Genomic DNA, 498,668 nt, shown 5'->3' on the forward strand with positions numbered 1-498,668 from the left:
GTTCTTCACTGGAGCCCTGTTCCACCGTTGGTCGCTCAGTCGGGTCCGACTTGGAACCCCTTGGACTGTAGCCCGCCGGGCTCCTCTGTCCGTGGGGTTTCCAAGGCAAGAATACTGGAGTGGGTTGCCATTTCCTTCTCCAGGGCACCTTCTTGACCCAGGGACCAAACCCGGGCCTCCTGCATTGCAGGCAGACTCTTTACCACTGAGCCACATGGGAAGTCTCACTGGGGCCCTAGGGTCTGGTAGATAATAAGCGTCCAGGAGACATTTAATGAACAAGTAAATATCCAACATGAACAAACAAATATGCAAAGGTGACAGTTGCTTCTGTCAAGAGCTTCCGGATGTGCTTTTTCCCCAAGATTGTGTTACGTTAGATTTTTATTTAGAAATCCATCCACTCCAGAAAAAAGGGAGGAACATTTCACACCCGCTTATAAGCCACTAGCTTCCAGCCAGTACCCGAGTTCTCTGCAGGCCCCCAGTGGCCGTGAAATGAATGACAACTAGGTCCCTTAGAGACCCTTGGCAGGAGTGCTGCTAATACAGCTTCCTGCTCCTTGAGGAGATTGGTGTGCCGCCTGTTCCCTGGGCCCCTCTGCTGCTGGAGAGCCCCTTTGGCAGCCAAGGAAGGCCCTTGGCAGAGGGGAACCTGTGTGTGGCCCACCAGCCTGGAGAGTGTCACCAACCTAGTCATCCCTGCAGTGGAAAGAGTGCCCTGAGCCTGGGGCGAACATGACACAGTGGCCTTTTTAAAGGTTATAATGGTTGAGGGTTTTTGGTTATTGTTTTAAATGCAAATTGTATATAGAAGAAGGTTTAGTGTGTGGTGGGAAAAGCTTATGTGTGTTTAGGAGCCTCTTCCACCAAATGAGACCCAAGTCCCAGGTGGCGCCAGTGGTAAAGAACCTGTCTGCCAATGCAGGAGACTTCAGACACGTGAGTTCGATCCCTGGGTGGGGGAGATGCCCTGGAGAAGGAAATGGCAACCCACTCCAGTATTCTCGTCTGGAGAATCCCATGGACAGAGGAGCCTGAAGGGCTACAGTCCATGGGGTTGCAAAGAGTCGGACGCGACTGAGCATGCGCACATCGCTGTCCCATAGCTCATTGATGACTGTCAAACAGATGGGGGAAGTACGCTTCCAGAATTTCTCTCTATACAAAGATGTGTGCATATGTAATTTTTGTTAATAAAAATGAGCTCATGCCTTAATGTACAGAATGTTCTGCTGTCTGCATTTTTTTTCAGTTACTGTTTCACGGGCACCCTTCCATCTGGCATCTACGATTTTCACTTTTAGAGGCTTCATAGCATTTCATGGTTTCTCAATGACTTTCCTATTGAATGCAGGTTATCTCTAAATTGTTCACTATTGTTAACTGAAGAGCCAATTCAAGCGAAGTTCAGGGGGTCCTTTAGAGGGCTGTTTGTGCCACGTCTTGTTTTCAAAGCCAAATTCTTCCTTTATCATCTTGTTTGGTTTTCACAGAAACCTTCCCAGAAAGGTAAATCCCCATTCACAAATAGGAAAACGAAGTTTGTTGAGAGGGACAGACATCTCAAGGATACGAGTAATCATGGCAGAAGGGGCCTGGGATGTCACCTCCAGTTACGCTTGTGCAGGGGCTCTAAAGTCAGGGGCCTGCAGGGGCCAAGCCGGTGGTTCAAGCTTGCAAGAGGAGGCCGATCGAAGATCGTAAGTGACGCTTGGCTTCAGTGTCGAGGCAGGAACGGCAGGAGGTGGGGGCAGCGGGTGAAGGGGGATATTGTTGGTTTCTTGCCTTCAGACACCGACCCCTTGAGCCCAGACAGTGACCCTTTGACCCGTTGACTGTGGACTCACAAGCCCAGGGATCACTTGAGCTTCCTGTCTTCAGGAGAAGCAGGAAGTGCTGATTCTTACATGAACTCTCCCAGATAGCAAATGTAGCCACCTTATATGGGAATCTTCAGCAGGCCAGATTGTGAGCCCCACTTCAGGCCCAAATTTCATTTTCTACTTTCGATTATCAACCAGGGCACTAAAATGTAGGCCATGTAGCTGGTACCCAACACAGCAGGCACTTGGAACAACAAACCCCCAGGCCCTTGCTGTCCCATCACCCTGTGAGGGTAAGTGACCCAGGAAAAGACTCATTCTGTGACTTGCTCTCCTGGGTCAGCCTTTGTTGCTGGGCTTTGTGAGTAAGGCTTGATTCCGTTCACCCTCTCCTTAGCCTTTTTTTTTAAAGAGCAATTTTTAAAAATACTTACTTTTTATTTATTTGGCTTCTGGGTCTTAGTTGCTGAATGCAGGATCTTTGATATTCATTGTGGCATGAGGGATCTTCAGTTACGACCTGTAGGATCTAATTCCCAACCAGGGATTGAACTCGGTCCCCCTGCATTGCGAGCTCAGAGTCTTAGACCCTGGACCACCAGGAAGTCCCTCCTTGGCCTTCTTTGTGTGCATTTCTCCTGCCCAACCAGGTCAGAGCCTGGACAGGGTTCCCAGTGGGCTTGGTGTGTTGCGAAAATCACTAAGCTTCCTGAATATGGCTATCTACATCGCCTTCACTTTTCTCCCTCTCTCCTGGAGCCACACTGCTTGGGATCCACTGCCTGCTCTGTCTTGAGGTCAAGGTGTGGCCTTGGGCAGGTCACTTCACCCTTGGGTGCCACCCAGTTATCTGTAAGCTGGAAGAAGTGCTCAGCTCGGGCAATGTAAGCCTCCTTTTGGTCTCCTCTCACTTTGCCAGGGGCCGAGCGGATGCTAGTACAAAAACCACCCCCTTACCCTAAAGGAGCATGCTGCTGCTGCTAAGTCGCTTCAGTCGTGTACGACTCTGTGACCCCATAGACGGCAGCCCACCAGGCTCCCCCGTCCCTGGGATTCTCCAGGCAAGCACACTGGAGTGGGTTGCCATTTCCTTCTCCGACGCATGAAAGTGAAAAGTGAAAGTGAAGTTGCTCAGTCGTGTCCGACTCTTAGCGACCCCACGGACTGCAGCCTACCAGGCTCCTCTGTCCATGGGATTTTCCAGACAAGAGTACTGGAGTGGGCTTAGTCCCTGGTCAGGGAACGAAACTCCCACAAGCCAGGCAGTATGGCCAAAAAGAGATGGTGTCTCCAAATAGGTCACATTCTGAGGTCTGCAGTCAGTATCGCATATGAGCAGGGGTGACTGCTAATGAGCACAGGGCTTCTTTCCAGGGTGATGAAAATCTTCTGGTGTTAGTGCTAGATCAATGCTCAACTTTGTGCATACAGGCGTGCCTCATACATGCTTTCTCCGAAAGGAGCATGACCCTGACCTAACTATGTTCAGAAGTCAGCAAATGGCTCACTCGGGGGCAGAGAAAACTCGGTCAGGTTTTGAGATCATTTGAGTTCCCAGGTACCTGGAAGTCTATGGTTCCAGATTCCTCTGGGATGCTGAGGCAGAGTGCCCATCTACTTCCTGCCAAAGACTCAAGGCAGACTCGGAGCTGGACTGTATCTCAACCACAAATGGCAGAGAACCTGCTGGCTCTTCAGCACTTTCCCTGTGGGTCCAGCTTCCTTCCCCGCTGTGGGTCCCCAGGACCCACCTGTCCCAAGACAGTACTGTGCCAGTGGCTCCCAGCTCTCCCCCTTTGCCCAGCTTCCTGTGCACCAGGTTCGAGAGCACGTCCCCCAGGACTTCCAGTGGTCCAGCGACTAAGAAACCTCCCACCAGGGCAGGGGACATCAGAGCAACTAAGCCCGTGCACCTAGAGCCCGCGCTGTTCAACAAGAGAAGCCACGGCACGGAGAAGCCCGCCCACCGCAGTGAAGAGCAGCCCCCGCCGCGCCACTAGAGAAAGCCCAAGCGCGGCAACCAAGACCCAGCACGGCCCAAAATAAACAACTAATTCATTAAATGCACTTCCTTGGTGGCTCAGACGGTAAAGAATCTGCCTGTTATGTGGGAGACCCAGCTTTGGTCCCTGGGTTGGGAAGATCCCCGCAAGAAGGCAATGGCTACCCCACTCCAGTATTCTTGCTTGGAGAATCCCATGGAAAGAGCAGCCTGGCAGGCTAAAGTCCGGGTCACAAGGATTCTGACATGACTGACCAATTAAATAAATTGGAAAATTGAATTTAAATTAAAAAAAAAGCACTTCCCCTGGAACAGCCCAATGTCTTTATCTAGTCCCAAGGGCCTATTCCTCTGTCCCCTCGACGTATGACCCTGGGGCATGCCGCCCACCCCCCCGATGCCCAGACTGTCCCACTCTGGACCTGTTCTGCTTGCAGCAAACAGGAGGCAGTGATCTCTGCCTCTGCTCAGCTTCCCCAGGATTAAGGAGGCATGGCAGGTTAGCTGTAAGCCTGGAGCAGCTACTTTAAATTTCAAAATTAAGCTTTCATTCCTCCCATTCATTCATTTAACATATTTATTGAGTGGCCACTGTATGCCAGGTTTTGCTCTGGAGACAGGTCAGTGAAAAATGAGATAAAGTTCCTGCCCACACATTTGAGAGGGGCAAACAGATACTAAGCCAATACCCTCATCAATGAATATAAAATTATAGAGATACATCTTGTATCAGAATGGAATTTAATTCTCCATGAGTATCGTAAGCTGGTCCATCCCAAATGGGCCTTAACTGGGCAGAACTTCAAAGTAGGGAGGAGAAAAGGGACCGTGAGGGGCAAAGGCCCTGAGGCAGTCGGATTCCTCACAAGGTGAACACAGAGCTACCTATGGCCCAGCGATTCCACTCCTAGGTATATACTCAAGAGATACGAAAACTTGTACATGGATGTTTAAAGCATCATTATTCATAATCGGAAAGGGAAACGACCCAAAGGCCATTAACTAAGGAATGGATAAGCAAAATGGCATAAATGCACAATGAATACTGAAAGAGAAAGGCGCTCAGCCGTGTCCCACTCTTTGCGACCCCAGGGACTGTACAGTCCATGGGATTCTCCAGGCCAGAATACTGGAGTGGGTAGCCTTTCCCTTCTCCAGGGGATCTTCCCAACCCAGGGATCGAACCCAGGTCTCCCGCATTGCAGGCGGGTTCTTGACCAGCTGAGCCACGAGGGAAGCCCTAGAGTACCATTCAGCCAAAAAAAGGAATGAAGTACGATTCACGCTACAATATTGAAAACATTGTGCTGAAAGAAGCCAGTCACGAGGGGCCGCATGTTGTGCGAGTCCATTTACATGAGATGTCCAGAGCAGACGGGTCCACAGAGAGTAGGTTGTGTTTGCAGGGTGTGTCCGTTTGCTCAGGCTGCCGTTAACGCTGGGCACAGATGGGGGGTGCTTAAACAACAGAAATGTATTGTCTCACATCTGGAGGCCGGAAGTCAGAGAGCAGGTGTCAAAAGAGTTAGTTTCACTCTGAGGCCCCTCTCCTTGGCTTGTCAATGGCCCTCTTTCTCCCCCTCTGTGTGTCTATGTCCTAATCTCTTCTTACAACGCTAGTCTTATGGGATCAGGGCCCTCTCTAGTGACCTCGTTTTACCTCTTTAAAGGTGAATTCCTGGCAGCCCCGTGATTAGGACTCTGAGCTCTCACTCCTGAGGGCCCAGGATCAGTCCCTAGTCAGGGAACGAAACTCCCACAAGCCAGGCAGTATGGCCAAAAAGAGATGGTGTCTCCAAATAGGTCACATTCTGAGGTCTGCAGTCAATATCGATATGAGCAGGGGTGACTGCTAATGAGCACAGGGCTTCTTTCCAGGGTGATGAAAATCTTATGGTGTTAGTGGTAGATCAATGCTCGACTTTGTGCATAGAGGCGTGCCTCAGAGATACTGCGGGTCTGGTTCCAGACCACCACAATAAAACGAACATCACCATAAAACGTCACACGAGTACTTTGGTTTCCCATTGCATACAAAAGTTATGTCCATGCTATATTGTAGTCTATTAAGTGTGCAATAGCATTATGCCTACAAAAACAATATTCAGTCCTAAACTGAAAAATACTTTATTGCTGAAAATGCTAACCATCAACATCAAAGATCGCTGATTACAGGACATCCCTGGTGGTCCAGTGGTTAAGACTCCATGCTCCTAACGCAGTGGGCTCAGCTTCAGTCTCCGGTCGGTGAACTAAGATCCCACGTGTCCCACACGCGATATGGCCAAAAGGTTAACAAAACAAAATGAAACAAAAAGATGTTAAGCCAAGAAAACTGATTACACGTCACCATAAGAAACATAATGAAAGAGCTCCAAATACTATCAGATCAGATCAGTCGCTCAGTCGTGTCCGACTCTTTGCGACCCCATGAATTGCAGCACACCAGGCCTCCCTGTGCGTCACCAACTCCCGGAGTTCACTCAGACTCACGTCCATCGAGTCAGTGATGCCATCCAGCCATCTCATCCTCTGTCGTCCCCTTCTCCTCCTGCCCCCAATCCCTCCCAGCATCAGAGTCTTTTCCAATGAGTCAACTCTTCGCATGAGGTGGCCAGCTTTAGCATCATTCCTTCCAAAGAAATCCCAGGGCTGATCTCCTTCAGAATGGACTGGTTGGATCTCCTTGCAGTCCAAGGGACTCTCAAGAGTCTTCTCCAACACCACAGTTCAAAAGCATCAATTCTTTGGCGCTCAGCTTTCTTCACAGTCCAACTCTCACATGCATACATGACCACAGGAAAAACCATAGCCTTGACTAGACGAACTGCCAAATGCAGCATAGAGACACGAAGTGAGCTTATGCTCTTGGAAAAATGGTGCCAATAGACTTGCTCAATGCTGAGTTGCCGCAAACCTCCCGTTTGTCAAAGACAAGCATCTGGGAACTGCAATAAAATGAGGGATGCTCATATGCTAAAAGCCACTGTCCACTCTGAAAGGACAACTTTGCCCTGGGGCGGGAAGGAGCCTGGTTTGCAGATCGGGAAGAGAAAGATGCAGTGAGACGAGCTGGTAATTTTGGCAGAGCCCTCTCGCAACCCCAGGAGCCTTCACGGGTCTGCCCTCTCCCTCGGTAAGACCTTGCCCTTCTCCATGGTGTCTGGCATTCAAGCTCATTATAAGGGACTCTTTCAAACTGGGATTGGAATTGTATATCTTTTGTTTGTTTTTGTTTTTTTGAGGTGAAGTAGAAAAGAATAGCTTTATTGCTTTGCCAGGCAAAGAGAGCCACAGTGGACTAAAGCTCAGAACTGTGCGTCCCTGGAACTGGATATTTTTTTAAACCTTCAAAAACCAATTTCTATTCCTTGTGGACAATTTGCCATGGAGCAGACGAATGCTGCTTGAGATAACCTCTTGCTTATGGTCACGTGGTGTTTCCCGTGTGTCAGGCACTGTTCCAAGTCCCAGCCAGCTCCTAAAGCGTATGGTTCCAACAGTCCAGTGAAGTGGAAACCATTGCTCTCCTGCCCAAAGGCATGCTGCCCGTAGAACTAATAAACGGCAAAGGCAGCATTCGAAAGTTGGCAGCCTGGTCCAGGGTCCCGCTGTTACCCATCATAGGTGAGGGTTTATTAGCTTATGACAGTTCCATTTTACAGATGAGGGAACTGAGGCCCAGAGAGGTGAGCAACTTGTTGGCTGGGCTGAGCTGTAGGTTAGGACTCATTGGGATGGGGTGGGCCTGTGCGCAGGTATGTGGCTTCAGTGGCCAGTCACTCACAGAAGCAGAGCCGGGGAGGGTGGCTCTGGGGATGGTGATGTGGCGGCAGAGGAGGGCTCAGAGCTGGGCATCCACTCCAGCCTTCCTGCCGCCCATGTGCCCAGCTTTATCCCTGCTTACTCCAACTCTCAGGCTGCAGGGAGAGCCTGCCCTGCCAGGGGGGCTCGGGGCGCCAGGGTCAGAGGTGCTAAAGAGATGCCCGAGGGGGTGCCCGGGGCAGGAGGGGGCGGGCACCTTCCTCCCAGCTTGGGGGCGGGGGCGGCGGGGGCCCGCGTGACCTTGTTGCTGACATTCCTTGGCGGCCACGTGGCCTCAACTGGCAGGGACAGCTGCGCACAGGACCCGGACCGGCTTTGTTCCCGGGGTGGTGCCCGCTCTCTGTTCGGGCCCTGCGCCTGCTCTGGGCTGGGTGGGCAGCGGGCACCAGGGGTGGGGGGGTGGTCCCATGAGAGCCTAGAGGCGCGGGGCCACCGGGAGTCTCTGGGAGGATGGGGCAGGACCAGACAAAGCAGCAGATCGAGAAGGGGCTCCAGCTGTACCAGTCTAACCAGACGGAGAAGGCGCTGCAGTTGTGGATGAAGGTCCTGGAGAAGAGCTCAGACCTCGTGGGGCGCTTCCGTGTGCTCGGCTGCCTCGTCACGGCCCACTCAGAGATGGGCCGCTACAAGGAGATGCTCAAGGTGGGAGCGCGGCCAGGCTGGGCAGGTGGGGCCCAGCGGGGTTCTCCCAGGCTTCCCGGCCCCCTTCCGCCTCCTCAGACTCGCCCGTATCCCCCAGGCTGGCGGTCAGGGCCTGAGGCTCTGAATCCTCCGCATCTCAGGCCCTGGCTCTTGGATGCTCTGTCTTGGCTTTGGATTTGGGCCCGTGGCCTTGAACTTTGGTGTCTGAGGTTCTCAGCCTCGCAGTGTGAGGCACTCAAGGCCAGGTCTCAGAGTCGAGGTTCCAGTCCTCTCCTGTGGGGTTCTGAGTCTAAGCCTGGGGAGGGGGGCACTGGCTCCAGGTTCGAGGCTGGGGGCCTGGGCAGGTGGTGGAGACTGCAGACCAGTTTCGGGATGAAGTTGAAAGCGGGGGGTCTGGATTTGGGAGGTGAAGGCTCCCGGGTTGCAGCTTCCAGTCTGGCTGGGGAGCCCAGCGCATATCTGAGGCTAGGGGTGGGCGCTCTGGGTCTGAGGCTCTGGGCTGGGGGGTGGGGGGCTTGGAAGGGCGGAGACTGAGCGCCCCGGCCCACCCCCACGCTGGGCAGTTCGCTGTGGTCCAGATCGACACCGCCCGGGAGCTGGAGGACGCCAACTTCCTCCTGGAGAGCTACCTGAACCTGGCGCGCAGCAACGAGAAGCTGTGTGAGTTCCACAAGACCATCTCCTACTGCAAGACCTGCCTTGGGCTGCCCGGCACCAGGGCAGCCGCCCAGCTTGGAGGCCAGGTCAGCCTGAGCATGGGCAACGCCTTCCTGGGCCTCAGTCTCTTCCAGAAGGCCCTGGAGAGCTTCGAGAAGGCCCTGCGCTATGCCCACAACAACGACGACGCCATGCTCGAGTGCCGCGTCTGCTGCAGCCTGGGCAGCTTCTATGCTCAGGTCAAGGTGCGCCCCGGGGCCCCTGGGGGAGGGTGGCGGAGGTCCCAGCTCCCGGAGAGCCTCCGAGGAGCCGTGCTCCCTGTTGCATCACTGGGTTCAGTCCTCCCATATCAGTAGGGACGAGGCAGATGGGAGTCTGAGAAGAGAAAGACTTGGCCGGGAGGAACAGACATGGCCGGGCTTCCCAGATGGCACTAGTGGTAAAGACCCACCTGTCAATGCAGGAGACATAAGAGATGCAGGTTCGATCCCTGGGTCAGGAAGATTCCCCTGGAGGAGGGAATGGCAACCCACTCCAGTCTTCTTGCCTGGAGAATCCCATGGACAGAGGAGGCTGATGAGCCACAGTCCACTGGGTCGCAGAGTCAGACGCAAGTGAGGTGGCCTAGCGTGCAGAGATGTGGCCAGGCATGGCAGAGTCAAAATTCAAGCTTCAGTCTGCCTGACTTCCTGGGGGAGTGGGAAGCTCCTATGTGAGGACAGGCCTTAAACCTGTACTTTGCTGTGTTTGCTGTGGGATCTTAGGCAAGTCACTTCTCTCCAAGCCTATGAAATGAGGGCGAATGGAACCCGCCTTATAACACGGTCATAAGGATTCATTCATCAAACATGTACTGAGCATCTATTGTATGCCAGGCACTGTTGGTCAGGATACAGCAGTGAAAATAACAGCCAAGTGCCTGGGCTCACGAAGCTTGCTTTCTAGCTGGGGGAGGAAGGTGAATAAATGTAATCAGCAAAGCCAAGTATACAGCATGGTGGAAAGTGCTTAGGAAAAAGGGGAGCAGGGAAAGGGGGTTGGAAGGGCTGAGGAGGGGGTGTTGCAAGTTCAAACAGGGTGGTAGGGGTGATGTCTGATGACTTGGAGAAGAGAGGGTGAGCCATGCAGAAATCTGGCGAAAGAATGAAAAAGGGAATGGTGGAAGCACAGCTCTGCTTTTGGGGGAGCTTACCTTGAGTATTCCAGGAAGGGTGGAGGCCAGTGTGGCTGTTGCAGGTATGTGAGAGGTAGGAGGTGGTGGGATCCGGGGGGTTAGGGGAAAGGGAGATAGAAGGGAGAAGAAACTGATGGAGCCAATGACCTCAGGCTTCTGGCCCTGAGCCTTTGCTCTCCGTCCTGCAGACATCCAGGCTGTGCTCGGCCCTCGGGGCATGTCAGCCCCTGGCACATAATAATGCCTAATAAACCTTGCGAAAGTCAAAGTGTGAAAGTGTGGGTCGCTCAGTCATGTCTGACTCTTTGAGACCCCATGGACTGTAGCCCACCAGGTTCCTCTGTCCATGGAATTCTCCAGGCAAGAATACAGGAGTGGGTTGCCATTCTCTTCTCCAGGGGATCTTCCCAACCCAGGGTTCGAACCCACATCTCTTAAGTTTTCTGCATGGGTAGGTGGGTTCTTTACCACTAGCCCCACCTGGGAAAGCAGTTGGGTGTGAGGAAATGAGAGTCATCCATGGATTGATGGATCATCCTTCATTTGAGGATTTTGTTTGCAGCAATAAGACATCTGGGAAAGCCATTCTGTGAGATCAAATAGGATTGGAGAGAGATAGGGGTGTTTTAAAACCTTTTTTTATTATGAATAAAATTAACCATACAGGAATGCATAGAGGATGATATAATGAATCACCATATACTGGCTACTTATATTTAACAATTATTAACATTTTGCCATGTTTGACTTAACATATTTTTCACTGAAGTCTTATGATATAAAATTATATCACATTATATCCCATACATTATGGGACTTCCTTGGTGGTTCAGTGGCTAAGACTCTACGCTCCCAGTGCAGGGAGCTGGGGTTCAATCCCTGGTCAGGGAACTGGATCCCGTATGCCGCAAGTAAAGACCTGGAGCAGCCAGATAAATAGTTTTTTAAAAAAATTATAGACGTCACGAAATTTTACCACAAAGTAGTTCAGTAAGCATTTCTGAGAATAAGGAGACTATTTTCTGATATAAGGACACTTTATTATATAATCACAATACTATTCTCACACACACCATGGTGAACAATGATCTCTTAAATTTCTCTGTTTATCCTGAAAATACGCCTTAACGCTCAGCTTGTTTGAACTGGAACACAAGCAAGAACCACACACTGCAGTGATTATTATGTCACTTTCAATAGAAAGTTAATACACTACTCTTTATTCTCCATGATTTACTGAAGAAGCCAAATTAATTTATATTCCATCTCATTGTCTCATTGCTTCCTCAAGGAGTCACATAAGCTGTTTCTTTGTCTCCATTACTCTCTATGAACGAGAATTTTAAAAATGACTTGGTAAGATCTAGGTCACGCATTTTTAAATTTTTTTTTTTAATGTGGAGCCTTTATTGAATTCGTTACAATATTGTTTATGTTTTGGTTTTTCGGCCACAAAGCACATGGGATCTTAGCTGCCCGACCAAGGGTTGAAGCTGCACCCCCTGCGTCGGAAGGGGAAGTCTTAACCGCCGGATCACCAGGGAAGTCCCGTAGGTCGTTCATTTCTGGTGAGAACCTGCACAAGCAGGTCTGCGTGCTTCATGAGACACCATATTGACGTCCGAGCAAGTAACCGCCCGATCCCATTGCTTTCAGCTTTGCCTTCTTCCTTGCAGGACCAGCAGCTTACTTTGTGGGGTGACACTTGGTGAATATTCAGCTCAGCAGCAGTGTTCTCCATAATGGTTTGAGCATTTTTTGGCGTCTGTTGCCTGAATCAGTTCTGTCAACTCTCACGAAACGGTGACTTCCACGTTCTATGATGCCTTCTGCAATTGTTAGCTGGGATTTTCCTATAAATTAATTAAAGCTAGCTGATTGCTCTGAAAAGCAGTTCCTAAAGGAAAGGTAGATAAATCCTTTGTCCCTCTCCTTTAATTGCCATGTTTCAGGATAACGAGCTGATGTGATAGTTGACTCCAACGATCACACTTGTTTTGCTTCCTCTTTTTGGTATTTCATCATGAAATCTTGGAGTTAAAAAAATATTCAGTAGTCTTCAGTCATTTGCAATCATTGTTGCTTTTGATACTCACGTTATCTTAATTTTAGTCAGGGGAATTCTCTTCAGCATGACCCCTATGTCCTTTTGACGAGACTTCCTTTAGTTTTTTGAAAGAAAGCATTCTTGTTTTCTGGCACAATAGCCTGTCCCATGGTATTGTGTAGAATCGGCCCTTGGTATTCTCAGGGGATTTGTTTCAGGATCCCCAAGGACACCAAAATCCAGGAATGCTCAAGCCTCTATATAATATGGTGTAGTATTTTCATAGAACCTACATATATGGCTGCAGTGGGTCTTAGCTGTGGCACATGGGATCTAGTTCCCTGCCTAGGGATCAGACCCGGACACCCTGCGTTGGGAGTCTAGAATCTTACCCACTGGCCCACCAGGGAAGTCCCCCCTCCTATATTCTTTAAATCATCTCTTGTTGTTGTTTTAGTCGCTAAGTCGACAGGCCCACGGACTGTAGCCTGCCAGGCTCCTCTGTCCATGGGATTCTCCAGGCAAGAAGACTGGAGTGGATTGCCATTTCCTTCTCCAGGGGATCTTTGCCACCCAGGGACTGAAACTGCATCATTGGTAGGCGGATTCTTTTAGACTGAGACACCGAGGAAGCCCAGATTATTTTTAAAACCTAATACACTGTAAGTGCTAGGTTCATAGTCAGGTGCCTGGCAACTTCAAGCTTTGCTTTTTTGGAACTTTCTGGATTTTTTTCCCCTAATATTTTCAAGCTTTGATTGGATGTGGAACCCTTGGGTACTGAGGGCCCACTATATTTCCTGCTCCAGACTGGTAAAGCCCGGATGTGGGCTCTCAGGATGCTCATTGCCACTGGCTTGTTATTGCTACTAAATCTCCTCGGTTTCGAGGACAACTGGACTTCATACTGACATCTTCAACTCAAGCTTAATGTTTCAGGATTTTCTTTATTTCATACTTGATTCTTTTTTTCTCTTAGGCTGAAAATCTTGGTTTCTAAAAACATAATTAAATATTTACTTTATCTTACAAAGTACACAAAATAATTTCAAAACACAATATACCACTATTGCTGAAAAAAAAAAAGACAAATGAAGTTTAAGACTTCTCTGCTGTTCTTTTGTCTTTATAATATATCCCACTATGGTTGAACTGTTCAAGTGTATGTTAAGGTCATTTGAAGTAACACTTGTTCTGTATGGTTCTATTAATAAGAGGTTATATAATATATTATGGCAATTATGAAACCATCATAATATATTATAATATACCTTAATTATATTTTAATTAATTATAATTATATTATAATTTTAAATTATATTTAAATCATATGTAATAATTATCTAATAATTATTATATTGTAATATAATTATATAATAATGTGTAGAATATATATAATATATAATATAAATATATATATAAATCTAAATAATTATACAGATATATATAATATATGATACAATTAATACATAATATATATATAATACGGAGAAGGCAACGGCACCCCACTCGAGTACTCTTGCCTGGAAAATCCCATGGACGGAAGAGCCTGGTAGGCTGCAGTCCATGGGCTCGCTAAGAGTCAGACACGACTGAGCGACTTCCCTTTCACTTTTCACTTTTACACATTGGAGAAGGAAATGGCAACCCACTCCAGTGTTCTTGCCTGGAGAATCCCAGGGACAAGGGGAGCCTGGTGGGCTGCCATCTATGGGGTCGCACAGAGTTGGACACAACTGAAGCGACTTACCAGCAGCAGCAGCATATATATAATATAATATATAATACTTAATATAATTATATTATAATTCTTATAATATATTATTATAATATAATATGTAATATATAATTATTATAATATAATATATGATATATGATATGATTATATTATATATGACAATTATAATTATATATTATATTATAATTATATTATAAATTATATATAATTATGTTATATATTATAATTATAATGTATAAAATTATATTCATATAATTTTATATTTAATTATATATTATATTTATAATTATATTACAATATTATATATAATGTTTATATTATATTATAATTATATTGTATATTCTATTTATAATTATATTTATATAATCATATATTGTATTCTTATATTTATATTATAATTATAATTATATTATATATTATGATAATTATATTATTCAGTTCAGTTTAGTTGCTCAGTCATGTCTGACTCTTTGCTACCCGATGAATTGCAGCATGCCAGGCCTCCCTGTCCATCACCAACTCCTGGAGTTCACTCAAACTCATGTCCATCGAGTCGGTGATGCCATCCAGCCATCTCATCCTCTGTCATCCCCTTCCCCTCCTGCCCCCCAATCCCTCCCAGCATCAGAGTTTTTTCCAATGAGTCAACTCTTCGCATGAGGTGGCCAAAGTATTGGAGTTTCAGCTTTAGCATCAGTCCTTCCAATGAACACGTAGGACTGATTTCCTTTAGAATGGACTGGTTGGATCTCCTTGCAGTCCAAGGGACTCTCAAGAGTTCTCCAACACCACAGTTGAAAAACATCAATTCTTCGGCGCTCAGCTTTCTTCACAGTCCTACTCTCACATCCATACTATATTATTATAAGAGTAATATATTATATTTATATTATAGTTATATAATATTATATTTATATTATAATCATGGCATATTTAATTATATATTATGGTTATATTATAATTACAATCATATTATAATTAAATTATATTTATATTATAACATAATATAACTATATTACATTGTATTTATAATATATCTATAGTTATAATTATATTAAATTATATTATATACATTATAATTATTATATATACAATACAATATAATATAATTATAATATGATATAATATATGCTATAAAATATAATATATATTATATTATATATTAACATATATATAATTATGTAAATATACATTATATAAATATAATATATTTGATATAATAAACATACATTATATAAAATATGTTAATATATAATATATAATTATATATAATACATTAATGTATTATATTATTATAATTATATAATACTATAATATAATATAATTATATATTATAATTAAAATTATATATTATCTATTATATATAATTATATATTATATAATTAAATATATAATAATATATTATAATTATTATATGATTAATTATATATTAATTATACTTAAAATTAATTGTAATTTTATAATAATATACACTTAAGGTTATTTGTTTCCATTTTAAAAAATATTTATTCATTTATTTGGCTGCACCAGGTCTTAGTTGCAGCACGTGGGATCTAGTTCCCTGACCAGGGATCGAACCTGGGCCCCCTGCATTGGGAGCTGAGTTAACCACTGGACCAGCAGGGAAGTCCCTTGTTTCCATTTTCCAATCTTAGGTTTTTTTAAATTAAATTTCCTATTTTTAAGTCTGTAAAACATTTACATGGCTTCGAATTAAAAAGTACATAGTACATACCAAGTTTATTAGAAACAGGTTTATATTGGGGTTACCGAGAGTTTTCTTTGGGTCATATTAGCTTGTTCGATATCAAATAAAAATTCAAGTAGGTTTTCTACAAAAAAGAAGAGAGAATCGGGGTTGTAGTTGAATGGGACGTGAAGTCAAAGGTGGTTGTTTGATTTTAATTTTTGCTTTTCACGTGAGGTAAGAAATGCCAGATGGTGTTTTTATGGTGATGGGATGACTCAGTAGAGAGACTGGGGAGGGGTTCCAGAGCCCGCCTGGAGGGGGTTTATTTAATTTGACGGAGCAGGGAGGAGCAGGAGTGAGGCAGTGTGGAGTCAGGGCCGCTGGGTTTGACCGAGAAGGCGAGTGAGGGAGCGCGTCTCCGATTTCCTTCTGTTTCCTAACGGAGTGTATGGTGAGGTCATGTGCTCATAACTGGCAGGTTGAGAAGACATTTAGAAGTCTGAGGAGAAGGGAAGGGGGAGAGGATGATTTCTTTGCCTCAGTCAGTCTGTCCTATGTTCTCGGAGCTGACTCTGCTGGCAATCCGTCATCCAGCCTTCAGTGATGACAGGCCGCCAGGAGGCAAACTCCAGCAGGGGGTCAGGGTGGGCTCTGACAGCCCCACCACCACCCTTCTGTGCATCTCTGAAGGCCAGGGGCCCAACCGGGACTGGCTGAGAGAAGCCAGTTGCCTTTCTTGCTTCTGATTCTCATTCATTCATTCAGCAAATACTTTCTGAGCCAGGAACTGTGCTAGGCTCTTGGCAAACGTCGGCAAACCAGATGAAAACCCTTACGTTCATGAGCCCACCCCTTTGCAGGGCTGTTCCCTCTGCGTGAATCACGGTTTTCCTGGACACCAGAATAAGTGAATGAATGAATGAACGAGCATACAGTGGAGCGCTCCACTTAGGGGCAGCTCCCGCCACTCAGCATGCGCACTCCCATCCCGGCCCCTCCCTTTGTCCCCTGCAGGACTACGAGAAGGCCCTGTTCTTCCCCTGCAAGGCTGCAGAGCTCGTCAACGACTATGGCAAAGGCTGGAGCCTCAAGTACCGGGCGATGAGCCAGTATCACATGGCTGTAGCGTACCGCCTGCTGGGCCACCTGGGCAGCGCCATGGAGTGCTGTGAGGTGGGCGCAGCGCCGGCGGGTGGGCGGAGCACGGCGGTGTGGGCGGGGCCCGGGCCCGGTGCTTCCTCCTGCCTACCCAGTCCGCTGAGGCCCCCCAAGTCTGGCTCCTGCCCCCCTCTCTATGGCTGAGCCCCTGGAGGATGTGCTTGCTCCCCTTACCCCATCTGCCCCAAATCTCATTCCCTTATAGTCTGTTCTCAACGGAGGGGGCTTTCCTTTGTCCCCCGGCCCAATACCCACTCTGTGGGACATTTGTAAGTTGGAAGCGAGCCAGTCTGGAGTTCCACCGACCTAGGTAGGAATCCCAGCTTTGCCACTTAATAACCTGGTGACCTCGGTCAAGCCACTTCCGCTCTCAGAGCCTCAGTCTCCAGGGCTGTCAATCCTCAGGGGTTCGGTACACGGGGACTCAGCACCAGGAAAGGGGTACCGGGCTCCGAGGGTGTCTGAGGGGCCCACGGGGTGAGGATGCCTCTAGGGTGGGGGGCAGACGCGCAGGCCTGAGGGTCCGGCTCCGTCACAGGAGTCTATGAAGATCGCGCTGCAGCACGGGGACCGTCCGCTGCAGGCTCTCTGCCTGCTCTGCTTTGCTGACATCCACCGGAGCCGTGGGGACCTGCAGGTGAGGTCACCGGGACGCAGGGGGCGGCGGTGCGGGCCAGGCCGGGCCTGATCCCAACTCCCAACCCGGCTGCGCAGACAGCCTTCCCCAGGTACGACTCCGCCATGAGCATCATGACCGAGATCGGGAACCGCCTGGGGCAGGTGCAGGTGTTGCTGGGCGTGGCCAAGTGCTGGGTGGCCAGGAAGGCGCTGGACAAGGTGAGGGGGATCCCTGTCCTGCGGCCAGCTCTCCCCAGCGCTCCCACAGGTCAGCCAAGGGTGTGTGGGTCTGCTTCCCGACTGGGCTCTTTCAGACCCTTTGTCCAGTATCAGCCTCACCCCACATCTGTGAGGCCAGGGCATCCCAGGTCACTTTCCAGGCTCAGAGCAGGGCGTGACTTGCCAATCACCCAGCTCGTAAAGGGCCAGACCTGGCATTGGAACTCAGACGCTTGAACTACCTCCTATGATTTCACATGGAGTAGGAAACCCAGGGCAGTATTCTTGCCTGGAAAATTTCACAGGCAGAGGAATCTGGCGGGCAACAATGGGTTGCAAAGGGTCGGACACGACTGAGCGACAGAGCCCGATTTCATAACCCCCTGTGAGATAGGAGTGTTCTTCCCATTCTGTATCCAAGTAAACTGAGGCAGCTCAGGCCAGTGTACCCCAGTCTCTTTCTCTCCCCAGCCCCGTCCCTCCCTGCCCTTCCTTCCCTACAAGGCAAGGTCTCTGTCCGACAGCCCTGCCTGCAGCCCTGCCCTATCTCCCCTTCCAGGCCCTGGATGCCATTGAGAGAGCCCAGGACCTGGCCGAGGAGGTGGGGAACAAGGTCAGACCTGATTCCGTCTGCTGGGTCTGGAGTCAAGAGCCCAAGGTGGGATCTAGGGTGGATGGGGAGACCCCCCCACCAGCCTGCTCATGCCCTGAGTCCTTCCTGATCTCCAGGAGATGCCCCTAGTCACTCCCTGACCCTGGCTGTTTCTCCTCCACTCAGAGAGCACTTGGGGGGTGCGGGCAGGGTGAGAGTTCTGTAGCTCAGGGGACATCAGAATTCCTCAGTGGTTTCTTTCTCTCTTTTTGGAAAGTTTCTTTCTTTCTGGCTGCGCTGGGTCTCCACTGCTGCTTGGGCTTTCTCTGGTTGCGGTGCACAGGCCTCTCCCTGCCCAGGTGGCTTCCCTTGTGGAGCACAGGCCCCAGGGCACCTGGGCTTCAGAAGCTGTGGCCTCCCGGGCTCTGGAGCACGTGCTCAGTACGAGTGGCGCACAGGCTTAGTTGCTCCGTGGCACGTGGGATGTTCCTGGATCAGGGATCGAACCTGCGCCCCCTGCATAGGCAAGCCAATTCTTCACCACTGCGCCATCAGGGAAGCCCCCCGTCAGAGGTTTCTTGATGGTCATTAAGACTCTGCCACTGAGAGGGAGGTGGGCACCCCAGGGCTCTTCTAGCTGTGGGTTCCAGGACTCACTGGCTTCCGGCAAGGTGGGTACAGCGAGCCGCCTTTTACAGATGAGGAAAGTGAGGCTCAGAGAGGTGTTCAAGGTCCCACACCTGGTAACTGACCTGTGTTAACTCCACAGCCTGTGTTCTTCCCACAGTCTATGCAGCCTCTTCAAATTTCATCATCCTATCCAAACCTTTTGAAAATAGCCTCAGAGTCTTCTAGAAGATGCGCCTTTCTCAGAGATCAGGGCACAGTCCTGTCAAAATGCCAAATACACCTGCCTTGGCTGGACAACAGCTGCTCTGGCTTACCCAAATATCATCAGAAATGTCGATGAGCTGCTGTGGGTATGCAATGAACAGAAACAGGAAAGCAAATTAACGAGTAGGGCATCGAGGCAGCAGATCCGGTCAATAAAAATCCTTCAAAAACATGAGGTCCCCAGTCGCTTCTAGGAGTAAGGATCACTGATTTCGCCAACCCCCTCATTCTGCATGAAGGGAAGCTAAGGCCCGGAGAGGGCCAGATGTTTTTCCTAGGGCCCTCAGCAAGGCAGGAGCGCGGCAGGACAGGGCCCCCGTGTACTGAGCAGCCTGTGGCCCCGGGAGGACAGATGGCGTCTGGGGGCCGCTGCTCACCGGCACTGACCTGGTCTCGTCCGCCCCCGCTGCAGCTGGGCCAGCTGAAGCTGCACTGCCTGAGCGAGGGCATCTACCGCAGCAAAGGGCTGCAGCGGGAGCTGCGCGCCCACGTCGTGCGCTTCCACGAGTGCGTGGAGGAGGCCGAGCTCTACTGCGGCCTGTGCGGCGAGTCCATCGGCGAGAAGAACAGCCGTCTGCAGGCCCTGCCCTGCTCCCACATCTTCCACCTCAGGTGAGCGCCCTGCCGTTGGGCCCTGGGGGCTCCCTGGGGCTAATCACACTTAGGCGGTGCTTTTGGGGCCTCCTGGGTGCCTGTTCTAAGAGTTTTCTGTCTAATCACTCATCAAACCCTCCCGGCGGCCGTGTTTTTCTCCCCAAAGAGACCACAGAGAGAGAACTCTCGAAGGTTATGGGGGAGCGGTGACCAGGGCCACAGGTGCCTCCGCCACCCACGCCTGACCCCTGGCCCAGGCTCTGGCCTGCAGGCCTCCCCAGGCACAGGGCCTGCAGGGCTGCCTGCCGCGGGGAGGGGAAGAGGGAGCTGGTCCAGGGTGGGCAGCCAGGCCGGCCAAGCCGACAGTGCCCTTTGCACCAACCCCCCCGCAAGGTGCCTGCAGAACAACGGGACACGAAGCTGCCCCAACTGCCGCCGCTCGTCCATGAAGCCTGGCTTCGTGTGACCCAGCAGGTCGTGGACTTCACCTCACCTCCCCTGCTCCTTCTCTGCCATCACGCTGGAGGGCCCCGACCAGCTGAGCCCCCCGCCACGCCTGTTTACTCCTGGGGCAGGGGCCGGCGCGGGGGGGGCCTCCTGCGGCCTCAGTCAGGGCCCAGGGCCTGCCCACCGCGGCTCCGCCAGGCCCAGCTGCCCTCCCCCCTGCCTCTCTGGACTTTGCTCTTTCTAGAAAAATAAAACCGTTTGTACCTCGTCCTGGTGATTCGGACTTTCCCTGCCCACGGTCTGCCCAAGGGTGGGGGAGAGCAGCCGGCTTCCTCAGACACCCCTGTCTCTCTGCACACGTGGACGAGCGCCTCCACCACCCTCCCGGCTCCTCGGGCTGCAGTGGGAGCTGGAGGCAAGATCCTGCTGGAGAGCAGCACCTTTAAGTGCTGACACGCAGGGGTGGGCAGGAGGATGCAGTACAGAGCACACACAGCACACCAGCCACATAGAAAGTCTGTCAGAGGACTCCCCTGGTGGTCCAGTGGATAAGAATCTGCCTGCCAATGCAGGGGACACGGGTTCGCTTCCTGGTCCAGGGAGATTCCACATGCCACATGCCACAGGGCGACTAGGTCGCTTCATCAAAACTGCTGAGCCTGCGCTCTACAAGAGAGTACAGGAGAGGAGCCCCAGTCTCTGCAACTAGAGAAAGCCCTCATACAGCAATGAAGACCCGGGGCAGCCAATAAACAAACAGAATAAATGTTATTTATTTTTAATTGAAGGATAATTGCTTTACAATATTGTGTTGGTTTCTGCCATACATCAACATGAATCAGCCATAGGTATACATACGTCCCCTCTCTAAAAAAAAAAGACTGTTCTAGTCAGCTCAGGCTGCCATAACACAATACCACACACCAGGTGGGTAAAATAATCAAAATGTATTTCCTCGCAGTTTTGGAGATTGGAAGTGCAAAATCAAGGTGCCCGCAGGGTTGGTCCCTGGTGAGGCCCCTCTTCCTGGCTTGCAGACAGCCCTTTCTCAGTGTCCTTGCATGGCGTTTTCTCTGTGCTTATATGTAGAGAGGAGAGAGCAAGATCTCCCTCTCTTTAATCCCATCATGAGGGTCCCACTCTCATGATCTAATCGAACCCTAAAGGAAGTGAAGTCGCTCAGTCGTGCCCGACTCTTTGTGACCCCATGGATAGTAGCCTGCACCAAGCTCCTCCGTCCGTGGGATTTTCAAGGCAAGAGTACTGGAGTGGGTTGCCATTTCCTTCTCCAGGGAATCTTCCCAACCCAGGGATCGAACCCAGGTCTCTCACATTGTAGACAGACGCTTTACCGTCTGAGCCACCAAACATCCCATCTCCAAATACGTCACATTGAGGGTTAGAGCTTCAACGTTATGAATTTGGAGGCAGGGATACAAAATTCAGTGCATAGTAATGATTAATTAAACAAAAATCCATACTGATGTTAATAAATGAACAAATTAAAATCTTAATAAAAAAAGAATGGGATATTTGCATAGTTTCAAAGTACTTCCTCACAAAATACTTGTTAATTTCAAGGGGAAACCCTCACCATGGAGAAGGTTTGTAGAACCAGATTAATCACTGAGTGAGATCGACATCTCCAGTAATGAAACAAAATGAAATCAGCTGCTACCCGCATGAACGGAGTGAGAAACTCAGCGTCTCTTCTGTGAGGCTCCTGCAAAGATGAGTCACGTGAATGTAATCAAGCAGACACGCCAGGTAAACACAAACAGAAATACCCTGCAGGACTTCCTTTGCCGTCCAGTGGATAAGAACCCACCTGCCAATGCAGGGGACACGGACTCGATCCCTGCACTGGAAGATTCCACATCTCATGGAGCAACTAAAGCCCCCGCACCAGGACTGCTGAGCCCACCTACTGCAGCTACTGAAGCCCGGGAGCCCTAGAGCCTGTTCCCTGCAACAGGAGACTGCAAAGAGAAGCCCATGCAACTAGAGAGCAGCCCCCGCTCACTGAAACTAGAGAAAGCCCGTAACAATGAAGACCTGCCACGCCTAAAGAATACATACATTGATTAATTTTTTAACAGACTGTTAATGCCAGATTTTTTTATTTTTGGAAAGAAATATTCTACAAAGTAACTGTAATCTTCAAAAGTGTCAAGGTCATGAAGCCAGGGAAAAACTGAGAAACAATCCCAGACTGAAAGAAACTAAAGCCCTACAACTAAATACAATGCTTGATTCTGATCTTGATTCTGGACTGAATCCAAGTCTGAATGCAGTCTGTCCTTTAACGCTGTGAAGAACATTACTGGGACAAGTGATGAAATTTGAATGGAGGCTAAGGGTTAGATGGTAGAAACACATCAAGGTTAACCTACTGGTACTGAAGTTGTATTGTGCTTAAGTAGGAAAATGTCCTTGTTTGTAGGAAATTCCCACCAAAGTATATAAGGTGATGTGGTATTTAACCAATAATATTCTCTCAAAAGATGCAAGAAAAAAATTATTTACACTGTATTTTCAACTTTTCTTTAGGTTTTAGATTTTAAAAATAAAAATATATAATTTTTTTAAAAAAGAATAGCACAGGGTAAGCGGTTGAGGAGCGTGGGAGCAGAAAAGGCCCAGGAGGTGCAGGCTGAAACATTAAAGGCTGTGCCAGTGGGTCTGGATGAGAAGGAGGCATTTAAGCAAAGACTTGAAGGAGCAAAGGTAAGGGAGTGAAGCAAGAAAATATCCTGGAAAGAACATTTCAGGACAGCAGAACAGAGTCCAAGGTAGGAGTTGGCCTGGCCTGATCTCCAAGCAACAAGGAGCCGTGTAACTGTGAGCAGAGAGGAAAGGAGTGGGAGTCAAGGTCCTGGAGAAAATTGTCGGGGAGGAAAAAAGCGGTGCTGTGACCCACCTGCCGATGCAGGAGATGTAAGAGATGTGGGTGCAATTCCTGGGTTGGGAAGGTGCCCGGAGGAGGACATGGCGCCCCACTCCAGTATTCTTGCCTGGAGAATCCCGTGGGCAGAGGGGCCTGGCGGGCCACAGTTCATAGGGTTGCACAGAGTTTGGACACAACTGAAGCGACTTAGCACGTAAGCACAAAATCCCCTGCAGGACCTGGGAGGCTGTTTCAGGGACCTTGGCTTTTACTCTAAGTCTCACAGCTGCTGCAGGGTTTTGAGCAGAGGAGTGACATGATCTAACGAGGCTTTAAAATAATTCCCTTGGTTGCTGTGTTGAGAACAGAGTACACAAGACAACTGGCCAGGATGCTTCAAAAATGTCTATGTCATGAAAGACCAAAAAAGATCGGGAGACTGTTCTAAACTGAAGGAGACTGTAGAGACCTGACAACTGACTGCCATGTGTGATTTTTGACTTGATGTTGGATTTTTTTTTTTAAGGCTCTAAGGCATGCTATGGAGATAATTGAAGAAATTTTAATATGGACTGTATATTAGATTTTATTGCCTCAATATTAAATTCTATAGGTATGACAATATACTATGCTATAATGTATTGGAGTTCCATTATTAGAATGTCTTTACTCTTAGGAGACACAAGTTGAAATATTAGAGGTGAAGTAACATGATGTCTGCAATGTACTTTGAAATGGTTCAGAAAAACAGACAGCAAAAGAAAATGCAAATCAATTCGTGACTCTAGGTGAAAGATACATAGGTATTCATTGTCCATTCTTGCAATTTTTTAATGTATTTCGCAGTTTTCAAAATAACAGATTTTAAGAAGTATTTTAGTAGGGGTCCCCAGGGGAACAGATCCCATAGGAGACATATATGTATGTAAAGAGATTTATTATGAGGAAATCGGCTCATACAATTACAGAGGTGGGTAACCTCCATGGCGGGTAGGGTAAACCGGCAAACTGGAAACCCAGGAATGTTGCTGGTTTAGTTTCAGTCTTCATCAGAAGGCCTGAGGTCCCATGGAGCTGCCGGTGTACATTGTAGTCTGAAAGCCAACAGGCACAAGACCCTGTTCAGTTCAGTTCAGTCGCTCAGTCGTGTCTGACTCTTTGCAACCCCATGGACTGCGGCACGCCAGGTCTCCCTGTCCATCACCAACTTCCGGAGTTTATTCAAACTCATGTCCATTGAGTAGGTGATGCTATCCAACCATCTCACCCTTCTCCTCCTGCCTTCAATCTTTCCCAGCATCAGGGTCTTTTCAAATGAGTCAGCTCTTCGAATCAGGTGGCCAAAGTATTGGAGCTTCAGCTTCAGTATCAGTCCTTCCAAAGAGTATTCAGAACTGATTTCCTTTAGGATGGACTGGGTGGATCTCCTTGGAGTCCAAGGGACTCTCAAGAGTCTCCTCCAACACCACAGTTCAAAAGCATCAATTCTTCAGCACTCAGCTTTCTTTATAGTCCAACTCTCACATCCATACATGACCACTGGAAAAACCATAGCTTTGACTAGATGGACCTTTGTTGGCAAAGTAATGTCTCTGTTTTTGTAATAAAATGTCTAGGCTGGATCATTGAAAAAGCAAGAGAGTTCCAGAAAAACATCTATTTCTGCTTTATTGACTATGCCAAAGCCTTTGACTGTGTGGATCACAATAAACTGTGGAAAATTCTGAAAGAAATAGGAATACCAGACCACCTGACCTGCCTCCTTTAGGATGGAGGAGCAGCCTGTGAGCAGCCTGATTAGGACTACATTTCCCAAGGACCCTGGGTCGTTTCTCCCTCCGCTTTCTATTTCTTTTCCGCCCCAGGTCCCGCCCCTCTGGGCGTTCCAGCCAGTGGCGCATCCTCCTCTCGCTGTGGCACTAACAGGACGAGGGCGGGAACTTTTCAGCAGCCGCGGGGGCGGGTCCTGTGGCCTGCGCTTCAGCTTTTGAATCCGAGAAGCAGATTCGCCGCCGCAACGCGGCCCAAGCTAATTTTTTTCAAGAGTCAGGACTTGTTGACGGAGTCTCACTAGTCAAGAGCAGACGTAAAGAGAGGTAATATTGATCTCTCCCTGCGGCTGCCGCCCGGTGTAATCTTCAGGCTGCTCCTCCGAATGGTGAATCTGCTGCCGAAACTCGAGAGTCCAGTGACTCGGCAGGAGAAGATGGCGACTGTGTGGGACGAAGCGGAGGTGCGCGCAGGCGGTGCTGGAGCTCGGGCCACGGGGAGACCCCGCTGGCGGGAGGGGAGGCGGTGGCTGCGGGGGTCAAGGTCGAGCCCGGTCCCGGGATTGGGGCCGCTTGGTATGCGGTCGCGACTGCATTCTGGGTTTTTTGGCGCATAGTGGGTCAGTTGAGGCAGAGTTGGCTAACTCACAGTGCTGAGTTAACTGCCTTGAATTTAAGGGAAAAAAAATTATTCTTTTCGCAGCAAGATGGAATCGGGGAGGAAGTTCTCAAGATGTCCACAGAAGAGATCATCCAGCGCACACGGCTGCTGGACAGTGAAATCAAGGTGGGCAGTGAAGCCCCCTCTCCCTGCCCGCGTCCCCACACACAGGGCAGGCCCTGGTGCTCTCACGTCGTCCCCAGCCTCCCTCGGAGAGGTGTGGGGGCCGCGGTTTCCTCCTCAGACCAGAAAACGAGAAAAGAAAACGAAGTTTTAAAAGCGAGGGGGAGAGGGCCAGGGTGGTGGGAGACCAGGCTTGAGAGAAGGAATGGTCTGACTGCCGTTCCCAGGCTTTTCAGTATTCCTCTTGAGAGTCTGTCTTTTAAGAAACCCCCATTTTACAGATGAGCAAACTGAGGCTAAAAGAGGGTTGTTGTTGTTTTGTTTTGTGTTTTACTGTGGTGAGGTATGGAGCCTGTAACGAAAGGCAGAACCTGAAACCCGTATTTGCTCAACTCAAAGTCTGGCTCTTTTCCCTTGACTACAACTGCTTCCCCTGGAGGTCTCCCGACAGGCCTCCTGTTTCAACCTTTGCTGGTTGTGGACACAGTTAGGCTGAGCATTCAGAGAGCCTTCGAGCTGAGTGAAGGGGTGCAGGAGGGTTCCTCCGGCTGCCTGGATAAGGTGCTCCAATTAAGTGGCCCTCAGATAAGCTAAGGTAAGGCTGAATGTTTCCTTCCATTCACCCTCATCCCAGATCATGAAGAGCGAAGTGTTGCGAGTCACCCACGAACTCCAGGCCATGAAGGACAAGATCAAAGAGAACAGCGAGAAAATCAAAGTGAACAAGACGCTGCCGTATCTGGTCTCCAACGTCATCGAGGTGTGTGTGTATGTGGAGGGGAAGAGGGGTCAGTGGGGCTTGGAGACAGCCTGCCATTGGGGAAAGAGTGGGTGGGCCTTTTGAGGCCTAAATTGCATGTAGGATCTAAACCTCTTAGGTTCTCCTTCCTGCTGTAAGTTTTTAGGGGAATATACAGGCCTGAAAAGGCATCGGAAGCTTCGTGTTTCTTTTTCTACTGGGTATTTTTCCTCAGGGGGTAGATGAGCTCTGAGCAGAGATCACGCTAAATCTTCTGATTTATTAACCGCACCTTTGCTGGGCTTGGGGCTAGGCTGAGGAGTGAGGTAGGGATGGCGAGCCCTGGGAGTGCTGAGGTTGTCTAGGCCCCAGAAGTTCTGGGCTCTGCAGAGTACAGGGGGGCTGAGCAAATCTGAGCTTCTTTCTTTCCCAGCTTCTAGATGTTGATCCTAACGACCAAGAAGAAGATGGTGCAAACATTGATCTAGACTCCCAAAGGAAGGGCAAGTGCGCAGTGATCAAAACCTCTACGCGGCAGGTGAGGCTGGCACAGCAGGAGGAGCTGCAGAGCATGAGAGGGGGATGTGAGGCTGGCACAACAGGAGGAGCTGCAGAGCATGAGAGGGGGATGTGAGGCTGGCACAGCAGGAGGAGCTGCAGAGCATGAGAGGGGGGTGTGGGACAGGACTCGGGAGCCTACCTGAGGGCAGTGACTGAGGCTGCACCTGGAATCCTTCTGCAGACCTACTTCCTGCCTGTGATTGGCTTGGTGGATGCCGAAAAGCTGAAGCCGGGAGACTTGGTGGTGAGTGGTGTCCCTGAGCCCAGGCGGGCCTTTTCCAGCGAGGTTTCTCCCACTGCTGAGCCGAGCCCCTGGCCCCGGCCCGGTCACTGTGGGTCCTGAACATTTGCGGAGCTGCCTGCCCTTTGATTCTTGTGTTGCCCGGTCCTGTGGCTCTCCTTTCACTCTATGGACACCTGTCCCCCAGTCACTTAGGTAGACCTTGAGCTGGGACAGAGCTGAGGTTTCCATGCTGTGTCCCCAGGGTGTGAACAAAGACTCCTATCTGATCCTGGAGACCCTGCCCACCGAGTACGACTCGCGGGTGAAGGCCATGGAGGTGGACGAGAGGCCCACGGAGCAGTACAGTGACATCGGGGGCCTGGATAAGCAGATTCAGGAGGTGAGGGAAGCCCGGCACCTCACCAGCCTTTTGTGTCTCTCTGCTTCAGTGACCAGAGCACTTTTCCTCCCATGCCTCTTATCCTTGCAGCACTCTAGGGAGGCAGGGAAGAGGCCATGGAACAGTTTAGAAGACTGAGCTCTGGAGGGTCTGAATGGCTTGCTTGGGATCTCAGATGGTTAGGGCCAGAGCCAGGACCGGAGCTCAGGCTCCTGTTCTTAACCCGTCCTTCTGCCCTGTCCTGCTGTTCCGGGAGTCCACCGGCAGCCTTGGTGGCAGTGAGCGTTCTGTGTCCTCTGGATGTGGGGCAAGGAGACGGCGGTGGCCCCAAGTTGAGTGGGAGGGCTACAGAGAGGGTTAGGCTGTGGGAGCCCACAGGGTTCACTGTCCTCACCCAGGTCTTCTTCCTGGCAGCTAGTGGAGGCCATTGTCCTGCCAATGAACCACAAGGAGAAGTTTGAGAACTTAGGGATCCAGCCCCCAAAGGGCGTGCTGATGTACGGGCCTCCAGGTACAGGGAAGACCCTGCTGGCCAGGGCCTGTGCTGCGCAGACCAAGGTGAGTGCCTTGGGAAGGATGGGGGGAGATGGGTGGGAGCTGAGACTCAGCTGGGTGGGCTTGAATCGAAGGGGCCTCTTGTTGCGCCTTTGGCCTGATTCTGTCACCGTCCACCCCAGGCCACCTTCCTGAAGCTGGCCGGCCCCCAGCTGGTGCAGATGTTCATTGGGGACGGTGCCAAGCTAGTCCGGGACGCCTTTGCGCTGGCCAAGGAGAAAGCACCGTCCATCATCTTCATAGATGAGCTGGACGCCATCGGCACCAAGCGGTGAGGGGTGCGGGGTCCCACCAGGTTGGGTCTGGAACCCTGCTCTTCCACCCTGCTGCCTGCTCGCCCTGGGATGCTGGCGGCGCTCTCCATGTGCTTGGACTTCTTAGTGCTCTTCTGACTAGCCTCCCTGCTTCATTTCTTTTCCCCCACCATCCTTTCTCCTCACAGTTGCCAGCAGGTTCCTCTCAAAGTTTCACTGACTGGCTCCGCCAGCTCCTCATGCAGACAGAGCCTGCTTTCCCCTTCCGCGCCTCCCCACTGTTCCGTGGCATAAATGCTGGGCTTGCCACGGCCTGCGGGGCTGTGTGTTGGTTCCCCAGCTCCCCTCCAGCCTCACCCCGTCCCTGCCCTCACCTCCCCGCCCCACCCCCCCACCCTGGCTTCCTCCAGGCGGCCCCTCGGTTTGCAGGCCCGCTCGTTGGCAGAGATTTGCCACCTGCTCTTTTCTTTCTGGAATGTGCTTTTCCTTTTCCCCTGATCTCTGCTGGTCGGTTGCCCAGTGATGTGTTTTCAGCCCTCAGATCTCAGCCTGAGGGATATTTCCTCGGGGACAGCTGCCTGGGCCCCCTGTTCCATGCCAAGTCTGGGCCAGATCTCTCTATTTCTTCTGAGTTTTAGTTCAGTTTGTGATGGCACCTTCATTGGGGGCACAGGCCAGGCAGCGGGTTTTGCTCACTGTTCTGTCCTCAGTTCGGCACCTGAGCCCAGGAGCTCTCACATCTGACACCATTTCTGTGCTGTCCCTGGGCTGGGGGCCCCCAGGCTGAGCGGGACTCCTCTCCGCCCCGGGATGGGTTGGGTTGGGCTTCTGGAGGAGCAGGGGAGGGCGTCCCCCGAGCTGTGGCCTCACCAGTGTCTCCTTCGGGGCCCAGCTTCGACAGTGAGAAGGCCGGGGACCGGGAGGTGCAGAGGACGATGCTGGAGCTGCTAAACCAGCTGGACGGCTTCCAGCCCAACACCCAAGTGAAGGTGGGTGTTGTCTTCACAGGGGAGGAAGGGGCGCTGAGAGGTCAGGGGTCTTCTGTTGTCTCACTGGCGCAGCTCGAGTTAGAATTAGAGGCGGTCTTGAATATCCGGTGCCGTCTCACCTGACCCGGGCTGCCTCCTTGCCGGTCGTGGCCATGCCTGTCACCTGTCTCTGAAGCTCCCTCCTCATTCAAGCGGCCGCGTCTCCTTCTCAGGTCATCGCAGCCACCAACAGAGTAGACATCCTGGATCCTGCCCTGCTCCGCTCAGGCCGCCTGGACCGCAAGATCGAGTTCCCCATGCCCAACGAGGAGGCCCGGGCCAGAATCATGCAGATCCACTCCCGGAAGATGAACGTCAGGTGCGTAAAGTCACGAGCGAGGCGCTGAGACCTCAGGGGCAGCAGAGCCATCCCAGTCCTCTTCGTACTGAGCCTCCCCGGGCTTCCCCTCTCCCTCCACCTCCCATTCACACAGCACTGTCCCCGCAGCGGCCTCCCTTTCTCTCAGGTGCCTGACCTGACACAGAACCTTACTGGGGCCCAGGATCCTTAGCGTTCACCTGCACACACACCCCCTGCCCCGGGATCGGAAGGCGTGCCAGCCCGGGCCGTTTCCTGGCCTCCTCTGCCCTAGCAGGTGAACACAGCCCAGCCTGGCCCAGGGGAATGCTGCCAGGGGCCAGGCAGACCTGGTTCAGATCTGTGTGCCCGTCTGCAGGTGGCATAAGCCTTGGTTTTCTTCCTGGGACTTGGGGGTGAGGGCTGCAACCTCCCGGGGTTGTGATAATGTCCAGTGCAATGCTTGGCGCAGGAGGTGAGTCGCCACAGCACTGTGCCGGTACAGGGCCCGCCCGCCTGAGACAGGCAGACGGCTGTCTTCTGTCTGCACAACCTTCTGCTCCCCCCAGACTGGATCCTGGGGTCCAGGTGCATCTCGAAGGCTGGAGACACTAGAAATGACTTGGTCTAACCTACTCTGACCTCCCTGCCTCCTGCCTCCCCCCTGCCCTGTGCAGAGGGACGGAGGGACGAGGCCCAGTGGGGAAGGGACTCTTCCGTGATCCGGGCGAGTCGACCTCACTGCCTGAGGGAGCGTGTGGGGGATAGCTGCTCTTCCTGGCCCCTCTCCTCAGTCACTGAGTCTCGCCCTACCTCCCCACAGTCCTGACGTGAACTACGAGGAACTGGCCCGCTGTACGGATGACTTCAACGGGGCCCAGTGCAAGGCAGTGTGTGTGGAGGCGGTGAGTGCGGGCTGCAGAGGGTGGGCGCTTCACACCACCTCCCTGCTCAGGCTGGTGGAGGCGGCCGAGGGAGGGGCTGAGAAGGTGGAGGCCTCCGGGAGCTGGACCAGGGCGTGGGGAGGGGCCAGAGAGCCTATCTGTTCTGGGGTGTGGGGAGGGACCCAGAGCCTGTGTCTCTGTCTGGGGGCTGGGGCGTGGGGAGGGACCTAAGAGCCTGTATCTCTTGTCTGGGGGCTGGGGCGTAGGGAGGGACCCAGAGCCTGTCTGGGGAGCTGGGGCGTGAGGAGGAACCCAGAGCCTGTCCGTCTGTCTGGGCACAGGGCATGATCGCACTGCGCAGAGGCGCCACGGAGCTCACCCACGAGGACTACATGGAGGGCATCCTGGAGGTACAGGCCAAGAAGAAGGCCAACCTGCAGTACTACGCCTAGGGGCCTCCTGCTGGCGGACACGCGCAATAAAGGATGCTTCCCATTCCTGCTGCCTGTCTGTCTCACCTTCCTGGGGCCTTGGGTAGAGGAGTCGGGGTGTATGCCGGAGGCCCTTCCCTAGGTGCTGCTGCTAGAAACCCAAGCGAGCCATGGGCCTCAGACCAGTTGTTAGGGCGGGGCCCCCTGGCAGGGATGGGTGTGCGCCCCAGCTGCTCCCTGGGGTCTTCTGGCCTCCAGACCCCTCTGACTGCACACTCCCTACCCCGCCTCTCAGTCTGAGCTTCTGAAAATTCTTGTTAACCTGCAGTTTGCCTGAGGGGCCTACACAGAAAGCCAAACCAGTGTTTCCCTTCCTTTTGAATCTTGGTGCTCTGGCCCTCGACCTTGCTTCCTGGTAAAGCCAGGCTCTGGGCCTTGGCTCCCTGGTTCCTGGCTGCCAAGCCTTCTGTTTGTTTCCACGTCCTGGTTCGCTATTGGCCCATTTCCTCCCGCTGAAAAATGAGCTTCAAGCAAGATCCGGTGAGAGCCCTTCTAGGCCTGACCCTGCTCACCCGGTGTCCTCTCCCACCCCTGGTCCTGCCCCCCGCCCCGTCCCTGTGACGCCCCACATCTGCTGGTCATCTGCCTGCCACCCTTTCAGCTCTGCTGCCTGAAAGCTGACCGGGTGGTTCACCGCTGGCTGAGGGCTCGGCGGGGACCACACGCTTTGCGGATCTTATGCTTAATTGTATCTAGTTAATCTCAGCCACCAGTAGGGCAGCCCTGTTTTATGGATGCATCTGAGCAGCTGGGCCAAGACCATGCAACTCTTAGACGGCATAGCCAGGATTCAAACCTAGGGGTGAGCATAAAGCCTACTGTGTTGTTGTCAGCAGGTTTGGCCGTCCCCCCACCCCCACAAATGGCCTGTTAAAACAGCAACCCTTCAAGAACCCCCATCGGCTCTCACTTGCCCCCTGGCAAGAGCCCCCTACCCTCTTCCCATCCCCTCTGAGGGGCCGTGCCCACAATCCCAGAACTACTGACTGCTGGCCAGTCTGGAGGCCCCTCCCTCTCCCACTGCCTCCGGGCCGCCAGCCTGGGTCAGGGGGTACCCTCACTGCACACTCCTTGGTGATCGGTCCCACTGACTTCCACTGCCCGCCCCCCCCACCACCACCACCCCATTCCAGAGGAGCCCCAGCACAGCCTCTGATAGAGCTCTGTCCCTCTCCTGGGCATCCCCACCTGAGTGAGGCCACAGGCTTCTTATCCCTGACCTCGGAGCCCCCATCTGTAAATGGGACCTGGCTGCCTCCCTCGGCGAGCTGAGTGCATCTATGCCCTATGCCTGCTGAGGGCTGGGGGCGCTGGGGAACAGCCCTGGCTTCCTCTGTTCATCAGGCCTGGGCCCACCGCTCCCTGTCCCCCTTCTCCCAGGAAGCAGCTCCTTCCCATGCCTGATGCTGGCTTTACTCAGCCTGTTCACTGGAGGCGAGGGTGTGGTTTAGAATAAAGATTTCATTTTTCCTTTTTAACAAAAAATAATTTCATGGAGGCCAAACCTGGAGACGACTTTGTGGGTGGAGCTCCCTCCCGTGGTGAAGTTACTCAGGCCAGGCTGGGAAGAAGCCCTTGGTTCGCAGGTCTGCGAGGACACCAGCCTTGGGGGTGACGTGGGCTATAATGGCCTAGAACCAGGCTTGTTTTATTGACATAAAAAGCTAACAGCAGAACAAGCCAGGGAAACGTGGAATGTTTATACCCTGTTCTGAGAAGCAGCTCAAAAGAGTGCAGAGGAGCAGAAGGGCTAGAAGGCAGGGATGACAGGCTGGGCAACCTGCAAGAGCCGGGGTGCGCAGAACAGCCAACCTGGCGGGGACACGGGGTGCCCGGCTTTCGTGTGCAGAACAGAGGCAGCCAGTTCGTGTATATTTATTTGCATCTCATCTATACAAGTTATTTACAGATACAAACGGAACCACAGCAAAACTGCTATAAAATCGATCAGCCCCTCCTGACGGCGACTCCTCCCCACGAGGCTGGAGCCTGGCTGTGGAGCGGGCCAGCTGAGTACCTGGGTGTCGGCCAAGGGAAATAGCTGGGGATTATGGCTTCAGCATTCTCCCAGAGCACATTCCTGAGTGCTGACAACGTGGAGCCCTCACCGCCCCCGCCCAGCCCCACCCGCGGTGGCTGGGGAAGGGGGCCCGCGTCGGGGGCAGGCGGCCACCGTTTCCTGTCTTCCTGCCCCCAGAGTGTCTTCCGGACCCCGGGCTGGCAGGAGCACCCGAGCAGACGGGGAGGACACTGGCCCAGGGCCGCTCGCTGCCCTGCTGGCTGCCGTTTGGCAGCTGGAGGTGGCAAGAGCTGCCGGCGCTGCCAGGGAGCATTCGCAGCGGTGGGGGGGACAGGAGCCGGCCCAGGGCTGACGGGGAAAAGGTCTTAGAAAGCATCTCCCAGCTCCGCGCTGGGTGCAGTAGGGCCGTCAGCGCTGAGTGGAGCCGGGGGCGAAGCACCCGCCTCTCCTCTCTTTGGCCTCAGAGCTGGTGAAGGGAGGACCAGGCCACGGCTGAGAAAAGGTGCCCCAGCCTTGGTCCCTGGCTGCTCGGAGCCGGGTGCACGCCCCCAGGGGCTTACCCCCAAGGCCCAGGGCCACGGAGGCCTCGGCGGGGACAGCTTTGGGGCTCGCTGCAGGCCTGGCTCCTTGGGCGGCTCACTCTTCCCAGCATCACGCACAGAGGCCTCTGCCCGGGACCGCCACTCCCGTGCCTCACTGCTGACTCCGGCGGTGCAAGCCCCCAGGGTGGCAGGGGGAGAAGACCAGTGGGCGGGCCCGGGCGTCAGGGATCACAGTGTCGGCCTCGCACACACCTCTGGTCACATGTGCACATCACACACACACACACCACCCTCTTGTTGGGTTGGAGGTGCACTCGCTCTCTGACACACGCATATTCACTCATACACACACATGGTCACAGAGTGAATCCGAGTCTCTTATTGCTGTGCAGGAGTGGGGCGCCGAGACAGTCACTCCACGAAGACCGAGAACAGCACCATCACCACGATGCCCGCACAAAGCAGAAGCACCTGCTGCAGGGAGCGCCTGCGGGCGAGAGGGCCGGGGCTCAGGGGGCCGCACGGGCCGACGGGCAGCGGGCAGGGGCCTGCCAATGGCAGTGCCGGCGGGCAGCTCACCACGGGTCATCTTCCTCCAAGAGATCGGGCAGCACGTTCACCAGGGCGATGTAGAGAAAGCCACCGGAGGTGAAGGGCAGGATCCAGGCCACCGTCTCCTCTGTAGCAGGGGGAGGAGCCCTGACTGGCTGGGGGGGGCTGGGCGGCCACGTGTACCGACCGCCCCCCATCCCGCGGGGTGGACCCGAGCAGAGCCGGGCTCGGATACCCGGGTCAGGGCGGCCGTGCCCTTCGGCCAGGGCCCCTCTGCGGACCGCCACCACCCCCACGCCCGTACCTACTCCCTTGGGGGATTGCGCACAGATGGCGAAGCAGGCGCCCAGCAGGCCCCCCAGTGCCGTCGAGAGCTGCAGCTTGGCTGCGCTCCATCGGTCAAAGCCGGCCCGGAGCAAGATGGCAAAGTCGCCCACCTGAGGGGAGGTCCAGACGATCACTCTGGGCCCCGGTGGGGCCAGACGCCCTGAGCATCTCAGGTGTGGATGGGTGCACCGAGCCCCCAGCAGCAGCCCCATCGCTGGGACCCTCGGCCCACAACCCCTCTGCTGGGACCCCAGTCCTGAGGAGGCTGGAGCATGGCTGCAATGGTGGCTGTAGTCTGAGTAGGCTGAGTAGCCCCAGGTCTCTGGTGCAGCCCCCCAAGCCAACCATTGCTGGGCAGTCCCACCCAAAGTACCCCCCACCAGCTGCACACCCACATGGCTGATCATGGGGACCCTGTGGCACTCACCTCATGGGGGATCTCATGCAGGAGGATGGCCATGGTGGTCAGGAGCCCGATCTGCAGGGAGGGGAGTGTGTGTGGGGGTCTTTGTTGAGGGTACCCAGCTGTCCGCTCATCCTACCAGTATCTGCTCTGGGTGCCCTGGCTGGACACTGTTTGGCTACTAGAAATACAGCAGCGAATAAAACAGACCAGGAATCCGCCCTCAAGAAGCTCCCAGTCCGGGGGGGAGAGGCAAGGACTGAGTAAACACAGAAAGAGCCGTGTGACCACACGCCTTGACAGGGGCCATGGGACACGAGGGGCCTGACAGATGAGGGGTCAGCAGAGGCCTCTTTGAGAAAGTGCTTTTGGAACGGAGGCCTGAAGGATGAGAGTGGTAGAAAGAACACTCCAAGCAGAGGCAGCAGGGAGGAGGAAGCCACCAGAGGGGGACAAGGTGGGCCAGTTCAAGGGCAGACAGACCTCGGGGCCCAAGCACAGAGGCAGAGGGAGCAGGAGTGGGGAGAGGCACGTAGAAGCAGGAAGGGGCTGAGTCTAGCAGCTTGGCTGAGGCCCGTGGTCCCGAGGAGTGTTCGCAGTAAGGAGGCTGAGGTAAGGTGCTGGGTGCAGGGAGCGTGGAGGAAGTGACTGGAGGCAGGGCCTCCTGGTCAATGTGGGCCCTGCATGCCTGTCGCGATGGCCTGCGCCCCCGCCCCCACCCCAGCCTCACTCACCTTCTTGCTCACTAGGAAGCTGGCGGCCACGGCCAGCCCGTGGGTGAAGTTGTCTATGGTGTTGGCCAGCAGGTTGAGATAGCCACTGACCTGGGTGAGGAGGGACAGGGTTGGGCTGAGCCAGGCAGGTGGGCCTGAGCCAGGCCGGCCACTCGGGGTGGGGCGGCTGTGGGGGGCAGGGCCCGAGCGGGCCACTCACTTTGATGTTCCGGACCACGGCGCTCGGGCCGGGCTCTGCAGCCGGCTGGGCCAGATAGTGGCCTCCATTGAGCGCGGCAGCAGCTGCGGGGTCTTTGCTGGGGGCCTAGGGCCAGGAGAAGGGGGGAGAGGTGACATTAGATGCCCCCCACTCGGCCAGGGTAAACAAAGGGAGGGAGACAGGGGACACCGCTTTTATCCGGCTGGACTTCGCTGCTCAACCAGCCGGGTGACCCCAGACCCAGCAAGCCCTCTGCTTTCCACACTGCTGTCACCATTATCCATGGAGACAAGTCATGGCAGGGGCTGGGCCCGGATCCTTCCAGACAAGCTGGCCCAACCTCCCAGAGCTCCCAGGAAAGGGCCGAGAGACTCTTTTTAGGGCTTGACTCAAAACCTGAATATTCACTGGAAGGGCTGATGCTGAAACTCCAATACTTTGGCCACCTGATGTGAAGAACTGACTCACTGGAAAAGACCCTGATACTGGGAAAGACTGAGGGCGGGAGGAGAAGGGGACAACAGATGAGATGGCTGGATGGCATCACCAACTCAATGGACATGGGTCTGAGTAAACTCTGGGAGTTGGTGATGGACAGGGAGGCCTGGCGTGCTGCAGTCCATGGGGTCGCGAAGAGTTGGACACGACTGAGGGACTGAACTGAACTGAACTGACTCAAAACCTGGGCCTCCAGGCCCTAGTACCACCACAGAATGAAGGCTGACCTGTGTAGGCTCTGGAGTTTGGGGCTCACCTGGCTGGTCTCCTCCTTCCCTTTGCTGTCGAAGAACAACTTCTCCAACACCAGGAAGGTCAGGAAGCCAGCAATGACCCACAGTCCCAGCTGCTGTTGCTGCTGCAGGCTCTGCCTCTCACCACCTGCAGGGGGCAGCACTGACAAGCCAGGGCCACAGATCCGGGGTGGGCCCCCCTCCCCCAATTGGAACGGGGGCACTGGGACCGTGACAGAGGTCCAGGAACCCCTCTCCCAGTCATTCTTCAGAGTGGGCACGGCCTAGGTCATTCCTGGGCCTGGGCACCAGCTCCACCCACTGCCCACCACCCTCCTGGCCCCCCCAGCCTGTGGCCTCACTCACCAGAGCTGGCGCTGTTCGTGTAGGCCCACGCCTCGGGGAGCAGGTGGAGAAACACGTTGCCCAGAAGTCCCCCCAAGGCAAAGCTGAGCAGCTGTTTCAAGCGCCGTGCCCCAGCTACAAGGCAGAGATGTGGGACCTGGGAACGGAGGCCAGAGTCCCTGGCCTGACCCCTTCCCCACCCAGCTTACTGGGCTTCTGGTGTGATCCCAACCAGACTGCAAGTCTCTGGACGGCTGGACGTGGGCTGCTGGCCTCCCCGGGCCCCCAGCCTCCAGCCCCTCCAGGGGCTGGTGTTCAGCAGGAATTCACCACGTCCTGCAGGGCGCGCGTGGAGCCACTACTGCTCCAGGGCTAAGAGAGTGGACAAGCCCCAGCCCCCAAAGCCAGCAGCTGGTAAGTCTGGGCAGATTACTTCCAGGGCTCAGTCTCATCATCTGTAAACTGGGGACAATTGTATCTATCTGACAGTGAGTGATCTTGATGAAATTAAATGACAACACGTGTAAGAAATGCTTATTAAAGAGGAGTTTTTCTCTTCTCGGCCACTGATACTCTCAGCGAAGTGGCAGAGATCTGACAACCTGTGCAGACTTAGAATACCCAGAGTTGGAAGTGCCCTAAAGGGGCCCTTGGTTCAGTAGACAAACTGAGGCCCAGAGGGAAAAGGTGGCTTGGTGGTGGGCGTATGATCCCAGGGTAGCTACTGCTTCCATGCTGTGCGACCTTGGGCTCCTAGAAGAACTCCTTTGTGCCCGTGCGTCCCCATTTGTAAAATGGAGCTAACAATCCAAGTCCTCCCTAGGCTGACCCCGCAGGGATGCCATGAGAAGGTCAGGAGCGCCGGGCCTGAAGAGGGCTGTGTTCACAGCTGCGGTGCCAGCCCTCAGCCCAGGGCCCGGCACGGCTGTGTGCATGTCCATCTGCTGAATGAATGGTTCCTAAGCCTGGCAGGCAGCACAAGTCCCCGGGGGACCCTCGCTTCAGAGATTCCCAGGGCTGGTCCAGAACTTCCATGGCGTTGTCCTGGCTGGGGGCGACAGCCACCTGCATCTTTAGGGCTCCCCATCTGGTCCTGTTTCTCTTTCACCACAGAACGTCACTGTGGACACACGCACACGGCAGGAAGAGGAAGCCAAGGAAAGCCCTCTGCCATGCCTGCGCCCACCTCCCGGGTGCCCTCCCCAGAGGAGGCGGGCTGCCAGCCTCTCCATGTTCCAGGGAAGGCCGCCCTGGGGGCTCTGGGTCTGAGTACCCTTTTGCACGCTGAAGTGGGGCTGAAGCAAGAGGTGGCGCTTTTTACGGGGCACTGGCTGGTGAACATGGAGCCCCTTCCCAGCGGTGGACAGTCTTCTTTTTTTTTCAAGTTAACTGCTTAATTTATGTGGTGTGTTGGGCCCACCACCCCTACCCTTGTAGGGGTCACCGTGGCACCACCTGCCACATGAAGCCAGCCTCGCTGTGGTTGGAGCCCAGGACGTAAGCCTGCACAGTCCACGCCTAAGCATGGTTGAGACAGCAAGGAAACTCTGGCCAGAGGTGACACCTAGTCCCACTGCTCATCAGGTCTGCATACAGCATTTCATGTATTACCCCAGAGGTATAACATCAAGACGGGCTGAATAGCAACCGTCTTCTCCTGCATCATCCCACCTGCCCCACCAGTACCACCACCTCACGTCTCAGTAAGATCCCAAACCCACTCCTCACTCGCTAAATACGGTACAAGGTGACACTCAGGGGAGGCAGGTCCACTTGTGTTCAAGAACGCCCCCCTCCCAGGTCTGGAAGCCAGGGTGGACGATATCCCCCAGGCTTTTCAGTGGCTGGGCACTCTTCCAATCGCTTTACTGATATTAGTTCATTTAATCGTCACAAAAACATCTATGAAGTTTATACTGTTATTATCCCCGTTTTTAAGGTTGGGACCTTGAGGCAGAGCCAAGTTAAGGAACTCACGCAATACTACCCCAAGTGGCACAGCCAGGCTTTGAACCCCAGGCAGCCTGGCGTCCTATTTCCAGCCTTGCCTCTTGCTTCGCAGTGAACGTTTGCTGATGTTCATCTTTCAGAATAAACAGGTGCACAAATGGATGAACAAATAAGCTGGCGCACCCCGGCTCACTGGACCGCGGGGAAGAACTGTACTCGGTCCAGCCCTCTACCTCAGACATGCTGCCGCCTGGGACGAGACCCGGCTCTCCCACGAAGGGCAGCGGCATGGTTCCCCGGTCACCTGCCGCCCCTGGGTCACCTGTCGTCCCCGGGTCACCTGCTGCCCCCTGGGTGCCGGAGAGGTGATCATTTACCTTCTGAGCGCAACGTGGTCCCCATCTCCAAGGGAATGACAAGCAGTGGGAAGACCCCGCTGAGCCCCACCATGAGTGAGCCCAGGAGGGAGCAGATCCACGTCTCCAGCCTCTCTCCACTCAGCAGGGCCCCCCAGGACTCGCTCTCCTTACTGTCCAGGCGACAGGCCGCTGCCACCCCCCGGCTCCGGAGGGCCTGCTGGGAGCCCCCAGCCCCTCCCAGGAGCTCCAGGGCAAGAGCCGCAAAGAAGAGGAGCCTCTGTCCCGCCATGCCGATGCCGGGGCAGGGACATCCAGGCATGCCACGTGCTGAAAAAACACACAAAGGCCGCTTGCGTGAGCGGCCACCCTTGGCCGCGCACCTGCTTAGAAAACGTGGCACCTGGACCCTCCCCGCGCTCCCTGCGGCCACGGCACCCGCCCTCCTGCCTGCCTCCCCCAGGGCCTCCAAGGACCCCTGTGAGGGGTGCACGGAGCAATGGGGCTCTGCTCCTCCACACCCCACTTCCAAGGACCACACATTTTTTTTTTCCTTGGGAGCCAGTTCCAGACTTTGTGTCAGCCTGTCCGCCTAGGGCTAAACTTTCCTTAATGACAGGGTGAGGCGCTGGCTGAGTTCCCTTCAGCCACCGGCAGGCCCGCCCCATCAGGGTGTCTGGCTGCCAGGGGAGAAAGCCTGACTGCCAGGATGCGCCCTAGTGAGGATACCCCCAGAAGCGTGGCCGGCAGCAGCATTGTCTAGCTTGACGGGACGAGCTTAGGAAGCGCAGGTGGCGGAAGCCAAGCAGCTGGGCTAGGTCAAGACCATCAGGGCTTCTTCCTAGGAAATGAGTCTAATACCCCGGGGCCTGGAGACAGGCAGGAGGTGAGGTGAGACCGAAGAGAGAGGCTCCTTCAGTGATGAGAGGCCTCCCAGATGCACGGGGCACGGGCATCCAAGACCCACCCTTAACCTTGTGCTCCACGCTTAAAGCTGCTGGGCTTGCGGTGCTGTGTGCTCAGTCGCTCAGCCCTGTCAACTCTCTGCGACCCCGTGGACTGTAGCCCGCCAGGCTCCTCTGTCCATGGGGATTCTCCAGGCAAGAATACTGGAGTGGGCTGCCGTGCCCTCCTCGCCTGACTGCGGACAAGTCCCTAAAGCCCTTCTCTGAGCCCTTAGTCTCCTCCTCTTCCGAGGAAGATCAGTATGGCCTCCCTCACTTGGTCGTGAGGGTGAGATGAATTTGCCCGTTGGGTGAGCCTGCCTGGCATGGTGAAGATACAGAGAGCCCTCCTCGTGTTAAGGGGCAGCCGGAGTGTACCCAGCGAGCAGATCACAGGATCTGGATGTGAGTCAACCAAGAGGGAAGTTCAACCTGGAAACTCGGGCGTGAGGTTTAAATGTGGTCTTCCCAGCCTCAGGCCGTCTGTGACCTTGAGCCGGTGATGTCTTTGCCTCAGTTTCCTCATCTCCTGATGGAGATGGGAGGAAGGGAAAGCAGCTGGAAGAGACGCCAGGGTCTGGGATCTCCAGGCCTTAACGGGACCCTGATGAAACCCACTGGGCTCCACTGGGGACCAAAGGCGGGACTGCGGCCAGGAGGCCGGGCTTGGGCCGGGCTTGGGAGGCAGAGGCGGGTCACGGTTAGAGGTGAGGGGGCCCCAGGTGTGGAACAGGAGATAGGGCTACCGAAGAGAGTCAGAGAGAAGAGAGAACGGGGGAAGCAAGAGCGGCAGAGTGAAGAGGGGGAGAGCCAAAGACGGATGCGGAGCGGGGAGAGATGGGGACGACGCGTGGGGAGACAGAGGAGAAGAGCCCAAGGAAGTTTTAACTCCCGGGCGAGAGGCCCAGGTCTGACCTGGACAAGGGGATCGGCAGAGTCCGCCCTGTCCGGGACTCGGGCCCCGGGCGTCGGGCGGTCACTCACCGTGCGGCGGCGGCGGCGCTCCGGGCGGCCCCGGCCATCCAGCTGCGGCACCGCGCCCCGCCCCGGCTCTGCCCCGCCCGGCCCGGCGCCCCCCTCCACCCGGGCCCGGAGCCGCCCCCAGCGCGCGGCCACGTCACACGGGACCTGTCCGGAACCCGGCGCGCCGCGCGCCGCGGGGTCGCGGGGGGAGCGGCGGTAAAGGGGCGCGCTTCCGCCTCGAGGCTATGGGGGACCCAGGAGGCTGGCGCACTTCCGCTCGGGCCGGACCGGGGACAGCGGCGGGGAGCGTCGGGCGGAAGTGGGAGCCCCGTGGGCGCCCGGCTCGGCCTGGCTGCGCGAGAGAGGAGGCAGCGGCCCCCGCGGGGACCGCGAGCGGCCGGGGCACTTGGGCTTGCGGGGCCCGGCCGCCGCTTCCTCTCTCGGGCGGCGGTGCTGGCCGCGGCCGCACGGGGGCGCGCTCGGCCGCAGGACGGCGCCGCCCCGGGCCGGGGTCCGGGTGTGCAGGGCGGGGGACGGCTGCCGCGCTCCTGCTCTGAGTCAGCCGGGCCTGGCTCCTCCATGAGCCAGGGAAAGGGGAAGTTCCTGCCACAGGGAGGGGCCTAGCCCCGGGAACCTCAGAAGAGGGAATTTTATTCTTACTCATCGAATTATTTTTATGCTTTGGTTTTTCACTGGGAACCTCAAGCCTTTTGTCTCCAGGGCTTGTAACCCTTTGGAGTCCAATGCACGGTGGCCCGACGTTGCTGCCCGGTAAACTTCAAACCCTGGGGAGCAGAGACTCTGTGCTTCCGTCACTTTAGACGAGGGCAGCAAACTAGCATAATTATTATTATAATTGCAGTTTAACTGAACGTCGATGACGTGCCATTCACTCTGTTCGTACTGTCTTCACTGAATCCTCGGGTCTGTCCCGTTAAGGTGGGGACTGTTAGCGCAGGGTGGCACAGATGGCAGAAGCCCGATTCAAACCTGGGTGTCCCTGGACCCAGAGCATGTGAGAGCACCTCTCACTTGCAGGATCATGGGAATCTGGTTTGGCATTTCCACTTTTGCATTCTTCTTGGGGAATCTGCCAGGACCATATAATACCAGGAAAGGGGCACTTGGGTGCCCCCTTGGGTAGAGACTGTGTCCGGGGTGGGAGTCTCCGAGCCTCTGACCCTCATCTGCTCCTGCGGCGGGTCCTCATCCGTCATGTGTCACTCTGTTACCAGGGCTCCGACAGCACAGGGCTGTCACGTGCTACACCTACACCAGTTGCCCTGTTCTACTCTACGTGCACTCGCCCACGTTCGCCCTTCCTAGACCCCCAACTACACAGCGGATCAGCTTTCCTCTGAAAGTCCTGTCTGCCTCATCCACCAGGCCCTTAGTTCTGCTGGGGCGCCCTCCTGTTCCGCTTCCTGAGTTCTGAAGTGGAAGCCCCAACTTACTTTGTAAAGGGAGGAGGACACTCAGGGATGCTGCTTTGGGATCTCTAAGATGCCCTCCCCATTGCCCTATGCAAATCACTCCATCACATGCAAAGCACTTCACAATATACAAATGATTTCACAATAACACAGTCAGCATTCCCGCCACTAGGAGCTGAGGACTGCTGGCCGCCAGTAAGGGGATGGGCAAGACCCGGCTAGAAACACCACATGCTGCCTTCTCTCTGCCCTTTTCTCTCACTCGGGCCGGAATTTCCATCATTAGACTCCCTAATGTATTGGGGGTTGGGATGAGACTGGAAAATGGTCATGAGCCAGAAGAGCCCAGGTAGAGTTCAGTGGGGGAACCAAAGTGTGGCTGTTAAAAATGTTGAGTTAGATCTGCCAGGGGTTTCTGGATGTGGATGAGTAAGAAAAGAGAAATGTAGAAATATCTTTAAATATATCCACTAGTTTAAACTCATGACAAGGAGGATGATTAAAGGTATTGAGATATATATATATATAAGCCCATGTATAATTGTGAGGCTCCTCTGTCCATGGGATTTTCCAGGCAATAGTCCTGGAGTAGGTTGCCATTTCCTTCTCCAGGGGATCTTCCCAACCTAGGGCTTGAACCCGGGTCTCCCACATTGTAGACAGACGCTTTACTGTCTGAGCTACCAGGGAAGTCTAAATAAAAACTAGAGAAAATCACATCTTCCCAGGCAGTGGGTTGAGACCCACGCTTCCAATGCAGGGGGCATGGGTTTGATCCCTGGTCGGGGAACTAAGCCCACAGGCTGTAGCTAAGAGTTCGCATGCCACAGCTAAAGATCTGCATGCTGGGGCTTCCCTGGTGGTTCAGTGGTAAAGAATCTACCTGTCAATGCAGGAGACACAGGTTCGATCCCTGATCCAGAAAGATTCCACATGCAGTGGAGCAGCTAAGCCCCGGTGCCTGTGCTGTGGAGTCCGGGATCCACAACTACCGAGCCCACACCCCACAAATACTGAAGCCCGTGGGCGCCTTGAGCCTGTGCTCCACAAGAAGAGACGCCACGACAATGAACTGCAGCTAGAGAGTAGCCCCCGCTGGCCTCAACTAGAGAAAACCCCCATGCAGGAACGAAGACCCAGGACAGCCAATAAGTAAATAAATAAAAGTGTTTTAAAAAAAAGAATCCTGCAGGCCACAATGAAGATCAAAGATCCTGTGTGCTGCAAGTAAGACGAGGCACAGCCAAATTAATTAAATTTTAAAAAGAGAAAAATTTTAAAAACATACATATATAAAAAAGAAGGTATTACAGTAATGAACAGAGGATGACACAGGGTGGGGCCCATGCCCTCCTCTCCTTGCTGAGCACAGATGAATGGCTTCCAACACATTTATCAATCGGTTTGGAGGCTTCAGGGACTGCCTGGGTCACGGCACTGGGCCGGCACACTCCAGCAGGGCAAGGTGAGCCTGGACACTGCTTTCTTTGTGGTTGGGAGACATCTGGCACTCGGGGTAGGGGTGGGGGTGGCGCAGACCAATTTCTCTGATTTCACTGAGTTGCCCAGGGTCTGACTAACACATTGTTCCTGGCTCTGCTACCTTTACCGGGGGGGCCTTTCTCAGCAGCCTCAGCCCCCTTACTTCTGGAAGGTGGGGCTGCTCCTCATCGGGCGATGGCCGGCACTGCCCAGGCCCCGCCAACCCTCTCCTCCTTTGGCAGTCCAGGCTGGAGGCCCGAGGCCGGACACCTTCCTTCTGCTTCCAGAGCGTGGCCTCTGTGAGAGAGCCGGCCTTCTCTGGGCTTTCCGTGGGGGCCTGCAGGGAGGCAGCAGTCGCTTGGAGAAGGGCCCAGGGTGGGGTGAGGTGGAGCCCAGGGCTCACCTGGGGCCCCGCTGCTCTTACCATGGCCTCCGGCTCTGCCTCTCCACACTGGACGTGCCCTTCTGGAACCTGCGACCCTAACTGTCTCAACTTGCTCTTCCCAGGGCAGCCTTAGCTCCCCGTGAGTTTCTGGGGAGCTGTCTCCTCTGAATCTCCAAGCCTGGCTGGCAGTGCCCCAGTGACTCCACTGATGGCGCTCCCTGTGGGTAGGCTCCCTCCCTCCCCGGCGGAGTGCAGCCCTGCCTCACTCCTTTCGGTGTGGCCTCCCTGCCTTTACTGCCCCCGTGTGCCTATATCCCACCCCGGCAGGCCTGGCTTGGCCTTCCCCTTCCAGCCCCTTCCAGCCCCTTCCACTGTCTCTGGTCTCTGTCGATTGGAATCCAGCCTGTTTACAAGGCCGCCGCCTCTCTGAAGCCTTCTGGGTCTGTCCAGGCCGTCAGTGGTCGTGTCTTTGGAGCCCGGAGACCTGTCCCCTGAATACACAGGGCTTCTCCACCCACCACCCTCCTCAGCCTCGCCCCACTGTGGGCTTCTGGAAAGAAATACAAGCTCTTGCCAATAACCCTGAGGAGAAGTCTGTCCAAATCAATTTAATGTCTCCCTTTCCCCCTCTCCTGCCTCAGGAGCACAGAATGGGATAAAATTCCTGTGCGCTACACACTGTGTTCTGAGACTTTGCAGGGCTCTCTTTTATTTATGTATTTTTAAATATATATATATATTTATTTATTTGGCGGTGCCAGGTCTTAGTTGTGGCAAGTAGGACCTTAGTTCAGGCGTAGAGGATCTCAGTTTCCCGACCAGGGATTGAACCCACAGTCCCAGCATTGGGAGGCGGAGTCTCCTGAATCACCCCATTTAATTCACGTTTATTCATAGATTTCCTTGCGTGTTACCCCGTTCAAATCCCATATCTCTGCTTCCTTCTTGGGGGAACCTGAGTTTTAACAATTCTTTCCTTATTTTTAATAAACATGAAAAAAAAGAAAAAATAAATAAACATGACAGGCAATACAATATTCTGTCCAATCTGCTTCTTTTTTTTTTTTTAATAAGAAAAAGAGCTGTTTTCTTTTACATTATTCAGAATTTTGTTGTTTTTTTTTTTTAAAGTTGTTCTCATATAGGTCCTGCCTAACTCTTAATAAACTTCAGTTCATTTCAGTTGCTCAGTCGTGTCCAGCTCTTTGCAGCCCCACGGACTGCAGCACGCTGTCCTTCACCATCTCCTGGAGCTTGCTCAAACTCATGTCCATCAAGTTGGTGATGCCATCCCACCATCTCATCCTGTGTTATCCCCTTCTCCTCCTGCTTTGATAAGCTTACTTTTAAATACTTTACATTTTGCAGGTAGTTAAAAGAATGTATTTCATGTTACATTTTAAATGTAGTGCACAGGAAGGCAAATGATTTTTATGCACTCCTTTGATAACTGGTAAGCCAACCACATTTTCTTACTGGTTCTGGTCAATTCTCAGTATTACTCTTGAGTCTTTTGGGTGGGTAATCACATCATTTCCTAATAATAAAAGTAGCAGAAGGAAGGGACCCACATCATCTGCTGTAGAGACATGGTTTGGCTTGGTTTTGAACTTCATAGGAAGTATCTGGGAACTGGCTTTTTCCCTCAACCATATGGGTACGAGGGGCTTCCTGGGTGGCTCAGACAGTACAGAATCTGCCTGCAATGCAGGAGACCCGGCTTCAGTCCCTGGGTTGGGAAGATCCCCTGGAGAAGGGAATGGCTACCTACCCTAGTATTCTTGCCTGGAGAATTCCACGGACAGAGGAGCCTGGCAGGCTATGGGGTCACAAAGCGTCGGACAGGACTGAGCAATTAACAGTTTCATGGGTACTAAGATTGATTCACAATATTGGGAGAAGCTTGTTTTCTTGCACTGCTGAGCCATGTGCCACTGTGTGAATGAGTCCTCTGTAATGTACCCATTCTCTTTGTCAATGGGCATTTGGCATATTTCCTAGATTTTTGCTATTCAGGACAGTGCGGCTTTGAATGTTCCCTGTCTCTTGGAGCACATGCCAAAGTTTCTCTTGATTTTAGCCTGGAGGGGGATCTGCTGGGCTTTACAAGATAAGGCCAGATTGTTTTCCCCAGAGGTTGTCTGGAGTTGCACTCTGACTAATGCACTGGAGATCCCGTGGCCCCACCTCTTCTCCAACGTTTGGTGCTGTCAGTCTCGTTCATTTTTGCCCTTCACATGGTGTAAAATAGCATCTTATTGTGGTCTTTATTTGCATTTCTCTCATTGCCAATGAGCTTGAGCATCCCTTAGATGTCGATTGGACAAAAGTGTTTCTTTTGTAAAAAGGCCAGTTCATGTCTTATATCTGTTTTTCTGTTGCATGACGAGGGTTGTTTTTTGTTGTTTGTTTTATTTTTTTCTCCATGGATTTGCAACAGTCCTTTATGTATTTTTGATGTTTATCCTTCACGAGTTGGACCTGGCAGACAGGCAGACGTCTCCTCCAGTTTGTGGCTTGCATTTCACTTTCTCTAAGGTGTCTCCACGTCTCTCTTCCCTCCCACACCTGTGCCAGGGATGCGAGTGTGCGTGCGTGCGTGCGTGTGTGCACGCGGGCGCGTGTGTGGTGTGTGTGTGGTGGGCTCCTGTCCCTCAGAACACCTTGCAGACCAACGCCACTGCCTCTCCTGCTCCCTGGGGCGTTAAGGGACCTCGGTAGCCCTCCCGTATTTGGTCGAGGGGGCCCGGATGGGGAGCCCCCGTCGGGGTGGGGGTGGATGTGCTGCCCCAGGGAGGGCCTCCTCGCGATGATGCCCCCTCCCAGGAGTTGTTTATCACTTCCGGCTGCTCACCTGGGGGCCGGGCCCCTCTCTGCTCCGCTGGGCAGCAGCCCGGGCACTCCCTGGGGGCGGGCGGCCGCGGGGGAGGGGCGCCCCGGGCCGGGCCCTCGGGAGGCGGAGGCGCGGGCCAGGCCTGCGGCGGGGGCTGGGCGGGGGGCGGAAGCTGCCCGAGCAGATAAGGGCCGAGGTCGGTCCTGCGGTGAGACAGTGCGGGACGCCGCCTCCTCCCCCCAGCCTCCGCCCAGCCCGCCCCCGCACCCTCCGGTCCCAACTCCCCGGAGCCATGGTCAGCCCCCCCTGCAGCCGTGGGGGATGGGGCTCCAGCCTGCACGTTCCGTTCCAAACTTCAGTCATCTCCGTTGGAAAATGGGGGTAGGAACTCCAGTTACCCACCCCAGGGCCGTTGGGGATGGGACAGGCGCAGGCTGGTGAAATCCCTTTGTAGATCTGGGCCCTTTTGTAAAGAAGGGGTACCCTGAGTTCCTCGCATGGCCCTGCCTGTTCTTGCTGACTCTCCAGGCTTGATCCCCACTGTGTAGATGAGGATTTGAGGGGCCTGCCTTAAGTCACAGAGCTGGCCGTCAGGAAACAAGTGGGGAGCGGAATGGAGCTCTTTGTATTGCCGCCAACCCCGGGGACAGAGCTAGGTTTGGGTATGCTTGTACACTCTGGGGGCCCTCTTTAAGAAAAAGATTACAAAATCACAAATACAAATTTGCTGAGGCCTCTCCCCCGGCCTTGAAAGGGGACCAAGCAAGCAAGAAGCACAAGTCCAGCTTCTTGGTTTCCTGGCCCCACCCTGCAGACCCCCCGGGGAAGGACTTTACACCCCTCCTATAGGAGCAGGTCGGACACCAATATAGTTGCAGGGTTGGCCCAAGGAAGGACAGCTGGAGCCTAGAGGAGTCCCCGCTGCAGCTGGGCGCACCCCTTGCATGCTTAGGCGGCCCTCCACCAGCCCAGCCCAGCCCAAGAGTGAGAGCAGTCAGGCATTTGGGGACTGCACCACAGCTGGGCAGGGCCCAGCCCTTCAGTCCCAGCCAGTCGAGGTTTACTTTGCCACTCAGGGCCTCTGACTTGTGGGCTGGCAGTGGTAGGGAAAATTCCTAGGAAAAAAAGGAAGGGGGGCCTGTCTAGGGCAGGGTAAGTGCATCTGACTTGGAGTCACATGGGCCTGAGGTTCAAGTCTCTGCAGGACCATGTGACCTTGGGAAGACTCCTTTGCCTTGGTTTCTTCATCTGTAAAATGGGAGTAATAATAGTACCTACTCGTCAGAGCTGTAACAAGGCTTAAATGAGGCCATGCATGAAGAAGGGCTGAGCCTTTGGCCTTTAGAAGCAAATTTCCCTTCTGTGAAATCTCCAGGTCAGGAGAGGCATCTTTCTCTCCATATTAGGGTTGTAACTTATGCAGTGGGGGGTGGAGTGGTGTGTCTCTGGTTGTAAAATTGAGATTTAGACCCCATGAATGTGTGGCAGCAAGGCCCTGGTTCTAACCACTGGGGAACACTGCCCCCTTGGGCCTGCTCCATCCACTACGAGGCGCACATGCATAGGGCAGGGAGCCAGGGGAGCATTTGATTCAGGAGGCTGCTCACCTTTCTGGATTTTATAATCTCTGATCTTATGGTCACCTGAGGCTGGAATTTTTCTAACTCTGGCATACTGCAGCCTGAACCAGGAGAAGCAGGAGACTCTGGGGATGGAGACAGAGCCGGGGAACTGGGAATAGGCCATGACTGAACCAAGAACCTGCCTGCCAGTGCAGCAGATGTGAAAGACATGGGTTCTTTCCTTGGGTCTGGAAAATCTCCTGGAGAAAGGCATGGCAACCCACTCCAGTACTCTTGCCTGGAGAATCCCATGGACAGAGGAGCCTGGTGTGCTATAGTTCATGGGGTGGCAAAGAGTCGGACACGACTGAACAACTGAACTGAACTGAAGCTACTTCGCATGGGCGCACACATGAGCCTGGGCAACAGTGACGTCCCAAAGGACTCAAAGTCTTCCAAACAAAGAGGTGCTGCTTCACCTCACGGTTTGCTTAGGATTTCTCCTGGGTTAATTGATGCGAGAACTGAGTTCTCAGCTCAGAGCTGCCCTTCTCTAGCCAGCTGACCTCACACCAATCCTTCTTCCTCTCTGAGCCTCAGTTTCCTCATCTGTGAAATGGGGATAAGAATACTTTCAACTGCAAGGATTACAAGATGTGGTGTGCACAGAGTGCCTGGTGAACACTACCCGTTGTTCAAACCGTGTGGCTGTCTGGGGATGAAAGGTGGTATCTTGGGAGGGCAGGAAGTGTGTGAGTAGACGTGGGGAGTCCTGCCAGGGCAAGAGTTGAGCGTCCAAGGACCTCGCCTCACAGATGTAGTGCCTTGGGGTAGGGCTGGGAACCCCAGCTCCGGTACTCTCCCAGATCAGGACAGGTCAGAGGGAGGTCAGGGGCCCTGGGCGTGCAGAGAAGAGCAGGGAGCAGAGGTTCTCAGGCAGGTGAAAGGGAAAGGAGGGAGGAAGTGGGGGCTTCTGGGAGGAGGCGGTCGCTGTGTGCTGCTGGCCACACGGTCACCGTGAGGCCCCAGATCATGATCTCCTTTGTCCTACATTACCAGCTTTCAAGTGAGGCCTTTCCCCAGTGGGGAAACCAAGGCTCCAAGAGGCGAGATCACTTGCCTAGGGTCACACACTGCAGGCTCCCCAATCTGTCTGGCTCTGCAGCCCGGACTCTCCAACAGTCACAGCCACTTTCTTATCTTATCTGCCCGACGAGGTTGTGAGTGAAGCAGCGTGATCTCAGAGGCGCAGAGGGATCCTGGGCCCTGCTGCTGTCTCCTAGGACTCCGAGCTCTAGGCTGCCAGCTGTTCAGGAGATATTGCGGGGAGACCCTGGGGGCTGGGAGCCCAGGTGGGGCCCAAAGCATTTGCTCTGAGTGAGAGCAGAGACCCCTGGAGTAAAGGGGAGTGAGCCTGCCTTCTCAGGAGGGTTCCAGTAAAGATACCCCAACAGCAGGGGAAGCTGGAGGCGTCGCTCACAACAGGGCCAAAACTAGCCAACGTATTTCTGAAATTCCTTCTTCTTGTCTTAAAAATTCATACAGATTTGTATCCTGTTAAAAAGGTGGGCTCCCCCACCCCACGCACAATTTTAAAAAGATCAGTTTCTACTCTCATTTTCTACCTGCGTGGACACTCCAGAAGACGTGATGTCTTGAGTGACTGCGTGTATCTGGGGCCTGCCCTGTGGACCCCAGGCCCTGGGCCCCTGGTCTGGTTTGAGAAAGTGCAGGGACAGAGTTGAGGTCACAGTCCTGCCTGTTGTCACAGTCTAGGGCTCTCCCCACCTCCACTCCGTGCTCCTGCCTCTTGGCCTCTTGCTTTGACTCTCCCGTCTCCTTTCACAGACGTTTGTCCAGCCCAGCCCAGCCGTCCCACTGGGACTTCTCAGATGCTTCACCCCCCCCCCCGCCCCCCACCCCTTCACGCCCTGAGGGTCCTTGTCCAGAGGGTCCCTACCCATCTTCAGCTGTCTATGTAGGGCACTCTAAGCCCTTGCCTCCTCAGAGGAACAGCCTTGTTGAATCTCCCCGTGCCCATTTGGAGGAAACTGAGGCCCAGTGCTGAGCCTGGGCCTTCAGGGTTCCCAGGGGACCTCCGGGCAGGTGGGGTACCTCGGCCTAGGGGAAAAGACACCCTATCCGGCCCCCCACCCCCCCGCCAGGGATGCAGGGAGGAGGAGGGAAAGCCGTGGGGTGCCGGGGGCTGCCGCCTGGCAGGTCCCTGTGCCCAGGGTAGGGAAGTTTCTTATTTCTCCTGCTCCGACTTCCCCCTTTGATTTATTATAGCCATGAAATGCTCTGCTCTCTTCTCTTTTCCTTGCTGTCCGCGGGGCTGGAGCAGTGCAGGCCCTGCGGGACTCCCATCTCCTTCCAAAGGGTGAGCCCCGGCGCCGGGAGCCGTAAAGGAGAGGTGAGTCGGCGCAGGTAGGGTGGACGAGGAGAGTCTCCCACCCCCGCTCCCGGCCCCCCCAAGGCTGGCCCGGGGGCAGGACCCCAGGGGCGGGCTCAGTCTCGGTCGGGAAGGGCTGGGGCCGGGCCGAGAGGGTGTGGCAGGTGTGGGGTTGACGGCAGACAGCTCCCAGGGGCTGTGGGGGTGGCGGGCTCTGAGGCCGCGGCCTCGGGAGGCTGGCGGATGGAGCCCGGTCAGGTCGAAGGCCATCAAATAGTCCTCCCGCGCTAACCCTTAGGCCGGAGAGGCGGCTTCTCTGTGACCCCTGACCCCATATTCTGATTTCTCGATGGCCAGAGGGGGCCTGGTTCAGCCGCCTCTGGGGGATGGGGCTGAGCACCCAGAGGAAGGCGGGAGGCCCGAAGCCCAGGCCTCCGGCTCCTCGAGGCCGCCCCCCTGCCCTCGTTGGACATCGGCCGAGGCCGGGGCCAGGCAGGTGAGGGCTGAAGTCCGACGGCCCGGCCCCCGGGGCGGACCTGGCGGCGGAGCATCCCGGCTGCCGCGGTGTGGTGCCTGTGGTAACCGGGCTGTTGGCATTTTGCAATGGCCCGGGGGCGGGGAGGCTGCGCACACACGCTTCCTGTGGTGACTGGGCGCTTCCTGTTTTCTCAGGCGCCGGACTTGCTGCTGCCGATGTGGAAACAGGGGCAGCTGCAGCCGGGGTGGCTCCAGGCAGGGCGGCGCGCCGACCCTGCCCAGAGGGGCCTGAGTGGGCCCGCACCCCAGGCCCCGACCCGGGCAGTAGATGGCCCGAGTTACCCCCCAACCCCAGGGCCCCCATGCCTCCCATCCCCAACAGCTTCTGCCAAGAGGAAGGGGCCAGGCAGGGCTGCCCGAGGCCGAGCAGGTGGTCCAGAGGGTCCGAGGTCCAGGGACGGGAGCTCTGGTCCCAGCTCTGTCCTTTGTTCTCTGAGTGCCTCTGGCCATCCCTGACCCACCCCAGGCCTTGGTTTCCTCTTTCACGTGAGGTGATCATGGTACTCAGAGTCTAAAATCCCTCACGCATTTCAGGCCCAATTCTGACGTTCCTTGATATTTTCCATCCCAAGAGCCTCAGCTTTGAGGACAAGATGGGCCCTGAGACTGGGACCCTCCAAGGTGGGGCTTGGCGTAGGCCTGGACAGAGAGGGATTTGGAGAGACAGGGGCAGGGGAGAGCACAGCTGCTGGGGGAACCAGACTTCCAATTGAGGTGTGGAGGCCGGGAAAGGCCAGCACCAGGTTAGGGAGGCTGCGGATGGGACAGACCTAGAATGGTGGCAGACAAGGTTGACTCGGAAGGATTCCGAGCGGGAGAAAGATCTCCGGATCCTCTGTATTCCTACAAATGTTAGGAAAGGGTCTGGTACGCCCTCACATTCTTTCTCAGGAGAAAGACGAGTAGGGCTAGGGGCAGGGCCAGCCCTTCTCCTCTGTCTGGCAAGGAGGTGGGTGCCTGTGTGGCGTGACACGTGGGCCTCGGGAGGGCCCAGAGCCTTCTCCAGGCATCAGGTGCCTGGAGGTTCCACCACCAGGGCCAGGCGTCGGGAACTTGGCATTGCCTTTTCCCCGAATGTGTTTTGTTTTGTTTTCAAGCTGCTCTTGCAAGAAGGGGAGGGCAGATGACTTGGCTGCTTGTGGAGATTGCTGACAGCATCTGACGTCTGGAGGAAGAATTTCTTTGCAGGAAGGCCGAGGCCTGGGTGCCCCTGGGGGAATTGACCGGTCCACTGACTGAGTTCAGCCACCCCACTCGGCCCAGGAGGTTCTGAGGGGCCCACTTCCTGAGTGGCTTCTCCTCAGTCTCAAGGCCTGTCCATCGCGGACGGCCAAGGACTGGTTCCAGCCAGAGAGGCCTCCAGGATCCCAAGACCCTGGTGCTCAGCCTGAGGGGCTGGGAGGCTGGCCTGGCCGCTGCCATCGCGTCCCCTGCCTTGGTGCCTGGGGTCAGCCCAAGTGCTGAGTTGGCGGCTCCGCAGCTGCTCTTCTGCCCACGGAGGCCCAGTTATAAATAAGCCCAGTGTTGGCCAAGTCATCAAGTTCTATCCCAGCTGTATTACCTCAGTGACCACAGGTTGGGGCTGCCCAGAACTGGGCCCGCCAGAACCTGCCCATCAAGGCCAAAGGCCGGGCCAGCCTCGATGCCCATGGTGGAGGGTCCTCAAACCCAGGGCGGGAGCCTGTGCAGCTCAGACCTGGACCTGCCTGGACACGGGCCACAGAAGGGGCAGGACCCATCCCGCCCGCACGGAGCCAGCAGCTATTTACAAACCGAAACCGGGAGAAGCGAAGTGGCTGCGGCCAGAGTGGCTCCAGGCCCCCCGGCCCCCACTCCATCCCCCGCGGCCCCCTCCCCCGCTCCACACGGCTTCCTCTTTCCTTCCCCACACAGCTCCCCAACCTCCCACTGCCCCGGCCAGCTCTCTCTGGACAACCTGCCAGGACCTCACAGTGACCCCCACACACCCCGTCCCCGGCCCTTCAGCCTCTTGGTTGGAGGTGGGGGGGTCCCCTTCAACTCCTCACCCCCACCCAGGACCCCATGAGCCTGGGCTTCTTGGAGCAGCCCCCTCCCACCAGGGCCCGGCCCACTCTGGCCTGCCCAAAGCACATTCCCACAGTTCTCAGTTCCCCTTCGTGACTGGAAAAGCTCCAGCCCTGATGGCCGCCATGACGCTGCTCGGCCCTGCCCGAGGGTAGCCGCTCCAGCAGCTCCTTGACCTTTTCTGGGGGGGATGGTGGGGGCAAGGAATCTGGGGCACTGCAGTGGGCCTGGGGGCACCCGGGGCCTTCCAGGGGGCTTGTTTCTGGGTGGGAAGCCCCAGCCATCTACTGTCTGTGAGATGGGCTTCAGCCCCCTCATCCGGCTGGTGTGGGTCACAGGCCCTCTTGCGGGGCAGAGTTGAGCTGGGACAGATGGATGCTGGGCCTGAGACCACGGCTCACGCTGCAGCGGGGGATTGTTCTAGGAAGAGGCAGAAGACAGCACAAGGAACACTTGTTTCAAATCATGAACAAGCTCTCTCACGATGGCGCAGAGCGGGTCGGTTCTTTTCATCCCCAGATAGAGCCTGTCCCACCGTCTCCATCAGAAATGGATGCTGGGACGCAGAGGGCAAGGCGCGCGTCCCAGGCTACGCAGTGGGCAAGTGTCTGGACCGGGAGTCAGGGTTTCCCGACACCCAGTCCCCTTGTCTGTCCATCTGACTGGCCCTGGCTCCATCTCATCCGCCCATCTCCTTCCCAGGGAGGACACAAGTTTCCCAGCCCCGGGGACAAGGCAGGAAGCCAGGCTGTCCCAAAGCTTGAGGGAGACGCAGGCCTTGGACCTTGGAGCTGCCAGACCTGGTCATCAGCGTCCCAGGTCCCCCTCCACGGCCCCAGGAGAAGGCTCTGCCTGCCCCACTCCATGCCTCCCACCAAGTCCCAGCTGAAGCAGAGCCCTGGCTCCCGCATCCCCCTCAGCCCCAGCCAGCGGGCTGCATTTCGCCTAACTTCTCTGAACGTCAGAATCCTCTTCCGTGGATTGTCAGTGCTCAAACACAGCAGGCAGAAGCTGTCTCTGGAGCCAGGACATGGTGCCTGCCCACAGTCCTGTGCGGGAGGCAGATGGGTGACAAGATGCGAGGACTCTGGAAGGGAGACTGAGTCTGGGAGACCCAGGAGAGGGCGATGGGTGGTTCCCGGGCAAGGAGGGGTCCCTCGGGTGGGATGGGAAAGAGGTCCCCAACAAAAGCCCGGGGAGACGGGCTCTCCATGCTGAGTCCCACCCCTGGGCCTGGGCTCTAGTGCTTCCCACAGTTCAAGTCAAGTGCCCTTTCTTCCTCTGGGCCCGGTGAACTCCTATTCATCTGTCAAGGCCCATGGACACACCACAGAATGACCAGGCCTGGCCTGGCTTCATGGCTCCTTGCCTCCTTCTTCCCACCCGGAAGCCAGGCCTCCTTGGTCACGACGCCCTCGCCAGCCCCACCCAGGCAGGCATCTGCTCCCGGGTTGGAGCCCCCGCCATCCTCTGCTCCGAAAAGCACCGTTTCCCTTTTCTGGGTGACCACACGCCATGCACAGGGAATTTCCATCTCAGCCTGCGGAGCCTCTGATTCACCCAGGCCCCTTATGCATTTAACTCCTTCCGGGTCCAGGCCTGTCTACTCCTTGCCCCTCGCGCTTGCCGAGGGACCCCTAGCTTCAGACTAGCCTGGAATCCCACAGCCTGGAAATCAAGTCAACGCCTCACTCACCGGCCCCCTCAGCACCCTCCCACTCACGCACCGGGCACAGAGGCCCCTGTCCTGCTGGCTCCCAGCACACACGCTGGGGCAGCTTTGGGCTGAGAGCACAGACTGTGGAGTAAGATAAGCCTGGTCCGACCCTGATTCTGGCTCTTTCTGCTTTCCGTCCTGAAGCGGTATAAGGGTTGGCTCTGAGGCCCATTTCTCATCTATTAAAATCGATCCCTGTGCCGGCGCTTTGTTGTAAATGTCTAGCGCACTGGCCCATGACAGGAGCTTGGTATTGATTAGCCTCTTCCTACCACAGCATCCCTACTCCAGACCTGGGGCTCCTCAGTCTTCTCCTGAGAGCTGGTTGCTCAGGCAGGGAGGAGCAGAGAAGGGCAGGCAGGGCAAAGGAGGGCGAGAGGCTGCTCTCTTAAGGCTCTCGTCCGACAGCTTCTTGGCTCCTCACATTGCTCAGCTTTTCCAAGGAGTCTTTGGAAGGCCAGGGGGCGGGAGCTTCCAAGGAACTGAGGGCCGCAGAGATCCTGAGCCCTTGGAGACAGGGCCGAGCCTTCCTCCTCCAGAGGGAGGCTGGGTGTGCGCATCAGATAGAAACATATCCAGTGTGGTCTCTAATTCTCTTAGCCTCCTGGGGTGTATCCTGCTGTTGCCCCCACTTTATAGATGACAATACCGAGGCTCTGAGAAGTGACTTGTCCCCAGCCACACGGCAAACACAGGGCAGGGATAGGATTTGAAATCAAGGTCTCTAGAGCCATACTCTAACCTCCACGAGGGTCACTCAGCATTGTGGAGGCCAGTGAGGGAAACGCGCACTAATTGAAAGCCTACTGTATACAAGGGAGAGGCTCACACAGATTGTCTCTTTCTGCCCTCTGGACCATGCTGCAGCTGAGTCTTGTTGGCACCTCTACAGAATCGAGGCCTCTGAGCTTCGGGGAGGGGAAGGGGCTACACAGCCAGTGGTAGGGAAGGATCCAGGGGTGCCTAGATAGGAGAGGATGGTGTCGGGGGCTCCACAGAAGAGGGGGGGGCCTTGCAGAGTGGGGGAGAGTGGCTCCTGTCCTCACTGAGCGAGCAGGGCGGGTGCTGCCCGTGGTGAGCAGGAGGAAGTCGCTGTGGGTGGCGGTGGGTTTGAGGTGCCGGAGGCTGAGTGATGTGGCCAGGAGGTGAGCTCCCCGTCTGAAAGGCCTGGTCAACAGGAGACAAGGGTGTGGAGGGGGGTTGTGGGGGGAGAGCTGAGATTCAGGGCATGGGAGATCGGGCCACTCTGAAGATCTCTGCTGCTTAGCCCCTGGGGCCAGGGAGCCGGTGGGAGTGTGGGAGGGAGTGGGGAGGTGGGCAGGAGCTGGTGCAGAGTGCCAGGAGAGACTCAGCAGGGCGGTGGAGGTGGGGGGGGAGATGGAGGTGTGACCTGGGAAGGGAGCGTCTTAGCCTGGAGAAGGGGAGCCGTCAAAAGATGGAGGAGAAAAAAAAAAAGATGGAGGAGGCCTTCGAGTGTAAAAGGGGGTGGGACTGTGAGCAAAGGCCGTGGGAGATTGAGAAAGAGGTTCTGGGAATGTTGAGTAGTGTCTTTGGGCTGGAGGTGGGGGCAGGGCTGGTCCACTTGGGGTGGGGGAGGGTGGGAAAGGCTGGCCAGGGTGTTGGAGGGGGGCGGCGGACTCCGGCACAGGACTCAGAGCTTTGGACTTCAGCCTGTGAACAAGCCAGAGCTAAGGAGCACTTTTAGGTAGGAAAGCACCCACAGGAGAAACTCGAGATGGAGGCAGCCGCGGAAGCACATGCCCCGGGCCACCCGCACACACCCCCTGGGCCAGCTGTGTGTCCTTGGGCAGCCCCCTTGCCAGCTGCACCCCGTGACCCTTGTCTGAAAACGGTACTGGTACTAGATTCACAGGGTCATGGGAGGTGGGGCGAGTTAGTGCCGGGCGATGAGGGCCTCAGCCAGTGCTGCTGGTCTCCTTGGTCCCGGCCCCTGGCACTTCATGGGCACCTGCCCTGGGCACCACCCGGGTCTCCAGTAGACCTGGTTTAAGCCTCGCCTGTCTCTCGATTGGCTGAGTCATGGACCCCCTTCTGAGCCTCAGTTTCCTCCACTGTCCCGGGGGGATGATAAGAGCCCCAACTTCAGATCTGAATGAGAAAGTGAACTTTGCGGTGGTGCTCCTATTCTCCCGGAGTCAGGACCGTATTCCACACGATGCGCAATGTTCCTCAGCGTCCGCCACCCGCTCCCCAGGCCTCTCACCTCCTCCCCCTCCCACCCTGGCTCTGCTCACACTGGCCCCTTGCTGGTCCCCCGCCGCCTGGAGCTCTTCTCCCAGGTGTCTGCTTGGCTGGTTCGTCCATTTGTTCCCAGGGGTGGTTCAGTGACCCCATGCTCCATTTCTCCACGAGGCCTGCCCTGCTCCCCTTCACACTGCAAATGCGCCCCCCTCCCCCGCACTGCTGCAGCCCTAAACTGGGCAATCCCCTTTCCTATTGCGCTTGCCTCCTCCTCCCTGCTCCGTGTGTCCCCTGCCCCCCCCACCAACCCCGCCTGCTCCAGAATCAGCCCCCGGAGGACAGGGGCCTTTGCCTGTCTGGTCGCCTGACCCTTGGAGGCCCTGAGCAAATATTTGTAAGATGTCCTAACACACTCCAGAGCCAGCCCGGCGCTCGGACCGGAGCTCAGAGCTTGGAGGGGCCCAGGGAGCCCTCCCAGTGTCTCAACCATGAGAGGAAGTTGCAAGACGGCCATTTCTGTACATGGGCTCAGCTCTTTCTGGTCACCTTTCCCAGCTCGCTGTGCGAGGCCTGAGTCCTCCCACGCGCCCCGTCGCGTCCCGTCGGGACCAGTCGCTCGCAAGGGTGGAGGGCGTCTGGAGCTCTTTGGGGCTGAGGTTGAGGGGCCTGCGAGAGAAGGGGCCACGACGCTCCCCCATGTGCACTCAGCGTCGAGGACGTGGGCCCCGTGTTTCCTGTTGCCTGCCTGCCTTGTGATTGCAATAGCACCCAGCCTACCCCAGCAGTCGCCCAGCCCAGTGCAGGCAAAGGCCACCCAGCGCCCCACCACCCAGGCCTGCCTGACCGCCTGGCCCTCTCTGCAGGGCCCAGCCCTGCGTGGCCGCCCGCTTGTCCAGCAAGGGTGGGAACAGCAATCTCACTGGCTGCTGGTGGGAGGATAAGTGGGGGGAACCTTCACTTGAGACAACGCGACAGTATCTCTACATGCGTCTCGTTGTTTAATCGCTCAGTCGTGTCTGGCTCTTTTGAGAACCCCGTGGACTGTAGCCTGCCAGGCTCCTCTGTCCATGGGATTTCCCAGGCAAGAATACTGGAGTGGGTTGCCCCTTCCTCCTCCCGGGGATCTTCCCAACTCAGGGATCAAACCTGTGTCTCCTGCATTGGCAGGCAGATTCTTTACTGCTAAGCCACCTGGGAAGCCCATGTTTATCTACCTATTTACTTAAGAGTTAAAAATGCATGCAGCACACAGGCTAAAACTAATAAAATGTTATATACATCACTTATATGTCAACTGAAAAAAAATGTCTCTTTTGACTTCAAAAGAGGTAAGTCAAAAATTTCTGTGTACTTCAATAAAAAAAATAAAAATGAAAATTTAAAAATTAAAGAACTATCTGGGCACCTGCATTGATAGCATCTAAATAACTCTCTGGTCTCTTTTCCAATGAGTTAAGATGGAAAGCTGTGGCGTTTTCAATATTACTTACAATTGAAGGACTTTTTGTTTCTATTTTAGGTAATTCCTGATACTATTTATTAGTGTCTGCAGGGAGGTGCACAAAGATTTTTGACTCAAGCCTGTACTTGGTTGTGGTGATTTTCTTGGCACTGTCAAGTCTCTTAACTGTCAAGATTAGACTTGGAAAATTAAATACAGAGAAAGACTTTGTAACATTGTAGTGTCTCTCCCTTTGAGCATTTGCTTCTGCAGAAGCAGGCCTTTCTCCTACATGGTTTTCGTGTAAGGCAGAAACATGGGTTTTGTTCTTTACAGATGAAGGATGTTTTTTAGAAACAAGCAGAGGCAAAGGCGTGAGGACTGCTGCCTGGAGCCAGCACTGCAATCCCGCCAGTCCTGGAAATGAACTTTCACTCACATCGTCCCCCAACTATTCCAGGAGACACTCCTCTCTAGCTTTCCTGCAAAAAAAAAAAAAAAAAAGCACTACTCTTTGACCCAGTATTTCAACTTTGGGGCATTTATCCTAGACGTATACTTGCGTGTGCGTAAATGAGCAAATTTTGCCTATTGCAGTATTATTTGTAATAGCAGAAGACTGGAAATGACCTGAATATCCATCAGTAAGAGACTGGTTAAATAGCTTTTTGCAACAATGGAAGGCTATACGCAATGAAAATGGACAACAGCTACGTGCAACAAGAATGTTTACACCATGATTCTCTTCATATAAAGATTAAAACCTGTTAAGGTAAAAACTATATTGTTAGAGATGTTTACTTAAGTGGGAAAGCTGTAAAGAAAACAGGGAAATCATTACTGGAAAAGTTAGGATAGTCTTCCTTCTAGAGAGAGGCAGGACATTTGGGGGAAGCTTCTGGAGTGCTGACAGTGTTTTATTTCTTGACCTGGATGGTGGTTACATACGTGTGCGCTTTATAATTATCTTTTAAATTGTACGTAAATGTTTCCTGCAGTTTTTTGAATGAATGAGGTCTCTCAGGATGTGAAGCTACCACAGTTTACCCAAGCAGTAGAATACTACACAGTCATTAAAAAGAACAAGACGGCTCTATATGCGTGGGCATGGGCATGGATTTAGTGGGGAAAAACAACCAAAGTGAAGTATGGTGTGTTTGGTGTGCTACTTGCTGTGTGAAATTAAAAAAAGAGTTTATCTGCCTCTGTGCTTCTGTCTGCTAGACTTCCTCCAGAAAAAATATCCAAGAATCAGGTAACAGGGAACAGAACCATTTCCCCTTTTGTTATCTTTTGAATTTCATACCATGTGTATCTTTACCTATTAAAACATTAATGTAATTTAAAAAACTGTTTCAGGGATTTCCCTGGTGGTCCAGTGGTTAAAAGTCTGCCTTCCAATGCAGGGGACACAAGTTCAATCCCCGGTTGGGGAGCTGAGATCCTGCATGATGCCGTGGGGCCTCTGAGCCCATACAGCACAATTAGAGAGTCCACATGCCTCAGCAGAGACCCAGCACAGCCAAAAATAAATAACAAATAAAAAGATAAAAATAAAAAACAGTTTCGCCTCTCACTCCCTGGAGCACCTAAGTGTTTTGTTTTGTTTTTTTAATCTCAAACCGATTTCTTGCCCACAAAAACTCGAGCTGTGGGGTCAACAAGACGCTCCTGGTGACCTCCAGCAAACTGTGGACTCTCTCTGGTCCCTTTTCCTCTGCTGAGGAAGACGGAGGCGGGCTCCTCAGGGCCTGCAGCCTTCCAGAACCCACGGCGCTGTCCCCTGTCGCCCTCCTCTGTGTCCCCCCAAAGCCTCCCCGCTCTTTCTCGCCTCACTCCGCTCTACCGCCTTCTGTGACTCTTTCTCCTATGTTTTTGCCTTTCTCTTCCTCCCCAATTCTGACTGCCTTGGCCCCTGTGTCCCCCCGACCCCCCGGTCTGTTCCACACTTGGCTCCTCTTCCTTCTGCCTCCTTCCCCTGCCCTGGGATCCGGCCCTTCTGAGAGCCCCAGAAAGCAGGTCCAGGCCCCAGCTCCCCACTCACAAGCTGTGTGACCCTGGGCGAGTCATCAACCTCTTGGGCCTCAGGATAACAGATGATTGTCCCCATTCCATGAGATCACAAGGGTGGAGGCACTCAGCCCAGTGCTGGACATGCAGAAAATAACTATCTCCGCCTCACCCCTTTGAAGGAGTTGCTAGCTCCTGGGGTTGTGGATGATCAGCCCGTTCCTGCTTTGCTTGGAATTGCTTAGAAGCTGGGTCCTGCTATTCCTAAGGCTTCGGACTTCAGCAGGTCCCTTGGAATCCGAGCCTTGGGCAGAGGTTTCTGGTGCACTTAGGGAGGACGGGCATTGGGAGGAAGGATGGGGAGGACTTGATGACATGGGAATGGATACAGGATGCTCGAGCTGCACAGAAAGTAGGAATCAGTTCAGCCCGTTTCCCGAGATTTGGGACCCTGGGGCTTTTCTTACCCTGGGCTTGGCCAGACTTGGAACATCGGAGTCTCTTGCTTCTCTGTGGCCCTTTGAGACTTAGGGCTCAGGAAGACAGAGCCGGCCTGGTCTGCTGTCTGCACTCATGGAGGAGAGCGACGCACTCCCTCCTGGTGTGTGTGTATGCTAGTCGTTCAGTCGTGTCCGACCCTTTGTGACCCCACGACCCCTGTAGCCCGCCAGGCTCCTCTATCCATGGGATTTCCCAGGCAAGAATACTGGAACACATCAAGCAGGACGTGGCTCTCGTGCAGTAGAGCCCACCCTCACAGCCATGCAGTCAGTGGGGACGAGGCCTTCTTGATGAGAAAGTGGGGTCAGGGATGGCACAGATGCCAAGTCAGCCCACCTCTCCCCTCTTCTTGGGGAGGGGCCTTGGTCAGGTTCCTAGGGCGTCCTGAGGACCAGTGACCTGAACTCCTTGGAGAGTCCCAAAGGTGGAGGCAAAAAATCAGTGAAGATGTAGGTGGGTTGTGTCTAATGGTGAATCCAGGCCTGCGAATCCCTGGCTTTTGCTGCAAGTGAAGAAGCACTCGGGTATCTGGGGTTCCACTGACAGGGAGAACGCAGTGTTAGTGCGAATGGGACTTAGAGCAAAGGGTAAGACGACACAGGAGAGGAAAGTGAGCTCTCAGTGAGTTGGAGAAGTGGGCTTACCAGAGACCAAAGATTTAAAAATTACCTCTATTCTTCCTTCTGCCCTGCAGACTAGACCAGGAACTCCCTGAAGCAGGAGTCTTGTCCAGCACCTTTCTCTTTCCCCAGGACTGAGCATAAGCCCTGTGTGTGTTAGCCAGTCAGTAGTGTCTGACTCTTTGCAACCCCATGGACTGTAGCCTGCCACTCGCCGGTGTCCATGGGATTTCCCAGGCAAGAGTGCTGGAGTGAGTTGCCATTTCCTTCTCCAGGGGATCTTCCCAACCCAGGGACTGAACCCAGGTCTCCCACATTGCAGGTAGACGCTTTACCATCTGAGCCATATCGTATGGGCATGAAGCCTAGAACTCAACTGATATGGTAGAATGCATAAATGGATGGATGGCTAGATGAATGAATGGACCCATGAATGATCAGACTGACACTGGACATGCAATGGATACACAGATGGAAATGTGGATGAGTAAGAAGTGGATGGGCTGATAAATGAACGTATAGATGGCTCAGTGGATGAGAAGATAAACAAATGGGTGGATGGATAATAGACTAACAGATTAATGGATGAATGAAGAGCTGGATTAAACCAAAAGACAAATGTATGGCTGGCTTGATGGGTGAATAGATGGATTGACAAAACAGATAAGTAAATGGATGGGAAAATAGATGAATGGATGGACAGACAAAGTTTGTAAACTAGGAAGACTCGATTGACAGTCAGGCATTGGTAAGGGGTGGGGAAACTGAGAAATCTGGGCTGGGAACAGAGATGTGGAAGGCATGGTGATCCTTAGGAAGCTGGGAGGGGAGGGTGTAAGAATCCTTCTGGTGGAAATGAAGCTGGTGGAACGAAAGAGAAACCAGCACCATGCTGAAGACCAGGCCCCAGGGCCCAGCCCCAGGCTGGGTAAGACTGAGGCGTTGGGGGCCTAGGGGCCCAGGAAGAGCCAGGCCTGGCAGTTAGCCGGACCAGAGCCCTCGGCTAGCCAGGCTGACCCCAGAGCATGGAGGCCCCAAGAGGACACCCTTACCAGCTCCGATCCCCCAAGGAAGTGACTGTTGGCCACGTGGGGGGTCTCAAAAGTAGTAGGCATCTGCGGGGTTTGGGGTGAAAGAGCCTCCGCAGACCCCGGGGGGCAGCAAGGCCCTCCTCGTGGTGGTGCAGCCAGCCTTCCGCCCTCCCATTCTCCCGCCCCACCCCAGGCCTCAAGGCCGCCCCTCACAGTCCCAGCTTCCTCTGGGCAGGGGGCCTGGCCCCCTCAGCCTCCCAGGCCAGCCCCTGGAGCACCACCTGCCCCAGCCGGCCAGAGACTTCCTGTAGCGCAAGAGATTTATGCAAACGGGCTGGGGTGGTGATGTCACCCCAAGGGGACTATCTCCCAGCGGCAGGCCTTCGATAAAATCAGGAACTTGCGCTGGCCCTGCAATGTCAAGGGAGGGGGCTCACCCAGGGCTCCTGTAGCTCAAGGGGCAGGCCTGAGCCCTGCACCCGCCCCGAAGCGGTCCAGCCCCCCCGCCAACACCCCCCGACGGGGCGCCCCATCCCCAGGGGCTCCGCACTGGCCCCCACCGAGGCAGGGGACCTGACCGGCTTGGAGCTCGGCTGGATGTTACAGGCGTGCAAAATGGAAGGGTTTCCCCTCGTCCCCCCTGTGAGTATCGGGACTCCTCCACCAGCCCAGCCCGCGGCCCTCGGACGCCCGCCACCTGCCCGCCAGCCCGCCGCCTGCCTTCCCCTATCAGTGGGAAGTTGGTGTTTCCTCCCTGGAGCCCCAGGGCCTGAGACCCAAGCAAGAGGGCCATCGGCCTCCTTGGAGCAAGCACGCCCCGGCGGGCTGAGGGCCGGGCCCACGGTGGGGCTGTAATCGATGGGGCCTGAACGGTTATTTATAGATGGGGCTTGGGTGGCAGCCGGGGTTCCAAGGGCCTGGTGGGGGGGCTGGGCTGAGGGTGGCGAGGGCAGCGGGGAGCTGGTGGTGGAGGAGCTGGGAAGGCTGGTGTGGAGGGAAGCCGGTCCCTGGGACGGTGAAGGGCTGGAGGGCAGGAGGCAAGAGGCTGGAGGTCTCGGGCCCTGGACTGGGTGCCCTAGAGACCAAGGCTGCCTTAAACCTGGGTCCCCGCCACCAGGCGCAGAGGACGTGCCTGTTGACCCGAGAGGTCTGGGCCTTGGGCCCTGAGTGGTGGAGGCAGAGGCAGGGGCCGGGACAGCAAGGGGAGCAGAGACTGGCCAGGCAGCTGGGGCTGGGACTGCGGAGAGGAGGGCAGCGTCTTCCTGGGGCTGAGATTGGGGCTGGGGGAGGACCTTGTCCAAGGAGAGACGGGAGTGAGGGCAGCGGCTGAGGCCGGAGGTGAAGAAGCGGGCGTCCCAGGGGACCCCAGGGACGGCAGGGCGGCCGTCTGGGGCACAGCCCCTCCGCTCCCGCCCTCAGTGACAGTTGCAGCCTCTGGCAGGTGTCACACCACCGGTCCCCTCTGAGAGGACCCCTCTCCCTTTCCTCACCCCCTTCCCCACTCAGCTGGGGACGGGGAGCCCTGGGGGTAACTGGGAAGGGCTTGGCCGGGCCTGCCCATCTGACTCAGCTTTCCCGGCCTGGAGGCAGCTCCCTTCCCCCTACCCCCGGCCACCCCACCCCAGGCAGGCCCCAGAGCCCCAGGGAGGCACCCCAGCTTGACACCCTTCTGTAGGGCTGTGCTGTTTGCAGACCCAGCGCCAGGCTCCACGCAGGGCCTCCACAGATGGGACAAGCCAGCCAGCCTCTGACCTGGCCCTGGCACCCCCACCCCCACCTGGCACCTAGAAGATGGGGGGGGACAGGCAGGGGGTGACAGGGGGGTGGTCCCAGGAGGAGCCCACTCTGCCTCAAGACAGTCAGAGGCCCCGGGGCCCGGCCACCCTGTCTCTGACCCTTGACCTCTCAATCCCTGAACCCCAGCTAGAGCTGAGCGGGAGACATGTCCTCCTGGGCTCCACGCGAGCCCCCTGAGCCCCCTGGCCCAGTCCAGGTGTGACGCGGAGTGGGTCCTGGGAGGGTGGGCTCCCAAGGCAGCTCTGGCCCCCAAATCAAGCCCTGAGGGCCGGGGTGGCAGTTGTGCAATCCCTGGGCACACGAGCGGGGGTGGGGAGAGGCCTGGTGACTGTTGGGAAGCCTCTGGGTGCATGTCCCAGTGCCTGGCCAGGGAGTGGGGTTGAGGGGAGAGGGATGGGGAGACGGAAGGAGGGGGACCAGGGAGTGTCCCCGGAGGAAAGGAGAGGAGGGAGAGGCCCCCAAAGCCATGGCCCCAGCGTTGCGCAGGGTGAGCCCTATAAAGCCCATCGGCGTGAACAGCCAGCGTGGGGGTGGGGGCCCTGAGCCGGCCTGGGACCTGGACATCGGGCAGCCAGAGAGCCTGGGGGCCTGGGGGGCTACGGCAGGAGGACAAGCCTGTGTGCAGGCGATGGGCGTGCAGGAACATGAGTGACCGAGCAAGGACACGGGCGTGAGTGTGTGTGTCAGTGCGCTTGGAGGCAAGGGGCTGGATTCGCGTGTCAACCCCAGGGACTCTGCGAGCGCCTACAGGCGGGTGTGTACTGGCATGTGTGCCCGGGGTGAGTGTGAGGGCTGTGAGTGGATGTGTGTGTGGGGGGTGGTGTGGGCATGTCAGTGTGACCGTGAGCGGGTGAGTGTATGAGGCTGGGACCTGGGCATTCAGTGGAGCGTGAGTGTAAGGTGGCCAGGGGAGCCACTGGGCTGTCCCCTCAGACCTGTCTTCTTTTGACCTCTGACCCCCAGGGTCTCTGTCATCCCCTTTCTGCCGGAGCCGAGGCCCTTGCATCCCCGGATCCCCCGCTTGCGCTCTGCGTGGCCTCTCCCAGCTGCAAGCAGAGCGAGGGCTGTAGGCCTGATAAAGAGGCTCAGTGTGGACCCAACATCCTGGGGGGGGGTCCTGCCAACCTGGCTGGGGTCTCCCCGCCGCACTCCGAGTTCTGACCCCCTCCTCTCTCAGCAGCCATCGGAAGACCTAGTTCCCTATGACACGGATCTCTACCAACGCCAAACGCACGAATATTACCCCTATCTCAGCAGTGATGGAGAAAGCCACAGCGGTGAGTAGCGGGCCCCGCCCTGCCCTGACTTCCCCAGCCTGGCCTGGCCCCAGCGCCGCTGCGTTCTGGGGGAGGGAAAAGCATACCCTTCCTGAGGCTTCTTTGGAATCCCGAGGATCGGATCCAGTTAGCTCTCAGGGACATGAATTCCCTACCCTAAATCCCCATGCTCCTGCTCCCCACCAATATCCCACACCTCCAGCGCGCATTTCTGGAGCAGCCTTGGTGTGCAGGCATGGTGAGCTTCTTCCCTGTCTTATCTTCTCATCCAATCCTTTTGGCCTGTTTACACCTGACGAAACAGGCGGAGAGGCTACGGGACTTGTACAAGGAGGTGCAACTGGTTGCTGCGACCCAGCTCTGTCTGCTCCAGGTCCAGTGCTCTCTCATTTTTTTTTTGGCTTCCTTAGTCGCTCATTCATGTCCAACTCTTTGCGGCCCCACGGAACTGTAGTCTGCTGTGCTCCTCTGTTCTGGGGATTCTCTAGGCAAAAATACTGGAGTGGGTTGCCATTTCCTCCTCCAGGGGATCTTCCCGACCCAGGGATCGAACCCTGGGTCTTCTCCTCCCCCAACCCCCCCTCTCCCTCTCCATTCTTGTCACCGCCCGTGACCCTGAACTCCATTGGTGCAGCCCCAGGCTCTGCTGTGTGTGACTAACAGCGTCTGTCTATTGACATTTGGGCTGGATAGGTCCACGCTGCGAGGTCTGTCTTGCGCCTTGTAGGGTATTTGCCAGCATTCCTGCCAATCATGACAACCAAATATGTCTCCAGAGCTGCCAAATGTCCCCTGGCGGTGGGGGCGGCGGGACAGAACCGCTCCCACTTGAGAGCTGTTCATTCAGCAGGGCTGAAACCCTGTCTGCTGGTGGGGGCGCGGGGCGGTGAGGATGGGGCCTGGGCCAGGGCTTTTTTCTATCTGGGTCTAACTGCCCCCCACCCCAAAGCCCAGGTCAATCCTGAAGCAAGTTCAGGGGAAGGGAAAGAGACCTTCAGTGTCTGGGACCGCTAAGAGAGATCACCGGTGGTAGATCTCGGTGTACTGATGGAATATCTCTGAACCAAAGGCGAGGTGGCCTGGTTACTGGGTCTTCACTGAGGGATTCTTCAGGAGGTCTGGAGGCCTAGGCAAGCCAGACAGCGGGGTGTCTGCAACCCCACAGGGACAGGCATGCTCTGCCTCAGCCAAGGAAGGTTTCACCCGAGGGCCTCATCTGGGGGCCGCTCACACCTGGGGCTTCATTCTGCTGGCACACCTCTGGCAGTTTAAGCCTGATGTCTGTACCTAGAGATGCCATATGTGGCGAGTCCTTATTTAGGGCCCTCACATCCAGATGGCAAAGCCTGCCAACAGTTTTGCCTGGAACTCACACCTGACATCCATTCTAAAGACTACAGCTGGAAACCGTATCTTGGGAGTAAGGGGTGGACATCCTTTGAGGCCATATCTGGGAACACACAAACTCCTTTCAGAACTTGAGGACTAGAAAGACTTTAAAAACATCCTTCCCCCCCGCCCCACCCCCATACTTTTAAATTTTATACTTCTACAAGAAATGCACCCTTTCTGGGGAAAATCCAGAGACGGTTTAGAGAGTCTCCCTTCTCCAGCTCTACCTCCAGCTCCCACTGCCAGGGTCGGGGGCTGACTCTCCCTGACTCCACACCAGCCCTACACCTGCTTCTGCCCAGTCTGGGACCTAAGCAGGTCCCTGCTTGAGGACTGGCGCCCCCTGGTGGCTCCAGGCAGCAGGTCCGCTCAGGTCCTTGCAAACTCAGGGAGGCCTCTGACCCCTTTTAGCTAGCGTCAGGGATCGTTTCTCCCCTGGCCTGACCGCTTCTCAGTCTCCCTGGGTCTGGGTGCCTTTCCTTTGGGTCTACTGAAGCTGCATTCTCCCTTCCTATAATACAGGGGTGCTATGTATATACTCTAGAAACCAGGTAGGCCTGGGGCTGGCTCATGGAGTGAGCACTGTAGAGAAAGCCAGCAGGTCGACAGGGAGTGGAGAAGCACAGAAGGTTCTGTGACATCAACAGGCTCATCTCCCGATGACCCAGCAGACATTCACCCAGCCGTCCGCTCCCTGCCATCCGCCCAGCTCCCCCTCAGCCACCTGTCCTTCCAACGCTTGCTGTCCAATCCACTTGTCCACTCATCCCCCTCTTGTCCATCTGCCAAATAGCCCCTGATTACATGCTGTGGACCTGACCCTGTTCTAGGCGCTGGATTTGCCACAAGGAGCAGGCCGGGCAAGGCCACTGCCCTCGTGGAGCTTACAGTCCAGTGAGGGAGAGAGACGGGGAACAGCTGAATTAGCAGACATGCTCTAAAGACGTCCTGTAGAAAGCAGAGTACCGTGAGTCAGGCTCTGCCATCTGCATGTGAGGGCCCTAAAGAAGGACTTGCCACAGATGGCATCTCTGGGTACAGATGTCAGGTTTAAGCTGCCAGGGGTATGCCCGCAGGACAGAGCTCCAGGGGTGAACGGCCCCCGGGTGAGGCCCTCGGGTGGAAATCTGAGTGCCCTGAAGGCACATGAATGCACAGACAGGGAGGCACAAGTGTTCTAGGAGTGGGAACAGCAGGTGCAAGAGCAGGAGGGACCTGGGTGGGGACCAGGGTGGGCAGGGAGCACGGGAAGCAGAAAGGACGGGAAGGGAGGCCGGTCTGCAGGGGAGCACCGCACAGGCCCGAGGACTGCAGCGGGAGCTTGTCGTGGTTCCCACGCCTAACGGGAAGCCACTGGAGGGGCTGAGGAAAGAAATGACACGATCTGAGTAACCTTGTGTGTGTGTGTGTGTGTGTGTGTCTGGTAAATATCCAGAGAAATTATAGATGTTTAATTTTAATTATTCAAACAAGAAATACCCGTTGCAAACAATTTTAAAATACAGCAGCGTATGAAGGAAAATATTATTACCTGCTTCTCATTCTCACCCCGCACCGATAGCCATCTTGGTCAATTCTAGCAGATACTTATTTGAGGTGTATAATCCTGCATGTTTGTAAGTGTATACATCCACACATATCCTATCCATTCAGAAATGAACTGCAGTATCATGCTGTTCTGCAATCTGCTACTTTTTACATAAATTTATCAGAGTTGTTTCCCTATGGCCTATCCAGCACATCAGAGACAGTTAAAAGCTATTTTTCCAGTCTTTCTATTACAGGGCAATGGAAGTATATACATGAAAGTTTGAAATAGAGACTTAGAACAGCATTTATTTATTAATTCACAAACATTTATTGAGGACTTTCTATATGCCAGGTGGAGATGAATCTAGCTTGATTTTTTACTTAGAGAAATCTATTGTACTATGAAAGATGAGTATTTGACTTTCTAGTTATTTATAGCACACACACATACTTCTTCACACATACCAAAATAGTCACAGTAACTTTTCCCCTTTTTTTCATTTTATTGCTGTTATGATATACAACATAAGTGTATGAGTTTAAGGTGTAACAGCTAATGACTTCACACACCTATACGTTGGGAAATGATTACCACATAAGTTTAGTTAATATCTGTCTCCTCATACAGTTACAAAGTTTTTCCCCTTGTGATGAGAATTTTCAGGAGCTACTCTTAGCTTTCGAAGTTACCATATAGCAGTTAGCCCTAGTCATTCTGTGCCTGGCATCCCCAGGGCTTATTTATCTCACAGCTGAAAATTTGCACTTTAGACCGCTGGCACCCAATCTCCCCCATCTCTCACTACTTCTGGCAAACACAAATCTGACCTCCTTTTCTGAATTGTTTTTTGTTTTTTTTTTTAAAGATTCCACATATAAGTGAGATCATACAGCATTTGTCTTCCTCTGTATTCTATTTTTAATAATTTTTTTTCACTTTTTGGCCATGTCCCACCTGTGGGGGCTTCCCTGGTGGCTCAGAGGGTAAAGAATCTGTCTGCAATGTGGTAGACCTGGGTTGGATCCCTGGGTCAGGAACATCCCCTGGAGAAGGGAATGGCTACCCAGTCCAGTATTCTTGCCTGGAGAATTCCATGGACAGAGGAGCCTGGTGGGCTACTTTCCATGGGGTCACAAAGAGTCGGATACGGCCTAACAACTAACACTCAACATTCACGTCATGCGGGCTTTTAGTGCCCTGATCAGGAATCCAAGCCTGGTCCCCTACATTGGGAGCATGAAGTCCTACCCACTAGACCACCGGGGAAGTCCCTTTGTCTGTGTTCTAAGTTTGTTAAATTGACGCCTGAATTTTCCATGGTTTGGACCATGTGAACATGGCCCACAGCTGAGCCACGCTGCATGCCTTGATTACCTGTACGTTCTCATCGCTGTGTGTGAGGGCTGAGCAGCAGTGACGGAGGCCCCCACCCCGCAGCCAGGCTGCCGGGAGTCACGCCCCATCTCCCCATTATCGGGTGGGGTGACCACAGGGAAGATGTCTCACCCCTCTGGGCCTCAGCTTCTCACTCATGAGACCTACTTCACAGGACTGCCCTAAGGATGGAGTGAGCTACTCCATATAAGAGGCTTAGAAAGTGAAAATTATGTAAGGATCTGTTACTCATAGCATTATGCTCTCCTAAGAGAGGATGTCTGGGAGGTAAGGTTTTATTGCTGTTTGTGTCACCTGCTGTCTTTCTGGTCTCACCTGATTAACAGTAGTTTGGCTGTGTATAGAAGTCTAAGTTGAAAAAAAATTTTTTTTTTCTCATTGAAACTGAAAGCATTTCTCTACTGTCTTCAGGTTACTACAGTTTTTCTTAGGAAATCTGATGTCATTCCATATCCTCTTTTTTGAATGTAACCATTTTGGGGTTTTGTTTAATTTTTTCCTGTTTAGTTTTGTTTTATCTCTCTGGAAGTTTTTAGTGTCTTCTCCCAATACCTAGTGGTTCCACTGAATAAGTTTGTTTTTTTTTAAATCACTCTAATTTCTGGGTGGAGAATAGCTGGAGAGGAGGCAAGAGTAGGAACAGGGGTAAGCCCAGGAGGAAACCACTGGAATAATCCAGACACGAGATGACGGTGACTTGGCCAAGGGCAGTGACGAGACAGACAAAAAAGAGCAGACGGATTCAGGATAGATTCTCAAGGTAGGGCTCATAGAACTTGCTGTTTATCATTTTTAAGTTGTGATTAAAATGTATACAGTATAACATGTACTATCTTAACCATCTGCACATGTATAGTTCGGCGGCTCAAGGACATGTTGCTGCGCTACCATCCCCCACCATCCAGCTCCAGAACGCTGTTCATCTTGCGAAACTGGCATTCTGGACCAATTAAACAGTGCCTCCCACTGCCCCCTCCCCTCAGCCCCCGGCAACCACCATTCTACTTTCCATTCCTATGACTTTGACGGCACTAAGTACCTCATCTTAGTGGAATCATGCAGTATTTCTCTTTTCGTGACTGGCTTCTTTTATTTAACATATAAAACCTGCAGATTCATCCGTGTTGCAGTGTACATCAGAATTCCTTCCTTTTTGAAGCTGAGTAATATTCCGTTGTGTGGATATACTACATTCTGTTTTCCCATTCACCTGTTGATGGACACGTGGGTTGCTTCTGTCTTTTGGTCGCTGTGAATAACGCTGCTGTGAACATAGGTGTTAAAATGCCTCTTTGAAGATCCTGCTTCCAGTTCTTTGAGACTATATGCCCAGAAGTAGAGTTGCTGGGTTGTAAGATAATTCTATTGTTAATTGTTTGAGGACCAAGCATGCTGTTTTTCCTTAGCGGTTGCACCATTGCAGTCTCCTACCAACAGTGCACAAGGATTCCACTGCTCCACATCCTTGCCCAAATTCATAATTTTCTGCTTTTTTAACCACTAAAAAAATGAAGTGTAGTTAATTTACAATGTCATGTGTTCAGCAAAGTGACTCACTGATTATATATATGTATATATACATGTATATACGTATTGTTTTTCAGATTCTCCTTCATTCTGTTATTACAGGATAGTGAATGTAGTTCCCTGCGCTATACAGTCAGCCCGGGTTGTTCTGTTTTTAGATAATAGCCATCCTAATGCTATTTGCAGTGGGATTGATGGAGGAAATAGAGTTCCAAAGTACGACCATTCTCTCCACCATTCCACCTGTCTACACACTTTTCATCTTTTCATCCCACAGATTCACAGTTTATTATTATTCACATACCACAGTTTATTCAGAGTCTTCTAATCATCCATTCATTCCATTCACCTTCTGAAGTGTCCTTCCTTCCCCTACCAAACCTTGCTTCCATCCCAGGGACATTGCCAGGTGCTGTAGGATGAATAAAACATAGGCCCTGCCAGATTTATCTTTTTTAACAAAGGAAAGAACTAAAATCGTAATAATTAGGATACAGTGTAAGAAATAATAAGGATCGTGAGACCTGGAGCTCTCTGCTTGCTGGGACCTCAGTTTCCGTGTTTGAATAATGTGCAGGAGGGCTGGGATTAAGGAGCCCTTGTCCAGTGGTCTGTGATTTCCTGCGAAGGTTTTTTTTCCTCATTCCTTGCTTTCTTAATTCCTCATTTTCCTTCTTAGTCTTGATCTTACTTCTCCTCTCCTGGTGAGAGCCATGGCTTCAGGCTGGGGTTTCTGCTTGAAGGAGATAAAGATGACACTTAAGGCTTGCATTTTGTGTGTGTGGGGGGGGATTGTTTTGAATATCATTTTATTTTTGTCCTAGTGACATCTAGGTGTTAGTGACACAAAAAACTGAGTAGCAATAGGATGTGTGGGTAGGACTTTGGTTCCAGACTGGAAGCTGGTTTAGAGGGTGGAAGTCAAAGATGTTGATGAATGGGTCATTGCTGGCTGGATGAATAAAGGTTCAGTGATGGATGGGTGGATAAATGGATGGATGGGTGGGTTAAATGATGGATGATGAATGAGTGAACGATGGATAGATGATATTTGGATGATGGATGGATGGATGGATGGATGGATAGACGGATGGATGGATAACAGATGGATGATGCTGGATGGTGGATGGATGATGGATAGAGGATGAATAATGAATGAGGGGTAAATGATGGTAGACAGACAGATGGATAGTAGCAGTCCGTAAATTCTGTCACCGTGCGTCTTACTTAAAGCTTTCACTGGCTGTCTTGGTCCTCAGTGGAGGTATGGCATAGGGATAAGAGTTTAGTCCCTGGAGTCATACACAGGTGGGTTTGGATCCTGACTCTACCAGTGACTATCTGTGGGCGAGGGACTTTATGTCTCTGAGTCATAGCTTCCTCATATGCAAAAGGAAGATCAGACCATAGTGGCCACTTTGTCCGAGCTATGGTGAGGACTGAGGGACATAATGTGGATTAAGTACTTAGGACAGTGCCTGGTACATAAAAAACACGTTAAAAGTAAGCTTCCACTGGTCATTTAACCAAATATTGACTGAAGCCTAGTACGTGTTGAATGCCATACAGGTTCCAGAAGGGAAGGTCCAGAGCTCTCTCTGGATATGCGAATGACTCTATACTCTGTATTATAATTTTTCATATTTATTTATTGACTGCACCTGGTCTTAGGTGTGGCACACAGAACTTCGATCTTCATTGCTTCATGCCTGGTCTTTTTTTTTTTTTAATCCAATTGCGGCATGTGGGATCTTTTTTCTTTTTTTTCTTTTAGTTGCAGCGTTCAAAGTCTTAGCTGGAGCCTGTGAGATCTAGTTGCCTGACCAGGGATTGAACTCTGGCCCCTTGTATCGGAAGCGCAGAGTCTTAGCCACTGGACCACCAGGGAAGTCCTGACACTATGTCCTTCTGAGGAGCAGAAAGTCATACTAAGGGGACATAAGTGGCAGGAGAGTCTGGATGACCTCTCAAAGTGACAAGCAGGGGTTTAGCAAAGCATTCCTGGGCAGTCAAAGAGCCCAGAGTGCTGACCTTTGCCTAAGGATGGACTTGTGGCATGATGTTCCTTCAGACGACTCATCTCTGCCTACCAGTGTTTATTATATAACTGCCGGAGCACTCAAAATCAAGGGTAGAGGAAAGGTTTCCGTTGGGCCTTTTGAAACCTTAATTGTAGCCCAAGAGTCTCTGTTGCAGGTTTCGGCGACCCTGGGGCAGGATTCCTGAGCCTCAGTGAGCAAACGAACCTCTGCAGGGTGCTGTGAAAGGCCAGACTCTCCCGTCTCCTTCCATCACTGCAGATCGCATGGGTCTCCGATGGGCCCCAAATCTGCAAGCTTTTCTGGCCCCCAAAGTGACTTGAATCGGGGGGTACTGAGACCTGCTGTGGGAAGTGCTGGCCTTAAGCTGGGATCACCAGAACAAGCCCGTGGGTCTCACGTGGAGCTGGGACAGAGGCGGGGACCGAGAGAGAGAGAACTCAGAGCCCTCAAGCCAGAACTGAGTAGGGGGTACTTCCCTGGGGGTCAAGGGATTGAGACTCTGTGCTTCCAATGCAGGTGGCACGGGTCTGATCCCTGGTAGGGGAACTAAGACCCCACATGCCACACGGCACGGCCAAAACCCGCCCCCTCCAAAAAAAAACCCAAAAAAGACCTGGAGTAGGTGTGAAGATTTGAGGGGGAGGATAAAGCATTCTATAAAGATCAGGAAGTTCCCCTGGAGAAGGGCATGGCAACCCACTCCAGTATTCTTGCCTGGAGAATCCCCGAAATGGAGGAGCCTGGCTGGCTACAGCCCATGGGGTGGCAAAGCGTCGGACACCACTGAAGGGACTTGGCATGCATGCACGGGCAGGATAAGGCATTCTATGAAGATCTGGGCACCTCGGCCTGGGCAGGAGAAGGCAAAATGGGAAGGGCCTGGAGTGAGGCTCCAGGGCAGATCTACAGCTGAAAGGAACCTGGATCCACTCAAGCACCCCAGAGCCCCAGAGAGCCAACTCTCTCTCAGCAAGGGGAGAATTTCTGGGTCTTATTAATGCAAGGCAAGATGAAAGTACAAAATAAGTGTCATTTTGTTTTGTTTTCCCTTCAGATTTGGATAATTTGGTGGAGGAGAGTCAGAGTTCTTAAGAAGCTAGGATTCATGCATTCACTCAGGAAATGCTTGTTCAGTGCTTACTGCATTGCAGTTCAGTCCAGTTCAGTCTCTCAGTCGTGTCCAACTCTTTGCAACCCCATGGACTGCAGCACACCTGGCCTCCCTGTCCATCCCCAACTCCTGGAGCTTACTCAAACTCATGTCCATTAAGTTGGTGATGCCATCCAACCATCTCATCCTCTGTCGTCCCTTCTCCTCTCACCTTCAATCTTTCCCAGCATCAGGGTCTTTTCAGATTAGTCAATTCTTCACATCAGGTGGCCAAAGTATCGGAGTTTCAGCTTCAGCATCAGTCCTTCCAATGATTATTCAGGACTGATTTCCTTTAGGATGGACTGGTTGGATCTCTTTGCAGTCCACAGGACTCTCAAGAGTCTCCTCCAACACCACAGTTCAAAAGCATCAAGACACCTACTGCATCCAGGCACTGGGAATATGAAGGTGAAAAAAAAACAGTCCTCTGCCCTTGGTGCAACCTTGGGGTCCCAACTTGAGCTTCTGGGAGAAAGAGACAGCCAGGATCCCTCAAACTACTTCTCTGGACCATGGACTAAGGTGGCAGAGAGCAGGGGAAGATGAGGAATTGATAAGTATTAAAGTATCTGCTGTTTGCTCAGGTGCTGATTTAGGCTCTCTTAAGACAGCATTAAACATTCATAATAATTATCACTATAAGGATAACGGGTGTGTGTGTGCTCAGTCGCTCATGTGTCCGACTCTTTGCAACCCCATGGACTGTAACAAACCAGGTCCTCTGTCCATGGGATTCTCCAGGCAAGGATATTGGAGTAGGTTGCCATTTCCTTCCAAGGGATCTTCTCAACCCAGGGATTGAACCTGTGTTTCCTGCAACTCCTCCTACACAGGCAGATTCTTTACCACTGAGCCACCTGGGAAACCTGGAATGATAATAGTTAATGTTTATTGAGTCTTACTTTGTGCCAGGTTCCATTCAAAGTGCCTTGCAAGCATTAGCTCATTTAATCCTCACAGCAAGGCTATGACGTGAGCTGGGTGTAGTTATTAACCCCATCTCACAGCGGAGGCAACAGGCATAGAGAAGCAGAACGACCTGCCCAGTGTCACTCAAGGGTGAGTGGCAGAGCCAGCATTCAAACCCAGCTCTGCCCCAATTAGTTCCCCTATGCCATGCAGCTTCACGGAAGTGGGAGTCTGGACTGTGGGTTCAAACAATTCCACATGTGAATCGGACCTCAGTAACCGCCCAGCTGGGTCTCTGACTTTTGCAGAATCAGAGGCTCAGGCAGATAAAATGTCTTGCTCAGGGTCACAAGGCAAAGCCACCACAGAGCAGGATTGGAAAATGAGTGAGTCTTCTGAGAGCCAGTGCAGAGCCAAGACAACACGTGTCATTTCTCAGGGATGCGTGAGCAGCGATGTGTTTGTGAGAGAGAAAGAGAGGGGGGAGACAGACAGACACACAGAGACACGCACAGGCGTTGGTGACGGTCCCCCTGCAGGGCCCTGTGCCAGTCCCGGAGATGGTGGCCTGCCTTAGCATCCTGTACTCTCCCTCTCTGGGTGACACGAGAAAAATTCCTCTTGGCACTTTGTCACGTCTTCTTTTGGACTCCAAGTTGTACCCAGGAAGTCCTCAGACGTGTGGTGGTTTTTGTTCCTGGAAAAGGTGCCACGTTGAAGACCGGCTCTAGGCCCAGGCAGGGCTCCCAGTGGCATGGAGCTGTTCCCCAAACTCAAATCCACCCTACCGCAGACTCTGAAAGCACCCACCAGGGGCTTTCCGGGAAAGCCTCAGGTGCCGTGGCGACTTCCCTGGGACTCAGGTGCAGCTCCCCAAGGATACGGCCTTGGAGGGGCTTGGCTGAGGAATGTCAGCCCTGTGACTCTGCAGTCACACCTCGGCCATGTGACGGGGCGGTGAGCTGTGACTACGGGCAGCCAGTCAGCTCAGGAACCTCTGCTGCGTCTGAAGGGGAGGAGAAGCGACTCCACATACTCCCGAGTGCGGCCTCTGGGGCTAGGGGGTTTTACAAATGTGAACTTGCATGGGTCCTCCTAGTTTCTAGCATTCCTATTTGACAGAGGGGTCAATGCCTGTGCCTGAGGCCACACAGAAAGGAAACGCCCGGATTCGGACTCTGGCTCAAAAGCCAGCATCCTCGTGATGGGCGTGGGAGGCAGGGTAGATTGGTTGTTGAGAACAAAGGCTTTGCCTCCAATGTGGCCTTTGACCGGGGGTGGGTCATGTAGCCTCTCCAAGCCTCGGTGTCCTCATCCATAGCATATTCTGAGTATTCTAAAGTCCCTCAGTCGTGCCTGACTCTCTGCGACCCCATGGACCGCAGCCCGCCAGGCTCCTCTGTTCATGGGATTCTCCAGGCAAGAATACTGCAGAGGGTTGCCATGCCCTCCTCCAGGAGATCTTCCCGACCCAGGAATCGAAACCTGGTCTCCCGCATTGCAGGCAGATTCTTTACCTTTTGAGCTACCTGGGGAAGACCCATCTGTGGAATTGGGGGTCGGAAAATAGCAGGGTGGGTGGTGCTACGATTAATGCCAATCTGCAGTCCAGAATGGCGGTGGTGATTATGATAGGGAACACAGCCTGGTGCTATTGTTTTTATATATGCTATTATTGTTACATATATTAATATCGTTATTATATATAATGATATATAATGTATACTATTATTGCTCATATTTTATACAATCATAAGCCCCTCCTGCTTTGGCCCGCAGACCATTACTGGGACTTTCATCCGCACCACGTGCACAGCGAGTTTGAGAGCTTCCCCGAGAACCACTTCACGGAGCTGCAGAGCGTCCAGCCCCCACAGCTGCAGCAGCTCTACCGCCACATGGAGCTGGAGCAGATGCACGTGCTCGAACCCCCCATGGCTCCTCCCCACGCCAACCTCAGTCACCAGGTGCGTGCCTGCAGGGCCGCCGCGCCCCGCCCCGGCCCGGCCCTGTGCCTGTGGTGAGGCGGGCACTCCGCAGGAAGCTGACACAGGCTCTTACTCAACTGGGCTTCCTGCCCCACAGCGCCAACGGTGGCCGGAGCCCCAACGGCTGCCTCCTGACCCCTCGGCTGACCTCGTGACCCCACACCCCTTATCTGCTCTCACCCCACCGAGGACAGAGCCCGGACCATTCCCACCCCGCCCCCCGCAACACACACACACACACACACACACACACACACACACTGGTCCTTCTGACCCCCTGGGGCCTCATCACGGGCCCTCTGAAACTCCGGGGCTAGTGCCCCCACCCCATTCACTGGCTCCTCGTGGGTCTGGCATCCAAGTCACTGAGTCCTGAAATCCGCTGATCTCTCCATCTCCCCACTGACTCCCTTTACCGACCCTCCTCCTCAGCCCCTCACCCCAGGGCAGCTGCCTGTCCACATGGCACCTTCCTCCGCCCAAACCAGGGAGACAGGCTGGGTGTCAGGAGCCACTTTGTCCCCACAACCGGCACTGTGTGTGTGGGGACCCCCGTCTGACCCCGTAACAAGCCCGACCTCCAGGGTCCCCAGCCTTCTCCCATATCCCTCTGCCCCTCCCTGGCCACCCTGCCCCAGGACCCCCTCTTCTCTCACCCCACGGAACCCCCCCTACCTGGCCGCCTTCAGCTTTGCACCGTCCCTCAGGGACCCCAACCCTACTTCTGCCTCCTTTCCAGGTCTACCTGCCCCGGATGTGCCTGCCGTACCCCTCGCTGTCTCCCGCCCGGCCCAGCTCGGATGAAGAGGAGGGGGAGCGGCAGAGCCCCCCGCTGGAGGTGTCCGACGGGGAGGCCGACGGCCTGGAGCCAGGGCCTGGCCTCCTGCACGGGGAGACAGGTAGGGGACCCAGCCTGGGACCAGCCCTGACCCTGGCCACCCTTGTGCCCCATCCCCACCCCGATCAAGGCCCACGGACGCGGCAGCCTGGCCACAGAGCAGAGTGCTTGCATATGGGTGTGTGTTTGCCAACACGTGTCTTCGCGTGTGTTCCGCGGGTGGGGGTGGGGAGGCCTGTGTCCCCCCGTCCGGGTGTGAGCACCTGCGCTGTGGGCGTGCGCATGCGCCACGCTGGCCGTAGCCCCGCCCCTGCGACCACCCCACCCGGAAGGGAAGGAGGGGGCGGTCCCACGTCACAGGGAGGCGGGCTGGGTCCCCCGCGTGGGCGCTGACCGTCTCCGGCCGCAGGCAGCAAGAAGAAGATCCGCCTGTACCAGTTCCTGCTGGACCTGCTGCGCAGCGGCGACATGAAGGACAGCATCTGGTGGGTGGACAAGGACAAGGGCACGTTCCAGTTCTCGTCCAAGCACAAGGAGGCGCTGGCGCACCGCTGGGGCATCCAGAAGGGCAACCGCAAGAAGATGACCTACCAGAAGATGGCCCGAGCGCTGCGCAACTACGGCAAGACGGGCGAGGTCAAGAAGGTCAAGAAGAAGCTCACCTACCAGTTCAGCGGGGAGGTGCTGGGCCGCGGGGGCCTGGCCGAGCGGCGCCACCCGCCCCACTGAGCCCAGGCCTGAGCCCACCGGGCCCGCCAGGCCGCCCCGTTGGCCATAGCATTAACCCCTTCGCCCGGGCGGCCGGACACAGGAGGGAAGCTCCCAGGGGCCAGGGGCAGGACTGTGGCGGGCCAGGCCTCGCCTCCCTGCCCACCCCCTCCTCCTCCAAGGCCCCTGCCCGCCCCACATCCCCTGCTTCGCCTCCCAGCAGGGCACCGGCCCGGGTTCCAGAAGGCCATCTGGGCGTCTGGCCCCAGCGAAGGGTCAGCTTGCTTAGTGCCGGGCACACGGCCTTGGGAGTTGGAAGCCATCATTATTTGTGTATATTGAACCCCTTTTTTTTTTTTCAGTGGCCCTCTCGCCCCGCACCTCTCCCCCCCTCCATCAGCATTCTTAAGAAACCCATTTACCTAAAGTTATTCTCAGTCAGTTCTCTTCAGCACAGACCCGTTTTTTAGAATCTTTTGTGCACCTTGTCTGATGCGCCCCACCCCCGACATCTGATCTGCCGTCTCGTGTATCCACTGTGCGTTTACTCAGGATACGCACCAATGCTGGATGCTGCGGACCTCAGGATGGTTGACGCTTTGCCTGGTTGTCTAGACAGTTGACACTGCCTGACCAGAAGTCACGATCCATGGAAGGAACGAATTCTCAGTTGTTCTTAAGGAATAAATCATTAAAAAGCTCTCTGTACCCGATAAATGGCTGTTTTTTTAATGCTTCAGTGAGGCTTAAACTCATTGAGTCTTTCTGTTATAAGCCCAATGTTGATGATGATGATGATGATAAGGGCAACAACACTGGATATTCTAGCCGTTTACCGCATGTTAACCTTGAGAAGTGGAATCTAAAGCCCCATTTTATAGACTGGGAAACTGAAGCTCATAGAAGTCAACTCATTTGTCCAAGGTTACACATGCAGTGAAAGGCTGCCATGGCCACGTGAGGCGGGAAGCTTCATGTGTCTGGAAGAGGGTAAAGTGCAGCTTGATCAGGAGCAAGAATGAAGCCCCAGAGCTCCCGTGAGCAGCAGAGCAGCTCACGGAATCCCTGCTGGCAGGACCCTGAGACAAGTGAACTCCTCCCACGTACCCTGGCGTCTGGTCGTGCTGGCCTCTGGCCCACAGCAGGGGAGAGGCAGAAAAACATGAGCCGTGAAACCTGTAAGGGTTTTGCTTCCAACAGTAGCAAGAAGAGGCAGCCGGCAGTCTGGGAGTGAGGGAACTCTCGTCAGCAATCTGCAGACCCCAGAGAATCCAGATTCTGGGGCCGTTTGTGTTGGGGCAGATACCCTCTGGAGTGCCCTGAGCCCTCAGGCTGGAGAAACTCAATCATAACACCCCTGCATGGATCTCTGAGCCCCGAGAGAGAGGGAGAGTGGAGCCCCGTCTCTTTGAATTTTTATGGATTAATTTATTTTAAATATTTGGCTGTGTCATATGGCATGCGGGATCTTGGTTCCCCCAGCAGTGGAAGCGCAGAGTCCTGACTACTGGACCACTGGGGAAGTCCCAAAGTCCTGATTGCTTTTGAAAGACGGCCCAGGGACATGAGAGGCAGTTTAAACATGGTTAAAATGGCATAAGAGAATGGATTTATGTTGAAAGGGATGGCAAGTGTTGACCACACGGACAATGCTTGTATATAGAATTCCTCTCTCCTGATGATGGGGGGGACAAATGACCTTCCCTGATTAGTGGGTCTTGCTCACAGTAGGTCACACGTGATTCACTTCTTCCTGTGTAGCAGCTGATGTTCTTTGCGACTTTGGTGGGGTGGGGGTGTGGAGGCAGTTGCGGGGGTTCAGAAGGACACTCAGGAGGGAAGCCGGGACTCGGGGTCTGTGGGTGTAACCATCACCCAACATGGACGCCTCTGACCCGACAGCTTCAGGGTTCTGGGCCCCACACACCCCCACCGCTCAATTTGCTTGTCACAAGGACACACGGCAGGGCTTGGGGTGCCCCTGTGTTCACTGAGGGTTGGGGGGGCAGGATCTGTCCTGTGGGGTTGCTGAGGGAGGGGCCGGGGCCAGCGGAGAAAGCCAGGGCCACACATTCTCCTGGAGAGCCCTTGATCTCAGGAATTTGTCTATATTTAGCAGGTGGCCAGGCAGGGTGCAGATAAGGAAGGTCTGGAGAGGGGGCGGCCCCTTATATAGTCCGGGACCGGAGCCCTGCTCAGAGTCTCTTTGGGTGGCCCGTGCCTGCTCGGTTCCTGCTGTGACCTCTCTCAAGATGCCCGAGCCAGGGAAGAAACCAGGTAGCTCCAGGCCTGGGCTGGGGGCCGACCGTGGGGCAGGGAGGGCTGGGGACATCCTCGGTTAGGGGGTGGGCCCAGGAATGAGCTCCTGAGGGGATTCCCAGGACAGGGGCTCTGTCCTCCTGGGTCCTTTTTCGATTCTCAGTTTCTCCTTCTCATCGTTCTGATGAGAGTGAGGGTAAACCAGGATCAGGGGCCCAGAGGGGGAGACAGCCAAGGCAGGAAGCCCCCAGGGCCATCGCCCCACTCTCAGGATGCCCGGGGACCCCTCCCTGCCTGCATCCCCATCTTCTGCAGCAAGGTTAGGTCCCGGCTTGCCCTTTGGGGAAAGGCTGCCACAGGAGGCACCACAGGATGACCCCAGACTTGAGCCCATCTCCCTGAACATCTTGGATGGGCCCCTCCCCTCTCTGGGTCTTGGTTTCCCCAACTGTACAAAGAGGGCTTCGGTGGGTTGCTTCTAGTTCTGAGAGTCTCTGCTTTGCCAGCCTGCACCCCTGTGGCCCCCACACCAGGCATGGCCCCCACACTGAGGTGATGCAGGGCCTCTGCTCTGGGGAGAGGGTGGGCAAGAGGTCCCTGAGCCACCGCCAAGGGCAGAGAAAGTCACAGCCCGGAGTCCCCGCCCTGGCCTTCCAAGGTTGTCCAGGTCAGGGATCAGCCCCCCAGCCCCAGCCCTCTCCCAGGCCAGCTTTATCTCACTTGCTGATTCCCAGCCCCAGGCCCTTAGAGGACAAATTTAGCCACGTCCTAGTAGGCAGAGTGCTGGCCCCTTGCCAAGGGCCGCAGTTGGTGGGGGCTGGGCTTCCACAAGCAGAGAGGGTGGGCTCTTCAGGGACACACCTAGCAAAATTCCTCAGGCCTGGCTCTCCCACTTCCTGGCTGTGTGATCTTGGGTAAGTCACTTAACCTCTCTGAGCCTCAGAGCCCTCCTCTGGGGATGATAACTGCACCTACCTCATAGAGCCGTTGGAGTATTAAACGAGGTGATCCATTAAAGTGCTCACCACCTTATTTAATAAGAGGGTATGTAGGAGTGGGGTCCAGGGACAAGCCAGGGGACCCCTGCAAACTCCATTGGCCCCTCAGTCTCCGCCTTCAGCAAGAAGCCACGGTCCGCAGAGGTGGCCGCCGGCAGCTCTGCTGTGTTCGAGGCCGAGACAGAGCGGGCAGGACTGAAGGTGCGCTGGCAGCGGGCGGGCAGCGACATCAGTGCCAGCGACAAATACAGCCTGGCAGCCGAGGGCACGCGGCACACGCTGACCGTGCGGGATGTGGGTCCCGCCGACCAGGGCTCCTACGCGGTCATCGCTGGCTCCTCCAAGGTCAAGTTTGACCTCAAGGTTGTAGACGCAGGTAAGCGCCTGGGCAGCCTTCCCTGAAGTTGGAGCAGCCCCGCCAGCTCTCTGTCGATCACGGCACAGGAGCTGTCTTCCCACTTTCTCGCCTTGGCCCTGGTTGCACCCTCAGCCCGCCGTGGCCTTTTCCCGTTTTCTGTAGCAAGACCTTTCTGAGTGTCCCCGCGAGGCTCCCTGGCCCATCTGGGCCGATCTGGAGGTGGGGGAAGTTCAGAGATGAGTCAGACGTAACACTGACCTCCCGCTGGACACCCCCACATGGATGGGAACTTGGTGGGCTGGGTGTGCTGGCAGGGAAGCCCCTATGGCTGTGTGCCGAGCCCCAGCCCAGCTTGACGGGCTGGACCAAGACCCAAGCCTGGAGAAGGAGAGGAGGGATGTTCAGGCCAACCCTCTGAGATGAGGGCACAGACAACTGGTGAGGGCAGGGAGAAGGTGAAACGCAGGCTGGATGGACTTCTTGCAAAGATGGGAAGGACCAGGGACAAGATTACCGGGGCGTGGGGGCAGCGGGGCTCTGATTAGAAGCTGCTCCACAACCCCCAACCTGATCCCCTCCAGGGAAAGCGGAGCCTGTGTCAGCCCCTGCTCCCGCCCCCACCGAGGCCCCTGGAGCCCCGGGAGAGGCCCCGACCTCTGCCCCTGAGGTGGAAGCAGGCGCCCCCAGTCCCGAAGGTGAGAGGAGCGGGGCAGGGAGGCCGGGTCGGTGGATGGGGGTGTCCCAGGGCAGGTCTCAAATGCCTCTACCACAGAGTCCAGCTCAGCGGCCCCTGAGGGCCCCAGTGCCCCTGGCGACCCCATCGGCCTCTTTGTGATGAGGCCACAGGACGGCGAGGTGACCGTGGGTGAGTGTGGGGCTGCTGCCCCCAGGGGCGAGGTGGGGGACGGAGGCACAGGGCGTCCCCCAAGCCCAGACGGTCACGCCTCTCCGGCAGGTGGCACCATCACCTTCTCAGCCCGCGTGGCCGGAGCCAGCCTCTTGAAACCGCCCGTAGTCAAGTGGTTCAAGGGCAAGTGGGTGGACCTGAGCAGCAAGGTGGGGCAGCATCTGCAGCTGCACGACAGCTACGATCGGACCAGCAAGGTGGGGCCCGCGGGCACAGGGTCACGGGGACGCACAGCGAGGGGATGTGGAGAGCCCCTGGAAGGCCCGGCGGGGCACAGAGAGGCAGGGAGGCACTGAGACCTGAGCCACAGAGGAGGTGCAGAGAAGGGGTGTGGAAAGCCTGCAAAGCTGGTTGGGGGGTCAGCGGCACACAGTGAGCTTGGCGAGGCTCAGAGGAGGGTTATTGGGGGCCTAGAAGAACATGGGGGCTCAGAGGCGTGATAGTCTCATGTGTGTGCTCAGTCGTGTCCAACCTTTGCGACCCCATGGACTGTAGCCCGCCAGGCTCCTCTGTGCATGGGATTTCCCAGGAGTGGGTTGCCATTTCCTCCTCCAGGGGATCTTCTCGACCTGGGGGTCAAACCTGTGTCTCCTGCATTGGCAGGTGGATTCTTTACCACGGAACCACTAGGGAAGCTGTGATAGTCTCAAGGGAGCATAATAAAGCCTGGGGGCACCAGTCAGTGAGGGTGCAAAGGCCCCATATGGAAGGCTATCAGCTCACGGGGCCCTCGATGAGCAACCACAATTCTCTACACACACGAGGAAACCAAAGCTTGAGAGGTTGCTGTTGCTGGTCCCAGGTCACTCAGAGCCAGGCCTGGAACCTGTGCTTTGACTCCCAGCCTTTGCTCCTCCCACTCTTCCACAGTCCTGGCCCAGGCAAGGGGGCTTCTGGAAGGATAGGGTGGACATGTTCAGTTGTGTGGGCAGTTCCCTGAGCAAAAATGCCTTTTTTGGGGGGCTGAACTGCGTGGCTCTCAGAATCTCTAATCGGTGATCCAACCTGGGCCCATTGCAGTGAAAGCATGGAGTCCTAACCACTGGACTGCCAGGAAATTCCCCCAAAATGCCTCATCCTAAGCGAATGCCATGTGCCTTATAGCCACCCCTGATTTCTATTTTATCACCACCCTGTGCCAGCAGACAGCAATGTGTCTTGAGAAGGGGTCCCTTTTTTATGTATCCAAAACGGAATGGATTCATTTAAGCCCCGAAGGGTGAGAAGGTCGGTGGTCCCCAGCCACCCCGGCTCCTTTCGGGTGCAGGGCCTTGTCTCCCGGCCTCCAGCCTCCCCGACACCTGCCCTCCACAGGTCTACCTGTTTGAGCTGCGCATCATGGATGCCCAGACCACCTTTGCCGGCGGTTACCGCTGTGAGGTGTCCACCAAGGACAAATTTGACAGCTGCAACTTCAACCTCACTGTCCATGGTGAGGGGCCCTGTGGCGTCTGCTGGGTTCAGGCTCCCCGTGGGTCCGGTCCCCACCCCCGCCTCCACTTCCCAGTACTAACGGGGATGCTGAGGCCTGGCCATACGCCCGCTGATCACACGCTCAGTGCTATTCACACAGAAGCATGCAAGAAATACATCGGGGCTTCTAGGCTTGGGGTGGGGCTTGACCTCAGATCTCCTCTGGGTATCATCTTGGTGTCTGATGATTAGGCACTGGTGAAGAGGTGAAGGGTGAGTCGAGACATGGGAGGGAGATGAATCTGGAAGGTATTGGGGACCATGAACTGCGCCACGTCCCTGGTTCCTCAGCGCGGGCTGGGAAAGGTTCAGAGGGCAGGTTCCTGGGACAGATGCCCACTGTCAAGGGGTCATAGGTGGGCAGGCCTGTGACACCAGGAGATCCCAGGGCAGGGCTCCTGGGCAGGCCCCCTCTAAAGCCTTCCCCCTGACTCTCGTCCCCCCTCTTTGAAACCAGAGGCCGTTGGCCCTGGAGATGTGGACCTCCGATCAACTTTCCGCCGCACGTGAGTGGCCCTCTCTCCTCGGGGCTGTGGGGGAGGCCAGTGCTGGGGTCTGTGGCCCCTTGGGGTCAGGGCCAGGGTGATGTGGGGGCCCAGGGCTGGGGTGGGATGTTGGGGGGACCAGGACTGGGGTTGATACGGGGGTCAGAGCAGGGGCATAACATAGGGACCAGGGCTTGTGGTAATGTGAATGGCCAGACTGAAATGGATGGGTGTGGAAGAGAGTAAGCTCCCTGGGCAGGTGAAAAATCTGAGTCTTATCCCCGCAGGAGCCTGGCTGGAGGCAGTCGGCGCATCAGGTGCCCCTTCCAATCCACCTGTATGGTGACTCCAGGGGTCTGAGACGGGGCGGGGGGGGCACGCCCGCTCCGTCAGTGTCCCTGTCTCTCCCTCGCCCCAGCCCACCCCCACCCCGCTCCCAGACCCTTCTATTCGTAGTTGGCTCTGTCGTGACCTCACTGGGGGTTCCTCTCCGCAGCGACAGCCATGAAGACGCTGGGACTCTGGACTTCAGCTCGCTGCTGAGGAAGAGGTAAGCCCAGGGAAGCAGCTCCCAGAACACGTGGCTCCCTGATGCTGGCCCTGTGGTTTTCCAGCTGTGTGACCCCGAGCAGGTCATGCACCTCTCAGAGCTAGTTTCCTTGTCTGTCGGACGGGACAGTCCAGGTGCTGGGAAGAGTCAGAGGGCTCAGCAGAGGTTACATCCCATGTACTAACATCCTCACACTGTTCCCGTTACCAGCCTACACTTGAGTCTGTGATGGCTCTTCCCAATAGGCTCTGGAGACCCACAAGCTGGGAGAGGGCTCCAAAGCCTCAGGAATTGCCCACCTAGGCCACACAGTGCAACTGACCCGTGTGCTCTGTGTCCTGTCCCTCCCTCTCTTGCATCCTGCATTACGGCCAGTGCTGCTTCAGCCCAGAGAATGGGCACTGGGGTCAAGTGCTTTGAGGGTAGCAGGGCCATCCCCACCAGGGCAGATGACAGATGACAAGGCTGGGGATCAGACTGACCTGGGTGAGGATCCGGGCGAGGATCTCCACTGACTGGGGAGTCTCTGAGCCTCCGGCTTTCCTGACACTCACCTATCAGAGCTCAGGAGGAATAAACAAGGCCACGGGTGCCCTGTAAACGGAAAGGTGTGAGTGCAGGGAGGAAAGTGGAGGTGAGGCCCCATGTGCTGTGGGTCACGGAGGGATGACCGTGCCTTGTTTCTGAGTCCACACTTGCATTGTGTGCTGCATGACAGGCCAGTAAGTCGAAGGACAACTTGTCGGGGGCAAAGAATAAGGACTTTATTCAGAAAACCAGCAAACCAAACTAATGTCCCAAAGAACCATCTTACCCCAGTTAGAATTCTGGTCTCTTCTACTGAAAGGGGGAGGGGGTGTGGCTGGTTATTGCAGACTTCTAAGAAGAATGCTTTGTTCTTGCAGCCCTCTAGGTAGATTTGGTCACACTGTTCTTGTAAACTCCCCACAAGATAATTGTTATCTTTTGTAACTTTTTATCTCCATACGAATGAAAAGCGTTCTATACCTTTAAAGGTCCAGCCAGGGAGACACAGCCTTGAGAATGGAGAATGTCATATACTTTATAGTTCAGGGTATAGACAACATGCTTTTACAAGGGTGCAGAGCCAGCTTGACGAAGCACAGGCAACAGAGCACAAGGGTTGTGCTAAAGGCATGGACTCAATATGGAGTCACCTTTGTTCTCTGTTCCGTCTCTAATGTGTACACTGCCCTTCTTTCCTGCCTGGAGCAGCAGTTTACGGACCCCGAGGTGAGTGTCCCAGGAAGCACCGCCCCCCTCCCTCCGCCCTTATCACCCCTACTTCAGCCAGGAGCCCCTCCCCGTCCCAGTCCCCCACACTGAGCACCTAAGGCCTCATGATCCCCAGAACTGGTCCAGGATCCACTCCAGTTCAAGCTGCCCCACCAGAAGGGAAGGGTCAGCGGGGCGGGGGCAGCTCCCGCTTGCGGAGGGGAGGGCAGGGGGACAGCAACTCTGTCCTGGCCACGGGGGCTCTGAGGCCTTGCCACGTGGACGCAGGCTGGAGGCCCCCGCCGAGGAGGACGTGTGGGAGATCCTGCGGCAGGCACCCCCGTCGGAGTACGAGCGCATCGCCTTCCAGCATGGAGTCACCGACCTGCGGGGCATGCTCAAGAGGCTCAAGGGCATAAAGCGGGACGAGAAGAAAAGCACAGGTGAGCCTCCAGCGCAGAGCCAGGCGAGGCGAAGGCTGGCTGAGCGCCTGCCTAGATGTGCGTGGGCACGTGCACGCACGGCGGCGCGCAGACGCAGGCATGTGCACACAGCGCGGCACGCAGACGCGCTGCCGGGAAAGAGCGGCATCCAGCTTGACTCAGAGACACCCGGGAAGGGACCATTTGGGTGAACGTCCTCTTCTGTGGGGGTAAAAAGCTGGGGTGCCCGGGTTGGCATCTGGTCACACAGAAAAAGAAAAGGGCAGTTAGCCCCGAGATGCCACAGGAAGAGGACGGAGCCCAGGCCAGCCCTCCTCTCCACAGCCAAAGCCAGGAGGCCCCTTCCTCCCCGACCCGCCCTTGGGGAAAAAAGTAGCCTGCTTGATTCTCCCCATACCCCCCAGAAGGGGAGGAAGCCAGTTTAGCCCAGAGGACACCGCCCCCTCCCCCGACCCGGGAAGAGAAAACCCTGGTTAAGCCCCCTCACAGGCCAACAGAACAGGTGGGTGCAGGTGAGCGCCCCCGGCCCCCACCCCAGGTGGGTCAGAGGCGAGGGCTCGGGTCAGCCCTTCCCCATCGCGGGCTTGACATGGAGACCCCGAGTTGAGACGGAGGAGGCACCTAGAAGGAGGGAATGAACCTGGGGGTTGCCACAAAAACAGACCGGAGAGGAAGAGAAGGCCCATTTGTCCCACCACCCATTCTCCTGCCAAGCTCCTACCTTTCTGGAAGCCCTGAACCCTAGCTCTGAGCTGAGCAGGTGAAGTGGACCCCAGGGAAGGAAGCCAGAGAGACAAGAAGCTGACAGAGATAAGGAGACAGTCACAGCAGAGGCACAGAGAGAGACGTGGGGAGGTGGGACCGTGTCCTCCTGGCCTGGGCCAGCCTGGGGAGCCGGGGGCTGAGGGTGGGGGTGCTCAGCCTTTCAGAAGAAGCTGCAGCCGGCCTACCAGGTGAGCAAGGGCCACAAGATCCGGCTGATGGTGGAGCTGGCCGACCCTGACGCCGAGGTCAAGTGGCTTAAGAACGGACAGGAGATTCAGATGAGCGGCAGGTGAGGGCGGGTGCTGGGGCCTGGGGGTGCTGGGGCCGGGAAGGGCTGCCCCCCAACCTGCGTTCCCTGCCTCTCTCTCCGCCCCTACCCTCTGGCCAGCTCTCACTCCCTATCTCTGTCTCTCCCCATTTCTCTGGGTTCTAACTCTCATCTCTGTTTCTTCCCGGCTCTCTCGATCTCGCTCCTCGCATCGGGAATGCTCCATGGGCCTCTTCTGCTCTGCAGCAAGTAAGGTTCCTTGGGCTGGGGGCACAGGGGTCCCGATGGGGGTTTGAGGGGGCACCCAGGGCCCAGGCGGGGAGTCCATGGGTCTCCTGCCCCCACCCTGGCCTTACCCAGGTACATCTTCGAGTCCATCGGCGCCAAGCGCACGCTGACTATTAGCCAGTGCTCGCTGGCGGACGACGCAGCCTACCAGTGCGTGGTGGGTGGTGAAAAGTGCAGCACCGAGCTCTTCGTCAAAGGTAGGCCCGGGGCCCTGAGACCCCGAGAGGGGACCCACAGAGCGGCCCGCCCATCTTGCTCCCTCCGCTTGACAGAGCCCCCCGTGCTGATCACGCGGCCTCTGGAGGACCAGCTGGTGATGGTGGGACAGCGAGTGGAGTTTGAGTGTGAAGTGTCTGAGGAGGGGGCGCAGGTCAAATGGTGAGTGCCGAGGCAGGGGGTCGTGGGGCAGGGCCGGGGGCCTGGGGTGTCCCCAGAGGGGGCCCTGGCACCTGCTGCCCACCCTCTGGCCAGGCTGAAGGACGGGGTGGAGCTGACCCGGGAGGAGACCTTTAAATACCGGTTCAAGAAGGACGGTCAGAAGCACCATCTGATCATCAACGAGGCGACACTGGAGGACGCCGGGCACTATGCACTGCGCACCAGTGGGGGCCAGGCTCTGGCTGAGCTCATCGTGCAGGGTGAGCCCCCAGCCACGGGCGGGGATCAAGCAAAGCCAGCATCAAGGCCCGCGTGGTCCTGGACACGCCACTTCAATACCTCAAACCTCACTCTCCTCATCCATAAAATGGGGATGCTGGGGTGACCACCTGGAGAGTGTTGGGAGGTTCAGATGGGCCTGGTTAGCGTCACCCACCCTGGTGCACTTAGGTTCCTTGTGTACACAGCACCGTCACAGGCACACAGGCATTGCACTCATGCATGCACTCATGTGTTTTCACAAGCCCAGGAGATCTCCGCAGGGATTCCCACCCACACACACCCGCCCCAGCTCACTGGCTCTGCCCTGCCCCACAGAGAAGAAGCTGGAGGTGTACCAGAGCATCGCAGACTTGACGGTGGGCTCAAAGGACCAGGCTGTGTTCAAGTGTGAGGTGTCAGATGAGAACGTGCGGGGCGTATGGCTGAAGAACGGAAAGGAGCTGGTGCCTGACAGCCGCATAAAGGTGTCCCACATCGGGCGGTGAGTGTGCAGGATGTGCCAGGGACAGTCACAGAGAGACAGCAAGAAACAGAGAGACACAGGCAGAGGGAGGGACAGACACACAGAAAAACAGACTGAAGCAAAGAAAAAGAGACGAACAGAGAGAGAGAGAGCTAAGAGTGAGCTAGAGACAGAGACTGAGAGACGGGAGAGAGAGATGAACAGAAAGGGACAGACACACGGTCAGGACAGAGACAAAGAGGAGAAGGGACGCACCCAAGTGTGGAGAGGCAGAAGCGTACGGAAAAGGAAGGTCCCTTAGAGATGGAGGGGGAAGTCGGAGACAGATGAGGCAGTGAGAGAGACAGGCTGGGACCCCCAGCTCGTGACCAGGGCGAGGCAGGGCGCACGGGGCATGGCTCTGGCCAGGGGCCCTCACTGTCTCCCACTCTCTTACTCATACCCTGAGTATCTGGGCCAGCCCGTGCTGGGCCCAAGGTCACAGAGATTAATGTGACAAGCCCCTGCCCAGTCTCCAAGGGCCCAGCCAAAGGGACACGTCTACACTGCCTACCTCTGAAAGCAGGCAAGGGAGCGGAAAAATTCAAAAGCAGAGAAAGCACTCAAAAAAAATTTTTATTTTTTGGCTGTTCTGGGTCCTTGTTGGTGTGCACAGGCTTTCTCGAGCTGCGGCAAGCGGGAGCTCCCCTGTGGTTGCAGTGCTGGGGCTGGCTCCTCATTGCGGTGGTGGTTCATTTTGAGGAGAACCCGCTCTAGGTGCACCTGCTTTAGTTGCTCCTCAGCATGTGAGATCTTCCCGGACAAGGGGTCGAACTCATGTCCTCTGCGTTGGCAGGTGAATTCCTAACCACTAGACCACCAGGGAAGTCCGAGAAAACACTCTGCACACCATTGAGCCAGGGCAGGGCGAGGGCTCCCTGGAGCCCTGGCTGGGGTGTCTGGTGAGGCAAGGGGTACGTGGCCCAGCAGCGTCCCTTGAGCCACGACTGCCCTGTAGGGTCCACAAGCTGACCATTGACGACGTCACGCCCGCAGACGAGGCGGACTACAGCTTTGTGCCGGAAGGCTTCGCCTGTAACCTGTCTGCCAAGCTCCACTTCATGGGTGAGCCGGTGCTGAGGGGCAGAGGGGCCCCTGCTGCTGGGCCCATCCTGCACCCTGGTGCCACTTGCTCTTCCATCTCTTGCAGAGGTCAAGATTGACTTCGTGCCCAGGCAGGGTGAGTCTCGGACCCCGGCATGCTGCCTCCCCCACCCCGCCAGGGTCTCCTCTCCACTCAACAGAAGCAGGGAGCCGGGAGTCGGGACCTGGCTCAGCCTGAGGCCCAGCCTCAGCTCTGCCACTCTGACCGCAGGCCAGCTGCAGTCTATCTCAGCCTCAGTTTCCTCACCTCTAAAACGGGGACCCCGAAGTGGCTCCCCAGTGGGGTGATAGGAATGATGACCTAAGGTGGTATGTGTGAGCTTGCAGAGGACATCACAGTTGTGGGGTTTTATTATTAATCTTTTTTGCTTTTAAGAAGTACCTCTCCTGCATTTAGATTAAACTGTGATCAGGCATTTTAGGATTTTAACTTCAGGAGACTTGTCCAGGCTGAGGCGGGCTCTAGGCCAGGGCTTTCCAAACAGGGTTCAGTAAGTTTGAGAAACTCTGAGCCGTCCGTCTGTCCTACTGCTTGTTGTTTCAGAAAGCGCATGGGCATGTCAGAGGCTCTGAAAAGTCCTACTCAAGTTGGTTTAACCCAGGGTTTCTTAAATATTTTCCATGGAAACTTTTTTTTTCTAGCAAGACACTGGTGTTCCCCCAAACACCATCTGAGAAATGCCATCCTAGGTGACCCAACGTTATGAACCTCCCTGGGAACTTCCTGGGCAGATGGCAGTTTTAGGTGTGATCGGGCAGGGTTACACAGGTGTATATGTGTGTTAGTACTCATTAAGCAGTGTGCTCAGTGTTGGCATTTGATTGTATGCAAACTATACCTCGAGAAAATAAATTCAGAAGATAAACCAACTCCCAGGGGCATGTGCTTTTTCCAGTTCTCCCTTCTTTCAGAGGCCTGGGGCCCTTTTCTTCTTTCTCTGACCTGTTCTGTCTCCCTGCCAGAACCTCCCAAGATCCACCTGGACTGCCCGGGCCGCGTGCCGGACACCATCGTGGTTGTGGCCGGGAACAAGCTACGCCTGGACGTCCCTATCTCCGGGGATCCTGCTCCCACTGTGATTTGGCAGAAGGCCATCACAAAGGTACTGTGGACCCCTCCCCCCACGCCCCCATCTGTAAAATGGGCGCGTGGGCCCAGCACGCTCCCCACCCCACCTGCGCACGCCCTACAGCTGGCCGGGGGTGGGCAGAGCAAGGACAGGGTGCTTGGCAGGTTTCCCTCCAGGCCAAACCAGACCTTCCTCCTCCGCCCTCCCTCCTTCCTTCCCGTCCTGTTTCCAGGGGAATAAGGTCCCAGCAGGGCCAGCCCCTGATGCATCAGAGGAGTCAGGTGCCGGTGACGAGTGGGTGTTTGACAAGAAGGTGAGTGAGGCTGGAGGAGGCTCGTTTGGCTGCCGTGAGTTTCTGTCCACGTGGGATCCGCCCTCAGGCGAGGTCTCTGTTGAGATGCCCCATTGGGCCAGCTGTGTTCCTGCCCCAGGCAGGGTCTCCACCCTCCACACCCCAGGAAGTCATTCGGACTTGCGGGCTCCCTGGCTCTTGTCTTCCTGAGCCCACCTTGACTTTGTGCTCCCTCCTCGTGGGGGAGTAGGTCCTTGGCCCTTTTCGGTCGGAGTCGCAGCCAGGGCACCGCTCTTGGCTTTTCTTTCTCCTCCACGCACTGCTGCTTCCTCTGCCCAGCTGAGGTCTTTTGAGACCCTCACAGTAATTGTGTGAGGTCGTTTAGGTCAGAAAGTCAGACTGAGGATGGAGAGGATAGGTGACTGCCTGAAGTTCCGTGACAAAGTGAGGGCCGTGCTCCGGCAGGTGGTGGGAAAGGGTCTTGGATTAGACACTCACACGGTGGTTTCCACTGAGGCTGTGTCTCCCCAGCAGACCCGGGCTGAGCTGCGTGTCCACCTCAGGGCTGTCAGCGGCTGCAGGAACCCCTGGGGTCTGACTTGAGCCCCCCCCCAACTCCTCCTCCCCCGCCAGCTGCTGTGTGAAACAGAGGGCCGGGTCCGAGTGGAGACCACCAAGGACCGCAGCATCTTCACCGTCGAGGGGGCCGAGCGGGAGGACGAGGGTGTCTACGTGGTCACGGTGAAGAACCCCGTGGGGGAGGACCAAGTCAGCCTCACGGTCAAGGTCATCGGTGAGGCGGGGGTCCAGGGGAGAGCACGGAGGTAACCAGGGAGGACCCGGCTGTTCAGTCCTTTAGGCTCTCAGCAGACGTCGCGGGGCCCTCTCAGATGGGTAGAGCGGGTTGGGACTTGGACCTGGGGGCACACAGGCAGTGGGGAGCCGTAGTCGGCTGATTGCAGGCTGGTGACCTGATGAGAACTGCATTCTGGAAAGATGGTGTTAGCCTGTGGGGGCACGGGGGAGCCTGTTGGTTAGGGTGGTGAGGGGATGGGCACCGTTGGCCCCGGCTGGGCAGGGCACATGAGGGTACACTCCCCCAGATGTGCCGGATGCTCCTGCGGCCCCTGAGATCAGCAAGGTGGGCGAGGACTCGTGCACGGTGTGCTGGGAGCCCCCGGCCTACGACGGCGGGCAGCCGGTCCTGGGTGAGCTGCGGGCATGGGACTGAGCCCTGGGCAGGGCGCGTGGGGTGGGGGGCTGAGCTGCAGGCAGACCAGCGCGCCGGCCTCCCCATCCAGGCTACATCCTGGAGCGCAAGAAGAAGAAGAGCTACCGGTGGATGCGGCTGAACTTTGACCTGCTTCGGGAGCTGAGCCACGAGGCACGGCGCATGATCGAGGGCGTGATCTATGAGATGCGGGTCTACGCAGTCAACGCCGTGGGCATGTCCAGGCCCAGCCCTGCCTCCCAGCCCTTCATGCCCATCGGTGAGCCTGCGAGTGCCCCCAGCCCTGCCCCGGGCCACCACGGCCAGGGTGCAGTAACCACAGCCATTCTTCGGGCTGCGTTCACAGCCCTCGACTTCCTTCATTCCCGTCATCTCACAGGTGAAGAAAGGGAGGCTCTGGGAAGTAAATTACTTGGGAGCCCAGCTGGCAGCGGGTGAGACTCGCCTCTCCAGCCCCACTTTCTGCATCTGTGAAGTGGGGGTAATGACAGTGTCTGTTTCACAAAACTGCTGTTAAGATGAAGTGAGAGCACGCAGGGGGAGCATCTGGCATAGATGCTTCTTTTCCCCCCTTAGACCCCCTCTCTTCAGCCAGGGTTTGTGAGCCAGGGAAGGGGTGAGGGCAGGGGGCTGCTGAGGGTGTGAGGGATGTCTGTCTGTGGAAAGCACCTTGGACCAGGAACCAGAGCCAGCACCTTTGTCCCCAGGAGGAATATCTGGAGTCATGGTCTCCCCCGAGCCTCAGTTTCTGCATCTGTATAATGGGGGTTGAGAAGTCCCCAGGAGGAATATCTGGAGTCATGGTGTCCCCCGAGCCTCTGTTTGTGCATCTGTATAATGGGAGTTGAGAAAGTCCCCAGGAGGAATGTCTGGAGTCATGGTGTCCCCCGAGCTGCTGTTTGTGCATCTGTATAATGGGAGTTGAGAAAGTCCCCAGGAGGAATGTCTGGAGTCATGGTCTCCCCCGAGCCTCAGTTTCCACATCTGTATAATGGGGGTTGAGAAGTTAGAGCAGCCCCCGAGGGTGTGGCACTCTTGAGGATCCCTGTCAGTGTCAGGACCCATGAGTCTAGGGGACAGGGTGGCTGGCCGTAGTGGGGCAGACACAGGGAGGGGCAAGGTTTGGTGAGATGGCAGGAAGAAGGTGCTCTGGGGGCAAGGGCTCAAGCCTCCCTCTTTAGGGACTGACTGCAGTTTTCTCAGCTCACTTGTACAATGCCAGGAAACTTCCATGTTTTGGGTTAGTTTTCCCTTAAATTACATCTGTAGCGTCTTCTGCTCCGTCTGAAAGAAGCGACTCCTTCTAAGCATGTTGGTATTTGGGGTGTCTTTTTAGATCTTTCTTCTGTAATTGCTGGTGCTGTCTGGGTGCGTGTTTGTTTCTAAGTCTTTCTAGAGACATGTCTTTTAACAAAGCTGGGCTATTTCTCAAGTGCTTGAAGGCCAGTGGAAGGGGGAGGGTTTCCCTGGATCCTTCAGCTGCACTGACGGGTGCAGCCTCGCTCAGACCCCGTCTGCCTCCCCTCTGCCCAGGCCCGCCCAGTGAGCCCACACACCTGGCGGTGGAGGACATCTCCGACACCACCGTCTCCCTCAAGTGGAGGCCCCCGGAGCGCGCGGGAGCCGGAGGCCTGGACGGCTACAGCGTGGAGTACCGCCGGGAGGGCTCCGGTGAGGGCGCTGCAGGGCCCGGGCCCCCTGCCCCCTGCCCCCTGCCGGGCCTGCCAGCCACCGGGAGGTGGGCAGCAGGCTGCAGACCCTGCCGGCCTTGCCGCCTCACGGCCGCCTCCGCCCCACCCGCAGGCTCGGCGTGGGTGTCTGCCCTGCCAGGGCTGATAGAGCGCACTTCACTGCTGGTGAAGGACCTGCCCACTGGCGCCCGCGTGCTCTTCCGTGTGCGGGCGCACAATTTGGCGGGGGCTGGACCCCCCGTCACCACCAAGGAGCCTGTGACGGTGCAGGAGTTGCTGCGTGAGTGGCCCCCGCATGCAGGGAGGTGGGGGCGGTTGGGGAGAGCCTGCCAGAGGGAGGAGAGTGCCGGGCAGGGACGAGGGGCCGGCCCCCTTACCCCGGGGGTGGCACGTGTGGGGCCTCCCGCCTGGCTGCTCCCTGTCAGTCCCCGGTTCGGACCAGGGAAGGCGCAGGTTGTTGCACCATCACCGTCGAGCTGTTCTGGGGGTCTCTCAGCTCCATCAGTTCGGCGTTGTCCACGTGCTCAGTACAGAGCAGTGAGGTCACTTGGCGTCAGGTTGGCCCCTGGGGGGATCCACTTTCCATTAGTCTGTCACCAGCAAAGAGTGGATCGTTGAGGAACTGCTGCTCAGAGTGGACAGAGAAAACAGCAGGGGGCGTAGAGGCAAAGGCCTAGATTAGCATCCCGGCCTGTGGCAGACTGGCTGTCGGACCGTGAACAAGTCCTTCACCCGCTCTGGTCCGTGCCTGTGTCGCAGCATGAAGCTTGGTGGTGGCGGAAGCCCTGGGACCTTTGGGGCTGAGGCTGGGCGGCGGGAGGAGAGGGGGGCCCAGCCACGGCTCTCCAGCCTTGCCTGGGCCTGCAGGCCCCACCAAGCCACTCTCCTGTGCCCACAGAGCGGCCTCGGCTGCAGCTGCCCAGACACCTTCGCCAGACCATCCAGAAGAAGGTCGGGGAGCCCGTGAACCTCCTCATTCCTTTCCAGGTAGGGCTGGCTGGCCCCTGCCCTGGCACACTCGCACGTCCTCAGCAGGGCTGGGGCAGGGGCCGGGAGGGCGGGCCAGGCTCGCCGCTGAGCTGTGCTCCTCCAACAGGGCAAGCCCCGGCCTCAGGTGACCTGGACCAAGGAGGGGCAGCCGCTGGCGGGCGAGGAGGTGAGCATCCGCAACAGCCCCACGGACACCATCCTGTTCATCCGGGCGGCGCACCGCGCCCACTCGGGCACCTACCAGGTGACGCTGCGTGTGGAGGACATGGAGGACAAGGCCCAGCTGGTGCTGCAGGTCGTTGGTGCGTGGCCCAGGGCACCCCTGCAGCCCCTCCAGCCCGAGCAGGGCTGCCGCTCGCCATCTTGCAGGCCCGGGGCCCCTCCTCTGGGAGGCCCAGAGCCCCTGCTGAGGATGGCGGCCGGGTCCTGGCAGGCAGGGGGGCCCCTGGAGCCTGCATCCCCTGCCTGTACTCAGTGTCAGAGGCGTGGGCTTCCAGCTGAATCTGTCTCCTGCAGACAAGCCAAGTCCGCCCCAGGATATCCAGGTCGCAGAGGCGTGGGGGTTCAATGTGGCTCTGGAGTGGAAGCCACCCCAAGATGATGGGAACACAGAGCTCTGGGGGTACACGGTTCAGAAGGCCGACAAGAAGACCATGGTGAGCCTGGGGCCGGGCCCCAGGTCCCTGCCCGGGGCCCAGCTGCCCTTCCCCGCCCTTGGGCGGGGCCCTCCTCTCTGCCCTGGTTCCCTCCACAGTGAGGGCGCAGACAAAGGGGTGCCCGAGAGAGGCCCTGGCAGTGCGTAGGGCCTGCCTCAGGGAACCTTTCCTTCGCTGCCCACCAGGAGTGGTTCACCGTCCTGGAGCATTACCGCCACACCCACTGCGTCGTGTCGGAGCTCATCATCGGCAACAGCTACTACTTCCGGGTCTTCAGCCATAACACAGTGGGGCCCAGCGACACAGCCGCCACCACCAAGGAGCCGGTCCTTATCCCCAGACCAGGTGCTGGGCCTTCACTCTGGTCCCCGGGGTGGGCAGGGCTGGGAGGCGAGCCTGGCTGGGTGCGGCCCTCTGGGTGCTGAGTTTTGACCCCCACAGGCATCACGTATGAGTTGCCCAAGTACAAGGCCCTGGACTTCTCTGAGGCCCCCAGCTTCACCCGCCCGCTGGTGAACCGATCGGTCATTGCCGGCTATAACACTACTCTCTGCTGTGCCGTTCGGGGCAGCCCCAAGGTAGGGACCTGGGGGCGCTGGTCCAGGCCAATCCAGGAGAGCTGCCTGTGGGCCCCCACCCCGAGCAGTCCTCTTCGCGGGCTGCCCCTACTTCCTCTCCACCCCAGGGGTCAGGTGTCTCTGTGAACAGGGCCGAGACAGTCCTGCTGGCTCCGTCTGTCCTCAGCCTTGGCCAGTCTGGGACTCTAGCAGGTGCTCAGAGGAGAAACAAACGTCGGGTCTCCTTCAATCTGAGTGCGCTCCCTCCCGCCCTACTATCTGCAGCCCAAGATTTCCTGGTTCAAGAATGGCCTGGACTTGGGCAAAGACGCCCGCTTCCGCATGTTCAGCAAGCAGGGAGTGCTGACCCTGGAGATCAGAAAGCCCTGCCCCTTCGATGGGGGCATCTACGCCTGCAGGGCCACCAACTTAGAAGGGGAGGCCCAGTGCGAGTGCCGCCTGGAGGTGCGAGGTGAGGAGCCACCGGGCCAAGGCCGGGTGACCCGGGGACGCTGGGCTTCTGCCCTGCTGCGCGGGCCCAAGCTGCTGCTCTGGCTGAGAGCGCGGCTGGCACAGCCGGGTGGTACTGGCCCCTGCACTTTGCTGCCAGAGCTGTTCCCTGAGCCTTCCCGAAGGCTGGGGGTGGGGGCGGGGGCTACACGTGGTGCTGGGAGGTTGCAGCACAGATTCGGCATGGCCGCCTCCTCTCCCACAGTGCCTCAGTGACCGGGCTGGCTCCCTGTGGATGGCCAGGTATGTGCTCCAGATCACCCTTGGTCCAGGGGCAGCCACCAGGAGGTGGGGTCCAAGAGGCTGTTAGGGTTTCAGCCCAGCTCACTCAGATGGGAACCTGTATTACAGATGCAGCTGGAGCTGGCCCGTATGCCAGGAGCCTGGAAGGAAGCTGGATAGGCCGCCTTCCTGCTGCTGGATGTGTGTGCAAGTGTGTACACTGGAGTTGGGCGGGGGGGGCACCCGTAGGGCAGCATAGTCACGACAAGCGGGCACATTCTGACCTCAGAGCTCCATGCGGAAGCTCTCAGACCCTGTGTGGGCTTTGGAAGTGGTTGCTGGGACGGGCCTTTCTGGCCTGCCGTGCTTTCTCAGCGTGTAAGGGCAATAAAAGATCGGTGCAGCCACTGAGAACTGACTTTTGTCCAAGGTGCCTGTTTTCACAAGAAGCACAGGAAAATTTATATTGAAAACAAACAAGGCCGGTGTTCTTTCTCCTGGATGAATTAAACGAGGACCAGAACAGGGTCCTAAATTCACGAAACAATAATAGAAGGAACTCAGTCTCCCCGACCTTCCGTTGAGGAAACCAAGGAGCTGTGACAGAGGAAAGTGCACTGTTATTAGCAAAAAGGCCAGAAGCCCCAGGCTCTGCCGTTGTCGTCCTGGCGACCGTGGTCACGGTGGCCTGGTGAGGGATAGTGACGGGCGTCTGTGTTTCTTTGCCCATAAGGCCTGGGGTGAAAGCATCCCAGCGGCTTTGGGGTCCCAGTAGGCAAAGAACCTGCTGCCCACACACAGCTGTGTTGCACGGGGAGAGGGTCCTGCTGTTGGACCAGACAGGACCAGGAAGGTGTGCGGGGGCCAGGGCCCTGCTCCCCCCATCGCCAAGTAGTCAGAAGCCCACCACGGATGTCCTTTTGGGAGGAGGAAGCCAGCAGCTTTCAGAGGTCCTCTGATAGAGTGGTTTTTCCACGGTATAGAAAAGAAGTTCCATGAAGGCTGGTCCAAGGACTCCTGCCCTGCCTCAGACACTCCTGGTTTCCAGGCCCTGGGGGAGGCCCAGTCCTGACACCTCTCTGGGGAGCTGAGGCCCAGGCCTCGGTCTCTGTCCAGCCCCACTGAATCCCTGCTCCCTGTCAAAGCCCAGTTTGGCGGCTCCCTCTAGTGGCCCACTCGAGCACAGCCACCCTGGGGCCGCCCCTTGGAGCGGGCGGCGGGGCAAGGTGGGGCGGGCACAGCCTCACCTCCCCAACTGCCTCTGGCGGAGGTGCCTTTGTGGAGTCCAGGGCTGGCCCTCCTCGCACAGGGCTGAGGGGCCTCACTGAATGCACGGCAGCCAGGAACCCACGGGGAGTTCAGGACGTTTATTTCACATTCACACCTCTGTACACCTTCTATAAATAGTGTGGAGCCGAAATATTTACAGTCCCCTGCTGCCCACTCCCAGGCTCGCCTGCCCTCACACACGAGTGGGGTCCGAAATGGCCTTTCCCCTCCCCACCCCACCCAGCTCCAGGCGGGGCAGCCCACGGCCCTGGGAGTCTCCTACTGAGGCGGGCAGGCCGCAGGGAACTCGCCACTCAGCAGCGAAGGGGGTCGGCGCAGACCGCTGCGGGGGGAGGCTGTGGGAGCAGCCGCCAGGCAGGCCTGTGCCCGCGGGCAGCAGCTTCGGCCTGGGAACTGCCCGAGGAGCATGGCGGGCCCCACTGGCTCTGCCGCCCCTGACCCCTCCCATGCTCACCCACCCCTCACCGGGGGCGGGGACGAGCCTGCTGGGTCACAGGGAGGAGAGGCCAGGTCTGCCCTGAAGACCCACGATGTCACGGACGAGAACCACAACGGACAGCTCAACAGCACGCAGCAGGGGCTTGCACCTCAGCCTCGTGCGATCTCGGGAGCCACTGGCCCGAGACGCACACGCGTGTGCACGCACACACACACACACACTCACCCTTGAGCCCCGAGGGGACAGCAGGCTGGTCTTCTGGGGGAGGGGAGGGAAAGGCGGGAGAGACTAGCTCAGCCCCGTGGACACGCTGAGACACACACACACTGAGAGCCGTCTGAGCTGCGGCGAGAGGCCGGCAGAGGACACGCCATTGGCGCGCTCGGCAGCATCGTGCCAGGGCAGCAGCGAGGGGCAGCCTTTGGCCCTCCCCATCAGCTAGAGACGGGCCGGGGCGGGGTCCTGAGGTCCTCCTCACTGCTGCGGACGGCAGCCACGTACGAGAAGAGACACAACACGGAGTAGCAGATCTCGTGGGCCTGGGGGCAGAGAACCAGCCGGGTCAGCGCAGGGGACGCAGGCCCTGCCATCCTCACTCGTGGACGGCTGCCAAGTGGGAGACTCCAGGCCTCCAGCCGAAGAGCCCCCGCGAGGCCAGAGCGGGCTGCAGGAGCGGAGGCGGGCGCCTCTGCCGGGCCAAAGGCCTGCTCCACTCCAGCGGCACCTCTGGCCTCCAGACCACACTCGCCTCAACCACTCGCCATCGCCCTCGCCCTGCGAGGCCCGCCCCCCTCCTGCCGGAGTCGCCCTGGGAGCCCTCTGCAGACCGGCTGGCGGGGCTGGCGGCACACTCACCATCGGTGTCTTGTACTTGTGGCTCACCACTTCTTTAATTTCAGGAACTACAACCGGACGGGCAAGAGACAAAACAAGAGAGTTCAACACTTCAGAGCAATGACGCCACGCTCCCCCAGGCGGCGGCGCCCGGCACAGGGTCCCCTTCCCCTCTGGGCCTCACCCAGCCCCTGCGAGGGGACACCGGCCCAGACGCCCTGAGGTCCGCAATGGCCCCTGGCTCTACGGCTGCGGCTCGACCCCGCTGGCCGCCACTCCAGTCCTGGCCCCCAAGGACCACGGCGGGTGCGCCCAGCTTTCGGCCAGAAGAAGAGCAGTTTCTAGCCTGTGCCTCGCCTTGCTGGGACCCCCGAGCGCTCAGCCCCCTGCCCAGCCCCACCCTCCGGTCAAGGCAGCAGATGCCCTGTGCTCCCAGCCCAGACACGGAGGCTCCTGAGGCGGGATGAAGCGGGGGCGGGACACTAAACCCACCAGACTCGGGAGTTTCCTTCCCTGATGGCAGGAGAGGCCCAGGCCTGCCCGTGTGAGGGAGAGCGTCAGAGGGCCCTGGAGCAGACACACCGAGCAGAAGAGACAGGCGAGGACGGCACCCGGGGGAAGTGACAGGGAGCGTCAGGCAAGATACACACAGGTCCACGGCCCAGGGGCCAAGACTGAGACCCCTGGCCCCAGCCCTGCGGGGCTGCTGCGCGGCCAGAGCAGGGAAGCGGGTCTCCTGGCCTCAGCCCCATCCCAGCCCCGAGACCAGAAGTGGGGGGCATCATGCCCCAGAGGGCCCCTCCTCCTCCTGACCCTGGGAGGGGAGTTTGGGGCCCAGGGTTAACAGGGAGTAAATACACTCGTCCAAGGTAGAACAAGGAGCCCAGGTCCTTCTCCTGAGCCAGAGGACACCCCCCGCCCCCCGAAACATCTCTCTGGCAGAGGAGAGGAAGGTGTACAGAACCGGTGAGCCAGCGCAGGTGGAGGACGTGGGGAAGGAAGAGGGTGGAGGGAAGGTTAGGGAAGGTTGGCGATGGGAGCAGCTGGCCTGGGCGAAGGGAGCCCGCCCACCCAGGCCCGAGGTGGCGGGCAGGGCCTGGGGAGGCAGCGCGGCGAGGTCACTTTACCTGCTGGAGAACGAAGGTTTTCATAGCAGCGATGAGGGGCACAAAAGAATGAAGCACAAACACAGCAGGAACTCAAAGCCCCAGGGTGAGAACCCAGATGCCGCTCAGCCCTGGGTGTGGGGGGGAGCCTGGCTCCCGGCTCCCTAGGCCTGCCTGCGCCCCTGCGCGCCTTCCTCTGGCTTGGAGGCTGCACGGACCCTGGCGTGGCCCCGGGGCAGTTGGACGAGGCGCTGGGCTGCTAGAGGGACTGAGGCGGCTACGTGAGCACAGCTGAGCGGGGGTGCGGCTGGGCCGCTCTGCCCCCAGGACTTTCTGACTTCCGCCTGGCCAGGCCCAGCCAGGGGAGGCGTGCTGGTTGGAGGAGCCCCCTGAGCACCAGCAGAGCTCTGGGCCGGTGTTAAGCCGCTGCTCTGGGGCCTGTTCCCTGGCAGCACTGGCTAGCTTTCCTGCCTCCCTTCTCTCATCCTCCCTACGCTCCTGCTCCTCCTGACCTCTCTGCAGAGGCGCTTCTTCTCTGTCTCTAGTCCCTCCTCTGGAGCTCCGAGGTTTGAGTTACTGCCATGTGAGTCCAGACCTAAGAGCAAAATAGTGTAATTACCAAATTCCTCCAGGACAAAGACGCCTCGGACTGTATTGCACTTTTTAATGTGATTCAGCTCTATGAAAACCTGCAAGAGAGGGAGGGAGGGAGCGGTAAGGCCCAGAGGCTCCCCCTCCACCCGCAGAGCCCCCTCTCCCAGCTGTAGCCCCGTGCCCACACCGGAAACCTATGTCCCAAAGGGAGGGCACCAGAACCCACACACACACAGCTCAAAAGCGCCAAGAAGCAAAGACAGCAGAAAGGGCAGTACCTTCCGCTCCTGGCCGGAGGAGAAAGCATGGGAGAGAAAGGAAGGTGTTAGTTTTAACGGTCAAAGCCAACCCCGAGGCCCCTCTGCCGGCCTGGGCTGCCTGCCCGCACCCTCTGCCCAGGGCAGCGCTGGCAGGACCCGGCACCCCGGGGCCCCCGCCCCGGCCCCTCAGCGCTCTACCCCGCCATGCGTCCTCCTCCGGCGCAGAGGGCTGGCACGCACAAAGCTCTCCTCACACTGTCCTGGGGGAGGTGGGGGCATCTTCTGTGAGACAGGATCCAGGTTCTCCCCGGAGTGCGTGGTGCTGGCAGTGACAGCTACCACTCAGGAGAGCCTACTGGGAGTCTGCACACACTGTCTGTCTGTCTGTCCTCGTGTCTCCGGGGTGGGGCATCCGCACAGGTGTGGTATCACCCATGTTGCACAGATGAGGCTACTGAGGGTCAGGAAGGTTTTTCCTGAGGATAACAGCTGGCATCTGAATCTGAGTACATCCTGACTCCAAAGGCCACGCTTTCCCCCCTTCAGCAGAGTCCCACCAGGGGACCACCGCTTCGTCCACTCCAGCTGACTGTCAGGAGGTGGAAGATGGGCCCCGAGGCCAGGATCTCAAAGTGAGTCAGGGTCTGACCTCCTGGGGCAAAGCCGTAATCCACAGACCGGCCTGTACACACCGTGTAACGCTTAGACAGGAGGTCGGTCTGGGGTGGGGGCGGGGGCGGACCAAGGGGAGGACGGGGGTCATTCACTGAGACCTGTTCTTCGGAAGGTGAGGCTCTGGGGGAGGCCGCAACCCTCAAGTGCAGTCCGAAGCCTGGTCCCCAAGAACTGCTGGCGCCTTCATGGTCCAGAAAACCGCTTAAGTAAACCCTCTGCGGGTGGAGCCTCGGGTCTCGAGTATACTATTTAATGCACTACTCTGACGATAGTAAACGTGCTTCTGCACGTACCCTGCCGGGAAACCGGGGGGCTGCTCCCCAGCACACCGAGCTGCCCTGAGGGGGTCCTGAAAGAAGAATTAAAATGGAAGCGGGGAGGGAGCCCCCGAGGCCAGGCGTTCACTGCACACTCGGGTCTGGCTCAGAGCCTCGGGAGGGTGAGGGAAGGCACTTGTGTGAAGAGCCAGGACTGGGAACGGACCTGGGATGACGCGCGGGCCTCAGAAAGGAATTAGCTTAAGGAGCGTCCACTGAGAGAAAACGTAATGCTGTGTTAGAAGATCAAGAGGAGAAAAGGTCAGGTCCTACGGTGGGACCACAGGGAGGGCAAGATGGATCCCGAAGTGCTCCCCGTTGGGGTCGCGGGCCGGCGGGCGGGGGAGTGGGGTCTGCGGAGCAGGGGACGGAGTGGGGCGCTCAGAGGAAGGAAGAGAACAGGAAGGAGGATCAGCAGGTTGGAAAGGCGAATTCACACACACACTCCACGCACACAAGAGGACCAACTGGCCTAGACTCACAGCGAAACCACAAGCAAAAGCACACCCTGGAGCAAGAGAAGGGCCGGGGAGACGCTCCCACTCACACTGAGCTGAGTCTACGGGCGGGGCGCGGCCCCCTCTCCCCGCCCCCCTGCAACGGCTCCCTGCCGCGGCTTCGCGGGTGGGGGCAGCCAGTGTCCCTGCGCCCTCCCTTCGGATTGCCCTCTGGCCCAGCTGCCCCGATGCGCTCACTAGCCCCGGATGCTCCCACTAGCCCCGGAGGCCTGGCTCCCATTCGCGGGGGAACCTGGACACGACGCCTACAGCGCCGGGGCTGGAAGCCTCAGGCTGCCACTCTAACCCACCTGGTTGTGCATGAACTTGAGGTTGATCCCTTCGAGGGTGACCTGCAGCAAGCCCCCCTCGCCAGTCTTCATGTCCTGCACGGGGAACTCGCCACCCAATTCCGGCCCTGCGGCAAGGAAGGGGCGTTATCAGCTAACGGAGGGGGCGAGTCCCGAGGCCCGTGACCTCCGCGGGGCTCTCCGGGCGGATGAACACCAATGAAAGTCAACGGAAGGCATGGGCTCCGGGGCCGCCCCCTCCTCACCCGGCTTGATGCTCTGCTGGCGGGCGGCGGCGCGCTCCATGCTGTCCTTCACGCAGTAGTACAGCTCCCGACACTGCGGCACAGGGGGCGGCCGGCCGGTCAGACCAGGCCCCCGGGCGCCCCACCCCTCTGTCCCTGAACCCTGGACCTTGGAGGCAGCTTTATGTGGCCCACGCCACAGCCAGAGGCATGTGGATGGTGGTGGGGGAGGCCAGCGTGGCTCCCTTAAGGGTCCCTTCCCCGCAGGGAACTCCAGGTGTGGCCCTCATCGCCTGCCCCGCCCCGGACACACGGAGCTCACGGGTAGGTACCTTCTTAGTATAGAACTTGTTGAGCTGGGTCTCGGAGCCATTTCTGCGCCACAAGCACAGCACCTTGGTCTTGGGGCAGTAGGTCATGTTGATGAGTTTCTCGTACCACCAGCGCTCGTACACCGTCCCGATGTTACTGCGCAGCACCACGCAGTCGTCACACACCTGCGGGGCGGTCGGCAGCCCTGGTCTCCTGGGTCTCTTCCTCCCCGGGCCAGGGCCACGCCGTGGGCCGCCCCGCCCCCGGGACAGATGTACCGGGTGCTAGGAGCATCCCCCAGGTCAGGGTTCTCACCCGACACTCAGCCTAACTTGGCGGAGACGCAGACCCTGAACGGCTGGGCACGCGTCCACCGGAAGGGTTGCTGGCAAGGGGAGAGGCCAATGAGAGGAACTCGTAGGCCCGGAAGGAGGCCCGCACCTCACCTCAGGGTCGACTGCCTCTCACACGTTATGGAGATAAGTGCGGAGGCCATCTCCCGCCTCTACCTTTCAATCTTAGGAATAATCTCTTTAGTGATGGGGCACAAAGGCAGGGGACTGGGGCAGACTTAACCCAGGAGGAAAAAAAATGGACATGAACACATTTCCTAATCTTGGCTCAACTCCAGTTCTGCATAGATTCTTCTCAAAAATTAATTACACCAGTGACACGTGGACACTGCTTAATGCAATAATAAAAAACTATCCAGCACAGGATGGTATAAATTCAAAGGCCAAGTTCTCCTCCACAGGCCACAGTTCTCCTCCTCTTTCTTGCTCAACGTTCTCCCACAGGCCAATGAATATGTCCATCTGCCTTCAGTTATGGAGGAGGCAGTTCAGCACCATGGGTAAGAACACCGGTCTAAGATCTGACTGCCTGGGTTTACATTCCGGCTATCACCTTACTTAGCTGTGTCACCTTAAGCAAGTTAATCCGTGTCTGTATGTCCTCATGTATAAGATGGGGACAGCTATAACTTCATGGAGTTACTGTGAAGATTAAGTAAGTTAATGTGCATAAAATTCTCAGAATAAAGCCAGGCACATAGAAAGTACCCAAGAGTCAGCTGCTATACCAGTGATACAACTGTGATGTAGGAAACAGAATAATAATTCTGACGACCATACTGATGGTCCTCAAACCTTCCTGCATAGGAGACTTGTCTTCCTGAGTCCTGACCTTGCTCTGTGTTGGTGTCACACTGGCAGCACCTCAAACTCATCCTGGACTCCACATCTCTTGGGCAGCTCCTCCCTCTAAGCTCCTTGAGTAACTGGCATTTCTGTCCCCCCAGCTGCCTGAGCCAGGAATGAAGGTGTGATGTGAGACCCTACCATTCTGCCCCAAACACCCCAGGACACTCTTCCCCTCCCCTACTCCAGCCATTAAGTTCTAACTCTTCTTCAAGTCTTAAGCGCAAAGATCACTTCTGGGCATCACCCACAACGCCCAGGCCCTCTGCTGTGTATCCTCATGACATCTGCCCCCCAGAAATCTCTCATAATGCTCATTATCCTTTAGGACACTGGGTGTTTAATTACCTGACTTTCCCAATGGCTTATCAACCCTATAAGGGCAACAGAGACCTACCTCCCTGATTTACTACTGCAACCCCAAAGCCAGCAAAGCCAGCAGAGTGCCTGGCTGTAATGTGTGCTCCCTAAAAACTGGGTGAAAGAATAAGGAACACACGACTATCAGTTTAATCCACCTACATAAGACTTTACTGGAGTTCAAAAGCCCGAGGAAGAAAAGGGCCAGGGTAGCTGAGTGGGAATTTAGAAACTTGAATTCTACTGTAGCTGAACTCTGTGCTTCTCGATCTGAAAGATGGAGAGAACTACTCTGCTTTGCATAACCCTTTAAGAACATCATGTAGGGCCTTCCCTGGTGGTAGAGTGGATAAAAAGCAGCCTGCCAATGCAGGGGACATGGGTTCGAGCCCTGGTCCGGGAAGATTCCACATGCCTCGGAGCAACTAAGCCCGTGCGCCTAGAGCCTGTGCTCTGCGACGAGAGAGAAGCCACTGCCATGAGGAGCAGCCCTCGCTCGCTGCAACTAGAGCGAGGCCATACAGAAACAAAGACCCAGAGCAGCCGGAAACAACTGATTTTAAAAGAACGGCGGGGAAAAGACACTGAGAAGAACACACAATTTCTAGGCTAGAGACACAAAGGTAGCGACGTGTCACACTCGTCAGTGCTGGGGGAGGGGTAACTGGTGTAGTCTTTGGGATGGCAAGGTGGCAAAATCTATCAAACTGTAAACGTACCCAGTGGACACCTGTGTCTGTATGGCTGTGCCCCTCTGCTGTCCACCCAAAACTACCACGACATCATTAACTGGTTGCACTCCAGTGCAAAATGAAAAGCTTTTAAAAAGTTGTAAACATATTGTAAGCTTGATCCAGAAATGTCTTTTTAATTAATTTTTATTGGCGTATGGTCGCTTTACTAATGCTGTGTTAGTTTCTGCTGTACAGCAAAGTCAATCATCTGTAGGTATAGATCTACCCCCTCTTTCTTGGATTTCCTTCCCATTTAGATCACCGCAAGCATCGAGTTCCCTGTGTTACACAGTAGGCTCTCCTTAGTCATCTATCTTATACATAGTTTGACCCAGAAATTTCACACCAAGAATCTATCCTGTAGAAATTCTCATGTGACTGTGCGAAGATTTATGTTCAAGGATGACCAGTTAATCCTTGTTAAAAAAAAAAAAAAGAAAAAGTGGGAGGGACTAGTTAAATACATCATGGCACATCCAGAGAAAACCTAACGGTTGAGCCTCCATTTAAAAAAGACAGATTTCTATAATATGGAGACATACTATCAATATATCTATGATACATTAAGTGAAAAAAGTCAAATTATATAATAATATTTGTAATCTGGTATCACTTTTAGAAACACTGAAATAAAATTCCATATAGTAAGCTGTATTCAAACAAATACGCATTTTTTTTTAAATCTGAAGGGATTCACACCAAATTCTCTAACAGTGGTTACCTCTGAGACATGGCATTGGCAGGAAGTGAAAGAAAATTTTTACTTTTTACTTAATTCACTTCTACATGGTTTGAAACGTTTCCAGCATATACTCTTACTTTTGTAATTAAGATAAAAGGCAATAAAGGTGATTTTTAAAAAGTCTTTGCAAATTGTTATCCAGCTGATCACACAGCCAGCAGCCTGTGCTGAGAACGGTTAACTCCGATAGCCTCACAGTAGCCAGGCGCTGACAGAGTGAGCACGGTGCCCATGCTTTGCAGTACAAGGCGGAGCATCTATGAGTTGACAGACCCACCCCAAGCTCCACCGCCCTTGTCTGAGGCTCCTTGTACAGTGGTGGGAGTGGGTCCTACACGTCAGAGAATCCTCTTTAGAAATTTACTCTGCTGCAGGTGTCTGAAGTAGCCCTCAGCTCCAACAGGCACTCAGACAAATTCTATCACTTCAAGGGGACATGAACACAACAGCCTTCTGAGCTGCATCACATGTAAGTTTCTGCTGCAGAGCAGACACCCCCCCAATGTTTGCTAGATTACCTCTTCAAAAAGCTGTGACTGTGAAAATCAAATTTGACTGAACCAAAAGGCAACAGGGTGTTAGCTAATCTCACTGCTTTACAGAGGAGCTTTACTTGGCCCCTAAAAGTACTGAGAAAGAATCTTAGCCATTTTAGAATTAAAAACACAGAAATGAAGAAAACGTGGCCAACTTCCTTCATAATACTGGATTAAGAAAGGATTTTTATAGCTATGACTTAAAATCCAGAAGCCAGAAAATAAACGACTAATTAATTCAACTACAAAAAAAGTTAAAAAAAATTCTGCACGACAAAAAATACCATAAATCAGAAAACTAATGCAGAGCAGAGGCCAGATTCCCACGTGTGAACCCTCTGACCACAAGCAGAGAGCTGACCATACGAGGCGACCACCTAGTCTTCTGAAATACTGAAACCAAAACTGAACAAACCTCCAGACTGAACCGCTAGTGTGTACAAACACAAGTGACAGAGGAACAGGCTACACAACACTAAGGAGACGCAATCAGCAAAAAACCTAAAAGGTAAGATGGCCCCTCCACAGGCCTATGCTTTCCAACAAAATAAACAGCAACACGGAAGAGAAACTGGATGTTAAGAGATACTTTAGAGTCACAGCAACCAAAACTATAAATGCATTTTCTCTTTGACCCAGCTATCCCACTTCCGGGAACTCTTAGATGAAGCTTCCTTTCACGCATGAAATGAAGCAGGCACAGCATCACCCAGAGTCACACTACTAACAATATAAAAACCTGGGCGAAAACCAGGGTGTATATATGCTGACTGGCGAAATAAAGTGCAGTCTAGTCACATGGTGGAACACCACACGGCTGTAAAAAGAATGAGAACATTCTTTTTCTACTGATACGGAAGATCTCCAGGATATGTTTAAGGAAAAAAAGAAAAAGGTTCAGATCAGCAGATATGAAGTGCTACCTTTATGTTTGTGGTGTTGGAGAAGACTCTTGAGAGTCCCTTGGACTGCAAGGAGATCCAACCAGTCCATCCTAAAGGAGATCAATCCTGAGTGTTCACTGGAACGACTGATATTGAAGCTGAAACTCCAATACTCTAGCCACCTGATGCGAAGAGCTTACTCATTGGAAAAGACCCTTTTGCTGGGAAAGATTGAAGGTGGGAGGAGAAGGAGACGACAGAGGATGAGATGATTGGATGGCATCACCAACTCAATGGACGTGAGTTTGGGTAAACTCTGGGAGTTGGTGATGGACAGGGAGGCCTGGCGTGCTGCAGTCCATGGGGTCGCAAAGAGTCAAACACGACTGAGCTAGTGAACTGAACTGAACCTTTATGTAAGAGTAGGAAAATAAGAATTTATGTTTATATTTTATTGTGTTTGCGTAGAAAACCACTGGAGGACATAAAGTGGTTATAAATAAAAGTGGTTGCCTACGAGAGGAAGGGGTGAGGTGGTTGGAAAACCGAGTGGAAGGGGATAAGAATGAGACAAGACTTGCCAGTGTATACAATTTCATGTTGTTCTGACTTATGGACAATGCGACCGTATCATCTACTCAATCTATATGTAAAAGACAAGACAGGGAATTGTCTATTACATTACTTATTTGCATAAGAGCCTGACAATTAATCCAGCTAGTCAAGGCTATGGTTTTTCCAGTAGTCATGTATGGATGTGAGAGTTGGACTATAAAGAAAGCTGAATGCTGAAGAATTGATGCTTTTGAACTGTGGTGTTGGAGAAGACTTTTGAGAATCCCTTGGACTGCAAGGAGATCCAACCAGTCCATCCTAAAGGAGATCAGTCCTGGGTGTTCATTGGAAGGACTGATGTTGAAGCTGAAACTCCAATCCTTTGGCCACCTGATGCGAAGAACTGACTCACTGGAAAAGACCCTTATGCTGGGAAAGATTGAAGGTGGGAGGAAAAGGGGACGACAGAGGATGAGATGGTTGGATGGCATCACTGACTCAGTGGACATGGATTTGAGTTAACTCCGGGAGTTGGTGATGGACAGGGAAGCCTGGCGTGCTGTAGTTCATGGGGTCTCAGAGTCGGACACGACTGAGCGACTGAACTGAACTGAAAATTAATGATAAATGGACCATGAAAATGAATAAGTGGGGAAAAATATTCTGGCATCCGTTCTAGGAGTTTCTTGTGACTTTCAAATGACTTTCAAATGTCCCTCTGGGCATGAACCAGCAGCACCTACCTCCATGAAAAAGATATCTCCATTCGTGTCTGTCCCTGCATGTACCACGAATGTCTGCTTCTTCATGTGCCGGCTGCCACTGGACCGGATGGAGAGATCGCGTCCATTCTGAGGAAAGAGAGATCCTTCAGCAGTCTGGGCCCAGAATCCGCCATTCAGCAATTCAATTCCTATCGGTCTCCTCAGAGAAGCGCCATCTGCTGGCCACTGGCCACCATGGACGTGTTCACAAACTTCTTGGTCTCAGGATTCTTCTAACATTATTGATGACCCCCAAGGGCTTATGTTTTTGTGAGTTAAATTTATAGATATTTACCATATTAGAAATTATCACTGACAAAAGTTTTAAGTTTTTATTAATTCATTTAAAGTGTTAGTCGCACAGTCGTGTCCAACTCTTCGTGACCCCCCCAGATTGCACAGGCTGCCAGGCTCCTCTGTCCATGGAATTCTCCAGGCAAGAATACTGGAGTGGATAGGCATTCCCTTCTCCAGGGGATCTTCCCCAACCCCAGGGATTGAACCTAGGTCTCTCACATTGCAGGCAGATTCTTTACCTGAGCCATCAGGGAAACCCAATTCATTTAAAAGGAATTAGTAATTCATTAATAAGGTGGTGCAAGTGGTAAAGAATATGCCCGCCAATGCAGAAGACACAAGGGATGCGGGTTTGATCCCTGGGTCGGGAAGATCTCCTGGAGGAGGAAATAGGCAACCCACTCCAGTATTCTTGCCTAGGAAATCTCATGGACAGAGGCCTGGGCTACTGTCCATGGGGTCGCAAAGAGCTGGACATGACTGAGCGACTAGGTACAAGAGCACAACAATGAATCCATTGCATGGTAATATACATAACATATACTTTTCAAATAACTGTATCTCTCAGAACAAAAAAAAGTGAAGAGCAGCATTATTTTGCATTTTTGCAAGTTTCATTAATGTTTGGCTTATTAAAAAATAGTTGCATTCTCATATCTGCTTCTACATTCAATCCATTGTGACATGTTGCTTTGGCAGAGGTATATTAAAGACAACCTGACTTCAAAGATATCTATCTGGAAAAGGGAGGAGTATTCTACCAGGCTTTCCATATGTATATGTATATTCTTCTCTGATGCTGTACCAGAACCTCAAGTAGTTTCTTAAGCTTAGTTGCAATGTGGGATCTGAAAACACATCAGTGAACACTTTGTACTTTGCTACAGTGCAATCCATTTGTATGCTTGACACTTGGAGTTACACTTGGAGTGGTTAGTTGAATTTTCAACACCACACATTGAGCATCTGGAAAATACTGGTTTTTCAAGTTATGAAGCTCTTTCAAGTGCTGACACATTTCATGACATAATATAAAAAAAATCACATTCATTAATTCCATCACCAATCTTACTAGAAAAGTCTTTAAAATACTGGGAAGCTTTGAGCACAAAAGTCTGCTGAGAAAAATAAATAAATAAATAAAGTCTGCTGAGTACCCAAGTCCAAACAATGATAGTTTGTTAGTCATTCTTTCAAGTGAAAATGATGTCCCATAAACAAAGCTGCCAGTTCACCGTGCAGCTAAAATTGTCACAAACTGCTTTTCCTCCAAATGATCATTGCATTTTGGTTTGCGGCAGAAATGCTCTATGTGTATTTCTCATTTTGCCACACAGAATATTAGGAAGATGTATCATCAATAGTCAGATTTAAGAAAACTGATGACTTTAACTGCTTCATCGAGGACACTCGCAAGTCAACTGGCTGTTCATTTTCTTCCTAACCGAGAGAGTACAGAGGTGGGGCCGCCAGCATGCTTTGGTGCCACTGTCTACACTGCATTAAGGCACCAGCGGTTTTTACCCACTACTGCTTCTGAACCATTAGTGTGCATGTCAACCCAGTGAAAAAGGAAATAACATCTCAGTATTGTCAAGAAAACAGTATTCACCTTGTGGATCCACAAGGGTCCACAGACCACACAGATGCTGAAAAGGCTGCAATGGGATGGTTTCAGTGCAGAGACTCCTATCACAGAACAGAAGGGCAAACGCCTCATCTAGAGGCCAAGCCCTATGTTCAGAACTGCTGCTGCTGCTGCTGCTGCTAAGTCACTTCAGTCGTGTCCGACTCTCTGCAACCCTATAGACGGCAGCTCACCAGGCTCCCCAGTCCCTGGGATTCTCCAGACAAGAACACTGGAGTGGGTTGCCATTTCCTTCTCCAATGCATGAAAGTGAAAAGAGAAAGTGAAGTCGCTCAGTCGTGTCCGACTCTTAGCGACCCCATGGACTGTAGCCCACCAGGCTCCTCCATCCATGGGATTTTCCAGGCAAGAGTACTGGAGGGGGTGCCATTGCCTTCTCCGATGTTCAGAACTAGGAATTCTGAAAACATCTGAGCCAAGAAATGAGCTACAGGGAAGCCTCTCCGTTAGGCCTCGGGGCCCACGCCTAGGCAGCTGACCAGTGCGATGGAAGGAGCCTGAAGAATGGCTGAGACGTGCTCACCAGGTTGGCCAGCTGGTCAAGGACTTCATTGATTTGCTGACTGTACACAAGCCCAATATGGGACTTTCCCATCAGGCGCCTCACCTTCTTCCGGATGTCATTCTTATTTACCTGGAAAGCCAAAACAGAACCTCAATAACCAAGAGTGACTGCAGGGTATTCTCTCCACTGGATCAACTCATGTCTTCACATTAAGAGAGGCCGGGAGAACAGGCGGAGGAAAAACTCAGGAACTCATTCTCAAAACAACTCTCTTCTACCCACCAGGTCCTTTCAGAACAGGACTCTTCTACTTGGGAACACAGTTCTCTCCCACTGCTATAAAAACCAAATATAACCAAGTCAAACTAGAATCTGCCATTCACTGCTTTTCCAATGAGTAGTGCTTTTTACATCCACGGGAAAGTCAATATGATGAAGGACTAGTGCTGAAAAGTAAATTCTGAGCATCCTTTCTAAGGTTTCAGAATCTACTACTTGAAAAAACATTCTCTTTCCACTGAATCCTCTTGGGAGTTCGACAGGCATCCTAAAAATATTCAGCAAAGGAAGCCCACTTAAAATTCAAAAGAAACAAACAGCACACCGTCATCCCTCACCTTTACAGCACTCCCCAGCTGTACAGCAGCCTGGCTGCTTCAGGGAAGGGGATAAATGAGCTGCAGAGAGGCCTCGGACCTTCAGTGAGGAAGAGGGCCCTAGCAGGACGCCCTGACTGCTTCCCGACTGCCCCAGGATCCAGGCAACAGGAACAAGCCTTGTCCTCAGCATTGGCAGTAGCTGGATGTAAGCAGAACTGACACTACCTTCATCAGCAGCATGTACGAGATGAGGTTGTGCAAGAGTGTGGCCAGCAGACGGTCTTCATCGTCCTCCAGGCGCTTCCGGTCGTGTTCTCCCAGGGACAGGTACCTGAACGGGAGACCAGGACACATCAGCCCCCAGGTGGGAGGATGCAGAGTTAACGGGGAAGGGGCCAAATTTGCCTTTTCCAAGGGTTTATAGACCTCACACCTGTCTATCATTTCCTGGGGACCCTGGTCCATGCCCATTCCTTCTCTCTCCAACATCACGGCATCTAAGAACGCGTCTTCCCAGAACTGCATTTGGTCCCATAAAGTAGAACGCTCTTTGCCTGTGTGGAAGAGAGGGTTTCTTAGTGGCTTATATAACATATAAAGAAGGCGGCTGCCAAACTAAGATAAAGAGTAACTTCCAGCAAAGAAGGGAGTCTTTACAAATTCCAGAGCAAAGGAAACATCAGACTCGCCACCCCAGATGCAGCATTCCTGCCACCAGCCCCGGCTGCCTCCAAGTGAGGCCCAGCCCCTCCCGAGGAGGAGGGATGAACAGCACACACAGAAGGGTGGTTACTTATAGAAAAGGTCTCCATAGCAGCGTCCTCTAACTGGTCCCACATCGATCCTTTGTCCCTTCCTGCCAGTTTGTGAGCAGGAAGGACCATGGTAGCAAGGAAGTAAAAGAAGACAGAAAGATAGAGACTGTTGATTAATACTGGACTTCAGTCTCTCCTAGCGTTCTCCCACTGCCTTCCTCTCTCCAGACCCAGATAGTCGCCGGCTTCAGATATAAAAATGCCCTTTCATGTCCGCACTGAGATCAGCCAACGGCCACGCAGCTACTTGTCCGGTGCCACCCTCTTCCCTGGCTGAAGCCTGCTTCCTTCCTGTGCAAGAGGCCTTCTCGGTCTGTTTCTCACCTAGGAGTCCCTCGTAGAGGTAGACTCGCTGGCTGACGTCTTCAGAAAAGCGAACTGGGCTGCCCACCAGCTTCTCCTTCACACTTGGCTTCAAGCTATGGGCTTTACCCTAGACAGAAGAGACAACAGGTCAGCTGCCGAAGCACCAAGGGACAGGCGCAAAGGAAACCAAGCAGCTTATAAAAGAGGCCCGCACACTGGCCACCATCATTAGCCACATGTATTCCAGTAGCCCTGCCTTTGCCACTCTGCTCACTTCAAACAGAAGTCACTCTGGGACTTCCCTGGTGGTCCAGTGGTTAAGAATCCACCCGCCAATGCAGGGGACACGGGTCTGATCCCTGGTCTGGGTAGAATCCACATGCCACGGGGCAACTAAGCCCGTGCTCCCTAAAGCCCATGCACTGCAACTAGAGAAAAAGCCTTCACTCAGCAAAGACCCAGCACAGCCAAAAATAAATAAAAGAAACTTTTTTAAAAAAGAAGTCAATCTGATAAAACTGCTTTCGGTTACTGCCTCCCGAAACAGGTAATCGACCTTTCAGTTTTACTTATTTTTACCTCCTTTCGTTTCTATAAGACTCTTTGCTCTTAAAAATTAGACAAATTCTCTGTAGCAGCGTGACACAGTGAAAGAACACTGGGTTTAAACTGAGAATGACCAAGAATCAGATTCCTGCCTCTTGCTAGCTATGTGATCTTTGGTACAAAACTTTTTAGCTTATAGAACAGTCTTATGGACTCTGTTGGAGAGGGAGAGGGTGGGAAGATTTGGGAGAATGGAATTGAAACATGTATAATATCATGTATGAAACGAGTTGCCAGTCCAGGTTAGATGCACGATACTGGATGCTTGGGGCTGGTGCACTGGGACAACCCAGAGGGATGGTATGGGGAGGGAGGAGGGAGGAGGGTTCAGGATGGGGAACACATATATACCTGTGGCAAAGTCATTTCAATATTTGGCAAAACTAATACAATATTGTAAAGTTTAAAAAAAAAAAAAAAAAAAACTTTTTAGCTTCTCAGACTCATTTTCTTCATCTGTAAAAGGAAGGTTATAATACCCACTCAACAAGACTATTCCAGGGATAAAATGAGAAAAGACATATAAATCACTCAGTGTCTGGCACACGTGCGTGCACTAAGTTGCTTCAGTTGTGTCCAGGCTCCTCTGTCCATGGGATTCTCTAGGCAAGAACACTGGAGTGGTTGCCACGCCCTCCTCCAGGGGACTCTTTCCAACTCCCACGTCTCATACGCCTCCTGCACCGACAGGCAGGCTCTTTACCCCTGGCGCATGGCTGGTGTTTGACAAATGTTAATGTTTTCTCTCTTACCATCTCTTAGAAATATCTTCCCACATAAAAACAGCACTTTATCTGCCATTTGCACAACATTAGGCTTTCTGTTCATTTGGGAAAGATTTTTAGCTGGGGAAGGGGTAGCTCTCACACCCATTTCACAACACGTGAGGCAGCATAAGCAGAGAAGCCACTGATCAGAGGCTCCTGGGCAATAAATACCTGATGAGTGTGTCCAAACGCCAGCTGCCTGGTTCACAGCCAAAGACTTCGTTCAGGGAACCGTATTAACTTAATATAATGCCATTTCTTGCCAAAGCAGCCTATTTTTTTGAGCCAAGAAATTTAGGTAACTGCTCTCGGCAACTCAACCGCAGGAAGCGCCCTCGCCCAGAAGCACAGGACAAGTAAGAATCTGTCCCGGGAAGGTGCCAGGAAAGGGAGGCCACAGCTGAGCGGCTTCTTGCAAGACAGCTACGGCACAGCATGTACCTCAGCTTCCAGAACAGAAGCACACTAGAAGGATTTAAGATGCTCTTAATTAAAAGGGTCTGTTTAGACTCAGGGCAAGTTACAGTGCATGAGTTTGAATGGCTCTGGTGCCTACCCCTACCCCCCACTCTGGGATATCACTGGCTCTGTCAGAAGCAGGGCTACACAAGGCCCTGGGGTGGGAGTGATCGCCAGGGCTGCATGATTTATTTCATTTAAACTTCCTCTCCCATTCTCCCCACAGACCAAAGATGAGGACCTCTGAGCTCAGGCGGAGAACACCCATCCTGAGCTCTGCCTAACCAAGCGGCGAGAGTGTCAGAACCCTTAACGCTGCCTGAGGATGCCTGTATACACTGCAGGGCAGTGTGTCTACAGACAGGGACTAAAAAGAACCCATTTAATTCCTGCTGATCACTGGCTTACTGTATAACCTAGGGCAAGATCTTTTTTTTCCCCCTAAGGCTTTGTTTCCCTCACCTATCAGAAGAGATCAGTCATAGCAACATACAGAACTGCAAACTTGTTGAGAAGGGGAATCATGCCTTGTCACCCCTGATTCTTTCTTACAGAATCTGGCATTTAGTCAATCACTTAATAGACATTTATTCACAAAGGAAAGCTTCAAATAACTGTTAGGAACACACTAAAATGAAATGCTATTTTAAGGTCCTACATAAACAAAGCAGTGACCAGAATGAAAACAGGCTGACTGGGACAGAATGAGAGCTGCAGCTGCCCTGACACGGCCACAAAGGCATCACGTTGTTTATTTTAAGCGCAGGGGTTATTGCCACATAGGAGTCGAAGCCCTTATGTGACTGGGCAGGAAGCCTAACTCATCAATGATTCAGGAGAAGGTTCTGAAAGTCCTAGAGCATGGCACTGGATGACTCTGCAAAGAGCTAATTTAAGAAACATTTTCCTGAGGGTCAGATATATGAAGGTTATCCACGCCTGCCTTCCCTTTTGCCTCCTAACTGCCTCCTAAGTTTCGACCTTTTCTAACCTAGCCCCATCCCGTTGAGCTTACAAAGATGGCACTGGTGGCAGAGTTGGTCTCGATCTCGCTGTCAGACAAGGTGCCTCGAGAGCCTGCCAAGTAGGCGCTGCCCTCGCCGCCTGGGCCATCACCCGCACTGCTGCTGAGGTCGCTGTCTGCTCCCAGGGTCTCTCCGGAGCTGTTGCTCACCTGCAAGAGAAGAAAGGCGGTAAGGGATCTCCCCCAGGGGTGCGTCCCAGAGATGCCAAGCTTCTTAGAGCCTTCTGCTGCCGTGAAGAAAAAAAAAAAGACCCAGCATCAAAGGCGTGTTAAGATAGCCTCTGGAAATACCTTCTTTATAAGATGAGGAGACGCCCTGGGTGAAATCTCAGGGTCTGAGCCCACGGACAAAGACCTATGACAGGGACACGTCTCCACCGAGAGAACCAAGCTGCCTTGAGACTAAGAACAGCCTCCATAGGAGAGAGGAAACCCCCTTTTTCCAAAGGGGGACCCACACCCCGCCCACCAAGGTGCCAGCGTGGTGTTCCCCTACCACGGTGCTAACTTCAGAGTCCTGACTTGAGCTTCGGATCATCACAGCGGGACTCACACTGATGACAGAGTCTGGATCGGTCCTCTGAAATGAGACATGCGGACTCAGACACAGCAGGGAGGTGGCCCATCCATGCTCTGCTTCCCTAAGAAACACTGTATCTTCTTCCTCCTCCCATCCCCACCCTTCTGTTGTCATCCCCGGATAGGTCATGACAAATCAGCTCTTTTTCCTGAATATAAAATATGTAGGACTTACAGAATAAGAAAAACAATGAATGTAAAACAGATACACGCTTGCTACGGAAAATACATGAAAGAAATAAGGAGATTAAAAAAAAAAGCCATAAACTTACCACCCACATTAATCACTGTTATTTAATCTTAGCAAACTTCCTTTCAGTCTTTTCTATGTATATTTTAAAAGTAAAATCTGATTCACACTGTATATAGCTTTGTAAACACTTTCCCATGTCACTAAATTTTTGAAAATAGTCATTAATGGATACTAATATTGCATTACATGCATGCTGCTGCTGCTGCTGCTAAGTCGCTTCTGTTGTGTCCGACTCTGTGTGACCCCATAGATGGCAGCCCACCAGGCTACCCTGTCCACAGGATCCTCTAGGCAAGAATACTGGAGTGGGTTGCCATTTCCTTCTCCATTACATGGATGCTGCTGCTGCTGCTAAGTCACTTCAGTCGTGTCCGACTCTGTGTGACTCCATAGATGGCAGCCCACCAGGCTATGCCGTCCCTGGGATTCTCCAGGCAAGAACACTGGAGTGGGTTGCCATTTCCTTCTCCAATACATGAAAGTGAAAAGTGAAAGGGAAGTCGCTCAGTCGTGTCTGACTCTTTGCGACCCCATGGACTGAAGCCTACCAGGCTCCTCCGTCCATGGGATTTTCCAGGCAAGAGTACTGGAGTGAGGTGCCATTGCCTTCTCCCACTTATTTCACCATTCCTCTGCGACTGGATATTCATGATGTTTCAAGGTTGTCTTTTTATTTTGGTCTTAAAGTATTCTGAGATAGCAAACTGTTAACACTCACGATTCTGAACAAGGTTGTCACAAACCTGGGAACCAGATGTCAGGCTCACACCACTGTCTGCGCTGACCTGGGACTTTTTCTCGTCGGTCTCACCAAGGTCAAAGGTGGGTTTGATTACTTCAGGCCCTGAGGAGGGGAAGACTTGTGTTACTCGGTATACAGGCTAGGGGCAGGCTGGCCAAGGGAGTGGGACAGAGGCACAGCCTGGTCCCAGACCTGTTCCGCGTGTCCCAGTCACCTTTCCAGGGACTGCCACTCACTCGGGCCCCACTGGAAGAAGTCCCAGATGCCTTAAGAACCAGGCAGGGAAAAATCAGACCTGGTCTCAAGGGGTTCTGCAGCCATCTTCTTAACTAGAGAAGACTCTGACTGCATCATCCTAAGGAGGAAAAGTTACACAGACAAACCACGCTCCACTGCACTCAGGGTCAGCGCTCCACCAGGCCTGAGAGCCTTCCAGGGTCCCCCGGTCCCTGTGCTTTCCCATAAATACGTCTGAAGGGACCAGGGCAGGAGGAGCCAGGGAGACTAAAGAACACCAGCTGTCTCAGTGGACACTGCCCACCAACCCCCACAGCTTCTACGTCCAGGGTTAAAAGGCAACCCCGTCTTTCCCACCCATCCACAATGGTATGGCAGAAGGACAGAATGACAGAAAGCGAGAAAGCGTGCCTAGGCAAGCCACCAGAGAGTCGGGAAGCTGCAGACTCAACACGGAGGGACAGCAACCATCTCTGCCAACTGTGCCCACAGGCCTTCCAGTGGGTGCGGGAGATTCAGCCAATGAGGGGCGCTGAAATAGGCAAATGTTCTCCCCACCAACTCTGGGGCGACAGAAAACCCAGCCCTGGGGGCCTTTACGCAGCGGATGCCCTGATCACCGCCTGGTTTACCACAAGGGGAAGGGGCAGAAGCAGCCTACGAGCACATACCTAGGTGTCACACACCACCTACCTGCTTTCGTTCCAAATACCCCCCAAGAGCAAATTTGGGGTGGGGCTGACCAAGGGGGCCTGCCCCGACTGGGCCTGGGGAGTTGGCAGGTATGGGAGACTTGGGAACGGGAAGGGGCATTTGTTCCTTACTCTGTTTTTCCAAAGCTTTTTGATTTTTCACTTCCTGGTGCTTGCTCCACAATTCTACCCCAGATGCAATGTAAGCAGGAGAGAAAGACAGAGAGAGTCAGAGGCTGGTCAGACAGATGAAATGGAAACCCCAACCACCCAAGCTGCTTCTGTCTCAGGCACAGGACTACAAATCAAGAGATCAAGAGAGATCTTCACTGAGGGGAAGGGGGGGAAACATCAAGAGCTCTAAAGCCTTCCCCCTGCCGCCAGCTCAAGAACTAAATTCCTTTCCGCATCTCAATGCATCAGTAAAAATCCCTCCGAATGTCAGAGCCAGAGAAGCCTTTGATCAAGCTCCTTCATTCTGGTGCGAGGAGACTGATCCCAAAGAGGCTGAAACACTTGCTCAAGATCACATAACCCAGGGGAAACTTCTACCACACCGCGCTCTCTCTGCCAAATGAGCCGGGCAACAGCAAACTTTAAAGATTCCAGATCAGACAGATGATCACCTCGTGCAGCCAAAGGGCCCCAGAAGCATCAGCACAGATCTGGTGCTTCTCTGGACTGGACAGAGGCCACTTGTGCAGGCAGTTAGCATCCTTCCCTGTTGCTACCAAAAAACCCAACTTACCCTCAGAATCAGTGCCTGCCCTGCCAAAAGACCCATCTTAGCCAGTAGAGGTGGACAGAGATCCCTAAATGGTCAAGAAGAGCATCTTAGTGGGGGTAGAGAAGAGGAAATAGTCATCACAGCAATTCTTTTCTTGAAAGAACTTTAAAGTCTACTTGGTCCAATCTCCTCGCTTCCCAGGTGAGGAGATACAGACCCTGAAGGGAAGCGATCTGTCCAAAGTCCTTTTCTTTTCTGGAGGCTGATCTAGGATTAAAACTCCAGATCTCCAGACTGGCAGGTCAGTATAGTTTCTAGAGCATCACAACAGGCTGGCTGCCTCTAGGAAAGTATTTTGCCAGCTAGAGAAGGCCAGTTTCCCGCTCCACATTACCATTTAAGGGGGTAAAAGTTATTGGCTCATGGATGTGGCAAAAACACGCTTCAGTTAGAAGCATGTTCCCCAGGGATCTAGAACCAGAAAAAGAGAGAGATACAATCTAGATGACTCCAGGTCAGGTGGGGAGTGAGTCAGACAGACGCCCCGAGAGCTCACCAAGGCACTGCCTCAGTGGGAACGGAGAAACAGCACAAGTAGAGCGAACTCTAACACCAAGTCCAGTGAGGAAGAGCGGACTCAGAACTCTGGACCTCAAGGTCTAGAGCCCAGGGAGATGGGGTGGCCGGACATGCCCCAGAGGAGCAAGTCCGAGGGCAGTGTGATGCCTGGATGGGGGGGAAGCTGGCTGTAGAGACCCAAACCATCACAGTGTTACAGCCCAGAGATGCATCCGTAAACTGCCTTATAGCTTCCAGGAACTCTCCACTAAGTGAAGCAATCCCGATGTATATAAGAGAGGGAGGGAGGGGAGTCCAGCTCAGACTCCGGCAGTAAGCTCCACTGGGCCCCCTAAACAAAACTTCCGCTCTTCCTTTAAGGCTCAGGTGAGAGTGACTGTAAACGAAACATCAGGGATAAAGAAGTATAAAGAGACATGGCTAGAATGGACACAAATCTGTCTCCCTGTCTGGAAAGCAAAGCGTGGGGAAGAGAGAGGCGGGATTCTGGATGGATTGAAAGGAGGCAGGGACACTGAAGAAGCCAGAACTCCTCCAGCACACACAACACGTGATACACACCGATAGATGCCACAAAGTTCTCTTCCTTTAGACTTCTGGTGTCCAGTTCTTTGGGACTCTTTCCTGGGGCACTCGGTGCCAGAGGTCCCAGCTGGGGGACCCTCAGCTGTGCCATGGCCTTTGGGTCCCCCCGCCCAGCCAGGCCAGGATCCTTGCCGACTGGTGTACTGATGCTCTCTGTGGGACTTCTCTTCCGCTTGTCTGGTTCTGAGGAAAAGATGAAACACACGAAGAGGTCAAAAGAGACAGAGAGGACTTCCCTGGCGGCCCAGTGGCTAAGACCCCGAGCTCCCCACGCTGGGGGCTCACGTTCGATCCCTGGTCAGGGAATGAGATCCTACGTGCTGCAATGGAGAGTTTGCATGCTGTAACTAAAGATCCCACTTGCTGCAACTAAGACCATCTTTGCGCAGCCAAATAAGTAAATAAGTGTTTCTTTAAAAAAAAAGAGAGAGAGTCCAGGTGTGGAATGAGGTGAGAGAAGCGAGGACAGAGGAGAAGGTGGAAGGGAAGAAGCACAGAGAAAGAAAAGCGGGCCTCGTTCTCTCCCACGACAGAACACCCGCTAGGTAAAAACACGCGCTAGAAAAGCCCAGAGCCTCAGAGGAAGCAGCCGGCGCTGGGAGTCCCGTCAAGGGGCCGAGTCCTTCTCTGCGGATGGCACGGCGCCCTGCTGGCCCCACCCCTACCTTTACTGTAGTAGTGGGTCTGGGCGATCTCCAGAAGCCCGAAGATGCTGGCCATGCCACCCAGGCCAGCGTGGGCAAAGGACTGCTCCAGACTGAGGACTGTGCACTTGAGCAGATCCAACATGCCCTTGTACACCTTCCGGCTGATCTCCTGCAACGACAGCCCGGGGCCGAGAGTGGGCACCGCTCTCTCCAGCGTGGCGTCCCCACCCCTTCTCCCCGGGCGACCCCCGGCCCTGACCACGTCGGGGATGACATCCTGCCGGGCCTCGTCCTCGGACTGCACCGTGCGGTTCAGCTTGCTCAGGACGAAGACGCGCAGCTGCTCGCTCTCCAGCAGCCGCCGCACCTTCTTCATGTTGAGCCAGCCGACGCCCTGGCCGTCCAGCACGCTGTGCACCACCTCCTTCAGGAACTGCTGGTTCTCACTGAGGGTGGGGAGGGTCCACACACTTTTGGGGTCGGCGGCTCCTTGGCAGAGCATCCCCCACTTTCACCATGCTAGATGTTTGCCCCCGGGGGCAAAAACACGAAGCCCCTTTCCAAAGCACCAGGTCCTCTGCGAAGCCCCCCCCAGACGGCCAGGTGTGCCCAAGGACCTAGTACCAACCCCACCCTCCTCCACACCACCAGTGACGGCTGCCTCACGGGGGCCGAGTCGAGTGCGGAGGGGTTTCACCTCTCTCTCTCTCTTCAGCACCTCTCAGGTTTGGTACAGGAATCGCTACCTCCATCTGAGAACCTTTCAAATGGCCCTGGGGACTTCTCGGCCGTGCCCAACTCGAGGGACCCAGGTTCGATCCCTGCTCAGGGAACTAGATCCCATATGCTATGGGGGAGTTCACATGCCACAACTAAGGATCCCACGTGACAATGAAGATCAAAGGTCCCGAGTGCTGCAACTAAGCCCAGAGCAGCCAAATAAGTAAGTCAATATTTACACAGGGGAAAAAAACAAAAAACAAGGAAACAGTGCTGCCCTTTATTACCTAGAGTTGCTGGCTCGGCCCTGGGGTGACGGGGGCTCTCTCTTCACGGTCGGGCTGTGTTTAATGACGGACGACTTCTGGTCCACCAACGCCCGCCTGTGCCCTGCAGTCAGGAAGGCAGAACAGACGGCGGCGTCACTCCTGGGGTCCAGGAGCGAGGCTCAGCACAGCCCCCGGGCAGCCACGCTCCGCGCCCATTCCCTGGAGGGGCTGGGTGCGGGCAGCCCCGGGGTGTCACACACACACAGGTGGAGACCAGCCACGTGGAGGAGGTGGGGATGGAGGCTCAGGCCACTCCACATGCACCAGCAGCGCGCCCCACGGGCAAGCACGGGGGGGCGGGGCAAGGCGGGCCACTCGAAGTGATGCCGCTTGCTCCGGGAGGAGGATGGCCCTCGGGCAGGCACAGGAGATGCTAGGAGAAAAAAGATCATGCAGAGCTCACGGGCAAGACCCACCTTCACCACTCCCGGGGCCGGCTTCAGTAACAATCTCCATTAGAGTATTTAGCCCAAATACTGGGACACAAAATACACAATTAGTAGGTGCACCGTGATACCACCACCCTGCACCCCGCGATGGAGCTGCCAGTCAGGTCGTCTCAGCATCCTCCCGAAGCTTAGTGCCCGTGACCTTTGTTCTCGGGCACCTCCAGAGGCTGGAAGCCGAGTGGCCAAGGGGACAAGCCCAGGCTCTGGGAAAGACTGTCCTTAAGACTATGGCCTCTCCTAGCCAGAGGCAGGGGAACGACACCAGGAGCCTTTAGGTACTCACGGACGCATGCATGAGAGACAGCTGTTTCATGAAACATCCAGCACCGGGCTCCAGAGGGCCCACAGGGAGGCAGAGGGAAGTGCCCCCGATGCGTCATGGGGAGGGGGCAGGGCTGAGGATGGGAGTGGGTGGGAGGGACCAGTGCAGCGGATGGAGTGAAGCGCCCGCATGCAATGAGAGCGAGGCGATGCCTGTCCCCTGCAGCTGTGTCAAACGAGAGCCAGCGCCGCTGCCGCCTTTCCATCCCTAACCTGCCGTGCCTGGGCTGATCCGCCCTGCAGGCCTGGTGAGCTCCCTACACGCGCCACTAGACGTGATGTCCTCACCCCCATCCCCACCAAAGAACGTTCCTGAGATCCCTAACATTTACTAATTGGTGGGGAGACACGCCAGTTAAAAAATACACGAAACTGCTGCTCATTTGGCTTTCTTCTTTGATTAAATATTTCAGCACAAACTCCAAAGGAAACAAACAAAGCAGAGTAAATTCAGAAGAGCCCGTCAAACTGTGGGAGATCACAAATGAAAATCCACTGAGGTCTTAATTGCCCCTCGATGCCAGCCAATGCTACACTCATGGAGCCCTGAGCTGACAGGAAGCCAAAGTAAGAGGTCTCTTGACGCTGTGAACACTGCCAGTCTTTTCACAACCATCCCCTGGTGGGCCAGCTCCTTAGGATGGAGTCTGTCCTAAGCCCCTGCAGGAGGAAGCTGGCGGAAGACTGGTGGCAGCCAAGGAGCCCTATGTGGATTAAGTGCCTCTGACAAAGGTTGCTCCCAGAAGCAGCAGTAATCCCCCGGTTGCCATTATCCTAAATGATACGACAGGGCCTTTTCTTTAGCTACGAAAGACAGTTTCCACCTGAAAACCAGAGGAGAACTCGTACGATGTGCAGTGAGAGCCATGAGAAGCGTTACATGAGAGGCAACGGCCGGGTCAGATAATTCAGCATACACGGGGTTCCTGACAAGTACCCACGGGCCTGAAATATTTCCCGGAGAACCTTGGCTTGGCAGAAGGAGGGCGGTAGTCACCTTTCAGACTGGGGAAGGGCGTGCTCTTCTCTCGGGCTCCTTTGGTGGGCAGTGTGAGGTTCGAAAGGCTGAAGCTGGTGCTGTGGTTCCGATACAGGCTGCCTGTCCAGGGGGCGGGCGAGAGCCATGCGTCAGGGGGGTGAAGCGTCAGAGCACTCCCCTCCAGGGGCTGGAGCACCACTTCCACCCTCCTCTTCAGACGTAATCCCAGAGCCCCTCATCTAAGCTTAGAAAGGACCACTGCTAACTTAGGACAAACAGAAGAGCTACTGCCAGGAATGCTCAGAACCCCCAGGAACCACTTTCTCTGGCTGCCTCCCATGGTAACACCCAAGCCTCTCCTCTACTGCCAGCCCAGCGCAAACGCCTGGCAGATAATGTACTTCCCGTCTGACGCTGGTACTGTCCCTTCCGGGCTTCTAAAAAAAAAACCCTCACCATCACAGTGATCCCCCCATGATGGCCTTCTCTGGCCCCTAGTCTGTCTTTAATCTTGAACTGACACCACCCTCATTTCTGGTAATATTCTCTATGTACAAGTCAATGTCACGTAGATTTCAACGCATATGTGTGAAAAAGTCCTTCCCCCAGGCAGAGAAGGTATTAGACATAAATCTCAAATCAAATTTGACCAGAACGTTTCCACGAAATACATGTACAAGGGTCATGATTTTAATAAAATGATTCCTTTTCATTTCAACAGCCAGCTGTCTTACCCTCAAACAGACTGAAACCTCCAGGCATAAAGACAGTGACTAATCTGTCCCTGCTCTCTGTTGACTTCCCCCGAAAATACCTTATTTGGCATCACTCAAACGACCTGAAGAGGAGCTTGACAATGCCAACCCAGCCCTACGTCTGAAGTCGTAAGCAGCGTCTGCTGTGGTCAGGCCCTGCCGGACAGGAGCTGGGGCCGAGGCGGGCGGGAGCTGCAGGCACTTACTGGCCAAAGACATGATGCCCCCGAAGCCCTCCGTGCTGTTGCTGGAGACAGTGGAGGTGGGCGAGCTCGCTCGAGAGTCCGACTCTGCGTCTGAGTCACTTGCCAGCTTCAAGCTGCTGGGCCGCAGCAGCTTTTGAGCCCTTGAACACACAGTGGCACCTCTGAGCCCCAGGCAGGGCTACCGAGTCCTGGGCGGTGGGCCTGACTACACTGCACTCCCTTCCCGCAGTGCCTACAGGCAGGTCTAGATCAAAGCATGAGCCTCTGGGGACGCCGGGCCTCACGAGCCTTCGGACTGCCTGGACTTTCTGGTCCACCCTCGCCCCAGAGCCCATGGGGGTGAGGCCCTTCCGTCACCCCTCTAGGGGCATCCGCAGGCTCTCACCGATGGCCACTGACATGCTGGCTGAATCGGGGGGTGTAACTTTCACCCTGCTCATCGTCTTCCTCAGGGGGAAAGCCACACTGGGGCTGGAGGCACGGGCTGTCAGAGGCTCGCTGGCGCACTGACCCCTCTCCGGTTTCTGTCTGATGCCTGTCCATGCTGCACTTGCCCATGCCGGGAGGCACGGTGGGTACGGACTTGGGGACGCCTCCTGCCGCCTTATCGTCGGTCTCTGCTGAGTCAACAGGTTCCTGGGAACATATTAAATACAAAGAGGTCACCCAGGGCCTGGGGTGCCTTCCCATCTTTCTCAGCTGGGCAGGGCCAAGCCAGGCCTGGTAGATTCTGAGCCTGAGGCGTGTGTGAGAAACATCTCCGTGACACCCCTGTTCTCTCTGCACAAATTATGCAAGGGCGAAATCTCAGCTCACCCCTGAACAGGGCTGTGTGTCCTCCTTCTGGGGTCAGACTGTACCTCATAGGCTCTAAACTACAGGATCTATGGAGAGGAGGCTGGGGGAAGTGCGGAGAAAGTAGCAAGTTGAGTGGACAGTTTCACCCCAGCTTTCCTGGCAGAGATGAGGCCCCACACCCCAAGTCACCGTTCTCACTCAGCCCCTCTTCCGAGTCCCCACGTACAGAGCTGGCGCCGTGGATAATGGTGCTGGGGCTACTGCTCACAGTGGTGCTGGGGCTGGAGCGCAGGGGCGGGTTTTCCTGAGAGCTCTCGCCATCCGGGCCGGGTTCCTCTGCCTCCTTCTGGTTCTGCAGCTCCTCAATCGCCACCTCGCTGGCATCTCCCAGTGCCGCGTGCGTCAGAGGGTCCACGTCTGCCAAAACCCAAGGAAGACATGTCTGGTGGGCTCACTGTGCTGTGCTGTAGAAGCTATCGCTGTAAATCAACTGTACTCCAATTAAAAGACTAATTTTTATAAGTCTTAAAAAAAAAAAAAAACTTCAAGGATGGCAGCTGCAGACCCGCCATCGCAGAACCCCAAACCCCGCCCAGAGCGGCTAATTTCTCCAAGTATACTTACTAGGAGTATCACCGTTGATATCGCATTTCATCATCTCGCTGACAAAGTCACCAAGGGAAGAGTAAGAAGAGCTTGAATCGTCATAATCCATGCTGTCACTCCCGCTGCAGAGCGAAGATCAAGAAAAACAAAACAGGAAAAAGGGGGCAGAGATAAGAATCGGCAACCCGCATTAGGGAAAATCAACAGAGGAGCACTTGTAACTCAAGATCGGGGAACAAGATACAGAATGAGGAAACGAACACAAAATCAACTGAACTATGTATGACAAGGCTTTGCAGACTGATGTCTCAGTGCAGTCCAGTCGCTCAGTCGTGTCCGACTCCTTGCAACGCCATGAATCGCAGCACGCCAGGCCTCCCTGTCCATCACCAACTCCTGGAGTTCACTCAGACTCACGTCCATCGAGTCAGTGATGCCATCCAGCCATCTCATCTTCTGTCATCCCCTTTTCCTCCTGCCCCCAATCCCTCCCAGCATCGGAGTCTTTTCCAATGAGTCAACTCTTCGCATGAGGTGGCCAAAGTACTGGAGTTTCAGCTTTAGTATCATTCCTTCCAAAGAAATCCCAGGGCTGATCTCCTTCAGAATGGACTGGTTGGATCTCCTTGATGTCTAAACCCTATGAAATCTGGCCACTGTGCTAGTGAGAGCCTTCTAGCCTTTGAGAACCCTCCTGCTGCTGTAAGGTGCTGCTCACCTGTCGTCAGTTGGGTCAGAGTCAGAGTCTCGCTCGGGCGGCACGCTCAGCGCCTCGGCCAGTTGGGAACCACTGTCATACACTCGATAGTGAATGGGCTGCAGCTGGTGGGCATACCACTTGGGCTTGTCGCCAATCAGAGCTGGATCGAACATGTCTACCCATGGAGGAAAAAAAAGGAGACTCGAGTGGGCAACAGGCGGAGTAAAAGCAAGCAAAGTGTAAAAGACAGGTGGGAGAAAGTCTCAAGCAAAATCAGAATGGCAGGAGCAGCCTGCAGACTGGCAGAGGAGACAGCAAGGGGAAGAGCCGTCAGGAGGACAGAACAGGAGGTGGGGCAGTGCAGAGGGATGGGGACTCACTGTTGTGAATCCGCTGGAAGGCGTAGTTGGTGGGGTTCAGGATCCATTCTCCAAAGTACTCCACGGCCTGAGTCCTGGCCAGTTTCTCGGCGAAAGGAGTCTGCCGGGGGCGTGAGGCTAAAAAGGAGCCGGCTTGGAAAGCCACCACGGGCCGGGGGAAGAGACGTAGGGTACGTGTGTGCATCTGAAAGCCCTGCAGCACGTTGGGGGAGTTGAAGAAACGGACCATGGCCACTCTGGGGAAGAAGGGGATGGTGAGATGACCCAAGTCTCGCGCCCTGCAGAGCAAGGGTCCCTATGATCTGAGGCCTCAGACCACCTCCCGAGGTCATCATTTAACAGGCTTCCAACAGCCAGGGGAGAGGTGTCTTAAAGAATCATCAACCCCCTTCTGCACCCAAGGCCTAAAAGGCCTGAGAATATGATGGACCATTTTCCTCTGCTTTTACTAAAGTGGCAAATATAACTAGATATTATCCACATTTTATAAATAAAGAATCTCTGGGCTCATGGAAGTAATTCGCCCCAAGGTCACTGAGTGAGGAGGGACCAGTTTAAGAGCTTGTGACTGTCTGGTTGGCTTGCCTGTACCTGGTTGCAACATCCACCGAATCCACATCATTGCCGTAGATGAGCGGGTTGAACTCGGTGGAAGGTGTGGACTGCAGGTCATTAGAAGGCCTTCCCAGGAGAAGGGGGATCTCCTGGCCCTCGTGGAATTTCTCCAGATTGAGGATGGGTTGGGTGTTGAGACTCATGCTGGCGAGGGCCTGCGGAAGAAGAAAAAGTCCCGCACAAATGGCTGAGTCCTGGGCAGCCAGCCAACGTCAATTCCTAGGAAAGAGCCTTCCTCTCTGAAACAAGAACCCAAAAACTTTAACCTTTAGAAAACAATCTGAATTACGCAATCTTCAGCTTAAGCCAATCTGATCAAGGCCACTTGATCACACTTGAGGTCCAAGGCGATAGTTTTCAAATTTGTTTTAGTTATGAAATCTTGTTTTTCAATTGAGATCTAGGCAGGAACATCAACAGTTGAAACCTGTAAAAGTAAAGCTTCTCTGAAGCACATATGGAACCCAGAGCCTCATGTGCTCAGTGGTCCCGATCTAAATCAACCCTCAGGGGCTCCGTGGGCCAGTTTAAAGCCACTGGTTTAAACCAGCAGTGTTTGTTTTTTTTAGTTAGTTTATTTGGGGGGCTGCACTGGGTCTTGGTCGCTACGTGCAGGCTCTCTCTACTTGTGCTGAGGAGGCTTCTCACTGCTGGGGCTTCTCCAGTTACAGTGTGGGCTCCAGGGCACATGGGCTTCAGAAGCTGCATGTGGAATCTTCCCCAACCCAAGACTGAACCCGTGTTCCCTGCACTGGCAGACAGATTCTTAGCCACGGGACCACCAGGGCAGTCCCAGCAGTGTTTCTGCAATGCTACCTAGCACAGGAATCACCTGGGTATGTGCCTGCACGTGGCTTCTGATTCATTGTGTCTGAGGTGACTCTGCACGTTTAACAAGCCCAGGTGACACTAACGCCACTGGTCCAGGGACCTCGCTTTGAGTGACAGGGGTCAGAATACAGGATCTGTAAGCCCAGAGGTCTTAGCTCCTATGAACATGTATAGTACAATTCTGACTGTACTTCTCCATCCCATTAGTCATACTAAAACAATCATCGAGAATGAAAGCACAACACAGGAAGACAGCTAGAGCATCTTCTGAACTTGCTATCCTCACCAGACTCAGCTGTAACAAGATATCATATTGTATCAGTGGTGATGGAACCAAGTGAGAGAAAGAGAGAGGGATGACACAAAATGACTCGTGTAAATCCAAACAGGTTTCACCTAGAGGTATTGCTAAGTAACTGAGACAACACAGAGAGAGACTTCTGAAGACTCTCCAAATGAGGAGTTCCTAAAAGAAACACAGAGCTATCTACTGGTGGTCCTACACAAGACACACAGCAGGGCAGGGGGCCAGGGTCTCATCACGGTTTACCTTCAGGTACTGTGTTCAGCATGCAGGGGAAGAAGAAAATCAATCAATGAAAATGCGTTTATGGGGTTTACTCAAAGGAAGGAATTTTTGAAGAAATGATTCTGTAGGGACCAGAGATCAATTCAAGAGAAAAACATGAAAGGAGCCAGACTGTCCAAACTGCTGACTCCCTCCTTAGGAGACAGAGAATATTCTGGGGCCGTTAAGAAGGGCAGCTGTGACAAACAGCAGAAGGTGAAGGTGGTTTTATGCACTAGAGGGTGGTGGGAGGGGCGCACACAGTGAATGAAAAGGAATCTAAGTGGCTCTTTTCTGAGATTCACCCTGCCACCCCACTTCTCTGGAGCCCGCCCACAGCTAAGGAGACCTGCTCGACTGGAAGTCGGCAAGGAGACTGGGTCTCTCAACAGCTGTCTTCCGACAGCAGTGCTACAGCTGCTGCTGCTCCCCTTCCTCTTGATCCCCTCTTCACCCACCTGCTTCAAATGCTTCTTCAACTCTAACGATTCCGGCTCTGGCAGGATAGGCAGCACTTCCGCATTAGTGGGGGCAATCACCTGCACCAGAGAAAGAGCAAAGGTGCGGCCTTAGAATGAGTTGCTCTTACATAAGAGTAAGGAACAAGAGCAGGAACTCAGATACACAATGCTGTTGTTTTTAGTCACGAAGTCGTGTCTGACTCTTTTGCGACCCCATGGACCGGAGCCCGCCAGGCTCCTCCGTCCATGGGATTTTTCAAGCAAGAATACTGGAGTGGGTTGCCATTTCCTTCTCCAGGGGATCTTCCTGACCCAGGGATCAAACCTGCATCTCCTGCTTGGCAGGCGGATTCTTTACCATCTGAGCCACCAGGGAAGCTCCTTACATGTATACAATACTGTTATATACATGCAAACACATACATTATATATGCATGTACATAAAAATATATATATGCATGTATATGACAGACATACACACCTGAAGGGAAACAGTGTACCTAAATGTTCTTGGTGACTCTCCCTAGCCCACAGGCTCATGGGATTGTGCCAGGTCTTGGCCGGGGCACTGGGGCCTTCCATCTCCGTGACGGCATATGCGTTCTTCAGTTGCAACATGCAGGATCCTTTAGTTGCAGCACGCAAACTCTTAGTTCTAGTTCCCTGACCAGGGATCGAACCCGGGCCCCCTGCAGAGGGAGCATGGACTCTTAGCCACTGGACCACCAGGGCAGTACCAGGATCATGCTTTTTGTTTCGTTCTTTGTACTTTTATTTTTACTCTCTAAAGTTTTATGGAAAACACACATAAGGGCTACCTACCGAAGCTTGAATGTATTCACATTACAGAATGTTAGTAATATACTTTTTTAAAATCTGCACTGAAAGGCAGTTTCTTACTAGAAACTACACTCCCAGAAAACCAGTAAATGACCTACGCCGTAGGTAATAATTCTGCAACCATAACTGCTCTGCTTCTCTTGGAAGATGCGGGGAAACACTTAACTCCAGAAAAACGAAACCTTATAATTCTCTGGGTGCTAACCAAGGGCCTATCAAGACAATAAAGTAAAAGCAGCATTTTTTTCAAAAAAATTTGTTTCAGTGAGTTTCACAGTAGCAATCACCCACAAATTTAGGAGCTTCCTGGCCTATTCTAGGCCCCATGGAGCCTCAGACAAGGGCCTCACCCTATTGCTGTCCAGATCTACTAGCCACACGTCATCAGGCATTTTGAAGTCCAGTTTGTAGAGGAAGAAGCTGGCAGGGACTCCGATGATGTATGGTGTTGGAGCCAAGAGCAGCTGTGCAAAAGACAGGGAACAAAACCACAATCTACTGTGATCACTTATCAGGTCAAGATTTTTCCAGGGGAGGAAAACACAGGTCCACAATCCCTTTTCCAAAACCCTTGAAGGCAGATGTGTTCCAAAGTTCAGAATGCTTCAGATCTTAGAGCAGTAATAGTATATATTACATGTTATGTACTACCTGCAGCGAGGTAGCCAGTAGCCTATAATACCTGACGTTAATTGTGACAAGTAAAAACTATAAATAATGGATCATGTATATATATGGCTGAGTCCCTTCGCTGTTCACCTGAAATTATCATAACACTGTTAATCAGCTATACCCCAATACAAAACAAGAAGTTTAAAAAAAAAGCCTAAATGGCCTAAGTCTTCCCACCAGATCAGTTCACATTTTGTGGACAAATAAGTTATGACAAGGAATTCAGGACCAGGACTGATTTACAACTTCTTTGGGCACGGAGCCTTCACCTGGACAGTGTCAGAACAGAGATGACAAAGCCAGAAGACGCCTTAAGACTCACCTGTTCTGCTGACGCCATGCAGGTGGGCAGCAGTGGGATAACAGGAAACATATACTCCAAGGGGTAGATCATCGCCACAAAGGCCATCACGGACATGGAGAGTGCATTGTAGTCTCGGGACTGGAGCACAACCTGCCGCAAACCGTACCAGAGGGATTTCTCGACAGAATCAGTAAGGCTGAAGTGAAAAGAGCCTCTGACACTACAGTTTAATCTCTCTTCACCAAGGCCATGGCCCTGGGATCTTAGTTTCCACACTTATCACTGCCCTACACCCCGCCCTGCCTGTCACCTCCCAGTGTAAGCACTGCCCAAATCCTCCCTTGAGCCATTCCTTTACCTTCTTAGTTCTTGTTCCCCAAATCCCAGGGTCACTCATCAGTACAGAATTACTGAGATTTCCAGAGAATTAGGCTGGTACAGTTGAGGATAATTCAGCTGAGTGTCAAGCTCTCTGAATATATCCCACATGATGCTCAGTTGCTCAGTCATGTCAATCTTATTGCAACCCTATGGACTGTAGCCCACCAAGGCTCCTCTGTCCATGGGATTTCCCAGGCCAGAATACTGGAGTGAGTTGCCATTTCCTACTCCAGGGGATCTTCCTGACCCAGGGATTGAATCCATGGCTCCTGCACTGGGCCCCCTAACCCACGTGATGCTGGTACCGTAATTCGACCCTCACCTGCTGAGAACCTACTGTATACCTCGTATCATGTTATCTCTTGGAGATAAGGTGATGAAAAAGATGTGGTCCCTAATCCTCATCTTTGATGGTCTAGCCTCCGCCACACTTCGAAGCCCTTCCCCTAGAACGCCTAGAATGCTGCCCTCTCACCTTGTGCTCTAACAGGATGCAGGTGAGCACCTGTAGACAGGCGTCCACACCCAGAAGCTCCAGGGGGAGGTGCAGCGGGAAGTCCACTAGGGTGAATCGAGAGGGGTCTGGGAGAGCAAAGGTCAGAGCCTGCTGGAGCTCCTGGGGCAGGACCTCAATGTCCACTCGCTTCTGCCCCGAGACAGGTACCGGGGAGCGCAGCAACCGGTAGATCCAGGCCTCAATCTCCCGGAGGTCGTGCAGCAGGGCACTTGACTTCTCCTCCACTAACAACGATCCAGTAAAGATTCGCCACATGGTGTCCCTAAGGAGCAGACACATAAGCAGTGGGAGCTGACACCTCACGGCAGCCCCGAGTAACCACAGAGCGTCTAATGATGGCCACGGAGAAGACTTCACTATGGGCTCAGCCAGGACCACAGGATGCACACAAGGGTGATGACAAGTGCAAAAACGTACATGCAGCAAGGACTTCAAGTCCTGCCCATCCTGAAACACCCAACTCCTCAGCATCACTCCAAGCACGATCATGGAAGGAGGTCTAACTCTGCAGCAGTCTTTCGCTTCCATGGATTAACGTTAAGTGTTTAAGGAGGTCTGAGGGACCTCAGGCTTTAGAGGGAAATCCCTACGCCCCTCACCATCCAACTAAACCTCAACTCCAGATGCCTCCCCTGTTTCGAGCAGAGGCAGCGAACCATACCTCTGTATGCCTCGAGGGAGGCCCAGTTTCTTGCCCAGCAGGCGCTCGCTGCAGCAGTCCACCAGACGCTTGAGGGTGTACAGACACTCTCGGAAGGTAGAGAAGAAGGGGTAGTGGCTGAGCACGCACAGGGACGTCAGCGTGCTGTTGCGGGACCGGCTCCCCGCCTTGGCCCGGCGTCTGGCCCGCGGAGACTGGCTCACGTCTGGGGTGGAGTCGGCACTGGGCGGCTGCAGGGATGGGCCGCTCTCCGAGGTCTTGGGGCCCACCTCCTCGGAGACGAAGGGGGCTCGGGGCCCTTCCTTCCCCCGGGACCCTGGCCCGGCCTCCCCCTTTTCCTTAGGCACGCGCTTTTGGAAGGAGCGGTAGAAGTTGACGCAGATGCCATATCGGGTGACACCAGTGTCCTTGTCCGTGAGGGTGAAGACAAAAGAGGTGTCATCCCGCAGGGTCATGCGCCGCTGCCGCACGCTCAGGCAGCCCTCCGGCTGGCAGAAGAACACGACATCCGGGGGCAGGGGAAACTCCGAGTGGTCCTCTAGTGGGTACCGCCGTAGCAGTTCCGGAGTCTGGGCCACACTGTCACTGCTCGGGTGCCTGGAGAACATACAGACAAGGTCAGCAGCCTGAAGGGACAGCATGCTCTTTTGGGTTTTAACCACAGTAAAGAAAAATAATAATAATAATAATTTAACCACAGTGGAGAAGTAAATGCTCTTTGGATAAAGTAACCTAGCTGCAGGACCTGGGAAAGCATGCCACGTTGAGGTCTGTGCTGCCATGAAGATGCCTATATTGAAATGAAAGGCAAGTGGCGACAGTAAAATTGTCACCACACCTTAAGATGACTAGCATCTTTCAAGGTGAGTTAGCTAATGAATTCCCCAAGGAGCATAGGTAGACAGAAAAGGAGCACAACGTACTTTTCCTTTTTTCCAAAATAAGGAAGCTGAAGTAGATAAGAGTGTATTTGCTCAAAATCACAAAGATGCTATCTAAGAGCAGAGGTTTGCTCTTTCTCTTCCTCCAGGCCAGTAGCCTCGATCCGCCTGTTCTGTTTTTCCAACTGGCAGCAAATTTCCCATCAGGGTCAAATAACAGAAGAATGAGATATGCAAAGCAATGTGGGAGTAGGGAAGGGGATTCCTTACAGATTTTGTGGCTACCCCAGATGACTGGACAAAATCAGTCACTTCCTGGTTACCTGGCCCCTACGATCACCAGGTAGTCAAGTAACCGAGGACAGGACTTCTTCTTTTGCACCATGGCTCCAATTCATCAGTTCATCTCAGAGAAACTTCAAGGCACCAGGCATGGAGTCAACGTTCGCAGGACGAATTCTGATGTTATCTGAAAAGCCAAGTCTAATAGGAAAAAAAGTACTGATAAGATCCACTGCTTCACCTAAGGGACTCATCCCTCTCCACGTCAACCCAGGTCAGAAGATCTTCCATTTTACTACTAAAGATAGGAGAACATGACACTTTTCCCAGTCTAGAGCTCTGTCCCGGCTTATGAGCTCACAGAGTCACATGTCAAGAAGTAGGATAAATAATGGCTCACCTCCCATCCCTACAAACCAGGGCGTTTCCAGCCTCACTTCTGGGGCTGTTTCTGAAAAAGAGGCCTGGTCAGTCCAATCTGGACTCAATTATCATAATAACAAAAATTAAGTCACTTTCAGGACTGCTGCAGGGTACATCAGGATCAAACCAGACTCTGTAATCAGAACTAATCTGCACTCCTAGCTCTAGGTGGAAACCTAATTATTCTGTTCCAACATTCTGCGTTCAGCTTGATGTGAAACCACCCTATAGACTATACTTAATTGCACTCAGACAACAACAGACGGCTACTCTACCCCATGTGATCTCAAACGAGGGCTCTCCCTGCCCCGCTGCTGCCTCCATTCCATTTTTCTTCCCTCTTTAAGCAAGAAAGGGGCCAAGTGGCTACAGATACTAGCTCTGCCCTTGGTGCTGAATCATAGTCTTCCGCCTCTACTCTGGTTCCGGGATTTGAATCAGTGATACAGTACACACGGATGAGGCCCTGTCCTTCTGGATCTTAGAGATAAAGAATCTAAAGGCAGAAACAACAGGATTTCTGTGAGGAGAGGGAGAGGTGCTCAGGGAAATTTCTAAACCACAGTCCAAAATTAGGAAAAGCTTCCATGTCTTGCCCTGGAGAAGGAAATGGCAACCCACTCCAGCATTCTTGCCTGGAGAATCCCATGGACAGAGGAGCCTGGTGGGCTACTGTCCTTGGGGTCGCAAAGAGTCAGACATGACTGAGCGACTGAGCACTTACTCCATGTCTTAACTGCAATTTATTTCCTGTTCAATTTCCATATACTTCCCTAAATAAAATGTTTCACTCCATGCCAAGGCCACTTTCAGCACTTCCAGCATTGCACCTCTGTGCCCAACACATGGCCACACTAGGACCTTGTTCACTGCACACACAGAACCCCACTGCACTACACACACTCTTACACACCACTCCCTTCTTTGCTGCTGCATGTACAATGCAAACACTCCCTGTAGGCTTAAGGCTCTACCTGATCTAGATGAGAAGTTATATCTTTTTTCTCTCTACTTAACCATTTTTAAAAACTATTTACAGCACCCCTCTCCAATCCTCAAAATACTTCTCCCTCCTTTCCCTTGCTCCCCATAGAGGGCCTGCAGGTAATAGGATTCGGTTTTGTCTCCATAGCAACTCTGGCTCCAGCACTATTTATAGCAGAGCTGCCACCCCTCCCCTGCGTGGTGACCGCACAGTGCTAGCAGCTGCTACCCCAGAGCTGCCCGGTGCCCGTAACAATTCATTCTCCTTGAATCTAGAGAAGCCTCTTCCACTGACAGCATCTACTGATTATCAGGTTATCTTCTCCCTCATGTGCCTTTAGTTTGCACTTGGTCCTAATTTTGGATTTTGTTAAGAGATTATCTCCCTTCTATACAACCACAACCAAGTTCCCAAGCTTGCCGTATACTCATTTCTAGGCATCACTGCCACCGCAAGAGCCCTCTGGGTCTCCCCACTGCTATGGAATCATGAGCATACCGCAGAATGTAGAGCACTGTTAACAGAGCTCCTCCCAAGCGGAATGAGAAGGGGAGGGGAACACAGAAATGAAATGGGAAGATGGGTAAAAGCATAACTCATTCTCTAAACAATTATGTGTTTGTGGTGGTCATTTTATGATGTATTTAAACGTCAGATCACTGTTGTACATCTGAAACTAACATAACAGTGTACTGTCAACCACACTTCAATAAAAATGTTTGCTCCAAAAAAAAAAAAGAATCATGTGGAAAATGCCTAGTGAGAGCCAAAGCACCTTAAAATAAAACAGAACTCGCAGGACCAGGGCTCAAGGCTGAGCCTTGAAATCTATGTTTACACTGAAAACCAGGAGCCCTTTACAACCAAAAATCTAGAAGATCACACCTGAAGCATTTTCTACTGATATACTAGGCATCGGACCTCTATCCTTGGTGGGATCCCAGCCCCCTCTGAACTGAAAATCACTTGATAAAACTGAAATCATTATCATGCTCTACAGTGTTCATCTCCCTCCAAAGCCACAAGGACCCAGAGACGACGTGACCATTCTGGCCACTAGCGACAGGATGGATTTTTAGCCTCGGCTCATATCTCATCAACAGCCACTGCCTTCAGTTATTCAGATTGCAGAGATAACTAAGGCTTTCCTACCCTTCTCCCCTCCTCACAAAGACTCTGGATCCTCTAACATGACCTATAACTCAACACTCTGTCTTCACATCCACCCACTCGGCCTCTAGCCTCAACCACATTTACAAAACGTAGAACCCATCATTATTAGCCCCTATATTCCAAAGGCATCAAGCTCCAAACGCAAACCTACCTGCTGAAGTTCTACACAGTTACCATCCACTGCATCCACAGAGCTTTAAATTATCTGTGTCTTTCAGCTTACAAATGGTCACACGGACCAGCTCCTTGGATCTGTCCCCCGTTTGGGGCAGGATGTTAATAGTAAAGCCACAGGAACCAGAGAGCGATATGACATCTTCGCTGACGTGAGCAACGACAGGAGGCTCTCTCCCCTCCCCCTCCTCCCCAGGCAGTGACCTTGCAAGCGCATCAGCACAGACTGGTCCAGCTTGGGGAAGAATGAGAGCAAGGAGGCAGGCGCTAGGCAGGGATGGGGAAGAGGGGAAGACAGGAATAGGAGGGCGAATTTAGAGGTGCACGAGGACGAGCAGGGAAGCTGTTGCAGTAAAGATGAACAACGGCGTCTCCACTCACCAACAAGCCAATTTTGAAACACCGAATTAAAAAAAAAATATATATATATATATATTTTTGAAGAACCAAATGTCCTTCTTCAAAACCTAACCAAAGATAAGCCGCGCGCCTGCGCGCACACACATATACACACGCGCACAGAAACAGACACACACAGGCTCGCCATGTGCTTAGCACGGCTCGGGCCCCCGGGCTGGACAGCTCTGCCCACCCCCTCACCTGCTGGACAGTTCTCCCCCCGCCCCCGCCCCGGAACCAGGGCCGCCAGTCCGCCCCGTAGGAACCCAGCCCTGCAGCCGCAAGCTGCGCCCAGGCTCGCAGCCCGAACCCCCTCAGCGGCCCGGACGCCCCCTCCTCCAGCCCCACCGGCCCTATTCCTTACTGACCCCTGCTCTTCCTCTCGAGACCTCCATACCCTCTCACACGCCTCTGGGGCCTCCTTAGAGACCCCTTCCCCATGGAGCTCCTGTTCCCTCCCAGGATCCGCTTCCCCCCGGGGAACCCAATTCCCAACACCTTCCTAGGGCCCCCAGCGGTCCGGACCTTCCTACCTCCCGGGCCTAGGGGGACCGGCCGGGCTCGGCTGGACGTCCCCGGGCAAGCCGGGCGTCAGTGGCTCCCCGGCCCCGGCGCCGCTCGGAGAGCAAGCCAGTTCCGCGTCTGCACCAGGGGGGCGCGCACCTCTCCGACTAGGTGAAGGAAGGGGAGGCTGAGGGGCGCCGGGGGCCGTACCATTCACCCCCGGGGGTGGGGGGGACAGGGCTGCACCAAGCCGAGCGCTGAAGGGCGGAGCCGGTCTCGGGAGAAGGGCGTTTACGCACACACCTAGGCGTGAGGGAGTGGGAGCGCGATGGGGCGCGTACGTGCCAAGGGGAGGGCCCACGGGAACGCTGCTGTGGGTGTGGGTTGCGCAAACATTTCAGTTCGACACGGTAATAGAGCCCATTTCAGTGATGGTACGTTCACCCTGGAAGCGACTTCTCAACATAAGCTGCTCTCAGACTTTCTCGCCGTCCCCTTTACTTCACTTCCCTCCCCACCCCCCGCTCGCGGTTTGGAAGCGCCCAACCGCCCGTGCAGGGAAGCCGGCGGCTGAGGCGGCGGAGCCTACCAACTCGGGACGGCGGGGGGGGGGGGGCGGGGGGGGCCGGGCGGCTTGAGGCCGGAAGGCGCGGCCGCGTTATCACCTACGCCCGGTGCGCTCCAAGGAAGGGGGCGTGGGCGGCGCCGCGGGGCCCGCTGGGAAATGCAGTCCAGCCCTTCTGAGAGGCTCAACCCGAGACGCGGCAGCCTCCCCTTGGCTTCAGAGGACATTACCCCCACCCCCCCTCCACCCCCCCGCCCCAGTCCCACAGGGCCTGCGGGCCAAGAGGAAGGACTTATTGTCCTTTGATTTTCAGGAAAATCGAGGCATTGGACCTGCACGGGCTAATACAGGTGCGCGACTGAGTCGTTGGTTCTGAAAAATAAATCCAACACCCCTCCCCCAGAGAAAGACAACGCGCGATCCCACCGGGATTCCTGAAGGGGAAGCAGGCCTCCCAGCCTCAGCACCTCATTGACCCTTTACGGCGCAATGGGAATTGTAAAAGGAGGTCCCCTCTCACGGCCGAGGCTGTCACTTTGTGACCTGCCTCCCTCCTCTTGAGTCTGGAAGCGGACCCTCAAGGACACACTAGCTTCCCGCCTCCGGTGGTCGGGCCCCCACTCCCACCCACCAATCCAGAAATCGGTTTCTATCCTTCTGAATTCAGTTTGGTCTTCCTATACAAACATCCTAAAGGAAATCAGTCCTGAATATTCATTGGAAGGACTGATGCTGAAGCTGAAACTCCAATACTTTGGCCACCTGATGCGAAGAGCTGACTCATTTGAAAAGACCGATTCTGGGAAAGATTGAAGGCGGGAGGAGAAGGGGACGACAGAGGATGAGATGGTTGGATGGCATCACCGACTGAATGGACATGAGTTTGAGTGAACTCCGGGAGTTGGGGATGGACAGGGAGGCCTGGCGTGCTGCAGTTGTGGGGTCGCAGAGAGTCAGACATGACTGAGCGACTGAACTGAAGGGAACTGATACAAACAGTGCCAGACCTCTCAATGTGGCAGCCCCGAGGCGCTTACAGCCAAGGAGGGACAGTGCAGAATTTCTCTGGGGGCCCTGTGGGGAAAAACAGGAAGTGGTAGAAGCAGCATGGGCAGCGCCCGGAGAGCCTAGTGCAAAGGGGCCCCCAGGTTCATCCATTTGACAGGGTTCACACAGTGTTCACGTGGAGCACAGTGTGGCTATCCCGACTACTCAGCAGCCACAGAACTCCCAACCCTTTGACTCTCCTTTAATGCCACGTGAGGATCTCCTCTGCCCAGCCCTCAGGAATGTTTGTCCTTCATCTGGCTCCACCTCTAGGAGGCAGCCACCCAGCCTCAGTCATCCAGCCCAGGAAAACAGAAGACACGGAGGAGGAACTGTCATTCGTGCACGTCCCAGATCTCAGAGAGAAGCGGGGGAAGCTTCTTATCCTGCAGGCGCAGGGCAAACACTTGCTCTGAGTGGACGCTGCTCAGTGTCCGGAGGCTCACCAGTTTCATCAGCATCCTTGGGAACATCAGTCGGTCCTAGGAAAGGAGAGGGACAAGTAGGGCCTTTTGTCTCTCCCCAGGGAAGAGGGGCCAGGGGTAGGGGAGTTGCGGGAGAGGCAGAGAAGTGTCTGTGCTCGATGCAGTCAGGGAGGGGTTCTAGAAGGGACAGCAGGTTTTCTGGGGATGAGCTGTGGAGAGGACGGAGGAGGAGCAGTGGGGAGACTCACATGGGGGTGGTGGATGGAGACGTAGGCATGCAGGGCCTCCACATATGTGTGTTGCAGCCTCTCTACCTGGAGCTGGTCCTGCACGTTGGGCCGGTCTACAGGTCACCAACAGAGTTGAGTGGCAGGTCTGGCCAGGGTCTCATTTCCATACCCCAAATCACAACCCCAGAAATAGGGACCTGCCGCACCCAACCTCTCCTATCCCACAGGAACACAGCAAGGGCCTCCACCCCCACGATCGTTGCCCTAAGGCGCCTGCAGCCCTCTCTGGTTTGAGTCTCTCGCTGGTTTTCCCTCTCGCCCCTCCTCCACACCTGCAGAGAAGATGCTGATGGCAATGAGCAAGGCAAACTCAGCATCATTTAGCTGCAGCTCGTTCATGGCTCTGGAGAACTCGAAGATGGGGTTGATGAACTCCACCTGCAGCCCTGGGGAGGAAGAAGAGAGGCTGGGGACTGTGGCATGGGCTTTGTTGTTCAATCCCTAAGTCATGTCTGACTCTCTTGCAACCACAGAGACTGTAGCCCACCAGGCTCCTCTGTCCATGGGATTTCCCTGGCACAAATATTGGAGTGGGCTGCCATTTCCCTCTCCAGGGAATCTTCCTGACCCCAGGATTGAAGCTGGGTCTCCTGCACTGGCAAGCGGATTCTTTACCACTGAGCCACCAGGTGAGTCCCATGACATGGGCAGCACAGCTCAATTTAGGAAGATACCAGGAAACTCAGTCAGAAGTCCCCAGGCTCTGCTGTGTAACCTTGGATAAGCTTCTTAGCCTCTTTAAGTCTCTTATGTGAGGTGGGAATCATATCTGAACTTACAGAATTGTGATGGTTAAATGGTAAAGCATACAGACCCCTTTGCACTGAACCCAGCATATAGGACATGCTAAATTAAATAATCACAATAATAATTCTGTTAGAATTCTTCTTAGAACTCTTCAGGGCCCCACATTACTAGAAATAGACGCAACTCTATGTTTGTTTACAAAAAGACTTCTTCACTGACAAGTGGCCTTACTTTGAATAGTAGCAACATTTCATTTTCCATCACAGGGGAGACAGCAGTGTGTTGAGGGTGTGGACTCTGTTGTTGGACTCCCTGGGTTTGAGTCCTGGCTCTACCACTTCCTAGGCTGTGTGACCTTGGGTAAGTTATTTAAGCTCTCTGGGCTTTGGTTTTCCTATCTCTAGGATGGAAATAATACTACCTATCTCATAATGGGTCCTTAGAATAATGAGTGGCACATAAAATAACTGCCATATAAGTGTTGAATAAATTAAAAAAAAAATAGAACCAGTCTTCTTACTGAGAAGACTGAAGTTCAATAAATCATGACTTGTTCTAAAGGATAGCGTTCTAACGAACGTTTCTCCCAAACACAGTCAAACTCTCTCCACCCTACCCATCCCCTAGGTTTTCTCAGATGTCTTTTAGCAACCATCTGCTAACTTTTCCATTCCAGCCTTCTCGATTAGTCACTTCCTGTACTTTCACCCCGATGTTTATCAAGTGTGTCTTGATACACTTAATGGACAAGCTCTGTTTAGAAAGCCCTTCTTGGTGAGGTGTCCAGCCTTGAACGGCGCTGAACAGCCCCTTGGGAGGACGAGCCAGTTTTGGAGTTTCACCTCCTGTGAGGGTCCACTGCTGCTCGCTGAGTGAGCACCCCCACTGTGGTCGGCTCACGTCACTAGCCACTCACACGTACGTGCAGTATGTGGTGGTGGAGGTAGAGGGGGAGGGAGACCTACCCAAAGAGCACCGCTCCCCTCACTGAAAACATGAGAAATGAAAGACAAACACCACGACATGAAAACCGCTTATATAAACGAATCTATACATAGATGCAGATTCAGATAGCCCAAGTCCGTAAGTGCCGAAAGATACGTGCAGACGTGAAAACAGGCAAGGGTTCAGAAGGGAGGATGTTATGAAGGAGAAGGCCGTGGTTGGGTAGAGAAAGGGGGCAGGGCTGGGCTTCTAAAGCAGGAAAAAGTCATTACATCACTCCTATTAGGTGTCTCTACGTTCAAGCAGCGCACCGGGTGCTATAGAAGGCTAGAGGTGCCCACACAGCCCTCCCATGCCCTATGGTGAAGAGAGGCCTACCTAGAAAGCTCACTGGGTGGCCTGTGACCAGACAAGAGCTGGCCTGAGTCACCAGAAACCTTTCTGAACTCTGCCCTGGAAACCAGGATCCTCCAAACCTGAGAATGGAGTCAGCATCAGCCCTATTTTACAGACCCACTGACTCAGGTGTTAAACCACTCAGTCTCTTGTTCAGCCTCAGTCTGGTCTCTCCAAAACACCTTCTACCTTCCAACCCTTCTCCCACAGCACAAACATCAGCAGCAACCGAATATGAGGAAACCAACGCTGCTTAGCCTGCAAGCAAACATCAGCTAGAGAACCGCAGTGTGAACTAATTCTTGGAGAAAGTACTCCAGCTATGGGATGGGGACAGAAGTGTTCCCTCTTATCCTAAAACTGCCCCATCTGGGCATGTCTGCTGTGTTTTAACGCCAATGCCACGGCTCCTCAGAAAGCGCAGTTGAAAAGGAGGAAATCAGTCCGCATGATCCTTAAAGAGCACGTCTGTGAAAGGTTTTTCGTGATTGACTACTAAAGGGCTCAGTGAGGTTTTCGAGGATTTTTCCTAGCTTTTCTTCAAGCAAAATATTATTCATAAGCACAACATATAATGCAGATTTAAATGGAGCTTCTTGTTTGGCTAAAGTTAGGGTGAAGGATATGTCTGCTCTAAGGTGACACTGTGGAAACCCTGCCTCAGGTTCCTGGGAGCACAGTCTGAGAACCGCTGGCCTAATGCAACAGAGACCAGGAATTGGTGTGGGGCAGTTAAGGGAAAACTATCAGCATTTCAACTTTCCATCTTGGAAAAACAGGTGCGTCTTTCCCTTTGGAGCCGCTCAAACCCTGGGCCTGCAGCTCTGTAGTCACTATGGACCCCCTGCATGATGGGACAAAATGCATGTGTCCATCCAGCCCAGCCCCTTTGTGAGCTCAGTCCTCACCTGCTTTGGCAAAGTCTTCCCGGTTATAACTGAAATCCTTGAGGAAGGTGATACTCTCACTTCCAGGGTTGTACCTCCGAGAGGTCTCCAGGAGCATCACCTGCACACAATGATCAGGCTGGTCTCGGGCCAGGGCACCTTCGAGCAAAGGGCAGCCCCTCAACCCTACTTCCCGGGCCGGGGGGTAGCGGGGAGGACACGGCTTTCCAGGGGGCTGGCTGGAGGCTCCTCCCACAGACATCCTGTTCAGGTCCTCCCTTCACCCCTGTCCCCGCCAGTCACCTCAATCGCAGACGTCTTCAGCAGGGCGATCTGGTCCTCCCGGCTGAGCTGCAGGAAGCCTGGCAGCTGTTTGGCAAAATCCACGATCTCCTGCACGGAGACGATGGCCAGCTCAGTGAAGTGAGCAAAGCGCTGCTGACGGGCCTCCCGGCTCTGGGGATCTGGTGCCATTGGCCAAGGCTGCCCGGAAAGGCAAGGAGGAAGGAAACAAAGCGCCCTGAGCTGGATGTCAAGAAGCCACCTGGGGCTCTGGGCACAGCCGTCTCTTCCCCAAGTCTCTCAGGTACCGTGACTCGAAGCTGGTCTGAGAAGGAGCGCCTGTTACACAGCTGCTGGGCAGCCACCAGCTTCTCAATCATGCCCAGCTGCTCTGGGCTGAGCTGGGGCAGGACTTGGGGAGGTGAGGAAGCTCTCGGGGGTGCAGATGTGGCCTGAGCCTGTTCCTCCTCTTGCCGCTTCATTTTCTTCAGACGGATCTGTTCTTCTGATAAGACACCTGAGGAGAGAGCGGGACAGGGTGAGGAGGGGAGAAGTGGGGAGACAGGAAACGGGGATGGGGCACAGGAATAGTTTGAGGCTCCAGAAAAGTGGAGAGTGTTGGATAAAGACAAAGAAGATACAAAAAAAAACACATGCCATGTGGCATGTGGGATCTTAGTTGCCAGACCAGGGATGGAACCTGAGCCCCCTGCAGTGGAAGCTCAGTGTCCTAACCATCAGGGAAGTCCCTAAAGAAGAAACTTTAATCCACTCTTAGGAAGGCCTGCAACTCAGCTGCCTGTCTGCCCCCAGACCCTAGCAGCCACATGTCCCCTCTTCCCCATCAGCCTAACCGCCCCCAGCTCCGGTGTCCAGACACTCACACTCCTCCCGCATGCCCGCCTGGCGGCACTTGCGAAGGCGGCACTCCTGGCACTTGCGGCGCATGTAGGTGTCCATGGGGCAGTGGCCCCCGCTGTGGCAGACGTAGCGTGCCCCTTTGATGACACTGCGGCGGAAGAACCCCTTGCAGCCCTCGCAGCTCAGCACGTTGTAGTGGAAGCCGGAGGCCTTGTCCCCGCACACGCTGCACAGCTCGTTCCCCAGCATTTTGGGGGCGGGCCCCTTTTTCCGCTTTTGTGGACGAAGCTCTGGATGCAGGGAAGAGCCTTCATGTTCTTCTTTGGGGAGAAGGCTTAGTGCTCAGTTGGCCACTGCCCTGAGTACTCAGTGACCTTCATTCACTTCATTATACCAAGACTAGTCTCTCTATTCTAAGAAAGTAGCTCTCATACGCCACGCTGTCCTAGGTACTGTCTGAGCCCTTACAGGTGCTGATCCTTACAACAACCTACGAGATGGGTGCTCTTATTATTTCCATTTTATTGAGGCTCAGAAGAGCCTAAAAGTGAGTGAAGTCGCTCAGTCGTGTCCGACTCTCTGCGACCCCATGGACTGTAGCCCACCAGGCTCCTCTGTCCATGGGATTTTCCAGGCAAGAGTACTGGAGTGAAGAGCCTAAGACAGATGCAAGATTTACACTCAGATCACTTACGTCTAGTTGACGCCAAAGCCTTTGGACTTAACCCTGATCTCATAAGGTAAAGAGTCCTGATCCCAGATCCAGGGAGCCCCCACCTCCAAATCTGGCAGCTCCTCACCTGTGGACTCTGGAGGGGCCTCTACACCAGGGAGCAGGGCCGTGGGCTCTGGCGCCTCCAGCCCCATCCTCGAAGTGTCCCCAGCGGACTGCGGCGTGCTGGACTCCTCCCTGAGGATGCACTTGCTGCTTCCCAAGGGCTGGCTGCTTGCATCTTGTGCATCTGGTTCCCACAGCTCCACTGCAGAGTCTGAACCCCGAAAGAGAGACACAAGGGGTCTCAGGCCCCCCCCCACCCCTCCTGCATTCTCCTGGGGAACTGCAAGTCTATCTCCGCCCACAGAGGGCAGCAAAACGCTGGCTCTGGCTCTGGGACCCTGGGATTGTTATGGGCTCTAGAGTGAGCCACTTGTAGTCCCCTGCACCTCAGTGCCTTAAATGAGGACATTAAACTCTGTCCTTTGGGCGGGGGCTGAAGTTCGTCCATCTCAGAGATCAGACAGAAGTCTTGAAAGCCAAGCTGGGTAAGCCCTGGACAAGCCAAGCCTCCCCAGCAGCAAGCCCGGATTGAGAAGGATGGCAGGTTATCTGCAAGGGCCAGGCACGAGAACCAGCACAGAGGCAGCCCGGGCAGAAGGAGGTCAGCAACACCCAGAGCAGCTCTGAACTGTTCTCCAGGGGTGGGCAGAAGGCAGGTCATGTAGGAGGCTGATTCCCGCTGGAGGAGAGGAGCCGGCGCCCAGGCTCAGGGGAGAGGGCTGGAGTGAAGACGCTTACCAGGAGAAACATCAGGCACAGGAGCCTCCAGCCACAAAGACATCTCTTCCCGGAGCCCTGGACATTACCAAGGGACTGTCCTGCAGGAAGGATCCAGGTTACACTATTCCCAAACTGGGTCCCTTCCCCTCCTGATCCTGCCTTTTATCTATCCTCACATATCAGCTTATGTTTACCTGCCATGTATGTGTTAGCGCCTGTGCCAAGGCTTGCCATGCCTTCCTCACAACATCCCTGTGATGTCAGAGCTACTCTTAAACCCAATTTCCAGATGAGGAAACTGGAGTTACAAGACACGAAGAAAACTGCCTATGGCCACGCAGTTAGGCAGCGGTAGAGCCGAGGTAGACTCCCAACTCTGGTCTCTCCGACCTGAAAACTCTCATGTCTTGGCTACCGTGCCACCTTTTCTCCCCAGGCCCCGCTCCAGGCTGTCAGGGAACATTTGACGCCCCCGCGCCCGGCTTCTGTCAGAGCCCCTTCCCCTTACTCCTGCACTGGGGACCGCAGGCGTTGGGCCGAACCCGGGACAAGTTCTGAGATCCAGACTCCCTCCACCCAGCGATAAACACCGCTAGTTAAGACAAACCTCCCTCCTGCCACTTCCCGGGACAAAATTCTCGCCTCCGGGAGTCACCCCAGTTCACATAGAGGACCTCCTCCCTTGATCGCGACAAGTTATTCTGGGGCTTAGAGCGAGCGCTGCGCTTCCATCACCACCCTCCCTCGCTGCTCCCCAAAGACCCCCTTTCTAAAGCCCCGAGACACCCCGCACCCCCGCCCCCACTCCCGGACACGCAGACGCAGAGCCCCAGGGCAGAACTGAGGCGCAGACCCACCGGTGCCCGGGCCGCCAGACTCCCCGGCCGGGGCAGTCTCTGGAGCCCCCTTGCTGGGAAAGCAGGATGCTGCAGTCCCCCGGTCCGCAGGCCTCGGCGGCGGCCGAGGCGCCCAAACTGAGCGAGACAGGGGCCGGGAGCCCGGTGCCGACCGACTGGAGCCCGGGCCTCCTCGCCCCCGCCCCCGGCGCTGACTCCGCCCCTGCCGGCCGGCCGCCCCCTCGGCCCGGCGCCACCGCGGCCCCTGCCCCCCGAGCCCGGCGGCCGCATGTCCCCGCAGAGCGGCCCGCGGGTCTCCCCTTCCTCTCCTCACTCCGGCGGCTCGGAGCGGCTCTTACACAAACCGCTGCATCCCAGGCACCACCCCCCACCACCACCCCACTCCCCGCAGCCTCCAGAGTCGTCCCCTCCCCTCCGGAGACATCTCGCAGAGCAAAGGTCCCGGCCCGGCCCGGAATTGCGACACCGAGCCCCAGCCTGCTTTCCCAGTCTTCCTCCGCCTTCCCTGCCTCGGGAAGGGGCTGAGCAGCTCTCCCCACCATCTCCAGGCAGGAGATCTCCAGGGGTGGAGACGGGCAGGTTGCTGGGCCTTCAGGGAGTTTCTGACTGTGGGTGCCCTGCGGGGGGTGTGGGGGCCCTCCGCGAGGGGAAGAGGTTGGAGGGGGGGCTGGGGTGGAAAGAAGTCGCTTCAGCACTGGATGGTCTGGGATGGGAGGCTGTAGATCTGGGTACCAGCCCGGAGGACCTGAGAGGGTGTGTATGTAGGAACGGTTCCATCACAAGTGAAGGCAGGCCCTGTCCCGCTGCTCCTGAGACCATATCCCTGCCTTCCTGCCCCGCTGCCTGGAACACCGAGGTCTACCCTGAAGGTGGACGCCTCATTTTATTGATTTTACCTCCCCTGAAACAGAACCTGACATAGAGAAAGAAACAAGAGTAGGTACTGTGGTCCTGTTTGTTGAATGAATAAGTAAACAAGGAAAACAGCATGATCCTCTTCTATCCTATACTTGTTACCTCGAGTCAGTTTCATCCCCACAACACTGCTTCAGTGCAGGGGCTCTGAGCTCAGGTTTTGGATTCAAATTTGGGCCTTGCCTCTGCCTCTTATTTTCTGTGTGATCTTGATTAAGTGGGCTTCCCTGCTGGCTCAGGCTGTAAAGAATCCACCTGTGATGCAGGAGACCTGGGTTTGATCCCTGGGTGGGGAAGATCCCCTGGAGGAGGGCATGGCAGCCGACTCCAGTATTCTTGCCTGGAGAATCCCATGGGCAGAGGAGTCTGGCAGGCTCCAGTCCATGGGGTCACAGAGTCAGACACGACTGAGCAACTAACCACAGCACACAGCACTTGATTAACTGTTACTTAATGTCTCTGAACCTGTTTCCCTATCTTTATAACAGGGATAATAATAATGATTTTTACCACAGAAGGTTGTCGTGGCAATTAAACAATATATCAGATGTATCGCACCCAGTAAGAGTACTAGAGATGGTAGCAGTGATCAGCCTCCCAATTCCTTCAGCAATGGGTCTTCCCATCACCTTGGCTCTGAACACTATTAACCTTCCAGTGCTTATTTCCGTATACATCCCCCTCTTCTGGTCCTTGGAGCCGTCCCAGGAGGGAGGGAGGGTACAGTAACTCTGAGCTCCGTTTTCTTCTCGGAGAACACTGAGCTCAGGGCGGAGCCTTTTCCGGGACCACACACAGTCAGTGGCTGAGCTGGGATCGGAATCCAGATGTCCTCACTCAAGTCCCCGTCCTCTTTCTCCTGCGTCAGAGTCCGGGATGCCTCTCAGGTCTGCTGGACCAGTGAAGCACTGAGATGGGCAAAGCGGGAGCGGGGTCGGGGGTGGGGGGTGGCTGGGGTGCTGCAGTGGGAGAGGCAGAGGGCCCTGGGGATGCTTCAGTGCAGATGTGGGAAGCAAGGGGCTGAGGTTACTGCTGGTTGTCCCCCACCACCCCGCCCCACTCCCAGTTTCCTGCTCACAGGCTCTTCCTGTTTTGCTGTGAACTCCAGTTCCCATGGGTCCCACATTAAAGCAGAGGACAGGAGGCCAGGGCGGGCAGCCAGAGGGACAGACACGGATATGAACAGGGCACCAGGGAAGAGGAGAGAGAGCAGGGCAAGAGTGGACACGGGGTGGGGGGAACTGGGTGGGAGAGGCACCAGGCAAGCAGAAACAGAAAGGAGCTTAGTGAAAGATGGGAGGAAGCTCAGGGTGGGACAGGGGGAACGGGTGGAAGTTGGGGACCAAAACTTGAGAAGACAGCAGGCTGGGCAGTGTTGCAAAATCTGCCCATGTATTCATTTTCACATTTCAGAAAAGCCCCTCTGACATCCCCCATCTCAAAGTTCTGCCTCCAGCTTTTGCTCTTGTTCCCTCTCATCACAAGGTCATCCCCTCACAAGGCCGGCACCCCAGGCTGGGCATCTCTGAGTCATGAGCACAAGGCCCAGCTGTCCTGGGAAAGTAAAAAACCAGGGACTCTGGCTCTTGGGCAACTGAAATGGTTCCGTCTTAAGCACGCACACCCTCTCTCGGCTCCCTCCTCCTCCAGTGCACAGGGAGGGTTAGCGGTGCCACTGAGACACCTGGTGATGGGCACTCGGGTGGAACTCTGGTCTGGGGTCTGATGACTTGTCTTCTGGGAGTCGGGAGAAGACCCTCGTTCACTCCAGATCCTCAACTCCTCTCCTCACGCCCTCATCTCCCCATAGGCCAGGACCGAGGACCACACACGAGCTGGTTCTGTCACCCTCTGACCTGGGCCAGAGCCGGCTGCTGAACAAGCAGCTTAGGGCGCCATCTCTCCCACGTCAGGGAGTCAGCCTCAGCCTCGTCTCAGAGGAGGAGGAAGCGTGACTGCCTGAGTTACCCCTTCAGGTTACAGGGGTTCAGGAGCCTCCCCCGCATGAGGGGAGTGCAAAATGGGCAAAGACCAAAACCTGTTGGTGGTCTCTCCACAGGGGTCCTGGAGACTAAGGACTGGGACATGTTCCCCAAGCCAGGGCCAGCAGTCAGTTATCTGCAGCGGGCATCACTTCTCACTTTGCCAGACCCCCAAACCTATCTACCAGTCTCCAGGAGGTGTCAGGTGCAAGGCCTCCCCTTCCCGAGGGGGCTTTCCTGTGTGCTTCCTCCACCCCGAGAGGAGGCATCCTGCCTGGGAGCTCCATTTAAGATCTTCCAGCTCCCCACAACCTGCAGAGGGAATCTGAAGCCAAGACAGGCACATCCCCCAGCCCGTGGTCACATGCACCACTAGATAACTCCCCTCAAAGCGCTCCCGTGAAGCAGGCCACAGGGTACACTTGGTGGTATGGAGGAGGGGGGCAAGTGCTTCCTGCTGCCTCCCTCACGATTCTGGAAGGCTGCAAAGTGTGGGGAGTGGGGGGTGGGGGGGCGGTCATCTTTCAGGCCAACCAAGTAACTTCTCAAACCCCCAGTCACAGGACAGGGAAGAACCCAGGAATTCCAGGTCGGTGAGTTCAGAGATGATACAGATGGCAGAAAGGAAAAAAAGAAAAGTAACATTTATTAGGCCCTACGACATACATTTATCTTTGCATGTATTATTTTATTTCTCCTTATATATAAAACCCCAAGAGGTAGTTACTAGCAGGAGGGGAAATCTCAGATTTGAACACAAGTGTAGCTGACTCAAAAGCTCAAACTCAAACAAAATTTCCACCTCACTCCATTACACAAAACTACCTTCCCAACTGGGAAAAACAATGAACTCACACGGATTTAGGTTCACTTCTGCCAACAAAGGGTAGAGCAGTGGTTCCCAAACCTGGCCTCCTTTTCAGAGATTCTGATTTATTTGGCCTGAGGTAGGAAGGGGATGACAGAGGATAAGATGGCTGGATGGCATCACCGACTCGATGCACATGAGTTTGGGTGGACTCCGGGAGTTGGTGATGGACAGGGAGGCCTGGCGGGCTGCAAATCATGGGGTCCCAAAGAGTCCGACACGACTTGAGTGACTGAACTGAACTGAACTGAGGCCCATGTATCCATCTACACATCCATTCTTTTAGCAGCTGTAGCTAAGAACCAAGGTTTGGGAACCACAGAACCATCTGGTGGAAAACAGGCGGAAGCTGGGGGTCCAGAAGCCAGGGCTCTGCTCTCGGCTCTAACATGCACTGTGATGCAATCCTCACCCTTCCTGGGTTTATTTCTCACCATCAAAACTGAAATAATATCTTCTCCATCAATACTTCCTACATTGGATATTTGCAGGCACAAAGAAAACAGAAATATTTGAGCAAGTGGGAAGAAAAGCAAAAGATGAATTTAAGGGATTTTTGTTCTACGTGCCAAAATTTAGTAAGCCTGGGATTTACACTCTGATATCACAACAGTCTGGTTACTTTGCAAGGAGAGTAAGGGGCATATTAAAATGAAATATTCAACAACTCCCATTAATATGCAGAATTTTGCCAATTAACCATGTCCCACTCAACCCCACCCACGTGAAAAGGTTTCCTTTGCTAGAAATCTCTTTATTGAAAATATTTGGGGGCCACTGAATATAGTTAAACAATGCAGTTTGAGTAGCCTGTGAGAAATAGCCCATTATAAGGAAAATTTGAATAGAAATCAGAAAACTTGAGTTTTAATCCAGTCTCCTGAATTGTGTGACCTTGGACAAGTCACTTCCTCTCTTAGGATTTGTTTTCTTATCTGTGAAGAAAAGGGGACTAGGTTACATCAAGGATTCAGAGGTGCTGATATATGAAGCTTATTAATGGTCTTCATGAACTTCTTGGGATTGTGTGCAAAATTCTATTTGTGTGTGGACATTTTTCTGGAGGAGAGGAGACTAAATTTTCATCTAATTCATAAAGGGGCTTGTGACTAAATACGGCTAAGAACTTTTTGACTACCCAGCCTTCAGATCTCAATTTCTATTCACTCCTCCGCAACAATTCTGGAAGCAAAGTTTAGATCCTGAAATACATGTAAATAATTCAATCTGGAGTCCTGGGGCAAAATAGTGACTCTGCTTTCTTCCACATGTTCTGATCAGGTTTTATTTCTCCAATGATCTGAGGTAATTGGCTACTAGGGGGCAGATCTGAATCAAAGCATCTCAATGGCCTTTGACCTGACTTCCTGGAGCAGTGAGTCCCTCCCCAAGTTCAGAGTCACAAAGATCTGAAGCCAGACTGGCTGCATCTATATCCTAGCAATGAGTGCCAAGCGGGCCTCTGTCTGATTCTGTGGAAAGCCCATCTACTCCTACTGTATGATATTCTCTTTTCCCTTACCCCTATATCTCCCCACTGGTCTGAAACGTCTCCCCTGAGGATTCACTGCTTTGGTTTTGCAGCCTGAACATCCTGTGCAACCCAACCCCTTTGAGAAGAGGCACGGCATCTTGATTCTAATCATCTAAAACTTGGAAGTGGACGGGTGGGAGGAGAGGGAAAAGGACTGGAAGGGGAAGTGAGAGAGCACCTTAAGCTCTGCTCAGGAAATGAGCAGCAGGCTAGACTGGGACCAACCTCAGGCACACGGGAAGTCCAAAGGGCTGGTACACCCTGTGCCCTACACCCCGAACAAGCCTTCCTTCAGGGAATAAGAGCCCGGGCCAAGGCTCAAATTCCACCCTAAGTAAGGCGTGTGGAGACAGCCGCCCTGGGCCACCCCTCGCCTCAATTCGGCGCCGGCTCTGGCTCTAGGTCAAGCCCGGAAGCACCCCCAGGCCCGAGGGGGCGCTCGCTCTCCCGGCCACGGTCCAGCCGAATACAAGAGCCACCTTGGTACGGGGGTCTCTGTGAGCAGAGGCAAAATCCACGTTCAGGGGTCTCTTTACCAAGACGAGGTCTTCAAACCCTTTCTGCAGGGCGAGGTCGCGCTACATTCCCACGCTCCTCCTCCACGGCAGGATCGCGAACCTCCTACAGGAATTCCCTCCAGGATTCCTCCTCCCACCATCCCTGCCCCGCGCCTTTACCAAGATGGCGGCGAGCGGACTTCCGGCGTGTGTTCTTAAGGGTGCGTCCGGGTGGCTGCTGCAAGTGTCACCCAGAGGGTTCCAGCCTCTGTGCTGCATAGACTACAGCGGTGATGGCGGGCAGGCGGTTTGGCTGGAGCCGGGCAGCTCTTCTCCAGCTCATTCTTGGTGTGAACCTGATGGTGATGCCACGCACCCAGGCCCGGACTCTGCGTTTCGTTACTTTGGTAATGAGAGATGGGGTCGCCAAGGGCTGGCCAGTGCTAGGTGGGCACCGGCCTGCTGGTGGAGGGAGGGGCGGGGCTTTGCTGGGGTCTGGGGTCTGGAGTAGTGGGGAGACGACTGGCCTGCGGGGTTGGGGGCCAGGGTTCGCAGTTTTTGTGACGCCCTGGGGTATTTAGGGTGGGGGGCAGGGTGCACGGAGTTCTGTATTAGAGGATAGATAGGTGAGTCTGCCTTGGGACTGGGATGTAGTTCAATGATTAATAAGAGATTCACTTCTAAAGCAACCTTTGGTGATTTTTTTTCCCAGTTCCCCCGCCCCCACCCACCCCACACATACACCTGCATTGCTTTCATTTCTTTCCCTTTCCCTCCTGTACTTTCGGTTTTCCCAACGTCTCCAGCGGCATTGCTTAGCCAAGTTAGAGTCTCTGGAGGCTGCAAGAAGTTAGTGACTTCTAGGTTGGGGTTTTTCACAGTGGGTAGAGTTAAGGTTCTCAACATGGGGCAGGGGTTGGCTCTGTGTCCACACCAAGGAGACCCTCTGACCTCTGGGCTAACCACTTTCTTTCCTCAGCTGTACCGACATGGAGACCGCTCTCCAGTGAAAGCGTATCCCAAGGACCCCCATCAGGAAGACAAATGGCCCCAGGGCTTTGGTCAGCTAACCAAGGTGGGTCAGGAGCCAGCTCTCTCTCAGGATGAGCTGTAGAACCGGTGACCTCTGGAGCAGGCTGCAGAACTCACCAAACTGCTTTTCCCCATGTGCATGCTAACTTTGGCCACATTTCTTCAGCTTACTTTCATCCGTGCCCAGATTAAAATGAGCACACACAATGCATGCACAATCAACCCCTTAATAAACGACTTGTGGGATCAGATTAACCCACTCCTGCTTCCAACCACAAGGTGGAAAGCAGCCGTGGCTAAGCCCTATTGTTCTCATGAGCCATCCCCCTCCCCCTGGGCCTCTTAACCCTTGGGTTTGCCCACAGGAGGGGATGCTGCAGCACTGGGAGCTGGGCCAGGCTCTGCGACAGCGCTACCATGGCTTCCTCAACACCTCTTACCACCGACAAGAGGTAAGGCTGGGAACTCTAGAGGGAGCGGGGATCGGCTGTTCTCACTCTCTGCCCTCAGGGAGACTACCAGTGACCCAGGCACTGTGGCCTTCCTCCATGTATCTCTGGTTACAGCTGCAGGACGAGACGTCCACGGGCTGTCTGGAGCAAAACTCTGGAGGCTGAGTTGCCCCTGCTTGGCTTGGGAAGAAGCCAAACTGTTCAAGCATCCAAGCCCAGACTTAAGGGCCTCGCAGAGTAGTTTCTGACTCTGTGAAGTAACTCAGGCTTTCCTTCCAAGTACTGTTTCGGGCCAGGCACTGTGCTGGCACTGTGTGTAACAGTGTGTCAGCCAGATCCAATCTTTATCTCTCATGTTACTGTTTCCTTGAGGGCCGGCCCTATCCTGATTTTGCCCTTTCTCACTTCTTCCTCTCTTTTCACAAGTAGTTATCTCTGTTCCTCATCTTATTTCCTCTCCTACTCTCTAAGCCAGTTATTAAGGGTGGGGAGGGGGGCATTGTGTGTGTGTGTGTGTGTGTGTGTGTGTGTGTGTGTGTGTGTGTGATTAAAGACAGTTTCTGCCCCCAAGGACCCGGGCCTCGATAAGGGAGACAGGTGTTGTAATAAACCAGGCAGGCCGGCAGACCCGAGAGCCTTGTTGAGTAAGCACTTCGGACTGGGAGTGGCATTTGACCTATAGCCATTCCTGCAGGAATTCTTTGCAGATGGCGGGGATAGCAACCCTACCAGTCTAGGCTGGAAGAGGGGTGGGGAAGGCCAGAGAAGGGGAGAGGGGCAGATGCATGGTGGATTTACAATTTGCTGGGTGAACAGCAAGAACTGGGGCTCCACTGCGAGGCCAGAGCTGCCCCCACCCCCCAACTCCCACAGGTGGGACTGGTGTTGTCATCTCTGCAGGTTTATGTGCGAAGCACAGACTTTGACCGGACGCTTATGAGTGCGGAGGCCAACCTGGCTGGACTCTTCCCGCCCGACGGGATCCAGCGCTTTAACCCAAACATCTCTTGGCAGCCTATCCCCGTCCACACTGTGCCCGTTGCCGAGGACAGGGTAAGCCTGGCCCGCCCTTCCCTCGAGGCGACGGTAGGAACGACTCTGGCCGTTGGCCTGCTGATCCCTGACTCCTTCTCTGCCTCTGCTTACCCGCTCTGGCCTGCAGCTGCTGAAGTTCCCCTTGGGCCCATGCCCCCGCTTTGAACAGCTGCAGAATGAGACCCGGCGGATGCCCGAGTATCAGAACGAGAGTGTTCAGAATGCAGTGAGTGGGGCTGAAGTGGAGGGCACCACCCCGACCTTCAGCCCCGGGCAGGACTGACCCCCTGATCGTGTTTCATAGCAATTCCTGGATATGGTGGCCAATGAGACGGGGCTCACGGACCTGTCCCTGGAGACTGTCTGGAATGTCTACGACACGCTATTCTGCGAGGTGAGCCGGCTCAGGTCTTCTCTCACAGCTTGGCAGGCCTGCATGGCTAGGCCAAGTAAAACACTGTGCCTCGATGCCATGCCCCTGGGGTGGTCCAGGCAAGCCACCTCTTGTGAAACAGAAGAATTTCCCTCATGGGTGAGAAAGAACCTCAGAGTGGGAAACAAGTTTGTTGATGGTCAGCAGTTCCCACTTCTCCCCACCCAGAGCTCTCGTGGTATCCGACTCCATTCTGCTGAGTCACACTTTTGGGGCCCGAGCCTCCTTTCCTGTTCCCTGCCTCCTCAACACCCTCCACCACGTCTCCCGGTTCCAGACCCTCTGCCTCTCCTCTGCCTCCCCTCACACACACGCAGGCACCATCCCAGCGGGGAAGAGAGCTGCTCCCGGGAGAGGCTCTGGCCGGGGCCGGGGAGCTAACCTGCCCGCTGCCGCACACAGCAGACACACGGGCTGCCCCTGCCGCCCTGGGCCTCGCCCCAAACCATGCAGCGTCTGAGCCGGCTGAAGGACTTCAGCTTCCGCTTCCTCTTCGGGATCTACAAGCAGGCAGAGAAGGCCCGGCTGCAGGGGGGTGAGTGACAAGACCAGCATGTCACTCCCCTGAAAGAACCCAACAGCGTTAGAAACCTTCTGCAGGGGGGTTTCTCACACGCTCACTTCTCTACCTGAAGAGTTCTCCGCTCTTTGAGGACCAGTGAACCCTAGTTATCCCGTCAGTCATCAAAGCCTCCCCAGTCCCCCAGGTGCTTAGCACGTCTGTCACTAGTACCAGTGACTACAGGCTGGTGTGCATCTTGTGTGTGTGTGTGTGCGTGTGTGTGTCCATTCATATTCTTAGTTTCACCCATATCAGGAAACCCTCTGTCCCCTCAAGTAACTTCCCACCTCCCCCAAAGGACCACCAGGGGCCATTCTGAAAGAAGGCCAAGAGTAATACACAGGCCACACGCTGATCTGAGCGCTCAAGGGAATGCCAGCTGCCAGACCTTCCCAGCATCTCGGTTCTCCAAGTTTGCCCCTGACAGAGTGCCCCTGGCCTGGTGCCGCCGTCTGATGCTCCCTGAAGCAGCCTTAGGTTTACGTTTGTTCCCAACTGGAGTAATCATTCAAACACAGGCAGGGCCTCATTGCCCCTTTATGAATAAATGGGCAGGTTTCTGCGTCTGTGTTGAAATAGGGGTATCTTGTTTTATCTTGCTTCCTTCTGTAAATTTGAAAGTTTTTAAGTGGGATTCCTCTGACGTGTCCTCTCTGCTGGGATCAGACCCAGGGCTGGCAGAGGGTGAGAGGCCCTCAGGTAGGTCGGTCGGAAGACGGTGAAGACCGCAGCCGCTGATACGGGGGGACTCTCTCCCTCAGGCGTCCTGCTGGCTCAGATACGGAAGAACCTGACGCTGATGGCAACCACCTCCCAGCTCCCTAAGCTGCTGGTCTACTCTGCGGTGAGCTCCCACGGCCCTCAGGGGGCTCAGGGCACGCGGAAGCTGGGTTCCTCCTCTCTTCGGTATCTGGGGTTGGCGGGGGGGAGCGGTGCTGATGGGAAGCCCTTCCTCTTATAGCACGACACCACGCTGGTGGCTCTGCACATGGCGTTGGGCGTCTACAACGGCGAGCAGGCCCCCTATGCGTCCTGCCACATGTTTGAGTTGTACCAGGAGGACAGTGGGTGAGTGGAGCGCGCAGTCTGCCCTCGGGAGGGGCGCCCAAGTGGAGGGCGGGGCTGTGGGCAGCCTGAGGGGACGCTGTTAGCCTGGGGAGCCACTGCCCTCGTGCTTCCCACCCACCCGCAGGAATTTCTCGGTGGAGATGTACTTCCGGAATGAGAGTCACAGGGCCCCGTGGCCCCTGACCCTGCCCGGCTGCTCTCACCGCTGCCCGCTGCAGGACTTCCTCCGCCTCACAGAGCCGGTCGTGCCCAAGGATTGGCTGCAGGAGTGCCAGCTGGCAGGCGGGCCCGCAGACACAGGTGAGTTGCCGTCTGCCTCTGTGCTGGCCGAGGCCCAGAACGGCTCCTGGTTCCTACCCAGAGGTCTCCAGAGCACTTCCAATCCTGGTGCGGGTTCCCAGACAGTCTCCTTCCCACCCTGAGACGCACTCCTCACCCTCAGGCAATGCCCTTCTTACAGCGTGAGGAAAGCCTTGCAGCTGGGAGGGAGAGGACCATCTCATCCTTCCCCCACCTGGTGTCCTGGCCCTCTCCTTGGCGTGAGCCCCCGCTGGGGGCCCGCGTTTCCACTTACACCCTGGGTTCGTTTCCTCTGACCTCCACGTGGGCCCCAGTGCTCGGTGTCGCCGCTCTGCCAGATCAGTCCCGTTGCAGAGCCTAACAGAGACTCCTTTGGCCCACCTCCTTCTCCAGTGCCACTCCCGTTCTCCCCCTTTCGGATGGGATCCTTCAAAGAGTTGCCTAGACTCTGCTGTCACCTCCTTGCCGCTCATTCTCAGACTCACACTGGACAGTCTTCCGTCACCTGCCACTCCACAGAAGTCACTGTTGTTAAGGACCAGTGACCTCCTCTAGCCCCAAAGCCAGCTAACCAGTTCTTCAGTCAGCTCCTCTCACCTGTCAGCGGCGTTATGGAGTCGGTCACTCCTTCTTTGACCACTTTCTTGCTTTCTCTGGTTTCCTTCCTCCTCCCCGCAGGCAGCTTTCTTTACTGGCTTCTTCTCCCCACTAACCAGCAGATGGCCCCGGGCTCATCAGCCTGGCTCTTTCCCCACTGATGCCCTCTACTCAAGTGAGCTTACCCAGCCCTATGGCCTCATGTTACGATTTCCATGCTAAGTTCTTTTTATGCCTCGTGACCTCTTTCTCTCTGAGCCGCAGGTTTGCACATCCAGCTGTGGACTCGAGGTCTCTATGTGGATGTCAGCTAAGCCATCTCACAGTGGAGGTCTAAGCCCACATGCTCTCCCTGAAGGCTTCCCCGCCTTAGTTAGTGCAGCCTCAGCCACGCAGGTGCACAGCATGTCCCGAGGTGCCATTCCGAGTGCCCTCTCCTCAGACCCCCACCTCCAACCACCAGCATATCCTGCCAGTCCAGTCTTTAAAATCCGTGCTCTGGCTCAGTCTACCATCATCTCTTGCCAGAAGTACTGAAAAGCTTCCCAACGTTCTTTCTGATTTTGTTCTTGGCCGTACCAGTCTGTCAGCACAGCAGAGTTAAATTTTTTAAAAACATGAATCGGTTCACATCACTACCCTTCTCAGAACTGTCCAAGGGCTTCCCGTCATCTGGAATAAAACCCACATTCTCTACGGTGGCCTTCAGGCCCTGCTCGGTCTGCTCCGGTGATACTGACTCTCTTTCCTAGACCATGTCGAGCTAAGTCCCTCTTGCATTTGCTTCCACCTCCCCCCACCCCCGCCCACTGGCCTGAGGACACTCTTCTCTCAGATCTTCTGTGTGTCTGACTGACTCCAAGGCTCAGGTCAGTGTGTTGCTTTCTTGGTGACACCTTGCCTGTGACCTGCCTGGCTTTGGTTCTCTCGACGGCATCTGCCACTAACCTGTCCTTTCTGTCATTTGCCTGTCATGGCATCTCCTCTCCTAGAAGGGAAAAGCCACACAGGACACTGTGTCTTGGCCACCTGTGGTCTCCCCGTTGTAGGAATGGCACCTGGCATGTGGTAGGCGCCCAAACATTTGCTGAACGAACACTGACATGACCTTTCTCTCCTCCCCTGGCGCTGTGCTTAGAGGTGATCGTGGCCTTGGCCGTCTGCGGCTCCATCCTCTTCCTCCTCATAGTGCTGCTCCTCACCGTCCTCTTCCGGGTGCAGGCCCAGCCTCCTGGCTACCGCCACGTCCCAGATGGGGAGGACCACGCCTGACAACCACTCAGCCCCCTTCCCTCTGCCTCCTAGGGGAGGTGGGCTGGGCCCTTGCTCCTGACTGTTGCTGCTCCCCAGCCCATGGACAGGAGACCCTGGGTTGGGCCTCCCTCTGATCACCGCACCTAGATGAACAAGTGAGGCTCAGCTTGGCCCGAGGCACCTGTCACCCGGCATCCACGTGCCCGACGTTAACCAAGTACTGTGTCGGACACTGGCTTCCTCCAAACAGGATTTGCCTCCTCCGTGCTCCCTTCTAAGGACGTGAAATGTAGACAAGTGCTCCGGTTTCACTCAGGACCTCGGAGAAAAAGACTGAAGGAGACGGGGCTTGATCTGCTTTGCCTCTCCATCAAACCCTGCTCTGTCTTCCAACCCAGAGTCTTTGGCAGATGGCCCCAAGGACACGGTCTTGCCTCTCACCTCTCAGTGCTTATTTTAGCGGGAAGAACGGCCCAACACTGGGGGCACAAACACTGCCCGCCAGGGAGCCAGGTCACCCAGGAGCCAGCCAGTGGTTTGTCCAGCTGACGCCACCGTTAACTCCAGTGAGACATGATGCTTTCAGCATCTTTGTCACCCCTCTCCTTGAGCCGGTTGGAAGGAGGTTTGTGCTTGGGAGGGAGTCGGGGATGGCGGAGAGGGGACGGTGAGTTGTGGTACAGAATCCTGAAACCACTGTCCCCACCCTTAGTGGGGCTGGGATCCCTAGGTTGTGAGCTGAACAGCTCTAGACTGGCCCAGAATAGGACTGAGACAGCTTCCAGAGAATGAAGGTTTGGGACTCCCAGTGCTGGTTCTATGGCTTTTCTTCATTCTGGGGAGCTGAGAAGCCCTTTGACCAGATCGGAGCTGGAAGATCCACTCAGAAGGTCAGCTGGGTATGTTTTATTGGCCATGTGAATAGCGAGCACAGATCAAAAACCACTACCTGAGCACTGAGTGTCAGAGAGGAGAAAGGAGAGAAGCTCGGCTCCAGGCCACGTACAGCAGAGGCCCTTGGCACAGCAAGTCTGCCAACTCTGGAGTTCCTGGAGCTCAGCCCACGCACGTGTCCGGTCCCCATGTCACGGTCCCAGTGCCCCAGCTCCAACGCTGGGACTCTGATACCTCGGCCCTTTAACATGAAGCCGCCTCTCGTCAAAGAACTTGTCCTCGTGGGGCTCCAAGCCCCTGCTTCGCCCCCGCTTCATTAACGTCTCTCATTTCTGAGTCCCAGCATCCTCCGGGCTCCAAACGAGAATGTGATAACCTAGGAGGAGTGAGACCAGAGGCACCTTCCATCATCAGCCTCTGAGAACTTGGAGCTGGCGTGGGGAACCTAGCACTTGGTCAGGAGACACCAGGAATCCGGGCAGCAGCCAGGCATTGCTGTGGCCAAGACTCAGCGAGAAGGACGGCCCTCGGTCCAAAGAGACCGTGGGCTCCTGGTTGCCATCTTCACTGACTATATCCTGGGGGTGGCTGGAGCAATGCTAAGCTGGGGTGAGCCTGCACTGAACCTTGGGGAGTAGGCTGGGCTTGACCGGCCTCATGTACACTCACCCATCACGGAGGCCAGCGTGTCCCCCATGGGATTGAATTCATTGAGCTGCAGAGACAAGGGGATGAGCATGAGGAGGGAGTGGAGGTAGCAGAAGAAGGGCATGTGAGGAGTAATTGGTCATTTTTGATCCATGAGGTTCAATCCCTGCCTCCTCCCATTTATTATTTGAGGGCCCAGGCCTCACCGACATGATACCAGAAGATTCTGGGTCATACAGCTGATACATGATCTTTCCTGAGCTTCCATCAAACACATCGATCGTCCTTAATTCATGGGGGGAACAACTTTTGAAATTAGGATCTGGGTATCGGCCCACGACAATGAGGTTGTACCGAGGATGCCAGCTTGCCTAGGAGATGGAGAGGCAGGTCACAGGAGTAAATGCAGAACAGCATTGAGAGGGACAGCAGAAGTACCTTTGCCACTGACAACAACGGTTAATACAACTGCCAGCAATTTAACAACAGAGGTAAGACCTACATGAAACAAGAATGGTTTTGAAGTGCACGTGCATCTACCATCGAAAATGTAAAATCCCCAGCTGACCTTCCTGTGATCCTCAGGACACATGCAGGCCTTCTCTCTGCATTTTCTGACACTGCACCAGCTGATAAGTATTTTAACATCAGCGCGACCCGAGCGAAAGCGATGGTATAGTTGCTCAGCCGTGTCCGACTCTTTGTGACCCGTGGACTGTAGCCCGCCAGGCTCCTCTGTCCGTGGGATTCTCCAGGCAGGAACACTGGAGTGGGTTGCCATTCCCTTCTCCAGGGGGTCTTCCCGACCCAGGGATCTGCATTGCAAATTAGACCTCGGTTCTGAGCTCATCCCACAGCTCTCCCTCCAACATCAGGGAGTTGAGTAGAAAATGGCAAGTGGCTGAAACGGGGGAGGACCTCTCTGTTCCCAGATCACCCCACTCAAAACAAACTGAGCAGCTACTGGGATGACAGAACTGGATGGGATTTTTCCAAGAAAGCTTTTCAAGGAAGTTCTGAAGGGGACAAGACACGGTTAGCAGGAAGAAAGAGGTGCTACAGGCAATGGCTTGGAAATAAGTCACAGGTCACACCTGGGATGCTGTCAGTTGGTCTGGCTGATTGATACCAAGAGGGAGATAAGGAAGAAAGGGTCAACGGGAACACCAACCGCTGAAGGGCTGACATTACAGACAGCTTGGATTAGATGTGAGGTACGTTACGCTACGCTAAGTTGCTCAGTCGTATCCAACTCTTTGTGACCCTATGTGACCCTGTAGCCCACCAGGCTCCTCTGTCCATGGGATTCTCCAGGCAAGAATACTGGAGTGGGCTGCCATTTCCTACTCTAGGGTTGAGGTACGACGTGGGGGCCATTCTCATACCAAATCATTATTTCCTGAGTACTTCCTAGGCGCCAAGCATGTTGCCACATGCTTTAAGTACTTGGGTTCAAACTCACAACCACCACCTGTCAGTCAGATACTATTATTCCCTCTTTATAGATGAGGACATTGGGATCCCTACTGCGAGTGATTTGCTGAAGGAGTCTAACCTGGGGGGCGGGGGAATGGGCTCTGCCCACCTGAACTGTGCTCTCCTGACTACACAAGTGCAGGCATGAGCTCCGGAAGTCCGAAGAGGGACTGTGGTTCTAGAAAAGAGTATAACCTGGGCAGCAGGAGGACTGGCAGAGTTCAGACTGGCAGCGGCGGGGGGGACGGGGGGCAGCAGGCATGGAGGACTTGAAGGTTGGAAGCCTTGGGGGTTAAGGCTAGAGAAGCCATAAATGGCTTGGCTAACTAATCCAAGTTAGCTCGTGGGTCAGCTGCACACACAGGTCACCAAAACTGAGGGCAGAACAGAGGGTCAGGATCTCAGAAAATGCCTGGGCTGCGTGGAAAGAACTCAGGAAAATCCACTTATCAAAGAGACATGACGAAGACTCAGCAAAACGGGCTCACAGAGCTGGACCAAAGGTGCAGAGTGAGCCACGGTGAGAAGAGGGCTGGGGCTGGGGCTGCGGCTGCGGCTGCCCTGTCCAGCGCCGCCTCCCCACCATCACTTACCTTGATGGGTGTCAGGTGCTGGAAGTGGCGGTGAGGATGTGGGATCAGGCTTGGCGGGCAGTCCCACTGGCAAGCAGAGTAAACCCGGATCTCACTTTTCTGGTCAGTAGTCAGGAGCTGGGCTCCATCGGGACTGAAGTGAGCTGGCAAAGCGAAAAGCCCCTGAGCTCAAGGGACCCCAGGTGGGCCCTATCCTGGCCCGCAGGGGCACCTCCCTCCCACTGCTTCCTAGAGACAGGTGGCAGGGCCGTGATCGGGGCCGTGAACAAACACCCAAGAGGCTCAGCGGCTGGGAGGGCGGCTAGAGACAGGAGGGCTCGGGACCTCGGCCTGGCCAACGCTGTGCGGGGTTAAGGCCTGGCTGAGTGGCTTCTACGCTTTGCGGGAAAGGCCCTGAAACGGCGGGTCGGCGGGGTCTGCAGGAAGGCCGAGGTCTGGTATATCACACCTGCGTTGACAGGATGCCTGTGCGGCAGCGAGTGGAGGAAGCTGGATTTCCCTCTAACCTGGCGCAGGTCCCAGATTTTCACCGTTTGATCTACGGAGGCTGTGGCCAGGAGCCAGTCACAGCACGGGTTCAGGGCCACATGGGTCACCTTCTTTTTGTGCATTCTCAGATTCCAAAGCTGCGGACAAGAGCTCGGTTCAGGCTGGGGTGCAGAACCGAGGCTGGGGGTTGGGAAGGGAAAGTGAGGGCCTGGGCTCGCGAGAACGCACCTCCCTGCCATCCATGTTCAGCAGGATCACGTGCCCCACATTGTCTCCCGTGACCACCACTCGGCTTTTGACAGATACGTCCAAGCTGCAGAACCAGACGCTGGAGGGAGAGATTGTGCTGTAAGACTCTTAGGGACAGAGGCAAGTTGCATTTATTCACTGTTGCAGCTCATGTCTCACACACAGCAGACAGTCAATAAATATCCGTTGAGTGAGTGAATATCTTGTCATGGACTCCCAGTGAGGAGCACTCAAGACTCGTCCACCATTCCGACAAAGGGTATGGGGGTGGTGGGGCTCAGAAACTTGTCCAGTTACTTCTAGGCTCAGGATCCTCATGTGCTAAGAGTCCCTGAAGCAGCCAAACCCAGAGCCGTAAGGCGAGTCCTCAAGTCCGGGCCTGCCCCCTGGAGCCCTGAGGAAGACTCAGCTGTTGTTTTCTCTCTCCACTCTCCACCCTCTGGGTCAAAGGAGAGGACACTCCACACAGGGACTGCCCAACTCTTCCTCACTGCTGGCTGGAAAGGAACTCCTGCCCCCTTCTGAGCACTTAGGGGAAAAACCACACCAACTTGGAACTACCTGCTGTTTCTGTCCCTCAGACCACTTGATATGAAGGGACGGGTCAGGGTGGGGGGAACGTCAGGGATCCTGATACCCAGTCGGGAGAGCCCAGATTCACATTTTCCCCTCAAATCTCTGCTACCCTGCTTTCTGCATCCCTTGTAAACATCTTGCAGGAGGAGGGCTCCTTGTAGAAGAGTAAGGTCGCCTGTCACCTGTCCCGTTGCTCCTGTATTTCTTACCCCTGTGTGGCAGCCCAGTGCTAGGTAGAACCCCGCACCCTCACACACTTGGGCAGAGTCATATCTCTGACTGAAAACCAAAGTGACAAGCATTTTGTAATTTCTCTAGCCACATGCTCTTGGGGAGTCCAAAGTGCTTTGTGGACATGATTCTATCCATTTCGGCTTCCATCAAGGAGCTGGCCAGGTCATTACACCCCAGTGAAAGCAGGGAATGGAGTCTTAAGGTCTTAGTTCCTGCTCCAGGCTTGAAGTAGTTTTTAGACTAATGACACGTTGGCTTGTCCAGTGAGAATCCAGGTCTAGTCGGATACAGGAAGGACTGACAGAAGAGCTGAGACTGTTCCCTTGCCGAGAAAAGCTGAGGTTCTAGAACCCATCCCTGAAACAGGAACCCACCTGGCCCAGAGGAATAGCAGCTAAAGAGTCAGAGGGAAGGGTGAAAAGGAGCTAATCCCTTTCTTCCCTGTGCCGGGTTTAGGGAAAAGAAATGGGATCCGGGTGCTCTCGCCACAACTACACCGAGAGCCTAGAAGCCCTTTCCCCTCTTGAGTTAAAACTACTCACTTGCAGGTGTCTGAGCTGGCAAAAACTCGGAGAGTGTTGCCTTTAAAATCTTGCAGCCTAGTCGTTCCCTCCATTGAGGAGGTGAAAAACTGGTTGGTATTGAGAGGGTTAAACTTCATCCCAGTGATGCTCCCTCCAGCTCCAATCTAACACAAGGAAGAAAAAAGTCAGTGAGTGATACTGGCCCATGAACGGACAAAGCCTGGGCGCACATCCTCTGATTGGACACAAGAGCCATCCAGGCCACACTTGGGGCCGGGCCAGCTTGGATGCCTAGACACTAGGGTGCTCTCCACAGTACTGCTTCTTAAGGTTCTCATTTTACACTTTTTAACGAACATACAGTAAGTTGGTTGTTTCTGGTATACAGCTTTATGAATTTTAACACATGTAGAGACTCGCACCACCACCACCACCACCACCAAAATCAGGATGCAGAAGTTGTGTCACTTCCCCCCCAAATCCCTCACGTTCTCCCACTGTAGTCACATCCTCCCCCGACTCCTCACCCCTGGCAACCAGGGATGAGTTCTTCATCACCATACAAGTTTTGCCTTTGATGGACTGTCGGATCAGTGACTCATGGTATGCAGCCTTTTGAGACTGGCTTCTTTCATTTCACTCGGTGTAATGCCCCTGAGTTTGATCCAGCCTGCTCTGTGAATCTATAGTTCATCCCATTTTATTGTTGAATATCCTATTGTGTGGATGTACCATAATGTATCATACAAGTGCTCTTTTCAGAGGAGCTTCAGCTTGGAACAATGGCTGGGTTAGGTAGGCTGGTGTCAGACCTGAGCTCATTTTTTGCAGACATACCAGACGATGATGAAGATAATCATGATGACATTGGCAGCATAACCTTATTAAGTGCTTATTACATATCAAGTGCACTGTTTTAAGAACTTTATATCCTCCAGGCTCCTCCTCCAGTTCTCCTGTATGTTGTTGCTCTCCCAGCCTTACTTCTACAAGGCCTCTTACACAACATTCACTTAACTCACTCAGCACACTAACTGGTACTTCCCATTCCCTCTATAAAACGTTCTAACTGATGCCCACGGTTCATCGAACCCTTGCTGCTAGTAAGTTAATCTGCTCCCACTAGCTGAGTTCTATGCTTATGAAGGGTTAGTTGTGTTTGTTCTTAAACCTAGATATGTCAGTTGTACTTTGTATTGTAATCATGTAACTTAACATGTAATTTATTAAACATTTAAACTTTAAACACAAAACATTCATTAAAATGTAATTTAATTAAAATTGATGAAATATGTGCAAAAAGAATGACCACTGTGGTTTCTATGAAATCCACATTGAACACTTTGGAAAAACTAGATTAAAAAGATTTGCTAATGTATACTAATTACAATTATTTTAAAGCCAATGTCTAATAGCTTTATAAGAGTTGCTGAATTAAGCATGGGAGAGATACTTATAAACAATTAGGGTGGGAAATAGTGAAAACTTAAGAGAATCTGCAATCAGACTGCTTCACAACTGATTTTAAATTATGTCTCCACTTTTGGGAAATGGAAACTAGACGCTGTAAAGTATGCATTATGGATTCGGTTTATGTAAGACCAGGTGAACCCGAATCAGTGAGCACTTACTACAAGAAAGGACTGGCCCTATGTCAAAGCATTAGTAATAAGCACTTATGTAAACATTTTCAGGTAAAATGCATTCGTGTTCTTCTAGCAAGGGTGGATTAAGTAGTTACGACAGCTCTTGCACTGAGAAGGACTACATAAACCTGGACAAAACACAAAAAAGAAAATGTGTTTGAGACTTTCCAATTCCAGTCATGGTGGGTTAGCTGGTTTCAGGCCAACCTGTCAAGAAAAGCTAGAAAAGGTAGATGAGGTGTATGTTCTCAAAGGAAAGTTTCTGAAGTCAACGAACAGCTATCAAGGCACCAAGGACTACCAAGTCCAGCCTCCTAGAGAGAAGAGAAGCAGAGAGGTAAGTCTGACATTTCAATGCTGCTTTTGCTCCTGAGGCCTATGCAGGTGAGAAAGCTGTATGGCTGAGGAGCTGAGAAGTTCAGCAGAAGTTCTGTCAATCTCAAGGGAGGCAAAAACAGAGTCCAGACCTGTCAGAGAGGAAAGGTTTTAGAAAAAAAAAAAAAATGCAGGTTTTAGTTAGGATCCCTGAAACCCCAGAAATAAGAGCAAACGAAACAGACCCTCCCTCATGAAGACTGAAGTCCACATACAAATCATTTCCGTCTCTGAGTAAGATGATCTGATTCTACCTGACCTGCCTGGCAGAGAGAAAAAATTCTTTTTGTAAGAGCACTCAAAACTTAAAATTATATCTCTGCAAATTTTCATATGCAATATTTGGCATCAAATCTAAAACTGTCCAGCATATCAGAAATCAAGATCAAGTAACCAACCAAGAGAAAAAACACCAGCTTAAAGACACAGAAGATCCAGGTATTGGTGCTATTAGACATTGGCTTTAAAATAATTGTAATTAGTATACATTTTAAAAAGAGACCTAATTAAAAAATGGACAAAGAGAATTCCCTGGAGGTCCTATGTTTAGGACTTGGTATTTTCACTCCCATGGTTGGGGTTCAATCCCTGGTCAGGGAACTAACATCCCACAAGCCCCATGGTGCAACCAAAAAAAGGACAAAGGATTTCAACAGACATTTCTCCAAAGAAGATATAAAAATAGTGGCACATGAAAAGATGCTCAACCTCATTAGTCACTAGGTAATGCAAATAAAAGTCACAGTGAAATACTATTTCATAGCCATAGGAGGCTATAAACAAAAAGACAATAATGAGTGTTGTAAGACAGCCTATAGAATGAAAAAAAATAGTGCAAACTATATCTGACGAGGGATTAGTATCAACAACATATAAGGAACTTGGACAACTCAATAGCAAAAAAAGGAGAAACAAATAATCTGATAAAAAAAAATGGACAAAGATTGAATAGGCATTTTTCCAAAGACATACAAATGGCCAAAGGGTATATGAAAAGCTGCTCAACGTCACTAACAGAAATACAAAATTACAAGGAGATATCACCTCACACCCAGTTAGAATGACTATTATAAAAAAGACAAGCGATAACAAGTGCTGGCCAAGGTGTGGAAAAAGGGAACTCTGGTATATTGTTGACGGGAATGTAAATTGGTAGGGGCATTATGGAAAACAGTATGGAGGTTCCTCCATGAACAACTCAGAAGGGAGCTACCAAACTATCCGGTTAATTCTACTTTTGAGTATGTATCAAAAGGAAAGGAAATCAGTTTCTCAGAGTTCTGTCCTCCTGTGTTCATTGCAGCATTATTCACAATTCCCAAGATATAGAAACAACTGTCTGCTGATCAATGAATGGATAAAGAAAGAAAATGTGAGATATATATATATGTATCAAGTGGAATATTATTCAGCCTTAAAAAAGTAAATCCTGCCACTTCTGATAACATGGATGAACATGGAGGACATTATGCTAAGCGAAGTCAGACACAGATAAATACTGCATGACCTCACTTACATGTGCAATCTAAAAAAGTCACTCACAAAGGCAAGAGAATAGTGGTTGCCTGGGGCTGAAGGCGGGTAGGGCAATGGTGAGATACTCGTCAAAGGACACAAAGTTTCAACTATTCATGAGATCTAATGTATAGCATGGTGACTATAGTTAATAACTATTTTATATGTGAAATTTTCTAAGAGAATGGATCTTAAGTGTTCTCAGCATACACATAGAAAACTACGTAAGATGATGGATGTTAACGAATTAGCTTGATTGTGGAAATCATTTCACAATATATACATGTATTAAAACATCATGTTGGGTCCCTGGTGGTCTAGTGGTTAGGACTCTGTGCTCCCACTGCAGGGGGCTCAGGTTCCATCCCAGGTCAGGAACTAAGATCCACATGACACAGCCAAAAATGATAAATAAAGCAAAAACAAAACCACACTATGATGTACACTAGATATGCACAATTTTTATTTGTCAGTCAAGGATGTGGAGGAACTGAAGCCCTCCTACATTGCTGGTGGGAAAGTGAAATGGAGTGCTTTGGAACATAGGCAATTCTTCAAAAAAATTAAACACACAATTACCATATGGCCCCAAAGATACATATACCCAAGAAAATATATAGTCAACAGAAATGAGTACGTATGTTGATATAAAAACTCGTATGTAGATATTCACAGGAGTATTATTCACAATAAAAGTTAAAAAAGCCTAAAAATCAATGACCCAAACATCCATCTCAAGAAGCTGTAAAACAAACAAGAAGCTAAAACCAGAGAGTAAGAAGAAAAAACAGAAATGAATGAAATAAATACACTGTGAAGAAAAATCAACAAAGCCAAAAGTTAGTTCCATGAAAAGACTAATATAATTAAATTGATAAATCCCAGCTGAGAATGACCAAACAAAGGAGAAAGCACAAATAACCAATTTAGTGGATGGAAAAGATATCCTAGACATTTTAAAAAGTAATAAGAGGACATCATAAACAATCTTTTGCCAATAAAACTGAAAATTCAGAGGAGATAAGCACATTCCTAGAACAGTACAAACTTACCAAACTGACAGAAGATGAAAAGGAAAAATTTGAATAGTCTGATAGCTGTTAAAGAAACCGAGTCACAACTAAACACTTTTTCGCAAAGTAAATTCCAGATCTTAATGGCTTCAGTGGTGAATGTACTAAATATTTGAGGAAGAAACAATCTTTTTTTTAAAAAAAAAGTTTATTTTCAAATTGTCTCATAGAAAAGTTGTGAGAACAGCACAAAGCACTGTTTTTTTCTGGAACCATTTGGTAATAAATTCCCAACATGAAGTCCCATCACACTCAGATACTTTACTGTGTACTTCCTAAAAGAATGTTCTCTGACATAGCCCCAGCAAAACCAGCAAAACTTAGGGTATCTAAAGTAGTTCAGACTCATAGAAACAGAGAGTAAACCTGTGGTTGCCAAGCGCTGGAAGGAAGGGGAAATGGTGAGCTGTTAGTCAGTGGGCACACAGTCTCAGTTTTACAAGATAAAAAAATTCTAAAAAAAAAAAAAATTCTAGAACTCTGTTGCTAAAAATGGAAATACAGTGTTAACTGTGCACTTAAAAATGGTTGAGATGACACATTTCAGGTTATGTGCTTTTACCACAGTTTTTAAAAGAAGCAGTACGACTTGCTAGAAATATAATTGTAAAGGTTAAAAAGTGGGGAAAAGAACATTTAAATTAAAAAATCAAATTTGGTTTATTTGGTAATAAACCAAAACAAACAAAAAACAGTGTAGTTTTTTTTTTAATAGCACAGATAAGGAAAATCATATGCTGACCTCAACAGACACAAAAGTATTTGAAAAAATTCAATTATCATTCATGATAACAGCTTCTGGCAAACTAAGAATAGAAGAGGAACTTACTTAATCTGATAAAAGGTATTAAAAACAAACAGGCTCCCAGGTGCATAGCCAAGAAAACTGAAAACAGTTGTTCAAACAAAAACTTGTACATAAATGAACATTCATGGCAGCTGAATCAAAATAGCAAAATGCAGAAACAATTCAAATGTTCAATGACAGACGAGTGGCAAAACAAAATTTGGTATATTTGTACAATGGAATATTATTCAACCTCAAAAAGGAATAAAGTACTGAAACCTGCTACAACACGGACGGACCTTGGAAATATTATGCTAAGGAAAAGGAGCCAGACCACCAAGGTAAAATACTGTATAATTCCACTTACATGCCGTACCTGGAACTGTGAAATTCAGAGACAAAAAACAGATTAGGGGGGCTGGGGAAGAGGTAATAGACAGTTATTGTTTAATGGGTATAGAGTTTTATTTGGGGATGAAGAAGTCCTGGAGATGGATAGTGGCAATGACTGCACAATATAAATGTACTTAGTGCCATTGAACTATATGCTTTGAAATGGTTAAAATTGTAATTCTCATGTTATATATAGATTATCACAATAAAACGCAGCAGATATTTCAATGATAAAACATAAAAGCCTTCTATAATGAAGAACAAGATAAGAATGCCTGTTAGAGCAAACATTCAACAAGGTACTAGAGGCCTCAGCCAATGAGATAAGGCAAATAAAAAAGAAGTGTAAAAATGGTAGAGGAAGAAATCAAACTCTCATGATTTACAGATGAAAAACTGTATAGGGGAAAAATTTAAATCCCTCAGAGAAACTATTAAAATTAATATGAATTTCTACTTCCAACCATGATGGAGTGTCAGAAACCAGATATATCCTCCTGCCTTAACACAACTAAAAAAATGGAAAAATACATGAAATAAGTTTTCACACACTGGCCAACAGGCAGCACAAGAGGGAAAAGAGTGAGGCAGCCATGTGATTGCCCCAATTTAATGCTTGGAGAGCGTACCCAGGCTGTAGCATAGGCAGGGAGGACCCAAACAGCCTAATAGTCTCAATGGGCTCAGGAGACACTTGGGAAAGCCAGCAGGGCAAAATGCTGGAGAGGCTGATGTGCAGAGAGAGAGCATTATGGATATTTTCAGAGGGGTCCCCTCAGGCCTTTGAGTAAATAATATTGTGTAAATGTGTATAAGGAAACTATATAAAGCTAGGGCAGGAGAAGGGAGACATCAGAAATTAACAGGAGAAATCCTCAGAACGGTCTATATTCTCACCATCCAGAATGAAAAGATTCTTAACATAGCTCAAGCAGAGTCCTCAGAAGGGTACTGTCTCAGGGTGAGGCCAAAATCTAGACTATAGGCTGCTTTGCTACTGCTAAGTCACTTCAGTCGTGTCCGACTCTGTGCGACCCCATAGATGGCAGCCCACCAGGCGCCCCTGTCCCTGGGATTCTCCAGGCAAGAACACTGGAGTGGGTTGCCATTTCCTTCTCCAATGCATGAAAGTGAAAAGTGAAAGTGAAGTCGCTCAGTCGTATCTGACTATTCGCGACCCCATGGACTGCAGCCTACCAGGCTCCTCCATCCATGGGATTCTCCAGGCAAGAGTACTGGAGTGGGGTGCCACTGCCTTCTCCATAGGCTGCTTTAGACCCATGCTAACCGGAGTGGATTGAATAATGGGTAATTTATTCAATTACCCAAAATGTCTATGCTGTGATCCCTGGATCCTGTGAATATTTAGATGACAAAGGGAAAGAAAAATCATATGAAGAAGAACATAGAATGGGAGCAGACTTCACATCAGAAATCATCTTCAAAGTACTAAAAGAAGAATAAAAAATCCTGTAAACCTAGAATTCTATACCCAGCAAAAATACCTTTAAAGGAAACTGCAAAATAAAGACTTCCTTGGACAAACAAAAGGAAAAAAAATGCATCACCAACCAACCTACATTATAGGAAATGTTAAAGAAATCTCTTTAAACAGAAGATCAAAAGGAAGTCTGAATCATACAAAAGAATTTTAAAAACTGGAAATGGCAAATACGTGGGTAAATATTAAGTTTTTTTCTCATTTAAAAAACATCTTTAAAAGATACCTACCCTGCAACCCAGCCATCCCACCACCAGGTATTTACTCGGGAAAAATGAAGACATATATCCACACAAAGACTGTACGTGAAATCTTCATAGCAGCTGTATTGGTAACAGTCAAAAGCTGGAAAAAGTCTAAATGCCCTTCAATAGATGAATGGATAAATAAACTGGTATATCAATACACTGGAATACTACTACAAACTATTGATACCGGCAAAAATATGGATGAACCTCAAATATTCATACTGTATGAAAGAAGCCAGGGAAAAGAAAAGAGTCTATATCATATAGTGCCATTTATATGGGGAGGAGCTCCTGGAGGAGGGCATGGCAACCCACCTCAGTATTCTTGACTGGAGAATCCCATGGACAGAGAAACCTGGAGGACTATAGTCCATGGGGGTCACAAAGAGTTGGACATGACTGAAGCAACTTGGCATGCAAGCCATTTATATGTCTTGAAAATGCAAATTTATCAATAGGAATAGAAAGCAGATCAGTGGTTTTCAGGTGACAGGACAGAGAGTATAAAGGGAAGGATTACCAAGGGGTGTAAGGAAATTTGGAGGTGTGATGGATATGTTCATTATTTTAATTGTGGTGATGGTTTCATGGTTGTATACATACTTATATATGTCAAGACTCATCAAGTTGCACACTTTAAACATGCAATTTATCATACATCAGCTATATCTCAATAAATATTTAAATAAAAACAAAAAGATAATTAACTGTGTAAAGCAAAAATCATAATGTAAGCTTTACAAAGTATGTAGAAGTAAAATAAAAGACAATGAGAGAAGGGAGAAAATGAAAGTCAGTACATAGTTGTAAGACTGTTACAATACATATAAAGTTGTATGATACTATTTGAATGTTCACTCTTACATTAAAAATGTAGACTGTGGTAAAGTCCCTGGCGGTCCAATGGTTAGGACTCTGTGCTTTCACTGCTGAGGGCCCAGGTTCAATCCCTGGGTCAGGGAACTAACATCCTACAAGTCTCATGGTCAAAAAAAAAAAAGATGTACATTGCAAACTCTAGAACTACTACTAAAAGAGAGAGAAGGGAAAGAAGAAAAGTGTAACTAATAATCCAATAATGAAGATAAAATGGAATCACAAAAAGTACTCAATCAAAAAGAAGGCAAGAAAAAATGATGGACCAAAACAATGAGACAAATACAGAAGATGACAGACTTAAATCCAATCATATTTATAATTAATCATATTAAATGTAAATGGACAAATGCTTCAATTAAAAGGTAGAGACTGTCAGAATGGATTTTTCCTTTTTCACCATGCCATGCAGCTTGCAAGATCTCAGTTCCCCAACCAGGGGCTTGAATCCCAGCCCTCAGCAGTGAAATCATAGAGTCCTAACCACTGGTTCACCAGGGAATTAGCAGGTTGCATTTTTTTTAAATGCTATCTACAAGAAACATTTTATATACAAATATACAAATACATTAAGAATAAAAGGATGAAAAAAGATATACAATGCAAGTATTAATCATAAAAAAGCTGCATGGCTACATTAATATCAAAGAAATAAAATTTCAGAACAAGAAATATTATCAGGGATAAAAGGAGACATCTCACAATAACAGAGGTGTCAATTCATCAAAAGGACATAATGCTAAATGTGTAAGCACCTAATAACAAACAAACGTTTGAAGCAAAAACTAAAGGAAAATAAACAGAACCACAATTTTATAGTTGGAGATTCCAATATTCTTCTCTCAATAACTGATAAGAGATATAAAATCAGTAAGGCTATAGAACATTTAAAAAAAGGATACAAACACTATTAACCAATGTAACCTAATTAACATTTAAGGAGTAATTCACCCCAAAATAGCACAGTACACATCTTTTTTCAAATGCATATGGAACACTCCAAAGACAATCAACATGCTAAGTTATAAAAGGTCTGGAATCACGAAATGTCTTTTGTTCCGTAACAGCATTGAACTAGAAATCAGTAACAGAGATATCGCAACAATCCCCAAATAGAAATCAAACAGATACTTCAAAATAATCCATAGGTAAAAGAAGAAATCATAAAGAATCTGGAAAGTAATTTATACTGAATGAAAACAAAAACACAACAAAATCTGTAAGATTCAGTTAGAGAAATACAGGGAAATGTATAGCATTGAATGGTTGTATTAGAAAACAACAACAACAAAAAAATCAAATAAAAATCCAAGTTTCTATCTTAAGAAGCCAGAAAAAGAAAAGGAAATTATACCCACAGGAAAGAAAACAATGGGGCAAAAAGAAAAAAAAAATAAAGAAAACAGAAAAACAATGGAGAAAAATCAATGAAGCTAAAAGCTGGAAAATATCAACAAAACTGATGATCTTCTAGCAAGACTGATCAGGGGTAAAAGAAAAAAAAGACACAAATTACCAGTACCAATAAAAAGAGTGAGAACATTACAACAGATCTTATGAATATTAAAAAGATAACAAGGCTTCCCAGGTGGCACTAGTGGTAAAGAATTTGTCTGCCAATGAAGGAGACGTTAAGAGACTCAGGTTTGATCCTGGGTTGGGAAGATCTCCTGGAGGAGGAAATGGCAACCCACTCCTGTATTCTTGCCTGGAGAATCCAAGGACAGAGGAGTCTGGTGGGCTATGGTACACTGGTTTGCAAAGAGTCGGACATGACTGAACATCTGAGCACAAGGGAATATATAAACAACTTTATGCCTCTAAATTCAACAACTTAGATAAAATGAACAAATTACTTGAAAGACAAACTGCCATGCTCCTTCAAGAAGAAATAACCTAAATTGCCTTACTGCTGTTAAACAATTGGAAATATAGTTTAAAACCGTCCAACAAAGAAAACTCTAGATCCAGATGGCTTCACTAGTGAATCCTATGAAAAATTTAAGAAAAAAAATAGTACTAACTCTGCACAAACTATTCCAGAAAATTCAAGTAGAGGAAACACATCCCTGATACCAAAACCAAAGGCATTACAAAAAAAAAAGGAAATAAGATATTTTTAAGTGGTCATCATCTGGTACAAGATGACTAAACCAGAATATGATCTAATAAGTAAAATACAACAGATTCTAGGGTAGAACACTTATATAAAAACATAAATAAAAGAATGGGTGTGTATAATAGTGTCTACACACATATAAAGATGCCCCATATGGGGATTTCAGGTAACAATTACTTTATTCTTTATATATGTATTTTTCCTGTATTGCGTGAATTTCTTACAATGAGCACAGGTAATTTTTACAATGAGAATGATCATTTTGAAAATTAAACACATGTCCCCTCGCCAAGGGCCTGAAAGATATCAAGATCAGAACCAAGGTCAGATGACTAAAGAAAAGATAAAATGAGGCACTGCTTCTCCCTTCCTCACTGGTTTCAAATCAACCTTCTGCTGTCGGTTTCTGGGAGTACAGACAGTTCTCCAGACCACCAAACCTTTCTTCTGCTACAGCCTACCTCCCTGCGAGTCACACAGTTTAAATGCCCAGACCAATCTCCACAACAGCGTGAGGAAGCTTCACGTAAACACACATTGTAAGGAAGGGTGATAAATCCCAAAGCACCTTCACCCTAACACAAGTTCAAAGCAGTTATCATTCCTCTTTTAGTCAGGAAGCCCTTCCCCAGGACACTCTTAGGCTATTTCTTAAATTTCTCTATTCTCACATCCTGGCTGCTTGCTGGGGAAGGTGGGGGCGGGGTGGGGCGGTGGCGGCAGCAGCAGTGAACAAATCTCTTCCTGTTTGAGCTCTGGGTTCTGACTTCAACTTAAAGTTCCACTTCCTGGTGGTCATCTGTCTCACCAGCTGGACAGAAAGCCATTCTTCGGACTTCAGGCACTTACTTTCTTGAATAATCTCATAGCTTGAATCCTAATCTCTCAAGTCTGTCTAACCTGGCCTTTTCTGATGAGCTGTTCTCCAAACCGTCCATTTCAAAGAACTCATCGTGGGTTTAGCTATGGCCTCTAAACCAGAGGTAGAAAAAGTGAGCTAATGAAGAATCCAGTTCACAAATGTGTTTTGTTTAGCTACAGAGCATGTTCAATTTCATTTGATTCCCAACATTAAAAATCAGGTATTTTAAATTAAAACCCTTGTGTCCTATTGGCAGGAATGTAAAATGGGACTATGCCGCTATGGAAAACAGTATGGTGGTTCCTCAAAAAACTAAAGAGTTACAATGTGATCCACTCTAGGTACAAAACCAAATGAACTGAAAGCACGAACTCGAAGAGATATTTGTGCAACTCTGTTCATGGCAGCATTATTCACAAAAGCCAAAAGGTGGAAGCAACCCAAATGTCCATCAAGAGATGAATGGGTAAAAGAAAAATGTGGTGTATACATACAGAGGAATAATATTTAACCTTAAAAAGGAAAGAAATTCAGATACATGCTGCAACATGGATGCACCCTGAGGACATGATGCTAAGTGAAATAAATCTGTCAGAAAAGGACAGGTACTGTCTGATTCCACTTGTATGAGACAGTCAGTCAAAATCAGAGAGACAGAAAGCAGCATGCGGTTGCCAGGGTCTGGAGGGAAGGGGGAACGGGAAGTCTGCGTTAATGTTTACAGAGTTTCAGTTCTGCAAGACAAAAAAGTTCTGGAGACTGGTTATGCAAGAACGTAAATGTTCTCACACTGAACGGTACACTTAAAAAATGGCTAAGGTGGTAAACTTTACGTGTCTCACTACAATTTTTAAAAATCCAAACATTTCAGACTTCATTTGAAAAACTCAGACCTGATACCACAGGACCTCAATTCTCACCTGTCAACCATCTCCAATTTATCGCTAACCACCATCCTGCATCATTCTTTTATCTGTCTGGCTTCTTTAGGTATGTGAATTTGCAGCTCCTGCTTTAAACCCAGAGTGTCACCTTTCACAGTATGGCCCTCCAATCTCAGTCCCCTACTGGGCAAGGTAAGAGCGTTCTCTTTGGTGGAGAAACCAACACTCTCAACCCCTTAGCGACTGATGGCAAACACTAGCACAATTAAGACCATCCCTAAAAAGCTCTTTGCCACACCTTGCCCCAAACACACTCTGCCTTTCCTCCTTTTCTCTCCATTTACCTAAATATTGTTCTTCCTCACATCTCACTCATCCATGAAACCTTCCCTATCGACTCTAATCCCCAAAGATTCTTCCTTCCCTCATTTCTGTAGCATTTAGCATCTGTATTGCTGTACAGTCAGTGATCTTGTAGGTATACATCTGACTTGCCCAGTTATATCATAAGGCCCTCATTCATTCAGCAAATACGAAGCAGCTACTCTAAGTACTGGGGATACGGTGGTGAGTTAGAAAGACAAGGTCCCTGCCATCATGGAGTTTACTGTATAATGGACAAAGACATACAAATCAGTAAAACATTTCAGATATTGATAAACATTGTGGGGGGAAAGTGATGGAGGATAATAATGAGGTAGAGAGTCATTAGTGAGTAAGCAGAGCGGTCAGTAATAAGCCTTGTAGAAGAAGTATATTAAGCTGAGACCTGAATGGTAAGAGGAAGCCAGCCATGAGAAAAACCACGGGAAAGAGGACTCCAGTCAACAGGAACAGCAAGTCCAAAGACCCAATTTCAGAAACAGAAGTATCTAGTATGGCTAAAGCATAGGCAATGAGGAAGACAACAGCCAAGGTCAAGGAGGTAAGAAGGGGCTTAGATCCTATAAGTAACTTATGAGGATGATTAGTGTATCATAGTTGCTAATACTTTAAGGGCAGGCATTCAATAAAGAGTTGAGTACCATCACCGTTTACTTGTTTGAAAATACCCAGTTACTTTTGATCCCAATTATCTCCTTGTTACTGGATGACTTTTCATCCCTTCAGCAAACATCTCTTCAGTACTATTGTCTGGCAGAGGGTACTGCTCACCCCTTTAATGAAGGTAGGTTTGTCCTTTATGCCAAAGTTCCAGAGCAAGATATCTCCCCCTTTGGAGCCCACAGCCAGGGTGCTGGGGTGAGTTGGGTGCCACGCCAGGGATGTGGCCCTCCTGTCAAAAGGGGCAGCCTTTTGGAATATCCGGTAAGAAGCCAGAGAGTTCAGAAAAGACTGCTGGAGACCCTAATACAGAGAGAAAAGAATTAAGTTGAATTAAAACACAAGGGTAAATTGCCTATCTCTGACTCCTCCATAGATGAGGCCTGGGGCCAAGTTCTCCCACTAAGGGAAAACTAACTGCCTGGCTCTGTGCATAAAAAGATTTGCAATACACATAATCTAACCACAGAAATCAAGGAGGCAGAGTGCATTCCTGCTGGGACCCCTACAGCATAGGACTTCTATCTTGTTGAGAGCCCAGTAGGCCAGTCACCAAGGTGGGGATGATCTCTCTGACAACCCGGTGAACCAACCCAGCATCTAATTTTGGAGCATCCAGAGGCTTAAAAAGGCACCATACAAACCCCTGAATTCTTCAGCCAGGAAACGCCTCACCTGCTGTAGTGATGGCCAGGCAGCTGTGCCCAGCTTATGCTGGTGGAGGGCCCTGACGATGCTGCTGCATAGCGGCGGGACCCGCAGGCTAGCCAACCCCGCCCAAAGGCCTGAGTCAAATCTTCTGCTAGAACCTGCCAAGCAGAACAGACACATATTTTCCGCTCCAGTCTCACGAAGGCAAGATTTTTCTGCCGAATATGCCAGAAAGAAAGCCCTATTGCTTCTTTTGGCAGAGACAATCTCTATCACCTCCTAAGATCTTTTCAGGTTCTGCTCAGTCTCACCCAGCACAACAAATAAATAGTGAGCAGGGATTCAATCTCTTCCAAAAAAACATTCCCCAAAACAGTAATTCTTTAGTGAAACTGTGATCTTGCAGGGTTCCTGAGAAGTGAGCCCAAGAAACACACAAGAATTGCAGAACTCTTCTCAGTTTGGGGTGGAAAACTGGTGATAGGGTTGAGTGACAATTTAAAAGTCATATGTAAAGCACAATAAAAAGATTTTAAGATGATATAGTGGAAGTGAGTAAGAGAAGCAGTTTTTTCCAAAATCCTGTATTACAATAATGTAGAAGTGACCAGCTGTGGGCCCCAAGTCTAATCTGTTCTCCTGAAAACCAGCAGGATCCACGGGGTCTGGCATGGGGCTAAATTCACTAGGCTACTTTTGGAGAGGAAGATCCACCTAGAATAGGAATAAAGCAACTCCGGATTACTAACCTGTATTTGAGGACCTGATCTCTATAAACCCTGCCTCTGGACAACCCTTTCTTTCTTCTCATGAACAACAACAAAAAAAACACTTCATCGACAATCCCGTCTTTTGAGTTCTCTACTTTCCTTACAGCCCCAGGTTTTAGCCCCAAGAAACCCTAAGAGTGAGTTTTCAGAGGAAGGAAGGAAATTGAAGGTTCCCGCAGTTAAACCAAGGACAGATAGTAACTATCGAAATTAAGCACACACCCCACCACGCAAGGCAGGATTATCTTAAGCAGTTCTCAGTGTGTAAAAATGCCGATGCAAACAAGGAATTGGAAAAGTCGGTTGTGTCTGTTGTAACGTAGGTCATCTGCCTCGTCCCGTCACCTGAGGGAGGTTAAACCCAAGCTCTAAGGGTGTCAAAGGACCTACAGACAAAATGCATAGCCTGAGGCGCCCACAATTTGGGCCAGCCTCAGAACCTATGCGCACCCATCCCCCACTCCAGCCTTCTGCGTGAGAACCCCAAATTGCGGAATTAATTAAAGCAGCAGGCACAGGCAGTACCGGGGCCCTTCACACAGAGCTTCTTGGCCTCGGGCTCCAGCTCCCGGGGGCTTCTGTTCCTCTTGCTCTTGGGGCGCACAACCACCTCAGGGGTCTTCTGGTTTTCTGGGCGTTTCCTGGGAGCCATGGCGTCCTCCGTGCGAAGGGGTACTATGCCCTATGCCGAGGAAGAATTAAGAAGCCTCTGGGGAGAACAAGGCGGGGACGAGGAAAAGCGCTCAGCCACAGGTAGGCCAACTAAGCCAACTTCCCGCCAAACAGGCTCACCGGGAAGGCGGGGGCGCGCGCGGACGGATGGGAAGTGTGTGAAGGCAGAGCCTCACCGCTCCCTAGAGAAAAGGGATACCGCCTACAAGTTGGCTCGGAGCTGGTCCAAGTCAGCTGACCTGCCAGAAGTAAAGATGGCCGTCAGCGCTGGACCTCCCGACTTGAAGCCTCTTCAGACGCCACGCTGCCAGGCCTCTAGCCCCACCCTACCCCCTAGACTAGATGCCAATCAAAACTTCGGCTCCACCTCTCTACCTTCTAATTGGTGACCACGCCCTCTCGGGCTTTGTGATTGGCTGATCCCTACAGTTGGCGTGAGGCGGCTTCGTAGAAAGTAACCACATCCTGGCGGGGGAAATTAAGTTGTGTCTGTCGGCTGGCTTTGCGGTTGATGTCAATTAGTTCTTATTTCTCCAGCTCCGCCGAAACTCAGCTTGTCTATGGAGAACAGTTGAAGCCCTCAGCTTTTAACTAAAGTTTCCCGAAGCCTGCTTAGCGTCCTCCTCAGGAGTAACCTAGGGCAGTGATGATGGACCGGAGAGAGTGCGGCTAAGCTAACTGCCTGGGCTGAGAGGTCTTGTGCCCCCGACTTCAGCCAAGGGCCATTGTGGTGAGCTTCATCGGTGTCCTATCTGGCCCGAGAGGAGACAGTTAGGATACATCCCACTTTATGCCTCGATCCAGGCGGAACTGCGTGTTGGGAACTTCTGGTTCTTTGGTTCCACCGGCTGTCCCATGCCAGGTGCTTTGGGAGAGCAAGCAGAGACAAAAATGTGTTAGTGGTAGATAGTGCACTAAAGGAGCTTTCAGACAGGTAGAGAACCACAAACAACTCTTGGAAAGAAAGGAATGCTCCAAGAGAAAAACTGGAAAATGGTTTCTTGATGGGAAGATCAGCTCAGGGTGTTAGAAATGGCAGACAACGGAAAAGCGCAAGGTGATGGCATCTTCCCTGCAGCTGTGTTTTCAGAGCTGTGTTACTGAAGCAAGATGCCCCCTCTCCCTTCCTCAGACCAGTCCTTAGTTTCACGTCAGCGGGCATTCATTTTTGGGGGATCCTGAAGTATGAGAAATTGTCCTGCCCCTAAACTGTTGTAGTCAGTTTACAACCTACTAAGAAGAAAAATACATGTGAAACAAGTCAAGATAGGACACAGGGGACTTCCCTGGTGATCCTTTGGCTAAGACTCCACACTCCCAATGCAGGCAGCCTGGGTTCCATCCCTGGTGGGGGAATTAGATCCCACATGTCTCAAGTAAATTGTTCTGTTAGCAACTAGAAGATCCCTCATGCCGCGACTAAGATTCAGCCCAGTCAAATAATAGATTAAAAAAAAAAGAACACAGGTGAGTACTAAATTGTGGTATGCCAACCAATACTTTTAGATGCATTCAGAAAAGATAATCTAATGGAGAAAGAAGTATTTAGGAAAACCTCATGGAAAAGATGGGGTTTTGTGGAGTTGTTTGGGGGAGGCAGAATAGCATCCTAAGAGGAGAAGCAGACTGATAAAAGTTAGACGTGGGTGTGGGTTGTGAGAAAGAGAGAAACAGCTCCTTGGGCTTCTCTGGTGGCTCAGTGGTAAAGAATCTGCCTGCCAATGCAGGAGACACAGGTTCCATCCCTGATCAGGGAAGATCTGCATGCTGCAACTGCTGAAGCGCTAGAGCCCATTCTCCACAAGAGAAGCCACTTCAATGAGAAGCCTGCACATTGCAAGAAAGAGAAGTCCGTGCTCACCACAGGTAGAGAAAAGCCTGCACAGCAATGAAGACTTAGCACAGCCACACATAAGTAAAATTATTTAAAAAAAAAAAAAAAAAGCAGCTGCTGGCATCTGGAAGCTGACCTAGTACTATTAGCTAGGTTTTAGTCATGTGTTGAAATAATTTTGCAAAATATCAGCACAGACAGACGAGGCCATTCTATAATCATGGTGTGTGTGTGTGCGCGTGGACACATGCTCAATTGTGTCCAACCCTTTGTGACCCCATGGACTGTAGCCCACCAGGCTCTTCTGTCCATGGACTTTTCTAGGCAAGAATACTGGAGTGGATTGCCAATTCCTTCTTCAGGGGATCTTCCTGACCCCCTGGGATTGAAGACGTGGGATTGAACCCACGTTTCTTGTGTCTCTGCATTGTGGGAAACCCAAAGAATCCACCTGCTAATGCAGGAGACGTGAGTGGGATCATTGGTCCTGGAAGATCCCACATGCCTCAAAGCAACTAAGACTGTGCGCCACAGCTACTGGCCTGTGTAATCTTGATCAGTTCAGTTCGCTGCCCAAACCACAGAAATGAACCAAACATTCCCCTATGATTTTGGCTAATATGAATGACCGCAGATTCTTTGCTAATCACAGCTTTAGCTTTGCTTCATTCTTACTGATATGTAATCATATGCAATCATAGAACCATTCCTGTGTCCTGACAGCCTCCAATCCAGAGCAAAGGCCCACTTCTCTGATCCCTTATCCAAACCATCTGGTTCAGCAGAGCAGCATGAAGGATCTAAGTTCCCCAACCAGGGATTGAACCTGGGCCCTTGGCAGTGAGAACATGGAGTCCTAACCACTGGACAACCAGGGAATTTCCTCCTACTTCTTTCTAACACCTTCTTTCAGAGGTGTCCCGCCCTTCTCCATGGTATGTATCCTCTGTTGCAATGGCAGTAGACTCAGAGTTCAACTCCATGTGTGTCCCTGATGGTATTTGGCTTGGGGGCATGAATATTCATGAGCAGGATAGGCAGCAGCTTGAAGAGGAGACAACTGATCACGTTAAAGATCTGTGCAGGGACTTCCCTGGCCATCCAGTGGCTAAGAGTCCGTGCTCCCGATGCAGGGGGTCCAGGTTCAATTCCTGGTCAAGAAATAAGAGTTTGTGTGCCACAGCGAAGATTGAAGATCCCGAGTGCCACATGTAGGACCTGGCACGGCCAAGTAAATATGAAAAGTAAGTCAATAAAGGATTGTGGAAAGTGAGAGAGAGATCAGATAAAGGGGGAGGTGGTATGGTAAGCAGAAGAATTCATCCTACTGACATTTATCAAAACCCACACTGTTCCTGGCATTATTCCAGTCAAAAAGAATGCTGAAGTGGAAAAAAATGCTCTTTTCCCCCATGGAGTATGCCTTTTAATCAACAAGTAAACATACAACTACAGTATTGTGTGATAAGCTGGGTGAGAGAGGAAGCACGGGATTCATGGGGGGTAGGGGGCACAGGAAAAGGACACTTGAACTCATGTTGGAGTGGAGTACATAAGGGACAGTGTTGGGACTTTACTGGCGGCCTTCCAGTGGTTAAGATGCAATGCCCCCAGGGGGTTCAATCTCCGGTTGGAGAATAAGATCGCACATGCTGTGTGGGTGTGCCAAAAAATGTTTACTAAGTGAACAAACAGAGTTAAGGAAATCTTCCCAGAGAAGGTGACACTTAAATCTTGAGAGGAAACTGAGGCAGGGGAGATGGGGAGAACCTTCCAGGCAGGAGGAGTAGAAGACAGAATGGCAGGGAGGTAACTGTTAGCCATAATGGACTCACAAGCAAAGGAAACGTCCCGCTTAATACCAGATTTTCCTACAATCTTTGTTTAGGACTGAGGCGTCTTCCATGGTGGATATAAAACAACAACAAACCAACCACATGTGAGCAGTGAAAACCTACCTTGCACATACCAGTAAAGCTCTTTGCCTCAGGTTGTGTCATGGGCCGTTCTTACCCTGAGTTTTGCTGTTTCACAAGGGGCTTGGTCCATTCCCATCTGATGAACCATTGGGTGCGCAGTGGACAAAACTATTTCATACATATTTTGGATGCGGCTCCTCTCGTAATGGGGTGAATGGCACAGCATTGCTCTGGTTTCATGCCGTGGAGAGGTTGTGCCAGGTAACCCCCTTTACAGATGTTTGGGTTCTATCTGTGACACTACTTTTGACATAAGGCATCACAAGGTAATTCATTCAAAAGCTGCTGGTGGTAGCAAATCAAGGCCTCGTGTTCACACTGGAAGCCTGGCAGACCGTGAGCATGGCCCTAAATAAAGCCAGTTTCTTTGGTCTGCAAAACAATGTGTGGCTTAGGTGTTTTCTGGAACAAATAATGTAGCACGGTGGAGAGAGCACTGTACTGAGACTGCGTATGTGGTCTTGGAGCTGTCATTTCGCTTCTCTGTGCCTGATCATCTAATGAAAGGGAGAGAGGAGGCGGGTCTCTCAGATCCTTTTTGATTTTAAAATCTGTGATCCTGTGACTGTCTTGCTGTTAAAGCCGCAGAAACCAGGGACTGCTTTCAACTCTGGTCTCCCTGTGGGAAGTTTCCATCTAGTAGGGATTATTTTCCTATTGCAGGCTGATACATGACTCCGATTCTGATCAAGCTGTCTGTGGATCCAAACACTCCGCTGAGTCTGCAAAACCATCCATAATCCACATGGATGGCGTGTGCAGGCTTCCCACACACAGTTACTGCGTCCAGTGGTTTGCAAATGACAGCCTCCAGGATTCGGCAGCATTTGCAGGAGACTGAAGTTTAAATTCCTCCTAAAAGACTGGAGACAGACTGAATACAGCATCCAGGGTCCTTGTTACTTGGCATCTCCAGTACATATTTAACTGCCCAAATATGAATAGATTTGTAATAATGTGAAGTGAGGGCATGACTCCCACTCTCTGGGAACAGCATCAGTTTTCAAAAATATAATAATTTGGGGTAGCTTTGGAAGTGTCAGACAGCTGTGTAAATACCCCCAAACCCTACCTTCTCTCTCTGCTGTGGGGCATGAAGCACCATCCACACACTAAATCAATATCCTGTCATGAAATACCATTGGCATAGGATGCCAGAAAACTTCCCTAGGCAGCCAGAGCTGCAGGGCATTCGCCAGAGTGCTGAAATAATACATGAAAGTGCTTCGCAAACTGTAAAGCACTCTACAAATAGAAGTTGTTATATAATCTCCTGGCAGCATGTTTTTTACTGATAAGGTTTGAAAAAGGTGGTGGAGAGACTATTCTCCAGAATTCTCACCAGTCACTGAGCCATCATGGAAAGAGCGGGGACCAGAGAATGAGAAAGCGGGCATCTGAGTTCAGGCCATGCCTTCTACTTGCTCTTCTCAAGCCAAAGGTCTCTTCTAGGGACTGCAAAAATCCCAAGTGGCAGAAATAAAAATGGTTCTCTCTGTGTTACAGACAAGCCAGTTCTCCCTGAGTGGATGAGTCACCCGCTGGTGGGACCGGGAGAACTGCATTTACATCTCTGTACTTTTCCCTCTTCCCCACCCCCTCCCCACTGCCCGCCTTTGGCTCCTGTCCCTAGGAGCCAAGGTCTTGTTATTAGGACGTTGTAACTCCAGCAGCATGTGACAAAAAACTTACCCGAGGAGCCGCAGTTAACATTCTCTTTGTAAAGGAAGGTGATAAGCTGCCAGGATAGCCGTAGTTCTTACAGGTGAAGCCGATAGCCTGGGGGAGGGGGTGTTCTTACTACCGATTTACACACACCCTCACCCACACTCCACACCCTGCGTGGGCATCATCGCTGGCACGTTAACTGTGATTCCTCTTTGTGCTAGACTTGCCCAGTGTTAGAAAGCCCCAGAATCTGAGCATTTTGTCATAGAGATAGGCAATCTGGAAGCGCATACCCCATTCATGTTGACAGCATTTAGGCTGCTGATCCATCCCGCAAAGAGGCAGATAGATTTATGAAACTGGATGAAGAAGGTCTCTGAAAAGGCAGTCTGCTTTTTAAGCTCAAGAAGCATTATACTAGATGTCCAAGGCTAACAGCTGTGGGCTCCTCCAGCCTTGTGTGGAGGGTTGAATGATGGCCCTTGAAAAGATATACCCATATCCTAATCTCCAGAATAGATGGGTAAATAGATGGGGAAACAATGGAAACAGTGAGAGACTTTATTTTTTTGGGCTCTAAAATCACTGCAGATGGTGACTGCAGCCATGAAATTAAAAGATGCTTGCTCCATGGAAGAAAAGCTATGACCAACCTATTAAAAAGCAGAGACATTACTTTGCCAGCAAAAGTCCATCTAGTCAAAGCTATGGTTTTTCCAGTAGTCATGTATGGATGTAAGAGTTGGACTATAAAGAAAGCTGAGTGCCGAAGAATTGATGCTTTTGAATTGTGGTGTGGGAGAAAACTCTTGAGAGTCCCTTGAACTGCAAGGATATCCAACCAGTCCATCCTAAAGGAAATCAGTCCTGATTATTCATTGGAAGGACCGATGCTGAAGCTTCCAAAGAAAGGCAATGCCAAAGAATGCTCAAATTATCGCACAACTGCCTTCATTTCACATGCTACTAAAGTAATGCTCAAAATTCTCCAAGCCAGGCTTCAACAGTATGTGAACCGTGAACTTCCAGATGTTCAAGCTGGTTTTAGAAAAGGCAGAGGAACCAGAGATCAAATTGCCAACAGCCGGTGGATTATCGAAAAAGCGAGAGAGTTCCAGAAAAACATCTATTTCTGATTTATTGACTATGCCAAAGCCTTTGACTGTGTGGATCACCACAAACTGTGGAAAATTCTGAAAGAGATGGGAATACCAGACCACCTGACCTGCCTCTTGAGAAATCTGTATGCAGATCAGGAAGCAACAGTTAGAACTGAACATGGAACAACAGACTGGTTCCAAATAAGGAAAGGAATACGTTAGGGCTGTATATTGTCACTCTGCTTATTTAACTTATATGCAGAGTACATTATGAGAAATGGTGGGCTGGATGAAGCACAAGCTGGAATCAAGATTGGTGGGAGAAATATCAATAACCTCAGATATGCAGATGATACCACCCATATGGCAGAAGGCGAAGAAGAACTAAAGAGCCTCTTGATAAAAGTGAAAGAGTGAAAAAGTTGGCTTAAAGCTCAACATTCAGAAAACTAAGATCATGGCATCTGGTCCTATCACTTCATGGCAAATAGATGGAGAAACAGTGGAAACAGTGACAGACTTTATTTTGGGGGGGCTCCAAAATCACTGCAGATGGTGACTGCAGCCATAAAATTAAAAGATGCTTACTCCTTGGAAGAAAAGTTATGACTAACCTAGACAGCATATTAAAAAGGAAAGACATTACTTTGCCAACAAATGTCCATCTAGTCAAGGCTATGGTTTTTCCAGTGGTCATATACGGATGTGAGACTTGGACTATAAAGAAAGCTGAGCGCTGAAGAATTGATGCTTTTGCACTGTGGCGTGGGAGAAGACTCTTGAGAGTCCCTTGGACTGCAAGGAAATCCAACCAGTCCATCCTAAAGGAGATCAGTCCTGAATATTTGGCCACGTGATGTGAAGAACTGACTCATTTGAAAAGACCCTGATGCTGGGAAAGATTGAAGCAGCTGGAGAAGAAGGGGATGACAGAGGATGAGATGGTTGGATGGCATCACCGACTCAATGGATGTGAGTTTGAGTAAGCTCTGGGAGTTGGTGATGGACAGGGAAGCCTGGTGTGCTGCAGTCCCTAGGGTCGCAAAGAGTCAGGCATGACTGAGTAACTGAACTGAACTGAACTGAATCTCCAGAACCTGTGAATGATATCTTATTTAGAAAGAGGGTCTTTGCAGATGTAGTTAAGAATTTTAAAATAAGGAGATCATCTTGGATTATCTGATTAGACTGTAATCCAGGGGCAAGTGTCCTTATAGGAGTGAGGCAGAGAGAGAGAAGAAGACAGAGACAGACACATAGCGAGGATGGTGTGAAGATCGAGGCAGAGACTGGAGTGATATGGCTGTCGCCCAGGGGACACCAAATATGCCCCCACGTTGTCAGCAGCCACCAGCAGCCAGCAGAAGGACCAGGAAAGCTTCTCCCTCAGAGCCTGGAGAGGGAGGTGTGGCCCTACCAACACTTTGGTTTTGGACTTTTGGCCTCCAGAACCCTAAGAGAAGACATTTCTGCTGTTTTAAGTCACCGTTTTTTGTTCGGCAGCCCTCAGAAGCTAATATATCCAATCTCTGCTGTGGGTGCTTGGTATCACCAAGAGGGAAAAATTATTCCCTGCTGTTGGTAAGCCCTCAGGTTCCTACTTCCTAGCTGTGTCCCAAAGCAGATCCCGCACCTCTCAAAGTCTCTTCCCTCCATTGTTAAATGGGAAGAATAAATCCAACTGGACAGGGTTGTTACGAGGCTGGGGTGACCAGATGCTCAGCAGATCACCTGCAACTCCATAGACACTCTGTAAGCTCCCCTTCCCACCCGGTTGGTACGGGCTCACATCAAGTACAGAGGGCTCCCATTCTGCACCGTTTCTGTTCCTTCTCCCAGGTCTCGGGCTCACCAGTGAGGTTCAGGATAGTGCCTGTGTGCTAATAAAACTTTATGGAAAATTTTAATTTCAATAAATAATTGAAATTATGGACATTGACATTTGAATTCCTTCTAACCTTCATGTAACACAGAGAGTATTCTTCTTTTGATTCTTTTCAACCATTTAATTAAGTGAAAGTTGTCTTAGGGATTTCATTCGTGGCCCAGTGGTTAAGAATCCGCCTTGCATGGCTGAGTCCCTTTGCTGTTCAGCTGAAACCACTACAACATTGTTAATCGGCTCTACCCCAATACAAAATGGTTTTGGTGTTTAAAAATTAAGAAAAAAATCAATTGACCATAAGAGAAAAAAATAAGAATCTGCCTTGCAGTTTCAGTCCCTGGTCAGGAGTCCACATGCCACCAGACAATTAGGCCCTGACTCCGAAACTACTGAGTCCACAAGCCAAAAGGAAAGATCCTGCAACTGACACAGCCAAATAAATAAATAATAATAATCTTTAAAGGATTCATAGCTTTGAAAACAAACAAACAAAAAAAACCCCCAAAATAAAAATCTTACCTTATGGGCCATCCAGGCTACAGTTTGCTGATCCCCTGCTCTAATCTATTCCTCACACAACATCCAGAAAGATCTTCAAGGTCTCTCTTCTGTTTAAATTCTGCACTCAGTATAAAACAAAGCTTGCAGTGTCTGAGAGCTGCCTGCCCCTCTTACCTCACCCTCGCCCTCTCGCCCTCTCATTCACCACTCTGCCCTTCTTTCCCAGGTCAAGTTCCCATCACAGGGACTTTGCACACATCAGTCCTTCTGCCTGGAACGCCATCTTCTAGATTCTATCTTTACCTAGCTGACTTCCATTTGTCTTTTGGGCCTCCAGGGGTAGAGAAGCTTAAACTTTCTGAGAGAAGTGTCCTCTGACCTTCTGACGCATTGAAATTATGCTTCCCCTGTTATTCTTCTTTCATAGCACTGTATCCTTTTTCAGTTCAGTTCAGTTGCTCAGTCGTGTCTGACTCTCTGCGACCCTATGAATTGCAGCACGCCAGGCCTCCCTGTCCATCACCAACTCCCGGAGTTCACTCAGACTCACGTCCATCGAGTCAGTGATGCCATCTAGCCATGTCATCCTCTGTCGTCCCCTTCTCCTCCTGCCCCCAATCCCTCCCAGCATCAGAGTCTTTTCCAATGAGTCAACTCTTCACATAAGGTGGCCAAAGTACTGGAGTTTCAGCTTTAGCATCATTCTTTCCAAAGAACACCCAGGACCGATCTCCTTTAGAATGGACTGGTTGGATCTCCTTGAACTCTTTGGAGTCTTCTCCAACACCACAGTTCAAAAGCATCAATTCTCCAGTGCTCAGCTTTCTTCACAGTCCAACTCTCACATCCATACATGACCATTGGAAAAACCGTAGCCTTGACTAGATGGACCTTTGTTGGCAAAGTAATGCCTCTGCTTTTGAATATGCTATCCTTTTTTTTTTATGCTATCCTTTTTATTCCCCTTTAAAACACATATCACAATTTCTAATTGTGTATGCAGGCTTTTGACTTTAGGGAAACTCCATGAAGCTTCCCTGGTGGCTCAGATGGTAAAGAATCCACCTGCAATGCAGGAGACTCAGGTTTGATCCCTGGGTCAGAAAGATCCCCTGGAGAAAGGAATGACAACCCATTCCAGTATTCTTGCCTGGAGAATCCCACAGACAGAGCAGCCTGGCAGGTTACAGTCCATGGGGTCACAGAGTCCATGGGGTCGCTTTATCCTATCCTATCATATCCACAGAATCAGGAAACATATCTGCTTTGTTTGCACTGGACCAAGCATCCAGCATGGCGTCTGGCATAGCAGGCGTTCTCTGAAAGTCAGCTGAATGAATGGATCCCCCACTAGAATTCCTCTTTTACCAAAAAGGAGGTCCCCAGTGGACTTTGGGGAAGGGTCCCAATGAAGCAGGGCAGGCTTCCTGAGCAGAACCCTTGCCTGCAGAGCTGTAATGTGGACTGTGCAATAGTACCTTCCAAAGACTCTGCCCCAGGCAAATTCCTGACCCCACCCAGAGAGGCTTTCTCTATAGTCCCCGCTCTGAAATCTGCTGCACATTTTTCACTCTAATGCCATCCATCTGCTGTTCTTCCTGTGTTTCAGCCCAGAAACAGCCACCCCCCAGTCCCACCCTCCACGACCGACTGAGGTTAACCCTTCTCAATAACTAGGACCAGTTTTTCCACCTGGGGTTGCCTGAGATCTTAAAAACATAGCTATTGAACCAGAATACTTTACTTAGCTGCCCGTCTGGAATGCTGGGGCAATGTCCAGAGGCCACAGAGACAAACAGCAGCCTTCAGAGAAGATCAGTCCTGCCTGCAGCCCTCTGCCCACTCCAATCTACACTCTGAAGGGCTGCCAGAGTTATCTTTTTAAAGGACAAATCTGATCTAGTCACTTCCTTCCACACAGTGAGATTGTCTATGAGAAGTGTGAAAGGAGCAGCACCATTTTAGACAATACGACTCATCACCATCTCCTAAAACAAAACTGTTTATACAATTTACGCTTAAGTACATACCCATCGTTAATTTTCAAAGATTACAAAGATCTCCTTCACCAGTTGTCTCTAGAGTGTGTGTGCATGCTCAGTTGAGTCCAACTTTTTGCAACCCTAGGGACTGTGGCCCGCCAGGCTCCTCTGTCCATGGAATTTTCCAGGCCAGAATACTGAAGTGGGTTGCGATTTCCTACTCCAAGGGATCTTCTTGACATAGGGATCAGACTGGTGTCTCCTGCGTCTTCTGCATTGACAGGCAGATTCTTTACCATTGAGCCATCTGGGAAGCCTCTCTCTAGAGAAAATCACCAAAATCAGTTTGGTGCATATTCTCTGAATTTTTGAGTGTTTTGCACTTTGTTTTTTTGTATGCAACAGTATCTTGGATGTCTTCATATAGGAACATATCTTTATCTCTCCTGTTCTTAGGTTATTGCAGAGTAATCCAAAAGCATGAATGGACTTTAGGTTATTCAACCAATGGCCTCTTTTTTTTTTTTCTTCATTAAAAAAAATTTTTTTTGACGACACCACATGGCATGTAGGATCTCATTGCTCTGATCAGGGATCGAACCCATGGCCCCCTGCAGTAGAAGGGCAGAGTCCCAACCAACCACTGGACCCCCAGGGATGTCACCCAACCACTACCCATTTGTTTTCAAGTTTCTCCCTTACTGCAAACAATACTATATGCAAACATCCTCGGACCTTTTCCTAGACTTGTACACTTTTGGCTGGGGTAGATACCAAAAAGTGGAATTGCTGGGTCACCATGTCATATGCTAACACCTCCGGCGCTTGGCACACCCTGATGCTCCCTCCTAGAATGCCTCTTCACATGACTAATTCTTGCTCATCAAGACCAGTCAAGTGTCATCGCCCGGTGAAAGGTGGTCTGTTCTGCTTCTGTTTTCCCATAGCATTTCCTGCGCATATTGTATCATTAACGTACACCTCGGACTCTGCCTTTTTTGTTTTTGTATTCCCAACACCCAGCCTAGGGCTTAGCATAAAGCAAAAATTCAAATGTTTTCTTGATTGGCTGAGTGAATAAATAAATAAACAAACAAAGGAACAGTCCTTAGGACATTCCAGAAACTCAAGGGGAGTGAGTCTGTGAGTGTTGTGAACTTGGGCTGAGGACCAACCTGCCACCTGGTGCCGGGAACCAAGCTGCCCCTCTGGGTTTCTGTCTATCTGGTCCTCCTGACCTTGGGCATCTCATCTTGAGCTCTGTTCAAGTTGGGAACCCACTGATGGAGCCCCGTGAGTGTTCAGGGGCTCTGGCTGCGGAGCACAGAAATCTGAACCCTGGGGCAGCACTAGCAGGACTTTGGCTTTCCAAGGTCAGCTCTGTCTCCTCTGACCCTTGAAGCAGCTCACTATGCTCTGGGTTTTGGGTTATTTTTTTCTCCCTACAGTACCTTAGGGGCAATGAAGATCAGCTGCAGCATTTCTCCAGATTTGAACCTGAGGGATGCCAGATGTTTTCCACTCCGCATTCCCTTCTCTTTGTGGTCTGACAAACGGCCCTGTTTTTTTGAGTTTCTAGAGTGACTTCTCTAGATCCCAGAGTCTGGCTTGCAGCCTTTATTTTTAATGGGTTTTTGATAGGTGGCTCCTGTAATTCATTTCTTTCTTGTGATTTCACACTTTCTGTCCAGGTGCCTAAAGCCCCTCCGGGCACTAGGTGGGATGGTAACTGATTTTAAACAATACAAAACAGTATGGCTGTCGTTAGATGTTACCTCAGCTCCTCTCATTCGCAGTCGTTTTACAATCATTAATTAGCTGCTGCACAGGCCCTTTTGGGAGGTCAGCCCAGTCACATGTCGTGTTTCATAGAGGTGGAAACAGAGATACGGAGAAAAGGGACTTGTCCAAGCCCCAAGAGAGTGGGTGTTGAAACTTGTCTCGGGAGCTACCTCCTGCTGGGTTCACACCCTGCGAGCGCCCAGGCGAGGATCCACTCCTCAGGTGCGAGGGGCCGAACGCGGCTTGTCTAGGGTGCCCCACGGGCCGTTTCACCCTCCCACGAGGACTGCGGGGCAAGTCAGTCCTCAGAGACTTAGATGCCGGTTTGAAATTATCCTCGTTCATTCTCTGCAAGCCCCCTTTTCATTTTATGAGCGGATTTATCTACGCAGAGAACGCGTCCGTGATTCCTCGGGGATTTAGAAACTACATAATTTTGCTATTTTTAAAGCTGTCGTTTAAAAATCCGTGCACAGGGACTCACACTCCTCGGGGAGAGTAGAGGTGGGGGTGGGGGCGTGGGGACCGAGAGGACGTGCTAGAGAGAGAACAGCTTGGCTCTCGGCTTCCCAGCGCGCACGCCGTCCCCTGGGGGCGCACTCCTCCGAGAGCGCGGGAGGGTTTGCGGCCCCCAGCAATTTGCGCGATCCAGACCCTCTGAGCGCCCTGGGCGTCGGACCGCGCAGACCTGCGCCCCCTCTCGCCTGCCAGGCGGAGGGCACGGCCGCCGGGTCACCGGGCCCAGGAGGAAGCGGGAGGGGCCGGGAGACCGAGCAGGTGGCGATTAGGTCAGACTCAGAACATTCTTGGACCGCTCCAGTGGATATAAATAACCGACAGGCAGGCTCCGAAAAATCCCAGGGTGCGGGGCAAGGGGGTGAGGAAGCAGGGGTTTATTAAGGGTTGGGGGGGGGTCGCATCGTGGCGATCTGGAAAGATCTACTAACAAAGGGGGTGGAGGGGCGAAGGGATTTAAGAATGAACCGTGGTACAAAATCTGGGAATAAGAACACGTGCGGGGGAGGAGGTCATAACTTTCTGCCCCACCTCCACCGCGTGTAGTACCCAGTCCTCAGAATGGGCCATCAGATTGGCCAAGAGGGCTGTGCAAGGAAAGGGCAAGGCTTTGGAGTCCCGGCCCTGCTCGACGACAGATCTTGTGCAAGGTGCTAAAGGTCTCTGAGCCTCAGTTTCTGCATCTATACAATGGGAATCCTAACGCTTACAAGTGGATGGTTATGTGCCTCTCCAGAGTTAACGCCTAAGTAAACGTCTAAGTTAACTTATAACTTTTAAGAAAGCTGTGCTCAGCAAAAAGAGTAAGGCAGTGTAGCACTCCCCCAGGCCTCCCTCCAAAGACAGCCGGTGCAGGCCGGACTCCTTCCCGCTTCCACGGCTCTCCCAGGTTCTGCCGAGGCCGGGGAGAGGCAAAGCCGAAATCAGACTGCTTACAGCGCCACCCTGGGTAGGCGGCCCTGGCGCTCCTCGGGCGGGAACCGAGACCCCACAGCCCGCGCCCCGGGAGCCGCGCTGGTCGCCGCGATGCAGGCAGCTCCTGGCCGGTGGGGTTGGGGCCCGCGGGCGCGAGGAGAGGGCGGGGCTGGGGGCTGGGCTTCCCGGGGGGAGGGCTCGGCGCGCTCCGGGAGGCGGTTGCGGCCCCGGCCCGGGAGCGACAGGACTTGGGTCGGAGCGTGGCCGGACCCCCCCCACCCGCCGAGGCGCCCAGGGAGGACGCGGTGAGTGCTGCCCGGGCGGGGACGGCGGGGAGGCGGTGGCGGGAGCCGCAGCTAGATAGAGCACGCCCTCTCCTCCTCCCGCTCCTGGTTTGCTGTGGGACCGGCTCCGGCCCCGGGAGCCCCCGGGGAGCTGTGCTTTGCGGGAGCGCGGCAAGAGCTGCCGCCACGCCGAGGGGGTGACCCTTCTGCGGCGCCGCGCGTCCGGCACTTTCCCAGACCCGCCGCGGGGGGGTAGGGAGGCGTCGGGGCTGGCGGGCCATCCCATCTCCTGGGGTCCCTCAAAGGCCCCAGACCGCCCTGGGACCCCAGCAGGGGCCTCGCTCCCCAGCGACCCCTCGCCCTTAGCAAAGAGCCCCAGTTCCTGGGGCCGCCGGTCCCGGGCCACCATCTGGAGTTGCCGGCGGCGCGGGCCAAGGCAGGGTGCACCCCCTCCCCTCAGCGGTTACCGGCGGGCCCCCACCCCGCGCCGAGACCGAGTTCAGCGAGTTTGGCCAAGAAGTCCTGGAGTTTCCAGGGCCAGGCCTGGCCCGGCCGCTCCTCGTGGGCTCCAGCGGCTCCGAGGTGTGCAGCGCCTGGCCCGCAAGCAGAGCGCCCGTCCATAAGGGTTTTGAGGCGAGAGACCGGCGGCCCCTGGGTTCGGAGGTTTGGTGTGAGGGCTCTCGGTTTGGAGTGCGTCATCGGGGAGCTGGCACCTCAGGCGGGGCCGGTCGGGTTTCCAAAAGTGCCCCTTTGTTATGCCCCTCCCGGGCCGGCCTCCTCCCCCTTTCCCGGGCCACCCCTCCCCCAGCCTCCGGGGCCTCCCTGGCTGCAGGTTCCAGTGGCTCTTGCCTGAGTACCCCTCTCTGGACCGGTCTACCGCCCACCTCGGTGTGGTCAAATCTGCCGGCAGATCGGGAGGGGCTGCTGGAGAAGAGGTCCTTGGGCGCAGCCTGTGACTCAGGACGGAGCCTGGGCAGGGCAGGACAGCAGGGCTCCCTCCCAGGGCCATGCCCGGGGATTTCGGGACAGGGTTGGGGCCGGTCTGGACAGGGGTACCTAGTGGCTTCCTAAGGGAAAGTGGGTTCTTCCCTGGACCCCAAGACTCCCTACCTTGGCTCAGGACGCTGTGAGGAGACCCTGCCAAGCCCCAGCGGCAAGTCCCAGCCCAGTTAGGTGCTGGCTCCCTGGGCTGGGAAGGTTCATGATCTGCTTCCCGAGCTCTTGGCCATGGCAAGAGTGTGTTCTGGGGAGCAGGCTGGGTCTCTGCCGGGGTCAGGAGGCATAGGGTACTGGCCCTCCTGAGCAGGGGTCAAGGCACAGGCCCATTCCCCCATTGCTGGGTCCGCTGGGGCAGTGGGGCTGGCTGTGCCTGGGGCTTGGGCTCGTGTTTGCTCTGGGAGGCCGGAGGGAGCGGTGCCAGCCCTGCACACACAGCTCGCTCTGTTCTGGGGCCAGAGAGAGGGAACGGGTGGGGGGCAGCTCTCCTGGGAGCCGGGAGCCAGGAGGCTGGGGCAGGCAAGGGGCCCCGGCCCCTGGATGCCTGGCTGGGACAGCTCTTGAGGCCCTGGGGTTTACAGCTGCAGCTCTGTTTCTCTCCATCTGGTTGGCATGTCCTTTCTGGGTAAATGGGACAGATTCAGAAGCAAGGGGGAAGCGTTGAGGACCCCGGCGGGGCGGGCTGCTCCATCCTTCTACTCTGGGCCCAGGCATCTCCCCTGAGGGCCTGAGCTCTCCCTGCTGTGAGCTGAGAGGCAGAAGCATACGCAGGCCATGTTTTCTCAAAGCTGCCTTATCCTGTGCGTTTCCTGGTCTTCAGGTGGATGTCGTGTGTGTTTTAAATTCAGCTACTAACTCCAGTGCCTGGAGGAACACAAACTGGACCCTTAGGAAGTCTCTGCCAGTGACTGAGGATAGATCCTGGCCTGTAGTCGCAAGCCAATGTGATATATACCCGGAGATATATACCCAATGTGATATATACCCGGAGAGAGGGGTGGGGATTGGGGATGGAGGAATGGGATGGTGCCTGGAGAAGATGCCTACCCAGTTTTCTTTTTTGTAATAACAGCTTTATTGACATATACCACACAATTCACCCATTTAAAGTATCATTTGTTTAGTTGCTAAGTTGTGTCTGACTCTTTGTGACCCCATGAACTATAGCCTGCCAGGCTCCTCTGTCCATGGAATTTCCCAGGCAAGAAGAGTGTAGTGGGTTTCCTTCTCCAAGGGACCTTCCTGACCCAGGGATTAAACCCAAGTCTCCTGTATTGGCAGGTGGATTCTTTACCGAGCCACCCGGGAAGCCCTCACTTGAGTTTTGGAGGGTGGGGAGGGAGTTAGTTTGGGGGAGAACTGTCATAAAGCCCTGCCTTGGAGGCAATGAACACACTGTTCTCCCGGGCCTGGCCATGTCCCTGGGGTTTGTTCAGAGGAGGAAGTGGTTTCCTTCTAGGGGGTTGATGCTGGGGACAGCTGAGACCCTGCCCAGGGACAGGCAGGGAGTGGCCGCGTGCCTCTGGGTCCTCTAGCTCCCCCAGGGGGAGCTCTGGGGCTGGAATCTGCCTTGCCCTCCCCCGCAGTCCTGGAACGCACTATTGTAACTGGCTGATCACCTGTCTGACACCTTGTGCTGCCCCAGACTCTGGGCTTTTGGAGGGTGGGGCTGAGTTACTCATTATTCACGGAATCCTGTGGGACCTCAGGGATGCTGTGGAGCAGGACGAGTGTCCCTTGTGACCGTCAGGCTCCTCACAGTTCTTGTTTGCTGCCTTGAGTCTTATGCCAGTGTTGGCACAGAAAGAGGGAAGAAGGCGGGATTTCCATCTTGGGAGGGAGCCGAGGCCCCTTAGGAGACGACAGTATAATGCACTTGTTCAAGCTTCATGGCCAAGATAAGCCTCAGGCCTCCTGGCTCCCAGTCTGCTCTTGCCACCCCAGGAGCTCCTGGGGTGTGGCTGGGTACCCTCTGACCTGGCCGGGTCTGGGGAGGGGTCGCCTTGTTCAAGGAGAGGCCACAGAGCCCTGGCTTGGGCAGGCATCCCCTTATCTCATCTGCGGTCGGGGCAGCAGGGCCCTCTGCCCACTACCCACCCCCGCCTGCCATGTAATCCCCGGCTGGACCGTGTGACCTGACTGGCATTCTCCTGGCTGGAATCTGGCGCTTCTGACAGCAGTTGCTATATCGGGGGAGCTGGGCACCGCCCTGGACACGGTCAGCCCCACCCTCACCCCCTGCTTTGCTCTTGGTAGCGTTGAGGCAGGATCACGGTAGCAGCTGTGAGGGTCGGACACCCAGGTCTCCGGAGTGAACTCTAGGCCCAGGTACATGAACTGAGGTGGTGGGAGGGCAGGCCAGGGCAAGAGGAGCAGCCATAGAACCACCATCTTTGCCCCCTTCGGGCCCCTCCTGGGACTTCCAGACCCCTGCCTGAGTCCTGGCTCTTGACAGTTCCTTGGGGAGTGGGGATGGCAGTGGGAAGGGGCAGAACCCAGGGGTAGCAGGGGCTCTTTGCCTCACCCCCGAAGTGCGCCTGGCTTTCCTGCTTACCCCTCTGCCCTCTGCAGCCCCCATCCGCCACCATTCCGTGCTGCGGGGACACCATGGCTCCAGAGGAAGAGGCTGGAGGGGAGGCCCTGGAGGGCAGTTTCTGGGAGGTGAGCAGCTGGGTGCTAGCTTTGGGGGTGGCGCTGAAATGCCCACCCCTCTCTGGGCCCAGCCACCTGTCCCAAGGAGGAGCCTCGCGTCAGCCCTGGCCCCCGGGGAGGGGAGCATCTCCCCTGGGCGACACCAGGCTTCTCGTCTCCTGCACAGGCTGGCAACTACAGGCGGACCGTGCAGCGGGTGGAGGACGGGCACCGGCTGTGCGGGGACCTGGTCAGCTGCTTCCAGGAGCGCGCCCGCATCGAGAAGGCCTACGCCCAGCAGCTGGCCGACTGGGCCCGCAAGTGGAGGGGCGCCGTGGAGAAGGGTGAGCCAGCGCTCGGGCCTCGTGGAGAGGAGAGGACCGCCGAGGTGGGGGGCAGGGGCAGCCAGGCAGGGCAGCTTCTTTTTGCACCTCTTGTGGAAAGTTGGAGGCTTCCCCATCTGCCCTCCCTTTAAAGAGAGAAGATCCTCCTAGTTATTCTTTACATTTGTGCTGTTAGGGTTTGCCAAGCACCATCAAATGAGTTATTTTGATATTTCTAATAACCCGCTGGGAAAGATTGAGGGCAGGAGAAGGGGACGACAGAGGATGAGATGGTTGCATGACATCACTGACTCAGTGGACATGGGTTTGGGTGGACTCCAGGAGTTGGTGATGGACAGGGAGGCCTGGCATGCTGCGGTTCATGGGGTTGCAAAGAGTTGGACACGACTGAGCGACTGAGCTAAACTGAACTGAATAACCCTATGAGTTTCCCTGGTGGCTCAGTGGTAGAGAATCTGGAGATGTGGGTTGGATCCCTGGGTCGGGAAGATGTCCTGGAGAAGGAAATGGCAACCTGCTCCAGTATGCTTGCCTGAGAAATCCTATGGACAGAGGAGCCTGGCAGGCTACAGTCCATGGGGTGGCCAAAGAGTCAGATGTGACTTAGAACCAACCAATCACAGCTCTATCATGGAGACGGTCTTGTTCTAACTATCTGCTAGAGGAGAATGGGATACTTCACAGAGGCCAACTGACTTGCCTGAAGTCACACAGCTAAGAAGAGCAAAACTTGCGCCCAGGTTTTCTGGCTCTGGCGCTTGGGCTCCTTCTGTCCAAACAAGCTGCCTTCCTTGGGGACAGACATTAGTTCTTCTCTGGGGCAACAGAGTGTAGTGATTTATACCACACACCTGGGTTTGGATCTGAGCTCCACCTGTAGCTGGAATGCTTTGGGCAACGAATTTCACTTCTCTGGGCTGCCTTTTCGCTTGTTCCACGTTGTTGGTGACGCCGTCTTCACGGTGGTGGATGAGTCGAGCACTCAGTGGGACCGTGTGTCCAGGCACCGAGTAGGTGTTCAGTCAGCAGTAGCTGATACCATTTGTCGTTCATCTTCGCATCTCTGCCCCATGCCTGGCGCCCAGAAGCCCCTGCTGGTGGAGGGGAAGGCTCGCTGCCAGCAGGTGGGCCCAGCCCCAGCTCACCCCTCCCCGCAGGCCCCCAGTATGGCACGCTGGAGAAGGCCTGGCATGCTTTCTTTACGGCGGCCGAGCGGCTGAGCGCGCTGCACCTGGAGGTGCGGGAGAAGCTGCAGGGCCAGGACAGCGAGCGAGTGCGCTCCTGGCAGCGGGGCGCCTTCCATCGGCCTGTGCTGGGTGGCTTCCGCGAGAGCCGGGCGGCCGAGGACGGCTTCCGCAAGGCCCAGAAGCCCTGGCTCAAGAGGCTGAAGGAGGTGAGCCCGGCAGGGAGGAGGGGCCGCAGAGGTCCGCCCCCTTCCTGGGTCGGCCTGGGGCTAGAAGGGGCCACAGCGCAGGGTCCTGGGTCCAGCACGGTCTCTGCGTGTGCGCCAGGTTGAGGCTTCCAAGAAGAGCTACCACGCGGCCCGGAAGGAGGAGAAGACCGCCCAGACGCGGGAGAGCCACGCAAAGGCAGACAGCGCCGTGTCTCAGGAGCAGCTGCGGAAGCTGCAGGAGCGGGTGGAACGGTGTTCCAAGGAGGCCGAGAAGGTACAGGCTGAGGGACCCGCCAGCCCAGGTCAGGGCTCCCTGAGTGCCTTTTCCAGCCCCCAGCATTGCTCTCGTCTTCACTTGCCCCCTGCTCTCCAGCTTATCATGTAACATAGGACCCTGAGAAAGATGGGGCGTCCCAATGGCCTTAGTGATAAAGAATCCAGTACTGATGCAGGAGATGCAGGGGACGTGAGTTTGATCCTTGGGTGGGGAAGATCCCCTGGAGGAGGGCATGGCAACCCACTCTACTATTCTTGCCTGGGAAATCCCACGGACGGAGGAGCCTGGCAGTCTACTGTCCATGGAATCGCAGTGTCAGACACCACCGAGCGACGGAGTGCACACGCACCAGGGAAAGAGGATGCTTTACCCAGGAAAGAAATGGTGCAGTGTGGGGCACTGGGATAATTTTAGCAGTTGAGGAGACCTTCCCAGCTGCTTTCCTTTCGGTGTGCCCCCTGGGACAAGTTCTCATGTTGCTCGCCCGGCCAGAGCGCTTTTCCTCCAGCCCTGCATATCCAGAGCCTCCCTGTCCTCTGAGGTGCTGCTCTGTTTCCACTTCTTCCCGGAAGCCTTTTCTGATTTCTTCCATGGTGCCCCGTGTGTGTGTGCCCGTGCGTGTGCGCTCAGTCGTGTCTGCCTTGCAACCCCAAGGATGATATAGTCCATCAGGCTCCTCTGTCCGTGGGATTTTCCAGGCAAGAATACTGGAGTGGGTTGCCATTTTCTGAGATGAGGTTAACCTCATCTCACTCTGTACCACCTTTTTTTTTTCTTTTATTAAATTTTTTAAAATTTATTTTTAAAAATTTATCATTTATTTGTTGGGTCTTAGTTGTGGTGCTCAAGCGTAGTTTCCCCAAGACATATGGGATCTTAGTTTTGCAACCTGGGATTGAACCCACGTCCCCTGCGTTGGAAAGCATCTTCTCAACCACTGGACCACCAGGGAAGTCCCTGCACTGGACTCTTAAAGCCGCTGGGCCTGAATGTCACCTCCCTTGTTAGGCTCCTGGGGTTTTAGCGGGCAGGAGCCAGGTTTCCAGCCCCTGGTGCCTAGCCCACAGCAGGTGTGCAGGAAAGACTAGCAGAGTCCTGAGTGGAAGAAGAAGAAGGTCTTGTCCTCACCAGAGCCCCTCCTCTCCCCACCCAGACGAAGACCCAGTATGAGCAGAGCCTGGCGGAGCTGCACCGCTACACCCCACGCTACATGGAGGACATGGAGCAGGCCTTCGAGAGCTGCCAGGCGGCCGAGCGCCAGCGGCTCCTCTTCTTCAAGGACATGCTGCTCACCTTACACCAGCACCTAGACCTCTCCAGCAGTGAGAGGTACGGCCTCTGGGTGGGCCTGGAGATCTGGGTGAGGCTGGCTTTCTCCCCTCGCCTCTGGACTCTGGCTGGCTGAATGAGAGCAGGCAGGGTGTGTTTAGAGGGGTAGGCTGGGGAATCGAGACCCAGGGCTTCCTGGCCTGAGGCTTATACCCGGGACACAGGTTCCACGAACTCCACCGAGACCTGCATCGGGGCATCGAGGCAGCCAGCGACGAGGAGGACCTGCGCTGGTGGCGCAGCACCCATGGGCCGGGCATGGCCATGAACTGGCCCCAGTTTGAGGTACCTGTTCCTGGCAGGCTGGGGCTGGCAGGTGGGGTAGGCTCCCACCGGGCTCACCCTGGTGCTCCGGCTGGAGGCTGGGGTTTGGGATGTAGGAGGTAGAGGTGGTCTGGATGGTCCTGGCTGCCACCAAGCCTACAGCCCAGCCTGGCCCTGAACACTGTCCCCATAGGAGTGGTCCTTGGACACACAGAGGACAATCAGCCGGAAGGAGAAGGGTGGCCGGAGCCCTGACGAGGTTACCCTGACCAGCATCGTACCCACCAGAGACGGCGCTGCACCCCCACCCCAGTCCCCGCGGTGAGAGCCAGGATCCAGGCTGTGGGAAGGACACCGCTCTGCCCCCTGCTGTGCCATCCTTCCTCTGTCCCTTCCCTTCATGCCCTTCACACCTGAAGTGGCTTCAAAGCTGATGTTTTGAGTTGTAAAGATGCCAGTTTATATGGTGGTCTGCCAGGCGCTCCCCACACTCCCTCTCATGTACTGCCCGTGTCAGCTCTGAGTGGCAGGATGTGTGCTTGAGCTTGCAGGCATTCATGGCAGAAGTCAGGCTAGAATCCTGCAGCTTTTCCCCCCACCTGCCTCTCCCCAGGCTCCTGCAGGGGGGAGCCCTAGGCCCTGAGTCCCAGGCTCTCCTACTCAAGCCTGCCCCCTTGTCCTCCCCTCTCTAGTGGCAGACATGAGGAGGAGTGGTCAGATGAGGAAAACCCCCTGAAGGCTGCCACAGGCGTGCGGGTGCGGGCGCTCTATGACTACGCGGGGCAAGAAGCCGATGAGCTGAGCTTCCGAGCAGGTACCCTAGAACCCCTTTCCTGGTCCTTTCCAGGCTGCAGCCCGTCTCCTTCGCCCCTTTACTAGCCTGAGCAGGAATGTGGAGAAAGGGAAGCCAGACGCTCAGTTCTCAAGGGTCAGTGCTCTGAGTTGTAAGGCTGCTCTAGGGACATCTCTGGTGGTCCAGTGGCTAAGACTCCATGCTGCCAGTGCTGGGGGCCTGGGTTTGATCCCTGAATGAGATCCAACTTAGAGTTCGAATGCCACAACTAAAGATCCTTCATGCACGCTGTAACACAGATCGAAGATATTGCATGTGACCTTTAAGACAGGTGCAGCCAGATAAATATTTTTTAAAAACTATTAGAAAAAAGGCTGCTCTGGGTCCATCCCCGAGGAGTCAGAGTGTCTGCTTGGAGCCTCACCTGCCTCTCAAAGTCACCAGCTGGGGCCTGACTGCTGAATTCAGGGCCTGGGGGTGGGGTGGGGTGGGGTGGGGGTTGGGGGTGGAGTGGCTGACTTTGACCTCCCTCTGCCTGAACCAGGTCTCTTCTAGCTGGGTTCTCCGACTACCCCCTCCCCCTTAGTCCTTGACCCAATTACAGGAATGGGGCGGGCAATTGCCAGTGACCAATCCCCCTTCTCTCAGGGGAGGAGCTGCTGAAGATGAGCGAGGAGGATGAACAGGGCTGGTGTCAGGGCCAGCTGCAGAGTGGCCGGATTGGCCTGTACCCTGCCAACTACGTGGAGTGTGTGGGGGCCTGACCTGCCCTGGCAGCCCTTGTGCAATGTTTCTCCACCCTGAGTCAGAGCCCGGCTTGTCTGCACAGCCGGACCTGAGGGCCCTGAACCATCCTGCCCCCTGCGACCGCTCTGTCCTTCCAGGAGGGAGAAGTCCTGGGACCCAGGGAGGGGAGGGGCCTTGTGTCTGGGAAGGGACTGGTACGGAAGGGCCAACTGAGTCTAGGCTGAGGAGAAGATGGGGAGGTCAGGAAGTGACCGAAGGGCTCCGGTGCCTGGGCCTCCCCAAAGAGTCCTCCAGTCTCCCCCGGAGCTGTGGACCCAGCTCCTAGTCTCTCTGTTTGGGGTTCCAGGGGTTGGCTTGGGGTGAGTGTAGTTCTGGGCTAGCAGCACTCTTGCGGCTTGTTCTAGTGTGTATTAAACTTCGAAGAAAAAAAAAGGCTTCTGTGCATCTTTTTCGATATTCCACCCTTGTCAGGCGGCAGTGGACATCTGGAGGCACTAGGGGGTAGGTGGTGGGCCTGCAGTATATTGCGGGGGCGGGGGTTGGGTGGAGGTGTGCCAGCTTGCTACCTGCTCTGGGACTTCGGGACCCTAACCTAACCTAACCTGGGGTCCCGCAGGGGACTCGTGATCAGATTTGGTGCGAGCCATCCGAGGATGCGTGGAGGTCAGGAGCTGAGCTCTGAGCGGAGCTGGGGGCCCGGCCAGTTGATCTTCCCATTCAGGCCGGCGGCACCGCGTGTTTGGTAGGGACTGTTAATCATTACTCACCGGTCGGGAACTGGCCCGAACCGAGGCCGAGGGCCGAGCCTCGCAGAACACACGCTTCTGGGAGGTGGCTCCGCCCCCCGCCCCCAGGGGGGCTGGGGAGCGCGCGGGCGGCGCGGTTTGGGCCTGTGGGCGAGCCGTCGCCCCGCCCCGCCCGCGGATTGGCTCCGGCGTGGCGCTGCGAGGACTCGGGCGCGCGCGCGTGGAGCCCGGGCCCCTGACGTCACGGCGCACGCTCCGCCGGCTGCTCGCCCGTTGGCCCGCGTCGGGCCGGGTCGCCCCGCCCCTCGGCGGACCGGCCTCCGCTGAGGCCCGCCCGCTGACCCGCCTTGGCGGCCGCGGATTGGCCCGTAGCGGGACCCGTCGGTCGCGCTGCTGTTCTGGGAAGGAGAGAAAATGGCGGCCGAGCCTAACAAGACCGAGATCCAGACGTTTTTTAAGAGGCTTCGCGCAATTCCGACCAACAAGGTGCGAGAGAGGGAGGCGTGCGGGGCCCGGGGGGCGCCGAGAGGGTCTCTCCCGGCTCCCCTGGCGTCTGAGGGACGGGGAGGGGCCGGCGCGGGCTTCTCTTCCTGGGTTGTCAGCGCCCGGCCTCGACTCGAGGCCCCTGACCGTTCGCTCATCTCCTTCTCTGCCCAGGCCTGCTTCGACTGTGGCGCTAAGAATCCGAGTTGGGCCAGCATCACGTACGGTGTTTTTCTGTGCATTGACTGCTCCGGGGTGCATCGCTCCCTGGGCGTCCATCTCAGCTTCATCAGGTGGGGTCTCCTCGCGGCCGGCCGGGACTGAGTGCTCAGCAGGGGAGAGTGAGCTGCCAGGACTTGGACCGCGCTGAGTTTGGTGTTCGCCAGACTCTCACGCGAGGGAACCGCCGGTGTGGGCCTCTTGTTACACTGGCGGTTCGTCTCCGTGTCTGGCTCAGAACTCTTTCCTGGTTCAGGGGGAAGAGTTACCTGCGTTGATCTAGTTGGTGATACGCTGGAGCGAGACTCTGGTTGTCCTCAAGAGGAACGCTGAGTCCAACCTTCCATTTCCTTTCGCATCTGGAAAATAATTAGTACCCTTTTGACTAAATGAGGGTAGAGCAGAGTTCTCCCGGACAGGGTAGAGTGGAGGAAATGGGGTGGTGGCTGGTGAATGTTTTTGGGTGCCTACTGCAACCCGGGGCCAAATGACAGGTGTGGGTCACTCAGGGAAGCGTCTCCTGGAACCTGCTGGTAGGTGACACACAGCCCTTGCACACAGGTCCACAGAGTTGGATTCCACCTGGAGCTGGTTCCAGCTGAGGTGTATGCAGGTCGGCGGGAATGCCAATGCGGTAAAGCTCCTTCTTACCATCTTTCTGCCCCCATTCTTCTGTCTGGGTACTGACTTCTCAGTGACTTCTTGGAGGCCCTGTTTCTCTGTTCAGAGGGTTCTCTAGTCTATGGCAGCTCTGTACGCTGTTCTCTAAACTTGGACATTGGTCACTGTTCTTCTTAAAGGGGCTTTGGATTCGAACTAACCGGGACAGACATTCTTGGGGAGAGGCCAATGGCGCTGGGGTCTCCACGGTCGACTGGGTTTTGGCCTGGAGGGACGATGGGCAGAGTGGGTGTATCATGCTGTTCTCAGGCAGAGTCGAGTGAGGGTTAGGCTTCGGACATTCATCCTAGTGGGTGCATGCTGTGTTATTTTGCGGGAGTTTCTGAGGAACTTTGTGAAAAGCTGCTGGTGTCAGTAGTGTGCATCACCCTCTTCGAGTAATAACAGGGCTGTTGCGTGTGTGTGTGTGTGTGGGGGGGCGCCTCGTTTGCTCTGGGAAAATCTGTAGCATGTTCTCGCTTCTTTGCTCACCAGACAGCCTTCTTCCGCCAACATGGATGCACAGCCAATGATGCTAACACCAAGTATAACAGTCGAGCTGCCCAGATGTACCGAGAGAAGATCCGGCAGCTGGGCAGCGCGGCCCTGGCTCGGCATGGCACTGATGTGAGTGCCTGTTCCCTGGGGCTGGCGTCGGGGTGGCGGGAGTGGGCATGTTCAGAGTCCTGTGTTTCAGTGGTGCCTTCTCCTTTCTAGCTTTGGACAGACAGTGTGAGTACTGCTCCCAGTCACTCCCCAGAGAAGAAGGAGTCCGATTTCTTCTTGGAACACACTCAAGTGAGTGCCCACAGGAATGTTTCCCACAGTTGTTCCTGACAGGTGGTTTACTGACTGAGGCCAAGGCCCACAGTCACAGGCATGGATCCTGTTTGCCTTGGTGTGATATTCCCTATGGGGAATGTGTGGGGCCCACTGCTGGGTAAAGCCGGCTTTTTCCTCCTTCCATGAACAGGGGTGCAGTATGGCCCTCCTTATGAACAGAACCCTATAAACTGGGGAGTTACGGAGGATGAGAAGATTCTTGAAGGCTCAAGAGATACCAGGAACCCAAATAACTTTTGCTGGATTCTTCCCCTATGAGAAAGGATTTCCTCCCAAGCAACCCACTCCCAGAGGTTTTCCTCTGTTGGTGCTGGGTGCTCAAGTCAGACTCTCTGTTTGGATCCCTGCTCTGCTTAGCCTTTCTAGTGTGGGGTAAGATACTTAACGTGTTAAAACCTCAGTCTCTAAAGATGGAGAACTATTTACATCATAGGTTTGTTGTGATAGTTAAAACGTATTTATACGTGAAAAGCCCTTAGATTTGTACCTGGCACGTGATGAGTGCCTTTGTTTGTTGTTATTCAATTAGGGGAATGGGTTCTGGGTGTAAGTATCGAAGAGGTGGTGATGGCTGTAGTTTCATCTTGCTTTCTTCCATTGTGCTTAGTCGCTCAGTTGTGTCCAACTCTTTGCGACCCCATGGACTGTAGCCCATCAGGCTCCTCTCTCCATGGGGATTCTCCAGGCAAGAATACTGGCTTGGGCTGCCATGTCCTCCTCTGGGGATCTTCCCAACCCAGGGATCACACCCAGGTCTCCTACGTTGCAGGCGGATTCTTTAATGTCTGGGCCTCTGGGGAAGCCCTCCATAGTGAATAGCAACTATAATTTTACTTGCTAACCTCCAATCTCCTTTCCTCATGGGCTTGGAGTAGGGCCTTGTACCCCCAAGGTACTTGGCGCTCTTTACCAGCAGGAATGGCTCATTGAGGCTTCTGTCATCTGGTTCTTTCAGCCCCCTGCCTGGAATGCACCAGTCACCGACCTGTCAGAGACCCAGCAGCCAGCCCCATCTGCAGAGAGCAGTGGCCTGGCACGTGAGTTCAGCCCATGTTCCAGCCATGTACCCTGGTCTTGGCAAAGGGCTTGGGGCAGCGGAGTGGGACACCTGACCAAGGGAATGGAAACGAGGAGTCTCCTTTATCTCTGGGTGGGCTGGGAGTCACTTAAGTCCTCTGGGGAAAGTGGTAGGAATTCCTTTTCTATTTGGTGGCCTCAGAAAGCTGAGGAAAGCTGCTGAAGAAAGCTGAGCTTCTGCTCTTACCTCGTCACTTTTTAAGGGTAGCTCATTGGAAGTTTTGAGTGTCACACCTAATTCCCACCATTGCATCCACAGAGCCGGAGCATGGCCCCAACATGGACCTGCTTGGCACCTCACCCAAAGCCTCTCTGGGTCAGTATACCAGCTGGCAGGAGTGGGGTGCCTTGGGAGAGGGTGGGCCGCGGGGGTTCTTTTCAGATATGCTGCTGCCTGTGTGGACTGAGGTCCCAGAAGACTGAACTTCTAGTCTCTGGAGTGGGGCCTGAGATTGAAGCTGTGGCCTCAACGTTGACCAAAGGGACTTCAGAGCAGGCCCTTGGCGGCTGGTGTCCCAGGCCTGGGGTCTGCTTCAGAGTGGGCCTGGGTCTGGCCAGTATGAGGCTGGACACCTAGACCTGGGGGCTGACGCAGGATCGGCCTGTCTGGTCCATTTCATGATACAGGGAGATAGCTCTGAGCTGTTAATGGCTAGAGGTGACGTTGTCCTTTCTCAGCCAGTTCCTCGCCTTTTGGCTCTTTTCTGTTCTTCTTGATGTCCTTCAGATTTAATTCAGGGTGAACAGTCCATTTGCTGCCCTGGTTGGTTTTGTTGACCTTTAGGGGTTGGGACCGGAAACCAGCAGAGTGACCATCACGACCCTGTGAGAAGGCTGGTGTGGCCTGGTCTGGAGTGAGGCTCCGTAGAGGCCTCTGGGCTTGGGAGCTGTATGGAGGCTCTGGGGTAGGGCCTGCTGTTAGCCACGAATCTGTTTCTCTCCAGAGTCCATGTATCTGTCACCTAAAGGGGTTCTTCCTGCCAGAGGTAACCGCCCGCTGCTTCTGGAGCCCCTTGCATGCCGGAGGCTGTGTGTGGCGCCGCCCCGGCCTGGCAGTCTTTGTGTTGGGTCAGGGCCTTTGTCTCTGGTGCTTCAGGTCTGGGTTCTTACGTCCATGTGCTGGGAGTCAGTAACCGCCCCTAACCGTGTCCGTCTTGGCTTGGACGTCCTGACACCATTGGTTGGAGCTGGTGGTGGCAGCTCTCCGTTTTTCTGCCTGAAGCTGTTCTTCATAGAAGTTCTTGCCACGAAGCTGCATGGTGTGGACCGAGCTGCCGCCTCCGAAGTCCCTTTGTCTCTGCTCATGCCCCACCCTCTTCCTCACACAGAACCGAAAACCTCCCTCATTGGCAAGAAGAAGCCAGCAGCAGCGAAGAAGGGGGTAGGTGGGGAGAGGCAGTATGGCAGGGTGGTTAGGGGCTGGGGTCAGACCCGGCCACTTTGGTAGATGACTGTGACTTTGGTAAAGGTGCACAGCTTCTCTGCAGCTCAGCTATGAAAGGGCTGTCAAGAGCGAGACTGTGTGCCTCGGTGCTTGGCTCATCCTGGGCCTGGCAGCATTGGGCCTCCGCTGGGGTTGTGTGGGCCGCCTCGTGCCTGCCTCCAGGCAGAGCCCCTCTTCTGCCTCTCTACCATGTGGATGGGCTCCTGTTTTTGTTTTTTTTTTTAATAAACACTTTAAGAAGGAGCCCTTTCCTTAGGGGTGTCCCCTCCATGCCAGGGAGGGGAGGAGGGGACAGAGGACTTTGTGGTTGGCAAAGCTCTCATCACATGATTCTCCTCCCAGCTGGGTGCCAAGAAGGGCCTAGGGGCCCAGAAGGTGAGCAGCCAGAGTTTCAGCGAGATTGAGCGGCAGGCCCAGGTGGCAGAGAAGCTCCGTGAGCAGCAGGTGGCTGATGCCAAGAAGCAGGCCGAGGAGTCCATGTGTGTGTCTGCCAGAGAGGCCCCAGCTTACGTGGGGTTGGGCGGGCAGGCAGGACAGGTCAGAATGTGTGCTGAACTCTGGCATGTTCGTTCCCTCGAAGGGTTGCCTCCATGCGTCTGGCCTACCAGGAGCTCCAGATTGACCGTAAGAAGGAGGAGAAGAAGCTACAGAACCTGGAAGGAAAGAAGCGAGAGCAGGCCGAGAGGTTGGGCATGGGACTGGTGTCCCGAAGGTGAGGCTCAGCTTTGGGGTGCAGCAGGGAAATGCCATTGTTCTCCCGGGAACCCCTGGAGGTTCTTCCTAGTATTCTCAGCTTAGTCTTCCTCTGAGGCTGAATAGATGGCCTTGCTTTTACTGTCTTCAAGCGCCTAGTATAGTGCTTGGCACGTAGTAGGTTTGTGCTCGCCAAGTATTTGTTGAACGAGTCAAAACAGGATCAGGTGCTCTTTCGAACGTCCGAGAGACCAGGGTCGTGTTTCTTGATGAGGGCGATAACAGCTCTTAGGATGGCAGGACAGTTCTTTCTTTCTGAGGGTCTTCCCAGGAATCACAGGGCTTTGAGTATTCTGGCCCCTGTCCTCTAAAGGCCATTAGTGCTGACAGCTCCTGTAACACCTGGAAGTACTCCCAGACTCTCAGGTGCCCTGGTTGGGTGGTGCCCTTCCTGTGTCAGGACCACTGGATTTAGGTTGCTGTGGTTTTCTTAAACAAAAACAAGAGCTGCTCACCAGTTCTCTTAGGTGTTTTGTCTGCTTTACACTGAGAGTGTTTGGAGATTTCAGTAATACGAGATTTTTTTCTTAAAAATCGGCATATCTGGCAGGGCCAGAGTGAGAAACCCTGGCTCCAGTGAGCTTGTGCCAAGTGGCGGCTGCTCCTTTCCACAGGGTGTGAGCTTCACCAGTGGCTTTATTTACTTAAACACAACAGTCCTACGTGGGAGGTACTCTTATCCCTTTTTACAAATGAGAAAATTGAGACTCAGAGCAGTTAAGCAATTTGCCTGAAGCCCAAAGTACTAGTAATTGGTCCAACTAGATTTTGAACCTAGAACTCTTTCATACTTAGCATTTGGAGCCATTATACTGTGCTCCTCAGGTGAAAGAGAAAGCTGGTGTCTCTGCTCCATCGCCCAGGCTGCAGCGAGGCGGATCCAGTCACTCCCTGTCAGTCCGTGCCCTGCTAGTGTGACCCACAGCTGATCAGGGAGACACAGTTTTACTCCAGATTGCGTCTCTTTCTCGTCCCTGTTTTGGTCTCAGGAGTTACTGGGTTAAAGGTTATACTTAATTTTTTTTATTTTTTGTGTGCAGTAGAATCTTATTTAAACGTAGCCTACCCTGTTTAAAACTCTGTAGCAAAATAGTCACTCCGTGGAGTTCTGCCAGCCAAAAGCTGTACATCTTAATGAATTTATTTAAATGAAACTAGTCCTTAAACTGCCTCTGTGGAGTTGTCACACAGCAGGGAAGAGAGGTGTCACGAGTCGGCGCTGCCTGCCGAATTCACTGCCTCTTCCCCCTAGGAAACCACATGGCAGATTCAGGCCTTAGTGCGTAAGGCTGGACTCTCTACTTTGAAATGCTTTGTTCTCTAAAACAACAAAAAAAGGATGGGTTAATTAAGAACTCATCCTGTGATGCCATTAGACTCATTCCCCTGGTTCTGGGGCATTTTCCATCTTTTCGTTTGTGTCCCTGACGGTGAAGGATGTAGCTCATGGTATAGCAGGCGGAGGACAGAAAGCGCTCTTGTTTGGTGCATAGTATCACTGAGATTAGGCAGACGGTCATTGGTCAGGGAAACCCTATTTCGAGAAGACGAGCTGATACGTTGACGGGAGGTGCGCTCCAGTTCAGCACAGGCTCTAGCACTCCCTGCGGGGCCTCGCCCAGCCCCAGGCGCAGGGAGGGGAAGGCTCTGGGTGGTGCTCAGTGAGGGAGAAGCAGGTTTCTACTCGCGGCTGGGCGCCTTCTGTGCGGCGACACGGATGCCCACCCCTGCTCTCCTGCCCCGGCCCCACTTGTCTCTGCAGCTCCGTCTCGCACTCGGTGCTGTCTGAGATGCAGGTGATCGAGCAGGAAACCCCAGTGAGTGCCAAGTCCTCCCGCTCGCAGCTGGACTTATTTGACGACGTTGGCACCTTCGCCTCTGGGCCTCCAAAGTAAGGCTGTTGTTGAGGTGCAGACTTGGCTGCTGTGCTCCCCACTCAGGTTCTCTGAGCCCCTCTACTGTCTCCCTAGGTACAAGGACAACCCCTTCTCCTTGGGGGAGAGTTTCGGTTCCCGCTGGGATACGGACACTGCCTGGGGTATGGACAGGATGGAGGAGAAGGAGCCGGAAGTGACCGTTTCCAGCATCCGGCCCGTTTCAGAAAGGTGGAGGCCTGTTCCCTAGGACGCCCCGTGCTGGTGGCCGCGCTCTGCAGCTGCCCTGCCGGTGTGCTGGCCACTGCGCACGCGGCTCCCGAGCCCTTCAGGAGTGTCCAGTGTTAATGGAGGAACTGAGTTTTTAACTTGATTTAAATAAATTTGGATAGCCGCTAGTGGCTGCCAGACTGGAGAGTGCAGGAGCCAGGCCTGGGTTTGAGCAGTGCTCCTGTCTCAGGAGGCTGAACTAGCCTGCTGTGCTTGAGGTCCTTTTCTGCCAGGGGAGCCTGATTTTATGCTTCGGTTCCCGACCTCCCGATGATGATGTGTCTCTGGCCCTCATCTGGGAATTTTTAAAAAGTATATTCCATGTCGACCTGGGTAATGCTTAACTGATAAATATCTGAAAATAACCCATTAGTAAAATGGGGACATAACTAATAACTTCACAGGGCCGCCTTAGGGTTAAATGAAACTGACAACACAGCAAGCTCAGTGTGTGTGTGCCAGGGTCAGGCGGCAGTGACCTTACGCCTTTTCAGCCAGACTGAGGTGCTTTTGAGAGTAAAAGGGTGGTACTAATAATCACACCAAGAAAGGAGGTATAAACCCAGGCAGCCTGAGAATTGGATCATCCTCATGGTTTGGGGCGGAAGCCTTGGCCCCTCCAACCCGTTTCCATGCTGCCTAGCGAAGGGAACAGAGGTTCTCTGTGTCGTGGCCTCAGTGTGGAGAGAGGGCCCGGTCTAGAGCTGCAGTCAGGCGGGACTGTGGGGAGCGCCCCCGGGGGGGCCTCGGGTAGTCATAGGGTCGCAGCGCTCCAGGGACACTTCCCTGGAGGCAGTGGGAGAGTCAGAGCCATTGTCCCATATCCACCCCTCAGAGTCACCAACCGGAGGGAAGTGGAGAGCCGGAGCTCGGGCCTGGAGTCGAGTGAAGCACGTCAGAAATTTGCAGGAGCTAAAGCCATCTCCTCCGACATGTTCTTCGGGCGGGAGGTGGATACTGAGGTGAGGTGGTCCACCCTGAGCCTGGAGGCAGCAGGCAGAAGTGGACTGTCTGCCCTGCTATTTGGGCTTTGGCACTTGGGTGGCTTGGCCCACGAGAATCCTAGGGTCAGCGGTGCAGAGAGCTACAGACCTCACCTTTTCCCCGCCACAGTATGAAGCCAGGTCCCGGCTCCAGCAGCTCTCGGGCAGCAGCGCCATCAGCTCGTCAGACCTCTTCGGGGACGTGGATGGAGCTCATGGAGCAGGTGGGCCCGGGGCGGAGTAGGCCCCAGGAGGGCCTGCCAACCGAGCGGGAGGGCCCTGTGGGCTGGGAAGGGCTTCCTGCAGGCGCTGGGTCACCCCCTCCCTTCGCTTACAGGCAGCGTGTCCCTGGGGAATGTGCTGCCCACGGCTGACATCGCCCAGTTTAAGCAGGGCGTCAAGTCTGTGGCCGGGAAGATGGCCGTGCTGGCCAATGGCGTGATGAACTCTTTGCAGGTGAGTCTGGACCGCATGGCCTGGGGTGGGAGGAGACTGGAGGGTAGTGCTGAGAAGGCGGCTTTCTCCACCACGTCCAGAGTCAGCCCCGGGGTGGCCCTCAGCCCAAGAGGGCGCCTCTTCTCTCCCTGGAGGACAGCTTCCTCCCTCTGAGCTGGGCCCAGGGCTGGGCCTCTCCCTGAGATGGTGTCGTGTCTACACTGATCTCCCCCACACTGCTCCTCTGTGCTGTCTCTCCTCCCTCTCCAGCTTCTGTGAGATCAGGCAGGGTGGGCCCCTGGGGGTCTGACCACACCCCGTTCCTGGGCCACAGTAAATAGGAGACAGTCTCTGCACGGGTGAGATGGGCGCTTGATTCCCTCACTCACCCCTCCCCGCAGCCCCCAGCCCTTGGGGTGTGTTGGGGAAGGGTGTGCTCGCTGGGAAGCTGCTGCAGGTCAGAGACTCTGACTTGGGTTTTTTTTTCATCATCCCCAGGATCGCTACGGTTCCTACTGACCCAGGCTCCGTGTCTCAGACTTTGGGTGGTGGCAGTAGCAGAAACCTCACGATTCCTCAGCCTGGGATGCTTGCCTTGTGGAAGCTAGGGAGGCGTTGTTACTTTATGCCTGTGGTGTGAGTGGGGTGGCCTGCGAGGAGCTCCGGTGAGGGAGGGGCAGTGCCGGCCCCTGACCTCTGCCTGGAGATTGGGCCCTTTGTTCCCCTCCCCATACACACTGACCTCTGCCTGGAGATCGGGCCCTTCGTTCCCCTCCCCACACACCCCACCCTGTGTGCTCCGTGCTTCTGTTCCTGCCCCCCACGCTGCTGCTCACTTGGCCTGCCACCCTGGGGGTGAGGGGAGGGCATTCCCTCAGGATGGCTTATTCTGGGTTCAGGCCTTCCCCGAGGAGGGAGAGTAAAAAGTGGAAGGCTGTTTTGCCGGCTCTAGGATCCTTCCAGGTGGTCCCGGGGGTTGGCTCCTGGCTCTGGAAGCGGCAGGAGGTCTGGAGAGTTCTGCTGTAGATCAGCCTCCAGGGTGGGAGGCTGTGGATGTGCTGCTGCTCCTGTGGTCTCTTCCGGCACCAGGAGAGGGCAGGGGAGGGGAAGGACCCTCTGTCTAAGACTTGCGAAGGGCTAGAAGCTTGATCCGGTACCTAAAGCTTCCATTTGGGATCAGACTAGAGGCCTGAGTGATCTTCTCCTGTCTCGCTGACCCTTTCTACAGCGGTTGCTCGGAGGACTTCTCCTCCCGGGTGTGAGGGAGTCCTCCCGGGTGTGTGGGAGTCCTCCCGGGTGTGTGGGAGTCCTCCCGGGTGTGAGGGAGTCCTCCTCCTGGGTGTGAGGGAGTCCTCCTCCCGGGTGTGAGGGAGTCCTCCCATGCCATCCGTGGTGGACCGCGGTCCCTCGGAAACTCTGCCCCTTCTTCCCTTGCTTGGTGGCCATGGTGTCTGCTCTGCCCGGGGCTCTGCTCTGGATGCCGTGAACGTAGTGCTGGCCGAGGAGGCAGAGGATGCGTGGGATGGAAGCAGGCTCCTGGGCTCGGCTTTTCTCCTCTGCACCATCTTGGCCTCAGGACCCTGGGCAGCACCCCCCACGGAGAGCTCGTGGCACCTGCGGGGCGGCAGGTCTTGGCCCTGGGCCACACACTGTGCCATCCTTGGTGCCACCTGCCCCTGCTGCTGGCAGCCCGGGTCCCCCCACCGTGACGGGGGCTGGGCTCCCAAGCGCTGCAGACCGCTGTTCCCAGCACCCCTCCCCAAAGGGACGTGACTTTCTTTCTGGACTGTATTGAAACAAAGTGGTGTCGAATAAAGCCCCGACGGGGCCCTGGGTCTCTGCTGGTTTGAGTGGAGGAGTGTCCTCTCGGGATCCTGCCTCCCTGCCCCATGCAGGCCCCTGGCCTCACTCTCTGGGCTCCCACTGATACAGGCAGGGCGTTGGTGCCGAAGCGGGGGGCACTGTCTGCAGGGCCTCCAGCTTGTCTCTCCTCTGATAGCCAAAGGCCCCTGGCTCCTTGGCCCTGTGCTGCCGCGAGCTCCGGTGCGGCCTCCACCTCAGCACCCTGTTGCACGCGGGGGAAAGAGGTGGCGTTAGTTGGTCCTTCGTGGCACCCTGAGAGCTGTGCGCGGGCGGGCAGCCTCTGCAGCCCTGCCACTGGCCCAGCAGTAGGCTTGGCTGGGGGCGGGTGTCTCGGGTGGGTGGGGGAGAGAGCGAGAGTGTGTGTCAGTGTGTGTGTGTGTCAGTGTGTGTGTGTGTCAGTGTGTGTGTGTGTGTGTGTCTGTCTGTCTGTCTGTCTCAGGGGCGTTAGGAAAAAAAACCTGAATGGAGCCCTAGGCAGGTGTGTGCATGTGTGCGTGTGAACCCGTGGCCTGGCAGCTCCCCCGGCTGGGACTCCTGGAACAGCTCTGCCACCGTCGGCCGACAGTTGTAAGCCACTGGTCTGGGAGGTGGGCGATGAGAACGGATGGGTGGAGGCAGCCACAGGGCTCTAAGGCAGCGATGTCCTAAGTGCGGAGTCATCAGAAGTTTTGGAATCCTCGGGAGGTGCTCATAAAGAGATTTCTCTGCCCTGCCCCCGGGCTGGAGGGGTGTGGTCGTGGGCCGGAGGGGTGTGGTCGTGGGCCTTGTACACAAGCCCCCCGGGGTGACTGAGGCAGCCAGGGGCTTTGAGTGGCTCCCAGTCAGCTGGAGGGTGCAGATCCCTAAGAGCTCACCATGTGGCCTGGAACGGCTGGGCCCTGGCCTGGCAGAGCTGTGGGAGCCAGTCCTGTAACTCTCCAGGGGGTGTGGGTCTGGGCAGGGATGAGCCAAGAAAAATGTGGGTGTCTGGCAGCTGCAGAGAAGGAAGCCTGATCTGCTTGGGTCCTGGGGTGGTTTTATTTCCTGGAAGTTGCAGACCACCCGTCTTACTGTCCAGCTTTGGCTGGAAGCTGGTGCTCCTCCGCCTGTCTTGTTCACAGCTGCATCCCTACTGGCCTAACCCTGAGCAGGTGCTTAGAAAATGTTTAATGAATTTGTGATGGCAACCCCTTGTGGCCAGTCTCTCAAGTTATAGGCACCTGACCTTGAACCATCTGAGTTTGTTCCTGAAAGCTCTGTCCAGCTGTGGCCACCTTTCCCATGAAAGGCAGAGCTCATGTGCAGCTGGTGAGTCCCTCTTTGCTCATGATCTGAGGCAGGTCTCCAGGTCAAGTGGTCCTGTGTCCCCCAACTTCCCAGTCCTGCCAGAAAAAGCTGGAACTTGGCACCAAATTCTCAAACACCCCTTCCCTTCACCCCTGTCTCATGGCTTTAGACTCACCACTTACCAGACACAAGGGACTTTATTTGTTTCACATATTTAACTATTAGACACAGAGGAGACTTGAAGCGGTTTCTGAAATTTCTTTTTGCCCACCCTCCATCTTACGGCTAGTGGCTAGTCCTCCAGAAGAAGGCTACCATGGCTGTATCCTAATACCCGCATCACTGGGTGTCACCCTTGACCATGCAAGGCACTGCATGGTTCTGGGATTGCTGTGAGGAGATGGGGATGGTCAGCAAAAGGGTAAAACCCAGTCACCCTTCCCGTGGCCTCAGCTCAGTCCACCGTCAGCTTGGGGCCTGGTGAAAGGCAGGCTGACGGGAGAAAGTCGGCTGTTAACTTTCTAGGGTCACTGTAGCTTGGCTGCTCATCAGCACCTCTCTGGCGGGTCTCTGGGCTAGGGTTGTCACTTGGCCTTCTCACCAGTGGAGGGCAGCTTGGCACAGGGAGTGGGAGGAGAGATGCCTGGGGTTCTGGGGGTGGGGAGGTGAGCGGGTGGGGAGCTGGGAACTGGACCCAGGGCTGGGTTCTGTGCTGTAGACAGGACCCTTCAGATTCGTCAAGTCTCGGACTCATCTGTCTCTTCAGTGGAGCCATCGCTCTCTCCATCCACTTTGCGAGCATGATGGAGGGGTCTCCAGGGGGAGCCAACCCGGGGAGGGGTCCGGGGAGGCAGGTAGCTGGCCTCTGGACCGGCAGTGACCGAGGTGACCAGGCCTGGGATCTGTGCCAGCCTGAAGAAGGGGAGATGCCCAGAGGGAGCGAGGTGCCTCTTGTCCAGAGACCAGTACCCCTTCACTCACTCTGCGTGTGAGACCACGGGCTTCTGCCTCAGGCTTCTGCCAGCCCCCCAACCCTTCCCTGACAGACGGACAAGTGATGTGTGGCCCATGTCGGGCTCTGATCTGACTGAGGTCTCGTGCCCACAAGGGGGCAGCATCTTCCCACCCAACACTTACAGCCGCTCCAGTTCCTCGTCCATGGCTGGGTCGTGCATCAGGTCCCCTTTGTCGGGTAAGGCTCCTAGGGAATAATTGGGGGCACAGAACTTAACCTGAGGGTCCTCCACCCAGGCTTCAGCCAGACATCCCCCTGTAGTGGCTGCCTCTGTGCCCCTCCTCGTCATGTCTGCCTACATTGTTGACCCTGGGAGAGCTGATCTAGATTCAGGGAACAGAGGTTTAAGAGATCTTCTCTGGGGGCAGTAAGCCCTAGGTGCTGCTGGAGAAATTTAGTGAACCCCCTTCCTACCTTCCCCGATCATAACTACGAGACAGCCCCAAAACTCAAGGTCACTGCACAAAGAGAAGGATCTCCTTCCAAGACTAGATGGGATGTTGTGAGGTGGTGCTAGTGGTAAAGAACCCGCCCGCCAGTGCAGGAGACGAGACAGACACGGGTTCCATCTCTGGGTTAGCAAGATCCCCTGGAGAAGGAAATGGTAACCCACTCCAGTGTTCTTGCCTGGAGAATCCCTTGAACTGAGGAGCCTGGTGAGCTACAGTCCATGGGGCCGCAGATAGTCAGACATGGCTGAAGGGACTTAGCACTCATGCATGAGCTGGTGCTGAGGGTTTAGTCCTTTCCTGGGGCTCCAGGTACTGTGCTGAGAAGGAGCCAGAGACACAGGACAGGGCCAAGGCCCCAAAGGCCAGAAGTTACCTAGTTTTGTGCCTCTAGATCAGGGGGATCCCACTTTGGGGACAGAATGGTCAAACATGCTGTCTCAGCTCCTCCCGGGAGGGTCCCAGGGCGAGAAGGGAAGGCGGGGTCAGGATGAGACCCAGCTCTCCTCCCTTGGCCACGAGCCGCCAGGAGGGGCGCTATCCCTTCTCTGACAGATCACTGCAGGTTTCCTCGGCTACAAACCCAGGGCAGTCATTCTCGGGATATCGGGAAAGGTGACAGGAGGGGTCCGGGGTGCTCCCTGGGGCTGTTAACAGTGGGAGTGAAGGTAGAGCTGGAGTCTGGAGATAGATTCTTACCAGCAAACGAGAAAAGAGCCGCACTCCTGGCCAGAAGCTAGTGAACAGCACTGGTCCCCAGAAATCCTCAATCTTAAAATTGTCCATCTGGCTCTACGGTTCCTGACCTTTTCAGATGATGCTTCCTGGCCCCTTTGGTGTTAGTGGTGATCACGCTGTGTTTGATGGAGCCCTCGTGTGCGTGTGTGTGTGTGTGTTGCCTTGAGGACTAAGGGAACAGGACAGCCTCCCTCCACAGCTGGCTGCACCTGGGGTAGCTCAAGTCTCTCTTTCAAACACGGGAGACGCAGGTGAGGACAGAGACCCTGTGCTGCTTTCCGTCTCCCACTGGCCCAGCACTGCAGGGGATGTGAGCGGCATTGCTGGTCGGGTAACTAAGGTCCACGTTCCACAACTACTGAAGGCCACTGGCCCTAGAGCTGGCATGCCGCAGCAGGAGAAGCCACCGCCAAGGGAAGCCCGTGTGCCGAAACTAGAGAGGAGCCCCGGCTTCCCAAGTAGAGAAAGACTGCACACAGCGACAAAGACCCAGTATAGCCAAAAAATAAACAGTTTAAAAAAACAGCGGGCGGATGTGCTCTTTCTTGTTTAAAAAATAGGAAGAACCCTCTCAAGCTCTGTGGGTGGTGATGTCAGCCTGGTGGCCCCTCCCCGGGAGGGCAGCACATGCGGGAGGGGGCGGGAGAAGGCGGACCAGTGAGGATGAAACGATGGACAGGAAAAACTGGGGCGGAGCCGGCCTCCATCCACCACCGCCCTTTTTTCCCCACTCCCTGTCAGACTAGTAAGAATTTTTTTTTTCCAGATGGGAAAAAAAGGTCTCCCAAGACACACCTTTGCCCTGCTTACAAATAGGGTTCAGGCCTCTTTGAAATATAAGCTCCGGAGCCACTTATTAAATAGCCTGTGTCTGCCCAGCCTGCAGGCCAGTGCCCACAGCAGAGCCGGGGACCCTATGCGGTGGGGGGTGCTGAGCATGCCTCTGCCCTGGGGAGGCTGCTTCATGTCGGGGCAGGACCCAGGTTGGGGAGGCCATCTGTAAGCACGGGAGTGGGAGAGGCCTCAGAGTCCAACCCTGAGAAGTCAAGGCAGACCTGGCAAATCTGCGTCCCCTGTGGGAACTCTGTCCACCAATACTCTGGCTCCTACGTGGCCTTCTGCTGTCAGGGCGGAGGTGGCCGGCTCCGGCTTACCTAGGGCTTGGTTGATCCCGTGATGCTTTGAGAGGGCCACGAGGAAGCCGTAGAAGGTCAGTCTCTGAACGTTGCTGAGGACCTCTTTGACCAGCGCCGGGGGTGGGCAGCTAGAGGGGACAACACAGATTCAAACACTAGTTAAGTCTGACGCCATCTTCTCATCCAGACCTTCAGGCTTAGGAGGTTGTGTTCTGCCGCTAAGTCGGGTCCAACTCTTTGGGACCCCGTGGACTGTAGCCCGCCAGGCTCCTCTGTCCATGGGATTCTCCAAGCAGGAATACGGGAGTGGGTTGCCATTTCCTTCTCCAGGGGGATCTTCCCGACCTGGGGATCGAACCTGCATCTTTTGCATCTCCTGCCTTGGCAGGCAGATTCTTTACCACTAGTACCACCTGGGAAGCCCTTAGGAGGGTGAAAACCAAGGAACCTGCCTGCCCTGGGAACCCTAAGGCCCTGGGGAGCCTGGCAGAACTCTTGGAGCAAGGCCTTGACTGTGGACAGAAAGGCTGGCATGTTCACCAACTGGTGCTTCACTGGCAGGGGTGGGGGATGGGGAAAGGGCGCTGGGCGATGCCTCCTCTCGGAGGAGACACAAGCTGGCTGCTCTGTCCCCAAGGGGACTTTGTGCTACACAGGACAGCTACCCTCTTTTTCTGGAGGGTGAATTCTGCGCACGGTGGGTATTTTTCTCCTTCTCTCTGAAAAGTCAAGACCAATCTATCTCCTGGCAAGAAGGGGCCCAAGCTGGTCATTAACAGCTGGTCTTGCCCAAATGGAAGCAATCTGGCCCCCGTGAGCCACCTGGGAAGCCTGTCAATCATCAGCCTGGACTGATGGGGGGCAAATGGCGGCTGATTCACATTCAATATGATGACCGTCAAGGGCCTCGGAACCCTGGGCTGTCAGAAGAGCCTGCTGGGGGTCCGAGCCGGTGCCCGCGCCCGCGGCCCCGGGGGCTGGGGTGGGTTCTCACCTGTACTTGTGCCGGTCACACAGGTTCTCCAGGCACTGGTAGAACAGCGAGGCCTCCACGCCCTCTGGTGTGCCCGCCTCGCCCGTGGAAGGCCGGTGGCGGTGCTGCCCACTGGATGACGTGGGCACGATCACCGTGTTGGGGTTCTTGCCCGACAGCAGGTCCTGATAGATGGCGGCCACGCTCTCCAGGAACTCTGCGTACAGGGTGGAGGGGCGCGGGTCAGGTGGGAGGGCACCCTGGATCCCCTCACCATGCGCCCCTTCTCTCTTCAGGTCAGCTCATCTCCCAGCAAGTCCTCAATGCACAGCATCCAGGGAGCAGGGGCCCTCATGGCCCACGCTCAGGAGAGATGACACGTGTCTCAGCGCGAACGTCCCCTCCTCTGGCAGTTCTTCCTAGACCAGGTGAGACCCCGTGACATACTTTCAGGCAACCCGGACTCCTCTGGGTGCTTATCCAGTGAGGGCATCTGTGTGTGACTGGTTCGCTTTGTCTCCTTGCTCGGATGGCAGATCTTGTCCCCAGGCCTGAATCGTGCCGTGTCCACCTTCCCCACCCCCAGCACCCAGCAGAGTGCCTGGTGCATAGAAAATCCAATAAATACTTTTGAAAAACGTAAAAGGTGAACAGGCACACATTCCTCCTGGCAAACCTCTCTTGTGAGGCCACCTGCCTCTGTGACTAAGGGAAGCAGGTTGGAGATACCCATGCAGGAAAGCTTAGGAACTGCTGATTTATTAAACAGCTGAACTAGTTTTCAGGTGTTAGTCCCCGAGCCCTCGTCAGTGAGCCAGGACTTACGGCCCACCTCCCCACGGCTGCCTTTTCTGGGGGGCGCTGTGAGGAGAGAGCCCGGACACATGGTGAGGGGAACAGGGTCTCCACACACGGCTGCTCCTTCTCCAGGGCCCAAGAGCTTCAGAGAAATGGGAAATGGACGCCGGGAGCTGCTGAGAGCAGGAGGCGAGACCCCAGACTGCGGCCCCTGCCTGACCGGGCCCTGGGGCCGCCCTCAAGAGGACACGAAGCGGCACCTGAGTGAGGCTGCGGCCGGCCAGGGCCAGCCGCTGGCGGAAGGCCACGGGCAGGCTCCAAGGACAGCCAGCCCTGTTTACTGGAAGAGCCTGTTTGAAACAAGTTTGCTGATGGACACAGTCAGCAGTTTCAGGGCCCAGCATTCCATCGGACGCTGCCATGTGTGAGCCGGTGTGTGCTGGCATCCAGTCAGCCATCTTTATTCCACCTGGGATTTCGGGGTGCAGCTGGTGCTTGCTGGGCAGCAGGGGGGCGAGGGGGAAGTGTGAGAGAGGACTGGCGTGTGCTGATGAGCTGTGTGCTCACACGGCTGCGTCGGGCCCAGGGAGAGACCTCCGACCCCGCTGACGCGGCACGGGCCCTCTGGTCCGCCCGGCAGCCCGGCGCGTTGGCAGCTCCCCTCTGTCCGCTTCTCCCTTAAAAGGGCCACCTGCCCCTCAGGGCTGCGGTGAGGACGAAGGTGCCTAGCGCTGGGCCCGGCCCGCAGCACGTCTTCGCTAACGGGAAACGCCGCGGGCACCGCCCCGCAGCAGCGTGTGCCGGTGTGGTGTGACCGTGGCTGTCACTTAAACTGATGTGTGTCCCCCCGCTGGCGGGAAGCACCGTGGCCTTCCGTGTCGTGAGGAGGCTGAGTGGGTCGGCCCTGCGGGCCGAGTCTTGTGACCACCGGCGAGAACGGCACATCCTGCGGGGAAGCCCGCCATGAAGGGAGGCGGCGCAGAAAGTGCGGGCCAGAGACGCAGGCGGAGGGGCCACAGGGCGGACGGGAGTGGGGGACTGTAGTCCCACAGGAGCCGCGGGGGCCCGGAAGACTCTCACCTGAGTAGTAAAACTGGATCTGGAAGGCAAAAAGGAAATCTGAGAAAGACATCAAGCAGTCCATGGCATCGTCCATGAGCACAATCCTGAGGGGCAGAGAGAAAGAGAATATGAGAGAGAGTGGGTGCGTGTGTGCGCGTGCGTGTGTGTGATGGAGGGGTGTTGGAGTGAGCCGTTCTTGGGGCTCCAGTCCCCCTTGGGACAGCAAGGAGAGATGGCTCCCCCAGACAAGCTCCTCCCTGTCACCGCACTTCTCTGTTAACTGGGCTATGCCACCAAACTGAACTGGCGTGGGGGGTCAGGCTCCCACTTCAGTCTCTGTGGCACCAGCAAGTGGATGGAACATGGGCTGGTGGGGGGGCGGGGGTGGCAAGGAGGGGGTGCAATTGTAATGCAGCCAAGATTTCTTTTCATATCCTTCAGCAGTAAATCCTTTCATCCTGCGGCAAGGACCATTTAGTTCAGAATAAATACAGCTGATCGGCAAAGGCAAAAAGAACAGCCAAGAGCTTTAAAGAGTCTTGGCAAGTGGCCCCGAGATTTAATAGGCGACTGAGGGCCAGACGGGCCATAGGCACCTCCATCCTGGGGCATGGGCAGCACAGAGGGCCGGGGATACATCCTGGGGCCTGCCCTTGAGGGGGTCCAGTGACGCCAGGCGGCCGCTGCTTCTCCACGCTGTCCATGCGCACAGGGTGGCCCCCTCCCCGCTTCTCGCAGGAAGAATATCCCGTGACCACTAGAGGGAGCGGACCAAAGCCCCCTTCATACTCTGCTCAGGCCCTAGCTGGAGAGAGGACAGGAAGAGATGGAAATGAGCACTTGCCGGGCTCCATCCTTATGCCAAACTCATCTACTGACGGGCAGCTGGGCTTCCAATCTGTTTCTTTTCTCTTTTTTTCCAGCCATGAGACATGTGGGAATCTTAGTTCCCTGACCAGGGATCGAACCTGTGCCCTCCTGTAGTGGACGTGCAAAGTCCTAACCACCAGACCGTCAGGGAGTTCCTACCTCCCTGCCCAATCTGTTTCTGACTGGGCCCTATCTTTCCTTAAACAAACAAACAAAAAACCCCAAGAAACCAACTTATTTTGCTCCTTCATGGGTTTTTTGAATTCTCTCTCCACCTCACTGGGTCAGAGTCCCCAGACTGGCGACTGGATCAGCTCCAGAGACTGCAGGCATTTTTTGCCTCTGGGGAAGGGGTTTTAGAGAGACTATGATGTGGACAGCGCCCCTGGGAGTGTGCAAGGCCTGGCTTCAGGTCTCCCCGAAGAGAGAGATGGTTCCTACATCTAGTCTCCAGGTGTAATAACGATAACAATAGAAATAGGCAGGATTTACTGAGTCCTTACTTCATGGCAGGCACCGTACAAGGTATTTGGATGGACCTGTGGTGGTTTAGTCGCTAAGTCATATTTGACTCTTTGAGACCCCATGGACAGTAGCCCTCCAGGCTCCTCTATCCATGGGATTCTCCAGGCAAGAATACTGGAGTGGGTTGCCATTTCCTTCTCCAAGGGATCGTCCCAAACCAGGAATCAAACTGGGTCTCCTGCATTGCAGGCAGATTCTTTACCAACTGAGCTACGAGGGAAGCCCTGAGTTACAAGGTATTTAACTTACGTTAATTAAATTTTGAGAGTCCCTTGAACAGCAGGGAGATCAAACCAGTCATCTCTAAAGGAAATCAACCCTGAATATTCATTGGAAGGACTGATGCTGAAGCTACAGTCCTTTGGCCACCTGATGCAAAGAGCTGACTCATTGGAAAAGACCCAGATGCTGGGAGAGATTGAAGGCGGGAGGAGAAGGGGGCGACAGAGGATGAGATGGTTGGATGGCATTATTGACTCAATGGACATGGGTTTGGGTGGATTCCAGGAGTTGGTGATGGACAGGGAGGCCTGGTGTTCTACAGTCTATGGAGTCATAAAGAGTTGGACATGACTGAACGACTGAACGATTACAACAATTAAATTTTACCCACAACAATCCTATGAGACAGGTGTTGTGATTATTCCATTTTACAGGTGAAGAGACTAAGTCTCAGAGAAGTCAGCTTAATAAGGTTGTACAGCTGGTAAATTTACTACATTACTCACATGTCATGGGCTTGCTTCCTACTAGGTCTCACCACCTCTTTTAAAATAAAGATACAGGATATAAACGGAGGAGCCTGGCAGGCTACAGTCCATGGGGTCATAGAGTTGGACACAGACTGAGCAACTTCACTTTCTTTCTTTCACAGGATACAATCACCTGCATTTTATTTCTTAGTTTATTATCTGCCTAACTTATCTTTTTTTCTTCTCACCTATACCTTAGGGCCTTAATTGTTTCTCATGTACCTCTTGGGGAAGAAAAAGCTGCCTCCTCTACCAGAAGACCCTGATGTTGGGAAAGATTGAAGGCGGGAGGAGAAGGGGATGACAGAGGATGAGATGGTTGGATGGCATCACCAACTCAATGAACATGAGTTTGAGTAAATTCCGGGAGCTGGTGGTGGACAGGGAGGCCTGGCATGCTGCAGTCCATAGGGTCACAAAGAGTTGGACACGACTGAGCGACTGAACTGAACTGAACTTCCAGAATTCAACATTAAAATTACCTCTAGGAAAAAAAAAAAAAAATTCAAGGCCAGAGTGGGAACAAGCAATGCTGCTAATGGCCACAAGAGGGCGCCCTAGTCTTTCTGGCAGAGGCTCCTGGGACGAAGAGCTGAGACTTAGGCCTAGTTAGCTGTTGTTTGGTCACCCGGTCGAGTCTGACTCTTTACGACCCCATGGACTGCAGCAGGCCAGGCCTCGCTGTCCCTCACCATTTCCTGGGGTTTGCCCAAGTTCATGTCCATTGCGTCGGTGATGCCAAGTATTTACCTCTTTTCTTATAACCTGAGCAGAATGGGCAGGCAAAAGGGATGAGAGAGGGCACAAAGCCCAGACTTTAATATCTGGATGGGGACAGAGGGGCGAGAGAGGTAGACAGAGGGTGGGGAGAGGGGGCTGGGGTAGCAGAGGCACCCCAAACTGCAGAGGGAGAGTGCATTTTTCCAGAGTCCCAGGGAGAACCTCAATGTCCTCCCTTCCCCGGCCCACAGCGGAGGGACAGGCCCCCCGAGGAGAGAAGGCAGTGCTGGCTCCTTCCTGCCCCAATTCCCGGGACAGCCAAGAACCAGAATGGCCTGAAGTTAATTGCTAGGGAAGAGTGCTGGGCTGAGAACATCCCCAAGCAGGAAACCACGAAGGGGAACCAAAGCCTTTGAAGATGTTACTTGGCTCCTCTTGTTTATCATCAACCTGGGACCTGGTGCTCCTGTTTATAGCAGTTACCTCCCTTTACTATTTCTCTCTCTCTCTCTTCTTGGCCATGCTACGGGCATGCAGAACTTCCCCAACCGGGGATCGAACCCGTGCCCTCCACAGTGGAAGCTCGGAATCTTAACCCCTGGGCCATCAGAGAAGTCTGACTATTTCTCTCTTCACCTATTTATTTACTTATTTTATACAGACGGTCCCCAACAGGTCATCATCACACCGATGATGGTGTGAAAGCAAGAAGAACTTTGAATTTTTGACTTTGAATTTTGACCTTTCCCTGGCCTAGCAATGCAAGGTACGTACTCTCCTGTGATGCTGGGCAGGGGCAGCTCCTAGTCGGCTGTGCAGTCACAAGGGTGGGACATGGACAACCATTCTATTTTCATTTTGAGTACTGTGTTCAGTCAATTACATGTGAGATTCAACACTTTATGAAAAAACAGGCTTTGGGTTAGATGATGTTGTCCAACTGTGGGCTGAGGACACAGCTGAGGTAGGGCTGGGCTAAGATATGATCTCTGGTAGGTCGGGTGTAGTCAGTGCATTTTTGACTTGATATTTTTAACTTACAGTAGATTTTATCAGGACATAACCCCCTTGCAAGTCAAGGAAGAGCTGTATTGCAATGTAACTCCAATACCATAGGACTTACCCTTTCAGAATGCACAGGGCGGTGCGTTCACAAAGCTGCACAGTCACCAGCCCCATCTAATTCCAGAAGCGGTCATTCTTGCTGAACAGCCTGCTCCCGGCCACGCCAGGGCTGCCAGGCCAACTGCCGTAAGCATCTCCCCTTCTCAGCCACAGCCAGGACTGTCAGCTGCAGAGGGCCCGCCCTTCCAGCCCCAGAGCTGGCCACCGCTGTCAGCAGCCAGTCTTGACTGTGACGCCAGCTCCCTCTTTTGAGGTGGGCAGCTGGGGAAGAGAGAGGGCACAGGCCTCGGAGGTGTCAGGGTGAAGCAGGGCAAGCCCGGCGTGCACTCTGCTTTGACCCCTGCTTCTCGGGGGGCTGACGCGTGGATGGGGCTAGTTGGAGGAGGCAGGCGGTGCAGGGGCTTTCTCTCTGGGGACAGGTAGCTGGATCCCTGGCAGCACGTGCACGTAGGACTGAAGTGTTTTCCTGACTGCAAGCAGTGGGCCTGGCTGCCAGAGAAGCCAGTTGGGTCTCAGCTGTCACTGACAGCCATGCTCCTCTGCTCAGCCAGAAGCCTGGGAGTCCTCCTGACATCCAGGAAATGCCCTCTCTTGCCCGCCACATATCAACCAATCACCTGGTCCAATCAGTCCTGTTCCAGACATTTCTCTAGAATCTGTCTACTCTTTTCCACTTCCAAGGCCCCCACTGATGCCCACGTCCACCTCCTCTTCCAGGACAACGGGACGACCTTCTACCTGGTTTCCGGTAACACTTTTGCCTCCTTCTAATTGGGTAACCATACTGTGGTCAGAAAGAGTTTTGGTTTTTTTTTTAATTAAATTTATTTATTTTTAAATGAAGGATAATGGCTTTACAATATTGTGTTGGTTTCTGCCAAACATCAACATGAATCAGCCATAAGTTCAGTTCAGCCACTCAGTTGTGTCTGACACTTTGCGACCCCATGGACTGCAGCACACCAGGCTTCCCTGTCCATCACCAACTCCTGGAGCTTACTCAAACTCATGTCCAGCGCGACGGTGATGCCATCCAACCACCTCATCCTCTGTTGTCCCCTTCTCCTCCCGACTTCAACCTTTTCCAGCATCAGAGTCTTTTCCAATGAGTCAGTTCTTCACATCAGGTGGTCAAAGTATTGGAGTTTCAGCTTCAGCATCAGTCCTTCCAATGGATATTCGGGACTGATTTCCTTTAGGATGGACTGGTCGGATCTCCTTGCAGTCCAAGGGACTCTCAAGAGTCTTCTTCAACACCACAGTTAGGTTTACCTATGTTCTCTCCTTCTTGAACTTTCCTCCTACCTCCTTCCCCATCCCACCCCTCTAGGTTGTCATAGAGCCCGGGTTTGAGTTTCCTGAATCATACAGCAAATTCCCATTGGCTATTGGGCTTCCCTTGTGGCTCAGCTGGTAAAGAATCCACCTGTAATGCGGGAGACCTGGGTTTGATCCCTGGGTTTGATCCCTGGGTTGGGAAGATCCCCTGGAGAAGGGAAAGGCTACTCACTCCAGTATTCTGGCCTGGAGAACTCCATGGATCATATAGTCCACGGGGTCGCAAAGAGTCGGACATGGCTGAGCGCCTTTCACTTTCACTTTTCATCTGTTTACATATGGTAGTATATATGCTTCCATGCTACTCTCTCCATTCATCTCACCCTCTCCTTCCTCCCAGAAAGACCTTTTAAAAATGCGAATTTGACTGTTTTACAACTCTGTTCTAAACCCTTTACGGGCTTCCCCTTGTCCTTAGAGCAACGTCTCCCATCCTTATCCTGGCTTATGAGCCTGTATGCCCTGCCCTTGGCTCCCGCTCACCTTTCTGGACTCATAGGAGGCCCCAGTCAGTCCCCCATGATGCTCCAGTGTGGGGGGGGGGCACACAGTAGGCCCTCAGCCAGTATTAGTTGAATGAGAGGGAAAGTGTGAACGCATAACTAACAGAGGTGTGGTACCCTTTTCTTTTCTCCTGGCAAGGTAACATCTGGGCACTACGTTCGGCTCTGGGCGGTTTATTTAAGAGGGATGAGCTAGAGTCACAGAACAGGGGGTCGGTGAGGCAGAGTCTGCAAACCAGGATGTCAGGCTAACAACTGCCTTTAGATCCTTTAGTGGGAAGAGAGGATGAAGGGTAAGTGGCGCTGGGCCGTGGCTCTTGAAGGGCTGCCTCTGAGGGAGACGTCACAGGGTTCTGGGAGACTGGAAGATGCCCAGCTCTGGGATTATGGCTGCTTTGTGAGCAAGTGAGCTGCCTGCTGCTGGAGATATTCAAGCGGAATACTTCCCCAAAGTCTGAGTGGACTTCTACCTCTGACAGAAGGGCATCCCAAGGGCAGAGAGAACTAACAGCTTCTGGTAACTCTGATTCTCACTGGGGAGAAGTTTGCTATTGAAAAACCTCACAAAAAGGTGCTTTTAGAAACATCGAATGCCACACCATCCATCTCCAGGCTAGCGCTCTGACCCGTAAGTCCTGGGCATCTGGCACCGGGATCTCACAACTGTGGGGAGAGGCAGGCAGGAGGCTGCAGCTTTGTCTCTGCCTGTGGTGACTGTGATGACCCCAGGCTGTAGGCCCATCACCCCACTGACAGCGGCTCCACCCTGAACCAAACCTGGCCCCACCCCCTTGAGGGTCAGGAGGAGGAGTTTCCTGGCTCAACACCCCTTCCTGCCAGCGGCCTGCTGCTAATGTGCCAGCTGCTCCTGACACCTGGAGGAGAGGGGCCGGCTCTGGCTTTGAAGGGGAGCCAGCAGGGAGCGGCTGCCAGCGAGAGTCTGTACAGATCCACTGGGTCGGGGAGGGACCCTGGCAGGCTGGGCCTCGGGGCTGGAGAGAGGGGGCTCTGGGGGAGAAGGAGAGGCTGGTTCTGAGCAGAAACATGTGGAGGGTGGAGTCCAGGGCAGAGGCTGGAATGGAGAAAGAAAAGAGCACTTGGCAGGGTCTGAGCCCGTCCCGAGGGGGCTGGCTGTTCTCGCCCTCCCATGCTGACTTCCAACAGCTGGGATGGGCTGGCTGGTTGGATGTTAGGTGGGTGCCAACGAAACAACAGTTTTCAGCCTGAATCTGCGACTTGCCAACTTCCTATTCCCCCTTAAAGGTCAGCATCCCTGGGATGAGTGGCAGAAGGCGTGTTTTGTTTTGTTTTGTTTGCAGTTCAGCGGGATCCAATCCCACCAGCTCTAGAACTCCCTGCCCAAGCTTCCTTTTCTCGGCAAGTCACGTTTTTCTCTCGGAGCTTTAGTTTCCTCATCTGCAGAAAGGAGATAATTCTAGTTCCCAATTTACAGGATTCTGGTGAAGATTCAATATGGTGATACGCTGCGTCTATTCTACTGTTATATATTACTGGTATACATAGTAATCACTCAAAATCAGTGTTAGCGGCCACCCATAAGTGTGTTCTAGCTGGTTTCAGGTGATGGAAGAGCTCAAAATAGCGAATAAAAATATAGCTCAGAGGTAGTGCAGCCAGTGCCTGGCTGGGCACAGGCTCTCAGGCGGAAGCGAGCTATCCTGTTTCAAGTCCACTTTTGGGGGGCTCTGGGGCTGGTGTGAAGCCTCCCATGCCGGCACTTCCTCTGGGAGGTCACATGAGCCGCGCCGTTCATGGGTGAGGGTGAAGGGCGTCTCCAGGCCTGTCTGGGATCCTGGGACACCTCTGTGGAGTCTGCCTTAATGTCAGGGCCATGAGCGAGGGCGAAACCACAGCCTGGCTGCCTTCTCCAGGTATTAACACGGTTTCCTGCGACACTTCCTTAGGGCTACCGGCCCGCTGGGCTGCACTGGAGACCCCCCTGTGCTGCACAAGCCGCTTCCAGTCCAGGCCCTCCGAGCAGCGTGGGGCGTCCAGGTTGTGGTCTTCCCTGGGCTCTGGGCTGCACTTCCGGGGGGCCCCAACGCCCCCTGCCCTGCAGTGCCTGAGAAACTGGACCCAGAGAGCCTGGGCAGCAGCAACAATGACAGCTACACGGCGTCCAGTAAGGGCTTGCTTGGTCAGCGCTTTGCATCCGGTATTGCACTTTCTTCTCCCATTGATCCTGTGACGTGAGATCGATGGATATCTTCACTGAGAACACAGGGCCTCAGAAACTTGACCAGGGTTTTCAAACCAGACGCAAAAGAGCTGTAATTTGAACACAGGCCTCTCTGACTCTAGTCACAGCTCCTGGGCCAGCTGCAGCAGCTCCAGGTGAGACGTGGCCATGACACCTTCTGCCGGGGGTGGCGCTGTCCCTTCTCCCACTCTTGTAGAGCCGTGGCCCCCAGGCGGGCTGGACGCCGACGAGGCCTGGGTGCTGCTTCTTCCTTGCAGATACCATGAAGGCCCCACTCGGCCATTTTGGCTCCATGATGCTGGTCTCTCCTCAGAAGCCTCATAGCTGGGGCTGGGGGCAACTGTTCCACGCTCTTAAGATAAAACCCACATCCAGTGCATGGCCTGCGGGGCCCTCCCTTCTTCTTCCAGCTCCAGGCTCCTCAAACTCCCGGCCCCCTGGTTCCCCTAGGGCACCTAGGTCCTCACTGGCTCCTTTCCAGGTTGCTTACCTGCCCGAGATGGCCTTTCCCTCTCCCTGCTCCCTTCCTAAATCCTGCCCACCTTCTTCCTTTTATTTGTTTTTCTCTTTTTTATATTTTGAATTACGAAAGCATGATGAGACATTTACAGGACGCTTGGAAAATACAGATCAAAGTTACATAATAGTTTCACTATATATTATAACTACTTTTTAAGTCGATAAATTAAGATTTTTAGTTGGAGTTTCAATATCAAACTCTCAAAATTAATAGAATGAATACAGAAAAGCAGAAGGATGGAGTAGACCTGAAAAGCACCATGGACCAATTCGACATAAAGCTTACACAATTTTCACACAACAGTAGGGTATAAATTCAAGTTACCATAGATCATAAACTAGAAGACACTGGAACATATCCAGGGACATAGACCAAGGTGGAAAAACTTCATGGTTTAAAGGTACTGAAATCACACAGAGTGTTCTTTTATCCACACCTTTTCCATTTTAAATACAATATTTAAAACTTCAGAAAATTACACAGAATAACAGAAAAAACACCTGTGTACCCACTAGCTAACTTCCTCTCCAATCTTCACATTTTCCCACCCTTGCTTCAACGTTTAAAAGCTTTATAAGCGATTACACGTACTGTTTAGAACACCGGGACACCCTCCCTCTACCTTCCTCCTTGAGATCCCGCTGGAACTTGAGGGCTTAGCTTTCATTCATTCACGGAAACTTGGGCTTGGCATGCCTCTGCGTGCTTTCGTACTGTTGATGACTCACACAAATGTTTACATTCTTAAAGCATGATATAACTTTGCTTTGCCTGTTATCAAGCTCTGTGTATTCTTCTGCAACTCGCCATTTTGAGATATATCAATGCTGATGCATGCATATCTCCCTGTACTCACCTTATTATTTAAGAAAAAACATCCATTTGGCACCGTAGGATCCCCATGGTATCAAACCTGCGTCCCTTGCATTGGAAGGTGGATTCTTAACCACTGGACCACCAGGGAAGTCCTACGTCCCTGTATTCGTTTTAGCTGCTGTATAGAATTCCAAGGAATGGATTTAAGACATTTTGTCCTTTCTACTGTGTGGCAACAGGCATAGGGCTTCACTGGTAGCTATTACAAATAATGCTGCCTGTCTCCTTAGACTCAGCCACACCTCATGAACTTTTTTTTTTTTTTTACTATTATGTAACTAGTTCCCTGCACATGGCAAATTCAAATTTATTTTGTTTTTCAGAACTTTCTGGAATTTTTTTTTCCAAACACTTTCCTGTTTTTAAAAAAAATGTATTGGAATATAGTTGCCTCACAATGTTGTGTTCGTTTCTGCTGTACAGCAAAGTGAGTCAGCTGTATGTATACACATATGCCCTCTCGTTTCTTGAACTTTTTAAGATTTGCCCAAATTGCTTCCAAGTGATTATGCCAATTTACACTCCCACTAGCCGAGTGTGCGAGTTCCCACAGTTCCACGTCCTCACCAATACTTGCATTATCTCACTTTAAAATTTTTGCCAATTTGATGACTGTGAGCAGGTATCTCAACTTAACTGGCATTTCCCTGATAACTAGCGAGTTTGGCCATGAAGATATGCCCGAATGTTTGGTAGTTGTTAGGGTTTTCTCTTCTGTGTATTAGCTCTTCATATCTTTGGACTATTTTTCTACTGAGGTCCTTCATCTTTTTCTTACGCAATTGTAGGAGTTCTTTATAGACAATCTCGAGACTAAAAAAATTCTGTGGACTGATTTGTTGTTAGTTACGTAGGTGATAAATATCTTCTTCAAGTCTCTGGCTTGTCCTTCAACTTTGTTTATGGTATCTTTTGCTGGACAGACGTTTTTCATCCTCACTCTCCGCTGGGCAAGGGCTCAGCGCTTGCACTGTTGCAGCCTGGGTTCAGTCTGCCATCAGGGAGCTCCTGCTTCCCAGCAGATGCTTCTTTCTCTAGAATGTCTGCTCCACGAGGGCAGGGGCTTTGTTTTCTTCGCTGCTTTCAGCAGCAGCAGGTGATGCGTTCTCCTTCAACACTGGCTGATGGCTGAATGACTGAATGCAGTTTTGTGGTCGGTTTATCAACCTCGTCCATTGGGGTTGGGCTTAAAGAATTTATATCTCGTTTAAGAATTTTTTAACTACCCGGTGGCAATAAAATATTTTCTTCTAATCTCTTTTAAGAGTATTATAGCTTTGCATTTTACACTTATGGCTATAATCCAGCCTTCTCAGGTGGCAACAGTTAATAAATAATCCAGGTGCCAATGCAGGAGATTTGGGTTCAATCTCTGGGTCAGGAAGATCCCCTGGAGGAGGAAATGGCAAACTACTCCAGTATTCTTGCCTGGCAGATTCCATGGACAGAGGAGCCTGGTGGGCTACAGTCCACAGGGCAGCAAAAGAGTCGGACAAGACTGATCACACATGCACACAAGGATTTTTCTGTAATCTATATGAAACTGACTTTTGCATATGGTCTGAAGTAGTGATCTAATTTTATTTTATCCTAGAGGATAAACGTCAACTGAAAAAAAAAATGCACGATGTGAGAATTGTGAGTTAAGTTTTATTTGGGGCAAAATGAGGACTACAACCTGGGAGACAGCACCTCAGAGAGCTCTGAGAAACCACTCTGAAAAGCTGGGGGAAAGCTCCGTATGTACTGGTTTTGGTGAAGGGGGAGCATGCCATCAAGCACGCATTTTTGCAGAAGTTGCTGCTAGTCTTGTGAAGTTTACTGCTAGCCATGAGGAGCAGACGTCTCCATGTGTGATTTTAGTGCTTTTCTAGGTATGAGGAGAGGCAAGGATTGGACTCATAAAATCTTTTCTTGAAAATATCTAACTATTTAAAGGCCTGTTCTGCTAGTTTTTCCCAGAACACAGAGTGCCTCATTCCTAATTAACCCCATTCAGGGTGTGTTGAAGGTCAGCTGCTGCAGTGGCTTAATCTTCGTACAGACAGATGGCAGTCCCAATTTTTAGTGGGCATTTTGATGGCCTTGGGCTTCCCTGGTGGTTCCGATGCAATGCAGGAGACCTGGGTTTGATCCCTGGGTTGGGAAGATCTGCTGGAGAAGGGAACGGCTACCCACTCCAGTATTCTGGCCTGGAGAATTCCACAGATTATATAGTCTATGGGGTCACAAAGAGTCGGACATGACTGAGTGACTTTCACTGTCATGATGGCCTTACAGTAAGTCTTAGTAGGTGAAAGGGCTAAGACTTATTGCAAGACCAACAGGCTTCCCTGGTGGCTCAGGCGGTAAAGAATCTGCCTGCAATATGGGAGACCTGGGTTCGATTCCAGGTCTGGGTTGGGAAGATCCCCTGGAGGAGGGCACGGCAGTCTGGTATTCTTGCCTGGAGAATCCCACGGACAGAGGAGCCTGGCGGGCTACAGTCCAGGGGGTTTGCAACGAGTTGGACACGCCTGAGCGATGAGGCACTCAGAGAACACAGAGCTGGCAGAGCAAGTTCATCTCTTACAGACCCTCCGGGTCCCCGATGCAACATGTCTATCTCTGCCTTAGGGACCAGCTTCTAATCGACCAGGTTAGGCTGTAACCTGTTTACGTGTCCCTGCAGCACTTGGCTCTTCATTGACTTAACGTCTGCTGCTCTACTGGTTGGCAAGCTCCTTGAGGGCTGGACCCACGTCTGTTTTGCTCACTGTCAGCTCCTCCACAAGCACGCTGACTGGCACGTAACAGGCACTCAATAAACATTTGGGAAATGAGAGGATGGGGAGAAAGACCTTCGGGGCAACAGCGACGCTGTCGGGTGGCAGGTCAGCCCTGGGGGGAGATCAGTGCAGGACACTGCTGCAGGCGAGAGGCATGAAGTGCAGGACGCTGCTGCAGGCGAGAGGCATGAGGAAAGACATTCTAGATTTTTTAGGGGTCTACATGCTTTCAAAGCTCTGTATGTATTCAGCATACAACCATGACAGAAGAGCTCTTCCTATTAAACATGTATTACTGACTAGGAAATGTGGCTTTCAGAAACAGAGAAGCGAGTTAAATACGATTTCCGATGACAAGAGTGAGAAGGAAACGCAATTCCTTTGAGTGCAATCAGTTCTAAAATGGCAGAATGAGATGGGCATGCAAAGCTCTAAAGAGGTTCTCAGAGTGGTCCCAGACCCGTGAGCACCACCTGAGAACCTCTAAGAAACATGAATTCTTGAGCCCCATCTCAGACCCCCTGAGCTCTGAGGACGGGGCCTGGGCCATATGCAGTTCACTAAGCTCTGCGGGTGAGTCTGGCGCTCTCTCAGATTGGAGGGCCACTGCTTGAAATCTCCACCCTTGGGGCGAGGCTTCCCACTCGTGTCATGTGAGCCTTGGGCGGGCTACAAGTGTGGGGGCCCCTGGCCCAGGGGGCTCACCACAGGCAGTCTTGTCTTTCCCTACTTTTTGTTACGTATTATTTTCTGAGTGTTGTGAAGGGGAAGAAGGCCAGAAAGCAGTGCCTTAGGGAACCCAGGAACTTCTCACTTATTTAATTTTTACATCGAAGTACAGTTCATTTCCAACGTTGTGCTAATTTCTGCTGTACAGCAGGGTGATTCAGTCATACGCATATACGTTCTCCTTTTAATATTCTTTTCCATTATGGTTTATCCCGGGAGACTGGGTTCGGTTCTCTGCGCTCTACAGTAGGGCCGTGTGGTTTATCCATTTTATATGTAACAGTTGGCATCTGCTAACCCCAAACTCTCAGCCTATCCCTTCCCACTGGCAACCGCAAGTCTGTTCTCAATGTCTGACTTCTCACTGATTTAAAAAAAAAGTCTGGTAATAATAATACCAACATTATTTTAACAGCAAGAAAATACTATTTATTGAATGTCCATAATGTGCTAAGCAATTTATATATATATAATTTTGTTGAAATCTTACAGCCACCCTATGATTTAATTATTAGCCCCATTTTACAGACAAGGCAAACAGGGCTTAGAGAAGTTGAGAAAGATCCTCAAGGTCATGCAGTCAATAGACAGAGGTGGTGTGGATACTCAGGTCTTTCTAATCCTCTGGTGCCTGTGCTCTTAGAGGTCAGGGTTAACACCACTGCTTCTAACATTTTTGCTCTATGCCAGGCATTGTTTTAATCACGTGATATGCGGCTTCAATTATGACAACTATTAAAATTATTCCCACTTTACAGATGAGGAAACTGAGGCTCAAAGAAATTAAATAACTTTCCCCAGGATATAAGCTGGGACCAGGATTTGAACTCAAGAGTTCTGGCTTGAATCTCTCTGGTGGTCCAGTGGTTTAGAATCTGCCTGCCACTGTGTTCAGAGCAAAGCCCAGACTCTGCCTGAACATGACAGCCAGGCATTGGGATGCCAGGAACCTGTGCTGGATGGATACAAGCTGACTAATCAGAAAACTCCTGATTCTAAGTGTTTGTAATTTCTATGTTCTTCTGGCTTTTCTGAAATTTCTTGGATTTCTTTACTGCAAATGTGTTATTCTTACAACTTGAAAGGGAAAGGATGAAAGGAGCAAAAAAAAAAAAGAATCTGCTTGCCGTGCAGGGGACACAGGTTCAATCCTGGTCCGGGAAGACTCTGCAACCCTCAGGGCACCTAAGCCCATGTGCCACTACTATCGATCCCGTGAGCCTCAACTACTGAAGCCCTCGAGCCCATGCTCTGCAACGAGAGAAGCCACCGCAAAGAGAAGCCTGTGCACAAGCCCATGTGCCACTACTATCGATCCCGCGAGCCTCAACTACTGAAGCCCTCGAGCCCGTGCTCTGCCACGAGAGAAGCCACCGCAAAGAGAAGCCTGCGCACCGCGCCTAGAGAGGAGCCTCTGCTCGGTGCAACTAGAGAGAGCCCACACACGGCAATGAAGACCCAGCACAGCCAAAACACACATAAATAAAAAGGACCTTCCCTGAAGGTGGGGAGGCGTGGTATTAAAATGCCATCAAAAGTGGCCTCTCACTTGTTAAAAAAAGAAGCAGTTTGGCTCTAGTTGAGCGCTTTTAACCGTCAGGAAAGCTGCCCAGTCCATGGAGGATGGAGACGAAGATGCTATGGTGACCGTTTAGGGATATGTAACTTAACGACCTCCATTCTGCAGGAGTGGGGGTGGGGCGGGGCTCTGGCCGGGCGCGGTCAGGGGGTCTGCTGGCTCTTCCCCAGTTGTGTTTCCGGCTCACACCTGCCGCCCCAGGCCCGGCCGAGGTGCCGCCCGTCAGCTGGGCGCACGTGGGGCTGCTCTGTGCTCGGCAGGCTCTGGTGCACAGCTGCGTGTGGGTCACATTCCTTTACGCACACATCATCAGGGGCTGCCGCCTGCTCCCACGGCCTGTCCCCACCTCGGGGCCACGAAGACTGTCCTCCAGCCATGGCCACTGCCTTGGGGGGGCCTCGCCATCCGCACCCCCGCCTGCAGTTTTGGTCGGAAGCCGGGGCTCGCGTGTGAGGAAGCTGGGATCCTGACCTTCAGGATGAGAAGGGAAGAGCTCAGGCAGTCAGAGGGGCACATTCTGGGATGGATATGATTTTTCCACACAGACACACACACGCACACAGCAGCTGGAGTGGGGTGGGGAGAGAATGGAGCTGGGGAGGCGGGGTCGACATCGAAGCTTGAGTCCTGAAGTCATCTCTAATTTTGTAGCCCGTCTCCTGACGCTTGCCCTGGGCCCTTCTGCTGTTGATTCTGGCGTCCCCACCATCCCTTCTCGTTGCTGGCTATTAGCATGGACCGGCCACCATGCTTCCCCCCTGCTCAAATGGAAAGGTCTGAAGTTCTAAAGAACAAGAGGGTCTCTTGGTGGTGGTGGTGATGGGGAGGGGCGGTAAGCTTCTGACCACAGCCGGGGGAAGGTCACTCCAGAAGCCCCTGGATATCAAAACTTGTAAGAATCTGTGGATTTTAGAGGGTTCTGCTCCTTCTAGTCTAACCTTCCAGTGTTTACTACATCAGGTTGTTTGGAAGCATCTGGGAGGTGGGTGGGGCCGAAGACCATACAGAAGGTTCACCCTCGGGCCCACCCACTACCTTTCAGGTGTGGGAAACGGGGACAGCAGCTGCTGTGGAGTGACAGAGACCAAGGCGGTGTGTCACAAAGTGATGGCAGGCTGTGATCGGTACCCAAGCGACCCTCTTCTAAATCAGATGTCAAGCTCCTTGGTACAGGAACTATAATCTTATTCATCACTGCACCCCCAGTGTGCAGATTAGATCCTGGCACAAAACTGGCACTCAATAAATAGCTGATGAACGACTTGTCTGGCGGTCCAGTGGTTAAGACTTAACCTTCCAGTGTGCGTTCAATCCCTGCTCAGGGACCTAAGATCCCACATACCTTGGGGCCAAGAAGCAAAACCTAACACAGAAGCAATATTGTAACAGATTCAGTAAAAACTGAAAAAAAAAAAAAAAAGGTCCACATAAGAAACCTTTAAAAAATATTTGATAAGAGGAAATACTGAGAGCTGCTATGACGTGGATGAACCTTGAAAACAAACGGCTAAGCGAAAGGAACCAGTCACAAAGGCCTGCATATCGTGTGCTTCCATTTCAGTGTCTTGAACATGCAAATTTACTGAGACAGAGTGTAGTTGCTGCAGGCGAGAGAGGATGGGCGGGGGATTAGGGAGCAGTGGCTGAGAGCAGCAGGGTTTCTTTTGGGGGTAATTAAAATTAAAAGATGCTTACTCCTTGGAAGAAAAGTTATGACCAACCTAGATAGCATATTCAAAAGCAGAGACATTACTTTGCCAACAAAGGTTCGTCTAGTCAAGGCTATGGTTTTTCCAGTGGTCATGTATGGATGTGAGAGTTGGACTGTGGAGAAAGGTGAGCACCAAAGAATTGATGCTTTTGAACTGTGGAATTGGAGAAGACTCTTGAGAGTCCCTTGGACTGCAAGGAGATCCAACCAGTCCATTCTGAAGGAGATCAGTCCTGGGTGTTCATTGGAAGGACTGATGCTAAAGCTGAAACTCCAGTACTTTGGCCACCTCATGCGAAGAGTTGAAACACTGGAAAAGACTCTGATGCTGGGAGGGATTGGGGGCAGGAGGAGAAGGGGACGACAGAGGATGAGATGGCTGGATGGCATCACTGACTCTGTGGACGTGAGTTTGAGTGAACTCCGGGGGGTGGTGATGGACAGGGAGGCCTGGCGTGCTGCAGTCCATGGGGTCACAAAGAGTCGGACATGACTGAGAGACTGAACTGAACTGAAGATGCTCTAAAATGGATTGTGGCGATGTGAATATATGGTTGACCCTTGAACAACCTGTGTTTCAACTGCGCAGGCTCACTATTTTTTCAATAGTGAATACAGAAGGGGCAGCTGGTTGAGTCCATAGATGCTGAACCCGCATATATGGAACCGCGTGTGTGGAAGTCCTGTGCGTATGGAGAGTGGACTAAGAGTTCCACTTGGGTTTTCATCTGCACAGAGACGCCGGTGTCTCTCACCTCTTCCTTGTTTACTAGTCAACTCTACTCTGTACGCATACTTGATCAATTGGTTTAGGGAAGCTGGGCATTAAAAAAATTATTACTTAGACTTTCCTAGAGCAGTTTTAGGTTCACAGTGAACTGGAGGGGATTTCTCAAATGCCTTCTGCCCCCACACGTGCACAGACTCCCCCGTAATCAAAGCCCCCCACCCCGCCGGCACATCTGCTCCAGCCATTGAACCCACGGACGCATCATCACCCCAAGTCCAGGTTTGGAGCCACGCTTCACTCTTGGAGCTACATTCCACAGGTGTGAACAGATGTATCTACCATGTATGCTGTGCCCTGTGTGCTGTGCTTAGTCGCTCAGTCGTGTCCGACTCTTTTCAACCCCATGGACCGTAGCCCTCCAGGCTCCTCTGTCCATGGGGATTCTCCAGGCAAGAATGTTGGAGTGGGTTGCCATGCTCTCCCCCAGGGAATCTTCCCATCCTAGGGATCAAACCCAGGTCTCCCACGTTACAGGTGGATTCTTTACTGCCTGAGCCACAAGGGAAGCCCAAGAATACTGGAGTGGGTAGCCATGCTCTCCTCCAGGGAATCTTCCCATCCTAGGGATCGAACCCAGGTCTCCCACGTTACAGGTGGATTCTTTACTGTCTGAGCCACAAGGGAAGCCCAAGAATACTGGAGAGGGTAGCCTATCCCTTCTCCAGGGGATCTTCCTGGCCCAGGAATTAAACTGGGGTCTCCTTCATTGCAGGTGGATTCTTTACCAGCTGAGCTACCAGGGAAGGCCATCTAATGTGTATAAGACAGAATATTTTTCTAAAAATCCTCTGTTTTGGCATTTTTCAAAAGACGAGATTTTTGCTACACTTCCATTTGTTGCCTTAGCTCAGATTTTCACCTAAATAAGTAAAAGTTAACTGAGGCATAGCCCAGCTACCGTATTTGCTTAAAGGATGCGAATAACAGTGAAACCAAACACAGAAATTAGGGGCTCTAACTATTTCTGCCAAGTCTCCCTGGTTCTGGACTAATACTGAAAACTGTCTTTTAGCATAAATAATACAATTTATCTCCCCCTCAGTCGGAATTTATCACCTTCACGCTTTCCAGCCTCGAACTTCACCCCCCTTCATCGCAAGTCGCTGCCAAAGCTTGCGCCATATTTTCTCAGAATGCCCTCTAGGGATGTTTATCTGTGTGTGTGCCCGTGTGAGTGTGCGAGCTGGTGTGAGTGTGTTTGCCTCTTCATCTCACCACCACCCCCAACTCTATCTGCAGACCCTAAGGCTCCCCACAGAAACCACCAAAGATCATTTGGCTTCCTCCTGGAGATGCAGAAAGTGAATATTATGTTTTGGGGCAAATCCCAAATAGACCCCTCTCCAAATGCCAATTCCTTCCCGTCGCTGTTACGCTCTCCTAACGTGTGTTTGTCTGCATACATCGCAGTTCTCTCTCAGAAGCCTGAGCCAGAGAGAGGGCACAGTTGACTTCAGGAGCCCGGGAGACATACCTGGCGGCCTTCTGAGTGAGCTCCAGGGGGAAATCCGGGCACAGTAATTGCAGCAAGCAGTGATACTCCCTCATGGTCAGCAAATCTGCAGTGAAATGGAGAGGAAGGCGTCAGGCCTCAGAGTGGGAAGTCACCGCAGGCTTTTCGGTCATTTCAGGGGTTTCAGACCTACCCTAGGTAGAACTGCTCTTTTTTAAACAAATTTTTATTGGAGGATAATTGCTTTACAATAGTATGCTGGTTTCTGCCACACATCAACATGGATCAAGGTGAGTCACTATTAAGGTTGCGTTAACCCAAGGATGATATTTTAAGATCAGTATTTCTACAAAGTTTTTCCAGGATGGGAGGCACCCAGCTACAACATTTTGGCCAAAGGAGCTTCACTGGTTTGAGGGATGGTTGGGTAAGAAGGGAGAATTAGAGGCGCAACTTTATTAGCCTTCTCAGTTTGATTTTCCTGGTGTCTGAAAATCCACAAAAATGAGTCATTTCAAAGCTGGCTACATTTGCTGAAATTCTCTGGCACGGTAGCCTTCACCACAACATGCCCAAAGACCATGCACAGAATATCTGGAAGCAGTGCCAAGGCAGAGGCAGTCTTGTAGTGTATAGGGGAGAAGAGTTAGCAGGGCGGCCTGAGCCCTTCTTGCCCTTCATCCAGTACTGGGCAGGCTGGCTTCTTTTGGATGCCCACACACAGATCTGGTCATCCTACTGTAGGAAGCCAAGACCCGAGATCTACAATCAAGGCGACCAAATGACTCCTGATATACAGAAGCAGTGCTTTGGGAGAGATGAGCCAGGATGACGCTCCGTGGCTCAGCAGAAAACCCAGAGAGGTAAACTCAGAGAGCTTTGTAGAATGTCAGGGGAGAGGAAATACACTGATGCTTAAAAGCTGTTTTGGGATGATTTGAGAGAATAGCATTGAAACATATACATTACGATATACAAAACAGATAACCAGTGTGACTTTGATGTATGAAGCAGGGCACTCAAAGTCGGTGCTCTGGGACAACCTGGACGGACAGGGTGGGGAGGCAGCTGGAAGCGGGGTTCAGACGGAGGGACACATGTACACCGGTGGCCGATTTATGTTGAAAGGAGTTCGTCAAGGCTGTATATTGTCACCCTGTTTATTTAACTAATCTGCAGAGTACATCATGAGAAACGCTGGACTGGAAGAAACACAAGCTGGAATCAAGACTGCCGGGAGAAATATCAATAACCTCAGATATGCAGATGACACCACCCTTATGGCAGAAAGTGAAGAGGAACTCAAAAGCCCCTTGATGAAAGTGAAAGTGGAGAGTGAAAAAAGTTGGCTTAAAGCTCAACATTCAGAAAACGAAGATCATGGCATCCTGTCCCACCACTTCATGGGAAATAGATGGGGAAACAGTGGAAACAGTGTCAGACTTTATTTTTCTGGGCTCCAAAATCACTACAGATGGTGACTGCAGCCATGAAATTAAAAGACGCTTACTCCTTGGAAGGAAGGTTATGACCAACCTAGATAGCATATTCAAAAGCAGAGACATTACTTTGCCAACAAAGGTCTGTCTAGTCAAGGCTATGGTTTTTCCAGTGGTCATGTATGGATGTGAGAATTGGACTATGAAGAAGGCTGAGTGCTGAAGAATTGATGCTTTTGAACTGTGGTGTTGGAGAAGACTCCTGAGAGTCCCTTGGACTGCAAGGAGATCCAACCAGTCCATTCTGAAGGAGATCAGCCCTGGGATTTCTTTGGAAAGAATGATGCTAAAGCGGAAACTCCAGTACTTTGGCCACCTCATGCGAAGAGTTGACTCATTGGCAAAGACTCTGATGCTGGGAGGGATTGGGGGTAGGAGGAGAAGGGGACGACAGAGAATGACATGGCTGGATGGCATCACTGACTCGATGGACGTGAGTCTGAGTGAACTCCGGGAGTTGGTGATGGACAGGGAGGCCTGGCGTGCTGTGGTTCATGGGGTCGCAAAGAGTCGGACACGACTGAGCGACTGATCTGATCTGATGGCAGAAACCAGATCTTCCATATTAAAATTTAAAAAAAGAAAAAAAAAAGTTGTTTTGTTACTGCGTGTCCCAAAGCTGAGGGATTTTAGATCAGTCAGGCAGCTTCAATCCACAAGTATTCCATATACCAAAGCATTTCAAATACGGAAGGACGTGCTGACGGTAAAGCAGGATGGAGCAACCCAGAAGCCCTCCTAACTGGGAGCCTGGGTGAGAGGAGGGAGCCCCGAGGGCAAGGCCACACTGGGGGAACAAAGATGGTGATCACAGGCACTTGGTTTCTCTGGACCTAAGTTAGCTCAAGCCACAGGAATCCAGATCTCCTGTCCCTGTGAGTTCAGTTGATGCTTTTCCAAGATAAAAACCCCAAATCCCCAGGGACAGGCCTGGGTTTCCTATCCTTTTTCATCAAAGCTCCATTCAAGGTGAGGGCACAGCGTCAGACTAACCACACTGCCAGTCAGGGACAGCAAGGGGACAGCGTCAGCGTGGGTCAGAGGACAAGATGGCTTTTGCGGCCTTCGTCTCGGCCACAACGGGGGGTGCGCTTCCCTCTCCTTGCTCGCCTGACCTCGGGCACCAGCCTAGTCGGAGGCTTTGTTCTTCAGCAGAAAGAGTAACAGCTACTTGTGGGCTCGCGGACTTGGGGTGAGGGACAGGAAAAACGAAGCGGAGAAAAGCCACTGAATTGAATGCGTTCCTGCTTTCCTCTCACTCCAAAGCTCCCTGTGCAGAGAGGAGTGAGTTCTGTCTTTGGATCATTAAAGCTCTTCTAGGCTAAGATTTAGAGAAGGAAATGGCAACCCACTCCAGTATCCTTATCCTTGCCTGGACAATCCCATGGACAGAGGAGCCTGGTGGGCTACAGTCCACGGGGTCGCAGGAGTCGGACACGACTGAGCTACTGAACTGAATTGAACTGAGGCTAAGATTTGGTGGATGGATCTGATACCATTCTTAGGGTGGGCCAAAGTATTTCCCAGTTATTCATATTTATCCCCCAAATTATCTGCAAGATACTCTTGGGAAGATAAACAACATGAAGGAAAGTGAGAAGCTGAGAGACAGTTGTGACACCTGCCCCCCACCCCCTGCTTATTTAATCAAGAAAGACCGTGCTGGGACTCCATCTTAGCTTCTAGCCTCCTGGTTTTCCTGCCCTCAGCATTTTTTAGGTTCTTGATGATATTCTAACTCACGTGTTTCAAATACTTGCTTCCTAAGGACAGAAGAGTAACTTATGAAAATAATTTTGTTCTTCTCCAAAGCATCGACAGTTCTGGGAAATACTAAATACATCAGAAAAACAGAATAGATCCTGTTCACCACTTCTGGAACTTGACATTCCCAAATGTAAAGCGAGGAAGACAGTCAGATAAAGAGATGAGTGAAAGTGCAGGCAAATACACAACTTTGGCTACCTTAACTGTGGAAGACAGCAGTTCTATTTCTTTAAGACAGCAGTTCTATTAAAGCAGACTCAGGATAATATCAAGGCCAGATGCTTTCAAGGGAGAGGCATCTGTCGCTTGGAAACACTCCTGGGTTGCACATTGGGTATCTGGGAGAAGGGTGAGCAGTTAAGTCTTGTCCCCGAATCAGAGCATTGATGAGCAAAGGAGAGCTGTTCTTCCCCTGGCCCTCTGGCTCGGAGTTAAACCTTGGCTCTTCGGTTCCCCAGGTAGGCAGCCTTGGGCAAATTGCTCAGTCCCTCTAAATCTCAGTTTCTCATCTGTGAAACGGGAATGATGACACTTACCTTTCAGGGCTCAAGTCAAGATTAAAAGAGATGATGTCTAGAAAGTACTCGGTGGAATGTCTAGGACACAGTAATGCCAAACAACAGGAGCTATTTGGTTTTGTTTTCAGTGTTCGTTCATTTACTTGTTTACTTTCTTTCTGGCTGTGTTGGGTCCTAGTTGTGGCACTCGGGACCCTCCGTCATGGCATGCCGGATCTTTAGTTGGGCCGTGTGGAATCCAGTTCCCTGACCAGGGATTGGACCCAGGCCCCCTGCATCAGGAGTGCGGAGTCGTAGCCACTGGACCACCAGGGAAATCGCTTGGTTTTGTTTTTTAAATCCTGGGGGCAAAGGCAGGAGATGAGAGGAGGAAGAAGCTTCTTGCTGAGTTTAAAGCTTAAACCCCTGGGAGAGTTCTGCCTTGAAAATTCTGTCAGGTTGTTTGAGTCAAACCTGTTCTTGAATATTCTCCTGCAGTCTGCATTTTATGCCTCCTCCGTTCCCAGGAAGATCCCCTGGAGAAGGAAATGGCAACACACTCCAGTATTCTTGCCTGGGAAATCCCATGGACGGAAGAGCCTGACGGGCTACAGTCCATGGTGTTGCAAAAGAATTGGACATGACTTAGCAACTAAACAACAAGAACAACAACACATGGAGCAGGGCACGGCAACCCACTCCAGTATCCTGGCCTGGAGAAGCCCATGGACAGAGCAGCCTGGCGGGCTATACAGTCCATAGGTTTGCACAGAGCTGGACACGACCAAAGGGACTTAGCACGCACACCATTCCCAACAAGCTGGTGGCCTCCCCAGCTCAGAGGCTCCAACTCAGCCATTGGTTAATCCTAAACGCTCCTGCCTTTGGGTCCTTTGGCTCTAAAGAGCTCTCCAAGATCTCGAAGACCAGCCTTGCAGGCAGCCCCTTTGTGCTTCAGGAATAGCAATAGTGAGTCAGTCACTGAGCTCTGTGCTCAGGCTCTGAAGTAGCTTGCTTAACCTCATGACAACCTCATAAGATAAATCCCAGCCCTACTGCACAGATAAGGACATGAAGGCTTAGAGAGATGAAATTATCTAGGAAGTGAGGAGAGAAGGGTCCAGAGCGTGGGGGACAGGAGGAGCACGTTTGGCTTCCCAGAGCCTTGGCTTCCTAGGCTGGGAGGGGAAAGGAAGTGAAGCAAAGTCGCTCAGTCATGTCTGACTCTTTGCAACCCCATGGACTATACAGTGCATGGAATTCTCCAGGCCAGAATACTGGAGTGGGTAGCCTTTGGGGCCTAAGGGCTGGATGGGCTTAATGATGATAATAATACTTAGAGTGAACATGTACTGGGCACTCACTCTGGACCAGACAGTTCTTCCAAGGGTTTTACCTGTGCCGTCTCATCTAGTCCTCACTGTGGTTATCCCCATTTCACAGACACTCAGATCATGCTTAACTGGTGGAACTGGAATCCAAGCTCTGGCAGTCTGGCTCCAAAGTTTACCCAACTAACATTTTCCGCACCTTGATCTTATCAACCGTAATGGGTGAAGGCTTAAAAGCTTGTTCTCCACTCCAAACAAACTGTAGGGACTAAATAGCTCCAGGTGAACTGGATCAAGGAGACAATTCAAGTGAATTGGGATTTTTTTGCACATAAGAAATTGAGTCTGAAAGGTTCTAATTACTGTCAACAGGAAAGGCTGCAGCTCCGGCATCGCGGCGTGTGCTGGGCTGGGGGCCTCGGGGAGGCAGGGACGAGTACACCTCTGCGGGCGGCTACACCGCGCATCCCGCCCACTGCCGGCGCTCCACCCCGGCAGGTGCAGGAAGGCAAGCGGCGCACCGCCAGACGCCTGCTCTAAAGGAACCCCCCAGGTCCTGAAAGTTCAAAGGCAAAGACATGAGACGAGTTTGGTATAAGATCAAACTCAGAACATGCCCTGCAAACTGGTGCTGCTTTTTTTGTGGGTGGCCAGAGCTGTTCGTCTTTCTTATTCTAAACCTCCTAAGAGCCCCACTGACTGTGTGCCTGGCTCGGGGACCAGAGGTCTCAACCCTGCTCCATCGTATCATCTCAGGAGGAGCTCTGTACTGCATGGTGGCTCCCGGCATGGACTCTGGAGTTAGACTGCCTGGGTCCAGATCCGAGCCTTGCCACTGATTTCAAATTACTGACCTTTAAGCATTCTATGCCTCAGTTTCAACATTTATAAAGTGGGGATAAGGATAACCAACATCATACAGTTGTTTAAACTACTGAGAACAAGGGTCCCATCATAAGTGCTCTGTTAGTATTTGATATTATTATTTCAGAAATAAAGAAACAAGGTTTCTTTAAGGTTAATGACTTTTCAAAGAGACAGAGCTAATAAGAGGAGGGAAGATTGAGATTCAGATGTTTGCTGGTTTAGCATTCAAGGTCCAGCGAGTGGTACTCTACCAGGTAGGATCTGACTGGTTTTGTGGGGCACTTGACTTCTGATGATAGGATTGTTTATGCCAGGTGACTTGCAGACTTTATATCTAAGGTAAAACACAGATAGAGGAAAACAACAGAATGGGAAAGACTAGAGATCTCTTCAAGAAAATTGGAGGTATTAAGGGAATATTTCATGCAAGGTCTGGCACAACAAAGGACAGGAACAGCAAGGATCTAACAGAAGCAGAAGTGATTAAGAAAAGGTGGCAAGAATACACAGAGAAACCATACAAGAAAGGTCTTCATGAGCCAGATAACCACCACAGCATGGTCACTCACCTAGAGCCAGACATCCTGGAGTGTGATGTCAAGTGGGCCTTAGGAAGCATTACTATGAACAAAGCTAATGGAGGTAACTGAATTCCAGCTGAGCTATTTCAAATCCTAAAAGATGATGCTGTTAAAGTGCTGCACTCAATATGTCAGCAAATTTGGATAACTCAGTGGACACAAGACTGGAAAAGGTCAGTTTCCATTCCAATCTCAAAGAAGGGCAAAGAAAGTTCAAACTACTGCACAATTGTGCTCATTTTACATGCTGATACAGTTATGCTCAAAAACCTTCAAGCTAGGCTTTAGCAGTATATGAATCAAGAACTTCCAGATGTAAAAGCTGGGTTTACAAGAGGCAGAGGAACCAGAGATCAAATTGCCATCATTTGTCGGATCATGGAGAAAGCAAGGGAGTTCCAGAAAAACATCTACTTCTGCTTCATTGACTACTCTAAAGCCTTTGTGTTCAGTTTAGTTCAGTCGCTCAGTTGTGTCTGACTCTTTGCGACCCCATGAACTGCAGCACGCCAGGCTTCCCTGTCCATCACCAAGGCCCAGAGCTTGCTCAAACTCATGTCTATCAAGTTGGTGATACCATCCAACCATTTCATTTTTTTGGGTGTGTGGATTTGACTGTGTGGATCACAACAAACTGTAGAAAATTCTAAAAGAGATGGGAATACCAGACCACCTTACTTGTCTCCTGAGAAACCTGTATGCAGGTCAAGAAGCAACAGTTAAAACCGGACATGGAACAACAGGCTGGTTGCAAATTGGGAAAGGAATATGTCAAGGCTGTATATTGTCACCCTACTTATTTAACTTATATGCAGAGTGCATGATGAGGAATGCCAGCCTGGCTGAATCACAAGCTGGAATCAAGACTGCTGGGAGAAATATCAATAACCTTTGACACGCAGATGATACCACTCTAATGGCAGACAGTGAAGAGGAACTAAAGAGCCTCTTGATGAGGAGAGTGAAAAAGCTAGCTAGAAACTCAACACTCAAAAAACGAAGATCATGGCATCCGGTCCCATCATTTCATGGCAAATAGAAGGGGAAAAAGTGGAAGCAGTGACAAATTTTATTTTCTTGGGCTCCAAAATCACTGTGGATGGTGACTGCAGCCATGAAATTAAAAGACGATTGCTTCTTGGAAGGAAAGTTATGAAAACCTATACAGTGTATTAAAAAGCAGAGACATTACTATGCTGACAAAGGTCTGTATAGTCAAATCTATAGTTTTTCCAGTAGTCATGCATGGCACCCCACTCCAGTACTCTTGCCTGGAAAATCCCATGGACGGAGGAGCCTAGTAGGCTGCAGTCCATGGGGTCGCTAAGAGTCGGACATGACTCAGCAACTTCACTTTCCCTTTTCACTTTCATGCATTGGAGAAGGAAATGGCAACCCACTCCAGTGTTCTTGCCTGGAGAATGCCAGGGACGGGGGAGCCTGGTGGGCTGCCGTCTATGGGGTTGCACAGAGTCGGACATGACTGAAGCGACTTAGCAAGATGCATGGATGTGAGAGTTGGTCCATAAAGGAGGCTGAGCATTGAAGAATTGATGCTTTTGAACTGTGATATGGGAGACTCTTGAGAGTCCCTTGGACTGTAAGGAGATCAACCCAGTCAATCCTAAAGGAAATCAACCCTGAATATTCACTGGAATGACTGATGCTGAAGCTGAAGCTCTAATAGTTTGGCCACCTGATGCGAAGAGCTGACTCATTGGAAGAGACTGTGATGCTGGCAAAGACTGAGGGCAGGAGGAAGAGAGGGCGGCAGAGGACGAGATGGTTAGATAGCATCACTGACTCAATGGACATGAAATTGAGCAAACTTTTGGAGTTGGTGGAAGACAGAGGAGCCTGGCATGCTGCAGGCCATGGGGTCACAGAGTCAGACACAACTTAGCCACTGAACAACAACAAAAACACAGATAGCTTGCAGGTGGCCAGGGCAGCTGTGTTAGTGCAGAGCCCAGACTTCGTAATCAGATGACCTGGCTTCAAAACCTGGTCCCACTAGTTACCACCAGCACGACTTGGACAAGTTAGACAGCTTTTCTTTTGTTTCCTTTTCCTGGTTTCGGCTGTAGCTTGTGGGATCTTGGTCCCCCTACCAGGATAGAACCTACCTGTGCCCTCAGCAGTAAAGGCTTGGAGTCCCCGCCACTGGCCTACTGGGGAATTCCCTAGACAACTTTTCTGAACCTTGATTTCCTCTTAGTAATGTGACTAATGACAGTACCTGCCTAAAGGGATTGTTATAAAAAGAAAAGGAGGTACTTTGTATATGAGGTGTTTTTCTAAAAAATTATCAGAATGCTCAGTAAATGGGAGAACTGTTTAATAATTATTAACTGAAGTCCTGAAATTAAGGCATCTTTGGACCTAACTGAAGTCCTCGGCACAATGTCCGGATTATAGTACTAAACACCCGTTGAAAGAGCAAAGGAATAAAACACGCACTGCTCAGTGACCCGAGTGAAAATTCACAGGGACGAGTTTCCGGTCAGCGTTTGAACAGAGACGGGGGATCTCCAGACACAGGAGGCGTGACTGTAAACTCAGGGTGGTGCGAGGAGGTGCCGGGTGCTGGGGATGGAACACGTCCTGGCTGGGTAGCTAACCCGGCTCTCGGGGAACTGAATGAATTACAGCAGGTGTAACTACACTCCATGGCCTTGCTGGCTCTTAGCACTTTCTTAGCAAGCGCTCAGTCCAGTCAACCTGAATACTTATTTTCACTGGAACAGATCACCAGTTTACCATGAAAATCAGAAGCAGCCTAGGGTTCACTTCTTAGGCATTCAGTTTACCACTGTTAAACTCTGGAGCTTCCCAGGTGGCGCTCGTGGTTAAGAACCTGCCTGCCAACGCAGGAAATCAAAGAGGCTCAGGCTTGACCCTGGGTCAGGAAGATCCCCTGGAGGAGAGCGTGGCAACCCACTCCAGCATTCTTGCCTGGGGAATCCCAGGGACAGAGGATCCTGGAGGGCGTCCACAGGGTCTCAGAGTTGGACACGACTAAAGTGACTTAGCATGCATGCACTGTTACAACTCTGGCAAGAATACTGGAGTTTTCAACATACCCATCCCGACTCAAAATATTCTCTTGGCTGTCCCACTCTAATCCTAGAGAGTGATGGATGAGGTTATGATGGCTAAGAAAACTCATCTTGTCAGAAATTAGTCATGCCCAATATGTTCAAAGGCTAACTCATTCTCACTTCCTCCTTTCTTGGAAAAGAAGGATTGAAGACCTTCTCTTGTCTTTTCTCCCATCTGGTCTTGCCTTCCTGCTGTGGAAACTCTAGGCTCTGAAGCTCTGTGGGGGCAGCTGAGTCATCTCTACATCTTCCTCACAGACCACCATGTGGGTCCACACATTTGCTCTGAAGAACTGCGGCGGTGTGTGGTTGAAGATTCAGATGCCTCTTTGCTCTTCCTGGGAAATGGTGCCCTTTCGAGTGTCACAGTGGTGTCATGAGAGCAAGGATGAAGGAACAAGGGCCATATCTTTGTCCCTTACTCAGAGAAGCCTTCCCCCAAGCCCGACTGAATCGAGGGTTGTTTTTATTTTTATTTTTTTTTACCTCTGAAAGTCTGGAGGAGGAACTGGGGTTTAGTCTGAGTTCATTTGCACGAGAGCCTTCAGGCTGAGGGCTGGGACAGGAGCCGGAGATAATGAAATGCTCCCAAGCCACGGGGAATCCCAGAGGACTGAATAGCCTCTAGTTGGTTGGCTGCATGATCTCGGTAGGAACTACCACAGAGCCCAGAGAACACCACAGCCCATGAGTGGACTCTCCAATTTTCAGCTGCCATTGTTTTTATGTTCTTTCATGCAGGGGTTATGAAGTCTCCTTCCAAATGACACTTGCCCCCCAGCCAGGCTGCTCTGCCAAGAGATGCTCGGAAGGACATGGATAATTCAGGGCATGACCATACCACCCCTTCCTTTCCCCAGGGCACTGAGGCTTTGGTACCAGTCCGCAGCTGAGTAAATATCTCAGTGCTACTCTGCAAGGAGGGGAACGGAGAGAGGGGGGAGTAGGGAGGAGGCGAGACATCTGACAGCTCCACCCTTCATGTAGCACTGGGTACCATGAGACACAGGAAAACTGCAAACAGCCACAGGGGATGTTCTTGTGCAGCAAAACCTCAGAAGAAGGGCAGGCTGTGTTCTTAAATTTTATCTTCTTTGATAGCACGGTTGTTTTATGTTGTAAATGGAGGGAAATGATAGTTTACTGAAAGGGAAATGATTTTACAAAAGGAATGAGAAGCAGCAATGGCTTCCAGTGACACCTGTGGGGCATTATTAATACTATTCTGTGCCAACTCATTAGTCTCTGGACTATGCGAGGTGTGTTCAAACAGGGGCAGAGAGCCAGACTCTTTCCTTTTCATATTTGATTATGACAAAGCCCAACACCAAGTGACTATTACTTCTTGACCAGTATATACATTCTAGGCAAAGTATTAAATCAGGTACAGTAACAATTTCACCCCAAATTTTAGAATGAACAAAAGAAATTCCCCAGGGGGACATCCCAGGGGGTCCAGTGGTTAAGAATTCACCTGCCAATGCAGGGGACATGGCTTTGATCCATGATCCAGGAAGATCCCACAGGGGACAACTAAGCCCGTGAGCCACAAGTCCTGAGTCCGTGGGCCCTAGAGCCCGGGCTCTGCAACAAGAGAAGCCACCACGCTGAGAAGCCCGCGCACAGCAGCTAGAGCAGCTCCCGGCTCACCGCTACTAGAAAAACCCCGAGCACAGCAGTGAAGACACAGCACATCCACAGATAATTACGTAAATCCCCAGAAACTCTTTATATTATACAAAGATTTAAAGAGACGTGAGCACTTCTAATCAGGGTCTGAAAACTCTTCCCCAGGGATTGTGTTCGGCACATCCCAGCAGTCTGATCAGGTGAGGGGCTGCGCGACTGGACTGGAGGGCTGGGCTGGCACGGAAGAACCCTCCAGACTGGGCCAGACCCTCAGGGTGCCACCCTTTCTTCTGGACGTCATGATGCAGCTGCTCAGAGGTGGAGGACCGGGGCAAGGCCTGGGGCTGGCGGGGGCACTGCCTTAGCTCTGATGCTGACGTGAAACCCAACAGGCCGCCCGTGCCCAGGCTGGGGAGCCAGGTGGCACTGTGGAAGGAGGCACCAGCCGGGAGAAAAGAAGAGTGTCTCTCCAGGAGCAACAGGGCTAGCTCCTCGGGCACGGGCATGGTCTCCAGACGGTTTACTGAGGACACGGAGGCAGCTCTCCCAAAGGGCCCAGTAGCCCTTCAAGGAAGCTATCTCAAGCCTAGCGTTGCGCTACTGCTCACAAAAGGGAGTGTCTTTGGAGGCAGAGGTTTCAGAGCCGAGGTGTAATTTTCATCCAGGAAGAAGCGGGGACCACCGCAAACTCCTGTGAGCCACTCCTGTTCTTAATACAACAGAAATGGTCAAACAGGCACCAGAGCTGGAGCATGAAGTAAAGGTGAGAGGAAAATCCTGCCCTCTCGATGGTGCGTATCTGGAACACCTCACTCAATTTTTGAAAAACAGGCAGTATTTTAATTTCCTGCTGTGTGTGTGCTGGTCGCTCAGTCATGTCCGACCCTTTACAACCCCACGGCCTGCCAGGATCCTCTTGTCCATGGAATTCTCCAGGCAAGAATACTGGACTGAGTTGCCATTCCCTGCTCCAGGGGCACTTCCCCACCCAGCCTGAATCTCCTGCACTGCAGGCAGATTCTTTACCATCTGAGCCACCTAGGGTTTTAATGGCTGAAATGAGGATTTTCATGCCTTTTTTTTTTTTAAAGTCTGTTTTCCCACAAAGATACCTCCTGATGTACACAAAAGAACTTGGTCTGAGTTCTGCAGAGAACTAATTCTGTGATTCTGGCCACAGGTTTTCTGGACCTCCATTTCCTCACCTATAAAATAAGAACGTTGTGGTATGTGAGGGCTGAACAAAATTTTTAAATAGATAACACTTTTTAAAGGGGCTTCCCTGGTGACTCAGTGGTAAAGAATCCACCTGCCAACGCAGGACACGTGGGTTGGATCCTTGGGTCGGGAAGATCCCCTGGAGAAGCAAATGACAACCCGCTCCAGTCTTCTAGCCTGGGAAACCCCACGGACAGAGGAGCCTGGCGGGCTGCAGTCCGTGGGGTCGCAAAAGAGTCACACGTGACTTTGTGACTAAACAATACAACAATGCACTTAAAGAAAAAAAAGGAAACCTTGGGAGCTCCCCAGCCATCTGGTAGCTCGGGCTCCGCCCTCTCACCGCCAAGGGTGTGAGTTCAGTCCGCGGTCCGGGAACTGAGATCACACCAGCCACGAGGAGCAGCCCCCCTGCTCTTCGCCCCAAAAAGGAAATCCTATAAGGAAACTTAACGTATAACAGATAAAAACAAGCCTTTTCTTACCTAACTTTGTCCTCAACAGCCTTCACTAGAGGTGTGGGGGTGAGGAGGCTGGAGGAGAAGGCCTGGAACTCCTTTAAAACGGTGGGCTCTACCCACGCACCCCAGCTCCTGAGCCCGTGCGCGGCGACTAGAGGAAAGCCTTCACTAGCAAGGAGAGGAAGGAGCCCGCGTACCTCAGCGAGCGCCCTGCGTGCTCAACCAGGACCTGACGCAACCAAAGAAACAAATACCCACGCAAGCAAAACAACATGCCGGGCTCTGTGCAGGATCGCTGGCCCTGACCGCTCAGTGGGTCTCATATAGCGTATGGCTAAGGGTGCGGGCTCCAGAATCAGCCGACCAGGATCTAAATCCTGGTGCTGAAGCTAAGTAGTCATGTAGCAATGAGCATGCCCATTAGAAATGGCAGTAAATCATCATCATATGAATATGAATAAAGATGATGCTAATACTAATCGTGAAGAGCTCTTGAGAGGATTCGAACAGGCGATTAAAAAAAAGAGAGGGGTAGTAAACTTCACGTTCTAGTGCACGGCACGCGGAAACGTTCAGTAGAGTGTCTACTCCTGTGTCTGAGGCACGCAGGTGGGATGGCACCTGCAGAACAAAAGGCTCCGTTCATGGAAGCTCTCCAGCTCCAGCCAGTGGGTGGCTAGAACGATCTTACGCCTTATCTCATAATTATTTTATCTGGCTGCCTTTGTTCTTATTGACGAGTGAATAACAGACTTCCTGCCCCAAGGCAGGTGCACACCACCTTCCTGGATAGTCAGTGCGCTGCCAATCCTCTCTTCTTACAATTAAAAGTAATGATGAGTCATATTTATAGAGAGACTGTATAATTATGCAAACCATTTTCATATGCATTACCACTTTTGATCTCCATAAGAAACCTGTGGGGCAGAGAGAGGAAAGTGGTAATAAAAGTATTCCCAGTTTTATAGATGAGGAAAGTCAGCCTCATTTAGGGATAAAATCACCAAGTAAGTGGTAGAGACAGGATGAGATCAAGCCTTCCCACTCCAGGGCATGGCCTCTTTCTACTATGGAGGCCAGTTCCCCGTGATGTCCTTTTCTTTCGGTCCATACGGTCCCTGGGACCCCGGGCTCTCGGCCTGCTTTTATTTCTCCTAGAGAATTTGGTAGTGAGAATGCAGTAAATGTTAGCTGCAAATGCTATTACTGTCATTTCTGTTACGTTGAAGTCTACTGCCAAGCATTCTACCTCTTTCTAGCATCCTTCTCCTAAGCTGACCCCAGGGCCAGATGTAGTCTGTCTGGCTCCCAGCTTCCTGGTTGCCGCCCCCCCCACCCCCTCAAACTGAGAGGGCCCTTCTATTTTAGGTGACCTGCTGCTAATCTCTAAAAGAAAATAGAGAAGGGAAACAAGCACAATAAACACGCTGAGTCATTAGAAGCCTGTGTCTGCAATGGTAACAGGCCCAGACATAGGTTAGCAAGAGAAAAGTATATTTGAATGTACATAAAAAATACTTCCAACTACCTTTTTTCCTTTTCCAATTTAAAATGAGGCTGACAACCTGAAACAATGTAAGTCAACTATACTTCAATAAAACATATATAGTTAAAAAAATAAAAAATAAAATAAGGCTAAAAAAAATTGGCATGGAGTTTTATAAGCTATCAGCAAAACTGTCTGATGACTTGTCTGAGAAAGCAAGCCACAGAAAACAAAAACCAATAAAAGTTATTATTTTTCTGGGCTTTCTACTGTCCAAAGTAGCCATAGAATAAATAAGAAGTGGGACAGATTATGCATTTGTTTTGCTTAAAATGCATTTTCCTTCTTTTCTAAATAAATATACTAAGAAGCAGTGGCTAACAGAGTTACTCACTGAGGGTGAGCTGAACCAAGACAGACTAAAAATAAAAAGCAATCTAAGTTCCCTAGTTCTCAATGATGGCGCGAGTAGGGGAAGGCTGTTGCCAGCCTGTAGGCGTATTTATAAAGACCACAGCCTGTTCTCTTGTCAGAATCCACTAACTTCCACCAAGGATGATGCATTTCTGGCTACCCATGAACTGAAAAGACAGATTTCACAAACAAAACCAGCAGGAAGCAGAGAGAGGGTTGGATGTAGATAAACACATGCATTTCTCGAGATGAATCCACCTCTGTCTTTCCAGCTGTTTTCTGTCTTCTGTGGGCATATATAATGCACTGTCTCTATAATTATATGTATTTGTGTGGGTCAGAGAAAGAGGTGTCCAGAGACAGAGAGGGTCTGACGTTTTTTGGGATTGGATGGGAAAGGAAATTGATGTTAGCACTCTCTGTCCCTTAAAGCCATCCTCTTTGTTCGTCAGAGTATGGTTTTCCTGGTAGGAGAGGCTTTGCCTGTAACACGAGCGAATCACTCATCTCACTTTAATAAAGAACCAAATGCTAGCGGCTCTCCATCCTGGGAAACGACACAATGGTTGGGCTGTCTCAACTCGGATCCTCATCTTTCAGTGCAGCTGGCAGGCATACAAAAGGAAAGGAAACAGGTAAAAAAAAAATACCCCAGTGGCATCAAAGGATGAACCCACCCAGTTTCTTTCAGTCAAAAATACACTAGAAGACAAAGTCTGGTCTTACAGAGTTTGGATAAGGTACTCAGCGTGCCCATTGATGTGTGGCCTTCAATTGGGCACCAACTCTTTTTTTTTAAAAATATTTATCTGGCTGCTTCAAGTCTTAGTTTCAGAGCACAGACTCTCTAGCTGCGGTGCTTGGGCTTAGCTCCTCTGAGGCATGTAGGATCTTAGTGCGCTGACCAGGGATCGCACGCATGTCCCTGCATCTCAAGGCAGATTCTTCACCACCAAGGAAGTCCCAACTGGGCACCAACTCTTTGTGTCTCAGTTTCTTCTTCTGTCATGCCTCACATATAAATGATCAGGGTCAATTAGACTAAGTGTAAATATGTTTTAAAGTATGTAAGCATCAAACTTTTTGAATTTTGTGACATTCATGTATAACCCATTTTAGAAAAATCAAACAAAAATATAAGCAGTGGGCAGATATCAACGGCTCTTAAAGAAGTAAGACCATAGAAATGGAAAAAAAAGTAAGACCATTCAGAACTATATAAAAAACTGCAAATTATTTGGCTCAATAATCCTCAGAGTTCTATTTGGATCTAGCATTCTAGGATTCGTTAACTGTAATTCTCTGTGGTTAAGGCAGTAACCTAAAAAACAGGGAGGACAAAATTTGAATCTAGGTGTCAAGGCTGTATATTGTCACCCTGCTTATTTAACTTCTATGCAGAGTACATCATGAGAAACGCTGGGCTGGAAGAAGTACAAGCTGGAATCAAGATTGCCGGGAGAAATATCAATAACCTCAGATATGCAGATGACACCACCCTTATGGCAGAAAGTGAAGAGGAACTAAAAAGCCTCTTGATGAAAGTGAAAGAGGGGAGTGAAAAAGTTGGCTTGAAGCTCAACATTCAGAAAACGAAGATCATGGCATCTGACCCCATCACTTCATGGGAAACAGATGGGGAAACAGTGGAAACAGTGTCAGACTTTATTTTTGGGGGCTCCAAAATCACTGCAGATGGTGACTGCAGCCATGAAATTAAAAGAGGCTTACTCCTTGGCAGGAAAGTTATGACCAACCTAGACAGCATATTAAAAAGCAGAAATATTACTTTGCCAACAAAGGTCTGTCTAGTCAAGGCTATGGTTTTTCCAGTGGTCATGTATGGATGTGAGAGTTGGACTGTGATGAGCGTCAAAGAATTGATGCCTTTGAACTGTGGTGTTAGAGAAGACTTTTGAGAGTCCCTTGGACTGCAAGGAGATCCAACCAGTCCATCCTAAAGGAGACCAGTCCTGGGTGTTCTTTGGAAGGAATGATCCTAAAGCTGAAACTCCAGTACTTTGGCCACCTCATGCGAAGAGTTGACTCATTGGAAAAGACTCTGATGCTGGGAGGGATTGGGGGCAGGAGGAGAAGGGGACGACAGAGGATGAGATGGCTGGATGGCATCACCGACTCGATGGACGTGAGTCTGAGTGAACTCCGGGAGTTGGTGATGGACAGGGAGGCCTGGCGTGCTGCGGTTCATGGGGTCGCAAAGAGTCGGACACGACTGAGCGACTGAACTGAACTGAGCACAGAACTTGCTAGAAGATGGGGATGCTATAAACCCATGTGCTTGCCTTCTAGTGCAGCACACGTAGTCACTAACAGCATGAGATTTGGAATAAAAGACAGGCCTGAGTTCAAAATGCCTCTTATTTCCTTGCTATGTAGCATGGGCAAAATTCTTTGAGCCCTAGGTTTCACATCTGTAACATCGGGTAAGACTTTATCCTTCTCCGACTCCATCCAGTGGGGGCCCAAACTGCATCTCTTACTCACCCCTTGCTCAGACCATTCCAGCCACACGGCTTTGCTGTTTCTTGAATATGTCACGCGTGTTCTTGTCTTCTACTTGTCCCTGTATTGCGCTGACTTCCTTCAGGTCTCTCCTCAAATGCCATCCTAGCAGTAAAGCCTTTGGGGCCGCAAGGATTTAAAACAGCCACTCCCCTACCCCTATCCCCGTCTCATTCTCCTGCTTTATTTTTCTCCATAGTACTTATCACTGTATGATGTATTATATATTTTTTAACGGTATTACCTACTAGGATACAGTACTGTTCATCTCCCTACTAGAATGTAAGCTCCAGGAAGGCAAAGATTTTGATTCTTTTATTCACTGTTGGTTCTCAATAAGTAACTGTTAGATGAACAAGACTTCCGTGATGATTAAGTGAGATGATGCTTGGGAAGCTCTTGGCATTCACTGAGACAGAATATGGCTGTAACACAGGTTTTGTTTGGTTTGAACTGTATTTTTTAATTTTTTGAGTTAAATCATTAAGAAATGAAGACAATTCCCATAATACAATCTAGGTTTCAGATATCCCTTTAAAAGCTTTTATAAAAATAATTTTATTTCTGGCTGTGCTGGGTCTTTGTTGCAGCGCTGGCTTTTCTCTAACTGCAGAGAGCGGGGCCTTCTCTCTAGACGCACTGTGGGAGTCTCAGTGCGGTGGCTTCTCTTGGAGCGGAACATGGGCTCTTGGGGGCACAGGCTCCAGTAGCTTCAGCTCCTGGGCTCCAGAGCACAGGCTCAGTCGTTACAGTACATGGGCTTAGTTGCTCCTCAATTAATCCTGGATCAATCTTCCAGGATCACGGATCCAACCTGTGTCTCCTGCATTGGCAGGCAGATTCTTTACCACTGAGCCACCAGGGAAGCCCTAAAAAAATTATTCTTAGAAAGGCCATTCCTTCACGGCCACGATCAGCTAAGCCAGGCAGAGGACGTCCTTGTCAGGTACCCACAATGCATTGCACTAACACCTGTGCTCCATATATTACCTGTCTGGCTGCTGCAGGCATGTCAGTTTTCAACCCCAGATGTAGAATTTCTCTCTGGAAGCATTTACGATAAAGATTTGAGCCATCTGACTAAACAAGTTGAAGATGAAAAGAAATAAACTAGATAACCTCATAATTATTCAGGGAGAGAGCAAAAAAAAATTCTATACAGTATGATCTCATCTTTGCTTTAAAAGAAAAAAAAAGACTATAAACTTGCACAGAAAAAAGAATGGGCTACATCAAAGTGTTAATAATGGTGGTTAACTCTGGGTTTGGGGATTATGGGTGATTTGCATTTTCTCACAATCAGAATAAAATGTATTTCACAAAAGGCACCCAGGCTAATGGTATGAAAATTATATCTCAGTAAAGCTGTCCAAGCAAGCAAGCAGAGCAGCCATCCATCCAGAGAAAATGTCGATTCTGCATCTTCCTTCAGAAAGCCACTTCCATGTCCCTCATTCCCAGTGGCTCTGTCTGCCCTCTCTGTCACTTGGTTTTGTCCATAATGAAAAGGGTTTGCAAAGCTGATAATCATCTTTTAAAATCCTTAACATGCTTCTGGATCTTGTTATAATGCTGTTTGGCTCTGCCTTATACATGCTCACAGTTTGGGCCCATGGGGCACGGTAAGCAGGGGGCTGGGGGCGGGGAGAGACACCTATCAAAGTCAGGGCTAAAACTGATCAGTTACAATACTAATCAGACTTCATGCCTTTTAGTCACAGTTATTGATGGTTTTCCTTCCTTTCTACAGCCTACGATGATTCTCTGTTTCCTCCTGGGAACAGTGTGGCTGAGCAGAGGGAAAGGGAGGCTCAGGAGACTTGGAACCCTGCCTTGGCTCTGCTGGGCTACCTCACTGGAGCAAGCTCCTTACTCTTTAGGCCTCAGTTTCTTCATCTGTAAAATGGAGGTAATGATCAGTTACCTACTTGAGAGCAAGAGGCCAGATCTATGGCCTTGTGATCTCCAAGGCTCTTTTAAGTTACACAGCCACAAAATGGACTAAATTCCAATCCTGAGAACAAATATGGACTTTCTAGGTGTCTGTACCCTACACAATAATACCTAATGCAGTTTAAGTATTTTTTTTTTTTTTTTTGATGTGGACCATTTTTAAAGCCTTTATTGAATTTGTCACAATATTTTTTATGTTTTTATGCTCCTTTTTTTGTGTTTTGGTGTTTTGGCCATGAGGCATGTGGGAATCTCAACTCCCTGACCAGGGAGGGATCAGAACCCGCACACCCTACATTGGTTGGTGGAATCTTAACCCTTGGGCCACCAAGCAAGTCCCACCAAATGTATTCACAACTTAACTAACAGGAAGTCTCAAATACCTAGATGCCAGTAAGCCTCTAAGTAGGCAAAAGAGATGTCACAAAGTTCACACACTAAAGCTTATGTGGTGAACGTACAGGCTTTCGAGAAATGCCCTAATTATGTTCATAGTCTTTAACAAGCTTGGCTGTCTAGTTCCTAAGCCCAGTACAGACTAGATGAAGTAACCCGGGAGAGGAAAGGAGGTATAAAAGGTAGGTGCTAGGACAGCAGGGAGAAGTTAGGCATTAACAGCATGACAGAAACCTGATCGAGAGGAGAAATATTTAAAAGACAATCGATGCTTTTAAGTACACTTCCATGAGCTTTGATGGCAGCAGTGTTTTCCAGCATAATGTAATTCATAAGTATATACTTAGATGCAAGCTAAGTTCTATTTATGAATGCAGGAGGAAAAAAAGGATGCAGAGAGTAGTATTATATATTTATTTAAATGTATTTTGAAAAGATTTCCATGTAAGTTATATTAAAAACAACAAAAAATTTTGGTACTCTAACCATAAAACAGAAGGCTGTAAAACGGTAAAACTCTCCATCTGAGTTTTTCTATGTTTACTGTTTCTAAGCCACTTATTTATCACTTTTTATCCACTGCCTCCTGATGTTGGTTATCTGTTTTTAAACTACCTTTCTGAATGTTATACACACATTACCTCATTTAATCCCTCATCACTGTCGTATTAGGTAAATACTGCTGTTCTCATTTTAGTTGCAGACACGGGGAGGTTAAGTCATTTGCCATTCCGGCTTTGAACCGTGGGTCTGCCTGAATCTGAAGCCTGTGGTTTTTAGTATTCCATGATTTATTAATAATATATGTGTCTGGCTGCCCCATTACTACCAAAAGATTGCATCTTGAGAGTGAGGACTCCATCTCACTTGCTTTTATATGCCACAGTGACTGGCACATAGTAGGCACTCAGAACCTGTCCCGTGGACTTCATTTCTACATCTCCTTATAAAGATCCCAAGCCCTTAAATGCAATATAGTGTATCCCAACGTCTCTCCCAGTACGGTTCATGGAGCATCTGTATCCCAGACCTACAGAATCAGACTCCTCAGGGTTAGGAAGTGTGAATGTGCATTTAAATAAATAGCTCAGGTGACTTTTAATGTGTATCCAAGTTTGATGGGAGGACTTCCCTGGTGGTACAGTGGGTAAGGATCTGCCTGCCGATGCAGAAGACATGGGTTTGACCCCTGGCCTGGGAAGATCCCACACGCTGCCGAGCAATAAGAGCCAGAGCTCTGTAACTGGGGGAGCCGCCATGGCGAGAAGCCCCCGCACCAAGAGAGGAGCAGCCCCCGCTCACGGCAACTAGAGAGAGCCTGCCTGCAGCAAGGAAGACCCAGTGCAACCAAAAATAAATGGATTAAGAAAAAACTCTTTTAAAATAATGTAAAAAAAAAAAGTCTGATGGGGCTTCCTTGGTGGCCCAATGGTTAGGACTCTGCTTCCACTGCAGGGGGCCGTGGGTTCCATCCCTGGTCAGGGACTAAGATTCTGCATGCTGCATGGCGCCGCCACAAAATTAAAAAACACAAAGTCCGAGAACTATTGACCTAGTGTTTGAAAGCACATTCTTTGGAGTTAGTCAATCCTGGCTTCAGATCTCAGCTCCATTACTTAATAGCTGAGTGATGTGGGCAAATTAGTTACTTACATTCTTTGAGCTTTAATTCCATCATCTTTAAAATGGAAACAACAGAAACCTCCACCTCACAGGATTCTTGAAGGGACAAAGTTCATCCATTTAGCAGGAATCGTGGAACGTCTAAAATGTGCCTGACACTGCTTTTTAGGTGCTTAGGATACATTAGGGCACAAACAGACAAGTTCTTTGCCCTTCTGAAGCTTACCTTATGTTGGGAGAAGACATAAAATAATTGACTATATAGTAAGTTGAGTGGAAAATACAGAACAGAGCAAATTGGAGAAGGCGTGTGAGGTTGCAGTTGTAGCATCGTTTTATAGAAAGGAGTCTAGTTAGGTTTCATGAAGATGGTACCAAACAAAGACCTGGAGAAAGTTAAAAAGTAACTTTGGCAGACATCTGAAGGAAAAGCCTTCCCGGCAGAGGGGACGGCCACTGCAAAGGCCGCATGGGAGGAACGTGCCTGGTGGGTAAGAGGGGCAGCATAGAAGCCAATGTGGCTACAGCCAGAGCAAAGCAGAAAGGACGAGGGATGAGGCTGGAGAGATAACTGGAGTCAGTTCATGTGTGGCTTTTTAGGCCTACACGTAAGGATTAAATAAGATAGTCATGTTAGGTGCATAGAACAGTATGTGGTACATAGCCAACATTTAACGGACGGTATCTACATCTGTGTTGACATGAATACCTTCTGGTCCCTAAGTGGAGCTAGTCTGGAAGGTCAGGCTACAGGGATAACAGCACCTTTTATGCGGTTTCAGAGTCCTTTAACGTCTCCCAAAGTACAGAAACCAAACAGATCAAAGGCCTGGGTGATCCCCAGCAGCCAGTAGAGATGGTTAATTCTCTGCAGGTGCTCAGAAAACTGAACTAACAGAGACACACAAAGTCAACATAGCATCAATAAAAGACAGGGAGAGGGTGGGGTGTGGATGGGGTGGGCTTGGCTAAAGGCTGAAACCAACAGAAGAGTCATTAGTAATGCAACAGCAAAAGCAGTGGAGCGTGGAAGCGTCACCTACGGCAGATGAAACACATTCTAATATCAATGAGACCACAAAGTCCAGAGAATAATGACTACACACTGCTGGGGAGTGAGCCAGGGAGCCCAGCAACATGAACGCACTTGTATGGGGGGAAAAACAAAGAAAGAGATTCAGGCAAAACTATCCCGTTTCCTGGTGGAGGAGGCGCTTTAATCTTTAATATCTCTCTCCTGACACGAGGCATGGATCTTGCCCCAACAGGACAAAGGACGGTGTCTGTGAAGTTAGCACTTCTCGTTCCAGCAAAGGACTCCCGAGGAGATGACTGCCATGTGGATGCCAGGCTAAAAGGACGCATTGTCTCAGTGCTACTGTTTCACTGCTGGGCATGAGTGTGTGCTCAGTCGTTAAGTTGTGTCTGACTCTTTGTGACCCCATGGATTGTAGCCCGCCAGGCTTCTCTGTCCATGGGATTCTCCAGGCAAGAATACTAGAGTGAGTTGCCATTTCCTCCCTCCAGGGGATCTTCCTGACCCAGGGATCAAACCTGCATCTCCTGCATTGGCAGGCGGATTCTTTACCACTGAGCCACCTGGAAAGCCCTTCACAGCTGGGCAGATCGGAGCTAAGACACACCCACCCACCCTCCAGGGCTCTCACAGTGGAAAGAGCTGCCTGCAGAGCCCCGGAGCTCTGGAGAGGAATGTGAGCTCGTTGGGACCTGGAGGCAAGCAAGGGTGTAATAAAAGGTGTAATAAAAAGCAGATAAAGATACCCAGGCTGGGCTTTACACTGCTGTACACCTTGATGCCAGTTTCTTCTGGCACCTGCCCTCGGGAAAGCTAAATCGGGGGCACTATCCAGTGGAAATCTGGAAGTGGGCATCCTTTGAGGCCTCAGTTATGCCAGCTTGGCAGGGAAGGGTGTCATATTGGTCTCCATGACCCTGACCTAATCTACTCAAAGGCGAGCAGTTTAGTCTGAGTCAGAGGAAGTGAAGAGAGCAATTCACTTTCTGTGATGTTTGACTCAACACATTCGGTTTGGAATTAAAACCATTATGAAAACCAACACGAGAAACCCCTGGGCTTTTATTCCATTCCTCAAACTATGCGTCAGACTGCCTTCTCCATCTCCTGAGAGAAACCATATATTTGCTTCGGGAGTTCTTAATTGCTACATTCCTACCGATTTCTTCAGTTAATAAATATTTAAGTGCCCACTGTGTTCCGGGGTGAGGCGAGGCTCTGCAGGAACAGGAATGGTAAGACAAAAGTTCCTATTTTTATGGAGCTTGCTCGCTAGCGTGGGTGCCTGGGTGAGGAGAGAGATAAATGAAATACTTGCAGAGTGAGAAGGGCGACGGCATAAGTAAAGCAGGGCGGTGTGATGTGGAGTGACCGAACGTGAGACTCTAGACAGGGTGGTCAGGGAGCAGGTGTTGTCTGAGCCGGGGCCTGGTGGATGAGAAGGGGCCAGGCATGCAATCAGGGGGAGCGCGAACAGCGCTCGCACAGCCAGGAGGTGGGAAGGGGCAGCAATGCTGCTTTGCTTCCCGGGTCCCTGCTCTGCACACAAGTACGACTTCTCTGTCTCTGGCCATGCTACCATCTGCTAAAGAAATTGCTCTAGGAGGCCTGGGAAAGGAACGATACTGAACGAAACGGAATCCCAAGGCTGACCGATTAGTACTGGAGACGCGTGTTGACCTTGGGGGAAGGATTGGGAGCATCAGTAGATACTCTGATCCCAGAGCAAAGATAAGGCAAGGGCTGTAGGAATGAATCCCCCCCAACACCCCCACCCTCCACTTTGTGGCCGCTCTTCCCTACTGTGGTTAACTGGCAAAGAGGCTCGTGTGAATGAGCGCAGGATGTCCAGAAAGCAGTGCTATTTCACACATCATCATTTCAAGTCACCAGCCGGACAGGATTTAGCACTCTGTGTCTGGCAGCAACCAGGAGGGAAGCAGAGAGAATTCCATTGGACTACCCAGAGCATCTGACCCACAAATGAGGAGCGAGGAGAGCATTAAAACCCAAACCAAACAACAACCATTCCTGAATGGTAGAGTGAGCCAATTCGACATCGAACAGAGATACACACACATATCCGGGCGCCTCGGAGGCAAAAGGTCAATTTCTCGTGCTGGTCCCTGATCTTCAGAATCCAAGTTCTTGATCTGAGCTCGGTCCCTCATTTCCAAGCAGAGTCGGGCCAGGTGGGCTGCTCAAGGGCAACACTCCCTGGTCTGACTCCAGAGGAGCCATATGGCTGCAGTGGACGCTGGCAGGGCTGGTGGGAGAGGAAGAGGGTGCAGGCAGAAGACAGGCTGTGTCCTCTAAAGATACAAGTTCTGATTGCTTGGTTTTTCAGTTGAAGAAACGGATATTTGTAGCCAGATCTTTATCTTTGGCAAGCCCACCACAGGTCCCAGGGTTGGGATGAAGGGACAGAATACAGGGAAGGAGGAAATCCCCATCTAATGAGACGTAGGTGGGACTCAACTGTCCCACCCTGTGGATTTCTAGTTCTCTTCATCAAGTCCAAGCCCACCCTCCCATGCCTCATCCTTCTCTCCTCTAAGTCCTTCTCACACAGTTGTTAGGTAAGATTTAGTAGGCAGAATGTGTTTGCAAAATCTGTTTTGTTCATTGGAACATGTTTATCTAGAAGGAAAGGGGTAAAAAAAAAAAAAAAACCACAATCCTGTCCCTTCTCGCTATTTACTTTTTGGTGACTGTCTTCTGGGATTTGGAACTGGATAAACAGATGGCTTTCATGGAAGGAATCAGGCGAAACGCCAGGGTGTGTGTATGTACCTTGGTCTCAGTGTATATACGGCAAATGGTTCCCGTCCACACAGCTGTGCTGCTCTTGGAGGGATGTGAGGGGACAGTATCCTGTGGACGCGAGGACTCCCACTGTTCCAAGGCGTGGTGCTGCAAGGATCCCCTCCGAGGAGCACCTCCCCGGCAGAATCTTGGGCCATGGGGTGCCCGACGGTTTATAGAGTTCTAACCCCAGATACGTGACCCTGGTTTCATTTGCTGGCCTCTGGCTGTGGCGATTAAGGGTTGTGCCAGATTCAAAACTGTTGCTTATGATTTGTGCTGCGTTTGTCTGATGTATGTGGGCGCCCGCAGCATGCTGAGTGTTTGCACGGCCTGTAGAGCATCGAGCACCTCTGCAATACACTGGATGCCTCTGTGCTGAGGGCATTCCCATGAGGGTCGTGGTTGTGTTGTCCGTGTGTGCACAGAAGTCATGGAAGGCCTGAAATACAATTATTTTCCAGGCCATGGAAAAGCATAACTGCCAGAGGGAATAGGAAACGGCGATCCCTTCCGTGTCCCCCAAGCTGACAGTGACTTCTTGGGGGACTGGAGAAGCGGTGTCCCTCCTAATTTTTTGACTTCTGATATAAAGGGCTCCCCTGGTGGCTCAGATGATGAAGAATCTGCCTGCAGTGCAGGAGACCCAGGTTCAATCCCTGGGTTGGGAAGATTCCCTGGAGAAGGGAATGGCAACCCACTCCAGTATTCTTGCCTTAAGAATTCCATGAACAGAGGAGCCTGGCGGGCTACAGCCCATGAGGTCATGAAGAGTCGGACACAACTGAGAGACTAATACATACACACACCCGCACGTGCACACAGATGTCTACTGCAGGGGGTGGTGATGCAGGAAGTAACTCTTTCATAATAAGTATGTTTCAATTCCAAGGTTTGAAGAAGTCTCATTGTATTTCTAATAGTCAAATTTAAAAAAAAGATCTTCATTTGCTTCACAGAAAAGGGTTCAGATGGATGGTTTTTTTTTCACCCTTGGCAAAAATGCCTTTAAACAACCATGAAAAGAAAAGATGACAATACTGCCCAGGCAGAGAATTGGTGCCAAACAGAGTCAACTCAAAACCGCCAGAAATCCCAAACAACAACAGCAAAAACTTGAGATAAAGTGGCTGCGTTCATCAGGTTCAGGAGGCTCAAAGACAAGAACATGAAATGATTAGACTCTAAGAGAGCAAGGTGCTGGAGGGAATGGGACCTCGTGGAGACAGAACAAAAAATCCCGTTTCTCACAAAGGCTGTGCAGACCTTTAGACTGCAGTGAGCGGTGATCGTGAGGGGTGCTGCCCAGGAAATGAAAGGACTCCCCCGTTCCTCTTCAGCGAGCAGAGCCCAGGAGGAGTGTTCCGGGGCACTCTCACAAACACTCTTCAATAACGGCATCCAGAGCCTTTGATTCAAGGAACATGCTGAAGAATAAACAGCCTATTAATCGGAGTCTTCTGGTGTGCCTGAGTATACTAAACAGCAGTGAAGTAACCCCTTGGCTCTCGCCCACGGCCCGACGGTGCACCATCCGCTGCTGCGCTCCACCCCTCCGCTCCCCGTCTCCACCGCAGCATGCGATTTGTCCCTGGAAAAGCTTCAGGTTTGGGGGCCCTGGTGGTTTCAACTAAGGATGCCGAGGCCCAACACCGGGTGCAAAGAACTGGAAACAGCGCACCCTTGTTTGGCCACGAGCAGCAAAACCATGTGACGGGACTTGAACGAGGCTGTGTGGTAGTGCGCCCGGGTGAGGAGCTGCAGCCATTAGTCTGCCTCTTTCTGAGCCAAGCTGACAGCCACAGGCCTGGGAAAGGAAGGCCCAGTTTCAATTGCTTCCCAGTCCTGGTTACCTTGGTGGCGGGAAGGGTGGGCTTGGGGTGCCGCTCTGTGGAAATATTCCTGGGCATTTTGCCTAAGTAAAAATGACCAAGCGAGGTCTCTGAGTTTTCAGGGAGGAAAGGAGAAGAAAGATAAGTGACCGTTTCACTCTCAGACCCTTTCTCTATGAGGTGTTCTTTAAAAACAACGAGGTGTAGCTTTTGTGATAACAACCATTTGATGAAGCATCAGGTCCTCCTTCCCGCCCCCAAGGAAATCATAGATAAAGAAGCCGATAGTCTGAACGTTAAGTAATAAACCAGGTTCGGTTGTTGAAATGGTGTGATTGAGGCTAAGATCATAAGGTCAAATCAGCCCTGGGAGCCAGGTGGCTTCTTTGTGTCCACAGTCACTGATCTCACACAGGTGTGTGCTTAATCGTAAAAGGAACTGACCTGGTGAGCTGGATAAATCAGCATCAGTGCTACTCAGCACACACACACACACACACACACACACACACACAACCTCAAAGCACACACCCACTGACCTCAAATTTATACACACAGGAAAATATGAAACTTTTTCAGAAAGTATTTTAGAAAGGATCCTTTCTAAAAATAATTTCAAAGAGGTGCTTTGATTAAAAAAAAAATTAATTCTAAAGTCCTCTGACTCTACTTTCAGAGAACCATATGGTGTTTGGTCTGCTGACCTGGAGAAGAGAGGACAAGCATCTTACAAAAGAGGCAGGACAGCACAGAAGCTCACATACTTCCCGTGAGTGATGCTGAGATGCCCCAGGACACAGTGACTAGCCTGGGGCTTGCAGAAAGCAGGGGCCTTGCAGATACAAAGGTGGAGCCCTGTTGCTGGCTGTGTGTGATCTTTGACGTGTCACATAAGATCAGTGAGCTTCGCTTCCTCACCTGTGAAATGGGAATCATCCTCATAGGATTAGTATGAGGGTTATATAACATACGAAAAGGGTTTTGTGCGGTGCCTGGGACACTAAATGCTCAATAAACAATAGGTGTACTCATTTCTCTTTGTGTGTGTGTTAGTTGCTCAGTCATGTCCGACTCTTTTTGACCCCATGGACTATAGCTTGCCAGGCTCCTCTGTCCATGGGATTCTCCAGGCAAGAATCCTGAAGTGGGCAGCCATTCCCTTCTCCAGGGGATCTTCCTGATCCAGGGAACAAACGTGGGTCTCCCGCTTTTTGGGCAAATTCTTTACTGCCTGAGCCACCAACAGGCACAGGAATCAAACATGGCTCTGGGGAGGGACCTAAGGGGCAGTGGGCACACGAGCTTCATGAAACAGGAGTTTCTTCATCTTTTTATTGGGCTGGGCTTAGAAGGCCTCCACAGCGTCCCTTAGTACACTGGAAACAAGAGCTTGCATTTCATGGGGTTACTGATGAAAGGGCCATGAGAGATTCACTCCTGGTACTTGGGGATGTCCTTTTGGACATGGCAGATGGACTTGGCATTCTCCCACCCCAGAGTGTGGCTGAGCAGAGAAAACCTTCCTCACGGCTTCCGCCTGTTGAGACAAACACATGTCTTCTGAACACAAGAGGGGCCATGCAGGCACAGATCTGGCATCAGACAGCCTTTCCCTGCAGCACTCCTGGGGTGGCGAAATGACAAACATTCCAGCAGGCTGAATCGAGTCCTTCCTGGCCTGTAACCGGGGCCTTGTGAAGCTGCTGCTTGTGATCTGAGCCGTCAGGACCTCACTCCACGGCTGTGGGGTGGACTTCATTAATATTGATGAGCTGCAGCTCGTTAACCTCATTTGATGTTTATTTACAACCATTCTTCTCATATGCTAACGAGTGACACTGGGCTCTTCAGATAGAAAGGAGAGAAATGGACCCTCTCTGCCAGCATCTCCTTGGCAAACTCCTGTCCCTTGCCACAGCAGTTTGCGCAGAGGGAAGGATGCCAGACGGAGGGAATGCGGCAGTGGGGACACGACGATGTGAAAAGAACGTCTGCAATGCGATGGGGGAGCAGCCCGCTGCTGGGGCCGAGGGGTGGCCCAGCGGGTGGCAGAAGGGAGCTGACGGCTGGGGATCCGAGCACCAGTGAGATGGCCAGGAGGTTAGCGTTTGCACCTGGGGTGGGAGGTGGAGATGAGGGGGTCCCCTGGGCGTCAGTGGCCTTGAAGGCCCCTCTCAGGTCATTTCACTTTCTTCTAAGATCTTAAGGAAATCAACAAACAGGGGGTTGGGGTAGATTTCTGTAAGGCAGTTAAATGCCCACAGTAATGAATGCTTAGCAAAGGCTTGGCTTGGGGAAAGAGCACTCATTGTCCAGAACATCACTGTGAAATCGGTAAGTGGGGAGAGAAAAACATCACTTTCTCTTTTTCTCCAAGTTACGGATATGTTATGTATATCAAAGAACAGGATGATGAAAGAAGAGTCAGAGATGGGGGTGAGGGGTTGGGGGGTATATTTTTTAAAAATATGGCCAGGATTTCCCTGGTGTCCAGTGGTTAGGAGTCTGCCTGCCAATGCAGGGGACACGGGTTCCATCCCTGGTCTGGGAAGATCCCACATGATGTGGGGCAGCGTAGCCTGTGGGCTGCAGCCACTGAAGCTCTTGCACCTAGAGCCTGTGCTCCGCTACAAGAGAAGCCACCGTGATGAGAAGCCCGCCAACCACAAGGAGCAGCCCTCACCAGAGAATGCCTGAGCCACGAAGACCCAGTGCAGCCAAAAGTAAATTAAAAAAATTTTTGTAACATCAGTCACAAAAAATATGGCCATTCTATTTTTTCGGGGCTGCTGAGTCTAAAGAACACAGGGCCTCTTCCAAACTTCATAGTATGTAGCAAGTCAATTTTGAGACGTCTCATCCATTCAAAAGGCATGAAAAGACTATGTAAGACATACAAGGGGGATGGAAGGATATATGTTTATTAATATCAGCACCAACATCAAACTTAAAGTTTCCTAAACGCTTAAATGCCAGTTCCCCACCATATTTCTGGTCTTCATTCCTCTGCACGTTACATTACTATTTAGATAACTATTCCCTTCCTGCCTGCGGGGTCCACACCCTCTCTTTTCTCTCCATCTGACTTTTTCTGTGAACCACTTTGAAGATCGCTTCTACCCTTGATGTGCCTTTCTGCAAGACTAAAGAGGCAGGAGAAAAAAGGAATCTCTTACCTTAAGGATTTAACCACATTTAAGTACAAAGTATTGGTTCTGAAAGGGTAGATTTTATGTTGAGTTGTTTGTGTGAGATCATTATCCCTTAGGGTATGAATTGAATCTCTTTCAAGTTTCCTATGAACTCAGTTCCTGTTGGATTGAAGGAATCAATGGCAATCTGCATTCAGCCTGACTGTGTGCAGCTCACCTATCCCTGCTGGTGCTGCTGCTAAGTCGCTTCAGTCGTGTCCAACTCTGTGCGACCCCATAGATGGCAGCCCACCAGGCTTCCCCGTCCCTGGGATTCTCCAGGCAAGAACACTGGAGTGGGTTGCCATTTCCTTCTCCAATGCATGAAAGTGAAAAGTGAAAGTGAAGTCGCTCAGTCATGTCCGACTCTATCGATCCCATAGACTGCAGCCTACCGGGCTCCTCTGTCCATGGGATTTTCTAGGCAAAAGTACTGGAGTAGGGACATACATTTCTAGGAGACTAACCGAAGCTGTATGCCTGGGCTTCCCTGGTGACTCGGATAGTAAAGAATCTGCCTGCAATGCAGGAGACCTAGGTTTGATCCCTGGGTCAGGAAGATCCTCTGGTAAAGGGAATGGCTACCCACTCAGTATTCTTGCCTGGAGAATTTCACAGAGGAGCCAGGTGGGCTATAGTCTATGGGGTCCCAAAGAGTTGGGCAGGACTGAGAGTCAAACAAGCTTGTTCTAGACTGCAGCCGTGTTTCCCGACTTTTTAAAATCCCATCCCCCCCGCCAGTCTTTTAATAACATTTTTTTCCAAGTGCCCTCTTCCACCATGAAATTTTAATACCATAGAAATACTGCATGTCTATTTTTTTTTTTAGTGGAGGGCCACAGACCATTATATTATTGAATTTTTTTTTGCCTCTCAGAGAACTAATATTTTCCCCCTTCAGGGTAAATATTGCTCCCATTGAAAATGCATGTTCTAGAGACTTTTAAAAAAGTACATTATCTGATTTAATATGTTCCAGGACTGAACCCAACATTCTCTCAAAGTGAACCATCAAACCCAATTATGCCACTGTTCTGATTTCAGAAAAAGAAAGAAAGAAAGAAAAAAGGACATCTTTGGGCCTATCCAGTGATAGTTTTTCCAAAGAAGAGATCAAAACCCTTTTTTTTTTTTTTTTGCGCTGGACCTGATCTATCCGCAGAATAAATGGCTTACTTTTTGGCTGTGGGTTAGCGTTTTACAACAGTTCCATTTGAGTGCTAGAAAAGGTAACAGATCGTCAAGTCCCTTGGGGACCCCCAAATAGCTAACTTTCCTAAAAGTCAACAATATATTCCCTTGTAAGAGTAGAATTAAGTTCATTATCTCATTAAATTTCTCCCAAACTCCAGAGTAAGACAGTGATTGGTGTTGCTATTCCTCTTTTACAAGCAGAGAAATGATGACATCGAGAGATTAGGTAGCTTAAATTAGGTCACAGGGACTGATGTTTCTTCGTATAAATACCTTATCTGTCATACAAAGTCTCTATGAGGATTTCTAGACCTTATGTCTTCTGGTTCCTACTTTAATCTAGAATCATGGTACTCTGCTAGAGAGAAATTTAAAAAGGTCATTCTGCCTCAGACGACCCGTTTTCTCTATCTAACAGCAGAAAAGCAAAAGAAGGTGCTAACAGATAAGAACTGACTGACTGATGGGAAGAAAGGAAGAGAACTCAGGCTGTTATTCTAAAGGTTTCTATTTTGGAAACAAATGCCTTATAGTCAAAGCTATGGTTTTTCCAGCAGTCATGAGTGGATGTGAGAGTTGGACCATAACCCAGGGTGAGCACTGAAGAACTGATGCTTTTGAACTGTGATGCTGGAAAAGACTCTTGAGAGTCCCTTGGACTGCAAAGAGATCAAACTAGTCAATCCTAAAGGAAATCAACCCTGAGTGTTCATTGGAAGGACTGATGCTGAAGCTGAAGCTCCAGTACTTTGGCCACCTGATGTGAAGAGCTGATTCACTGGAAAAGACTCTGATGCTGGGAAAGATTGGGGGCAGGAGGAGAAGGGGACAGCAGAGGATGAGACAGATAGCATCGCTAACTCAATGGACGTGAATTTGAGCAAAGCATAGCACACTGTATAGGGAGGCACACAAGTTTTCTCTTTTCCATCATCTTTCTGGGTTTAGACAAGGCAGAGTAAACCTTGATATATAAAGACTCAAATCAAGAACTCTCACAGAGGACCTCCCTGGCGGTCCAGTGGTTAAGACTCTGCACTTTCACTGGAGCCTGGGATCAATCCTTGGTGGAGCTACGATCCCACATGGCCAGGAAAAATAAAAAAGAATTCTCACAGAGAGTCTTCAAGTAACATGAAAAATTCATATTTTATTTAGTAGTCACAGAAACAGATCATGTCTTAGAACTAGCCATACTTGAAACTCACCGTAAGAGGGTGGGAGTCAGAGGTTGGCAGACCAAATAAAAACGGCTATCTAAAAGGCCTCTTCTCTGTAAACTAGACTTAGGTTCATTTAAATTCTCCCAGTTAATCAGCATTAAAATTCCCTAAAGAGTAAGTGACTTCAAGAGGTAAAATCCATCTCAGGCTCTCAAGTAGATCTGTATGTAATTCACTCCTTATTACCAGGGTCTACTCTATTAAAACAAAACAAAGAACTTCAGGAAAGGATATTCTGCAATATTGGTTAGGAACCTCACATGACATCAGATAACATTATCTCTAATAAATCTGCCCACATATGTGACCTCTGTCCCTCACATTGCAATAGGAATTCATTCTTTTTTGTTTGAAGAGGTGGAGATGAGTTAATGATGTGTAAAAGGCTTTAATTTTAATTGAGAATGCCCAGAGCCAAAAGAGACACCTCAGATCAATGAGAACACATTAAGGAGAATTTCAAAGTAGTATTACATTCAGTTCAACTAGCTTCTGATACAGATATGTTATTCTAGCTGCTTCTTTTGCTATAAACCAGGAACAAATTTGAGAGAGGGCAAAAACAAAAAACCCTTCATGCTTTGCCTTAAAAAAATAAAATTATAACTATTTTGAACTAAAACAGAAACTAGAAGATACAAGGTACAAATATCTAAAAAGGGATTCTTCTGTTACAGACAGGCATTGAAACAAACAAACAAAAAACCATTTCCTACTGGATGCCATAAAACAGGAAAACAGGGGTGGAGGTAGGGGCAAGTCCTTTAAAGGCTTGGACTTCAGAACAAAGGAACCAACTGAAAACATTCCAACTTGGGGTTGGTGAGGAGGGAAAGAGCCCCACGGAAACCCCGTTCATGTTGGTGGCAGCAGCTGTCAATGAGTTGGAAAAGGGCAATGAACAGGAATGAGCACCACTGCGAGACTGATTCATTTATTTCAGAAGCATTTGTCTATCTTGTTCTACCAACATAACTAGCTAAAGAAAAAAGCCTAGATTCGGGGAAAGGCTTATTTTTTTCATTGGCAGGTGACCAAAGAAAACACATTCTTCAACAAGCAGTATAATAAAGCAATAAAAACAAGCTGGTACTTATCAAACGTTTTTATCCAAAGCGCTTAAAACATATGCCTGTGTTATACCCCGTTTTCACTTCCCCTTTACCATCTTCCTCCCAGTTGTGGGAGGAAAAGCCAACTTTCTGTGGGAAGGATGTCTCCTCTGCAAACTGATGTAAGTCCGCAGATAACCTTAGGAAAAGGACCTCCCAAAGAGGCTGTTGGTGGGAACTTGTACGAAAGCTCTCCGTAAAGGCTTGGCTCTACCATTTCAAAGGCGGGGGGTAGGGGGCGGCGGGGGCAAGTCCTTCTTGGTAGCCATAGATGCTGCCAGGAAGAACAATTCTTCATTTGGGCCAGGTATCAAGAGGGAGAATACAGAAGGAAAAGTAAGATGGCATTTTCCCATCCAGAGATAAGTAAGGAAACAAACCCATGGACTCACTAATCTCTTTTTCTAAGCGATGGTATTATTAACCTGGTTTTATGCTCAGTGAAGTTGTGTGGAAAGTTAAGTGTTCAAGAAATAACTTGCTCAAAGTTACAAAGTAGGTCTGTAACAAAGTGCATTGTAGAACCCAAGGGTCAACTTCAAAAAGTGAACAGATGGAGGTTATCGGAAAGGCCCTTACAGGTTTGTGAATGAGAAGTTGGAATACTTTTTTTTTAATGGTGAATAAGAACGTGTAGGAAGACCTTAGACCAACGACTTGTCATCACACAGTCGTCCAACCCCATGGGAAGAGAGATTAAAAACAATTTTATAATGCAAGGTTTAAGTACTTAACAGGTAGTTACATAGTTTTGCACAAAACATATTAAGTGAAAGTGTTAGTTGCTCAGTCTTGTCTGACTCTTTGTGATCCCATGGACTGTGACCTACCAGGCTCCTCTGTCCATGGGATTCTCCAGACAAGAATCCTGGAGTAGGTTGCCATTCCCTTCTCCAGGGGATCTTCCTGACCCAGGAATCAAACCCTGGTTTCCTGCATTGTAGGCAGATTCTTTTTTTTTTAGGATTAGTCTCTTGGCATATTTTATTTATTTAAAATATTAATTAATTGGATGATAATTACTTGATAACAGTGTGATGGCCTTTGCCGTACATTGACATGAATTAGCCACGGGTGCACATCTGTCCCCCTATCCTGAACCCCCCTTCCACCTCCCTCCCAACCCCATCCCTCTGGATTGTCCCAGAGCACTGGCTTTGAGTGCCCTTCTTCGTTGTAGGCAGATTCTTTACCATTTGAGCCACCAGGGAAGCACATAATTAGGTTACTAAGGATCAGACTTTTACGGTCAGACAGTGAAGCTGGTGGGGATGTCACGGATAGTCTTAAAAGCTTGAGGAGTTGGGGCTTTGCTGGTGGTCCAGTGGTAAGGAATCCACCTGCCAAGGCAGGAGACATGGGTTTGATCTCTGATCTGGGAAGATCCCGCATGCCGAGGAGACACTAGGCTCGTGGGCCACGACTATTGAGCCTGTGTCTAGAGCTGGGGAGCCACAGCTACTGAGCCCACATGCCACCACCATGGAAGCACACGTGCCCCAGCACATGTGCTCCGCAGAAAGAGAAGCCGTGGCAATGAGGACCTGGAGCACTGCAACTAGAGAGGAGCCCCCACTTGCTGTACCTAGAGAAGAGCCCGTGCAGCAGTGGAGACTGAGCACAGCCCAAAATAAATAATATATTATTTATTTTATATATATATATTTATATATAATATATATATTTATATATATATTTAAAAAGCTTGAAGAATATGGTTAAAAAAAACATTTCAAGTAGTGGCTATTTCCTGGGCCTCTTTCCTGGGCACAGATGTCCTACTCTAGACAAGAGGAGAGATTTTTTTCCCCAGAATAGTATGCTGAGCATGTAAGATGTTCTTTGCTTCACTGGGACATCTGGAAGAAGTCAGTAGGGCTGCACTCAAGAGCTAAGTCTTGTGGACAGGATGACTTGAAATTTCCAATTTGTGATGGCTTGAAGTAAATGCTGTTTATAAAAAGAGCCTAAAGAGTCCTAGTTCTTCTGTTTTTGAACTTTGGAACCATTTTAATAGTAATATTCTCCTCAATTTTTTTTCTCTGGGCCTTGATATGACAGAAAAATCTTAGAACAATGTAACTGAAAGATGCTTATTAATTTTTATGAGAAAAGTCAGATAAAGCGCCACTAACTAATCAGTAACCATCTCGAATGAATAGACTTTATAATGAACACACAGGCTATGATAAAAATGATTAGGATAAAAGGAATCTACATGATTTCATGAAACCAAAGTTCATGAATATAATTTTCTATTGCTTGAGATAAATCCAATAAATCTGAATATGACATTGGCTTGGCAGATCGAGGGACCTATGATGTTTGATTCCCTTCACCAGACTCATGCCTCCAGGCAAAAAAGCAATTAAACTTCGGATAGAAATCAATTATCTGTCCACTTTTATGAGGTACCTGGAAGAAAGGAGACTAGAGGACACCCAGGGCTGGGGCTGGGAGAGGGAGAAGCGGGCTGTTCTTGTTTAATGGGTACGGAGTTTCAGGGTGGGATGTTGAAAATGTGCTGGAAATGGATAGTGGAGCTGGTGGCACAACGCTGGGAATGTACTTGAATGTACTTAATGGCACGGAACTGCACGCTTATCCACGGTTAAAGTGGTGAATTTATTACGTGTATTTTACTACAGTAAAAAATGATCTGTCTTGTTTTCAAAAATATCCAGATAAAAGGTTCTTCAGTCATTCTTTTATACTAATGTGGCTCAGGCAGTTCCCCAAATCTGTCTGCTCATCAGAATCATCTGAAGTGACTGTTCACAGTCACACATTCTCTGGCCATGTGGGAACTTCTGGGCCCTAAGACAGGATCACGGAGAGCTGGATGCTGTCTGCATTGGGGCACCATGGTGCCAATTCAAGAAGCTTATTCACCCTTACACCTCTTCCTCTGTCCTGTTTTTGCTTTTTTTTTAAATTTTTTTTTTATTGTGGTAAAATACACATAACAAAAAATTTACCATCTTAGCCATGTTTAAGTGGACAGCTCAGTGGTATTAAGTTCATTCACACTGTTATGCAACCATCACCCATCTATCCCCAGTGCCTGCTGTATCTTCTAAAACTGAAACTCTGTCTCCATTAAACAACACTCTCTCAGTTCCTCCAGCCCCTAGCAACTCTAAGTACCTCATATCAGCGGTATTTGTGTTTTTGTGGCTTGTTTATTTCATCCAGCGAGGCGTCCTCAAGGTTCATCTATGCTGTAGCATATTCAGAATTTCCTTCCTTTTAAGGCAAGTAATGCTTCACTGTGTGTACGTACCACTGTTGGCTTACCCGCTGATGGACACTTTGGTTACTTCCGTGCTTTAGCTGCTAAGGACACGGGAGTACAAGTATCTCTCGGAGACTCTGCTTTCTGTTCTTCTGGATAAGCACCCAGAGGTGGTGGGCCTATTTCTGATTTTCCGAGGAGCCACTGTACTGCCGCACACAGCCGCAGCTCCGTGGTACATCCCCCCAACAGTGTACAAGGGCTCCGGTGCCAGTCTCTCCACATCCGTGCCAACACGTGTTCTCTGCTTTTGTAATAGGAGCCCTCCTAATGGAGTTTTTGGTTTTCATTTCCCTAATGATTAGTTGTGATTTTCATTTCCCTAACAATTAGTGATGTTGAATGTCTCTTCATTTCACTCATGGCTTATTGATCATTGCATATCTTCATCATCTGCTTTGGAGAAATATCTGTTGAATCCTCTGCCAAGTTTTAAATCAGGTGGCTTTTTAAATGGTTGATGTTCTTGTGTTTTAATAGTTGTCAGGCTTATTTTTCATGGAGAAGGATATGATTTGAGCCTCCAATATAGAAGTAATTTTTGAGAGATAAAGGAAAGTTATGACCAACCTAGATAGCATATTCAAAAGCAGAGACATTACTTTGCCAACAAAGGTTTGTCTAGTCAAGGCGATGGTTTTTCCTGTGGTCATGTATGGATGTGAGAGTTGGACTGTGAAGAAGGCTGAGCGCCAAAGAATTGATGCTTTTGAACTGTGGTGTTGGAGAAGACTCTTGAGAGTCCCTTGGACTGCAAGGAGATCCAACCAGTCCATTCTGAAGATCAGCCCTGGGATTTCTTTGGAGGGAATGATGCTAAAGCTGAAACTCCAGTACTTTGGCCACCTCATGCGAAGAGTTGACTCATTGGAAAAGACTGATGCTGGGAGGGATTGGGGGCAGGAGGAGAAGGGGATGAGAGAGGATGAGATGGCTGGATGACATCACTGACTCGATGGACGTGAGTCTGGGTGAACTCTGGGAGTTAGTGATGGACAGGGAGGCCTGGCGTGCTGCGATTCATGGGGTCGCAAAGAGCCGGACACGACTGAGTGACTGAACTGAACTGATGCTGTTGTTTGGGGCTTCCCAGGTGGCGAGAGTGATAAAGAACTCTCCAGCCAATGCAAGAGACATGAGACGAGGGTTTGATCCCTGGGTTGGGAAGATCCCCTGAAGAAGGAAATGGAGATCTACTCTGGTATTCTTGCCTGGGGAATCCCATGGACAGAGGAGCCTGGTGTGTCCCAGTCCATGAGGTCGCAAAGAGTTGGACATGACTGAAGTGATTGAGCACCCACCCGTGCTGTTGTTTAACTTAGGCTAAACAGTTATTAAGAGCCCTCTCTATACCAGGGTAGGCCTTAGGATTACAAAATTCAGTACGTTATGATCTCTGTGCCCAAAGAACTTAAAGTCTAATGGACAAGACAAACAACTGATTTTGAAACATGCTGGTGACGCAACTGACAGGCAGGACAGGGTTTAGCCTCCTTGGTGGGTTGTGGCAGAGGACTGCTGAGGGCAGGATTCGAGAGGAGGTGCTACCGGCAATGAGCACCGGAGTGGTAGTTTATCCAGGAGGAAAGATGAGGTGGCAGGGCTGCAGGCAGGGCCTCAATTCAGGCATCCTGCTGGGAAACAACACGTGAGATGAGGGGGGACTATCAGTGCTTGCGTTCAGTATAACTGGAGAGAAGATTTCCAGCTAAGGAGTCGCTAGAAACGAGGCTGAAGAGGGAGGCAAAGATCAGGTCACAGAAAGTCTTGTGGGTTTCATTCATGGTTTGCTGTTCAGTTGCTAAGTTGTGACCGACTCTTTGAAACCCCAAGGACTGCAGCACACCAGGCCTCCCTGTCTATCACCAACTCCCGGAGCTTGCTCAGACTCATGTCCATTGAGTCAGTGATGCCATCCAACCATCTCATCCTCTGTCGCCCCTTCTCCTCTTGCCCTCAATCTTTCCCAGTGTCAGGGTCTTTTCCAATGAATGGGCTCTTAGATGGTGGGGGCATCTTTAAATGGTTTCAAGTAAAAGAAGAAGAGCAGTGCAGTCAGATTTTCTTTGCATATAGATCACTCAACTATAAAGGGAGCAAAATATCAAAGGTTCAAGAAAGAACCGTAGCATTGATCACCGGAATCAAGAAGACAGATCAGGAATTTAAGAACTATTTTGAAGGGGAGAACAGTGGGACTCTAGCTGACTGCATGTGAGCGGTGAGGGGGGAAAGAGGAACCTAGAATGATAAAAGTGTAACTCTGGGGAGCCCAAGAGAAGCAGATTCAAGGGTGAGGGTGAGGAGTTCTGCTTCCAAAACATGTGACTGTCAGACATATGTGTAAGTAGTGGTGTCTGAGGCTGGTAGCATGCTGCATGTGTGGTTCTGAGGCTCAGGGGGAGTTCAGGGCTAGACAGTCAGATTTAGAAGTCATTTGCCCAAGATAGTAGGGGAAGTCAAAGGAGACAGGACTGCTCAGTAACCACACTCAGTGAGAAATGTAACGAGTCAGGAATGGAATTCTGGGACACAGCAACATTTAAGACAGAGGAGAGTAACTTTCTAAAGAGGAGGACTGGTCAGAGGAGCAGGAAGAATGAGTGAGTGGGAAGGGCATAACTCTGAAGCCACAGAGAATGTTTAGAATCTCTTCTCTGCATCCTATTGCATGGCCTTGAACAAATTAGTGGTGAGCTTTAGTTTTCTTGTCTATAATATAGAGACAATACCTTGTAGACTGTGATGAGGATCAGATGTGATACTGCAGAAGTTTTAACTTTAAGAAGCGCCTGTCACAACGCCTACCTCACTGGAGGCGCTCCACGAACGCTATGTCCTGTTTTCTTGTTAGTCTGGTCCTTTCATGTCTCTCTCTCTGTGAGTAACAGGAAGTAGGGTATCCTTAGTTTTCATACAGTTTTTAGCTTAACCAGGGGTCACACTGGAGAGAGCTCGGCCTCTGTCCGTCTACATTTATCCTAAACTGAAGCCACAAAGATGCAAGAAATTCAGGTCTGCAATGGCATTCTCGATGTCCAATAACTGCTGCTCTTCTGTGTGGTTTCTGGTTTCCTAAGATACTGGTCCTTGGGAGTTGCTCTGCGACGGCTAAAATGGGTGAATAATAACATATTTGAAAAGGACTAGGAATACACAGCTGCTAGAGGCGACACCAGGTTCATCTTTGGCTCAAGGAAGACACAGGAGATTTGTGTATGGCAGGCAGTGAAAAGGTGCTAGAGTACTCCAAAACATTAAAATCAGAAAAGAAAAAATTCTCCATGACTCAAAGATTAGTTTTATAGAGATTCTTTTTTTCTATTGGAAGCTAAAACATATACTACATCAATCTGGCAGTTCTGCTTTTAATGATTTGTAAGCATCTGGTCCCATCACTTCATGGGAAATCGATGGGGAAACAGTGGAAACAGTGGCAGACTTATTTTTTGGGGCTCCAAAATCACTGCAGATGGTGATTGCAGCCATGAAATTAAAAGACACTCCTTGGAAGGAACGTTATGACCAACCTAGATAGCGTATTCAAAAGCAGAGGTATTACTTTGCCAACAAAGGTCCATCTAGTCAACGCTATGGTTTTTCCAGTGGTCATATATGGATGTGAGAGTTGGACTGTGAAGAAAGCTGAGTGCTAAAGAATCGATGCTTTTGAACTGTGGTGTTGGAGAAGACTCTTGAGAGTCCCTTGGACTGCAAGGAGATCCAACCAGTCCATCCTAAAGGAGACCAGTCCTGGGTGTTCATTGGAAGGACTGATGCTGAGGCTGAAACTCCAATACTTTGGCCACCTCATGTGAAGAGTTGACTCATTGGAAAAGTCTCTGATGCTGGGATGGATTCAGGGCAGGAGGAGAAGGGGACGACAGAGGATGAGATGGCTGAATGGCATCATTGACTCGATGGACATGAGTTTGGGTGAACTCCGGGAGTTGGTGATGGACAGGGAGGCCTGGCATGCTGCGATTCATGGGGTCGCAAAGAGTTGGACACGACTGAGTGACTGAACTGAACTGAACTGAAGCTTCGATGAAACAAGCATCATTTAAGGCTTTGAAGGGAGAGAAAAAAGGGTTTTTCAAGTCCCTCAAACAATTTCCTGCTCCAGTATTCCTAAGAATCATGTGAGTATTTTTCCTTTGGACTGGAGAGCAAAGGGAAACGGAAACCTGTGGAGACTGGAGTTGGACAAGAAACAAAGCTGGTAGATGGCATCCTGTCTAATACTGACAGTCGAAACCAGACTCACAGCTCATGTCCTGTGCAAAACCAGCCCAGCTCAGGCTCTTTTCTTCCCCTCAGTGATTTTTAAGTGTCACAAAAGGCTTTTCAGGCTGAACTAAACAATCATGGGAAAATTCTTTCAGGAAAAAGATACAATGATTATTGTCTTGATTATGCTCTGGGTAGGCCATTTCCCTGTTAGAAATTTATTTCTTTAATTGGAGTGATGAGCTCAAAAGAAGCAATTTGAAGTCAACGAAATAAAAATATCTCCGAATAACACAATAGTTTTATTTCTGTGATAATTGCTTTCCTTTATTCCAAAATGAAACTGTGCCTATCTCTGTATTATTACTGATGGTTAAAAAAGATTACCTTTAAGAATCTATAAACTAGTGCCTGGAATACAGTAGGCCCTCAAAAAATACTAGTCAAATGAAAGAATGAATAAACAGAGCAAAACAACCATCTTCTTCTTAAGACCTCTGTTATTTTTGTATTACTCTAAGGCTAACTTAGGTGTGTGCTGGTTACATCATTCTGTGACCCAATAGTCAATTTAAGTGTCTGTGTAGTCTTCCTTTAAGTTACATGTCATCGTGTATCACGGCCATGCTGTACGGCTTGCAGACCTTAGTTCCCCGACTAGGGATCAGACCTGTGACCCCTGCAGAACCCTAACCACTGGACTGCCAGGGAATTCCCATACCTCTTTTGTCTTGACCAACTTTTTCAGTTGGTTATTTTTTTAAACAATTTTTATTTATATTTTCCTATTTGGTTTGTAAAATGAGCCTGTTGTTGGAACACGAATCCCTGGAACACAGAGGTAACAGTTAATATACAAACAACAACAGATCAGCCTCTTTGGCATCCTCTAGATCACCTCTCATGATGCTCATTACACTTGCATTGCTTATTCATCCACTCATCTATTTATTTAACAAATATTTACTAAGTCTTAATAAGTGCCAGGCCCTATTCTCAGTGCTGAGGACATAGCAAGGAACAAAAGGGACCCAAATCCCTGCCCCCGTGGAGTTTACATGAGAGCGCAGGGAGGGTCAGGCTAAGCACCAGAAAAACAGCGTGAAAAACAAAACAGCACAGCGTTTGCTCCAGCTTAAAAGAAACTAGAGAGACGTTACCAAGTACAACTGTGAACCCTGATTTGACCCTGGGTCAGAAAACAAACTTCTTTTAATATATCTGAGAACAACCGGGGAATTACTGTTCATTTTCTTAAATAACGAAACTGGGGTTACGCAGATGAGGAGAATGCTTCCTTTTAGGAGATTAAGTATATAGGGGTTATATATATTAAGTTATATTAAGTGTATAGGGGTTGCATCTTCTCTGGTGGCTCAGACAGTAAAGCGTCTGCCTGCAATGCGGGAGACCTGGGCTCAATCCCTGGCTTGGGAAGATCCCCTGGAGAAGGAAATGGCAACACACTCCAGTCCTCTTGCCTGGAAAATTCCATGGACTGAGGAGCCTGGTAGGCTACAGTCCATGAGGTCGCAGAGTCGGACACGACTGAGTGGCTTCATTTTCACTGACATAGGGGTTAAGTGTCATGATTCTTATGACTTAGTTTTGAATTATCTATCTGTCTACCTCCCTACTGTGCACAAATGTAATAGTTGGTAGCATTTGGTGAATCCAAGTTACTTCTATAGCTTTCTTGAAGGTTGTAAATATTTTTTTAATGAAGAGTGGAGGGTGTAGGGGAAATCTACTATATTTCTAGTGAGAGATGTGGGATGTGATTACGGATTTGACTTTTGATATTCAGTATTTTTCCACAAGTGTGTTAATCCTTCATCTTGAAAAGATTTTCTTTCATTATACATATAGCAACGCTGGTCCCATCACTTTCCCTGTTCTACTGTAGGAATACAAAAGGCTGGGATATGGGATAGCCATAGGACTGGATAATCTCATAAAGTACCTCTTTGTTATGATTTTGTTAACCAACATTTGTTAAGTGGAGCATAGGATAGCAGGTGGTGAGTCTTGTTCAACAGCTGACCACAGAAAAAACTGAAAGAGAGACGTTTATTACAGACAGGTCTTGGAGAAGCACAAAGCACATCTCATGGGGCCACAGCGGGAGGTCAGGGCAGAGTGCAGACGAGACCGTCAGGACCTGGGGTAACAAGTCCTTATTAGGGTCTGTGGGTGAAGAACTTTGGGATTTATGGGCTAAGGCTGGATTGGTCAATTCAAACCAAAAGAGTGGGCTTTTGGTAAGCTCCCACTTGGGTCTTATCTAAGGGATGAGGTGAAAGCCCTGGGAGGCAGGGGCGGCCTCTGAACACAAGGGGAAAGTCGCATCAGGACCTTGTGTTTACTTGTGACTTTGCAGGCTATTATCCAGGGCATGTGCTTGCTGAGGGGCTGGCATCATTTTTAACGTCTCTGTGGACCAAACAAAACGGATGCCAAGGCAGCAATAGCATGAGGTAGCTCAGCTAAATTCTCAACACGCCTCAAACCTGATCCGAAACGATGCTTTTATAACCGAATTCAGGAAATATAATTACTAAGTGTAGGAAAAATATAAGGACAAAGTGTGAAGCAAGCAAACCATGAAGACAGTCACATGGTTGTATGAGACTCTTATGGTTGCTGTAATGAATTACCACAAACTTGGTAGCCTGAAACGGCTGATATTTATTCTCTTATAGTTCTGAAGGCCGTACATCAAAATGAATCCGCCACAGGTATACACGTGTTCCCCATCCGCAAAACCAATACAATATTGTAAAGTTAAAAAAGAAAATAAAATTAAAAAGTAAAATAAAATCATTCTTAAGTTGATATATTAAAAAAAAAAAAAGTTCTGAAGGCCAGAAGTCCAAAATAAATCTTTTTTTTTTTCTTTTTAAAGATTATTTTGGATGTGGACCATTTAAAGTCTTTATTGAATTTGTTACAATATTGCTCCTGTTTTGCATTTTGTTTTTTTTGTCTCTTATGCTTTGGTTTTTGGTCTTGAGGCAGGTGGGATTTTAGCTCCCTGACCAGGGACTGAACCAGCACCTCCCCGCTACTGGAAGGTGAAGTCTTAACCACTGGACTGCCAAGGAGGCCCCCAGAATGAGTCTTATAGGGCTAACATGAAGGTGTCAGCAGGCATGATTCCTTTGGAGGTTTGGGGACAATCTAGTCTTTGGCTTTGCCAGCCACGAGGGGCTGTGGTCATTCCTTGGCTTGGGATGCTGCATCACCTTCCCCTGTCCATTGCTTCCAGCTTCCACACTGCCTTTTCTCTCCTATCATCAAATCTCTTGCAGTCTGCCTCTGAGAAGACTTGAGATAACATTAAGTCCACATGGATATTCCAGGATAAACTCCCTCATCTCAAGATCTTTAAACTTCATCACACCTGCAAAGTTCTTCTTGCCATATAAGATAACATTACAGGACTTCCCTGGTGCCTAAGTGATAAAGAATCTGCCTGCAACACAGGAGACCCCAGTTTGATTCGTGGGTTGTGAAGATCCCCTGGAGAAGGGACAGGCTACCCATTCCAGTATTCTTGGACTTCCCTGGTGGCTCAGATGGTAAAGAATCCACCTGCAATGCGGGAGATCTGGGTTTGATCCTTGGGTTGGGAAGATCCCCTGGAGGAGGGCATGGCCACCCACTCCGGTATTCTTGCCTGGAGAATCCCATGGTCAGAGGAGCCTGGCGGGCTGCAGTCCATGAGGTTGCAAAGAGTTGGACATGACTGAACACCTACTCACTCACTCACATTGTGTTTGTTTAGTTTAATTGTATTTCAACCAGACCTTGACAACATCTCCATGATATCCTTGTGAAGAAGCAGAAAGGATGTAGGCTGGATGACATATAATAGGTTGAACAGTCATATCAAAATGTGCTAATTAATGGGTTCATGTCATGCTGAAGCAAAGACATAACATGTCGCTAGCAGAGGTGATGGAATTCCAGTTGAGCTATTTCAAATCCTAAAAGATGATTCTGTGAAAGTGCTGCACTCAATATGCCAGCAAATTTGGAAAACTAGGCAGTGGCCACAGTTTTCATTCCAATCCCAAAGAAAGGCAATGCCAAAGAATGCTCAAACTACTGCACAATTGTACTCATCTCACACTAGCAAAGTAATGCTTATAATTCTCCAAGCCAGGCTTCAACAGTATGTGAACCATGAACTTTCAGATGTTCAAGCTGGATTTAGAAAAGGCAGAGGAATCAGAGATCAAATTGCCAACATCTATTGGATCATTGGAAAAGCAAGAGAGTTCCAGAAAAGCATCTACTTCTGCTTTATTGATTATGCCAAAGCCTTTGACTGTGTAGATGACAACAAATTGTGGAAAACTCTTAGAGATGGGAATACCAGAGCACCTGACCTGCCTCCTGAGAAATCTGTATGCAGGTCAAGAAGCAACAGTTAGAACTGGACATGGAACAACAAACTGGTTCCAAATTGGGAAAGGAGTATGTCAAGGCTGTATATTGTCACCCTGCTTATTTACCTTATATGCCGAGTACATCATGAGAAACGCTGGGCTGGAAGAAACAAAAGCTGGAATCAAGATTGCCGGGAGAAATATCAATAACCTCAGATATGCAGATGACACCACCTTTATGGCAGAAAGTGAAGAACTAAAGAGTCTCTTGATGAGAGTGAAAGAGGAGAATGAAAAAGTTGGCTTAAAGCTCAACATTCAGAAAAGTAAGATTACGGCATCCAGTCCCATCATTTCATGGCAAATAGATGGGGAAACAATGGGAACAGTGAGAGACTTTATTTTCTGGGGCTCCAAAATCACTGCAGATGGTGACTGCAGCCATGAAATTAAAAGACGCTTCCTCCTTGGAAGAAAAGTTATGACCAACCTAGACAGCATATTGAAAAGCAGAGACATTACTTTGCCAACAAAGGTCCATTTAGTCAAAGTTATGGTTTTTCCAGTAGTCACATATGGATGTGAGAGTTGGACTATAAAGAAAGCTGAGCGCCAAAGAATTGATGCTTTTGAACTGTGGTATTGGAGAAGACTCTTGAGAGTCTCTTGGACTGCAAGGAGATCTACCCAGTCAATCCTAAAGGAAATCAGTCCTGAATATTCATTGGAAGGACTGATGTGGAAGCTGAAACTCCAATACTTTGGCCACCTGATGTGAAGAACAGACTCATTGGAAAAGACCCTGATGCTGGGAAAGATTGAAGGCAGGAGGAGAAGGGGATGACAGAGGATGAGATGGTTGGATGGCATCACTGACTCAATGGACATGGGTTTGAGCAAGCTCCGGGATATAGTGAAGGACAGGGAAGCCTGGCGTGCTGCAGTCCATGGGGTCGCCAAGGGTCGGACACAACTGAGTGACTGAACTGAACTGACCTCAGTTCCCTCATCTTTAAAATGGAGACAGGGACTTCCCTGGTGGTCCAGTGGCTAAGACTGTGCTCCCAATGCAGGGGGCCCTGGTTTGATCCCTGGTTAGGGAACTAGATCCCACAGGCTGTCCCTAAGAGCTCAGGTGCTAAAACTCAAGATCCTGCATGCCACGATGAAGATGGAAGGTTCTGTGTGCTGCAATTAAGATCTGGCACAGCCAAATAAATTAATAAACATTTTAAAAAATGGAGATAATAATAATACTCAAAATAGTGGTTGAGAAGATTCAATACCATAATGCATGTAAAGATTTAACACAGTTCCTGACACATGATGAGTTTTCATTGTCGTTCAGTTGCCAAGTCATGTCCGACTCTTTGTGACCCCATGGACTACAGTATGCCAGGCCTCCCTGTCCCTTACCATCTCCCAGGGTTTGCCCAAGTTCATGTCCATTGACTTGGTGAAGCCATCCAGCCGTCTCATTCTCTGTGTTCATCAAATGATGGCTATTATTATAATTATTTTATTATTCACAGAACAGGCTGTGCAACCCTCATGATGCTGAATCAGTACACAGTTTTCCCAGAGGCTCCAGGGACCCCTTCTTCTATGTGTATTCTCTAAGTCAATAAGTAAAGCTTAAGTGCCCAAACTTAAAAAAAAAAATTTTTTTTAAAGCATATCTTATCTCTAAACTGCATCACAAACTTCCTTGGCCTGCTAAAAGATGATAATAAACATAAGTAGCATTTGGTTTATCAACTCTGGTTCAATATGATGACAACTGCTTATTGCCCTGGACCATAATGGAAAGATATCCTCAAAGAACAAAAAAGATAAAGCCTTTACAGGTCCCCTACATGGTAAATGACCCTAAAATACCATTTGATTAAAAAAAAAATATATAGATTTTCTCTTGTTTGTTTTTAACATGGATTTTCTCTTCACTGTTTGAATTTTAGTGACTTTCTTTCCTGATAACGTTTATCACGCCTGTCAGACCCTCCTCGCCACCTTGTTATCTGCTGCTGTTGACCTGATCAGAACCTGAAAGTTATGCATTTATAAGTTATCGGATTCTCTGCGGAGCTCTGGGCAGATTTTCTGCCTCTTTTACAAAGACACATATAAACTCTGTAAACACTGGCTCCTTGGGGGCCATTTTTACTGACTTTCAAATCCGTGACTGTGTTGTGAACATGTTAGAAGTCTGATTGCTTTGTTGGTGAGTGGCTAAGGAGAGTTCCATAATTCCAGACATTAGCCTGAGGAACTGTCTAATGATTAATGCAAATCAAAACACTTGTGAATAAACCAGTTTTGGGTGTGACAATATCTTCAATTTAATGATCTTATCTTACCAAAGTGGCCCAGTAAACTACTCTGTCCACCTGCAGTTCATGAGTTCTTATGCTTTTGTTTACAACCAGCATTAGACAATCCTTGAGGCCACTGATGGACACCAGGTATCCATATGTGTACGCAAGCAGAGGAACACTAGATTATCCAGCGACGTAGCTATACCGATTCTTGTTTCTGAGTTTTTACTATCAACATCAACTCTCTGGCTTAATTGAGCCCTTTGTTGATTGATATACTTCTTTTGCTTGTTGATTTAATTCTCCCTAAATTACTCCTTGCCCTCAGGGAAGGTGGGTGAACTAGCAAGTCTTCTTATCTTTGTTGAGACTGGGTCCTCTCGGTCTTAGCGGTGGCCAGTTTTCTAGCTGGAAAGGAGAGCAGGACACTCAGACAAGTTGGTATACTACACAGTTAAAGTTGGAAGAATTGTAATATGTGTTAAATATAAATATAGGTGTTCATATTTTGTCTTAACCAAACAAAATTAATTTTTGGATTAACCATCAATTCAAACTATCCATGTCACTGGTATTTGCCGGCTGACTATACACTTTAGGTATGACTATTAAGTGTGACTGAAATTTAATTTTATCAGTCTGCTCTTAATGCAATAGTACAAAAAGAGTTCATTCATTTTAGTTTACAAAACAGATATAATGAATCTTGTGATATATGGTACTTCCTTCTCTGTATTTTCCAGGAATCTAAAGAACCATGAGGTTTTCTTGTCCTGCTCATAGTGGCTTTATAGAAAAGACCTTATGTGTTAGGGGTATAGTAGTAACAGCATAAAAACAACTGCCATGTATGGAGCACCTAGCAACAAAGGTCTAGTCAGGGCTATGGTTTTTCCAGTGCTCATGTATGGATGTGAGAATCGGATATAAAGAAAGCTGAGCACCGAAGAATTGACGCTTTTGAACTGTGGTGCTGGAGAAGACTCTTGAGAGTCCCTTGGACTGCAAGGAGATCCAACCAGTCCATCCTAAAGGAGATCAGTCCTGGGTGTTCATTGGAAGGACTGATGTTGAAGCTGAAACTCCGGTACTTTGGCCACCTGATGTGAAGAACCGACTCACTGGAAAAGACCCTGATGCTGGGAAAGATCGAAGGCGGGAAGAGAAGGGGACAACAGAGGATGAGATGGTTGGATTGCATCACCGACTCAATAGACATGAGTTTGAATAAACTCTGGGAATTGGTGTTGGACAGGGAGGCCTGGCGTGCTGCAGTCCACGGGGTCACAAAGAATCGGACTGAGCAACTGAAATGAATTGAACCTTGTGCGAAGCACTAACAGAGTACTTTTTATAATGTGGTGGTTTTAAGATATGTCCACAAGATTCTATGATACTCCCCTCTCTGCCCCTTGAGTATGGGTGAAACTTAGTGATTCACTTCTAAAGAACAGAGTAAAATGAAAGTGCCATGATGTGACTTCAGAGACTTGGGTCATCAGAGGTACTGATGCTTCTTGCTCTCTCTGAGATCACTGTTTCTGGGGAAGCCACTACCATATCATGAGGAACTCCTCCTGCTAACAGTGATATGAGTGAGTTTAGAAACAGATCTTCTGGTCCCAGTCAAGCCTTCAGATGACTGCAGCCCTGACCCAAATCTTGATTTTGTCTTCTTTTTTTAAAATCTGTTTATTTGGCTGCACTGGGTCCTAGCTGCCTCACCGGGATTTCCGCTGTGGGTGAGCGAGCTTCTCTAGTCACACCCTGCAGGCTCTCTAGTTGTGGCGCATGGGCTTAGTCGCTCTGTGGCATGTGGGATCTTAGTTCCCTGACCAGAGATGGAACTCACGTCCCCGGCATTGGAAGGTGGATTCATAACCACGCCACAGAAGCCCCAAAATCTTGATTTTAACTTTATGTGGGACCTTGAGCCAGAACCATCCAAGTAAGCTGCTCCTAGATTCTTAACCCTCTGAAACGGTGTGACTTAAGTATTTATTGCTTTAAGCCTCCAAACTTTGGTGGTAATTTATTATACAGTGATAGATAACTAAAATATATTTAACTAGTACACATATTTTTTTTATTCTCACAACCACCACGGAATAGGTGGTATTATCCTCATGCAAATAGGAAACAAAGGCTCAGGTGGTTAAGTAATTTACTCAAGGTCATAAGCTAGTAGTGGTAGACCCACCCCCACGTTCTCTGTAGTATATTGTACGATGGCTTTTCAGGTGCTATTTCTTTCAGGTAGCTTATCAGCTATGTCTCCACCTTTGATCAGCCTGCTATCCACGCTTTCATGCAAATAATGGATTAGAAAAAAATGACATAATCCAGAATTATACTTCTGGAGTCTTCGCTTCAGCATGACACAAACCCATTAATTAGCACATTTGGATATGACTGTTCAACCTGTTAGATACCATCCAGCCCTACATCCTTTCTGCTTCTTCACAAGGATACCATGGAGATGTTGTCAAGGTCTTGTTGAAGTCCAGTTAAACTAAACCAACACGATGTGAGTGAGAGAGTGGGTGTTGAGTCATGTCTGACTCTTTGAGACGCCATGGAATGCAGCCCACCAGACTTCACTGCCCGTGGAATTTTCGTGGCTAGAATATTGGAATGGGTTGCCATTTCCTTCTCCAGGGGATCTTCCCAACCCAGGAATCAAACTCGTGTCTTTGGCATCTCCTGAAGTGGCAGGCGGATTCTTTACCACTAGTGCCACCTGGGAATCCCAAACCAACAGGATAAATATAGCTACATTTTATAATAATTCTATAATAAATATAGCTCATAAATAAATATAGCTAAGTATAGATTCTTCTCAATTTAACAGTCTAGTAATCCCTTCAAAAATGGACTAAGTTTGCATTGACTATTTCACTTTTTCCTCCTTCAGTATTATGGCCATCACCATCATTTGTCTTTGTCACTCCCTTCACAATTACCAATGATTTTGATGAATATTTTACACACATTATTTGGTTTATACCTCAGAACTATGCTATGAAGTAGGTTCTCTTATTATTTCTGTTTTACCGATAAGGCAATTTGGCTTATAAAGATAAATAATTAGCCTAATGTTGTTTTACTCAGAAGTAACAGCTGGGGCCTTCTTTACCCACCAAGCCTGGGCTCTCTTCCTTCTCCCTTCTTCTCTCCTCCCCTCCCTCCTTCCCTCATCCCCTCCCAGCCCTTTCTCTTGCAATAAACTCTGATAGGCTTACAGTGACTACAACGTCCTTTTCTAAACACCGACAACTTATTCTTTAACAAATAGTTTCCTGTGGTCATGTATGGATGTGAGAGTTGGACTGTGAAGAAGGCTGAGCGCCGAAGAATTGATGCTCTTGAACTGTGGTGTTGGACAAGACTCTTGAGAGTCCCTTGGACTGCAAGGAGACCCAACCAGTCCATTCTGAAGATCAGCCCTGGGATTTCTTTGGAAGGAATGATGCTAAAGCGGAAACTCCAGTACTTTGGCCACCTCATGCGAAGAGTTGACTCATTGGAAAAGACTCTGATGCTGGGAGGGATTGGGGGCAGGAGGAGAAGGGGACGACAGAGGATGACATGGCTGGATGGCATCACTGACTCGATGGACGTGAGTCTGGGTGAACTCCGGGACTTGGTGATACACAGGGAGGCCTGGTGTGCTGCGATTTATGGGGTCGCAAAGAGTCGGACACGACTGAGTGACTGAACTGAACTGAACTGAAAGAATATCCCAGGACTGATGGCAAGGTCACCCGCCCTCAGTCTGTTGAACCGGCCTGCTGACTCGGGTCTTCTGGAACTTCTCCCAGCAGCTCGGCCACCCTACCTCTGCCCGGCCGCCCTCTCCTCACATCCTGCGCATGGTCCACTTTCCCAGAGACTCCCAGCAGTTCAGCGTGCTTATCTACTGGGCCTCCGTGCCTCAGAAAGTAAATCAGGCCCGAAACTTGAGCTCATTTAAAGCAGTTAGGTGACTTCTTACATCTCAGCTATATTTGATTTCATTTCCTGGAACCAGTGTTTCTTTTAATCTTTTCCAATCCAAAAAGCATTCTCTTTGATGAGGAGACTAAATCAAAATAAGAGGTGAATGCTCTCTTTTCTCGCTTTCACTCATTAATACGATACCATCCACCTAGTCCTCACTGTGGTTTTTCTGCTCTGATGTAATTTTTTTAAAAGGAAGACTTTTTACATTGTCTTCAGTATTTTGTCACAATTCTCAAGTCTTCCTAGTCTCTTATCTTCCCTTTAATACAATGTAAGTATAAATATTCACTTGTATATGTGTGTGTACATATATATGGATATATAGTTGACCTTTGAACAGCACAGGTGTTAGGGGCACCAGCCTCCCACGCAGGTGAAAATTTGCGGAACTTTTTACTCTCCCCAAACTTAACTACTAATGGCCTCCTATTGATCTGAAGCCTTACTGGTGACATAAACAGTCAATTAACACATATTTTGTATATTATATTATTATATATTGTATTCTTAACAATAAAGTAAGCCAAAGAAAAGAAGACATTATTAGGAAAATCACAAGGGAGAGAAAACACATTTATAGCACTGTATGTATTTATACCACAAAGTTTAAATAGTCTGTCTACAAGTGAATCATCTGTCAGTACCTACATATTATCTTGTATGATACAAAACACTGTAATGTTATATGTATTACTAACATTTATGAGAGTTGGACCATTAAGAAGGCTATGCACTGAAGAACTGATGCTTTCAAATTGTGGTGCTAGAGAAGACTCTTGAGAGTCCCTTGGACTGCAATGAGATCCAACCAGTCCATCCTAAAGGAAATCAGCTCTGAATATTCATTGGAAGGACTGATGCTGAAGCTGAAGCTCCAATACTTTGGCCACCTGATTCAAAGAGCTGACTCATTGGAAAAGACCCTGATGCTGGGAAAGATTAAGAGCAAGAATAGAAAGGGGAAACAGAGGATGAGATGGTTGGATGGCACCATCAACTCAATGGACATGAGTCTGAGCAAACTCTGGGAGATAGTGAAGGACAGGGGAGCCTGGCGTGCTCAGCCCATGGGTCACAAGGAGTCAGACACGACTTAGGGGCTTAAGGACAGGGGAGCTTGGCGTGCTGCAGTCCATGGGTCACAAGGAGTCAGACACGACTTAGGGGCTTAACAACAAGATGTGAAAAAGAAATCCATATTTATTTACAGGTAGAATGGTTCATGTATCGATAACGAAGAAGCAGCAATACAATTGCTTTATGGTTCAGTTCAGTTCAGTCGCTCAGTCGTGTCCGACTCTTTGCGACCCCATGAATCGCAGCACGCCAGGCCTCCCTGTCCGTCACCAACTCCTGGAGTTCACCCAAACTCATGTCCATTGAGTCGGTGATGCCATCCAGCCATCTCATCCTCTGTCGTCCCCTTCTCCTCCTGCCCCCAATCCCTCCCAGCATCTGGGTCTTTTCCAATGAGTCAACTCTTCGCATGAGGTGGCCAAAGTACTGGAGTTTCAGCTTCAGCATCAGTCCTTCCAACAGCCTAACCTATGTACAAATGAATGAATCATTATAAAAATTTTATGGCATACAATATTACAGTCATATTCATTCAGTACTGGAAATATTGCTACATTAAAAAAACCCACTTACTTGTGATGACAGGATAAAACAAAGTTTCTCCAATTATAAGAAAGAGAAGCAGGCTGTATGGTAATGTAATTCTTTGAAAGCAAAGTTTTAGTAAACTAGGAAGAAGACTAACAGATTGTTAATTTTGTATTAAATATCACTCTAGGCCTGTATAAGGACAGGCTATCGGCCTCAATACCAGTCTTGCACACAGTTTTGTTTTTTTTTTACATTCTTTTAACCTTTATTTTATTATATGATTCAAGGGAATCTCTAACAAAAAGGAAAAATGTATTTTCTAATTTTTAATTGGAAAAAAGTTCAATACTTTCCTGTAAAGAGTAAGAACTTTGCAGAACTTAGAGATCTTTTTTTTCTTTTTTTCATTTATTTTAAGTGGAGGCTAATTACTTTACAATATTGTGGTGGTTTTTGCCACGCATTCACATGAATCAGCCATGGGTGTACATGTGTTCCCCATCCTGAACCCCCCTCCCACCTCCCTCCCCATCCCATCCCTCAGGGTCATCCCAGTGCACCAGCCCTGAGCACCCTGTCTCATGCATCAAACCTGGACTGGCAATCTATTTCACATATGATAATACACATGTTTCAATGTTATTCGCTCAAATCATCCCACCCTCACCTTCTCCCACAAAGTCCAAAAGTCTGTTCTTTACATCTGTGTCTCTTTCACTGTCTCGCATACAGGGTCATCGTTACCATCTTTCTAAATTCCATATATATGCGTTAATATACTGTATTGGTGTTTTTCTTTCTGACTTACTTCGCTCTGCATAATAGGCTCCAGTTTCATCCACCTCATTAGAACTGATTCAAATGCATTCTTTTTAAATAGCTGAGTAATATTCCATTGTGTATATGTACCACAGCTTTCTTATCCATTCATCTGCTGATGGACATCTAGGTTGCTTCCATGTCCTGGCTATTATAAACAGTGCTGTGATGAACATTGGGGTACGCATGTCTCTTTCAATTCTGGTTTCCTTGGTGTGTACGCCCAGCAGCGGGATTGCTGGGTTGTATGGCAGTTCTATTTCCAGTTCTTTAAGGAATCTCCACACTGTTCTCCATAGTGGCTGTACTAGTTTGCATTCCCACCAACAGTGTAAGAGGGTTCTTTTTTCTCTGCACCCTCTCCAGCATTTATTGCTTGTAGACTTTTTGACAGCAGCCATTCTGACTGGTGTGAGATGGTACCTCATTGTGGTTTTGACTTGCATTTCTCTGATAATGAGTGATGTTGAGCATCTTTTCTGGTGTTTGTTAGCCATCTGTATGTCTTCTTTGGAGAAATGTCTGTTTAGTTCTTTGGCCCCTTTCTTGATCGGGTTGCTTATTTTTCTGGAATTGAGCTGCAGGAGTTGCTTGTATATTTTTGAGATTAATTCCTTGTCAGTTGCTTCATTTGCTATTATTTTCTCCTGTTCTGAAGGCTGTCTTCTCACCTGTTATAGTCTCCTTCGTCGTTGCACACACTGTTCTATGTGATGAATATTTAGGTGATGATAATGGTAACAGCACAAAATCTCACACAGTTCTTGCTATTCAGCTACTAGATCTTCACACACACATACCCCGCCTCCACATACACAACACTTAAGTTTAACTGTATAACATGATTCAGTTCAGTTCAGTTCAGTCGCTCATGAATCACAGCACGCCAGGCCTCCCTGTCCATCACCAACTCCCGGAGTTCACCCAGACTCACGTCCATTGAGTCAGTGATGCCATCCAGCCATCTCACCCTCTGTCGTCCCCTTCTCCTCCTGCCCCCAGTCCCTCCCAGCATCAGAGTCTTTTCCAGTGAGTCAACTCTTCGCATGAGGTGGCTGCTCACCATTATTAAGTGGAAGTGGACCATCATAAAGGCCTTCACACTGAGCAGGCTGAGGAGGAGGAGGGGTTGATCTTGTCGTCTCAGGGGTGGCAGAGGTAGAAGGGGAGGCAGGAGAGGCAGGCACACTGGGCGTAATTTTACGGAAATATATCAGAAATTTGCCTGACCTTTTTTGCTTTTTCATTTCTCTGAAAATATTTCTACATAGTACTCATCCTCCTTTTACTGTTTGCTTTAGTTTCAGCGGCTGTATCATAGAGGGGTCCACGTCGCAGCAGTCAGAAGCAATCACGAATAACTGGAACCTTCTGCCAGACTGTCTCATATCAATACGTTTTCTGGCACTACGTGTTCGTCTTCTTCATTGCCTGGAACCAGTTAGGAAGCACTCATCTCCATCAAGCCATCTTCTGTTAATTCCTCTCATTTGGTGTCTATTAGTTCCTGAATTTCTCCATATCTTAAAATTTTCACCCCTCCGCCTACTTTTTCTTTTTCATCCCACAATCTCTTTCATGATTTCCTTGACTGGCTCTGTTGTAAATCCTGTGAAGTCATGTACAACATCTGGACACAGTTTTCCCCAGCAGGAATTTATTGTTTTGGGCTTGATGGCTTTCATGGCTTTTTCTATAGCAACAATGGCATCTTCAGTGGTGTAATCCTTATAGACTTTCATGATGTTTTCTCTATTGGGGTTCTCTTTCATAGTGTTGACAATCCTGTCCCTAGAGTGCTGTGTGTAATGAGCCTTAAAGGTCCTTATTATCCCCTGAATTAGAGAGTGTGTTTGGGGGCTAGTAGACCGCTCTGAAGCCTTTATTATTGAATTCATGAGGTTCTGGGTGGTCGAGGCATTGTCGGAAATCAAAAGAACTTTAAGAGGCAGTCCCTTACTGGCAAGGTACTTCCTGATTTAGGGACAAAATGTCGATGAAACCCATCTAGAAAAAGGACTCCTGTTGTCCAGGTCTTCTTCCTGTACAACTTAAAAAGACTGGGAGCTGGTGTTTATCTCTTTCCTTCAAGGTCCGAAGCCTAGATGAGGGTAGTCCTGATGATACACTTGACTGAAATTGCAAAAAACAGTAGAGTTAGCCTATTTCCTTCTGCCTTAAATTCTGGTGCTCACTTCTCTTCTTTACTAATAAATGTTCTTTATGGCATTCTTTTTTTTCCAGAATAGGGCACTTTCGTCTGCATTAAAAACCTGTCTAGACAGATATCTTTTCTCCTCAATGACTTTCTTAATTGCTTCTGGGAACTTTTCTGCTGCCTCTTGGTTGGCAGAAGCTGCTTCTCCTGTTATCTTGACATTTTTTTAAGCCAAAACTTTCTAAAATTATCAAACCACCATTTGCTGGCATTAAATTCTCCAGCTTTAGATCGTTCCATTTCCTTTTGCCTTAAGTTGTCATATAATGACTTCACTTTTTCTCAAATCATATTAGAGTCTATCAGTATGCCTTTCTTACAGTAAGTCTACACCCACATGAAAGCTGAATTTTCAAAGAGATAAAAAGAGAAATATTCAATATTTCTCAAAAAGTGCAAGGTTCCTGCGCCTGCTGACCTAACTGCAGCAATGACTCACACAGAAGAAGTGTTTTTTTTTTTAAAGAATGGTCCTTACATTGGATTCATTTATCTTGAAATGGTGGGCAATCACAGCTGCAGACTGCAATCTATGGTACATCTCAAGCAATTCAGCTTTTTCTTGTCATGTCATGACTTTTCTCTGCTTCTTAGCAGCACTTCCAGCATCACAAGTGGCTCTTCATATGGGTCCAATGGTGTCTTCCAAGGTTTACAATATTGCACTAAATGTGATGAAAAATACATGAGATCTGCAGGGGATCACTTTTAACGCGATAAGCAGTACTGGAGCTATGAACTGCCCAGGTGGAAATAGTTAGTGTCACATGGCGTTCTAAGTGGATACTCACGATGCTTGAGCTCACTGCAATAGCAACAGGGGGTCTCTACAAAATTATTACAGTAATACAGTGAGTACTAGAGTTAATTTTATACAGTTATGATTTAATATTGCGTCTTTATGTTTGTTTATATTTCTCTAGACCACAAATGATGCTATGTAGGTATGTGCATAAGTTTTTATAAACTTTTTATTTGACTATTTTTATGGGTTTCCCTTGTGGCTCAGATGGTAAAGAATCCACCTGTAATGCACGAGACCTGGGTTCGATCCCTGGGTTGGGAAGATCCCCTGGAGAAGGGAAAGGCTACACACTCCAGTATTCTGGCCTGGAGAATTCCATGGACTGTATAGTCCATGGGGTTGAAAAGAGCTGGTCACGACTGAGCGACTTTCACTTTCACTTGTCATGGTGATATTCAACTGGGCTTCCCAGGTGGCATTAGTGGTAAAGAACCTGTCAGCCAGTGCAGGAGACATGAGACACGGGTTTGATCTGCGGGTCAGGAGGGTCCCCTGGAGGAGGGCATGGCAACCTACTCCAGTATTCTTGCCTGGAGAATCCTATGGACAGGGAAGCTTGGCAGGCTATATAGTCCACAGGGTTGCACAGAGTTGGACATGACTGAAATGATTTAGCACATATGCATGGTAGCAAATGATAAAATAAACTATCATCTACATTTATTTGGCATTTATGACATATCTAACTTAATTTTTTTTAAGATATTTCTAGGCTACACGGTTTATCTGTGAGCTTTTCCAAATTGTTGCAAATCTATAAAAAAAATTCCAATATATTTATTGAAAAGAATTCGCACAGTTCAAACCCATGTTGTTCAAGGGCCAACTGAACTCTGAACAAGGCACTTTGCTAGATGCTAGCCCAGGGATAAGAAAGACATAAAAATGTTCTAATGAAGCTTACAGTCTAATGAGGAAGACAGAATTTAAGTAAACATTTATATGTATGAAAAATGTTAGGAAAAGAGCTTATAAGAAGCATATTAAATCTTATTTAAAAGTTCAGAAAAGTCTTCCTAGAAAAAGAGACATTTAAAAAAGATATATTACTGAGATTTGTTCAAGATGGCAGAGTAGAAGGATGAGCGCTCATCTCCTCCTGTGAGAGCACTGAAATTGCATAGCAGTTGAACAACCATCAACAGGAGGACCCTGGAACCCATCAAAAAAAGACATCCCATGTCCAAAGACAAAGGAGAAGCTGCAACGAGATGGGAAGAGGCTTGAGCATGTCTAATAGCTAGTAGGAGAAGCAGTAAGATATTTTGATAGATTCCAGGGGTCAGCAAACTTGGGCTCCTGCCTGTTTTTGTAATAAAATTGGATTGGAACCATCCCCCACCACCCCCAAAAAAGGATATATTAAAAACAGAGGAAATACTTTCAAACTCATTTTATGAGACCAGCATAATCCTGAGACTCACACCAGACAGATATTACAAGAAAAGAAAACTACAGACTAAAATACATTATGCAGAGAGCTGAAAATCATTAACAAAATATTAGTAAAAGGAATCCAATTATATATATATATATGTATATATAATAATAAATCATGGCTAAGGTAGATTTATTCACATTAAAAGCATAAAGGGGAAATCATATATTATCTCAATAGATGCAGAAAAACAATAAAAAATTGAATACCAATTCACAATAAAAATTCTCAGTATATGTATACCTATGGATGATTCATGTTAATATTTGGCAGAAAACAACAAAATTCTGTAAAGCAATTATCCTTCAATTAAAACAATTAAATTAAATTTAAAAAATTCTCAGCAAACTAAGAATAAAAGTAAACTTCCTCAGCATAATAAAGGACATCGACAAAAAGCCTCATATTTAATCTGAAACACTGATAACTCTTCTGCCATGATTGGGAACAAAGCAAAGATATCTGCTCTCACCACTTCTGCTCAACATTATAATGAGGTCCTACTCTGGCAATAAAGAAAGAAAGAGAAAAATAACCTACAGAGACCTGAAAGGAAGAAATAAAAGTGCCCCTAATTGGTATATGACATGATTTTGCATGTAGAAGATTCTAAGGAATCTACAAAAAAGCTATGGAACTAATAAGTGAATTTAGCAAAGTCTCAAGATATGAGAAATATACAAAAAGCAATTATATTTCTAAGTTCTTGCAATGAACAGTTGTAAGGAAAATAGATTTTAAAAATAATGCTACTTAAATAGTAGCACAAAACTTGAAATATATAAATTGATTTAATATAATGTATAAGATCTGTATATTAAACACTATAAAGTATTGCTGAGAGACATTAAAGACGGTACCTTTCTGTTGTAATCAAGACTAAAGTTCAACAAGTAGATCAATGAAACAAAATACAGAATCCAGAAATACACCCACACTTGTATAAACGGATTTCTTTTACAAACAAACCAAAAAAATTAAGTGGGAAAGGTACAGTCTTTCAAAGAGTGGTGCTGAAATAAACAGCTAGCTATCCATATGGAAAAAAAACAAAACAAAAAATCCTGATCTCAACTTCAAACCACACGCAAAAATTAATTCAAGATGGATTATATATCTAAATGTAAAAGTAAATTTCTCAAGCTTTTAGAAGAAAATGTAGAGTAATAGTGTTGTAAACGTATTTAAGGCAAAGATTTTTTTAGAGTGGACCCAAAAGACCTAACCATAAAAGAAAAAATTCAGAAAATAGACTTCAAACTTCTGCTCTATAAAAGACTTCATTAAGGAAATAAATAAGCCAAAGAGTGAGAGAGATTTATAATACATACATCTGACTGCGAACCAGAATATATAAAGAACTGTTTTAATGATTATAATAAATAACCCAATAAAAAACAGGCAAAAGATGTGAAGAGGCATTTCACAGAGGAAATGGCCAATAAACAATAAAAAAGTGTTCAACATCATTAGTCATCAGGAAAACGCAAATCAAAACCACAATAAGATACTAGAAAGGCTACTTCAGACCCATTAGAAAGGCTGAAATTAAAGACTATGCTTGCCTGAATGCGAGGGGAGTTTGGGGAAGAATGGCTACATGTATGTATAGGGCTGAGTCCTTTGCTGTCCACCTGAAACTATCACAGCATTGCTAATCGACTATACTCCAATATAAAATAAGAAGTTAAAAAAAATGACTGCTTGCTTCAGAAGAACATATATTAAAACTGGCACAATACAGAGATTCTTTACAACACTGAGCCAACTGGAGCTTCCCACCTGCCAATGCAGGAGACACAAGAGACATGGGTTTGATTCTTGAGTCAGGAAGATTCCCTAGAGTAGGAAATGGCAACCCATTCCAGTATTCTTGCCTGGAAAATTCCATGGACAGAGGAGCCTGGCTGGCTACATCCCTGGGGTCACAAAGAATTGGACATGACTGAGCGAAAGAGCACACACAGAGAGATTAGCATGGGCCCTGTGCAAGGATGACATACAAGCTTGTGAAACGTTCCATATTTTAAAAAATGACTGTACTGTGGTAATCATTTCACAATATATACATATATCGAATCATTGCATAGTACACGTTAGACCTGCAGAATGTTACATGCCAATTATATCTCAAAGTTGGGGGAAAAAAGATTGACAACACCAAATATTAGCAAGGATGTGTAACAACTGAAATTTTCAGACATTGCTGATAGGAGTATAAAACAGTACAACCAATGTGGAAAACAGTTTGTTAGTGATTTTACCCTTAGATATTTATGCAAGAGAATAAAAGACGCTTACTCCTTGGAAGGAAAGTTATGACCAACCTAGATAGCATATTCAAAAGCAGAGATATTACTTTGCCAACAAAGGTTCGTCTAGTCAAGGCTATGGTTTTTCCTGTGGTCACGTATGGATGTGAGAGTTGGACTGTGAAGAAGGCTGAGTGCCGAAGAATTGATGCTTTTGAACTGTGGTGTTGGAGAAGACTCTTGAGAGTCCCTTGGACTGCAAGGAAATCCAACCAGTCCATTCTGAAGGAGATCAGCCCTGGGTGTTCTTTGGAAGGAATGATGCTAAAGCTGAAACTCCAGTCCTTTGGCCACCTCATACGAAGAGTTGACTCATTGGAAAAGACTCTGATGCTGGGAGGGACTGGGGGCAGGAGGAGAAGGGGACGACAAAGGATGAGATGGCTGGATGGCATCACTGACTCGATGGACGTGAGTCTGAGTGAACTCCAGGAGTTGGTGATGGACAGGGAGGCCTGGCGTGCTGGGATTCATGGGGTTGCAAAGAGTTGGACACGACTGAACGACTGATCTGATCTGATCTGATTTATGCAAGAGAAATAAAAACATATATCCACAAAATTCATCTTCCTTTCATGATTGAAAACTGAACAAATTGGATATAGAAGGAAAGTACCTCAACCAAATAAAGACTGTACAGGACACATCCACTGCTTATTCCGTATTCAGTGGTGAAAGGTTGAACGCTCTCCCTCTAAAGATCAGGAACAAGACAAGGGTGCCTATTCTCACCATCCTGTTCAACACAGTACTGCAATTTTTAACCAGAGCAATAGGGCAAGAAAATGAAATAAAAAGCATCCATATCAGAAAGAAGGAAGTAAAACTATCTCTGTTTGTAGATGATATGATCTTATATATAGAAAATCTTAAAAACTCCAATCTAATCCCTAAACTGTTAGAATTAATAAATCAAATCCAGTAAAGTTATAGGACACAAAACCAACATACAAAAATCAGTTGCATTTTAATACACTAACAACAAACTACCTGAAAAAGAAATTAAGAAAATAATCCCATTCACAATAGCATCCAAAACAATAAAATACTTAGGAATAAATTCATTCAAGGAAGTGAAGGATATGTACACTGAAAGCTGCAAGAGTTTGATCAAAGAAATTGAAGACACAAACAAATGCAAAGATATCTATGTTCACCAACTGCAAGAATCAATAATGTTAAAATGCTCATACTACCTGAAGCCATATATAGATTCAATGTAATCCTTATCAAAATTCCCATGGCATTTTTCACAGAAAAAATAGAAAAAAAATCTTAAAATTCATATGAAACCACAAAAGACCCTGAAGAACTAAAGCAATTCTGAGAAGGAAGAATAAAGCAGGAGGCATGACACGTCTTGACTTTAAACAATACTACGAAGCTAAAGTAATCAAGACTGTACGGTACTGGCATCAGAACAGACATGTAGAGCAACGGCACAAACTCGAGAACCCAGAAATAAGCCCACGTGTTCAGTCAACTAACATTTGGCAAGATAGCTAAGAAAGAATAGTCTCTTCAATAAATGGTGCTGGGAAAATTGGACATTCAAATGCAAAATAATTAAATCGGACCTCTATTTTACACCACACACAAAAAATAACTCACAATGGTTTAAAGGAGGCTAATGTAAGACCTGAAACTTTCTTCTTCTCCTAGAAGAAAGCATAAGGGAAAACATCCTTGATCTTGATCTTGGCACCAATTTTTCTGGGTATATGATACCAAAAGCTTATGCAACAAAAGCAAAAATAAACAAGAGCGATATCAAACTGAAAAGCTTCTGCACAGCAAAAGAAACAACTAATAGAGTGAAAAAGCAGCATTCCCTGTTGGCCTGGTGACTCGAACTCCATGCTTCCACTGCAGGGGCACAAGTTTGATGCCTGATAGTGGAATTCAGATACTGCATGCCACAAAGCATGATCAAAAAAAAAGAAGAAGAAGAAAGAAAAGGCAACCTAATAATGGGAGAAAATATCTGTAAGTCGTGTATCTGATAAGGGGTTAATAGTCAATATGTACGGGGAACTCAAACAACTCAATAGCAAAACGCCAAATAATCCAATTTAAAAGGGGCAGAAGACTCAGACATTTTTCCAAAGAAGACATAGATGGCCGACAGATGAAAATGTGCAACATCACTAATCATCAGAGAAATGTAAATAAAAACCACATGAGGTATCACCTCACACCTGTCAGGATGGCTATCATCAAAAAAGACAACACAGATGTGGGGAAAAGGGACTGCTTGCGCACTACTGGGGCAATGGCATATTGGTGCAACCACTATGAGAAACAGTATGGAGGGTCCTTAAGAAATTAAAAACAGTACTAACATATGCTCCATGAATTTCTTCTAGATATTTACCCAAAGAAAACAAAAATGCTATTTCAAAAACATATCTGCACAGCAATATATGTGTTCACTGCAGCATTATTTACAACAGACAAGATATGGAGGCAACCTGTGTCCACTGATAGACGAATGGATAAAGATGTGGCATACATACATGTAATGGAATATTCCTGCTGCTAAGTCGCTTCAGTCGAGTCCGACTCTGTGCGACCCCAGAGACAGCAGCCCACCAGGCTCCCCCGTCCCTGGGATTCTCCAGGCAAGAACACTGGAGTGGGTTGCCATTTCCTTCTCCAATGCATGAAAGTGAAAAGTGAAAGTGAAGTCGCTCAAGTCATGTCCGACCCTCAGCGACCCCATGGACTGCAGCCCACCAGGCTCCTCCATCCATGGGATTTTCCAGGCAAGAGTACTGGAGTGGGGTGCCATTGCCTTCTCCAAATGGAATATTACTCAGCCATAAAAAAGAAATCTTGCCATCTGAAAGAACACTGATGAATCTAGAGAGTTTTACACTAAGTGAAATAAATTAGACAGAGAAAGAAAAAATACTATGTGATCTCACTTATACTTGGAATCTAACAAACAAAACAAAATGAAAAGTCTCATAGACACAGAGAACAAATGGGTGGGGGGACAAAAGAGGTGAAGGGGATTAAGACGTGCAAACTTCCAGTTAAAAAATAAATAAGCCACAAGGATGTAACATACAGCATAAGGAATATGGTCAGTAATATCATAATAACTTTGTATGGGGCCAAATGGATACCAGACTTACCATGACAATTACTTCATAATGGATGCAAACGTCAAATCAGTATGTAGTATACCAGAAACTAACATAATACAGTACATCAACTATATTAAAAAAAAAAAGAAAAAGACAAGTGCTGGCAAGAATGTGGAGAAATGGCAACTCTCATACATTGGTGGGAATGTAAAATGGTGTAGCCACTTTAGTAGGCAGGCAGTCTTGCCAGGTGGCTAAGCAGTAAAGAATCCACCTGCAACGCGGGAGCCACAGGAGACATGGGTTTGATCCCTGGGTTGGGAAAATCCCCTGGAGGAGGGCATGGCAATCTACTTGGCAACCCACTCCAGTATTCTTGCCTGGAGAATCCCATGCACAGAGGAGCCTAGCGGGCTACAGTCCATAGAGCTGCAAGCAGTTGGACAGGATTTGCGGTGACTTAGCACAAACGCACAGGCAGGCAAACGGTTCCTTAAAAAGTGAAACGTAGGGTTGTCATATGATCCAGCATCCCGCTGCCAGCTATACATCTAAGAGAAGAGACATCGTGTGTGTTTGCATGCTCAGCTGCTTCAGTTGCGTCCAACTCTGTGACCCTGTGGACTGTAGCCCGCCAGACTCTTCTGTGCATGCGATTCTCCAGGCAAGAATACTGGAGTGGGTTGCCATGCCCTCCTGCAGGGGATTTTCCTGACCCAGGGACTGAACCCACCTTTCTTATGTCTCCTGCACTGGCAGGAGGGTTCTTTACCACTAGCGCCACCTGGGAAGCCCAGTGAAAGCTATGTTCACACAAAAACTTCCACACAAATATTCACAGCATATTATTCATAATGGCCAAAACCATAGAAACAACCCAAATGTCTGTCAATGGGTGAGTAGATAAATATCAACTGTATACCCATACAATGAAATACTATTTGGCCATAAAAAAGAACTAAAGTATGGATATGATACACGAAACAACATGGATGAACCTTGAAAATTCTATTCTGAGTGAAAGAAACCAGACACAGAAGTTCACATACGTATGGGTCCTTCTATATGAAATGCCAGAGCAGGCAAATCCAGAGACAGAAAGTAGACTAGTGGCTGCCTCGGGCTGGAAGTAGGTCCGTGACTGGTGGAAGCAGGGCTAATTAGTAATTAGAGTTCCTTCTGATTACGGTTTCTTCTGAGGGTGAGGGGGTGATGAAAATGCTCTAAAACTGATTGTGGTAATTGTTGCACAACTCTGTGAATATACTAAAAACCATTGACTTGCATGCTTTAAATAAGATAATTGTATGGCATGTGAGTTATATTTCAATCAAGCTATTATTAAATATTTTTTAAAGAATCACTTTTACCATTCTTTGCTGTGAATTTTGTTTTCTTCATTTAATATTCTACTGAATTTTTAGAACTTTTATTATTGATTTTTAGGAACTCTGTATGTAAGGAAATTAGCCCTTCACTTATGATATGTTACAAATACTTCTCCTTGCTTGTTGTTAATCTTTTATCTTATTTACAGAATTTTTTGGTCAAGCAGATTTTCTACCTTTTTAATTTAATGAAATATACCAATCTTTTATGGCTTTGATGGTTTTTTTGTCAGTCATATTAAGAAAGGCTTTTCCTTCTATTAAACTATAAAAGTATTTTCCTGTGGTTTCTTTGAGCATGTTTATAGATTCAATATTTAAAAAAAAGAGTTATATTCCTTTTAACTTAAAAAATTTTTTAATTTACTTATTTTGGGCTGTGCTGGGTCTTCATTGCTGCTAGGGCCCTCTCTAGTTGTGGAGAGCAGGGGCTCCTCTCTCCTTATGGTGTGCTGGCTTCTCACTGGGGGGCTTCCCCTGTTGCAGAGCACAGGCTCTAGGCACGTGGGTCTCAGCAGTTGCAGCACGTGAGCTCGGTACTACAGCTCCCAGGCTGTAGAGCACAGGCTTAATAATTGTGGCACATGGGCCTAATTGCTCTGAGGCACGTGGGGTCTTCCCATATCAGGGATCGAACCCATGTCTCATGCATTGGCAGGCGGATTCTTTACCACTGAGCCACCAGGGAAGCCCCGTGGTTTCATTTTTTCACACTGACATTTTTGATCCATCTGTAAATTTATTTTCATGTAAGGTGTGAGGAAGGAATCCAACTTCACTTTTTAAAAGATGGCGAACAATTATGCTCATTGATTTTAAATGTCCTCCCTTCTCCAACACAGGTTAACTCCATTTCATATTTGGGTCAATTTCTAGACTTCAAAATCTGGTTCACTGATTTTTCACTTACCTATTCATGTTCTAGTGATGAATGTTTGTATGGCATGGTTATGAAGAGCATGTACACTGGAGCCAGAGTACCCCGAGTTTAAGTTCAACCTCTGCCACTCATTAACTCTGTGAGCTTGAGCAAGTTAATCTCCTTGGGCTGTTGTGAGGGTTAAATGAATTATCTCAAAAGTGCTTAAAACAGTACCTGGCACACAGTGTTTTGCCTTAGTTATTATTAGTAGAATTATTATAGCCTTAGAATAGCTTCTAATATCTGGAAGGAGCTACTACTCTATTATTCTTTTTCTTTCTCAAGATAGTCCTGGTTATTCTAGCCTATTTAGTTTTCCTGTATAAACTTTACAATCAGCATGTCTCACAAAACATAAGCAAACAAAATTAAATCCTCTTGGTATTCTTCTGAGATCATGGTAATTATAAATTAAATTAGGGAGAACTGATAGCTTTATGATGGTTAAGTCTTTCTAAGAACAGAGTATGCCTTTCCATATGCCCAAGTTTTCTTTTTGAGTTCTTCAGTGAGGTTTTAAGGCTTCTTTCATACAGTTCTTGCATATTCTTGTTGGTTTATTCCTAGGTATTTTATCTTCTTTTGCTAGAGGAAGGGACTTTTCTTCTTGTTTGACTATATAAAGGCTATTATTTTTAAAATAAATGGTTGGTTTTAGTATATTTTGTCCAGCCACCTTGCTGAATCTTCATAAATTTTTTTGGTTTGTTCATTTATTTGGCTGCATCAGATCTTAGCTGGGGCACACAGGATCTTCATTGCAGTATGTGGGCTCAGAGTTGCGGTGCTTGGGTTTAGTTGTCCCAGGACATGTGGGATCTTAGTTCCCTGACCAAGGACTGAACCTGTGTCCCCTGTGTTGGAAGGCAGATTCTAAACCACTGAATCACCAGGGAAGTCCCCTTCATAATGTTTATAATAGATTTCAGTTTGGTTGTCTTTGGCTTTCCAAGTAAGCAGCTGTATTGCCTGCAAATAATGTAATTTTTCCTTCTTTAAAATTTTTATGTCTTTTATTTCTTTCTCCTGCCTAATAGTATTTTTTTTTTAACAAGAAAGTAAATTTTCCTAAATCCTCTTAAATTTAGTGACACAAGATTCCTGTTTATAATTGAACAATGGAAATGTATCACCTCTTCTTCTAAAGATACAGTTTTGTTAGAGGGCTATTATCTTTTTTCCTTTTTAAAAATTTTATTTGTAATTGGAGGATAATTGTTTAGTATATGTGCTGCGGAAGCAAGCACTAAGTGGAGGATACAATCTTGTGTAGCTTTCTGCCATATATCAACATGAATCAGCCATAGGTATACAAATGTCACCACCCTGTTGAACCTCTCTCCCACCCCATCCCACCCCTCTAGGTTGTCACAGAGCACTGGGCTAAGCTTCCTGCAAGATGCAGCAAATTACCACTGGCTCTTGAGAAATTTGTATGCAGGTCAGGAAGCAACAGTTAGAACTGGACATGGAATAACAGACTGGTTCCAAATAGGAAAAGGAGTATGTCAAGGCTGTATATTGTCACCCTGCTTATTTAACTTATATGCAGAGTACATCATGAGAAACGCTGGGCTGGAAGAAGCACAAGCTGGAATCAAGATTGCTGGGAGAAATATCAATAACCTCAGATATGCAGATGACACCACCCTTGTGGCAGAAAGTGAAGAGGAACTAAAAAGTCTCTTGATGAAGGTGAAAGTGGAGAGTGAAAAAATTGGCTTAAAGCTCAACATTCAGAAAACGAAGATCATGGCATCTGGTCCCATCACTTCATGGGAAATAGATGGGGAAACAGTGGAAACAGTGTCAGACTTTATTTTTCAGGGGCTCCAAAATCACTGGAGATGGTGACTGCAGCCATGAAATTAAAAGATGCTTACTCCTTGGAAGGAAAGTTATGACCAACCTAGATAGCATATTCAAAAGCAGAGACATTACTTTGCCAACAAAGGTTCATCTAGTCAAGGCTATGGTTTTTCCTGTGGTCATGTATGGATGTGAGAGTTGGACTGTGAAGAAGGCTGAGCTCCAAAGAATTGATGCTTTTGAACTGTGGTGTTGGAGAAGACTCTCGAGAGTCCCTTGGACTGCAAGGAGATCCAACCAGTCCATTCTGAAGGAGATTAGCCCTGGGATTTCTTTGGAAGGAACGATGCTAAAGCTGAGACTCCAGTCCTTTGGCCACTTCATGCGAAGAGTTGACTCATTGGAAAAGACTCTGATGCTGGGAGGGATTGGGGGCAAGAGAAGGGGATGAGAGAGGATGAGATGGCTGGATGGCATCAGTGACTCGATGGACGTGAGTCTGAGTGAACTCTGGGAGCTGGTGATGGACAGGGAGGCCTGGCGTGCTGGGATTCACGGGGTTGCAAAGAGTCGGACACGACTGAGCGACTGATCTGATCTGATGGAAGAATTGAAACTTTCGAATTGTGGTGCTGGAGAAGACTCTTGAGAGTCCCTTGGACTGCAAGGAGATCAAACCAGTCAATCCTAAAGGAAATCAACCCTGAATAGTCATTGGAAGGACTGATGCTGAAACTAAAGCTCCAATAATTTGGCCACCAAATGCAAAGAGCCAACTCATTGGAAAAGACCCTGCTGCTGGGAAAGATTGAGGCAAGAGAAGGGGCTGAAAGAGGACGAGATGGTTGGATGGCATCATCGACTCAATGGACACGAGTTTGAGCAAACTCCAGGAATTAGTGAAGGAGGACCAGGAACCCTGGCGTGCTGCAGTCCATGGGCTCACAAAGAGTTGGACCAACCTGGTGGGTGAACAATAACAATCTGTTTTACATACATGGTAATACATACGTTTCAATGCTCCTCTCAGTTCATCCCACCCTCTCCTTCCCCTGCTGTTCTCTATGTCTGCATCTCTATTGGTGCCCTGCAAATAGGCTCATCAGTACCATTTTTCTAGATTCCACATATATGTGTTAATATATGATATTGTTTTTCTCTTTCTGACTTAACTTCACTCTGTATAACAGGCTCTAGTTTCATCTACCTCACTAGAACTGCCTCAAATTCATTCCTTTTTATGTCCTGCTTAGTAGTATTGACTGGTATCTTTAGAAAAATGTAAATAATTATTTGTTGTTGTTGTTTTGTATTCACTAAGTCACGTCCAACTCTTTTGCGACCCCATGAGCTATAGCCCAGCAGGCTCCTCTGTCCATGGGATTTTCCAGGCAAGAATACTGGAGTGGGTTGCCATTTCCTTCTGGGGATCTTCCTGGACCAGAGATCGAACCCATGTCACTGCACTGGGAGGTGGATTCAAGCCACCAGAGAAGCTGCGTAAATTTACTGTTTGATAGCAAACAGTAAATAGTGAACTTGTTTTTATAATTACAGCTAGAACTCCTATCTCATATTTCTTCCTTTTGAGAGAGGGACATAATATGAAGGCAAATCAAAGATTTAAAATTAAAAAAATTCAGATCTTTATGAAGATATGTATGAGATATATGAGAAACAGACATGAGGAAAAGCTTCTATATTAAAAAAACCCAACTGGGTATACAAATGTTATTCAGCATAATCTCTACTATGTAAAAACAATGTATAAAAAATATTAGACCAAGGAGAAAGGCCTCAGGAGCAATCAAACCTGCTGACACCCTGATTTGGACTCCGAGTCTTCAGACTGTGAGAAAATAAAATTCTATTGTTTAAGCACAAAAGAAAAAAAAAACCTAGAAATAATTAGCAAATATATTAATGGTGAGTGCTGTCAGTAGTGGATTTGTAAGTAATCATTTTTCTGCTTCATTATACTTTGCTGTACTACTACATTTCTATAATAGGCAAGTGTTTCTTTAATGATCAGAAAAACATAAACAGGAGATTAAAAGAATCAATCAAGTATATTGCTTATTTGCTGAATGTGGCTTGGAACTTATGTCTTGATGTTTGAAATCCCGGTCGCCATGCTCTCCTGACTCAGGCCAGTTTTATGATATGTATCAAGAATGCTTCATCTAGTTCTTCCATCCGGCTAGGTAGCCTACAGGGTAATCTCACATGATGTCACTTTCTTCTTTCATCTGACTCCAGATGTTCTCCAACATGCTCCCACCCCCAGATTTGTGTCTAGATATCCATGCAGCTATAGATCTTTTCGATACCAAGCTGCCCTGTTTCTCTTAAGTCTCTTGAATACCTTGTTTTTTGTTGCCCATGATTCTCTCCAGAAGACCCCTGCATGACCCACAAGCAAACCTGCTCTTTGGTACTCCTGAGCAGTAACTTTTCTTGAGCAAGGATTTTTCTGAAGGTTTTGAACCCTGGGATGTCTCCTAAGTGGAGAAGGCAATGGCACCCCACTCCAGTACTCTTGCCTGGAAAATCCCATGGACGGAGGAGCCTGGTAGGCTGTAGTCCATGGGGTCGCACAGAGTCGGACGCGACTGAGTGACTTCACTTTCACTTTTCACTTTCATGCATTGGAGAAGGAAATGGCAACCCACTCCAGTGTTCTTGCCTTGAGAATCCCAGAGACGGCAGAGCCTGGTGGGCTGCCGTCTATGGGGTCGCACAGAGTCGGACACGACTGAAGCAACTTAGCAGCAGCAGCAGCAGCAGCAGCAGCAGCAGCAGCATGTCTCCTAAGACACTCATAGGAAGCCCTTCCCTAGCCAAGATGATGGCCTATACAATTTTTGGAGATACAGTGTTCTTGGAGGAAGTCCAGAAACCATACTGATTGGCTTTATTACAAATTCATACAATCCAACTTCGACTGGATGCTCATGGCTACCGGGTAATCCTTTCAGTCATCTCCTTTGAACTTTGTATTGCATTCCTTACAGCAGCTGCCCCAGACATTTTCCATTCTCAAATTTCTAAACTAACCCTTTGCTCCCACCCCTCCACTCTAAGCAGACAACCTATTTTATTGAGAAGATTGAAGCCATCTAATTTAATCCTTCAATTTCCTTCCTCCATACCTTAAATCTCCCCGTGTCTTCACTTCCCCTCACCTCTTCCTTCCCTCTCTCTCTCCATCTGTGTTCCCGAGTCCACGTTCTCTCAGCTTCTCTGGGACCCTGCTCTGCCAGTTATCCGCCTTATGCATGCATCTTTCCTCTTACCTTCTCCATTAGCTCTTTGCTATCTGCCCACATAAGTTTGAGTGCTCCCTTAATTTAAACATCTTTCATAGTTTACTTACTAAAGCTACTTGCTTCTCCTTTCGCTTTTCAAAGCCAAATTTCTCAGAAGAGTGTGCTGCATTCATTACCTCTGACTACTCATTCACTCACTCAGAAGCCCGTTCCATGTCGCTTCTGTCGCATCAAAACTGTCCTCTTGAAAGTTATGGATGAGCTCCCAATCGCCACAGATTCAAAGGACATTTTTCTGATACTGCTGTCCCTCCAGTACTTGAAACTTTCCTCCTCTGGCTTATACAGTGGTATTCTATGCTGTTTTTCTTCCTGCTTCTTCCCTGATTCTTTCTCCTTCTCTCACCCTTTAAATATACGCATTCCCCAAACTTCTGTCCTTTCCTTTCTCACTCCCTACACTTTCGTTCCCCGGTGATCTCATCCATTCACGTTTTAAATTCTGATTATATTCCCACTTCTAATCTCGTCATCAGTCTTGAATCCCGCTGGACAAGTTCATTTGGAAGGTTCACTGGCTTTTCACACTCAGCTGATTCCAAACCAAACTGCAGTAGCACGCTTGTAACCAGCTCCACTTAAACTCCATGAGTCTTCTGTTCTTCACTTGTCATTTCTTAATAACATGTATGCTGCTATTCCTCGAGTTTTAAATCTTAGATATTATTTTTGGACTCTTAGTTGAAGATGGTAGATTATCTTTTTTACCACCCACACATATTTCCATCCCTCCATCTTTGTAATATATTAATGAGGAGAAGACTCTTGAGAGTCCCTTGGACTGCAAGGAGATTCAACCAGTCCATCCTAAAGCAAATCAGTCCTGAATATTCATTGGAAGGACTGATGCTGAAGCTGAAACTCCAATACTCTGGCTACCTGATGCAAAGACCTGACTCATTGGAAAAGACCCTGATACTGGGAAAGACTGAAGACAGGAGAAGGGGATGACAGAGGATAAGATGGTTGGATGGCATCACAGACTCAATGGACATGAGTTTGAGCAAGCTCTGGGAACTGGTGATGACAGGGAGGCCTGGAGTGCTGCAGGCCATGGGGTTGCACAGAGCTGGACAGGACTTAGCGACTGAACTGAACCAATTGTAACAATTCTAGTTTGAAATATGCAGTGTTTATAATTTTTATACTACATAAATATTATTCACAGCCAAGCCACAAGCCGTGCTATTATTACATATTCTTTTTTTATACAACATTTTGTTTCTTTTGGAGTTACATCGTTCTTGGTTTGCTTGGAGTTTGTAAGTATTAATTACTATTTCTTTGACTGAAGTGTTCATCTCTAATTCTCCAGCCGAATGTAATCTAACACAACAGTTTCATCAGTTCTATTTTTAACGTATTCTTGTAGGCATTTCTCCTGGAGATTTCTGACACTGCAATCTGAGCTGATTGCTATCTACCTCTCCTGCACAAACGACTATCCTGGGACTAACCTTCAATATCATCCTGAGAATCCCCTTTACTTCCTTCCTGTGTTGGATAGCTTTTTCCAGATCCTATAATTTCACCTTTAAGATTTATCCTCATTTTTGGGTGAAACACGTCCTCCAGTAGTTTCATGAGAAAAGCTGCATGGGAGTTAACATTTATAAGCTCTTGCCTATCTAAAAATCTATATTCTGTTCTCGTAGTTGATGAATAATTTGATTTGATAATTTTCCCTTAGAATTCTGAAAGCATTGCTCTATCGCTCTACTGATTTTCAACTTCCAGCGTTGTTGTTGAGAAGCCCATTCACATTCTAATTCCTTTTCTCTGCAAGTCCAATTTTTCAGACATTACATTTCTGGAGTAGGCCTCTAATTCCTTGTAATTTTCTCTTATTTTCTAATTCTTTTGCCTCTTCTGGGCCATTTCCAGCTTTTCTACTGAAATTTTAATTTATGCTATTATATTTTTAATTTCCAAAAATTCCTTCTTGTTCTTTGAAGAAAATACATATATATGTGTACTTATGTTTATATGTATGTGTGGTGGTGGTGGTGGTGGTTTCGTCGCTAAGTCGTGTCCGACTCTTGTGATCCCTGGACTGTAGCCTGTCAGGCTCCTCTCTCCCTGGGATTCTCCAGGCAAGAATACTGGAGTGGGTTCCATTTCCTTCTCCATATGTATGTGTGAGTGTATATCCACATATGGCAGGCTAGTCCCATTTAGTGGATCCAATACCTTCTCTGTTTTCCCTGATGATATTAACGAGAGCCTTCTTAAAGTTTTCTTCTGATCCTGGTCTTGTCGCCACTTCTTCTGAGTTGCCTCTTTGTCTACCCTTTTTGTCTGGCCTTCATTTCTGGCTATCGTGTTAGAGAGTTCTTCCACATGGCTGGTGATCCAGGAATATATCCATTCATATTTAGAGTAAGATGTCAAAAAGCTGGTTTTCTCAATGGATGGAGCTTGCTGACACTGCACTCCTTTGTAGAACGAATAGGCTGAGACCTGTCATTTCACAGTGGAACTCCTAAATGTCAGATTTGTGGGAACTTTTTCAGGGGCTACTTTCGTTTCCCCAGGTAATATTCCAGACTCACGCTTGGGGAGTATCCATTCGGCAGCCAGCATTCTGAGAACTAAGCAAGGGAAGTAGGGATAGGTATCAACACACAGCCTGTAGACACTGGTTGATTTCCTTGTTTTCACGAGGCTATCTCACCTCTGCTCTGAACCTGGTATTCTTGAATTGAGACGTCTTCGGTTTGGTTGCTCCAGCCTTCAACTGGATAGAGAAAGAAGTACTGACCTTGATGCTTTATGTGGGGAAGAAGTTCTCAGGTGCTAACAGTTCCTTATAAGGGCTTTCACCAAATCCTGTTTTCAGCTCTCCTCACACCCCTAGTTTCAGAGTGCCTGACCCAGCATGAACAGATATCTTTCTCTTTTGTGAGTCAGCAGCTTTCTTTGCTAAAACAGTTCCTACTAATCCATCTGCAGTCAACCTGCAGATAGGTGTAAAATTTACTTCACACCTATCACGTGGACTGAAAGGCGATCAAACCAGTCAATCCTAAGGGAAATCAACCCTGAGTAGTCATTGGAAGGACTGATGCTGAAGCTGAAGCTCCAATACTTTGGCCATCTGATGAGAAGAGATGACTCACTGGAAAAGACCCTAATGCTGGGAAAGATTAAGGGCAGGAGAAGAAGGGGGTGACAGAGGATGAGATGGCTGGGCAGCACCACCAACTCAATGGACGTGAGTCTGAGTAAACTCCGGGAGATAGTGAAGGACACGCAAGCCTGTCTTGCCGCAGTCCATGGTGTAGAAAAGAGCTGGACATGACTTAGTGGCTGAACAACAACAACAACAGCAATCACTGTCATCTCTTCTTCTCTTCTGGCTTTATATCTCTTCTCCCCTTTCATTATAAATTCAGTGTGTTTGATAGAGAGTGCAAGGCCCAAATTCAGGCAAATACAGAATGAAGCAGGGCAAAGGCTGATAGAGTTTTGCCAAGAGAACACACTGGTCATAGCAAACACCCTCTTCCAACAACACAAGAGAAGACTCTACACATGGACATCACCAGATGGTCAACACCAAAATCAGACTGATTATACTCTTTGCAACCAAAGATGGAGAAGCTCTATACAGTCAACAAAAATAAGACCAGGAGCTGACTGTGGCTCAGATCATGAACTCCTTATTGCCAAGTTCAGACTTAAATTGAAGAAAAGTAGGGAAAACCACTAGACCATTCAGGTATGACCTAAATAAAATTCCTTATGATTATACAGTGGAAGTGAGAAATAGATTTAAGGGACTAGATCTGATAGATAGAGTGCCTGATGAACTATGGATGGAGGTTCGTGACACTGTACAGGAGACAGGGATCAAGACCATCCCCATGGAAAAGAAATGCAAAAAAGCAAAATGGCTGTCTGGGAAGGCCTTACAAATAGCTGTGGAAAGAGAAGTGAAAAGCAAAGGAGAAAAGGAAAGATATAAGCATCTGAATGTAGAGTTCCAAAGAATAGCAAGCAGAGATAAGAAAGCCTTCCTCAGAGATCAGTGCAAAGAAATAGAGGAAAACAACAGAATGGGAAAGACTAGAGATCTCTTCAAGAAAATTAGAGATACCAAGGGAACATTTCATACAAAGATGGGCTTGATAAAGGACAGAAATGGTATGGGCCTAACAGAAGCAGAAGATACTAAGAAGAGGTGGCAAGAATACACAGAAGAACTGTACAAAAAAGATCTTCATGACCCAGATAATCACGATGGTGTGATCACTCACTTAGAGCCAGATATCCTGGAATGTGAAGTCAGGTGGGCCTTAGAAAGCATCACTATGAACAAAGCTAGTGGAGGTGATGGAATTCCAGTTGAGCTATTTCAAATCCTGGAAGATGATGCTGTGAAAGTGCTGCACTCAATATGCCAGCAAATTTGGAAAACTCAGCAGTGGCCACAGGACTGGAAAAGGTCAGTTTTCATTCCAATCCCAAAGAAAGGCAATGCCAAAGAATGCTCAAACTACCACACAATTGCACTCATCTCACACGCTAGTAAAGTAATGCTCAAAATTCTCCAAGCCAGGCTTCAGCAATACGTGAACCGTGAACCTCCAGATGTTCAAGCTGGTTTTAGAAAAGGCAGAGGAACCAGAGATCAAATTACTGGATCATCAGAAAAGCAAGAGGGTTCCAGAAAAACATCTACTTCTGCTTTATTGACTATGCCAAAGCTTTTGACTGTGTGGATCACAATAAACTGTGGAAAATTCTGAAAGAGATGGGAATACCAGACCACCTGACCTGCCTCTTGAGAAATCTGTATGCAGATCAGGAAGCAACAGTTAGAACTGGACATGGAACAGCAGACTGGTTCCAAAGAGGAAAAGGAGTACGTCAAGGCTGTATATTGTCACCCTGCTTATTTAACTTCTATGCAGAGTACATCATGAGAAACGCTGGGCTGGAAGAAGCACAAGCTGGAATCAAGATTGCTGGGAGAAATATCAATAACCTCAGATATGCAGATGACACCAACCTTATGGCAGAAAGTGAAGAGGAACTAAAAAGCCTCTTGATGAAAGTGAAAGAGGAGAGTGAAAAAGTTGGCTTAAAGCTCAACATCCAGAAAACTAAGATCATGGCATCTGGTCCCATCACTTCATGGGAAATAGATGGGGAAACAGTGGAAACAGTGTCAGACTTTATTTTTGGGGGGTCCAAAATCACTGGAGATGGTGACTGCAGCCATGAAATTAAAAGACGCTTACTCCTTGGAAGGAAAGTTATGACCAACCTAGACAGCATATTCAAAAGCAGAGACATTACTTTGCCAACAAAGGTTCATCTAGTCAAGGCTATGGTTTTTCCAGTAGTCATGTATGGATGTGAGAGTTGGACTGTGAAGAAAGCTGAGCGCCAAAGAATTGATGCTTTTGAACTGTGGTGTTGGAGAAGACTCTTGAGAGTCCCTTGGACTGCAAGGAGATCCAACCAGTCCATGGTAAAGGAGATCAGTCCTGGGTGTTCTTTGGAAGGAATGATGCTGAAGCTGAAACTCCAGTACTTTGGCCACCTCACGCAAAGAGTTGACTCATTGGAAAAGACTGTGATGCTGGGAGGGATTGCGGGCAAGAGGAGAAGGGGACGACAGAGGATGAGATGGCTGGATGGCATCACTGACTTGATGGACATGAGTCTGAGTGAACTCCGGGAGTTGGTGATGGACAGAGAGGCCTGGCGTGCTGCAATTCATGGGGTCGCAGAGTCGGACATGACTGAGCAACTGAACTGAACTGAACTGGGTCTTCACTGCTGTATGGGTTTTCTCTAGTTGCGATGAGTGGGGCTCCTCTTCACTGTGGAGCGTGGGTTTCCCATTGTGGTGGCTTCTCCTGTTGCGTTGCAGAGGCCCTAGGGCATGAGGGCTTCAGCAGTTGCAGCTTGGGAGCTCTGGAGTGTGGGCTCAGGAGTTGCGGTGTATGAGCTTAGTTGCTCCGAGGCATGTGGAATTTTCCTGGACCAGGGATCAAACCTGTATCCCCTGCCCTGGCAGATGGATTCCTATTCACTGTACCACCAGGAAAGTCCCTTAATGTCTTTTTTATTATTTATTTAATATTTATTTTTGACTGATGATTGCTTTACAATATTGGTTTGATTTCTGTTATACATCAACATGAATTAACCATAGGTGTATATTCCCTCCCTCTTGAACCTTCCTCCTACTTCCTGCCCATTCCCACCTCTCTGGTTATTACAGAGCCGCAGTGTGAGTTCACTGCAAATTCCCACCGGCTTTCTATTCACATGTTAGTGCACATGCAGCCACGCTGCTCTCTCCATTTGCCTCACCCTGTCTCTCCTCTCCCCACCCTGACCATGGTGTGTGTCTCCACTGCGGCTCTGTAAACAGGTTCATCAGTGCCGTCCTTCTAGATTCCATATATACGCATTAATATACAGCATGTTTTTCTCTTTCAGACTTACTCCACTCTGTATAGGAAGCTCCAGTTCATCCCCCTCATTAGAACAGACTCAAGTGTGTTCCTTTCTATGGCCGAGTAGTACTCCATCGTGTATGTGCACCACAGGTTCCTTATCCATTCATCTGTCGATGGACATCTAGGTTGATTCCATGTCTCGGCTACTGTAAAGAGTGCTGCAATGAACACTGGAGTGCATGTGTCTTTTTCAGTTTTGCTTTCTTCAGGGTATGTGTCTAGACGTGGTACTGCTGGATCAGATGGTGGTTTTATTCCTAGTTTTTACAGGAATTGCCATACTTGTTTTCTATAGTGGCTGTATCAGTTACATTCCCACCAGCAGTGTACTTTAATGTCTCTTTTTAAAGTAAAATTTTGTTTTTGTTTTGGCCCTCATATTTCATACTCTACTTTTTGACTTTTAGTACAAGAAAGTAGGAACACTATTAATCACGAATTAAAAACCTGTACAGAAAGCCATTGACTGAATTGAAATATGGATTGAAATGACAGCATTAGAGAGCTCATGTACTGAGGGCTTTCATTCTCAATACACTAAAAATAATGAAATGTTCAGAGTAGTCTAATTTCTATGTCACTTTAGAGTCAATATTCAGGATAATTGTGTTTATTTTCCTAAGATATCCTTTTTTAAAATGCTCAAGTACACCAAAATATAATTTGCAATGTATCAAAATAAAGATATAGAATAAACTTGGCAAGAAAGCAAATTTCTCTACCTCAAATTATATTTGCTTACTATTCTAGATAAACTGGCTCCCCACTGTCTTTTCAAATACCATTATTATTGCTTCAGTGCTCAAGCTGCCTAAAACGTCCGCCTGCCCCGCTCCTGGTCAAATTCTGTCCATCTTTCAAGGTCCAACTCGAACCTCCTCTTTCCAGTGAAAACTTCCACACGACCTCTCCTCTTCCTGGTAGCCTCTAGTACTTCTTTGAACCGCACGTCCTGACGCCTGCTCACTCTCTACCACATCGCCCCTTAGGAGTCTTCCCAACTAGAATGTGAACATCTTGGTGGCTAGGCCACAGCCTTCTTTTCTAATCCCTATGGCTCCTAGTACCTCTGTGGGCCCACGGCAGATGGTCGAACAAAATCTTTTTTTTTAAACAAAAATGGCTTTATTTTTTCACATGATGACAGCTGATGCTTATTGTGTTTCAGGTATTGTTTTTGTTGTTTGTTTGTTTTGGCCGCACCATGAGACTGGCAGGATCCTAGTTCCCTGACCAGGGCTCAAATTGCGCCCCCTGCAGTACAAGTGTGGAGTCTTAACTGCTAGACTTGCAGGGAAGTCCCCCAAATAGCTTTATTTTTACTGTGATTATAAAAATGTTACACAGTCATTATAAAAACTCAAACAATATAAAAATGTGTGAAAAAAAAAAAAGTAAAATCCTAGCATTGAAAGAAAACCACTAATAACATTCTGGTAAACCTCTCCCCAAACATTTTTGTATGCATATAAATACATACAGACATAAAATATATATAAATGGTATTATACCATTCTGCTGTTCTGCCACTTGAGACAATAAATGTAGATTTTCAGAGTCTTCCTAAAATCGTATTACTTCCTTGTCTATCGCTGCTTCCTGAAGTTAATTTTATTTTAAAAACAGAAACACACTTCCAAGGAATTATTGGCCAACTTACATGACAAATAAGGTTTTGGACACTGGGCTTATATATTTTTCAAGTTGCTAATTCTTTTGTCATCAGACCCATTTTGATTATAACTTGGTTAAAGTCATTTATTTGTTCATATTTTAAATGATATTAGACACCTGGTAAACATTTTCGTGGACTTACCCATTAATCTTCATATGGTTTGTTACACATCTTTCATGAGGTTTCATTAGTTAAGTGTATTGTTATATTCCTTCTGCAAGCGACATAGATGGTGATAAATGCTCTCTGGTATTGCTTCTGTCTCACTTATACAGCCTCTTAGCAATAAAATGCCTTTAAATGAGAGTGGTGATGGCAGATCCTACTTTGTATAACTTGTTCACATGTAGTCTATCAATACTGGGTTTTTGAGAAAGGACAATTTAAAGCTCAAAAGACCCTTCTTGGTCCTGTGTATCTAGAAAAAGAGCACACAGCCCATGGGGTTTCTTCTCATCAATCTCCATGCCAGATGAGAATTTCCCAAACTGTTTTTCAAATCAGGGCAAGGGGGAAAGAGCAGGGCAGGGAATCCTTGGCTGCAACAGCCAGCTCCAAAGAATTCAGTGTGCTGGGAACCACAGCTAGGTGGGTGCGACTGCCTGCGCCCTCGCAGCAGAGCCAGAGAACAAAGATGAAGGGTGAGGAAATTAGAGAGATTCTTAAAGTGACTTCCCAGGAGGACTCGCAGGCCAGCCACACCCAGTCCCTTCATCTTGGTAAATAACTCAGCAAAGCGGCAAATGGCTTTAGCTGAGTCCCTGCAGGAACCTCTCCCACAGAGTTGGGGATTTCTTCCTCATTACTGCTACTTGCAACTTCCCAGACCCACGCTTGCCTGCAGGCGAAGTGTGTGCTTTCCCCAAGTCACGGCATGTTTATCAGAAGATGAACAAACAAACAGCAAATAGCTCTTGGAGGGTTTTCCCTATTTCCTGGCAGGCAGCAGAAGGAGAGCAGCTGTTGTATGGTTAAACTGGGGATTTGGCCTTTTTAATGCAGTTTTTAAAGTTTTTAGTAAAAATCCTACTTTCTGTCTATCTCTGATGGTTAAATTGAAATTTGACTTCTTCCAAGATGGGCTTTCTGGAAAGGGACTATAAATAAGCCTGGCCCATGCAACCATTCAGCAGACATTCATTGATTTATTCTCCCAGCCTGTACTGAGCACCGGCAACAAGCAAAGGCACTGAATGGAGCTTCAGAGATAAACCATGCTGTCTCTACCCTGAAGGAAACGAACAATGATACTCACCACATGACACAGACAACGGGCATTGATGAACCAGTTACTATGTGCCAAGATTAATAACTGCTTTAATTTGTTATCTCATTTAGTTTTCACAATGGTGAAGTAGTATATGCTCCGTTTTATAGATGAGAAAACTAAGGCCTGGAAAAAGTAACTTAACCGTGGTTACACAGCTGTACCCAAATTAAAGTCTTCTCTTGAGGGTTTCATATGGAGCTTGACATTACAGATTTACGAGCTGGAGTGAGAGGTAGGAAAGACATAAAAATCGATTTACTCTAACCCGTGAGATGTCTTAGCAAAGAGATTATATGTTTGCTAATAACTAAATGTAAATATAATAGAACAAGTGTTGTAAGAGAGATGACATATGGAGAGAAGTAAGGCAAGGAGGGGTTGTTTTTGTTTAGTTGCTAAGTTGTGTCTGACTCTTTGTGACCCCATGGACTGTAGCCCGCCAGGCTCCTCTGTCCATGGGATTCTCCAACAAGAACACTGGAGTGGGTTGCCATTTCCTTCTCCAGGGGATCTTCTTGAACCAGGGATCTAACCTGCATCTCCTGCATCGGCAGGCAGATTCTTTACCAGTGAGCCACCAGGGAAGCCCTGCAAGGAGGGGAGGATGTGGGAATCACGAAGACTTTTAAAAGATGCATGACTTGAGCTGGGTTTGTTTGAAGATGCGCAGGAATGTGACAGACTTGCAAGAAAGTTCTGCCCAAATAGAAAAGAAAAAACGAAGGTGTGCTGGGAAAAAGCATAAGGAGTGTTTGGGGGAAAGTGAATGACTGTGTGTGGTGAGCGTCAGCTGTGAGTAGGAAAGTGGTGGGTGGAAAGGTTAGATCTGGTGTGGATGTAATGTAATGGGATTCACATTTCCAGGGCTGTGCTTTAGAGAGCTGTATTTATACAAGGTCTCGCAGTAGTTCTCAAGCTTCAGTGTGTATCACGATCAACTGCAGAGCTTTGAAAACACATGGGCCCCACTAAAAGTTCCAGAGCAACAGGGACTCTCACAAGCTACAGTAAAATGTGGAAAATGGTGCAGTCATTTTGGAAACCTGGGAATATGTGCTGAAGCTGAACATACACATTCCCAGCAATTCCACTCCTAAGTACATACCTAACAGAAATCTGTGTACCAGGAGACGTACAAAAATATGTTTAGAGCAACACTGTTTGTACTAGCTTGAACCTGAAAACAACCCAAATGCCACCTTACTGCAGAAGGGATAAAAAAAACTGTGGTTTATATAAAATAGAATTCTGTACAACAATAAAAAAGAACAAACTGCAGCTAACTCCAACAAATCAGAAGTATGATGTTGAGCAAAATAAGCCAGACCCTGAAGAGTGCTCTATGTTCTATGATTCTCGATACATAAAGTTCAAGATCAGACACATCTAGTTTATGGTGATAAATGTTAGACTAGCGGTGACCTAGAGGGGATTCATGATGAGGGGGACCTGGGAGAGACAGCTGGGGTGCTGGTAATGTTCTCTGTCTTTATTTGGAGGGACATCACATGAGTATGTTTGTTTTTAAGAACTCCATTAAGCTGTACATTTATTATTTTGCTTTTTTCTCTAAATGTTGTACTGCAATAAAATTTCTTTTACTTATTAAAAAAGAAAAAAGCATAGGTCCCAAACCATAAGATTCTGATTAAATCGCTCTGGGATGGGGCCTGGGCACCAGCAGTTTTTAAAAACTCCCTGAGTGAACTTGACATGCAACCCGGCTTAAAAACTGCTGATGTAGAGCAAGGACTGGAGCAAAAGAAAAAAAGTGAAGAAATTATTCAATACTTCGCACACTTGAGTGATTTTAAGAATCACCTGAAATGCTTGTTAAAAAATAAATTCCCAGGTCCCTCCCCTGCTGACTCTGATTCAGTAGGTTGGAGACGGGATCAAGGAATCTGTCTGTTTGACAACCTCTCCGATGTGGTTAGTTAGGGTTCTAAATTAGGGTCAGGTGGCAGCAGTGGGAAGGAAGAGCAGGTTATGCCAAGCAAAATAAAACTGGAAAAGATTAAATTTTCAACACTACTTACACTTGCTTTTATACACTTCCAGCTTAAAACCCACCAAAACAACCAAATTTGAGTATGCTTTATTAAACTGACATCTTTAACCTAAGGTGGTTTTACTTTGACTCACAGTGTGTAAACTTTAATTTAGTCATTTACTTTTGTTTCTAACTGAATCATGAGAGCAAGAGATTTCAGAAGCCTCAGAGGTACCATTTGGTTTTGGGGTAGATCTGCTGTAGAGAATGGCTTTAATAACATCCCATGGTAAAGTCTCACTTTTTAGCCTAATTAAATAAAAACAAAACCTTCAGTTGTATTCTCAAAGAACTTGAAAATTCTGCTTACGTCCTTCAAAGCTTGAAATATGCAGTAACACAAGTACCATACTTCCCTCAGTAATAAGAATCATGATTTTTTTATTTTAAATAAAAGATGGAATAACTTTCTCTTGAAGACAGGCAAAGTGGAACTTAAAGAAACTTTCCTCCATCTGCTAAGGCAATGAAAGAAGATAGAAAATCACATATAATTGCGATGCATTCTTAAACCTTAACTCATTTGATCACATTCTGGGCTAGAAAGTTATACACTGACCTCAGAGACTGAATGACATAAAATATATATATGTTCGTTAAGCATCAGGGAGAGAGAACGTGATGCTAATGGCAAGATCACTTGGTGAGAGTCAGAGGACTGGGAGATTTGAGGCTTCAATTTATACCTGTGTGATAGGGGGTGCGTGGAAGCAGTTTTTATTTATTTACTTTTTCTTTAAAAAAATTAATTTATTTATTTTAATTGAAGGCTAATTACTTTACCATATTGTAGGGGTTTTTGCCATACATTGACACGAATCAGCCATGGAAGCAGGAGACTAGGGCTTTTACAGAGACACTTGTAAGGTTCTACAGATGTTTAATATTAATACTTTTCTTGTTAAAAAAATGCCTTTATTTAAAATTTATAAGAAAAACAAAATGCACACTAAATAGGTTAGTAGTAAATTTTTAGATATGGACCCCACCAACCTGCGCTCTCGGGTTAACTTCTCCTGGAGCTCCTCCATAAACGTACGTGTGAACGGCACACTGGTAGACGTGTCACGCACGGGGAAGGTTTTCGTCTGCTCTGGTCTTTCCTTTTCTTTTCAACCCAGGACTACATTAGTATAAAGGCTATGATTACATAACATCTTCAGTTCTACTGGATGAGAGTACAGATGTTACCACCCTCTCCTTGTTCCTATATGATTCGGTCACAGAACCAAAGCAGATCTATTGCTCCATAACATGGCTTGATAGAGAAGGCAGTGGCACCCTACTCCAGTACTCTTGCCTGGAAAATCTCATGGACGGAGGAGCCTGGTAGGCTGCAGTCCATGGGGTCTCGAAGAGTCGGACATGACTGAGCGACTTCCCTTTCACTTTTCACTTTCATGCATTGGAGAAGGAACTGGCACCCCACTCCAGTGTTCTTGCCTGGAGAATCCCAGGGACGGGGGAGCCTGGTGGGCTGCCGTCTGTGGGGTCGCACAGAGTCAGACACCACTGAGGCGACTTAACAAAAACAACAACAACATAGCTTGATAACTATAAAACAGAAGTCTTTAAAGTGCGATAAATGTAGTCATTTTTGTATCGGGACTGGAAAAGCAGGATCAGAAAAAAGCTTATAGCATAGTGGACCACAGGAAACACAGGCCCTGCAGTGCCATCGGATGCTGTGTGGGTAAGCACTGATAGTTAACATCACGCAGGCAGTTTTCAAAACTCTATTGGATAACGTCCAAATTGATACATTCTATTAATTTTATTGGGAGAAGGCGATGGCACCCCACTCCAGTACTCTTGCCTGGAAAATCCCATGGATGGAGGAGCCTGGTAGGCTGTAGTCCATGGGGTCGCTAAAAGTCAGACATGACTGAGCGACTTCACTTTCACTTTTCACTTTCATGCACTGGAGAAGGAACTTGCACCCCACTCCAGTGTTCTTGCCTGGAGAATCCCAGAAACGGGGGAGCCTGGTGGGCTGCCGTCTATGGGGTTGCACAGAGTCGGACACGACTGAAGCAACTTAGCAGCAGCAGCAGCATTAATTTTATTAGGATGAGGCTTTTAAATTAGACCTTTCAGAGTTATCTGTAGATGTATCAGTAGTGATACTGGAATTTATTCTTTTGCACTAAAGTTTTCTGACTGATATAAGTTGTTGAAATAATAGTCAAATAAAATAAAAAATTACTCCTATTTCTGCCTTATGTATATCCATTAAAGTTTATCAACTTGGAAATCTTGCTAATATTTTAAATAAACTGAATAGCACAGTTTACATTTACAAGACTAACATACTTACAACCTCATTAGTGGTTGTAATGAGATAAAACATTAGTGATGAATCAAAACAGGATTTGGCTTCAACATGCAAAGTAAAATTAATTTTTCTGTCTAAAAACTGTGAGTAGAAAGATGGCTTCTGTATTAGTCTGCTCAGGTTGCTGTAACAAAATATCAGAGAGTGGGTGACTTACTTAGACACCAGAAATTTTTGTTCTCACAGTCGAGGAGACTAGAAGTCCAAGACCGGGGAGCCAGCAGGGTCAGTTCTAGGGAGGACTCAGTCCTTGGTTGTAAAAGGCCATCTTCTCACCGTTCCTTACATGGGGGAGAGAGGCCAGGCTCTCAGCTGTCTCTTCCTACAAGCATGCTAACCATACTGGAGAAGAGCCCCACCCTAATGACCTCACTGAGTCTTTATGACATCCTGACAGCCCCTACCTCCAAACACAGTCATACTGGGGCTTAGGGCTTCAACATATCAATCTGGGGGGACACAATGCAGTTCACAGCAGCCCCTGAGGTATCTGATCTTTTACGAAATAACACTATTGGACAACTTGTATGAGATGTTATAAGATACATTTATTTTTCTCCAAACAATACAGTTTTTAAACTAGCTGGGAAAATTGTTCATTGAGTTTTCCAAAGTGATTACTCACCAATTAGGCAAGTAAATTAGCTTTGACACAAAAATTTACTATCACTTCTTTTTTCTTGTTTGGTTGTGCTGCACATTATTCACAATAGCCAAAAGGTGGAAACAACCCAAGTGGCCACCGACAGATGAATGAAGAAACAAAGCATGAACTCTACATGGTGGAATATTATTCAGCCACAGGAAGGAATGAAATCCTGATACTCAACATAGATGAACTGGGAAAAGTCATGCTTAGTGGGATAACTCAGACACAAAGAGACAAATACTGTATGATTTCACTAATATGTGGTACCTAGAATAGTCAAACACACAGAGACAGAGAGCAAAACAATGGTTATCAGTGGCTGGAGGAGCGCAGAAGGGAGAATTATTTTTTAATGGGTAAAATGTTTCATTTTGGGAAGATGCAGACAAGGAGCTGGATGCTGGTAATAGTTTTATAACAATGTGAATATAGTTAATACCACGGAACTGTAACTTAAAATGGTTAAAATGGTAAATTTTAGGTTACTTATATTTTACCACCAAAAGAAGATTTCTCAATTTAAAAAGTGGTTAGAATAGCAAATTTTATGTTATGCATATTTTACTATAAAAAAGAGAATATTAAAACCCCCCTAGACTTAGTTTCAAGATAAGAGGACTTCTAAGGGCCCTTCTAATTATGAAATTTTTTGAGAGACATCATGATAACAAGGAGAAAAGAGAATCTAGCTGAGGAATAGGATCCTAACTCCGTGTTCTGAATTAAGAGTGTAACTTTACCTTTCAAGTGATTATAAATGGACCAAGAAGTTCTAGCAATGATAGCAAATTCAAATGTCTACAGAGGCCAGGCAGGAAACGTAAGCAGGTGAAGCCAGGCAGCTGGGGATGGTGGTAAATCTGAGGCCACATGCCCTGTCTAAAGAGAGCAGCTGTACCTCCGCCCTGGCGAACTGTCTCTCTGTTGGAATGTGGTTGCAGTATTGGAAGAACTTTCCATTTTTAAGTGAAACTGAATCGAGACTTTTTTGTTAAATGTTGGCATCTAATTAAAAATACATATTTTTTAACAACAGACCAAAGAAAACATATCTGCAGGCCAAGGCACGTCTAGTCAGCTGACCACTAGTTTGTGATCTCTTTCAAAGCATAAAGATTGGACCAGAATACAAAAGAAGGGAAGGAAGTATCGCCAACCAGACCCTCACCAACATTTAAAGTTGGCTTACAGTTCATGACATAAATCTTTCTAATCCTTGTTTAAAAGCTCTAGTGGGTATTGAATATTATTTTAATTAGGTGTCATTTAAAATAGTCTAGTTTTTGGACTTCCCTGGTGGCTCAGTGGTAAAGAATCTGACTGCCAATGCAGGAGACACGGGTTCGATCCCTGGTCCAGGAAGAACCCACATGCCATGGAGCAACCAAGCCCGTGCACCGCACCTCCTAAGCCTGTGCTCTGGAGCCTGGGAGCAGCAACTACTGAGCCCAAGCGCCGCAGCTACTGAGGCCCGGGTACCAGAGCCCGTGCTCTGCAACGAGAGAAGCCACCCCAGTCAGAAGCCCGAACACCACAGCTAGAGAGCAGCCCCTGCTCTCTACGGCTAGAGAAAACCTGCGCACAGCAACCAAGATCCAGCATGGTCAAAAATAAACAAACAGAAGACGTTATAATACAGTATAGCTTTGAATGGGTTCAGTTGCCACTGGGGCACTTTGAACATGATGTTTTAGTGTGTTGCATATATGAGATGGTCAATAAGTAGCAGCTACTATTATTTTAAATCGTCTCCTACACAATATTGAAAAGTTAGATATGAAAAGCAGATATTTGAAACCGACCCTACCCCTAATAAAAGGGGTGATAATGTAAACCATTCAATACTCTATCCTCTGTCCAGTGACTGGGAAATGGTGAACCTTCATGTTAAATAACAAATCACTTAAATATGTTAGGTGTCAGGAATAGCCTCATAAAGGTTACAGTTTAATAAAAGAAATGTACATTAAGTTAAGGATCATGCAAAAAAAAATTTAGTCAGAAACTATAATACAGGATGACTAAAAAATTACAGGATGATTTGAAGAGAGTAATGAAGTCATCTAATTCAGATGAGGAAGGGTCACAGAGAAGCCCCCTTTAAGGAGCTGACCTTTAAACTAAGACCTAAAAGGATAAAGAGAGGTCAGCAACCTAAGCGGGCTGAGGAGGCTCGGGTGGGAGAGGAGGTGGTGACAAAAGCATTCCAGAAACGCTTATGTGACGTGCGTGACAGCCCCAAATGACCAGAATAGAAAAAAGGGGAAATTAAATAGAGGAAAAGATGAAAGGTACTGGACGGAGAGAGGGGACAGATTCGAGGCGACATCAGTGTTCTCTCTGGAGAAAAGGTTCTGAAGAAGGAAGTAAAAATGAAAAAAGAAGAAAGTTAGGAAGAGAGAAGAAATAAGTAAAACGGGAGCTAGGAAACAGGAACTTGAGGTTGAAGAAATTATTTCCTGGCCGTCTTGGGCTCCTGGGGAGAATGACGAGAGGTGAAGAACTGGTGGGAGCAAGGGGAGAGGATGGGCGAGAGGAGGCCTCAGAGTGAAGAGGTCACACTTCACTTTGTGTTTGTTTACAAAATTACAAAAGCAGCAAATGCTCTTTAATATTTCAAACAAGACAGCCACCCCACTCCTGCAGTAAGCACCGTTAATCCTCACAGAATGGCTCTTTAGTGGTGAGGATGAGGATTAGTGACAAGCATAATCAAGTGGAAGTTTGATGCAATTACACAGAGAAGTCAGAACAGAAGCTTCATCTCAGCCTAAAACGTCTGCGTGTTCACTTGAGATCACTAAACCCACCATACCGTTCGATATTTTAGGGAAAAAGTAACAGGTTTTTATCATATGGTCATCAAGACCTACTGCAATTCCCCCGATTCCGGGAATGTGAACTCCTTTTATAAAAGCAGGGATTTTTTTTGTCCCCCCTAATCTCTGATTGGGCTTCCCTTGTGGCTCAGCTGGTCAAGAATCCACCTGCAATGTGGGAGACCTGGGTTCGATCCCTGGGTTGGGAAGATCCCCTGGAGAAGGGAAAGGCTATCTACTCTAGTATTCTTGGGCTTCTCTTGTGGCTCAGCTGGTCAAGAATCCGCCTGCAATGCGGGAGACCTGGGTTCGATCCCTGGGTTGGGAAGATCCCCTGGAGAAGGGAAAGGCTACCCACTCCAGTATTGTGGCCTGGAGAATTCCATGGACTGTATATATATAGTCCATGGCATTGCAACGAGTCGGACACGACTGAGCGACTTTCACGTTCACTTTCAATCTCTGATTATCAGACCACAAACTCCATGAGAGCAAGAATTTCTGTCTAATCCCACACACTGCTGATCGTTTTTTAGTTGCTAAGTTATGTCTTTCGCGACTCCAGGGACTGTTAGCCCACCATACATAATTTTTTTTAGTGAATAAATACACCTAGACAATGAAGACAAAACCTCAGCAAATCCAGAGTAAAACCTAAAAGGTGAAAGGGAAAATAAAAGGAAAGGAAAAAAGGAGGGGAGGGATAAAATTGGAAATATTCAGCTTCTGGCATTCATTTTCGACTCTTTCCCATACCCTACACTCACAATAAATCTGCAAGTCCTGTCAAACCAACTCCTTAAATAACTTTTCATCTCCACAGCCACTTCCTGTTTGATTACAATTATCTCCTGTCTGGTCTCTGGCTTCAGTCTTACTATCCACCTTCCATTCTGCTTCCCATGCTTGTGCCAATGTCAGAAGTGAAAACATCACACAAATTGATAGAGTCCTGCCATGTCCAGGAGAAGGCACGAACTTCAGAGGACACAGAGCCCTTTGACACTGGGGGTAGCACGTGTTCAGTCTCACAGAGTCGTTCAGATGTGGCCTTGGTGAACGAAATTTTGCCAGTGGCAGCAACATGGCTGGACCCAGAGATTGTCATAGTGAGGGAAGTCAGTCAGAAAAGGGAAAAGCAAGTACCGACCCAGAGATTGTCATAGTGAGGGGAGCCAGTCAGAAAAGGGAAAAGCAAGTACCGACCCAGAGATTGTCATAGTGAGGGGAGCCAGTCAGAAAAGGGAAAAGCAAGTACCGACCCAGAGATTGTCATAGTGAGGGAAGCCAGTCAGAAAAGGGAAAAGCAAGTACCATATGATGTCACTTGCATGTGGGACCTCAAATCTGACACAAAGGAACTTATTTACGAAACAGACTCACAGACACAGAAAACAAACTTCTGATTACCAAAGGGGAAGGGAGTGTGGGAGGGATAAATTAGAATTGGGATTAGCAAATCAGATTAACAAGATCCTATTGTATAGAACAGGGAATTATATTCAATATCTTGTAACAAGATAAAAGAAACATAATGGAAAACAGTTTGTATATATGTATAACTGAATCACTTTGCTGTACATCAGAAATTAAGGCAACATTGTAAATCAACTACAATTCAATAAAAAAAAGTGTGGCCTTTGTCAAGACTGAAGTTTGAATATGAGCTGTGCTACTTACAAACCATATAGCCTGTGCGAGTCACTTAACTTCTCTTAGTTTCTTTAGGAGAAATGGGATAATAATCACACCAACTCAAGTTTGTTGTGTGAATGAAATAAATGAATACGTGAACAGAATTTCTGTTCAGTGGCTGGCACAATAAGCATTCAGCAGTATTTTCTGTTGCCACATAGTACTTCTTACCATTTCCCAAAGGAACCGTGGTGTTTCATGTTATATTTTCAAAACTGCGAGAGTTTTCTGTTTAGAACGTACTCCTTTGCTCAATAGCCTTCTACTAGTCCAAGGTCCAGCCTCATTCTCTTTACTTCTTTACAGCTTCTCCAGCGTCTGCAGGAAGGACTATTTCTCTCCTGTGCGGTCACTGACTCTTATACAGACTTCAGTGATCACTTACGCTGCATGGAGACTACTTCCAGGCTGCTCTGTTTCTTCTCCCAGAACTCGAGCTCCTTGAGGGCAAGCACTGTCATTTACTTATCTGTATTTCCAGCATCTTACACACCCTCCAGTAGAGAACACCTTTACATTAAAAACACAATACTGTCTCTAGTCAGTTTTCTCTGGCTTCTCTGGCATTCCTTGATCACACACTTTTAGGTGTGTGACCTAGACCAGTTATTTAAATTTCAAAAATCTCAGCTTCGTTTTCTGTGCAGAGGAGATAATGAAAGTATCTACTTAATACATAGGATTAAAAAGTGAGATAATCTACTTAATAAATATTAAATGTTATCATTATCAGTATTTTTATTTCTGATACTATATTTTTTATGTCTAGAAATTCCATTTAGGTCTTCCTAACATCTTTCATTTACCTCCTAGTCATATTCATGTTTTCCTTACATATTGAGTACATCTGTACGACTTAACTGTTTAAAGGTCCTAGGCAGCTAGTCCCCCATCTCTGTCATTTCTGAGTCTGTGTTTCTACTGATTTGTTTTTTCTGCCCGTTATGCGTCATATCTTCCTGCTTCCTGTACGTTCTAGTTGGACGCCAGACTTCGTGAATTTTACGTTGCAGAGCACTGGATTTTGTTGAATTCCTTTAAGGAGTATTGAATTGTGTTTTCGTGTGGTCACTTGCAGATCAGCCTGATGCTTACTTCAGTGGCTGAGGACTCAATCCGATGCCCTGTGCAGTTTGAGGTTTCTCCACTCCAACTGGTAGAAGTGTGAACTAGCCCTGTGAACATGCCAGGAATCGTCTTGCCTACTGTTTTCCGGTCGGTCTTTTTCCAACCCACACATGTGCATAGTTTGTAGCCAAAGACTCGAATACCTCCTTGCATCTCTGGAGCTAAGTGAGCAACATACTCCTCTCTAGTACTTGGCCCTGCAAATGCTGGCCACCGCGGCCTCCCTAAACCCCAGCCCTCGTCTCCTCAACTCATAAGACCCTCGTGATCTCCCTGAACTGTCACTTGGCAACTGCCTCTCAGAGACCACAGTTCCACATTGATTGTTGGTCCAGTTTCTGAAACAGTTGTTCCAGACATTTTGTCTGATTTTCTAGTTGTTTATAGCAGGAGGACACTTCCTTTAGCATCATTATTTTATTAAAGAAAACATATATATTCCTTGGTAAAAGCACAAAGCTCAAAACTAAATTCTCATAAACTGTGAAAATCAACTGTGGACAAAAGCTCTTTGAGCCAATATCCCTAAACAGAAGTAAAGATTTACTTCAGGGGAATTTCAGTCTTTGCCAGACATGGAAAATTTAGATTAATCTTTCTGTATTGAAAGAAATACCAAAGTGAGAAGTCGAATTTTGAAGGCTCATTACATTTGAGTAGATCTTTTTGCTTCCCAGAGTCTAAAGTTGTCTACATAGCAAGAGATTCACTACAGTTTTCATGAGGTTATTTGACTTCCAAACCTAGGGAGATGAGTGCCATTCGGGACTCAGTCATGCAGGAACGACACTGCAGCTCTGTGCTGCTAGAACCCGGGATGAAACTTTTCTTGCCAGAAGGGGTCAGAGCCTTACTTTTCTACAGGTGACTTCATTTTTAGATATGTTAGGCTGGAACTCTGCGCTTCTCTTGCTACCTCCCAGAAGAGTTAGTTTCCTCTCAATGATGCTAAAACATGTACATGATGTTCTAAGGAAGTCATCTGCAGGAGAACAATATAATAGCAGCTCCACTGAGTAGGCGTCTGGTACTTGGCATTCTAATTGAAAAAATGGGGCTTAATAAATACTTTCCTTTGGAACCATGCCTCTGAGTGTTTTTGCTCATTCTGGATGAAAACTGGGGACTGACACATTCTGGGCAGAATGATGTTCTACAGTTTCCTAGAAGAAACTGAGAATATATTAAAACTATTTAACCAAAGACCTGAGGGTCACCTAGACATAAATGCTGTCTTCGGTGTTTAAGAAATCAGAGACTGATTAAGAAGCATGACAATAGATATCCAGCATAAAATCTAGGTCCTTTTGGTAGCACAGGAGAAATAAGGAGAATCTGGGGTTGCCTCTTTTCAGCAGCTGAATGAATCAATCATTACTTGATGCTGCTGCTGCTGCTAAGTCGCTTCAGTTGTGTCCGACTCTGTGCGACCCCATAGACGGCAGCCCACCAGGCTCCTCTGTCCCTGGGATTCTCTAGGGAAGGATACTGGAGTGGGTTGCCATTTCCTTCTCCAATGCATGAAAGTGAAAAGTGAAAGTGAAGTCGCTCGGTCGTGTCCGACTCTTAGCAACCCCATGGACTGTAGCCCACCAGGCTCCTCCATCCATGGGGTTTTCCAGGCAAGAGTACTGGAGTGGGGTGCCATTTCCTTCTCCAAATTTCTTGGTGGCTCAGTGGTAAGCTAATCTGCCTGCAATACAGGAGACTTGGGTTTGATCCCTGGGTCGAGAAGATCCCCTGGAGGAGGGAATGGCAACCACTCCAGTATTCTTGCCTGGAGAATCCCATGGACAGAGGAGCCTGGTGGGCTACAGTCTCTGGGGTCCCAAAGAGTTGGACACGACTGAAGCAACTGAGCATGCACACACACAAAAGATAAAGAAAAGGACACTGCGTATAGTCCACTGCTCCATGGATCCATAATCATGAGAAGAATTAAGGATATCTGAGGACTGTTTTCCATAGTTATCTTCTTGTGCTATTTCACAGAAACCAACTCTAGCTATGCGCACCATTCTTCAATATAGTGAGTATTCAATATATATTTGCTGACTGGTTAAGGGACAGAGAAGGGATTAGGAAAGATAGGAAAGATGAAATAGTACAAAATTCACCGATACACTCATAGCTCCCAGCTTATGTGGAGATCAATGAGATAGTGTTTCTGATCTAGTTCACTTCAAATCTCATTCACATTGTTTTTTGCCTACTGTCATTTGTAAAGAAGACGATGCTATTCTCAGTACACTGGCACAAGAGTGTAACTTAGACGGATGATCTCTCGAGTTACATGTCAATAGCAGAAATAGAGGTCCCCTGGTGGCTTAGCCGGTAAAGTGTCTGTCTATCAATGCGGGAGACCTGGCTTCAATCCCTGGGTCGGGAAGATTCCCCGGAGAAGGAAATGGCAACCCACTCCAGTACTCTTGCCTAGAAAATCCCATGGACGGAGGAGCCTGGTGCAGGCTACTGTCCATGGGGTCGCAAAGAGTACCAGTAGAAATAGAGTACCAGTAAATCTGAGTTCTATTTCCATCTTTGCTACTGTGAAATCATTTTGCAAGTTACACAATTTTGCACTTTATAAAATAGGCACAATAATATCTACCTTATCTATTTCTTAGGATAGTGAAATGATTTAATAAGAAAATAGGCAGAAAGATCTTTAAGCAAAAAAGTTTCAGTGTCTATATATAAAATAGCAATACCATCAATTAGATCAGGGTAGGAAATCTTGCAAATTCAATAAAAGCAGGGAGCATACCTATTCACTTACTATAACCCCAGAGCCAGGCACATGGCAAGTTTACCAGAAATACTTGTTGCATGAATGAGGAAATCGTTTTAGCCTTCCTCTCTACTTTAAGTTACCATTCCTATAGAAACTGTCTTAAAGGCATTCAATACTTATTTGGAAAAGCACATAAGATGAAAACAGGAATAAAAACAAGTCCTTGAAAACAGATGTGAACAGAGGTTTTGATATAGTCTAGGTCTGAAAAGTTTGGAGTAATTAAATCTATTTTAGTAGTCTAAATGTAAGAATGTAATCTAGTGTCATTTTTTAAAAAGAAGCTCTCACTAAGCTTTCACACTTCACCTCAGCAAAAGTAAGGTCTCAGTCAATATAAGGCGTTTTCAATCAGCATTTTTCTTAATATTTTCCTTGGGTTATAATCAAAAAGATGCAGAACCAACATGCAAATTGATCTTAAGTTTAATTTGTTGTAAAATAGGAATTATAGTATCTACCAGAGAGAGATGCTGTGCAGATTAAATGAATTACTGCACATAGAGCTACACTTGGACCTTAACAAGTATCGTCAGTGATGGTGATAGTATTACTGATGGCAGTGTCTCTGATACAGACAGATAGCTCCTTAAAAGTAACGTGTTCCAAGAACCTTGAAGCGCATGCGCTACAACAGTATTTATGCTGAGCAAGAAGAAAGAAGTTTAGAGGGAATAAAGGAAGGCTAGGAAAGAATTCGGGAAGACTTACCGCCATTTTTGCCAACAGTTCGGAAGCATCTCCAGAAGGCGCGTAGGAATGATGCCCTGTTGTGAGGGGTGGCTTGGATGAAGCTGAATTCCCGGAAAAGAATATGAGTTCCCTGACATACACTGTTAAAACTGCAAAGAGAATAAGCAAGAAATCATCACTAGATGGATAGTTACAGAAGACTGGAATTAGAATAAAAAGTCAAGAATATATAGAACGACTGCCCAGAGAAAAATCTTTTCTCCAACAAAACTCTGTACTACAGATTAGACCAAGTTGCTGTATGAGGAATTCTCTTCACATAACTATATCTCTTTGGAAACTCCTGGAGTCCAATTCCTCTGAATGCCACCTCGTGTGTGTGTGTGTGTGTGTGTGTGTGTGTGTACACTCTAAGGAAGCTTTAATCAGTTGTTGGAACATCTCATATAGAGGGAAATCTTTGTCTTTAGCTCAATGATAAACTGGCACTCATATCCTCTTGGAGAATACTTCTCCTTCTACCCCATTTGAAATTATGTTTCCTTAATGACATTCTTTTTATCTTCTCTCCGGCCTCTATCTGGAGAAGGAAATGGCAATCCACTCCAGTATTCTTGCCTGGGAAATCCCATGGACAGAAGAGCCTGGCAGGTTACAGCCTATGGGGTTGCAAAGAGTGGGACACGACTGAGTGGCTAAACAATTGACCTATATTAGGTGCCTTAAGAACAACGTGGCTTATGGAAACACAACTGGATTGTCTGTTCCAATTTGGGGGTGGCGTTGTATACCTCTCTGACAATCACCTTAGAGGAAAGTCCACATGCCAAAGATATAAAAGGTTCCAGACAGACACTAAAGGCAAATAAGGAAAACAAGGGTAGAAAGTGGCCCCTGAATGGGAGTAAGAAGCAAAGCCCCAGGGCCCGAGTGAGTCATTGTTTAAGCTGGGCTGGGGAAGGGGAAAAAATACACTCCATTGCCTTCGGGTTCTTCTGCCAAAGAAATAAAGACTGCAGAGCCTGGCGTAATCTAAAAATGGAAAATCCACCAAAGAATAGGCAATTATCCAGTAATCATCACTACCAAAGACAGACTTCTGGTTCCAGAAAACTCCTCAAGTCCCTGACAAATAAATCATGAGTGGAAAATATGTTAATCTTTGTAGAGAAGCAGACATTAAACTGAAGATGGCAAGCAATAGAGGGATAGTGGTAATTCCAAATGCCACTTTTCATTTGTTTATTTAAAGGGGGAAAATATTCTGAGTCTCCGAACTGAACAGGAAAAAAATGTCAGGAGCCATCTAATCCATTTTCCTTTTCCCTGACCAAGTTTAGAGGGAAGTGTCTAATCTGTCTTTAACATGGAGCATATTATCACTTGGGATAAAATTAGCCTCTTTCTGTTAATATTAACAACACTGTATGAAAAAGAAAATTACATGCCCTTCTTTCCCTATGGAAAACGAGCCTAGAAATCTTACTTCTAAGATACTATGAGGAAGTATGAGGACAACATCTGGCAAAGAATTAGAAGAGAGATTTTTAAAAAGCAATGAAAGTGTTAACCTAATTATGCAGTTTGCAGTGCTGTAGTCTTGAGTAAAGGAAAATGAAAAATAAAGCAAATGAGCTGTTACAGGTAAATGGAGTAGGCCACATTTCCAGCAAATGAAGTCTAGCAAATGATAACATTTGAGCCTAAATTTATGAAGCTACCAGCAAAGAATTAGTCCCAAAGTGTACTGCACACCCCTCAAGGGAAACAAGCTGGTGTCTAGGTCATGGTCTAGGGTAAAATGGAACTAATACTAGTGAAATTCTATTCTTCGTGCAGCTTTTAAAAAAATAGCTTTTTTAAAACTAGGGAGTAATTTACGCATTGAAGAATCTAGCTGAGCCTCATTTACAGATGAATACAAATATACACAAGAATTTATAAAATAGGAATTTTATACAACAGGGCAAGTCAGATAATATTGAATATAAAAAGATTTAGAATTGTGTTTACATTACCATCTTTAGATAACTCATACCAATAAAACTCACATTTAATTAAAAATAAAAATAAGCAGGAATTAGCGTGGCAGCTTATTAGTATGGAGATCATAATCACTACCTAAGGAGTTAATAGACAATCTTAACACAGCCAGTGAAATTCTTTTAGATAAGATGGCTGTAAAGAAAAGTAGAAAACACAATTACTCCAAACTTCACTGTTTTTCTTCAACCTGAAATATCTTTTTCCTACCACCCCCACCTCTTAAATTCTATCCAATCTTCTAGGACCATCTCAAATACCATGTGTATGAAGTCTTTTCCTGATTCCACCACCACAGCCAATTCCCATCATATATCACTTACAACTCTCTTGACGATACTCACAATTTGCTGCCTTGTTTTAAAGTGACTGGATTTATTTTCTCTATTAGATTCTATACAGTAATCAATTTGTTTGTACTCATCTTTGTCTCCATTACATTACCTAACATGTAGTAGATACCGCTTAAGAAAGATAAGAAAAAAACAGATGAATGATACCAGGAAGAAAGTACTAGGATTTATGTTTGTAGCCAGCCATACTAGTGATACTGAAAGTCAACATTCTATGATCTTTTTAAAAGTCCAGGACTTTGGTCTGATATTAGTGTTGTAATTCTGCAATACTAGCATTTTTTTTTGATTGGTATTTGCCTGGCATATTTTTTCCATGCTCTTAATTTCAATCTTTTTGCTAATTTTAAAAAGGTAAATACTCTTCTGAGTAGTAAATAGTTGGATCTTGTTTTTTTACCACACAGAGTCGGACACAACTGAAGTGACTTAGCAGCAGCAGAGGGGAGAGGGGTAGAGGGAGGGGTAAAATAAATGGATAGGATTCAGACATATAACTACAAGGTATAAAGTAAGTAAGTTACAAGGACGCAATGTACAGCACAGGGAATATAGCCAATATTTTATAATAACTTTGTATGAAGTATACTCTATAAAAATATTGAATTATTATGCTGTACATCTGAAACATAATATTGTAGGTCACCTATACGTTAATAAAAATTAATAAATAAATAAAATTGGATCACAAATTTTGAAAAAAAAAAGTCCTCAAGCTTACCTGTAAAACCAAACATAAAAGTTCATAAAAATATCTTAAAAGGGCATGCAAAAGTATACCAGATGCCTGCCTCAAATGGAGTTCTCCAAAACCATTATTTAAACTTCATTCAGTAAATTCTTTCATTTTCTGTAAGTTTTTAGTTTTATTCCCTTGAGATTTCATTTTTTTTCTACTCTGAAACAATTTCAAATTTACAGAAAAGTGACAAGAATAGCACAAGGGATTCCTGAATATCCCTCACCTTGATTACCTGGTTGTGAATATTTTACTACATTTGCTTTCACTACAACATTCTTCCTCTCTCAGTCTCTATCACACCCATACATACATGTATAAATATATATATATATATATATGTATATATTTCACAACTATTCAAGAATAACTTGTGGACATGATGCTCCTTTACCCCTAAACACATTATGTATTTCCCAAAAAATAAGTAATTTTCTTATGTAACAATAGTACAATGAACAATACAATATCATTGATATAACACCTTATTTTATATAATAAAATTGATATAATACTTTTATCTAATCTACAGACCTTATTAAGTTTTCACCAACTGTTTCAATAATGTCTCCTTTACAGGAAAAGAGAATTCAAGACAAAACATTGCCTTCGGTTGTCATGACTTTTTAGTCTCCTTTAATCGGAAACAGTTCCTGGGTCTGTGTATTTCATGACACTGACATTTTAAGAGTACAGATTTTACTCCAGTTTGGGTTTGTCTAATGTTTCCTCACTATTAGGTTCAGGTTATACTCTTTTGGCAGGATTATCACGGAAGTGATGCTGAGTTTTCCTAGCGCATCATATCAAGAGGCACTTGCTGTGGATTAATCTAATTATGGTGATATTAACTTAGATTATTTAGGTAAAGCAGTGTCTGCCAGGTTCACCCACTGTAGAGCGGTGAACTCATCCTTTGTAATGAGTAAGTATCTTGTGGGAAATATACTGTTACTCTTCAAACCTTCATTTACGACTTTCAGCATCTAATGATAATTCTTGCCAGAAGCAATAAAAATTATGATGCTTTTGCCAAATGGTGATTTTCTACCTAATTACATCATTTCATCTACAAGTTTGTTTTCTATAATAAAGAATAGGTAGATGTATATGTTTTTATTTCCTATTCTTTCTTATGCTAAAGTTAGCATAATACAGGTGTTCTTTCGTCCAGTTCATAGGTGTATCTGATGATTTCTTTTTAAGATGTCATGAATAAAAAGTTCAGGAACTCTCTGGATCTTTGCGAATAATTTTTAATCCTAAAAGGTATAAATAAATTTATTAAAATGAAGTTGTCTGAGAAGAAATGTCTCAAATTGATTTTAACAAGAAAATAAGTTAATTAAATTTCAGTTTTACCATTTTATTTGCTTACTATTTAATTAATTCTAGAGTATCATATCAAAAAAATATAGCAGAAGCTGTTTAAAATTAATGACCTTTATAACCAGACATTTGTAAACATGTTAAATAGTTTTGATACAATTTCATTTTCTCATTTAATAACAAAGGTTGTTTACATAGAAAAAAGTCAACAGACTTCTATTAAGTGGTATCTGTTTTCTCCAGAAAAACTAAAGAAGTTCTAAGGATTCATTTATGATATAAATTTCACATAAATATCTTAATTTTGAATATTAAAAAGCAAAAGGTTAGAACTGATTTAAGTTACTTTGGTTAAGTAGTCAGTAACTGAAGGACCGTCAAAGAAAGAATTAAATATAAATGTAATCATAGTAGATTTATATACATAGCCATTCACATTCTATATAGAGAAATAGCAAAGAGCAAAAGGACCAAATTAAAATATTCCAGCTCATGTTCAATGTGCCAAGAGGCAAAAGTTCAAAGCTCCTATAATACTTCATATCTTCCAGATACTCTTTGCTCTTCCTCAAAATGAAAACAGCCAATGAATCTTGACCTACACAGTTAAATTGGATTGCAACAGTTCCTTCTTCTTAGGCCAGTCACTTATCTCCTTTTTTTCTCTCTAAAATCAGGCTAGCTCATTAGAGTATATGATCTTCTTTTAGAATTGGAACTGCCTTTTGCCGTTTCAAGATGAGTTTTATTTGCAAGAAATCCTAAACAGATTTATCAAAGAAGCAATCTATGAGAACAGACCACACCCCATTATGCAGAACAAACTGGCCACACCAAGGTGATAAATATATAGGGTGTAGATCAAGCTCTGAAAAATAAATAAGATCAGAGATCCAAAATACTTTAGAAAGAATCATGGTTTAAAGTAACCCTTTACTGTTTCTGGAAGCAGAAGGAAAAAAGATATTCCCTATAGAGGGAATAGAAAAGAAACCTTTTGTGGCCTATTTCCCACTATCAAATTGGCAAGACTAACAGACTGGAGTTTTGTTCTGCAAAAAGTTGCCAAACCCTAAAGATATATTCCCGTGGCATGATTTGGTCCCCTGAACTAACTATGCCTGTATTTGTTCTTTCCCGCCTTATGAAATTCAGATGAAGCCTAAAGCCCTTAAATGTTTTCTTTCCATTGCTTTTCTGCTATAGAGTTCTGCAGGGCCAACTTGATGAGAGAAGTCAGTGAAGCATGTCAGCTTGGCCTATGTTGCAGCTTAGACAACACACTTGAGCAGAAGTTGTCTCACACCAGTTTCTTTCTCATAGGGCTACAAAGGAATTTCTGCACAAAAGTTTACTGCGAAATTTCTAAACCTTCTAACTCTCCCGGGCTGTTATAATCTATTGTTCAATATACAATGTACTCACAACAGGAAACAAATCAATGAACAATTCGATTCTGTGTCCACAGGGAAATCCGACCAAGTCTTTACTGTCTTTACTGTACAGTACGTGTGGAATAGGTTCTGCCCAGTTCACGCATCAGGTGAGCTGGCTGCAGGGTCTCTTCTCTGTTGGGCAGGAAGATGTGAGTGTCAGCAGTATAGAAAATGGACATCTGCCGTGCTGCAGGCGGGTGTCCACCATCCTCTTCATCTTCTCATTCTCAGCTAAATTAGGAGTAGAGTATCTGAGATCACTGGCTTCCAAACAAACAAATGAAAAAATCTCCAATTGACGAAAAAATTCAACAGGGACTAATTGATCTTCAGTCACTGACTAGGGACAGGTGAACCAACCTGTGAGACCCGAGCTGCCCTTGTGGTGGACGAGAGCAGTAATCTCTGCAAGAGCGGAACCACTGAACCAGAAGCTTATCAGTTCACTCTGAAGACAGCACTGGCATTTCATACCAGGATTCTTTTTTTTTCCCTGCCTGACTGAGTAATCCTTAGTAGCAGAGTTAGTTTTCAGATCATGATATCAGTGAGATCACATCGAACTGCATTATGAAGAGAAAAACTCATGAGACGGCCTCGTAGGCCCCGAGAGCTGTGAAAAGTTTTGCAATGGGAGGCATAAGTAGTGTCGAGTTTTCTTTCCTCAGTTACTTCATCAAGTGCTCTTCTGTCACCAAACTGCAGAACGAATCTACTTCAAGCCATGGATTGTGCCACCCTGGGCATCTGATGCCAAGGGGAAAGGAGAGTGTTTGTACATAGGGTGATCACTGAGCAAATTCTCACATGCTGCTTCTCTGAAAGTAAACTGCCCTCCACTGGATCTTTGTTTCTAATTCAGTAAGGACCCCCTGCCAGAGTTAAAAAAAAAAGTTTCAAACTCCCTTTTCAAGTATTCCAACTTCAAAACTTATTGCTGAAGGCCTGGTATGCTACAGTAAACTCCCAACTGCATATAAACTCCTTACTCACTTGCACTAATGGAGAAGTAAGATGATTCATTAACATCTGTTACTGTCTGTAGTTGTAAGTGTTAAGGAACATTACTTTTAAAAATGGTTGTTTACTTCATGCCAGTAGAAACAGGCAAATACATGTAACTCAGGACGGGAAATCAATGCACAGAGCACCAGGAGACAATTACTAAATACATACTCTTTATGGCATGTTAGAAATTTAAATTATAAAAAGACAATGCAGCAATTTAGAAAATGCTTTTCTTTTTTTTTCTTTTTAAACTTTACATAATTGTATTAGTTTTGCCAAATATCAAAATGAATCTGCCACAGGTATACATGTGTTCCCCATCCTGAACCCTCCTCCCTTCTCCCTCCCCATACCATCCCTCTGGGTCGTCCCAGTGCTCTAGCCCCAAGCATCCAGTATCGTGCATCGAACCTGGACTGGCATCTCGTTTCATACATGATATTTTACATGTTTCAATGCCATTCTCCCAAATCTTCCCACCCTCTCCCTCTCCCACAGAGTCCATAAGACTGTTCTATACATCAGTGTCTCTTTTGCTGTCTCGTACACAGGGTTATTGTTACCATCTTTCTAAATTCCATATATATGCGTTAGTATACTGTATTGGTGTTTTCCCTTCTGGCTTACTTCACTCTGTATAATAGGTTCCAGTTTCATCCACCTCATTAGAACTGATTCAAATGTATTCTTTTTAATGGCTGAGTAATACTCCATTGTGTATATGTACCACTGCTTTCTTATCCATTCATCTGCTGATGGACATCTAGGTTGCTTCCATGTCCTGGCTATTATAAACAGTGCTGCGATGAACATTGGGGTACACGTGTCTCTTTCCCTTCTGGTTTCCTCAGTGTGTATGCCCAGCAGTGGGATTGCTGGATCATAAGGCAGTTCTATTTCCAGTTTTTTAAGGAATCTCCACACTGTTCTCCATAGTGGCTGTACTAGTTTGCATTCCCACCAACAGTGTAAGAGGGTTCCCTTTTCTCCACACCCTCTCCAGCATTTATTATTTGTAGACTTTTGGATCGCAGCCATTCTGACTGGTGTGAAATGGTACCTCATAGTGGTTTTGATTTGCATTTCTCTGATAATGAGTGATGTTGAGCATCTTTTCATGTGTTTGTTAGCCATCTGTATGTCTTCTTTGGAGAAATGTCTTTTTAGTTCTTTGGCCCATTTTTTGATTGGGTCATTTATTTTTCTGGAGTTGAGCTGTAGGAGTTGCTTGTATATTTTTGAGATTAGTTGTTTGTCAGTTGCTTCATTTGCTATTATTTTCTCCCATTCTGAAGGCTGTCTTTTCACCTTGGTAATAGTTTCCTTTGATGTGCAGAAGCTTTTAAGGTTAATTAGGTCCCGTTTGTTTATTTTTGCTTTTATTTCCAATATTCTGGGAGGTGGGTCATAGAGGATCCTGCTGTGATGTATGTCAGAGAGTGTTTTGCCTATGTTCTCCTCTAGGAGTTTTATAGTTTCTGGTCTTACGTTGAGATCTTTAATCCATTTTGAGTTTATTTTTGTGTATGGTGTTAGAAAGTGTTCTAGTTTCATTCTTTTACAAGTGGTTGACCAGATTTCCCAGCACCACTTGTTAAAGAGATCATCTTTAATCCATTGTATATTCTTGCCTCCTTTGTCAAAGATAAGGTGTCCGTATGTGCGTGGATTTATCTCTGGGCTTTCTATTTTGTTCCATTGATCTATATTTCTGTCGTAAAGACATTTTTTAACAAGAGTTACCACAGATCTCTAGTTTTCTTTATTGCTACTTGGTCTCTAAATAGAGTTCTTGATAACAGAACTTCCAGGAGCTTGTCTAACTTCACTTGAAATTCAGAGTAATTTTGTTTTGATGATTTCTCTGGGGAAACGTCTCCTACCCGTAGAGGACAATTTTCTGGACAAAGCATGCTCCTCTTTAGAAAGCGGCAGTATTTCTGTTGTGTCTTACCTCATGCTACATGTTGTATCTCACATACTTTCTTATGTGGTCGCTAAACCTGTTATCTGTTGTTTCTTTCTCTTTGGCTCTATCTTTAAGCCTCTGTATCTCTTTTATCAACAGGCTCATCCCATCTGTACTACTTTTTTTGCTCAGTCATGTGTGACTCTTGGCAACCCCGTGGACTACAGCCCACCAGGCTCCTCCATCCATGGGATTCTCCAGAAGACTGGAGTAGGGTGCCATTCCCTTCTCCAGGGGATCTTCCGGACCCAGGTCTCCTGCATTGCAGGCAGATTCTTTACCATCTAAGTCGCCAGGGGAAGCCCTTTTTTCTGCTACTGAAGTTAAATTTAGTGCCTCAGGTAGGGCTCTCCTTAGTCACCCTCAACACACCCTGCCATTCCCTTCTCACAGTGACTCTCTACCTCCGGACCTCAAAACAGCTTTCATCTGTTTTACTGCCAGATCGCAAATCATATTCTCATTTAATTTCTTGTCAGTTTTCTTCTTTAGCCTTTTCAACTCAATACTAACTTCCCTTTCAGGTTTTCTCCACCCGTTGCAAGTCTGAGCTTTGAATCAATACAACAGTAGATGACATTTTAAGGAATATTCTATTTCCTGCCTACCACGATAAGGTTTTTTTCTTTATCATCTCTTTATTCTCATTAAGATCTGAAGACCCAACACTACTTTTATGGGTCCCTTAAATGTTAAAAATACTTTCCTCCACCCCATTCAACAGCTGGAGGCATTACATTTATCAGCTCTCTCGGTTCAAAGCCAGCAAGTAATTCTCAAACCATCATCCTTTGTTCTTGTTCAAGATGATATGAATTAAGCTGGGAAAAAAAAAAGCTTCATACAAATGCTTTAGTCACAGGACAAAGTCTTCTTGGATTTGATCATACCAAAACGAAAATAAAGTTGAAGGGGAGTTGTGGTGCAGGGTTTGCTCTGTTAGAATCATGTACATCAGACTTGCAGCTGCTGATTCCATTTTCTTGGGGCTTATCATCTCGTCTCATCATGTCTTGTGCTACATTACTACCACTATTTCCAGAGTTATCTCCTTTGTGTTATTTCTTGTTTTATCTCCAAAGTTGGTCTTACTTTTTAGAAAATAAAGTGTCTTTTGGTATGTATACTTATCTTTAAAAGCTGCTAGTTGACTCATTTATACTTTTAAAATACTCATTTTCCTGACTTTAGGTAAAAGTTATTTTGTGTTCTTTCACCTTTCCAAATTCAAGTCCATTCTTTTTAAATTTTTTGCATTAGCTGGGAACTCCTAAAATGAGAGAGCTCTAGGCATACATGATTAAAGCAGTCTTAATGATTCATTGGTCTGTGATGGAAAGAAGTCTGTTTCTTCCTGATACCTTTATAAATATCCCTTCAAATTTTCTTATTAACTTATCAGATTCCAATATCACTTTGATTTACTTTATTTCCAACAGAGAATTTTATTTCTAAAGATACATGAGGAAAGAACTGGAGATAGTAGGTTGGGTCTTACACAAAGCTTTGTAAACACATGAGAATCTAATGTGTCATTTAGTTAAAAACCTCAGAGAAAAGGGTACCACAAAGTCTCTGATGATCCTGGGAGAGTTACTTCAGGAAATCTTAAAAGAAGAACGTAAAAATTTAACTGGTAAAGACTCCACCTGCAATGTGGGAGACCTGGGTTCAGTCCCTGGGCTGGGAAGATCCCTTGGAGAAGGGAAAGGCTCCCCACTCCAGTGTTCTGGCCTGGAGAATCCCATGGACTGTATAGTGCATGGGTTTGCAAAGAGTCAGACACGACTGAGCGACTTTCACTTTCATTTTCCCATTCCCCAGACACCTGTTTGTCAGGCTCAGTCTTGAATTCATTCTCATTAAACTTTCTCTGTGATACAAACCTTCTTAATGTTGATTTATTTTAGAACACTACCATTCTCTAATTCTTTACTTGGTATCATTTAACCAGTTACCAGTCTTCTAAAACACAAAGGACATTTTCAATATTTTTTTGTGATTGAAAATCACAAAGCAGTTATAGATGACAGAACTTAATGGAAATCTATACTGAAACTCACTTTTCCTGCCAAACCTTTAAAGATTCATTTAAGTAAGAAATTCTTTTTCTTTTTTTGAAAAAGAGGGATACAAACAATACCTTGAACATAAACTTGTACCTTAGGAAGTACGATATTGGCAGAATTACTATATATTCCAGCAATTTCACTTCCAGCTTTATTGTCAAAAAAAAAAAAAAGAAAGCAAGCAGTACTCGGATATTTGTACACCTGTGTTCACGGCAGTATTATTCACAATAGCCAAAAAGTGGAAGTAACCCGAGGGTCCATCGACTAGTGAATGGATAAACAAAATGTGGTATTGGCATACAGTGAAACATTACTTAGCCTCAAAAAGGAAGGAGATTCTGATACAAGCTGCAACGGGGATGAACCTTGAGGACAGTAAGCTAAATCCAGTACGCCAGTCACAAGCAGCAGCCGCCGCACGACTCTGCTTACACACAGTACCTTTTGTGGTTTAGTTGCTAAGCCTGCCTGATTCTTTGGCGACCCCAGGCACTGTAGCTTTCCGGGCTCCTTGGTTCATGAGATTTTCCAGGTAAGGACACTGGAGTGGGTTGCCATTTCCTTCCCCAGGGATGCAGTATCTAGAGCAGTCATATTCATAGAGCTAGAAAGCAGAATGGTGGTTATCAGGGAATAGGGGAGGAGGAAATGGGGAATTAGTGTTCAATGGCTAGAGTTTCAGTTTGGGAAGGTGAAAAAGTTCTGGAGATGGATGGCGGTGATGGCTGCAAAATAATGTGAATGTACTTAATGTCACAGAAATGTAGACTTAGAATTGTTACAATGGGAAATGTTAGTAATATGTATTTTACCACAATAAAAGTAAAGGACTGAAGATACTGGTTAAGATGATAATAATAATGTAACACAAAAGCCCAGGATGTGTATTTATAGAATTGCTTGATGGAATGAGAAATTTAGTTATAACTAAAACATTTTTAGAGTGGTTCTGAAGTAAGAATGACTACAGCTTTGTTACTGAAAGTGTGGACCGAGGATGGCGGCATCAGTGTTACACAGAAGCCCCTAAGAAATCAGAATCTCAGACCCCATACCAGACCTACTGAATCCCATTCCTCATTTTAACAAGATGCCCAGGTGATTCACACACACGTTGAAGCGTGAGAAGCACTAGTCTGGGGCACCGGAGAAGGCAATGGCACCCCACTCCAGTGCTCTTGCCTGGAGAATCCCAGGGACGGGGGAGCCTGGTGGGCTGCCGTCTCTGGGGTCGCACAGAGTCAGACACGACCGAAGCGACTCAGCAGCAGCACCAGCAGTCTGGAGCACACCGTATCGCACCTTACCACTTTTTAGTTGTGTGACTCTGGCCCAGGTACTTAACCACTCTTTGCCTCAATTATTTTTTTATCTGTAAAATGGTGACAATAGGAATGCTTACCATATAAGGTTGCCAAAGATTAAATGTGACAATAATGCCTGTTGTATAATGCTTGTCACATTCAGGGAACACTAGCTATTATTATTACTTTGCTGTGCTGTGCTCAGTTGCTCAGTTGTGTCTGACTCGTTGAGACCCGTGGACTGCAGCCCCCCAGGTACCTCTGTCCATGGGGATTCTCCAAGCAAGAATACTGGAGTGGGTTGCCATGCCCCCCTCCAGGGGATCTTCCCAACTCAGGGATGGAACCCAGGTCTCCTGCATTTTAGGTGGATTCTTTATCATCTGACTCACCAAGGAAGCTCATTACTGTTACTTTGCTTTATAGAAAATCTGTGAAAGTAGATTTCAGGGTCTTTTCTAAAAATAGTAAATTTAGGAAGTCAGTATTTTCCAGAGGATATGAATGGTGCCTGGCTTTTAAGAGGTAATAGTGAAAAAAAAGATATATGGGAGATAATAGTTTTGGCAAAGCACAAAGGGATGGAAGTGACTTTCTTCAAGAAGACCTAATATAGTTGAGGGAAGGTGTCAAATTTGTTCACAGTGGGGGAAATTTTTCTTGTTACAGTATGTGAGGACCAGACAAATAATATTTACAAAATATAAATGGAATGGAAGTAGCTTTTAAAGACAGTATTTGAAAAATATTTTAGGGGCTCAATGGTATGCTTTTCACATGTTGGAAATCCCCCTGAGGGATATAATCTTTCTGCTGACATATCACAAATATATTTGACTTCTGTGATAAAGGACCAGTATCTGGCCAAGGAGCAAGCTGGAAGAGGGAGGAATATTCACAAGGTGGGGAGACAAAAACGACAGTCACGCAGGCCCTGTAAACGGCTAGCACCTGGGCCACTATTCCCAGAAGACGTCGTTGAGTTCCTAACCTACTTTCTCTGGCTGGAGATCTTTCCTTGTCCCAGAAAAGACTTTTGGAGACAGAGAGGATTAAAAAAAATAATAGTTAAGAAGTGAGGTTGCTGGGCTTGCACTTTCCTAGCCGGAATCCCTTTATCTTTCCTGAGAACCCCCCAGATCTGTTTTATTCTAGGTCAGTAATTTAACACTCTCAGCTCTCAATTCAAAGCCAGTAATGACCTTGCTGTGCTGAATTATTAGCCTAGGATATAGAAAGAGAGAGAGAGGGAAGGAGAGGGGGAAAAAAGAAACCCTAAAAACAACAGAAGCCTTTTGATCAGAGCACCAAACTGCAGTTCGCTGTAACTCAAGCTGCCCATTCTTATATGGCAAGAATTAAGGACTCCCCCTGCCAGGCCAGACCCTATTAAAAGACAATAGCTGTTTGAAAAGGGTAAGCAAGTTGATATGGATATAATAGGCCACATATGGGGGCCCTTTTCTACTCTGAAATAAAGCTCCTTCTTAAGAGTTGTGAGCTGGGAAATCCAGTATTCAGTAAGGCAGGAGGAGGAGATAGAATAGAAGAGAGTGGGTAGCCATGCAGAAATGCTTGAAGGTGCTTCAGGGAAAGCAGGGAGGGCTTTGGGGAGCCTGCAGAGACGCGCATCAATCACTGAGTAGAGGCTTTCAGAATGGCCAGGTGCTCTGAGGTCCCCCCGAGGTTTTTAGGACCAGTGATGACAAGGATTTGGCCGGAACTAATATAGTGGTTAGTTTCTCTAATGGGTTAACAACAACGACAACAAAAAACAAGCAGCGAACTTACTAGTTCTCGCCAGGAATGATGCAGCTGACAAAGAGTAACCTTTTCTGTCTTGTTTTAAACAACCTCTCGTGTCAACATCCTAAATTCCTGATTAGTACCATTGAGTGTCACTAAATGTTCTTGTTCTCTCTAGGATGATATATTAAAAAAAAAAAGGAAAAAGCCCTGCAAAACAAAGACAGTAAACTCCAATTGCCTCTTGCCTACAAACTACACACTTCCTCTGTGCAGAGAGGTAACCACAGGACATGGGACTTCTCACTCTATTAGCTAATCCATCTTTGCTTGTCTAGCGCCAAAACACTCTGCCCATTAATGGATGATGCTTTTCCAGGATCTTAAATCCACAACAGAATTTTCCAACCACTGTTTCAGCTATCTCTAAGATCTTGTTAGTATGTTACAAAACAAGGAAGGATTTAAGAGTGATTCAAGTTATTTAAACACATTAATCTAGTTGTTTATGACTAAATTCTGAATTCCCAAATTCCTAAGCAGAAATATCAGAAAGGTATTTTCCTTTCCTCCACCACCCTTTGCTAATTGCCAAATGAACAGCTCTCCAGTTCCCATCCACTGCAATTAATGGGCTAGCCTGATGGAATTTACAAGCAAAGAAAAAACACAAGGGCTCTCTAACACTTGCTTGTTTCACTGAGCGGTCAACGGGGCACAAAACTGATCTTTTGCAAATTAAAGGGTTTTGCTGATTAAAGAGAAAATCTGGATTCCTAAGAAAAAAAATTCTGCCTCACCACTAGGCTTAAGACTCCAAAACAAACAGATGATTTTTACAAAAAGTTATTAGAGATAATTGTTTCCATAAAATATCACAATTCTAAACTACTCTCCATTACGTAGACTCATTTCAGATGGGGTCATCATGTAAGAAGGGAGGGACGAGCAATGGAGAGCTATGAAAAGAGTAATGGGGAACATCAAACACCACGCTCATTCCCTAACTCATGCCTAAGCATATGGTGACCATATTTTCAGAAGTTCAAATTGGGACACGGAGTCTAAAAAAGTTTTTTATTTGGTGTGTGGGCCACTTCCAGGTGTGAGAAACGGTCTAAAGATTTTACATATAGATATAGGTGTAATGGCTATGTTTACATGCCATGCTAATTGATAAAAATTAAATGTCATATCATTTGATAAATCTTTTTTTTTTTAAAGATTTGTTTGTTTCTGGTTGCACTGGGTCTTCGCTGCTCTGTGAGCAGGCTTTTTCTAGTTGCGGCAAGGGAGGGGGGCTTCTCTTGGTTGCGGTGCACGGCTTTCTCGCTGGGACGGCTTCTCTCGTTGCAGAGGACGGGCTCTAGTCATTCGCGCTTCAGTAGCTGTGGTGCATGGGCTTAGCTGCTTCATGGCATGGGGGCTCTTCCTGAATCAGGAATCACACCCATGTCCCCTGCATTGGCGTGTGAATTATTAACCACTAGACTACCGGGGAAACCCAAATCTTTATTTGTTTATTTATTTGGCTGCATCAGCTCTCAGTTGCAGCATGCAGGATCTTTAGCTGTGGCATGCTAACTCTTACTTGCAACGCATGAGTCCCTGACCAAGGACTGAACCTGGACCCCCTGCATTGGGAGGGAGTGTGTGGAGTCTTAGCCACTGGACCACCAGGGAAGTACTGATAAATATTAAAAGACATACAGCCTATATAATCTGAAAAATAATATTTTATACAGAACAGCATGGATAGTATAATACCATTGATACAAAACTACATGTCTATGGGTGTATATGCAAGTAAACAAGATGTTTGAAAGAAAAGAGAAAACGAAGGCAAGGAAAAAATTGAAGAAAATTTCTCGGAACTGAAAGACATGAGTTCCCAGATTGAAAGGATCCTTAAAAGCCCAGCGCGATGAACGGCTACAGATGCATGCCAAGGTTCATCACTGTAAAGATGCAGACTCTGCCTTTGTTGGGAGTGTGGCAAGATCACTCTGTAGCAGAATGGATGACAGGAGACACTGGTGCAGCTGTCTTTGGAAAATAGAACCTGCCAGTTTCCCTCTGGCCACAACAATTTTACATTCTTCCCAACTGCTCTCTGAAACCCCTAAAGTCTAATTCCATTTCAGCGTCGACCCAAAAGTCTAGGATCTTGTCGTATAAATCAAAACCAGGTCCAGATGAAATTCCTTCAGTACAATTTCTTGGGTATGGCTCCTTGAGTCTGGTTCTTCATCTAAACACCTGTACACCAAGGCGATGAGTTATTAATACACGCTCCCCTACATCTAGTATGTACAATGACGGTACAGGCATAGGATAACCACAACAGACTTCTATTCAAAAACAGGGAGGAGAGGATGTAGTCATTGGTCCGTTGCAGCTCTGAAATCCATCCAGGCACAGGTCTTATTTCCTTGATTTGGGCCCAATCCTTCTTCCCGGTAATGATGTTCTGTGGCCTTTGACTCTGTGCTCTGAGCTTTTGGTTCCATCTTCTGAATCCTACTTTCATCTCCATGAAACATTGCTTCAGTTTGTAGCTGAGTACCTTTCTTGGCTTACTTCCTGTCCATTGAAGTCTAGGGGTCCAAAGGTAACTTTTTTATTTTGTATTATCTCTATCTTCTTGAGTCCAAACTGGTGGCACTTCCACCAGTACAATTCTCTTAAAAACATGGGTTTTTCTATTACCTTAATTGGAGTTTACTTCATCAGACCAAAGCTATACACCCAAATCTCCCTGAAGCAGGCCCTATTTGGGTTTTCTTATGAGGTCTTCTGAAACAGTCTAAGAGGCTCCACCTTGAAATCTGAGGCTTTACCAAACAGTACCTCTTTACTCTAAGACCACATTTTTCTGATAGCACTCTGGATTTGATCTTTGCCCTGAGGCACTTTGTTACTTTGAGTACTTTTTGCTGGTTGGAAACACTACCCATGCTCTCTGTATTTCCTCTAAATCCTACTTGAAAACAAAATAGTTCATTTCTTTAGCTCATCTCTCTCACATTTTACTGTGAAAGTGAAAGTCACTGTCGTGTCCGACTCTGTGACCCCATGGACTATACAGTCCATGGAGTTCTCCAGGCCAGAATACTAGAGTGGGTAGCCTTTCCCATACTCAGGGGATCTTCCCAACCCAGGGATCAAACCCAGGTCTCCCTCATTGCAGGTGGATTCTTGACTAGCTGAGCTACAAGGGAAGCCCAAGAATACTGGAGTGGGTAGCCTATCCCTTCTCCAGGGGGTCTTCCCAACCCAGGAATCAAACTGGGGTCTCCTGCATTGCAGGAGGATTCTTTACCAACTGAGCTATCAGGGAAGCCCACACGTTTTACTGTAGGCAGCTAGGAAAAGACAGACAGGCGGCCCAGAAATCTCTATAGCTAGCCCACTGTGTTCACCAGGTACATTTCCTATTTTTTTCACATTACCAACGGTGACAGTACGCCAAACTTCCTGTCTCTGTACAACAAGGGTCTTTCCCCTCCGCCAACATTTCCTTGGCTGTGCCTGGTCATAGCTGATCTTTGCTGCAGCATGCAGGATCTTTTAGTTACAGAATGTGGGATCTAGATCCCTGACCAGGGGTGGAACCCAGGCCCCCTGCATTGACTGAGAGCATGGAGTCTTAGCCACTGGACCACCAGGAAAGTCCCATCTCCAGCTTCCAAAAACATTTTTCCTACCTTTTTTTCAGCCTTCATGGATAATCTCCTATCCATGAAGGAGACTTCCACTAACTTCTTCTCAAGGTCCTCCTGATTTCTTGCCCACTGCCTGGTCTCCAGGCCAATGGTGCATGTTTTAGGTTACTGAGCTTCCTCATTCCTAGGAACAAATGCTGTTCCAGACTTCTATGGCTGCTTAACAAACCACACCAAAGTTGGTGGCATAAAAAATAAAAATGCTGTTATGCTCATGGATTCAGTAGATTCAGGAATTATACAGAGTACAGCAGAGATGCCCAGTCTTTACTCCATGATGCCTGGAACCTAAACTGGGAAGGCCTGAGTGGCTGGGGTCAATGTAAAGGGCTGGGGACAGAATCCGCTGGAGGCTTCTTCACTCTCAGGTTGGGCACCTGGACTGGGACGACCTGAAGACCAGGCTCGTGGCTTGGCTTCTTACAGCACGGCGGCTGGTCAGTAAGAGGGGTCCTGAGGGGCAATGGCTGAAGCCTGAGGTCCTACAGAATCTACACAGCCTTTTGTGACCTAGCCCTGGGAAGTCACAAAGCCTTTCTTCTATCATATTCGTATTCAAGCAGAGGGCACACAGACCCCACTTCTCCAAGGCAGGAATATCAAAGAATGTGGGATCCTTTTTTAAGACCACTATACCAAAAATAAAGATGAAAGAAGATAGGGAACCTGAAGGGTACTGGTGAAAGTCCAGAGATCCCTGACAGCAGCTATATATGACACGGAGAGATCAAGTCATAAAGACAGAGCGGAAGACAAGATTCTGGAGGAGACTTCTTTAAGGAGCTAGAAAAGAGAGAATACATACATACAAATATTCATGCATTTGCTTCCGTCAGAGTCCTGGCAGTGAACAGACAATGCATTGAAAGAGGATAGCTGAGGAATGTGTTTTAGAAAAAGGGTATTTACAAAGGGGTGGACAGGGCTGAGGGAGACTGGATTACCTCAGGGCTAGTTAGGACCTGTGTTTACCCCTAGGCCTGGAGAGGCAGGTGGAGGGAAAGCTTCCCGGAACCCAGAAAGAGTAGGGACCATTCGACTTGAGCTGTGACTGTCAGTAGAGGAAAAGAGCCAACCTAGCCCACAGCAGACTGGTAGAAAGAGAAACAAACGGACATATACCCCCATCTCACTCTCTCCCCTCCTGCCCTTCAATCTCCCGCCAGTACCTCCCACTGGCTTTAACCCAAATGGAAGCCACAGGGCAAGGGAGTCTATGGATTCAAATCCATACAGATCAGTCCTCCAGAGCAGAGAAATGTGGAGACTGGATCTGGAGGGGCAAGTGGAACAGCACAGCACTCAGGGAAATGTATGCAGCTGGATAGAATTTAGTTCAATTAGTGATAAATCTATAGGAAATTAACCAAACAAGAAAAAAAAAGTAGCAGGGGAAATCCTAGGGGTAAGAAGTTATACAACATAGTTCAGGGGTTGATAGTGTTTATATAATTATAAAATATAAACACTGAATAATAACAAAAATCTGGACATAAGTATATTGGGAGATTGGGGGTGCGGTAAGTAAAGGTACATATGTGTGGTAAAGGAAATAATATCTTAAGAGTGGGAAGTCAATAGGGAATGCCTGAATTTGAAAAAAATCAAGAAGTAGCAACATAAGCTAGTAATTTAGAGATCTGGAAATAAACGCCAAATAAATCACTCTGAGTTGAAAGTGGTTATCTTTGAGGAATGGGAAACTGAACTGAGAGTTGGCAGAATTTTATTTTTTACAATTCTTATAGAACTATTTCATTCTTTAAACCTAATGCATGTATAACTTTGATTTTTAAAAAATAAATAAATTAGGAAAAGAATACTCAGCTTAGAGGGCTACCTGTTCTGTGACACCTTCTGTGACTCTTCCAGTTTAATTAAGATGTCTGTCCTCTGGACAGTCTTATTCTTACACCTTAAACCTCTAGTTAGCTCAAATCACAAGTAATTTAACCACTGGCTTTTTTGTGAGTCCTCTCAAAGTAGAGACCATGCCTTGTTAATCATTGGTTCTCCAGCACCTGTGATAAACCAAGGCATCAGTCAGTTCAGTCAGTTCAGTCACTCAGTCGTGTCCGACTCTTTGCGACCCCATGAACCGCAGCACGCCAGGCCTCCCTGTCCATCACCAACTCCCAGAGTTCACCCAAACCCATGTCCCAAATTGAGTCGGTGATGCCATCCATCCATCTCATCCTCTGTCGTCCCCTTCTCCTCCTGTCCTCAATCGTTCCCACCATCAGGGTCTTTTTCAAATGTTAGCTCTTCGCAACAGGTGGCCAAAGTATTGGAGTTTCAGCTTCAGCATCAGTCCTTCCAAAGAACACCCAGGGCTGATCTCCTTTCAGATGGACTGGTTGGATCTCCTTGCAGTCCAAGGGACTCTCAAGAGTCTTCTCCAACATCGCAGTTCAAAATCATCAATTCTTCGGCACTCAGCTTTCTACACAGTCCAACTTTCACATCCATACATGACCACTGGAAAAACCAGAGCCTTGACTAGACGGACCTTTGTTGACAAAGCAAGGTCTCTGCTTTTCAATATGCTGTCTAGGTTGGTCATAACTTTCCTTCCAAGGAGTAAGGGTCTTTTAATTTCATGGCTGCAATCACCATCTGCAGTGATTTTGGAGCCCCCCAAAAATAAAGTCTGACACTGTTTCCACTGTTTCCCCATCTATTTCCCATGAAGTGATGGGACCGGATGCCATGATCTTCGTTTTCTGAATGTTGAGTTTTAAGCCAACTTTTTCACTCTCCTCTTTCACCTTCATCAAGAGGCTCTTTAGTTCTTCTTTCTGCCATAAGGGTGGTGTCATCTGCATATCTGAGGTTATTGATATTTCTCCCGGCAATCTTTATTCCAGCCTGTGCTTCCTCCAGCTCAGCATTTCTCATGATGTACTCTGCATATAAGTTAAATAAGCAGGGTGAAAATATACAGCCTTGACATACTCCTTTTCCTATTTGGAACCAGTCTGTTGTTCCATGTCCAGTTCTAACTGTTGCTTCCTGACCTGCATATGGATTTCTCAAGAGGCAGGTCAGGTGTTCTGGTATTCCCATCTCTCAGAATTTTCCACAGTTTATTGTGATCCACACAAAGGCTTTGGCATAGAAAATAAAGCAGAAATAGATGTTTTTCTGGAACTCTCTTGCTTTTTCAATGATCCAGCAGATGTTGACAATTTGATCTCTGGTTCCTCTGTCTTTTCTAAAACCAGCTTGAACATCTGGTAGTTCACGGTTCACGTATATAAGTGGTATTTAAGAAGTATTTCCTAAATTGAATGATCTCAGTCAATGGCACCAATACCCTATCAGTCACAGAGGAGAGAAAACTATCTTTCTAACCCCTCACTTAAATATCTTCCTAAGCTCTATTACCTCACTGCAATGTGCTGAATATTTGTGGCCCTTTCAAAATTCATATATTGAAACCTAATTCCCAAGGTGATGGTATTTGAAGATGGGGCTTTTGGGAGGTAGGTCAGGAGGATGGAACTCTCATGAACAGGACTTGTGTCCTTACAGAAGAGGCTCACGGGAGTTCCCTGGCCCCTTATGCCATGGGAATATACAGCAAAAAGATGGCCATCTATGAACCAGGATGCAGGGTTCAACAGACAGAATCCCATCAACCTCTGCAAGGAACTGGCCTTGCACTTCAAGCATCCAGAACCGTGAGGAGTAAATTTCTGTTTATAAGCCACATAGTCTACCGCAGTTCATTACAGCAGGTCGAACAGACTGGTGCACAGACCACAGACCCTTTGTTCTCTGAATACACCAACCCTCTGTGCCCTTGTTCATGCTATTCCCTTAGCTAGAGATGCTCTCCTTGCTCAGTTCCTATTCTCCGTTATTCATTTTCTAAAGACCGTTTGAAGCTTTCCTCAAAATTTATAGTCAGAATACATCTCTTCTTCCATTTATCCCAAAACATGCTGCCTGAAATTCTACTCGGCACTTACTGAGCAGTATCTTAATAATTATGCTCACATCTGATTTTTTCCTTGAGTTCATTAGTTCCTCGAGTTCAACTGGCTTATTCGTCTTCTGTCCTTCACTGACATGGTGTCTGGCATATAGCGGACCCACAAGCATCCTGGTATGTAAACTGTCGTGATTTCTGCTTCCTGTAAGGATGACAGTGAATTCTTCGAGGACCATGTCTGACACAGTGGTTGGCATTTTACTAAATGCCAACTAGAGGTAACCTCTAGCTTAGAGGTTTAAGGTTTAAAGGCTTAATAAGGGCTTCTCAGGTGGCACCAGTGGTAAAGAATCTGCCGGCCAATGCAGGAGGCATAAGGGATACAGATTCGATCCCTGAGTCGAGAAGATCCCCTGGAAGAGGGCACGGCAGTATTCTTGGATTGGGAACATCCTCTAGAAGAGGGCATGCCAGTATTCTTGCCTGGAGAACCCATGGACAGAGGAGCCTGGAGGGCTACAGTCCACAGCATTGCAAAGAGTTGGACATGACTGAAGCGACTTATCATGCACAGGGCTTAAGAAATAGTAACTAAGTTGTTTTTTTTTTCCCCTTTATTTATTTATTTATTTTTCGAGTAACTAAGTTTTAAAAATTAAAAGACCAAACACTGAGTTTGCTTCTCAGCCTTTATAAGGTACTGTCTTTCACTTTGCCTTTCTTCTTATCTCAATATAATGGAGCCTTCCACAAACTGGCCCTATCCTAATTACATATTTCCTGTTAGTTCCTTTTCAACATGTGCTGGTCCTCCACAAGTCAAGGGAGACTCTTTTATGACTCCGTGCAGTGGATGGTACTTTCTCCTTCTGCTAATGTAATAATATTCCACTAGAATGAAAGCTCCAAACACTCCCTCTTACAATAAAGGTAGGCTAAGGAATTTAGACCAATCCTCCTGGCTGAGAAAAACTGGATGAATTATTAAAAGCACTTATTTGAAGTCATCAGCAAGCCACCAAGTCAAATGAAGAATGACAAGGCCAGGTAGGTATAAGAGGAGAATAAAATCCAAAGAAGTGAGTCTAGTGTTTGGAGTCATTTTTCCCCATGGGCAGGGATTCTAAATAGAAGGATCCATGGATTGAATTCGACGACTCTACAAACGTGGATAGGAAAAAAATTACATCTTTATCTTTACTAACCTTTCATTGGAATTTAGCATTTCCTTCAAGTATGAAAGTAAACGTAACAGAATTAGCAGGGCCTGCGATTTTTTTTTCAACAACAGAAACCTCAGATATTTTCATATCATATTAAAGTTGTTCCAGATACTTCACAATACCATTTATACTCATTACCACTTCAAAAACAAGGTAATATTATACCCACTAGTAGTTCCAAGAGCTGTGTTAGTCATAAAAGAGGTAGCTGATAGACTGAGCGGTAATCGTTGTGAATTATTGTTAAGTCCTTGAATTTTCAAATGATTCTTAAGACTTGGCAGTCAAAAAACTGGAGTTCAGGACCCAGGGACCTTGGTAAATTCTCTAAGGCTCTGGGAAAGGCTCCGTGAAAACTGTGACTGGGGATAAATCAGCCCTCCCTGACGCTTAAGCCCAGTTTCAAATGATTTCAACCCCTGATTGGATTGAGGTAATCCAGGACTGTGAGTGCTCTAGCCATCTGCCAGAAGCAAATATAAATCCTCTCTGAAAATAGATAACATCATTCTAGGCCTCACATTATCTCTACAGTTTTTCATATACAATATATAACACAACTAAAGGGAGAAAGGTATACTACAAAATAAGACAATGGAGTAAAAATCCAAGAGAAAGAATAGATAATAGACACAGACCTCGGAGAATCCAAAGAATGACTGATGGACTGCCTATAACCATATGCTTTAGTATGGTCAGCAAATGAAAGATAAGATCTAGTAAAGAAGCCATTAAAAGAGAACTGAATGGCAGTCCTTTTTATTAAAAATTTTATTGAAGTACAGTTGATTTATAATTTTGTTAATTTCTGATGTACAGATTTAATTTTTGCTATAAGTGACTCAGTTATATGTATATAATATATAATTATACACATTATACATAATTTTTATATTCTTTTTCATTGTGGCTTACCACAGGATATTGAATACAGTTCCCTGTGTTATACGGTAGGACCTTGTTATTAACCCATCTTATACGTAATAGTTTGCATCTGTTAACCCCACACTCCAATCACTCCCCCTCCCCACTCCCCTCCCCCACAACCACAAGTCTGCTCCCGCGTCTGTGGGTCTGTGTCTGCTTCACAGACATGTTCATTTGTGTCACATTTTAGATTCTACATACAAGGGATATCCTATGGGATTTCTGTGGTACTTGTCTTTCTCTTTCTGACTTACTTTGCTTAGTGTGATAATCTCTAGGTCCATTCATGTTGCTGGGAAAGACTGAGAGCAGGAAGAGAAGGGGGAGACAGAGGATGAGATGGTTGGATGGCACACCGACTCGACGGACATGAGTTTGAGCAAGCTCCGGGAGTTGGTGATGGACAGGGAGGCCTCATGCGCTGCCGTTCAAGGGGTCGCAAAGAGTCGGACATGACCTAGGGACTGAACAACAACTGTCCATGTTGCTGCAAATGGCATTATTTCATTCTTTTTGATGGTTGAGTATATTCCATTGTATACATGTACCGCGTTATCTTTATCCATTCATCTGCTGATGGACACTTAGGTCGTTTTCGTGTCTTGGTTATTGTAAATAGTGCTGCTGTGAACACATGGATGCATGTACCCTTTCGAATTATAGTTTTCTCTGAATATATGCCCAGGAGTGGGATTGCTGGATCATATGACAGCTCTTTTAGTTTTTCTGAGGAACCTATATACTATTTTTCATAGTGACTTCACCAATTTACATTCCCACCAACATGCCAAAGGGTTGCCTTTTCCCTAAACCCTCTCCAGCATGTGCTCTTTGTAGGCTTTTAAAATGATGGCTGAATAGCCGTTCTTCAACTAGAAAATATAATGATCAGAAAATGCTACATATTATATGATTCCAACTATATGATATCCTGAAAAAGGAAAAACTATGAAGACACTAAAAAATATTAGAAGTTGGGGTGGGGAAAGGGATAAACAGGCAGAGCAGAGGTTTAAAAATAATCCTATCCATTCACTTTCGGCTGTTGGCTCTTGGCTGTGGCACGCAGCCTCAGCAGTCGCAGTGGGCAGGCTTAGTTGCCCCACAGCACGTGGGATCTTAGTTCCCGAACAGGGATCAGACCCACGTCCCCTGCATTGGAAGACAGGTTCTTAACCACTGGACTACCCGGGAAGTCCCTGAGCAGAGGATTTTTAGAGCACTAAAAAATATCCTGTATGATATTACAATGATGAATATGAGCCATTATACATCTGTCCAAACCCAGAGAACGTACAATATCAAGAGCGAACCCTAAGGCAAACGGGGTTTTCCAGGTGGCTCAGTGGGTAAATAATCTGCCTGCAATGCAGGAGACACAGGAGATGCGGGTTCCATCCCCAGGGCGGGAAGATTTCCCTGGAGGAGGGCATGGCGACCCCACTCCAGTATTCTTGCCTGGAGAACGCCATGGACTGAGGAGCCTAGCAGGCTACGATCCACAGGGTCTCAAAGAGTCGGACACGACTGAGGTAAACCGTAGACTTTGGGTGATAATGACGTGTCAAGATAGGCTCATAAACTGTAACAAGCAGCTACTCTGGTGGGATGTTGGCATGAGAGAAGCATGTATTTTGGGGGAGCAGAGGATATATAAAAAAATCTCTACCTTCCTGTGAACATAAAACTGCTCTAAAGGTAAGTCTTTAAAAAACGAAACAAACCAAAAAAACCCATATTTGGACTACTATTTGAAAACTAAGGTTTTCACAATAATCTAGAAGAATAAATTATAGAAAGTAAGCTAATTAAAATCTATTTTGCTGTTGGAAATAAAAATAAGAAAGATTTAAGATGCAGTGTAGGGGAGGTAAGACTGTGTGATGGTTACTTTTCATATCAATCCGACCAGGCTAAGGGGTGCTCTGATAGTTGGTAAAACATTATTTTTGGATGTGTCTATGAAGATGTTTTCAGAAGAGACTAGTTTCTTCAGACTAACTTTCAACCATTTATACTAATAGTTTCCCCAACTTGCAATTTCCCTTTCCTTCTTTTGTATTTAAAAGACTGATTAAAAGTGCCCACTAAACACACACACAAAAAACAATACAATAATTGGGAGGTAAGAACTCAATAGATGGGTTTAACAGCAAATTAGACATAAAGAAAAGGAGAATTGATGAACTGTAAAAATAGTTCAGAAAAAAATATTCACACTGAAAGACAAAATGATGAAAAAAATGCAGAAAATACCTAAGAGAGGACACCATGAAAAAGTCTAATGGTTGTGTAATCAGAATTCCAGAAGAAGTGAAGATAGTGGAACAGAGGTAAATTTGAAAAGCTAAAAATTGAGAACTTTCCAAAACTGATAAAAGATGTCAAGTTACATGTTCAAGAAACACTTAAGAATCCCAAATAGTTTATAAATATAAAGAAAAGCAAACCTAGGCACATCACAGAAAAACTAGCAAAAATCAGACCAAATATCCAAAAAGTAGTCAGAGATTATTGTAAAAGGATAGACTATTTTCAAAGGCATAATAAGAGTGATAACTCACTTCTCAACAGAAATGGTGTAAACAAGAAGATAACGGAATGGAATATGCAAAGTGCCAAACTGCCAACCTAGAATTTATACAAGAAAAAACTGGCCTTCAGAAATGGAGGTGGAAATTCCAATAAAGCCTATAATTAATAGTTTTCAATTAATAAGTCTCTGATCTTCATAACTATACTACGGTTATAGAAAATGTTAACATTAATGGAAGCTGGGTGAAAGAATGGAATAATGGAAGCTGGCTATAGAAACTCAATAATATTTTTGTGATTTTTTTGGTAAGTCTAAAATAGTTAAAAGACAAAATAATGAAACAAAGATAGTTTCAGAATGATAGCTAATTTTAGAGTGGAAGTGCCATGAAGGTTGAGATCTTGTCTGTTCTGTTCACTTCTGTATCCCCTAGTGTCTAGAACACTAACAAAATGCAGTCAGTAAATATTTTTTAATGAAAGAACAATAGTAGCAGTAGGTATTATTTATCCAACACTTAGTATGTCTTAGGTAGAATGCCAAGCACTTTATACTCATTATCTTATTTAAACCTTCTATCAATCATGTAACATATAATTTTATGTTTATATGAATCTCCCTATTTTATAGGTAAGGGTAAGCAACCTGCCCAAGATCACATACAAGTTAAATGGCAGGCTCGAAATCAGATCTCGAACATAGATCTGATTCCAAAGTCTGTGTTCTTCACCACTGTGCTACAGTGCTTTCAAGTCATATAAAAATACTTCTTTCTTTTTCACTTATCCATATTCTACTCACCTTTCCAGGGTGTATTAATCAGGGTTATCCAGAGAAACAGATATATATAGATATATAGATATAAGTGAAGATAGTGGAACAGAGGTAAAAACAGCTTACCTGATCATGGAATTGACTCATGTGATTATGGAGGCCAAAAAGTCCCATGATCTGCCATTTGTAATCTCAAGAACCAAAAAAGTTGGTAAATTCAACCAAGTCTAAAGGCCTAAGAGCCAGAGGAGCCAACAGTATAAGTTCCAGTTTGAGTCTGAATGACCAAGAAGCAGGGGGCCAGTGGTTTAAGTTCTAGTTCAGGTTAGAGGCTTGAGAACCAGGAATACCAGTGTCTAAGGGCAGGAGAAAATGGACTTCCCAGCTCAAGCAATGAGAGCAGATTTACCTTTCTTTACCTTTTTGTTCTACTCAGGTCAATGGATTAGATGATGCCCAAATGCACTGGGGAGGGCAATCTTTCTTTAGTTTACTGGTTCAAATGCTAATCTCCTCTGAAAACCTCTTCATAGATGCATCCAGAAATAATGTTTTACCAGCTATCAGGTCACCCCTTAGCCTAGTCAAGTTAACACATAAAATTAACCATCACACAGGTCAAGACAAATTCTTCTATGATGTAATTACTCTAGTGCCCATTATTTCACCATACTCTCAGATCTCCAAGCACGATTTAAAGCCATTATATAAGGTCTTGAATGGTTCTCTAGTGGTTAATCAATAAGCATTAACTCCTCAACTAGATTACACGCGCGAAGCCACGTGACCATATCTTATATTCCTATGGATATAGACCACATTTAAAGCTCTGTAACAATACTTGCTATTTTGGTAAAGGCATGAAGAAAAATATTTAGTTGGAAAAACCATGCATGGAATATCATTTGGGGATGCCTTAGAGATTGGGCCTATATGGTTTAAGATTCTAAACAACAAACCTGACTCAGAAAAACACTACCTTAAAAAAGGTGCTTTTTACATCAAGTTTTCTATAATATCTTTTTTTCCTCACAGCAAGCTCGTGGATGTTCAGGGCAATGTGAACAGAGCTCTCTCGGTTAACCCCCTTTGAGAGGGCACATATATTGCACAGAAAGTGAAGTTTGAGGCCGTGTGCAGGAACATGTAAACTGTAACTTGTGTGGTGTGAATATACTCTCCCTGCCTGGAACTGCCTGTGTAACAGTCTCTCCTTGGGCTCTGTGGTTTCTCAATACATTCCAACTGTTTGGAGGCTGGAGCTTGGCTCAGCAAGCACAGATAAACAGCTTCCTGGAGCAAGCTGCCAGTGTGACGAGCAATGACCTCAGCAGAGAATGTCTGCTTTTCATTACCCTCAGCACATCATTGCACTGCTGGAGCTAAGAACAGGAACAATACAAGTTGGATAGGCTTGACTGACTCAGGTCTCCCATGACACCTTGAATTTTTAAAACCTTGGCAGCCAGAGGAAAGAGGGTATAGACAGGAAGTGAGGAAATAGCTTATATGTTGGGGGAAAAAAAAGCTTTCTTAGGTTATTCTCTGAATAAATAACACTAAAGGGCTACCAGTCATGTAGAAAATCATCAAATGTCTTTAATCCAAACAGTGCACACAGTGTTACAGGAAACAAGAGAGACTAACAAGTCCTAAGGATCTTCATCTCCAATACTATTTAAAGAGAAATACTATCACTTTCCAAAAACGCCATGAAATAGGAGGGATACAAACATCCCAGAAAACTGGAGCTAAACAGGAATGAGACTTATATGAAAATGAATCATCAATACATAAAGTCAGATACTGGAGAAGGAAATGGCACCCCACTCCAGTATTCTTGCCTGGAGAATCCCATGGACAGAGGAGCCTGACGGGCTACAGTCCATAGGGTGGCGAAGAGTCGGATGTGACTGAGCATGCATGCGTACACACACCATGCTGAGCAGAGCCGCACCTGTTAGCTGAAGAAAAGAGCGCTCAGTTCTGACCTCAGACAGGAACTTGGTTGGATACGACCCTTCTTGAGGGATACTGAGAAACAGTTTGTTTTGTGGGCAAGTCAGTGACTGCAGAGATGCACCTGCCAGGGGGCTGGAAGCGACGCACAGGCGGACATCTAAACAAATCATAGTAACAGAGAGAAGCTTCATTTGACTTTCGTTTCCCTTTTCTCCGGGAAGAAAGACCTTTGTGTGGCTGCCAAAAATCTGACTGTCCATCCTCCTTCCCCTGTCTCCTTCCCACCCCCATCTCAGTTCATTAACAACCTTCTGGTTCAAGGTCCCAGACTATGTCATTCTTCCCTGCTCTCATGCCAGGCCTGTGCTGCCAGCACCGCAGATCTTCTAGAGTTGCCAGCAAATTATGGGAGAAATTAAAACCACTGATGAATTTTTTTAATAATTTTTTTATTTCTTTATTTTTGGCTGTGCTAGGTCTTTGCTGCTGTGCGATTTTTTTTTTTTCTAGTTGTGGAGAGTAGGGGCTACTCTCAAGTTGGGGTGTGAGGGCTTCTCACTGGGGTGGCTTCTCTTGTTGCAGAGCACGGGCTCTGGGTGCCCGGGCTTCAGTAGCTGTGGTGCGTGGGCTCAGGAGTTGCAGCTCCCGGGGCTCTAGAGCACAGGCTCAGGAGTTGTGGCAACACGGGCTTAGTTGCTCCGTGGCAGGTGGGATCTTCCCGGCCTAGGGATCCGACCAGTGTCTCCTACACTGGAAGGCCAGATTCTTTACCACTGAGCCAGGACGGAAGCCCTGATTCATTTAAATGGTTCTACTGTTGATTAGGTAAAGCGTCTTAACTTCTGATTAGCAATAGCACTATTGACACGCTACCTCAGATTTGCGTGTCTACGATTGCCAGAGGAGCACTCAGGGAATGACCAGAGTGAGAAGGAGTATCAGGGCTTGGACTGGGCCAAGTAAAGGTTCTTTATATTATTTATAGATTAAAATAAATCAAGTAATTTCTCTGAGGGGAAAAGTTCAGTGTGGAGAATGATACCTAACATTTATACTAGCTAGCTGTAAGAGCAGCTCCTATGAAAGCAGAAACAGTATCACTGGGTGTTGAGAATACTTCAGCCAAGGATGGAGTTCCTTCATTTCCTCTTATTGAACGGTTTCATGACAGCTAAACTCCTCCTAACTTGTAGCAGGGAGGGGGTGGGGAAGTAAGGTCTATCCTGACAGGGAGAATCTGGGCCCAATTATTACTTCCATAGCCTTTGACTCTGACTTCTAAAGGAGTCAGGGGCCACTGGGCTGTGAAATGCCTTCCTCAGCCACCAGGTCAAGTGCTGCTGGATGGTTTCCTGTGCTCAAGACATGAAGGGCCTGGAGGAGAAAGATGGATTCTAAGCAAATAAGCAGCTTCTTACATCCTCAGTGAACCTGGATTTTTAAGCTTCAAAAGACTTTCAAACCCGCCACTATGTTTCCTTGGCGTCCTTTTTCTACAAGATGCCTCTGGTAATATAGAAAAGAGCCAGAATCCTCCACGGATTTCATAAATGATGGCTTAACAGAAATGCCTGGGCCAGGATCAGTGAGGGCAGGATTGCTTCAGCTATGGCAAAATCTATTCCAGGCAACCCTCTGAGGATGCAGATTGTGACAGGGAAAAGTGGATAACTTTCTGTTACAGAATGTCAACTGCAGCTAAGAACTGAACTGTGGAGAAAAGATGGGGATGAGCGGCAGACCAGGACAAGCATTACCCCTGATGAAGACGCCTGTGATGTGATTAGTCACCATTACTTCATCATGCTACACTTTGGCTCAACTTTACAACAATCAGTCGGGAGAATGTGGAGCAGAAAAGGCCCAGAGAAGTCTCAGGTCCGCTCCTCATCAGAGCTACGAGCCTGAAACTCAGCAAGGTCCTAGTTTGTTCTCATGTGCTTCTCAGTGCTCCAGACCTGCTCCTCTGTTACCATGGGCACAAGAAGAGCCCAAACACGACTTAAATGCTGGGTGCTGGATAATCCTACAAAACCTGCCAACTTTAGAACTGCAAGTTTACGCCCTGATCGTTCTAGATTACTGAGGAGAGAAGTGGGTCATCTTTCATAGGGCTTAGAGCACCTGTTTAAAAAAGAAAAAGTAATACATGCTTTATAACCATGGATTGTTTTCATTAGAGTTACATTTTAAATGATTTAAGAATATGCACTATTGGACTCTCCTTTCCTCCAAGAGTAAATTAATGAAACTCACATTTCATGGACTTATTCTAACTAAAACAATAAAAAAAGGAATTTGATGCTGGCACCTTTTACTACTAAAGCATATAAAACAAGCATGCAAGTTCCCAACTGAATTCTGATAATTGATATGTATCAGAATGGAATTAATAATTTTTTCGAAAATTGATAAATACTTCCATCTCCATATTTAAACTATATATAGTATATATTAGATAACACAAATAATTTTATGACTAATTATTTTATTATTCTTACTTATTATATACAAGCAGCGCCCAAGAGAGAGGCCAATTACCTATAAGGCAGATTTCTATGACTACTACCTGTTAAAGGTATTCCACTCTGAGAAGCAGCAAATAAAATTAGTCCAATTTTCTTTTTTGGACAAAGAAAGCCTAGGTGATAAAGGCGGACAAAAACAAGGTAAGTCACCTGAGCTGAAGTAACTTATCAGCTCTCGGATGAGGAGCCAATCGTTCTATAATTTGAGCCCTCAAATAATAAGTTTGATAAATTATAAATTGATAAATTATCAATAATAATTTGATAAGCCATCAAATGCCATCCCCTCCCAGGGGCCTTCCTGGCCATTCTATATATCACATTATTCTAGTTACTTCTTTGTTGTTTATCTTGTTAGTATCAGTTGTATAACCTGGGGAATGTTACTCTTGTGTGCCTGAATTTCCTAATGTATAAAATGAAGATAATACTAATACTCCACCTCGTAGTATTTTTGAGAATTAAATGACATAATACATGTTACAGACTTGGAACAATGCCCAGAATACAGCAAGTATTTATCTACTATTAGCTACTGTCATCATCATCAGTTTACTTGTTTATTGACTACCTCTCACTAAACCTCCAGGTCCATGGGGGCAATTATTAATATCTTATTTGTCTTGTTCACCACTCTCCTTCATTGCCAAATACACACAGGCACTAGTAGTGCTCAAAAATAATCACTGCATGAATGAATTCAAGAAGTGTTGTCATATAGTCTCACATATCCTTAAGATAAACCTCCGTCAATGAAGGTAATCTGTATATGTACTTGTAACCAAAGTGGTCGTCATGCAAACTTCCCTAGGAAGCTAAAATCATCATTTAAAAAAACAAAAACAAGACACTTGATCATAAAAAAGAGCCCTCCTGGGCCCACCAACCAAGACCACAGAGTACCATTCTTTTCTATATTAGTACGTGGAGGTCAAGCTCCCTGATGCCACAGGGTTGTAACTATCAATTTAGCCTGTGAAGAATGGTTCCCAATCGTGATAGGAATTCTCAGATTTCAGCCTGTTTTTCTCTCATCATTATTTTCCAGTGTCTTAAAAAACCACATTTCTCATTTTATCTTTGCCACAAGAACCTGGTCACACTCTACTGCGGTTTCTAAGTTACAGCTACTCTATTCTAGCCTCTTTTTCTTGGATGTACTTCTTCAAAGGTCCTGACCCGGTGCTGACACTTGGTCTATTCTTAGAGCGGCACCTCTAAATGTCAATTCCTTTTACCTTCCACTGGTTGAAAGACAACATTCAGAGGTAGAGGTTGCATACAACATAAAAGAAAATCCTCCGGGATCTGGTATCCTTCTTTCAAGAGTGTCCAGAGGAATCTGATCTGAAGAGCTCACAGTCTTACAGACACACACACACACACACACAGAGTACAGCTTAGCTACTCATGTTTTACAGCTTATCCAGATTTGCTGGAACAATCATGGATTTGTTGGAAACACCAACCTCCATGGAGCAAAGGCACAGGTGAGAGGGCAAGCCAATCCACAGAAGAAAATCGGCAGAAAAACCTTCCAAAAACAATTTGGAAGAGTAATCTTTATCATTGTTCAACAGACTGGTTCTAAATAGGACAAGGAGTACTTCAAGGCTGTATATTGCCACCTTGCTTATTTAATTTATATGCAGAGTACATCATGAGAAACGCTGGGCTGGAAGAAGCACAAGATAGAATCAAGATTGCTGGGAGAAATATCAATAACCTCAGATATGCAGATGACACCACCCTTATGGCAGAAAGTGAAGAGGAACTAAAAAGCCTGTTGATGAAAGTGAAAGAGGAAAGTGAAAAAGTTGGCTTAAAGCTCAACATTCAGAAAACTAAGATCATGGCATCTGGTCCCATCACTTCATGGGAAATAGATGGGGAAACAGTGGAAACAGTGGCAGACTTTATTTTGGGGGGCTCCAAAATCACTGCAGATGGTGATTGCAGCCATGAAATTAAAAGATGCTTACTCCTTGGAAGGAAAGTTATGACCAACCCAGATAGCATATTCAAAAGCAGAGATATTACTTTGCCAACAAAGGTCCGTCTAGTCAAGGCTATGGTTTTTCCAGTGGTCATGGATGGATGTGAGAGTTGGACTGTGAAGAAAGCTGAGTGCCGAAGAATTGATGCTTTTGAACTGTGGTGTTGGAGAAGACTCTTGAGAGTCCCTTGGACTGCAAGGAGATCCAACCAATCCATCCTAAAGGAGATCAGCCCTGGGATTTCTTTGGAAGGAATGATGCTAAAGCTGAAACTCCAGTACTTTGGCCACCTGATGTGAAGAGTTGACTCATTGGAAAAGACTCTGATGCTGGAAGGGATTGGGGGCAGGAGGAGAAGGGGACGACAGAGGATGAGATGGCTGGATGGCATCACTGACTTGATGGACGTGAGTCTGAGTGAACTCCGGGAGTTGGTGATGGACAGGGAGGCCTGGTGTGCTGCGATTCATGGGGTCGCAAAGAGTCGGACAGGACTGAGCGACTGAACTGAACTGAAAAAAAGGTAAATTATCCACCATTTATTGTATGAAAATATCAACGTCTGAACTTGAAACTGGGAGATGGAAGTGCGCACTTAACATATTTTTTAAGAGATTTCTGTATTTAATTTTTTGGCTGTGGTGGGTCTTCACTGCTGTGTGTGGGCTTTCTCTAGTTTCAGCTCGCGGGCTTTAGCAAACTGGCTCAGTAGTTTTGGTACACGGGCTTAGCTGCTCTGTGGCGTGCGAGATCTTCCCAGACCAGGGATCAAACTGGTGTCCCTTCCATTCCAAGGCAGCTTCTTAACCACTGGACCACCGGGGGAGCCCAACACATTTTTTAAAAAAATTATGTTTCCTATTGTTTAGAGATAGCTCCAATTTATCCCCTCCAAAAGGCCAGTGTTAAACATTTAAATGGCAATGTATTGAGGTCACCAGACAAAGCTGTGTGATAACCTGTGTGAAGTATAATTCATAAGGGAAACCTCAAAGAATTTAGAAATTATAGCAAGAAGAGACCTCAAATTATTATCTGGTTAGGCCTCCAGTAACATTAGGCATTAGAGTGACTTGGAGACAGTAGAGAACAGTGGCTTTTTAATACCGCAGGTGAAGCTTGGTTCTTAATTCTGTAGCTCATGAACTGATAGAAGCTATTTTAACCTTTCTGAGTCTCAGTTTCCTCATCTATAAAACAGAGATAATAATATTACCTACTTCAAAGAATTATAGTTACTGAAATATAGTATGAGTTTGATAAAAACTTTATTATAATATATAACTATCACATCATTTTTATTAGCATGTTAGACTTTATTATACCCATTTCACAGATGAGGCAGCTGAGCCCAGAAAATTTCAGCAATTGGCTCAAGATTATAGAGTGAGGACTTACAAGGATAGCAGCTCTTCCTCCCAGGGCTCCGTTCTTTTCACTTCACTGTGTGTGTGTGTGTGCATTGGAGAAGGCAATGGCACCCCACTCCAGTGTTGTTGCCTGAAGAATCCCAGGGACGGGGGAGCCTGGTGGGCTGCCGTCTCTGGGGTCGCACAGAGTCGGACACGACTGAGGCGACTCAGCAGCAGCAGCAGCAGCAGCAGTGCTTAGTTGCTCAGTTCTATCTGACTCTTTGGACCCCATGGACTGTAGCCCACCAGGCTCCTCTGTCCGTGGGATTTTCCAGGAAGAATACTGGAGTGGGTTGCCATTTCCTCCTCCAGAGGATCTTCCCAACCTAGGGATCAAACCCGTGTCTCCTGTGTCTCCTGCATAGCAGGCAGATCCTTCACCCACTAAGCCATCTGGGAAGCTTTTCACTTCCTTATGCTTCTACAAATCAATACAAAACTGAGGCCTGTGAAAGAAGGATTTTCACTACATAAGTTAAATTCACAATCAAAGGAAAGTCAGGAGCTTCTACCATGCCGGTCTCCTTGCCTACCAAATACCACTTCCCATTTAATCGTACATCTTCCAAGTTTTTTTTTTTTTCTAAAGGATTTTGGAGCTTTGATGCTGGCTCACTTCTCAAAATAACTTGCCTCAGGCCAATACAGTTGTCTTAGAGTTATAGAAATGTCAAGTATGTGCCATTCACATATATTATGTAATTTTTAGTTTTCTGAGGACAAGAAACTGCTTGCTTGGTAACTAGATTTCTATCAGCACTGTGGAAAATCTTAAGACTCTTTTTTCCCCAACAGTGTACTGCTAGATAAAAGCTATAGTCAATAGCATTTGGAAATAGTTATAAGCCTTATTAGAGTTCAGTATTAGTTACACAGACTAGTGGGTTCACTTTTGGAACCCACGCTACATGGTACATCCGTGGTATACAGCTGCTTCTTTATTTTTCGGCCAGGCTGCAGAGCAAGCAGGACCTTAGTTCCCCAGCAAGGATATAACCCATACCCCCTGCAGTGAAAGTGAGGAGCTCTAACCACTAGACCACCGGGGAATTCTGGTACATAGCTTCTTAAATGGCAGGATATCGAACTTTATCAAAAACAATCAACAAAAAAGAAAAAAAGAACAAGAGATAGTTCTTATTCATACTAAAATCAAGAGTAAAGGGTAGATAGAAATGTTTGCTGTTTAGTCAGTAAGTCGTGTCTGACTCTTGCAACCCCATGGACTGTAACCCACCAGGCTCCTCTTCCATGGGATTCTCCAGGCAAGAATACTGGAGTGACTTGCTATTTCCTACTCCAGGGGATCTTCCTGACCCAGGGATTGAACCTGTGTCTCCTGCATTGGCAGGCAGATTTCTTTACCACTGAGCCACCAGGTAGATAGTATTCAATAACTTAAAATATACATACAGCTATAGATTGAACAAATATTTACCTAACATCTATCATATACGAGGCATCATGCATGCCAGGCATTGGGAATGCAGAGATGAAGGAGAAATGGTGCCTACCCTCAGGAACCAGCATAGTAGGGAAGAGATGTAAAGGAGATGGGGGAGGGAGCATAGAGTAAAATGAACCAAGCCAGGAAGAAGCATTGCCCCCAGAAGAATCATATTTCACTTGGCAAGGAGGCTCAAGGGTGCTGGTACAGATTAAATGGCCTAGAAACTTGACCCCTAGGCTTGTCAGTTCTGTAAAGCAAGCAAGGCTATTTGATCTCGGTCTTTATTCCCAGCCCACTTCGTTTGCTTCAGCCCATACCATGAGAACAAGGAAGATGCCTTGCTCTACTTCATCCTCTTTTAGACGACTGAGGGAAGGCAAAGAACCAGCTCTGATCCTGGAAAGCCTGTTTTTCCCAGGAACTTAAAATTCCAACCCATAAAAAAAATCTAGATTTAATTTGCAAGACTAATAGCTCAGCAAAAGAATGAGAGTGAGTCAAGAATTCCCCTAACAGCAACCCAAGTTTAGGCCATTAGAAGAGATGTCTAATCTTCAAGGAACCTCTGGAGAATAGAAAGGAAAAAAAATTGTTTTCAAGAATAGACCTGAGCTCATGATTCACCTTAGAATAGGATAGCCTGCAAGAGCTATTCTTCCTTTCTTAAAAAGCTTACAATAAACCAGGAAAAAAGAGAAAAGAATACAAAAATGATTATATAAATATGTGATGGCAATTTGGTAATAAAAATAATGTTTTAAATTTCTTTAGCATATCCTTTCATGAAGACCAAGGTATTTTAAACTGATTATCTCATTCAGCCTAAAAGCAGTTTTGTGATATCAAAAAGAAAGAAATAGGTAAGAGAGTTTAAGAGGTAAATTCTGGTGGCAAAACAAAAAAGTGACTTATGGGTATGAAGTGTACAGTGAGGAAAATATGGTCAGTAACTAATATCTAAAATTTTTTTAAAAACTAAGTAATATCTTTGTATAGTGAACTATCATAACTAGACTTGTGGTAGTAATCAGTGTCAAGTGTACAAGAAGTATTAAATCGCTATGCAGTATAACAGGAACAACCAGTGTTCTAGGTCAACTGTAATTCAAAACCAACCTCGGTTTGGGATGGACATGTACACACTGCTATATTGCAGATGGATAACCAGCAAGGGCCTAATGTACAGCACATCAAACTGCTCCAACACATGCCGCTGAGTCCCTTTGCTGTTCACCTATTACAGCATTGTGAATTGGCTACACTCCAAAACAAAACAAAAAGTTTTTAAAAAAACAAACAGCAATAGAGATCAGATTTGGGGTTATCAGAGGTGGGGAGGGATAGGAGGAATTGGATAAAGGTAATCAAAACTTCCAGTTACAAGATAAACAAGTACTGGGGATATAAAAATGTATGTTACATATGAAAATTTCGTATGTTACACATAAGAATTGTTAAGAGAGGAAATCCTAAGAGTTCTCATCAAAAGAAAAAAGTTTTTTTCTATTTCTTTAATTATCTAAGATGATAGATGTTCATCTAAATTTATGGTGATAAGCACTTCATGATGTATGTAAATCAAATCACTATGCTCTGCATCTTAAACTTATACAATGCTGTATATCAATTATATCTCAATAAAACTTGAAGAAAACCATTTTTTATAAATTAAAAAAAATGGATAATCATCTTGACTTTTACCCCTCCAAACATACTTTATAAAGAAACACAATTCCTTACAGATATAATCTATGAAAGATGTCCTACCTCTAGAAATAATCTTAAATTCTTAAGTGATGGACGAAGCATCCTCTGGAAGGAAAACTGCAGAGGAATATCATCCTGAACATTTCCGTGAAAAAAAGCCAGCCAAGAAAAGCACAGGTTAACAGGACACAGACTAAAGGAAATCGGAGTGAATATTCTGAATAATGGGAAAAGTTAAAAATTATGAGAGGAACCTAAAAAAACAAACAAACAAACAAAAAAACAGATCTAAAAGATCAAACAGGGCTTCCCAGGGGGCTCAGTGGTGAAGAATTATCCTGCCAAGCAGGAGATGGGGGTTTGATCCCTGGGTCGGGAAGATCCCCTGGAGGAGGAAAACGGCCACCCACTCTAGTATTCTTGCCTGGAGAATCCCATGGACAGAGGACCAGACGGGCTACTGTCCATGGGGTCACAAAGAGCTGAGCGACTGAACAGCAGTAGTAGCGATGGATCAAATGAGCAGTTGTTGAGCTTCTAGAGCTGTGACTACTCACTAGACTCATCATTAGACAAAACTGGCTGCACCAAAAGCGTGTTCCAAAACGTGTTTGGGCAGCCCTCAACTCATCCACGAAAACTAAGCATCCACCGCCACTGCTTCATCAGCTGCCCTGCTCTACTTTTCATGCATCTTGCCTGCTTCCAAAAGGCTCTTCTGGACCTGCCCTAGAGGCAAAGCACTCAGGTACTTACTATTCTGTGAAGAATCTGGCAATGCCATATTGGCTAATATCTTCCTTGTTCTCTAGCAGCTGGCAGACTGCATCCTCCACGTATGTGAGGACATGTCGCTGGGCTACAAAAAAAAAAAAAAAAAAAAAGAGACAGAGAGAGAGAGAAAGTGAGAGGGAGATAAAAAAAAAAAACAACCCTCCAAACCCCAGTAAGGCATGAAAGTCAATCGAGGCGCTGGCTCTGCTCTAGGAAGTGGACTGCAATAGGTAAATCCACTCACGGCCCTCGCTGAGCTACAGTCTCAGTGGCTACAAAGGGAGATGCTGGAGAAGACCTGCTGCCATTTGATTGGCTGTGAGTATTAATATCAGCCATTCGCTCTTTATTTCAGTGATAAAGGTGAGGAGCTTTAGCACCATTTAGCAGATACACCTGGGAATTCTTTCTTCCCACCTCCTTCCACTTCTGCATGGCTCAGAAATTTACCCTAGGGAGTAATGATTCTATGCCTGACTGCAAGGAAAACTCAATTCTTCCATTAAAAAAAAAAAAAAAAGTAACTGAAAAAGTTTAAGGACCATGAAGATTTCAGTAAAGATGTTAAAAGTTATTAACCTTAGTAAATAAGAAGACCATGAAATCTGGGTGGCCCGATTTATCAGAAGCCATGTTTCCCACATTTGTTGTGACTAGCAGATGTGTGACTTCATCATGGGCTTGTAATAAAGGATGTGATGAGTACTAGAATTAGACCTGGGCTGGAATCATGACTCTGTCTGACAGCATAATCTTGGATAGTTATGTAATCTGCGCCTGTTTCCTTCTTTATCAAGTGTGGAAAGAAACGTAATTTTATGTATTTATTTTTAAATTGAAGTATAGTTGATTTACAATGTTGTGTTAGTTCCTGGTGTATAGAAAAATGATTCAGTTATATACACATATGTTCTTCTTCATATCTTTTCCATTATAGTTATTACAGAAGCTTGAATCTAGTTTCCTGTGCTATACAGTAGAACCCTATTTATCTATTTTATAAATAGTAGTTGTATCTGTTAATCCCCAGCTCCTAATTTATCCCTCCACGCCTTCCCCTTTGGTAACCATAAATTTGTTACCTGTGTCTGTGGGTCTGTTTCTGTTTTGTAAATAAGTTCATTTGCGTCATATTTTAGATTCCACGTATGAGTGATGAGAGAAACAGAATTTAATTCTTTCTCTAAAGTGGTCAATCAACTTAATCTGAACCGCCTGAGACACCCTATTAAAATGCAGATTCCTCACCTGGCACTATCTCAGACTTCATGATCTTAAAATTCTAACCGGAGCCCAGTAATTTTAACAGGTACCCTTGAAGTTTCTTACGTATCCTGAAGTTTAACAATCGCTGGTTAGAACTTGGGCTCTGGAGTTCTGAGAGACCTGAGTTTCATCCTCAGCCCACCAAGTTCCTAGCTGTGCGACCTCGGGCAAATTAGCCTGCAAGCCTATTTCCTCCTGTAAAATGTGGGTAATAACATCGTCACTATTCTTAAACCACAATGCCTTGTTTTCTTGATGATACATCTCATTAAAAGTCTATCTCAAAGGGCTATTGGAAGTCTGCTTCAGTGATACAGCAGAGCTTCTAACACAGCAGGTGCTCCCCAGACGCTTGTTCCCCCTCCCTGACTTTCGACTTTAGGTATGACAACGGTATCCTGGCACACTTCACGTAGAAACTTCCAATTCAGTATTTCCATTTACCACCCTATTTTTTTTCTTTTTCAAAAGCAAAACAAACAAAACAATTTTCGTCTGGAGCAGTAAGAACAAAAAACCCCAAAGTAATAAATATCCTGCCACAGCAGTTCCACAAAGTTGCTACCAAGATGGACACTTGCCTCTTTCATATTTTCATCCCTCAGGAAAATATGAGGGAATTACCTAAAATCTGTAAAATTAGATACTTTAAAAAAAAAAACATTCCTGAAGTCCTGGTAGTTTAGTGAGACTTGTAAAGCAAATACGTTTATCTACCCAAGCTGTACTCGAGACAGCCTTTGTTTGACAGTGGTTACCTACAGTTTCACTGTTTACACCAGCCCAAAGTCCAGATGAATGACATGTTTACATTCCATGACTTACTCTATCGATCTGAGTGCTTCCCGAAGCTAACAACTATCAGCTACTGCAAACATTCTCCAACTCCGACCCCACAAAAAGATGTGAAAACAAAACCCGGGCTTCATCAACGGTTCATCCAACTGGAAAACTATTTCACTAAGAAATGGCCCAAACTGACAGTGAAGTTGTGAGATAATACGTGAGAATTTCTTGGGACCTCCCTGGTGGGAAGTCCTAAGGTCCCTAAGGTCCTGCAAGTTTCACGGCACAACAAGAACAACAACAGACAATTTCTGGCATTAGTCGTTGTATAATTAATATGAAACTGGGGGTGCGGGTGGCCAAATTAACATTAAAATCAGCTATACTTTCACCTCTGTATTTTCCTTCTCTTATTCCACCCACTTATCCTTATCTTACAAAAAGATTCCTTCCATGGGCTATATATAGGCTTTTATGAATTGGAACTACCTAAGGCTACTACAAAAGATTAGGGTTTCTTTTTGCTTTGTTTTTTTGTTTTGTTTTTTGACAGCAAAAATGAAAGAGCTCTACTTAGAAGCAAATCCTGCTTCTTCTCCGTCTTAGCTCCAGGGACTAAAAGTCAATCTGAAAGGCCTTTAAGGGAGAAATGTTTTCAGAGCAGTTAAAATCAAAGTACTTTTGTCTTCCTCAAAAAAGGGAGGAATTTTCTGGAAAACAGACTTTGCAGCAAGAAAAAAAAAGGTGGGGGATGGGGAGCAGGGAAAGGAAAAAAGAAAACAAATATAAATAAAGGACTATACCTATTTAACATTCAGCTACCAATTAGATATGTAGAACTTTATATTACCCATAATAATGATGATAACAATAACAGCTCTACCAATTTTGAGCACCTGTGCAACTTACTGAATAACCATGTGCCAGAAACTGTGCTGTTTTACATGCATTATTTTATTTCATTTTCACAATAATCCTACGATAGATATGTTGATGACATTTCCATTATACAAACGGGAGAATGGAGATTTATAAAGTACCTTTCTCTAGATCACACAGCTAGTAAAAACAGAAGCCAAGACTCGAGTCAAGGTATGTCCTACCAAGAACCCATGCTCTTAACACTGTATACCACACTGCCTCATCACTGACACCTTGTAATAAGTTTTATAATAGATATGATCTTCATTTTACATGGAGCACAAAGGAAAGGGGTGTATGTTGGTAGTAAAATCATGAGAGGTGTGGTCCACCTGTGTCCATGTGAATTCATATGTGAATTTGTATGAGTGTGTTTGTGTGTTGTATGTATTTACCCTGTCCCCGCCTGCACAGGTGTGCATGCCAATCGGCATTTATGTGAAGTCAGGACATGTCCCCAGTTTCAAAGTTTCTTACAAAGAACCTGCCCACCACTAAGTCTTCACCCCACCCACCCCTAGCTCAGAAAGTAGAAACAGAAAGACCTAGGGCTCTTTTCAGCTATGGGTGAAGTGAAGGAATTAAGAAGAGCCCGCAGAGGCAGGAGGAAGTTCCTCTCTGAGGATTTCACACAAGCCTAGTGCAAAGAGCCCTCCTCGCTAATTGCTTTCTCGCTGGTGGCTTCCTCCACGTGCAGCTCTTATCAGTCCCATGCTACCTTCTGTGGTTAAAGGTACCACCCAGCCCTGGAAAATCCTTGCACTTTATCAAACGTCAATAAGACGGAAGTTCAAAGCTCTTGTCTGGCAATAAAACATGGTGGGTGTCATTTCATATTATTTTTAAGATGCAAAGGAATAGGCTTTAATTTATGCGAATGATTAAAGAATAAAAACTGCACACCTGCATCCCCGGAGGGCAGAGATATCTGGGCACCTTAGTTGCCCTCTCGGAGAAGGAAAAACGTTTCAGATTGACTTTTCCTCTTCTGCTTTGCTGTGATTTTCACAAGGCCAGGATTAAGTTTTCTAACGTGAACCAATAGGCTCTATTGTTCTGAAATCCACACTAAGGCCCAAGGATCCATGTCTTGCTCACGATAGCATCGCGGTCTGAGATAAGCACTTAAACCTTCAACACACTGCACTGAAATGACTGAGTAAAATATAAGTAAGCACGGTGTGATCTTTATATAAACCGTGTGGGTGAAAGCAATTGTGGGTCAGAAACTTCTTGGTTCTCTGTTGAATCACCTCCTGCTGATCACTTAATCTCTAGATACCACAGTCAAGCTTGCTGTGACTTGAGTATGACGTGAAGACTATGTCTAATAATAAACTGTTTCTTTAGAAAAGGGCTTCCCTGGTGGCTCAGATGGTCAAGAATCTCTCTGCAATGCAGGAGACGCGGGTTTGATCCCCGGGTTGGGAAGATCCCCTAGAGAAGGGAATGGCAACCCACTCCAGTATTCTTGCCTGCAGAATCCCATGGACAGAGGAGCCTGGGGGGTTATAGCCATGGGGTCAGAAAAGAATTGGACATGACTCAGAGACTAAGCACACAGATGCACTTCCTTGCAAGGAGCAAGCTAGCCTCTTTAGAAAATATCGGATATATACAAAAGATAACATATTAATGATTATGTTATTATTGCAACATACAGATTTTACAGATCAAAACCATATAGCAATTCACTGCAATGGTTAAGAACATAGGCTCTGGAGTCAAGCTGAACTGGATTTAATTTCCAGCTTTGGTACTTATTAGCTGTGTGACTTGAAACAAGTTACCTAATTTCTCTGCCCTTTTCTGTAAAACTGGGGACTAATGCCTACCACTTAAGGTTGTAGTAAGGAGTAAATAAAATAACTTATGTAATAATCTTAGGGGCTTCCCTGGTGGCTCAGATGGTAAAGAATCTGCCTCCAATGTGGGAGACGTGGGTTCGATCCCTGGGTCAGAAAGATCCCCTGGAGAAGGGAATGGCACCCCGCTCCAGTATTCTTGCCTGGAGAATCCCGTGGACAGAGAAGCCTGGCAGGCTATAGCCCACGGGGTCGCAAAAAGTCAGACACGACTGAGCAACTAACACACAACACAACACACACAACAATAATCTCAGCATACACTGGGCACACAGTAAGTGTGCAATAAACTTACTGTGTGTATGTTCATTACTGTTGTTATGATGACAGTTGTTCTCTGCCAGACATCGAAACTCACAAAACAATGGGTTTCAACTCTAACGAACTCCAAGGCATCAACCTACCATAACTCCTGCTCACTTATTTAAAGTTTGCCCATCTAACCAAAGATGTTTACAGATCATCTTCAAGGATTACTGAGCTACATAAAACTCTACACATATAACGATACACATAATTTAGACTCACTTCAGCTATAGCCTTTCAACTTGTAGTAAGCATTCACTTATTAACTGCTAATTACTCAGGAGACTCTAATTTATATGGGGAAAATCCAAAACGATTTCTTTTTACTCTCTTCCCAAGCATAAATACCATCAAAGTATTAGCTGTTTATTTTGCAATTAAATGGTAAGGGGTCCCATTTGGAAATTTTTGCTTGAGGGGCTACCTCAATTATTTAGACCACTCATTTTATTATATGATTATTATTTTACACAGAGTCCCTGGACTAGAATAAACAAGTTTCACTAGAAAACATTCACATGAATTACAATATGAGGTATTACTAGATATAAGAGCAATAGCAGTGTAAGTGAAAAGCAAAGCATATACATATATCCACATTTATATCCGACTTTTCTCCTTTGTCAGAGTCCTTTGGAGACTCAGATGCTGGTTGGAACAAATAAGTGCTGAATTAAATTAAGACTGTTCTCTGAGATTAGAAAAGTAACCTTTTTAACCAACAACCTGTCATGTAAACAGTTTAGAAGCTTCAAGTTTAGTATCATTTCTAAATCACTAACATGATACAGTATTTGATCTTGTAAAATACAAATAGATAGCTTAATGGCTTAAAAAGTTAAACCTCTAAAATTAATCATTTACATTCTCCATCTTTACTGGTATGTTCTCATCCAGGGATACAGTATGCTCTGGTAAAATATTTTATCACCCATACAAGACTATCTTTGATCTTAGACCACACTAGACCAATTTCCTTTGACCAAAGGAGATGGGGAAATGAGGAAAACTAGCATATGTAATACTTATACAACCCAGTGAGGTAGGTAATAGACTTTTTTTTTGAAGCTCAGAGAGGTTAAGAAACCTGCTCAGTCTTAAAAAATGACTAAGTTAGAATTGAAACTTAACATTTGACTCCAAAGCCCATGCCTTTCCATCTCAACCTTAGCTCTCAAAAGCAAAACAAAATAAGAAAAAGCCAAGAACCGACAATGTGTTCCATTTTACACTGCATTGTCTAGAAAATGCTGGCTCTCCATTGTTAACACTAGAAAAGAAATTTCATTTGGTTAATCAGATAAAATGTTGGCATGGTCTTTAATTTTTTTAATGTTTATTATTTATAATTATATATTTAATTACTTTGAAAGATTCAAACAATATAGAAAAAGTTAAAAACCAATCCCAGTTCCCAATCAGTTTGGTATGCATATCTAAAAAATACAGAAATACAGTTTGTGAACTTGGTTTTGTTTTTAAGTAAATGACATATACTTTTCTGTACCTTACTTTTTTCACTTGACCATGTTTGGAAATCTTTTATGAAACAATATGGTACCAACTTATTTGCCAGTGTATTTCTATTGGTAAACACTCAGGCTGTCCCCACATACCCACTATAGCAAACTGCTGGCGGAACGTTCCTGTACTTGTCTCCCTGTGCATATGTGCAAGAGTTTTTCTTAAGGTGAAAGTGAAAGTCACTCACTTGTGTCCGACTCTTTGCGACCCCATGGACTATACAGTCCATGGAATTCTGCAGGCCAGAATGCTGGAGTGGGTAGCCTTTCCCTTCTCCAGGGAATCGAAACCCAGGGATCGAAGCCAGGTCTCCCACATTGCAGGCAGATTCTTTACCAGCTGAGCCACAAGGGAATTGACATCTGATAGGATGCACGTATCCTCATGGGTTTTACTTTTCAGTTTTATTGAGAAATAATTGACGTACACTACTGTGAAAGTTTAAAGAATACAGCATAATGGCTTGATTTATACATATATTATGAAATGGTTATCATAATAGGTTAAGCCTAACATCCATCTTCTAACATACATAAAATGAAAAGAAAAAAAAGAAATATTTCTCCTTGGGTAAAAGCTCTTAGGATTTACTCTTTTAACAACTTTTCCATATATCATACAGCAGTGTTAACAACAGTCATTGTGCTGTATTTAACACCCCCAGTATTCATTTACCTTATTACTGGAAATCTGTACTCTGCCCCACCATCACCCCCACCTTCCTCCTCTTCCCTCTCTCCCGACCCTCTGCCTCTGGCAATCACATGTCTGATCTCTTTTCCAGAGTCTGATGGAGTCGTTTAGATTCCACATATAACTGAGATCATAGTGTCTATCTATTTTATTTAAATCTATTTAGATAGATTTAGTGTAATCTATAGTGTAAATCTACTTTATGATTTACTTCACTTAGCATAATGCCTTCAAGGTCCATCCATGTTGTTGCAAATGGCAGGATTTCCTCGTTTTCGTGGCTGAATAATATTCCACTGTGTGTGTATGTGTGTGTGTGTGTGTGTTGCACAACTTCTTCATCCATTCATTCATCAGTGGACACTCAGGTGGTTTCCTTACCTAAATTACTGTAAACGTGTTGTAATGAACATACGGGTGTAGGAATCTTTTCCATTTAGTGCTTTGTTTCCTTTGGATATATTCCCAGAAGTGGAATTGCTGGATCTTATGGTGTTGTTGTTCAGCTGCTAAGTCACGTCTGACTCTTTGCAACCCCAGGGACTGCAGCGCTCTAGGCTTCCCTGTCCTTCACTATCTCCTGGAGTTTGCTCAAACTCAGGTCCACTGAGTCAGTGATGTCATCTAACCATCTCATCCTCTGTTGCCCCCTTCTGTTCCTGCCCTCAATCCCTCCCAGCATCAAGATCTTTTCTAATGACTCAGCTCTTCACATCAGGTGGCCAAAGTATTAGAGCTTCAGCTTAAGCATCAGTCCTTCCAATGAATATTCAGGGTTGATTTCCTTTAGGACTGGTTTGATCTCCTTGCTGTCCAAGGGACTCTTAAGAATCTGCTCCAGTACCACACAATTCACACACAATTCACAGTTCACCACACAATTCAAAAGCACCACACAAATCAATTCTTTGGTGCTCATCAATTCTTCAGATTTTATGGTAGTAGTTCTATTTTTAATTTTTTGAGGCTCCTCCATACTGATTTCCATAACTGCTGTACCAACTTACAGTCATAACAACAGTGCATAAGAAGTTCCTTTTCTCCACATCATCATGTTTACTAGATATACAAAATTGCTTTACAAAGTGTGTTTTGATTTACACTCCTCCCCACCATAAGAATATCTGTTTTCACTATGACTGTTTTCACTGACTTCATGATCTTGCCAATTTAACAGTTATAAAATAGTTTCTCACTGTTGTTTCAGTATTCTAGTCTTCTTACTTAATTAAGTTAAGCATATTTTCATGGTCATTTGTATTTCTCTTCTGTGAATTGTTGTCGTTACATGACAGCTGGAAAAACCATAGCTTTGACTATACAGACCTTTGTCGGCAAAGTAATGTCTCAGGTTTTTAATATGCTGTCTAGGTTGCCTATAGCTTTTCTTCCAAGGAGCAAGCGTCTTTTAATTTTATGGCCGCAGTCACCATGTGCAGTGATTTTGGAGCCCAATAGTCTTTCACTATTTCCATTGTTTCCCCATCTATATGCCATGAAGTGATTGGACTGAATGCCATGATCTTAGTTTTTTGAATGTTGAGTTTTAAGCCAGCTTTTTCATTCTCCTCCTTCACCTTCATCAAGAGGCTCTTCAGTTCCTCTTCAGTTTCTATTAGGGTGGTGTCATCTGCATATCTGAGGTTATTGATATTTCTCCCTGCAATCTTGATTCCAGCTTGTGATTCATCCAGCCAGGCATTTCGCATGATGTACTCTTCATATAAGTTAAATAAGCATGGTGACAATATACAGCCTTGACGTACTCCTTTCCCAATTTGGAACCAGCCTAACCAGTTGCTCCATGTACCGTTCTGTTGCTTTCTGACCTACATACAGGTTTCTCAGGAGGCAGGTCAGGTGGTCTGGTATTCCCATCTCTTTAAGAATTTTCCATGGTTTGTTGTGATTCAACAAACCATGTCAAAGGCATTGGTGCAGTCAGTGAAGGAGAAGTAGATGTTTTTCTGGAACTCTCTTGCTTTTTCTGTGATCCAACAGATGTTGGCAATTTGATCTCTGGTTCCTCTGCATTTTCTAAATCCAGAGTGTACATGTGGAAGTTCTGAGGGTTCAGGATGGGGAACACATGTATACCTGTGGTGGATTCATTTCGATATTTGGCAAAACTAATACAATTTTGTAAAGTTTAAAAATAAAATAAAATTAAAAAAAAAAAGAACGGTTGAAGCCTAGCTTGAAGGATTTTGAATATGACCTTGCTAGCATGTGAAAGGAGTGTAACTGTATGGTAGTTTGAACATTCTTTAGCATTGCCCTTTTTTGGGATTGGAATGAAAACTGACTTTTTCCAGTGCTGTGGCCACTGCTGAATTTTCCAAGTTTGCTGGCATATTGAGTGCATAATCTGCTAACATCCTTTGCCCATTTTCCTCTCTGGTTATCTTTTTTCTTCTTTTTGATTTGGAGGCTTTTCTAATTCTCTATATGTGCAAATATACACCTACCTTAGGGGTTTTCTTATCATTTTTTTATGGTATCTTTCATTAAATTTCACCACAAAAATTTAAAATGCTGATATTGTCAGCAGTATTTATTAATATCTGTATACAATGTGCTTTTTGTCTTATTCAAACAGGCCTGCACTCCAGGTGTATAAACCTATTCCTCTATATTTTTCTCTGATGATATTTAATTTAAGCTAGTTATGTTCTTTACCAAAATTATGAGTTCACAATTAACATAGTATAATACAAAAAGAAATTTAAAACTTGCAAGAAAGAAACATAAAGTAAAAGTGTTAACCCAAAATCAAGCCTTTACCAGCTCTGAATATAAAACAGTGGTATGTCAAGTTTAACTTTCAGTTCAGTTCAGTCGCTCAGTCATGTCTGACTCTTTGCAACCCAATGGACTGCAGCACCCTAGGCTTCCCTGTCCATCACCAACTCCCAGAGGTTGCTCAAACTCATGTCCATTGAGTCTGTGATGCCATCCAACCATCTCATCCTTTGTCGTCCCTTTCTCCTTCTGCCTTCAATCTTTCCCAGCATCAGGGTCTTTTCCAGTGAGTCAGTTCTTCGCATCAGGTGGCCAAAGTATTGGAGTTTCAGCTTCAGCATTAGTCCCTCCAATGAATATTCAGGGCTGATTTCCTTTAGGATTGACTGGTGGATCTCCGTGCAGTCCAAGGGACTCTCAGGAGTCTTCTCCAACACCACAGTTCAAAAGCATCAATTATTCAGTGCTCAGCGTTCTTTATAGTTCAACTCTCACATCCATACATGACTACTGGAAAAACCACAGCTTTGACTAGACGGACCTTTTGGACCTCCAGAAAAAAACTGTAAATAAGTCATACCTTGCAGATCAATATCCTGAGAAATATCCTTTATATAAATGCAGGAGGCCTCCCTCTTTTACTAGCTCTTGATCACTAAGATTTGCTTAATGGTAGCTAAACCTATAGATATAATAAAATGACAGTCAACATTTATTAAGCTCTGCATGCAAGACAGTATTCTAAGCATTGTACAGGTATTAATTCATTTACTATTCACAACAATCCTATGAGATGGGTTTATTTCCATTTTATAGGTGACAGAAGGAAGACTCAGACATGTAATTTACCCAAAGGTCAATGGGCTGGTAAGTGGCAGAGACAGGATGTGAATCTGCAGCCCTCAAAGAGCTATGCAGCATATATATCAAATGGAATTTTCTAAGAACAAACATACAGGTTAAGGAAAGATATTTTACACTGATAGTTATAAAACAGACAAAAGGAATACTTTGCATGTGAGCACCCAAACCACCACACTGCTGCTATGCGTGCATTCGTGCTAAGTCCCTTCAGTCGTGTCCGACTCTTTGAGACCCAGGGACTGTAGCCCACCAGGCTCCTCTACCCATCGGGATTCTCCAGGCAAGAATACTGGAGTGGGTTGCCGTGCCCTCCTCCAGGGGATCTTCCTGACCCAGGGATCGAACCTGAATCTCTCGGCAGGTTCTTTACCTGGGAAGCCCCAGTGCTGCTATACAGCTAGTCAAACTCAAATACTAAAAGATAAGCCAGGAGCAAACAAAACACTACACATATGTCAACATCACCTGTGACAACCAGAAAACAAGCGGTGACTAAAGACCTTTGTGTAAAGTACAGGACGAAACACTGAAGTCTACTTCCCTCAACAAATCAAAGAACTGTACAAGTTAACAGCTGGGCACAGCTCAGTCCCTTGACATTCAGTTTCTAGTCAACCATTAATCTTCCCCTCTTCCCTTTTCCTTCCTAAAACTGGTGGCTTTGGGGGCGGGGGGGTGCACGGGGAGTGAATGTCAAAAGGCTAAGTACTTAAATCTTACTGCTTCAGTGTTTCCAGCCTAAATCTCATTATACAGAATTTGTACATTGGAGTCTTATAATTTGAAGTGCCAGAAAAAGGAAGTTTTTACAGAGGTCCAAATGTGAAGCACTCACCTAGATGACCATAACAAAATTTACTGCCAAAATGCAGAGAAATCTAAAGAAGCACTTAAGTTTCCTATAGTTATGATTTATGATTATGAAGAAGTAATAACTATCAAGATGATAGCTTTGCAAAATCAGCTATTCATAGAGCAGTAGAGTTCTTGCCTGGAAAATCCCAGGGATGGAGGAACCTGGTAGGCTGCCGTCTATGGGGTCACACAGAGTCGGACACAACTGACGCAACTTAGCAGCAGCAGCAGAGTTATCAGATTAAAAAGCAGAGACATTACTTTGGCAACAAAGGTCCGTCTAGCCAAGGCTATGGTTTTTCCAGTAGTCATGTATGGATATGAGAGTTGGACTGTGAAGAAGGCTGAGCCCCGAAGAATTGATGCTTTTGAACTGTGGTGTTGGAGAAGACTCTTGAGAGTCCCTTGGACTGCAAGGAGATCCAATCAGTCCATTCTAAAGGAGATCAGTCCTGGGTGTTCTTTGGAAGGAATGATGCTAAAGCTGAAACTCCAGTACTTTGGCCACCTCATGCGAAGAGTTGACTCACTGGAAAAGACTCTGATGCTGGAAGGGATTTGGGGCAGGAGGAGAAGGGGACGACAGAGGATGAGGTGGCTGGATGGCATCACTGACTCGATGGACGTGAGTCTGAGTGAACTCCGGGAGTTGGTGATGGACAGGGAGGCCTGGCATGCTGCGATTCATGGGGTCGCAAAGAGTCGGACACAACTGAGTGACTGAACTGAGAGTTATCAGATCAACTCCATAAATATTCACAATACCGTTTTCCAGAAAACACAACCTATAAATTGACAAACATGGAACAAGTCACGTGCCATTCATAATGTCATATCAGGCAGAGAAGTATTAATGTTATAGGGTGAAAACTAATTGTGCTACATAGAGTCATCAAAGGTTGTAGCATTTGGGGCAAACCACGCATTTACACATTATCAGCAGTTATGTTTGGTAATATGCAATTGAACTATGATATACAGATCAGTTACATTAATGCAACAAGGTACTAATGCAATAATTTATCAATTATTTGGCATTTTATATTCAAACTATTTCATAAAAATTAGTTCGCACTCGCAACAACTCACAAAACAGCAGTAGGGTCTCATTTAATCTAGTGGCAGAAAGATACAGAGGAGTTCCAATTTAAGGTAGCTGAAAACTCACGGGCTTAGAATTTCCAATCCTCTCTCTTCTGAGTGATCCTGCTTCTTCTGTATGAAGGTGGGATTCTTTTTCAAATGAGAGTCTCACATGTCAAATCCCCACTCAGAACTATGTCTACACCCTGCTTATGGGATAAGGCTGTAATAATGCTCAATAATCCCTCTGAGTTTCTATTTTTTTATAACATAGATATTTATAGATGCCTAGAGGCCTAGGTCAAAGTGCACAAGAAGTCACATGCAATGAATGACTGGAACAGCACAGGCTAGACAGAGAGGCCCCAGACTAATGTACACAGAAAATTCATGCCAGCACTTAACATATCATCTAAATTAATGGTGTAAAACACCAAGTGAAGTCAAAGTGAAGTCGCTCAGTCGTGTCCGACCCTCAGCGACCCCATGGACTGCAGCCCACCAGGCTCCTCCGTCCATGGGGTTTTCCAGGCAAGAGTACTGGAGTGGGGTGCCATTGCCTTCTCCCACCAAAGTACCCTATAAAGACAGGCTTTGGATCTATTTTACCTCAGCCACATAATTTCTGACTCGTAACTCAAATGACTAATGTTGGAATGTTGGAATGTTGCAGTGTCCAAGCCTACCTTTCCTGCTGGGCTCAACTCAAATGCCACCTGGCCAGGAAGCTTTCTCAGATTCTCTCCCAGCCAGAAGCAATCTTCCTTTTCCTGAACTCCCTAAATACCAATTTTAAATATTTCCAACGGCACTTTCTACTTTGATATAGAGTTATTTCTGTTACACATGTGTTACCTCCTTTGTTAAGACTTCTTGCTCCTTAAAGACACAGAGGTAACCATAAGTCATTTATCTTCTATCCCTTATAACACTCTGGGTCATTCAGCATCTTTCACATACCAGTCATTCAAATATTTACTGAATGAATACATAACTCGAATCACTATTTATAAACGGTGGCGCTATTCTTCATTCAACTCAGCCATTTCAGTAGGACCGTGCCTCCCAGGTGGGCATCACTACGCGCCAAAACGCGTTCTGTGGCAACGCTGGGGTTCTGACAGGAAGCCACTGCGTCCTGCTCTCAGCCCTTCCTTCCACTGCCTTTTTACTGTTCTGTCCCTCCACTCCAGGGGAAGCACTTGTTCCTTTTATTGTTACTAAGAGCCTCATTATGTTCAAGGTAAAGTGGGGGGAAAAAAAAAAGCATTTGATGCAATTACCAGTTCCTCCACAAATTTGGGGGCTACTTGTCATTTCAACATTCAAGATGTGAATAGAAGAAAAGTCCAAATTCTTTTCACTCCCAAGAACTATTTTCTTTTTCTCTTTTAGACAAAATGGAAGCACACAGCACAGGAAGCAGTCCTCAGTAAGCCACCGTTCATAAACAGCTTTGCTGAAAGCGTAACAAAGGTTCTGTTGTGCGCTTGCATGGCAGGGCCAGTAAGCAGCAGGAGCAGATGAACTCTTTAAGAAACAAAGGTTCTGTCTCCATGCAAATGTTTGCATTAATAAAAAACGAAGGAAAAGATATAGAAAACGCAGGCTAGCTGGACATAATGGGTCTCTAAACGGGAGGTTTTTCACATTTTTCAGGCGGAGTCAGCAGGTCTTTTAAAAACTTTGTCATTCTGAACATTTCACAGACATCACAAGAAAGACATGCAAATAACAGAAGCAAATCAAAGGACGTCCCGCTGTTCTGCTGGCGCCTCCTCATCCCTGCCTGGTTTGTCATTTTCTGTTAACCCTGGGGGCGGCTGCTGTGTTGTTGAGGAATGGAGTCCCCAGCCCATGTGGCAGTACATGTCCAGCCAGCTGGCCCCTGCACTGATGGCATTACAATGCAAGCCATGTACCACCACTCAGGGACACGTGCTGCCAGGCAACAAGTGCAGTGTGTGACTTTTACACACCCAGCTTGCAAATCTGCATTGGAAAGAGCCTCTAGACTAACCACTTAATAAGATATGATCTTCTTGACTGTTAGCATCACTGAGCAGTTCTCTGAAGACAGATTGACTGAGAACCAGCCCTTCCAAGTGAAATCTACAATAAGGGCCTTAAAATAAATGCAGAAAATTCAAAAACCGCGTGAGGGGAGACGTTTACCAAATACTGACACACTATATTAATGCTACCGTGCATTATCTCCCTTAATCTTCACAGTCACCGTTTAAGGTGGATATTTCTTATCCCCGTTACAGGCGGAGAAAATTGAGGGTTTTGAAGGTAATTCACTTGCCCAAGGTCACACAGCCAACAATGGCAAGCCAAAACTAAAAGCTATCTAATGCGCAAACTCCTCTCTATTTTTAAAAAATTTAAATTGTCAGCCCTTACTTCTGTGTCTCTTGTGACTGAAACCCAGTTTATTCTGAAAATGTTACAATGACCATACTCATCCACTGCATGTCCACTGAAGTGTATTACTCTTTCTCTGTTTTAATCATTTTAAATCTTTATCATTCACTTTTTTTTTTAAGAGTGAGCGGCTTTTTGTTAGGTCATGATAAGAATTTAATTAAAGCTGCAAATGCTTTCTCAAAGAAAAATGTATATAGTTTAACATGTTACAATTTTAGAACACTGAAGAACTTCCAAAGGCTCATCTATAACTCCTCTGAGGATTCAGGGCCTACATGTTTAAAAAAAAAACAAAAAACAAATCTCTCTTCATGGAAGTACATGGTCAGTTTTCTTTCACAATGATGAGCTACCAAGTCCCAACCTGACAATTCCTTGTCCTCCTCAGCTTTCACTGAACACACTATTCCTCTTCACCAGGACTTGAAATCACTTATGTCCTCCCACAGACTGTCCCATTGGCCTCTCTTTCTGTACTTGAATCAGTAGCCAGTCACTGCATTCTCACCACTGCTCCTGAACTATAAAAGCTTAGGAGTTAAAGGACTTAAGGTTGATAAGTCCTTAAGTTAAAGGTTGTATCACGCAACTCCAATCATTTTACAGATACAGAAATTGAAGTCATTCTTCTTTCTTTTTGCCCTTGATTCAGTAATAGAAAGTTCTTGGGCTTGCTCAAATGCATCTCTTAAGCTCTCCATATTTCTATCCAGAACCACATTGCCAAAGTTTTTCTTTGTACAAAGCAAACAAAATAAATAATGGTAATAACTGAATTATTTTCAAATATTTTTTCCCAACTCCCTGAAAGCACCCAACTTTTTAAAAGCAATAGTCAAATGGCATGCTTGGGCTTCGCTGGTGACTCGGTGGGAGAGTTCGCCTGCCAGTGGAGACACGTGTTTGATCCCTGGGTCGAGAAGATCCCCTGGAGGAGGAGATGGCAAGCTTCTCTAGTATTCTTGCCTGAAAAATCCCAAGGAAAGAGGAGCCTGGTGGGCTACAGTCTGTCGGTCGCAAAGAGCTCGACACGACTGAGTGATTAAACGGGCACACGCACACCGGTGCAGGAGACATGGGTTGGATCCCTGGTTGGGGAAAATCCTATGTGCTGAGGAGCAACTGAGCCCGCGTGCCACAACCACTGAGCCTGTGCTCTAGAGCCCGGGAGCCTCAACTACTGAGCCCATGTGCCGTAACACTGAAGCCTGCATACCCTAGAGTCTGTGCTCCACGTCACGGGAAGCCACTGCAGTGAGAGCCCATGCCCCACAACTGGAGAAGAGCCTGCGCAGCAAGGGAGACCCAGCACAGCCATAGGTAAATAAATAAGAAAACACACAAAAGTAATAGTCAAATGATATTATCCAGGCTCCTTTTATCCTGAGAGCCCACGCCCCACAACTGGAGAAGAGCCTGCGCAGCAAGGGAGACCCAGCACAGCCATAGGTAAATAAATAAGAAAACACACAAAAGTAATAGTTAAATGATATTATCCAGGCTCCTTTTATCCTATTAATAGTCCATTTAGGCCCCTGGTACTAATCATAATACAGGATCAAGTACAAAACATGGTTTTTGTCCTATAATAAGTGATACTAAGTTTAATAAATTATTGACTTTCTTTACATCTATTATTTATTTATTGGGCTGTGCTAGGTCCTAGCTGTGGTACGCCAGATCTTTGACCTGCACAGAGGCATTCGGTATCTTTAGCTGAGGCACGCAAACCTTTAGTTGTGGCATGTGGGATCTAGTTCCTTGACCAGGGATCAGACCTGGATTCCCTGCATTGGGAGCGTGGAGTCTTAGCCACTGGACCACCAGAGAAGCCCCTTAACTTTCTTTAATATAATGCTAGGCTGAAAGATAATCAAAGTACTGATAATCAGATTACTGAATTATACTGAACCTTTAACATGAAGATACCAGATGAGGAAAATTATTACATGCGTTTATGATAAAAAGGCAGAAAAAGTATTCTAGAGAAAGTAAAGAAGGAAGCTATTTTGGAGGAGGGTAAATGGCAAAGCTCAACACTACTAGAAAATTGGAGAATCAAAACATAATCATATCAAATGGATTTAAAAGAGGTGGTTGAAAAAACTAAATGCAGTTGTCCACACAACACAAGAGAGGGGGAAAGGGGTGAAATAGGGCAGGGTGAGAACAACTCCTCTCAATGTATGCCTTGCTATTTGGTTGGTGCAAAAGTAATTGTGGTTTTGCATTGTTGAATTTTGCCATTTGACGTTGGAATACATTCTTAAATAAATGTGGTTAGGTTATACATCATTCTAATGTGCATTCCTCACAGGATTTTTTGGTTAGGATTTATTACTTGCTGTTTATTTTAGACTACAGCAATGATGTTAGACAAAAAGCAAATTAGAACAATTTTTAAATTTGCATTCAAAATGGGCAGCGAAGCAGCGGAGACAACTCGCAACATCAACAACGCCTCTGGCCCAGGAACTGCTAATGAATGTACAGTGCAGTGGTGGATCAAGAAGTGCTGCAACGGAGACGAGAGCCTTGAGGATGGCCAGCCATTGGAAGTTGACAATGACCAGTTGAGAGCAATCATTGAAGCTAATCCTCTTACAACTACCAGAGAAGTTGCCAAGTTTGGCATTTGAGGCAAATTGGAAAGGTGAAAAAGCTTGATAAGTGGGTGCCTCATGAGCTGACCGCAAATCAAAAACATCTTTTTAAGGCGTTGTCTTCTCTTATTCTGCACAACAACGAACCATTTCTCGATTGAATTCTGACACGCAACAAAAAGTAGATTTTACACGACAACCGGCAACAACCAGCTCAGTGGCTGGACACAGAAGACGCTCCAAAAACCACTTCCCAAAGCCAAACGTGCACTAAAAAAAAGGTCATGGTCACTGGTGGTTTGCTGCCATTCTGATACACTACAGCTTTCTGAATCGCAGCCCATTACATCTAAGAAATACACTCAGCAAATCAATGAGATACACTGAAAATTGCAATGCCCACAGCCCACTTTGGTCAACAGAAAAGGCCCAATTCTTCTCCACGACAACGCCTGACCACACACTGCACGACCAGTACTTCAAAAGTTGCACAAATCGGGCTACAAAGTTTTGCCTCATCTGCCCCATTCACCTGACCTCTCACCAACCTACTACGACTTCTTCGAGCATCTCGACAACTTTCTGCAGGGAAAACACTTCCACGACCAGCAGGAAGCAGGAAATGCTTTCCCAGAGTTCGTCGAATTCCGAAGCATGGATTTTATGCTACGGGAATAAACAAATGTATTTCTTGTTGGCAAAAATGTGTCGATTATAATGGCTCCTATCTTGATTAATAAAGATATGTTTAAGTCTAGTTATAATGATTTAAAATTCAGGTCCAAAATAGCAATTACTTTTGTACCAACCTTATATTTTTTGAACCTGTGGATGTGTTACCTACTCTGTGTGTGTGTGTGTATACATATATAAACATACATGTAATAAACATATTAGTACTGTGAGGTATACACACATTCTAAAAAGACTGCAGGCTGAGAAGAGGCTGAATCTTAGCACTGATATAGTATCCATAAAGCATTTATTCAATAGGACTTTTACTTCCTTGGAGATGAGAAAAGGCTAAAGTAAAAGGAACTAAAGACACTTACAGATAAGAGGGTTCAAATTAAACCAATACAGTGTATGTGCACGTGTGCTAAGTTGCTTCAGTGAAGTCCAACTCTTTGCAACCCCGTGGACTGTGGCCCGCCAGGCTCCTTTGTTCATGGGATTCTCCAGGCCAGAATACTGGAGTGGGTCGGTTGCCGTTTCCTTCTCCAGGGTTGACTCCACATCTCCCGTCTCCTGCACTGGCAGGTGGGGTCTTTACCACTAGTGCCGCCTGGGAAGCCCCAGTACAGTATTTCCTAGGGTTTTTCCTTTCTCGTTTTTATCTCCTTTTTAAATTTACTTATTATATTTTTCAAAATGTAATGCTTTGACATTAGAAATATTGCTTTATAAACATTGCCAAGTATAAAAATACGTCCCTGGAATTTTCGGTTTCCCCTGCCCAAATCATCTTGCTACCTTCCTAAGGAGATATATTCTCTTTGACTCCTTGTCTAATTCCTCCAACCCCCAGTGATCTCCTTTTCTCCCCCTCAACTATTACTTATTACATAGCACTTGATTTCATATTGACTTAAAGTATTTTACTTCATCTGTAAGTAACCTCAACTAAATTATAATATAATTGAAGACATTCCTTTGTTTAATAATTAGTTAATTTACCTAAGCATAGTCCTTGTCCTCGAGGAGATTATTTAAGATTGACTGGAGAAGCAGATATATAAATCAAAGATGATAACACAGTATGATCATTGTTACAAAGGAGGCATGGAAAAAATGTAAAGATAAAGAGGCCTATGTCTGTCTGGGAGAAAGAATGTTTCAAAGAATGTGAAAGAATTTCCAGGTGAACAAGTAGAGAAGGGATATTTAACACAGACACATCAGCACGTGCAGAAGCATCAGCATGTGAAAAGCATGGGAGATCTGGAAAGCGACAATTAGTTGAGTATTCCTAAGAGATAAAGCTGGACAGCATCATCATCATCAAGGGTTTTATAAAGAGTACAGATGTTAGGAAACCACAGGAGGATTCTGAGCTGGAGAGTGACAGTCATATTACTATGTCTGAAAGATCACTTTGACAGCACCGTGGAAGAGCTGGAGGGAGAAAGATTAGAGGTGCAGACAACCAGGAGGGCAACTGTTGAAACAGTACAGGCCCGAGGCATTAAAGGCCCAAAGTAGGGGAGTAACAAGGGAAATGACAGATCAAATCAACAGAAGCTGGTAACTGACTGGATATGAGAGGTTCAAGGATGGGAGGGCATTTGGGATGATTTCTGGGTTCCTTTCTTGGGCATTTGGGAATACGATGATTCCACTCACAAGACCAAATAAAGGACCAGAAGCCGGAATGATAACCTTTCTGTGCATTGTGCAGGATTGAGCACAGTGCTGAGCACGCACAGAGTCAAGTCATTCCCTGGGCCAACTGGCTGTCTTGAAAAAGACCACAGAACCTTTTGCTTAATGACCTTTTGGTCACGTTCCTAAAGTTGGCATCAATCACCATGCACTGATACGATTCCTGGGCACAGGATAACTGAAGTGGACTAATTTACCCAGGAAACAAGTAAAATAGGCCACACTTGTGTGAATGTGAGGTACATGTGTGTCTGTGTGTGTGCACGTAAGTGTTGGGGTGGGAGGGTGCAGTTTATGAGCAAAACATCCATATTTATGTAATGCTGTGACAGAGACTGCTGGTTGCTAACTCTAGTAACCTTTTTCTCCTTAGAAACATACTCCAATTTTACCTGGGTACATAGCCACTGGCATAAAGATCATATTTTTCAGCTTCTCTTGAAGCTAGGCTTTCCTTATGTGATTAAGCCATAAAATGTGAGCACAATATTGTGAGGGTCTTTTAGAAAGTATTTAGATGAAACTGATTCAGCTGAAAGATGTCCCTTATCCATCCCAGAAAGGAACAGAGAAGCTACTTCAGTCCTCATGGATCATGAGGCAAAAAAAAAAAAAAAAAAGGGAGTCTATGGTTGGATGTCAGAGTAGGAAGACAGAAGCCTGAGTTCCCGATTACACTTGGAACACACCATACCAGCCATGGACTGCTTATTGTCAGTCTTCTAAGTCATTTAAATCATGTTGTTTTAGGGTTTTCTGTTGTATTTAGAGAAACCTAATATAAACATAAAATGCCTATGTATTTGCCCTAAAGTATAAATGAAGAGATTAAACTAATGTACCAATCAGAAAGCTCATTGGTATCCACTAATTTAGGTTAGCGCACACTGGGCCACCATGACGTGTTTCCAGAATCATCCCAGAGTCTGAAGAAATGCACTGTTGCCTTCCATGCTGAATCACTGCACACAGGGTAAGGCCTTCCTGACTCTTAACTGAACACTCAGATTTGTAACACCCCTGAAAGTTCACTAAATGCTTTCACTTACATTATCTCAATGAACCTTGCAACCAACCTAGGAATCAGATATGGAGAAGGCAATGGCACCCCACTCTAGTACTCTTGCCTGGAAAATCCCATGGACGGAGGAGCCTGGTGGGCTGCAGTCCATGGGGTTGCTAAGAGTCGGACAAGACTCAGCGACTTCACTTTCACTTTTCACTTTCCTGCATTGGAAAAAACATTGGAAAAAACACTTTCCTCCAATGTTCTTGCCTGGAGAATCCCAGGGACAGGGGAGCCTGGTGGGCTGCCGTCTATGGGGTCGCACAGAGTCGGACACGACTTAAGCGACTTAGCAGTAGCAGGAATCAGATAAGGTTGGAATTATTCTCTCCATTTTACAAATGAGGAAATTGCCCAAGGTCATACAGTTTATAAATGGTAAAGCAAAGATTTAAAATTTAATCTCATAAGTGTAAATATACCCCACTGAATCATAGTGGATAATTTCTAGAGAGATTCTTACAGATATTCAAAAGTTTTTAAAAATGACCATGATTGATACTAACTAATATGAACATAAATACCATGATTTGTACGTGTGTGTGTTGACAACAGATCACAAATCAATGTCTTAGTATTTCACAGAACTTGCATAGACATTTTAAAATTAATTTTTCCCTTTACTAACTGAGGAGGCAGTCTGTTCAACTTCAGAGCTGATGACAGTAGCATTTCCTGTGATCCTGCCTTTTGCACTAGAGAGGAAAATGAGCAAACGAAGGGCAGCACATGAAGTCAGAGGCAGCAAAGGGGCAGCAGAACTCCTCTCTACAGGCCCCTTCTCTCTGGACAACCTAGGTCAGAGTCCATTCAGGTCCTCCTGCTGGTGGCATAAGACACTTCTGCAATTGCTTCCAGAAATCTCTTATCAGAAAGTTTATATTGCTCAAATAATCCAACACTTCAAGGAAAGGTGAACTGACCTTTAGTCCAGCTCTTAAACACTGAATTGATCCCAGCCCTGCACTGCCATTCCACAGAGAGGCCCCCAGGCTAACAGCCTAAGCAAGAGGGTCTTGTTCTATGAGCCCCGGTTTCTAATCATTGTCTTAGATTGCTCCTCAGAGCATTATGCAAGTTATTGAGCCTCCCTCCAAGCTGAATTTCCTCATTAGATTATGGGGGAGAAGGATACTTTCCTCTCCGGCACTATCTGGAAGCTTGATTAAGCATAACTGCATATTTTGCTTTTGTAACAGTTAATATAAATAGATATGGAGAGTGAAATAACTGCATTTTCTTCTACTTCTCTGAATTTATACTTTGTCTTTCCAAAACAAGTCAGTAGAGAACCTCATTAATGGATCGAATTTAAGAAAATGTTAATCTAAGAAGAAAGATCTGAATGGCACCAGAGGGAGAAGGAAAAGATCAAAGAAACTTGACTTTCAAGTTCATTTTCCTGAGATTATAAAAGCATGGAGCTGATAGCAAACATATTGAGGTCATCTAGTTTAATACTTTTTTAAAATTAGAAGATCAACATTGTTATTGCATTTTAAAACATTACTTAAACACAGAATTCCTCTATCATAAAATAGCTGCTGCTGCTACTGCTGCTAAAGCACTTCAGTCGTGTCCAACTCTGTGCGACCCCATAGACGGCAGCCCACCAGGCTCCCTCGTCCCTGGGATTCTCCAGGCAAGAACACTGGAGTGGGTTGCCATTTCCTTCTCCGATGCATGAAAGTGAAAAGTGAAAGTGAAGTCGCTCAGTAGTCTCCGACTCCTAGCGACTCCATGGACTGCAGCCTACCAGCCTTCTCCATCCATGGGATTTGCCAGGCAAGAGTACTGGAGTGGGTTGCCATTGCCTCCTCCGATCATAAAATAGCAAGAGATTACATATCTCTATGGTCCTGCCTCATCTTCACTAAAATCCACAGGTTTATGTTAGAGTTCTACCTTTTTCTGTTGTTTGTTTCTACATGCTTTTACACACATACACACTCACACCCACACACATAAAGTCTTCTTAGGAATTACGTAATGATATAGTAATATGATAGTCCACTGTATTAATTTACCTCAGTTTGCTTCTGGATTATTTCCAATTTTTTATTAAAAATAATGTGGCTATAAAATTTTTTTTACAATTTATTTTTTCTTTTGAATTATTTCCTTAAGATATATTCCCAGAAGTAGGATTGATTGGTTTGATCTCCTTGCAGTCCAAGGGACTCTCAAAAGTCTTCTCCAACACCACAGTTCAAAAGCATCAATTCTTTGGCACTCAGCCTTCTTTATGGTTCAACTCTCACATTCATACCTGACTAATGGAAGAACTATAGTTTTGATTGTATAGAGCTTTGTCAGCAAATAATGTCTCTGCTTTTTAATATTCTGTCTAGGTTTCCTATAGATTTTCTTCCAAGGAGCAAGCATCTTTTAATTTCATGGCTGCAGTAACCATCTGCAGTGATTTTGGAGCCCAAGAATATAATAAAGTCTTTCACTGTTTCCATTGTTTCCCCATCTATTTGCCATGAAGAGATGGGACCAGATGCCATGATCTTCAGTTTTTGAATGTTGAATTTTAAGTCAGCTTTTTCACTCTCCTCTTTCACCTTTATCAAGAGGCTCCTTAGTTCCTCTTCACTTTTTGCTATTAGGGTGGTGTCACCTGCATATCTGAGATTACTGATATTTCTCCTGGCAATCTTGATTCTAGTTTGTGACTCATCCAGCCCAGCATGTCCCATGATCTACCCTGCATATAAGTTAAATAATCAGGGTGACAACATGCAGCCTTGACATACTCCTTTCCCAGTTTGGAACTAGTCCATTGTTTCATGTCCAGTTCTAACTGTTGCTTCTTGACCTGTATACAGGTTTCTCAGGAGGCAGGTCAGGTGGTCTGGTATTCCTATCCATTTAAGAATTTTCCACAGTTAGTTGTGATCCACAGTCAAAGGCTTTAGCGTAGTCAATGAAGCAGATGTTTTTCTGGAATTCTCTTGCTTTTTCTGATACAATGGATGTTGGCAATTTGATCTCTGGTTCCTCTATCTTTTCTAAATCCAGCTTATATATCTGGAAGTTCTTGGTTCACATACTGTTGACGCCTAGCTTGGAGGATTTTGAGCATGACCTTTCTAGCCTGTGAAATGAGTGCAATTGTGTGGTAGTTTGAATATTCTTTGGCACTGCCTTTTCTGGGATTGGAAAGAAAACTGACTTTTTCCAGTTCAGTGGCCACTGCTGACTTTTCCAAATTTGCTGGTGTATTGAGTGCAACACTTTAACAGCATCATCTTTTAGGATTTGAAATAGTTCAGCTGGAATTCTATCACCTCCACTAGCTTTGTTCACAGTGATATTTCTGAAGGCCCACTTGACTTTACACTCCAGGATGTCTGACTCTAGGTGAGTGATCCCATCATCATGGTTATCCGGGTCATTAAGATCTTTTTTGTATAGTTCTTCTGTGTATTATTGCCACCTCTTCTTAGTATCTTCTGCTTCTGTTAGATCCATGCCGTTTCTGTCCTCTGTTGTGCCCTGAATTTATTTATCAACTCCCTGCTGACAGCATTTTTTCAGTTTCTAGTTTGGGTCTATTATGAATGGTATCACTATGACACCCTAGTATAAGTCTTTTAGTACAGGGGTCTCCAACCTCAGAGATCTAATGCCTGATGATCTGAGGTGGAGCTGATATAATAAGAAAAGAAATAAAATACACAATAAATGTGATGTGCTTGAATCATCCCCAAACCACCTTACCCCCTCCTCAGTCTCTGGAAAAACTGTCTTCCATGAAACTGGTCCCTGGTGCCAAAATTTAGTAAACTCATATCTGTATTTTCAGCTGGTTCTGGGCCCTGAAGTGCATGACTAGGCCACAGGGGATGAGTAGGTTCAACTTTTGTATATATTGCCAAGGAGCTTTCCTGGTTTGCAGAATGGCCACCTTCCTCCTCAGGTGGTAAAAACAGAAATTATCTCTCTTGAGTCTGTTTGTATTGGGTTGGCCAAAAAGTTTGTTTGGGTTTTTCATACAATGTTATGTAAAAAGATGGATGAACTTTTTGGCCAACCCAATATAATCTCATGATGAAGGCTCCATCTTATGACCCGATTATCTGCCAATGGCCCCACCTCTAAATACCATCACATTGGGAATCAAGGCTTCAGCATAGGAGCAGGGCATAAGGAAACTTTCAGGTGATGAAAATGCTATGTATCCTAACTGAGGTGATGACTACATGGCTATATATTAACATATATATATCAAAGCTTATTAAATCTCACCCTTATATGGTTTTTATTATATTCAAATTATACATCCATAAAACTGTCAGTAAAAAAGAGATGACGGTTTTTTCTGAGTTAATTACAAACTTTGTAATTGAACTACTTGTTTCTGAAAGCTCAAAAAAATCACCATTTGTTGTGTACTGTATTTTATTATTTAATTTTATTTTATATTTTCTTTAGTTTGCTACTTTGCTCCTTTTCTGAAGTCTTTAAGTATAAACTTAATTATGTTTTTATGTCTTATTAATTTAAATATTTATAGCAGTAACTTTTCCTCTGAACATTGCTTTAGTAAATGTCCATAGATTTTAATTGTGTTGTGGTTATAAATAGTCTATTGTTATTTCTCAAATTTATTTCCTAACCCAGTTGTAAAGGAAAGTAATTTTTAAATTATCCTTGTGGTTAGGTACTTTTAAATTATACTTTCATTATCTCTAATTTTATAGTATTATAGCTTGAGGATGCAATATATATGATTTCTGCCTTTTATTAATCAAAAGCTTCTTTGTACCTTGTATATGATAAATGTTTGCAAAGGATCCACATATTTTTAATTTCTAAATTTTCTCATTTATTCTTTTCCTAAATGTTTTAATTTTACCTTACTGTCTGTAATATCAGATTTATAAAAAAGAACAATATTAATCAGACTTTCTTCACAGGTTAAGATGAATATGATAATATACCTAAATGTGCTTTATAACAATATAGTACTATAGTATAGTTAAATGTACTTTAAACAATAAAGTACTATACAAGTATCAGTTATTTATATTTGGGTGATAGCCCAATCCACTTAAATTTAACATAATACTTGTTTATGCTTCATTCATTCATTTAAACATTATATGGAAAATCTAGAATATGCTAAGCATTGGGAAAATGAAAACAAATAGAACTATGCTCTTTGTCCTTAAGGAGACAAGTAAGCACACCGACAATCAACACACAGTGAAAACTACAGTGAAGCTGCACATGTATGGTGTGGATGAGACGAGCCCAAACAGGACTGAAAAGTTACTCAGAGGAGCAGTCGTGTTGAACCCTGAACAAGTAGGAACCCACTGCAATATTCTTTTTTTTCCCATTGTAATATTCCAATGAAATCTCAAGAGATTCTGAATAGCCAAAAAATCTTGGAAAAGGACAAAAATGGATGACTCACCCTTCCTAATTTTAAAACTTATTACAAAGTTATAGGAATCAAAACAGGGCAGTGCTGGCATGAAAACAAAAACAAACCCACAATGGAATACAAGAGAGAGCCTGGGAATAGCCCTCACATATACGTCAATTTTTGACAAGGATGCCAACGTTATTCAAGGGGGAAAGGCGATCTTTAAAAAAACAACGGTGATGGGAAAGCTGGGGATCCACATACAGAAGTGGATCCATGCACACTGTGATGGCTTTGTTGTGGCAGCCTAAGCTAACTAATATGGTTGGGCAAAAAGTCTACATAAGAACCACTCATACTTCTAGATCCTCTCCCCAACTTTATGAAGCAAAGTTATCACCCTCCCTTTACTTAGATATGACATTAAAGGTTTATCTTCTATTAAGAAACTGAATCATCAGGTCTTTGAACTTGGGGACTTCAAGAACAGTTAAGGACAGAGGTGCCAGATGACTACATTAAAGCCTACGTACTGACCTGTGTGAGACTCTCCCCTGCTTAGCACATAAACAGATATCCAAGAAGTTTCACAAGTTTGAGGAAAGGTTCTTATCTAAAAAGTACACCAAAAATAACTAACAGAAAAAAATAACCTTGAAAGAAAGAAATGCAGAAGACATACACAAAAGCAAGAAAACAAACCAAACCAAAGCACAAAAAAACAACAAAACAAGAAAAGAAATATCACAATTACTAATCTCAGAAAGTAACAATCTAGAGGGGTGGGATGAGGAGGGAGACGGGAGGGAGGTCAAGAGGGAGGGGACATATGTATACCTATGGTCGATTCATGCTGATACTTGCAGAAAACAAAATTCTGTAAAGCAATTATCCTAAAATTAAAAAAAAAAAAATCTCAGAAAGACAAGCTTAAAATCTTATATTTGTGAATCCAGGAAAAATGAATAGAAAATTAAAATATAATTGTAGATATTTGTAGCATTCAATAGGATAGGAAAGGTCAAACATATTCACATAAAATATAATAAACCAAAAAATACAGAAAAGGAGAAAGAAAGGTAAGAAAATCACAGCATGAATCCATAAGGTCCAATGTCTGAGTAATAATAGTTCCAGAGATAGACATGAGAAAATGCCAAACATAAATTCAAGAAAACATCTCAGAACTGAAGGATGTAAATTTCCATATTGAAAGGGCCTCAAGAAATGAATGACAGATCAACACCAAGGGATATCTTTATGAAATATGACAAATAAGAATGGCATTCAGTTTCTCAACAGCAATATGGGAAACTAAAAAATAAGGGATAAATGCCTCTAAAAGTCTAAGGGAAAATTATCTCCAACATAGAATTTTATACCTACACAAATTATGAATCAAGTGTGAAGGTAGTACAAAAACATTTTCAGAGATATAAGACACTCTAATTTTATTTTGCATGCAAACTTTCTCAGAAAGCTGCTGGAGGATACAACCTAAGAAAAAGAAGGATTATTTGGGGAAAAGGAAAACAGAGGCTTCAGGTCGTATGGAGTATCACTTGAGAGAGACAAGTAATATTCAAGATAAGGATAAGGATTTAGACAGCAACCGAGCCAGATGGCAGCAGGAGGGCCAATCAGGTAAAGGAGTACCCCAGGGGAGTTATCTTGAAAAAAATAAATTGAAATTTAGAGAATACCTGATGTGTCTGAATCAGCTCGGAGAAGATTAGCCTTTTGGTTGGAGAGCTGGGGCAGAAACTAGAGACAAGTTCATAGAAAATCAACCAAACAAAAGACAAGGCAATGATTAACTCTGGGGGGAAAACTATGCAAAAAAGGGAAATGTAATCATAGAGTACTGCATGACTAATGTATACATACCACTGTCTTAGTGATAATAAACACTGGATATTGACTTAACCAAAAATCATAATTTATTGCAAGGCTAGGAGGAAGGGAAGTTAAGAGGATATAAAAGCGCTAAATCCATCACAGGCAGTCATTAGACAATATCCGCAACTGAAAAATCAAGAAGAGCAGTGTAAGCATGGTATTTTAAGATATGCAGCAAAACAGCAAAAGACATGGTGAAAAAAATCCGTAAGTAGTCTCCTCTGAGGAGGGGGATTTAGAGGTGAGAGTTTGTGGGGTATGGTACTACTGTTTTACTAAAGCTTTTATAAATCCACTTGGCTGATAAAATTCTGTAGCTAATAAACATCAAATCAAATAATTTTTGTTCTTTTGGATTTTCCCCTCTCTTTACCCATTATTTGTGACACCTTGTTTTCCTAGAAGTTATTCAGTTGTTTCATCTAATTATTACTTTGCAATATTTTTGTAGTTTTTTCTTTTAGAATTTACATAGTCGACTTTGTTCCTATTTATGTTTTTTTGTTGCTTCTTTTTTCAAAGGGTTTATTTATTCCCAGGTGGTGCAGTGGTAAAGAATGTGCCTGCTAATGCTGGAGATGTGCGTTTGATCCCTGGGTGGGGAAGATCCCCTGGAGTGGGCAATGGCAACCCACTTCAGTCGGTCTTCTTGCCTGGAAAATTCCATGAACAGAGGAGCCTGGTGGGCTAGTCCATGGGGTCACAACTGAGCATGCACATTATACATCTTTACTTCAAATGTCTTAATGCTGCTCAGAATTCTTATACTTGTTCCTAGTCAAGCTCTCTTTCTTCCTTCCTATAGCAACTTATTTCTTCTTTTCCACAGTAATACAAATTTTCTTTGTTCTCCTATGCCTTTTACTTTTGTTTCCCTAACTCTAGGGAGATAACCTGGAATCTTACTTCAAAGACAAAGACGAGGTAGGTGGCCAGGTAAAGAACATCAACTTTCAGCTCCATTTCAATTCTGCCCTTCACCAATTTTACTTTCTGTCTCTGTTATTCAAAAGCAATTATTCTTTGCAGAGTCAGGGTTTCCTTCTTTTTCTTTTTTGTTGATACATAATTGACATATAACACTGTATTATTAATAGTTTCAGGTATACAACATGATGATTGGATATCTGTGTATGTTGTGAAATGATCACCATAGTAAGTCTAGTTAACATCCGTCAGTCACCACACAGCTACAATTTTTTTCTTGTGATGAGAATTTTTAAGATCTACTCTCAGCAATTTTCAAATATAAATACAGTATACTTAACTACAGTCACCATGCTGTACATTACATCCCCAGGGATTATTTATTGTATTACTAGATATTTGTACTTTTTCCCACCTTTACCCATTTCACCCACCCTCCACCTCTTTGGTATCTATGAGTCTAGGGGTTTTTTAACATATTAAATATTACATACATGCTAGTGAGATCATACAGTATTTGTCTTTAACTTACTTCACTTAAAATAATGCCTTCAACATCCATTTACGCTGTTGCAAGTGGCAGGACTTCTTTTTTATGCTGAATAATATTCTTGTAGAGTTGTTTTAATGGAGAAGGCAATGGCAACCCACTCCAGTACTCTTGCCTGGAAAATCCCATGGACGAAGGAGCCTGGTAGGCTGCAGTCCATGGGGTCTTGAAGAGTCGGACATGACTGAGCGACTTCACTTTCACCTTTCACTTTCATGCATTGGAGAAGGAAATGGCAACCCACTCCAGTGTTCTTGCCTGGAGAATCCCAGGGATAGGGGAGCCTGGTGGGCTGCCATCTATGGGGTCACTCAGAGTCGGACACGACTGAAGTGACTTAGCAGCAGCAGAGTTCTTTTAAAACCATGTTAGGACATGAATTCACACTTAGGATCTCCTGCTAATTGCAAAAAATCTTACCTATAACTTGCTTTTGTTGTTCAGTTGCTAAGTCATGGCCAACTCTTTGTGACTCCGTGGACTACAGCACATCAGGCTTCCCTGTCCTTCACTATCTCCCTGAGTTTGCTCAAACTCATGTCCATTGAGTTGGTGATACCATCCAACCATCTCAGCCTCTGTTGCCCCTTCTCCTCCTGCCCTCAATCTTTCCTAGCAGCAGAGTCTTTTCCAATGAGTTGGCTCTTTGCATCAGGTGGTCAAAGTACTGGAGCTTCAGCTTTAGCATCAGTCCTTGCAATGAATATTCAGGGTTGATTTCTTTTAGGATTGATTGGTATGATCTCCTTGCTGTCCAAGGGACTCTCAAGAGTCTTCTCCAAAACCACCGTATGAAAGCGTCAATTCTTTCACACTCAGCCTTCTTTATGGTCCAACTCTCATATCTATCCATGACTACTGGGAAAACCACAGCTTTGACTACATGGACCTTTGTTGGCAAAGTGATGTCTCTGCTTTTCAATATATTGTCTAGGTTTGTCATAGCTTTTCTTCCAAGGAGCAAGCATCTTTTAATTTCATAGCTGCAGTCATGGTCTGCAGTGGTTTTGGAGCCCAAGAAAATGAAATCTGCCACTGTTTCCAATTTTTCCCCATCTATTTGCCATAAAGTGATGGGACCAGATGCCATGATCTTAGTTTTATAATGCTGAGTTTAAGCCAGCTTTTTTACTCTCCTCTTTCACCTTCATCAAAAGGTTCTTTAGTTCCTCTCTGATTTCTGCCATTAGAGTGGTATCTACTGCGTATCTGAGGTGGCTGATATTTCTCCTGGCAATCTTGATTCCAGCTTGTGATTCATCTAGCCCAGCATTTCACATGATGTACTCTGCATATAAGTTAAATAAGCAGGGTGACAATATGCAGCCTTGACCTATCCTTTCCCAATTTTGAACCAGTCTGTTGCTCCGTGTTCGGTTCTAACTGTTGCTTCTTGACTTGCATACAGTTTTCTCAGGAGGTGGGTAAGGTTGTCTGGTATTCCTGTCTCTTTAAGAGTTTTCCACAGTTTGTTGTGATCCACAGTCAAAGGTTTTTGAGTAGTCAATAAAACAGAAGTAGATGTTTTTTTGGAATTCCCTTGTTTTTTCTATGATCCAATGGATGCTGGCAATTTGATCTCTGGTTCCTCTGCCTTTTTTTTTTTTTCCTCTGCCTTTTTTAAAATCCAGCTTATACATCTAGAAGCTCTTGGTTCACCTACTACTGAAGCATAGCTTTAAGGATTTTGAGCATTACCTTGTGAGCATGTAAAAGTTGCTTTTAAATGTAATAAAATGCTTTTCCATACTAAATATAACAATAAAAGTGGTATTATACTATGTTTTATAAATGTATAATTAAACATTTATCCATATTTTAGGGTCAATAAATATTATTTTGGAGGCTTCCCAGGTGATACAGTGATAAAGAATCCCCCTGCCAATACAGGAGGCACAAGAGATGCAGGTTCAATCCCCGGGTTGGGAAGATCCCCAGGGTAGAAAATGACAACCCACTTGAGCATTCTGGCCTGGAAAATCCTGTGGACAGAGGAGCCTGGCGGGCTACAGTCCATGGGGTCACAAAGAGTCGGACACAAGTGAGCACACACATACACACAAGTATTTTTTAGCTATCAAATATTTCCAAAAATTTCAAAACCGTTTATAGATTTGGCGCAATGCCTGTAGTGCCTAATGAATAAACATGGTCCTGAATCCCACCTCTAAAAACAGGCTTGCACCTCTGCCCTTGATCCTGAAATGTTCTCCCACCTCTTTTAAAAAAGTATTGCATCATTTAATCATCTTATTCTCTTGGCTCATCCCTCTCTCCTCTACAATGGCTCCCTTGCCTTCAGCCTGTAAACATATTCAAGACTCTAAAAACTTCAAAACAACAATAAACTCTCGCCTACCCTTGCTGCCACCCGCTGTCCTTTCCCAGTCCACCAAACTTCTGGAAACAAGTCTATCCTACCTGTTGTCTCAAATCCCTCACCCTTCCCATTTACAGGCAAACCTGGCATCCTGCCACAGCGCTCCACTGACACTTCTCACCTAATGCCACTAACAGTCCCTTTTGCAGCTCTTATCTCATTTGACCTCTTGGAGGCAGCTGATAGCACTGAACACTCCCTCCATCTTGAAACTCACTCCTCCCCCAGTTTCTGCATCCCCACATTTTCCTCGTCCTTCTAAATCTCTTACTCTCAGCCTAGGAAGACAAATATCTTTATTCACTGTAAAACTCTCTCTCTGGAGACAAGATTTAAGTTTCTACCATGGGTCTAACTCCCCACTCAAAAAATTTTTATTTGGCAGCAAAAGTAAGCTCCAACAGACAGCAAGCAACACAATAAAGAAGAACTAAAACTCCAACAATTACATGTGCTCCCTGAAGTGTAGAAAGGAACTATTCTGATTAGTTGGAAATGTTTACTAAGGACAGAGAAGTGATCCAAGAGAAATGACTGGAGACACAGAGTTATGAAAATAATAATAATAATAATAAAAAGGGAGCAATCAAGCTCAGTAGTAGTGTAAGGTAAAAGAGTGGAGAACAGGGACAACCGATAAAATACACTGTACTTGAAGAGGCAGACATAGGGGAGGAAAAGCCAAACACCTACTGGAGTATCTGCGCTCCCCCTCTGAACAAGGGCAAGTGGCTACTAACTACGCACAGACCAGGTATGGTAGGTTATTGTCGGCACTCCGAATATATGTGCTCCTTTGCAAAATACGTGCTCGTATTCTTCTCACACACGATGTCTGGTTGGACTTCCCAAGCTCCTCTGCAATTAGCGGTGGTCTTATGTTAAGTCCTCACCCATGAAATGTGAGCACAAGTGATGTTTGCAACTTCTGCCTTATTTGCTTAAAAGTTATTTGCCCTGGACTCATTCCTTCCCCTTTTCCTTTTTGTGACAGGAAATGGCTACAACGGAGGCATCCTCAGAAACCACGGATTTCAAATGGCATGGCTACCCTGCTAGCCTGAAATCCTGCGATGGCTTCCTAGAGCAGATTTCTGCCTTCTGCATCCTGGACCTAGGTTAAGGGAGAGAGAAATAAAGTTCTCTCCTGTATAAGCCATTGCACTGGAGGGGGCGGTTGCTCAACCATCACCCTGAGATCAGTGGCACAAAATCACCTAAAGTACAGAACCTCAGTACACTCACCAGCTTACTGACCTAGTAGGAAACATTAGTCTGGAGAGAGAGGAGTTTTGAGCAACAGGGGATGTTCTTATCATTAATCAATGACAGCTACCAGTCAGATTTAACCAACACTGATTAAGTGGCACCTAAACCACTAAATTTGGAATCAGAAGAACTAGAATTAAATCTTAGCTCCACCTACTGCTATCTACGTGAACGCTGGAAATTTTACTTAAGCTCTCTGGGTCCCTGTTTCCTAACATACACCCTCATGAGTAAATGTCATAACACATCTACAGTACAAACGTCTAAAATAATGACACCATGTCATCAAGAAAACGTTATGTTCTATTATATACCAGGGAATATGGGGAATATATCATATATTCCATAGACATTTCTGTTAAAATACTAAGTTCTAATCCTTAAATCCTTATGAACTGAATAAGAAAGCAGGCCTTGAGAAATCAGACCTAAAAGCAAAGTAGCTGACAACACAGGCTCTAGAGTTAGATAAATTTCATTCAAGCTTCACCTCCATATTTACTAGCTGGATGACCTTGGGCAAGTTACATAACCTAAATTTCAGTTTCCTCATGGAAAAGTGAGGGTCAAGCTGGTACCTACCTCACAAATATAAGGACTGATTCTAGTCCTCCTGGATATGAGAATGACTCCAGCTGGCATACCAAGAACATCTGTTTGAATATATTTCCCACTTAAGACAGTATTTGGGGGGCTGGGCTTACTTAGAAGCTGGAATATTATCTCTGTGTTTAAAAAGAGAGAAACATAGGCCAAACACCCTCCGACATAAACCACAGCAGGATCCTCTATGACCCACCTCCCAGAATATTGGAAATAAAAGCAAAAATAAACAAATGGGCCCTAATTAAAATTAAAAGCTTCTGCACAACAAAGGAAACTATAAGCAGGTGAAAAGACAGCCGTCAGAACAGGAGAAAATAAGAGCAAATGAAGCAACTGACAAGGAATTAATCTCAAAAATTACAAGCAACTCCTGCAGCTCAATTCCAGAAAAATAAGCAACCCGATCAAGAAAGGGGCCAAAGAACTAAACAGACATTTCTCCAAAGAAGACATACAGATGGCTAACAAACACCCGAAAAGATGCTCAACATCACTCATTATCAGAGAAATGCAAGTCAAAACCACAATGAGGTACCATCTCACGCCAGTCAGAATGGCTGCTGTCAAAAAGTCTACAAGCAATAAATGCTGGAGAGGGTGTGGAGAAAAGGGAACCCTCTTACACTGTTGGTGGGAATGCAAATTAGTACGGCCACTATGGAGAACAGTGTGGAGATTCCTTAAAGAACTGGAAATAGAATTGCTGTATGACCCAGCAATCCCACTGCTGGGCATACACACCGAGGAAATTAGAACTGAAAGAGACACGTGTACCCCAGTGTTCATGGCAGCACTGTTTACAATAGCCAGGACATGGAAGCAACCTAGAAGTCCATCAGTAGATGAACGGATAAGAAAGCTGTGGTACATATACACAATGGAGTATTACTCAGCCATTAAAAAGAATACATTTGAATCAGTTCTAATGAGGTGGATGAAACTGGAGCCTATTATACAGAGTGAAGTAAGCCAGAAAGAAAAACACCAATACATATATATGGATATATATGGAATTTAGAAAGATGGTAATGATGACCCTGTATGCGAGACAGCAAAAGAGACACAGATGTATAGAACAGTCTTTTGGACTCTGTGGGAGAGGGCGAGGGTGGGATGATTTTGGAGAATGGCATTGAAACATGTATATTACCATATGTGAAGTGAATCGCCAGTCCAGGTTCGATGCATGAGACAGGGTGCTCGGGGCTGGTGCACTGGGATAACCCTGAGAGATGGGATAAGGAGGGAGGTTGGAGGCGGGTTCAGGATGGGGAACACATGTTACACCTGTGGCAGATTCATGTCAATGTATGGCAAAACCAATACAATATCATAAAGTAAAAAAATTAATTAATTAATTTAAAAAAATGTACGAGAGAGAATCTCTGCTGAGGGTTTAGAGTTTAAATGAAATAGCGTTTCCCATTTTGTGTCATCTAATACAAAATGAAATCTGGGAAGTGAGGTTATCCAAACATTAGTGTACTTGGAAACAGAAGATGAAAATTACATTGAAAATTACACTGTTTTCAAGGGGGTCGTCTCAGGTTTTGTTGCCTAAAACCTTATGCAAATACCAACACAAATGGAAGCAGAGATGTCAGTGATAATTTTGTCATTTAAAAAATATAAAGTCTTTTCCGGTATCCCTTCTTTAAAGATAACAACCAAAGCGGTTTTTATTACTTGGCTTAGTTTAAGACCTTTCCAGTTAGGGAACTCAGAGTTAGGTCCTTCAACAACAATTATTTTCTCTTAAACTACTAAGAAATATGATAAGAAAAGTTCACAATGTAAGATAAATCAATCACTTCTTTTCCTTATAAGCTTGTTTCTTCTTTAGAAACATGAAATCAAAACCAAATATTTACTGGAAGAATAAAGGTCCAAACAGCCACTACCTATGTTCAGACAGGGCAACAAAGATTAGCAAGACTCCAAAGATCATCTGTAGGCATAACCTTGAAAAGAAAAGAGGCAGGGCCATGCTTCCTGAAGACCTAACTTATTTTCTTCCACCACCACACGGTAGAGTATGCACCATTCCCTACCATGCCAATTCTCGAAGGCAAGGCAAAAGACCGACGGCACGTGTAAGACTTTGTAAGTTAATCATGTGCTTAAATATCAGGTTTGGTGGTCTACAGACTATCAAGAAAGACAATTTTAGGTCTCATTAAATACCTTACTGTAAGATAACTGACATATATTAATTAATTCATCCTCTCAACCCAGTCTGAGGTAGCTTTTATCAACTCCTCGTGTTGGGGAAATTTGATCAAGGAGAGTAATAATGGTATTTTCTATTTACAAAATATCTTTCTTATAAAGAGTTCTACATGTTTATCGTCTCAATCTTCTAACATTCCAGTGAGGTAGGTGGTAATATTACCTTTTCCTTTCTCACAGGTACAACGCTAGGGCTCAAGGGGCTTAATGACTTGCTCACTTGGTAGCCTGTACTTCAGCCACTAACCAGAACACACTGCATGGGATTAACACTAGACCGTGGGCTCCAGTCTGAACTGCACATGATTCAAAAGTGTCAAGCTTCTGGTTTTCTCTACAGTCATCTTTCAATGTGTCACATTCCAAGAAAGACTGGGGTCATGCTTGCTGTTTAAGCTCATGTGCTTACTGTTCATAAAGCTCATTATCATTTCTCTAAATTGGACTATTCAAGTTTTGTCAAAATGCCTGAAAGCTAAATTATTTTTTTGTTTACTGTCTGTGCGCTAGCATTATAAATGATGTCATCAGGAATCTGCAAAACTCTTAGACAAAGCTGCAGGGCCAATAAAAGCAACTCACTTGGGGAAGAGTGTGTTTCTTCTTCTCCCCCTCTACTCCCATCCTCCCCGGTCCCCCCACCTTTTTTTTTTTGAAGTAGGCATCACACAAAAAGATGACTCATTAAGCCCAGAAGAGTTGACCATGCCATGTAAGGGCTCCTTATGCAGCCCTCCACAAAGAGACCTGAGTGGCAGCATAAGGCCTCCTCTTCTGTGCATTTCCCTCCAGGCAGAATGTGCATTTGTGTGGCTACATACACAATTATAATCTCCCCTGAAAAGCAATTCCTTCCATATGACAGGCTCAACAGTGGCCTGAGTGCTAGCCTCATGTTGCCTGTGCAGCTAACACGCTGAAATACCAGATGCGTTTAATCTCTCCTTTCTGAAAACCACTGTGATGGGACAGGAGAAGCGAAGCTGGAAAGAACTCCACACAGAGAGAAAGGGGGCAGCCCGGGCGCCCAAACTCATTCTCATGGGCTGAGCTTCTTTGTGCGTTGCCTACTTACGTGTCAGTTTCCAGGACTTTAGGGCATGAGAACCATGGAGCCGAGTGGTTCTGGCAGCCTCTCCATTTGACAAGCAAAGCCAGAGACATGCGGCCTTCTGGTACATTTCACATTCAAAAGTGTTATTGTTTTAAGCATGCCTATTTTAAAATATATAATTTTCCCATTTAGGGCACATGTTGTATGTAAGTTGGCCACAGGAGGAGTTCTGCCACATGATTAAAAAAAATAAATAAATAAAGGCAATGGCTCTTATACAGCCCTTTCCCTGCCAGATACCTCTGTTTACTGGGGGCCGGGGCGGGGGGTGGGGGTGCTATTCCAGGTGAGAGAAGTCTGAATTTCACAAACACCTGATGTGAAGGCCAGGGCACAAACAGATTTCTGTCTGAGATTACAGAAACTGAAGCCTGTGTTTTATCACAATTACCTGTAATCTCAGGGCCAGATAATAGTATTAACAAGACCTTGGGCTACACAATAGGACAGCTGGAAAAAGGCTCTTACTCTCTCCAAAGAACAGTGCTTTCAAAAAAGCTAATTCAATGAAGAAAAAGAAAGGGCTCAGAAAGTGCCTTCTCAAACAATATTTACTTTTACTGGGTTCCTGCTAATCAAACACAACTTAGTCAAAAGCTTTTATGAAAAATACATTGGATGATTTCAGCTGTAATTACTTTGTTTAAAGAGAAGTGCTTAAGAGAAAACATAGCTAATGGGATCAGTAATTTGGTAAGTTCAGATGTGTTTGGGAAAACCCCTCCTCTCTTTGATAAATCATTAAAATTCTGCTCAGATAAATGTGTTTTGACTTGAAATTCCAATCATAGGATGAGCTATTTCCTAAGGCCCGTAGGGAAGCACCCAGCAATTGGCTGACAAGGGTAATTCCAGGCTTAATCAAAGCATGTTACTCTGCCCAACTGAAAACGGGATCTCCAGGAGATGCCTCAAAATGGTATAAAATTTCCTTCCTTCATAAGAAACCATTTGAAAAAAGGAACTAAATCTTACTGCTGTGTAATCAAAACAGAGAAAACATGGTGTCAACCAAGAAATTATATTTACTCATTTAGTAAACATAGTATATATGCAAGTAACGGTGATCCCCAACATTTGGACAGCATTCAGAGCAAAGATTTTAATCAGTTCTCCTTTGGTTGTCAATGGAAGAAGGGAAAAAAACCCTAGTGTCTCTCACACAGCAGGAATTCAATAACTATTTTCTGAGCTGGATTCCTTTCTTTCATTTGAAAAAAAAATTATTTTGCTACTTAAAGCAGTGTGCGTGTGTGCTAAGTCGCTTGAGTCGTGACCGACTCTTTGCAACCCCACGGACTGCAGCCCGCCAAGCTCCTCTGTCCATGGGATTCTCCAGACAAGAACACTGAAGTGGGTTGCCATGCCCTCCTCCCGGCAATCTTCCTGACCCAGGGACTGAACCCAAGCCTCTTACATCTTCTGCATTGGCAGGCAGGGTCTTACCACTAGCACCATCTGGAAAGCCCACATAAAGCACGCTGTTCATTTAACAACTGTGCACTTAACTTGGGCCAAGCACTGTGCTAGATTTTGGAGATACTGAGAGAATGAGCCTGCCCTTATGCTTACATTCTAGTAAGAAACAGACAGTAACAAGATACACGAATAGATTAATAAGATAATTGTGATAAGCGCTAAGAAGCATATAAACTGGAAGATGAACCAGAGATAACTTGATCATCTATCTCTTCTGAAGTCTTTTTTATTACTTTTTAAAACTTTGATTACCTAGTCAGCTTCCTAAATTCACTCATTTAGCAAATGTGGTATTTATAACAAAAAATAGTAATCTCCAACTTTTAGATAGCATTTGGAGGGAAGACTTTAAGATTACCTGAATATATAAATGATAGGCAAAGTAAAAAATTTACAGAACTATTTTTAATCCGTAGAATAATACTGACATCACTTGTAGTCAGTTACCCAGGAGAAACAGAGGTGGGTAATGGTCAACAAACAGCATGCCTTAGAACTCACTTGCTCTCCTCTGACAGCCTCCGTTCCCCATCCCTAACCCCCTCCAACAGAAACATTGATTACATTTATTAAGTAGCTTATGGAATCTTTAGAAAGATGACTGAAGCAGAGTCTAGGCTGAACTTCCAGGAACAACTCCCAGAGGCACACCCCAGAACTGGGCCGCCTAGGGAGCTGCTGCCCCTGTGATGGCGATTTCTTTTTTTGCTTTTGGATGAATCCTGATAGGCAAACTTACTTTTGTTTGAATATGATTAGTGAACCTTCCAAATCCAACCCTATGCTAGTGCCAATCCAACCCATTGCTGTTTACAATATGTCAACAGAAATGCTCATGGGACTTTAGAGTGCTCGGGTTGTTGCAGAAAGGAAAATAAATAAATATTATAGATGTTAAATGCTGACTTCCTAAGTCTCTGGATACTATTCATAGGTTTACAATATATGAAGCTGGTCACTTAAAAACAGTAAGGCACATGTCCACAAAATCATCTCTTTCTTCTTCCCCCTTTCCCCTTCCTTTCTTCTCTTCCTAATTCTTCCTTCCTTCCATTCTTTCTTTCTTGTTCCCTGAATAGCTTCTCTATATAAAGCAAAGCATGAATATAACGTGCCACTCCCTGCAGGAAACTTACGCCATACATGGGAGATGGGATCTAAGTGCTATAACAGACTGAGTGAACTGTATGTAGGCAGGTGTCTCTGCTCTTTTCCCAGTTTCAGTTCAGTTCAGTCGCTCAGTCGTGTCCAAGTCTTTGAGACCCCGTGGACTGCAGCATGCCAGGCTTACCTGTCCTTCACCAACTCCCAGAGCTTGCTCAAACTCATGTCCATTGAGTCAGTGATGGCATTCAACCATCCCCTTCTCCTCCTGCCCTCAATTTTTCCCAGTCGGCACTTATTACACAGTTACTTTGTGTTACAGTCACTTATGAATATTACGTTCATGATTATGTGAACATATGCATTACTGTTTCTAAGTGACCAGCTTTATTATTATAAACCTAGTTTCCAAAGATTTAGGGAATCAGTGTAACACCTATAGTATTTATTCCTTTTCTTTCTGCAACAACCTGAGCTCTCTAAAATCCTATGAGTATTTCTTCTGACTTACTATAAATGGCAATGTTTCCTAGCATGAGGCTGGGTTTGGGAGATTGGAAAGACTGATGTTGAAGCTGAAACTCCAATACTTTGGCCACTTCATGTGAAGAGCTGACTCATTTGAAAACACCCTGATGCTGGGAAAGACTGAGGGCAGGAGGAGAAGGAGACGACAGAGGATGAGATGGTTGGATGGCATCACTGACTCGATGGACATAGGTTTGGGTGGACTCTGGGAGTTGGTGATGGACAGGGAGGCCTGGTGTGCTGTGGTTCATGGGGTCGCAAAGAGTCAGACACGACTGAGCGACTGGACTGAACTGAACTGAACTGATTATATTCCAACAAAATTACGTTTGCTTATCAAGACTCATCCAAAAGCAAAAAGAGAAATTATGTCTGGCAATAAAACAAGTTGCTATCAGCAAATGCAAAAAAAAAAAAAAACAAACCCCAAACCAAGATTAGTAACACTTAAGAATCTTCAACATAGAAGCAGTCATATGTCAGAACCTCTGCCAAGGCTTGAAGAAATTTTAACCTCATGACTGAAAGGGACTGTATCAGTGACTGTTGGAGGCTGTTTTAGTCCAGGGACTCTGAGAAGCAGACAAGAAGACAGGATCAGACATGCAAGAGATTTAGGGGATGAAAAGCCCATGAGGGAATATGCGGAGGGAGCTGGAAGAGACTCCGAGAGGTGACAGATGCACTGCAGGGCTGACCCGCGTAGAGAAGAGAATGGGAGTATTAGACTGCGGTGCGGTGGGAGTCCTCAAGCCTAAGTCACCATTAGAGGAGTCACACTTCTCATAAAAGTGGGTCTGCCTGCCTCACCTAGTCATCTGCTGGGAGCAGCCTGCAGGAAGTGTGACCTCAGTGTGAACAAGGTGTTGGATTGAGAGCTGGAGTTAATGATCTTCCCCTCCCACACTAGGAGGCAGTTTCATGGGTACCACAGATGTATTGTGTGTGCTAGATTGCTTCAGTCGTGTCCGGCTCCGTGACCCATTGCCACAGATGTATTACATGTTTTTATTAAAAAACAGGAATAATAATAGCAGCTTATATCTACTGAGCACCTACCTAGATGCTCTAGAGGAAAAGATATCTTACTCATCTTTATATATCCTCTTTTCATAATGTATCAGCCAGGTGTTGCTCTAAAAGCTTATATGCATGAGGTATTATTATCTATATTTTGCAGATTAGGCATCTGAGGCACAGAGAGGTTGAGTAACTTCCTCAAGGTCACACAGCTGCACAAAGTACATAGATTACGGTCACGCAAGCTCCCCTAAACGGTCTATTTTTAGTCGTAATCTTCCTTACTGCTTGCCTTTGAGAGATGAGTCCAGTGGAAGAAGGAACTGGGATTTTACTATTCTTTGATCCATCCTGATTCCTAGGACGCCCCCTCCTGGCAGAAATGTTAAATTAAGCCCTTGGAGTCATCTGAACTGACTCCAGAATCCATGCAACCATGGAGCCTCCGTTTTGGAGTTGTTCAAGGTATTTGTAGCATAGAGTTTAACAATGCAGACTCTGAAATTAGACTGCTGGATTAGAATCCTGCCTCCAGGACTCACTATTTATTTAATGCCTTGGTGCTGCAGTTTCCTCATCTATGAAATAGAGATAAAAACTGAAACTATCTTCATGTGCATTAATATGTAAAGTATATAGAATGTCACCTGGTACATACTAAGTACTTAATAAGTCAGTTATTGTTGTAGCTGCTCACACTTGGGGGACCCTAAGGTCAGATTATTCATGTTGCATGGGTGGCTCAGGTGGTAAAGAGTTTGCCCACAATGCAGGAGACCGGGGTTCAATCCCTGGGTGGGGAAGATCCCCTGGAGAAAGAAATGGAAACCCATTCCAGTATTCTTGCCTGGAGAATCCCATGGACAGAGGCGCCTAGTGGGTTACAGTCCATGGGGTTGCAAAGAGTTGGACACAACTGAGCAACTAACACTTTCACTTTTATGTAACACACAGGTATGTATAAGGTGTCTGTATTGTGAAAGGCAGGTATACAAGGATGAGTAAGATACAATTTCTGTTCTCAGGACACTTGTTTGCAACTAATGAACTGTTTAAGAGCTCCAGTCTTAAAAGGGAAGCAAGGATCACACCCTTTACAGGCAGCAGCTATTTTGGTTTGTTTATTTTTATCTCTGGGTTTGAACTGTGGTGTTGGAGAAGACTCTTGAGAGTCCCTTGGACTGCAAGGAGATCCAACCAGTCCATCCTAAAGGAGATCAGTCCTGGGTGTTCATTGGAAGGACTGATGTTGACGCTGAAACTCCAATACTTTGGCCACCTCATGCGAAGAGCTGACTCATTTGAAAAGATGCTGATGCTGGGAAAGATTGAAGGCAGGAGGAGAAGGAGATGACAGAGGATGAGACAGTTGGATGGCATCACCGACTCACTGGACATGACTTTGGGTAAACTCTGGGAGTTGGTGATGGACAGGGAGGCCTGGCGTGCTACAGTCCACGGGGTCGCAAAGAGTCATGGTTGAGCAACTGAACTGAACTGAACTGAAGAGAGGGGAAAACAGGCATGGAATTCCATAAACCTGGATCTGAATCTGCATCACCACCTGTGTGCATCACCACCTATGTGACTTTGTACAAATCAATTAGCCTTTCTAAGATTCAGTTTTCTTATTTGTAAAATGAGATTTTAATAACTACTAAATAGGACTAATAATTATTGTTGTTCAGTTGCTAAGCTGTGTTCAACTTTTTGTGACCCCACGGACTACAACACACCAGGCTTCCCTGTCCTTCACAATCTCCTTGAGTTTGTTCAAACTCATGTCCATTAAGTTGGTGATGCCATCCAACCATCTCATCCTCTGTCACCCACTTCTCCTCCTGCCCTCAATCTTTCTCAGCTTCAGGGTCTTTCCCAATGAGTTGGCTTTTTGCATTCATTATCAGTCCTTCCAATGAATATTCAGAGTTGATTTCCTTTAGGATTGACTGGTTTGATCTCCTTGCTGTCCAAGGGACTCTCGAGAGTCTTCTCCAGCACCACAATTTGAAAGAATCAGTTCTTCAGCGCTCAGCCTTCTTTATAGTCCAACTCTCACATCTATCTATACATGACTACTGGAAAAATAATAGCTTTGACTACACGGACCTTTGTCAGCAAAGTGATGTCTCTGTTTTTTAATATGCTATCTAGATTTGTCATAGCTTTTCTTCCAAGAAGCAATGGTCTTTTAATTTCATGACTGCAGTTACCATCTGCAGTGATTTTGGAGCCCAAGGATATAAAATCTGCCACTGTTTCCACTTTTTCCCCATCAATTTGCCATAAAGTGATGGGACCAGATGCTACATTCTTAGCTTTTTGAATGCTGGGTTTTAAGCCAGATTCTCACTCTCCTCTTTCACCCTCATCAAGAGGCTCTTTGTTCCTCTTTACTTTCTGCCCTTGAGCAGGGCATGGCAACCCGCTCCAGGATTCTTGCCTGGAGAATCTCCATGGACAGAAGAGCCTGGTTGCAAAGGGTAACACAATTGAGCAACTAAGCACACACACACACACACACACACACACACACACCTGCATGTCTGGGGTTGTTGTTACTTCTCCCAGCAATCTTGATTCCAGCTTGTGATTCATCCAGCCTGGCATTTTGCACGATGTACTCTGCATATAAGTTAAATAAGCAGTGTAACAATATACAACCTTGAAGTCCTCCTTTCCCATTTTTGAACTGGTCTGTTGTTCCATGTCCGTTTCTAACTGTTGTTTCTTAAATCTGCATACAGATTTCTCAGAAGGCGGGTAAGGTGGTCTGGTATTCCTATCTCTTTAAGAATGTCCCACAGTTTGTTGTGATCCACACAAAGGCTTTGGAGTAGTCAATGAAGCAAAAGTAGATGTTTAGCTGGAATTCCCTTGCTTTTTTTCTATGATCCAGCAGATGTTGACAATTTGACCTCTGGTTCCTCTGCCTTTTCTAAATCCAGCTTGTACATCTGGAAATTCTTGGTTCATGGACTGTTGAAGCCTAGCTTAAAGGATTTTGAGCATGACCTTGCTAGCATGTGAAATGAGCATATTCTTTGGCGTTGCCCTTCTTTGGGATTGGAATGAAAACTGACCTTTTCCAGTCCTGTGGCCACTGCTGGAGTTTTCCAAATTTGCTGGCATGTTGAGTGCAGCACTTTCACAGCATCATCTTTTAGGATTTAAAATAACTCAGCTAGAATTCCATCACCTCCACTAGCTTTGTTTGTAGTAATGCTTCCTAAGGTCCACTGACTTCACACTCCAGAATGGCCGGCTCTAGATGAGTGACCACACCATGGTGGTTATCTGGGTCATTAAGGCCTTTTTTGCATAGTTCTGTGTATTTTTGACATCTCTTCTTAATCTCTTCAGTTTCTGTTAGGTCCTTGCCATTTCCTCCTCCTTTATTGTTCCTATCTTTGCTTGAAATGTTCCCTTGGTATCTCCAATTTTCTTGAAGAGATTTCTAGTCTTTCCCATTTTATCGTTTTCCTCTATTTCTTCGCACTGTTCACTTAAGAAGGTTTTCTTATCCCTCCTTGCTCTTCTCTGGAACTCTGCATTCAGTTGGGTATATCCTTCCCTTTCTCCTTTACCTAATAATACCTTGTATGACGGTTGTGAAGATGAAACGAGTTAAGGCACAGTGTTAAGCATAAATGAAGTGTTCAAAAACTATAGCTTCAAAATAACTGTGGGGGTTGGGGGTGGGAGAGAGGGTCAAGAGGGGGGGATGTATACTTACAGCTGATTCATGCAGTTGTACGCAGAAACCAATGAGACATTGTAAAGCAATTATCTTCCAATCAAAAAAACAAAAAAACTATCCAGGGACTTCCCTGACAGTCCAGTGGTTCAGACTTCACCTTCCAATGTGGGGGGTGTGGGTTCAATCCCTAGTTGGGGAGCCAAGATCCCACAGGTCTCATAGCCAAAAAACCAACACATAAAACAGAAGCAATATTGTAACAAACTCAAAAAAGAAAAAAAAAAGATCCACACTAAGAAAAAAAAACTATCCAATTTATTATGATTCCTCTGTAAGTACAGCCTGCAAAGGAGAAAGACCAGCCCTGATTCCCTGGAGTTACCTTTCATGCCGGTCCACTACCAACCTAGTGAGAACAAACACTTTCCACAGAAACAGAAGTGGTAAATAGGAGCATGAGTGAGAGCAAGCACCTCCCCCGTCTAGGTGGGGGAAGATGATAAACTTCACACCCTCTTGCTTATACTCACGTCAGCACGTAGGGAGTGTGTTTTGCAAACCTGGGACCAGAACAGGCCGCCCTTCGGCTCTACAGAACTCTCCACACCCAACCAGATACACAGACACACCTCAGCCTCTGGCAGAAGCTTCCAATAAGTAGCTTTCATGAAGCTGGAACTCTTTCAAGGGCTCTATATTTATTTCATCTCTTTTCCAGATTCTCCTCTCTCTATTTATGCCTGGGCATTAACACAGTTTCTATCACTCCATTCTGATGACTGCAGGCATGAACATCACAGAGCTGATTCTGTAATGATGATCTTAAGATACTAAAGCCATTCCAGGCCATGATTACAGGTTCCAAATCCACCAAGTCAGCAGGGAACGGATCAGTTTACCCAACATGATGAAAGATTCTTTTCTTCACTAGTAGTGAAAAAGGCAAATAGAAGCCCTGGCTAACAGGTAGAAAGGAAAACCTATAGATATTCACTGAATAGGTATCCCTGTAATTTGTACATAATACTAAAAAGAGGTCTCCATTTACACTTACTAAGGGATATTGAACTTTCACTTTTCCCATGCACTGAATACCTAGAGCTTTCCCGTCTCCCCAATTTTCTTTTTCTGTATGCATTTTCTTGTCTAGTTCTACACACGTGACTTTATAATTTAAAAAAAAAAAAAAAAGAAGAAAAGGAGAAGAGCCAAATCAAGTCAAACAAAACCTCCACAAGTATTTAAATTTTCAAACCAGAAAATATTTCATTAAATTAATCTATAAGGGACGATTTTCAGTGGTTGTTAAATGGAGGGTGAATGCTTCAAACAGCAACAGCATGCCTCTAAAAGAGACCAAACTGAAATGGGCAGGGTTGCTCTCAACTAAAGACAAATGCATTTCAGCAGAGTTGTATGGTTTGAGCAACCGCGAGGAAGGCAGTGAGTAGTATGACCCTGCTTAGGGCAATATGAATGTCTAGGCAGTGACTGGGACATGGAGTTAAGACACTTAAATATGCAACAGAACCTGAAAGAGCTTCAATAATCCAGGGTTCAATAATTAGGTAAGTGGTTGGATGCTGAAGTTTTTTCGGCCAATCTGAAACTTTGATTCTGTTTATAAATTCATTATCAATAATGCCATTGGCTTAGTCTCCCTGAAAAAAAAAGCCACTTATGGAGGGACCATTAACTTCTACTCACCAAAGAACCAGTAATATTAAATATGTCAAGCCTTTGAGGCATATAATTTAAATATGTCAAGACTTTGAGACAAATATCCAAGGAACTGAACAAAGGACTAGGCTTTTCAAATATTTCATAGACTCATTAGTACCGAGTAAGTAAGAGAAAAAACATAAAATTCTTAGCAAGAGTCTAGGCATTGCTAGACATTATTATTCATTGGATGCAAAATTATCTGTGATTTAATTATGCTCTTTAGGTATATATGAGTGAGTGAAATCGCTCAGTTGAGTCCAACTCTTTGAGATCCCATGGCCATAGCCCGCCAGGCTCCTCTGTCTGTGGAATTTTCTGGGCAAGAATACTGGAGTGGGTTACCATTTCCTTCTCCAATTAGGAGAAATAGGTATATATACTCCTTTCAAAAGCCACATATACCCCTTAACCTTGGTGAAAAGAGTTCTAACTTCATAAGAGAAACGCATATCAAATCTACCCTGGGACTATCTGTCACTAACCAGTTGAAAATATCTGATGGTTTGAGTTTGATATATTTTGTTGGAAAGACCATAGGGAAACAGGGATTCTCCTACATTGCTAACAGCAGTGTAAAACAGTCCAACCCCTGTGAAACATGACTTAGCAATGTCTACCAATATTTAAAATGCATATATCTCTGACCCACCAATTTTACTTTGTGGTTTTATCTTTGCAGATATACTAGTAATGGCACAAAATTACAGGTTATTCAGTGGGGCATTTTCAGTAATGGCCTTCTCTGGTTAGACAGAGTGGTTCAGACAGTAAAGAATCTGCCTGCAGTGCGGAAGACCTGGGTTTGATCCATGGGTTGGGAAGATCTCCTGGCTACCCACTACAGTATTCTTGCCTGGAGAATTCCATGGACAGAGGAGCCTGGCTGGCTACAGTCCACAGGGTCGTGACTGGACATGACTGAGTGACCAACACACACATTTTCAGTAATAGCAAAAGGCTAAAAACAACATGTGTACCAACCAAGAACTGGTCAAATAAATTATTTCAATACTATGTGGCTAAAAATTTTTTTAGAAGAATGAGAAAGCTCTCACTGATATAGAAATCACTATGGACTCTGTGGGAGAGGGAGAGAGTGGGAAGATTTGGGAGAATGACATTGAAACATGTAAAATATCATGTAAGAAACGAGTTGCCAGTCCAGGTTCGATGCACGATACTGGATGCTTGGGGCTAGTGCACTGGGACGACCCAGAGGGATGGTATGGGGAGGGAGGAGGGAGGAGGGTTCAGGATGGGGAACACATGTATACCTGTGGCGGATTCATTTTGATATTTGGCAAAACTAATACAATTATGTAAAGTTTAAAAATAAAATTAAATTAAAAAAAAAAAAAGAAATCACTATGAGATATATAGAAAGAAAAAAATACATTACCTCTTATATACATAATAAACTAAACTCTGGAAGGACACCAGGAAACCAGTTAACAGTGGTTACTAGTAGTGGGCTGAGGACAGATGAAAACTGGCAGATGAGGGGGAAAGGGCTGGAAGAGACTTTTTCTTATAAACTTCTTTATATTTTTTAATCTAGTTTCCATATGACAAATTCAGAAATTTAAACTGGAATTGTTTTTCATTTAAAAAAATGTGTATAGTATCGATATATCCATACAATTGAATATTACTCAGTGATAAAAAGAAATGAGCTATCAAGCCTGGAAAAGATGTGGAGGGACCTAAAATGCATTATTGCTTAGTGAAAAAAGCCAGTCTGAAAAGGATATACACTCTGTGACTCCACTGCATGATATTCTGAATAAGTAAGACTTTAGAGAGAGTAAAAAGGTCAATGGTTGTCAATGGTTGGGGGACAGGGGAAAGGATGAATAGACAGGGGGTGGAACTACTCTGCACAGTACTATAATGGTGGATACCTGACACTATGCATTTGTCAAAACCCATAAAACTGTACTGACACAGACTGACCCTAAGGCAAACTGTGGATCTTAGTTAATAATAACGTATCAATATTGGTCCATCAACTGTAACAAGTGTACTATACTAAGAGATGTCAGATGTTAATAACAGGAAACTGACTGGGAGTACATGGGAACACTATAATATTTGCTTAATTTCCTGTAAACTTAAAATTTCTTTAAAAGTAAAGTCTATTAATGTTTTAAAGGGCTTCCTTGGTGGCTCAGTGGTAAACAATCCACCTGCCAATGGAGGAGACGTGGGTTCGATCTCTGGGTCTGGAAGATCCCCGGACAAGGAAATGGCAACCCACTCCAGTATTCTTGCCTGGGAAACCCCCATGGACAGAGGAGCCTGGCCAGCTACAGTCCATGGGGTTGCAAGAGAGTTGGACATGACTTAGCGATTAAACAACGTTTTAAAACACGTGCCCTTACACGTATGCATATACCTACACACACCCTTTTTTCATCCACCCTGAAGGTGCTAAGTGTGCATTACGTATTACAGCCGCAGCCCTCCTGATCAAGAACTCAAGCTCAGGAGTGGGCAAATTAGGTTCTCATCCAGGCCATACCATTTCCTAGCGGTGTGGCTTTGTGTAAGTTATCTCTTCAGCCTCAGTTTCTCCGTCTGCAAAATGGAAGGAAAAGTTTCCTCCTAGGGCTGTTACGAAGATTCAATAAAGAACGCATGTAAAATGCTTAGCATAGCGCCTAATGTAAAAGAAACACTCGAAAGTGTAGTTGCCGCCGCCGTGACGGTTATATGACGGCTCACGGAATGACTGATGTGGCGCTTCAAGGTTCTAAGGTTACTCCACTAGCAGCATATCATAACATCCCCAAAGCCCCCCACCCCCGCCAATTCTCAACTCCAACCTAGCCCACTGTGAGCACAGTCCACACTGCCTGAGCTCCAGCGGGTACACTTCAGCATTCTTTATTCCCCAGATGTTGTTTTCCTCTTCGCTGGGCCTTACACCTTCAGGCCCCTGGATCAGCGCCCCCTCCTCGCCCCTCCCTAGCCCACCCGACCCATTCACACTCAGATCCCGCCCCATCCTCCTCCCCAGACCCTGGCCTAATGCGTTGGCATTTCTTTCCTTCCCCAAGGCTGAAGGAAGCGCCTACCCAGATACTCGTAGTCCGGTAGGGCTAGGCGCTCCGGACTCAGCATCCTTTGATCAGGGTGGCTTCAGAGCTCCAGCTCCTCGGCTTCCGGAACCCAGGTCTCCCGGCTCTCTCGGTTGCCATGGCACCCACGCGGCGGGAGAGGCAGGAGGCGGAGGAGGTGTCACGCAAACAGTTTCCGTATCGCAACTCCAAGCTGGCCGTACCAGTTCCGGGAGCAGTCGCCTCGCGGCGGTCTTAGTTTCTTTGGACTCCCTTTCTTGAGGCGATGGTTTTAGAGGAATTTGAGGCGGAGAGTTCCTCTGAAACCATCATATTTCCCGGTGTGGAAAACTTATTGCCAGCCCTCCATATACCCTCAATTTCTGAATTTCATGACTCTTCCTGCTTTATACAACTGTTATCCTAATAGTAGCCTTGATGGTTTAGTCGCTAAGTTGTGTCCTACTCTCGTAGACTATAGCCCATCGGACTCCTCTGTCCATGGAATTCTCCAGGCAAGAATACTGGAGTGGGTTGCCATTTTCTCCTCCAGGGGATCTTCCCGACCCAGGGATTGAACTCAAGTCTCCTGCATTGCTGGCAGTGTCCTACATAGCAGGCAGATTCTTTACCAACTGACCCACCAGGAAAGCCCCACAATAGTAGCTCCCACCTCTAAATCTCCATAAACATTTAACATCCCATCATCAATTTTTTTTTTTTTTTTTGGTGGCTTCCCTGGTGGCTCAGACTGTAAAGCCTCAGCCTGCAATGCAGGAGACCTGGGTTCCAGGAGTCTGGAAGACCCCCTGGAAAAGGCAATGGCACCCACTCCAGTACTCTTGCCTGGAAAATCCCATGGATGGAGGAACCTGCTAGGTATAGTCCATGGGGTCACAAAGAGTCGGACACGACTGAGTGACTTCACTTTCTTTCTGTTTTATCTGATTATTTACCATCTTAAATTACTACAAAGTGCTTTCACATGCCCATATCTCAGCTGCTCCTTGAGGTCAGAGATGTCTTTGCTTGTGACAAGACTGGGCATCCAGAAGGTGCTCATTAAATCATCTATGACTTCATGGACATTTCGTCTCAAATTCCTCTTTATCTTTATAGCCCCTCCTTCTACTTCTGTCTCTTACTATTTGATATCCTTCCCAAATGTCTTTTTTCCCCCCTAAAAGACGCTCCACGTCTTGGGGGAGTGGGATGCACAAACAAGGACACCTATTGGATTTTCCCCCCTCATATTCCTAATTGCTCACTTTTCCTTTAAGAAGGTAGAGAACTCCGTGGTTTTCAAGTCTCCAGATATTCACATTCAGTATTTGTCTTTCAGCCCCTCTCCACACCCAACAAGGGGTTAGTATTGTACAGTACTTGTCACAGTTCTAACGCAGTAGAAAAAGCGACTCTGTCCTCACATTTTTAGCTAGCTCTCCCCCACACAAGGTGAGGTTTTGCGGACAGAAAGAAAACAAAAATCATTTTTTCAAAGGAATGACTGGGAAACCAGTAGACCACCTACACTGGGAGGAAGAGGAAAGAGGAGGCTCTCTTTGTGTTCTGAGTGGGTCTATTCTTAGCCTCCTCCAGCAGAAGCTTCAAACCTCCTAATTCTCCCTTTCCCTTAAAATTGTGTATGTCTCATTTCTAGGCTCCTGTGAGTCACTCTGAGTTTAGATGTGGTAAGGATAAAGGGCCAAAGCCAAACTCAGGGCAGCATTTATTATCTTGAGGTAATAAATTTGCTAATTTGGTATTTGATGTGAAGTTCTGCAAATTTGATTTGAAAAATTTTGCCTTCTTCCTCCACCCTTGCCTCCCACTGCCCTGCCCCATCCCCCATGCACCTTGAGGGTATGGGAGTTTCATAGCTTTAACACCTGTGGCTTTTTACTGTATTATTAATTAAGTAATAGGATGGTAATTATTAAGGATTGCAATTTCATTTTATTTCCAAGCAACCTGAAGCTATTCACAGGTCAATTCATTTGTGCTCATAAAAACTTTCTAAAGCAGTGCTCCCTTTTCTAAGTAGGGAAACCGAGGACCGTGTCAGGAAAATGACTTGTCTAGCATCATCCAGTCAGTCAGTGGGAGAGCTGGAACTGTATCACAGCGATCTCAACCTCCAGGATAGTGGTCTGACCGCTAAACCACATAGCCTCTTTTTTTAGGGTTTGTTGGCTTGACGTTTATTTATTTATTTTCCCCTTGGCTCTTCCCTGCCAGCAAATGTGAGCTCCCAGATAAAAGAAGAGAATTTTGAGTTCAGGCTGAACATTTGACATCACCTCATTTGTGGGGCATTATCCTGGGATTTGGAGGGTGCTGCTCTTGGGGTCTGTGCGGTGGAGCTGGGAACCAGCCCCAAGAATATAGCTTTGTTTGGGCATTAACCCATTTGCGGTTATAATAATGATAAGTTTCAGCACCAGTGGCGCCCGACTGTTAATGACTCAAAGAAAGCTAAATAAGAACAAGATGTCATCTCTGGAGCAATTTGTAGGTTTTTCCTACAGCTCCATCCCTTCCATAAAAATCCTAAGGGCCCTTATATTTAAAGTCGGTCTTCCACTCTTAATGTCCTAAACAATCCATTGAGGCGGAAGACTCAGAAAAGGGCAGGTGGTCGCTAGGCTAAGCCTTCAAGAAAGTTTGAGGTTGCACAGAAATAGCAGGTAGCCTTTAAATGGTGATGGAAGTACTGCTTACATTTTTCCTCTTTATACTTTTCTTTATCCTTAAAATGATCTATAATAGGCATACAAACAACCTGAAAATGAAGTGGCTTGAAAATCTTTAAAATGTTTTTAAGAAGTCATGACCCTTCATAGAGAGTTTGTTTTTCCCCTAAAGTGGCCATTACTTTTAGATTTCTTTTTTTGCTGTACATCACATGAATATGTTTTGGCAACCCATCAGTGGCAAAGGAAGTTTTCTAGTGAAACCTTTACAACATCGGATCTTAAGAAAAGGAGAAATACACAAGAATTGTTAGAGTCAAGTGTATTTCTGTGAACCTATTGAATGTTAAAAAAAAAAAAAAAGAAAAACATATCAGCCTTCAATTAGATGGACTTTTCAGGTTCTTCAATTATCATTACATACTTTTGAAATTTTTACCCAAACAAATAATCATCAAGGTAAACCAATAAATCAGAAATCAACTCCACAATCCTGAATATAAGCAAGTGATATGAAATTGATCAAAACATAGAGAGGGCTTAAGATGTGACAGTCAATACTGCAGCATAAAGAATGGAAACATCAAACTCAATAGAAAAAATGCCCATGAGAGAGGATATGTTGAGACATCAATTTATCAGATTATAATTTCTAATTATAAACAGAAAATGAACAGACATCTCTGGCTCTGCAGAGGATCTGTGGAGAGATGGATAGGGAAGAAAATCCTCCTTGGAACTGAAAACCACAGAAAAGCAAACATAAATGTACCAAATAGTTTTAAACCTCAAGGAAACAATAGAAAGAAAAAAATGCAGTCTGAGTTATTGCTACAAAACAGGTTCAAGAAACTAGGACAAGCTTTTATCAACTCATCAAGCAGAAAGATGCTAAAGGCGAAGCAGCTCCTAAGAAATGCAGGTCATGAAATTCATGCTGAGCTACAAGGCTCTTCTTCGAAGACTCATCTTCCATAAGAGAAAAGCAAAAACTAAGTGTGATGCCACTGCATGAGATTTACATGTTTACTTTAAAATATTATTCACAGACAAATCATTTTAGACTGCCCCAGATCAGCAGACCAGAACTTTGGGAGAACTTGCAAAGAATGGTCACAAGTTCTTGGTCAGTTAAAGAAAACTAATGCATCGCAAGAAAGTGGTTTAGAAGACACGGCTTAAATTCAACTGGAGCCCAAAGACAATTACAGACTTGTACCTTCTTGTTATTTTATATTTTCTGTGCTGCAAAAAGAGTTGGAAATTATACTTTCATGTAATTTAAAAGAAACGAAGATTTTTTTTGACCCTTCTTGGTAGCCCACAAAAATTAGCCATGCCTTCCTCTGTCCTGGAGTATGCACCTGGATAAATATTTATGTCATTTTCACTAAGGGAATAGTAGGACAGTGTTACTCATTTAATAAATTATGTAAAATGGAAAAATTCCTTGAAATCCAAACTAGCAAGTTTCACTCAAGAATAAACAGATGACCTGAACACCTGTCTATTTATAAAGAAATGCAATTTTTAGTTAAGAATCTTCCCACAAAGAGAGCTCCAATTTTCCAAAATGTGATTTTGTATTTTTTAAACATTTAAGTTTATGAATTAAAATAGAAAACATTATCTAATTTCCCTTTGGAATTCTTCTTTGTCCCATGGTTTATATAGAAATGTATTATTCAGGATTTCCATACACCAGAGGGTTTTCCAGAGGTGTTTCTGTTTTGTTTAATTTTTTGTTTCTTTGTGCAATCTGTGGGATCTTAGTTTCCCAGTTCAGTTCAGTTCAGTTCAGTCACTCAGTCGTTTCTGACTCTTTGCGACCCCATGAATCACAGCACGCCAGGCCTCCCTGTCCATCACCAACTCCCAGAGTTTACCCAAACTCATGTCCATCGAGTCGGTGATGCCATCCAGCCATCTCATCCTCTGCCATCCCCTTCTCCTCCTGCCCCCAATCCCTCCCAGCATCAGAGTCTTTTCCAATGAGTCAACTCTTCGCATGAGGTGGCCAAAGTATTGGAGTTTCAGCTTTAGCATCAGTCCTTCCAATGAACACCCAGGATTGATCTCCTTTAGAATGAACTGGTTGGATCTCCTTGCAGTCCAAGGGACTCTCAAGAGTCTTCTCCAACACCACAGTTCAAAAGCATCAATTCTTTGGCACTCAGCTTTCTTGACTTCCCTGGTGGTTCAGATGGTTAAGCGTCTGTCTACAATGTGGGAGACCCGGGTTCAATCCCTGGGTCAGGAAGTTCCCTGCAGAAGGAAATGGCAATCCACTCCAGTACTATTGCCTGGAAAATCCCATGAACAGAGGAGCCTGGTAGGGTACAGTCCATGGGGTCGCAAAGAGTCGGACACAACTGAGCGATTTTCACTTCACTTTCTTCACAGTCCAACTTTCACAACCATACATCACTACTGGAAAAACCATAGCCTTGACTAGACGGACCTTTGTTGGCAAAGTAATGTCTCTGCTTTTGAATATGCTATCTAGGTTGGTCATAACTTTCCTTCCAAGGAGTAAGTGTCTTCTAATTTCATGGCTGCAGTCACCATCTGCAGTGATTTTGGAGCCCCCAAAAATAAAGTCTGACACTGTTTCCACTGTTTCCCCATCTATTTCCCATGAAGTGATGGGACCAGATGCCATGATCTTAGTTTTCTGGATGTTGAGCTTTAAGCCAACTTTTTCACTCTCCTCTTTCACTTTCATCAAGAGGCTTTTGAGTTCCTCTTCACTTTCTGCCATAAGGGTGGTGTCATCTGCATATCTGAGGTTATTGATATTTCTCCGGCAATCTTGATTCCAGCTTGTGTTTCTTCCAGTCCAGCGTTTCTCATGATGTACTCTGCATATAAGTTAAATAAGCAGGGTGACAATATACAGCCTTGACGTACTCCTTTTCCTATTTGGAACCAGTCTGTTGTTCCATGTCCAGTTCTAACTGTTGCTTCCTGACCTGCATACAGGTTTCTCAAGAGGCAGGTCAGGTGGTCAGGTATTCCCAACTAGGAACCAAATCTAGGCCCTCAGTAGTGAAAGCATGGAGTCCTAACCACTGGACCACCATGGAATTCCTTGATTTCTAGTTTGATTCCTCTGTGATCAGATATAAAATCTTATATGGCTTGAATCTTTTTGCCTTTATTGAGACTGGTTTTACAATCTGGAATATGGACTACCTTAGTAAATATGCCTCAGTAGATGTCGTGGGTGCACTTTGAAAAGAATATTTATCCTGCTATTATGGGGTGGAGTGCTCTATAAATGTTAATTTCACAGGTTATGCATGTAGCTAAGGACTGGAAATAAAACGTAAACAATATATTAGAAAAAGTAGACTTAAACAAATTATGTCATTAGAAAAAAACACGATTTGAATTATCCTACTAAGTTGTGAGTTCCTGGAGGTCAGAGACAGTCTTCATTCATCTTTCAATTTCCAGAACCATGCACAGTGCCTATCAAACAGACTTTCCCCTCTACTTTAGATTAATAGTCTAGAGAATGAAGGCCATCCAATCCATAGGACTTACGATTGCCTCACAGGAACCAATTCATGAAACAAATTCATTAAATAAAGAGGTCAGCAAACGGCGAGGCATCATTGAGAAGATTAAAAATCAATCAGACAGCATTGGTATCTCCTCCCTACACCTAAATACTATATGTGACAGATCATCATAGCTTAAGAAATACCCAGAAAAAAAGCAACTAACTCCACAACAGGCGTAGAGAGGATGCTGCCTATAGACAAGAGAACTAGTTTAGGAAGATGAAAGGGAATCTACTAGGAATCACTAAAGAAACTCAGGATATGAACTGGAAGTTCCCAAAGTTTAGAATCTCAGGACAAAAAGCTGCAGTTGGTGTCTATTTTTTTCTCCCCCAAGTCATCTTCTATATTGTCACAGAGTTTATTGTTCTAAAATTGAAATTTGACCATGTTACTTCCTTACTTTGAAAATACTGCTGACTCACCATTGCTAGGATGAAGCAAAATTCCTTAACATGCAGACACATATATTCCTTCACAGTCTGGTTCCAATCTAGTTTTCCAGCCACTATGCCATTCACTCTTTCCTACACACGTAATTCTCTTGCCATACCTTCCTTCCTACTCACTATTCCCAAACATACTGAGCTCATTCACACCCTCTTGCTTTGGGATAAACTCTTCTCTCCACCTAGAATGTACCTCTTCCACATTTTCTGCCTAGTAAACTTGTACATAACACTTCCCTGGTGGCTCAGCAGTAAAAAATCCACCTAGAATGCAGGAGACTCAGGTTCAACCCCTGGCGGTGGGTGGTGGGAGGGTGGGGAAGATCCCCTGGAGGAGGGCATGGCAACCCATTCTAGTATTGTTACTTGGGGAATCCCATGGGCAGAGGAGCCTGGTGGACTGGAGCCCATCGGGTCACAAGTGTTGGACATGAATGAAGAGACTGAGCATGCACCCATGCAAACTCTTACACATCCTATAAGACTTTGGCAAAATGGCCCCATCTCCATGAATTCTTATTCAATCTCCGATATAAAACAGAGTAAAGGCAATGAGTAAGGACAAGGCACACGTAGTGTGGTGAGCTCTGAGGCTATGACACTGAGCTGAGAGTGGCCATAGAAGGGTCTGGGCAAACAATATGCTAAGTAGAGGAGATGGCTTGTGCAAAAGTTGTGAGAAATGGTAGTGTGTTGCAGAGCTGAAAGAAAGCCAGTGTGGCTAGTGCAGAATGAACAAGGGGAAAGGTGGTCACAGAATTAAGTGGGGGTCAGCTCATGAAGGACCTCAAAGAACATGTGAGAAGTACAGCCATTATTCTGAGTACAGCCGTTATTCTGAGTAGGAAGCATGGGAAGGTTTTTAGCCTAGTAATAACATGATCTGATTTGTTTTTTAGGAAGTCACTGTGCTGCTGTGTAGAAAATGAATTATAAGGGGCATGTGTGAAACAGACCATTTACAGAGATGTTTGAGTCACGGTTGTTACCAATGAGTATTTATTCATTGGTCCATTTGTTTATCCACCATTCTACATTCAACTTGGCCGCTGAAATTAGCAAGATGTACTGAGACGTTTGCTGCAAAAGCTCTATTTATATGTATCAGGTCAGGTGTGTGACTATCAAGCTTTCAGGAGATTTTTTAAAACTGTGCTAGGAAGTCCCATTTTTCAGCATGTGCCTCAAGTTACACCAGGGAACTGTATCAGCCATGGTACTCAGATCCTGACTCAAATACTACTGTTGACCTGGAATGTGAAAAGTGTTGGCGCTAGAAATGGTTTTGTGGAGCATCTGGAATTAAAGAAAGCATAGAAATACAAACTGGACTATTTCTTTATACCTTTCTCTTCTGGTCTCTGGTAGTAGCTCCCTGAACCCAGATAAAAGCATTTGCTGCTGCTGTTGTTGTTTAGTTGCTCAGTCGTGTTCGACTCTTTAGGGACCTCATGGACTGTAGCCCGCCGGGCTCCTCTGTCCTTGGGAATTCTCTAGGCAAGAATACTGGAATGGGTTGCCAAGCCCTCCTGCAGGGGATCTTTCCCACCCAGGGATCGAATCCGTGTCTCCTGCATTATAGGCGGATTCATTACTGCTGAGCCACCAGGGAAGCCCAGATAGAAGCATACCCATTACTAAAAAGTTACTGATATTTTTCTATAAACTCTACAGACTCTTTCCTGGCTCAGGGCCTTTGTACATACTGTTCCTTCTGCCTAGAAGACCCACCCCATCCACTCTTAGTCTTGTGAATCTTACTCAGCATGAGTGTTAGTGCCTCTGACAGGCCTTCCCTGAACCCCCAAATCTAAACAGGCTCTGTCCATTTCCTTGAATACCCATAGCATTTATAGCTTTAAATTCATTTGTGAGATTATTCTTTTAATGCCTCTGTATACTTGTAGCCTCCCCAACATAGACTTTAAGTTCCAGGGACGCAATATATCTAGTTACCATTGCTTCTACAGTGCCTGGGACATAAGATACTCATAATAAATACCCCCACTAGGTGAGTTAATACTAGTAATAGCCAACCCTGGACAGATAGGTATAGACTCTTCAGCTCCTTTAGTTGTGCTTTCTCTTGTTTTCCATTTTATAGCTTTAAGATCTCCCGCCTCCATTCACACAAGAACGTGAGTCCAGAGATGGAGCAATTTTTTGCAGACTCATGTTCTTAATTTTTTTAACCAAGGTTTCTCAGCCTCAGAACTATTAACATTTTGGGCTGGATAATTATTTGCTGTGGGGAGAGATATCCTGCTTATTGGTCTCTGTTCATCATTCACCAGTAATACTTGCTCCCAAAAATGTCATCAGGTATTGCCCCATATTGGCAAAAATCATTCCTGATTGAGAATCACTGGTTTAAAGTGTGAAGTGTCAAGCCTCTTAGAAGAATTACTTTTAGAATTCAGGTTGTCGAATGATGCCTGGGTTAGAGGAGGATTCTACCAACCCAAATGGATCAAAATAATGCCCATTTCTATTTTGTTTCTGTAGCACTTCCTGTGTGTCCTTTGAAAAGGCCATTTAGTGACGGTCTAATTCAAGGCAATATTCTGATCTTTGAAATGCAGTCCCCTGGTCCGTCCTAGAAGGATGAAGGAAATGGGGGTGGTGTTTCTGAGGAAACCAATGCCTCTGAGACCCCCTCTGGAATTGGCAATCCCCTATGACTTTCCTAGGGGCATGTCCCAGAGGACAATAAAAGGGAGACATTCTAGCATGCTCTTCAGGATCTCTCACTACAAACAAGAAAGTCTGAGAGGCCTGGTAAAAATAAATATGGCTTAGCCCTCCTGGCACAAGAGCAGTTTCTGACAGCCAAGACTTAACTCACTCTAGGGGGTGACCCAGCCAGGGACCATGCACGAAGTTCGTTTCTAGCCATTGATATTCCCAGTGACTCACAGCAGCCGGGGACGGCTCTGTACACCAGGACTGTGCCGAACCATGGAGGAGGAGGGCTTGGGATGCACACAGAAAATGCAGTCTCTTGAGCCTGAGTCAGAGAGGGACAGCCAGCCTCCTTGCTCCCAGAAAAACAACACAAATCATGCCTTCTGGAAAGGAACCTGTCTTTTGAATACAGAGTGGAAACTGTTTATAAATTCTTAAGCCCCTGACACTGAAAGTATGGTGACCGCCTGTTCTGGATTTTTTGGGACAAATGTATTCATTATACCACATGTCCTCAGTTTTCATGTGGGGGAAAAAAAATATGGCCTCCAGAATCACGAGGTCTTCCTCAATAGGTCAAAAAGCAAGCCTTCATAAACAACATATACTGAAACCCTGAGACCAATGAAAGCTGCATCAAAAATGTTGTGGGGAGAGGGATTGAGAATCAGCCTCTACTTTTCACTTTTTTCTCCTTGGATTTTAGGCTAAGATGACACAGGTCTTAAAGGTTGACTGTTTTCCCAGCAGTAAGATCAAGTAAACCTGATCTGACTCGACTGCCGCCATCAGACAGCAAGAAGAACTACACACAGAAAACGCCTGTGTTAGTTACCATGGTGACGTTAGTTTAACCACATTTCATCTGTGTAAAAATTTCAGGCAAAACAGAATAGAGAAATACTGGCTAAGAAGTAGTGAATACCGCATTTCTTTCTTGCTATTGCGAACTTAATGTTAGCTTTGGTCAAAGATGATAATTTGAAGTGAAATCCTTGGAAAAATTGCAGACAAGCAAGGATGAAATGGTGACCAATGCATCGGAGAAATCTAATATTCTCTTTGCACTGTACCAAATTACTTTCCCCTCGGCTAACATGGGGTATTTGGGGCTTTCTGACTCTATTTACTAGTGAGAGGAAAGTGGTTTAAGAAAATCGCTGATGACCCAAAGGCAGAAACTGCTGTCATACTAGCTTGGATAGAAAAATGGTATACAGGACCTTAAGGAAGCTCCAATACTTTGGTGACCTGATGCAAAGAACTGACTCACTGGAAAAGACCCTGATGCTGGGAAAGAATGAAGGCAGGAGGAGAAGAGGACAACAGAGGATGAGATGGTTGGATGGCATCACCGACCCAATGGACATGAGTTTGAGCAAGCTCTGGCAGTTGGTGATGGACAGGGAGGCCTGGTGTGCTGCATTCTATGGGGTCCCAAAGAGTCGGACACGACTAAGCAACTGAACCAAACCGAAGGACGTCAGGGACTTGGACAAAAGAAGCAGGACAAGATTCAACCTAGAAAATGGAAGGTGGTAACAAAATTAATCCATATTATTAATATATGCTAGAGAGAGGCACAGGCCACGAAAGCAAAGACAAGAGAGAAATTTATAACTTTATATACTAACCCCAAAGTTAAATATTGCTAGAAGGCTCTAGAGACTGGAGCTGGGAGGAGGCTGAGGTCTGAGAGGATACCACTGCAAGTAAAGACTTAACTTCCTTACCCCCTTCCTTCCTTGCCAGGATCAGAAAGTCAAAGAAGGTGAAGAGGCTAACCACGCTGATTTACAAAGACAGCGAGGAGGAACTACGTCTGGCCAATTCTGGACGTCTGAGCTGGGGCGACAGGACCCAGACAACCACCTCAGGAAATGAGTACATGAAAAGGGGAGGTCGTGGAATTCTTTAGCCCTCGAACAGCGCTGCCTAGACTGGGGGCCGGGGTGGCGGGAGGGAGGGCAGGGGCGGAGAAAAATCTCAGAAAAGGAATTTTGACAGTGGGAACGCTAGTGAAGATGCAGCACTCCAGGCCTCCTGATGGCCCTTGTTTGATGTCCGTAAAGCCTGAGAGGATTCTGCATTAGCAAGCCTTGCGTATCCTGAGACATCAATAAAGTCTGGACTCGGGGCCGGTAGAGGGGCCGGGGTCACGTCCAGGCGACTCGGGTCAGCTTGGGTGCACCACTCTGGCCCAGAACTAAAGTGAGCGGGGATCCGAGAGTTGCCGCTTCGATGACACCCTTTTTTTTTTTTTTTTTAAGTTAAGGACATTCGAGCAGTAGTAACGGGGACAGTGCGTGGGGTGGGTGGGGGGGCTCTCTCGAGGGCTAGGAATGTGGGGGTGGCTTGCAGAGGAACTGGGCCAGCGCTGGAGGCGCCGGCGGGTGGGGTCCGGGGACCGGGAGGCGGGGGCCGAGGGCGGGAAGGGGCCGGGCCGGCGCGGGGGGCGGGACCAGGCGCGGTGGCGGTGGCGGGGGCTGCGGCGCTGGGGGCGGGGCGGCAGGGCCCGGGACACCCCCCTCCCGGTCCCCTGGCGGGGCGGCTTCGGCTCGGCCCGCACTGGAGGCAGCAGCAAGCCGGAGGCGACCGGCGGGGCGCGCCCGCAGCCGTGGACCGGGACGCGGCCCCTGAGCGGGGAGCCTCCGCCGATACCCTCCGGCGCGCCGTCCCGCGGGAGCCGGCGGAACCCCCGGGCCGGCAGGGAGCGCCGGCGGCGGCACCATGAGGCGGCCGTGCGGCGCGCTGCTGCTTGGCGCCCTGCTCTGCGCACACGGTAAGCGGCGCCGCCGCGCTCGCGCGCACCCGCCAGCCGGGAAAGTTTGTCCCCGGGCTCCGGCCGCTGCAGGACTCAACCTTCCGAGAGCTGAACGGCGCGGGCTGGGGCCTGAGAGCCCCTCGCCCTCTCACTCCAAGCATTTCGCCCGGAGATCGTGTGCCGGGGAAAGGGACCGGGAGCTCTCCACCCCCCCCCCCCCGCCCCCGACTCCTCCAGCCCGAGATGGGGCAGTGGCGACCGAGGAGCTCCCCGGGCTCGGGTCTGGGCCAGGCTGGGTGGAGGGTGTGTGTGTTGGGGGGGGGGGGGGAGGGGGTCGGGGGGAGATCCAAGGCGCTCGCCCCCTCCTTTCCTCGCTGCTCTTTGAAGAGCTGGGGTGCTTCCCGTTTCGGGTTGACCCACGGTCTCTGTGTCTTTGGTGCGAATGAATGTGTGCGAAGAAAGGCGGGGAAGGATGGTCGCTAAAACACAAATTGTAAATAGTCTTCCTTCCAGGGTCCGGGGTGTAGGGGGGTCTCAGGAGGATTGAGAAGAGAGGCTCCAGTGGAATCTGAATACTTGAGCTCAGGGGATTCCTCCCGATTCGAGGAGCAGCTGCTCGGACTCCGGACCACGCTCCCGCCGAGGGTCCTCGGGCACTGCTCGCTCGCAGCATCCCCACTTAGTGGTGTTTTGGGTTCCCTCTCCTGGCTGTGACCAATCAGTTTCCTGCCCTGGATCCTTCCCGGAGGAGGGGGAGGGGGAAACAGGGTTGGAAAAGGGGGCAGAGGGACAGAGGGAAGAAACTGCTGGAAGGCTCCCGCAGATCCGTCCTTGCTGGGACAGGGGGGCGGGTGTCGCCGAACCTTACCAGGCAGCCCCCCACCCCAGCCCCCGGCCCGCGCGGTGGCCCTCGGGGGAGCTGGAGGGATGGCAAGAGGACTGCTGCCTCATCTGCTCCTTATTAATAACTTGTTTGGTGCCCCAACGCAACTGTTGTGTGCGATGACGGCTCCGGTGGAATCTGTTTCTCGGCAGCCGGCTACGACCGTGGGTGCACCCCGTGATTTAGCAGCTGCCTCTAGTTGGTGCCCGAAGATCAAAGAACTTTGATCTTTGAACCCCAACCCTATTCACCCACCTCTGTTCAACCGAGGTGTGGGGGGGTGGGGAGACGGTGGTGGTGGAATCTGAGTCTTCCCAGTCTCCCCCCGCCGCCGGGATGAGGCGCTGGACGGGGTTCAGAGTGATGGGGACTGGAGACCACGGCCTCCTAGCCGATTCTTTCTTTAACGTAAAGGGAGCGCGTGTGGAAATAGTGCAGATTGCGGAACTTGCCTGGCAGGGCGTGGAGATGCCTGAGCACTTGTTTTAAAGATTGGTTTACCTCCCAAATCCAAAACAGAGTTCTCTGCCTGTTATTTAGACAACCCGTGGGTTTTCAGTGACTTTTTCCATGCCCACACTAAGCCCACCGAGCGCTTAACTCTTCCTCTCGGAGTAGCAGCGCGGTGACCACGTTCCTCTCTGGACTGTCCTCTCCCCCTCCGGGGTTCTCTCCTCGAAGGTTATTTGTAGCCTCTTTGGCGTGTCGGGACAGCGGCCCTACTAGGGTAGGAATGTAGCTGCTCTTCCCACCACATGGGCCCCTTAAAGGGACAGCTATGCTTTTTGGGGGCTTTTCCCCTTCGGGCTGCGAAGCAAGAGGAGGGAGCTTTCCTCCCTGCCCCCTGGAGGAAGTTTTGAAAAAGATCAAGGGAAATGGCATGGCACTGAAGGAAAAAAAAAGGGGGGGTGGGGCGGGCGCTAAAACGGATACCAACAAAGCCAGAGAGGAGATTGTCGCCTTCTGCCCTAGGGAAAGGGGAGCTGGAAGGTTCCGGGGGAGACTGGCCAAGAGGATTTTATTGCTCCAGAGCTGTCAAAACTGCATACACTACATCTGCATTGAGAACCGGGGTAGAAAATTGTGTATATTCTGTGCTTCACAAAAGAAGGATAGGAGGGTTCTTGGTCACTCTTCGGGTTCTTTTCAAGGTCAAGATATTTAATGGAAACTTCAAGGCATGGGAGGCTCTCTGTGTATGTGCCCAAGGACCCTCAGTGGCACCAAGATCTAAACTTTGCCTAGCCTGCTGCTGTGCCATCCTCGGAGGCTTGGAAGAGACAGATTCATGGTTCACCAGTGAGACTGAGCAGTCACTCAACCAAAAATACCTATGTTCCAGGGGCTCAAGGGGGAAGTCAGTGTGTCATAGTCGATCAGTTAGACAGATCTGACCTCAACTAGGAATGAATTCAAGACACTAAAATTCAAGGCACTTATTTGGATGCTGCTAGTACTTGGGACTTTTCCTAGAGCCTGTGGGATTGGCCTGAACCTGTGTAATACTTCTAAAGATTTTTGGAAGGAAACTTGATAACTGGTAATAGCTCTGGGTATCTTCCTGTTGAGGGTTGAGGTGAGACCTCAGACAATCCACCACCATTTGAAGAGCGAAAACCCTGTTTGTCTTGGAGATCTCTTCCAGGTAAGTTTTGGTACATAGAGGGTTATTGTGAGGCTGAGTGACAAAGAGTGGAGCTGAGACTGGTCTCCTTTCTGTCTGGTGTTGTCACGGTGCTCTGTTGACCTTGTCCCTGATCTTACTGGGCTTGTGAAAGATGCCTGGCTTGTCGCTGATTTTGGATTTCCTCTTCTGTCCCCTGTTGAGTATCAGATAACATCTTTGGGACTGGCACATGGTATTAAGAATGACAGGTGCAAGGCGACTGAGTAAGGCCATGTCTGATACTGAGCACGTTGGACTTTCCCATCTTCTGGGCCAGCGGAGAACACAGGACGTTACAGAGGACAGGATGTTTTACTGGCCTTTCTCGTTCTTTCTACGGGTTGACTGCTAATCTTGATCCCTAAGAAGAAGGAAGATGCGAGAGGCTGGCTATGTTGCTTCTCCTTTGAAGGCAGGATCAATCCTAGGGGCTTCCAAAAGAGGGGCAGAATTTTGGAGACTACTCTAAGAAGTAGTCTTGTCTTTTTTTGTGTTTGGACACATCTCATAATTTCGTGACCATTCCATGCCCGTGACCAACTAGGTCTATTAGCCTGTTCCAACCACGGTCTCTACATTCCTTGACACAGTTTACTACGAGTTTTATCACAGTTGTCTGGACATGGGGCATCTGGCCCCAGACTGTGTCTGGATTACCATCTCATCTTCAATATTGGAAACCTTTCTCCCTTTCTCAGCCTGGTGGGATTCAGTGTCCCAGGAAAGACTTCATGATGACTGGTTGGCTGGCAGAGCCAGGGTTTGGCCCTATAAATAGCTCTGATGAATGCCTGTGCTTGCCACTCTCCTTCCAGCTTCGAGCTGACAGGGTCAGGTTCTTTTTCCCCAGCACACTCAGGAGCATTCCCTGAACTGGGCTCTGCACCCATTCATTTGTTCATTCATTCCCTGGACACACATTTGTCAAGTGCTAATCTAATCCCTGCATGCACAGCTCCATGATCAAGAAGCGCAGGCAGTTTGAATCTTGGCTCCACCATGTCTTGGTGATCCTGTATAAAACACTTGATCACCTTGAACTTCAGGGTTCATATCTGTAAGGAAAGGGCTGGAATAGTAATAAACTATCATGCAAGGATCCTGTAAAAATTAAATGAGATAATAGGACGTTCAAACCATTCAGCACAGAGTCCCACAGATAAATGTTGGTTGTTTGCTAGTGTGCTTGCAGAAATGGATTAGAGATGGGTTTCACCTTTGGGCTATGGGAATCAGGCAAACAAGTAGTTAAACTGCAGTGTCTTGTGCTAAAATGGAGGCTCAGCCCTTCATTCAGTTAAGCTGGTTTTTGCTCTTTCTCTTTTTTTTAAGATCATGCCCTTTCTTTACCCCCTTGAACATCTAATGAAACTTAAGCATATTTCTCTCCTATCCACACTTCAGAAAAGAAGTCTGTGGAGCTCTGCTGCGAGTCTAGCGGGCTCACTCTGACTCAGTTCCCCTGGGTCAGAGCCTGGGAGGCGGGGCTTTCCTCTGAGAGCATCCCCGTAGTCGGGGTTGCAGCCAGCCATCTCGCCCTAAGGTTGCTGTGACCCGGGGTGAGAGGTGCTGGCAGAGGTCTCCTGGAGCTGCAAGCATTCAGAATTCCAGGCTCTTCCTCCCACTGGCCTGGGAAAGGACAAGCCCCAGAGCTCATAAGGTAGTAATTGCCCCAATTTGGGGGCCGGGCCGCTGTGGGGCTGCCTTCCTTCACGACTACTGTCTTCAATCCGGAATCCTGTCGGGATGCAGGGAGAACAGATTGGAGTCTCAAGCCCATGACCCAGCCCCCGGCCTTTCCACCCGTCGAGTTTGACCCCTGTAGTGTCTTTGTTTCTTCCATATAAGTTGGTGCCACTGATGTGATGGTTGGGTGGGGGGGTGCGGGGGAGTTGCGGAAAGTTGACCGTAACCAAGAGCAGCCAAGAGCAGCCGTTCAAAAGAGCTGATCCTCTGGCTTTCCCGGCAGTCCTTTGACTCCATTTTCTGTTCTGCATTTTTGATTTAGCAAGAAGCAAACATCCTTGGTGCCCTTGGGCACCTTTTACGCCCTTCCGAGCAAACTTCATTCTTTCACGGCACGTAGGCATTCCCATCCTCGCTCACAGCTGAGTGGATCGCCCACCAGCTGCCCTGACACCCTGCTCCCTGCTCGTTCAGGTTAGAGTGAGGAGGGGAAGGGCGCTGCCCAAGCCCCAGTGAAGAAAGCCTCGCCGGGGACTCGCTGCAAGCCCAGACACAGCCCACCGGAGCTCCCCCCTCACCTCTGTGCAGAGCCGGGAGGATCGGAGTTGCGAGCAAAGCCGGAAACAAAAGCCTGGGAGCAAACCTCCCATCTGGCGGAGAGGCAGCACAAAGGTGCTGCTGCATGATTTATCACTGGAGGTTTTCTGGGGCTGGGGAAGCTCCTGGCCCTAGAACCTTTTGGTGGAGGAGAGGGTCCCCCACCGCCTCCCATCTGGGTGAAGGGCCAGGCAGGTACAGGGTAGAGAGACACCTGATTAGCAGTGAAATAAAGACGCTTCTCAGAAAAGGCAATGGCACCCCACTCCAGTACTTTTGCCTAGAAAATCCCATGGACGGAGGAGCCTGGTAGGCTGCAGTCCATGGGGTCGCTAGAGTCGGACACGACTGAGCAACTTCACTTTCACTTTTCACTTTCATGCATTGGAGAAGGAAATGGCAACCCACTCCAGTGTTCTTGCCTGGAGAATCCCAGGGACAGGAGGCCTGGTGGGCTGCCGTCTATGGGGTTGCACAGAGTCGGACACGACTGAAGCAACACAGCAGCAGCAGCAGCAAAGACGCTTCGAGGTTGGAAGGAGCTCCAGTGATCTCTCCTTGCTCAGTTGCTCCACTTCCTGCCCGGCCTGCAGGGCAAGGGGTAGGGGAAATGCTCCGAATAGTCCCCTCCTTGGCCCCAGCCTGGGGAGCCGACTGTCACCATGGCCTGGATGAGGACGAGAGATAGTTTTTCTGTTGGGTTGACTACGGCCTGCTGGAAATCAAATACAGATGCTGGGTTCTAATAGCCATACATCTAGCAAATAAGAAGGGCTTCCCAGGTGGCTGAATGGTAAGTAATCTGCCTGCCAAGCAGGAGACGTGGGTTCAATCCCTGGATTGGGAAGATCCCCTGGAGAAGGAACTGGCAACCCACTCCAGTATGCTTGCCAGGAAAATCCCGTGGACAGAGGAGCCTGGCAGGCTATCAGTCCTTGGGGTCGCAAAAGAGTCGGACACAACTTAGCAACAACAGCAACAAAGCAAATAAGAAAGGAGAGGTTCCTCCTCTTTCCACTCCCCCCTCCCCACAACCCCACACTTACCTGCTGTTTAAACAAGAAATTTCAGCCACAGGTTCAGAGAAGGAAAAAAAGTGAATGGCTTTAAAATATACCTCCCCCAAATGAGAATTTCTGCTCCTCTGGGAGTGATCTCTGGCGACCATTTTTGCATAGCAAGTTGGGACATGTAGTCCAAAAATGACAAATGGACTTCTGGGGCAGTTAACACTGGTGAATCTCTTTTCTGTATTGCCGGCGCTGTGATAAGTGTTAGCATGTTTTATCACATTTACTCCTCACCGTATCCTTACTAGGAAGATTCTGTTAGATTCCTGTCTTACAGACGGGAAGGTAAGGCTTGGGCCATTTGCTGTCATACAGCTAGTGAGTAACTGCCCCAGGATCTGAACCCAGAGCCTGAGCTGTTAACCCTCTAATCCACACTGGCTCTTAGAATAGACTCTTTTATATCTATCCTAAACCAGAAGACCCTGATCAGGACTGGTCTCTGTTTTATCTCAGATTGACCTCTCCTCTCTGTTTTCAGTCTTCATCTTCTCAGAGAATCCCAGTGCATAAAGAATTACCTATCGGGTGCTTTTTTTTTTTTTTTTTTGATGGAGGGAGGCTTTAAAAAGCTCCCAGGAGATGTGGTTTGTTGCTCTTTGAAGCCATGTGTTATCCTGTGGGCCTTGGGTTTTGAGATGTAGGGGGAGGGGAGAGCAATATTCTGAGCAGCCTCTCAGTGAGCACAGCCGCCTCCAAGCCCTGCTGGATTTGTGGAGTCTTGTTGACTGAGCTCCTGGGCAGGGTGAGGAGACTTCTGAAGACCTATACGGAGACACAGCTACATTACTGGGTTGAGAGAGAAGATGCAGATGGAGATGGTGGTATTAACAGCAACAACAACAAAAAGTAGCTGCTATGATGTACTTTGTATGTATTATTTCATTTAAACCTCCTATCAACCCTATGAAATGGGTACTACCACCACCCCCATTTCACAAAAAAGGAAACTAATCCATGTCTAAGTTGCTCTGAAATTTAGGTTCTAAATGCTCTTGTCTATGCTTGCCTCCTAGGAATTGGATGATGACAGATTAGGTAAGGATAAAGGATGCCATGTACTTCAAGCTCCCCCAGAGAAGGGCCGTAAAGTGGGACCGTGGTCACAGGACTCTCCCCCGTCTCTTCCTGAGGCCACTTACGCCGCCAACTTAACACGTGGGAGCAGCACTGCAGCTTGGCAGACAGTCGAGTTTTTAGACGTCTCAAGCCCTGAAATATTAGGGCTTAATCAAGGGGTGGCTGGATAAGACAGGCTGAGTGAGTCAGATTCTGTAAAAGTAATAGTAGGCGCCGTCATTTATTGAGAGCTTAGTATATGCTAAGGGTTTTTTATGAATTAACTAATTCAATTCTCATAACACCCATGGGAGGTAGGGGCTCTTATCCCAGTTTTCCAAATGAAAAGCTAAGGTAGAAATTAAATAACATGCCCAGGTCCGATGGCCAGTAACTAGCTTCGTTATGTTCCTGTGTTCTTGACACTATGCTCTTCTGCCTCAAAACTTTGGAAGCTGATCTTACTTCTTTTCTGTGTTTGAAACTGGCAAGAGAGGACTGAACTTGCTGGGACTGATAGTCATGTGTCTCATGGTGTCACTTTTGAGAGGGCCCTCAAGGAGAAGAGTTTATCAGATAGATTTTCAAACTAGGTAAGATTGGCCTCTAGGGATCAAGAGACAGAGATACGGAAAGTTATGGACGTCAGTAACTCAGCCTGATAACACAGCAAATGAAAGGAACTCTTTTTGGAGAAAGGAGTGAACTTAAACTTTGCCTGGATACAAGTAGGTAGCCTCTTTAAAAAGAAGATTCTTGCTTTCTTGAGTATAGGGTAAGTCGGAAATAACCACTTTTATTACTCATGTTCTGGGCTTCCTCTTTTCCTCTGACTTCAGCTCTCACAGGATTCTCAAGGAATTTGTTTTTTTTTTTTTTAAATTTTACAAACTTATATGATCCATACTACATGCAAGCATTGAGCGATGCACTGAATACAGATACAAAGCTCCATATCATACAGTTCCAACTGCCAAGAGACTTCTGGTCTAGTAGGAGAACAGCGGTCCCACAGTGGGCTAAGTGCTGCCGTAGAGGAGACACCAGGGGCCCCTGGGCACAGGGCAGACGCTTTCAGTTAAGTCAGGCTCCACGGATCCAGGTTGGGCAGCATCAGGAAAGGGTTCACGTCCTGGCCTCCTGCTCTAAACCATTTTCCTTGTTTGGTATTGGTTCCAGAGTTTTTTTGTGTGTGTGTGCAAGGTCTGTCCTCTCAAACAATGGCTGTATAGAAACCCGGGTCTCTCCTGACTCCAGGTGTCTCTTGGGTGAGACCAGATCCATTTCCATGTGGCTTTTGGCTGCTACCCCTTTCGGTTATGTCAGTTTTGTCTTGCGGCACGGGCCTCCCTTTCAGTGGGAGATACTGCCCAAGTAAGCTGAGTAACCTGCCCAAGGATTGGTCTCTTGATTGGCCTGGGTGTAGTTTAGGGTCATTTCAAACAACTTATCCTCATTAAATAAGGTTTGTATCTTCATCATGGCTGCCAGTTGATAGAAAAGAAGACAGCATTGGAGAAAAGAACAGTGTTTAAGAAAACCATTCCTGGTGGCCCAGTGGCTAAAACCCTGTGTTCCCAAGGCAGGGGGCCTGGGTTTGATCCCTGTTCAGGGACCTAGATCCCGCATGTTGCAGCTAAAGAACCCGCATGCTGTGACAAAGATGGAAGATCCCAAATGCTGCAACTGAGACCTGGTACAGCCAAACAAACAAATATTTTTGAAAAAAAGAAAAACGTCCTTCACTTATATGAGTGATGCTCTCTCCCTTTCCCATTGTAATCACTTCCAGGCTGCGAGAGCTGTCATATCCCTACACTCATAGGACAGCCCTTAAGCCTTCTCATTTCTTGTTCAACTTGAAAAAGCTGCTCTGTAGCTGTGTATAGTCACTGGACACCTTGGGCCTCCGGGAAGGTGTGGTCCCTCCTGAGCTGAGCGTTCTGTGAGGTGGTGAGGAGCAGTGCCTCTCCAACTTGAGTGTGCCTCAGTGAGAAGCTTTACTGAAAGTCCGGATGCTGAGACCATAGTAACAGAAGAATATTGGTCTAAGGATCAGAATGGGGCTGCCCTCCTGGCTCTCCTACTTAACCTATGACCTCGGCCAAAGCAGATGACTTACCTGTTAAAAGGGTACGGCTGTAATGATTAAATGAGAACACAAGTGTGTGTGCAAAAGTGGCTTGCAAACTGCTAAGAGAAGCCGCGGAATTTAATCATTTGTTGTGTGGAGTCCTGCCTTTTTCTGGACCAACACAATACTGAGGCGCTCATTCAGGGGACTAGGGTTCCATACTCTCCTTGCTTCGCTACCTGACCTTAGGGCAAGGGGAATGGGCCTTTAGCCTTGGCAGTAGCCAGAAGGAGGGGTCACTGCTTGAAATCCATAAACTGTCTGTGCATTTGCTAAATGAGACTGCAGAAAGAAGGACTCGGAAATTCCAGTATTACCAATTCCCTTTTTGGATCTCAGAGATTTGGAAACTCTCATAATAGCAATACCATGTATTGGGAGGCAGGAGCATGAGGGGATTAAGAGCAGAGGGTCTGGAATTGACCTGCCTGTGTGTGAGTGCTGGCTCCAACCCTTAGTATCTGTATGACTTGTCAACAGACTACTCCTCCCTGGGTCTCAGAGTCCTCACCTGTAAGATGGTGATAATAATAACAGACACCTCCCAGGACTATTGAGAGCCTTCAGTGATGTAGCATAAGAAAAGTATTTTAGAAGAGTATTTGGAGAGCACATGGTAAATATTCAGTGAGTGGTGGCTGTATTTTTATAAAGCTTTCGCTGTGTGCTGGCCCTTTTTTGTGTGTGTGTGCTGGCCCTTTGCTAAGAAGTTTACATGGATTTTTAAAATTTAAAACATTTTTTAAAAAGAAAAAAAAAAGCATTTATTTATATATTTGTCTGCACGGGGTCTTAGTTGTGGCACTGGGATCTAGTTTCCTGACAAGGGACCAAACCCAGGCCCCTGGCACTGGGACTGCAGAGTCTGCGCCACTGGACCACGAGGGAAGTCCCAGATTATTTCTTTTGATCTTTACAAAACCCTTTGCGGTAAAACTATTGTTATTCCCATTTTATGGATGAGGAAACTGAGACTCTGGCATGAACTAACTCGCTCAAAGTTGTAGAGTTAGTGGTAGAACCAGGACTTGAACTCCAGCCTCTCTGACTCTGGAATCTATGTTCTCTCACATGTTCCGCAGTATCTGGTAGTATAAGCAGGTGGACGTCTCTCTTTCTTTCTGAAGAAAGCAGTGAGAAAGTGGTAGGTAACATGGCTGAGATTCGAGTTAACCTCCTAGGAAGGCCCTATGAGCACAGTAACATGTATCCCAAAAGCTGGATTACCGGATGATCAGGGATAGTGAACACTTTGGGAAGAGATCTTTTCCTTGTTGAACAGCATTAAATTTAAGGTCCCATGCCCTCTACGGCCAAAGCAGACTTGCAACGTGGCTGGGAAATAGTGTTTAAGGCCAGAAGCCCCGGGGAGCGCTCTAACTGAACCCTTCTTGAAATGAAGACCGCGTCTTGCCACCCGCGGTCATTTGTTTCCTTTCTTCACTCACCATTCTTTCAGTTAAAAAGGGTTAAAAGCTGTCCTTTATGATCACAGCCAGGACTCGAGTAAAAAGGCAGAATTCCACCTCCCAGGATCCCAGAGGGGCAGCAGTTGTCCAGAAGAGCTGAGTCTTGGAGGATAATGTGTCTGTTTACCGTATGAACACCCAAGCCAAGAGTTTGCCTGTCGCCGGCTGCCTGACCTTCACATGCCAACGTTCAGATGTTGCTCTGACAGGCAGGAAGTCGTGCCTTTTCAACAACCAACTTGATGCCCACCGGATGGAATGCTTTGTTTCCAAGTCTGCAGGGGGAAGTCAGGACTTCTGCTATCACTCAGCCAAAGGGGGTTGGGGAGGCTAAAAAAAAAAAAAAAAAAATCCCCTGAAGGCTCTTCTTTACCTACTGAATTCCTTTTTTTTTTTTTTTAAGATTTATTTATTTATTAATTATTTTTGGCTGTGTGGGGGCTTTTCTCTAATAGTTGTGAAGTTGTGAGCAGGGGCTACTCTTCCTTGCGATGCGCGGGCCTCTTATCACGCTGGCTTCTCTTGCAGGGCACAGGTTCTAGGCACATGGGCTCAGTGGTTCTGGAGCACAGGCCCAGCTCCTCCGCCTCCTGGAGAATCCTCCTGGACCAGAGATCGAACCTGTGCCCCTGCATTGGCAGGCAAATTCTTAACCACTAGCCTGGATTTCTTCTGACTTGCATGTAGCCTAAGATGCTGCTGTCCATGATCCTGGTACTCAGGTTCTTAGCTTCAAGGCCTTTTAGAAAAGAAGCTAGCCCCCAAATCCTCATGTCCCCACACCTCCAGCCTGCACTTCTGGAGCATCCTTGGTGTGCCCAGGCATGGATCAGCCTCTCCCACATTCATCTTCTCATCTAAGTCTGTGACTTTTTTATATACCAAGCTAAGGGGACTATGGTACTTAATACAAGGTAGCACAACTGGTCAGGGGTCCCAGCTCTGTCCGCTCCAGGTCCAGAGCTTTTTCCTCTTCCCCTCCCTCCCATGCCTTCTCCTCTCCATTCACCCCCTTACCCTGATCGCCTCCTTGGTGTGGCCCTGCTCCCTGCTCTGTGTGGTTAGCAGTATTTCTCAACCTTCCATTTACATTTTAGGCCGGATAACTTATTTGTTTGCAGGCACCTTCCTGTATGTTCGGAGGAGGCAATGGCACCCCACTCCAGTACTCTTGCCTGGAAAATCCCATGGACGGAGGAGCCTGGAAGGCTGCAGTCCATGGGGTCGCTGAGGGTCGGACACGACTGAGCGACTTCCCTTTCACTTTTCACTTTCATGCATTGGAGAAGGCAATGGCAACCCGCTCCAGTGTTCTTGCCTGGAGAACCCCAGGGATGGGGAGCAGCCTAGCCGACTGCCGTCTATAGGGTCGCGCGGAGTCAGACACGACTGAGCGACTCAGCAGCAGCCGCAGCTCTGTACTTTGCGGACTAATAGCAGCGTCTGTGGCCTTTATCCTCTGACTTCCATCCGCAGCGTCTGTGGCCTTTATCCTCTGACTTCCATCCGCAGCGTCTGTGGCCTTTATCCTCTGACTTCCATCCGCAGCGTCTGTGGCCTTTATCCTCTGACTTCCATCCGCAGCGTCTGTGGCCTTTATCCTCTGAATTCCATCCGCATCACCAGTTACAACCCAGAATGTCATCACACATTGCCAAATGCCCCCCAGGGAGAAAAAAACATCCTTCACTGGAAACCACTGTGGCAGCCTATTCTTGCTCTTCATCGTTCCTCCCCGCAAAGGGGGTCAGTGTCTTGGTGAGCCCCATGGCACGGAGTCCTCTGGAATACTTAGTTATTGCTCTTCCATCCCAGCCAGAGTCCCCGAAAACAGTGCTTATAGCTGTGATGAGCTGATCACACTTAGAAAAGTTTCTCCGTCCTGCACTTGGGGAGACCTGGAGAGACAGGCGAACTGGCCTTGGAGTAGATGTGCAGCTTCTCCCAGATGGATTCCTGTGGCTTCCGCAGGAAGTCCTGCATCTTTTCTCGGGCAGCCAATTCCCTCAGCATGTGGAAGGTGAGGGCAAGTCCTCCGCTGAAGGTGGGGTGAGAGCTGTGGTCCTCCACTCCAGAGACATACGTTTTGCCTGTAGTTTCAGAGCTTCACAGATCATAAAGGCTGCCCACCCACCCCCCCATCCATCTGCAGGTTAGGGACCCCTGCTTTCTGCTTATCATTGTCCTGGGGGTGGATGTGGAGAGGGAGGGGTCTAGGGAACAGCAGTCCTTTGCTTTCGGTGGGAATAGCAATCCACCCTTTCACTCTGGGCCCTGAACCCTAAAGCTGGCCCCAGGAATATAATGTGAAGTGATGATGGATGTCAAGGAGATGAGCCAAGAGAGGAACGCTGGGCCCCGGGAAATAGGAAAGGAAGCGGGGTGGCATTTGGGAGCTGACTCCTTCCCCATTCCAGCCCAGCCCGAGGGCAGCACCCAGCGGAGGGGAGGACAAGGAGAAGAAAGCAAGTGGGGGAGATGAGCAAGGGAGAGGTGGCCCCCATCCTTCCCAGCTGCAGCAGCCCAGCGGGTTAGATGAATGCTGGTGTGGGGGGTGGGAAGAGTGACCCTGGCAGAACCCTTTGTTCCAGCTGAGGCTGGAGCGGGGGCACCGAGCCATTCACACGCCATCCCAGGGCATCCTGCTGGGCACGCTGGGGAGGGGGCGCAGCGGCCGGTCATGGGACTTGGCCAGGCAGATAGCTGGATGCTCAATAGGGAAGCCCAGCTGCGTGCAGTGAGGGCTGGGGGCGGGGCAGCCCCTGCCATCCTTCCTCCGGGCCACGGCCAGGCCCACAGACAGGAAGGCCCCAGCTGGCCCCAGTCGCTCTGCCCCAGGGGAACCTGGTCCCCCTACCCTGTATCCCGTCCCCCCTTCTCCTGGTCGCCCCCCTTAGAGGTGCGCTCTGACTGTAGGACTCCCGGCAGTGTCTGCTGCTTCCTGCTCCTCGGTGTGACTTCTCATCCCCAGAGGGGCGCCAGCATTTTAATTCAGCGTCCGGGTCCTGAATAGAGGCAAAAGCATCCATAAAGCCACCTGGATTCAGAGGGAAGGACCTGGAAGCCTTTGTGCATTGGCCTCCTGTCCCTGGTTCCCTTTCCTCGGGACCAGTAGCCCTGCAATTGGCGTCATTTGTCTCTGGTCCTTTGCGGGTGTGCAGAAAACCCTGTCATAGAGGGGAGACCTGGGCCGTCTGTGAGCCCAAAGTCAGACAGTATCTTCTGGACTGTTTGTGCCTAGAGGAGGGGGACGGCACCATGACGTCATCCACATCTCCCCGCAGTTGTCTCCGTGACCTCCTGGGTAACAGTGCCCCTAGACTCGGCTCCTCTACCTTGCCCCACCTGGAATGGGTTTTGGTTGGGTGGGAGTTGAGCCCTCACTGGTTCCTCTTTTCTCTGCCCAGGACTGGCCAGCAGCCCCGAGTGTGCCTGTGGTCGGAGCCACTTCACGTGTGCAGTGAGCGCCCTCGGAGAGTGTACCTGCATCCCTGCCCAGTGGCAGTGTGATGGAGACAACGACTGCGGGGACCACAGCGATGAGGACGGATGTAGTGAGAACCCCTCCCCCTGCCCCGGGCTCTTGGGAGGGTGATGGATATAAACAGATGGGAGGTTTCCTCACAGTGTGTATGGCTTCAACCTTCCCCTGTTTCCCATATTTCCACACACGTATAGTCAATAAATGGTAGCTTAGCTGGTAAAGAATCCGCCTGCAATGTAGGAGACCCCGGTTCGATTCCTGGGTGGGAAGCTCCCCTAGAGAAGGAATAGGGTACCTTCTTCAGTATTCCTGGGCTTCCCTGGTGGCTCAGATGGTAAAGAGCCTGCCTGCAATGCAGGAGACCTGGGTTCCATCCCTGGGTTATTGGGAAGATTCCCTGGAGGAGGGCATGGCAACCCACTCCAGTATTCTTGCCTAGAGAAATCCCCATGGACAAAGGAGCCTGGCGGGCTGCAGTCCATGGGGTCACGAAGAGTCAGACACAACCGAGCGACTGAGCACACCCAATATAGCCAATAAAACAGAGACTTTAAACAAGCACAGGAAAAAACAGCCTTGAATAGATCTCTGTATTTGTGTGCGTGTGTATTTGTGATGCATATTTGTGTATTTTTAAATGTGCACACTATACGTGGATGCAGACTGTTTATTTCTTACGTTGGTATTCTGTGTAATCCCACCTTTTTAAATAACATAAACTTGGTAAGAAATTTTATATTCTTGTTAAGTCTCCCCTTTCCCATAGTGTGATAACGTACGCCACAGGCTAGGGTGCCCTGGATACACGTCCTGGACGTGTAGCAGTATTGCTCCTGAGCCAGTTACGTGTCTGGGTTCTGGGGTGTGGCCCCCACCCCGGCAGCACCTACATCTGAGGGAGGCTAATTAGTCTCGTAAGAGTGAAGCTATAGCCCGGACCTTATTACCCCTAACCAGTTTAGCTAATTGCGATGGTGGTAAATGGCTCACTTTCATGGAGCACTTTCATATGCATTATCTCAAAAGACCTCTCTGAGTCAGTTATAATTATCCCCATTGTACAGTCGGAAGAACCTGGAGCTAGGTGAGGGTAACTGGCTTGTGTGATAAAAGTAATGAGTTCTAGAACTTGACATCGAGCCCAGGTGTGTCAGCCATTATTTAATAAGAGGAACGGCGTGGGGCGGGGCGGGGTGCGGAATACATTTGCTTCTCTTTTCATGCTTTCCTTCACTGCTTTCCGGGTGGTTTTGAGTTCCTCGGACTCTTCTGTCCTGTGAACCCCTGAGGAAGCTCTCTCTTCTTAGCTGCTGTTTCTGCCTGGTTCTGTATTAGTGGGCGCCAGGGGCAGTTGGAGGAGCCAGTGAGGAGGGACCGTAATTCAGACAGAGCCAGAGGGAAAGATGGGGCCTGCCTGAGTAAGTGCCCCAGACTGACCCCTGTTCCCCTCCCGTTCCCGGGGCTCAGAGTTGCCCACCTGCTCCCCTCTCGACTTTCACTGTGACAACGGCAAGTGTATCCGCCGCTCCTGGGTGTGCGACGGGGACAACGACTGTGAGGATGACTCGGACGAGCAGGACTGTCGTGAGTGCTGGGCGGGGCTGGGCGGCTGAGGGCCGGCTGGGCGGGGCAAGGCGTTTCAATCAGAAAACGAGGCCCCGGTTTTTCACCATAGAGGATAATGTTTGCTGTGGGTTTATCACATATAGCTTTTATCATGTTGAGGTATGTTCCTTCTATTCCTGCTTTCTGGAGGGTTTTTATCATAAATGGATGTTGAATTTTGTCAAAGGCTTTCTCTGCATCTATTGAGATAATCATGTGGTTTTTATCTTTCAATTTGTTAATGTGGTGTATTACATACACCCATGGCTGATTCATGTCAGTGTATGGCAAAACCACTACAATATTGTAATTACCCTCCAATTAAAATAAATACAAAATAAATAAAGAAAAGAAAAGAAAATGAGGCCCCAGCCCGTGGTCTTTGGCTGTTGTCCTTCCACCTCCTCTCTCAGCTTATCTAAGCCCCCCTGGAGGTGGGGGACAGCCAGCTCCCCAGCTCCCTAGGGCAGTATCGGAGCTGCTCTGCTCCACCAGGCTTCCTGCTGGGTGTCCGGGCGCTGACTGCTCTGTGCCCACAGCCCCCCGGGAGTGTGAGGAGGACGAGTTCCCCTGCCAGAATGGCTACTGCATCCGGAGCCTGTGGCATTGCGATGGTGACAATGATTGTGGCGATAACAGTGATGAGCAGTGTGGTGAGCGGTGCTCCAGGGGGGCGGCGGGGGACAGGCAGGGAGGCTGGTGGATGGCCTGGCCGAGGCAGGGGCAAGAGCCTCAGGGGCCCTAGCACTGCCCAACCCTTGAACTGCCTGGGTATCTGGAGCAGCTGGAGGAGAGCAGGATGGGGAGATGGGCCCGACACCCCGGGGACCACAGAACGGGAACCTGAGGCCAGTCTCTCCAGAGCCTCTTCTTTCCCCTCAGGAGTCTATACCGAACCCACAGAGTCTTGCAGGGCCTGGGTCAGACTCCCAGGGGGCAGCGAGGGTGGGAGTTAGGGAGGATGACCGGAGGGTAACCGGTGCGGCTCCTGCAGGACTGCTGTCCCACTGTGTACCCCCCTCCCCACCCCCCCAGACATGCGCAAGTGCTCGGACAAGGAATTCCGCTGCAGCGATGGAAGCTGCATTGCTGAGCACTGGTACTGCGACGGAGACACCGACTGCAAAGACGGCTCCGACGAGGAGAGCTGTCGTGAGTGGCCCCAGGACTCAGGCTGCCGGGCTGGGCTGGGGCAGAGGGCGCCATGCGGTGGGCTGAGGGCCAGGCCGACGAGTGAAAGGACAGCGCAGGTCAGCCGGCGGGAGGGTGGGTTCTTAGGCAACAGCTCCTCCTGGGCGGGGCCGGGAGCGAACAGGTGCCCCAGGTGAGAAGGGAGGCCTCCCTTTGGTCCTCTGGCAAATGGGCGTGTATCAGGGCCACGCCCAAGGAAACTTCTGTGTCTGAGGGCCTGGCCCCTTGGAGGAGTCCGGGCCCTTCTCCTCTGAGGGGGCCTGAGTGTGTGCCCTTCCCCGCCTTGCCCTCCTTCCAGCCTCAGCAGTGCCAGCACCCCCTTGCAACCTGGAGGAGTTCCAGTGTGCCTACGGCCGCTGCATCCTCGACATCTACCACTGCGATGGTGATGACGACTGCGGAGACTGGTCGGACGAGTCTGACTGCTGTGAGCACTCTGGCCAGTGGGGTGGAGGAGGGGAGGCCGGCTGGGAGGAGCTCCTGGGGGGGCGGGGGTGAGGCCCGGTTGCCAGCTGGGGCAGGAGCTCAGGAGAGGAGCTTCTAGAGTCCCTGGTTCCCTATGGGGCCAACCTGGAGGAGCCAGGGTGCCCGGGCTGTTGCTTCCTGGTCCACGGTGGGACGCTGTGTGTGTAGACTGGCTTAAGACAGAAGCCTGGCGTGTCTCCCCAGCCTCCCACCAGCCCTGCCGCTCTGGCGAGTTTATGTGTGACAGTGGCCTGTGCATCAACGCGGGCTGGCGCTGTGACGGCGACGCGGACTGTGATGACCAGTCTGATGAGCGCAACTGCAGTGAGTGGGGGGCAGTGCCAAGGTCTGGGCCGGAAGCAGGGACAGGCCACCTCTGATAAAGCTCCAAGATAGTTAAGACAGGTCCACCATGTACAGTCGTGTAGGCTGGGCACTGCACAAAGGTGCTAGGTCCAAAGGATGCCAGTCCCCCAGTAGACTTATTTATTCCATAATTCTCTAGATCTATATAGTCATCACGGCAGTTTTCCAGCAGATGGCAGTAAAATGTCTTGAGGAAAAGACACCTTTTTTTGATTCCCACAGAGATGCCATAGAGACCAACTGTGACCCTGGTGTCAAGAAGAGTGTCAAAGGGATTTCACTGCAGTCCTTTAGTTAAGATTTAACTTTGAAGACAGGGGTGCCGGTTTGATCCCTGTTTAGGCAGTTAAGCTCCCTCTTGCCTCCTGGCCAAAAAAATCCAAAACGCATAACAGAAACAACATTGTAACAATTCAATACAGACTTTAGCCCCCCAAAAAGAAAAATGGTCCACATCAAAAAAAAAAAAAAATCTTAGGAAAATAAGTGGCGTGGGTGCTGGCGTAAAGTGCAGCCTAGGGTGGCAGGGTGGGGCTTCAGGCTAAAGCGGGGTCAGCCTTTCATCAGCCCTGTGCTTTGCCCAGCCACCTCGGTGTGTACAGCGGAACAGTTCCGCTGTCGGTCGGGCCGCTGCGTCCGTCTGTCCTGGCGCTGTGATGGGGAGGACGACTGTGCGGACAACAGCGATGAAGAGAACTGTGAGAACACGGGTAGGGTCTCCCTGGAGAGCCCCAGGCCCCTTAGCCCGTAGTTAGTCTGGAGCAAGGAGGTGGAAAGAGGGTGTTACTGCTGCCTCTCCAGTCGGGCCAACATGATGCTTTCATCAAGTCTTGCCCATGGCCTGGATTCTTCCTGCTTGTCTCAGTTACCAGTGTCAAATCAGGTGCATCTGTTGACCCGCAGTCTCACAGCCCGGAACACAATATCAGGGCCGGGAGTTTCAACGGCCTCTCACATTCTTACTCACACGTGGCCAGCGCCTGTTCCTCTGGCCTGCTCTCCGGTTGACAGCCCTACGCCCCCTCCCCTAGCCGCACAGGTGCCTGACACATGGGTGGGCTCTCTCATTCTGCCCCACGTCCCATCTTACCGTGCCACTGTGCTGTCCTGGGGAGAACACGAATGCAGACAGCCCTGTCTGAGCTGTTTCCTGCTCTGGACCCCGACCCTCCCACCTTGAGTCTCATCTGTCTCCAGCTCGGCATAGAAAATGACAGGCTCCCATCTTTTTTTTGTTGTTGACCCAAGCCCCGTCAGCCCTGCCTGGCACTGACCTGGCTCTCCTTCCCTCCTCATCTTCCTCTCTAGGAAGCCCCCAGTGTGCCTCGGACCAGTTCCTGTGTTGGAACGGGCGCTGCATCGGGCAGAGGAAGCTGTGTAACGGGGTCAACGACTGTGGGGACAACAGCGATGAGAGCCCCCAGCAGAACTGCCGTGAGTGTCCCCACCCCACTCCCCGGGTGCGCCCGCCCATGGTTTGTGGCCGCGCCCCACCCATCTGCTTCAAAGAGAGTCCTCCCCAGGGACGCTTGCAGCCCCGGGAGCTCTTCTTCGTGGTCCAGGTGGAATGCCAAGTTGGCCGTCTGGGGGAGGATTCCGGGCTCAACTCCCATCTCTGGCTTGGCTGGCACAGGGCCCCGGACGGGTGAGGAGAACTGCAGTGTTAACAACGGCGGCTGTGCCCAGAAGTGCCAGATGGTGCGGGGGGCCATCCAGTGTACCTGCCACACTGGCTACCGGCTCACTGAGGATGGGCGCACCTGCCAGGGTGAGCTGGGGCCCCCTGGGCGGGAGCAGGGCGGGGGCCTGGGTTAGCCATGGGTCAGCCCTCTGAGAGACATGACCGTGTGTCATTTTCTCAATAGCCCCGGGAGCTGGGGGTTGTTGTCCCTCTCGTTTCGAAGACGGGGGGAAATGAAAGCTCAGAGAGGTTGTCACTTAATGAAGGTCACAGTGCCGATGAATAGCAGAGCTGGGACCCCAGCCCAGCTCAAAACCCTTAACCACTTGCTCTGTAGGCTTCCCGCTGGACCTGGGAAGTAGGCGGGTGTGTGGGCAGGAAAGAGCTGGTCAGCTTGGGAGCTCGGGCTGGAAGATGGTAGAACCGAGATCACCTGCCCTTGCTCCGTCGTCATAGATGTGAACGAATGTGCCGAGGAGGGGTACTGCAGCCAGGGCTGCACCAACAGTGAGGGGGCTTTCCAGTGCTGGTGTGAAGCAGGCTACGAACTCCGGCCTGACCGGCGCAGCTGCAAGGCTCTGGGTAAGGGGGAGCGGGGGTTGGCATTTGGCTGGGTGGGCAGAGAGCTGAGCAGGGCAGCCAGGGGCTCTGGTGCTTGGAGATTGGTAAAGTTAGAGAGATGTTTTTTTTTTTTTTTTGGCCTTTTAATTTTATATTGAGGTATAGCCGATTAACCGGAGAAGGCAATGGCACCCCACTCCAGTACTCTTGCCTGGAAAATCCCATGGATGGAGGAGCCTGGTGGGCCACAGTCCATGGGGTCGCTAAGAGTCAGACAAGACTCAGCGACTTCGCTTTCACTTTTCACTTTCCTGCATTGGAGAAGGCAATGGCAACCCACTCCAGTGTTCTTGCCTGGAGAATCTCAGGGATGGGGGAGCCTCGTGGGCTGCCGTCTATGGGGTCGCACAGAGTCGGACACGACTGAAGCGACTTAGCAGCAGCAGCAGCAGCATAGCCGAATAACAAGTTTGAGCAAACTTGTCTTCATCTGGGAGATGGTGAAGGACAGGGAAGCCTGGCGTGTTGCAGTCCATGGGGTCGCAAAGAGTCGGACACGACTGAGCAACTGAACAACAGAATCGTCAGTTAACAATGTTGGGATAGTTCAGGTGCACAGCAAAGGGACTCAGCCACACATGTACATGTATCCATTCCCCCGTACTCCCCTCCCATCCAGGCTGCCATGTAATATTGAGCGGAGTTCCTTCTGCTACATAGGTCCTTGTTGGTTATCCATTTTAAATATAGCAGTGTGTACATATTCATCCCAAACTCCCTAACTATTGCCTCCCCGTATCCTTCCTCCCTGGGGACCATAAGTTCGTTCCAGAGAGATGTTTCCATAGCATTAAAATGGATTGTGAGTTGCATTCTGGGCCCCAAGAATGGGATGAGGTGTACGCTTTGCAGGCTGCCAGTCTTCTCATAATGATGGATGCTGACAGCTTGAGACATGCCCTAGTGGGCCAGGAGGCTCCTTGGAGCTTGGAGGGGTGCATGCTGATGGCTGCCAGGGAGCAGCTCTGGAGCCCAGTTGGGGCCCCATTTCTATGCCACGTCCCAGGGCCGGAGCCTGTGCTACTGTTCGCCAATCGCATCGACATCCGGCAGGTGCTGCCGCACCGCTCCGAGTACACGCTGCTGCTCAACAACCTGGAGAACGCCATCGCCCTGGACTTCCACCACCGGCGCGAGCTTGTCTTCTGGTCCGACGTCACCCTGGACCGGATCCTCCGCGCCAACCTCAACGGCAGCAACGTGGAGGAGGTTGTGTCTACAGGGCTCGAGAGCCCAGGTAAGGAACGGGGACCCGTGGGGAGGGGCAGGGCCACACCACGTGCAACAGCACCCAGGGAGGAACACGGGAGTGGCCACAAACCTTTAGGCAGCAGAACGTCTCACAGTGAGGCCTTGCATGCAGCTCTAATAACGAAAATGTTCATTAGTCTACAGTCATTTTATAGGCTCAGATTTGTAATATTTGCTCGTTATTGAGCTCCATCACTGAGAATACTGAGACCATTTCGTTGAATGGAACTGTTTGAAACCAGAGATTTGTGGATGACAGCTGTAATTCTCTATCAGCTTGGCATCCCATCTAATTCTGACTTTTGTTTTGATTACTTCATATTAGGAATATTCTGATGGACCCAGATAGATAGCATCCAAATGTTTGCAGATTAGAAAAACAGTAGCTTGCTCTGCCATCTCATGCCATTCGACAAGCAGGGGAAGTGGGTTAGAATTCGGTATTAATTAAGCACATTTGACTCAGATGCTTATGGAACTGATGATGTTCCCCTGTAAAACCCTGAGGCACAAATTGCAAACCCCCGGGCCAGTAGGGGTCAGGGAGCTAGGATTCCGGAAGTGGAATGTGATTGGCTGAGAGGAGGAAACGCATGACCTTGGATGGTTACTTGAGTTCTCTTTGCCTCAGTTGCTTCATCCTCATGGGGATTACTATAGCACCTAACTCACACAGTTGTAACAATTCAAGGTAAGACGTGTGTTTGTAAAATGGTGAGAAGAGTGCCTGGCCCAGAAACAGCTTCGTGCAAGAGTCGCCCTTGTTTCTGTAGCACACAGGGGCCCCCGCTGAAGCCCTGACGCTCTTTCCATGACCTCTTTCCACCAGGGGGCCTGGCTGTGGATTGGGTCCATGACAAACTCTACTGGACCGACTCGGGGACTTCAAGGATTGAGGTGGCCAACCTGGACGGGGCCCACCGGAAGGTGCTGCTGTGGCAGAACCTGGAGAAGCCCAGGGCCATTGCCTTGCACCCCATGGAGGGGTGAGCGAGTTGTGACTCCAGCTGCCACGTTCCTCTTACATCCTTTAGGGACAGTTCCTCCGCCACCTGGGCCGGACTTTACTGGGGGGCCAGGGGACCTCACAGTGTGGTGTTAATAGCCTTGGCTCTGCACCCAGACGCACCTGGGTTTCCAGCTCTTCAGTAACTGACTGTATGGCCTTGGGCTAGTTCATCTCTCTAGGCTTCCATTTTACTTATTTCTAAACTGGTGATAAAAATATACCTACCTCACAGCTGTGTGAAGATGAAGTGAGGTGATGCATTTTAAATGGCACAACACACATTATGTAAGTGGTAGCTGTTTAGTACCGTTGTTATTAGTTTATAGGGTTGAGCGAATTAATAAAAATTAGTAATTTTATCATTAGAAGAAAGGTCTTTTGCAGGGGAAGTTCTTTGCCTCTGGCTTTTAAAAATTAAGTGCAGTCAATTGAGAGGGGTGTCTTCTAAGACCCTACAGTTATAGGTCCCCTGGTTTAGAAGCGTAGTGTGTGTGTGGTACGTGGCATGTGTGTGCGTGTGCGGTACGTGGCATGTGTGTGCGTGTGCGGGTGTGAAAATGACAAAAGGCAGCGGCAGAGCCGTGACCAAGAGGAAAATGCCTGTCCCGAGTCGTAGCCCACTAGTATTTTTTGTTTCACAAGGTCAGGATTTTCATCTGTTTTGTTCACTGCCATGCTCTCAATGCGAAAAGATATGCTCATCTCATAGCAGATACTCCAAAATATTTTTGTTAAATGAATACATTCTCTGTCTAGAGACATTTAAATTCAAGCATTGAGGGACTTCCCTGGTGGTCCTGTGGTTAAGATTCCGTACTTCCAATGCAGGGGGCATGGGTTGGATCCCTGGTCAGGGAACTAAGGACCCACATGCCATGCGATGTGGCCAAAAATTTGTTTTTTAATAATAATAAAATAAATAATTCAAACATTGGGTCTGTAAACCCAACAGAATGTATTTCCTACCAGTTGGAGTTTCCTGGGTGAAATCAATAAGAGCCCCCTGCCTGATTACTATGCTGGGTACCTTACCTGCCCTCTACTGCCTGCCTCCCAATGTCCTTTTCTCTCTTCCCAGGACCATTTACTGGACAGACTGGGGCAACACCCCCCGCATCGAGGCCTCCAGCATGGATGGCTCTGGCCGCCGCATCATCGCTGATACCCATCTCTTCTGGCCCAACGGCCTCACCATCGATTATGCCGGGCGCCGTATGTACTGGGTGGACGCTAAGCACCACGTCATTGAGAGGGCCAATCTGGACGGGAGTCACCGCAAGGCTGTCATTAGCCAGGGTGAGGCCCTTCCTTCGCTCTCCTTCATCTCTCGTTCTGCTTACCCTGTCCCAGCCCCCAGAAGCCTTTGGCAGAGGGTGAGATTTGTACAGATGCCAGGCCTGGCCCCAGGGGCCGGGCAGGCCATGTGTAGACTGAGGTCGTCCTGGACTTTCCCCAGGCCTCCCGCATCCCTTTGCCATCACGGTGTTTGAAGACAGCTTGTACTGGACAGACTGGCACACCAAGAGCATCAATAGTGCCAACAAATTTACTGGCAAGAACCAGGAGATCATTCGCAACAAACTCCACTTCCCCATGGACATCCACACCCTGCACCCCCAGCGCCAGCCTGCAGGTAAAAAAGAACGCCCACCTGGTGAGCTTCCAGTGCTTCTGAGAACCTTCCTTGCACCTGTCAACAGTTGCCAGGGTTCCCAGCAAGGAAATTTAAGGTTGGTGCTGGTGTGGACTCATTCCGCCCTCTGCTGGACCCGTAGGGTACGACATGGAGACTTAGGAAAGACTCATTCTGCTTTGCCATCCCCCATCTGATTCATGCAAACATTTCCTGTGTGTCAGGTATTCACTCTGCTCGTAGGTGGGGGCAGATATACAAAATAAGAAGACATAGTTTCTTCCTTCCGGAAGATCGTGCCTTTGCTACACTCCCACTCACTAGCCTTGGGACCCCTTCTGCCAACCTCACCTGACCCTCTTGCTCTGGGCTTTTTGAGCAGGGAAAAATCGCTGTGGGGACAACAACGGAGGCTGCACCCACCTGTGTCTGCCCAGCGGACAGAACTACACCTGTGCCTGCCCCACCGGCTTCCGCAAGATCAGCAGCCACGCCTGTGCCCAGAGTAAGTGGCTTTAGGGCCCCTGCCTCAGTGGACCTGCCTTGTGAGGGTGGGTGGAGCAAACAAGGGGGAGGAGTTTGGGAATTGCCTGGTTAGGGGAGGAGCCAGCTCCTCAGGCAGCCCCTGGAGAGGAAGAAGGTAAGGAGCTGAGGGCTGAGGGCCCAGCGGTCATCCCTGAAGGCTCAGGGACACCACAGAGTCAAGCATGAACCCCTGCAAACAGGCTTGTGGATCATTTCACCCAGGACGCTTTGTCCCTAGTCAGCAGGAGGTTTCCAGACCCTTCTATAAAGCAAGGGAACGGTTTCCTAGCTCTTTACCTTTGGGGCTTCCTTGGTGGCTCAGACAGTAGAGCGTCTGCCTGCAATGTGGGAGATCCAGGTTCGATCGCTGGGTCAGGAAGATCCCCTGGAGAAGGAAATGGCAACCTACTCCAGTATTCTTGCCTGGAAAATTCCATAGACAGAGGAACCTGGTAGGCTGTATAGTCCATGGGATCGCCAAGAGTTGAACACGACTGAGTGACTTCACTTTTACCTCTAGCATCACCCTAGAGACTGTCTTAGCCCCTAAGCCAGAGTAAGGTAAAGACATCTGATGATGCTCTATATACAGAGGCCCAGGATAAATAAGTGTCTAGTGAGTGAAAGATGATGGGTTCCCTGGGGGCTCCCTGAACTGCTGCTTTGGCTTCCTTTGAGTGCCTGAAGGTATATTGCCTTGAGACGGTGGGCCTTGTCTAGCTCAGAGGCGCAGGTGATTTTTTTCCTAAGAATAGTCCAGAGAGGAGTGATCCAACTGGGTGGCACACCCAGCCAGGGGCCGGGGAGATGCTTCACACATCACAGCTCTTCTGTTACTGCTGCGTGCCTGCTGCCCTCCTTGTCTCTGGTGAAAACCAAATTTCTCTCAGGACCTAGGTCCTTTCCATAGAGTGAAACTATTCCAGGGAACAGAGGCAGGAAGTCATTCAACGCACTTTGAATTGAGAACCTTGTTTCCTTGCATTCTCCTGTGCCCAGCTCTTCCCATGTGGTCTTGATGAGATGCAAGGAATTTCCCCCAAAAGAAGTTCAGTTGATAAAGTGATGCAGGAAGTGCCTTTCTAAGCAGAATAGTAGACTGGGAAATATTCAGACAGACTGGAATAGGGGCAGGGGATGGAGAAGAGCCAGCTGGGAAAATGCTGAATAGGAGTGTGGCCAGAACTCCACCTTTGAAGTCAGACCTGAGTTCAAGTCCCCTGCTCCGGTGCTTGGTAGCTGTGGGATCCTGGACCAGTTCCTGGGCCCCTGTTAGCTTCTGGATCGTTGATCCAGAAAATGAGAATAAGAATAGTGTGAACCACAAAGGACTGTTAGGAGGGTAAATGAGACAAGTCAAGGAAAACAGGAAGCTCAGTGCTGGGCAAGGAGCAGGTACTCAGCAAATAGTCATTATTGGCCCGAGTCGTGAAGAGCAGAGAGGAAGGGGTCTTAGACCACGCAGTGGAGCAGAAGTCCTGAAGCAGACGCGGAAGGCAGAGAGGTGGGGTGGGGGCTTGACAGGGATCTAGCCCAGTCCACTAGGGGACCCTGAGCAAAGTAAGAGCGGAGGAGAGTCGAGATGCAGCTGACAGACACTTGAACAGGATGCCCTTCTGGGCCCTGCTGGCGTCTATTTCCATTGGCTCCTCAAGTCTGATGGTGCCAGCACGGGCTGCCCAGTGCTCAGAGGGGGTCTGAGGTGTGAAGCAAAGGGAACAAAGGGCACCAGACCCCAGGAAGTGTGGTTGAACCAGATGTCCCGCAGGCGAGCGTCTGTGAGCGTCTGTGTCTGCCACTGTTATCGGATTTAGAGCATTAAAAGAAGACCCCTTTCGGCCTTTGATCAGGTCTTGACAAGTTCCTGCTTTTTGCCCGAAGGATGGACATCCGTCGGATCAGCTTCGACACAGAGGACCTGTCCGACGATGTCATCCCACTGGCTGATGTGCGCAGCGCTGTGGCCCTTGACTGGGACTCGCGGGATGACCACGTGTACTGGACAGACGTCAGCACTGACACCATCAGCAGGGCCAAGTGGGATGGAACAGGGCAGGAGGTAGGGCCGGACGTGGGGCACAGGCCCTCAGGGAGGGCAGGGCAGAAGGGGTGGGATTCACCCTTTCCCAGGGAAGGGCCTCCCAGACCTTTGCCAGCCTGCCAGTTGCTGGCGTTTGGGCCCCAGAGCTGGGGTGCAAGTCCGGTTGGTGATACAGTCTTGCTTCCCGCCCAGGTGGTAGTGGATACCAGTTTAGAGAGCCCGGCAGGCCTGGCCATTGACTGGGCCACCAACAAGCTCTACTGGACAGATGCAGGTATGTAAAGGGCACGTGTGGCCTGACACTCTGGGATCTTCTTATTTAAAGCCCTGGCCTCAGCTCGAAAGAACCTAGTGTCCCTCCTAGCTCATTTCCGTCTTGACCTGAAGTCCTTGGTCAGTCAGGAGTGGTTGGGCTGCTGCCAAACTGAAATTAGAAGCTCACATCTGAGGGTTTGGCATTTGCCATTCAAGTGGCAGCTACTTCTGCTGTGCAGCTGATGCTTGAGAATGTTTTGAGGCATTTCAGATGAGAAGCCTATACCCTGTGGTTTTCCTTCCATCACTGTTTTGGTGAAAGAGGCATTTTCTATTAGGCAGGTAAGTGTGGGAGGCAGGGAGAGTGCCTTAAATGAGAGCTACTCAAAGTGTGGTCCCTGGACCAGCAGCGTCAACATCACCTGGGAACTTGTTAGAAATGCAGATTCCTGGGCCCCGCCCCAGACCTGCTCAATCAGAATCTTTGGGGCTTAGGAATCCGTATTTTCACAAGCTCTTCTGGTTCTTGGGCACAGTACAGTTGGAGAAGCATGGCCTTAAATTATCAGAATGGGTTACTTGGGTTGAAGAAGCCTTAGTCTTCCAAGAAACGGAGCTAATCAATTCCTTGAATTTCTTCTTGAAATTCAGGTCCCTCCATGTTCATTGCTTTTATCACAAAGTATTTCTTGAGGATTTGTGGCACACCGAGCTCTGTGCTGGGCATGGAAGGTAAGAGGGTGAACGACCGAGACTCGAGTTGATATCTTTGCCCGCACTGACTTCTTGGCAGGGACAGACCGGATTGAAGTGGCCAACACAGACGGCAGCATGAGGACGGTCCTTCTCTGGGAGAACCTTGATCGCCCCCGGGACATCGTGGTGGAGCCCATGGGCGGGTGAGCGCCTGCCCCTCTGGAGCAAGCTCCCCTCACCCCCGATCTGAGGACTAGAGTGCAGTCTGGAGCCTAGGGAGAGAGGCCAGATCTTACAGGCACACCGAGGAAGCACGAGCAGCCTCAGAGCATCGTGACCAATCTGTCTCCTTCATGGCCAAGGAAATCTTTTACATCTAAAAATTCTTTTTCCTTCTTTTTCTTTTTTGTTTTTGCTTTTTGGTCTGCTTACTAAAGTAAGCCATTGTCTTTTTAAACAGTTTATCGAGAGTGACAATTCTCTCCAATGTCACTCTCCAAAAGTAACTGTTGTTAACAGTGGAGGGTAGTGTTTCCAGATTTTCTTCCCTGTGTATGCACACATATGGTGGTGGTGGTGGTTTTTGTTTGACAACATACTGTAGCTGTATCTTGTTTTTTTCACTTGGCTATATATCTTGGATATCTTCCCATTTGATTAGTAGATTTTTTTTTTCTTGATGGTTATATAGAATTCTGTTAAGTTGATGTACCGTAATTCTTTAACCTATCCAGTCAAGTAAATATTTAAGACCTTTGGTGGTTTTTGGTAGTGATATAAGATGTAAGACCTTCAGAGACAGCTCTGAACCCAGGAGGGAGCTGGAAACTGAGGCAAGAGGCTGGGGAGGCTGTGGGGCAGCCACTGCAAGTAGAAACCCTCGGGCCCTGGGAACCCTGAATCCCCAACTGGAAGGCTTGTAAGACCGCCCTTGCCTCTACCCAGGTACATGTACTGGACGGACTGGGGTGCAAGCCCCAAGATTGAGCGAGCCGGCATGGATGCCTCAGGTCGGCAGGTCATCATCTCTTCCAATCTGACTTGGCCTAATGGATTAGCCATCGACTATGGGTCCCAGCGGCTCTATTGGGCTGATGCCGGCATGAAGACGATTGAGTTTGCCGGACTTGATGGCAGCAAGAGGAAGGTAAGCGTGGCACATGGGCATCCTCCCACAGCCCCGACCGCCTCCCCAACGGGGCTTCCTGGCTGGCAGCTGACGGGACCCAGGGAGGCCTAGGGCAGATCCAGTGTGGGGTGAATGCTATTTCTCTGAGACTATGGCTGTACTCCAGAGCCTGGGGTCCCTGCTCCTTGATGATAAAAGCGAACTAGGGACCATGTGGCTTGTGGGCCGGGGTATAAGCGCTTTCCTAATAACCATCACCACAAATGCTAATTTATCACCAGTCATATACTAGGCCCATGACCTCTCTCTCTCTCTCTGTTAATTTTGGTATAATTTCCAACTTAACAAGCTGCAGGAAGAGTCAAAAGAACCAATAACTGATATTTTGCCACATGGTTATACCATTCTCATTCTCTCTCTACACATGCACACACACGCACACACACACAGACCTTATTTTTCTGAACCGCCTGAGATTCCATTGGAGATATCCTGCCCTGAACCCCAGAGAGTCCAAAGAGTCCAATGCGTATTTCCTAAGAACAAGAACTCAGTCTTTCATAATCATAGTTCAGTGATCAGTATCAGGAAATTTAACATTGATACAATATTACTGTCTAATCCGTAGTCCATATTCAGCGTCACCACCAAGTGCCCCAATGATGTCCTTATAACTTTTTCTTTTTTGGTCTAGGGTCCAGTTCCAGATTACAGTTGTTTTAACTCATGATGTCTCTTTAATCTGGAACATTTCCTCAGCTTTTCTTTATCTTTCTTGATCTCTGTATCTTTAAAGAGTAAATGCCAGTTATTTTGTAGAATGTCCCTCAATTTGTCTGACGTATCTTTGTGATCGGATTCAGATTATACATCTGGGGCAGGAATACTACATTAAGTCGTGTCCTGAGTTCTCAGTATGTCTTATTAGTAGCTGCAGATGTCAGCTTGTCTCATCATTGCAATACCAATTTTTTCTTCTAAGATTTGTTTTTAACGTGGACCATTTAGAAAGTCTTTATTGAATTTGTTGCCATATTGCTTCTGTTTTATGTTTTGGTTTTTTGGCCACAAGGCATGTGGGATCTTAGTTCCCTGACCAGGGATCGAACCCACACCCCCTGCGTTGGAAGGTAAAGTCTTAACCACTGAACCACCAGGCAAGTCACCATCTTTGATTGTGTGGTGAAGGTGGTGTCCACTGTGAAGTTGCTGTTTCTCCTTTTGTAGTTAGTAAGTCACTTGTACAGAGATCCTTTGAGATTATATAAATAATACATGATCTGTTAGAATCATCACACAACCCTTGGAGCCAGGCACTGTCATGATTCTATTACAGATTGGCAGACCAAGGCTCGAGATATTTTATAACCAGCTCTAGCTCAAGGTCACACAGCAGGTGGTACTGGCAGAGTGCGCCCTTGACGCCTGTACTGTCAGACCTGGTTGGGGCATGATGTAAGCGCTGGGGCCCTGGCAGGTACTGATCGGAAGCCAGCTGCCCCACCCATTTGGGCTGACCCTGTATGGGGAGCGCATCTACTGGACCGACTGGCAGACCAAGAGTATCCAGAGTGCCGACCGGCTGACGGGGCTGGACCGGGAGACCCTGCAGGAGAACCTGGAGAACCTGATGGACATCCATGTCTTCCACCGCCGGCGGCCCCCAGGTGACCGGCCCTTGGCCCACACTGGTTTCTCCTTGGCTTCCCTCTGCCACGGTCCTTCTCGTTGACTCCCTCCTCCCCACCCAGTGTCCACACCATGCGCTACGGAGAACGGCGGCTGCAGCCACCTGTGTCTTCGGTCCCCAAATCCAAGTGGCTTCAGCTGTACCTGCCCCACAGGCATTAACGTGATGCCTGATGGCAAGACTTGTTCACCAGGTAGGTCTAGGCATCACAGACCTGGCTAGAGCCTCTTTGGGACAGGGGCAGTGACTCTCTACCTTCCTCGCAAGTGGACTCTAATGTGGTCTGAGGGACCTAAGCTTCTAGAGGCTTAGGGGCAAGATAAAGCTTTTTTAAAAAAAAGAGGAGATGCAAGGGAACAGGCAGGCAGGATTAGAAGCAGGGTCCAACTAGGTCTCATGGCATCTTCATGCATATTAGAAAAAGATGCTCCTTTCTTTTTTATTTTCCTCTCTTGGGAAATTGTTATAATATACTGATTCAGTTAGACTAAATCACTTTAGTTCCATCTGCCTCAAATTGGTATAGTAAATAGTAGAACATGTGATAAATTACAAGGTCATGGTACCTCCTTTGGAAATGGCACTTGTGTGAGTAGGCACGACCAGCACAACCTTCATGATAATCTGAATTGAAAGGTCTCAGAAGCAGGAGCTGGCTGCCCAAATGTTGGAAGCCGATGTTTCTCTCTAGGGGATGCTTCATGGTAGGCTACATTTGAACCCAAACTTCCTAGGGAATTTGAGTGAGAAAGGAGCTCTAAATCGTCCCAGGCTGTGGGCAAAGCTCTGTTTCACTTAACGTGAAGTTTTTTAAACTTTAAAGAGATTCACTTTTGTGACAATAATACAGAACTGTGTCCATGAATCAGACCCAATGCTAAGGGTTTTTCTGTATTGACCTTTTATCCCTACAGCCCCCTGTCATTGTCCCCATTTTACAGATAATGAAACTGAGGCTTAAACAATTTAAATAATGTGCTCAGGATCACACAACTAGAACCTAATGGAGGCGGAAAGCGTGAACTTCAGCTTGCCTTACTCCAGATCCTCTCACGGCAGTGCTAGGATGACTGTCCTCTTTCCTTCTCTCCGCACCTGGGCAGGCATGAACAGTTTCCTCATCTTCGCCAGGAGGATAGACATCCGCATGGTCTCCTTGGACATCCCTTATTTTGCCGACGTGGTGGTACCCATCAACATCACCATGAAGAACACCATTGCCATTGGAGTGGATCCCCAGGAAGGTCTGCGTGATCCTCCCTGCTCTCCTGGCCCCTATAGCAACGGCTCTCTCCTCGCTACCACCTTTGCCTCCTGCTAAGAGCCTAGAGGCCTCCCGTTCCCTCTGGCACAACCCCTGCCCGTCTCTGTAGCACTTTCTCTTTTGTTATGAGGGCATGGGGTTGGGGGCCACGTTCTTCATCTCTGCCAAGGGCTATCCTGTTACAATATTTCTCTTGATTTCCTCTCCTTGGGGACATAGGGCTCTCTGACGTGCCCAGGCGTCTCAGAACACAAGTCAGCGGTGTGTTCCTTTGGAGGCGGGGCGGGGTGAAGGTCCGGGCTGAGCCCTGCCTTTCCTTTCCAGGAAGAGTGTACTGGTCGGACAGCACGCTGCACAGGATCAGCCGTGCCCGTCTGGATGGCTCGCAGCATGAAGACCTCATCACCACAGGTGGGCCCTGCTCCCAGCCTTGGGCCCGCCTGTCTGGCTACAGCGCTGGGGAGAGAGCCCATCTGTCTCAAGGCAGGAGCCAGTGTGCTCTGTTGACTTCCTGCAGGGCTGCAGACCACAGATGGCCTCGCAGTGGATGCCATCGGCCGGAAAGTGTACTGGACAGATACGGGAACCAACCGGATCGAAGTGGGCAACCTGGACGGGTCCATGCGGAAGGTGTTGGTGTGGCAGAACCTTGATAGCCCGCGCGCCATCGTATTGTACCACGAGATGGGGTGAGAGCGGCTCCGGGGCCCTGGGCGGCAGGATGAGCGCGCCCGCCCCGCAGGAGCACCGAGACTGACCTCCCGGGGGTGCTTCCTCTCCCTTGTGATGGCCTTCAGGGTGGCCGTGGAGCATAGAGGTTCAAAGCATGAACCCTGGAATCAGACACCCAGAATTCAAATTTTTTCACCATTTATTAGCTGCGTCTGTCACTTTGGGTTCAATATTTAACCTCCCTGGTCCTCAGATGGCAACCCACTCCACTCTTCTTGCCTGGAGAATCCCATGATCAGAGGAGTCTGGCTTCTGCACCCCATAGGGTCCCAAAGAGTCAGACACGACAGATGGGACTTAGCACACACGTGTGGTCCTCAAATTCCTTACCTGTAAAGTGGAGGTGATAATGAAAATGCATGCCTTGTGGACCTTGTAAGGATTAAGTAAGATAATGCATGGAAAGTACTAAAAATTTTTTTTATTTCAATTTTTTAAATATTTTAATCATTAAAAAAAAATTTATTTGGCTGTGCAGGGTCTTAATTATGGCATGTGGGATCTAGTTCCCTGACCAGGGATTGAAGCTAGATCCCCTGCATTGTGAACACTGAGTCTTAGCCACTGGACCACCGGGGAAGTCCTGAAAGTACTGTTTTTTTAATCGTGAAAAACATCACATTAAATTTACCATCTTAGCCATTTTCAAGCATACAGTTCAGTAGTGTTAGTACGTTCACATTATTGCGAAACAGGTCTCCAGAATTTTTTCGTCTGGCAAATCTGAAACTCTGTAGTCACTAAACAACTCCCGTTTGTACGTGTAAATGCTTTTCACGGTGTTTGGCGTATTGTGAGGACTCCCAGTGTACAGGAACTGTGGGAGGAACCAGCTATTACCGTCTCTTGCCCAGGTTCATGTACTGGACGGACTGGGGGGAGCATGCCAAGTTGGAGCGGTCTGGGATGGACGGCTCCGACCGCGCCGTGCTCATCAACAGCAACCTCGGGTGGCCCAACGGACTGACTGTGGACAAGGCCAGCTCCCAGCTGCTCTGGGCTGACGCCCACACCGAGGTGGGGGTCCTGCTCCTGCGCAGAGTCTGGGAGTATAGGGGGGCCGTGGGACGTCTCCTAACAGCCACCCGGTACCCTCTCCTTCCTCCACAGCGAATTGAGGCTGCGGATCTGAACGGTGCCAATCGGCACACGTTGGTATCGCCTGTGCAGCACCCGTATGGCCTCACCCTGCTCGATGCCTATATCTACTGGACTGACTGGCAGACCCGTAGCATCCACCGTGCCGACAAGGGGACTGGCAGCAACGTCATCCTGGTGAGGTCCAACCTGCCAGGCCTCATGGACATCCAGGCTGTGGACCGGTCACAGCCCCTGGGTGAGAAGACCCCGAGGGCTGTGAGCCAGAGGCCTCTGACTTTCTGGGGCCGTCTCAGCATCAGAGATCTATCCAGAGCAGAGAGATGCCTTTACAACCAGAGGGACAGGGACCTACCTAAGCTCTTCCTCCAGGATCAGGCTGTGTTCCCTCTGGGTACGACGGGTACTGCATACTCCCACGGCAGGGTGCTGTCCCCTTTAAAGGACTCCCGGAGATACCCCTGCTCATTCCAGCTTATCCTTGCCGGGCACCAAATCCTGTTATGCAGAACAGTAGACCATCAGGCATGATCAAACCTGTGCCTCGGTTAAGATTCAGACCGTATTCCGGGCCGGGTGTCAAAACTTGCCCCTTTCTCTCTCTTTCATCACCAGGTGTGAACAAGTGCGGACCCAGGAACGGTGGCTGCTCTCACCTGTGCCTGCCCCGGCCCTCGGGCTTTTCCTGTGCCTGCCCCACTGGCATCCAGCTGAAGGGAGATGGGAAGACCTGCGACCCCGCTCCTGAGACGTACCTGCTCTTCTCGAGCCGCGGCTCCATCCGGCGTATCTCCCTGGACACCAGCGACCACACGGATGTGCATGTACCGGTCCCCGAGCTCAACAATGTCATCTCCCTGGACTACGACAGCGTGGATGGCAAGGTCTATTACACAGATGTGTTCCTGGATGTTATCAGGTATGAGTGTCCCTGAAAACCTCCAGAGGACACAGACCTGCTTCCCGTCTCTGATGGCTGAGGTCATGGCCTGGGTTCACCTCTAAATGGACTGAGTGATTTGGCAACTTGGATAGGGAGTTCTGACCTGGATTTGTTGCTTTGCAGTGTTATCCCAGAAGAGTTTCAAACTTTTTTGTTTGTTTGCTTGTTTGGAGATTCTGATGTGCTTTGCCAGGCTTCCCGGGTGGCACAGTGATAAAAGAATCCACCTGCCGGGGCAGGAGACTCAAGAGACCTGCATCTGATCCCTGGGTTGAGAAGGTCCCCTGGAGGAGGAAATGGCAACCCACCCCAGTATGCTTGCCTGGAAAATTCCACAGACAGAGGAGCCTGGCAGGCTACAGTCCATGGGGTGGCACAGAGTTGGACATGGCTGAGCACACGCACGGCCTATCTCGTGTTTCATGAATTTATATTTTTGGTCGCACCTTGCAGCTTGCGGGATTCCCTGACCAGGGATCAAACCCATGCTCCCTGCAGTGCAAACAGTGTCTCACCCACTGGACCTCCAGGGAATTTCCCTATTTAAGGAGGACTAGAAGTCCAGTGTGTAAAACAAACAGATAAAGTCAGGCTAGGGACCCGGCGCCTTCTACCCCTACTACTGGATGCTACAGGACTTCCACGGATCCTCTAAGACCCACTGATTAGTTGGCCACATCGCCAAACTGGGTGTACTGTAATACAGAAATACCAGCCAAATGCAAGGTTTATGGTGGTTTGCAAGGTTGTGCTTGTTTTTGTTTTTTAAATATTTTTTGTTTTATTTAAATTTTTATTCTTTCAATTTTTCACCCAGCACAGCCAAGGAACGTGGTACCCTGCGTTCACGTACGTTCACGTACCGTTAGAGGGGTTTACCACGGCAGAGATTCTCATGTGGAAGAACAGGAGCATTCCCTTTTTTCTCCCTGAGGGGTGCATTAGAATCTCATCCTGAGAGCTGGTGGGCATGTAGAGTTTAGAGAAGGCCCCCATGTGTGGTGACGTGCCCCTTCCCCCATCCTGGGCTTGAATTCCCTCCTATAGGTCAGACTATTATAAAAAATGCACAGGTAGATTTTGAAAAATCTTCCCTTTCTTCTAATCACCACCTGGCAATCCTTGTCTCCTCCTGAAGGTGTATGGGGCTTATTAACCTGTCTTCTGGCAAGACATGGGCCCAAATGCCACCTACTTAGAGCAGGAAACACTCTGTCCTCCCAATTCTTTATTCATTAGGTCTGCAAGTATTTTGAATTCCTACTGTGCTAGACGCTGAGGAATGTACTTACAAATGGGCTTCCCAGGTGGCGCTAGTGGTAAAGAACCCTCCTGCCAACACAGGTTAGACTTAAGATGTGGGTTTGCTCCCTGGGTCAGGAAGATCCCCTGGAGGAGGGCATAGCGACCCACTCCAGTATTCTTGCCTGGAGAATCCCAAGGACAGAGGAGCCTGGCAGGCTACAATCCACAGGGTCACAGAAAAGCTACTTAGCATGCACACATGCATGCATGTACTTATAAATACTTGGTCCCTGCCCCTTGGAGCTTACAGTGTAGTGGGAATCCAACTCTGGGAATGTGAATTAAAGGGGTATCAGCCTATTGCTGATCTGATCAGTCATCTAACCCTGGGCTGTTCCTCAAGGCGAGCAGATCTGAACGGCAGCAACATGGAGACGGTGATCGGGCGTGGGCTGAAGACCACTGATGGGCTGGCGGTGGACTGGGTGGCCCGGAATTTGTATTGGACAGATACGGGCCGAAATACCATCGAAGCATCAAGGCTGGACGGTTCCTGCCGCAAAGTGCTGATCAACAATAGCCTGGATGAGCCTCGGGCCATCGCTGTTTTCCCCAGGAAGGGGTAAGTTTTTGGCCAGCAGGAAAGAGACCCAGGGGAGAAGGGCCTGGGGAGGAGGCACTTGAATATGCCTCTTTCTTAATGGTATTCTCTCGACCTCTGGGTGCCATCTTCCCATGCCTTGCTGATGCCACCATCGTGTCCCAGGTACCTCTTCTGGACAGACTGGGGCCACATTGCCAAGATCGAACGGGCGAACTTGGATGGCTCTGAGCGGAAGGTCCTCATCAACACAGACCTGGGTTGGCCCAATGGACTTACCCTGGACTATGATACGCGCAGGTGGGGATCCTGTCCCAGACAGCATCCTGGAAATCGGGTGGGCAGAGGAGAGGAAGACTGAGATTGAAGTAGTGAAAAAAAAATGACCCGGAGAATGGGACTGACCCTCCTTGATGGGGGTGAAAGCTCCTTGGTGGGTAGGGAAGAGCAAGCAGCGAGAAGGAATGAGGTAACATATTCTTGGAACAGGAGTCGCTGAACCCAGCATTCGACCCTCAGGTGGGCTTTGTTTATCTGGTTTACATCGTGTTTTTATTTTTTAATTTATTTTGTTGTTGTTGTTCAGTTGCTGTCATGTCTGACTCTTTGCAGCCCCATGGACTGCAGCACGTCAGACTTCCCTGTCCTTCACTATCTCCCAGAGTTTACTCAAACCCGTGTCCATTGAGTCGATGATGCCATCCAACCGTCTCATCCTCTGTCATCTCCTTCTCCTGCCCTCAATCTTTTCCAGCAGCAGAGTCTTTTCCATTGATTCAACTGCTCTCATCAGGTGGCCAAAGTACTGGAGCTTCAGCATCAGTCCTTCCAATGAATATTCAGGACTGATTTCCTTTAGGATGGTTTGATCTCCTTGCAGTCCAAGGGGCTCTTAAGAGTCTTCTCCAACACCACAGTTCAAAATCATCAATTCTTTGGCACTCAGCTTTCTTTATAGTCCAACTCTCACATCCATACTTTACTGGAAAAACCATAGCTTTGACTAGATGGACCTTTTTCAGCCTAATGATGTCTCTGTAAGAGTCAAAGGGTGATCGAGTTGCTGAAGATGAGATGGGGTGCTGGCTCCCCTGAGGTCACTCAATTTCTACCCCTCTCCAGAACCGCCCTGGCCTCCCCACTTATGAGTCACCATCCCAATTCCACTCTTCAGCTTAGGGACTCCCAGTGACCCCCTCATCAGGTCACCACGACTGCTCACCGCACCTGCCAACTCAGCTCAGGAGGGGACAGCCAGCTCCCTGAGGGCAGGGCTGGGTCCCCCGCTCGTGTCTTCAGCAGCTACTGTTTCTCCTTCACAGGATCTACTGGGTGGATGCCCACCTGGATCGGATTGAGAGTGCTGATCTCAGCGGGAAGCTCCGACAGGTCCTGGTCAGCCACGTGTCTCACCCCTTTGCTCTCACGCAGGTACTGACTCGGAGAACGGGACTCACCCTCCTTGATGGGGCGTATTTCCTCGGGGCTCTGTGTCTGTTCCAGATGCTGCTGAACAGATGTGCTACGGAAGCCCATTTTAGGAGTGATTCTTGTACACAGAAGCCTTGCCGCCATGCGCCCTGCTGCTCCCGCTTGCCCACATTCTAGCATTCAGAGGGGCGGCTGTCCCACAGCTGCGTACGGAGTCAGCCGTGGGACTTGTGAAAATGCACATTCCTGGGCAGAGGATATAAAGAATCTGCCTCCTGAGGGTTGGGCTGGGAATATTCATTTTAACAAGTTCCCCAGTTGATCCCAGTGCTGTGGTCCCAGCAAGAAAACTCAGGCAGCTCACTTAACAGCCAGAAAGTGGAGTGGCTGAGAGCCAGCGTTTTGAGGCAATGAGCCAGTCAGTAATTACTGGGGGAGTGCCTCCAACGAGCCAGCTCTGTGGGTTCAAGTTCTGCCTGTGTCATGAAGTGACTGGGCAACTTGGACAAGACAGTGAACTCTCTACGCTTCACTTACCTGTAAAAGAAATGAGTTTAATAATAGTGTTCTCCTGAAGTCGTGTCTGACTCTTTGTGACCCCACAAACTTGTAGCCTGCAAGGCGCTCTGTCCATGGAATTCTTCAGGCAAGAATCCTGGAGTGGGTAGCCATTCCCTTCTCCAGGGGATCTTCTCAACCCAGGGAGGGAACCCGGGTCTCCCGCATTGCAGGCGGATTCTTTACTATCTGAGCCATCAGGGAAGCCCAAAATATACACAAAGCATTAACACGGTACCTGCCACTCAGTGTGTGTTATTTCTGATCATTTTAATTAGTATTGGCTGACATTATTTTTTAAGAGTTCTAACCTTGTAAAACAATTCAAGGAAGGAAAAAGGTATCTTTGTCCTTTTTTTGACAAAACATCCACTCTATCTATATTCTGCATTATATCCTACCAGCCAAAAGATTTTCTCTGACTTTACTTAATGATAGGCTTTCCCCCCTCATACTCCACATGTAAAACTACAGGATTATACTGAGTTTAGTTTTCTCGTCTACAAGTTTCCCTGGGGTTTCTGATGTATACCCTAGGGATGGGAGGGGAACCGCCTACACCGCCCTTCCTCCCCTGGTTGAGAATCTCAAGATCACTGAATTAGAGGGCAGCTGCCTGCAGAGGTAACCAGGGAACTTGGGCCAGGGCTGTGAGTGAAGGGCCTAGAACAGGGACCCAGAAGGACCCCCACCTCCACAATTTACTCCTATTTGCTAGGTACAGGAACTCAGTTATTCACTGAGCCACTGAGTTGACTGAGGACTACATGTTAATGCTGGAAACTGAGAGATGAATAAAGCACATTCTTGTCCTTGAAGGGCTTAATCTGGCAGGACCGATAGACATGTAAAAAATGACCACAGAATGTCAAAACTTGTGTGCAAAAGTGAGGACGCGGCTGAGAACAGCATGGACAGAAGGGTGAATTCTCTGTGGGTAAGAGATCTCCCTGCTACCCAGGGGGAGATCTCCTGGGTAAGGTCATATGTGGGGATGCATACAAGTTGATCCGGATATATGAAGAAGAGGGCACCTGGGCAGCAGGAATGAATGGGCTGAGGCACGGAAGCTGTGGTGGGGTCTGCCTATTAATAGTTACCCTTTTGGGGTCCCCTTGTTGAGTAGCAGGACAGGTGGATCTACTGGACAGACTGGCAGACCAAGTCCATTCAGCGTGTGGACAAGTACTCAGGCCGGAACAAGGAGACAGTGTTGGCGAACGTGGAGGGACTCATGGACATCATCGTGGTCTCCCCTCAGCGGCAGACAGGTGGGCTCCCGGTCCTGAGGCTGCTTCCATACCACTGGTGGGGTTCACTGGTCACCCCAAGGACTGTTAATAACCAAGACGATCAGAGCCACCGGAGAGCCACGTTCACATCTGAAGCTCTTAGTCCTTTTCGGCCCCCTGTTGTTATACCCCTCCTTCCTGCCCCACTGTCCCTGGGAGTCAGGGAGCCCTGAATCTCCTCCATTTGGAGAAGCGTCAAACTGGGAGACTTGATTCTGCCCCAGGCCAGATGTTCATTTGCTTTGCTCATAGGGACCAACGCTTGTGGCGTGAACAACGGCGGATGCACTCACCTCTGCTTTGCCAGAACCTCGGACTTTGTGTGTGCCTGTCCTGATGAGCCCGACGGCCGGCCCTGCTCCCTCGGTGAGTTGGACTGACGGGCCCCCCTGCAACAGCGGAGCCCTTGCAAGGGCAGGGGATCAGCAGCTTTTTCCATCTGGGTGAGACTGTCCCTCAGGGGATCTTACAGCAGAGTGACTAGGAGCTTTGAGCTTGAGGTTTGGAACGGCACAGAGCGGGTTCGTCTGGCTCTGGCACGTACGTGCGTGTGCATGTGCGTGGCTGTGCTGGGGCTTCCTTTGTCACGTGGGGACTTCTCTAGTTGCGGCGCGCTGGCTTCTTGTTGTGGCGCATGGGCTTTGGGCTCTGGAGCACGCGGCTTAGTAGTTTCCGTGCATGGGCTTTCTCTAGCTGGGGCGCGTGGGCTCAGTTGTCCTGCAGCACGTAGGATCTTAGTTCCCCAGCCAGGCATCCAGCCCACATCCCCTGCAATGGAAGGCAGGTTCTTAGCCACTGGACCACCGGGGAAGTCCCTGGCTTCTGGCATTTACTAGAATGGAAATCAGCTCTCTTGAGTCCCTGATCCCTGCTATAACCCGTGCATGACTCTCTTTCTTCCTGCCCTTTGTGGGCCAGCTAGCCCATCCCGAGCTGTTAATATTGGAAACCAAATCCTTTTTAGCAAGAAGGACATCTAACAGGCGTGTCTAGGATGAGGGCAGCTAAAAGATGGCTCCGTCAGGTTCTCCAGATGCTACTCTTGGGCCGCAGGTAGATATTTGGGGCTCCAGTGGTCCAGTCCAGCCCTTGTTTTCTCTCCAGTACCTGGCCTGGTGCCCCCAGCTCCCAGGGCTACCAGTATGAGTGACAGGAGCCCCGTGCTACCCAACACATTACCGACTACCCTGCGTTCTTCTACCACCCGGACCCGTACATCTCTGGAGGAGGTGGAAGGGAGGTAAGTGCATTTAGTATGGGCCTGAGGGCTCTTTGATCCAAATCTCATCCCCTGCCAGAGACCACCATAGTCCCAGCTTGATAATTCTGGCAGATGGGAAATGGATTACATCATTATCCACTAGTCCCTGCTGTTTGGAACTGGAGATGATATTTAGTCTTGTAGATTGTTGCAAGTGTATTTTTTTTTTTATAGCTCTGGAAGCAAGAAGCTTCAAGAGCAGCTTTAGAGAGAAATCATTCAGGAAGAGTTTCCACCTGGCATTCCTCCTTCTTCCTTTCTTTCTGTGATTTCTGCTCTGGCAGAACAGGTTTAGCACATGGTCTTCTCCTACATTTTACTTAGAAGCCACCAAGTCATAGTGGTCTCTGGGCTGGGGCTTTTTAATTTGAGACATTCCCAGGTATATGATGGCCTTAGCTTATAATGACCTGTAACACTACAACAGGCAGGCATGTGCACACACGTGCGCACACACACTCTCCACTATTAAATAAACAAGCATAGCCATGAACAGTTCTCAAATTAAGCATAAAATACTGTATTTCGTTAAGCTGAAAGTGCTGTCAATTTAAAATGCATCCTGATTTGAGAGATTAAACTGAAAAAAATTACCAATGGCAATTGTGGTATGCCATTAATTGTAAGACATAGCCCTATTTCAGAGATGTAAGAATATAGAAAAAAATGCTTATCTTAAAGTTGATGAAATATGTTATATTCAACTTAGAGAAAGTCTAATAAATATGTTTTTTTATTTATGCTTGGCAAAAAAAATAATCTGGAAATACAGATAGGAGTAAAGAAGAAGTACCCATATACCCATATATAATTACCTTTAGTGTTTTTTTTTTGTTATATATATATATTGCAAAATGGTTACCACAATAAGTCTATTTAGTTAACATCCATTACCACGCATATCCAGTTTTTTTCCTTATAATGAGAACTTTTAAAATCTACTCTTTCAGCAATCCTACTACTAGGCATATACCCTGAGGAAACCAAAATTGAAAAAGTCACATGTACCCCAATGGCTGCTGCTGCTGCTGCTGCTAAGTCACTTCAGTCGTGTCCGACTCTGTGTGACCCCATAGCACTATTTACAATAGCTGGGAAATGGAAGCAAGCTAGATGTCCATCTACAAATGAATGGATAAAGAAGCTGTGGTACATACATACAATGGAATATTACTCAGCCATAAAAAAGAATGCATTTGAGTCAGTTCTAATGAGGTGGGTGAGCCTGTAGAGCCTATTATACAGAGTGAAATAAGTCAGGAAGAGGAAAACAAATGTCATCTATCAGTGCATATATACGGAATGTAGGAAGATGGTACTAATGAGCCTACGTGCAGGGCAGCAGTGGAGATGCAGAGAACAGACCAACGGGCACGGGGTGGGGTAGGGGAGAAAGGAGAGGGTGGGGCATATGGAGAGAGTAACATGGGAACATACACACTCCCATGTGTAAAACAGATAGCCACTGAGAATCTGCTGTATGACTCAGGGCACTCATCCAGGGCTCTGTAAGAACCTAGCGGGGCGGGGTGGGAGGGCCGTGGGAGGGAGGCTCAGGAGGGAGGGGACAGAGGCATTCCTATGGCTGACTCCGGTGTTTGGCAGAAACCAGCACAATACTGTAAAGCAATTGTCCATCAATTAAAAATATGTAAATTTAATTAAAAAAATTTTTTTTAACTACTCTCTTAGCAACTTTCAAATGTACAGTATTGTTAACTGTAGTCACTATGAAACTCAATGAAACTAAGCCATGCCCATGGGGCAACCCAAGATGGGCGGGTCATGGTGGAGAGATCTGACAGAATGTGGTCCACTGGAGAAGGGAATGGCAAACCACTTCAGTATTCTTGCCTTGAGAACCCCATGAACAGTATGAAAAGGCAAAATGATAGGATACTGAAAGAGGAACTCCCCAGGTCAGTAGGTGCCCAATATGCTATGAGATGGCTGGATGGCATCACTGACTCAATGGACATGAGTCTTGGTGAACTCCGGGAGTTGGTGATGGACAGGGAGGCCTGGTGTGCTGCGATTCATGGGGTCGCAAAGAGTCGGACATGACTGAGTGACTGATCTGATCTGATCTGATGATGTACATTCCGCTCCCGGGACATATAACTGGAAATCTGTGCCTTTTGACCATCTTCACTTGTTTTGTCTACCCCAAGCCCCCCATCGCTGGCAACTACCAATCTGTATGATATTAATTATATCTATTAATTTTTTTTCAGAGTCCACGTATAAGTGATATCTCTGTCTGACTTATTTCACTTAGCATAATGCCCTTAAGGTCCATCCATGTTATTGCAAATGGCAGAATGTCCCCCGCCCTTTTTTAATGGCTGAATAATGTTCCATTGTATCCCTATACAAACATTTTCTTTATCCATTCATCCACTGATGGTCACTTTGGTGGTTTCCATGTCTTGGCTATTATAAATAACGCTACATTGAATGTGGGGTGCAGATACCTTTTTGAGATATTGATTTCATGTTCTATTTTTACTATTTTGATGTCTATCTTCCCAGGCATTTTTCTATTAGATCATTTTCACTGTCATATTATTTTTAATATCAATTGTAGCTTAAAAGGTAATTAATACTTGAATTGTGAAAACAGAAACATAGTAATAAGCCCTAGTGAGAACTCTAGACTCTTGTCCCTGAAATTACATCAAATTTATTCTATGTGCCCCATTTTCTCTTTTTTAAATTTACTTTTAATTGGAGGATAATTGCTTTGAACATTGTGTTGGCCTGTTTTCTCTTGTTAGGAGAGTTTATATAGAAATATTATATGATATAAACACGGACCTTTCTCACTAACTTTTAAGCACTAAAAATCATTTGGGTTTATTCAGAGAACTTTTGAAAAAATATACTCAGATATTTTTTTCCTCTCAGAGTTCTGTTTGAAGACTCAGTACGCCTTGGTTTCAGATGCTTTTGCAGGCAGCTTTTCTTTAACCTTTTAAGTGTCAGTCCCTCAGTCATGTCTGATTCTTTGTGACCCCATGGTCTGTAGCCTGCTGGGCTCCCCCGTCCATGGAATTTTCCAGGCAAGAATACTGGTGTGGGTTGCCGTTTCCCTCTCCGGGGGCTCTAACCTTTTAGGACATACCTTTAATTGCCAGCTCAGAACGAGCATTTCAAGTTAGTTATCTAAGCCCTCTCTCTGGATGTCTTGCATATTCCCATGTGAAAGAATGAAGGAGAGAAAAACAATATATATATTTTTTCAGGTCTTTCTAGACTTTGTGATAATCTTTACCCAATGAGAGGTCTGCTTGACTGGTAGCTTCTTCCCACTCATCCTGGTAGTTTAATAAAGCCTACCATTGGATGTCTTTAGTATTCTTTCAGCAGGCTTTCAGTTCACTCCCAGACCTGCTTCTTCTTTTTAAAGACTCCTATTTAAAGAGTACATATTTTGGGAATTCCCTGGCAGTCCAGTGTTGTGACTGTTTCACTGCCATGTGCATGCTAAGTCGATTCAGTCGTGTCAGACTCTGTGCAACTCCATGGACTGCAGCCCGCCAGGCTCCTCTGCCCATGGGATTTTCCAGGCAAGAACATGGAGCGGGTTGCATTTACTTCTCCAGGGGATCTTGTCGACCTAGGGGTTGAACCCGGGTCTCACATCTACCTGCACTGGCAGGCAGACTCTTTACCACTAGTGCCACCTGGGAAGCCCCTTCACTGCCAAGGGCCTGGGTTTAATCCCTGGTTGGGGATTCTGGGATCCTACAAACCTTGTGGCCAAAAAACAACAAAAGAGTACATATTTTAAAACATTTAAACATGATATAGCATCTTTAAAATTTTTTTAAATTATTTATTGACCATGTTGGGTCTCCGTTGCTGCGTGGGCTTTTCTCTAGTTGTGAGTGGGGGCCACTCTCCAGTTGAGGTGCGTGGGCTTCTCAATACGGTAGCTTTTGTTGCAGAGCATGGGCTCTGCCACATGTGAAATCCTCCCGGACAAGGGATCAAACCCGTGTCTCCTGCATTGGCAGGCGGATTCTTTACCACTGAGCTACCAGGGAAGCCCAGGGTTTTTTTTTTTTAAACTTTTTCTTTTGTATTGGAGTATGCCATCACCGATTCAATGGACACGAGTTTGAGCAAGCTCAGGGAGATGGTGAAGGACAGGGAAGCCTGGTGTGCTGCAGTCCATGGAGTAGCACACAGTTGAGCAACCACAACAAATAGCTGACGAACGATGCTGTGACAGTTTCAGGCGCACAGCAAAGGGGCTCGGCCACACGTGTACGTGTATCCATTCTCCCCCAAATGCTCCTCCCATCCAGGCTGCCGCATAACACTGAGCAGAGTTCCATGTAGCATCTTGAAGACTCACACTGATTGCTCTGTATTTCCCGGTCCCGCCCTCTCCTTGCTTCTAACCTCTCCTGTCTGGTACAGTCTCCTATCTGAAGGCCCTGATCCCAGGCCTTTTGCCCAGTCCTCCCAGGACTTTCCCCTTTTCCCGGAGGAAGGCAAGATCTTTGTTGAATACGAGTAGCTTTCACATTCGGTTCTCTCTGCCCCACAAGCTTTTGCCCAGTCCTCCCAGGACTTTCCCCTTTTCCTGGAGGAAGGCAAGATCTTTGTTGAATACGGGTAGCTTTCACATTCGGTTCTCTCTGCCCCACAGGTGCTCTGAAAAGGATGCCCGGCTGGGCCTCTGTGCGCATTCCAATGAGGCCGTGCCTGCTGCTCCAGGTAAGCCCCCAGTGTCCATCTGCTTTGAAAAACAAGAGGTAAGAAACTGAAGTCTCCAGTGAGATCTTGAGGAACCTTCACAGGGACTCTGGGGTTGATGAACCCTTTCCTTAGACTAAATTCATAGAAAGAACAACCATAAATCGCTGCCACTTCTGGAGTGCTTTCTGTATGCCAGGCATCTATTTATTAAGCCATATTTGTGTGTGCCTGGGCTTCCCCGGTGGCTCAGTGGTAAAGAACCCGCCTGATGATGCAGAAGCTGCAAGTTTGACCCCTGGGTCAGGAAGACCCCCTGAAGAAGGAAATGGCAACCCACTCCAGTATGCTTGCCTGGGAAATCCCAGACAGAGGAGCCTGGTGGGCTATAGTCCATGGGGTTGCAAAGAGTTGGACATGACTTAGTGACTAAACGACAAATGTGTTCACACGTGTGTACGTATGTATTTGTATATACACACTCACTTTCAATCTCCAGATGTAATACATTTATTATTTGATATTATATATTTATTATTAAATATAAATAATAAAAGAGGAATTTATTATTTACATTTAACTGATGAGAAAACTTGGGCTTAGAAGTTAAGCATCTTGCCTTAAGTCACACAGCTAGTAAGTGGTAGAACTGGGGTTAGAGATGCTGACAGAGTGATAGGTTTCTTCTCAGCCCCCTCTGCCCACCCCCTGCTGCCTCTTCCCTGAGAAGGAGGCCTGTAATTGTCCTCAGATGGTGTGGGAGGCAAAAAGGAGCCTTCCATCCTCCCCGCCCCACGCCAGCTAGAAGACCATCCGTGGTCCCCGCCTAGCGTCCCTCTGCTCTTCCCAGGGGAAGGACTTCACGCCAGCTACATCATCGGTGGACTCCTCAGCGTTCTGCTGATTCTGGTGGTGATCGCGGCTTTGATGCTGTACAGGTAACCTCAGCCCCACTGCAGGGGCCACATGTTCGCTGAGGGGCCCTGCTAGCATGTTTGGGACCCCCTTGAAGCTGACCGCTCACTGATTCAGCTGCTGACCAACCTCATTTCACAGCTGGGTCCCTGGGCAGAGCAGCAGAAGGGAAGGGCAGACGCCTGAATGTGTACCCTTCTTCCCCAGGCACATCACAGGTCATTTCCTCATTTCATGACCCCAGCAACCCTGGGGATTTTCCTTGTGGGCTAGGGTCCTGAGGACACAGGGGATGTCGCCCAAGGTCACACAGTAAGAGGCAAAGCTGGCACTGATCTAGCAGCTTTGCTTTTTTGCCACCATCCCACACTGCCTCAAACCACTGAAGCTGGAAGTGATTTTCTCTTCACGCAAACACAACCCTTTATGACGATGTTGGGTGATGTGTCATTGCTCGGTAGGAATCATCCTGGGAATCCTAAATTTCAAGTTAGAATATTTTTTTATCACTCTCTCTATATATATTTTCCCCTGAATGCTTTAAATGCAACTCACAGCAAAAATGTCCTTCTGCTAATAACAACAGCTACAACAGTAATGGGCTTCCCTTATGGCTCAGTCGGTAAAGAATCTGCCTGCAGTGCAGGAGACCCGGGTTTGAGTCCTGGGTTGGGAATATTCCCCTGGGGAAGGAAATGGCAATCCATTCCAGTATATTTGCCTGGAGAATCCCATGGATAGAGGAGCCTGGCAGGCTACAGTCCACAGGGTCGCAAGAGTCGGACACGACTTAGCAGCTAAACCACCACCACCATGACAGTAATAATAGTAACAGCTACCATTTAATGAATATGTCTCAATGCCACAACCACCTTATAATACAGGTATTATCGTTCCTCACTTTACGGATGAGGATCTAAGGTTCAGAAAGTTTAGATTATGTCCAGCAACATCCCTAAAAGCTAATAAGTACCAGAAGTGGCATTGAAACATAGGTCCGTCTCGACACTAAAACTGGTGTATTCATTTTCTATTGCTGTACAACATAAACCCCAAACTTAGCAACTTAAAGTGACAACGACTGATTACCTCACAGTTTCTGTGGGTCAGAAATCTGGGTGTCGCTTAGCTGGTGCCTCTGCCTCAGGCTGTCTTACGAGGCAGCAATCCAGGTGTCAGCCAGGGTTCCAGTCTTATCTTGAGACTTGACTGGAAGAGGAAGGGCAAGCCCCTTCTAAGCCCAGGATTCAGTTTCTCGCAGGCTATGGGCTGGAGGCCTCCCTTGTCAGTTCCTTGCATTGTGGACCTTTCCATAGAACAACTTCCAACATGGCAGCTTGCATCCCTCAGAACAAAAGCAGGAGAGAGACAGAGAGGGAGGGCAAGCCAAGAGGGAAGCCAGTTTCCTTGTCAGGAGTTTCCTTGTAACCAAATCTAGTATCCCACACTCTTCTATGTTCTGTTCCACAGAAGCAAGTCAGCAGGCCCAGCCCACATTCACGGGGCAGGGATTCAGAAGGTGTGAGAACCAGGAGATGGGGCCCACTGCGAGGCTGCCTGCCGCATGTGGGTTACAGCTTTCCCAGATATCCTCCCCATACAGATCTGAACTAATTTCTCATCCCCGTTTCTTCCAAAGACACAAAAAGTCCAAGTTAACTGATCCTGGAATGGGGAACCTGACCTACAGCAACCCCTCCTACCGAACTTCCACTCAGGAAGTGAAGATCGAAGCGACCCCCAAACCGGCCATGTACAATCAACTGTGCTATAAGAAAGAGGTGAGCGTGAAGACTTGCATCTGAGAGTTTGTTTCTGGGGCGGGCGGGGGATCACGCTCCAGTCACCTGAGCAGGGAGGCCGCAGGGAGGGGTGTGATGTGGTCCTGCCATCTTGGGAGCAACAGTGAAAAGAAGACTGGAATGTGATTTGGGTTTCTGGAGCGGTTGGCAGCTTGCGAGGGACCAGCTTGAGGGGCCCTGGTGAGAGCAAGGTTAGAAAGCAGATCCCAGGGATGTCCCTGGTGTGGTTGGGACCTCACCTTCTGACACAGAGGGTGTGGGTTCGATCCCTGGGCAGGAAGCTAAGATCCCACATGCTTTGGGGTCGAAAACCTAAAACATAAAAACAGAAGCAATACTGTAACAAATTCAATTTAAAAAATAAAAACTTAAAAAAAAAAGCAAGCAAGCAGATCCCAGGAGGTTTAGGTCTGAAGGCATGTGGGTGTGTACCTCCCTGCCTGAACATGTTTTCCCAGGCTCAGATGTTCCTTCTCTTCTAGAGTTGTCATTCCCCAGCAGTGAGGCTGTGCTCCTTTAAAATGACCCCAAACTCCTAGAACTCCTGGACTCCCGCTTTCTAACCCCTGATCCAAGCTGTTGGCACCCAAGCTGTAGTTGGGAATGGCTGGTTTTTTGCTATTCTTCCTTTTATCACAGAATCCAAAGGAATTTCTCTACAATTCTGAAAGTTTATGTGATTTGTTCTTTTAACCCCTTTGTTGTGAAAAATTATTTGCTGAATGTTTAGGCATGAAAAATAGTCCCATTTCAATGAGGGCATATAACCTAGGACTTTGATTTTCCTAGTCTAATATGACTCTTGTTTTTTTTCCTAAAATTCTGCAACCCTTCATTAGAAATTATCCTGAATGGGACCATATGACATTCTCTTGGCCTGTCTAGCACAGTCAGAACCAGCCTTCACACTGACAGGGCTCCTCTGCATAACTAATACGCTCTACATAATAATCATGTGATTTCAGGATCCACGAATTCCCCTATTAAAAAAACCTTCTGCTACAAGCCAAAACCGAACCTATAGGGATAGCTTGCAGATTCAGGGATGACAGACTCCTTCTCTGTTAATATCTTTTGAGAGAAAGACTCCTGAAGCTGCTTGGGTTCCTGGCTTGTCTGATGCCCCAGAAAGGAAGCCCAGTGAGGGCCCTCGGTTAGACACTAAAATCATGTGGCTCTCTCTCCTGTTGTATGCTTTCTCCTCAGCAGCTCTCTCACCCCTCTGATAGCCTTTCACCCTTTCTCTTCTGATTTCCTCTCCATTTCAGGTACCTGTTGCTGTGTGTTTGTAGAGGGAGTGGTATCCCCCATTGCTAGTGCCATGCCACCCACCTCTTCCTGACTTACCCCCCGTATCTCTGTGATGAAGACGCTGAATGGGCTGCATCTTATCTGACACTAATTCGGCGTGGAGCGTGTGCTTGGTGACTGGGCATGTGTGTGCGTGCCTGTGGGCTTGTGTGCTGTGTCTCTCTCTGCTTGATCGAGGGAGCTGTTACTCCCAGAGTGTAGGGAGGACCATATTTTATGTTGTGTAAGCATCAAAGCATCCTGCTTATTGTAGGGGCTCAATAAATATCTGTGGAATTGAATTGTTACTAAAATAAAGAAGCAGTTGCAGGGCTCTTGGCAGGAACACTATCCCAGGGACAGAAGCCAAGCCATGGCCCATTTTTCTCTTGGCAGTGGCGGCATGTTGGTTGGTATCCCCCAGAAACCAGGAGTAAGGCTATCCTTTGAGGAATCCAAAAAGGGAGAAGCCTGAGCAGAACTTAAGGCTTCCTTGGAAGGATCCCTGGTTGCTTGAGAATGGCCCCAGGGCTCATGGGAGCAGAGTCAGAATAACCTCACACAAAAGCTTGTAGGTTACAGGTCCCCAGTGGATTGACACTTAGAACCCAAATGAGAAGGTTTTCTAGAGTCTTTCTGCCTTACCTTCTGAAATTTTCTTAAGAATATTAGAAAGGAGAGAATTAAGACTAAAGTAGAACATGGAGCTATGTTCAATATCTTGTAATAAACTATAGTGGAAAAGAATCTGAAAAAGAATTTTAACTGAATCACTTTGCTGTACACCAGAAACTAACACAAAATTGTAAATCAACTCTACTTTAAAAACAAGAAAAAGAATAAATCCAATATTGTAAATTAGCCTCTAATTAAAATAAGTAAATTTAATTAAAAATGTATAAAAAATAATAAAAACAAGAAAAAGAATAAAATAGCACAAAAGTGGTTTAAAATCTTGGATAAGTGAACATTTAACTGCTTCCCTCAATTGCTTCTGACCAGTATCTTAGCATGCTGTCCCATTAATAAACCACATGAGCGATGTGGCAATAGCTAACACGACTTAGTGCATGTTCATGTGTTAGATTTTATGTGTTAGGTCCCTACTAATTGCATTTCATGGATCACCTCTTTTGACGCTCACAGCCATAGGTTATGAGGTATGGGTACTGTTGCTCTAAAGAGGTGAGCCTGAGTTTGAGAGATGTTCAGTGATTCGCTCCAGGTGACGCAGCCAGTGCGTGGCTCACGCAAGGCCGGGAAGCCACGGTTCTCCCGCCTCCCAGTATGATAAATGGTAATGATCATCAAAGCTGCTCCTTTCCTTTTAGGCTCAGCCTTATACATTGGCTCTGACTAAACTTCCCCGTTTGTCTGTGAGATCTTTGCACAGATCTTTGCACTCTTCACACCCACTCCTACTCCATCTACCCACTTCAGAGAGAGCTGATCAACTGACCCTGTCTCTCTGCTCTCCACCCCAGGGTGGACCTGACCATAACTACACCAAGGAGAAGGTCAAGATTGTCGAGGGCATCTGCCTCCTGTCTGGTGACGATGCCGAGTGGGATGACCTCAAGCAACTGCGCAGCTCCCGGGGGGGCCTTCTTCGGGATCACGTGTGCATGAAGACAGACACCGTGTCCATCCAGGCCAGCTCTGGCTCCCTGGACGACATGGAGACGGAGCAGCTGTTGCAGGAAGAGCAGTCCGAGTGCAGCAGCGTCCATACCGCAGCCACTCCCGAAAGACGGGGCTCCCTGCCGGACACAGGCTGGAGACACGAACGCAAGCTCTCCTCGGAGAGCCAGGTCTAAACGCCCGCATTCCCCTCCCTGCCTCTTCCTTCTCCTTGGTGGACTCCCGGTCCTCGTGCTCGCTTACACGGCAGGCCCCTTTTCTCTGTGCTGGCCCTGCTCCTCCTCCTCCCACCCCGTTAACTGCTCCCCGAGCCCTCTGCGCGAGCTGTTTCCACCCGAGTTCGTACCTACCTGTGCACCAGAAATGATGGGGCGTCCTCAGAATTTAGACCTGGACTGTACCATGAACCTCACCTCTTGCACTCCATCCTGATCGCCCCCAATCCCACCCCGCCGCCCCGAAACCAGGCCTGGTAACGATTCCTCGTCATTACAGGGCTCCACCTCCCTCCCCTGGTACCCTCAGTGCCTGCCCCGCCAGAGCTGATGACCCAAGACAGCACTCCCCTCATCAGAGCTGGCCTGACCGCTTCTCTGGAGAACTTGCTGACTGGGGGCTGGAGCCTGGGGCTGGGGTCATGTACAGAGAGAGAGATGAAGGATAGAGGCTGAGAGGAGGAGGAGTCAGCCCAGCTGGCATGGGCATCTGGGGAACCTCCAGCCTCGAGGGCGCTGGCAACATGAATAAGATTTCAAGGGTGATTGGGCCGGGTGTCCTGTCCATTGCGGGCAGTGGATATGATTCATGCCCTGAGAGTTGTTTTTCCAGCTGCAGGCATTGAAAAGATCTATCTGGGTCTGGCTCAAGCTGTTCTTCCTCCTGCCAGAACGCCTGGAGCCTTTTCTACCTTCAGATGACTGGGGGTGGGGGTCCCTACCACAGGGCTGCTGGCTAATACGAATCCCCTCCTGCTGCCTCCAGGCTGTGAGCCGGTGGCTTGAGTAAGTGTGGCGGCCCTCAGCACAGGGTCTCTGCCATGTCTGAGAAGTGCTTCTTAGGCCAAACAGCACATCTCCTTAACTTTTAATGTCCTGCCACTCTCTTCCCTCCTCATTCTCTGGGATTCTGAGCACAGAGATCCTGGAGCAACTTCTCAAAGGAGAGCCGTAAAGTTCAACAAATGGCTGGGAAGAGTGATCAGGTCAGAGACTCGAGGCCCCCAGGGCCTAAAGTGAAGTGTCCATGAGGCTGAGCCTCCTGCGTTCTCTCAGGTGCTCAGGGATCTAAGCGAGTGGACAGAGAGCCTGCAGCTGGGGCTGGTGAAGTACCCACTCCGAGTCCTCCCAGCTAGGTGACTCCCATTCCATGCTGAAATGCCATCACTGGCTTCATGCTTATTCACAGAAAAGGCATGTGTGTCACACAAATGTTGGGGGAATTGAGACTTCTTATTGTCCTAAACTTCTACTTAGCTCTTCTGGGTTTGTTTGTTTTTCGGTGCCTAATGTGCTTATTCTGATCTAGCCTTGTGGGCACCTGTGGTGAAGAGGCCTAAATAAAGATGCGAAGTGTGTGTGTCTGTGGGGGGCAAGGAATAGAAAAGTAGAGAGAAACAATGAGGAGGCCCTTTCAGCCCAGGGCACACCCAGACTTCTTTGACCCAGGGATGAGAAGCCACAACAGGAGCTGAGGATGGATGGGGGTGCCTTGAGGGTAAGTTTCCAAATTTGAAGCATGTCCTGGGGTTCCTGGCATTGAGAAGTCAGCCGCCAAACATGTGAGTGAAAAGGGAAGACCAGAGCTAACCCTTTCCTGTCGGTTCTAAGATCGCTTGAGACAGGTGCCAGGCTGTTAGCCCTGCTCTCAGTAGCCAGCCTCAGGTCTGGACCCTCAAAGGACAGCCAGGCCAGGCCAAGCAGGATTTCCCAGAACACAAAACAGGAAAAGGTCGGTCCCCCTCCTGGGAGGAAAGGGGGGCATTTCACATTTGACGGGGCAGTAGAAGAAGGAGCACTTTGGGTCCTCGGGTTCGCGGCTTGGGGATGCGGAGAGAAAGTAGCCAAACGGTATCTTCTCATGTGGAAAGGGGGAAGGATCTTATTGCACTTGGGCTGTTCAGAATGTAGAAAGGACATATTTGAAGAAATATCTATTTGAGCACTGATTTACTATGTAAAAAGCAAAATCTCTCTGTCCTAAACTAATGGAAGTGATTCTCCCACGCTCACGTGTAATGGTTTTAACGTTACTCACTGGAGAGATTGGACTTTCTGGAGTTATTTAACCACTATGTTCAGTATTTTAGGACTTCATGATAATTTAATATAAATTTAGCTTTTCTTAATCACCTTGCCTGGCTTGGAGTCATGACTAGTAACTGCACCTGCTCTGTCTGAAACATGCGGTGGAGACCTGCTTTCAGACATCACCACTAAGCCCTTTGGGGGATATGAAGAGTGATAAAGGGTGGGAGGTTCCTGGCTGGAGCTTCAGCTCATCTTGAGAAGACAGGTTAAGACCAGAGTTCATTGGCTTCTGAAATCCTGATGTCCTCTAGAGCAGGGTGGCTGGTAGGTTTCATTCTGAGTGCCAACTCTGGTTGGTCATGGCTGCCCGAGGTTCTGTCCAGACACAGTGGAAAAAAGTGTCATGATGGTTAGTGGAGTCTTCTTTGGGCACCAAAAGGAAGCGTCATGGCATGTACGGCCATGACATACATTCTATTTCTGTTCTAGGTCTATGAGGACTTTGGTGTCACAGAACTTGACTTTGCCTTGCAGGGATGGTCACTGAAGACTGATGTCTTAAAAGAAAAGCACGGGGATGGGGACAAGAAGGGTTGATTCTGGTCCCAGGTCTACCACTAGCTCTGTTTGATCTTAGTTGTGTTTCACAGTTACTCTGAGAATGGGTCAAATGAACTACAATTCCTTTTGTTTTTAAGAACCTGTCTATTCATAGCCCATCCATTACATCTCAAGGCTAGAACAAGGCATTGGGGATCCCATTTCAGCCTCTGGACATAATACCTTTCAATGAAGATTGGGAATCATGCAAGTCTTAATGTCAGATACACAATTTGATGTCAGGGATCAACAGTTGATTTTCTAAGCCACAAACCATTTCTAGAATATTGTTCCCATTCATTCATTCATTCATTCATCTGCGAGGGGCTGGACACTGCCCAAGCGTTACCAAAAAAGACTATCACAGAGGTCAGAGTCCACCAACACCACCCCACCCCTCAAAGAAGAAAAAGGAAGCAAGAAGGACTGAATCTTTTTGTATATAAGTGATGAGATCTGAGTATAAACTGTCATGTGTATTTCTTCTAACTCTACTGAGGGATTGGTGTGCTAGAACAAAAACAAGTAGAATAGCTCAAGGACAACCATCCACCATTCTGTTTTGGACAGATAGGAAAGGAGGACATTTGAAGAAATGAAATCCAGTCTAATGCACAAGCCTATATACCTGTAGTAAGTGCCCCCTTCCAGAGCCTCAGAATTACAGGCCAAGGCTATGAACGGTGACCACTAGAGCCAGGAAGAACCTTTCAAATAGGGAGAAAAAAATGAATGCATTGAACACACACCATTTGCCTGGAAAACTGGAAGTGTTTCTGGAAGAAGAAAATTTGGTGGATGCATTTTGCTAACCTGTGATTGTCCTGCTGTCTCAGCAGGAGGTGGCAGAGGAGAACAGTGTTGGCCTGATGGCCCAGTTCTTGACAAGAATTTGATGAGTGGCAAGTGAGAATTCTGTAACAGCGTCAGGGACTAGCACCCTATTTTCATGTATGCTCACTCTTAGCTTCCTCATCAGTAAAATGAAAAGGTTGAACCAGGTGATTGCTGAGGTCCTTTCTGGCCCGAGACTTGTATTTATGTTCCTTCCAGGAAATCTTAGGGATGAAACAAGACTTGAGAATTCCTTGTCTGGTTTTCTGGATATAAAATTTAGAACTGCTAAGTAGGGAGATAATGAGTCAAATTCTAACAAACTGGACACATTTTTGCAAACTACTAATAGTTATGTTCAAAATACAGTCACTGCCTTTCTTTCTATATTATTTGAGCAAACTGTGCAACCTAAGATGAATCAGTTCAGTTCAGTTGCTCAGTCGTATCCGACTCTTTGTGACCCCATGAACCGCAGCACACCAGGCCTCCCTGTCCATCACCAACTCCTGGAATTTACCCAAACTCATGTCCATTGAGTCGGTGATGTCATCCAGCCATCTCATCCTCTGTCGTCCCCTTCTCCTCCTGCCCTCAATCTTTCCCAGCATCAGGGTCGTTTCAAATGAGTCAGCTCTTCGCATGAGGTGGCTAAAGTATTGGAGTTTCAGCTTCAACATCAGTCCTTCCAATGAACACCCAGGACTGATCTCCTTTAGGATGGACTGGTTGGATCTCCTTGCAGTTCAAGGGACTCTCAAGAGCCTTCTCCAACACCACAGTTGAAAAGCATCAATTCTTCAGTGCTCAGCTTTCTTTATAGTCCAACTCTCACATCCATACATGACTATTGGAAAAACTATAGCCTTGACTAGATGGACCTTTGTTGGCAAAGTAATGTCTCTGCTTTTGAATATGCTGTCTAGGTTGGTCATAACTTTCCTTCCAAGGAGTAAGCGTCTTTTAATTTCATGGCTGCAGTCACCATCTGCAGTGATTTTGGAGCCCCCCAAAATAAAGTCTGTCACTGTTTCCACTGTTTCCCCATCTATTTGCCATGAAGTGATGGGACCGGATACCATGATCTTCGTTTTCTGAATGTTGAGCTTTAAGCCAACTTTTTCACTCTCCTCTTCCACTTTCATCAAGAGGCTCTTTAGTTCTTCACTTTCTGCCATAAGGGTGGTGTCATCTGCATATCTAAGGTTATTGACATTTCTCCCGGCAATCTTGATTCCAGCTTGTGCTTCTTCCAGCCCAGCGTTTCTCATGATGTACTCTGCATATAAGTAAGCACGGTGACGATATACATCCTTGACATACTCCTTTTCCTATTTGGAACCAGTCTGTTGTTCCATGTCCAGTTTTAATTGTTGCTTCCTGAGCTGCATACAGGTTTCTCAAGAGGCAGGTCAGGTGGTCTGGTATTCCCATCTCTTTCAGAATTTTCCACAGTTTATTGTGATCCACACAGTCAAGGCTTTGGCAGAGTCAATAAAGCAGAATAAGATGAACAGATCTCTGTAAACCATAAAAGGTCTACAAGGCATGAACTGAAGCTTTCATCAAACCTAGGCCAGAAGAAAACAGTCAGTGGTGCCTAGGAGCCAGGAAAGAGCATCTACAAGAGCTGAGGGTATAGGAGGTTCTAAGCATAATGCACTGACATTCAAGGGTGCTGCTAAGTCACTTCAGTCGTGTCCAACTCTGTGCGACCCCATAGACGGCAGCACACCAGGCTCCCCCGTCCCTGGGATTCTCCAGGCAAGAACACTGGAGTGGGCTGCCATTTCCTCTCCAATGCATGAAAGTGAAAAGTGAAAGTGAACTCGCTCAGTCATGTCTGACTCTTAGCGACCCCCTGGACTGCAGCCTACTAGGCTCCTCCATCCATGGGATTTTCCAGGCAAGAGTACTGGAGTGGGGTGCCATTGCCTTCTCCAGACATTCAAGGGTACCTTTAGTCATTTCTACTAATGGATATAATGATAAAAGAAATGTGGTTGAACCCTTTTTGTGGCTAAGAAACAGTCCATATCTTTTCTTCATATTTGAAGATGACTCAACTGATCCAGCTAGTAGGATATGTGCTGGGGGATATTTCAGGCAGCCTTTGTTTTGAAATATTCCCTCACTCACCCACTTTTTTCCTCTCCAGATCATTCTCCCATTAACCAGGTGACAGAGGCTAAGTAGAGCTCTGCATAGGGGACAGAATTTTATTTCCTGTCAAGGCTCCACGTCACAACTTTAGACACCCTGATGTGATGTTAAAACAGATCCAGACAGCCTAATTAAGGGTCTGCATTTAAACCCAAGGCTGAAGTTAGCCCCAAGGCTATCCAATCTGCTTATTTCATTTTACAAGACACAAAGAGCCAAGAACTTTCACTTATCCTGCCCTTCTCAGTGGTTTTTCCTTCAGCCCTTAAAAGCCTGCTGACAGACTGCTAGAGAAGTCCATAATCTCTCCTTTCTGCATATTTCCTCTTTGGTGGAGCTGATGCTTCTGTGGTCAAAGTTCTTGGACAGCCTGCATTTTGGGGCCTAAGGAGAAATGAACTATAAGAGAAAAAAAAAAGCTGTTCATCCCTTCATTCAACCAGCACCTATTAAATGCAACCAAGTGCAAGTTGGGATAGGCTTTGCTGTCTTGGAGGCCAGTCAAGGCATTAAAACCCACAGCCATATAAGATCTGTGTTAATGTCGCCACTGCTGTCTCCAGGGAATAATGCAGGGAGTACCTGGACTGAGAGCTGAAGTTAATCACTGAAGCTGCTCCTTTTAGGCTGGATGGATCCATGTCCCATGGTAGGGATGTTTCCACCAAAATGGCTTGTGATTGTGATGGAATGAGCACTGTCCTAACCCTTGCAGACTTTCCAGAAATGCTCGGCACAATTACTCAGCAGCCACCATGTTTGGCATTTGTTTCCTGCTTCCGGTTGCAATAATACAGTCTTCACTTAGATATCTAATGTTCACAAGGGTTTCATTATTAACTTCCATGTGTAGAACTATTGAGAGATCCCAGGAATGAAGTAGGTGCACATAAGTCTAATAAATACATAAATA

The 498,668-nt window shown here is 48.5% G+C and overlaps 13 protein-coding genes, 1 long non-coding RNA gene and 1 pseudogene across 69 annotated transcripts; 10 read left to right on the forward strand and 5 right to left on the reverse strand.

Annotated features, from left to right (window-relative positions):
- The first annotated feature begins 7,941 nt into the window (after window positions 1–7,941).
- RAPSN (receptor associated protein of the synapse) lies at window positions 7,942–20,393 on the forward strand. 3 transcript variants are annotated; one of them, XM_027562390.1, is made up of 8 exons: window positions 7,942–8,295; window positions 8,859–9,197; window positions 16,616–16,774; window positions 17,298–17,396; window positions 17,474–17,596; window positions 18,156–18,209; window positions 19,495–19,694; window positions 20,070–20,393. In XM_027562390.1, exons 1-8 carry the CDS (start codon window positions 8,104–8,106, stop codon window positions 20,140–20,142), a joined length of 1,239 nt encoding a protein of 412 aa, XP_027418191.1. In that variant the 5' UTR covers window positions 7,942–8,103; the 3' UTR covers window positions 20,143–20,393. The 3 variants fall into 3 exon arrangements, with proteins under 3 accessions (XP_027418191.1, XP_027418189.1, XP_027418190.1); XM_027562388.1 differs by having other exon boundaries at window positions 7,957–8,295; window positions 18,156–18,254; XM_027562389.1 differs by having other exon boundaries at window positions 7,957–8,295; window positions 18,156–18,254; window positions 20,080–20,393.
- A 4,592-nt stretch (window positions 20,394–24,985) lies between these two features.
- Window positions 24,986–31,005, forward strand: PSMC3 (proteasome 26S subunit, ATPase 3). Its single transcript, XM_027562392.1, has 12 exons — window positions 24,986–25,243; window positions 25,483–25,566; window positions 26,198–26,323; window positions 26,736–26,840; window positions 27,045–27,107; window positions 27,349–27,486; window positions 27,901–28,044; window positions 28,164–28,312; window positions 29,188–29,284; window positions 29,497–29,642; window positions 30,445–30,526; window positions 30,847–31,005. The coding sequence occupies exons 1-12, from the start codon at window positions 25,166–25,168 to the stop codon at window positions 30,955–30,957; spliced, it is 1,323 nt and encodes a 440-aa protein (XP_027418193.1). The 5' UTR covers window positions 24,986–25,165; the 3' UTR covers window positions 30,958–31,005.
- Window positions 31,006–32,855: 1,850 nt separating this feature from the next.
- Window positions 32,856–41,147, reverse strand: SLC39A13 (solute carrier family 39 member 13). Of its 3 annotated transcripts, none has more exons than XM_027562394.1 (10): window positions 41,084–41,147; window positions 39,177–39,485; window positions 36,871–36,984; window positions 36,528–36,652; window positions 35,774–35,878; window positions 35,575–35,664; window positions 34,865–34,915; window positions 34,415–34,547; window positions 34,138–34,237; window positions 32,856–34,045 (listed from the first exon to the last, which is right to left on the reverse strand). In XM_027562394.1, the coding sequence occupies exons 2-10, from the start codon at window positions 39,475–39,477 to the stop codon at window positions 33,970–33,972; spliced, it is 1,095 nt and encodes a 364-aa protein (XP_027418195.1). In that variant the 5' UTR covers window positions 39,478–39,485; window positions 41,084–41,147; the 3' UTR covers window positions 32,856–33,969. The 3 variants fall into 3 exon arrangements, with proteins under 3 accessions (XP_027418195.1, XP_027418196.1, XP_027418194.1); XM_027562395.1 differs by having other exon boundaries at window positions 34,419–34,547; window positions 41,084–41,143; XM_027562393.1 differs by having other exon boundaries at window positions 34,138–34,547; window positions 41,084–41,143.
- A 22,466-nt stretch (window positions 41,148–63,613) lies between these two features.
- On the forward strand, window positions 63,614–80,528 carry SPI1 (Spi-1 proto-oncogene). 5 transcript variants are annotated; one of them, XM_027562396.1, is made up of 6 exons: window positions 63,614–63,896; window positions 66,229–66,328; window positions 66,633–66,701; window positions 78,057–78,244; window positions 79,005–79,164; window positions 79,513–80,528. In XM_027562396.1, the coding sequence occupies exons 1-6, from the start codon at window positions 63,852–63,854 to the stop codon at window positions 79,830–79,832; spliced, it is 882 nt and encodes a 293-aa protein (XP_027418197.1). In that variant the 5' UTR covers window positions 63,614–63,851; the 3' UTR covers window positions 79,833–80,528. The 5 variants fall into 5 exon arrangements, with proteins under 5 accessions (XP_027418197.1, XP_027418198.1, XP_027418200.1 ...); XM_027562397.1 differs by having other exon boundaries at window positions 63,616–63,896; window positions 66,232–66,328; XM_027562398.1 differs by lacking the exon at window positions 63,614–63,896 and adding an exon at window positions 65,503–65,538 and having other exon boundaries at window positions 66,232–66,328.
- Window positions 80,529–81,953: 1,425 nt separating this feature from the next.
- Window positions 81,954–99,744, forward strand: MYBPC3 (myosin binding protein C, cardiac). Its single transcript, XM_027562434.1, has 34 exons — window positions 81,954–82,088; window positions 83,178–83,444; window positions 84,008–84,121; window positions 84,199–84,291; window positions 84,382–84,530; window positions 85,648–85,765; window positions 86,264–86,312; window positions 86,579–86,608; window positions 86,788–86,841; window positions 88,078–88,095; window positions 88,366–88,520; window positions 89,442–89,574; window positions 89,800–89,802; window positions 89,914–90,038; window positions 90,114–90,219; window positions 90,313–90,479; window positions 90,817–90,982; window positions 91,962–92,068; window positions 92,154–92,183; window positions 93,071–93,210; window positions 93,410–93,490; window positions 94,103–94,262; window positions 94,573–94,677; window positions 94,771–94,959; window positions 96,234–96,371; window positions 96,504–96,671; window positions 97,290–97,378; window positions 97,488–97,683; window positions 97,898–98,037; window positions 98,223–98,382; window positions 98,479–98,615; window positions 98,880–99,066; window positions 99,310–99,347; window positions 99,456–99,744. The coding sequence occupies exons 1-33, from the start codon at window positions 82,064–82,066 to the stop codon at window positions 99,318–99,320; spliced, it is 3,810 nt and encodes a 1,269-aa protein (XP_027418235.1). The 5' UTR covers window positions 81,954–82,063; the 3' UTR covers window positions 99,321–99,347; window positions 99,456–99,744.
- Window positions 99,745–100,674: 930 nt separating this feature from the next.
- Window positions 100,675–141,257, reverse strand: MADD (MAP kinase activating death domain). 31 transcript variants are annotated; one of them, XR_003514636.1, is made up of 37 exons: window positions 140,970–141,140; window positions 137,324–137,483; window positions 136,120–136,716; window positions 135,417–135,720; window positions 134,579–134,710; window positions 133,935–134,048; window positions 132,742–132,822; window positions 130,861–131,039; window positions 130,270–130,505; window positions 129,908–130,064; window positions 129,208–129,311; window positions 128,810–129,000; window positions 128,171–128,421; window positions 127,786–127,925; window positions 126,843–126,944; window positions 125,492–125,551; window positions 125,034–125,136; window positions 124,286–124,472; window positions 124,045–124,195; window positions 123,356–123,562; window positions 121,621–121,674; window positions 120,561–120,661; window positions 119,482–119,565; window positions 118,977–119,135; window positions 116,148–116,256; window positions 115,802–115,864; window positions 115,442–115,562; window positions 115,234–115,339; window positions 114,428–114,538; window positions 111,939–112,046; window positions 106,206–106,370; window positions 105,895–105,967; window positions 105,650–105,756; window positions 103,868–103,876; window positions 103,508–103,590; window positions 101,911–101,957; window positions 100,675–101,594 (listed from the first exon to the last, which is right to left on the reverse strand). XR_003514636.1 is itself a non-coding variant. In XM_027562403.1 (37 exons), exons 2-37 carry the CDS (start codon window positions 137,383–137,385, stop codon window positions 101,490–101,492), a joined length of 4,950 nt encoding a protein of 1,649 aa, XP_027418204.1. In that variant the 5' UTR covers window positions 137,386–137,483; window positions 141,151–141,257; the 3' UTR covers window positions 100,675–101,489. The 31 variants fall into 31 exon arrangements, 29 of the variants coding, with proteins under 29 accessions (XP_027418204.1, XP_027418212.1, XP_027418220.1 ...); XM_027562403.1 differs by lacking the exons at window positions 103,508–103,590; window positions 140,970–141,140 and adding exons at window positions 103,615–103,684; window positions 141,151–141,257; XM_027562411.1 differs by lacking the exon at window positions 103,508–103,590 and adding an exon at window positions 103,615–103,684 and having other exon boundaries at window positions 128,852–129,000.
- A 1,476-nt stretch (window positions 141,258–142,733) lies between these two features.
- NR1H3 (nuclear receptor subfamily 1 group H member 3) lies at window positions 142,734–155,689 on the reverse strand. Of its 7 annotated transcripts, none has more exons than XM_027562440.1 (10): window positions 149,741–149,926; window positions 148,902–148,981; window positions 148,186–148,374; window positions 147,409–147,675; window positions 146,833–147,041; window positions 146,546–146,725; window positions 146,264–146,363; window positions 143,540–143,653; window positions 143,226–143,320; window positions 142,734–143,034 (listed from the first exon to the last, which is right to left on the reverse strand). In XM_027562440.1, the coding sequence occupies exons 2-10, from the start codon at window positions 148,942–148,944 to the stop codon at window positions 142,888–142,890; spliced, it is 1,344 nt and encodes a 447-aa protein (XP_027418241.1). In that variant the 5' UTR covers window positions 148,945–148,981; window positions 149,741–149,926; the 3' UTR covers window positions 142,734–142,887. The 7 variants fall into 7 exon arrangements, with proteins under 7 accessions (XP_027418241.1, XP_027418239.1, XP_027418245.1 ...); XM_027562438.1 differs by having other exon boundaries at window positions 147,409–147,705; window positions 149,741–149,922; XM_027562437.1 differs by lacking the exon at window positions 149,741–149,926 and adding an exon at window positions 155,576–155,673 and having other exon boundaries at window positions 142,888–143,034; window positions 147,409–147,705.
- Window positions 155,690–155,776: 87 nt separating this feature from the next.
- On the forward strand, window positions 155,777–166,817 carry ACP2 (acid phosphatase 2, lysosomal). 3 transcript variants are annotated; one of them, XM_027562450.1, is made up of 11 exons: window positions 155,777–155,943; window positions 156,516–156,611; window positions 156,934–157,020; window positions 157,894–158,073; window positions 158,183–158,281; window positions 158,360–158,449; window positions 158,894–159,023; window positions 159,812–159,894; window positions 160,012–160,118; window positions 160,243–160,418; window positions 162,154–166,817. In XM_027562450.1, the coding sequence occupies exons 1-11, from the start codon at window positions 155,830–155,832 to the stop codon at window positions 162,285–162,287; spliced, it is 1,296 nt and encodes a 431-aa protein (XP_027418251.1). In that variant the 5' UTR covers window positions 155,777–155,829; the 3' UTR covers window positions 162,288–166,817. The 3 variants fall into 3 exon arrangements, with proteins under 3 accessions (XP_027418251.1, XP_027418250.1, XP_027418252.1); XM_027562449.1 differs by having other exon boundaries at window positions 155,778–155,943; window positions 158,891–159,023; XM_027562451.1 differs by having other exon boundaries at window positions 155,779–155,943; window positions 157,921–158,073; window positions 158,891–159,023.
- On the reverse strand, window positions 163,160–199,012 carry DDB2 (damage specific DNA binding protein 2). 4 transcript variants are annotated; one of them, XM_027562446.1, is made up of 11 exons: window positions 198,925–199,002; window positions 183,222–184,233; window positions 181,951–182,084; window positions 181,387–181,578; window positions 167,971–168,116; window positions 166,598–166,697; window positions 166,329–166,506; window positions 165,881–166,023; window positions 164,018–164,182; window positions 163,833–163,878; window positions 163,160–163,539 (listed from the first exon to the last, which is right to left on the reverse strand). In XM_027562446.1, exons 2-11 carry the CDS (start codon window positions 183,346–183,348, stop codon window positions 163,490–163,492), a joined length of 1,281 nt encoding a protein of 426 aa, XP_027418247.1. In that variant the 5' UTR covers window positions 183,349–184,233; window positions 198,925–199,002; the 3' UTR covers window positions 163,160–163,489. The 4 variants fall into 4 exon arrangements, with proteins under 4 accessions (XP_027418247.1, XP_027418248.1, XP_027418249.1 ...); XM_027562447.1 differs by lacking the exon at window positions 164,018–164,182 and having other exon boundaries at window positions 198,925–199,007; XM_027562448.1 differs by lacking the exons at window positions 163,833–163,878; window positions 164,018–164,182 and having other exon boundaries at window positions 198,925–199,012.
- PACSIN3 (protein kinase C and casein kinase substrate in neurons 3) lies at window positions 197,457–207,020 on the forward strand. Of its 4 annotated transcripts, XM_027562454.1 has the most exons (11): window positions 197,746–197,835; window positions 201,067–201,138; window positions 201,382–201,471; window positions 201,629–201,785; window positions 202,943–203,178; window positions 203,297–203,452; window positions 204,609–204,784; window positions 204,949–205,069; window positions 205,242–205,369; window positions 205,741–205,862; window positions 206,490–207,020. In XM_027562454.1, exons 3-11 carry the CDS (start codon window positions 201,418–201,420, stop codon window positions 206,603–206,605), a joined length of 1,266 nt encoding a protein of 421 aa, XP_027418255.1. In that variant the 5' UTR covers window positions 197,746–197,835; window positions 201,067–201,138; window positions 201,382–201,417; the 3' UTR covers window positions 206,606–207,020. The 4 variants fall into 4 exon arrangements, with proteins under 4 accessions (XP_027418256.1, XP_027418257.1, XP_027418255.1 ...); XM_027562455.1 differs by lacking the exons at window positions 197,746–197,835; window positions 201,067–201,138 and adding an exon at window positions 197,457–197,564; XM_027562456.1 differs by lacking the exon at window positions 201,067–201,138 and having other exon boundaries at window positions 197,723–197,835.
- A 604-nt stretch (window positions 207,021–207,624) lies between these two features.
- ARFGAP2 (ADP ribosylation factor GTPase activating protein 2) lies at window positions 207,625–218,217 on the forward strand. Of its 2 annotated transcripts, XM_027562435.1 has the most exons (17): window positions 207,686–207,820; window positions 207,992–208,110; window positions 208,598–208,670; window positions 209,192–209,323; window positions 209,414–209,494; window positions 210,495–210,576; window positions 210,876–210,932; window positions 211,561–211,602; window positions 211,945–211,997; window positions 212,403–212,539; window positions 212,641–212,772; window positions 214,576–214,704; window positions 214,784–214,918; window positions 215,793–215,919; window positions 216,071–216,164; window positions 216,278–216,396; window positions 216,874–218,217. In XM_027562435.1, the coding sequence occupies exons 1-17, from the start codon at window positions 207,749–207,751 to the stop codon at window positions 216,892–216,894; spliced, it is 1,605 nt and encodes a 534-aa protein (XP_027418236.1). In that variant the 5' UTR covers window positions 207,686–207,748; the 3' UTR covers window positions 216,895–218,217. The 2 variants fall into 2 exon arrangements, with proteins under 2 accessions (XP_027418237.1, XP_027418236.1); XM_027562436.1 differs by lacking the exon at window positions 211,561–211,602 and having other exon boundaries at window positions 207,625–207,820.
- On the reverse strand, window positions 218,150–428,942 carry C15H11orf49 (chromosome 15 C11orf49 homolog). Of its 2 annotated transcripts, none has more exons than XM_027562458.1 (9): window positions 428,785–428,942; window positions 378,394–378,496; window positions 339,479–339,609; window positions 244,177–244,261; window positions 225,694–225,779; window positions 223,837–224,032; window positions 222,861–222,970; window positions 220,642–220,705; window positions 218,150–218,440 (listed from the first exon to the last, which is right to left on the reverse strand). In XM_027562458.1, exons 1-9 carry the CDS (start codon window positions 428,828–428,830, stop codon window positions 218,281–218,283), a joined length of 981 nt encoding a protein of 326 aa, XP_027418259.1. In that variant the 5' UTR covers window positions 428,831–428,942; the 3' UTR covers window positions 218,150–218,280. The 2 variants fall into 2 exon arrangements, with proteins under 2 accessions (XP_027418259.1, XP_027418258.1); XM_027562457.1 differs by lacking the exon at window positions 218,150–218,440 and adding an exon at window positions 219,771–220,416 and having other exon boundaries at window positions 428,785–428,940.
- On the forward strand, window positions 224,039–225,961 carry LOC113905342. The gene is made up of 2 exons (XR_003514638.1): window positions 224,039–224,243; window positions 224,746–225,961. It is a non-coding gene; the product is annotated as an uncharacterized LOC113905342 (long non-coding RNA).
- Window positions 304,978–305,047, forward strand: LOC113906109 (annotated as a pseudogene).
- Window positions 428,943–440,777: 11,835 nt separating the features above from the next.
- LRP4 (LDL receptor related protein 4) lies at window positions 440,778–494,259 on the forward strand. 2 transcript variants are annotated; one of them, XM_027562460.1, is made up of 39 exons: window positions 440,778–440,944; window positions 454,898–455,044; window positions 456,442–456,558; window positions 457,119–457,232; window positions 457,615–457,731; window positions 458,069–458,197; window positions 458,440–458,559; window positions 459,186–459,311; window positions 459,910–460,035; window positions 460,235–460,369; window positions 460,739–460,864; window positions 461,910–462,140; window positions 462,984–463,140; window positions 464,242–464,459; window positions 464,620–464,796; window positions 465,179–465,301; window positions 467,172–467,380; window positions 467,555–467,636; window positions 468,411–468,516; window positions 469,259–469,460; window positions 470,920–471,109; window positions 471,194–471,325; window positions 472,236–472,376; window positions 472,721–472,807; window positions 472,914–473,085; window positions 473,983–474,145; window positions 474,239–474,464; window positions 474,842–475,145; window positions 476,818–477,036; window positions 477,181–477,315; window positions 478,338–478,446; window positions 480,131–480,275; window positions 480,549–480,662; window positions 481,401–481,536; window positions 486,218–486,285; window positions 487,115–487,202; window positions 488,819–488,960; window positions 490,191–490,249; window positions 491,756–491,825. In XM_027562460.1, exons 1-38 carry the CDS (start codon window positions 440,893–440,895, stop codon window positions 490,230–490,232), a joined length of 5,427 nt encoding a protein of 1,808 aa, XP_027418261.1. In that variant the 5' UTR covers window positions 440,778–440,892; the 3' UTR covers window positions 490,233–490,249; window positions 491,756–491,825. The 2 variants fall into 2 exon arrangements, with proteins under 2 accessions (XP_027418261.1, XP_027418260.1); XM_027562459.1 differs by lacking the exon at window positions 490,191–490,249 and having other exon boundaries at window positions 440,779–440,944; window positions 491,756–494,259.
- Window positions 494,260–498,668: the final 4,409 nt, after the last annotated feature.

Source organism: Bos indicus x Bos taurus, chromosome 15, assembly GCF_003369695.1.
Source record: "Bos indicus x Bos taurus breed Angus x Brahman F1 hybrid chromosome 15, Bos_hybrid_MaternalHap_v2.0, whole genome shotgun sequence".
NCBI classification, from domain to species: domain Eukaryota; kingdom Metazoa; phylum Chordata; class Mammalia; order Artiodactyla; family Bovidae; genus Bos; species Bos indicus x Bos taurus.

What these genes read in the sequence shown, in the direction of transcription:
- PSMC3 (XM_027562392.1), top strand. Translation starts at nt 25,166, where the DNA reads ATGGTGAATCTGCTGCCGAAACTCGAGAGTCCAGTGACTCGGCAGGAG. An exon ending in TGGTCTCCAACGTCATCGAG is followed by an intron (nt 26,324 to 26,735) that starts GTGTGTGTGTAT and finishes TTTCTTTCCCAG; the next exon opens with CTTCTAGATGTTGATCCTAA. An exon ending in TCAAAACCTCTACGCGGCAG is followed by an intron (nt 26,841 to 27,044) that starts GTGAGGCTGGCA and finishes ATCCTTCTGCAG; the next exon opens with ACCTACTTCCTGCCTGTGAT.
- DDB2 (XM_027562445.1), bottom strand. Translation starts at nt 183,348, where the DNA reads ATGGCTCCCAGGAAACGCCCAGAAAACCAGAAGACCCCTGAGGTGGTT. An exon ending in GCCAGCTCAGACACCTGCAA is followed by an intron (nt 166,698 to 167,970) that starts GTGAGTAGTTTT and finishes CTCTCCCTCCAG; the next exon opens with CGTCTGGTTCTGCAGCTTGG. An exon ending in AGCACCTGACACCCATCAAG is followed by an intron (nt 164,183 to 165,880) that starts GTAAGTGATGGT and finishes TCCATCTCCTAG; the next exon opens with GCAAGCTGGCATCCTCGGTA.
- SLC39A13 (XM_027562393.1), bottom strand. Translation starts at nt 39,477, where the DNA reads ATGCCTGGATGTCCCTGCCCCGGCATCGGCATGGCGGGACAGAGGCTC. An exon ending in CACGAACAGCGCCAGCTCTG is followed by an intron (nt 36,653 to 36,870) that starts GTGAGTGAGGCC and finishes TGCCCCCTGCAG; the next exon opens with GTGGTGAGAGGCAGAGCCTG. An exon ending in TTGGAGGAAGATGACCCGTG is followed by an intron (nt 34,046 to 34,137) that starts GTGAGCTGCCCG and finishes TCTCGCCCGCAG; the next exon opens with GCGCTCCCTGCAGCAGGTGC.
- MYBPC3 (XM_027562434.1), top strand. Translation starts at nt 82,064, where the DNA reads ATGCCCGAGCCAGGGAAGAAACCAG. An exon ending in GAGGGGGCGCAGGTCAAATG is followed by an intron (nt 90,220 to 90,312) that starts GTGAGTGCCGAG and finishes CCCTCTGGCCAG; the next exon opens with GCTGAAGGACGGGGTGGAGC. An exon ending in CGGCGGGCAGCCGGTCCTGG is followed by an intron (nt 94,678 to 94,770) that starts GTGAGCTGCGGG and finishes CTCCCCATCCAG; the next exon opens with GCTACATCCTGGAGCGCAAG.
- NR1H3 (XM_027562438.1), bottom strand. Translation starts at nt 148,944, where the DNA reads ATGTCTTTGTGGCTGGAGGCTCCTGTGCCTGATGTTTCTCCTG. An exon ending in CAGACCAGCTTCGAGTCACG is followed by an intron (nt 146,726 to 146,832) that starts GTACCTGAGAGA and finishes CTTTCCGGGCAG; the next exon opens with CCTTGGCCAATGGCACCAGA. An exon ending in GGAAGACTTTGCCAAAGCAG is followed by an intron (nt 143,654 to 146,263) that starts GTGAGGACTGAG and finishes CTTCCTCCCCAG; the next exon opens with GGCTGCAGGTGGAGTTCATC.
- PACSIN3 (XM_027562455.1), top strand. Translation starts at nt 201,418, where the DNA reads ATGGCTCCAGAGGAAGAGGCTGGAGGGGAGGCCCTGGAGGGCAGTTTC. An exon ending in TGGAGGGCAGTTTCTGGGAG is followed by an intron (nt 201,472 to 201,628) that starts GTGAGCAGCTGG and finishes TCTCCTGCACAG; the next exon opens with GCTGGCAACTACAGGCGGAC. An exon ending in GGCTCAAGAGGCTGAAGGAG is followed by an intron (nt 203,179 to 203,296) that starts GTGAGCCCGGCA and finishes CGTGTGCGCCAG; the next exon opens with GTTGAGGCTTCCAAGAAGAG.
- ARFGAP2 (XM_027562435.1), top strand. Translation starts at nt 207,749, where the DNA reads ATGGCGGCCGAGCCTAACAAGACCGAGATCCAGACGTTTTTTAAGAGG. An exon ending in GTCCATCTCAGCTTCATCAG is followed by an intron (nt 208,111 to 208,597) that starts GTGGGGTCTCCT and finishes CCTTGCACACAG; the next exon opens with GTCCACAGAGTTGGATTCCA. An exon ending in AGGGGTTCTTCCTGCCAGAG is followed by an intron (nt 211,603 to 211,944) that starts GTAACCGCCCGC and finishes TTCCTCACACAG; the next exon opens with AACCGAAAACCTCCCTCATT.
- SPI1 (XM_027562396.1), top strand. Translation starts at nt 63,852, where the DNA reads ATGTTACAGGCGTGCAAAATGGAAGGGTTTCCCCTCGTCCCCCCT. An exon ending in GGTTTCCCCTCGTCCCCCCT is followed by an intron (nt 63,897 to 66,228) that starts GTGAGTATCGGG and finishes CTCCTCTCTCAG; the next exon opens with CAGCCATCGGAAGACCTAGT. An exon ending in TGATGGAGAAAGCCACAGCG is followed by an intron (nt 66,329 to 66,632) that starts GTGAGTAGCGGG and finishes CTGACGAAACAG; the next exon opens with GCGGAGAGGCTACGGGACTT.
- ACP2 (XM_027562449.1), top strand. Translation starts at nt 155,830, where the DNA reads ATGGCGGGCAGGCGGTTTGGCTGGAGCCGGGCAGCTCTTCTCCAGCTC. An exon ending in CCTCTTACCACCGACAAGAG is followed by an intron (nt 157,021 to 157,893) that starts GTAAGGCTGGGA and finishes CAACTCCCACAG; the next exon opens with GTGGGACTGGTGTTGTCATC. An exon ending in TGCCCGTTGCCGAGGACAGG is followed by an intron (nt 158,074 to 158,182) that starts GTAAGCCTGGCC and finishes TCTGGCCTGCAG; the next exon opens with CTGCTGAAGTTCCCCTTGGG.
- MADD (XM_027562403.1), bottom strand. Translation starts at nt 137,385, where the DNA reads ATGGTGCAAAAGAAGAAGTCCTGTCCTCGGTTACTTGACTACCTGGTG. An exon ending in CTCCCTCGAGGCATACAGAG is followed by an intron (nt 135,721 to 136,119) that starts GTATGGTTCGCT and finishes TCTGCTCCTTAG; the next exon opens with GGACACCATGTGGCGAATCT. An exon ending in CTGCCACCAGTGCCATCTTT is followed by an intron (nt 116,257 to 118,976) that starts GTAAGCTCAACG and finishes TCTTCTGTCTAG; the next exon opens with GGTAAAGCCCATAGCTTGAA.
- RAPSN (XM_027562388.1), top strand. Translation starts at nt 8,104, where the DNA reads ATGGGGCAGGACCAGACAAAGCAGCAGATCGAGAAGGGGCTCCAGCTG. An exon ending in GCTACAAGGAGATGCTCAAG is followed by an intron (nt 8,296 to 8,858) that starts GTGGGAGCGCGG and finishes CACGCTGGGCAG; the next exon opens with TTCGCTGTGGTCCAGATCGA. An exon ending in TCTGGAGTCAAGAGCCCAAG is followed by an intron (nt 18,255 to 19,494) that starts GTGGGATCTAGG and finishes CCCCCGCTGCAG; the next exon opens with CTGGGCCAGCTGAAGCTGCA.
- LRP4 (XM_027562459.1), top strand. Translation starts at nt 440,893, where the DNA reads ATGAGGCGGCCGTGCGGCGCGCTGCTGCTTGGCGCCCTGCTCTGCGCA. An exon ending in GTCTGATGAGCGCAACTGCA is followed by an intron (nt 458,560 to 459,185) that starts GTGAGTGGGGGG and finishes TGCTTTGCCCAG; the next exon opens with CCACCTCGGTGTGTACAGCG. An exon ending in GCGGCTTTGATGCTGTACAG is followed by an intron (nt 487,203 to 488,818) that starts GTAACCTCAGCC and finishes TTTCTTCCAAAG; the next exon opens with ACACAAAAAGTCCAAGTTAA.
- C15H11orf49 (XM_027562457.1), bottom strand. Translation starts at nt 428,830, where the DNA reads ATGCTGAGTCCGGAGCGCCTAGCCCTACCGGACTACGAGTATCTGG. An exon ending in ACCGGACTACGAGTATCTGG is followed by an intron (nt 378,497 to 428,784) that starts GTAGGCGCTTCC and finishes TTTTTTTTGTAG; the next exon opens with CCCAGCGACATGTCCTCACA. An exon ending in GCCAGATTCTTCACAGAATA is followed by an intron (nt 339,610 to 378,393) that starts GTAAGTACCTGA and finishes TTCTCTTTGCAG; the next exon opens with TTTTAACAGTGTATGTCAGG.